Source organism: Cynocephalus volans, chromosome 4 (assembly GCF_027409185.1).
Source record: "Cynocephalus volans isolate mCynVol1 chromosome 4, mCynVol1.pri, whole genome shotgun sequence".
Classification (NCBI taxonomy): domain Eukaryota; kingdom Metazoa; phylum Chordata; class Mammalia; order Dermoptera; family Cynocephalidae; genus Cynocephalus; species Cynocephalus volans.
In genome coordinates, this window is record NC_084463.1 from 144,797,660 (window position 1) to 145,285,246 (window position 487,587).

General features: G+C 44.1%; 11 protein-coding genes, 3 non-coding genes and 1 pseudogene across 31 annotated transcripts; 7 read left to right on the forward strand and 8 right to left on the reverse strand.

The window, feature by feature from the left end:
• Positions 1 to 14,886: 14,886 nt before the first annotated feature.
• Positions 14,887 to 46,708, forward strand: CREB3L1 (cAMP responsive element binding protein 3 like 1). Its single transcript, XM_063094332.1, has 12 exons — positions 14,887 to 15,045; positions 32,986 to 33,214; positions 35,533 to 35,717; positions 37,804 to 37,882; positions 39,093 to 39,250; positions 39,968 to 40,117; positions 40,284 to 40,342; positions 40,516 to 40,584; positions 42,418 to 42,517; positions 43,457 to 43,583; positions 45,618 to 45,885; positions 46,032 to 46,708. Exons 1-12 carry the CDS (start codon positions 14,944 to 14,946, stop codon positions 46,066 to 46,068), a joined length of 1,563 nt encoding a protein of 520 aa, XP_062950402.1. The 5' UTR covers positions 14,887 to 14,943; the 3' UTR covers positions 46,069 to 46,708.
• Positions 46,709 to 64,264: 17,556 nt separating this feature from the next.
• DGKZ (diacylglycerol kinase zeta) lies at positions 64,265 to 95,951 on the forward strand. Of its 7 annotated transcripts, none has more exons than XM_063092570.1 (32): positions 78,207 to 78,350; positions 82,835 to 82,949; positions 83,939 to 84,047; positions 84,340 to 84,435; positions 84,776 to 84,853; positions 85,971 to 86,027; positions 86,423 to 86,491; positions 87,388 to 87,459; positions 87,564 to 87,680; positions 87,775 to 87,846; positions 88,159 to 88,254; positions 88,537 to 88,619; positions 88,714 to 88,774; positions 88,862 to 88,975; positions 89,058 to 89,198; positions 89,637 to 89,715; positions 89,887 to 89,942; positions 90,096 to 90,158; positions 90,254 to 90,327; positions 90,412 to 90,523; positions 90,902 to 91,101; positions 91,327 to 91,427; positions 91,534 to 91,613; positions 91,735 to 91,804; positions 91,941 to 91,981; positions 92,473 to 92,612; positions 93,631 to 93,662; positions 93,907 to 93,950; positions 94,378 to 94,498; positions 94,591 to 94,624; positions 94,837 to 94,936; positions 95,209 to 95,951. In XM_063092570.1, the coding sequence occupies exons 4-32, from the start codon at positions 84,430 to 84,432 to the stop codon at positions 95,323 to 95,325; spliced, it is 2,430 nt and encodes an 809-aa protein (XP_062948640.1). In that variant the 5' UTR covers positions 78,207 to 78,350; positions 82,835 to 82,949; positions 83,939 to 84,047; positions 84,340 to 84,429; the 3' UTR covers positions 95,326 to 95,951. The 7 variants fall into 7 exon arrangements, with proteins under 7 accessions (XP_062948637.1, XP_062948638.1, XP_062948639.1 ...); XM_063092565.1 differs by having other exon boundaries at positions 78,266 to 78,350; positions 82,835 to 83,602; XM_063092566.1 differs by having other exon boundaries at positions 78,266 to 78,350; positions 82,835 to 83,602; positions 84,779 to 84,853.
• Positions 95,952 to 97,026: 1,075 nt separating this feature from the next.
• On the forward strand, positions 97,027 to 99,154 carry MDK (midkine). Its single transcript, XM_063095518.1, has 5 exons — positions 97,027 to 97,107; positions 97,425 to 97,501; positions 97,665 to 97,832; positions 97,918 to 98,079; positions 98,867 to 99,154. The coding sequence occupies exons 2-5, from the start codon at positions 97,426 to 97,428 to the stop codon at positions 98,890 to 98,892; spliced, it is 432 nt and encodes a 143-aa protein (XP_062951588.1). The 5' UTR covers positions 97,027 to 97,107; position 97,425; the 3' UTR covers positions 98,893 to 99,154.
• A 1,176-nt stretch (positions 99,155 to 100,330) lies between these two features.
• Positions 100,331 to 101,767, reverse strand: CHRM4 (cholinergic receptor muscarinic 4). Its single transcript, XM_063095785.1, has one exon. It carries the CDS (start codon positions 101,765 to 101,767, stop codon positions 100,331 to 100,333), a length of 1,437 nt encoding a protein of 478 aa, XP_062951855.1.
• Positions 101,768 to 110,356: 8,589 nt separating this feature from the next.
• Positions 110,357 to 275,680, reverse strand: AMBRA1 (autophagy and beclin 1 regulator 1). 7 transcript variants are annotated; one of them, XM_063094033.1, is made up of 19 exons: positions 275,284 to 275,680; positions 244,223 to 244,476; positions 243,460 to 243,518; positions 242,737 to 242,920; positions 241,924 to 242,096; positions 240,306 to 240,372; positions 239,186 to 239,332; positions 237,879 to 238,915; positions 212,341 to 212,427; positions 207,920 to 208,099; positions 196,785 to 196,865; positions 196,258 to 196,358; positions 153,718 to 153,828; positions 142,393 to 142,581; positions 141,430 to 141,584; positions 128,594 to 128,733; positions 120,030 to 120,122; positions 118,373 to 118,566; positions 110,357 to 111,887 (listed from the first exon to the last, which is right to left on the reverse strand). In XM_063094033.1, exons 2-19 carry the CDS (start codon positions 244,355 to 244,357, stop codon positions 111,397 to 111,399), a joined length of 3,624 nt encoding a protein of 1,207 aa, XP_062950103.1. In that variant the 5' UTR covers positions 244,358 to 244,476; positions 275,284 to 275,680; the 3' UTR covers positions 110,357 to 111,396. The 7 variants fall into 7 exon arrangements, with proteins under 7 accessions (XP_062950103.1, XP_062950100.1, XP_062950104.1 ...); XM_063094030.1 differs by having other exon boundaries at positions 237,879 to 239,332; positions 275,502 to 275,680; XM_063094034.1 differs by lacking the exon at positions 212,341 to 212,427.
• LOC134377400 (U6 spliceosomal RNA) lies at positions 150,087 to 150,193 on the forward strand. Its single transcript, XR_010023448.1, has one exon. It is a non-coding gene; the product is annotated as a U6 spliceosomal RNA (small nuclear RNA).
• On the reverse strand, positions 157,083 to 157,878 carry LOC134375037 (large ribosomal subunit protein eL22-like; annotated as a pseudogene).
• Positions 275,681 to 281,913: 6,233 nt separating the features above from the next.
• HARBI1 (harbinger transposase derived 1) lies at positions 281,914 to 291,326 on the reverse strand. 2 transcript variants are annotated; one of them, XM_063093812.1, is made up of 3 exons: positions 291,239 to 291,326; positions 289,710 to 290,525; positions 281,914 to 284,186 (listed from the first exon to the last, which is right to left on the reverse strand). In XM_063093812.1, the coding sequence occupies exons 2-3, from the start codon at positions 290,377 to 290,379 to the stop codon at positions 283,807 to 283,809; spliced, it is 1,050 nt and encodes a 349-aa protein (XP_062949882.1). In that variant the 5' UTR covers positions 290,380 to 290,525; positions 291,239 to 291,326; the 3' UTR covers positions 281,914 to 283,806. The 2 variants fall into 2 exon arrangements, with proteins under 2 accessions (XP_062949882.1, XP_062949883.1); XM_063093813.1 differs by having other exon boundaries at positions 291,261 to 291,306.
• Positions 291,327 to 291,697: 371 nt separating this feature from the next.
• Positions 291,698 to 332,076, forward strand: ATG13 (autophagy related 13). Of its 3 annotated transcripts, none has more exons than XM_063093817.1 (18): positions 291,698 to 292,017; positions 309,556 to 309,637; positions 310,688 to 310,768; positions 311,361 to 311,480; positions 313,680 to 313,726; positions 314,727 to 314,867; positions 317,268 to 317,308; positions 318,088 to 318,184; positions 318,533 to 318,631; positions 319,408 to 319,501; positions 322,565 to 322,663; positions 323,421 to 323,531; positions 323,940 to 324,076; positions 326,102 to 326,216; positions 326,816 to 326,893; positions 327,084 to 327,200; positions 327,898 to 328,026; positions 329,817 to 332,076. In XM_063093817.1, exons 2-18 carry the CDS (start codon positions 309,569 to 309,571, stop codon positions 329,892 to 329,894), a joined length of 1,653 nt encoding a protein of 550 aa, XP_062949887.1. In that variant the 5' UTR covers positions 291,698 to 292,017; positions 309,556 to 309,568; the 3' UTR covers positions 329,895 to 332,076. The 3 variants fall into 3 exon arrangements, with proteins under 3 accessions (XP_062949887.1, XP_062949889.1, XP_062949888.1); XM_063093819.1 differs by having other exon boundaries at positions 323,448 to 323,531; XM_063093818.1 differs by lacking the exon at positions 291,698 to 292,017 and adding an exon at positions 292,359 to 292,460.
• Positions 332,077 to 334,611: 2,535 nt separating this feature from the next.
• ARHGAP1 (Rho GTPase activating protein 1) lies at positions 334,612 to 353,407 on the reverse strand. Its single transcript, XM_063093694.1, has 13 exons — positions 353,248 to 353,407; positions 349,178 to 349,349; positions 348,860 to 348,955; positions 342,459 to 342,546; positions 339,146 to 339,277; positions 338,674 to 338,760; positions 338,387 to 338,485; positions 337,946 to 338,053; positions 337,783 to 337,859; positions 337,497 to 337,574; positions 336,896 to 337,024; positions 336,615 to 336,718; positions 334,612 to 336,475 (listed from the first exon to the last, which is right to left on the reverse strand). The coding sequence occupies exons 2-13, from the start codon at positions 349,308 to 349,310 to the stop codon at positions 336,287 to 336,289; spliced, it is 1,320 nt and encodes a 439-aa protein (XP_062949764.1). The 5' UTR covers positions 349,311 to 349,349; positions 353,248 to 353,407; the 3' UTR covers positions 334,612 to 336,286.
• Positions 353,408 to 353,488: 81 nt separating this feature from the next.
• Positions 353,489 to 358,185, forward strand: ZNF408 (zinc finger protein 408). 2 transcript variants are annotated; one of them, XM_063093692.1, is made up of 6 exons: positions 353,489 to 353,800; positions 354,103 to 354,380; positions 355,286 to 355,347; positions 355,569 to 355,644; positions 355,723 to 355,828; positions 356,634 to 358,185. In XM_063093692.1, the coding sequence occupies exons 1-6, from the start codon at positions 353,752 to 353,754 to the stop codon at positions 358,133 to 358,135; spliced, it is 2,073 nt and encodes a 690-aa protein (XP_062949762.1). In that variant the 5' UTR covers positions 353,489 to 353,751; the 3' UTR covers positions 358,136 to 358,185. The 2 variants fall into 2 exon arrangements, with proteins under 2 accessions (XP_062949762.1, XP_062949761.1); XM_063093691.1 differs by having other exon boundaries at positions 355,569 to 355,828.
• Positions 358,186 to 368,606: 10,421 nt separating this feature from the next.
• Positions 368,607 to 383,596, forward strand: F2 (coagulation factor II, thrombin). Its single transcript, XM_063092490.1, has 14 exons — positions 368,607 to 368,685; positions 369,040 to 369,203; positions 369,879 to 369,903; positions 370,238 to 370,288; positions 371,720 to 371,825; positions 371,924 to 372,060; positions 373,678 to 374,025; positions 374,352 to 374,480; positions 374,558 to 374,684; positions 375,191 to 375,358; positions 375,857 to 376,030; positions 376,269 to 376,450; positions 383,143 to 383,213; positions 383,374 to 383,596. Exons 1-14 carry the CDS (start codon positions 368,607 to 368,609, stop codon positions 383,515 to 383,517), a joined length of 1,905 nt encoding a protein of 634 aa, XP_062948560.1. The 3' UTR covers positions 383,518 to 383,596.
• Positions 383,597 to 386,419: 2,823 nt separating this feature from the next.
• On the reverse strand, positions 386,420 to 487,238 carry CKAP5 (cytoskeleton associated protein 5). 2 transcript variants are annotated; one of them, XM_063092489.1, is made up of 44 exons: positions 487,154 to 487,238; positions 456,892 to 456,965; positions 453,923 to 454,116; positions 452,244 to 452,450; positions 449,328 to 449,499; positions 448,626 to 448,758; positions 448,289 to 448,389; positions 446,102 to 446,215; positions 440,657 to 440,761; positions 437,833 to 437,922; positions 437,555 to 437,719; positions 436,395 to 436,523; positions 435,394 to 435,576; positions 434,541 to 434,654; positions 434,153 to 434,263; positions 433,004 to 433,096; positions 429,854 to 430,039; positions 429,316 to 429,410; positions 427,111 to 427,168; positions 426,896 to 427,021; positions 426,139 to 426,278; positions 425,629 to 425,803; positions 424,921 to 425,034; positions 423,737 to 423,865; positions 420,189 to 420,383; positions 419,696 to 419,831; positions 417,236 to 417,324; positions 415,134 to 415,259; positions 413,191 to 413,340; positions 412,679 to 412,882; positions 412,326 to 412,461; positions 411,702 to 411,895; positions 410,430 to 410,602; positions 409,083 to 409,256; positions 408,732 to 408,852; positions 393,772 to 393,951; positions 393,076 to 393,263; positions 392,488 to 392,563; positions 391,513 to 391,701; positions 391,284 to 391,421; positions 390,691 to 390,774; positions 390,424 to 390,583; positions 387,300 to 387,451; positions 386,420 to 387,147 (listed from the first exon to the last, which is right to left on the reverse strand). In XM_063092489.1, exons 2-44 carry the CDS (start codon positions 456,946 to 456,948, stop codon positions 386,905 to 386,907), a joined length of 6,099 nt encoding a protein of 2,032 aa, XP_062948559.1. In that variant the 5' UTR covers positions 456,949 to 456,965; positions 487,154 to 487,238; the 3' UTR covers positions 386,420 to 386,904. The 2 variants fall into 2 exon arrangements, with proteins under 2 accessions (XP_062948559.1, XP_062948558.1); XM_063092488.1 differs by lacking the exon at positions 487,154 to 487,238 and adding an exon at positions 468,713 to 468,810.
• On the reverse strand, positions 408,581 to 408,682 carry LOC134377471 (small nucleolar RNA SNORD67). The gene has a single exon (XR_010023511.1). It is a non-coding gene; the product is annotated as a small nucleolar RNA SNORD67 (small nucleolar RNA).
• LOC134377469 (small nucleolar RNA SNORD67) lies at positions 412,096 to 412,206 on the reverse strand. The gene has a single exon (XR_010023510.1). It is a non-coding gene; the product is annotated as a small nucleolar RNA SNORD67 (small nucleolar RNA).
• Positions 487,239 to 487,587: the final 349 nt, after the last annotated feature.

Genomic DNA, 487,587 nt, shown 5'->3' on the forward strand with positions numbered 1-487,587 from the left:
TTTCTCAGCTCTGGCCCAAGGGCTGACTCCTTCAGGTGACTCAGCCCCACTCTGGTATGGGAGCCCTCAGGGCCCAAGGAGATGGGGCATCCCCCGGCCCAACCTCAGGCAACTGGAGGCCAGGGCCTGGCCCTGAAATGACCAGGCCGAGCTGACCCACCCACCAGCGTGACACAACAGTAGTGCCCTCCCCGACGTCCAGGCTGAATGCAGTCAGCCCTCTGAGAGGGGCAGGTTCCTGGAAGACAGAGGAGGCCGCAAAAATGTTTTCCCATGGCCTGAACTTGTGGGGTGGCGCCCTTTTCCCAGAACTCCTGTACGGGAAAGGGTAAAGGCCATGATGACTCCAACCTCGGTAGAGACATCCAATGGGGCCCGGCCTGTGTCATCACCCCAAGGGAAGGCCCATGGTAACAGTAACAATGATACACTGGCATCCTCCTTGGCTTGGACAATGGCCCAGAAATCATAGACCTATATAGGGCCATAAAACCTGCTTGTTCACTGTCTGGGTTCACTGTCGATCCCACTGACTGAGTAGAAACGTTTGGATTTTTGCTCTCCCTCACTCCAATGTCCTGGTGGGCCCACCTCCTCACCAGCTCTGGACTCCAAGCCCTGGTCTACACCCACTAACTTCATTATTTTAGCAGAATATTATAGAGGTTAGGCCATGGGTGCTAAAGTCAAGGTGGATGGATTTAAATCCTCCTTCTACCACTTACTAGCTATGTGACAGAGCCTCCCTTCCTCCATCTGTAGTACAGGGGTGGTAATAATCATAGCACCTACTCACAGGGTAGTAATGAGGACGAAATGCCATACTATTTGCAAATTTTTAGCACAGAGCCTGGCTGGCACTGGATAGTAAGTGCTGGATAACTGTTAGCCATTGTTAACTCTTGTTCAGGCCTTTATCATTTTCTTTCTGGATAACAGCAACAGCCTCCTAACTCCGCTGGCTGATAATAATCTTGCTCGCCTCCAATTGACTGTCTACATCACAGCAGAGTGGTTTATCTAAAATGCAATCCTGGGGCTGGCCCATGGCTCACTCGGGAGAGTGTGGTGCTGATAACACCAAGGCCACGGGTTCGGATCCCTATATGGGGATGGCTGGTTAGCTCACTTGGAAGAGCATGGTGCTGACAACACCAAGTCAAGGGTTAAGATCCCGTTACCAGTCATCTTTTAAAAAAAATAAATAAATAAAATGCAATCCTGATCATGTTATTTTCTACCTTAAAATCCGTCAGTGGCTCCCATTTGTTTTCAGGATAACTCCGAACTCCTTAGAGTGGCCTATGAGGCCCCACATGGTCTAGCCTTGGCTTGCCTCTCCAGCTCTATATCTCACCACGCCCTCTTTGCTTTGATAAGTTTCAAGCCATACCCAGTTGTTAGCAGAATCCCCAAGGTGTCAGGTTCTGCTGCACCTCCAGGATTTTTGCCATGCTCTTTCTCTTTTTGTCCACCCAGCAAACACCTGCTCTTCCCTCAAGACCACATCAAGAATCCCTTATACTGTGACACCTTCCTGTTCTCCCTGCCCAGGGCAAAGTGGAGCATTTCCTCCTCTGAGCCACTTTGGTACCCTCCGTAAAGACACTTATCACTTCACATTGGAATTATTGTTATCCATGCCTATGACCCTTTTCAGTTTCTTGAGGGCAGCACTGATTCAAACTAACTTCTGTATCCCTAGTACATATCACAGTTCCACCACATTCACAAGAGATGGTTGTGACTCAATGAATGAATGAAGACAGAAACCCCATTTACAGAAGAGAAAACTGAGGCCCAGATAGGAGCAGCAACATGGCTAAAGAAGAGTTCAGAATTCCTATAACTCCAGCCACTCTGACTGCAGGGACTATGGACTATTCATTCATCCATCAGTCACTTACTAAGCATCAATCATGCACCAGACACTGTGTTGTTCCATGGGGTACAAAGAACAAGTAATAGTCCTGGCCCTCAGGAGCCCACAGGCAGGTGGGATACAATGACAGGTACACAGACAATCCCTACACCTTTCACTACGAGCTGGGACAGAGAGGGTAGAAGGAGCTACGGGAATTCCAGGGACTCCTACTCCGGATCGGGGGAAAGCCAATTGGTATGGATTGAATGTTTGTGTCCCACCAAAATTTATATGTTGAAATCCTCAGCCCCAGGGTAATGGTATTAGGAGATGGGGCCTTTGGGAGGTGATTAGGTCATGAGAGTGAAGTCCTCATGACTGGGGTTAGTGCTCTTATAAACGAGGCCTGAGAGAGACCCCTTGCCCCTTCCACCATGTGAGGATGCAGTGCAAACATGGCCATCTGTGAACCAGAAAAGCAGGCCCTCACCAGACACCAAATCTGCCGGTGCCTTGGTCTTGGACTTCTAGCTTCCATGACGGAGAAGTATATTTCTGTTGTTATAAGCCACCAGTCAGTCTATGGCAGTTTTTTATAGCAGCCTGAATGGACTGTTTCTGTGCCTCCATGTCCTCTCCCCAATCCCTGGAGGTCAAGTTCCCAAAGGCCACCAGGCCAAGGCAGCTGTGTTCTGTTAACACAGATGAACAGACACGTGTATACCCGTACACACACATACATAAGACAGGTGACACCAGCATGCCTTGCCCCGTGGGGTAGGGCAGGTGGTCACAGGGACACATCTGAGCCTCTAAGCTGTCAGGTTGAGAGCCATGCATGGGGTGAGATGAAACCAGATAGCAGAGCATTTTCTGACACTCCACGCTGCACAAGCCCTTTCGCAAACAAGGTCTCATTTGATGCTCATCAGGCAGGGCCCTATAGACAAAGGAGATAGTGTTTTTACCTCCATTTTCAGATGAACAAACTGAGACTCAGAGAGATTTAAATGACTTGCCTGATTCCTCTGCCTGGTCATCAGAAGTGCCAGAACTGAATCTGTCACTCCCTAAGCATTTGCTGGGTGTGTAATCTATGCCAGGCCCTCTGCTGGGCACAGAGGATACTGGGGCAAATGGGACATGGTCCCTGCTCCTTGTGGAAGACAACAAGCAAGAACACAGTTTCTCAAGTCACACAGAACCTGTGTTTGAATCCCAGACTAGCCATGTTGGCCTGAGTTAGTCGCTAACATCCACAACTTACATTTTCAAACTCAGGTTCAAAACAGAAACCAGATCAAGTCAGTCTTATGCTCAAACCCTCCTAATGTTCCCATCTACTCAGAGGAAAATGCAAACGCCTTCACAGGTCCACAGGTGACCCAGCCCCCAGTCTGTTATCCAGCACATTTTCCTACCTCTGCAAACCCCTTGTCCCAACGTTGGACACACTGGCCTCCCAGCTGTGCCTGGGGCAAGACAAGTACCTCCAACCTCCGACCTTTGCCCTTCTCTTGCTTTTCGCCATGCTCTTTCTCCGGTAGACACATGGCTAACTCCTTCCCGCCACTCAGATCTCTGTTTGGACATGGTATCCAAAACGGTGACCTTGTCACTCCTGCCTATCCGTTTCCTCAAGGCACTATTTCTATATTATATGACATGATACTCTACAAAGGAGCTTCAAAAAGTTCGTGGACAAGGACCGGCCCATGGCTCACATGGGAGAGTGCGGTGCTCATAACACCAAGGCCACGGGTTCAGATCCCTATATAGGGATGGCTGGTTAGCTCACTTGGGAGAGCGTGGTGCTGACAACACCAAGTCAAGGGTTAAGATCCCTTTACCTGTCACCTTTATTTAAAAAGTTTATGGACAGACTCATATTATATTTTAATTCTATTTTTCCACAAACTTTTTGAAGTACCTTCGTATGTGCGTTTGACCATTTGTTAACGACCTGTCCCTCCTACTAGAACAGTGCCTGGAACATAGCAGGAACTCAATTCATTTTTGTTACATGAATGAATCAATAACCCTCAGTTTCCCCACTGTAAAGTGATACTACAGCCACAGAGTTGTAGGGATTCAATGGTGTTATGAATGAATGTTGCTTAGCCTGGTGCTTGGAACTTAGCTGGCACACAGTAATGATAGCTGCTATTATTATTGTGGGGATGGTGGTTATTTTGGTGCTGACTGTCTCATGGGGGAGATGGGTGTGAAAATAAATTGCATAGTGTGATAATAAAGCTCTTACTCCTGAGCCCATCTGCCTGAAGATCAGGGCCCCAAACTTTTGTCCTGTCGGCCAAGGTCACCTTCTAGGTCTGACCCTGATGGTCAGGAGACCTCTGGGCTCCGCCTGGGCTGGGGGCAGTGGGCAGAGCCCAGACCAGGCCTCAGAAACCCGTGATTTCCCCCAGAGCAGGCCCCACATCAAAGCCCATCTCAGTGGGGCGAGGCTCAAGATAAATGGAAGATTAAAGAAGGCCCGGTCTCCACAGGCCACAGGGAGAGGCAGCCGGCAGGCGACCACAGCAGCGAGGCCTTGACACAGCCCCGGCAGCAGCCATCTTGGGGGGCAAGAGAAGAGACAGTGGCCCAGGCCTGGGCTAGGGGACCCAGGGAGGGGCACTTTAGCATGGGTTCCCATCATTATATTTTGGCCCATCCCTCCAGTCTATACCTGTTTCTTAACCCTTTCCCCACTGGGCAGCAGCCTGGAGGCTCAGTAGAGGACCCCTGGGCCTGTCTTCAAGAGAGTTTGTTTGGTCATTGGGTTTGGTCATTGGGGTTTGCTCTCTCCTGCAAGGGAGCCTGTAATGAGGACCTCCTGGCCCCAGTCTTCCTCCCCAGGGAAGGTCTGTAATTAGTGCAAGAGGCGAGGCTGGGGAAGCTCAGACAATGTCATTTGAACCAGGATGAGACAGGGCTCAATTGCTAGTCTGCACATTTTTTTTCTGGTGCCATTTCATATACAAAACTCCAACAAGCTTAACCCTTTCCTGGTTGGGCCTAAGTGCTGGGGTTTCAGCTTGGCATACCATCCATTCCTGTGCCTAATCTGTGCCATTCTCACCTCCCCCTCCTCCGCCCGACACACACCCCCCAATTCAGGTGAGACATGGTTTGAGACTCCCTAAAATGAGCCAAAAAATCATCCAATAAGACTTCACTGAGTATCACCAGATGCCAAGCACCAAAGGGAGGGGTCCCAAAGGCAAGTCTCCCTTCCTGCCAGCAAGAAGATTACAATCCTTCTGAGCAGCAGAGAAATGCATGCTAGAAACAGGTGGCAAGCAACACAGGTAGGGTAGAACCTGGTAATGAGGACCCATGCAGGGCTGAGAAGGAAGTCACGTTGAGGCAGAGTAGACAGGATGGGCTCACAGAGGACTGGCATGTGGTAAACAGTCTGTAAATACGCACTGAGGGAGCCATCTTCCTGGAGCAGAGCTTTTCTGCAATCAGGGCCTGAGAGCTGAACCCACAGGGAGAGGGGAGGCAGGAAAAGCCAGCACCAGGTGGAAACAGATGTCAAAGCAAATGAGACAGGCACAGAAGCTATAGCTTCCTCCCCCATACTCCTGAAGCATTCATTCTGAGTCCCTGAGCTGCAAGTCATCTCACACTGCAACCTATTCATTACAGATCTGGCTTCCCTACCAGACTGCAGGCAACCTGAAGGCTATGTCTAGTCACCCCTGGCCTCAGCACTGAGCATGGTATACAGGAGGTACTCAATAAGCGCTCAATGAATAAATGGTTAGGCTTGGATGAGAGGGTGGGAGGACTGAGGATGAATCAACTGCTACAGACTTTCCCAGAGGGGATGCAAATTGTGGCTCTACTGCACTTACAAATGACATCACAATCTTCCTAACATATAAAGAGCTTCTGGAAATCAACAAGACAAGACCAACCACCAAATTTTAAAAGGTCAAATAATACGAATAGAGTCGACAGAGAAGGAAACATAAACTGTCTTAGGACATCTAAAAAGATGCTCAGTCCTACTCAAGAGAGTCAAGGGCTGGCTGGTTAGCTAACTTAGTTAGAGGATGGTGTTATAGGTCAAGGGTTTGGATCCCCATACCAGCCAGCTGCACCAGCCTCAAAAGTACACTGGAAACCATTTATTATCTATCAAATTAGAGAAACATCCTCTGTTTGAGACACAGTAGAGAAACCAGCAATGTCATATATTGCTGGTGGGAGTGTAAACTGGTATAAGATATTTGAGAATATCTATCAATATCATAAAGGCACCTTCTCCTTGCCCCAGCAATCCCACTTCTGAGAATTTATCCTACAGATATGCAGTGCTGGGACAAGTCTATCATTGCAGCATTGTCTGTTATCGTAAGAAACTGGAAATAATCCAAATGTCCATCAGTTGGGGACAGGTAAATAAATTATGGTACATTCATACAATGTATGAATGGTGGCTATGCAGCTATTTTTTAAAAAAGAATGAGGAAGTTCTCCACGTACTAATACAGGAAGATCTTCAAAATAGATTAAGTGAAAAAAATGGGGGGGGCAGAGAGCAGTGTGTATAATAACCTCCTTTTCAGTTAAAAAAAAAAAGAAGAAGAAATATCTATATGTGTAGACACACACACACACACACACACACACACACACACACACACACTTAATATAGAAAGATGCCCAAGAAAGTAATAAAATTGATTATATGTTGGTTGAAGGGTGGGAACTTGGTGGTTAGGATATAGGATGCAGAAACGGGAGGATTACTTTTCATTATATTCCTTTTTTATTTTTTAGTCATGTAAATGCACTATCTATTCAACAAATTTAAAAACACAAAACCTCTACCAAGGACTGGAGGATCTGGGTAAATGTGCCTCTGCCTCTGATGGCTGTCCCCCTGTCCTTTTCCCTCCCTCGTTCCTGCCAGGTTTTCCTGAGACCCTGTAGTCTAGTCAATGGTCCTGCCATCCCAATTCATGCCTCAAGAGCATGGACTATGAAGTCAGACCAGGTTGCTGTGTGACCTTGGACAAATGACTTCATCTCTCTGAGCCTCAAGAAAACAGTCATCCCAGTACGTGCCGCGCCTCCCTGTGTTGTGGTGAGGCGTAATGAGAAAACTCATAGGAAGCATTTCGCATAGATCTTGTGACATGATGAATGCTATATTGTATAAATGTACCGGACTCACTGTTCATATTCTTTGCCAACATTTTTATTGGATTGCTGGTCTTTGCCTCACTGATTTATAGGAGCTCTTTATAGATTCACAAGATGGAGATATGCATTGCAAACTGGCAGAGCATTGAAAGAAAACAGGGCCACGATAAATGGCAGTTTATGCAAATCATTCCGTTTGCATGATCTTTTTTCCTCCAGGCCTTGCATACTGATGTCTAAAGGCATCCCACACTGAAGACCCCAGGGCTCATCTGGACAGCACCAGATCACTGGCTCTGGGTCTCTGTGTCTCCCCACCAGCCTCCCCAGGGTGGTCAGAAATTGTCATTCTCTGACACACTGCCAGCTACAGTTCTCAGAAAAACAATAGTCCCTTCTACTCTAGATTACATTCATTCTTTGTATCTTTCCTGGGAGTCCCCAGGTGTGTGGAGCACTTGTGTGGTGCCAGCCCCTACAGGAAATGAATTCACATGTGAGAACCTATAAGGCCTCCCCTGGGAAACCCTAAGACTTCAACCCAGGGGAGAGAGACTCCTGGAGTGCAGGTCTGAAGGGGTACATCAAGGGTTTGGGTTTCAGAGTACACACCATCGGGGCCCCTTACCCAGATCCTCGGGCACTCGGTGCTTGCTTGCCATAGAGCTGAGAAAAACTGCAGCTCCCCTGGGCCCGCGTGCATTCATTTTTCTCCAGGGAGTTGGTCTACCCTTCAGTTCTCGAGGCTCCAGAAATGTTCCTCAGAGCATCTGGAATATATATTTGCTTTAACTGGTGATTGCCAAGGCCAGGCCTGCTGGTTTTCTGTTTGTTCTGCTCAGCCACGAAGACTGGGGCTGGTCACTGAGGATGGAGGATGCCCAGGGTCCCTAGAGTCCCCTCTCTGTGCATGAAAGGGGATGGAAGCGCCCACCTGGCCCTGCTCCTCAAAGAGAGGAGCCTGGATAAGGTCCAGTGGGAGGTATAGGCTGAGTCTGCAAAAGCCCCCAGCTCCTCCCAACTCTCCAGAAAGCCCCCAATTATTGTTCAATGTGTCAATCCTACAGTCTGATGCATTGAAAAGATTAAGTCAAATGGACGCAAGATCAAACTTCCAACTCCCCTGTTTAATAGCTGTGTGACCTTGGACAAATAACATAACCCCTCTGAGCCTCACTTTCTTTACCCATAAAGGTAAAAACATTTGTTTATTTCTGTCTCACTTCTAAAGGTATTTGAGAAACCCTACAGATAATGGAATTAGACAGTTTTTAATAGAGGGAAAAGGATATGGAGAAAGGGGAATAAAAACACAAGACGACAGCAAGATGCAGTTAATTTGTAAAATTCACCTCCATGAAATTCTGTTGCAAGAGGTGGGCCTCAGTAATTTCACCTCTGAGCTTCCTCACAGTCCAAGTAAAGAAGGAAATGCAGTAAGCTACAAAATCCAGAGTGTCCATTAAATTCAACATAGACCAACTGCTCAGTAGAAGCCAGCTTTTCTGGACCCTGAAGTCAAAGGAAAAAATTCATCCCTGGGCTTTCCTAAGGGAGCAAGTTTGGGGGTGGGGTGGGGGATGTGTGTGCAGTGGGTCCCTCCCCCAGATGGGAGTTCAATGCTATGGCCCAAGGTCTTAGTGAGTTTGAAATAAAAACTGCTTGACAGTGGCCCTTAGAGTGGGTGGCACATGGTAAGTGCTTAATATGTGCCCCTTTCCTTTCTTCTTCCTATTCTGTCTTCTCCCAGGGAAGGGATATCTATGAGATCTTAAAGCTACTTGATCAATCAGCAAACACTTATTGAATACCTACGCTCCAGACTCTGCGTTGGGCAAATGTGGGAATCCCCCTAAACTTAGCTGGTATCTTCCCTGCCATCCCCAGATCCTTAGTCTCAGCAGCTCTCTCCCTGCCCCCTGCCATCCACCCTTTTGGGTCTCAGGCCCCTCCCTGCCTCCTCCCCAGCAGGGCTATAAACCCCAGGGAATCCTGCTGCTGTGGCTTCCCCCTCATTCCCTACATAGCTCCAGGTTGCTCCCTCCAACCACTACATTCATGGAGCTCGGCCACGTGCAAAAGCACAATTAATATTCCACTCATTCTCCCCCAGCTCTGCTGCCTATTGGGAGAAGATGGAAACCAGATTTGCAGCCGCACGCGCTGGCATGGACAAGCACGGAGAGACGGCCCGCCCCTAGGTGTGAGCTGGCACTTTCTCCTTCAGAGGAGCGCACACATGCACTAATGGCTGAAGCCCCTCACTTAGATCCACACCGCCAGATGCTTGGTCATCCTCCCAGGCGGGTGTGCGCACACACAATCACACTACCATGGACTGCACACTCCAGCTCCCCACCGATCGCTGCCCAGAGGACACCTGAGCTCCTCACACGCAAGGGCCGCATTTGCTTTCTGTGCAGAGGGAGACAGAATCATAGAGTTTCAGAGGTGGTAGGATGGACGTTGAGAGACCATCCTGTCTAAAACCCTCATTCTCCAGGGAAGAATCTAAGGCCCTGGCTAAACCTGGACTGTTACCACTCCTCACTGAATTGAATTGTGACTGGTTGCACTTTAGCAAAGCCTTTGATTTGAACCTGATGCTGCCTCCCTGCTTCCTAGTAATGAGCCACTTCAACCTCACCAGTTTTAGAGGTTGGGGAAACTGAGCCATGGGGGTAGGGAGACAAGGACTTAGCAAGTGCAGTAGCTCATGGGCGAACTCAGACCTCTGACTTCCCATTCCCCTGCCCTTCCTCTTAGTCCATGGTTCTAGCTCTGCCAGCCCTAGGTGGGGCAGGATTTGCAGGGGAGTGTCCCCAACAACATGAGGACTCATTAAGGCAAGAAGAAACAACTGGTTTTGTTGAGTTTTCTCCCATTACTTAGAGAGCAAGGGGGACAGAGGACAGTATGTCTGAGTGTACATCTTGGGGAATGGAGCCAGGTGGCCTGGCTTATAGAGACGTCTAGAAGCAGAGTTGGTGCAGGTGATTCGAGCTGGAGGAAAGAAGGGTGAATTCAGAGCAGGAGGAGAGCAAAGCAGGAAGCGGGTGGAGCTGTTCCCCAGATGGCAGGCGGACAGAGGGCCAAGGGGCGGGCCTGCCTCCAGTCCAAAGATGGGACACTAGAGCAGAAATTCAGGGAAAAAGAAGCTAAAATAATTACCAAGAAAAGCAGCTGGAAGGGAGGCAAGTGTTTTTTCTTAGTCCTTAAGAAACTTCAGTCTTCAGAGAATTTAAAGAGGGAAAAATCTATCTTTACGGCTTTTCTCCAGGACAGGGTGGCTGGTGATTCACTCGCTGCTGAAGGCCCTGGAAGGCCCTCCCCTCAGCTCCTGCCTCTCCCCAGTGAGCAAACCCAGTTCATCTGGGGTGAGTGGAAAAGGCCCTGGGTATGGAGCCCGGAGGCCCAGATTTTAGTCCTACCTGCCTCAGGAAGCCAGGTGGCTTGAGACAAGCCTCCCATGGCCCCGGGCCTTGGTTTTCTTTAAAATAAAGGAACGTCAAGTCGTATAAACCCTCTGAGCCTCTGTTGTCTTGTCTACAGATTGGTGATGATTACAATAACATGTCTCATTGCATCTAAGTTGTCATCACATGTGTGGTACCCCGTTATTTTATGTACATTAAGAAGGGAAAAAACGCCATCCATTAAACTGTGATATACCATCATTTATAAGATATATTCTGACTTTAGAGTTGTTAAAATATGCATCTCAGAATCAGCGAAATACAATACTTATCTCATGAAGTTGTTCCAAGAATTAAATGAGATAATCTAAGTATTTAGTGTCTGGCACAAAGCAAGTACTCAATAAATGTCAGGTATTTTTACGGTTCAGGGTGGAGTGAGGAAGGACCACATGCCAAGGAGGTGGGAAGAAGAGCCCTAAGCCCAGTGAGCAGGGTCTGAAGCCCACCCCACCCTGTTGGCAGGGTGCCACCCCAGGGACCAGGGTGTCCAGCCTATCAGGGGACACAGGGAGAATAGCCATGCAGTCCATTTTAGGGAGCCATAATAGAACAAAGGGCCCCGTCTGCGCCCCGGAAGTCAGCCTAATCTCCAGGATGAATGTGTTTTCATTTCTCAGAAGTTCCTGGTAGAGTGTGCCAAAGCATTTTTCCCTTTACAATCCAGGCAAACAAGGCAGGTTTACTTTGGGCGACCTTCCTACCACCACCCAGGGCCTGCCTACCGAGTGTAAACACCCGCCTTATACTTTCCTGGAGGCTCCAGGTAGGAGCCCGGAAAGAAAATCAGAGTGCCAGGCCTCCTGAAGGGGCAGGGGCTGCACCCTCACCTACCCCAACACCACCAGCACCTGCTCCCCAGGCCCTGTCCTGGTAAGGGCACATTTGGAAGATCCTAGGAGAGGATGGGACCCTAGGGGGCAGCAACACCTCCCCCACTTTATAGCTGTGGAAACTGAGGTCCACAGAAGGGCAGTGAGTCTTCGGGGGTGTCAAAGTGTGGCAGTCCCCAGCCAAGCCCCCCATCCCTACACACACACATACACACCATCCCTGCTCACAGCCCAGCCTGGCAGGAGTCTCTCTCTCCACCTGACCTTCAGTGTCTGAGACAGGCAGGAAGCTTATCTCTGTCCTTTTTCTCCCATGCGTCACTGACTGTCACTGACAGGGTAGGGATGTCATATGCATGAAGCAGCAACAGGTGTTCCTGTGCCCATAACAGGAGGGGCTGCAGTCCATGCTTTTCTTGATCTGGAGTATTTGAGGGTATGGAGGTGGTATTGGCAGAACCAACCCTGGCCTCCATCCTCTGACCCCTTTGGATGTAGAGAAGGGCCCTGATGGGGGCTGGGCTGTGGGACTGGCAGGCAGGGAGCAAACCCCCTGTTGGGTCAGATTTATACCTCAGACCCAGTGAGCCATGTCATTCCTCTTCTGGAAAATCTTTGTCAAGATAGAAGGGATACACTGCTGACCACACCCTACGGAAGGCTTCCGGTGGGCCCCCTACTCTGAACTGGCACGACTCTTTCCATACTTGCCTAGAACAGAGCAAGCCTCGTTGTGACCCTGAGTACCGGGTTTATGTCGGGCATTAGGGTTTCACACACATCATCTCGCTCGTGCCCCTCCCAGTCATGCCTTTCTCTCTCTCTCTCTCTCTCTTCTACTTGCCATTCCCTCTGCCTGGAAGGCTCTTCTTTCCATTTTGCCCCATAAGTGGCCCCAGTTCATGATTTATTTCTCAGCTCACGCATGAGCTCGCTGTTCAAAGAGGCCTTCCTTATCTGCATGGTCACGTGGCACTATTCTGTTTCTTCACAGTCCCTATTGCTACCTGAAATTGCCTTCTTAAAAATGTTTACCCCTACTTTCCTGTGCCCACCCACCCCTGCACTCCCACACTCACTCTGGGATGTAAGTTCTTAATCACCTCTGTGTCTCCGGTGTCTGATGTAGGGACTGTCACAGTAGGTGCTCAATTATACTTGTAGAAGGCGTGACTAAATCCCCTGTCATCCTCATGTCTGCTGGTCTTTGCCATCCACTTCCTTCGAGAAAGAAAAGGGCCACACTCCCACTACATGCCAGGCTCTGCACTATCTGTCCCCTCTTCCCTTCCTGCCACCCCTTCCCCCCAGGATTTCTCTTGAGATATCCCACCTCTCAGACTCCACAGGAGGTGCCGGAACCAGAATGTCTCACCAGGATTATTTTCAATGATTTCCTGGGGTGTTCACCTGGGTAAGAATAAGGAAAGAGAGGACACTTTAATCCTACTTATCTAAAACTATATAATCTTCCCCAATCACTTAAATGGTACCTGTGTCTCTAATTACAGAGCAGGCTGGGAGGAACACAGGCACAATTTCCAGCCAACATCAGGCAGAGGGGCACTTTTGCCCCTCCTGGGGGCTTGCAGGAACTCCAGCTCAGGAGCCAGGACTCCAGACACCTGCTGCCACAAGCTCGCCCACGACAGACTGGCTTGTTACCCAGCCAGAGACCACGCTCCTCACCCTGAGAAGGATCAGCCATGTTCTCAGTGTCTGAATGTTCCCCAGTTGGCCAGATGTGACACATTTGGGGAAAACACCCATGATCCCAGCACCTTAATTTTACCCACCACTGTTTTGGGGGTGAACTGATTTCTTTTGGGCCCAGCCTAACTTCTCAGAGTTGCATGGTTGGTGAACCAGTTTCCTGAGCATGGGCTGTAATCCAGCTTCTCAGGAGCAAACTCTCCAGGAGGCCTGGGAGCTAACAATCATGTGACAGCCTGGAGGGTCAGAACTTTACTCTCCAGAACTTTGTCAACTAGGTCATGAGATGAGGGGAAAGCCTGCCCACCCTCCTGCCCCAGGCAAGCAAACAACTGCTGTCTCAGCTTCAGTGTGAGCGCTTCTCCCACCTTGGCACTAAGAGCAATTTCAGCGACATCGATGGCTTAGCTGCAATGACATCTTTCCTTCTTAAAGGCCTTTTGGTTCCTGAGCTAATTGTAAGTTCCAGACAAGGAGGACACACTTAATCCTATTAATGACTTCTGGGCAAGAAACTGTGCCCAGCCCTCGGAGGGAGCGCCTTTTAGAACCACCCCCATTTGTTCAGGTGCTCAGTGATTGTTTATCAGCCCTTTTAAGAGATTAAGTTGTATGCAGGAGCAGGCCACTTAGGTAATGGATCCAGGGGGCCTGGGAGTGTCTGGTGACCTGAGAGAGTACAGCCAGCCAGCACCTTGGCTCATCCACACTCTACAGCCACTGTTCTCCAACTTCCTGCTCTTAGGAACCACTAAGGGGACTTGACAATTGATGAGAAGGGGGTACTCCCTCATCTGTTTCTGGTCCCCAATCCTTTCACACACAGAGAAGCTGGGTACAGTCCTTGCCTGGAGAAGTCTCACGGTCCAATGGGATCATAGACACCTGAGGGGACAATGACAATACCACATTAGACTTGCAACAGTGGAGGTAAGCACTCCATGTCCTGTGAGTGTATAGATGTGGAAATGCTCTGTGGGGTCAGGGAAAGCTTCCTGGCGGAAGAAACATGCGAACTGAGAAATAAAAGTTAAGAAGCTGAAAACCTCCCCATTAAAGGGAGATCTGTTGAGGGACACCAAAATGGTATTCCCTGACTTTGGGTTTGGTTCAGGCTTTAGCATAAGGAAGGCTGGAAGAATGGAAATAACTCAGCTCCCTCGTTCACTTATAGGATGGTGGTTGGCAAAGTCTTAACAAGATGCCGATGTTCCAGGAACACTGTTAGCTGTTCCAGGACGATTTTGCTTTAAGTCCCTACCTTGAGCGTTCAGAGAACAAAGATTGGCAAGGAAGACTAGGTCACAGAGGTCTCTTTAAAAGAGGAGGGACGATTTCTGGAGCCACGCCCCTTCTCATTAATATTAAAGTTTCGTGAATATTGATATGGGGGCGTGGCGCCTCGGCCAGCTGGGCTAACCAGCCAGGGGCTCCAGGTTTCACAGACAGGAAAGTGACAGGAGCCGTGCAGAGGGAGACGCAAAGACAGCGCGGCGGCCGGCAGCCACCCAGTCTCGGGGGAGCGCTAAGCTCCCCCGCCCCCGGCTCCCACCCTGTCCGGGGGGCTCCTCAAGCCCTCAGCCCCACCCCCGGGCTCCCCATGGAAGCCAGCTGTGCCCCGGGAGGAGCAGGAGGAGGAGGAGTAGGCTAAATGCCCGCGGTGCGCCCGGGGCCCCTGAGCCCAGCCCGCTCCGCGCCGCTGCCCTAAGGCCCCCGCGCCCCCCGCGCCCCCCACCCGGGGCCGCGCCGCCTCCGCCCGCCCCTCCCCCGGGGCTTCGCCCCGGACCTGCCCCCCGCCCGCTTGCCAGCGCTCAGGCAGGAGCTCTGGGCTGGGCGCGCCGCCGCCCTGGAGTGAGGGAAGCCCGGCCGAAGGGGGTCCCCGGAGCCGGCCGCGATGGACGCCGTCTTGGAACCCTTCCCGGCCGACAGGCTGTTCCCCGGATCCAGCTTCCTGGACTTGGGGGATCTGAACGAGTCGGATTTCCTCAACAATGCGGTAAGATGAAGGGTCTCGGTCCCCATTCCACCACTCGCCGCCCCTCTTCGCGGTGCGCCTGGGCCCCCAGAAGGACGGGACTACACATCATTGGGCAGGAGCGGGGGAGGGGGCTTGGTGCAGGGTCTCCTAGAGGGATACGTGCTTAGAGCGCTGAGATTTGGCGACTAGGTCCCTTGACACCTCCCGTAGACCCCGAGCCTGGGACGAGCCTGGGAGCTTGCGCCAGTGCGCGCCCCTCCTGGGGGCTCTGTCCGTGGATACACTGGCCTCAGCCTTCTAGGGGAAGGGGACGTCGAGGCGTCGGGTCCATCTGATCCTCGCATATGAGCTCAAGAGACACCAATTTTGTCCTCCGCCCATGTCTTCTTCTAGTCATCCCCCATCTACCCTAGGGGTTCGGGACCAGATTGGGCGCAAAGTGGCGGCGCCCTCCTGCGCCCCCATTAGGGCCTCCGCTGGGGGGCGCACAGGGGAGCGTTCAGAGAGCCAGAGACCAGACACCCCTTGGGGGCCAGAGCCAGACCGAGGTTCTGAGCCAGACCCAGAAACTTAGGCGAGCTGCCCCGGCCTCCCCAGGGAATCAGACCCAACACCCCCCAGGGAGGGACCTGAGGCTCAGGAGGTCAGGGCAGCATAGAGTGATCGCTCGGCAGGAGGGAGGCCTTTGTCTCCTTCTGTGTCTCTAGGTCGCTGCTCTGTGTCTCTGTCCCTTAGGTCTGGCTGACTTTGTCTGTCCCTCTCTCCCTGTGTCTTCATGACTGCCTCTGTCTCTGGGCTTGTCTTTCTTCTCTTTCTCTCTTTTCCCCTCCCTCCCTAAGGAAACGTGGCTTCTCTTCTTCCCTCCCTCCCTCTCTCAGGCTCAGCCCTAAGGCCTTGATGGGGGAGGGGCACAGGCTCAGTAACAGGAGAAAATATTTGGGTTCAGAAGGGCCTGCCAGGATGAAATGTGGGCTACTTGGAGAATCTAGTGGGAGCCCCCCATGCCGTGAATCATCAGTTGCACGTGCGTGCACGCACACACACACACTCACCTTGTGATCAAGCACTTGAGGGTCTCTACCTGCTGGCCTCTACCTCTTGGGACTAAGATAAACTCGGCCAGGCAAGAGCCAAGTTCTTAGAGGACTTGGGCATCTCGGACTTCCACCTAAACTGTCCCAGGTCACTAGATTGATGGTGGGGAAGGAAACAAGCCAAAGGACAGCAACTTGAGGCAGGGAGGCACGGGGTGTGAGGTCTGTCTGTTCTCCATCAGACAGCACATTCGGGTCACCCTGCTCTTGAGGAAGGCCCTTTGTTCCAGTCAGAGGGAGGACACTTCTGTGGACAAGCCAAGGGAGAAAAGAGGGAGAGTTTGCACTGGCAGCAGAAAGACCTGGGTTCTAGAACTGGCTCTGCTTCCCCTGTGAGTTTGGGCCGTGCGACTGGCTCTCCTCTCAGGACCTCAATTTCTTTGTCCATAAAATGGGGAAAGGTTGGACAGAGTCTTTCTAAGGATTGTTCTGGCACAGATCCTAGAAATAAAGCAGCAGGGTTCTAAGGATCCGCACACCCCTCCTGGAGATGGTAAAAGACACTGGTCAGGGGAAAAGGGATTTGTCAGAGCTCAGACCCTGGCAGTCAAAGGGAACGGTAGGGCCCCCAGCGAGCATCCCTCAGCCCTGGCAGCTCTGAGTTGGACTTTCTTCTGAATGAACTCTGCCGCCCACAGCCTCTTCCTGCTGCTCCGTGCAGCCCTGCATCCCCAGCTGCTCATCTGGGCCTTGGTCCAGCACAGGAGACAGTGGTATTCAGCACTGAGACGCTGGGAGGGAAAGCCCAGCCAGTGAGGAGGCTGGGGAGGCCCCTGACCTTGCTCCTGGGCAAGGCCAGGCAAGGCGGGAGGAAAGGAAAGGGTGTCTAAGGGGAGGAAGAAAGACCACCTGGGATAAGTATCAGGAAATTTGGTCCTGGCTGTGTTTCTGCCACCAGCCAGCTGGGCAATTCAGAGAAGTGACTTTTCTTCTTCTGGGCCTTGGTTTCCTCATCTGAAAAATGGGGTATTACAACCTTCCCCATAGCATTATTGTAGACATTTAGTGAGAAGATTAGTGTAAAGATTACTATAGCACAATGCCTGGCATGTAAGAGTCCATAGCTGACTTGAGCCAGAGTGGTAGCGAGAACTACTCAGCGAGGAGTTGCTGTGTGACCTTGAATGAGTCACTTTCCTTCTCTGGGGCCTTCATTTCTACATCTAAAGTCCCTTCCAACTAGGATCACATATCAACCCCACCTTCAACTCTTCCTTTATTCTGCACGAAGTTGGAAAATATTTCAAGGTTAGGGATAGGAAGGGATGGTGTCTGTACGCTTCTCAGTCTGGAAGATGGAGAGGAGGGTATTCGCTATCCTTCTCAAAAATCCAGACACACGCCAGTAAGTCTCATGGAAGCTCTGTTGCTTTGTGCAAAAAGCAAAATGTATATTTGCCTTGAACACAACTCTGTAAGAAATGTGCATTCACTTGGACAGAGACAGGAGACTTAGTACACAAAGTCAAGTCAGGTGTGTTTGGAGGTGGCTTGGGGTGCTTTATTTTTTCTTCTGTGAGGATACCTTTGTGTTGTTGCAATCCTGTTCATGTGATTCTCAGAGACACCCCTCAGAAGGGGCTGCCCTCCCTGTCAGATGTGGGTGCTTCTCCTCCTGCCCCTCCCCATCCTCCCACCATCCGTGAGGTGGCTGCCCTTGAACCTTATTCCATTGTCCCCTGTGACCCTTCAGCCCCTTGGCACATGTGAGAGAGGGTCTGGGCTAAGAGGACTGGGATAAAGGACCAGAGGGAGCAGGCTGTGTCTCTAGATAGAGGCACTAGGTCTGTGTGCCTCTGACCTCCCTCCTCTCCCTAAGGGGAAGGAATGACTCTGGTTTCTATAGAGGGAACTGACTTGGGATCCCAGAGAAGTCCCAGCTGGGAGGGTGTGGGGAGGAGACGGAGGAGGAAGAAGAGTTCTGTTGTCTCAGAGGGGAGCAGCAGGAAGCTGCAAGGATGTTTGCCCAGCACACTCATTCACCTCCCCACAGCTGCGGAGGCCAGGTGTGGGGATGACAGGAACCCAGGGACCAGCCCAGGGGCAGGGAGCTGGTCACTGCTCCCCAGGCCCCCAACCTGGATTCTCCTGAGCTAACTGGGGAAGCAGAGAGCCACCACCACCCCCAGCCTGTGGGGGATTTAGGGAGATTAGAGAAGAATGTGTGTTTGGGTGTTCCTATGTCTGTGGGTGGTCCTTTAACTGCCCGTAAAAAGGGAGATATGTGTGTGTTTCTCTTCAAATTCTCATCAGCAGGAAGGAGGACAGAAGGGCCCGGGCACTTTGGTCTCAGGGCAGAATCCAGTAGAAGAGAATTAATGAAAACAAACTAATGGAGGATCCCAAGTCTCAGGCACCCTATTCAGAAAGGAAGACCTCCCCAGACACCTACCCCTCCACCAAAACATTAAGTTTGTTTGGGGCAGGGATTTAGTTTTGTTTTGATTTTGCTTCCCCCATTGTTGAGGGAACGAGCTCCTTGAGGGCAAGGGCTTTGTCCTGTTCACTGCTATATCCCCAGTGCCTAGCAAGTGCTTGGCACAGAGCAGGCCTCAACCAAATGCTGTTGAGTGAGTGAATGAATGAATGAATGAATGAATTAGGGCCCAGGCCAGACCCCACATTTTTCAGGGAGGAGGAAAAAGTGTACTTAAGCCCATCTGCTCTCAGCCGTCAGGATTCTGCAGCCCACACTGTTTCTGAGATTCAGGAAAGGCTCTCCATGGTTTCCAATGAGTTGTCTTTGTCTTGAGCCATCACCATACTGTGACACAGGCTCTTGTAGTCCCTGGTCTAGGACTGTCCAGAGTTGGCTGACCCACAGGGGATTTGAACTTGTGGCTCAGGCCTCACCTTTGAGCACTAGCTCTAGGGCTTCTATCTTCCCCAATTTCTTTTTCAGACTGCTCTAGGACTCCTGGATCCACACTCACCCAGTTTAAAACTAAGTCTTCTCCAGTCCTGCCTCAGGGCCTTTGCACATGCTGTTCCTGCCATCTGGAATGCTTTCCCTCCAGTGCTGTCTATCTCAGCTTCTGGTCTCAGCTCAAACGTCATCTCTTTAGAGAAGCCTCACTTGCTACCTAAAGTGGGACCCCTGTTATTTTCTGTTTCAGTCCTTTGATTTCTTCATAGCCCTATACAAGTTTACAGTTATTTTACTGGCTTATTGTCTATTTCATCCATGAGAAAGTAAATCCCACAAGAACAGAGACCATATTAGTTTTGTGCATTGCCATAAACTTGGCACAGTATTATGGCATAAATAGGTGCTCAACATAGTAAAACTCCACCATAATGTCTAAGTTTGTCTAAAGTCTAAAATTTCCAATTATGTAAAATGTAGAATTATATTTTTGTAGGATCAATGAAAAACAATATTTTTCAGGTGGACTGTACTATCAGAAAAAGCACAAAAGTAAAGATCGTGAAGCTTTATTGCATGCAGCAGACTGAACTGAGAAAGTCCCTCAGGAGCACAAGGCAGTCACTTCTTTACCAACCCCACAGAGATAAGAGTTTTGCCCACTTTTATTTGAGATGGGGCCTGGGCATAAGACAGAAGCCAAGTTTTGGTCATATCGTAGTGGACTTTGTTCTTTTTCAAGGATTTACTATATTTGCAGAGAAAAAGCACTTTAGACTGCAGTAGTCCCTGTAAGGGTAGGAGGGAATTTTTTTTTTTTTAAAGGCAGACCTGAGTGTGTAAGAAGTGCACTCACAGTTCTAGAAGGGGCCCTGTGGTTCTTAGTGTCCTGGCCTGGCCAGCCCCAAGGATGGTGGACGTGCTGGGTCGCACAGAAGTGCTGTCTGCATCCCAATCTGCTTTGAGGTCCCTCTGGCTTCCCTGGACCAGCTGGGGATTCACTTGCTCATTCATTAATACACACATCCATTCCTTCAACAACTGGGCACTGAACCAACACCTATGCTGGTGTCAGGGTTACCTGGATGAAGAAGACACACCTGGCCCTCCAGTCACTGACAGCCAATTGAGAGACACAGAGAGGGAAACAGACAGTATCACCACCATGGTGGGTGCCGTGATGGAGCAGAGCATGTTGGGGGGTCTGAGCCAAGCTGGAGGTCACAAAAAATTTCTCAGAGAAGGTGACCTCCGCAACCGCCTCCCCAATTTCCTCCATCCTTAGTTATTGGAAGGCATTTCAGCAGGAAGGACTGGGGATGTGTCCCTTTTATTGAACATATATAGGCATTATTGCCCCTTGTGCAGTGGAGAAAACAGACTCAGAGAGGAGAGGGACCTGTTAACTCTTTCAAGAATCCTATGGAGGGAGTCAAGGAGGGGAGAGAGAAGCAGCTAGAAGCTAGTTTTCTCCCACTGTTGTTCTGACTTGAGCTTTGCCCCCTGGGCAAGGAAAGTTTGGGATCTTGGATATCAGAGGGGCCCTGCCTTCATCCTCACCCACCCCCATCCTTAGGGCTAGAGCTTTAGGGGCAAAGCCAGATCCCCTGGGTAGGCCCCTGCAACCCATCCTGCACCCTCTCCTCATATTCACCCTGGGATGCTGCTCCCCAGCCCTTCTGGGGACTTGAACCTTGCTCTCTGCAGCTCCCAGGACTCCCCAAGAGGGTCGGTTTATGTCTGGCCTGGCCCAGCTACTATGCCAGAAGGAGGATAAAGAAGACCTGCTTGTGTCCTCGCCTCCCCACACCGTGTGCCTCCTGCAAGTCCTAGGACCGAGGCTCTCCCAGAGCATCTTTCTCCGGGACCTGGCTTGCCCTTGAACCTCCCTCAAGAAACCAGCTCCAGATGCTGGAGAACAGGCTGTTCTTCTGCAAGTCTCAACGCTCCAGGGGGCAGGATGGGGGAGGAAGATTTGGGTGGAGTTAAGTCAAGACCATGAGCATTGCTCTGGCTGGAACTCTAGGTAACCCCCTGAGCAGGCCAAGGGAAGCCAGAGTAAGTGGCAGGACCCTGGACCAGGATTGGGGAAAATGTGGAGGCTGCGAGCATCTGGTTCAGGAGAAGGTGGGAGGGGCAAGATATGGCCCAGAAGTCTGACCCTTGGAGGAAATATGTCAAAAGTATTGAGTTCCGTGGAATGTCAAAGATCCCGATCCCCATGGCCTGGACACAGCATATCATCAAGGAGGCCAACTTGATAGCTAGAGCAATAACGGGCTTCCCTGCTGCCAGGTTCAGTGCGCCTCGTCCCCCAGCTCTCCTGGGACAGAGCCCTCGCTGCCATTTCTTGGCCCTTGGCTCTTCGCCCAAAAGCCATTTCACCCATCACAGAGAGGCTGACATATCTGGGCTGACCATCATATGTGGTCTGACTTAACAGCTGGACAGCAGCAGCCACGCCCCCCTCCTCCCCTTCTGAAAGAATAACAAAAAGGAAAGCAGCGGTGGAGTGAGGCAGGCCCTGCAGGCCCTCACGGAGAGCCGGGGGCAGCTTCCCAGCAGTGGCTGAGGGGCTTTGCGTTGGAGGCGAATAGACCTGAGCCTTTGCCCCCAGGTTCACCTCTGTCTGGAATGCCTTCCTCACCTTATTTTCCTACCTTGCTGTGTGACCTTGGGCAAGTCACTTTCCTTTTCTGGGCCTTGACTTCCTCATTGCTGAAGTAGACAGAGAGTTCCTTGAGGGCACAGAGTATCTGTTAATTATTTTTGGCTAATCCCCAGCAGTAGCTATAGTGTCTGAGGGCTCAGGAAATGTTTATTTACTAGAAGGTAGGAAGGAAGGAAGGAAGGGTTGAGTGGGGAGACGATGGATAAGTGAAATGGGTGGGAGGATGGAAGGATGGGTGGGAGGAAAGGTCCAGGGGCATGGGGATGACAGAGAAATGAATAGTGAAAGAAAGGACACTTCCACACTTCCACTTTGATGGTCCTTCTTTTAAAGTGGATTTTATTTATTTATTCATTCATTCATTTATTCATTTATTCAACTAATGAATCTTAGCCTAAATTCCACCTCTACCTTTCACTTTATCACAATGGCCTTTTCAATTATGAAATATATTATGCACTAAAAGAGTATAAACAATGCATATCTATGAATTATAAAGTATAATAAAATAGATACCTGGGAACTCAACACCTGGCTTAAGAAATAGATCCAGCTCTGAATATCTTGGTCTCTCAAAGCCCCATAAGTTTGGGGAAGAAGTGAGCTGTAAACCCTGAATCCACCCCACTCTGGGCATATTCTGAACAAGAAAGTCCTGAGACTGGGTGCCTACATCCAGGCCCAACCTGAGTAGACACCAGGTCCGCAGGTCAAATGGCAAATAACTCGACAAGCTCTAGTGAGCTGAGTCATACCTGAGGTGCGGCGGGCTGGCCATTAATGGTTGGCTTTAGCATGGCTCAGACCCAGGAGCAAACCTTGGCTCTCATCACATGTCATCCATGTGAGCTTGGGCAGGTGCTTTAACCTCTTGGAGCTTATTTTTCTTATCCATAAAGTAGGGATGATGGTAAAACATAGGATTCTTATGAGGATTCAATGAGAAATTTTTGTAGGGGGCCTAGCACCATGCCTGGTGCACGGTCAACTCTCCGTACAATAGTTGCTACTACTGTTTTCATTCTATTTGTTGTGGTCACTGCCTGAAAGGGTAGTCCTCAGCATTGGTCAGCCCTTGGAGGGATGTTCCACCTTCTCCAGCCCTGTGCTAAGCCTTGAGCACAGGGATTTTATTTTTCTGTCTGGCCACTCTGGAGATGGAAGATCTCTTCTTTGGATAAAGCCAAAAAGCCTCAGGCCCCTTCTCAGGGCTCTGCTTTTCTGGGCATCAGGAGAGAGATGGCCAGGGAAGGAACAGAACCAGGACCCCAGGTATGGACCCAATGCATGGAGTGGGGCTCTGTAATAGGCACTGGGATGGGACAGCAGGATGATTCCTTTAGCAACCAGTGTTGTAGGTGCTGAAGAGCACAGGCTCTGTGGTGAGAGCTTGGGTTCAAATCCTGACTCAACCACTTCCTGAGTGAATGAACCTGGGCAAGCTTCTTAACTTCTCTGTGCTTCAGCTTCCTTATCCATAAAGTGAGAGTACTAATAATACTTACTCTATCTTCTGAAGCTTAAATGAGATACTTCATGCAAAGAATGAGAACAGTGCCTGGCACATAAATATTAGCTATTATTATTATTATTGTTGTTATGACCATTACTATTAGGCATCATATATGTTAGATCCTGTGTGAGGGTTCAAGGATGAAATCCATCCTAGATTCTACCCTCAAGAAAGTTAAAGTTTAGAGGGACTGATGGGTCCCATTGTGCACAATAAGATTTCAAGGCATGATATTAACCAATGACCTAATAGTCTGTAAGTGCTATGGTGGTACAGAGAGGGAAAGCACTTTAAATTGGGTGATCAGGGAAGGAAGGCTTCCTGGAGAAAGGGACATTCGAGCTGGGCCTTAAAGGACAGGAGGAGTTGTAATGAGGAGATAAAGGGCAGAGCATTCCAGGCACAGGGAATGGAATAAGCAAAGGCCCTGCAGCAGTGGAGCCCACAGTGGGTTTAAGGAACTGGGAGTGGTCAGTACAACTAGGCTGGAAGAAAGGAAAAGAGGAGGGGACTTCAGCTCTAATGGTAAGTTAGGATCAGTTCATGACACAATACCACGCTAGTGGACTGGGAGTTTTTTCAGCAGGCAGAAGGGAGCCAATGAATGGTCTGAGCTGGACAAGGTGGTGGTCCCCATCTGCTCTGAACCGTCTCAGTATCTCAGTACTGGGAAGTCTAGAGTCCATTAGGGGGATCTCAGCTGTCAGCCTGTCTGGATGATCAGAGACCCTCCCCCAGGAGAGACAGAACTGGGGCCTTCCTGGGCAGCAGCTGACCCCAGGTCCCTTCTCTCCTCTGACTTTCACACCGTGCCCCTATGTGACTCTCACACTGGGCCAGGCGTACCAGTTCCCTTCTGGCTCTTTCATCTCCAGCACTCAGGGCCGGGCTGGCCTGGGGAGGACCAAGGCAACTCCACCCTTGCAGAGGAACAGGCTGTCCCTCTTCAGGGTTGGGAGCTCCAGCCCCAAACATGTCCTGTCTTCTGGCCAACCCCAGGATCCTAATGGGGTTCCCCCACCCCTCCTACAGCTCAGGACCCTCCACTATCAGGCAAATCATGTCTTCATTGACCAGGGGCCTAGAAGGATCTGAACCCCCCTCCTAAGCCCAGCCAGCCTGGCACCCCACCACCTTGGCCCTCCCACCCAATGGCTGGGACAAAATTCCCAGATCCCCTCTCACCATCTTCCCAGAGAGGAAGCCCAGCCCTGCCCTCTGCCGCCCCAAAGCCTTCACCCCTTTCTCTCCAGGGCTGCAAATCAGATCCACATTTGGGATCTGGCATGTGCTATCTACTCAGAACTCTCCCCTCCCAGTTAGCTCAGGCTCCCATCTCCCCCGATCCCACATGGTCAGCCCATGGGGTCTGCAGAAGGGGAAGGGCTCCTGCCTTTCACAGCCCCTTCAGAGGATGGAGAGGGAGCTGGGCTATGGCAAGGTACCAGAGGAACAGTGGACAGGAGGCCTCCAGGGAGAGATGAAAGGGGAAGGCAGAGGGGGTGGGGTGGAGGCAGAGCTTGAGCAAGCAAGAGAGGGGATGAGGGGTTGGGGGTGGCGAGGGAAGGAGCGAGGTAGTTCCCAGCTCAGCACATTCCTGAGACATCTGGACGTGCTGGAAGGGCCCCAGCTGGCCCACACAGCTGTGGCTCTAGCTTCTCCGCTCTGTGATGTCAGGACACACAATCCCCCCTCCTCTCAGAGTCCCACTGGCCTGGAGTCCACCTTGGGGCTGAGTGCTAGGGTCTCCTCTCCAGACCCCTTGCCCTCAGCGAGCAAGAACGAGGGCACTGGGGCAATGGAGGAACTGCTTGCCCCAGAGGCAGCCTGGGCATGTGGTAGGAGGCAGACCCAGAAGACCCTTCCCAGGGGTTTGCCCATGTCACTGACTCAAGAAAATTCTTCCTTTTGGCTGCTGCCAGCCCCTCCCTTCTCCTTGGAAGGGAGATAGAGACAAATGAACGGCTCTGGAAACGGCCGCTTACCTTGAGCAGTGTGATTGTGGGTAAGTCCGCTCCTATCCCCAGCTCTGTTTTCCCCATCTGTAACAATAATAGCTATGTTTAATGAGAGCCTTCTGTGCGTCCTGCATTGTATAAAGCACTTTACAAATGTTATCTCGTGCATGATTAATCCTCACAGCAATCTGGTGGGATAGCTATAAATTCCCACATTTTACAGCTGAGATAGGCTCAGAGAGTTTAAATAACTTGCCCAAGGCTGCACAGGACATAGTAGAGCCAGGAATAGAACCGGGTTGTAACCATTGCCTCTGCAAATAAGAGGGGGTGGACCTAATGATGCCAAAATTCCTTTCAGCTCTAAAATTGTAATGATTTCTTTTGGCCATCGTGAGGCTCTTCAAGAAGAGCAAGGGCAGGCATTAGTCACACACTGGGTGGGGGAAGGAAAGCAGAGGCAGCTGGCTTTGAAGCATCTGGTGGGTCAGGAGTCTTTGGAGACCCACTCCCTTGGAGGCCCAGAGACATCCAGACCCCAAGGGTTGGAGTCATAGCCTGATCCCCAGCTGAGCCCAAGGATCCCACACCTTCCCGAAAGCAAGGGAGTAAGTCAAGAGAGAGAATACCACTTCTTCCAAAAATAAAACCTGAGGACAGCTCAGACAGGCGGACCGCTGAGGAAGCCAGAGGCCGAATGCTGAGTGCACTGAGGAAAGGGAAAAGGCCAAGGGAATTCTAGCCAGAGCCCAGTGGTAGGCTCCAGCTGAGGAGGGCCTTCCAGCTGGCTAGGGGCTGGGAAAGCAGCTCTGCTACCCACCGGGCTCTATTTATACCCTTAGGCCTGGCCTAAGCCTGGGGGCAGCTCCTCCAGCACGGAGTGGGGTCTGTGCTTCCCAGGTACCTGATCTGGCTGGGGCTTAAAACCAAAAAGGCCCTGGTGAAGAACAACCCGGAGAATGGGTACAGCAGGCCCCACCAGGGAGGAGCCAAGGGAAGGAGTCCAGGTTCATGGAAACTCTGCCTGGAGCAGGAGCAAGCTGGCATTGGAGCAGAATTCAAGACAGTAATTCCTGGAAGCTCTGCTGCAGAAAAAAGTCCATTCGTTCACTGACACATTCCTTCATCCACCCACTCATTCAGTCAGTCAGTCACTTAGCAAACATCTGCAAACCTATTGCGTGTTGGGACCGATGCTAGGCTGCAAAGATATGGACAAGAATGGGAAACAGCAAGCTGTAGAGGCAACATGGCTAGATCATTTCAAGCTACACTAAGGAATTTGGACTCTATCATAAGGGCAGTAGGGAGCCATCGATGGATATTGAGCAGGGGAATAATAGTCACTTGGGTTTTAGAAGATCCCTCTTAATGCAAGATGGAGAATGCTCTGGGGTAGAATCAAAGTTCAAGACTTGGACCAACCTTTATAGATAGGGTAGTTACATCACTAGTCAGAAAGCCTTTTCAGAGCAGGAATTAGGCCTTGTTCATCTCTGGGTCCGCAGAGCTGGGCACACAGTAGGTGCTCAGTAAATATGAATGCATGAATGATGAATAAATGCACGTGACTGTTGCCTTATTCTCCAGAGGCCCCCAGCGCCAGTCCTGGCATTTGGTTTCCAGTGTCCTGAGCTGTCCCAGAGGGATCCTCTGGCCACTTCCTATGGACCAGCATCTCAAGCAGCCAAACTGTGGGCTGCTGTGCCCTCTGTGGTGCCAGTCACAGCTAATCCAGTCCTGGGCGGCTGCACTCACTGCCATCGCTTCTTCCTGCCCAGACAGTGCCTGGCGCCCACCCCAGGGCTGGGCCACAGCACATAGACCGCCTGGTCAGTAGATGCCAGGGGCTGGCCAGGCACTTGAGAGACGTGTGGCCTGGCCAGGGCAGGGTTACCAGTGTCAGGAGGGGGAACTGGAGTGCTGCACTAACAGAGCTGGAGGCTGCAGAGGCAGCCTGCAGTGGGTGCCAGCCTGCCCCTTCCTTTCTCCCTTCCTTTGTCCAGCACACACTGGCATAGAGAAATACAATCCTCACGTTGGCCCCTCTGCCAGTCCCAGCCCTCACTGTCCGAGTGAGCTCCTTGCCTCGGGCTCCCAGTCTCCCTCACTGGGACTCACCTGATTCAGTCATCTCAGGCACGTGGCTTGGCGCAGTCAGCATTTAGTTCTGTGATCGTGTGAGACGTGTGTGTGTATATGGGTGTGCATGACCATGTCTGTGTGAGCCCGTGTCTGGGGTGACTGCATATGTGCATGAGTGTGCATATGTGAATCTGTGTCTATCTGACCACATCTGATGAGTGTGTCCTTATTGGATTTGCGTTCGCACCTGAGAGTGTCAGCCATGTGAGCCCGTGAGGGTGTGTGAGCTCATGTGATAGCACCTGTGCAATGCCGTACATGGAATTGTCTGAATGTTCAATGGGTATGTGTATCTTTCATTCTGTGGTGTCAGAGAGGTGGTGTTCCCCTGTGTAAGAAGGAACTTCCCAACTCGTGTCTGTGTAGCATGTGCACATGTGCACACACACATACACATGCACACACACAAAAGTATTTCTGCTTATTTGGACTTGGGCTCTGTGCTGAATAGTTCGGTAGGGGGAAAGTATGAAACCTCAGCAGCCGCCTTCCCTGGGCCTGTGGGGAGCGGAGGATGAGAGTGAGGTTGGAGGTTGGAACAATGTGCTCCCCTAAACCCCATGCCCTGCCAGGAAGGCTCAGGGAGGGGCTTGGCTCCAGAGACAGGGAGAACTGGCTTCAACCCTTCCAGTGCCCAGAGAGGCCAGGGCAGAGGAAAAGAGCCCACTCTCTGAGGATTAATTCACTTCACCCTGTCCCTGCCACCCCTGTTTTAATAAGGACACAGAGTATAACAGATGAGGAAACTGAGGCCCAGAGAGTAGACACCACCTGCCCCTGCTTGGATCTCGGAGCAGAACTGGGCGGGGCCTGCTGAGTCTCGGTCCGGTGCCTTTTCCTTTCACAGGATAGCCTTAGAGTCTGGCTCTGGGAAGACAGTTCTGGGTTTCTTAGGACCCCCAAATGCCCTGATGCTGATGCTTAAGGACAGGGTACGTCAGCTGACAACCGGACACCCAGGGGCCCACCTCCCCTGCTCTCTCTTGACCTTACTCCCCGCCTCCACTCTGGGCACAGCAGTGACTCACACTGTGGCCCTTCAGTTTGAAATGGGGGCAATTTTCTAGTGACCACGAGGCAAGTAACCGTCCGGGAATGCATGGGTCAGTGTGTGTTGGGGGGTGGGGGAGCGGTCCGTGGGCCCAGCCCGCGGGGGAAGAAAGGGGGAAATGTGAGAGGACTCTCCTCCCATCCCTCCCCAGAGCTCGCTCTCTCGGAAGGAATGTCCGGGCTCGGGATTCCCCCCACCACCACCCCTTATCCCACAGCTCAGCCTGGACCCGCTCCGGTCTCCTGCCTCCGTCCCCCAAGCACAGACTGAACCAGCCCGGGCCGGGGGAGGGGCACCAGCCAGGATGAGGGTGCAGGCGCCGAGCAGCTCGGGCTCGAGGGGAGAGGGCGCGGAGAGGAGGCTGAGCCGGTTCAGTTACCGCCCCGGGAGTGTCCCTCTCCCCCACGAGGGACGGAGACCCCGCTGTCCCACCAGTGTGCCCCGTGGTAGTAGTGTTCGAAGAAGGGCGGAAGGAGCTGCGAGAGCCGCGAGGGGGCTTGAGGACTGGGGCCCCCCGCCCTCCGAGCGGTGGACGTGGGAGGAGACCCTCCCTCTGCACTGTCCAACGCTGGGGGGAGGGGACGGAGCCGTGCCACCGCTAAGGGTCTTAGGTCACCGTGGGACCGCCGGGCCTTTCTGCCTCTGCACCAGACGCAGAAGGGGACAGAGGCGGGACTCGGCACCCCCGGTCCTGCCCCGTGGCGGGGCGGTCAGCACAGGCCGGGGACCCTCCCCCGCGCGAGCCCTTCACTCCTCCGGAGCCCGCCCCTCAGCCGCGGGCGGCCTCTCCATTGGCCGGGGGCTCTGCGGCTCCCACCAATGAGCAGGCCGTATTCCGGCGAGGGGCGGCCCCAGCGCGCCCCGGTTAACCCTTTGTGGGCCGCGCTGAGGCAGGACCGGGATCCTTCCCCCAAAAGCAGGCGGCTGAGGCCGGGCTCCAAGAGGAGGTGCAACCGAGACGAGGGGGATGCGGGTCAGCGAGCCGGAGAGCTCGGGAACCTCTCCTCCAAGAGAGTGGAGCCGGCGCCGGCTGCGCGCGGCAGCCGAGAAAGAGCTTATATTGGCACGACTGTAGGAAAAAGTCTTTAACGAGGAGGGAAACAAATCATAATATTTCTTTCTGGCTTCCCACCCCCGTTGCCTGGAAAGGCACCCCCGTAGAACGCTCATCTCCAATAGAACCCAATCCCCCTCTTGACGCAGACCCCAGCCCCCTGCCGTTCTTGGTCTCCTGGACGTCGGCCCCCGCCCCTCCCCTCAGTTTCCATCGGATTTGCTAAACCTGAACTTCTTGTGTGCGGACTCGGGGGAGGACTGGGTGTGGTTGGGAGAGGAGGGAACTAGCGTCCGCACACCCCAGTGCAGCCCCAGATCTTCCACCCTCAAAATCTCCAGCTCACTGTGAGGCCCTGGGTAGATGGCTTTCCCTCTCTCAACCTCAGTTTTCTCATTAGCAAATGGGGGCTGGGGGGGCGTGGACCATGAGCTTTCTCAGGTCCCTTCTGCCTCTAAATTGATGGTGTGAACCAACCATAACCGAGCTGCTATGAGAGGCCAAGCACCAGATGGAAGTAGGGCTACAAAGCTCTCTAAGGGAAGTCCCCGATGGGAAGTGCCCACCATCCGCCCAAAACCCCAGGAAGCCCTGAGCAAGTTAAACGGAGTGTCTGAGTGCGTCCTCCACCCCCACCCTGCATGCCCCTTGGCCGCCCTCCCCTTCCACACTTGGCTCCCACCGCTCTGGAAGCTCCATCCTGCTGGGCTTTGGCTGCTGTTTCTAGCAGGTGGGGTGGGGGATGCTCAAAAGGGAGGCCAACTGAGCTCTCTTTGCAGGTTCCTGTGGGCACCCCAGAAGGGGTCTTTGAGAAGACTGTGGTTCATTTGCCTGGAACTAAGACCTTAAGGGACCCCAGTCCAGACTAGAGGAAGAGTCTCTCCTCTCCCAGGCCCCGACAAAGAGCTTGGCAAACCCTTATCTCCTGAGAAGCAGCTGCTGGAGAAATACCTTAGCAGCTGACTCACCGCTCTTCCTCTCCTCACAACCCCCTCCCACTGGGCCCTAGCCCTACACCAGGACTTTGAGAGACCCTGAGGGAGAGAGCAAAGAGGAAGCGCCCCCAGCTGGACTGGCCAGGACTCTGGGGAGGGTATGGCTAGCACAGCCCTGGTTGTGGCTGGCGGGGTGGTTGGGGGATGGGGGTTGCACCCTATAAATGGCTTCTGTCTGGGATCACAGTTATTCTTAGAGACTGGTTCAGCTGAGGCTTCTGACCTGGTACTACCTCACCCCAGGCATTGATGGACAATTGATATACTGATGGCATTGTCCTGTGGGGTACAGGGCATCTGTCCCTCCACCAATATTTATTGAGTGTCTATCTTGAGCCAGGTGCTGGGATCCAACAGGTGACCAAGATACAGACTCTGCCTCCAGGAGTTTACAGCCTGGCAAACAGGCAATTACTGAACAGGGAAGTGTCTGCTGCAGTTGGGGAAGGACTGGGCAGTGAAGGATTATGAATGCTTCTCTGCTCTACTGGGCTCCCTGGGCCTCAGTTTCCCTATCTGTCAAATGCAGATATGCAACTTCCTTATCTTACTGGGTAATTGTGAAGATTAAATGAAATGACACGTATGAGAGCACTTTGAAAGGTTAAAACCACAACAAAAATGTAGGACGATGATTATGATTTTCAGCAAACTGGGGAGTAGAGAAAGTAACTCTGTCAGTGGGGCTCCTGAACTCATTTTGTCCTGGATTCTCTGATTACGCTTGTTTGGAGGGAAAGTCCAAACCACCACCACCCCATTGGTTCCAAGTTCAGATCAGGACCAGAGTTGAATTGAGCACTTACTACATACTAGGCACGGTTCTAAGTGTTTTATATGTATTTACTTATGTTAGTCTCATAATCCTAAGAGGTGACTACTAAGCATCTAACAGATTCTTGATCCTCTTAACAATGCTATGAGGTAGGAACTATTATTTCTCCCTTATGGGTAAGGAAGCTGAGGCACGGAGAAGTTAAGTAACTTAGCAAGTAGTGGAGATAGGAGTCGAAAGTGAGTCTATGTGACTCCAGAGCTGTGCTCATCCCCTGCTCCGTGAGGGCTGGTGGACTCATGTGGTGCTGATTATTCTCAGACGGAAAGCTTCTCTATTCATCCCTCCTGGATTAGGACAAACTCCTAACATTCCAGGCCAGAACAGGCCAACAACTCCAGACCTTGATCCAATCCCCACCCCATCCCCATGCCAGTCCTTAACCACTCATCAGGTGGGGTTTCAGGGCTGGAAGCAACCCCACCCCCATCTCTTCCAACTCATCAGCAAATTTATTCATTTGATAAATAAAGAATGAACAATAGTAATATTTCTTTAAACATTTGTAATTCTTTAGAGAGAAAAAAATAATGTACAAGAACCCACTATGTGTCAGCTACTGGGATGCTTTATTAATGATAAGAAGTAACATTTGTTGAGCAATTACTATGTGCCGGAGACTATTCTAAGTGCTTTATGTGTATTAATTTGTTCAATCCTCACAGCAGTCTTAGCAGGTGGGAACTATTATCAGTCCCACTGTTTGGAGAAGGAAATGAGACAGAGGTTAATTAACTTTCCCAAGGTCATGAAGACCAAGATATTTCAGGCTTTTTTATTTCTAAGAAATATGTTTTAAAAAAATTATAGATGGCATTGTTGGCTGGCCAGTTAGCTCAGTTCATTAGAGCAAAGTGCTGATAACACCACGGTCCAGGGTTCAAGCCCTGTACCAGCCAGCCACAAAAAAAAAAAAAAAAAAAAAACACACAACTGAGATCACAACTGAGATGAAATTTTTGCCTGGTATTTAACTTCACTTATGTGCGGTACACTCCAATATTTTCTACTCTATGTTGTTCTGCTTTATTTTTTCTTAAATTCTGGTCATGATCCACTAAATTGATTTCACAACCCATTAACGAGTCATCGCCCACAATTTGAACAGCACTGAGTCATAACTAGAAGTATCAAGGCCAGGATTTGAACCTAAGTCTTATGGCTCCAGAGTTTAATCTCTTGGTATAAAGAATGGCTTGGGAAAGGGAGACATTGGAGGCATGAAGACAGATGGGGACTGTGCTAATGAGGGGACTGGAATCCCACCAACCTGCATCACTCTCTCCCCACATCCCAGCAAAAGCTAATACAAAAGTCACTAATACTGCCTTTGGTATACAAACTTGCTGGCCTAGACACGCAGTTATTCTTTGATTTAGTCTTCACATCAGCTATGAAAGAGGTAGGGTGGACTGAGAAACAGATTCAGGCAGCTTAAGTGATTTGACCAAGCTCACAGAGCCCAGCGCCCTGTTGCCTGGTCTAGGGAGTCTCTGACCCAATCCATAGCTCACCCTTGGGGATAATGATGGTGAGGGAGGAGATGGCGGTGGAGATCATGTGACAACAGCGGTAACAGCAGTGATAAAAATGTAAGAGCTGGTGATGTTGGTAGAGGGGAGATTGGAGGATTATTGGTGGCAATAACAGAAGTGGGCGCAGCAACGGGGAGGCTGCAGTGACGGCGGTGGCAGGGGTGGCTTAGCTCCACGGCAGCACCTGTACCCTCTCCCCAAGCCAGGCTGAATTCCTTCTTGTCCCCTGTTCCTTCCCTAGCCCTTTCCTGAGCACCTGGACCACTTTGCAGAGAACATGGAGGACTTCTCCAATGATCTGTTCAGCAGTTTCTTTGATGACCCCGTGCTGGATGAGAAGAGCCCTCTACTGGACATGGAACTGGACTCCCCCACGCCAGGCATCCAGGCCGAGCACAGCTACTCCCTGAGCGGAGACTCCGCGCCTCAGAGCCCCCTTGTGCCCATCAAGATGGAGGACACCACCCAAGGTAAGAGGTGGAAGGGCCCAGAAGGCCCAGGAGGGAGGAAGCTTTGGAGGGACAGGAGGGGGCACCTGCAGCCTGAGACGCCCACAAACCCCTCTCAGGGGGTGCTGCTCCCTGTCTTTTTGTTTTCCCTCAGATCAAACCCATCTGGGCAGTTCTCAAACGGGCTTTTTGCTGACTCAGGTCAGTGGTTCACAAAGTGTGGTTCCTGGACACCAGCAGCACCCGCGAACTTGTTAGAAATGCAAATTCTCAGGTCCCACCCTAGACATGCTGAGTCAGAAACCCTGTGGGTAGGGCCCAGCCCTCCAGGTGATTCTGATGCATGCTCTGATTTAAGAACCACTGACTTAGAAGAGAGAGCAGGGATAATTAAGTACTAAACGTGAACAAGTTACAAAGACTGTAGTCCCTTCCCACCTCCTCATACTGTGATATCCTCCAAGATGCTACTTGGGAGAGACTCCTGTGCCCTACCCATATTCCTGAAGGTGGGGTTCTCTGAAGCTCCCATCTCCTCCAGCTCCCCCCTTTAAAGTAAAGGGCCTTCTGAGTCCTTCCTCTCAGGTAATTAGCACTCGAAACCCAGACTATGCCCCACCTAGAAATGATCTCTTTGGGCATTTCCTCAAATACAGATGGTTCTGGCTCCATCATTTTTGGCTAGGTGATCACAGACACATCTCTTAACCTCAATAAGCCTTGGTGTCGTCATCTACTAATGGGAATAATGGGGCAAAGACAGACCTTTGTACCTCTCCCCTCCCCATGAGAGCAAATACTCCTTCTGGGGTTTTAAGTGACTCCAGGACTTGTGGCTGCTGAGGTCCCAGTTTCCCACTGTGCCCTGGCCTCAGCCAAGCCTCTGGAGGCCCCTCAATGAGGTCTCAGGCCCCAGACTGGGGAAGGGCGGGGGTGTAGGGTGGACTCCTGCTGCAGGTTCTCCATCCACCCCTTCTGGGCCGGCCCAGCAACTTTTCAGCTTCCCCAAGTCTATTTTTAAAGCAATTTGTCTGTGGGCCTTTTGCAGGGGGCAGCTTCCCGGAGGCCGGTGGCCTGGCCCTGTAATTTGGGAAGATTGTGGGTGTTCCTGTAGCCCGGGGACAGCCTGTGGCCCAGAGTTGGGTCACTCAGGCTCTCAACAGGGTGGGGCCTGGCCTCCAAGGTGGGATAAGGCAGCCACTAACCCCTCTCCCCACCCACAGCAGGTCCCAAAGTCCAGAGTCCCCTCCAGCCTTTCCCTTATATGCTGGCACACCATACCCCTGTCTTGCCAGCTGCTTCTCTGGCTGCCAGGCACGGGGGCTACTGGAAGCAAGGCTGACTTGGGTGGAGAACTGTAGGCACCTATCAGGAAAGGGAGTAAAGCCCACCAGCCCTGTTGCCTAGGTGAAGCCAGGCCCATCGGGTGGGCAGGAGGTGGACGCTACCCTCAGGAAACCTGAGCATCACCTCCCACCCCCCACATGGTCACTAGGTCCTGTGGATTCTTCTTTCTAAATTTGTCTCTATCATGTCCCCTCTACTCCATCCCCACGGCCACTGCCTTTGTTCAGGCCTCGTCCTCTCGCACCTGGACAATTTCACACCTCCTGCTGTCTCTCTGCTTCCACCTTGTCTGCAGCCGGTCCAGTCCCTACACACGTGCAGAGTGATCTTTTTCTAAATTACACATTCAAACATGCTCAAAACTCTTCAGTGGCTCCCCATCATCTTTTGGGTAAAGTCACAGCTCTGAGCACAGCTTGCAAGGCTGAGCCACCTGCTGGCCCCTCTGACCCCATCTTCCACTTTCCTTTGCATTCCACCTGCACTGAATAGCTCATGACTCTTGCCAGATCCCCAGCACCTAGCCCAGTGCTCAGCAAATGTTTACAGAACTGTGTTAACAATAGCTGCTGTTTACTGAACATTTACTTCTCGTCAGGTGCTGTGTCGAGTGTTTTATGTGCATGTTTAATCCTCAGAACCTCACTACTGGTCTGTCCTGTTCCTTTCCCTTCCCCATTTTACAGATGAGGAAGCTAAGGCTCAGAGAGGTTAAGCAACTTGCCTAAGGCCACACAGCTAGTCAAGAGGGGTCCAGGTCTGGTGTCCAAGCCCATTCTGTATGCTGCTGAATGAAGAGGAAGCCTACACCTCTTCCAGCCCAGCCCACCCTGCCCTCTCACCTTACAAATGCCTCCTCCCCCTTTCCAGCCCACCTCCTAGTGGACCCTAGCATCTCTCCTCAGTCCAGAGAAGCTTCCAGGGTACAGAAGAGGCGCTGAGCCCCTCTGCTCTAGGAGTCCCCTGAGCCTGGGTCCTGCCCCTTCCCCCAGATGCGGAACATGGAGCATGGGCGCTGGGACACAAACTGTGTTCCATCATGGTGAAGCAGGAGCAAAGCCCGGAGCTTCCTGTGGACCCTCTGGCTGCCTCGTCAGCCATGGCCGCCGCTGCTGCCATGGCCACCACCCCACTGCTGGGCCTCAGCCCCCTGTCCAGGCTGCCCATCCCCCATCAGGTGAGCCTGGGGACTGTGTGTAGGGGCTGAGGGAGGAAGAAGGGCTGGTGAGTGTATGGAAAAAGGTGCTCAAAGCCCTGTGCCCCACCGGCTCTAAGAAAAGGGAGCACTGTAACCTCAGGACTGAGGGTGGGACCTCCCAGGCCTGACCTCCGTCTACCCCTCTGGCCACCCTTTCACCATCCTAGGGACACAAACCACAGTACCCTCCATGGAAACTGAGGTCCTCACTGTGTGCTGAAGAAAGCCTGCAGGGAGCCAGTCAGGGCTGGCTACCAGGGACCGGTCCGAGGCCTCAGAGATGGAGACTGCCCAGGCCACTTACTTTTCTCGAAGCTTCAGAATTTTAAAAAAGAAAGACCAAAATGGAAATTTAAAAATTGTGCTATAAAGAAAATATATATATATATATATAAAAGTTTTTAAAAAATAAAAATTGTGCTATACTTCAATTGTTTACATTTATGAGATTAACGTTTTTAAGCCACTTTTTCATGCCAACCCCCCCCCCCACCACCACCACCAACTTCCATGAATGTGTAGATAGCAGCATTTAGCTATAAATCTAAGACCCTTTAGGGATGGGAGGCCCAACCCCTGGCTCCTGGGAGAGTCCCCGCCTGAGTCCCAGCTCAGCTCCTCACATGTGCTCTGGGCACATTGCATTCCCCCTTTCTTCCGCAGCTTCCTTCTCTATAAAACGGGCACATGAACCAACCTAAGGTGCTTCTAGCCCTAAGATTCTACCGTGTGACAGTCATTTAAAAGCCCTAGTTGGAGTTTGGCTGGCCTGCCCCCTGCTGGCCACATGGGTCACTTGCTCAAACTGTATGTGGCCGAAGGCGAGGGAGATCAGCCCCCTGCCCCACCATTGACCCAGGGATCAAGGTCTGGCTGCGGATATGCAGGATCTTTCAAGACCATTGCCAAGACTGGCTCAGGAACTCCTCAGGCCTCACCAAAGCAGGAAGGGAAGGCGTGACAGCAGCAGAGTCCAGGGTTATGGAGGTTGGGCAGGGGCCTCATAGAAGGAAACTGGGGTTTGAGGAGTTGAGCAGTTTGCCCCAAATCATACAGCCAGACTGCCTTCCAAACTCAGCCTGCCAGACCCCGAAGCCCACACTTTCCACTCTAGTGAGGTCACAACACCCTAGCAGAAGGCACAGGAACCAGGAGTTGGCATTGTCAATGAGCTGTGTGACCCACATAAGTTTGCCACTGCAGTCCCATCATCTGTCACTTGAGGGCTGAGCTGGGACGTAGACCGAGGAATCTCTAAAGTCCCTGCCATCTGGAACCTTCTGTGATTCTTACTCATCTGCCTAAATTCAGGATTCTGTGTCTCACGCACAATATCATGACTTCTTTCTGCTGGCTGCAGGCCCAGAGGGGAGATAGGTCACAAAATTCAACACCCAACACCAAGCCTTCCACAAAGAGACCACTTACATGCATGTTGGTAGTCATGTGTATGAAACCACACATGTTCTTGAAGTCCTTTCTGGAACAAGTTGGAAAATAGAAATGCATGTTTGTGAAAAATATAAATCTCATTCCATCAGTTCCTGCTTAAAACCCATTAGGGGCTCTGACTGCTTCAAACTTCTTTATCTGCATTCTACTCCTATTTCTACTCCATTGCAGACTTTGTCTTCTCAGGGAACTTTCTCTAAGCCCCCAGCCAATTAATGCTCCCTCTTCTGTACAATTGTCACCATTCACTGGCCAGCTACAATGCGCCAGCATTAACTCTGTCCTCATGGCAACCTGCATACCAAGGCCTACGTGGCCTTCACAGTCAGCGCAGGGTCAGCCTCCACTGGGAAGGTGGGCCTCGCCTCAGAGGACACAGGACACCCTCCTCTAACTCAAGGTCTGAACTTCACTAATACTACTACCTTCTCCTGTCTTGGGGGTCACCTGGCTTCTCCAAGTGCAAGAACTTGCCTTCACTCCCTCTAGGCTGTGCCCAGAGCTCCAAGCCCAGCTACTTCCCAACTGTGCAGGGCCTCACTAGCCTCAGGGAGGGAGGTGGTGGGGACAGTCCCAAGGGCAGCTAATGGAGCTGGATCTGTCTCATCTTCAGGCCCCAGGAGAGATGACTCAGCTGCCAGTGATCAAAGCAGAGCCCCAGGAAGTGAACCAGTTCCTCAAAGTGACACCAGGTAAGAGTGCCAGGGGAGGGGCTCTTTCCCCCTCCAGTCTTGGACAGACAGCATCCCTACTCCTTTGATCAAGCCCATCCCTGTCCCTAGAAACCTCCCACCTTTAGCTAAAATATCCTCTCCTCCCTGCCCTACCCACTCTCCGTTCATCCCTGTTCCTTCTTCTCTTTCCAGTCCCCTTGTTGCCCAGTCTACTACTGCCATCACTGTCACCAACATCCTCTTACCCTCTTTGCTAATTCTCTTAGCATCTACTCACCAACAAAAGCCCACTCCGGGGAGCTTTGGGAGCACAGCCCTAGACCAGACTGGGGAGAAGGGGACAGAGGAAGGGCTGATGGAACCTTTCCAATCCCACCTCATTAATTCATCAAATATTGATTAAGTATCTACTGTGTATCAGACCCTGGGCTAAATACCACGAGGTTTAGTTGTTTCACAGAGGTTAAGTAAACATAACTAAGGTCACACAGTTGGGGTACTACAGTTAGGACTAGACCTTGGCCAGTGCTCTTTACAGTGTTGCATCCATAAGAGGCAAATAAGTGTCGAAGGAGGGAGAGAGGACTTCTGCAGGAGTCAGCCTTGAGCCAGCCTGGAAGGATGCAGGGTTCCTGCTCCCAGCCTCGCCCTGCCCTGCCCTGCCCTGCCCTGCCAAGGAGCTCCAGGTTTCCGCACCTGGAACTATCTGGTCATTCTGAGCTCTCCCTGCATCTGGGCCTCTCTGGCACCTCTTCCTGACACCTGCAGAGTGTCCTCTTACACAGAAATTGGAATTGGAAATGGGAACCCTGGAGTGGTTATGGCTAAATATTTGGGGTGGGAGGGAGGAGGGGAGAGGATGCTGTTTGCCCAGCCTGATCCCCAGGGGTCGGATTTGAGGCAGAGACCCCAGTCACCTTCTGGGGTTGCTGAGCTGAGGCCTTAAGGACCCTGGACCCTGTGAAGTCAGGGATAGGGGAGGGTCTCCCAAGAATTCTGCTTCTATGATGTCTACACCAATGACCAGGCTTAAAGGAGCTGGGCCTCTGTGGAGTCAGAGATGGGGTGGCACTCAAGAATTGGCTTCTGGGTGTCAGCTGTCTTTCTGACACTGCAGAGGGGCTTCTAATGTTACAGCTGAGACCAAGGGCTGATAGTTTGTTTCCTCTGATGTCAGAGCAGAGCTGGGACACAACCCTGCTAACCTGGTTTCCCCTGCTCTCCCCAGATGACCTGGTACAGATGCCTCCAACACCCCCCAGCAGCCACGGCAGTGACAGCGACGGCTCCCAGAGTCCCCGCTCTCTGCCCCCCTCCAGCCCTGTCCGGCCCATGGCCCGCTCCTCCACAGCCATCTCCACCTCCCCTCTCCTCACCGCCCCTCACGTAAGGAGCTGGGGGTGGGCTGGCCTCGGAGGAGAGGAATTGAGTAAACCCACCCAGTGCACTGACCAGTGGAGAGGGTCCGGGGAGCCCCAAGCCTGATCCCCACCCCTACCAGAATGCAGAGAGGTGCTGCGCGGCAGATGGGAGTGAGAATCCTTTTACTCCTACCTCATGGTAGAAAGGAAACTGAGGTAGAGAGATGAGGCCTAAGAGGCCTGCTGAAGCCCAAACTGTTGCAGAGCCAAGACTAGAACTTGACATTCCTGACCTCCAGAGGGAGGAACCAGGCTCCATCCAAGGAGCACTGTTTGGGGAGCAGTGCTCAGGATGCCTAGAATCCCCCAGGAACACAGAACCTGGCCCTGAGCCCTGGGATCGATGTGGAGCCTCCCAAGTCAAAATCATAGGAAAGGATCTGAGGGGAGTGCTGTTTAGAGGGTCCTGGACAAGAGAGCTTTGAGGCTGTGGATTCGGGGATGGGATCCAAGGAGCCCCCCAGATGATGTGCTGAGCACTTAACATGCTAGGCTCCCAGAACAGTCTGAGCTCTTGATACATGTTATCATCTTTAACTCAGACCTGCTGCTTCATCAGATGAGGAAACCGAGGCTCAGAGAGTGGAGCACCTTGCTCAGATCATACAGATAGTACAGGGCAGAGCTTGAATTTGAACCCAGGCCTGTCTGGTTCCTGATCACCATGTCCTACTTCCTACAGAAATTACAGGGGACATCCGGGCCACTGCTCCTGACAGAAGAGGAGAAGCGTACCCTGATTGCTGAGGGCTACCCCATCCCCACGAAACTGCCCCTCACCAAAGCCGAGGAGAAGGCCTTGAAGAGGGTCCGAAGAAAAATCAAGAACAAGGTAAAGCCAGAGCCAGCCCCTGGCCCTACACTGGGGCTTCAGAGGTCTTCCTTGGTGGGTGGGGGTCTCTGCTTTCCTGGCAATGCCAGCCTTGAAATTGGGGGCGGGTAGCCAGGAAGTGGACAAGTAGCAGTGGTAACCCCTGTTTTGGGGCCGCCTCTTATAGATCTCGGCCCAGGAGAGCCGCCGTAAGAAGAAGGAGTACGTGGAGTGTCTAGAAAAGAAGTAAGTGTCCTGGGAGGGGTGGTGGGCCTGGGACTACTCCGCAGCCTAACCTGCTCTCTTGGAACCCCAGAGGCAGGGGACACAGGGAGTGGGGTGGTGCTGGGCAGGGCCAAGGGGCTGGGAGAGTGAGTCTGGGGGCTCCCCCTGAGCCTGTGCCTGCTTGGCCCCTGCAGGGTGGAGACATTCACATCAGAGAACAACGAACTGTGGAAGAAGGTGGAGACCCTGGAGAATGCCAACAGGTGGGTGGTGCCACTTGCGTTTCATCTGCACCTGCCCTCTGCAGCCTGGCCTGGCTCTGCATAGCTCTGGGAGGCAGGAGAGAGAACTCAGTTCAGCATGACAGGGACCACAGAAACAGATCCCATGGCCTGAGACCTCTGATGTCCTGCCCCTCCCTGGGCTCCTGTTCGTCCTCATCTGCACCTTACTCTAGACATCTGACAGGACTGGGGAGACGCTTCAGTGAGATCTATAGAGCAATTTTCAAAGTGTGGTCCTCAGACCAGCAGCATCAGCATACCCTGGATTATTAGCGATGCTTATTCTCAGGCCCTGTCCCAGGTTTACTGAATCAGAAACTCCAGGGGCAGGGCCCAGCAGTCTGTGTTTTAATAAGCCATCCAGGTAATTTGGAAGCACCCTAAAGTTTGAGAACTGCTGGTATGGATCCTTGCTACTCGAACCCAGATCCCCAGACAGGCAACAACAGCATCACCTGGGAGCTCGTTAGAAATGCAAAATTTATCTCTCCCCAGACGTCCTGAGCCAGAAACTGGGTGACTCACGTGCATAATTAAGTTTGAGAAACATTAGTATAGAGAGACCAACATAATGCCCGGCATGTAGCAGGTACATAAAGTCACAGCTCTGGATTCTTGTCCTGCTCTGCCATTTTTGTGACTCTAAGGAAACTGGTAAGCCTCTCTGGACCCCCGTTTCTTTGTCTAAAAGGGGATAGAAGCACCATCGCACAGGACTAATGAGAGGATTCAAGAAGAAAGGGCCCAGCATGGTGCTTGGGCCCATTTCCTCTTTTTTCATTATTTCTCTTTTTTTTTTTTTTTTTTTTTTTTTTTTTGCTATTCTGAATTCTTGGTAGTGCCCAGCCATGAGCCCACAGTAGGCCTTTAATCATTATTTGCTGGGATTAATTACAATAATGTAGACAATAGCCTGGTGTGTAGCAGGTGCCCAACACAAGACTTTTTCCTTCTTTCCTTCCTTCTTCTCCCCCAGCTTCTCCAGCAGGATGGAGCCACTCCTCTGTCCCCTGATTGGCCTGGAGAATCCCACCCCCCACCCCCAATCTCACCCCTCTACCTCTGGCTGGGATTCCTGTCGGGCCCACAAGAGGGCCAGGCCCTTGGAGCTATTTCGCCACCTGCTGTACATTCTGAGAACTGCAACCCCCACCGCCCAGCTGGGTAGAGGAGAGATGATTAAACATTTGTTCACCAAGTGTGCACCCAGAGGATTCCATGCTGGGTGGGACCCAGCCCCAGCCCTCACCCTCAGGGAGCCCACGGTTAGCGAAGGAGACTGACATGGAAATCCATAAATAAAGGAAAAGTTACGGATGCTGTGACAAAAGCAAAAACAGCAATAAAATTAACAAAAATAATAGCTACTATTTACTGGATGTTCACTACACACCAGGCACTCTGCCAAACATGTTGCTCTTATCAGCTCAGGGAGTTGTGGGGTGCAAAGCAGGGGAGGTCAATGCATCTGTGGTTGGTGTTGGGTAAGAAAAAGAAGGCTGGCTCCAGCCCAGGGGGGCGCAGGCCCTCCCTTCCCTAACCCCCACCTTGGCCGGGAGCATCACAGGGCACCTCTGAGCTTCCATAGGGTGACCCAGCTATCCACCATGAGGCAGGCCCCAGGTGCCCGAGCCACATAGCAGAGGAGCTAAGCGGGAGGTGACCTTTTCTGTCTTGACTGAAATGGGCACCTGGTGGCCAAGTCTGGAACCAGCCCAGCTCTCCTCCTCCCACCCCCAACCGGGAGAGCTCCAGGAGGCAGAGATGCCTGCCGAGTCAGAGCCTGCCAGGTGACCACTGTGCCCTCCTCAGGACCCTGCTCCAGCAGCTGCAGAAACTCCAGACTCTGGTCACCAACAAGATCTCCAGACCTTACAAGATGGCTGCCACTCAGACTGGGACCTGCCTCATGGTAGGTGTTCCCTCCAAGGCTGGCTCTCTAGGGGGGTGGGCAGAGTTTGAGGGTTCGGTGACATGGTGGGCAATGTCACTGGGGTAAGCCATCCTAGTGCCTGGCGGGCTGGCTCCAGCAGACCCCAGCTTCCTTCCCCGAGCCCATGGAGCCTTTTGCAACTTGGCCGTCCCTGACCAGTCAACATGGTGTAGATGTGCAGTGACCAGTGAACCCAGCTAGGGGTGATGAGACAGGTTCCTCGAGGAGGCGGCTTCCACAGACCCTGTGGAGTGAAGGGCTTGGGGAGACTCAGGGAAGTATGGCTGTGGTTCTTTCTGGAAAGGATGCTCAGGGAAAGGTTGGGCAAATCCCTAGAAACCCCAAAGGATACCCAGGTTGTGGTTCAGGCCTCTGCTAGTCCCTCTTCCATCCTCTCCTGGAAACGTACAGCCTGTTGCCACCTGGGTCAACATTCCCCTGGCCCTCTGAGATCCTCCAGCTGTCAAGTGGCAGAGCCAGGACCTGGGCAGGGATGCGTGTGGGCACCCTGACTCCTCCTGCTAGCCAAGGAGGGAGGGATCTTCCTGGGAATCCTACTGAGAATGTGATGTAGTGATATGTCCCCCTCCCTCATCCCAGCCCTCATCCCCACCTCTGCTCACCCCTTTATCCCTTTACTGACTCCTCCACCCTATAGATGATAACCATATTGGCCACCTCCCCCTTTTTTCAAGCACAGCCTGTGGCAGCCCCCTACAATGGGCTGGGATGGCCTAGTAGCCCCCACCTTCAGAGAGGGTAGGAGACCCCATGTGTAGGGGGTGGTTGTCTCTAGGAGTTGCTTTCTTGGAAAAATACTGAGACTTTTGCACCCACTTGGGAGAGGAGTGTTGGGGGTTGCCAAGGGTTTCAGCCCCTCCCAGCCCCACATCTGACCACCAATCTCTCTAATACCAGGTGGCAGCCTTGTGTTTCGTTCTGGTGCTGGGCTCCCTTGTGCCCTGCCTTCCTGAGTTCTCCTCCGGCTCCCAGACTGTGAAGGAAGACCCCATTGACGCTGACAGCGTCTACACAGCCAGTCAGAGTGAGTGCCCTCCTGTCCTGCCAGCTCCCTGAGCTGGGCTGTCCTGCGTTGTCCCCAACTTCTGGGTGGAAACCAGATGTAAGAGAGGAGCCAAGTTTTGGGTTGTCTTCATCTCATTCTACCTCCTCCTTTTCCAGATGGGGAAACGGAGGCCCAAAGAGGGTCTATGATTTGCTTGGTGTTAGTGGTAGAAGTGGGACAAGAACACAAAGCTCTTGATTCCCAGCCCACCTCCCACACAGCCTCAGGAGTGGCTTGTGAGAGGTGGGTTTAGGAGATAACAGGAAATGTTCCAGCCCTAGTCCCCACATATTATGTTGCCAGTGATTATGGGGCATCTGCAAAGTGCCGTCAGTATTTCCTGACAGGGATAGTAAATGAGTTTCAGCTCAGGGCCATTTCCAGTAAGGTGGTGGTGGCTGCCTGAAGCCTTGCGTTAAGGACTCCGAAGCGCCATTCAGGATCAGTGGGAAGGAATGTCATGATCCACCGGTAATGTCTACCGTGGCGGAGGAAAGGCAGTGGTGACGTGGGTTCAGACACGCGAGCTTCAGAGTCAGTTATAGCTGTCACTGCCGCTTGCTAACTGTGTGACCTGGGGCAAGTGTCTTCAGCTCTCTAAGCTTTCATTTCTTCATCTGGAAGATGGGAGCTGCAAATCTGCACTTAGTGAGCTGTGGTTGTTGTGACGACTCAGTGAGACACACGGGCCTGGGACAGAGCCCGCACTTACTAAATGAGCTCGCTCACAAGACAAGAGAAAAGAGAGACCGCGTGGGCAGCAAGAGGACAACTGGCATAGGGCGCAGCAAAGAGCAGGATGGACTTCAGAGGCTGAGGATCCTTCTTCAGGTGGACTCCAGAGGAACTTCACCATTTACCGGGAGCTCTGTATCTGGCAGGGCAGGAGGAAGAGGAAACTGATGGGAGGGTGCAGGGGGAGGAGCCGTCTCAAGAAGGAGGGATCCTTCGGGGAGGATGAGCAGGGCCAGCAGGGCCAGAGGGAAGGAAGCTGCGTGGGGAGGTTAGAGGAAGAGGAAGCGGAGGAGGCAGAGAGTGGCAGCCACTCCCTGGACAAGTGCGCCTGAGAAGGAGCTAAGGGGGGTAGGCAGCGGGGACGCAGAGACTTGTGACAGCCACAGGTCCATTTTTCCAAGGCCAGAGGAGCCAGTGGAGAGAAAGCAATGGGGGCAGGGGTTGATGAACAAAGCCAGAGCGGGAGGAGGCCCTCTGAGGGCACATTTGAGGAGGGAGGTGGCCTTTGCAGCAGGCTGGCTTCCTGAGCTGGTGCATTGTGCAATTCCAGGGACTTCCTGTCACATAGACTGTTAGGTCACAGCTGTGAGTGCTGGTGGCAGGTCCCAGAGCGAGGCAGACGTGGGTTTGCACCCTACCTGCAGTGAGGACTCGCTTAGGACAACTACCTGATATCTGGAACCTCAATTACCTGCTCTGGGAAGTGAGGCTAAGGAAGCCCCATTCCCAAGAGTTTCTCTAAGATTTTAACAATCTGTGTCAGTTTAAGGGCCTTGCATAGTGCCTGACACAGGGTGGGTGTCCAACAAATGTTTGTTTCCTCTCCCTTCATTGATTTCCCTGAAGGGCAAACTAGGGCCTGCAATGGAGAAGAGACTTATTCCAGGCAGTCCTCACAGAAAGTAAGTAGGGGAGGTGCAATTACAGCTCAGCTCTCAGGTGCCCAAACCTCGTACCCTCTGCTCAGGAAGCACTAGCTTTTTCTGAGCGCCTTATAAACACAGTCTCAATCACTTGCCAAATTACCTCATTTAAACCTCACATCTATGTGAGGTTGGTCCTAGTATCCCTATTTTACAGATGAGCACACTGAGGCTCAGAAAGCTTAAAGCAAAGTGTGTGACTTACCTGAGCCCACACAGCTAGCGAGTCTTAGAGCCAGGATTCAGGCCTGTAAGATTCCAGGGCCTGTATCCTTACCTACTAGGCCATGGTTGCGGCCAGGATGTGGGGGGAGCCCCCTGGCCACCCCTGGCTCATCCTGCACTCCCTCTCCAGTGCCTTCCCGAAGCCTCCTGTTCTATGACGAAGGGGCAGGCTCGTGGGACGATGGCCGCAGCGCCCTGCTACCCATGGAGCCCCCAGATGGCTGGGAAATCAAGCCAGGGGGGCCGGCAGAGCAGCGGCCCCAGGACCACCTGCAGCATGACCATCTGGACAGTACCCATGAGGCCACAAAGTACCTGAGTGAGACCTGGCCAAAGGACGTTGATGGAAATGGCACCAGCCCCAACTTCTCCCATCCCAAGGAGTGGTTCCACGACAGGTGGGTGGAACTCTCTGCCCACCCTGGTCCCCACATTGGCCACAGCCTCCCAAAGCCCTATCCCTCCCATGTCCAGGTCCAGCCTGCAGAGGGGTGAAAGGGTTTCTCCTGGACAGAGTCATCCCTGGCTTCTCTTCTCTCTCCAGGGATCTGGGCCCCAACACCACCATCAAACTCTCCTAGGCTGGACCACGACCCAGGACACAGGATGCACCCACTGGCACCCAGAAGAGGAGTTGTCTTGCTCACTGACCCAGATCCGGCTCGTACCCCTGCCCCCTGGGGCTTCCCATCCCAGGAGAAAGGGTTCCACTTCCCAGTCCTTCTTTGCCCCATGTCTCGGCTGGGGCCTCTCCTTTTCCCCTGACATTCAGACTGTTCCCTTGGGCCAACCACTCTGTTCTCACTTCTGTCTCCCACAACCATCCGTCCTTCGCAGATAAACCACTCACTGGGCTCCCTTTCCTCCTTTCTCATAACACCCAACACGACCCCTGCCCCCCTGCCCCCATACATACACAGACCGACGCAACAGCATCCCCCGCCCAGACACCCCTCCCCACCTCCCACTGTACAGAGACCAAGAACAGAAATTGTTTGTAAATAATGAACCTTATTTTTTATTATTGCCAATCCCCTAAGATATTGTATTTTACAAATCTCCCTCCTACCTTTGCCCCTCCCTTGTTTTATATTTTATGAAGTTAGTGCGGGCTTCGCTCCTCCCTGGCTCAGGAAAGAGGGACTCCCCCACTCACCTGGCCTCCCCCTGCCGCTGCCCAAGCCGCTGGGCCTTTTTAATTGCCAGATTGCTCTCTCCATCAGCTCAGCACATGCTTTAAGAAGGCAAAAGTTAAAAAAAAAAAAAAAAAAAGATGCAGCATCATTTCCTGACTTTGCGTCTTTCTTCATGGGGGAGTTGGGGTGGGGGCAGCAGGGGGGCGTGGGGCGGGGGGGTGAGAAGGTACTTCTATTGGGCTCCATCCTCCAGCCAGGTGCAGAATTCAAACTAGACAGTCAAAGAATTCTGCTGTGAGTCCCCCACCCCAAGGCTCCTCCACGTCCCTACTACTCTTACTAGGTATGGAAACAGAGAGACATACAAGCCATCGTCTTGGCCTTTGGGGATGGCAACTGTGAATATGGAGCTCCTACTGTCGGCCAGGCTCTGTGCTGGGCACTTAACCTTCAGGACCCAGTTTGGTCCTCCTAAAACCTGCCAGTGTCTTAGTTCTTGTATCCTTTGCCTCAGCTGGATTAAAGGCACAGACTTCAGAGTGAAAAGAGCTGCATTTGAGTACTGGAGCTGCCACTTGCTAGCTGTGTATGGGAGGCAGAATTCTAATATGCCCTCCAAGATTCCTGGGCCCTGGTGTACAAGCCCTGTTTAATCATCTCCCCTAGAATATGGAAGAGACCTGTGAATCTGAACATCCCCTCCATAATTAGATGACCTCTTATGGTGAAAGTAAAGAGATCTTGCAGATGTAATTAAGGTCCCAATTCAGTTGATTCTGAGTTCATCAAAAAGGGAGATGATCCTTGGTGGGCCTGATTTAATCAGGTGAAAGCCGTTAACAGAGGGACTGGGGCCTCCCTAAACAGAGAGGGCATCTCCTGCTGGCCATGAGGCCAACAGCCATTTGTGAAGAGGGGGGAAGCTCCTAGGAGCCGTGGGCCCCAGTGCTCCAGCAGCGATAACCTGAATTCTGCCAACACCCTGAGCAAGCTCAGAAGAGGACCCCAAGCTCCAGGTAAGAATGCGGCCTAGACCACGCTTGGGCTGCAGCTTTGTGACACCCAGAGTAGAGGACCCAGTGAAGCCGTGCCCAGACTCTGAGCTGTGGAGGTGGATAATAAATGTGTGTTGTTCTAAGCTGCCTGGTTGGTGGTAATTTGTTATGCAGCACAGGAAACTAAGACCCTCTGTAACCTGAATCTCTCTGCACCTCCAGTTCTCCATTTGTACGTTGAGAACATAACATCTAATGCATGAGGCTGTTGTGGGGATTTAATGAGGTAAGTTACATAAAGTGCTTAGAACAAGGCCCAGCACATAGTGAGCTGCAAGAAACATTAGCCAGCCATGCACTTAGAGGCAATATCAGTACAATGTGCTGAGGGCCGAGCAGAGAGTGCCCTGATAGCACAGACTCACCCAGACTTGAGCAGCAAGGGCTTCCTGGAGGAGATGACAGGAAAGACTGTTGGAAATGGGCAGCAAAGAGGAAAGGGGCATTCCCAGAAAGAAGGAACAGCCTGGACAAAAGACTCCAAGGAGTGAGAAAGAAGAAAAATGTCAAGAAAATTCAAATAGTTCATAACAGCTGGAAGGCAGAGGGCAGGGATACTAAGAGTTAAGGCTGAATGGTGAGCAGAGGCCAGATCCAGAGGGACAACAAATGCCTCACTAAGGCATGTGGACTTTTTTTTTTTTTTGGCAGCTGGCCAGTAGGGGGATGGGGAGCCAAACCCTTGACCTTGGGTTTACAAGGCCATGCTCTAACCAAATGGGCTATCCAGCCAGCCCTGGACTTTTTCATGCACAGAAATATGGACACATTGGTGGAAAGGTGCCTACACCAGCCACCTACCAGAAGAAAAGCTGGACAAGACCAGACAGAATTATGAAACCTCAGCACTGGCCATCAAGCCCCATCCTCTACGCCCCTTCCCCCTGCAGCTTCAACTTGACCACCTCCAAGGATGGAGACCTCACTGCCCGCTTCTGGGAACTGGCATCAGGTCTGCACAGCATCATTCAGGTTGTCCCCTCCATCTGAGATCTCCTTCTGTTGATGTACTTCAAATTCTGAGGCTCCTCTGGAAAGCACAGGCCATCATAGCAAAGTCATTAAAGACTGGACTCTGGATCCCAAGCTATGATTATTATGAGCAGTAACATTTAGCACACCCCCTTCCTGATTGACTCATCCATTCCCTCTAATAGTCATTCAACAAACTGCCCTCAAAGAACCCCAGGCTGGTGGTGGAAGCTGGGGAGTAAACCAGCCACCAGGGCTGCTGTGATGGAGGTGGGTACAGGATGTTCAGGGGCACAGACAAGTGTCATGTAATTCAGATGCGGGGAGTCAGGGAAGGCAACCCAGAGGAAGTGGTCCTTGAACTTAAAGGATGGTAGGAGCTGGTGAGATACAGAAGGGGTAAGAGCATTGAGAGTAGACAGAACGGCAAGAGCAAAGACACGGAGCCACATAAAGCAAGACTGGGATGAGGCAGGTGGAGGCCTACAGTGCAACACACAAGCAGACACAGCCCTGAGGAAGAGTACCTTCTTCCATCTGTCACCCTATGCACCAGCTTGCCTTACCCTAATCCTCTCCCTAAGGAAGAGTATGGCCCTTTCAGAGGATCTATGAAAGAAAGAACACTTTATCTTGAAGAAGATGAGAACCCACTGAATATTTTCAAGCTGGAGAGGGAGATCATCAGATTTGCCTGTCCTGTGGCTCCGCAGGGGGCATAGAGAGGATGAGATGATTTCAGAGATAATTATAAGAAATTATCAACAGTCTCTGACACCAAATTGGCAGTGAGGTACAAGAGCAGGGGCGGAGCCTGCAATGACATTAAGGTGTCTGACTTGGAGGTTTGGGTGGATGATGAGACAGTTCACCAAGACAGGGAATTCAGGAGGAAGAGCAGGTTTGGAGAGAAAGATTAGAATTATGTCAGCACATCTGGCATCTGATTTGCCTGTAGAATGTGCACATGAACATGTAAATCCAGGGCCTGGGAGAAAGGGATCCCAGCTGGAGCTTAGGAAATTGTCCACATCCAAGTGGTATGTTAAAGTCTCGGATCTGCATAAAGGCAGGCGAGATAAGGACAGAACACCAGGGAAGACAGACATTAGGAGTGGAGGAAGAGCAGCGAACAAGAAGACTGAGAAGGGATGACCGGAGAGGGGAGAAAACCAGGAGAGGTGAGTGTCCAAAAACTGATGCAGGGCACAGCTTCCAGAAAGGGTGGTCGGTGGCATCAGATGCCATGTGAGAGGTGGGGGATGGTGAGAAGACAAAGTGTCCATTTGTTTTGACAATGAGGAGGTCACCAGTGACCTTGGTAGGAGCCGTGTCACAGAAGAGCTAGGGCAGAAGTGAGGAAACCCGGGAAGCGAGAACAGGAGGGAGGAAAAAGAAGGCTGGAGAAGATGGGGATGTAGGCAAACACTTGGAGGGAGCTCGCCTAAGAAGGAACAGAGGGTGGCAACTAGAGGGGGATGTAGGCGAGATCAAGAGCAGTTTGAGGCTGTTTTTCAGATGGGAGAGTGTTGACCATGACTGTTTCTAGAAGCCAGAGCCAACAGAGGGAAGACTGAGTGCCACAAAGAGGGAAGATGAGGGGCAAGGAGGGTGTGATCCAGGGAGCAGGTGGAGAGGTCCACCTTGACCGGAGAGGCCTGGACAGAAGCGGAGGGCATTCCGTGGGTGCGGAATATGGGGAGACAGGAAACCAGGGGAGTTCCCAATAATTGTGAGGTATGGTGGCAGGGCAATGGGGAGGTTTGGTGTGAAAGTTGAATTGGGGAGAAAGGGGGCAGTTTGAAAGAGTAATTCAGAAGAATGGGAGACAAAGAAGACTTTTGACATGATCTCTCCTCATTCACTCATTCATTTAGCAAATATTCATGGGGTGTCCCTTACGTGCAGGGCACCATGCTAACAATGGAGCTCAATAAGACACGGCTCCTAAATCAAAGGGCTTGAAATCTAGCATTCTCCCATTTTTGATTAGTTATGTGCCAGGCATTGGACTGAAAGCTTTACATCTCCCATTTAGGAATAGAAATGATCCTTAGGGGTAGGTATTTTTCAATGAAGAAAGTGAGGTTCAGACAGATGAAGTGACTTGACCAAGGTCCTCCATCTAGTGAGTGTCAAAGCTGGTATGTGAATACAGATCTGTTTGGCTTTAGAGTTCGTGTTGCCTCTCCACCCCTCTCCCCAGCACCCCTTCCCTTCTCCTCCAGCTTTGTGTTGCTGCACAAGATCCAAGAACATTGGGGCTTCCTGGAGCAACTAACCCAGAGAGCCCAGGATCTGGCCAGCTGGCCAAAGTGTGGTCATCTGTGATCACCTCCTTATCCAGTCCATCCCAGGTAGTCCTCCTGGCCTGTGTTGGGATGCAGGGTTAGTCCCCTCACACAAGCCTCCTGTTGACACACTGCCTCCTCCATGCCATGTGTCACCATCCCTAAGAGGCATGTACCCAATGAGTCCCCAGTGGTGGAGCTGCAGCCTCCTCTGCACCTCACTGTCAGCCCCAGCAGCCTGCTTTGCCACACTCACGTGTGATGGCTTTTACAACACCAGTTACCATGCTCAGATTGCCACAACAAACCCTTTGTTCTACCTGGAAACCAAAGCTCTGGAAACAGGGAGCGCAGCTATGGCCAATGCCTGGAGCTGGGATAGGCTAGGGCAAGGCTCAATCCCACAGGGGCTGGATGACTCCAGGAGCCATCGGGCCAAACTGGGCGCCTATCTGATGTAGGTAATAGGTGCACTTTGGGTCTTTCCAGGGTGCGGAGGAGGCAGGCTGGAACTCAGTTCCAAAGGAGCCTGAGCTGCTTTGTCATCTGAGTGGCAGTTAAGAGCATGGGCTCTGATGTCCTGGCTGCATTTAAGTGTGTGATCTTGGTAAATTGATTAATCTCTGAACGTCTCAGTATCTTCATCTGTAAAATGGTATCCACCCTCATAAAGCTGCTATGAGGGGTGAATGAAAGCTTGCACATAAAGCTCTTGGCACAAGGTCAGTTGTGCAATAAACACTCAGAAGATGTTAGCTATTATTTTCTGAGCATGGAAATAATGAATGGGCTGGAGATGTTCAGTGACGCAAGCTGTGGCTGGGAGGGGCTACAGAAGGTGATCAGGTGGGTCAGAGGAAGGGGCCCTCATTTTCCCCTTCTTCTTGGGAAGAGGGCGGAACCACAGCTAAAAGATACAGCAGTCAGCTGCCAGTCCTAAGTGGGAAGGTGTGAGGACGGAGGAAAGAAGCCTCGCTTTAAAAAGGATTGAGTGGAGAGAGCTCGGCAGGAAAGAGCTAAACAAAAAACCAACCTGGAAACCCAGCAGCTATGCAGCTGGTAAGAGAATGTCAAACCCAGCCAGAACTACCATAATTCATGGTGTAGGAGGATATCCTGGGCCAGGCTGCTCGGAAATAGGAGCCAAGAATCCTGGAAGGGCAATCCCAAGGGCAGCTGGGGGATGGGGGCAGAGGAGAGGGCTCCCAAATGCCTATGCCCCCACCCCCAGCAGCAGGACTTCTTTAGAACTAGGCTGTAGGGAGGAAGCACCCCTGTGGCCAAGAAGTTTAATGAAATTTCATTCATATGACAGAGGTTTGCCAGATGAGACAGAGGCAGAACCAGAGCAGGCTGTCCCTGCCCTTTGGGAGCTTACACATTAGAGGGAAGCAGGCAAACCCGAGGCTGCTAGTGTTTGGCTGGCAGCATGGTGGAGTGGAACACAGCATGCATTCTGGTGCCAGAAGCCGAGGATTTAAGTCCTGGCCCCGCCATTCACTGCCTGAGCCATCTTGAACAAATAAATCACTTGAATGACATTTTAGTGTCCTCCTCTGTAACATGGAGGAAGTGATAATATCTACCACCCAGGGTTGTGGCGAGGATCAAATGAGATGTTAGTTATTGTTAGAGTGTGAAAGGGAGTGCCCAAAGAGGGGCCCAGGAAATCGTTATGGGGATGAAGGAGGGAGACCATATCTGCACTGGAGTATGAGGAAGGGGCTCATAGGGGAGGTGCACTTGAGATGGGCCTTGAAGATGGACAGGCTTTCCATTAGGTGGACAGAGAAGATGACATACTCCAGGCATACTCCAGGAACAACTGGAGCAAAGGCACAGCAGGGCAGCCATCGCAGTGCTGGAGAGAATTGGAGGAGCTGTCCCCTTTTGTAGCCTATTCTCTGCTTCTGTGAGTCTGTTCCCTTCCACCTTCCCACCCTTACAGTCAGTGGGGAAAGTTGAGACACAAACTAGACTAGACATCTGGGACAGTGGACAACGCAGACTGGGAGGAAGGAGGGTGTCTTTCAGCTGGAGCCATCCCAGGAAGACTTGCTGGAAGAGAAGGAGGCTTTTGGGTGGAGCCTCAGAATTTGAAGTACATCAACAGGAGATTTCAGATGGAGGGGACAACCTGAACGATGCTGTACAGCCCTGATGCCAGTTCCCAAAATAAACAGCATAGATGAGTGGAAAGAAATGGATGGGACTGAATGATAGGACGTGGAAATATCAAGGCAGGCCTTGAATGCCAGGCTAAAGTATAGGCAAGGGGGAGCTATAGAATACTGCAGGGAGACAGTAGATGCTATGTGCTATGGTCAAATGTCAGCTTCAGAAAGATGAGTCTGGGACCATGAATAGGGGGCATTAGATATGAGAAGTTAACCAGGGTCCCACCATAGTCCAAGTGATGAACAGCCCAAGGACGAGAGGAAATGATGCGAGAGACCATGGGATTTGGAGGGGGTTAGAAGAGGGGGAAAACTAAGATGGACCCTAAGGAGACCTCTAGCCCTTCCTTCTGGAGTTGGCCTCTCCCCTTTCCCATCAGTCTCTCCTGACCCAGGAAGCTGATTCAGCCTTGGGGGAGACCCTATCCCTGCAGCCTCATGGGAGGTCCTGGGAGGCCTCCCTGCCTAGAGGACGCTGAGGGGCTCCTCTTCTGAGTTGGATGGTTCTCCACCCTACACCACCCCCAGCTGGATCTCTCTTTAAGATGGTCCAGAAGAGTTCTAGTGTCACCCACAGTAGGGTCCATCCGCAAATTCAAGACGTCCCTAGGCATGCCCCCCTTCCAGTGCCCCTTCCCCAAATCGAGTTGAGTCTCTAAATTCCTGTGGCGCTGACGGGGTTAAAGCCGGCTCCTGTCACCACCCTGTCCTCCCCGCACCTGTTTGCCGCAGAGCCGACTGCCGAAGAGGAAAGTGCGGGACCCGGCGCGGGGTGGGGGGTGGGGCGCGTCACAGCGGCTGAGTGACGGGCGGGGCGATGATTGGCAGCTGCCGAGCCGCCGGGGACTGGGACGGGGGCGGGGGCTCAGAGGTGGGTCCAGGCGGCGCCCCGCACCCCCGGCCTCGCGCCGGGAGCCTGGTTCGTGCCCGCGGCCGGCTGGGCCGGGCTCGCTCCCTCCGTGCCCGGAGCGGTGCTGGCTGGGCGGGGCGGCGCCCTTCCCTCGGACCCCACGGGTTGACGAGTGTCTCTAAGGTGACACTCCGGTGCGCGACAGCGGCGGCGGCTGCAGGAGCACGCTTGCCGCCCCGGCTCGGGCTCAGCTCGGGCTCCGGCTCCAGCCGTCCGGGGGGCGCCCCAGACGCACGACGCAGCACCCCGACCCCCGCCCGAGACCCCCCGGGGGCGCAGGCGGATCCCAGCCGGCCTTTCCCAGGCGCAGCGCCCAGCATCTCGCTGCTCCTGTCGTCTGAGCGGCGTCGCGAGGGACGTGCGGGACCCTGTGCTTCCCTCCCTCCCCGCCGCGCGCCCCCCGGCCCAGGCGGACGGGAGACTCTGAACTTTAGCGGGGAGGCCCGAAAGGCCGCAGGGGCCGCGGAAAGAAGGCGGCCGCAGGATGGCCGAGGGGCCGGGCGGCGGAGGGCCGCGCGGGGACGCGGCTGACGGCGGCCAGGCGGCCGAGGAGGAGGTGGTGCGGCGCCGCTGCCGGCGAGGGGAGGAGGCCCAAGTCGCGCAGCCCTGGCCCGAGGGTCCCCGGGGCCTGGCTGCTGGGCCCCCGGTGGAGGAGCGGTTCCGCCAGATGCACCTACGAAAGCAGGTGTCTTACAGGTAAGAGGAGGGGGGCCGAGGGGAACGCGGAGCTTGGGACCACCCCTCTGCACGCAATATTGAACGAGCGTTCGGAGAGCGCCCGCTGCCTGCCTGGTGTCGCTCCGGGTGCTAGGGATTCAGAAATGACTACCAAGGGGGTCTGTGCCCTCCGTGTGCAGGGGGAAGGCGGGAAGCTTCTGCATGAACCGTGAAGGCCCTACTCAATCAGTGTGCAGTTACTGAGTGCGACAGTGTACCGGGCGCTGTGTTGGGGGCTGCGGAGAGAGATGGCCAAGACATGGTCCTTAGAAACCTCATGAGCTGGAGAAAGCCGGGAGATGCCCCCTGGCCCGTCTCCTGAGGGAGAAAAGGGACCCCCAGTTCACGCAGCAGGCCTTCCCCGAGCTTTCCTGTGCTAGGCACTGGCTTGTGGAAGTGAGTGAAGTGCTCCAACCAGAGATAGGGAAAGGAGTCCCCTCTTGAACCCCTGTGCCACAGCAGGCCCTTACTGGCATCCAGGGGGGTCTCCTCCCCCACCCAACATCTTCCATCTGTGTAAGTTTTGCAACCTTTCTTGTCCTGCCATGTCTGCCCAGAGGGTCCCCTGGAGGACCCAGCTGGAATGGGCCCCAGAGGCCACTTTTATGACCTGGGGTGGGATGTTTATGAGCGGGGCCTGCCCCTTAGAAAAAAGGTAGGACGGTCACATAGAGTGTGGATCCGAAAAGCAGGTGGAGATGGGGCAGGGGCAGCCCATTACAGACCTCCCTTCCTCTTCCTCTCCCAGACCACAGCCTCATCTTGGACTTGCTGCCCCTCTAAAGTCTCTGGCCCACAGTGACTTCCCTTGGAGGTCAGCACAGACATTGGGCCACCTACAGTCCTTGAAGCCATCAGCCTGGTTAGAGAAGACAAGTTTCTGTTTATAAGCATGGAGGCTTGGGGTGCATCTGAGGCCAACCCAGTTCTCCCTGGTGCTTTTGGGAAGACAGTTCATAGAGCTGACAGGTTAGCTCAGTTGGTTAGGGTGTGGTGCTGATAACACCAAGGTCCAGGGTTCAATCCCGTACCTGCCAGCTGCCAGAACACCAAACAAAACAAAACAAAAAACTATCCCAGCCCTGGGAGCTTGAAGGACCCCAATATTCTTTTTTTTTCTTTTTTTGGCTGCTGGCAGGTACAGACCCAGTATTCTTAATGGCTATGAAGTCTTCGCCACTTGGGGGAGGATGCGTGAGAAGGGCAGGGGCTTATCCACCATCATGAAGTGAGGTGCTCAGGGTAAATCGGAAGTAGGTTAGGTTCCCATGGGCCCTACCTTCAAATTCTGGGGCGTATAATAAATCATGGATATGTTGAGTTCCATTATCAAGTTCTTCTGGAACACCATGCTGTGAAGAGAGCATCATCCATCCCATGCCTTTGGCTGCAGATAGAGTAGCCCTGCAAGTCCCCTTGCAGAGGGACCGACAGGAGATGGGGGGAGAATGTAGAATCTTGTAAGAAATACTAGTCTGGGAGTCAGGAGGCCTGGTTTGTGTTTTCACTTCTACAGGGACTTGCTGTGTGTCCTTGAGCTGGACAATATCTCTCTCTGGGCCTCAGTTCTTCACCTATAACATAAGGGATGACTCAAGATTTTCCTTGGCTGTGGGTCAGGGACAAATGGCATCTGAAGTTGGAATAGAAGCCAGAGAGGGGAGAGGCTTAGAGGGCAGGGAGCAGAGAATAATTAAAGGGCTGAGATGGAAGCTCTGCGCACGCGCAAATCCATACACACCCCCACAGCTGCAAAAGCTGGGCTTCCCCCAAGGTGATTCTAAAATAGAGGCCCCTCCACAGCCCAGACCTGAGGCCTCTAGTCACCAAGGAAGCAAGGTAACCAAGCTGTGGCTTCTCGTTGGCTGTGAAGGGATAGGAGACTGCCAGGTCACCTGTGTGAGGACTGCAGAAGACAGCACCAGGCAGGCTTCAGCTGTCACCCCTGGATAGATTGGACAGAGCATCTCTCACATCCTGGTGTTAGGCCAGGAGCCCAGCACTAGAGCTGGACAAGCCATCAAGCTAGGAGAATGCCCAACTAGAGGACAGAGGAGTCCTCGGGCAAGAGGCTCCAGCCCCAGGCCCTCAAAACATTCCAGGCCCAGGGGACCCTAGTGGAATAAGCTGTGCTCTCAGGCTAAGCCCTCCTGTGGGGCTGCAGTCGTGAGTGGCCTGATGACCGATGCTGCTCTCCCATGTACAGGCTGCCCCGGGGGCTGGAAGGAGCTCAGGCCCTCAGTGGCCCTTTTCACATCCTCCGCCTGCCACAGTTCCATGCAGTTCTGGCTCGCAGCTAAACCTCCCACCCTGCTGTGAGGAGTTGCTAAGAAAAGCAGTTGAAAGCCCTTCACAGGGAGAAAAGGCTTTTAGACAGTAATGCGGGGGCAAAAAAATCTGAGGGCGAGGGATGGAAGCGGAAGCAGGCTTGAAGCCCAGCTGCTTCTGACGTAAGCGAGGACGGGGGCTTTTGGCAGGACAGTAGAAGCTTTTAGGGGTGTGGGCTTTTCTGAGAAATAGGTTTCCTTCTCCTCCTAGTGCCAGCCCTGGCAGCTGCTTTAGGTAGATGGAGGGATGGTAGGTCTGTGCCAGCAGAAACTCAGACACCTGGAGGGGCAGGGGTGGGGCAGGGGGCAAGAAGGCAAGAAAATAGGCAAGGGAAGGACTTGAGGGGGGTAGGCCCTTGTTTGGTTTAAATGTGATCCAGTTTCCAATAAATCAAAAAAGGGGAGGGCAGTAGTGCGCTAAATCTTGCATCTGTATCTGGGAGGGAAGAAAGGTATCTCCTGTACATTCTAGGAGGTCCTAAACCATCAGGGTTGGGCTTAAGAGACCATTGGAGGGGAGCCTTCAGCTAGGGAAAGCCAGAGGGATGCAAGAGACGCTGGGTTTGGTCTGAAAGGACCAGTCCAAAGATGCAGAACTTGGACCTCTGGAGCTAAGTCCAGTGGTTCCCAAGCCAGCTGACCTGGGGATATCTTTTGAAATGGATTCTTAAGCCCTGTCCCTGGAGATCCTGCTACAGGTAGTCTGGGGTTGGACCTGGACATCTCAACTCTAGCAGGTTTGGAAACCACTGGGTTCACCTGTGAAGAAGCCAAAGGAGAGAGAAAAGGGGCAGGGCCGGAGAAAGAGGGGGTAAAATGTGAGGTGAATCAGTGGGGTGTGGCTGGTAGGGGGGCTTCCCTGTGCTGAGTTCTATTGTGGCCCCAGAAAAGCCTTGAAGGAGAACCAGTCTTCTTCCTGGAGTTCCTGCCCTGGGCAAGCACTGCCTGAGATGGAAGTACGGGACACGGTCCCTCCCCTTGACGAAAGTATGATCCTGTACAGGGCCAGATGGTAAATATTTTAGTCTTTGCAGGTCACACAGTGTCTGTCACAGCTACTCAGCTCTGCCGTTGTGGCACAAAAGCAGTCATAGACAATGTGTAAACGAATGATTGTGCCTGGGGTTCCAGTAAAACTTTATTTATAGACACTGAACTTTACATTTCACATAATTTCTGCTGTCACAAAATATTATTCTTTTGCTTTTTTCCAACAATTTAGAAATGTAAAAACCATTCTTAGCTTATGGGCCCTGCACAAACAGGCAGCCTGCCGGATGTGGCCCACAGGCCATGGTTTGCCAACCATTGATCCAGTAGATGGGACAGGACAAATGCATAGGAAACTACCCAGGCATTGGGCACAGTGGTGAGCATGCACACCGAGAGGCAGTGCAATTCACAGGTGCACATGCTTCCAGGTCAGAGAGACTGGGTTCGAATCCCAACCCTGCCCCTTCCTAAATCGCTTTCACCTCTGACCTTGTTTCCTTATGCAGAAAATAGGAACAATAATACCTACTCAAGAGTGTGACTGGGAAGATTAAAGAAGATAAGAGATGTAAAGTTCTCCGAGGGCTGGCTGGTTAGCTCAGTTGGTTAGAGTGCAGCCTTATAACACCAAAGTCATAAGAAGTCAGGGTTTGGATCCCTATACCAGCCATCTGTCAAAAAAAAAAAAAAAAAAGAGAGATGTAAATTTCCTGAGTCAAAGCAGGGATGAAACGCAAGCTAGAACATCTTTTGCTCTGTGTAGCTGGACCTCCTCATGGATTAGGAAAGTCCAGGAAGCCATCCGGAAGGAGGACAGCCCTGAGCGATGGATGGGTGGTGGGGCCTGCAGGTGGCAAAGTTTAACAGAGATTAAGAGCAAGTGCTGAGCGTGTGTGCATGTCCCAACCTGCAATCCTCCCCCTGCCTCCTCCACATCCATGCGCGACTGGGATGCCAACTGCAGAGGAGGGTGCCCCCTGCTGCGGGCACGCGGCTGAGGGCACACGGCTCCTCCAGGGAGGGGCACCTGATCTAACTCTCCCTGCTGCTATTTACCAGAAGCTAAAAATAACCCAAGAATGACAAGGAGATGGGGCCGATTTGTAATTTAAATAGCAACAGGATAAAGCAAGGAGCTGCAATAGATCACATTCTGTCCTGAATTAAAAATGCAAAAACCGGGGGTAGAGAGCTGAGCTGCAGCAGGGGGAGCGGGCCGCTGCCAGAGGAAGCCGGAAGCCCGGGGTCCATCCATTTTCCTTCCTTTGGGAAGGGTGGGGCTGGCACAACCGGAACTCTTTCCTCCCCTCTAGGACCTGACGTTCTTGCTGACAGTGAGTCAAAGGCCAGAGAGGGCAGTGCCCTGTGGCGCAGCCAGGCTCTTCCTGAGCGCCAATGTGCAGGGATTGGGGTCCCAAGAGAGGGTCTTACCCCACCTTATTTGGTGCAAGGGGCTTGGAGTATGCTCGCAGCAGCTCATGTCCTTCAACTCCCACACCGGGGGGCACAAGCCATTTGGGCATTTCAGAGGAGTTCTGGGAAGGCCAGTTCAAGCTGTAGCATTTGAAGAGATTTTCTGATGTCCCACTGAGATGATGGCCCATGGGCCAAGCATCAGGAAGCCTGGGTTGGAGTCTCATGTTTGCCTCAGTTGGTATATTTTCAGATCAGAGTATTCAAAAGGCCCCTCAAGGGTCCAGGTCCCAAGGACAGGCTGGGGAAGACCTCTCTTCAATGACACACAAAGGAGATAGGAAGGCGTTGGGACTAGACTCTGGGTTTCTGCTGGGCTCCATTGTGCCTGACCAGTGCCCTTGGCCTCCAGCTGCTTGGGGATTGAAGGCTGAGCAGAATACACAGAGTGGGGAAGGACTTGGGGGCTACTGGGCAGCAGCTTGCAGGTGAGAAACTAAGCCTCAGAGAGGTAAACAATTTGTTAAGATTGCACAGCCAGTAACTGGTAGAGCCAGGATCCAGACTCAGATCTGTTTCATTCTAAAGCCCTTTTGACTTGGTCAGGCTTCAAAGAGCCTAGACTCATCCTTAAGGACCTTTTCTTTTGGCTCTGTACTAGGTGCACATATCCCAGGGGGTGGGGTGATAGGACAGGTGGTGAGGGGGCTGAAAGGTAGTTCTGCAGTCAGGGCTTACAATCCTACAGATGGGGGTGGGAGGCTTGGAGGGTAGGAGGATCCTGTTCAGGTGGGGCTTGATGTAGTCCAGGCTTGGGTGGAAGAAAGCTCCTTAGAGCAGATCCAGCTGATCCAGAGTCAAGGGACAGCCACCCTGCCTCCCTTTTCACTTCCAGCCTGGGGAACTGGGAGAGGCCAAAGGACAGCTTCCAAGAGAGATGGTAGTACAAAGGACCACTTTTGACTTCAGAGCTGCCAGTGCTGTATCTGCAGTTCTCTTGCCCCAGTAGGAGAGGGTCCTTAGCCCTGTTCCAGATTTCCTCCTGCTCATGACTTTAATGAGGCTGTCCAAAAGGAGCCTACTCAAATTTCCATCTGTCACTAGCCAGCAGCACCTACAGCCCAACTCTGGTACATCTGTCTCCTCTGTGGGTGCAGAAGCCCAGCACCTGAACAGGGGTCAGTGATCAGCAGGTAATCTCTAGCTATAGGTTGCTCCCAAGGGCTTTAGCAGATATCTGGATCACAGGCTTATCTGCTGGGGAGAGACTTAGACTTTTGAAATCCTCCGTGTCTCACCACAGCCACTCATGTAAACAAGAAGCCAGTTTCTCTTCCTCTGCTCTGCTTTTTGGATGCCTATATTCAACCTATTTCTACTTCCGTAAGTCACTGAACACATACTTGTGTACCCAGCACTGAGCTTGGAGTAACATAGGATTCAAGAATCTTGTAAGAGGCCAAGACTAATGTGCACAAAAGATCAAATGATATAGGAATATTATTGGGAACAAAAATGAGTGTCAGAGGTAAGTCAGTGGGGCGGGAATGCTGATTCAGGAGCAGTTTATATTTGACACTTAGTAGGTATTTATAAAATATTTGCAGTATGAATGACTCAATGAGTGAAAACCCAGAGAAGAAGATTCAAATGAAACTGTTGGATCTAGAGGAGATCTTAGAAATCATCTGGTCCAGCCCAGAGAGGTTAATGACTGGCCCAGAGGGACACAGCAAGGGCTGGAATGTGAACCAGTGAACCCTGTGTCTGGGGCTCTTTCCACCTTCCCACCTTTGCTGCTTGGGCTGGGGTTTGAAGGATGGAGTTTTGGTTTTGTTTTGGTGGCTGGCTGGAGAGAGATCCAAACCCTTGACCTTGGTGTTATAAAACCATGCTCTTAGAAACTGAGCTAACCTGCCAGCCCTTGAAGGATGGAGATTTTCATGGCCAAATAGTAAGGGTCGACAGGGCAAGATAGCCAAGGGGAGTGGCATAGGCAGAATGAATGGCAAGGGTCGGGACAGCATGTGGAATGAAATGTGAAAAAGAGGGGAGGAAGAAATTGAACACCTGCTATCAGGCAGGCAGACACCATCATGGCGTGAGCTGAGGGCAAATCTCTGCAGGGAAAGTCTGGACAAAGAGGCAAAAACGCAAGAGGAGCCAGAGCATAAGGAGCCTTGAAGGTCAGGACAAGGAGACTGGCTTGGCAGGTTTTGAGAGCAGAGGTTGTCCAGGTCATGGGTTGAGTGTTTGGTGCCCTGGTACATTTCTTTTCCCCAGTTCCCACTTGCTCATCCAGGCCACGGAAAGTAGAACACCTCATCCTCTGGGGCCTCAACAAAGCCCAGAATAATTTTCTTACCCAGATTCCTCTTCCCATGTATACCTAGGTGGATTGTGAGGGGTCCCCAGCTCCCCAGTGCTAGCACATGTTGTCCTAGGAACTGCCAAGGGCATCCTCCCCAGCCCTGTGCACCTGTCCCTCCCAGCCTTGTCCTCCGCAACCCACCTGGAAAACAGAGCTGGCACTGACAGCTTCCAGGAGTACAAGCCCGGGGGGGCCCTAGTCCTATAGGCAGGACTACTCTGCCTCTCAAAGCCTCTAGCCTGCCTGGCTTCCCCTCCAGGAACCCCATTTCCTGTTCTCTGCTGCTCCAAGGGCTGCCAGAAGCCTCAGATGGAAAACAAGCCCAGCCCCATTTCCTCTGTTTAACTGCTCAAGCGACTTGCAGAATGTCTGGGAGAGGAAGGCAGGGCCCTGCAGCAGCCTCCTTCCAGATTAGACCTTAATCTGGTGGGCAGAGTCTCTGGTGGGCCATGGCATGCCCACCCTGAGGGTTTTAGAGATGATGGATTGGAGAGAGAGCTGCTGGGAAAGGGGATGCCAAGCCTCAGGGGCATTACCTGGCCATGTCCCCAACCTTAGAGGGACAACAGGATGTCTTATTTAAAGACACAGATTCTGGGGTTAGGTTCTTTCTTCCACCAATTACCGGCTGGGTGACCTTGGACTAGTAAGTTTAGCAGCTCTTTTCCTCGGGTTTCCCATCTATAAAAGGAGGAAAATAAGATCTACCTCTCAGGGTCATTAAAAGGATTCAACGAGCTACTTTACATGTTCAGTAAGATTTCTAGCACAGAAGTGTCCAGGAAATATTAGCTACTGTTTTATTATTTGTGGGTATTAATTATTCATTACATAGCATGCATTTATTAAACAAATGTTTATTAAAAAATATTGTGTTCTAGTCATTAGGGACACAAAGGTGATTACAGAACCAGATGGAGGTTTCTAAGGGTCAGAAAGGTGTCATGTGCATGCTGTGTCTGCAAGGTTCTGCAGTGTAAATGTTTACTGAACTGAACTGACACCATTTCTGTCCTCGAGAAATTCACAGCCTTTCTGCGGTAACAAACACATTTACAACTAAAGAACTAATTATACAGTAGTGTGATTAAAGAATGCTTGCGGAAGGTGCCATCTCCTCCCTAGAATCAACCCTAAGAATAAAGAGTAAGTTTGTGCTTTACTATTTATTTACCAAATCCTCACAATGGCTTCACACACCAGCACTGTCTGGCCTCTGGAGATCTTTTGAGCTCCTAAAGCGTTTCTCCTGACACCCTGTTCTCCAGCCATGCGGGCCTTTTTGCTATTCTCCAGACACGTCAAGTACATACCTCGCTCAGGGCCTTTGCTCCTGCTGTTCCTTCCAGCTAGAATGCTGTTCTCCAGATCATCACAGAGTTCGCTCCCTCAGTTCATTCAGGTCTGTTCTCAAATGTCAGCTCCTCAGAGGCCTTCCCTGATCGCTCTACCTGGGTAGCACCCCCATCATTACTCTCTTCCCCCTCATTTTGGCTTCATCTTTCTTTATAGCACATCTCGTTACCTGACGTTATACTAGATGATACTGATTATTTGTTTCCTAGATGTCTTCCCCACTAGCCTCTAAGCTCTATAAGGAAAGAGCCCTGCTTCCTTTCTCACTGCTATATTCTCTGATACAGTGCCTGATGCACAAAAGGCACTTGATAAGTATTTATTGGATGAGTTCATTTGTAAACCCTTTCATCTCTTATTTAATCCTCGTATAACTCCGTGAGCTCAATTATTACTCTATTTTACAGATGAGAAAACTGAGGTTCAAAAAAAGCTCCCTGGCACGCGTTCGTTAGTTTATCTGTTTATATCCTCCTACCTTATTCCAAAGAAGACTTAAGGTGACTCAGAGAGGTTTATAATCTGATCTAGGTCACATAGCTGGTAAGTGGCAGAAGGACATGAACCCAAGTCTTCGGGCTCCATCTCGTTGCTGTTTTCAGTATACCACTGTCCTGTGTGCCCGCCTCTGTGGTAGACGATGTGATGCACACAGAGGTGTTAAGGAGAGACAGCTGTGGTGTGGCCTGGGCACCCCCAGCCAGTGTACCTGCTGATTGTCACAAAGTAGGAGACCTCAGCACGACCAAGAGGTGAACATTGGAGACGCTGAGTGCAGAGGAAAACTAAACCTGGGCCAAGGTGCGGATTCCAGCCCAGGCAGGCCTGGTGGCTGCCTGGCAGCCTCTGACTCTTGGGACTGTCTCCTGGCTGCTGGGCTGGGCTTGTCCCCACCTGCCCCTTGCCCTCTCATGTGGCTGCTTGCCCCAGCCAGCCTCCTGCCCCAGCCAGCGGAAGGCGCCTACGAGCCCCACGGTCCTCTGCTTGGGCGGCCAGTGGCCTTTTGCAGGGCCCCCCCAGTCAGGAAGTGCCGAAAGAGGAAGAGAGTCGCTGGGCAGGATGAGCGTACTGGGGGCTGGCCACAGTGCCGGGGGAGGCTGCGATGTGGCCTCAGCTCTGGGCCCAGCGGAGGCGCTGGGAACTGAAGAAGGGGAGCAGCCTGGGGCACGGAGGCAGATGTGGCGCTACCGCTCCTGGGATGTGCCACAGATCCCAGCTGAGGCCACCCAGACTCAGTAGGTACAAGGGGTGGCCTGGGAGTGGGTACAGGGACTTCTGTCTCTATGAGCCTTTTATCTACAGTGGGAGGGTGGCAGAAGTGGGGTTACCCATCCATTATCCAGCATCTGTGCAGAGGCGCAGAGGAAGGCAAGGGAGTTCTGGGGGGAGCCCTGATATTTGGACTATTTGGAGGGCAGTGTAGTGGAGGGCTGAGCTCGAAGGAAGCTAGGAGTTGACGGAGCTCACAGCAGAGGGTGTGGGGGAGAGGAGCCCCCAGAGGAGTGTGGCACTGGGTGCTGAAGGTTTCTTAAACCAGCTGTAAGGTGTCATGCAAACTCAATGGGGTCTTCAGCTGACTCTGGTCTCTTCCCTCCGAGATTGGTGTAGAAACCATTGGGAAACTTCCTCAAAGGGACACACACATGCACCCCAGGAGGCCAGTGTCAGGCCCACAGGAAACTTGAAGGGAGCTGGGAGAGGGTTCTGGGCCTCTAGGTGCTGGCTATGTCTCAAGATTATAGACTTGCCTACAAGTTGCCCCCAGCATTGGTTATTAGTGGCTGGCTGATGCTGGAATATGGGCTGCCAGAACCCCAGAGGAGAGGGTGAAAAGTGAAGGTGACACAGGATGTGGCTTTGCAGAGAGGAGTGCAAACAGAAACAGCAGGCAGCTGGTGTGGGCATCAGGGTGGTAGGGTTTGGGGAGGGAGAGACCATGCTCTCCAACCTCCTGGCCTGCCTTTGTCAGCCCTGCAGGGGCTATCACAGACTGCCTGAGTTGTCTATTCACAAGCATGTGTGAGGGCTGTGCCTCCATCAGCGACTGCTCTGGTTCCAATTGCTCTCATTTCTAGAGGGAGACAACCTCTGCTGCCTTTAGGAGTGTGTCTGTGTGTGTGTACTAGGTATATTTCTGGATCAGTGTATGTGTGTTTAAGTGGGATGTGGCAACCTGTAACCATTGTCCTGAGGGACATTTGTGCATAGGAGAAAGATACGTGTGTTCTATGTGGGTGTGTATGTTGGTGAATGAGATTGTGGTAGGTTGTAACTGTTGTCCTTATGTGTGTGTATTTATGAGCGTGCAAGGTGTGCAGGTGATTCCTGTACTATAAGAGATCTACGGAATAAGGTTCCATTGCATATTGGGAAAATGCGATGTGTTAGGAGTGGGTGGGTGAAAGGGTTGGAAACCATTTTGAATAGCTGTGGAAGGATGAATTTGTATGAGAAACATGTGAGTTCTTTGTTGGTGTTTGTGAGGGTCATTGAGTGACTTTGGTCACTGAGTGTGAGAGGCTGGGACGGGAACTGTTAGTTTGAGTAATGAATGAGCATAATCGTGTGAGGGGCGTGTTTGTTCCGGGGGTGGGGGGAAGCACTATGTGACTTTTGTTTCTGTGGGTGTGATTTGAGAGAGCCAAGGGGGTAAGGGTGGATTGCATGAGTGGGCGAGTGGGCACGGGGTGTGCGACAGCGGAATATATTCCTTGTGGATGTGGGAGGGGAGGTGGTGACAGCCGCCGTCACGGCTCCATGTGAGCATGTAGGTTGTTTGGAGGGGGAGGGCTAAGGGTAGGAAACGAGTGTGTGTCTGGGTGCTCCCAGTGCGGGCGTGTCAGCTGCGGAGATTCTTCAAGACCTAGGCGGACCGGCCTCGCGGCGGGAAGGCGGGGTCTCGATTGCCCCGCCCCCTCGGCCGCGCCCCCTCAGGGCAGCCTCGGCGGGCTGCGGCACCCCGCAAAGCCGGCAGAGGGCGGCGTGGGTCAGGACCCGCCGCCCGGCCGAGGGGGCGTGCTCGGCGGCGGCAGGCAGCGGCCCGGCCAGCTATGCGGGGTCCTGCGGCCGCGGCTGGCGGCACTTCCTGGAGCGGCAGCGGCGGCGGCGGCGGCGGCGGCCGCTTCCCGGGCACCTGGGCGTGGGGCGCGGGGGCGCGCGGCGCGAGGCGGGCGGAGCGAGCGCGCGCCATGGCCGTGGCGGGCGGCGCGGAGCGGGCGTGCTGAGCCCCGGCCGCCGGCCCGGCATGGGCGTCTCCCGCGGGCCCGCCGCCGGCCGGGGCTAGGGCCGGATGGAGCCGCGGGACTGCAGCCCCGAGGCCCGGAGCAGCGACTCCGAGTCGGCCTCCGCCTCGTCCAGCGGCTCCGAGCGCGACGCCGGTCCCGAGCCGGACAAGACGCCGCGGCGCCTCAGCAAGCGGCGCTTCCCAGGGCTGCGGCTGTTCGGGCACAGGTGAGCGGAGCGGCGGCGGGACGGGCACCGCGCCACCGGCAGGATACCGCGTGTGGCACCGGGGGACAGTCCTCGGCCACCGGCGGGACGGGCCACCTCGGTACTGACACTGAGTGGAGGTCTCCCTCTCACACCGGTGGGAAGGGCTGTTTGGCGTTGGGATCGCATGGGGGTCATCCACCAGTGCCCCGGCACGGGTCGCCTGGGCACTGGCACCGGGGGGGGGGGGGGGGGGTCATTTCCTGGCGCCGGCAGTTAGTGCACCTCATCTGTAGTATCGTGGCAGGGTCAGCTCCCAACACTCCAGCAGGAAGACAGAATCACCCCAACCCCCTGGCACCAGCAGGTGGGGCCCCTATGACTGGTCACCCACCCCTCCTTGGTATTGTCAGAACAAGGACTCTCTGACTGGTACCACTGAGGTGGGGGTCACGCCGCCCTTTGGGCTTCCGTGTAGCCCGGTTTCCTACCACCACTGCATGGTATCTGCGGAACATGGCCCCGTTGATACTGTCACGACACATGGATGTCCCCAAAGCACTGGTCCCTGATTTAATTGCTTAGCATTTTAAGCCGCTCCTTGTGTTTGGGGGTCCCTGACCATCTGCTCTACCTTGCTCTTAATTAGCGGGGAGACCCCAGCCTCTACCTCTGCTCCCTCTCTTCTCCCCTACCCTCTTCAATCCTTGCTAGGAAAGGATGGGGTGGGCTATAGTCCGGAATCTGTGCTGGCTCTTCAAGCTTCATCTTGCCCCCTCCCCCAGCACTCCAAATGTCACCATCTTGTGCCTGTGACAGGGCTTTGACCAGGACTCTGGTGAGGAACTGGGGGGGAGGGTGTGGAAAGATTGAGTGCAGGCAGTTCATGGCAGGTGTACTGGTCTTGGCTGCGAGCCGCTGTCTGCCCTGGCAGCCCTGGTGTAAGGTGAGGGAAGGTGCGGCCCCAGGAATACCCCACCTGACTCCCTGAGCTTTTTTGTAACTGACCCTCGCCCTTCACTGGTGGCTGAGGAGCTTGCAGCCAGTCAGCTAACGACCCCAGCACCACCTCAGACTGGACTCTGACCACTTGGGAGTCTGCCCAAGGCCTCCCTCTCACTCTTCTGCAGCTGCCCAGGCTCTGTGGCATTCGGCCCCTCTGAGCTTTGCCCTGTCCTTTCCCAGGGTAGAATTTACACATAAATAACATGGGCGGGTTTCTCCTGTTGTGTAGGTCAGTGTACCTGTGATGTTGACCCACGCCCTCTGTCTGCCTTACCCCTAGCCAGGGCCCTGCTCTTTACACCCGTGCTGTGTCACCAAGCACGCGCAGGAATCTGGATCCTCACACTGGCAGATGGAGCCCCGTGGGATCTTGTGAAGCCACACGGGCTTCAATGTCATGTAAAACAAGGCAGGGAGCAAAGCTTCCAGTACCTCTGCTTTGTCACCCACAGCCTTGCAAGGTGGAGCAGTTTACACCCAGTTCTGCAGGATGTAGCCTCCAGTGTTCACAGGCTCTGGAGGGGGAGGGAGGGGCGCCATCAGAAGCTTCCTGTCGCTGCCCACAGGGTACCAAGTGTTGGGCTCTTCTGACCTGTGGCTGTGCCCCTTCTGAAGGGTACAGGTTTGTGCATGTAGGGATGAGCATCAGGTACATTCAGGATGAAGAACAGGAAGCAAGAGAACCAACAGGTATCTTTACATAATTCTCTAAAATAAGCAGGATGGGTGTTATTTCTCCATTTTTATAGATGAGAAAAACACAGGGTCAGAGAGAGAAGTGATTTGCCCAGTCACACAGCAAGTAAGAGGCAGAGATAGGGTTTGAATTCAAATTGTTCTGATTCTAAACCCAAACAGAACATCACAATGGCCTAGGGAGCTTTAAGAAATACAGATTCCCAGATCTCACCCTTGTCTGTCTCATCAGGTCTGGAGGTGGGGCCTGGGCGGTTTTTATAAAGCTTCCCAGGTGATTCTGATATGCTACCAAGTTTAAGAAGCACAGTAGTCACCCTTGGAAGTGTAAGCCATCTGATGGGATGCCTAATGAGAAGAAGATCAAACCACCTCTGGAAGCACATAAGGAGTGTCCCCTGCTTGGTAGCACTGTGCAGTGGGCAGTGGAGCCTTCAGAAATGGAAACATCCACAGATCTCAGTAGAGTCGGGGAGAGGGCAGCGGGGAAAGACTTTCCCCTGGCAGGCCTGGGAGCTCAGAGGATTGGTGCCCCCTGGGGCTGGCCTGCCTCTTATCTGATTGGGGAGTGAGGGGCAGGCATTTGGAATAGTGCATCTGCTCTGGGCTCTGCCCCTTTAATGCTGCTTATTTGGTTCTGCCACCTTTGTTTGCTGGTTGCCAGCCTCAGGTAAAAGTTGTCAGTGTCCCAGCTGAAACCCACCCTCCGTCCTTTCCCAGGCTCCGTGCTCATTCTTACCTAGCTCTTGCTTCTTCTTGGACGTCCACCTGCATTTCCTCTGTCCTGCCCCCCTCCCCCCACCCACATACACACCTCAAACCTTGCAGCTGAGGGGCCCAATAAGTGACTAGGCAGTCAGTGGCTAGAAGGAAGGATTGAGGATAACAGATTGGGGGTGGCTCCAGGGGCTGTGATGAGAATTCTGCATTCAGAGTTTGGCTCACTGGGAGAGTTCTGTGAACAGTTCCTGGCTTGGCAGGAGGATGTGAGGGCAGGCACATGGGCCACGTTTGCCATCCTTGGTCCAGTCGGGTGGAACAGTCTCTGAGTGGTAGGCTCTGTGGCATTTTCTTTAAAGAGGCTTTTCCTTAAAGCCCATCTCTGCCCCCCACAACTGGCATCGCCCTCTTGGAATCTGGGGAGCAGTTTGCCATCTCTCTCTCTCTCTCTTTTTTTTTTTTTTTAAGCCCAGTAAGACACAAAGCTGAGCCATGATCCTCCCAGCTTGTGATTCCTCCCACCCCCGACTCCATCCCACCTCACATCTCCTTGCTGGGAACCATCAGCCCCCTCCCTGAAGAGAAGGAAGAAGGAAGAGAAGATCCAGGCCCTGCTCTAAGCCCAGGGCACCAGGTTTTCTCTACCCTGAACTGAGAGGGCAGCACCTTTGCATTCAGATTCTATCAACCTTAAGGTTGGTCAGTCAGAAGTGGGAGAATTGACTATCTCCTCATCCTCCAGGATCCACCTGGAGGAAGGACTTGCTCCTCCTCTGGCCTGGTCCCAGCAGCCTGATCCTGGCAGCTCAGGCAACTTGTGGATTAGCTGGTTTTGCACCCGAGGGGCATCAGAAATTACCTGGCGCCTGGCACATCTACATAGGAATCTTGGCCTTCAGAGCCCCTGGGAGCCTGAACGTCTGCTCTGCTATCCCCTGCCCTTCATTATGCTCAAAGTCATAAGCTCCCAGAGGGCAGGAAAGGCACCTGTAGAACAAGTTTGAGACAATAGGTCCCATTTTGAGACAAGGCCACATGGCCACAGCAAGCGGGGTCCTGGACTCAGGGCTGGCAAAGGGTGTCCACCAGGCAGCCTAAGTGGAAGCAGCTCCCATTTGCGTTGGTTTTGCAGTGAACGGGGAGGGGTGTGTTGAGGGAGGCCTCCCATTCAGAGGCAGAACCCCTGTCTGTGGCGCCAGCATGTCTGGGAGCAAAAGGAGCCACACTGAGTGGTTTGTCTTGCTCAGGCTAATGCTGGGAGCAGCCCCGGTGGCCATGGGAGGCAGGTACAGACCAGGTCCTTGGGTTCCAGCCAGTTTGGGGAAGAAAAAGGGGCCTCAGTGGCTGAGGCGTGTTCATCTCTGTTCATTTCTCACACAGTGTCATGTGCCAGAGTGTGGAGCTGGCCAAGGTTGGGGACCAAGGGTAGGATTCTCAGTCTCTCTCCACTGCCACCCACACCAGTCTCTGGCTTAAGACCAGGAGCGGGGATGGGCTATTCTTGTCATTTTGTCTCCATGGCATACTCCAAAAATGTCAGGTCCCAGGATGTGGAGCCGCCTAGGATTGTCAGTTGGCATAAGGGAGCATGAGAGTGTATGTCCTCTCAGGTGAGGACAGAGGAAGGACTAAGTGGTCCCTGGTCAGAAGAAGCCCAGGCCCTGGGCAGTGAGAATAACAGGCCTGCCTTCCTCGCCTTCCTGGAGGCCTCTCCCCAGTTCACCAGTGTCCCCAGGCAGAGGAGGAGGTGGGTGGGCAGGTTAGCCCTGAAGCTTGGGCTGTGCTGGTCCATGGAAGAAGAAGCAGGAATCTGGGTCCCTTCTGCCCCCACAAAGGCAAGAGTTTCAAGGTCCAGAAGCTGACCCTGGAGCCTTCCCTGCAGTATCTTCAGAGCGACACAAGGGGGCAACACCTGCCACCATGGGAGGACAGAGGGCCAGGAGGTTCTTCTTCAGGCTAGTCCACTTGCACCAAAGACCTGCTGGGGTGGCCCTCCTGCAGACACCTCCTACTGCTGAGTTACCTGCTTCTCAGCTGCTCCAGTGCAGCCAATCGGGATGCGGCAGAAGGCAGGCGGGGTCTGTGCTTCCACATCACCTGACCCCACCCCTCCCTGTCCCTGAAGTTTGAGGCCCAGTGAGGTGGCCTTGACTCAGAGGTCTCACAGCTAGCTAGGGTTATGTGGGACTCAGTCCCTAGCGTCAAGGGCCGTGCTCACTTGTGTTGCATCACAGGACCCCACAGCCTTCCCTGCTTTCTGAGCTGTCCTCATCTGGTACCTTCCAACCTGCCCCCACCTCCCCTCCTCCCTGCCCCTCGGCCTCTCCTGGAGGCTGCTGCCGCCACCTGTACAGTCCTCTGAGTCAGTGTGGGGGGCAGTGTGTGCAAGAAGGGGGGCTGCTGACTGCTTTCAGGTTCACCAGCTCCCTGTGTTCCTGGAGTACCTCAGGGTAGGTCCACACTTTCATTTCTTGCCCTCCTCAGGCACCTCCTTTGTGTTCCCTGTGGGGGCCCCTGATACCCTTAGCATATCAGGCAGCCCCACATCGGGCTTGCATTGTGGTTCTCCCACCTGCTGTGGTTCTCAACACGGGCTCCAGCTGGCACTCAGGTCACAGGTGGGAAAAGGGTAGGCCAGAGCAGTGACCAAACGCCCTTGGGGAGCTGTCATTCTGGCATCTTTCCTCTTTGCCCCCTTCCTTGGCTGAGACACCAAGGTTAGGTCATGAGAGCAGGTTTGAGTGAGACCAAGGGCTCTGTGCCCAGGGAGGGAGGGAGAGGCTGAGGAGGTGCTTGTTCCCACCTTGCCCCCATATTCACCTGAAGCCAAGTGAGTGATGTTCCAGTTCATCTCTCTGGTGATTAACAGTTGCCAGAAGCTTGTAAATCTACCAATTTTATGTAATCTTCACAACAACTTCATAGTTGATTTTATTCCCACTTCACAGGTGAGGAAACCAAGGCTCACAAAGATTAGGGGCCCAGCCCAGGATCACACAGCTTACACTGGAGCAAACCCCAGCATCTTTTCACAACACCAGGCTGCCCTACTTAATAGCGCTTTTATATTTTATTTTCCATCCCCAAACTGTCAGGGCCTCTGAAGGGGTTTGAGTGCTCCATGGGATTTAGTGAAAGGTTTTTGCCTCACATGGGAGTGGTGGGAGACCCATGAGGCGATCTGCTGCTGGGCCTCAAGGAAAAACTGCCACCAGGATCCCTAGCTTCAGGGGAGCAGGTTGGGGTGGGAGAGGCCCTTGGGTAGGGAGACTGGGGCTGTAAGCAGGTGCTCATGTGGCTCCCCGGCTGGATCTGGAGTGGAGAGGCAAGTCTGACCTTTTATTTTGCTTTAAATGTGTAGGGTACAGAAGGCTTAAGGGACACGATCAAAGGTGTCCCTGATATCACCCAGGGTTTAGTGGTTGGCCTGTAGCCTCGGGGGAGAGCAGCGGGCCCCGTTTGTACTTGGTGCCTCATGGTCAGAGGTCTGAAGGAGAAGGAAGCCCCAGTGCCCTTTCCCTCCACTCTGAGCCCTCCTCCCCCTTGCTCCTGGCAGAGCGCCAGTTCAGAGCTCACACATAGAGGCCGCTCCCCTGCCACGGCTGTGCCCCATCACAGCACATGCCAAAATAGCTGTCTGGGAGCCTGCGCCTGTGCCGCCCACGCCCCAGCATCTCTCAGGTTAACAGCTTGCCTGTCTCTCCGCCCCCCTTCCCCAGCTTGCTGACATTTTACAGAGAGAGGCGGGGGCGGTTATGAAAGGGGGCAAGCTGGTTCCTACTCCCCAACCCACATGGACACCCCACTGACATAAACCTCTGGAAGGCATCCCGTGTGGGGGAGACCTTGCTTGTGGCCTGAAAATATGACCTGCCTATTATAAGGCAGAGTACTGGATTATGCTGCTGAAAACATCCGTTGAAGACCGAGGGTAACCCTAGGGAGCTGGTCTCCCTCTGGGGGTCTTCATAAAAAATTATTTTAAAATCTCCTTAAAAGCATTAAATATTTTACAATTAGAAAAGTATGTAATGTAACACCCACCGCTTAGCCTGGCCAAATCTTCCCATTATGCCATATTTGCTGTAAAGAAATGGAGACCCTGTGTCTTCCCCAAAGGAAACCACAGTCCTGATTTCGGTGATTGTTGTTCTCGTGCCTGTTTTTAAATTTTTCCTACATAGGTATGCATCCTTAGCAACATATAGTGCTGTCTGACATGGTTTTACCTTGATTTAAGTGGTATACCAGACATATCATTCTGAATTTCGAGGCCTCTGGAGTTAATTTTCTTTCTTTAAACTTTGGGTAGACTGAAGAATCAGATACCTTAAACAAATGCTTTTTCCTTCAAGCCTGTAGCAATCCAGTGAGGAAGACAAGGTGCATGTTGGCCCCATTTATCAAATGAGGACATTGAGGCTCAAAAGGGTCAAGGGGCTTAGCTTGACATCTTATAGCTGGTCAGAGGCAGAACCCCTCTGGACCTTTGAGTCCAGATACACAGTAAAGACCTTTGTCTCTTGTGGTCTCTCAGATTTTAGGCACAGTTCCTGCTTCAAAGGCAGGAAAAACCCCAGTGGGGGATGCATGGAAGCCGGGGTGGGGCGGCAGAGTGGGGTCCTGGGGGCTGATAGCTGATTCCCTAAAGGTCTTTTAGGGGATAGGGGAGGGATCAACATAGTCAGAATACTCGGAGAGTGGAGTTAAATTTTGAATGAGAGGATGTGGGGGAATGATTCTCCTAGCAGATGGGGAATGGGAGCCTGCTGCAGACACAGGAGAAGGCAGGGAGCAGGAACTGTCACCAGAGAAGAGCGGAGGCCAGCTGGGGTAGGGGACTGTAACAACGGGGCCCAGTTGGGAGCCTCAGAGGGAGACATATCGGCATTCCCATCAGGGATCGGTTTCAGTCTTGCCTCTGAGACACAGGAGCTCAGCTCAGACCAGCAACTTGTCTACCCAGTGCTAGCAGGAAGGCCTCGGGAGCTGGCCAGCCGCTGGTTCACTGTGCCATCCTGAAGCCGTCTGCTGTCAGCTTGGTCCAGGAGGCTAAGCCTGGACCATTCACTTTTCCCTCCATTCACTCTTCAAACCACACCCGGCACTTCTAGACCCTGGGGATGCAATTACGAGTAATGTGAGGTCCCAGGGCTTGCAGTCTGGTGGGGGATACAGACTTGTAAACCAGTGCTGATGGCCCAGAATAACTGAAAGAGGGCCTGAGTGTGGGAGCAGCTATCCCCTACTCACCCACACACTCAGTGGGCTGGGAAGAACTTTCCAGCAGAGCCAGCGTCTGAGCTAGCTCTAAAGAGATGAGAGGAAGGGCTGGCTGGTTAGCTCAGTTGGTTTGTGCGTGGTGTTAAAAAACCAAGGTCAAGGGTTCAGATCCCTGTACAGGCCAGCTGCCCCAAAAAATTAACAGATGAGAGGGAAAAGATGAGGGCAAGTTCGCTAAGCAGAAGAGGGGAATGAGGGCTGACCCCGTGATGCACTCGGGAGAGTGCGGCGCTGGGAGCGCTGCAGCGCTCCCGCCACGGGTTCGGATCCTATATAGGGATGGCCGGTGTGCTCGGTGCGCTCGGTGCGGCCAGTCACAAAAAAAGAAAGAAAAAAAGAAGAAGAAGAAGAGGGGAATGGTATTCTGGGTAGAGAGACTGGCCCAGTGCCAAGTGCAGAGGCATGGAAAGCCACGATGTTTTGTTTGACAGAAGCATCTAGAGGTAGAGTGAGGGGGGAGAGTGTGGGCCATGGAGGACACTGCTGGGTTTGGATCCTAGCTCTGCCACCAGTTAGCTGCATGACCTCAGGCAAGTCATCTAACCATTTTGTGCCTCAGTTTCCTCATCTGTAATGTAAGGATGCAAGTAATGGAGATGATGATAATACCAATTTAGTTTTTATGAGGATTAATAGGTTAATATTTGTAAAACACTTAGAACAGTGTCTAGCAGAGTGTGTAATATAAGTTTTTGTCAAATAAAAATTTTAAACATGAAGGAGAGGTGGGAGAGGAGACTGGGAGGCCTGTTGACTGCCAGGCCCAGGTCTTTACATTTTGCTCAGCTGACAGTGGAGAGCCAGTAAATGGTAAGTGGGTGCTTTCAAATGAATTCTGGTGGCAGTGGGAAGATGGCTTGGAGAAGAGGCTCTAAAGGAATGAGTCAGTCATTCATTCCATAGACATCTCTCCAGGCCTAGCAGGGGCCAGACCCTCAGACAGGGACTCAGGATATGAAGGAGGAGACTGGGGATATTTCATCAGGGAGCTCAGAGCTAGGGTCCTGGCCCAGCCCCCAAGTGTCTGAGGCAGCCCCTCCTCACCCAACATCCTCCGCTGTGACTTCATGTTGCCAAATCTGCTATCCAGGTTTCATAAGGAAAGCCATGGAGAATGTGGAGTGGGTGATGGCACCCAGCCCAGAAAGGGATCAGCCATCACTCTTGCTCTGGAGAGGAGAGGAAGGTAGCTACTAAAACAAAGGCTGTTACTGTCCCCCTGTGCCCAACAAAGAGAAGTGGCCTCGGCCAGCCTGGGCCTGTGGTCAGCCCTTGGCTGTGGCAACCGAGGTGGAAGAAGCCCTTTTCTTCCCTTAAGGCTCTGGCCGCTCCCCCACAGAATTCCCTGTTCCTTCCTCCTGAGCTGATCAGTGGTAAACACGGACTCACTGCCAGGCATCGTGCTGGGCGTGCCCAGATGCACTAGCCCTGGCCCCCAGTCCCCCAGGAGCTTGTGTTCTGGTGGAGGAACAAGGCAATTGGACTTGAAAGAAGCAGACCTTCTAGGGGTCCAGTGGCAGGGGAGCCACATGGGAGGTGCAGAGTTCTCAGTGAGAGCAATGTCTTGTTGGCCAGGGAGCTGTGAGCTGGTGGGATTTTGATACCAGCTGGAGAGGGAGACCAGTATTCCAGGCAGAAGGTGTGCCAGGTGCAGGGACACAGCACTGAGCTGGACACAGCCAGATTGGGGGACAGAGAATAGGTTGGCTCGGTTAGAACCAAGGGTTTGTGTCACAGCAAAGGAGAATGAGTTAGCTCTCCTGTGTGCAGAAGCCACATCTATCAGGCTGGAGGATTTAGAATTCACTCTGAATTGGTGGGTCTCAAAGTATGGCCCAGGGGGTGCTTTAGTCTGTTTCAGGGTATTGGTGAAATCAAAATGATTTTCATCGTATTATCAGAGCCACCCTGGTTCATGCCTTTTTCACTGGGTTAACATTTGCTCTGATGGTACAAGAATGATGGTGGGTGAAACTGCTGGAAAGTTAATGCAAATCAAGACAGTACCCCAGCATTGTATTCTTTCCTCCATACTCCCATTTTCTAAAAAAGCAGCAAAAATTATTAATTTTATCAAGTCTAGACTCTTGAGTAATAATCTATTTCAGTATTCTGTCTGGAGAAATGTAAAGTATACATAAGGTGCTTTTGCTGCAAACCAAACTGTCATTGAGGAAAAAGCACTCAGGCAGTTGAGTTTTGGACCGTACAAGTAGCAATTTTTTAAGGAACACTGTTTTTTACTTGAACACCTAACAGACAAATTAGTCAGACTTGGGTATGTGACAGACATTTTCTCAAAAATGAATGAAGTGAGCTTGTCACTTAAAAAACAGTATCGGTATTTGTTGCCAATGATAAAATTTGAGCTTTTGAGGGAAAATGAGAATTTTGGAAACCTTGTATCCACCTTCTGGAGCCTGACAGCTTCCCAGGGCTTAGAACTTTTCTGATGAGATCAGTAGTGATGTTGGCGAATGTGATTTTTTTGATATTGTATAATGAAATGGGTCAACATATGGAAGATCTGCATATCTCAGTAAATCAATATTATCCAGTGATCAGTGCTTGATGTTACAAAACTCAAAATGCAAGATAAACCAGGGGAAAGTTCATCGCTATAGTTTCAGGTTCCACATTGTAACTAACCTTTAAGAAACTACCATTTGTCATATTTTGGTGTAGTAACAAAGAAGAATATCTGTAATTACCTGAAAGGGCTGTTGAAATACCCTTTCCTTTTCTAACTACGTATCAGTGTGAGGCAGAATTTTTTTCATATGCTTCAACCGAAACAACGTATCACAACAGATTGAATGCTGGGGTAGCTATGAGAATTCAGCTGCCTTCTATTAAGCCAGACAGTAGAGATTTGCAAAAATGTAAAACGATGCCACTCTTTTTGCTAATTTTTTGTTTGTTTGTTTTAGAAAATATCGTTTATTTTTCATTAAAGTATGTTATTTGTGTTAACGTAATGGGTTTTTTGTTTTTAAACAAATTAATAACTACTTTAAACATTTCTCAGTTTTAATTTCTGATATGGTAAATATTAATAGCTACCACACACCCCTCTAAAACAAAACCCTTTGGAATCTTCAGTAATTTTTCAGAGCATAAAGGAGTCTTGGGATCAGGAAGTTTGACAGCTTTCTGACCCGAGGGAATGGTGACAAGATTGTGAGCTGAGGGGTGGCTTCTCCTGCGCATTCTTTAGCTTGGCACGAGCTCTGAAGGAGGACCTCCTTGGCAGGGCCAGAAGCCCCAGGACCTGGAGTCCCAGCTCCGCTACTCTGAGCCGTGGGCAGTCTCAGGCTTCAACCAGCCTCAGGGGCCCCATCTGTTCAGCAGGAATAGTAATGCCTCCTGCACAGGGAAATCACCAGCCTCCAGTCTTGATAATGCTGGTGAAAAAGTGCTTTCTAAGTTGTGAAAAACTCCACGAGTGATTATTTTTGTAGTTGTTTTGGCTGAAGCTAGCGTGCTTAGTTGCCGCAAACCCCAGACAACCTGTCCAGTGGGCATGAGAGGGCGTTAGGTGGCCAGTCTCCTTTCTTTAAAAGGAAAGCCGGCCCGACCCCTATGGCTCCTCCTTAGGCCTTAGACGGGCCAGCCGAAGCATGGGCTGGGCTATACCGGGTGCCAGGTGGAGGGGAGGCTGTTGGGCTGTCGCTGGCTCTGGGGACTTTGGGAAGAGGAGCCAGGAGGCAAGGCTGTGTGCTGTGTGCCCGCCCACCCGCCGCCTTTCCGCCTGCTGCAGGGCCTGGAGCAGCCGCTGGGAGAGGAAGTGCAGTCAGTTACCAATCGGGTTATTTTCATAACGGCTGTCTCAGGCTGGGGGGAAGGGGTGGTGAGGGGGAGGGGGCAGAGGAGCAGCCTCAGCAGCTGGCTCTCCAAACTAGGACTTGCTCAGCAGAGGCCAGCAGCCCGAGCTGGAGCCAGAGCTGGGCTCATGGGCCCCAGCCCCACCTGCTCGCCTACCTCCTGCTTGCCATCCTGTCTTCCAGATCAGGTCAAAAGGGGCTCCCCCAACCCTTCCTTGCCTTCTGCTTCCTCCCTCCTATAGCTGTCTGGGTGGTTCTGGGGAGGGTGGGTCAGGGTGGGCCCAGGCACTCCCATGCCTAGATGAGAGTCTTGCTCTGCCAGGCTCCTGAAGCTGATGGAAAAGAAAAAGGGTGGGGTCAAGCTCCTGCTCCTGAGCCAGGGCAGACCCTGTTGAGGTGAACATTAATTAACTGGCTTGGTCACCTCCTTTACCATCCACACTGGCCCACCTGCTCCCATGTACATTTTTGTTCTTTGTTTTGTTTTGGGCAGGATCCCTTTAGTGAGTAGAGGCCTGGGGAAGTCAGGACTCTGCCTCACCAGCCCCCAGCCAGCCTGGGATGTGCTGGCCTCCCTCTCAGCTTCCCCCCACCTTCCCTCTGTGCCAGGGGCTATAAGAGCAGAGCAACCAGAGGTGGAGGTTAGAGGGGAGTCAGCATACACCATGCTGATCCTGCCCACGGCATGGAATGGGCACTCTGGCTGAATCCCATGGGGTGTCCTGTGAGAGCAACTCTGAAGGCAGAGGAGGCCCTGGGAGCCAGGCCTGGTACAAGGGGAAGACGGCATTCTTCACAGTATGCACAGATACCCAGGTGGCACTTGCTGCCAGGCTCTGTTCCTCATGTGGGAGGTGGTGGCCACCCTGGGCACTCCTGCTTCCCTTTCTGTGTTCCTACCCCTGCTGTGGGCAGCCAAACCCCAGGAGGTGGCACAATCACAGGCACTGGTGTTTGTGGTGGATATAGGCCCTGCTGCCTCTGTCCTGCCAGGTGTCATCAGGTACCTTACATCCACCATCACATCAGAACCTCCCTGATGCCAACCTTCTGAACTAGTTGGCAGGATCCCCATTTTGCAGATGAGCATGTTGAGACTCAGAAAGTTAGTTATCAGCCCAGGGTAGCAATAGCAGGAGGTGCAGGTTTCCACAGCCCTTGGGCTTTTCCACTTGAAACTAGCCCAGGGTGTAAGGTGGTCTGGGCAGGAAGCTTGGTGTCCTGTCCTTTCTAGCCAGTAGCCAATGAAGTGCTCAGGCCACTCATCCCCACTGACAGCTGCCTTAGCTCAGCTGCCCGCAGCCACGCTTGCTGCCATTCACCAGGGGTGCATGGCCAGCACCGTATGACCATCTCTCTCCTAATATCCTCTGTCTTCCCATGGGCCCCACCCTCACCAGGGCCCCCCATAGCCAGCCGGAGGCCTTTCCCTGCTAGTCCCCCTTGTGTGTGACATGCTGCCCCTGAGCTCCCCCCCAAGGAGACCAAGGGGCAGCCATTTTGCTGTGCTGTTGTCTCAGAACCCTGTGGGGCCTCTTTGAGTGACCTTTATGTGTGCTGCATGGTGGGTTGGTGGTGACAGAGAGCATGAGGTGAGAAGCAGCTGCCGCTCAGAGCTGCCCTATAGGAAGAAGCTTCAGGCCTAGCCAGGGCTTCTGATAAGGCCCAGGAGAGGCCTCAGCAGAGATAGGAAGTGAAGAGTCAGGCTACTGCTGACCAGAGGACAGAGGTTTCTATGGAGACCAGGGGAACAGGAAGCATGGGACCCGGGGGGAGGGGCACTGGGCACATATGGGCGTGGGTGCCCAGCAGGAGAGCCTGTCATAAAATATCAAACCAGCTAGTCTGACAGCCGCCTCGGGCAAACAAGGAAACTGAGACCCATGAGGGCCCAGCTTTACACATGGTCACACAGCTTGGCCTTGCCTGCCTTGCTCTCTGCTGGGAGGGACCCCACCATCGGGCAGCTCAGGAGACTCCTGGACAGATGTGGATTTGGAGCACCTAGCGGTGTGGGGCTGAGCACTGTGGGAGCACCTATAAGCTGCTCCCATGTCATGAAAGAAGCGTGCAGTCCACCTCTTCCTCTGGTCCCCCTTGTCAGTGTGGGTCTGGGGCAGCAGGCAGGGCCCAGCCCTCACTGCCACCCATGGAGTGCAGTGGCACCTCCCCCACACTGACTGTGGCCTTTTGTTTTCTGGGTGACACTAGCATCAGGCGGTGTGTCCGGGTGACTAATCTCTTCCAGGCTGGGCAGCTGTCACAGGGCAGCCTGACCAGACGGGCGGGGAAAGCTGACACCCTGGGGGTGCTGGCAAGCTGGTGCCCTGGCAGCAGTGGGCAGCTGGGCCTTCAGGTTCCTCTTCCTGGACGCAGAGCAGACCCGAGTCAGGCAGACCTGGGTTTAGGTCCTGGCTCTGCCGCTGGCTGGCCATATGACCCTCATTGAGCCTCAGTTTCCTCATCTCTATATGGAGCTACTGGTCCTGACCACTTCACAGGGTTGTGGTAGGGATCAAATGAGATCATAAACTAAAGTGCTTAGCCCAGGGCCTGTCACATAGTAGGTGTTCAGTAAATGGGATCATTGTTATTCTTATGATGGTTCCCTTCCCTACCCCATTCCAGCCTCATGGTCCAAGAAAAACCCTGTGTTCCACCCTATCTCTGAGGTAGACTTGGGTTCAAACATTGGCTCCACACTGACTTGCTGTGGAATCTGGGCAAATTACCTCTCTGTGCCTCAGTTTGCTCCTCAGGAACATGGCATAATACAATACCTATTCCTTGGGGTTATTATGGTATATACAATGATGTAAGCAATTATAAAGGGCTTAGCACAATGCCTGACACACAGTGGGCTCAGTAAATGTTAGCTGTGATGATACTGATTTTAGGAGTAAGCCAAGCACTGCCTACCCACAGCTGCTCTGCTGCCCCTGGAGCTCGCCTCCTGCCCGGTCCTTCTGCTGTGAGTGCAGCACTTTCTGGGGCTGTGAGAGCACTTCCCTGCCCTGCTCCCTGTCATCAATGGGCTGGGGACTCTTTAACAGGCAGAGACCAAGAGCTGGGCAGTCTGGAACATTGCCTCCCTTGATCACAGGAGCTCAGGCACCTCAGCCCTGTCCACCTCTCCCCAGCACCCCTGCACCTGTCCTGAGGCTGCCTGCCTGATACCCACAGGGCATTGGCAAATCAAAGAGTGGGGTGGGTGGGAGGAGAAGGCGCTAAACTGACTCCTGACTCCACAAGCCCATTGTCTCTACATTAATCCTCCCTCCTGCCCACTGTTTCTCCAGGGCACTACCCACCACACCTAAGTATTTCCATTGTCCGTCCCAGGCAGCATTGTCTCATGGCTGTGACTTGGATCTCTGTGCTGCCAGGGGCTAGGGGGCATTCCCCCTATCAACTTCTCCCCAGGCTCAGGGGCCAGGGCCCAGGAGAACACCTGATGGAGGGACCATACATCCGCAGGCACTCTGGAGGCATCATTGCCATGAACCATACCAGGCTCCTTGCACTTCCCGACTGTTAGGAGAGGTGAGGGCACAGGAGCCGATGCCAGCAGCCCATAAAGAAGGGCAGGGCAGGGAGGAGGTGAGCTGCGAAAGAAGCAGAGCATGAGCTCAGGACAAGTAGAGGAGGCTGGCCAGAGCCAGGCTGGTGCCCCCAGCTCCTGCCTTTCTGCAGAACGAGCTCTGGGCAGCTCCATGTTTGGGACTGCAAGCTCTGGGGCTCCTGCCTCAGGGCCTCAGGACAGGGTGCAGTTCATAGGCGCCCCCAGCGGCCGAGCTGGAAGGGTTCTCAGGCATCACCCGGTGCTTCACACTTGGGGTGTCCATACTCTGCCCCTTTAGAAAGGTGAGGCAGAGCAGCGGAATACCAGAAAGTTCTTAGCATCAGCCTCTCAGAGACACAGATGCGTGCACACCCAGAATCCAGAGGATTTTCGTTTGGCTCAAGCCTCTTGTTGCATCCCCCTGAGTGAGGACACGTGGCTTCTCTCCCTGGCAAGCTGACTGTTCAATTCTCTGAAGCCTGGCCTCCCCACAGCCTTGGGCACCTGAGCCAGACCTCAGACCCTTTCCATTTCTAGGTGCCACCCTCAGCCTGACCCCAAGGCTGAGAGAGTGTGGGGGTCTTATCAGGACCTTTGCAGAGAGCCTCATTTTATTATCACAGCTCAGTTTGTGCCATGTCCCAGGAGGGAAAACCTGACCTGCCCTATGTTGGTGGCAAAAGAAAGGCCCAATGAGAGGGAAAGCTTGGGCCTAGGTCCCACAGTCTGTCTCGGTAGACTCTGACTCCCAGTTTTCTTTTTCTTTTCCATCGGCTTCTGGCAAGGGAGATGAAGTCCTTCGGGCCTTGGCAGGGGAAGCCAGAATGGGTAGCTGGAAGCCCCCTCTTACTGAGGACTCCTGGGGTAGCCTAGGGTACAACTGGGGAGAGTGTCAGTGCTCCAACAGCTATAAATGTGGACTTCTTGAGAAATCCCTGGTATCCTCAAACACCTCCCTTTCATGGAGGTCAGAGGCCATAGTTATCTCCTCTCTCCCTCCCTCGTGTCCCTTCTCTGCTCATGAGGCAAAGGCTGTGAATGGGCTTCTGGGTGCAGGATGGGCAATGGCCGTGTCCAGCTCCTGATGCTCCCGGTCTCTGTGCCCAACAGCCACCCGCCTGCCCCTGCCATGGAGACCTTCTTTAGGAGACACTTCCAGCGGAAGGCACAAGGCCCTGGAGAGGGGCAGCGGCGGCCCAGCGGCATGGGGCTGCCCACGGGCAAGGCACGGCGCCGCTCCCCTGCTGGGCAGGCCTCCTCCTCACTGGCGCAGCGGCGTCGCTCCAGCACACAGTTCCAGGGCTGCCTGCTGGGCTGCGGGGTGGGGGCCCGGGGTAGCAGGCGCCGGCGCTCCAGCACCATGCCTCCTGCCTGCAACCCTCACTGCATCGTGGGTGAGGGGCCCACCCCACAGCCTGCCACTGTTGGGGCCCAGCTTCAGGGTGCACCCCCGCTGCTGGCTGAGCTTGCGGGCACGAATGAGGAGGAAGAGGAAGAGGAGGGAGTCCAGGAGGAGGATGTGGCCACAGGGCCATCAGGTGCCACCCAGCCAGGCACCAAGATACCAGGGCCACCCCCGCACCGGGGTGCCCAGCCACTGCTGCCTGTGCCCGGTTGCCTGCTCCGGCGCCGAGCTTCCTCCCACCTGCTTCCTGCTGATGTGGTATACGACCATGCCCTATGGGGCCTGCACGGCTACTATCGGCGCCTCAGCCAGCGGAGGCCCTCAGGCCCACTCCCTGGCCCTGGGGGCCGAAGAGCCTCAGGTGCCATGGCTGGCTCCACAGTGCCCACCCGCGTGCGGCCACTGTCCCGCAGGCGCCAGGTAGCCCTGCGGCGCAAGTCAGCCGATCCCCAGACCTGGAGCGCCCTGCTTGCGTAGGTATAACTGCGGCCAGCAGGGTGAGTGGTATGGCCTCCCAGCAGCCCAGCATGGGCAAGGACCTTGAAACTCGGCCCAGTCCAAGGGTGCCCTACTTAGGAGCAGCTCTGGGCAGTGCCCCAAAGCTAGTACACCCCAGAAGGTCCATGAGAAGGGCTGAGTCTCCTGCACGGAGCCTCTCAGTGTCTGGGGCTGCAGTGGGTCTCTTCTCCCTGTCTCATCTTTGGATTGAGGTCACAGTGAGAGCACAGATCCCAGGTGCTGGGGGAAGGAAGTAGAGTCAGCAAGTGCTCAGCTGTCCCTGGGGGCCTCAGCCGTCTTCTCTTCTATAGGAAAGCCATCACCAAGTCGGGCCTCCAGCACCTGGCACCCCCTCCTCCTGCTCCTGGGGCCCCGTGCAGCGAGTCAGAGCGGCAGATCCGGAGCACCGTGGACTGGAGCGTGAGTGGCTAGCTGCTGGGAGGGTCTGGTGCACCTGCAACCACAGGGACCAGTCCCTGCTGGGCGCTGGCCACAGAGCAATGAGGGCAGAGGGAGAGGAGCCCATGGGCCCGTGGGTCTGGGCAGAGCTCCTGGGTTGGCCACGTTTCATCCAGGCTTGAAGAGTAGGCACAGTGGGGAAAGCAGGGTAGAGCAAAGTCAGTTGTGGTGGCTGGAGCACAGGTTTGTCTGGGGAGAGGGAGGCTTGGCAGGGCATCAGGCGTGTGCTGAGTGTGCTTACCCCGTGGTCTAGGAGTCAGCGACCTATGGGGAGCACATCTGGTTCGAGACCAACGTATCAGGGGATTTCTGCTATGTTGGGGAGCAGTACTGTGTAGCCAAGATGCTGGTGAGTGAGCTCTGTGCGGTACGCTGCCCCCTGGTGGTGGTGCAGGCTCTGCAAGCCTGTAGAGTGACCCCTGCTGGCCTGGCAGCTGGAACCCTGCCCGGTAAGGTGGGAACAAGGTGGATCGTGCTCTCATCTGAGCGCCCCTGCTGCGGACTGCCCCAGGATGGGTGAAGGGAATGGGGACTTTGTCATTTTGCCAGGTGCCAGGATTGGGGTTTCCCATTGCACATAGAGGGCAGCTGTGCTGGGGCAGATGCAGAGGATTTCTCTGCCTGCCCTGAGGCAGGGTCTGGGATGACATTGCCGGGTGCCTCAGGGGGCCTCTCTTTCTGCCCTGCAGCAGAAATCGGTGTCCCGGAGAAAGTGTGCAGCCTGCAAGATCGTGGTGCACACGCCTTGCATTGAGCAGCTGGAGAAGGTGAGTGTGGCTGCACAGCCTTTCGCATTGGGCCCTCTGCTCTGAGAGCTGAAGCCCTCTCAGCAGGTGCACGTGTGCATCTACACGCGAGAACGCATATCATTCAAGCACCACCTGCCAGGAGGGACTCTACAGCCTTTAAACCTTGGCTTCCCCTCTTATTAGCTGCTGTACCTCACTACCTAGAACAAGCCCAGCATGGAGAATATTCCCTGATGGAATGAATTAACAAACGACAGCTGTAATATCATTTTATCATATCCAAACTAAGGCTTAGAAGAGGACAGTGATTTGCTGAAGCTTCATAACTCAGCTGTGGTTGGGCCAGTCCTGTGTCACTCCAAAGCCTGGCTCTGTGCCCTATAGGCTGCCTCTGTTGAGACCTTTCCCTGAGGACCATTGTCCACAGAACATCTGCAGCTGGGGCATGTCTGGGCGCTAGAGGGAAGGGTGGGAGGGGCTGTGGGGAAGATCAGGGCTCCCCAGCCAGCAGAAACCCAGGCCAGCATACAGGAAAGTCTGTGAGACCAGGAATGGCTTGAGCAAGGCTGGCGAGGCTGCTTTCCCCAGCTCCTGAATTACAGAGTGAGGCTTCCCTACAACTCTGCTAAGGCTGAAGTAGGGACAGTTAGGAAAAGAGAAACAGAAATGCAGTCCCAGGCATTGTAGACCCATCATCTAAGGTGACAAGCAAACCAGGGTTCAACAAATTAGCTAACCGTCTCCAGAGGCCATACAGCATAAATGTGCATTCAGGGATCGGGCCACCTGTGTGTGCCGAGGCCAGGAGCGCTGAAGGGCAAAGGAATATAGAAAGATGAATAAACTGTGGTCCCACTTCAGTGGAGGAGATGGACATGGAAGTTCCAGTCTCTTCCCCATCCCAGGATACTTGGCAGAAGAGAGAAAGATTCCTTCTGGCTAGTGGGGAGGAGGCAGGGATGCAGGAGGGCTGCTGGGGGGAGGTGTCTCACGTTCTGAGAGCTCCCAGGGTGATCTGGGGCTCTCTCTACCTTGTGAGGATGACTCTGGGTGTCCTTCTGGAGGGGGTGGCCGTGTACCATGTGACCCCAAAGGGAAATTTTGACAATCTGGTGATCACTGTAATGTTTCACAGATAAATTTCCGCTGTAAGCCATCCTTTCGTGAATCAGGCTCCAGGAATGTCCGCGAGGTAAGTGCCCAGGGCCACTAGGACAGGGAGTTCCCCGGTTTCCTGAGTGGACTTCTCTGCAGTGCCTCCAGAGTGTCGCCAGGGGGCAGAGCTCCTGCTGGGCTGCTCTGGGGTCCTGGTGGTGCCGGGCTGGCCCTGCTGCAGAGGGGGTGAGACACCGCAGGCCTCACTCTGCCTCCCAGCTCTCTCTCGCCCTCCTCTGAGTCTTAGATCCCCCTCCAGCTCATGGAGAGACTTCTCCAGCCCTTTTCTATCTCACAAACAGGACTGCAGAGAGCATCCTGTAGCCCCCAGCCCTCGTGATGATGAGTTGAGGGGTGTGGGCCGTGCTCAGAGCTGTGCCCCTATCCACCTCCATCTCACTCCAGTGCTATTTCTCCCCTTCTCCCCCACAGCCAACCTTTGTACGGCACCACTGGGTACACAGGCGACGCCAGGACGGCAAGTGTCGGCACTGTGGGAAGGTGAGAGACCTTGCCCAGGACAGCGGCCACCTGCTGCCCATGGGCTGCACCCTGTGGCCCCCCAAGCGATGCTGTGTGCAGTGTGGCCTGCCCATCACTGACCGTGCCCCCAGGCACAGAGTTCCAGGGCTGGCACAGCCTGGCTACTGTGCTGAGTCAGTCCCCAAACACTCTGGCCCTGTCCTTGGTCCCTGGGCTGAGCAGGAGAGTAGGTGAGAGTTTTCTCCTCATGTGGTGTGTCTGGCCGCCTTTGAAGTCATGAGGGACCCCTATGAGAATCATGTAGACTTATTCATTAACTCAGCAGACTTGCTGGGTGCCTCATGTCCATGCACTGAGCTGGGCACTAGTTTCCTGCCCTCCTGAGGACATGTGGCTCGGAGACAGACCCTGAGGACCGTCTTTCCCCAGCACAGTCCATGGTGGTTCTGTTGACATCCTTGTTTGCTTGTCCATCTCCCTCAGGAAGTGCAGGCTCTCAAAGGTGCAGGGCATTCCTTGCTCCATGCTCTCTCAGGTCCTATCACAGGGCCTGCAGGTAACAGACCTCAATAAGCAGGGAATGAATGTACCAGGTGCTGTACAGAAGTGGGAAAGTACTCTCAGAGCACATGGGGGCCTGGCCACGTCTGGGGAAATCTGGAGTTAGGCAGGAGTTAGCCTGTGGATCCTCTAGCAGAACCATGTGTGCACCCAGCACTTTGTAGCTACTTTAGAGAGTTGTGCACCCCTGGCTAAGCATCCCTGTCTCAGGACTTATTTTATAGTTTGGCTTTTTTTAATTTTAAAAAGTGTGCTCAATTTCCCAGGGTAGAGAGAGATTGGCAACAGAAGAGGGTCTGGGGCTGCTGCTGTAGGCCTGCCACTGGTGCCACAACCATCCTGTCTACCCTTAGGGCTTCCAGCAGAAGTTCACCTTCCACAGCAAGGAGATTGTGGCCATCAGTTGTTCCTGGTGCAAGCAAGCAGTGAGTGGCGCTCCCCTCCTCCGAGGCCATCCCCTGGGCTGCGCTGCGTTTGGGTGCCCGGGGTCTCTGCTGCCTTGCTCATCCTCACCCATCCCTCTTCTCAGTATCACAGCAAGGTGTCCTGCTTCATGCTGCAGCAGATCGAGGAGCCCTGCTCCCTGGGGGTCCATGCGGCCGTGGTCATCCCACCCACCTGGATCCTCCGTGCCCGGAGGCCCCAGGTAAGTCCTGCCTGCATTGACACTTCTCCCACCTGGGGTCTGCCAGCTTCCCCAGCCTACCCACTTGTCACCAACGCCCCTGTTTCCCTTGCAGAATACCCTCAAGGCAAGCAAGAAGAAAAAGAGAGCGTCCTTCAAAAGGAAATCAAGCAAGAAAGGGCCAGAGGTTAGCCTCAGAGCTGGGCGAGAGTTGGGAGGGAACAGGAGCGAGGGATCCTTTCTGGGAATACGGAGCCTCCTGGGGCTGGTGCTGCCAGCTCAGCTTTCAGTGGATCAGTTTGGGCTCTGGGGAACCTGAGGAGGGCGGGGGGTGGACCCCAGTGGCTTCTCTGTGGCCAGGCTCATCATAAGGTCTGACCCACAGAAAGGGTACCCAAGGTTGTGCCAAGGGGGATAAAAATGCCACCGGGGGTCTGCTGAGGATGGGGGCAGGGTCTCCAGGACAAGAAAGACCTTACAGGCTCTCTCTGTCTCCAAGGAGGGCCGCTGGAGACCCTTCATCATCAGGCCTACCCCATCCCCACTCATGAAGCCCCTGCTGGTGTTTGTGAACCCCAAGAGTGGGGGCAACCAGGTAAGTCCAGCCCTCCCTCTCCACTGAGAACTTCAGGTGGGGCAGGGGGCAGGGGGCAGGACTGCCTGCCAGCCACTGTTCCCAGGGTCCATTTCTGGCTTTGCCCAATCCCTCTCTCCCAGCAATCCTGAGACAATCCTGTCCCGTCTTGCCTTTCAGCCCTTACTGGACCCAGCTCCCACAGCCACACCCTTCTCCTTGTGCTTCTCCCCACTTCATCTCCCACTCCGCCCCCACCTCCTGTCCCCTCCCCAACACTTCTTGATTCCATGTCCCCCACAGGGCGCTAAGATCATCCAGTCCTTCCTTTGGTATCTCAATCCCCGACAAGTCTTTGACCTGAGCCAGGGAGGGCCCAAGGAGGCGTAAGTACTCGCCAGTGTTCTGTGGGGGACACAGGAGAGGGCTCGCCTGGCTCTTGGGGTCCCTGACAACATGCCTGTCTTCCCTTGACCCCAGGCTGGAGATGTACCGCAAAGTACACAACCTGCGGATCCTGGCATGCGGGGGTGACGGCACAGTGAGTCTTGGACACAGCACAGGGGCTGGGCCTACCGCCATGTTCCCTGCTGGCCTGACCTGGCCTCTCTGCTCTGCTGTCTTCCAGGTCGGCTGGATTCTCTCCACCCTGGACCAGCTGCGCTTAAAACCACCACCCCCTGTTGCCATACTGCCTTTGGGCACTGGCAACGACTTGGCCCGCACCCTCAACTGGGGTGGGGTAAGCGCCCACGGGACAGGTGGGTCGTGTGGCAGGGGGCTCTGACCACTTGAAGGGCTCAGTCCCTTCTTCCTCCGACCAGGGCTACACAGATGAGCCTGTATCAAAGATCCTCTCCCACGTGGAGGAGGGCAACGTGGTGCAGCTGGACCGCTGGGACCTCCGCGCAGAGCCCAACCCTGAGGCAGGACCTGAGGAGCGCGATGAGAGCGCCACCGACCGGGTAGGTGGGCTGGGCCCAGGCTGGGATTCCCAGGGGACCTGGCTGGGCCCTTAGGCGAGTCTCACCTTCACCTTCTTCCTGTACAGTGGGAATAATGGAACTCATCTCACAAGATGGTTTTTTATTCAGCCACTTTATATTATTCAGCAAATATTCTGAGTATTTACTACCTGCCAGGCCCTGCACTAAAGCAACAAAACAAAGATCCCGCTGGCATGGAGCTCTTACAGTATATGGCATGTTGGGCAGGGGGCCGGCAGGGCACCAGGGGAGCGGTGGGCAGATCAGGGCCGAGCGCTCTGGAGGGGTTGTCCCTGTGTGGGGAAGGCTCTGAAGGTGCATGGCCAAGCAAGTGTGGTGGCTGCTGGGCTGGGCCCCTAGAGGGGAGGAGACATCTGCGAGACCCAGGCCTCATTTGGTCCCTTGACGTTTTTCCAGCTGCCCCTGGATGTCTTCAACAACTACTTCAGCCTGGGCTTTGATGCCCATGTCACCCTGGAGTTTCACGAGTCTCGAGGTTGGCAGCCTCCTCTTGAGAAGGTCTTGGGAGCCCAAGGAGGGGAGGGGCACAGGAATGTCCCCAGGAGTGTCACATCTCACCTCCACCAGTGAAAGTCATTCATTTCCAGCCCTCCCTCCCACCTAGCTTGGCTCAGAATGACTGTTTCCCATTTTTGTCTCCACTCAGAGGCCAACCCTGAGAAATTCAACAGCCGGTTTCGGAACAAGATGTTCTATGCCGGGGTGAGTCTGGGTCTGCTGGCACCCCCCCACACCCATCCATTCTACTACCCGTGCGCCGAGCCCACCTGTGTCTGCCAGGCCATAGGAGCCCTGCTGGGAGGTAGTGAGAAAAGGTCTTTGTCACCAGATGGTGACACCTTCTGTCTCCCACAGACAGCCTTCTCTGACTTCCTGATGGGCAGCTCCAAGGACTTGGCCAAGCACATCCGAGTGGTGGTGAGCGGGGCCAGGCCAGAGGCAGAGCGGGTGGGCACAGGGAGAGGGCCACCTCCGCCATGTAACCCCAACATCCTCTCCATTCCTGCCTCCAGTGTGATGGAACAGACCTGACCCCCAAGATTCAGGACCTGAAGCCCCAGTGCATTGTTTTCCTGAACATCCCCAGGTGAGGAAGGGAGGGATGTGGGTGGGCCCTGCTGCCCCCATCCAGCAGAGACTGTGTTTTGAAGCCCGTTGCCCTCTCTCGCAGGTACTGTGCAGGTACCATGCCCTGGGGCCACCCTGGGGAGCACCACGACTTTGAGCCCCAGCGGCATGACGATGGCTACCTCGAGGTCATTGGCTTCACCATGACGTCCCTGGTGAGTGGGCCTATAGCTCTGCTTTCTCCTTGGCCCTGTGCCCACAGTACCTGGTAGCACGGCCCTAAGATGGAAGGGGATCCCACACTCGCTTCATTGGTCAGAGTCGGGGAGCTCACCCCCACCTCACTTCTCTGGCTCAAGGTTCGCTGTCTGCTCTCCTCTCTGACTTGACTCTTAACCTCTCTCTTGTTCGTGTCTAGGGGGACACCTTCACTCCCCCCAGACTGGGGAGTCACCCTCATTGCTCTGTCCCCTCCCTTCCCCAGCTGGGGTCTCATCCTCCTCTCTGCTCCCTGTCTGGGATTCACTGTCACCTTTGCCATCTGGCCAGAGCCCCACCCCAGCCCCACTGCCCTGAGTTTCCTGTATCCACAGGCAGCGCTGCAGGTGGGTGGGCACGGTGAGAGGCTGACGCAGTGCCGCGAGGTGCTGCTCACCACGTCCAAGGCGATTCCGGTGCAGGTGGACGGTGAGCCCTGCAAGCTGGCTGCCTCACGCATCCTCATCACCCTGCGCAACCAGGCCACCATGGTGCAGAAGGCCAAGCGGCGGAGCACTGCGCCTCTGCATAGCGAGTATGTCCCACCCCCGCCATCATGTGCCATGCACCCTGAGGCTGCATGCTGCCCCCGCTCTGAGCCTTAGTCTTCCACCTATACAAGGGGGCTGACAGTCCTCTGTCCCAGAGCTGCTGGGAGTTGGGCAGGATGTGCCTCTACCACTTGGTTTGGTGCCTTGGCGAGGACTGGTGTCCTGGGCAGGGCCCTTGCTGAGTCCCCTCCCCTCGGTCCACACCACAGCCAGCAGCCAGTGCCCGAGCAGCTACAGATCCAGGTGAGCAGAGTCAGCATGCACGACTATGAAGCCCTGCATTATGACAAGGAGCAGCTCAAGGAGGCTTGTGAGTGGCCACAGGGAGGGCGGGCAGGCAGGGTGCTGGTTGCTGGGTCCCCGAAGGCATGGCAGTGGGCTGCAGCCATCTGCTAATGGACTGCTCTGTCCTCCAGCTGTGCCACTGGGCACCGTGGTGGTCCCAGGAGACAGTGACCTGGAGCTGTGCCGTGCCCATATCGAGAGGCTCCAGCAGGTAAGGGGTGCCAGGCGAGCTGCCCTCAGGAGCCTCTCTGCTGGTCCCACCTGCTCCAAGTTCGGGTCCCTCCCTGGCCCCAGCTCAGTCCCAGCCCCGGCTTTTGCTTCTGTCTCAACAGGAGGCTGGTAGTGCTGGAGCCAAGTCCCCAGCATGCCAGAAACTGTCCCCCAAGTGGTGCTTCCTGGACGGTGAGTCTGCCCTGAAGGGTCAGTTCCTGGTTGTGCCAGACTGTCCTGCCCCCCCTCCCTAGGGGAGGCTGGGTTGGGGCAGCAGAGGACCTGGGCCTGGACTTCCCTCGTCCTCAGCTACCCGTCTCTCCCACAGCCACCACTGCCAGCCGCTTCTACAGGATCGACCGGGCCCAGGTGAGCACCTGCAGGCCTGCTCCATGCACAGCTGGTTCTGGGGCCCCCAAGGTCACCTCTCCCGGGAAGCCTTCCCTATTAGCTCCACATATTGGCTTGCCCTACCCTCCAGGCTGGAGTGTTATGGGATGGTGCCACCAGAAAAGGATTGCTGGGTGGGTGGGAGGACCTTAAGGTACAGTGCCATCCAGGGAGACACAAAAGAAAAGGCACCTCTTGCCTGGGGCTGGGTCACCTGGGCAAAGGCTTGGCAGTGGGAAGAGGCTGTTGAGCTGGTGGGTCCAGCATGCAGAGATCAGGGATTAGTCTTGGACAGTGGGAATGGAGAGGCGGGTGAGAGGGACTGGCAGGGCCACTTGCCCAGCTGCCTCCTGTCGCTGTTGGTGCTCACAGCGAGGCTTCTCCAGGTCTGCCGGCCTGGCTGCCCCTCAGTCCCCACCGTCAGGTACACTGCAAGACCCTGACCCTTGGCCCCTACCTCCCACCCACAGGAACACCTCAACTATGTGACTGAGATCGCACAGGACGAGATTTACATCCTGGACCCTGAGCTGCTGGGGGCATCAGCCCGGCCTGACCTTCCAACCCCCACTTCCCCTCTCCCCACCTCTCCCTGCTCTCCCACTCCCCGGTGAGTCCGGGCTGCCCGTCTCCTCCATTGCCCTGGCTTTAAATCCCATCTCCAAGCTGGCAGTTCCTGAACCCCTGCCTTCAGCTCCCACATCTCCAGAGCACCAGATGCACACATCCAGCTGCCTGCCCACCCCACCCCTCCATGGGTTGGCTAAATGGCATCAACCTGAATCTGGCCTGCCCCCAAGGAGCAGCCTCACATCCACCCTGTGCTCAGGACGAAGACCAGGTGCCCTCCCTGACTTCTGTCCTCCCACCCCTGAACGTGATCCTTTAGCAAGGCCTGGCAGCTCCCCGCCCCAGCACTCCTCCCCAGCTCCCCTGCCACCAGCCCAGCCAAGCCACCATGCCCCTGGCCTACAGCTCTTGTACTCCCTGCCCCCTACGGCCCAGTCTCCACCCAGTGGTTGGTAAAAATGCAGATCAAACCAGGCTACTCCCCAGTGTAGAATCTTCTCTCTCAGCAGCCCTCACGTTGTGGACCCTCCCCAGTTACCCATCATTGCCTGGTGTTCAGCCTGAGCCTGGCTGCCTCCGACCTCCCCAGCAGCTGCCCCCACACCTCTCTTGGTTCTTTGAGGCCTTGGGTTTGCCCACCCCTGGGCTTTTGTCCTCACTGACTCAAAGGCCCCCTCCACAGAGCCGCCCCCTCCCCTCATTCAAGTCAGCTTGGCTCTTTGCTCCTCAGAGAGGTCTTTCTCAGGAACCACATCTGGCAGTGCCACCTCCAGCCATTCTGTACACTACCCTGCTCTATGTTCTCAGAGCACCAACTGTCCCCGCAGAACACCTTATTTATTTGTTGCCCTGTCTCCCTGCACTAGAATGTAAGCTCCATGAGAGCAAGTTCTCCATCTGTCTTGCTCCTTGCTGTATCCCCAGTGCCTAGAACAGTGCTTGATATGTAGTAGGCACTCAATAAACTGTTGAAAGAATGCAGGGCACCCTGGTTGGGGCTGGGGAGCGACCAGCTGGGCCTGTGCTGTAGCAGGTCACAGCTCCTGCTCTGTTTGCAGGTCACTGCAAGGGGATGCTGCACCCCCTCAAGGTGAGGCTTCTCTCCCTAGGGCCCCTCCTCTTTCCCTGGTCATTGGCCTGAGGCTCAGCGGGGTGGGACAGGGCCCTTACACAGCCTTACACAAACACAGCTGTCAAGCTCCACGTCACGTCGCGTAGCAGCCCAGCCCTGGCACACACCCCAGTAGGCACACGCCTGCGCAGTGATGCATCATACGTGTTCATGCACCAGCCCAGACCCCTGACCTCAGAGTAACGGCAGGTGTTCTGTGCAGGTGAAGAACTGATTGAGGCCGCCAAGAGGAATGACTTCTATAAGGTACTGGCTCCAGGGTTCCAGCCTCTCCCCTTGGCAGCCCCCTCAGGCACTGCAGAGCGGGGCCTCTGGATTGGGCCAGGAGCTGACCTGTCATCATCCGGCCCTCTGCAGGGTCTCCACACTGATTGTCCCCTTCTGCCTTGTGGCTCTGTCCAGGCTACAATAAGTGTCTCCTAGTAGGGGCTTCCCAGCTCAGTCTGCCTGTTCTCGCTTAGAAAGGAGCGAGTCTTAAGAGGGTCCGCAAGCTCCAGAGCTTGGTTGTCTGCTCCTGGGGAGTCCAGGGGCCCCTGGGGTGGGCAAAGGCCATTGTCTCCCCCTTGACGCTCCAGAGAGACCCCCAGAGGTGCTGAGGGAGTGGTGCGTGTGAGCTAGGGGAAGGAGGGGTGTCCCTGAGGAGGCTCAGCCCTGCTCTGCCTCTTGCCCTCAGCTCCAGGAGCTGCACCGAGCTGGGGGTGACCTCATGCACCGGGATGAGCGGAGCCGCACACTCCTGCACCACGCAGTCAGTACTGGCAGCAAGGAAGTGGTCCGCTACCTGCTGGACCACGGTGAGCTGTGCTCCTGGGGCCCAGGGTCTAGGGCCAAGGTGGGAGGAAAGGAGGCTGCCAGGACTCTCTGACCACCCCCTTCCCTCCTCCAGCGCCCCCAGAGATCCTTGATGCCGTTGAGGAAAAGTAAGTATGGCAGTGCAGGACCCTGGTTACCCTGAAACCTCCTCCCTCCAGCCCCTCCCACTTGGTCAGGTCAGAGCCCATAAACCCTTCCTGGCCATGGGCTTCCCCTTGTCCCAGGGTCCCAAACTTCTTGAACTTTCTTTGGCCCTTGGGAGACAAACAAGAGGGCCCAGAGGGCTGGATGGGGCTCACAGCCAGTCTCTACTCCCCAGTGGGGAGACCTGTCTGCACCAGGCAGCAGCCTTGGGCCAGCGCACCATCTGCCACTACATTGTGGAGGCCGGGGCCTCGCTCATGAAGACAGACCAGCAGGTAAGCAGACTAACAGGGTGCGGCCAAACCTTTCCCAAACGTGTGAGCAGGGAGCCAGCGGGGAGGGCTGCCCTTGGGAATTTGAAGCTGTCCTTCAGCCAACACAGCCTAGCCCCTGAGAAACCTGAGCCAGCAGGGGAAGAGCTGGTAGCCCCACGAGACTGTCTATCCCTCCCCAGCTAGGCAGCTGAGGAACAGCCCTGCCCTCTCCTAAGCCTGTTAGGGGCCCACAGTCTCTGGGCCCTGCTGAGCACGGCTCCACCCTCACCCAGGGTGACACTCCCCGGCAGCGGGCTGAAAAGGCTCAGGACACGGAGCTGGCTGCCTACCTGGAAAACCGGCAGCACTACCAGATGATCCAGCGGGAGGACCAGGAGACGGCTGTGTAGCTGGGGGCCCACTGAAGGCAGCAGGAGGGACAATGCGGCCAGAGGCTGAGCTGCCTCCTTGCCCATCTCACTGGCACATTCCAGTCAACTGGCCACGGGGGGACCCAGGCCCCAGGGAAGGAGCCCCGTGCTGCCCCCTGAGGAGCCGCCCAGACCCAGGGCTGGACTCTGAGGAACTGGGGTCTCACCTGTCCTCCTGAGGCCACGGCCTGTCCTGAAGGCTCACAGGAGAACAGGAAACAGGCTGGGCTGGACAGGCCTTGTGGGGGACTGAGGCTGGGCCACTTGATGGCGGCCTCCCCCTCATGCAGCACATGCCCTCCATGGAGTTCAGGGGATGGAAAGGAGGCCCAGGAAGAGCCTTCCGCAGCCACCTGGTCTTTAGGACGTGGCCCGGAGGCTCCTGGGAGCTCGCTGCTCGGACCCTGACCCCATCCCCCAACAAGGCTTCCTCCGGAAACTCCAGCCTGCTGCATTCCCCTGCCCCTGCCATGCTTGGCACCTACCCCCTGACCCTCCCCAAGTACCCAGTCATTTCATCGTGGACTGCGTGGCCTGGGGGTGGGACTCTCACGGTGACATGTTTACAGCTGGGTGTGACTCAGTAAAGTGGATTTTTTTTCCTTTCTGCTTTTCTTCTTTTTGCGGGGGAAGTCTTCCAGCGGTAGCCGGGTCTACTGAGTTATCCTCAGGGTAGAGGAGCGGACACCGTCGACATGGGCCCTTGCCTGGGGGCCCTGCTTCCCTTGGGGGGGGGGGGGTCCGAGGACCTGCCGGGTTCCTGACCTCTGCCCGGCTGCGCAGCTCGTCGGGGGCCAGGGGCGGAGCTGATTTCCTCCCGCTTCCCGCTTCCCGCTGGGACGATAACAATGAAAGCGAAAGAGGTGGGAGAGGCCCAGGCCTGGGTTCTTTGGCCCCTTTGCCCCATGGCCTTGAGCAAACCCCCCTCCCAGGCCTCGGTTGCTTTCCCTGTTTAGGGGGGTCGAGTGAGGTGATCCCTGAGGCCCCAGGGTCAAGAAGGGGTAGGCATCTGCCGCCGCCGCCGATGCCGGGTCTGGAACTTCTCAGACGGCTCCTGTCGGCTCCAAGTTTTACCAAATCCAGGCCTGCGGGCCCCCCTCCCCCAACACGCCCGCCTCCCCTCAAACCTGCGCTCCTAGGCGGGCGCCCCCCGCGCCCCCAGCTCCCAGGCTCCCGCCCACAGCAGAGCATCTCCCTGCCCACTCGGTGAATGATCTGCGGGGCGGGGGGCGCTCCTTCCCCACCAGCAGAGAGGCCGTGGGAGGTGGCGCGAGGCCCCGGGGTCTCGCGGGGACGGAGGCCGCCCCCAGGCGCGAATGCGGGCACCGCGCCGGGCGCCGGGGCCTGTGACACACTCGGGGCTCCGTGACCCTCCCGGTCCCAATCGAAGGCTTCGCGGCCGGGAAGGGAAGCTGCGGCCTGAGAGCGGCCCGGACCGCAGGCGTCCGGCGGGAAAAGGGGACGTTCCCCGGCGGGAGGCGGGAACGGGGACGCCGGCGTCTGCGGGTGCGGGGCCGGCGCCGGGAAGCCGGGGGGAAGCGCGGGGGACGCGAGGCGGGAGCGGAGGCGGGGACGCCACCGGGGTCGGGGGGCGGCGCGGGTTTGAGGGGAGGGGCGGGGCGGGTCCTTCCTCGGTGGGGGGGAGGGGGCGGGGGCCCATGTGACCGGCTCAGACCGGTTCTGGAGACAAAAGGGGCCGCGGCGGCCGGAGCGGGACCGGCCCGGCGCGGGAGGGAGCGAAGCGGCGCGGGCAGCGAGCGAGTGAGCGCGCGGGCGGCGGACGGCGTGCGGTGGTCGCGGCCCCTCGCCCGCTCGGCCGCCGCCGGCTCGGGGCTGGAGGCGGGGGTGGGCGGATGAGCCGCGTCCCGGGCTCCAGGCATCTCCCAGGGAGACGTGTCCGGACGGCGCGCCCGGGCCAGCGGCCAGGGGCCGGCCCCACGCCCTCCCACCGCCGCCACCGCAGCGGCCCAAGCCTCTGGGCCCGGAAAACGGGGCGAGTGCGGGTGGGAGGCCCAGGCACGCGGCCGCCGGTGGGGAAGAGGACGGGCGAGCGACTCTGACCCCTGCTCTCCCCCCAGGATGCAGCACCGAGGCTTCCTCCTCCTCGCCGTCCTCGCCCTGCTGGCGCTCACCTCCGCGGGGGCCAAGAAAAAAGGTGACGGGGCGGGGGTGACTGAAGGAGGGCCGGGAGCGGGCAGGTGAGGCCCCGCCACCTCGAGGCTGGCTGCCTGGGTTCCCAGCCCGGAACCCCAGGAAGGCGGTCCCCGAGGGAGTCTCTCGTGCCCCGCGTCCTCAACCGTGTCCCCCGCGCGTTGTAGACAAGGTGAGGAAGGGCGGCCCGGGGAGCGAGTGCGCGGAGTGGACTTGGGGGCCCTGCACCCCCAGCAGCAAGGACTGCGGCGTGGGTTTCCGCGAGGGCACCTGCGGGGCCCAGACTCAGCGCATCCGGTGCAGGGTGCCCTGCAACTGGAAGAAGGAGTTTGGAGGTGAGGTGGGGCACAGGCGGAGGGCAGGAGAGGAGGGAGGAAGCCGCGGGTCGCCCCGCTCTGACCGGGGCCGCTCTCCCGCCAGCCGACTGCAAGTACAAGTTTGAAAGCTGGGGGGCGTGTGATGGGAGCACAGGCACCAAAGCCCGCCAAGGCACCCTGAAGAAGGCGCGCTACAATGCCCAGTGCCAGGAGACCATTCGCGTGACCAAGCCCTGCAGCCCCAAGACCAAAGCCAAGGCCAAAGGTCAGGAAGGGAGAAAGGGTGGGGTTGTCGCAGGGGGCTGTCCCCCCACCTGTGAGGAGACTGGTTAGACCTGAAGTTTTGGGTTCTGGCCAGTGACTTTCTGTCGTCTCTGCCCTGTTTCTCTGTCTGTAGAGAAAACTTAGAGATGGGTGCATACAAGAGGGCGGCCCACAGAAGATATTAAATCTTCTCTGGCCCACGTAGGGACAAACAAACTGTTCTGTTGAAGCATTTGGCTTAAGATCCAGGGAAATTGTTCTGGCAAGGCTTGCCTTTGTCATTTCTCCAGCTGGAGGCAGCATTTGCCCTTTCTAGCATAGGAGGGACTCCACAGTCGACTCTGCTGCCCTAGCTTGCTCCTCACCCAACAGCCCAGAGAGGCCCACAGGGCAGAGGTGAATCTGTCCAGTCCTCGGGTCAGGAGGTCGAGACTGTTGTTCATAGCTGTTGTGGTTGGGACTGGGACTGGGACCTTGAAGGTTTTCTGATCCTAAGTGAAAATAAAAAGTTGGAGCAGGGGCTGGCTGATTTGCTCACTTGGGAGAGCATGGTGCTGGTAACCCCAGGGTCACAGATTCAGATCCCTGGGTGGGCCAGCCACCAAAAATAAAATAAATAAATAACAAAAGTTAGGAGAATAGGGACTGTCCGGCATCATAATGGTCACCAGGGGGCAGAATTTTCTTCTCTCTCCCTGATGTGCCTGTGTGTGTCCACGCATGTGTGTAGCGGGAGCTACTGGGTCACCCTAACTCTGCTAATACAGTGTTTCTTTCTTGTTTTACAGCCAAGAAAGGGAAGGGGAAGGACTAGAGGCGGGACCTGGATGCTAACCTGGCCCGCGCCTCCCCCACCCCCTACAGGCCCAGGATGTAACCTACCAGTGCCTTTTGTCACTTGCTAGCTTTATCAATCATGCCCTGCCTCTCCCCTCTCACTCCCCACCCCACCCCCAAGTGCCCAAAGTGGGAAGGGACAAGGGATTCTGGGAAGCTTGAGCCTCCCCCAGAGGGATTTGAGTCCCACCCAGTACCCCCGAAACAAAGAAAATAAACCGACTTTTTTCCCAATAAAAGATTTTTTTCTTTCTTTCTTAATATATAAAAGCCCCTTCCCAAGGTGTTTGCTGTGGAAATTTATTTGGGGGTGGGAAGGTGGGAGAAAGACAAGGCTGTGGGGAACTGGTGGGTTTAAGGGGGTTGGGGGCTTGGTGGTGAGTGCTCCCCAAAGCTCATGGAAGAAGCAAAATACTTACGAAATTTCTGCCAGGACCCCCTAAAGGTCCTCCAACAAATCCCCTAAGCCTTTCAGTCCTTATCCCTCCAAGGGACCACGCCAGGGCTGGGGAAGGGGACCTGATGACTCAGAACTGACACTCCCATCCAGCCCCCTGCCAATCAGAAAGTTTCTACCCACTGGGAAAGGAGAGATGGAGGTTGCTAGGGAGCGGGTGAGAGGTTCGAAGAGGGCAAATGGGAACACTGCCCACAGCCCCACCCTCACTTGGCTTGTGACCTGGGACAAGCCCTCTCCTTGGGGCAGGGGGTGGGAGAGGGGGTTCTTCAGAATAAGGTGGACCTCTCTTGGCTCAGCCTGGGACCTGCAGGAGGCTGGATCTCAGTTCCTGAATGGATCCCTGACCTCCCGGCTGCCCTGTCCTGCTGTGAGGACAGTGCTGCAGTGCCTCAGAGCCCACTCAGCCTGAGTAGCTGCAGGGAGGGGAAGTTTCTGCCCCTGGGATGGGATTTGGGGGGAGGGATGGAGCCTACATGCGGGGTACAGGAGGGTAGAAAGCACCAATTACAGCAGAATAAGGGACCCCACGCTTCCACTCCCTTCCTGAGCCTCTTTTCCCAAGCACTGGCCCCTTTGCTACACCTGAGAAGGTCCTGGGCTTCTGCTCCTCTCCAGATGTTCATCCTTTCACTATGCTGATGGTTGGTCGCAGTGGGGCAGGTGCCCGCCCAGGCCTGTGCCCCCCCAGCTCCCTGAGGGGGGCAACAGAGATGGGCCGGGTGGTCCCGGTTCAGACACTCCCTAGGGCTGAGCCTCCTCAGCCCAAGCAGAGAGCTGGTCTCTGAAGCCAGCCAGAGCCTCTTCCTGAGACTCGCAGGGTCTTGGAGTCTTCAGCTCTCCTCTTCAGCAAATGTGAGCAGAACAGTGCCTCCAACTCTTCCCCACAGCAGGTGAGCCTCGTGGTCCCCCAGCACACATATGCAACACCAGCACCTTCTAGAGCACCCCTGCCTGCCTACCTGGCAGTGCCGATGTTCCGATACTGGCACAGCAGCAAGTGCCGGAAGGTCTTTTTGAAGGTGGCATTGCAGAGAGCGTAGCAGGCAGGGTTGATGGTGCTGTTGACGTAGCAGAGCCAGTAGCCGATGGACCATACCGTGTCAGGGATGCAGCTCTGGCAGAAGGTGTTCACCAGGACCATGACATTATAGGGTGTCCAGGTGATAATGAAGGCCAGCAGAATGGCAAAGATGGTCCGTGTCACCTTGCGCTCTCGGGCTGCCATCTGCCGCTTCTTGCGCACCTGGTTGCGAGCAATGCTGGCAAACTTGCGGGCCACATTGGCCGCCGGACGCATGCCAGCTGGTGTGGCAGGCACAATCTCGATGGCTGTCACACACTCATTGCCTGTCTGCTTCGTCACAATCTGGATCTTGGACCATTTGGAGGCTGGGTTGAGGGCCCGTGGCTGCAGGGGAGGGGCAGGCATGGCAGGCGTGGTGGCCTCTGTGGTCGACAGCTCTGTGGGTGGTCGTTCCTTGGTGTTCTGGGTGGCACTGCCCGAGCTGGACTCATTGGAAGTGTCCTTGTCAGCCACTGAGCGCGGCGGTGGTGGCAGGGCTGGTGGAGGGGCCTCCTCCAGCTTCCCGTTGCGCAGCTCCTCTCGAGCAGCTTCTCCTGGCGGGGGTTTCTTGACGCTCTGCTTCATCAGGGGGCTCTTGAGGAAGGCCAGAGTCTTGGCCTTCTTCTCCTTTGGGCCTTCGGGCCGGTGCTTGTGGACTCGGCTGCGACTGGCCAGGGAGATGTGAATGTAGAGCACCGTCATGATGACCACGGGCAGGTAGAAGGCAGCAATGGCTGTGCCGAAGGTCACTGCTGGGTTGGACAGGAACTGGATGAAGCATTGGTTGTCAGGCACTGTCCGCTTGCCCACCACAAACTGCCAGAACAAAATGGCAGGTGCCCAGAGCACAAAGGACAGGACCCAGGCCGCGGCGATCATGAGGCCTGCCATCTTGGTGGTCCGCCGGGCAGGGTAGGTGAGGGGCTTGGTGACGCAGAAATAGCGGTCAAAGCTGATAATGAGAAGGTTCATGACGGAGGCATTGCTCACCACGTAGTCCAGGGCCAGCCACAGGTCACAGACCACGGCGCCCAGGGGCCAGTAGCCCTTGATGATGTACACGGTGTAGAGGTTCATGGAGAAAGCGCCTATGATGAGATCTGCACACGCCAGGCTGAACAGGAAGTAGTTGTTGACTGTCTGCAGCTGCCTGTTGACCTTGATGGACAGCATCACCAGGATGTTGCCCACGACAGTCACCAGGCTCAGCGAGCCCGTCACCGTGGCGATGAACACCATCTCCACAGTCTCGTAGCGGTTATGGGTGGACGTGACCAGGCGCATGGACTGGTTGCCCGCGCTGCCGTTGACTGGTGTGAAGTTGGCCATGCTGGTCAGCGGGGACAGGCGGGCAGTGTCTGGGAGAGGAGAGAGCAAAGGGGTGAACTGTGGGAGAGGATGGGGTCAGGCAGAGGTAGACGGGAGTCAAGGTGACATCATTCCTCAGTTGCTCACTCCCTCAACAGTTATCGAGGGCCTGCTATGTGCCACACACTGTTTTTTAGGTGCTGGGGTTACACGAGTGAAAGAGACACATCCGGTCCCCATCGCCTGGAGCATATGGTCTAATGGGGGGAGACATACAAACACGTGAGCAACCAAAAAAGCACTAGAAAGAAAACGTGGCAGGGGGAGAGGAGAATGGGTGCGTCAGAAGACAGACAGGACAGGGATGGCTCCTTGCCGGGTGATCAAAAAGTCCTCACCCAGGAGAGGCTCTGCGTGATAACAACAGACAGGTGCATGGAGAGATGCGGCCAGCGGCTCCCCAGCAAGGGCAAGGGCAAGGGCAAGGGCAAAGGCCCGGGGGCCTGTGCAAGGCATGGACAGAAGCCAGCATGGATGGAGTCCAGGGGAGTGGGTGAGAGGAGTGGTCCCAGAGGTCAGCGTTCATTCATTCACCCACTCGGTCATTTCTTAACCAAACATTATCAGGGAACCTGTTCTCCGATCCCTGCAGAAAGCACTGGAGACAAAGCCAATAATACAAGAGTATGTATTTGCAGCTGACATTTATTGTCTACCAAGTGCCAGGCACTTTCTATAGTTTTTACAGTATTAACTCATTTCATCCTCACAACAAACCTATGAGGGAAATACTGTTATTTTTTTACTACTCCCAGATGAGGAAACCGAGGTGCAGAGATGGTAAGTAAGCCAACCTAGCCTCTACCAGCTCCTTGATGTCATGTTGCTGGTGGGAGTGCATGTGAGGTGGAGGATGTGGTGGGGAGAACAGCCCCATAACTAAGGGCCTGGCAGAGGCAGGCCAAAGAGCCACAGGGGCCAGATCCCACCAGGAAGGCTCCCGGAGGAGCAGAGGAGGTGGGGCTTGGAGCTGGCACCTCAGGGACGAGGAGGCAAGCACAGGGCAGAAGAGGCTCATCCCCGAGTGCTCATCTCCAGCACCAGGGCATGGGAGTGGAGGCCGTGCAGAGGGAGCTCCCGAGGAACCCAGAAGCCTACAGGGCCCATCTGCTGAGGAAGGACCCCCATGGCTTCCCAAGGGCCAGGGCCAGTCCCCAGGCCTGACTGGGAACCTAAGCAGCAAGAGGATTGTCCCGAAGGGAAGAGGTCTGTCGAAGCTCCTGAGGGTGCCCTCCCTTGCCACTTCACACCCCTCACCCCTGGCACCCAGCAGGGTCCCCGAGCCGAGCCCAAGACCCCTCCCCTGAGCCTGCCTCCCTCCCACCCGGCTTCTCTTCAGCTCTCCGCCCCCTTCCTCTTCCATCCATGTGAGGGAGGCCCACGCCCAGCGCACGGTGCCAGGGCAGCCGCTCAGCCCAGCCTTCTTCACACCCGCCAACACACACACCATAACAGACGCACGCGGCCGCAGCCCAGCCATGCCAGCCCAGCAGCGCATGGGGCCTGGTCGTCTACGCAGTCCTGTGCGGCTGTGCGCGTGACAGAGAGAGGGGTGGCAGCAGAGGAAGATGCACTCACCCTGCAGCCTGGGCCCTGGCTGTGAGGCCAGAGATAAGCCACCTCAACTTCCTGCTTCTCTTTCTCATTTGCAAAATAGGATCCTGTCCTGGGACAACCCTCCCTCCCCACAGCGGCTATAGAAATCCATACACATATTTGATCTCCAGCATGAAAATGTACTAGAGGCTGGAGACTGGAGCCAAGTACCAGGGTAGCACCCCCTAGCCTGGCCCCGGCCCCCCTACTCCACCATCACAGACACAGACCTCCTAGCCTACTAGCCTGATAGTTCAAGTTCTCATGTTCTAAATTCTTGGTTCACAGGAGGAGAGGCTGAGAGGGGATGGTGCCACCCGCAAGGTCACGCAATGAGTCAAGGGCAAAAACCAGGTACCACCCTCTCTCAGGGTCTCTGACAGCCTCGTTTAGCTCTGAGAGCCTCTGAAATAGCTCAGGCGCCATCCCCTGAGCTGGGAGGACAGTAGCACGCAGCCTGGAGGGGCTGCCATCCCCCAGGCACGTGCAGGCAGGTATAGGGTGGGCAGGAGTGACAAGCCTGACCCAAGGAATGTCTCACTTTAGCCTCCCAGGGCCAGGACACAGGCCAGTGTGATAAGAATGGGGGCTGGAGGTGCCAAATATGAAAACATAATAGCTCTATTTTATTGAGTGTTAACTGAGTCAGGAGTCTCTCCCAGCTTTTTATGTAGATTATCTGTTACAATCCTTACAACAGCCCAAAAAGGTAGTGACTGTTAGTATCCTCATCTCACAGATGTAAATATCTTCTTACAGATGAGAATAATGTTAATTACCTTACCCAAAGTCACCCAATTTGTATGTAGAGGAGGGGGTAGGATTGGAACCCAGGACCCACCTTCTCAACTCCAAGGTGCTATTGCTCAGAGTCGATGTCCTGCCTCTGTTTCCCTACCCCCACCTCCCTCAAAACCACACAGCTCGGGGACTGGCCAGGTGAGGCTGGGGTAGGGTCCCCTCCCATTCCCACTTAGCTTTCCCAAAAGCTGAGACCTCTTTTCTTCTCCCAGATCCTGGCGGCCAGGCTGAGCCGGGACAGGCCGGTAGTTTAGCCTTGCTCCGGCCCACTTGAGGGAGCCGTCAGCTACGGACAGGGTGCGGCTCCGTGTCTCCCCTACTCCGCCCATCTTTCTGGACCCCTCCGGGTCACCCACAGTCTGACCGCAGCCTCCGGCGCGTTTCCCTGAAATCCGGGCCGCCCGGGATCTGGGGAAGCGAGCAGCCGCCGCCCGGGGCTGTGCGCACCGCTAGATGGCAATGTCGGTCCCCGGGTGCAGGCTCCGGTCCTAGAATGGGCGGCTGCTGTTCGCCATCGCCCCCAACTCCAATGCGACCTCCAACAGAGAGGAGCCCCCAGGAAGAGCCTCCGGGGGGAGGAACGCGGGGAGTCCCCTCGGCTGGTCCCATCTGACGCCTCCCCGGGTCTGCCCTTGGCTGCGTGCGGGTTCGAGGGTGGGAAAGTTAAGGGCGCCCGGATTCCACCCGGCACCCGGCGAGGAGCGTGTGGGCGGGAACGTCAGAGCAAGTTCTGTTTGTGTGTGATTCCGGGGGAGCGCGAGTAGACGCTCGTAGCTGCCTGCATGTGCGTGTGTGTGCGCACGGCCACGCCTGGATACCAGTGCGTCGGAGAGCGCGTGAGCATGGCCGCGCCATGTGGACACGTGCATGTGCATGCATGCGGGTGCCTGGGCTGCTGTGTCCTGGAGGATGCACACGGTTCGGTGTTGGTGTGCCTGTGAACTTGTGTACACTGGCAAGTGCAGGGCTGAGAGTGGGTGACCGGTCACGTTCCAAACGCCCCTGCCAGGAGACTCAGCCCAGACCTCTGCTGTCTGCCTGAGGGCGGAGAGGGTCGGGCCAGAAATCAGCGTCCGGATCATGCCAGGCCTGTGGATGGATGGGAATGGGTCGCAAGCAGGACAACGAGGCCAGACTACACTACAGGCTGTGACGGCCCTTTGACTTGGGGACACCGCCTTAGCTGGGTGCCCAGTGGTGTCTGTGTGCTCTACCGTGCGGAGCGGAGTCCCCGCCTCGGACTGACGTTCTGCCGAGGGGCCGCTGTGAGACTCGCCCAACTGGGCCTTGAGGGACATCGGGTTCATCTCGTTGTGCCCTGTGGCGCATTATCGTCAAAGGCCGCCCAGTCTCTGGGGGAGAGGTCAACGGCAGTACACCCATGGGGAAGCCCAGCCCGGGCTTGGGTCAAACGGGTGTAGACTCTTCCCCTCCTCACTGCTCGCCCTGCACCCTGCCGGAGAGACACCGTCTAGCCCCAGCGGCCAAAGCGGGCACCCGGCTTCTCAATCCCCGGGCTCCGTCGGGCCTCGAGGGTAGGGTTGGGGCTCACTCCTGGGCCCATCTGGACGCTCCTCCACGTCTCCGCCGTGGCCGACAGGGCCCTGGCTCTCGGTGCTCGCCCTCCCCCCAGCCCGTAGCACGCAGTTCCTGTAGCCTCTGGGCGTGGGCACCATGCTCGCCCAGGTCCTCAGCCACTTCCCCTTCCCGGGATTAGACCGAAGGGGGCACTTCGGGAGCCTGTGGGGTGGTTTGAGGCTAGGTCCTCGGTTTTTAGGCGTTCACCCGGGGCTCTGTGAAGGCTGTGGCCCCTGGATACGTCTCTGGGGCGGGAGAGGAGACTCCGGAGTTCAGAGGAGGGAGTGGGGCGCAAGGGACTTGGCACCGACATTGTTCCCGACACTTCCGCCTCGGGGCCGGGGGGGGGGGGGATGCTTGGAGCTGGATCTCCCGGGCTCTGAGCCTGGGCAACAGCGGGGAGGGGTCCTGGAGTGGGGGAGGGGTGCCGGGAACGGGCAGGGGAGTTTTCCGTCGGGGCTCAAGGTCGCTGATGGAGGACTCCAAGGCTGGCGGCGCAGGGGCTGGGAGTGGGGGTTGGGAGGGAGGGAGGGGAGACGGGCGCGAAAAAGGCTCTTCGGGGCTCCAGCGCCCTGCAGGGCTGCCAGTGGGAGGGCTGGAGTGCGGGGTCCCGCCCCCGACGGCAGCCCCTGGCTCCGTGGGGGCTGTGGGCGGCCACTCCCCCGCCCCCGACCTCCCGAATGCCCATCCCTTCCCAGAGGCGCACCCGGAGAAGCCTCCGGGAGACCTCCGGCCTTTCTTCCAGGGGGGTCCCCCGTCCCCGGGCCCTCTGCCGCTCCCAGCCCCGCGCTCGAGCCCCTGGAGAGAGCTGATACTGTGTTCCCGTCCGAACCACCTCTGGGGAGCCTGAGGGTCCCGAGCACCGCGTTCTTCTCTCCCCGCCGAGACCCCCGCCCCCGCGCCACCGCGGAGTCACTTACCCGCCGCCTCTGCCCCGCTCCCCTCGCGCCAGACAGACGGCGGGACAGACGGGAGGCTTCGCGGGTCGGCGGGGCGGGCGGCCGGGCCGTGGGCCGGGGGCGGGGACGGGGTACCTAGGGGCGGCCCCTGCTCCGCCCGCAGCTCCCGGCGCTGTGGCTCCGACTCGCGCTCACGCTCGCACTTTTCCCCGAGCCGCGTGATGTCACGGGGAAGCAGCCAATCGTGGTGGGGCCGCGCCGCCCGCCCCGGGCCGGTCACCCAGCGGCGACGCGCGGGGGTCACCACCCGGGGCATCGGAAACCCCGGCGGCTCGCGCCCCTCTCCGGACCGGCCGGCAGCTCCGGCTCCGGCACTGTGAGGGCACCGTCCACAGTTGCCAGTGCTGATTAGCAGGGGGCGCTGCCCTCCGGGGGGTGGGGGGTGTCCGCGTTGCCATGGGGACGCGCGCCCCCTCGTGGGCTTGGGAGGGAGCTGGCAGCCGCGCCTGGCCGCGACCCCGCCTCTGCCCTGACCACGCACCGGAGACCCCAGGTGTTTTCGCGCCTCTCCGGGACCTCACCTCTACGCGGCCCCGCTCCCGGCTTGACCGCGGAGGCGCGCGTGTTTGACCCTAACAGGAGGTTACGGATGGGGGGAAGGCTCTGCCTCCACGATTTCGTCGGGGCAGGGAGCATAGAGTTTCCAGCCTTAGGACTGTGTGTTGGCCGCCGGGCAGCCCGAGACAAGGGCGCCGTCGGGGCCTGAGAACGCGATGGAGAGAAGAGACAGGCGAGGGTCCGCTCATCGCGGACAACACGCCCCCCGGCCCACCAGGTTCCCTGCTCCCGCGCGCCAGGCAGAGGAAGGGGCGCGCACCCGCTTTCCTAGCCCCAGGATGGGACGCGCCGCTCATCCAGCCGCGGCCTGGAGAGCGATCGCCGCTGCCTGAGAGGGAAAGCCAGGTGCCCAAGGTCACTTGGGGCGGAGCCCGGAACGAGACCCCAGAGGGAGAGCCGCCAGTCCGAGGTGTCCGGGAAGCGCACCGGCCGGAGCCTGGGGACGCAGGGCCTTGCCTGCGCGGGGCGGAAAGTGGAGCGGCTCCAGCACCTCGGAGAGCTCCGCCTCCGCCCTGGCCTGGCGGCGCCGGCGCTTCAGTCTCCCTCTGGGACAGCCCTTCCCGGGGCCGGCCAGAGGCCGACGCACCCCCTCCGCGCCCGGGCCCCGAGGCCTGTCGCCTCAAACTCTCTGAGCGCAAACACCCGATTAACCTTAAGACGGCTGGTCCCTTCTCTTGGAAAAACAACACAAGACCCACCCACCCCTCCCCCTCCCCCAAAGGACGGCGGGGGCCGCGTGTGGGGGAGGTGGAGGCGGGGACTGCAGTGGAGGAGAGACAGCAGGAGCTTCTGGCAGAGAAGGGGCGGGAACCCGAGCAAGAGTCAGGCGGGGGAAGGGGCGCACACCCGCCCTCCTAGCTCTAGGATGGGATGCCCTTGGTGTGGGGCTCTCCATTGCTGTCTGCGGAGGTGGAGGACGGGTCCCCAGAGCTCCCAAGGACGAGGACTGGGGCTGCTCAGAGTTGGGACCTTCAGGGCTGGAGTGGGCTGGCTGGGGTATGGGAAGCCCTGTTCCCTTATATGAATGATCTGGTCTCCCATGTCCTCATAACTGAAGGTGAATCGAGGGCTATTCCTGTCCCCTTCACAGAAGTTGGTTCATATGGCAAGAAGGTGACAGTCCTGCACCTGTTCCACTTTGCCATATCCCTCCTCCTAGGGTCCAGGAGAGGGTGGTGCTCCTAGGAGAGTAGAAGGGGGTGTGTGAGGGGAGGAGCAGATCCTTAAAACAGCCCAATGGGGAAAGAAGCAAGGCCATGGAGTACAGGCCACAGAAACCAGAAATGTCTCTAACCACTATCCTGAGTGCTTCCAAAAGTTGTCAGGCAAAGCCATTTTAATTTCTCCACAATCCCTGCTCTGGAGAGGGACTTTTGACCTTCCCTCACTGCCCAGTCCCAGAACCCAGAGTGGAACCCTTGAGAACTGAGTTGGGAACCAGGGGACCTGACTTAGTCTCTCTGCTCTGCCTTTGATCCAAGACAAGTCACAGAACTTTGAACCTCATCTCCAAAAGGGGTTGTCAATCTTTGCCCTGCTGACACCCAAACTTGTTGTAATATGCAAGGGGACCTGCAAAGGTTTGACCACCAGGGGAGGGCTTTCCAAGGGGTTGCTGTGGGGACAGACAGTTGTTGACAAGGGTCTCTAACAAGGAGGGGTGAGGTTCATCCTTGGCCAGAAACTGTAGAGGCAGGGCCAGGCAGGACCAAATTTGGACCACTTCATCCACAAGACCTCTTTATACCCTTTTCCCCAAAGCAATAGAGCAAGTAGGGCCCCACTCTGTTTTTCCTACATCTTATCTTCTTTCTGTAAGAAATCATAGCGGCTGAGGCATGTGCTCTGGAACCATATGCTACCTGGGTTCAAACCCTGACTCTACCAGTCATGTGGTCTGGGGGTAACAGCAGTAACCACCTCAGAGGGTTTTTGTGAGAAAGTTTTGGAGAGATAATACACATTGTGTCCTTGGCATGTGGCTTACACTCAACAAATGAATAGTCCCCACTGTCAGACAAATGGATTCTTCCTCCTACCGGGGTAGAGGACAGGAATTGCAGGGGGCTTCCTTCTACTTCCATCCTTCAATTCTTAGCTCAAATCCCACCTTTTAAAGGAAACCTGACCTAGCCAATCCTGTGCTCTCTGAGCTCCCATGATTCAAGATTATAAAGCTGGAAGTAACTTTAAAAGGTTGCATAATACAAGCCCTGCATCCTCCTACAACAGAAAGTAAAGTCCAGAAAAAGCAAGCGGCTTACCCAAGGTCACACAGCTAACTGAGGTGTCTAGTTCAGAGCTGTTATATAATTTTCTAGAAGATTCAAGTGTTCCTAACTAGATAATGTTTCACACTTTTGTATTACTTGCTTGCCCATTTATCTCTGTTTTGTCTCTGTTGAGGCAGAACCTGTAATTCTGCATGCCCCATAGCATCTGGGACAGAGTTGGGCATATAAGATACTCAAGAAGTACTTGTTGCTGGCAAAAAGCCCTGGGTTTGCTCTGATTTTCCTTTATACCTGAGTTTGGGACAAATTTCCTTCTCCCACTTTCTAATAGGCTTGAAAGTTGATGTAGCCAAGGCCCATGGATAGAGCAGGCCTTTCAGCCACTGCTCGGAAGACACAAAGACAGACCTGAGACCTTGGGGGATGCCTGCAAACAAGACTAAGCTCCTTGCCTGGCCACCCAGACATCTGCTGTGGGTAGTTTCCCAGGACTGGAGGGGATCCAGCTTTTCGGCCAGTTACATCTTCACTCCAGGCCTGTAGTCCTGGGTAGGAAGCAATCAGGATGAGTGACATTCCATTGTTCCTACCTACCCACCAGCCAGTGGAAGGCTGCTCCAATCTGTAGTAGGTCCCTGGGAGGCAGGAAGTAGTGGTACACACAGCAGAGGCGGCAGCCCATACCTGACCAGTCATTAGGACAGTGCTGGGCAGGATTGTGCTGGGGAACCAGGGCGCGGCTCAAGTCAATCTCCCCACATCCCAATCACCATCCCATCCTCCCTCCTCCACGGACACAAAAAGAGGAGCCTGGCGAGGGGCATATCATCATTTTAATGATGTAGATCTTTGGTGTTTCCCTCATTCGCAGTAGACTATCCCCTCTCCTCCCACCACAATGTTTCTATGATGAGTTACAAACAGAAAGGAAATCACATTTTCATATTAAAACAAAATGATCAGAGCCTTGATTTCTCCACTAGAAACTACACATACAGTTCAAGATTCCACATGCAACACCTTAAATCACAGATCAAGACCTCACATTCTGACCTGGAATCTCATCCCCTCCCCCAGCCTTGGGCTAGCTTTGGCCTAGGCCCAGATAATACTGACACCACAGGTGCTGCTCTAAGGGTCTCAGGGGTGGGGGGTTGGAGCTTGGTGCACAGGCCCTGGGGGCGGGCCAGCCTACACCCCCCACTCCTAAGTGAGGACCTGCCCACTTCCCCTTGACCCCATCTTGTATCAGGCCAGCAGGCTGCTCCCTACACCCCACAGTTGTCCCCATTAGTAAATTCAGGAAGTCCCTGTCCTCACCCCTGACTGGTCTCTATGGGGTAAAACGAAGAGAGACTGAAGCTCTGGAAGGCTCAGAGATGGAGGTTGTTTCTAGGGGCCAGGCTGCTCCTCCTGCTCTTGGGCTCCTGGGGGCTCTGCCCATGCAACAGAGAGCGAGCAAAGCTGCCCCACTGGCCTCTGTCCAGGATGATTTGGCCCAGATCTGGAAGACTGTTCACTCTTCCGGGGCTCTGTGTCCAGAGCTGAGTCCTTTGAGCCCATGTTCCTAGAAGAAAGGGGGCTCACGGCAGAGATACCCACTGGCTCCTGCATTTCCACTAAGCCCAGCAATGTGGGTCTCCTGAGCCCCAGATCCTGGAAGGTTCTAGTCGCGAGGCAAGCCTTGCCCCTTCGACTGCCTCATGCCCACTGACTGACTCCTCTTGACCCCCCACCCTCCCGCTCCTCCTGTTCCCTGATGCAGCCAGCAGCTCCTCTGCAGGTTCAGTTCCCAGTCAGCTATGAGGTCCGGTTTCTGCTCAGGGGCTCGAGGGCAGGGGACCACCAGTGCACACATTTGTCTCTACCTATTCCGTGGCTCCCCACTGGGGCCTGCAGCTCTCCCCCTGCTGCTGCCACCACCATCTGGAAGGTGGTTGTTATTGGTCAGGTTGCAGTGCAGGCTTGGTCCCTCAGTGCTAGTAAGGGGGATAGGGACAGGGGAAGAAGAGGGCAGAGTTGGCTGGGGTGGCTCCCACCCAGCGGTGCCAGGCTGGTCCCAGGAGGCTGCCCGGGGGCTTAGGCCTCGCTCTGCAAGTTGCCCCGGTTCCGGGAGTAGTCCCCGAGAGGTGGAGGGCTGGGGTGAGGAGGTGCGGGCGGCACCAGGCTCAGTGCCCGTCTGGGAGCTGCGGTGAATGCGGTGGCTGACGATGATGTTGTTGCCGAAGCCACCCATGGAGGCCATGGTGGTGCTCTGCTCCCGCTGCACCACGGCCGTCATGCCCCCCTCCGCCATGAGCCTCTGGATCCTGCTGAGGGCGTCTTCCCCGCTTGCACCAAACTCTGAGCCCTCACCTGGAAGGCACAAAGCCGAAGAGATAGGGAATTAGCTGCTGAGCCAGGCTGCTGAGCCAGGCAGGCAGCCACTAGTAGCAGCTGAGGGAGTCTAGACTAAAATAGGAATAAGAGCCCAACTCTGTCACTGTGAAAATCAGTCTTGAAAGCTAGACAAAAGCCCTCAAATGATCACAATTCATACCTCTGTTCTACTGGCGGGGAAACTGAGGCCTAGGATAGCATAAGGTGGTCAAGGCTACTTGGCCAGTTCAGTGACAGAGCTAGACCAGAAGACAAGTGTTCAGCTTTGATTAACCCCTTCAGAACCAGTGCCAGGCTAGTGTGAAAGAAGGCTGAGGAGGTGGGCCCAGAAAGCTTCCTTGGTCTGCCCTCTCCCTGTCTTGGATAATTTCGTAGACCTACAGCTGGGGTGCGGTATGCTGCGTTATCATGGGGAAAAAAGGGGGCACCCTACAGGGTAGCCCAAAGGCAAACAGTCTGCTTGACTTCATTTCAATGCTGTTTTCCTTCAGTGTTATGTTATTTCCTAAAGGCTCAGGAGGAAGTTTGGATTTTTAAACATCCCCTTCTGTATTGTGTCTCTTTCTCTCTTCCTCCTTTACCCACCAGTCTTCACAAGTTACTGTCCTCCCAACACCATCTTCCCCTGGAGACAGCCAACTGCCCAGCCCAGGCCTGAGGTTTCAATCTGCAGGTCTAGGGAGGGAAAGAAGGGTTCTGTTCCTTTCCTTCCTAAAGGCTCAGGCATTCTCTCGTGTGGGGACAAATAAGACTTTGGCTCAATTCTCAGCTCTGCTACTCACTAGCTGGGTGACTTTGGACAAGCCCCCTAACCTAACATCCACATCACACAGTGCTAGGCAGAGGAAAGGAGATAGGCACACCCCAGGCACTCGGTCAACAGAGGCTGCTGTGACTAACTTGGGCTCTGCAGCAGCGGCAGCGGTACAGCTCCATCCTGAGAACCTCCCCTCCAGCCTGCTGCTCAGCCCTCAGTGGGGTGAGAACCAGGCCATGCCCATGGGTGACTCGGATCGAGGCTCCCAGATTGCCAGGGATGGCCCCACTGAACTACTGATTTGTTTCCTTTGGCTACTTGCTGGCCAGTTTGGGTTTCTGCAGTTTTGGGAGCTCTGATATGAGAATTTCTTTTGGGGGATACTTGTTGTCAACAGCCATTTTTACAAGACTCTCTTTGCTCGCTCATCAAGTCCCTTTTCTCTGATGGCCTCATTAGAGATAGATTCCAGGATGGCCAGTTTCATAGTTAGCTGTGTTTAAGGCCCCATTAGATCTCTCTCCCTTCCTGCTAGTGCTTAGTAGCCTTGTGCTAGTAGCTCTTCCTCTAGGTCTTAAACAATTTTCCTCTGCACTAAGCAGCAGGGGCTCCACCTGGGATCCAACCTGCTTTTCTTGAGATCCCCTGGTAAACTCTGCCCCTGCCCTTCAAGGCGGCTGCATGTACCCACTTCCTCCTAAGAAGTTCAGCTCCAGCTCCCAGGACAGAAGGAAGGAAAATCCAAAAGGCTCCTGGACTACTGGGTCAAGCCTGCCTTCCCTCAGGGGACCAGCCTTCGAACAGTGGGGTACAGGATAAGAGGAAAGGTCAACCTAGGGCCTCGGTGCCTGTGAGCAAAGAGGGCTGCCTAGGGAGGCCCCATAGGGACTTCCCTGTGTTCACTGCAGCCCCCACTGCTTTCCAAAAATCCGACACACTGAAGACCTTCCCAGGTCGGTCTGGGATGTACTGTGGGCTGGCCTGAGGCCTGCTGGCACCAGAGCTCACTATGCTGGGCCCTGTGCCTGGTGAACCATCAGCTTTCGTCGAGATCGTTTCTAGGGGCAAGACAGGCTGCCTTGGGGCCCTATGGGTGCTGCTGCAGCCAAGACCCCAGAGAGCCCCTGATGGGCTTTATTGGGCTCTGGTGGAGGCCCCGCTGCCAGCACGCAAGTCTGAGCCCTCCTGTCCTCTAGCACTGCTTGCCTACGGCTCCGGCCAGGCCACCTTTCACTACAACTGTAGTGGTGCTTCCTAACTGGTCTTCTTGCTTCCAATCTCCTCTTTTCTATCTAGTCTCCAAGCTGCTGCTATTACTATTCCAATCAAGCTCGGGTTAAGTCCACATCTGTTCAAAACCCAGCAGCTCCAAGAGCCCTCAAAGTAGGCAAAACTCTCTAGCGTGACAGCTGTGGGCCCTCTGACTAGGCCTTCACCACTTTCCTGCCCACCCTCTTCATGCACCTGATAACCTTCACTGAAGCAGATGGGGCACCATTCCCCACATGCCCGCACGTGTTGGGACACCCTGGCGCATGCCCTGCCTGCTCTGCTCTTGCCGCATCTCCTTGGTTCTGAAGTCTACTCAGTTTCAAGGGCCAGGGCAAATGCCATCTCTTTCACCTGGTCTTCTGCACCCACCCCCAGCTGGAAGGGGCTGCTCCTACTCTGAGCCCTTGCAGAGCTCCAACCTCTCCGTGTTAGTTATCTGTGGCTGTGGGATCTCTCTTCTAGGCTATAAGTTCCTGAAGGTCTTGGACTAAATTTTACTCATCTTTGGGCCCAGAGTCTAACACATGGTCTTGTGCTTGCTGGGTATTTGTCAATATATGTACAGATGAATAAAAGGGCTCCCAGGCTATTTACAGGGGCTCCAGACTTAAGGCAACTTCGAAAACTGGTCACTTGTTACCCCTTGCAGAGGGAGAAGCACTTATAAGTCTATTTCCCTTCTATACTTGCTCTTGGAGGGAACAGACATGATGGCTTCATCTCTGAATGTGATTCCCTCTACAATACTTTTGGTTTCATGGTGCCTAATACCATATGAGACACAAAGAAAGTGTTTAAAAATGAATGAATGAGAGATTTAAAAATGTTCACGAGTGGTTTCTTCAGGGCTGGGTGTGGATAGCTTCAACCTACAGAGCTGTGAGCTGTGCTTCTCTCCTGGGAACTCTAAGCTTAGGCTAAGAACCACTGAAGGGAGCTGGCACATTCCTCAAGAGGGAAAAATACTGGGGCCCAAAGGAAATGGCAGCCAGGACAGTGATCCAGGAGCAGTGGTGGCCACAGGGGTCTATTTTGCTGTCTCCTTCCCTGTAAATCCTAAGGTACATTCTGGATGCAGAGACCAGGGTGGGATATGTAACTTCCTACAATGCCCTGCAAATACCTTTAATTCTGGGGGTTACACTGCCCTGAAGAGCAGAAGAGAGACCCAAGGCTCAGAGAGTTAAAGCAGGAGCTGCCCTTCCTGACCTCAGGGGGCTCACTGGTTTTTCAGCTTCTCCCCTTCCCCTGTGCTTTTTCTTGGCCCAGGGCCAGTTATACCTGTTATAACTACCATCTTCAGCAGACAAGAAAGAGACCCAGACAACGTTTTCCAGGGGTTGGGACAGGGCGATGGGGCTCTGTGAATAGTGCGGCACAGCCAAGCTCAGGCTGAGTTCATTCATTCCACACACTTCCTAAATGCCTACCGTATACCAGGCAGGCACTGTACCAGTGCTGGGAGCAAAGTGAGCCCAGGGAATGCTTCCTTCCCTTTCTGAGATCCTCTCTTGGCCAGCAGGGTAGGGAGGTTTGCTGCAGGGTCAAGTGCAAGTTCTGAAGGAGGCCAAACTCTTTTGCCAAAATTGGACAAGCAATAAAAGCCAGAACCTGTAAAATCCCCCTGTGGAGGGCCCTTCCTGGAAGTCCTGGAAAGAGCTGAATGGATTTTAATCAAATTATTATAGAACAAGAGAATGAGAAGTAGCCTGGGAACCCTTTGGTGCTAGCTGATGGGAAACGGCTAAGAGAGGGGCAGGCCACAGAACAATGATTACTGCAAGGAGAGCTGGTTTCCCACATTAATAAATCTGGGCCTCTGTAGGGAGTATATGTGCAGGTGGTATCCCCCTTCAAGCCAAGCCCAGAAGGGTTAACCTCCTTGGCCAGGGTTTCCCTATCCATGTTCTTGCATTGCAGATCTGGTTTCCAGGTTTGTCAATACAAAGAAAGGAGGCAGGAGTGGGGATGGCGGAGGCAGGGGCTGCTGTGCCTGCCTCTGGATGGGTAAGTTTGGGTCCAGGGGGAGTCCTGATTACTGGTCTCCCCTGGGAGGAATCCAGTATCATAGCACTGGGGTAAGCACCACAGTACAAGACTCCTGGCCCTAGGAGAGACAACGCTGCACAGTGATACCCACTCCTCAGTTCCCCATACCCCCTCCAACCCATGCCTCCCCTCCCCTGAATGCTTCATGAAAGGGTCTGAATAGTGGGGGTCTGGAGCTCTGGGCGAAGTCAGCAGGCTACAGACAGAAGCAGCGAGCTTCCCGGCCCCAGAGCTGCCAAGGCTCCTGGCTCCTGCCTGCTGCTCCTGCTGACAAGCGCCATACCTTGGAAGGGCTTGCCCTCCACGGAGGGAGGAGGCAAGGAATGAGGTCCCAGATTCTAGAAACGGGGAAAGAGAGCTCCTTCCCTCCTGCCCACCCTACGCCCCCACCCCCCAAACAGGAAGAAAGGAACTTATAGTAGACTGGAGGCCAGAAACAGGCTGGATGCTAACCAAGAAAAAAAGCAGAGAATTCTTTGGGAGCTGAAACACCAGAGCATGTACTTCTCAAGCCCACAGCTCCTGGTCCCAGAGCCCCTACTGCACTTCACCTTCAGAATAAAGGGCTCACTCCCAACCCAGGCCCCTGTAATCTGCCCTCTCTACTCTTCCAGCCTCACTTCTCGACATGCATGAGCACAAACCCGCTAGCAGTCCTCTGGGCTGAGTGTGATGTTTCTGAACTTGGCGCCCCTGCACATGTTGTCTCCTCTGCCAGGATTGCCTCCCCCCACTCCACTCTGCCTAACTCCTATGCATCCTGGAAGACTCAGCTCAGGACCACCTCCTCCAGAAGTCCTCCCTGAGCCCCACAGCTGGGCACGGCCCCTCCTCCTTTGTGCTCCCAAGATCCTGATCATCTGCTTAATTGATTATCTGCTTAGGTGTCTGTCTCCCTCTCTATACTGTAGGTTCCTTGGGGAAGGACAGAAGCTCATTTGTCTTTGTAGCTCAAGTTAGGGGACACATGGTAGATACTCAGTAAATGGCCATCAAATCAAATCAGAGGGGACTGCCTAAAGACTCCAGCCTACCTCTCCAAATCCTTCCTGGGTAACCCTCAGGCTACCTGGCTTTATCAGGGGCTCTCATAGGTGCCCTTCAGGGGCTGCTGGGAGAGAGGTTTGGGCACTCTGGCTGCACTGGAGAAGCCTGTGGTGGTTCCTGGTGTGCCTGGCTCTCAGGCTCCCTAAAATAAGCCTAGTTTTCTCCAGGGTGGATCAGAGTCCACAGAAACATGCACAAATGGGCTAGAGATGGCTGAAAGAGACTTAACTGTCTCCTTATCAAGGCTCAAAGCTGCAACTGGCTGTCCCAGCCAGCACTGCCAGCTGCTCATGTCCCCACCAAGGGTGTTGCCACCCCACAAAGAGCCGTGGGCCTCAGATGTAGGAGGTGGGCTGGGCCACAGACCAAAAAGGGACTTAACTTTGAAAAATTTCAGTTTATGGCAGCAAGAAAGACAGTGCTCTGTGGGGGATTGCAGTGTAGAAAGCAGTTCCCTGGTGGCACAGGCAAATTTGTTACTCTTTGCCTAATGCACACCATGGCTTCTCCTCCCGTGGTCTCTTCTGAGCAAATGGCTCAACACAGACCTAGAAAATATATGTTTGTTTGCAGGTTGCCTTGTTTGGGAATTGGACCAGCAAGGGGGCTGGGGAGGAGGGTGGGGATGAGGAGAGTGACTGAGTGAGAAAGTCCTGTTTAGCACAGCTGTTGACGGACTCCTAAGTGGCTCGAGCCCTACTGCTGGGAAGTGCTAATTGGTTCTCAGAAGTGTGAGCCGAGCACAAAGCACCAGGGTTGAGGCTGGCTGAGCCACACCTGAAGCAGGCTGACGGTGTGCCAGGCTGCAGCCAAAACGGCAGGGAACCCCAGGTGCAACAGGAGCAGGAGAGGGTCTTGACTGTGGCAGTGCCAATCTGCCATGCTAGCAGGGTTAACATAGTTATCTGGGGGTCAGCCTGGAAGCCTGGGGTGCACTCCTCTGGAACAAGAGCTTGCATAGTGAGTCTCTCTGCCAGCACTTTCAAAAAGAGAGCTTTCTGTGCTCTCTTTGGAAAAACAGTCTGGGTCCTCCAAGTTTAAAAGGAGGAGGAGGAGGTCAGCATACCTGGTGGGAGCTGAGCAAAGCTGCAAGTGCAGCTCAGCTTACTGGAAACGGTGACCCAGCTCAGGGAAATGATGTCCCTGCTTGAGGTTGCCACCAGGTGGGCATTACCCAGACACAATAGGGGTAAACATCCTGACTGGGGAGTGGCACTCGCACACCATCATCTGTGTACATGGAGGGCCCAGGAGCCTTAGGCTCCCTCTCCCGGGGAGGATGTTCCCAATCACCCACCCCAGGTCAGACTCCCCCTCTAGCACTGCAGGCTCCTACCTTCACCAGGACCCGAGGCTGCTGTCCCTGGCTCCTGTACCTCCCTCTCAGTCTGTGTTTCAGCATTCTGCAGCTGAAGTGCCAGAGTCTGGGTGCCCTGAGATGTCACTGAAGTGCTGGGGTTCCGGGGCTGCAGCCCGATTGCATTCATGAGGCCCATGTCTCTGTCAGTCCTCCATGTGGCTCTGCTGGTGCTAGGGAGAGAAAAGCAGACTGCAGTCAGGCAGGGCTTGGGACAGCACTCCTTACAGAACTCTGTCGGCTCTGCGCCAATCTTCAGGGCACAGCGAGGGCCAGGGCCTACAGGCTGAGGAGAGAGGCCCTGAGCTCCTGCAGCTACCTCCTGATGTTCCTTCTGCTTCAAGATCAGTCTAGGCCCCGGGACAATGAGAGGAGGCCACAGAACCATCCAATCTTGCAAACCCAGCTGGTCCAGTCACTCCCTTAGACAACAGGCCCTGTTTTGGTGGTGGTTGGTGGTGGTGGGGTACAGATGGCTAATCTGAAAAGACTCATTTACATTCAGGAATCTGCTAGCTGAGATCCATGAGGGATCTGAAGGAAAGGGTAAGCCGTAGTTTCTCTCTTTAGCTTTATCTTCCTTCTAACTATATGCTGACAAGATTCCGTTGAAATTCTTAGAACTTCTAAGTGGACTGATATCTCCATTGGAAGGGAAACACCAGAACTTTTTTTCCCTCAGGATTCTGCTCCTAGGGCCGGCCCGTGGCTCACTTGGGAGAGTGTGGTGCTGATAACACCAAGGCCATGGGTTCAGATCCCTATATAGGGATGGCTGGTTAGCTCACTTTGGAGAGCGTGGTGCTGACAACACCAAGTCAAGGGTTAAGATCCCCTTACCAGTCATCTTTAAAAAAAAAGAGATTCTGCTCCAAATCATGGAAACACTTATGAGGCTGTTCTGGGATCCTCTTTCAGGGACCTTCTAAGAAAAAGCCCCTTGAAGGTAGGGAGCATAAGCTGCCCTACAAGGAAGGCCCAGGCCCAAGGTCAGCTGGACCTGGCATCAGAGGAAGCCCAGAACTTTTGAGACTCACCAGACACTCATATTTCTAACTGCTTCTGGGACTATTCCTCTAGCTGTTCCTACAGGAAGCGGCAATTGCCTTGGTTTATCATTGACCCAATGTTTTTGAAAACATTCCAGTCTTCATTAGTGAATTAAGTGATAAGAGGATCAGTACCAGATTCCTACTTTCTAACTGGCCCCTGGAGAGGCTTTGTCCCTAGGCAGCTTGGTCCCTGTGGTCCTGGTCATCTGAGAGATCCCTCCATTGATTCTCCCTGGGCCAAACAGCAGACTTCATGGGGCAGCATCTTTATCCAGTCCCCTGTCTTCTCTCCTCACCCCACGTATGCCCAGACACTATGACCAGGATGGGAGGGGGCCAGGGGTGTTCTAAAGTAAGACTTTGGGAGCAGAGGTTTCATTCTCTTTCTTGGCCATGGAACACTTTTCTCAAATGAAACTGTCTGCAAAAGCTCAATACATGAAGCAGATCAGAGAGCAGCTGATCTGGTCAATGAGGGACCCAGAGCCCTGGAGCACAGTCTGAGGGCGTGGCTTGGCCCCTCAAAAGCAGGAGGAAGGGACAGGCCTCCAGCCAGCTGTGCCCCTCCTACTTCACAAACTCACCCAGGTCGCTCGCTGCTCCTGCTGTTGGAATGGACAGTGAAGACAGTCTCGTTCAGCTGGTCCCAGTAGTACTCAACACCAGAGTTTAAGGCCCTGAAAATCATTTGGGAAGTGTGGAGAAGAGAGGGTGGAAGGCATTAGGGAAGAAATGAAAAGAACCTCACAATTCCTAGGCTCTATGGACTGTGGATTGGCAGCCCATCCTTTCTCTCTCCTGGGGCTGGGCTGAGACCAGGACAAGATGCTCCTTCATCATGATGCTCAGTGCCAGAGCAATTCTGACAAATCTCTAGCAGCCCAAAGGCCTGGAATGGTGGATTTTGCCTCTTCCTTCCCCCAGACAAGGCCTAACTAGTTCCTCCTTAGGGTTCAGAGATAACTAAAAAAAAAAAAAAAAAAAATAGCAACACTGGACGCAGGCAGTGGGTTCAGAGTGGTCTTCAGACACAGAGAAAGGAGCTAAGATGGCAAAAGAGAGGCTGGAACAAGGCTCATCGGAGAAACAGGGTACCGTGAACAGTCCTGTCAAAAGCACACAATTGGTCCTCAGAAGCAGAGGCTCCAGAAATAACGACAGAGCTGCTAGGTCTTCCCTACTGCCATGAGGCTGGCAGGAAGGAGAATGAAGACATCTGAACATTCTTAATGTGCCTGGAGCTCAGAAGTCTACACAGAAAAAAGCCCTCGCTGAGCTGGAGTGGCCCACGCCACTTTCTCTTCTGGACCTAGGGCTTCCTTTGCCAGGGTTGGCAGGACAAGTATTTGGGAAACATACTCCCGGAGCACGAGAGACCCTGTGAGTCTTACAGGGTGGGAAGGGGAGAACCTCCAGTGGCGATGGGCTGGCCTGTTGATCACAGAAGGAAGAGTTTATAGCTGCTGAGTTCTAAGACTGCCAACCCTTCCCTGCACTGGACTATCAAGCAGTTTCCTCTAATCTCACGCAGCTGCCAGAAGGAAAGCAGTGGTCTCTCATCTTTCTCTACTGATGTGCCACCTCAAGCAGTAATCCTAGCTGACACTGACTGTTACCAAACACAAGACAGCTTTGCTTTTAAAGATTCCTTCTTGAAGAGGTGGTTACCTAGCTCTAGTCACCAGGGGTGAGTGTAGAGCGCTGGTGATGGTTGTGAAATGCAGGTGCAGGGGGTGGGAAAGAGTTGTTTTTGAATCCGTTGATCAGATCGCTGGTGTCCATGTAGAGATCCTAAGAGATGCTGCTCCAGCTCTGCTCCTAAATGGGACAGGATGCTTGAAGGGCTCTGCTATGGACTGAACTGTGTCCCCCCAAATTCATATATTGAAGCCTATCCCACAACGTGAATGTATCTGGAGATAAGGTCATCAGGAGATAAATAAGGTTTAAGTGAGGTCATAAGAGTGGGGCCTGAATCCTATAGGACTGTGGCCTTATAAGATGAGGGAGGGAGAGAGAGAGATGTCTCAGCAAGAAATTGGCCATCTACAAGCCAGGAAGAGAGCCCGAAACCGGCCACACTGGCGTCTTGATCTCAGATTTCCAGCTTCCACAACCGTGAGAAAATAAATTTCTGTTTTTCAGCCATCCAGTCTATGGTATGTTGTTATGGCAGCCTGAGCAGACAAAGTCCAACAAAAGTCAGCTGTTTAACCTGGAAGCCTAGACCACCCTCCTTTAACAGAACTTACTTCCAGGGCCGGCCCGTGGCTCACTTGGTAGAGTGCGGTGCTGATAACACCAAGGCCACGGGTTCGGATCCTATATAGGGATGGCCGGTTTGCTCACTGGGTGAGCGTGGTGCTGACAACACCAAGCCAAGGGTTGAGATCCCCTTACCGGTCATCTTTTTAAAAAAATAAAAAATAAAAATAAAAAAATAACTTACTTCCATAAAGAACAAACAAGTCAAAGTCAGTGGGTTATAAGGATTAGCCAGTAAAAGATGAGCTGGGGAGGTAATATGAGGTAGTTCCTTCTAAATTTGACGGTTAGACAGGACAGAGGCCTGACAGGGCCTGGATGATGAGGAACTGCAAACCTGGTGTTGCCCCAGGTGAAGGGTGACAGGATGAGGCACTGAGCTCCCAAATCTGTCTTTAGAGGGTCACTAAGATTCTGAGCATTAAGCTTCACCTGAGGAAATACTTGCTTCTTTAAAGAGAAAGAGCCACAGCCAAACCAAAGGGCTCTTCCTTTCACTACTCTCTACTAAACCCTTCCCAGCTTCTGTTAGAGCGCCTGCTGGGCTGCGAATTTGGTGCAGTCTTCTTCAGACCACCCCATTAAAAAGTAGTATCTCCTTCCTCTTGTAAACACTCAGCTGATTTTGTGGGATTTGGGAGGTTGTCTGAGAACACTAGAGGACAAAGGTGAGAGGAGGCAACCTTACGCTTGGGAAGAGGCAAATGGCCAGATGTCAACAGCAGAGGCCTCCAAAATTCAAGTCATCACTGCACTTTTTGGTGAGCAAATCCTGGCTGCATTCGGCACCATGTGATGCCAGCTGCCAGGGAGCCTTTGATTTACAAACTTGTCAAGATTTATTGACAGGTTGCAATACCATGTGGGTCCCTGCCAAATCTCTCCTCTGTAATTCTTGCTAGCCAGGGCTGGTTAGTGACAACAAACTGTTCACACCAAACCTACAACAAACCGTGTACTGCGGGACCAGGAACCTTGTTATCTCACAGAAGAGGCTTGCCAGAAGACCCACTGTCTGAGTGGGGACTATCAGCATGTTGCTGGTGGCCAAAGGGTCCCCTCAAATGCCTTCCATCTGGGCAGTGTGCATCATGAGCTCAGAGCCATGAAACTTGGCTATTTATTGAAGAGGTCAACTTCCAAATAGAACAGGGCTGCTACTGCATCAGGTGTGTTGCTCCACTCTCTCTCTTCCCCAGTCCCTCCTGCTCCCACAAACAGGTCTAATTCAAAGCCCTGATCTGTTCTACTTTCTGTGATCAGAGGGCTTGACCATGAGAAGCTCATAGATTTGGTGCAAATTCCAGGCACTGTACCAAGGAACAGCATTGAAGACACCCTCCCTGGTTGCTAAAACTCTTAGCCTTTAATACTCAATATCACTGATTTCTGCCTGTAAGCTACAGAATGATCCCAACCATCTTCTTCCTCTAGGGTCTTAGTGAGGATGAATGAGTCATTGTTTGTTCTCGGTTCTTCCTGCAAACTAGACAAACACACAAAGAGATGAAGAACAGTGGGAAGGCCAATCAGGGTCAGCCTTTTCAAATGACTTCCACTTAACATCTGGCTTTCTTCAGCAGCATCTGCAAGCTATGCCCCTGGGCTTGGCTCAACGACTTCCTTATGCTGGGACCTTCCTGGGCTCCCCAAACATACCTAGAAGCAAGCCTGGCTCCCTCAGTGGTCACAATGCTCTCTCTTTAGGACTTCTGGCTCTGAACTTCCCAACATCTAGGGAATATTCCCTTTGAGAATATTCTTCTTTCATCTATCAGTTACACGGCTGCAGAGGCTTGGACCATAAGGCTGTCTCCTTGTTAAGAAGGATGGTTTCCAAGAAGATTGCTGATCAATCCCACTTCTCTGCAATGTGGGAAAGAGACGGCACCTGGCTCTTGTAGGCTAGCCCAAAAGCTGTAGTCTCTGTGGCAATTTCTGCTCCCCTTTTGATTCAGAGGCGTGCCTTTCCCCTCCTTTGGCAATGACGCTTGATTATAATTACGGTTTATAGCAGTAGCTCCCTCTGAAGGGATAGAGCCTTGTCAGGAGTCCCAAACTTGGCCAGCAGGCCAGATGCCCCACAGCCTCAGCCTTCTCTTCTGCCATTAGTCCCTCAGTTGTCTTCTGAGCTGACTCTGAGAAGCAGTGTTCTTCCCAGTAACAACATCCCCCATTTGTAGGGCTTATCTATGAAGCCGGAAGTGAACATGCACCCCCTCATATCAATCTGGCACTTCACACCCACTATGGTTACCAGTGGGGGTGCTGGCTGGGCTGGCGGTCAGCCAGAGGCACAACAGTAGCTTGGGAGGAGCATGGGTGGGGGGAGCGAAGCAAAGGAAAAAGGAGCGTCTCACTGCTAGGAAATGTGGGGCGACTGGGCCATCAGCCACCATAACAGCCCCGTACAGGATCTGAAGGGCCAGTTGCTTGTCTTCTCACCTGTCCTAAGAACTTCTTCCCTTGGAAAGATGGAATATTTTCTAAGGACTTTTTCTACTGCCAAATGGGGTCTTTGTACCACCAAGAGATGCCCAAGGAGCTTATTCCCTCTGTCTTTGTGCTTGGAGAGAGTGCTGAGGCTAAGACAATAGAGGAGAAATCAAGAGCAGTATTGAGAGCGCATAAAATGTGCTGCAGCTGCCTTGGCCTGGGACGAAGGCAGACAACCACCTGTTTTGGAGGGGGGGCTGCAATCTTGGATCCTGTGCCCCTGGCAATGGGTGTTCTGGGGAGCTGCATCACCCAGGGACAGGCAGCAAGCCTTAGGCAGCTGCCTGTGAAAAAGACTAACCCTGAGCCCCTATTCCCTATTTGTTTGTTCTCATTCTAGGCCAGACACCAGCCATAGACTGCTTAGAAGACGTAAATGTGCTCGCTTATCCTCTCTCACTTTCCTCTGCATCCATCACCCGACCTGCTTATACACCTAAACATAATTAGACCTGAGGTCTTAAAAGAGTTACAAAATTATGTGTGGGTTCTTGTGGTATATTCTTCTGTGGCAGAGAATACATTGCTTTCATCATAATTTTAAAGGGGGTTTTGGTTGAAAAAGGTTAAGAACCAGCTAGAGGAAAGATCTCTGGACTGGAAAGTTAAGAAGCCTAGTTCTGCCAGAACTGAGCCACCTTCAGAAGCAGTTGGAGGCCAAAGGAGAATCTAGTAGAGGAGAGACAGTGGCCATGGCTAAACAATTTAAAGCAGCAAGTAGATGTCTTCTCTGCCTGTCTTATCTCGAAAAACTCGTGAACCTAAATTGCAGATGTGCTTGCTGTCTCTGGTGCACCAGTTCCATCACACAGGAACCCAATGGGGAAGTTTTATTGTGTCCCTCATATTCTGAGGACACATAGGAGAATGACTCCTGGCCCAACTGTCAGCTGGAGAAGATGGTTTCCAAAATAAAGGAACTGGAGCCTCAGCTGACAGCAATTCCACAGCCAAACCCAAGGATGCTAAAGTTCCAAGTGGACATGACCTTCGATGTTGACACAGCCAACAATCAACTCATCATTTCTGATGACATGAGGTTCTGTTGTAGAAATTTCAAATAGAATCACAGAGAGTGTGCATGTAATCTGTGTCTTGGACTCCCCTCTCTATTCACCTCTGGCCGCCATTACTGGGAGAGGGACGTGGGGAAGGAATGGGATCTCGGTGTGTGCCAAGAATCTATTAATTGACACGGGGCAGTTCTACTGTCTTCAGAACTTGGCTTCAAGACTGTGGGTTTGAGAAATAAAAAGCACCTCTCAGCCAGCACTAAGCTTTTAAACCCCCTGTGTGTGAACCTCTGGTTATGCTAAGTAGGGATTTTCCTGGATATGGATATTGGAAGCATTTCCTTTCATAACGTTAGTGATAGATCCCATTTCTGGTGTGGAGCCACTGCACCCATTTTGTTGCTCCTGCAAATGCAAGTAACAATGATTAAGGTTTCCTGAATGTTTGTCCTGTGATCAATCTGGGCACTGCCAGATCTCCAGTTTATCCTGAACAAGGCAAATAAATCTTTGGATACAAAAACGTTTAGAAAAAATCACTTTGTGCTCAAAGCTAAAAACTTTTCTGCTTGGTACACACATGGGACATAGTTAACAGCATAAAAATATGAACCATTTCATGAACCATGAATACAGATTAAGTGGATTATTTAGGAGAAATTATACTTCAAATATTACGTATTGTCACAGTTGCCTTTTGGGTCTTTTTATTTTTTAATCAAACATTTAATTGTTTATTTGTAAACCAATAAATAATATTTGTATACTAAGTGTAAAAATTTAGACAATCAAGAAAGACTGCTTTAGTAATCCATAGGACATAATAAGACTCCATTTGCACAGATTTGGTTTTTTGTTTGTTTTTCTTGGCAGCTGGCCAGTGCTGGGATCCGAACCCATGACCTTTATGTTATGCGGCTGCGCTCTAACCAACTGAGCTAAACCTGCCAGCCTAATTTGCACAGATTTGAATCTTGTATAAATAGCATAGTCATTGTATACATATAACCTGAATGTACACCATTTATAATTTCATTTATCCTACCAACTCTCCTCAGAAAGATGGATTCTACGTTCTAGTTGAAAAATTATAAATTCCAAATTAATAAACTTTTACTGTATTTGAGGACCACCAAAAAAAAAAAAAAAAGGCTATTCTGTCACTGATCTGTTGGGAGGCCCTTGGTGAGTCCTAACTTTCTTTCTTATATATTGTTCATAGTCTTCCTTGCCTAAAGCAAAAAACTGTACAGACATTAAGGTGACTAAGAACTGGAGAAGCTTTGAAGAACTCAGGACAAAGTCATGTCCATGTCAAACTTATGTGGTACCCTTAAATTTCTGGTCCTAAGGCTTGAGGCATTTGCCAACTCAACCCAACCCCAAAAACCAGGAGAAATAGCAACACCAACACAGCCTGGTCCATGATGGGACACTGTTTGAGGTGTCTAATGCTAGAGTGTCTTACTCAGGGAAGAGGCTTGAATTCCTGGTGGGTCAGAGAGTTCCCCAGGCAGCCCAAGAAGCCTTAAGCCTACTGAGAATCCGGGATGCTGAAGACGACATATGGGGAGAAAAGAGAGGCCAAAGCCAGCTTCATGTTTAGCTGAGGTATCTGTGGCTCACACCAAGGATGCAGGCCGGGGTTTCAAACATAAAAACCTTTGGGGGCCACAACAAACTGAGTGTAGAGATTCTGTATCTGTAAGAGCAGATCACGTTTGCTGGGGAGAGGGATGGGAGTACAGCTGGGACAAAGGTTAGTGGTGGCAGCCACAGACAAAACAACACTGCTTGAGGAAGGCAGTCTCAGAGAAATGAAAAGGAAGACCTGTAACTATAATGTTGCTAACAACAAAATTATGGCCCACAATTTTGTGCCAGTTTTGGAAAGGATGCCTATTAGATTTTTCTTATGAATTCCTAAGAAAAAAGGAAAAGATAAGACAATCAGCCTCAAGTGCTTTGCAGAAAAGAAATATTTCAGGACAGATGGATCCTGGGACTATGGACAGGACAGAGGGAAGGGCAGAAACTGACAGACCCAATAGCTGAGCTAACAGTGGCAGAATCGTGAAAGAGGCTGTGTTCTGGAAAGGCACAAAGAGATAGTGAAAGGCACTCTCTGGACACTCTGGAGAGAGTGAAAGATGCTCTCTGGAGCGAGCAGCTGGCAACACAAAGTAATCTCCCAGCTCCATGAGCAGCCTTACTAGGTCAGGTTTAGGCAGTAGCCTCTTTTTGGGAGGGGCTCCAACAACTCAAGATGGCATGCAAGAGTGCCCTTAGAACCAGGTTTTCTTTCTCCTGGACCACTGACCTAACTCAGATGACAAAGACTCAATCACCAGTCACTGTCCCAAATACATTCTCTAGGACAAACCAGCAAGGACCCTATCAAAAGACAATATGGACATTCCCAATAGCCATAGACCCTACTAGACTGGTCACACCATGCTCTGTGATCTGCACACCACTCTCAGGGAAGACTCTGCATCAAGTAAAGGATAGCATTAGGACTCCGTGGAGGCAGAAGTGGCATTTAGTCGGCTGGAACCCTGCAGCGTCCCACGCAGCAATCAGCCTGATCTGCAGTGAAGCACAGAGCTTCACACTCCCCACCTGACTGGGTCTGGAAATTGATGACAAACCTGACTGACTCTCAGGGTCTTGAGTGAAAGGATAGCCCGCGTAGACCTCCATCTTCAAAAAGCCAGAGGAAGGGGAAGGGGTGTCATCAGGACTTAAGACAAATATTTTGCTCCATGTCCCCTCCTACTCCCTACTTGAAGACCAGATAATAATTACTTCGATTTTTAAATTGAGCTTTCCAATCTGCCTTCACTATTATGAGCTAGATCTTCAAGCAGAAAGGAAAACCAGCAAGACACAGAGACAGGCTGTTAGAGATCAGTGGCTTGACAAATTAAGGTTTTAAACTCTATCTCCAGTTTTATTTCTTAAGTTAATGTCTGTGTCATTTACACAAAACCAAGACCACCTGTTGAATTTTTCAAACAGGGTTTAAAAGGAATCTTTGGTATCTAGGCTTTTGCCTGCAGGGAAACATTACTATCACTAGGAAACCAGAAAACAAGGGAAAACAAAGAAAAATTAAATACTGCCTTAGATTCAAGAAGACACAATCACTAAACCAGTCTTTTGATGATAACTGGAATGGTCAGCTAACCCCACCAGCCCCTGTGGGAACAGGGCCCTTTAAGGAGTGGTGCTGAGAATGAGGCAGGCTCTAGCAGGACTTAGGTTTCTCATCTGAAAGACCCTACCTAGCTGGCCAGATCCACAGGTGAATGCTGATTACTCCAGTCCTCAGACCAGATGACCCCCCGGCCCCCACTCCTTAAGCCACTCACTCTGGTCGGCAGATCACCAGGTCTCCTTTGTTGGTACCATAGGCCAGGCCGAGCCCTGGCTCAGGCAGCCAACGGGCAGAGTTGATGCTGACATGTCTCCGCTGGTCAGCAGGCATGGGGTAAAGGACGTTGAAAACTCTCTGGGTTGGGGAGAAAGAGGGAAGAAAAGAATGGGAGGAGAAACAATTTGTTACCAAGTATAACAAAATCCAGGGAGAAACAAATTAACCACAAGGAGGAAAGGAGATGGTTAGGCTAGGAACGGGATGACTCAAACTCATGTCTGAGAACTTGGGGCAGCAGGAAGGGATGGGACTCTCTTATTTTTGGTGAGAGCTAGGTCTCTTTCAAGAAACACTAGGGGCATACTTGATGTGCTCTTCTTAGAGCCTTTTAGCATTTCTGACTTCATTGCTTTTAAGTTATCTCCTTGGAAAGCCACACCCAGAGCCCACCACACCAGGAAGGACTGCCCATAACTTTCCTCTGACCAGACTAACCAGGGAGAGTCAACTTTGGCTGGTAGTCCTGTTACCATGGAAATCACAGTGCTCTCACAGCAATGGGGAATTGGAGGTGATAGGGGGGCGGGAGGGGGTGAGACATCAGAGAACATTCTTAATTCATCTAATTAAAAGCAATGTTAAAACTGCTATTGTTAAGGAAACCTAAAAGAGGGGAATCTTGAACACACAGGTACACAATTTCTTTTTAGATTATATAAATCATCATTAAATAGATCACTTTCCTGTCTCAGAGAGAAAGTTTTTTTTTTTTTTTTAAAGATGACCAGCAAGGAGATCTTAACCCTTGACTGGGTGTTGTCAGCACCACACTCTCCCAAGTGAGCTAACCAGCCATCCCTATATAGGGATCTGAACCCTTGGCCTTGGTGTTATCAGCACCACACTCTCCCGAGTGAGCCACGGGCCAGCCCCTGAAAGATTTTCCTTTCAACAGTCTTTCCAAGCTAATACTTTCTGAGGGGCAGCTTAGCTGTATCTAAGGTTTGGGCTGAAGGTGAAAGATGGCCTCAGAGTCTCTATGGCTACTGACCTACAAGATGTTTTCGCAGAAACAGTGGCAAGCTAATGGAAGAATGAAAGATGTGGACTCTAGAATTAGAAAGACTTGGATTTGAATCCTGATGCCACTGCCTAACAGCTTTCCTAAATCTTGGCTTAAAAAGAGCACGTACTTTCAAATAATAAGGGAGATAAAGAGAGATGATGTACATAAAATGTATGGAGGGCTGGCTGGTTAGCTCAGTCGGTTAGAAAACAGTGTTATAAAATGCCTGGCATGGTGCAAGCTCATAACTAGTAACTGCTGTTATTGTTGCCAGGAACCTGCATCTAGGGCTACAAAAAAGATCATTAGGGCCCATGAAAAGGAGAAGCTAAGAATCTATAAACTGGAGTTTTATTTCCTTTCTAGGTTCCCCAGCCTTTAATTTCTAAAATATGAACTTCATCTGCCTTTACCTGCCCCTGGGGTTGATGGAAGGAAAAAAAGTTAGAAAACAAATGAGTGTGATTCATGAAGTAGTATTCATAAAATGAATTTAGAGTGGTACAATAATAATTATTTTTCTGAATATCCCAATGAAAGACTGAATTTAAGAAAAAGAAAAATACTGAGCTTCAGCTAAGTAAGGGTCCACTACATTTATGCAAACCAAGTGACAAGAAGCCCTGAATTTGAAAACATGTGTTCATGTGTCTTGGGTATCTGTCTGATGCGCGCGCGCGCACACACACACACACACACTCTTTCTCTCTCTCTCTCTCTCTCGTATGAGAATTCGCTAGGTGTGTGGTGCTGAGAAACATGCCTGGGTAGCTAATGACATTCTTCCACAAGGACATTGCTATGGTCCTGAGATTAAATAGGCCTTTTACAAATAGGAAACTGACTCTGGTTTGAGACGTAAGACTGACTGCTCTGTGGTTGCTACATTAAGAGACTCCTGTGACTCAACTCCAAATGTAAGAATTAGCCACGCTCCTTAAATCTTTGGTCTAAGGAGACTATTAAAAGAGAGCCCAATGGAGTTTATGAATTTCTAGCCTAGATATCTAGAATGTGGTTGCTTGACTTTTGGAACATCTCCTCCTTGTACATACACAGTTGGCAGGAGCCTTGAGCACATTCATGGCTACTGCTTTCCACTCAACCTCAGCGGCTTATTATCCATGCAGATGGGAATACCACTCTTCACTTTGCACCTAATCAACACCTTTCCTTTAAACTAAGGGATGGGGTGTGATGCCTCTATTCTTTCTTAGTGTTTTTCACCTTCCTTGAAGACAGACAATATTTTCCATCCAAACTATTCAATACACGGTTAAATGCAACTTGGCATTTAACTTTTAACACCAAAAGGACAACGTGGTTGTGATCAGACAACTGTGGCTGGAATCACTTAATCTGTCTAATTTTCCTTCTCCCAAAGGTCAGATGGTGTGAGGAGGGTACACCCAGAATTAAGGAGGAATGAGGGTTAATTTTAACGGGTTGGATGAAGGCAGCCTTGGTTTTGGGCCTGTGGCAGCTCTATATGGGCCTCATAGCAGAATCTCCCCTAAAATCATGATTCATAATTGCAGGGATTGCAGAGAATGGGGTTGAAGGGCCAAAGAAAGCAGCCTTGCAAGGAGGATAATGAGGTTTTAGTAATCAGATGCTTACGGGTTGTGCTGAGTTTTTTGATGGGGGTCTCAAAGAAAAGAATAAAATAATTCTTTTCTAGAAATGTTCCAGACCGGGAAAGAAGCAAACAAGCCTCTCATATGTAATAAAGAGGGATTAACAAGCAAATGCTACCAATTTGCTTCTTAGTTTAGGAATTTGCTTTAGGGATGAAACCTTTAAGGGGCCAGTATAAAAGATGAACCCAGCTTAGGTGAGATGAGGCCACAGGGGATTGGAAAGAATTAAAGGTTCAGACCCCCAGACCTTGTTGGCCTTGCTAGCCAGTTCACAACTTCCACGGGTACAGGAGTCATGGGGGCAGCAATTTGTCCTCTGGCTCTGGCACCCCTCTCATGCCCAAGTCCTTAAACAGTGCTGAAAGGGCAGCTCTCAAGTGCCCATCTCCTTTAGTGTTTGGCTATTAGGATAAATCCCGCTTTGTGGCAGGAAGCCAGAAAATGCCACATGAAGATCAGCAGCCTCTAGGATTCCCGATAAGTGCCTGCTTGCTTATCACACTCTAATGTGGGAGTAGGGAGGAGGGAGATGAGGGCAAGAGGTACAGAGGAGGATGAGAACACAGAGGGTGCAGGATGGGTAGGAATCAGATTTATAGGTCCTGAGAGGTCAACTTGTCCAATCCTCATTTCACACATGCCTGAAGCTAAAGGACCCTTGAGCAATGAGAATCTGACCCATTTTGAAAAGCACCCAGAGATGTAGTTTCCACTCCTTTCCCTGGACAGAGTTGAGCAGTTTTCAGGATACCTCACTGAGGGGAAATACCTCTCACTATTAGTCAGCACTAGCAATAAGAAAACACTGGGCAACAAGTTTCCCAATACTGACAGGTGTTTAGGGAGCTCCAGCTATTCCCAGACCATTTATACTCCCAAAACATTTATGGTTTCAGCCATTAGTCTTTTCAACCCAAAGACTGGGTGAGCTGTGAGTCTCCTCCCAGATTTTGCTGGGGACTGGATCTATAAACCCAAATCTCATCAGTATTCACAAGAAAGAAGAACCAAGCCACTGTGAAGGATGGCTCTGGCCTTACTTAAAGGTACTCCAAATACATCTCAAGTGAAAGTTTCCTGAACACTAGTCAGGCGCCCTGAAGCTCTCTAGGGGATAGTAAGGACAAAGCTGGGTGGTCTGCCAAACCCTCCCCCCTCTTTTCTCTGACAAAGCGACATCTCATGAAGCCATCACACCAAACACTTCATTAAATTGGAGGAGGATTATCAGGTCCTAAGGACACTGCAAGGCTGGACACAAAACCCAGTTGCTGATTCGTGTTTGAAGAGTCCTGGTTTCACCTGTGTCAGCTGGAGCTATTCCCTGGTATATGACAAATGCTGACAGCACCCTCGCCCTCCCCAAAGTAGATTGTTCTTGTTTCTGTTTAACATCTATGAAGGGAATTAGAATCAATATGCTAGAAGGAACAAATTCCTTGGAGTCAGTGCAGTCTCAACACGTCAACAGGGAATGAGGTCGCCAAGATCTTTATGGTTCCAAGGCGGTAGGAGAAGATAATGATTCCTCCACTTCTGGGATCCAAGAGATAATCGCTGGTATTGCTTCCCTTTCCATCCCTCAAACACTAATAGGAAGTAGGAGCAAAAGAAAAGAGTTCCCAGATCAAAACTAAAGGGGTCTTGTGTCTTGTTCAAAGCTAGACAGAAAAAGAATGAGAGAAAGTCAGAGGAGGTCAGTGGGAAACCTTCCTCTCCACCCTTCTAAAATTCAGAGGAAAAATGTACTGCAGCCTCAACAAGATGCTTTCTTTTCTACTGCATGCCAAAAAAACTCAGACCATAAGCCCAAGTAGCAAACGGTACTGCTCAGATCATCCCAAATAAGATGCCAAAAGAAAAAACTTTGTGGTTATTTTGTTTACATTTGGGGATCTCTGTAAAGCTGGAACCTTGCAGTGGTGGCAAGAGGTCAAGTGCAGTTGGCAGATCTCCTTTATTTTAACCAAGACAATGGAAGCTGGTAGGAAGAAGGGGATAACTGGAAACTGAGGCTGGAAGGGCCATGGGAAAAGGTGCAAGGTGGAAGCTAAGGGGGCTTTGAGGAAGAAATGAACTGCGTGGAGGATAAATAATGGGAATTAAGGGAAGCTTTAAGCTTTTAGAGACGGTTAGTAAAAGAGAATCAACTCTCTCAGAAGACAGAAAAAAGTCAGTGGAAAGCAGATGCTAAGAGACAGCTGACCTTTCCATTGGAAATGGATGGCTACACATCTCGTCAGGCTGAGAAATGCACCCATCCCAGAGCAGGCAGTGGGAGAGACACCACGGCCATCTTTTCTTCCATTTGAGCTGTTGATCTGCTTAGATTCATGAATTATTAGTTTCTTCATCTCGAAGAAAATTTGTTTTCTACAAGTTTTAATTTCTTTCACTGTCTCCAAGCCTTCCTTATATTCATTCTACTTTGGGGTTTAGAATTCCAAAGAATGTTAATGCAATTTTTAAAGTGGTTATTTTAAAATAAGAATCAGAATACAAAGTAACCTAATTCCCCCCTTTCATTCGGTTGAAGCAGGAACAAATCTGCCTAGATCACACTTGTCCAAACCAAAGCTCTCCCAGCAGAAAAGAAGAGCAAATAGCTTCTTTTATTAACTTGTTGGAATTTGTTGCCCTTTGTTGCTATTGACAATGTGCTGCCTTAAAGTCATTTCTAGCCAACCTCCTGTGATTTGTTGAAACCTGTAAACTCTGTCTTACCCATTTTTTCCCCAAAGAGATCCAAGGACATTCAGAAGACAAGTATTTTATTTTACAATGGCCTGATGCTTTCCAAAGACCATCTCTGGCCATTAGGATCAAAGCACAGAGATTACTTCAGCTGTGGGATCTTCTTCTGTGCTAAATGAAATACTGAGGCACTCACTGCTCCTGGAACTCCCAGAAATTAAAATAATTACTTCCTCCTGTTCCCAAATTTCTGAGCATAACACAAGTTCTTGAACTTCTTCAGCTTTCTAAATCTCAAAGGAAATGGCCTGAGTAGTTATAAGAGAGTCTTCCTATATATAAGAAGTCTTCAAAAAGTTCATGGAGTGTTGTAACACCAAGGTCAAGCCGCCCCAAAACAAACAACAAAAGTTCATGGAAAGATCTGCATTATCTTTTTTTAATTCTATTTTCCCACAAACTTTCTGAAATACCCTCGTATTTTGCTTGACCCATATGTTTTTAGAAGAAAGTAATTATCTGTTTAGGACAGGGGTTACATTAAATACTTTCAGCTTTTACAAATGTAAGAATTGGTTTTCCTACCAATTCCTGAAAAAACAATGTTTTGCCTTTTACTTTTGAAACTAGGTACCGGGAGCCTCTCACCATGTCTCAGGGTTGGGACCAGAAGCCTGAGAAACTCACTGATATTGGGTAGAATTGTGGAAATGGGTAAGACATCCCCTATTTTCAGAAGGATTAGCTCACCTGTACCTCTGTTCAATTACAGTGTATTGAGTAATGTGCTAGGCACATTGGTGATGGTGGCGGCGAGCAGGGTGTATGTGCGTGTACCTGCAGGGAAGCACACGGCCCACAAGACTTCAAAGTAATACACATTCATGAAACAAATGCTCAGTTCTCCTCTGTGCCAAGCACAGTGAAGGCTGGGGGAACAGCAGTGAAAAGACCAGTCAGGAATCTAGGCATTTAACAGGGAAGCACCATGAGAGCAGGGAACAGGTCTTTTTTATTTGGTGACTGGCCAGTATGAGGATCCAAACCCTCTGACCTTGGTGTTATAAAACTTATAGAACTATGCTCTAAACAATGGAGCCAACTGGCCAGCTGTTCAGGTCCATTTTGTTCATTGCTGCATTCACAGGCCAATGGTAGGGGCTCAATAAAATTTTCTCCAGTGAAAAAAATAAAATGTAGGAGGCCAAAGAAGAAAGAAATTGTCAGAGTTGAATGAATCTGTCATGGAAAAATTCACCTAAACTAATGGCTTTGACTGCAGTTCTAATGTTATTTTTAATGTTTTATCTTGCCCCCTCCCTTCTCTGACAAATTGCATCAGAGACACCTCTGACTTCTCCCATACCCCGTACCCCTTTCATACAATGTTCTGAAGAAAGGAACTTTTTTTTTTTTGAGAATAAATGCTTTGTACCACATCTCAGAAGTCAACTTTAAGATAATTGCAGCAGAAGCAGCTTTTAATCGACTGACAGGCAGCTTTAAGGAAATTAATGAGGACAAAATCTTAGGAAGGAGTAAATCATTTCTGACAACAAAGCCGTCTCTCTTTTATCCCAATCTCCCCTTGAAGAAATAGTACCCTTCCAAGACACAAAAATAAAACATCTTTATTTTTGGTATGTGCCACCCCCAAGGCCAGAAAAGATTGAGAAGAGGCTCAGTTCCCTTAGATTTCTGGAGACTACTCTGGATTAAACTACAGTTCTGGGTCACTTTTGAAACTCAAAACTTTAGAACCTAGGAAAGTACAGATGATTAGGGTTTTATCACAGGCTCAATTCAAGGGCTGGGAGGGAGGCAGTCATAGTGAAGATTACATAGTGAAGAATAAAACTAGGACAGGTCCAAGAGAGTTACAACTGTGGTTCTGACCAAGTTGAGCACTCTGGATGCCAGGCCTTTCCTACGGTTCATTTTAATGAACTTATAATAATAATGATCACCTATCACTTGGCTCTGTGACGATGGCTGTGAAATGGTATAAAAGAAAGCAAGCCAACTAATGTTTCTTTATAGCCAAGATGACACTAAGATAACCATTAATGGGTTTCATATCAGACATCTCCCATCCAAGGATGGGAATGAGTTGAATGTTGAGAAAAGGAACTGAAGAAATGTCCTTCAGATAAGGAAGGACCTGGAGAAAAAGAGATATTGCTGCTCACTCTTTAAGCCATCTCTGTATTCTAGCACATGGGCAAACAGGCATGAGCTTCCAGGTAGGAATTTTAATCAGAATTGGAAAAAGGCTTCACAGCATTAGTCCTTAAGTTCCTCAAGGTACCATCTCTAGGATGCTAGCATTATCCTGAAAAGCACAGGGCAAGAGGTTTTCATCAGTTTATCAACTGCCTGGAAATATCTGAAAGATGTGGTTAATAGGAGCCCATGGAAATAAACCAGACGATGTTTCAGAGACAGTAAGAGGGTGAGAACAAAGCGAGAGGATAAAGCTATATTGATACCTGACATCTAACTGGAATCCCTACACAGTCAGTGGTTGATTCTCAACCTTAATTTAGTGTGCAGAGTCACCTGGAAGGCTTGTTAAAACATGCATGGCTGGGCCCCAACCCCAGAGTTTCTGATTCGCAGGTCTGAAGCAAGGCTAAGAATAAGCATTTCTAATATGTTCCCTAGTAATGCTAATGTGGTCCCCAGGGACTACACATTGAGAACTAAAGCTCAGCCAGCTTTGGATGGGTTGTGGGTCTGTAAAAAATGGCAACATATCTGCTTTCCTTCTCTGCTGCCTAAGACCTGTTGAGTATGGAGGGGATATGCACTGCTGGAGCTCTAGAGGGAGGTATATACAGGACAGCCCACCACTGAACAGCAGAACTCTTAGGGTCAAGAAGGGAAGAGAGTAGAAGGGAAAGAGAAAAGGGGAGAGGAAGAAGGAGAGAGAGAGATGTTCTCTTTCTAACATATCCTCCAAACTATCTATCTGTCTGGGTAACAGTCACTCAACCCTTGAATACAGTTTTACCACATAGCCACAAAGAAAAAGCTTTCAATAAAATTGGCCCTTTACATATTTGAGGCTTTGCCTTAGAGTATACTGCTGTTCCACAGAAAAAGGGGAGCTAAACTGCTTTCTGTCCTAGAGCTTCTTCCCCCATCCAAGTCAAATGAAGCTGTTCTTGTCCATCACTTCTGTCAATAAAATGACCAGAGAGAAAAGCAAACCTGCACCAGAGAGACTCAAGTTCCTAGTGCCCCTAGGATCTGCAGGATTATGCACTGAGGATCCTTTTCAGTTCTTACTAAACTACTTATATGTCTACAATCTCCACCTGTATGGAGGGGTGGGGGGGAGGTGTCTATGTATGCATCTGGGAGAAAGAGTATACACATGGTAATTCCTGTGCTGAAAGCACTACTCCTATTCTTGCTTTCTAGCTCAAAATGCCCTAGCATCACCCCTATGTCCCTGAATCTCACTGCCCCAGTTGCTGATTTTTGCACCAATTCCTAGGTAACAGGACACACTTACTGTGATACAAACTGGAAGAACAGTTTGGTATATGACTTTCTGGTTTTATTAGTAATTTTGCATTTTTGTTATTATGCTCTCACTTGGTTCAACCAAAGTCATTATAATATGCAAGTTGCCACTATGTTAGAAAATTAATTGCTGTTTTCTGTTACAATATTGTGACTCGTTCCAATTAGAAAATGAAAGCCAAGAGGGAACACAGGCAGTTTAGTGTTTTGAGAATTCAGTACAACTTTAGCCCAGCAGTCTCTAAAAGCCTAACTTAAAAACAAAACAAATTAACAAAAAGTCCTTGCTGGCTCAAGTGAAAGGGAGTCAGACAGAAAATAAGACTCTGAGTTAGAGAGAGCAGCATATCCAGTTTGCAGGCATCTCAAATGGACAGAGGGAAGGAAGAGATGAAATGTACATCCAGTCTTATTTTTCCTAATTTGCCAATCATAAAATTGGGAGGACTAAGGCTGGCCTTAGTAATCAAAGAAGGGAAAAATCAAAAGGACCTTAGATTCTAGAAATAAGTACAAAAATTAAAATGACTCAACATGGGGAAGAAAAGACTCCTGCACATATAGACTTCAAGGGAGAAACCTGGAAAACAGCAACAGCTGAGAAAAAATGGAAGGTGAAGTGCAGACAGCCAAAAAGCTGTTTGGTAGGAAACAGAAAACACCATCACTATGCCTGCAATAAAATTAGCAAAAGATCAAAGCACCACACATAAAACCACCATGGCAAGTAAACCTGAGACCCAGTCACTGCCTTGTTGAGGCTGAGGGCAGTAACCTAAAATAAAGGAAAGTAGATATTAAGAACAGCAGTTCTCAAACTCAAGTGTGTATCAGAATCATCTGGAAAGCTTGTTTTAACAACACAGTTACTGGGTCCCTTCAGCACCCATTCTTATTCTGACTTTAGGTCTGAAGTGGACCTGTATTTTAACCAGAACCCCGTGTAGTTCTAAGGCAGGTTGTACAAGGACCACAATTTGAGAAGCACTGATCCAGAGGTCTGAAGAACTCTTTAGAATAAGTGTGCCAAGGCTAATAGCAATTAGCAATTCATTTTCAGAAAAGTTTTCACATTGGATTGCATAAGAGATCATCTCTTGGGGAGAGATGCCACTTTGTGAGAATTTAAAATAAATCAGTGCTCTGGAGGATGGTCTCCTGGGAATGCCTGTTGGCCCAACAAGTTCACCTCTCTGAACATTACCACAGTGATTTCCAAGAGGTAACACCAAAGAGAAGGAGAATTCTGGGTAGAGAAGCATCAGGACAGGCCCATTATCCACAAAAGCATTCCTTCTAGACCAAAACTTGACATTACAGATGGAGACACCCACCTATGCAAAGAGGGAGATGCTCTCCTGTCCCATTAAACCCTCACTCCCTGTTCTTAGACAAAAATTCACTTCTTGCCTTAAATGGTACAGCACACCTATCCAAAAAAGCTGGTGTCTTCCCTTCCACCAATGACTGAATTCAGGCACATTTGCTGAGAGTTTTGGTACGTTTGGATGTAAGAGGCAACCAAGACCTGGAAAACCAGAAACCTTTCATTAGTATGGGGGTTTAAAGGCAGACTGAGTGGACACTAGGCTGAGCAAAATCTTGTTGAGATACCTTGATTCTGTCTCTTGGGTGAGAGAAACACTTCCCAAATGGGAATTTTCTAGATATTTCAGCTCCCTCTACTAGTGGCAGATGGTACCTATTAAGAATCAAAAAAGCCTCATTGGGAGGCCTCAGAAATAGCTCTTGTCATGAGGCATGCAGCAGTTGGCGCGTTGCCTTGAGCCCCTTAGCAGGACAGCAACGGACTAATTGGATTACCACATCTCCCCAGCAGAATTCTCCAACTGCAGTCCCTGAGCTGCCAGCCCCATGTGTGACAACAGATCCTAGCATCTTGGCTTCCACTTTGTAGCTGTCTGCCTTTAGCCAGATGTTTCTGGCTACTTATGGAAAAGAGGAACCTTGCTAGGATGGAGGACTGGCAGCTGTGCCCAGGAGTTGGGCAAGAGCCCTGGCTTCTGAAAGAGGCTAGAGATATCCATTAGCATTACTGAAATCAAATCCTGTCTCTTAATGATTATAAACAATTATTCCACAATTAAGCAGGAAGGGTTAGAAGAACAGCTGTTGGGATCAAGATTTTAGGTGGTGAAAACCAGACACCAGGTACTTATACCATCCAAGTCTCCTTACGATAAGCAAAAGAAAAATATTTAAACTAAAACTCAACTTCCATCCTCAAATATCTAGATAAGAAAATAGGCTTGATGAACTTCCTACAGTCTTTTCCTGTTCACCCAGTGTCAAATATTGCCAGAGTCATATGGAATTCAAGAATCAGAACTTTCCTGTCACCGTGATGTCAAGAGCAAAAAATGCCTTGTTTCTGCCCCATCAGAGGCTTGGTGGGACATGATGTCACCCATCATTGGTTCTGCTAGTTATCACCTAGAAGTGATAAGGAGGATACTTTTCATAAAATTCTCTTTCGTTCATTCAGTTTTTACTAAATTCAGGTTCCCTATTAGGTACTTGGACTTTATAAAGATAAAATAGATGTGGTATTTGCTCTCAAGGAGCTCACAGTTCAGGAGAGGAGAACGGCATGAGAACAAACAACTGCAGTTTGGTGTGAGAAATATTAACACAAGAGTGTGTTGTAGGTACAGCGGTGGCACAAGGAGGGAATGATCAATTATGTTAAGGAAGATGCCACAGAAAGGGAAGAGCTTTCATGCAGTTGGAGATGCTGACAGGAGGGCATCCCTGATAAAGGTACCCTGGTAAGAAGATGCATTATCAAATTCAAAGAGCTTGGAAAGTGGTTCAGTATAGTAGGATAGAGGATATCTGTAGGAGACAGGAGGAAGAGGAGGCTGAAGAAGGAAGGACCACACCCAGCCACCCACTTTCCATCACTTGGTATATATTGGGTCCTACCTCTAGTTTTTTCTTTAAAACAAATGCTTCCCATTCCAGGCAGCATTCAACAAGTATCTACATATGTAGCACTAAATGAGGGACCCTGGAGGATATGCCCCTAAGGAACTTACACTGAACCTAATTGGGTGGATTAAACATACATACTATATAACTCAAGAAAATATACCAACAAGTGCATCACACTGTAAGTGGCACAGAATACACAAAGTACTAAGGGAATTCACAGGTTCTTAGCTTGAGACAGAACTTAAATACTATCTAATTATAGAACTGTTCAAATGCTCGACTCCCCTTGCCAAAAACCTGGCCAAATGAGCCCTCATGGGATGTGGGAAACTCAATCAGGCACACTATTCTGGTTGAGTGCAAAAAGCCACTACCCATATAATGTCCAGAAGGCTTTTCTGGCAGTACAAGAGAGGCGTACCTCTGATAAGAGAGGATCCTAAACAGGACCTTTTCTCCACTGCTGAAAATGGATGGGACAACTCAGAACACAGCAGCTGCCTACAGTCCTCATCTTCCATCATGACTATAACCCACAAAAGACAACATTTCATGGTATACTATTACTTTTCATAGCTTGCTTCCTCAAAAAAAAAAAAAGTTTAAATAAAAATAGATATTTCATTGTATCCTTGATGTATCTCCAGACTAAAAGTTTCATATTGAGGTAAGGAAGTATTCAATTTATTCTTTACCTGAAGATACTTTCAGGCCTCTGGGGAACTCAGTTCATAATCCAGAGTGTGAGAAAGTCTCTGCCTTTTAATAGTCCAGAGCTTGCAAAAGTAAGCCTGCTAGTCATGGATAGGTGGACTGGAGCCCTTTCTCATTCCTTGTGACTAGGATAGCTCTGGTCCTGACCAGGAGGTCACACTATTGTCCTTCATTGTCCTGCCAAGACTAGGAGAGCTGCCATATAGTAGGGGCACAAGCAATGGCACTCACCCTCATGGAGGTCTCACCACCATGGGCCTGTTGCAGCCTGAAGACCTGGGCCACCATGTGCTCTGTGGAGGGGTGCAGCAGGATCCTTCGTGAAGCCAAGCCCACCATTACATATCGGCCCATTGGGGACAGGCTCACTGAAATGGCATTGGGACCTGAAGGCCAAGAGAACAGAGAGACATTTCCCAGAAGACAACTTTCACTCTTAGTCTTTTCTTCAATCTTCATATTTATTTGGTCATCCTGGGGGGTTATCTCATAGGATTGTAGTGAAGAGTATAATGAGAAGGCATGTATATGTTGAGTAGTGTGTTCAACATACAGAAAGTACTTAATAAATATTAACCATTGTTATTATATAACCACCTTTTAAAAAAATTGGTATCACTGTAAATACCATTTTGAAATCTACTTTTTTCACTTAATACATTTTGAACATTTTTCCATCACTAAATATTATTCTGAAAGAGCATTTTAAAGGCCAATTGAATTCTATCCTACCACTGCACCATTTATTTAAGCAACCCTTTAACTTGTAAAGCAACAAAAACACTGCTGTGAACATACCTGTATGTAAATCTTTGTATAGTTTTCTGGGATTGCTGGATCAAAGAGCACACACATTTTGTGGGGGCTTTTAATGTAAAATGCCAAACTGTCTAACAGTGTATGTGTGTATTCAGTTTCCCAAGCCACGACTAAAAGGCTCCTCCTTTATTCCTGGCCATCATAACAGGAGCATGCCAGTGATGTTACTGTAGCAAGACAGACTCTTATTCTGAGATTCTTCTGCAATGCTACTGGCCAGGACTCCTGCAAAGCAATCTTTCTCTGGCCTGTGCCCCAGTGAAGGCAGGGAACAGTATGTGACCATTACTCCCACCCAAGCCACGCCTCATCTAGGAATGCCCATGCCAAGGCACCAGCATCCCTCTGTCATTAGGGTGGCTTCCTATCCCTTACCAAATCGCTTGGTGTAGAGCATTTCACCCAGGTTATGGGGGGCCAGGGAGTACACTGCCAGGATGCCTTCATCGGGAAAGCCCCTCTGGCTGCTAGGGATGAAAGCTGCCAGGAGCTGGCCATCTGCAGAAATGTCACAGCTGGCATCATTGTAGATCTTGCAATTCTGCACCAGCACATTCACGGAGGCTGTATCAGACAAAGAAAGAAAAGAGGTTAAGAAAGTTTGGAGTTAATGCTGTGAAAAAATTCTGGGGCCAAGACATTTTGGGGCCTTCCTAGGGGCCTGAATAGAAGCCTTGTCATTCAAACTAAAATGCATGGAACAAGAAACAAAAGAGGCAGGAAAGATATACCTTTTCTATCATTTTAATAGAAAACTAGGAGAGTCAACACCACCACAACCACCTGCTGAGTCTTAGTTCACACTTAGGAAACATCATTTGAGGGATTAGATAAGGAAAAAGTTATTAACAATTGTTCCTGGAGAGCGACTCAACAGCTGTTATAGTCCAAAAGATCAAAACTAAAATGAGTGAAAACGTAAACCTGCTGATTCCAAGAAAAAGGCAATACAAGTAGAGCTTTCTTGGGGTGGGGATCCTACTCAATACTTGCTATGTGACCTTAGAAAAGGAAGACATTTCACAAATTCATGTCTTTCTCGTTTAAGAGAAAGAGAACTGGAACATTTAGAGACTTTAGCCTTCTGGAGAGCTTCTTGCTAATACTAATTCCTAATTCCACAAAAAAAGGACAAAAAGAGACAAAACCCAGCCCTGGTTAGATGGCTGCAGCTCTTTTCATTTCTTACTATGCTCTATGCCTTCTCCATATCATAAGCCAATGTCCACGGGCAGCCCCAGTCTCCTAGTCTGCACTCAGCAGTTACTGAGAATAAAGCACAAGGTCAGCCAGGCAACAGGCTCAGCCTGCTGAGGTAGCAGGATTGGGGTGGTGGGGGAAGGGTGTGGAGGAATGTCTGCAGGTGAGGAGAATCCATCCACATGATGGGACTAAGGAGACTTCAGCCAGCACTGGGACTGAGTCTGACATGCCTTGTTTTAGTTTTCATTTGAATCCCTCTCCAAGTCCCACTATGTGACTCCTTACCAGGAGGAAGTGGCTTACCCTTGATGCAAGCCTAGAACAAGAGTGACCACATCACAGGCACAGGCAGAACAGCACAACACACTGAAATGGACCAAGCTCCTCTGGGCTTTGTCTCATTTAGATCTACTACATGGAAAGAGAGACTTTTTACTATTTCTCTCATTTGAAGGAAATGTCACTGTCTGAGGCATTATGGTAAAAAGGAAGGGAGGGGGGGAAAAAGCCATGCTCAGCTGCTCTCAACAGATTCTAGATGATCTACTCTAGTAAGCCAAAATACATGACTGGGAAGTCAAGGGCAATTTTCCCTAGGAAATTACCTCAAGAAAAACAAAACAAAGAATGGCCTTTGGGCTGGCCAGTTAGCTCAATTGGTTAGAGAGCGGTGCTGATAACACAAAGGTCATACCCGCCAGCCACACAGCCACACAGCCACACAGCCCCCCCCCCCACACACACACACAAAAGAATGGCTTTTTCAGGGGCCTCAAGACTTATGGGATCACTGAATGATCTATAAAACTATATTTGTTCCCTTCCCATGTGTGTTGTTAGTGAAGCTGTGCAGAGATGACAGAATAGATCAAAAAAGACATCAGAACACACTGATTAGGCCATTGTGCCAACTTTTGGGGGCTGACACCTACAACATCATTACACATAATACTGAGGAGGGACCACAATGATGGTTCTGTTTGCTAACTAATAAAATAATGACATCCAAATACTCATTGCTATCACCATTAAGCCTCTGTACTGCTCAGCTCCCAACCCACCATCTGCTCTAGGCTGTATGGCTAGATTTATCTAGTTAGCACTGGGACCGTCTGCTCCTTACTCAGGGTCCCAAGTCCCTTGCCAAAAAAATGACAATCTCCCCCTTCTTCTCTGATTGACACATGATTCCTGTTGGGGATATAGAACAAAAGGAACTGGGGGAAGCTTCAGGAGTGAGTCCATCTTTGTTTTCTAATTTTGAGGTTGGAACAACCCTCAGAAAGATAAAAAGAAACTAGCAATTAGACTCTAACCACCGAAGGCAGGGAAAGACAATAAAGAAAGCATAAATATTAGTAGGACATGAAAATAAATAGGGAAGGAGATAGGACCCTATGGATTTTAAGACAGCTTTGCACGGTTACCATTTTACCCACATTTAATGTCTCAAACATGCATGGTGGGTATTTTATCAAAGTAGGATTTTCTATCTTGTTGTTACATAGATCCAGGTCATGTGCATTAATATGTATTTTGGTTAAACAGACAGAAGCCTACAATGACCCTGAAAACTCACCACCAACATAAAAAAAGCATTTCACCACTTACTGGGATGAGGGGTAAGGAGGAGAGCACAAGTAAGCTTTTCCTTCCTCTGGAAAGCTTGGCTCTAAGCCATTGAAAAACTGGGCATATAGACAAAAACCATTTTGTCAGCCTCGAATCCAGGCTACTGTGTTTGTGTTTGTATTATACTATGATTCCAAGTAAATGGCCATCTCCCAAATTTTGCCCCCTTCCCCGGCTCCAATTTCATAACTTCTCCCTGTTACTTCAATGAGCTCAGAGATATGCAAATGACAAATGAAAAAAGAATGCTGAAAATTATAACAGCTTCTCCAGCAGCATATTCAGTTTCTGAAATTTTGCAGCTAGTGATCTAGGGCTTCACTTCTACCCTAATGAAGGGGATGTGGTAGGCACAGAGTGATCTGGTAGCTTCATTTCAGCGAGCACTGGGTAGTGTGTTTACTATTTCATTTTTATTTCAAAGCTCCAACTACTAACTTACATTTGCTGCCTGTCGTCTATTAATTTCCCACGCGGAAGTGGAAATGTTCAGTTACAAAGGTGAGTGATCACTGCTTCAACTGACTTGTGCAGCTTCCTCTCATAAGGCTGAAATTTTGATGAGTTAATTTATACAGGGAGAGATTTCTTAGATCTCTATTACTTGTTTGCTTGGGCCATAGGAAAATAATGTACTAATGCCGAAGGACAACTCATCCTTTTTGGACTAAATGATAGCATAGCAGGTAGAGAGGAAAAGGTGAGGTAGAGCCTAAGACACTGACAGCTTACATACCACTAGAAATCTTTGTTGTGCTCCATACCTTGCATATCACAGCAGTTCACAAATTTTAGCCAAATTGTATCAGAATCTCCTAGAAGCCTTATTAGAAACACAGACTGCTCAGGCAGGGCCTGAGAATTTGCATTTCTAACGAATTCCCAGGTGTCTCTGATGCTGCTAATCTGGCACCACACTTACCAAACAGTTCTTGATCCCTGAGCTGTAGCTCTAGCAAACAGGATTTCACTTAAAGGCAAAACATATTGGAAAGGATGATGGGGCAGTTAAGTTGGTCAGCTAAGAATGAAAATAAAGGTTAGGAAAGAAAGGATCTTCAAATCAAAACTGCTTAAGAGTTTCAGGGAACAGCTCCAGGGGGAGAAAAAACGATATAGGAGACAGCAGGAATCCATGTTCCGGACTCTGCAATGTAATCTTCTCCCAATTAGAAATGATTTCCAAGTGAAAATGCCCTAGCAGGGAATGGGAGGGGTTAGAAATACTGATGCCTGAAGGAGCAGATGGCTCTGCCTTCCTATCAGATCCATAAATTATAAACAAACACCTTGTACAAAGATCAATTTGTAGCCTGTTGCTGGCTGGCCAGATGAGGCCATGGGAGCTATTAGCAGTTGCAGTGCTTCTGCAAATGCATTAGATACCAATTTGGAAAACCCAAGGGGGTTTAAATCAGCAGGAAATTTTCCTCTTGGCTATCTCTGAGCCCCTCAGATTTCAGAATAAGACCTGCACAGAGATCCAGATGACACTATAAGCACTCCCTAAAGGCAGTCACTGCATTTCCTGTGGTACCATCTGCCCCACCCAACTCATCCTCTGGGTTTCTTAAGGACTGCGCTGGTAGAATACCTTAGTGACCAATTCCATTTACCCAGTAAGAGTTTATTCTTAAAAATCACAGTGAATCATATAACACCAATGTCAAGGGTTCAGATCTCTGTACTGGCCAGCAGCCCATCCCTATCCCCCCCCACAAAAAAAATCACAATGAATCTAATGTGCTACTTTTTTCATGAAAGCAGTTACAAAATTATCTACACAAGGCTGGCCAATAAGCTCAGTTGGTTAGAGAACAGTGTTATAACACCAAGGTCAAGGGATTGGATTCCTGTACTGGCCAGACGTACCCCACCCCCAAATTATCTGCATATATGAAGCCTATTCACAAACTTTTAAACTCTTAACGATAATCATAATACATAAATACATAAATCCTGCATCTGTGACAAGAATCTTTACCCTAATTCCAGAAAAGGGTTAAATGCAATTCAGATAAGTTAGATAATCAGCAACTTGGTGGCTGCTGAACCCGAGTGAAACTGAGGATTAGCAGCTCCTAAGCACAGGTTGTTCCAAAGCCAAAGGTTACTCTCCACTGGGAAGTAGGTGACTTTCAGAAATGAGTCTTACAGCAAAACAGATTCCCAACTTACTCTACTCACAAATGAATCTACCAAGAGTGAAGATCAAAACTGTAACTAGACTTTATTTGGACCAATAAAGAAACACATTGGCTATTATCAGATACATGTGTTCTAAATTCTTCTTAGATGATTCAGGTTTTTCCTAAGGTTAAAACACCAAGAAAAATAGAGCACTTTAATTTTACTTATTTTTTTTTGTTGCTGGCCGATACAGGGATCCAAACCCTTGACCTTGGTGTTACTAGGTTGTGCATAGAGCACTTTTAAAAAGCAGAATTCCTTTTTTTTTTTTTTTTTTTTTTTTTTAAAGATGACCGGTATGGGGATCTTAACCCTTGACTGGTGTTGTTAGCACCATGCTCACCCAAGTGAGCTAACCAGTCATCTCTATACAGGGATCTGAACCCATGGCCTTGGTGTTATCAGCACCATACTCTCCCAAGTGAGCCATGGGTCAGCCCTTAAAAGCAGAATTCTAATAACACAAATGATTTAAATGGGGGAGAAGAGTGAGCCAAAACTAAATGAGTCAATCTGGTTACACATGATGCTCTCTGCTCAGCTCAGGCTTTACAAGAGCCACGTTCAAAAGATGGAAGAAGGAACACAGAACTAACATCAAATCTAAAGGAGAAAGACAGGAAACTGTAGTCTGTATGCATTCAGGCTTGAAAAAAAATGTTAAGAACCAAAAAGGCCTTATAAACTATGCTAGCAACATATTCAATGCTTGTATTCTGAAATTTTTTGTTTTTGTTTTTCTACAAAGGAAAACGATCTTAAACTGGATAGAAACAACATGCTTAAGAAGGATTAGAAGAAGAAAAAAAAAAAAAAGAAGGATTAGAAGACCATAACAATTGAGGCAACAGGTTAAGGGAGCAACTAGCTCATTTAAATGAAAACCATTTTCCATAGATGGAAAATTCGTATCTCAGAGTACTGAAAGTGGCAGCAGGTCACTTGAGAATTATGGCCACACTCTGAAAGAATCGTGACACAATTTCTGTATAAGTACCGCGCGCTAACCGATTGCGCCACTGGAGCTCCGTGACACAATTTCTAAGAAAAAGACAGTAAAATAGCTAACACTTACTGATCACTTACTATATGGTAAGTGCAAGGTATTGTTCAGAGTGCTTGACATGTATTAACTCATTTAATTCTCATTAACAATCTTATGAGGTTCACGGTATTACAATCCTCATTTGATAGACAAGGAAACTAAGGCGTAGAGATATTAAGTGACCAAAGTGACCAAGGTAACACTGCTTGCTAGAAGGTGGCTGGGCTGAGATTTGAACCTGGACAGTGTAGCTCAAGAGTTCATGTACTTAACTAGTTTCATTTGACAGAGAAAGTTATCAAAGAACTCCTCTCCCTATGTTTGCAGGAAGGAAAAAAAGCATCAGGCCCAGCCAGACCTTTAAAGTACAAAAAGTGTAAGTAATTCCGATACTGTTCCAGTTACTATGTAAACTGTTTCAGAGAAAGAAAAGAAAACCTTCCAAATTATTTATAACACAAGCGCAACATTGACATCAAACCCACAGATCCTTTTATTATAAAAAAGAAAATCACAGATCCATCCCACTTATGAATATATCAATGAAAAAAATTCTAAGTAAATTATTAGTAATCTATATTAAAGGAATTTAACATTAAAAAATACACCATGACCAGTTTGGGTTTATCCAAGGAATCTAAGAATGGGTTCAATAATATACAATCTATAAACATAATTGATCATATTATTAGATCTAAGGAGAAGAAAAAACATGTGATCATCCTCTTAGATGTTGAAAAGGCATGAATAAGTTCAGTACACATTCATGATAAAAACTATCAATAAGATAGAGACAGGCAAATACCTCTTTAAAATGCTAAACTCCTAGCTACCAAAAAGTAAATAATAAAATAAAATACTAAACTAGTTCTTGTTCAAGTCAAAAGCCAACAATATGTTTAATGGGGGAGGAGAGCTTTCCACTAAAGACAAGAAAAATATGAAGATGCCCACTATTAACACGATTTTTTTTTAAACACTGTTCTTATAGTAACAGCCAATGTACTAAGACTGAGAAAGAAATCTCGGATGTGAAAGTTGGAATGGAGAAGTTAAAATTATCACTATTATTTCCAGATGACATGCCTAGAAAATCTATGAGATTTAACTAACTACTATAATCAGTAAAAAAATGCAGTAAGATAGTAGGATTTTTTTAAAAATAAACATATCAATAAACTTAAGAAATGTATAGGGCCTGTATGAGAAAGACTTAAAAATATTCTTAAGAATACAAGAGAGACTTGGAGAAACTAAAAATCATACCATGTTCTGAGATAAGATATCAAAAACACATTAAATTTCCTTAAGTTAATTTATAAATTTAATGCAATTGCAATAATTATACTAAGATCTTTTGGGAGGGAGTACTAAAAGGTGGTTTAATGTCCGTACAGAAAAATAAAAATACAAGAGCAGACAGGAAAATTTGGATAACAAAAATAACAACAGGAGACTAGTCCTACCAGATTCTAAAACATAAAGCCTCAAAAATCAAACCCATGTGAAACTCTCAGATCACTGGAACAGAATAGACAGTTCAACACAGGAAATTAATAATACGATGAAAAAGACATCCCAAATCAACGGAGACAAATGGATTATTAATTGGTTGGGACAAGTGAATAGCCATCTGGGGGAAAAGCTGGATCACACTTAGCTTATTTGGAACTAAGGTGAATTTCCTAGTGAATCAAAGATTTAAATATAAAAAACTAAAACATAAAAGTCCTAAATGATGTTCCTAACAATGACACAAAACCTAGAAACCATAAAAGGAAAGTTGTATAATTTTGACTACTTAAAATAAGTTCTATAACAAAAATAACCTTCAGCAAAGTCAAAAGACAAATGACAAGTAGGAAACTCCTATTATAAGTTAATTTTCTGATTTATAAAGAGCTCCTCTAGAATTACTAATGAAAAGATCAGTAACATAATAGAAAAATAGGTTAAGCACATGGACAGGTCAAGAAAAGGCAGCATAAATGGCTACAAAGTGCTCGCTTCGGCAGCACATATACTAAAATTGGAACGATACAGAGAAGATTAGCATGGCCCCTGCGCAAGGATGACACGCAAATTCGTGAAGCGTTCCATATTTTTAAAAAAAAAAAAAAAATGGCTACAAATACGAAGAGGCACACAACCTCATTTGTAACATGAGAAATGCAAATTTAAAATACCCACATACTACTTTTTATCTATCAGATTTGAAAATATCCCAAAATTTCATAATACATTCTATCAGCAAGAGTTTAGGGAATCAAGCACTTTCTTGAACTGCAGGTGGGAATATAAATTGGTACAACCTGTACAGAAAGTAGTATAGCAACAGCTACCAAAATTACAAATGTATACACTCTTCTTCCTTGTAATTCTGTTTCTAAGAATATATTCTAGAGATATACTTGCATATGTGCAAAATGACAAACTGCAGTACGGTTTGCAGAACAAAGGACTGAAAGCAACTTAAAAGTCCCTCAACAGCAGATTGGTTAAATATTACGGTACGGTGTATAACAGAATACTAGGCAGCCATATAAAAAGAACAAGTAAACCCTTTATATACTGATACAGAATAATCACTGAGATATACTGTAAAGTAAAGAAAGCAAAGTGAGGGCCGAGCCCGTGGCGCACTTGGTAGAGTGCGGCGCTGGGAGCGCTGCAACGCTCCCGCCGCGGGTTCGGATCCTATATAGGACTGGCCGGTGCATTCACCGGCTGAGTGCCGGTCACGAAAAGGACAAAAAAATAAAAAATAAAATAAATAAAATAAAATAAGAGAACCCTCATTTGTTCACTCATCAATCATTTAAAAAAAAAAAAAAAAGAAAAAAAAAGAAAGCAAAGTGAGGAAAAATATGTATAGCATGCTACCATTCAGGAAAAACAAATTTGCATTTGCTTGTATATACATACAATATCTGTGAAAAGATATGCAAGAAACTGCCAATAAGTGATTGCCTATGGGGAGGAGCAGTGGTGGCTGGAAGTTTTCTTACTGTATATCCTTTTATAGTTAAAAATTTTTTGAACAGTGAATGTATTACCTATTTCAGATTATAATAAAGTGACAAAATAAAGAAAAAAATAACTAAATAAACTATGGCTGACAAAATCTAGGCCAGAAATCAAGAGATGAACAAGCAAACTTGGTTTTCAATAAGGAAAATGGTAGTTTGCAGTTGATTCCCAGTAAAGTTAAAGAACTGATTATTGGACATGTGGCTTATAAGCACTCAGAAAGAAATGGATGATTGCTACTGAGGTTTCACTAAGAATAGGACATGAAAAATTATTCATTTTCCTTGTCTAATAAAGATACCAAGACCGGCATATCAGGAAATGTTCCAGAGAGAGAATATCTTAATTATTTTAAGGCATCTGACAAACTCTTATAATACCCTATAAATATGGGCCTCAGATGTGAACAACCAAGCCCAGGGTGGTGCTAATTCATAAACCAAAATCAACACAGAGAATGTACACAGTAACATAACACAAGCCTTGGTGCAATGTTCTGATTCACCATTACTACTAATAATCTGAAGGAAGACAGAGAAAGCATGTTTATCAAATTAGTAGACTATGTAAGATTGAGAGAGAAAGACTACATCAAAGTTCAAAAAGATGTTGAAGGGCTGGCCCTGTGGCTCACGCAGGAGAGTGCAGCGCTGATAGCGCCGAGGCCACGGGTTTGGATCCTATATAGGGACAGCTGATGCGCTCACTGGCTGAGCATGGTGCAGACAGCACCGTGCTGAATGTTGCGATCCCCTTACCAGTCAGAAAAAAAAAGACATTGATAGCTCAGTTGGTTAGAAAGCAGCCTTGTAACACCAAGGTCAAGGATTTGGTTCCCTGTACTGACCAGGCTCCCCCCACCCCCAACAAAGAAAAGATTTTGAGAGGCAGGAACTAGGAACTGCAGTAAAAACTAAAATAAAATGTAATACAAACAAATACAGGGCTGGCCTGTTAGCTCACTTGGTTAGAATGTGGTGCTGATAACACCATAGTCAATGGTTCAGATCCCCTTACCAGCCAGTTGCCAAAAAAAATAAAAAGAAACAAATACAAACTTCCTTTGTTTTTTAAAAGAGTCAAGCTGCACAAGTAAGTACAGGATGGTTGAATCCTGGCTTAATAACAATATCAAGGAATTTTTAGTGACTGCAAACACAGTAGCAGCTTCAGAAAAAGCTGCCGAAATCTAAGGTAGAAGTAATAATGTCCAAAGCACCATTGTACTATGTACTCAACAGCTCACATGTAGAGTTTTCTATTCTGTTCTGGCCCCTCCAAAGTTAATAGGGAAGATGAGCAGAACTGCCAAGGATTTGAAAACCAGATCAGTAAAAGAAATCTAAGGAAGTTTGGCCTGAAAAGAGAGATTTAAAGGGAAATAGTACCTTATCTTCAAATAGTTGGAGGACTGTCACTTGAAAGAGGCATCATTAGATTTATTCCATGGAGATTCAGAGGGAGAACTAGGAGCGATAGAAGGAAGTGACAACAAGGGAAATGGTGGCTCAGTATAAGAAAGAACATTTTAACAGAAATTTAGCAGTGATGGTTAGGCCCATCTTGTGGCCTATCATCGAATTTTTTTTTTTTCTTAAAAAGATGACCAGTAAGGGGATCTTAACCCTTGACTTGGTGTTGTCAGCACCACACTCACCCAGTGAGCCAACTGGCCATCCCTATGTGGGATCTGAACCCATGGCCTTGGTGTTATCAGCACCACACTCTCCCGAGTGAGCTACAGGCCAGCCCATATCATCAGAAGTATTAAAGCAGAGGCTGCACTACCATTTCTCAGGAACGTGTAAGAGAGAGTCCTTCATAAGATCGAAAGTAAAATGAAATGTCTAAAATGTTGTGATTCCACAATAATAGGTTGAACTTTCAAAAGGAGAGAACTGAGGTTACCAGAGGTGGGGAAAAGGAGAGGGGGCAGGGGATAAGAGAGGAATTGGTAAAGGGCCACAAAAAACAATTACATTGTATATTTTTGAATATACTAGTTATTCTGATTTGAGCACCACATATTGCACACAGGTTGATAGTCAACTCTGTACCCCACAGATATGTACAATCAACAATGTAAATAAAATATTGTGATTCCAACTGCATCAACTGAAAATGGGATTGCGGGCTTTCCTAGAAGCAAAGAAACTGAACTGTCAGACAGACACGTGTGTAAATCAGATATCAACCATACCATTACTTCAGTCCATTCCGATCTGGATAAATCAATGAGTTTAACATCACTATTGCCTTTCCTCAGAGAGCTGTTGCCTAGCTCTCAGTTCCTACACTCTCTTCCCTTTCTCTTCCTTTCAGTTCCACCTAAACTTTCAGACTTCAGCCAAATTTCACAAACTCCTCAGGGCAGAGACATCCATTTTTGTGTCCACCTTTGTACCTAACACTTTTCACTCCTCAGGGTGGGGAGTCAAGACATGTTTGCTGAATTGCTTAACTGAGGGTTCCAGAAGAGCTGCAGAAATGGCACGTGGCCATCATCTGCTCAACGAGATGATGAAAAATCCAGGACTACATGAGTTTTTAAGTTCTGGCTTCATCCCCTCCCTAGTAACCCCAGTTCTACGTCGGCTTACCATTACTGATTTCTGGGAGATCAAACTTAGTGAAGTCCCACCACTGGAGCCGGTAGGTAGTATTGGCAATGTTACTGGCCACAGCAGACTGTCCATCACCGATCACCGCCCCTGATGAGAAAGAAGACAAAGAGAGCACATTATACATCTATGTGTTTCCATTGTGTAACATAAAACAATATTGGGATCAGAAGGAGAGGGAGAAGAGGAAGGACCACAAGTAAGGCTGAAGAAAGCTGACAAGTCCCATCTGGCAAGTCTTTGTCTCAAAGAGAAACCCAACATGTTTCTCAAGGAACAATTCTACATGGAAATATAATCTCATTCATCAGCCCCTCCCATTATTACTCAACATTCATTTAGTGCCAATAATGTGGCAATAAGGTACCCTGTCTGGTAGGCTCACAATCTAAAGAGACAGATGAGTTTTCATAAAAATGTGGGAAAAGAAAAGTGAAAAATGAAAGGACATCATTAACATGGAAAAGCTAGTAACACTTCAGTCACTGGATGTCTTGGTAGTAAGCAGTGCTTCTTGGGAGAAAGTATCTTCTCCTTTGTACGTAACCTTCTTCCTAATAAAACATCTCAGAAGGAGGTTCCTCCAGGGAAGAGGCAGCTAGCACTCAGCTGACTGGATAGAGACAGTAAAGAACAAATGAGGTAATATCTGTTAATCTCTTCTGGACCCCTGGCATGTAACAAGGCAGAAATTTATTAGCCTAGCTTTGTGGCATCAGAATATTTTTATTAAGGCAACCTTTAACACACACACACACACACACACACACACACACTCACACACTCACTCTCTCTCTCTCTCTCTGCCTGGAATCGATTGTAACATCTCATGGTTGAACCTTCCCTGAGAAAAACACTTCTGTATGACATTTTTTCCTTGGTAACCAATTAAATAAAAAATGGATTTTTTTTTTTTTAAACAGGGTGACACTTTAATTTGCAGTTGTATTTCATTTACATGAACATGTCATTTCTTCCTCCTCCTTCTGAGGCGCATTTCATACACAACCACCCTTCTGATCAAACAGAGCCAAACCCTCTTAGGAGAACAGTACAGTCTTGAATGCTAGATAACCTAAATGGTATTCTCTGCTGCAAATCAACTCTTACTTTGAGAAACTGAACTTGTTAGAGCTAACTAGCCTTGGAACAATGGACAATTTTATACGCAGATTCTTCAGTATCACATAGTCTTCCTCCTCAGCAAATCACTGCAAAAGCATCTTGTGATCTGTATTTGTTCTTTTAGAGAACTGCACTTATTGCTCTGCTACTCTTGGGGTTTCCCATTCTTTCCTCAAATGATCAAGAGATTGTTCAGAGAGAAAATGTCCTCCACACAAGCCATTAAATGTGGGAAAAGTACTTTTTTCCCCTGGCTGCAGGCCACTGGAGACTCTTTTCAACACTAGTTCATTGATAATCTTTGTCTTTGTCCTAGTTTCAATTTGTAGGAAAAGGTACAAATAACAGCTCATTTCCAAGATCATGATATTTCTAGATTATGCATTCCCAACATGGGCAATATTGCCCCCATGAGAATGAAAATTGGTTCATGTGGGCAAAAAAAACTACAAAACCTTAGACAGTACAATCATTTGTTCCCCTCCAAAGCACCAGAGAATATAAATAGATACACATTATATCCACAATATTAACACTTCATGGGAGGGGGAAACAATTAGGAAAAAAATGGTCTGGGAAGGTTCCTAAGATGGACATTAATGAAATAAAGGTTGAGAAACACTGTTCTAGATAAACCAATACTCCCCAAACAACACATTCTTTAAGATATTGCAGATTCAAAGACATAGTCCCAGTCATGATCTCCCTGAAGGCCTGAGAAAGACAGCATTTGGGGGTGTTGTCAATGAGCTCACCAATCTCAAATCCCTTTTGAGAGCCCTGTGGCATACCATTCAGATGAGGTAAACATATACCTTGCTTTAACCACAGAAAATTCTCCTTTATTACATCTGATTTGGGAACTTTTGCTGAAACTCTGGGTCACATAGAGGATAAAATAACTGTAGGACTTTCTTAAAAGGAACTTGATTTTTCTAAGCCTCTTTAATATTGAAAATCATTTTTTAGTTATAAGGTCTACCACTTCCCTGGAAAGAATTATTTCATTCTGACCCAGGCTCAATTCCACAGAGCTTCTGAATTGTTTCCCAGGCTTGCTTATCTATATCTAGATGGTTTGACATCTCCCTTTGACCACTAGTCTCTCTCAAATTACGGTAGTTCCTTATTTCCTCCAACTTTTAACAGAAAAGTACATCCAAAATGGAAGAAGGTAAGTTGCCTTTCTCAGCATATGATGAATGAAATGCTAGTTGCTAAGAGAGATTAGAAATAAATTGAAGCAACAAACCTCATATTCTGGGAGCTTATTCTGGGGGAGGGGATAAGAACTACAAATAGGAAAACAGTTAAGGAATAATACCAGATGTTTTTCAAGTGCTGTGGATATGCAACTGGGAACACAAGTGATTAAGACTCCAATTCCCAGCTCCAGGGGCATCCTGTACAGTCCATGTCTCAAGAAACATCTTCTGGAGAACAGCTGTGCAATAAAATAAACATGTAGGGTTGCTCTGTGTGGAAGAGACTAGGGAGGTGTTCTCTGCCAATGGTGCCAGAGTACTGAGGAGGAACAGAACCCGGCTCCAGGGAGAGCCAGTTTTCAGTGCCATGTAAACACAGATTAGGGAACTAAAGATGCCAGCAACAGATTAGAGTATTGTCACCAGGTTCTCTTCTGCAAGAACTGCAGGCCAACTGAACCTGTCTCTCGAAAACATCGGGAAGAAAAAGTGTCACCCTATTAAAAAACCCCAACCATTAGCAGACATTTGGCCACTAAGCTGAAGGTATAGGAAATGTGCCAGAGCAAATTGATGGACTGAACTACAAAGTATTTATATAAGAGGCACTTAGCCTTGGAAATCAAATCCTGACAGACAGCTGAGGGATTTCTAAGGCCTCAAGGTTCTCCCATGTAATAACAGAATGGAGCGAGCTAGACTCAGGGTTTCTCAGATTTTTCACTATTGATATTTGGGGCCAAATAATTCTTTGTCTAGAGGGTGGGGTGGGATCTTGTGCCCTGTAGGATGTTTAACAGCATCCCAGGCATCTCCACCTACTAGATGCCAGCAGCACCCCTCTCCACCCAGTTGTGACAAGTACAAGTGTCTCCAGACATTGCCGAATGTCCCCTGAGGATAAAAATCATCTCTGGATGAGAATCTCTAAGCCAGACAAACATAGCCTACATCTTTTTTTCCCCCTCGGTTCCCAAGTTTTATTCAAGAACTCCTACAAAATATTCCAGATAAATGAGTTTTAATCCTTATCTTCCTCCCCTTCTTCATCCTGGTTAATCTGGAAGTAACGTAATTCGTAACTCTCCTTGCTGTTAGCGACTATGCACAACCAATCACGTAGATTATTTTTCTTCAAATATTGTTTGGTGAGATATTTCAAATACCTTTTGGAAAAAGGCATCTCAGAAGCCACAGTGATCTTGCTCTTGCTCCTTTCAATGGTTACAACCCCTCCACAGAGATTCCCAGCTTTTCCATTCACTTGGAGAAACTGCTCAAAACTGGCAGCATCCATGATTCCATCTTCTACAGGGTGGGTGCAGTCAAGGGTGAACTTCAATACTTGATTCTTTGTTTTTGCCCCCCTTGGCCACAAGCTTTTTCACGGGTGCCACAGCGGCTTCGGAGGCAGAAAAAGCATAGCCTACATCTTAACTCCAAGATAGGTGCTCTTAAAAGCACCACTACTACAGCTGCCGGTTGGCTCAGTTAGCAGCTGCCTTATAACACCAAGGTCACGGGTTCAGATCCCCGTTATTGGCCAGCCGCCAAAACAAAAACAAGCAGAAAGCACCACTGCTAAAGGCACCAAAACTGCTAGTGATGCTGACAATGGAAAGAAACTAATCATAGGCGCAGCATTATACAAATGTTCCTTAGCAAACTTCAGTTTTCCATTTGTCGGGAAAACATAAGGAAAATGGTCAGGGCCCCTTGGATGTTCGGAGCCTTGCCAAGCATCCGAGGTGGGCACGCACGTGCGCACGGCTGCTCCTTGTTAGTGTCTAATGTGATTGCGCATGTGCATCCCGGGATTTTTTTTGGATTATGGACTTGAGTAAAAAGGACTAACGTCGCAGATGCGCGAAGCTTCTAGAGGGCTGTCCGGGAAGCCATATTAGGTCGACTGCTCCTAGCTCTGAATAAAGCCAGTATTTCTTCACCCACAGCAGCAAGGACCTTTTCCTACTACCTAGCTCGTAGACCTGAGTGTGAAGGGTTTGTGACCCAGTCTGGACAATGGGCTCGAGGGGGCTGTGAGACCTAGCCCTACCTAGCTCTACACCATCTCTGCCATGGATTAGAGTCTGGCTTGAACTGGGATCTTATGGCTTATTTTTTGTTAGATCTCAGAGATTATAGACTTAAGAGTCAAATGGACCAGACTTTGATACTTCCTGCCACTAACAACTATAATGTGACTTTGTATAAACTCTCCTAACTCCAATTTCCTTATGTGTAAAAAGTATCCCGACCGATACCTCACCAAAGAAGAGGAGATTAAAAAAAAGAAAGGAGGGGGAGGGGGAGGAGGAGGAGGAAGGAGAAGAAGAAGATATATAGATGGCAAATATGCATATGAAAAGATGCTCAACATCATAGTCATTAGAGAATTGTAAACTAAAACAACAAGAAACCACTACCCATGTATCAGAATGGCTAAAATCCAAAACACTGATAACACCAAATGCTGGCAAAGATGTGGAGCAACAGGAACTCTCATTCATTGCTGGCAGGAATGCAATATGGCAGATCTACTCTGGAAGACAGTTTGGCAGTTTCTTGCAAAACAAAATATACTGTTACCATATGATCCGGTATCATACTCCTTGGTATTTACCCAAATGAGTTGAAAACTTATATCCACACAAAAACCTACACATAGATGTTTAAAGCAGCTTTATTCATAATTGCCAAAACTCAGAAGCAATCAAGATGTCCTTCAATGGGAGAATGGATAAACTGTGGTACATCTATACAATGGAATATTATTCAGTGCTAAAAAGAAATGTGCTATCAAGCCACAAAAAGCACGGAGAAACTTTAAGTGTATATTACTAAGCAAAGAAGCCAAAGGCTATATATTGTATGATTCTAACCATATGACGTTCTGGAAAAAGCAAAACTATGGAGACAGAAAAAAGATCAATGTTTGGTAGGAGCTTGGGGGGAGAGAGGGATAAATAGGTGGAACACAAGTTTTTTTGGCAGTTAAGTTATTTTGTATGAGACTACAATGGTGGATACATATCATCATACATTTGCCAAAACCAGTGAAACTTACAACACAAAGAATGAACCTTAATGTAAATTATAGACTTTGGGTAATAATGACGTGTCTATGTTGGTTCACCAATTGTACCAATTATAGCAAATGTATCCCACCAGTGCAGGATGCAGATGGTGGGGGAGGCTGTGAGTGTGGGAGGAAGGAGTATATGGGAACTCTCTGTACTTTCTACTCAATTTTTCTATAAATCCAAAAGTCCTCTTTTAAAAAATCTATTTCAAAAAAAAAAAAAAAAGAGCCCAAGACTTTCATTCACGTCCTGAGAGCCAGCAGAAACAGCCTATAAGAACACTGTCAGTTATGGCAGTTCCACTTGTATCATACAACCTCAGAATTCCTCCCCCTGGAGCCTCAAAGCAAAAGAATAAATAAGGATTATTCTGATGAGAGACAAAACAAGGGGGGGAAAGCAGCTTAAACCCAGTAATCCTGGCCAACTATCAGGGAACAACAAAGGCAAAAACCAAGGTGCCAAGTCTCATTTTCTGAGTCAGGTCTTCAACTTGTAGGCCAAAAGCTTCAGGACTGTGTCTAGGGATAAAATCATAATCGTCATGATGGTCACATGACAAGTGAGCTCTACCAAGTCTGACAGTCTTAGGAACCCTTTTCCAAAACAGCTTCTTAGCCTCCCTCCAAGATCTGTTCTAGGAGCAGGGAAATAAAAAGTATGATTCAACAGTTCAGTGAAAATGCCGAACAATGGGAATCATTAGCAAATCTATCAGAAAAGCTAATTTGGGGAAGGTAAAAAAGGGCAAGTTGCAAAGAAGGAAAGGATTAAATTACATTTCAGTCCTACAAAATCTCTTTCATTTGAAACCGCGTAATTCAGAATGGCCATCTTTGACTGTGCTGCTATGGGAAGATGAAATAAGAACAGGGCTGGAAGCACAAACACTCAGCCTGGAAACACAATTACTACCTTTCTGGTTGGTTGTTATATGGCGCTAAGAAACAGCTTGCTAACTGGTCAGTAGAACTGAGACCAGGACTGGGCAGGTCCATCTGAACAACTTATCAACTTTTCAAAATTCTTCTTAGAAAGTCAGTTTAAAAAAGACCACATATTTCCAAACAAATTGGATTTGTTTTTTAAAAAAAAAAAGATCACATATTAAATGATTACATTTACATGAAATGTCTAGAGTAGGCAAAGCTAAAGAAACAAAACGTGGATTAGTGGTTGTCTAGGGTTTCAGAGAGGCAAGGAGGAAAAGGGGAAATGGGAAGTGATGGCGTTTTTAAGGAAGTGATAAAAATGTTCTGCAATATACAGATAGCAGTGATGGTTGCACAACTCTGTGCATATACTAAAAACCACTGAATTGTATACTTTAAGTAGGCAAACTGTATGGTGTGAATTTTATCTCAATAAGGCTGTTACTTAAAAAACCACTATTCAATATAAATTTCAGTCAGTTGTAAGTTAAAAAAAGGTAATCTATTTCTTTAATAATTTAGAGTTTTGATGAGCATCTTTTCATTTGTTTATTGGCTTTTTCTCCTAGTGCCTCCCAATGCCTTATGTACATTTTTATGTTTGGTTATTTAAAATTTATTTTCTTATGGATTGTCTGAGCTCGTAAATAACTGGCTTCTCTTTATGAAAAATAATTTTTCTTAGGGCAACACAGCACAGAATTATTAGGACATGAAAATCATCCTTCCTCTTTAAGTATATATTGAATAGCATCCTAGGAAGAACATTTAATCTTCTTTCCAGAAAGCTTCATTCAAATGCAGTCTTTAAAAAACTGGGGACCGGGAAAGAATTCCTGATAGCCAATAACAAGACTTCCTCCAGGGGAAGGAAACCAAGTTTCTCTTGTTCCCATTTATGGTCCTGACATTGAGAAGGAAAATGGCTCTGTGTGTGTGTGTGTGTATTTGTTTGTTTAAAGTTACAGCTTTATTGAGATAAATTAGTATATTCACACAGTTGTGTAACCATTACCAAATTGATTTGACAACAATCACCCCTATGATTTAATTTCAGGGCATTTTCATCCTCTCCCCAAAATACAGTACCCATTAGCAGTCACTCCCCTCAGTTCTAACCTACTCCCCCCTCCCTGGCCCTAGGCAATCATTAATCTAGTTTTTCTCATTATATAGTGGTTTTGCTTCTCCTGGACATTTCATATAATGGAAAATGGAATCATACAGTAAGTGGCCTTTTGTGTCTGGCTTCTTTCACTTAGCATAATGCTTTCAAGGCTCATCTGTGCTATAGCATGTATCAGTACTTCATTACTTTTTATGGCTGAATAATATTTCATTGTATATTTATAACTGAACCATAGGTTCATATGATAATTTGATAATGGTTTTTATTTTACAGACATACATTGCATGGAAATCCAGCAATCATAAAGGTACTTGAGGGAAACAGAATTATTCCTTTGGAAGGAAAAAGTAGAATTTCAAAGGCCAACTTTTTTTTTTTTTTGGCCAGTTGGCCGGTAAGGGGATCTAAACCCTTGACCCTAGTGTTGACAGCACCGTGCTCTCCCAAGTGAACTAACCAGCCAGCCCACAAAGATTATCTATAGATGAAACTGAGTCTTCACTTTATCCTGAGGCCAAAATAAAAGATAAGAAGTATTAGGGAACATCATTTTCTATAAAAAACTAAAAATAAAATCCCAAACAGGCACCACATAGGTGTTTACAGTTCTGGCATAGGAAATGTTCTGAGTAAGGCATTTATCCGTCTATCAGATTTAAAGGGTATTTAATAACCGCACCACTGGTAACTTAGTCTGATGTTGAGATCAATCACTATATATATAATATGTTTGAAATATATTTAACACAAATTAAAGGGTAAATACTTTGTAAATACAGACTTCAATGGCTACATGTGTTCTTTGTAGGAATTAGGCCCCTAAATCAACATAATTTTATATTCAATAAACTCCTAAAGGCTCCAAAGCTCCTGCTCCAAAGAAGAAGGGTAATATTACTCTATACATAAGTCATAAACGCTAGGGATGGACCTGAGACAGACAGTATTGAGGCCAAAGGCACTGGGTGAAGCCACCAAAACAATTTGAGTTCTCAAGTCTGAGAGTTCAACAAGGAAATCAGTAAGGCCTGAAGTATAGACAGTGTAAAAAGAAAGGAAAAGAAACAGTTATCAAATATTTCTACATATCACAACTTCATAAAAAATTTTCTCAAAAAATTCAAGCCAGGATTAAGTGGCCACAGCAGAGTAAAATCTGTAACAGGCCAAGAGGGGAAAAAATTAACCTGATGTTCATTAGGGCACAGCAGTGAATAGATTTTCCTATCCAGAGTAAGTGGTACAAAGAACCTGGTATTAGCTTTTTTATTATTTTTATTATAGTAAAAAGCACATAACATAAAAGTTCCCATCTTAACCATATTAAGTGTACAGTTTGGTAAAGTATTTCCACATTGTTTGAAACAGATCTCCAGAACTTTTCATCTTGCAAATCTGAAATGCTATACCCATTAAACAACTCCCCTTTTGCCTCTCCCCCCAGTCCCTGGTAACCACCACTATACTTTCTATTTATATGAATTTGACTACTTTAGATATTTCATATATGTGGAATCATATAGTATTGGTATTAACTTTTAACATATGCCTTGAAAGAGGAGATCCATAACTAGGCAGCTTGCACACACAGTCATTTATAGACATGGCATAAAATAGGACTTATATTTAAATCTACAGGAAAGTAGTTAGGTCTGATGGGAGAATGTAACCTCTAGGTCTGGCATGGCTAGTCTCCCTTAAAAAGCGAGTGAAAGAGGTCAAATGGGATAAGACTCACGCCATCAGATCTTTTGAGCCTCAGAAAACCTATAGGTAGCAGGGATGCCATTAGACTACTTTGCTTCCTAATTCAACAATCCCCAATGATTCAATCACATTGATTTGAATGCGCAAGTGTCACCCAGAGTTCAGCAATGCATTACCACCCCCAAACAAAGGCAGTAAGCTGCTTTTTACTGGGTCCTCACTCCTTCTTCCCATCACAATAAAGCCCAGGATTAATGTTAGCTGCTAGCAGGGTGATTAATGGTAGTTCCTAGATCTCTGCAGTCACACTAAGATGCTCCTGTGCAGGTAGATGAAGAGGCTGAGGCCCATTTCTATCCCAATTTTGTAGACCTGCCCTTCCTTGATACATATGTCCTAATGAAGCAATTACCTGCACTTCCACTAATGATGTAATTGAAACAAGTAATTATGAAAGCAGAACATCCATTTTCAAAGAAATGAATATCATTACTTTTCTTACACCCACAAACATTATTTAAGACAAAAACAAATACGCTCATAAGAACACATGCTACTAAAAGATTATTAGGAACACCATTCCACAGCATTCAGGGAGAAGAGAGAGAGAGAGAGGAAAAAACAAACAAAGAACAACCTAGTGTTCACACCTACCAGGCAGGGATTTCCTCAAAGCCTCTAAAGCCTCTACCTATGATAGAAGACATGCAGGATAAGAGTATTAAGAATGACTCTACCTCCACTTACACATCCCCACAACCTGGCATTTCCTATGTTTAGGTCCCAGCAACCTCTGCTGCTGAGAGGGCACTGGCTTAGGTGCATCCCTAGGTGAAGCCAGGAAAGCTGTCATCCTCTCATTGTTACACATTGGAGCTGCTTAAAGGGATGCCTCACAGCATAAGGATGGGCAGAGAGAGAGGAGAAGGCAGGAGGACTGAGGGGGAAAGAGGTGAGAGGGAAAGATAAGAGAATGGACTGACTCAAACACTGAATAGCTCTCACCAATCACTTCTCTTTAAATTGCTGAGACTCCTGCAGCTTTTATTGTTTGGTGGAAGCACAAGTGAGTGGAATTGGACCAGAGGGTCTTGGGCTTGCCAGCAGCAGGAGGGAAACGACCTTTATTGCTGCAAAGAGGATGCAGCTTTCAAAAGCCTAAAATCTGCAATGAAGGGAAATGGAAATGTGCTGAACGTGGGTTTGACTGGCAGCTTTCCTCATCTGTCGATCACAGGGTAATAAACACTGGGAGATGGCAGAAATGAAGATAAATGCTTTCAGCGGCACCATTCCCCACCCTCCCCTCCTCTTCCGCCCCCACTCAGCACATGACAAGAGAGTTAAAGCAAGAAAATAAATCAGCTTCTTAACCAATTCTTTTGTTAAAACTTTTCTTACAGGCCACCTACACGTGAATTATTGCTCCATGAGCCTACATTCTCATTAGGGGGCCCAGCTTCTAAAGGGTGAAAAGCTCTTGTCAAATCAGCACCTGTACATTTCAGGGTACAGCATTACACAGTTGACTCAGTCGGGGCCAACATGCCTACTCCCAGAGAGGAAAGGTACAGAAACCCCCAAGCCTGTTGAACTCTCTATTTCAACGCCTGGCTCACTTGGGCCCCAAGCATGGTGTACCTTCACTGCAATCACTGCCACATTAACTATCTACCCAGGCACAGAAAGGCTAAGCTCCAAAGGCTAACAAAGAAGCCCCTGGAGCTTTGAAGTCAAAGGTGAAGTTAGCTCAGAAAATGGATTTCAGAATGTAACATTCAGTCTTGCCTATCAATTTCATATTCACTTTGGAAGGAAGGAAAAATTTAACAGGTTAATGATCTTATAGGTGTTCCACAACTAGGTCCAAGGGAAATGTTGTTTATTTGGGGACTTATAACATTGAGATAAAGCATCCAGCTGACTTGGTTTCTGTAAAGGGACTGGGTTTTTTTGAGTAAGAACAAAATGTCAGCAATTCCTAACGCACGTGGTGGTAGTTACTTATGAGATGACTGAGAAGTTCATAAAAACTGCACCTCGATTTTGCTAAAAGCAGGTCTGACAAAAATTTTAGTAACAAGATCCTGTAAGACATTCAAAAAGACATTCTGCCCTACTGTCCCAGCCATGCTGTTTTCCTCTAGATCCTGAGATTGAAAAAATAAAAGATTCCAGACTTTTGTTCTGAAGTTCAGGGGAACCCACTAATGGAAAATCGAGAGCACAAGTAAGTGGGAGAGGGCATGATCTGTTTCACACCACAAACTGCTCAGAAACTTGAGTAGTCCCCAGAACCAGGCATATGCTGTGGAATCCTAGGAGAATAGCGACTGTCATATAAAGATAAAGATTTGAAATGGTTTCTAGTTAAAATCTACTGTTCAGACATTAATACCAGACATACAGGGGAAAAGCAATATTAACGAACCATATACTGAGACACAGCTAAAAAGATGCACCCAGATGATAAACAATCCAGATTAGCTTTTTTAGTCTTAAAATCTATTGAGAATCTCACCTCCACCCAGAAGCTTTCCTGAATTAGAGAGAAATCCCTACCCACGCAATATTAGCTATTTTCATAACACAAAACATTTGTCATCTATTATGTTACCTGCCTACAAGTACATGAAGTTTGCTCTGAGTTCACGTGTCTTTGTCTCTGTCTACACTCAGCCATCAATTTTCAGTTGATACTGCATGCATGGTCTTTCTTCTTTAGATGGTGAACTCCTTGCAAAAAGGGGTCAGCTTTGCCCTTGAATTTGAAATATTGTACAGTCTTGGGACTTTGGATGTTGATATTCACTTAGTAAACATGATATATGCAAGGGTGAGGAACACTGATGGGATGTCACCACCAGCCTTATAAACTGTTCCTTCTGCAAGTGAGAATGACATGTACTTGACAGCCTTTACTACCTTTGTCTATCACAGAGACAAGCTGAATTATAAGGAACCAAATCATATGTTGAGGGAGTTTTCAATCTAACACATACATCCAGGAAGAGGACTAAGCAACTACATTTTGCAAAAAGACCTGTCTTTATAAATAAACCTAAACGTCCATCAAGAAGAAAAGAGTTAAATAAACTGTGGCCAACTACACTATGGAACACCATGCAGCCATTAAAAAGAATAAAGTAGATCTACATGTACTGACACAGAAAGAAGTCCTTTTTTTAAGGCAGGGGAGGGTGCTGCTGGCTGGTATGGGGATCAAAACCTTTGACAGAAGTCTTTGGTGTATTGTTCTGTATGACTCCATCTCTATTAAAAAACAGAATGAACTATAAAGGTATGTAAATACGCATATGTGTTTGATTATGCATAGAAAAACAACTGGAAACATACATTACAAAACAATAAACCTTGAGGAATGGGGCTGGAAATAAGAACGATGAAGAGAGATGTAAACATTTTATTGTTCATATTTTGGTATTATGTGAATTATTTACAAAGAGACTGTATTACTTTATGAATTCCAAAAGGAAGGACAGAGAGAGTAAGGGTTCCCTTTATAATGACTTATTTAAAAATTATATATTTTACTAATCTCCTCTGTAGTCAACATTTACATTTACTTGTTCCATGGAGCTAACTAGTTGAAGAACTTGAGAAAAACTCCTTGGTCCTGGATTTGTAATGAAATTTATGAACCTCAGGTTCTCTCTTTTCATTGAGTGCCAGTCAGAATGGTACCCTGATATGCCCTTCATACATCTAAGAAGTAAGAAGGTTATGACTTTGCTAGCCAATAATTCTATGTTATGTGACTAAAGAGGATCCAGAACAATTCCATCTCTGGATAAACATCTTAGAGAAAACACCACAGGTGTACATGAGGAGATATAGCAAGGAAGTTCAAGGCATGTTGTAAGAGCAAAAACCTAGAAAGTTAAAAAAATGTTCATCAATAGGGAACAGATAATAAAAGACATATATATGAATATCAGCATGCTATGCAACAATTAAAAGGAACAAACCAATCAAACTATATCAAAGTGGATTGATAAAAATCAATGATCAACATCAAAATAATGTTGAATTTTAAAAGTAAAGTGATACACATGGTATGATATCGTATATATAAATACAATTCAAAACATAAAACACTAATATTTTACTAACATATTAATTTATAAAAGATGGACTACAATCATGTAAACCAAATTCATGACAGAGATTGTGTCTGTGTAAAGTGGGAAATACAATTAAGGGAGTCATAGAAACTCCAACTTTATTTAAAATATTTAAAATGATTTTATTTTTAGGGGCCGGCCCGTGGCTCACTTGGGAGAGAGTGGTGCTGACAACACCAAGTCAAGGGTTAAGATCTCCTTATCAGTCATCTTTAAAAAATAAAATTATTTTATTTTTAATTTATTTTTATTTTTATGACCTCAGTGTGATTTTATTTTTAAAAATTTATTGACACGAATAGGGCAAAACAACTCAATTTGTTGAGGCAAATAAGCTGAACTGTTAACAATTATTAAATCTTGGTTGTATTGCTTGATACTTTAAAACAAAAATCTTGCTTGTGGGAGCACAAAGCCTTGTTATATATATGCCTATATAGATACTTTCACAAAGGGAAGGAAGCAAACAAATAAGAAAACAAGCAACAGGGGACACAAAGGAAAAAAGAATCTTTACATGCTCTCACATAATCTTAAGCCTTACCCAACAAGATATGGGGGAGGTAGTAATTGACTAAAGTAAATATTTTGGGATGTGGAATCCCGCTAAATTCCAAAGGTGGGCAGGGAGGCTACATTCCGTTTACTTGGAATTCCTGACATAAAAGACTACGCCCACAGAAACATGTCCTGAGTCCCAGTGGATCAAGTTTATACCAGGTAAAGCTCGAGCTACTGCACTGGTGAAACCATCCAGCAGGCAGCTATGAATGGCATATGGTCACACAAACTTTGTACCCCACAAAAGCAGACACTCTAAGGCCACAGGCTTCCTGGTTTCAAACTAGGAACAGTCTTCTGCACGGATGAAACATGCCCAGCCTCATGCTTTTCTCTTATGTGCCATCTTTTTTGTGTGTGGCTGGTGGATACAGCGATCTGAACCCTTTACCTCGGGGTTATAACACCATGCTCTAACCAATTGACCTAACCAGCCAGCTCTAGATGCCATCTTGATGCCATATAATATCTTAACTTGAAGACAAGAAAGGCTTGTTATTTAATGTCATGTTATACAAATTTCTGAGAAAGGCCTGTGGCAAATGTCTAGTTTTTAAAAGAGATAGTTTACAAAGGAAAGCAAAAGGAGATTAGAATGTGTTTTAATGTCTTCCTTTCTGCCAGAGCTGCTGCTTACATTCACCTCTCAGAAAATACTGGACCTGCCATCACATTGTCAGGGATGCCTGAGAACCAGTAACCATGGAGATGTAACACACACCTTTCCAAGACCAATTTTCTTGCTGGTCATCACATAGAATGCACGAAAACCTACAAACATTTCTATGGGCCTTTTGGGATGTGGAAAACACCATGAAATAATCTTACAGTTAACACTAAGCTAAGGCTTGTCTATTACAAAACCATCTATCTCCTTCTTTTGTTGTTGGCAGCTGGCCAGTACAGGGAACCCTTGACCTTGTTGTTACAGGGCCGCACCCTGAGCTAATCAACCAGCCCTCTGTCTTCCTGTTTACTCACCTTACTCCAATCCATCTTTCAATGCCTGATTGACTATTTTTATTTTTATTTTTTAAAAGATGACTGGTAAGGGGATCTTAACCCTTGACTTGGTGTTGTCAGCACCACGCTCTCCCAAGTGAGCCACGGGCTGGCCCTCCTGATTGACTATTTTTAAAAGCAGAGTATTTTTAAAAGCAGAGTTTTGATTATGTCACTCACCTGCAGAAAAAGCTTTAATGGCTCCTCATTGCCTAAATTGAGGTAGACTCTTTGGTCTGCTATTCAAGGCTCTCTAATCTACCTTTCTGTGCTAATCTCCCACTGCTCATCATTCCCTTCATTTCATAAATGTGTTTTAAACATTCATACTTTTGCTCACGCTGTCCCCACTATCTAGACTCCTTCCTCCCTCCTCTAATAAAGGCATACTGAAATCTCCTGAACCCCCATCTCCTAATTCAAGGACCCTCTCAAATAACCCCTTTCTCTAAGAAGTCTTTCCTGCTCTCACTAACCTGGCATGATCTCCTCTCTGGAAGCCCCATAGAATAAGAAAGGGAAACCAAATGCTATCATTTTCTTTTTGCTCAATGTCCTGCCCTCCTGTCCAGGCAGGATGCTCTATGGTTATTCACGCCACTTGAGGATGGGTTTAAAATTCAGTCCATCAGAGGTCCAACTCAAAATCTACAAGCCAAGCACACCTGCTCTATTCCCACTCAACACTCTCCCTGAACCTGAATCCCTACAGTACATTACTTCCTTTGACAGCGAGAACATACACAATTTCCTCATCTTTATATGAAATATCTTGATGCTCTGCCATAGAAGGTATGCAATAACTCCACATTAAATACAGAAACAAAGGGTTACTTGAATATGTCTGACTCTTACTATAAGACTGTCAGCTCTTCAAGAGTAGGGACTATCTTAATCCCTCCTAGAGACTTAAGAACATCTGAGTCCTTGCACCTAACTAAAGAGCACCTTGCATCAAGCACAGAGCTGCAACTCAGTTTGTTGACTAGTTCTCAAAGTACCTTTGGCTTTAAGATAATAGCCACTCAACCAGAAGGACACTTCCAGAACTCCTAAAAACGCTTTTGTTTGATTTCTGTAACTACAGGAGAGCATCCAACCTCTGGAAATCTATCTAGCACAGTACTCAGGGCACTAAGAAATTGATGGTTTCATGAAGGGGAAATATTCCAAGTATTTACTTCTTTCATAACTGCAGCCAAAATAAAGGTGGGGTGGGAGGTTTCCCACAGCAAGCTGGTAAAATGTAAAAAAAGCTCCCCTTTTGGTCTGTGGAGGATCCAAGCTGAGAGCAGGCCTTCTCTTTTGTTGGTCTCTGCAAGTCTCTTGCCTTAAGGCCAACAGGATTAGCACAGCCATTTCATGCTCTGAAAAGTCAGAAAAGACGAGATGGGACTTTTCACTCTAGGAAATGCCTAGTAGTCAGAGACAGCTCTGTTTCTGTTCAAAAGATAAGCGGGGATGCTTAGGTTAAAAAGCAAAATTTCCAGCAATGGTTAATGAAAGGTTTGGAAACAATGTACAGAATTAGGCAATGGGATAAACTCCAAAAAGAGAGGAGCAGGTGCCAGACCAAAAACTCAGAAGAGAATCAGCACTAGATGTTTTCATGCATTCAGAAATTTCCATGTATTTAAAATGTCATCAGGACGCCCTGTGAGCACAGACTTGATGCAGCAATTAGGGAATGCAGGCTTATCTTTCTTGGCACAAAATACACACAAATAAGCTCCTAGTATAAAAGTCAAAAGAAAGTGGAAAGAAAGCTTTACCATAAAAAGTTGAGCAGTTGCTATATTCCCTTGGATTTTTTTTTTTTTTTTTTTTTTTTTTGTCTTTTTCGTGACCGGCACTCAGCCAGTGAGTGCACAGGCCATTCCCATATAGGATCCAAACCCGCGGCAGGAGCGTCGCCGTGCTCCCAGCGCCGCACTCTCCCGAGTGCGCCACGGGCTCGGCCCTTCCCTTGGCTTTAATAGATGGTTAACTACAGACCACCTTGATATGAGATAAATTAAACTCAAATACTGTATTCAAAGGCACAGAGCTGGGTTTTGAACCTTGGGTCTGCAGATGGGCTTCAATCATTTAAGAGGTCCGAGAAACCACTGAAACAGCAAATAAAATTGTGCATGTGTGCACATGTATGTGTTGTTGTATTAATCATATTTTTTATTTTCTACATTTTATGATGCTTTGACATCTTCGGGGCTTCAGATAAGGGACTGCCCCTCCCAGGGTTGGTTAATACCTAGAGATAGCAAACAACTTGACTTTGGTATGCAAATCAACCAATCCAGAGCCCATACCCCCAACTTCCTTCCTTCCTTAAATAATTTATTTACTTACGGTGGCTGCCCAGTAAGGGGATCCAAACCCTTGACCTTGTGTTGTATCATGGCACCCTAACGAACTGAGCTAATCACCCAGCAAACCTGCTTTATTAAACTCTCACACATCAAGCCAATCAATATTCCTCAGCCCTAAATCACTCCATGGCCAGGTACGGACAACTAGCAACTACCCCTGTAGCCCACAGCATGCTAAAATTATTCAAAGTAAGCCAATCCTAAACTTACTCAGCATACCTATCCTGCCTCATCCATTTCTTCCCCTGAGAACTCCAATAAAGGCTCTGGCCCAGATGGCCACATCTCTCCCCACATGGCCCTGTGCTGTGCGGCATGGCATGCCCCCTTTCTCTTGGGAACCATAAGTAACAACCATCTTCAATAGCAATTGTCTCCTCATCTGCTGCCCTATATCTGAATAAAACCAAAACCTTGGATACATTTGAATACAGTTATGTGACACATTTTTTCAGAGGGTAGGGTCAAAGTTTTTACCACACTTTTTCAAAGAGTTCACTGTTGTCTAAAAGATTAAGAAGTAGTAACCTAAATGTTTCAGGTCACACTGGGGCTCTAGCTCAGTGGGCAAGGATATATCACAGGTGAAGCCTCTCTAGAGTACATGCAAAATCATGTGGTTGTTCTTAGAGAGTGCAAAGAGAAATAGTGGAGATTACAGACAGCTTTGTTTACTTCTGATTTTTCTTCCCTCTCTGCAGAGCAGGGGATCATGAGGCAAGGGGGTATAAAGGAAGAAGGTTCGTAAATCCCCAAAGTAGTAAATGGTAATGATAAATTATCATTTCTCCCAAATAATACAAAACTTCTGAAATGCATACATACAATTTTGCTTAAACATCCACAGGGTTTGCAAGATTAGGAATTGTCCATGTTATGTTCTGTAAACAAGTAGCACACTGTGCCAACGACTGACAGTATCACCAGCAAAGAGATAAAGCCTTGGCCTTCAACCTTGCTATGGCTGACAAAGATACACAGATTTGAGGTCTAGACCAAAGCACAGTCTTGAGACATGCCCAGAATAAAGAGTAATGATCTCAAAACAGAAAGTTTTTTGATGGCTGAGTGAGAACTGAATATTAAACAGATATTTATCAAACATAGCACACTGTGGAAGATGTATATGAAATGGTAATAAGATATACTTCTTACTTGGCTGGAGTCTACAATCCAGTTGGAGAGAGAACACTTCCAACAAAAATATTACAAGCAAGAAGAGGCAATTTGAGTGTCTAATGAAGGGACAGACGACTAGAGCCACAGCCATTTAGGAGGGGGTCACTGAGTTCAGGCAGGCCTGTGGGAAGAATCAGAAAGCTTAGGGAGGAAGTAGGAGTTAGGGCTTAAAGGAAGGAGCCTTAGGATTTGGAAAGGAGGGTGGAGGAGAATGGTTCAGTGTATTCAAGTTTCAAGGGCTAATATCAGTTCAGTGGGAAGCAAAGCCTCATATAAAGAAAAATACAAAAATCGGGCTGAAAAAAGACAAGGAATTTGTCATCTGTGTGGAAAGAAACAGAAATCCTTTGAAATGTTTTAAGTGAGAAAATTACGTGGTGGACAGATTTTAAATTTTAATTTTTATCAAAGTACTACATACACATGATTTTTAAAGTTAAAGAGTATTTCAAAGCTAACAAAGTTAAATAGCAGCCTTTAGCCTCATGACCCACCTGCCTTGATTTCTGCCCTCCAGAGGCAATTTTTTGCTGTTTTTCTTCTGATAACTAACCATCATATTCCTACTGTTACTGATTTCTCAATTTCAGCTATTATCTACTGGCTTCCTATGATAGATAATTTTTTCTACCCCTCTTCCTCCCACATCTTTCCAAAATAGTTATATCACAGTTTTTGATTAATTTTAATTATTTAAAGTATTATGACTGTACAAATATTCACAGTATACAGGAATAGTATAATAAATGTTTCCTTTCACATACAACTTTGTTTCTTCTACAGAATAGTCTTCTCATCACTTGCTAGTCATCGCCCTCCTTTCCCACTCTCTTTATACAGTAAGCATATACTTTTTTCTAATTCCTTTACCGTCGTTTTGAAAAGGTTTGTGAGAGAGTAGAGGTAAACACACGTGTTCATTATGTCATGTTTACCGGAAGTCTCTGGTCACATTTTGTAAAGAGTAATGTGGCAAGTATTTTAGTGGCCAGTTAGGAAGCTGCTACAACGGTAATAATAATGGCCTGAATCAGGGTTAGAATAGTAAGAAGAGAAAGGAGAAACAATGTGAGAGAGAGAGATTCCATTAGGGATGAATCACTCAAAAGTAGTAGGAAACAGAATACAGGGTAGATTGGGAGAAGTAATAAACCATAAAAATTTACAGGCTTAGCTCCTGGCGGGGAGGTGTCAAGAAAAATGCTGGAAGCATTAATAAAAATGGGGGAACAGAGTATGCTTAAAAAAAAGAAAGTTTGGTTTTTGACATATTAAACATAAGATGGCTGTGGATCATCCAAGGTGGAAAGAATTCAGAAAAGTGTCTTATTTCCATAAAAGCGACAACTCAGAAAACTGAAAAAGGCCAAAGTAAAAAAGGAGACCTGGAGTGGAGATGGCAGGTGGAGAACATGGAAGCTAGAAAAGGAAAGCTTTTCAAAAAGAAAGTGATCAAAGAAAATTACTGTTAAAGAGAGGTCAGTTCTTCCAAAAATTAAAGTGTTATCATATGAACTAGTAATTCCGCTCCTAGCTATATACGTAAGATAAATGAAAACATTTGTCTGTGCAAAAACTTGGACGTGAATGTTCATACAACACTATTCATAACAGCCAAAGAGTGGAAACAACTCAATGTCTATCAACTGAATAATGAATATTTTTAAATGTGGAATATACATACAAGGAAATATTATTTGGTCATAAAAAGAAAAGTACTGATATATATATTTTACAACTTGGATGAACCTTGAAAACATTATGCTAAGTGAAAGAAACTACACACAATGTTGTATGATTCTCATGTTGTATGATCCCATATAACACGAAATGTCCAGGAGAAGCAAATTCACAGAGAAAGAAAGTAGTTGCCAGGGGCGAGGTAAGAGGGGAGGAATAGGAAGTAACTGGAATTAGATAGTGGTCATGGTTCCATAACTGTGAATATACTAAAAACTACTGAATTGTATACTTTGAAAGGGTAAACTTTATATGTGAATTCCATCACAATTTTTTAAAAAAGAGGTCAAAGAAAGAATGAGGACTAGGAAAAATTCATTAATTTGGGTAAGTCACTGTGAAGGACAAAAAGAGAAAGAGATCATCTACATTCTCCTAGATAAAGTTGAGAGCAGGTCAACACAGCCAAAATAGAGAGGAAGTCTAAAAACAGTTACTTAAAATGCTCAGCCTAACTATATACTTTTCAATTGTCTGCCCCAACAGTTTGAATCAGCTCTAAAATTACATTAGAAAGGAATGGAGAAAAGGATTTATCAGCTCTAATTAATTCAATAAATAGGCATTGAGTAATTATAATGCATAAGTACAAGAACTTATCCAAAATACAAATTTTATGACCTGAATTGGATCAATTAATTAGGGAAGAGGATTTGATCCCAATCCTGGAACATTCAGTTTACTTAGAAAAACATGGCAGCTATACCTCCAGGCATGAGATGGTGAAAGGTATATAGAAAAACCTCAGACATGTATTGAATGAAATAACAGCCAAATAACAGTTCTGCCCTCTTTGAGTGGTTTCATGCATTATAAGTGATACAGGTGATAAGCATGTGCAGAAAGCAGTGTGTGGTGGTAGTTACCCTCCCCCCAAAAGGCCCATGCATCACTCCTAAGGAAAAGGAAGATATAATCAAATGTTATATTTACTTAGTTTAGGCTTTACAGTTATCTAATATATTTTAATTGAAATTGCTCCAGGTAAAGTATGTTGTTGTATGCAGAACTCTCTAACTCCTAGCCCCCCACTGAAGTGAAATTACCTTATTTATAACAGAACTTTTCATATTTCTCCAAATGTCTTAGGAATAAAACCCTTGCTTTACAGCAAAACAGGCTATAACACGGGGGACTAGAAATATGAAAAAAGACAAGGATCCTGATTAGAGAGAAAATACGAGCATACTTCAAAAAGTTCATAGAAAAATGCAATTGAAAGATTATATGGGGGCTGGCCTGTGGCTCACTTGGGAGAGGGTGGTGCTGATAACACCAAAGCCAAGGGTTTGGATCCCTATAGGATGGTTAGTTAGCTCACTTGGGAGAGCGTAGTGCTGACAACACCAAGCCAAGGGTTAAGATCCCCATACCACTCATCTTTTAAAAAAAAAAGAAAGATAATATGAATCTTTCCATGAGCTTATATATACATGTACGAAAGTTCATATATATAAGATTCATGTGTGCATATATTTTTTTTTTTCTTATTTTCAGTGGAAACCAAGTCCATGAATTTTTTGAAGTACCTTCATATGTACACAAATATCAGACTACAAAGAAAAATATTACAAACACACTGTACAAACTAGGCACAATTTGAATATAAGTTATCTTGAGAGTTAAATCTAAGAATATATATACATAGCAACATATATTTCATTATTTAAGGTTATAATCAACTAATATCTATATCTTGCATACTGATATGACTGAGCACTATGGTTTATGCTCATTTTTAAAAAATATATAGCAACATACTTTATAAATTAATCAGTTATATAAAAAAGACTTATCTTCCTTAGCGCCAAGGAAAACTTCATAATGGCTACCATTTTCTAAATGTTTTTTTATGTGCTAAGTGCCACAACACATGCTTTAAAAGTGCTCATTCAATCTTCACAACTACCATAAAGGAAGTTTGTTAATAAACGTAAGACAAATGCTTACTGAGTACCCACTACATGCCAGACAACGAACAAAACAGACAAAAATTTCTGCCGTTATGAAAACTGCATTCTAAGTGAAGGAGGAGAAAGATAACAAATAAGTGCACCACACAGCATGTTAAATGATGGTAGGTACCACAGAAAATATAACACAGGGAAGAAGAATGGAGAGTGTAGGGGTGGCAGCTTAGCCATTTTAGATAAAGTAGTTATTGAAAAGCTTTACTAAATCCCTATTTTTACAGATGAGGAGGAAACTGAGGCTCAGAGAAGTTAAACAGCTTGCATGGTCACCCAGCTACCAAGAGATGAGATGAAATCTGAATTCAGCTATATGGGCTTTCCTCAACTCAGTAATACATTCGGTAATGAAGGTCTGCTTTGCCAGATATTTCTTTATGCTGGCATTTTTAGTAATAAAATTAGTAACAAAATATTGAAATATTATATTTCAATATTTGATGTTTCATTTCACAACCACATTAACTTTTACAAAGGAGTGAGTGGCCTGAGATCTTTGGTTGACATTAAAGTCTTGGAAAAGCTGAGAAGAAGTCAAAATAATAATTAGCCAGGGATAGTCAAAGGACACTTTGTGGACTACGCTTATGTGAAAATGAATGTACAATCTACAATGTACAAATCCTGGACAAGTCCTACCTCCTCTTTACTGCTGCTGTGACTACTTCTAGTTCAACAAGAAGTATTTATGTCCCAAGGATGCCTAGCACAACTCAGATGTTCTTTAGTGACTCTTTTTATTAAACTGATATGGATCTTTTTCAGCCACCCGAGCTTGTCTCTTAGCATTGAGGTGTTCTTGTCACTGGAACATCTAAAGTTGGCAGCCTCATCTTGTCTCAAGTAGTTCAGGTACTACAAATAACCTGGGTGCTAAGGCATATATCTACTTTTATTCCTTCTGATTTCAGATAATATTTTTTTTAAAGGAAGTTAGAATGTTTTACCAAATTTTTCCTACTTAATCCCTAGAAGGAACATGAAGGTAAGCACACACTACCCTCGCCCCCCACACCTGTCAAGCAGACAGAGATTAAATGATTCATTCAAATTATACAGTGGATTACTGAAGGAGCAAGAATGAGAACTGGCTGTCAACTTCTAGTTCCTTGTCTAAAACACGAGATCAGTAGTTTTTGATCAGACTTCCGGTCAAGATGGCAGAATAGACAGTCCCTAGCGTCACTCTCTCCCACAAATCAACTGATTTAAACTATAAAAACATAACAACAAGTGCATATGGAACGGGGAGACTTCCAGCAGGGGAGGCAGAAGCTCCGCGGAGACCACATGCCCTGCGGGGCCGCCATCGCACAATCCAGCAGATAGGCTTCACCGCCGCCACCCGGCTCCATTCCCAGCCAAGCCCAGTGTGCACAGAGTGGGGAGACGTCGTCCGGCAAGGGAGGCGGAAGCTCGGCAGAAACCACACACCCTGTGGGGCCGCCACTGCGTGATGCAGCAGGTAGGCTTCACCGCAGGCACCCGGCTCCATTCCCAGCCCGGCCTAGTGCACTCAGATAAGGGAGACGTCTGGCAGGGGAGGCGGGAACTCCACGGGACCACACTGTTGCCGCGTGATCCAGCAGCCCGGCCCAATGCATACGGAGCACAGAGACGCCCAGAAAGGGAGATAGAGGCTCCGTAGAGTCCACCCTGTGTGGGGGCCGTTGCCGTGTGATCCAGCAGCAGGTAGGCTTCACTGCCGCCACCTGGCTCCATCCCAAGACTGGCCTAGCACAGACAGAGCAGGGAGACATCCTGTAGGGGAAGGGGAAGCTCTGCAGAGACCACATGCTCTGCGGTGCCTCGGTGCATCCCAGCAGCCCGGACCAGAGTGCATGGAACAGGGAGAAGTCCAGCACAGGAGGTGGAAGCTCAGCAGAGACCACACACCCTGCGGTACCGCCCCAGGATCCAGCAGCCCGGCAGAGTCCAAGCTGACCAGAGAGGTGGCTCCCCAGAGAGGCCCAAGACCTGAGGCAACCATACACACAAGGCACTAGTGGCCAACTGAGCAGTCACTGAGGTAGCCATACCAAATTGGCAACCACAGCAACATCTTAGTTAGTCAATAGTGTCAAACCTGTGGACTGTAAAACCCCCTGCCACAATGAATAAACATCAAAGATACCAGAAATACAAAAAATCAAGAAAGTACACCACCAAAAGATAATAAATCTCAAGCTCTAGATCCTATAGAACAAGAAGCCCTTGAAATGACTGACAAGGAATTGAGTGATAATTCTAAGGAAACTGAATGAGATACAAGAAAACTCAGCTAGACATCATGATGAAACGAGGGAAAGTATACAGGACCTGAAAGAGGAAATGTATAAGGAAATCAATGTCCTGAAAAAAAAATGGTAGCAGTATTTGCCTAACTGAAGAAGTTATTCAGCGAAATAAAAAACACAATGGGGAGTTTAACCAGCAAGCTTGCGGGAGTTGAAGAGAGAACCTCTGAACTTGAAGATGGGCTGTTTGAAATAACACAAGCAGACAAAGAAAAAAGAAAAAAGAATCAAAGGCATTGAAGAAAATCTGAGAGAGATATCAGACAACCTTAAGGGCTCAAATATCCGAGTCATGGTTATTCCAGAAGGGGAGGAAAAAGAATATGTTTTCAATGCAATCTCCAACAAAATAGTGGCAGAAAACTTCCCAGGTATAGGAAAAAAATCACAGATCTTCAGATCCAGGAAGCTCAACGATCTCCAACCGTATTCATCCCAAAAAGGTCTTCTCCAAGACATGTTATAGTCAAATTGGCAAAACTCAAAGACAAAGAGAGAATCTTAAAAGCTGCAAGAGAGAAGCATCAAATCACCTATAAGGGAGCCCCAATCAGGCTAACATCAGACTTTTCATCACAAACCCTAAAAGCTAGAAAGGAATGGGATGATATATTCAAAATACTAAAAGACAGAGATTGTCAGCCAAGAATACTCTACCCTGCAAGGCTATCCTTCCGAAAGGAAGGGTAAATAGTATATTTCTCAGACAAACAAAAACTGCAGGAGTTCACCACCACACGACCACCCTTACAAGAAATTCTCAAGGGAGTACTGGGTTTGGTTCCTGAAAAATAACTACCACTGCCATAAAAACCCAAGAAAAATCAAAACCCACTAGTATAATAAAAATGGCATTCATGAAGAGAAAACAAGCAAACAAAAACGCTATCTACAACCTAAGAAACCAACAAACACAGAAAACAACCAGTAAATCAGAAAGCAAGGAACAAAAGACACCTAAGACAACCAAACAATCAATAAAATGCTAGGAATAAATCAACACTTTTCAACAACAACTCTTAATGTAAAATTCCAAAGACATTTTTCTCAGAAATGGAAAGAACTATCCAGACATTTATATGGAATAACAAAAGACCACGCATAGCTAAAGCAACACTGAGCAAAAAAAATAAAGCTGGAGGCACAACACTACCTGACTTTAAGCTATACTACAAAGCTATAATAACCAAAACAGTATGGTACTGGCATAAAAACAGACACACTGATCAATGGAATAGAATAGAGAATCCAGAAAATCAACCCACACACTTACTGCCATCTGGTCTTTGACAAAGGCACCAAGCCTATTCACTGGGGAAGGGACTGCCTCGTCAGCAAATGGTGCTGGGAGAACTGGATATCCATATGCAGGAGAATGAAACTAGACCCACACCTCTCACCATATACTAAAATCAACTCAAAATGGATTAAGGATTTAAATATACACCCTGAAACAATAAAACTTCTTAAAGAAACATAGGAAAAACACTTCAGGAAATAGGACTGGACACAGACTTCATGAATACGACCCCCAAAGCACGGGCAACCAAAGGAAAAATAAACAAATGGGATTATATCAAACTAAAGAGCTTCTGCACAGCAAAAGAAACAATTAACAGAGTTAAAAGACAACCAACAGAGTGGGAAAAATATTTGCAAAATATACATCTGACAAAGGATTAATATCCAGAATATACAAGGAACTCAAACAACTTTACAAGAAGAAAACAAGCAACCCAATTAAAAAATGGGCAAAAGAGCTAAGTAGGCATTTCTCTAAGGAAGATATACAAATGGCCAACAGACTTACGAAAAAATGCTCAACATCACTCAGCATCCGGGAAATGCAAATCAAAACCACACTGAGATACCATCTCACTCCAGTTAGGGTGGCTAATATCCAAAAGACTGTGAATGATAAATGCTGGAGAGGTTGCAGAGAAAAAGGAACTCTCATCATTGTTGGTGGGACTGCAAAATGGTGCAGCCTCTATGGAAAATGGTATGGAGGTTCCTCAAACAATTGCAGATAGATCTACCATATGACTCAGCTATCCCACTGCTGGGAATATACCCAGAGGAATGGAAATCATCAAGTCGAAGGTATACCTGTTCCCCAATGTTCATCGCAGCACTATTTACAATAGCCAAGAGTTGGAACCAGCCCAAATGTCCATCATCGGATGAGTGGATACGGAAAATGTGGTATATCTACACAATGGAGTACTACTCAGCTATAAAAACGAATGAAATACTGCCATTTGCAACAACATGGATGGACCTAGAGAGAATTATATTACGTGAAACAAGTCAGGCACAGAAAGAGAAATACCACATGTTCTCACTTATTGGTGGGAGCTAAAAATAAATAAATTCACACACACACACAAAAAAAAACCGGGGGAGGGGGGGAAGAAGACATAACAACTACAACTCCTTGAAGTTGATACGACAAGCAAACAGAAAGGATATTGTTGGGTGGGAGGGAGGAGAGGGAGGAGGCAGGGAAGTTTCGGTAATGGGCCACAATAATCAACCACATTGTATATCGACAAAATAAAATTTTTTTAAAAAAAGAAAAGTAGTTTTTGATCTTTTTGTGGTCATAATATACATCTGGCAACTAGGTTTCTTGGCAATATATTTGAAGAGATTCAAAGGCTCAAAGCAACAGTAAAAGTCAGCAGTAATAAAAACGCAATCACTGTTATATGTAATAAACAAACTTGGAAACAGGACTGTATTATTAATTTGAATAGCAATGAATGCAGTATAAAATCAGTCAGTTTTGGTATTATTCCTGGTTGATCAATTTCATGATGAAGTTAGTAAATATTAGAACTACTGGAAGAAAATAGTTTCCAATGAATAAGGTAATAAATAAATAATTATTCTGAGGTACATGATCAATATGAACAGATTTATTCACCCACTACTCAAATACAAATAGAAACCCCAATTTCTACCCCAAATTCTACTCTTTGTTTTAATGCAGCTATACTGTCTGTTGGACAGAGGAGGGAAAATCTACAAAGGACTAGTAGTACGCATTCTAGACTTTTCCCCATGGCTAGCAAATAAGATTAGGCTGAAGGAGAAAAATACAGTACTGGTTCACTGAGGACATCTAATCCATGTCTACCTTCTAACATGGTCTTTAGACCATGGTGCCTTCTGGACATGGCCTTTAGAGCCAGAAAGGTGAAAAAAAACTGAAAGCCAAAAAAGTCAGAAGAGAAGGAGCACAGCATATAGTTGGGAGATGGAAAATTTAAGTCTCAGCTTGAGAAGGTCCACAGGTATCTAGAGTATGGGGAAGATAGCCACATTATATTCCCACAGGATCAACCCAAGTACCTGAAGAGGAGATGACGGGAGAAAATAAGTGGCATAGAGTGAATATATCTTAAGTGGAAAAAAGTCTCATCAACAGCAAGACAAAACAACAACAAACAACAATTTAAATAAAGTATTATAGGTTCTTCTGGAAAGTAGAATAGCAATCCAACTAACTTTAAACCCTAGTCAATGTATCTGGCAGGCAACTTCTAGGGCCCAATGCTGCATGTAATTTGGAATACAAAGTATTAATCATGATGAAGAGTTGGAGTCTTTGATTTCTTCCAAGAAGGCAGCTATGGTGTGTCTGCTTGATATTTCCTAATGTTCAACATTTATGAACATCAAAGCCAAAGGAGAATACAAGCAAAATACTCAACAGCTAAATGTCCAGGTCTTAGGTAGAAAAAGAAACAGACAAGCACGCATTTCTCTGACCTTATATTGGACCTTATCCCACTTGTATTACTTTGCAGTATTCTTTGCACATAAAAATCCCCTCCTATCACAGACTGCCCAAGGAAAAAGGGAAAATGTAAGAGAAGCCCTGAGGATAATTTAATTTGTCAAAATTAGAAGGCTTAAGTACTCAAAATTATTTAGAAAGAGGGCCCCTCAGGCCTTTCCCAGTTTGATAATTTGTTTCAGTCATGCTCCCTACACAAAAGTTGTGAGTCATACATAATTGTAAAATGACAAATAGTCAAATTGCAACCAACACTGATTAGCTCTTGATACAAGAATCCAATAATTTCTTGCTAAATACTTTTCACTTTTACTTTAAGGTCTCAGATCTGGAGATAGGTGGAACAGGGAACTACGGCATTCAAAATAGAGAGCAAAGAAAGCAGGCAGCTTGAAACAAAAGATATCCCAAAATACCAAGACAGGGATATTTGGTGGGGGGGGCACGGAATTTCTAAACTCTAACAACTTTTCTCCAAGTGTCAGAACGGAACACTTTCCCTTTCTATAGCTGCATCAGGCTTTCTGAAAAAAAGTCCCTCTCCCATGAAGGATAGACACTAGTACCTGTAACACAACGGGAAAGTGGGAAGTTCCACTTGGCGCCTGAAAACAAAGACTAATAAGTTCATGCTAACCAAACCTATAACACAGAGTACCTGGAAATAATGATTAAAAAGGACAGAAAGTATACGTGAAATTGGGGGGGGGGGGGGGAACAGCCAGTCAAATCAGCCTTTCCGTCAGCACTAACACTCTAAATTTTATGGCCAATTCCTCTGTTACTTCCACCCCATGGCAGCTCAATAAACTCTATAAATGAGTCTCAGAGTTGGCTGCTGAATGGGTGGGGTAGGGACAGGCTAGGTGATTTGTCTTGAAGCTGCCAGCAGAGCAAGCACACCATTTTTCACTTAGATGGTATATTTTTAGGGGTAGCTTGGGGTTGGATAATAGTGGTAGGGAAGTATCTAAAGATTCCCAAGCCAACCTCGGTGTTAGAACTGCTTCAATCCCAAAAGGCCCTTAAAATTCTTCCTAGGTAAAACTAAGATTAGGATAGCTGGAAACTTCTTCACAGCATGTGCTCCCTAAGCTGTCCCTGTGGTCTTTCCACCTACAACACGGCAGTGAGGAAACTGGGCTTTGGAAACAACTTATTTCAGCTTTGCATTGATATTTTCATTTTAATTAGTTTACCTAATAAGCAATATAACATTTTACCACTTTTCCCCAGTCATCTCACATCAGCAGAATTAATGAAAATATTTAGACCAAGAAATACTTTGTGGCTTTTATAAGCTCACAATTAACTCCTGTGTTAGCTATATTAGTTCTGCTGTAAAGACAATCAAGTTAAAATTCTGTTTAAATACTGAGACCCATGACAGATAAAGGTAAAAAGTAGGAGGGGAAAGAGCAAAGGCAGAAGAAAAGGACACTGGCTGAACTGTCTTATCAGGTAATAAGAAATAAGGTCTAGTTTTCTTTAGGGAGAGTCTCTGCCTATTTAGATTACACAGTCTGCACATTTCCACTCTCAGCACCGCTCTTCCTTCTCAGGGAGTACCACTGCTCCATCTCCTCTTGGGAGTGGAATCTGCATTTCCCCCATCCCAGACTAAGCTGAGCATATTACTTCTGTTCACTTTCTGGCAGCAAACATTCGCCCCTCCCCCAAACACACACATTTCAAGCTGGGGCAGCAGCCTCCTTCTTGCCTTATGGTCATTTCATGAATCTTGGCTAAGCTTCAAGGCAGGGCAAAGGGCAAAGAGACATTTAATAAGCACACTAACCCACAGGGTACCCTGCTGAGCTTCACGATGAAGCTCCTGTCAAAGCCAGCTTAAATCTCCAATGATAAGGATACATCTTTCTTGTATATAGATTATACTATTTTGAATGCAACTGCCCAGTGCAAAATCCAGGGCTTACAAACAGCAGAGACCCCATATCCAACCAGCCACTGTGAAGGCTCTGAAAGAACATTAAGGGAGTCCTAAAGGAATGACTGGTGAATATTGAATTTGTCTAGGTAACTTAAGATCCAATCCATGCATTTGTGTTTGGAGCCCATAAAAGTTTTTAACCAATCTCATCAACAAGGCCAAGCAAAAGCTAGGTCCTGTGCTTGAGAAAAACTGAATTCTAGCTTCTCCCAACCATTGCTAGAAGAAAGCATAATATACCACACTGATTGGGCACACAAAGAACCCTTGCCTTAATTTTCAGGAACTTCTTTTCCAAGTTGCTTCTGTTAAAGAAACTGTGGATTATAAATGATGACATGGGTACAGGTTCACTTACAGCCAATTTAGTAAGTGCTCGCACAGTTAATTCTGTCAGTCTTACTCCTACACAGAAACAAATGTGGCCCCAAGGGGCCCAACCACCCACAGAGCTCTTCCGCACATTATTTTAACCCTCCAGCACTCAGAAATAGAGGGCTACATCCCAGAAAACACCCAGAGAAAGTAGAAAGGTAGTTTCTCTGAAATGCTATGTCTAGAAAACCAGGGTCTAGCTTCTTATTTGGATGTCATTTCTAAATTCATTTCTCTCTGAAAAACCCAAATAATGATGTAAGACGTTTCTTGAAAGTTCCAAATCTGTATCCCTTAGTATGCTGAATCTTTCATCAGCATATACAAAGACACTTTAAAAAAACAATTCATTCAGAGTGAGCTACTAGACTAACTCAGATCTCAAAACCTACTTAGTAGTGGTTGAATGTTAAAGTAATGGCCCCTAATGATTCAAGCCTTCCCTTAAGAGAATCGCCTCCCTGATTCTGGTCTTAGCCACATGGCTTGCTTTAGCTGATGGGCCAATAGCAAAAGTGACACAGGAGAGATTCAAAAAGTGCTGTGTATTGGGGCCTGACCTCTCTTGCTTCTTTCTGGAACCCTGAGGCTATGTGAAGAAGCATGGGTTAGTTTACTGGTGAACAGAAAAGAATCAAGTCATTCCAGTTGAAACCAATCAGCCTGACAAATGCCAGATATTTCTGTGAAGCCATCTGTATTAGTTCTCTATGGCCACCATAACAAATGACCAGAAACTTAGTGGCCTAAACAACACAAATTTATTATCTTTCAGTTCAGTAGGTCAGAAGTCCAATAAGGGTCTCGCTGGGCTAAAATCAAGGTATTGGCAGGGCTGTGCTCCTTTCTGGAGGCTCTAGGGGAGTATATATTTCCTTGCTCATTCAGATTGTTGGCAGAATTCAGTTCCCTGCATTTGTAGGACTGAGGTCCACTTTAAATGGCTCATATGTTAGATTGGGACTACCCAGATAATTCAGGATAATCTCTCCACCTCAAGATCTGTAACCTTAATCATATCTGCAAAGTCCCCTTTGCCATGTAAAGTAACATATTCACAGATTCTGAGGAATAGGATGTAGACCTCTTTGGCAGACCACATGTTCTACACCATCTAAGACCATCCACAGCCAGTCAAGCCAGAAACTGACTACAGAGAACCGCCAAGCGACCCAGACCAGATGAATGGATCTACAGAACATGAGAAACAACAAATGTTATCTTAAGCCACTAAATATTGGCGTGGTTTGACAGCCAACTGATAGAATGGCCAAGGCTACACTACTTCTAGGGCTGTGCAACTCAACCCAATAACATGCATCTTTTCCTTCTCTACTCTAGTTCAACAGGCATGTGTAAGAGGTCAATGGCACTTTTCTATTCTCTGAATCATAAGACAAAACAATTAAATTAGTTTTATTTCTTCTTCTAGTTCAGATCTAGAGATTATTGCTGAAATTCAACCAAAATCAGTCTTATTATCTCAATAAGACCATTGAGGGGCTTTTTGTTTCACAACTAGAAGCTACATACATGAAAAAACACATAAGCTGGAAGTCTTAGGGAAAGATTCGAAGGAAGGACTCTCTTTTGATAGAGCTAAAGCTGATGAAAGAGGAAAATTTCATTGCCACCCAACCATCTCTCATCTATACATAAAGACCAATGAGGGCTGTAGGGCACAGTGTCTATACAGAGGTCTCTAAGCCTTCATTAACCACATACATTTTCTCAAATAGGTTCCCCCTCAAATTCGCTGATACTTAAAGGTCTGGAAAACTTCAGTAGAAGGAAAATGCCATTTGCAAGTTAATGTCCTCCTGGCTCTTTTGGCTGACTTCCCTGTGCCTGGGTCTTGACTATTAATTGAATGCTTTTTGGATTCCATCTCAAAAACAAATGAGGATGGAGACCAGAGGCCTGCCTTCCCCAGACTGATAAGAACAGCACAGTGCAATTATACCAGAACAGCTTTGTTTTGGAATGTAATCACCGCCCCAGCCTTCTTCCCAATGGAATGGCAATAGTGTAATTACCTCTTCAGGATTCATGTTTGGGAATGTAATTCTTCCACAAGGCCCTCTTTCTAGGGGAAAGGAGCTGCAACAAGAATATAAATGTATCTGTTTCCCCCTACCCAGTAGCAGTCTTGTGAGCTGAACACATTACTTTTGTTTTCTTAAAGTAAAGCCCAAGTTTGGGTTTTAGTCTATTCTTCTACCAACAAGGAATCACTCACACCCCATCCATGATGGTTCTGTTTGGAAAGTCCCAATCTAGAGCTGTACTGCCTGAGTTCTAATTCCCACTCGGTCAGGTACTAGCATTCGTCTTGGGCAAATTACTTCATCTCTCTTTAGCCTCAGTTACCTCACCTGTAAAAATGAGTAGTAACGGTATATTATAAGAATACTGTGAATATAGTAAATTAATATGTGAGAAATGCTTACAGTAGTGGTTGGCATAGAATAAGTGCTATTAGGATTTTTTGTTTGTTTTTAGCACATTTGAAGTGCCATATTCCATAGCCACCACATTTTGCAAGTATGATCTAATACTAGCTCCTGACCAAATCTATGCTTGCGTTACTAAATTCTGTCTTTCCTCAACTCCTCTGCCAGTTCAGCATGCTGGGCAATATTTTGGATAATTTTAAATGCTGCTATAGCACTGTCACAGTCTCAGTGCCATTTGCCTGAGTGAAACTTTACCCTAGTAAGCAGGAGTGATTGTGGATATTTCCATGTCATTTCATTCTTTTATATTACTAGTTCAAGGGAAACCATAATAGACTATTTTGAAATCTTGCTATTGGGAAAAATCAGCAAATATTACAAAAAGCAGCCACTGGCAATATGTGAATATGGCAGATTCTGGAGACAAATTCACCTTTCTAGCCAGTTTTATTTATGAAAAAATGATATATTTTCCTCATATGTCTACTATGTACCTAACTCCCTCAGTAAAACCCTTGCTCCTACTGGAAATTTTAACCCTTTTCCACCTGTCCAGCTTTCCCTCCATTCCTTTGCAGCCTAAACCAGTTAAATTCTCTGCTTTAGGAAGAAATTTTTTGGCTTCTGTTGTTCTACCAACCATGAGTCACAAAAATAAAAATCATGAGTTTGTTTGCCAATCAGCCCCAAAGAATACAGTCGCATAACACAAGTCAGTAGAAGTGAAACTGGGCCCCTCTCACATGGCAAAGAGCTGAAGCAAGCTGGGCTTGTGATAAACCCACGGACTCACCTCTATAGCCCCGTAATACGAGAGACTGTTTTTACAGGATGGAATATGTGGTTAGAGGATAACTACCTGGCTCTGAGGTGACACTCAACAGCTGGCCAAAAGAAACAGCCTCAAAGAGTTACAACACTCCAAAAGGCCCCCAGTCACCCACCTGCAGAAATATCTTTCCATACCATAGCATATACCAAGATATCCATACTCACTCTTCCAGCTGAGTGGCACAATGACCCAGGTGAAAAGCTAGTCTTGTGGATCAGCAGGTGTTAAAAAAGGAAATTAACACCCACAGGTTGGCTCTACTTTGGCAGAGAATGTGAGAGGTGCTGTCTACCAGCTCCCATGGCATTTCCAGCCAGGTCGTAATAAATGAGGCTGCTTAGGGACAGGAAAAGGAAAAGAGAAAGAAAAGCTAATGTAAGCTCTGGGTTTTAAAAAGAACGGGGGGGCAGGGCGGTTAGCATGGGTTATTAGTTTCCAGCATTCATACTACTCACTTAGGTAAAAACAGATAGAGGAGACGGTACAGCAAAGAGGATTATTCCAAGTCTTTCCAGGGTTTGTAAAGAATGTCTAATCCTAAAGAAAGTTTGAAACATAAAGAAGGAAAACTTAAAGTTTAAAGAAACTTAAAGCTGCCGCCTCCACTGGAAAATATGGGCTTTGACCTCACATTTGGGGTTTTTTCCCCCTCACGTGTCCTCTGCAAATTTCTAGATTGTTCTATCACTTGTTCTGATGAAACAAAACATATTAAAGCACATACCAATCATAACCCAAGAAAAGAGAAGGAAAAGGGTTCTGGCATTATAGTGGGTCATTACAAATGAAAAGAAGTTATAGGTCAATTTCTCCTAGAAATGTAATTCCTAGCAGAAGTGATAAGAACCTGCTGTCCAAGCATGAAAGCTAAATGATCATCTATTTTCTGTTGCAAAAATGCTGTAAGATTCTCTGAGCTCTCACAGCCAGCCTTCTGTTTACACTTCTACTTTAGCATTCAGCATAATACCAACTGTTCTATAGCTGTTGAAGAGCATGATGGTACTACTCAGGAGATAGTAAGCTTATGGAGGGCAGAGTCCATATCTAGTTTAGGGCAGAGATAATACCTTGTTATATCATATACCTAACTCTGTACCATATAACAACAGAAGCTCAATAAATCCTTATTGAGTCAAAATGGCTGAAATACTAGCTGAACACTATGTAGGCAATTACAAATGAATTCATTTTTCCCCATTACTAACAGCTCCAGATCAAGAGATACACACCAGGGGCTCACCCGCACAAACACATCCTGGGTTCCTGCTGTGCACACTCCTTTACGTGATACCAAGTCATCTCTTCCCACGCCTCTGCCTCTGTTCCTAGCTTAATGAGTTAATATAGAGCACTGGTTGTCAAATTTTAAAGTGTACCAGGATCACCTGGAAGACTTTTAAAACAAATTCCCAGACCCTACAACTAATTTCTGATTCAGTGGGTCTGGGGTACAACCCAAGAATTTGCATTTGTAACAAGTTCCCAGGTGGTGCTGATGCTAATCATCCAGGAACTACACTTTGAGAACCCCATGCTGCCATGCTACACAGGAGCAAGTACTTGGTCTGTTGAATAGGTGTTTACTTCATCAGTACAGACATGGGGAGAGAAAAGCTTTTTCAAATGCAAATTCTGTGACTCCTTTACTCTTTCCCCCCTTGAGTAATATAGCCACAGGCAACAGTGGACACATTACATCACAAAACTATCAATACAGGGACCCTCGGGTTACCTCAGGTTGGTGACCTAGAGCACAAGCTCCCAGTCTTTACATCTCACTGACTGTAACAAAAGGGAGAAAGTCCAGCTTAAGGCCCAGGAAGAGCACCACGGGAGGAAGGCAGAAGCACAGCCAGAGATCAGTGCAGAGAACTTAGTACAAGTAAATAGTGGGGTCTCAATCCATACATCTTTCTTAACATCAGTGAGGAGACTGGCATAATTCTAACTCATACTGGCCCACAAAATTTATAATGAAAATAATATAATGATAATAGCTAACATCTATTGAAAACTTAATGTGTGCCAAAGAATATTATTCTACGTGTTTCACATATGTTAACTCATTTAATCCTCAAAACAATCCTATGTGCTAGGTACTATTCTTAGATCCATTTTATAGATAAAGAAACTGAGGCCCAAAAAAGTAAAACAAATTACCTAAGAATACACTGCTAGGAAATAGAATAAATATCTGAACTTAAACAGTTTGGCTCTGAAGCCCGAACTCTTAAACTTTTGCTGTATTGCCTCTCAAGCAGATTATACCTTGCAAATGGCAGCTGTCTTCCCATGCTCACTCACTCACACTCAGCCCCACTGAAAAGATGAATTGGGACACATTCAAACCTTCTTCAAACTGTACTGAAAGATGTAAATCCCTGGTCCAAGCCCAAGCTTAAGCCATATCTCTTTTACCTAATCTATCAGGACTGGCAGTTAAAGTCCCAGGGTAATTATTAAATTCTTAGTGGCAGGAACAAAACAAAACATAGAAAATCAGGCCACTCCCTGGCTAGACTGTAAATTCCCTGAGGGCAGAATCATTCACTTCTTTTTTAATACTCAAAGTGCCCTGGGACATGCTAACCATGTAGAAAGTGCTACATACATTTCAAAGTGACAATACAGAAAGGGTACAAGTGGAAAGCATCACTGGGGAAAGATCAAGAGGAAATTTCCTGGGGGAAAGAGACAGAGGCACAGAAAAACTTAGTCACACATATAAAAGGAGAGAAAGTTCACTGACAAGGCCCAATGTTTTCCCCTAGAAAAGCCTGAAGAAGCACAGGCAATTCAGCTTAGACACTGGGACCCAGGTTCTCAATAAGCACACCTCTCACAAGCAGTATGAGGAGATACAGTAAAGAGCTGAGATAGAAAGGACATGAATGCTCCAGTGACTGCTGGACACCAAATAAGTAAAATTCCCTGGGTGCTACAAAGCAGCTGGGAAGGCTGAGTTCTCTGAGGGAAATGCTGCATTTCCTTCTCTGTTTCCTGGGCAACGAAGCCAGCCCCTTATCGTCTTTACTTTCATCACTGGAGCAGAATGAAAGGTAATTGGGTTAATTATTAAAGCAGCACTAGCTAGTACCACCACCACTAATTGTCCATTTATCTGGGGTTTAAAAACAGCCATCTTAATTGATGTTGAGTTGGAACGTGCCACTCACCTTATTTGCCTGGCTGCTGGGTACCAGAGGGGTACGGTGCAGAGAGATAAAGCGTTCAGCCAAGGAAAGAAAGGGTCCAACAACAGTATTATTCATTTCTGTTCATACTCATTTAATTAATACCATGGTGGCCCTCAACTGCAGTCACCATTATTCATCTTTCCCAGATTTGCCATTTCAAGTGAAGATCTGGTATACAGTAATTAAGCAATTTTTGTATTAGACAGCTATGATATCGGGTTGTGAAATCAGGCTCATCCCTAAAAGTCAGCAAAACCAAGGCTTCTGATGCCCACCCCACATGGTCAAAATAGACTAGAAAGACCGCCTGAAAGTAATTCCCTAAGGAACCAGGGAAGAAGGAAACATCTAAGACAGAGTATTGGTGTTTTTAAAGAAGATGAGAGGGGCAAAAGATAACCAAAAATAAAGTTAACAAGAAAAAGAAAAGTAAATTCTTGTAAAAAAGGTAGCTTTGTCCTTCCCACACCAGGCAACAAACAGAAGAATGCCTGGGGCATAAGATTATACAAAGCAGTAATTTAATATTGTATTGTTGGGTTTGTAATACACCAGATGTAATATATATATAAAGCACAAAGAAAGGGGAAGGGAGTGGACCTATAGTGGAGAAAACTTTCTGTATCTTACCAGAATTAAGTCTGTTTAAATCTAAAGTAGATCCTGATACAACATAGTTCAAAAATCAACAAAAAAACGAAAATGGTACATTAAATGATATCCAGTTAATACAAATGAAGTCAGTAAAGGAGAAACAGAGAAATAAAAGACATTAAAATACAGAAAGCAAACAGCAAAATGGCAGTCAAAAACACAACTATATTAAAAATAACGTTAAGTGTGAATGGACCAAATCCAATCAAAAGACAGAGACTGTCAAACTGCATAAAAAACAAGATCCAACTACACACTTTCTATAAGGTACATAACTCAGATTCAAAGATCTAGATAGGCTGAAAATAAAAGGGAGGAAGAAGATTTATCATGCAATCAACAACTAGAAAAGAACTAAAGTAGCTATACTAACATAAGAAAAAAAAGACTTTAAGACAAAAACAGTATTAGAATGGTGCCGAAAACACCAAGGTCAAGTGTTCAGCTTCCCTTACTAGCCAGCTGTCCCCCCCCCAAATATATATATATTACTAGAGACAGAGGGACAATTTTATACTGATAACAGGGATATTTCATCAGGAAGATATGTCAATTATAGATATATATGCCTAACAACAAAGCCCCGAAATATATGAACCAAAAATTCATATATGACAAGACAAAACTGAAGTGAGAAATACACAATTCAGCAATAATAGCTGGAGATTTCAATACCCCACCCTTGATAAAGGATAGAACAACTATACAGAAAATCAGCAAGGATATACAAAACTTGAACAGTATCAACCAAGTAGTCTACCTGGAATCTATAGAACACTCCACCCAACAATAACAGAATATATACACTCTTCTCAAGCACACAGGTAACATTCTCTAAGACAGCCCATATGCTAAGCCATAAAACAAGCTCCAATAAATTTAAAGTAATTGAAATAATACAAAGCATGATTTCTTAGACCACAATAAAATTAAATAAGAAATCAACATCAAAAGGAAACTTGGAGAATTCACAAATATGTGAAAATTGACAACACAACTAATGGGTCAAAGAAAAAATCATAAGAGAAATTAGGATGACTGGGCACAAAGCCAGCTCTAGCCCAAGACACTCAATCAGGCCCCAATGACCTGTGACTAGGAGCAAGAAAATCCTGACACTTCCCATTAATTTTAATCAAAATAGTAAATTAAGTACATCAGGCCCACATCTGCTGGAAGCAGATGCTCATTAGGATGAAAGTCAAAAAGATTATGCAGGACAGATAACTAATACCCTACATTACCCAGGTCCATATCTCTCAGAAGTTTTCTGTTCTTCCAGTAATTACCAGGAAGCTGTCAAATGCCAGGGCTTCTTATTTCACTTTTATGAGGCTCCAAACATGCAGAAAAATATTATAAGCTTAAGATATTTTGGCAGATACTCCTTCCTTGAACTCAAGCAAAACATAGCACAGAAGACAGAATAGAGGTCTTATGAGTCAGGCAAACCTGGTTCAAAGTTCCAGGTTTGCCTCTCACAGTGTTATATTGAGCAAGTGATAGAACTACTCTGAGTCTCAGTTTTCTTCCCTGCAGAATGGAAATGCCACCACCTACTTCATAGGGCTGTCACAATGATTAAAGAAGATAATGTAAGGATAAGCACTTAGAACAGTACCTGGCCCATAGTAGCAGTCATTAGCTTCATTTTCTTCATTTCAGTTTCTGTTACTACAGAGCTAGAGTCATCTGCTAAAAAGTCAACAGGAGAAGCTCCCCAAACTTTTTCAAGTTTCCCCAAAAATATACCAGGTAGAGTTGCAGTAGTTTAAATGTCTTTAAGTATGGATCCAGAATTTGCATTGCTGAAGATGAGGCATGGCCTGGGTTGATGGGTGATTGGAGGCCACCAGGAACCTACAAAACTGTGGGGAATGCACCAAGCAGACTATCAAAACCCTTCTCTATAGTACCTTCTGTTTTCCATTATCACTCTTAGGCTCTTGCAGGAGGAAGTAAATAAAACAGATCTCAATTTTTCACAAATCCATTTTTGTTGATGATTCTAAATGGCTTTGGGTAGGGTCCACTGGAGACTCATTTGCCACCACAGTACTGGTTACACCTCCTGAAATTACATACAGGTGGTATGTCTGCTCCGTCCCTCCAGTTCTGCCAAATTTCTATATTTCATCCCTGCAAAAAGCCACTCACCATTCAAAAGTTCCACTTATGTTTAGAGCCAAGAAATAAACAACAAGACTGAGCTATGGCCAATCACCTAAGACTTTGAGCTACATCAGGGCAGGAATCATGTCCGTCCTACTCACTCTGGTAGCCTAGAACAGTGCCTGGCACATAACAGCTGCAGAACAAATACCTGCTGAATGTAATTGTTCTGGGATCATCACAACTTCATTCCAATCATACAAGAGAAAGTGTCTTTCCAGGAAAAATGAGAGAATATTGCTAAAAGGCCAATTTCTCTTTCACTCTGAAAGCCATTATTATAGCAGCTCAATTACATGATCACAAATAAGTTTAATAAAAAGCAAAACATCTGTATCCAGGAGAGCAAGAAGGCACAGGGAAAGGGCTGTTATGTAAGATTCAGCAAGTAGCAGTGGGTCATAAAAAGGTAGGTCTGGGAACCACTTAAAATAGAGGAATTAAATAAGAAAAATGCTGAAGGTCGGCAAAGTTCCCTGGGAGTTCTTTCCTTCTTCTGGATTAACATCCCAGAAAAAGAATGACATTTTGATGCTTTATCCTTTGAAACAACTGTGGGGAGGCAGACTAGAAATGTGATTTAGAGTGTAAGCTCTGCAGTCTGCTACCCAGGCTCAGTTCCGGCTCCTCTCCATCCTATCTGCATCACTCTGGGCAATTTAGCCCTTTGGGCTTCTGTTTCCTCCACTGATAATTAGGTAATAGCACCTATCTCATAGGATTACTGTGAAACAGAAATGAAGTATGTGTAAAGCACTTAAAACACTCCCTAGTATATAGCAAATGCTCATTAAATATTAGGCTTTTTTAGTTGCTGTTTTCTGTTATTATTATTATTATTATTATTATTGGAATTTTCTCAAGAAAATAAAACAAATGATACAACTGCCAACAGAATCTAGAGGGACATCTAAATACCTACAAATGACAGAGGCTTTTAAGAAAAGACCAATAGGTATTCTGACACATGTATCTTGAGAAAATAGGAGAAAGTAGTTTAATTGTGAATGGAAATAACCTGCTAATCTAACTCAAAAGTGAGGTTCCAGAAGGTCTATATTTCCTTCTCCTAGTGGCATTTTGCATCCTTTGTTAGAGAACTCTTCTCGGCAGATTTCACATCTGTAAACAACTGCCAGCTGGAACACAGCTCCTATATTCAAAGGTATCCATAGTGAAATTAGGCCATTTAGGGTCACACCACTGAGCATAAGGAATAGGTAATGGGGTAAAGAATTATGGAAGCAAGGAGGGAAAAAACAACATGCAGCTGTTCCAAAAAAGCTAAACACCAAGAAAACAGATTTGCTGGCAGTAGAGGAGGTGCTGTGTGGGGTCGTGGAGGCAGATGTCTGGAACAAAGAAGGGTGGAGAAGAGCTCTGTAGTATTATCTGGCAGCAAGTGATTATCCGCCAGTGAGGAGCTTCCACATGCCTTCAAGCCAAGCCAGAGAAGTGTCAGACAAGGAGAGGCCCAAGGCCATAGGGTCTGTTTAATAACTAGGGCCAGAGCCCTTCTCAAAGGAGGCTGTCAGGGGACCATGGTGTAGTCTGCTCCCCTGCCAGGTCAGGGTCTACAAAGTCCTGGTGTCTGGCAGAGAAACCACTGAGGTTTCTAGATTTTTAGGCCTTGGTGTTAGGTCAAGGATACTGATTAGGGGAAGCCAGATCCTATGGCCTGCCAGCTGTCGCAGGAGCTTGTTTAGAAATCATTAAAATAAAGCTTGCAACATTCTCCCAGCCTGACCATGCCTCTGCCTCAACAGATCCCCCTCACCTTTAACCACCACATTGCCAAGATTTTCCAAAACAGAATGTCACTTAAAATTTTTTAATAAAGATGCTTATTAAAGATACATCTAAATGTTGCTTGATTTTTGTATCTTTTATGCCTTTGCATACATAAATTTACAAGTTGGCAGTGAAAGGTGGGGGGGAGTGTGATGGCAAAAACAACCTTTGCCACAAAAAAAGAAAATTCTGCTTTGTTTCCTTTTCTAGCGACTGCCCAGAAGCAGCAGCACACACCACGTCTCAGAGCTTGGTCACATCATGCCTCAGAGCCCCAAAACACTGGTCATTAAGCTATCCAGCCATTTTAAACCTGCCTCAGTGGGGCTTGCCCAGCCCATTTTCTGTTCCGTTGAGATTTGTGAGCCAGCTCCATGGGTCCCTCCCCCTCCTCCTTCCTCCAAAGATTCCACTGTGCCTGGAAACTCCAAGTGCTGGCAGTAGCAAAGAGTTGGAGAGGTGCGCATTAAGCTCCTAATTAAATCACAGGATCTGGCTCATAAGTATCTCACCAACCAAAACATGAACAAGATAAGACACCTTTATCATTCAATTAAAAGCATAGCCAGAATTTAATGGCTGGATTAAGAAACAAATTGTTTAAAAAATAATTTAAAAAATAAATAAAGATCTGAAGGAAGTAGGAGTAGGCAAGAGAAACAGTTTTCCTCAACCCTGCCATTTCTTGTCTAGAAGTAAGGAATTGAGGGCTGGACCCAAAAGAGAGTTTTCAGCCAGATGCCAAGACACCATCGCATCCACATTGGTAAATGAGGGAGAAGCTTTGTCTGGCTCTCTGCACCTTCACATTTTCAAAATCCAAAGAAACATTTCCTTACCTGCCAAGACCCTGTTAACAGAAGAGTGAGTAGCCAAACCAGGCTGTCCACGTTCATGAAAAATCCCAGCATAAGGCAAGTACTCAGGCAGCAAAAAACGCCTACAAGAAGGAATCACGTGTGAAAAGCCAACTAAACACTACCATAAAACAAAGAACATACTACTTACCCTCAAAAATCTAGGCTAAGGGACCCAATGAACGTAAGGAATCCATAGAAGCCCAGTAAGAAGTAAAAACTCTCAGGATTTGTCCTTTGACAGATATGTATTTCCCTCCTACCCTTCCTTCTAAAGTCAAGTTCCCCAAGGCTTCTATTCTTGAACAGGATGCTCCCAATGCCACCTTTTTATCTCTTTTCATTCTGACTAATCACTTCCTGTCAAGTCTTTAGGTGGCAGGGCTAGACTGTAAACTCACTAGGAAATAATTCCAGATATGGACAATCCAAAGACCAGAAAGTAGGTTAAAAACTAAATCCTAGGCTCTCATAAAGGCTCCCCCGATTGCTGACAACCCAGTTCTTACCTCGGGACAAAGCGTCCAAGTGAAGGTGCAGACATCCGGGCATTGCGTGGAGCTCGGTGCCTGGATCTGTCACCATTGTCCCTGGAGAAAACAAAAAGACTATACATAAGCGAGACACTAAGGCAGAATCACCCACCAGCCCAAAAGACAAGCACGCCCCAAACTAAATTCTACAGTAAGGAGAGGACCTCACAGAAATGAATCATCTGGTTGCTCATTAATTTGGGTGGTACATTAATAAAATGCATTTCTGGAGTACCTCAACTAAAATATTTATAAGCATTCACCAGCAATTCCGGGAGGAGGAGAAGGATTTTTTTTTCTTGAATAATGTGGTCTCTGAACCCTGTAGCATCTGAAATTAAAGCCAAGTTTAGATCCTGAGATCTGAAATGGGTGTATATATAAACTTCTTTTTCTATACTAAAGAAAATTTGGCTTTTGGGGATCTTGAAGGAAGAAAAATCTCCCCATCAATTTCTTTTGACAAAAGGTTATCTTCAAATGAATCTGTTTAGGTCCTCTGTATGGAAAAAAATCAGTGATATGTGAAATTAAAAAAAAAAAAAAAAAAAAAAAACAAGAAAAATACAAGTCAATTCCTACTTTTAGAGACTGAAAAATTGACAATGATGAAGAATATTAGAAAATGCAATCCTAAGCCAGGTCATTTGAGTAAAAAGAAAAAAGTATAGGTGTTTTCTTTATGGACTATTAAAGCAATAGTAATAACTTCCATTTATTACATGTCTACTAAATTTCAACACAAAGGTTATTAATATGTTATCCCATTTAATCCTTCTAGCTATCCCATGAGGTATTATTAGTTCTGTTTTACAGATAAGAAAAATAAAGATCAGAAAGGCAAACATTCAAGGTCACACAACTAGTAAATGGCTGAGGCAGGATTCAAGGAAGATCTGACTTTGAAGCCCCAGGTCTTTCCACTACATTTCACTGCTTCCTACAAGCCACTTCACGTGGCTTAGTTTCCAATGCACCAAAGGAACAATAAACCAAAGGGCACTGGCTGGACAGAGCAGTTAATTAGCTGCTTAACCAACTCCACAAAATAAATGAACTTCTAAGAGCTTGATTTGGGACATTTTCTGAATTCTCCCTTTGGATTATCTTCAAATCAATGAGATAATCTTCAAACTGGCCCCAGAACCAAAGTTAAGGCAACACTTTGGCTTTTAAGTGGACCACTGGGAGCTTCACAAGCGAGCAACAAAAGCCTATGAAGGTTTTTACATTTCAGTAGAATTGGTTGCTGAGCATTGAGACAAATCAATACCAGGGATATTGGATGCTGATACATTAAAAGTCAGTACTTGGTTTTTTATTTTCCCAAAAGAGAAGGCACACCATGTTTTCCTTAACATATCATATTCCTTTGACTTCAAACTCTGTAGATGAAAGTAGGGGGCAAGGAGAGAAACTATATGGAAAGCAAAAATGGGATTAAAAAGAACAGTAAGATCAGAAGCTCATGACCAGTAGACAGCAGTTACCAAGAAGCCCCCAAAGTATTATACATATACACAAAGGAGTAGCTAAATATCAAACAAATAAGATAGCTCCCAAATTAAGAATATTATTATTTTTCAAATATATGTAGATTCCAGTTGTGATCAAAGTACCAATTCATTTAAAAGTACAACTGAATTTATGACAGCTTTTCATTATTGCATATTTTAATTATTAATGGGTGTTAAAAGTACAATTAATTACCATGAGAGGAGTTGGAAAATATTTTGAAGTTAAAAAGAGTCCTAAAGGAAAATAAAAAGGGGTGCCCTTAAGCCTCAAAAAGACTGAAAACTAAGCTAGAAAGAAGCATCATGGGGCAAACCTAATTACTTTATTTTATAGCTATGAGAGAGAGCTGGCCTTCCCAGAATCATATTGTGGAGCTGACAATTAGCTTCTGCAAGTTCCAAAGATCCACTTCCTTCTGGACAACAAACAATGCTCTATTTGGTGTTAACAGAGATGAAGAGCAGGGAAGGAGAAGCCAGTGCAACAGATAGTAATGATCAGTTGCTAATGCCCCAAAACAACACAGAATTTGGTGAAAGGACAAAAGAAGACAACATAGAAAACTAGACAAACACCAGGGCTTGGGAAAAATGTGGACATGTTCAACATATACTACTAGCATCTTTTTGTGATTATTAAAACCTAAAAACAATCAACTTCTTTTTGATTCAGTTTCTCCCTCCATTTTAAGAAAATGGAAGGGAGTTAAGATGGTAAATTTTACGCTATGTATATACCACCAAAAAAAAAAAAAAAAAAAAAAAACCGGAGGAAAGAGGAGGGAGGAGAGACTGAAATATGGCCAAAGATAATGGCTTTACAGTGTTTAGAGATTACTGGAGGGTATATAAAGGAAAATAAGAATGAGAGCAACTGACCCAGATACAAGTAAAGTCTCAGACTGAAGCCTACATTAGGCATTATAAAAGAGGCAGTATAGGGCTGGCCCGTGGCTCACTTGGGAGAGTGTGGTGCTGATAACACCAAGGCCATGGGTTAGGATCCTATATAGGGATGGCCGGTTCGCTCACTGGCTGAGCATGGTGCTGACAACACCAAGTCAAGGGTTAAGGTCCCCTTACCGGTCATCTTTTAAAAAAAATTTTTTTTTTTAAAAAAGAGGCAGTATATTAAGTAAGTGGAGATGTACATGCTAGTCCTTGGCTTATTTAACATCTTGGCTAAGAATGGGGAAGAAGGAGCTAAATGGCATCATAATAAAATGTGGAGAAAACTTCAAATTGGAAGTTCTGAGAACTCTAGCAAAGAAATAGAAATGACAGGAAAGGACTCAGATGATTAGAAAAATGTGAAATGAGATGCTGCCTACAGGAGAAAAACAACAAAGATCTTTAGGAGGAAATAGCCTATAACAAAAACAGCTCAAATATTTTACTGACCAGGAAGAGCCTTGAAAAAAAGAATGGGTAACATGGCAAAAGTCAGAATGCCCAATCAAAAGACAAGCTAGACAAGAAGAGGAAAAAGGCCCTCAGTTTTAGTACTGGCAAACAAAAATTCCAGACCAAGGCACAGCTCCAAATAAACTAAAGGTGGAAAAATGACTCTTTAGATTCTACAGTCTAAAAGAAGGGAAGATTCATGGACAAGGAGTTGAGATGGGGAATAAACTTCAATGTGTAGGACACTTGGGGGGAGAAATGAAATCAGGGGAGAGGGATAATGGTAAGAGTTCCAAGAAGAGAGCACAGGAAGTAAAATTACTTAAAATAATGGTGTATTTAGAAAACTACAGAGATTCTGGCATTCACTTCAGTACAGATAAAAGGCCAACATAAAGCAAGGCTCCACAAGATGGAAGGAAGCAAAATTAGTCAGGTAGAGACAGAAGATGAGTGGATTGGAAGATGTTTGCCAGATGAACAGTGGGAGAAGGGCAGACCTAGGGAGAGTTTACCTGAGGAATAGTGGAGTTACTAAATACTAGGGTCTAACGTAACACAGCAACATCCTTTCCAAACTGGGGACTTAAAAAAAAAGAAAAAATTTGATGCACAGAGTAGACAAATATGCTGGTATTGCTCCTCCAACACAAGGAACACTTTTCAGGGAAACACCAGAAAAATCCTCATTAATTTCAACAGCCAGAGACTGCCTTAAAGCCAGCAGGATAGAAGCTGGCTGGGTTATTAATGGCTTTCCCAGTTGTTGAACTCTGTGCATCTCTGATTAACTCTCAGAGGGGCATTTGGGAAGGAGAGGGGAAAAGATAATATTTTCTTGTAAAAGATTTTACAAGAAAAAAACACCCTTAAAACAATCAAGCATCCAAGACAAGTGCTGAATATAAGAAGATGCATCTCCAAAACAGGGAGGAACACAGCAGCAACTCTTTTGCTAAATATCCAGTATTAATTGCTTCAGGGAGAGGCTATAATTTAAAGGAATGATAAATATACCTACAGACTGCTGTCTGAGTCCTGATCAGATAGTCAAGTTGTCATTGCTCCTCAGTGACAAATGGCTCTGACTTGGGCCTTTATAAAATGAAGCTCTTGCAGCAAAAAGCTAAAGAGGCCACTGTCCTCTTGACAGAACACAGGTGACTCTGCTGAAGATCAGAATATTTTAAAACACTTATTTCCCTATGCTCCTCTTTTCTACTTAATCTCCAGACAATAGAAGGTCTAGTTAGTGTTCCTGTCCCTGGATGGCACAGTGATCTTGGTCAAGTCCTTTCCTTACTCGCCACCATTAGTTAGAAACTCAGGCTCCAGTCTCTACTTCTAAGGACTGTGCATATATGCAAGAGCTTAGATTTCTGGAAAGAAGGCACAGTCCCAGTTGATATCATTCACAGGGGATATCAAATAGCACAGGTCTCCTGGAAATGCAGAGCCTTAATTTTTCTCTGAGGAATAGTAATATAAGAAATAATTACCATTTACAAATTCCTCTCCTTCCCTATTCTACCTTTTAATTTCATCTGCCTACCTTGTGCAAATCCATGTTTCTATTGTGCATTTTATGTTAAAAAATAAACATATAAATCTAAGTGGTTATATCTTACTCCCCCCCCCCCCCCCCCCGGTGTTTAATTCTTTCCCTCTGTATTGTCCCATTCTAAGCCCAGGCACAATCCAGACATACTCCATTTTCTTTCTCTTCTTCTGCATTCCCCATAATAAATATTCAAGTGTATTTTATTTGCCCAGAAAAAGTCTAAATTCTAAAGCTGCCAAGCAATATTGTACATTTCTAAGCAACAGGTCAAAATCCTCAGTAAAGAGCTAGAATTCAGGTACATATATATTTTACAAATATATTGGCACTCGACACATACCTATGCCTAATCCTCAGGAAGTCTCACTTTTCTGAGACTTTTCATTATTCTATCTCTGCCAAGTACAAAGGAAATTTTTCTAAGGTAGTTAACTCCAATAAAGATCTAAGAACACTAGGTTTAAAAGAAACTTCAGAGATTATCTAATCTCATTTTATGGATCAGACATTGAGGCCTAGGGTGAGAAAAGGACTTGCTAAACATCAGATGACAAATCACAGGCTCAGCCAAGACTAGAACCCAGGGCTATTCCCTAGACAATAGTTGTCAGGCTGTGAGAGCCAGCAGTCATTGACAAGTGATTCTAATTCCAATCACTGCTGTTCAAGGAGTCACTTGCTGATTTATAAACTAAAAATTTGTTCCAGTAAGAGTAAAAAGGACTTGGGTAGCATTTTATTTGGAGAAGTAGGAATTGAGATGGCTGTGCTCTAAGGCACATTTCCCCAAGAACATTCATAAACAGGCCCCACTCTTAGAAAATACCAAGGCCTCTTACATCCAATATTTAAAATTCAGCTCTCAAACAGCCTCGCCTGTACTATGTCCATAGCTTTCTAACTGGTTCTCCTGCATCGTACACCTGCCACTTTAGGTCACCTTAACCAATGCTGTCAGTAAGCCACCTAAAATATAAATTGAAAAAATGGCTGCCCCCAGATAGAAATAAAGTCCAATCTTTTCAGCCAGGCATTCCAGGCCTTCCTCAGTTCAAGGCATTCTGATGTCTCTCTCATATCACAGAAACTCCATAGCTCTAGCCATTGATTTATTCAGGGTCCCTGAATAAAAACTATAAATCTCCTATCTCTGCTCTTTTGCTTAAGCTATTCCCTTTATCTAGAATCTCCTTCTCTACACCCATCCTCCACATCATCTATTCTCACGTCTCTCCAAATACTCTCTCCCTTCATACAATGCTGTTCTAATACTTCAGTGGTAACTTATTACAGTCTATCTTTTTACAGACTTACATAAAAATCTGTTCATGTTATTCCATAGCTTAAAACACTTCAGTGACTCCCTCTCACCTACAGGATAAAGTTCACTTCCCCTACAAGGCACAAATGATTCTCTAAGATCAAGTGCCACTTTAACTCTTGGCACTCATCCCCTAATACATATCTCGGACTTTACAGTCTAGTCGCATCTATCAACAAGGCAATTCCCCAAATATTCCATGCTATTTCATGTTTCTATGACTATGCAATTGCTTGCCTTTCTCCTACAGAAAGACCCTATTTTAAGGCTTACCCTTTTATAAGCCCACCTTGTAAAAACAATCAACTACCACAAAAACCAAGTAAAATGATTTAAAACCCTCTGATAATTAGGAAGGAAATAGTTTTTATCTCATCCCACTTTAAGAACTAATTCTGTTTAATACCACCATTCAACAAATGTAGATACTTGGCTGATTCCTGACTGCTTTAGCAGGTTTCATTCAGTATGTAAGGAGAATAACAAATTTACAGTGTGTTTCCTCAGACCAGGTTTTTCTTGTATTTCTAATATTAAAGAATCTGTGATTTCTAAGTGAAAGGAAAAGACAAAGGCAACTCCATTTCAAAATGAAGCAGACTACACACCCCTTTGAAGATTTCAGAAGCCAAAAAACATCCTTCCCTTTCTTGGCTACAAGTTATGAATTTATTATTATAGACTAGTCACTGACTCCAACAGAAGCCCTGGACATCTGGGGCTCAGAAGAGAGAGCAGGAGCAAGTACTACCAAGGACATGAGGCTTCACTCTGCTGGAATTTCTAGCCAGGTAAACTTGAAGTAAGTAGATGAGTCTCACAAAGCCATCAGGATTACTGCCTGATAAGAGTAGTATTATCTGGTTTTTAACAAATTTTCTTTGCCATTGCTCAACTAAATTATAGATATATCAAAAGGGCAGACGAAGAGTATTAAATTGTGAACTAAAAGTAAGCAACTTCCCTTATGCCACACTCAATCAGATGGCAGAGCTGAGTGACAGCCTTCAGAAATGTCCTCAGCTATACCATACACCAAGACCTTTTAATGACTTCCTTGCCAGAGGTATCTAGCAAGGGGACCATCAAAAGAAAAGCTCTTGAAGCATGAGGCTCCTCTGTCGATGTGTACGTGGTACTGCTAGAACATATCACACCAAACTAAGGAACCAGAACCTATCTCTGACCCAGAAATGATTGCCATACAATTAAACATTTTTGCATATTTGGTCACAATATGGATTTCTAGGTAAAGGGGAAACAAATACAACAGGATAAACTAGAAGGGTTAAGAAAATATAATAGACATAAAGAGACTTCATCTTAAAGCTGAAAGACTAGAATCTTTTTTTTTTTTTTTAATGACCAGTAAGGGGATCTTAACCCTTGACTTGTTGTTGTTAGCACCATGCTCACCCAGTGAGCTTACCCGCCATCCCTATATGGGATCCGAACCCGTGGCCTTGGTATTATCAGCACCACACTCTCCCGAGTGAGCCATGAGCTGGCCCTAGAATTCTTAATAAGATGTTTTTCACAGGCAAAACCCCAAAGTAGAGGCCAGTGTCTCAACTGTGAATGAAGGATTTGTTCTCTTCTGTGCTGGCAACAAGTTTTAAGAAGATGAATGTAATTACCCAGTAGCTGGTATGTATGGTGGAACTATTTGTGGCTAATCTAATCTGAAGCTTCTTTAGTTCTGACTGTCATTAGCAAAGACTTTGCTCAGGGTATCCTTTGCCTTGGAAGGCAAAGCACCTACAGAAAGAGGCAGAAATGGCAGGAATATGAGCTGGGGATGATTCTGGGATCATTACTTATATCTAGAATAGCAGATAAAATGAGGAAGGGGCAAAGAATGCCGGAACAATAGTCAGAAAGGCACACACACACACCACCTCTTTTGCAGGCCTTAGCAACTACCAAGATACAGCACTTAACCAGGGCTTTATAAAAGCTTACCTCCCTCTTTCCAAAGGCATGATGAAAATGAAAATGGTAGTTTTCCTTATGCTTATTTGCCATCTACATTCTAGTAGGTGATCTAGGCTTGAAAGCAGGCAGACAGCAATGTCAGAGGCAGTCACACCTTTACCCTGCTCGTGAACATGTTTATGCAAAGACAGCTGCTAAGGGCTTCAGAAGAGACCTACTGACAGCAGGTTTCTGGATGTCCTGTTTGTGCATTTTGATAAACAATGGGTTTCTACAGTTTCAATCCTTGCTGAAGACAGAGATGAATGGCAGGAGAAGATGCCTGTCTGGGAAGATGGACATTAATCCAGACCACAAAAGAATAGATAATTTAACCTGATGCTGACCAACCTCCATAGCCATCCTCCCTAGAGATAAATCTTGATGGTCTTGTTCCACAGCAAGCTCATGGAAGGCTCAGATATGGTTGTACATCATTTTTAAAGGTTTTAAAATCTGTAGGACAATAAAAGTCAGACACTAAACATGCTTGTTCCTGTTCTCTAACCTTAGACATATTTGACTTAGTTAAGTCACAGTGTCCTCATTTAGAAAAATACCACAACAGGATAAATAACTGTCTTGTTAGGTTATTATAAGAATTAAACAAGTTTTTTTTTTTAACATACATATTACAAATGTTTTGTGAGTTATGAAAAATATTATTATAGCTAATAACTTTCATTCAGTGGATGATAGAAGAGAACCAAAAAAGATGGGATCTGAGTGATGGCTCCATTGGTTTTCTGAGGACTCCACACCTGGATGGGATGAACCCAAGAGTGGCAAAATGATCTACGACTCAGCAAACGGAAGGAGAGTGAAAAGGTCAAAGTGAGGCAGCAAAGGCAGGAGCATGATGTGCCGTGAAGGTGAGGTAACCTAATAGAACAGTCTCTCTTAATGGTACACTAACTGTTGGGAGGATTCCAGGCCTTATCTATCTTACCTGCTTCTCTCTCCCTGAAATAACTATACATTATGACTGTACAAGCCTCTAACTTTCCTTCTAGTTATCAGAGAAAAAGGATTATGGCAGAGAAATTAAAATGGGCTGGTATATTCCCTAATTTCTCACTCTCTCCTTCCTCAGGGCACCTGGAGGAGCAACCACAAGAAGCACTCAGTTTACAATGGGGGGAGGAGGGGCAGAGAAGAAGTGAGAGAAAGAATGAACAGGCAGTAAATCAGTATCAACCAGCCAGCAACATCCTTCCCTAGAAGACCTGGACTACTAATGTTTAGGTGACTAATCCACAGCTGCTATTAAAAACAAGATTACGGTCTGCATCAGCCCAAAAAGAAAGGCAAACACCCAGGGGAGGGACTCTGGGAAGGGCATTAGAGAAATTAGCCCATTGTTACTAACCAGGGAGCAATACAAAATGCCTAGGAAAAAACAAGGGCAAGCCAGTGCACGAAAGGTGAAGAAGGAAATGTAAATTCAGGTCGTGCTGAAGCCAGGAGGGAGGTGAGAGCACAGGTGGGCTGGGGGGAGCACAGGGAGGAGGCAGTCTAACAGAGGAAAATTGAGGGGGAAGGAAGGGGAGAGAGAGGAGGTGGTAGCAGAAGAAAGGGAAGGTAAGACGAGAACAGAACATTTTAAACTAACCCAGAACTCTGTTGTGAAGGACAAGTCACGAGGCAAGATACAGCTCAAAGGCACAAGCCCCACATTTCACCACTGCAAAGGGATAATGCAGTCTTCCAGGCATGCATGGAAAGAGGGCTGGGCAATCCACGGCACTGATTCCCAGAGCACCACAGGATCACTGAGAGAAAGTCACCCAGGCTTTTCAGCAGTACTATGTACCAGCAGCCTTGGCATGTATGTTTAAGCTGCTTGCCTGAATAGACCCTGATGCTGGAAAAATCGTGATACATACATGAGAACCTATTTCACTACCAGTGTCAGCCTGGCTAAAGGATGGATACACTGTTCCCTTCACTGCTGGCACATGCATCCACCTCACCCTAGAGTGGACAGAGGAAGAAGGACGCATGCTGAGAGTCAGAAAGCAGCTCTGCTCCTCTCCAGAGGTGATGAGAAAGGACCCACACCCCTGCTCCATTTGCCACACCACAGCTGCGTCACGCCATCTCTGCATTTCTTTCACATTTCCATCTTCCTCGACAAATAGACCACCCATGTAGTCTTCCTTTTGTTTCCATGTACACAATTGCTGGTATGCTTAACAATAGCATCAGGAAGGCAAATTGGTACAAAGGTTGTTCCTACCTTGTTAGTCCTTTCTGGCAAAGAGATTTCTCAAATACATCATAAAGCTCTGTTGCAAGATGGGGAACTATCCATTCAGCTAAGGAAGAGGAAGAAGGTTGAAAGGGAGGCAAGAACTCTTAAAATCCCAGACCTGACCAGGCTATGTCAAGATGAGGGGCAAGGGGGAAGAAATGACCAACAGGCTATCCTATTCCAGTACTGCCAGAAAAAAAGGATAGGGAAAAAATGCTTAAATGCTCTTCTCTCTCTCTTGTTTTTGCATGTTGAAAATACCAAAACATAGGAATCAAAAAAAGAGCCAAATGTCCAATTTGCTACAAGCCAGGATAACTCAGTTTCAGGATGGAAAGAAACATAATGTCTAAAAAGGTCAAGAGCAGCAGGCTGGAGAATGCAAAACCCACAGTAAAGTTGGGGAGCTTGAATTCTGGAGCCTGGGGCTGACCCTGCTTCTTAAGTTCACCCCTGCTCTACTCCCCAACAACCACTCAAAAAAACCAGAAGAAGCAAGGAATCACCTCTCAACCCACCATGTTAATTTGACAGGCAACTTTCAAAGGGTGCTTGGTGGAGGGTGGGAGGGGGGAGACTGAGATAGTTCAGGCAAGGGAGTAGGATCTAAAGAATCAGTCTGCTCAGAGTATTTAAGACAGAAAATCTACCTTTTAGGGAAATCCAAGTATTTAAAAATAAAGAAAACATCTCCACATCTACTCAAGAGAAAAAACACCAAGCCTCCTGCCTCCCTGATGTTGTGAAGATAGTCCATGAGAAGGATTTCCACAGTCACTGTACATGCAAAGGGAAATAACAGTTCTGCTTGAAGAGCAGCAGCTACCTTCTCCCACTCTGGCTTGCAGCCCAGGGGGCTCTCCCTTCCCACAGGCTCTGGTGAATCAGCAATGTGCTGCCAGAGGTGGGAGTGCTCTGGGCACTGTAACCCACTGTCTCTCACCCCATCCTCCTACTCACAAATAATAACTTAAGGGCTGGAAGCAAGAATGTCCACCACTGCTGCTCAGACAGTGGCCAACTTGGAAGCATGAACAGCTTGGGAAGAGAGGGAAGAAAGCAAGCTGAGTATGTACTTACTCAAAGTCCTCAAATTCCAAGTCGGTTCCCTCTACTGATGGGCCCTGGTTGTCTGAGGAAGAGGAGGAGGTGGAAGAACGGAGACGGTTCTGTTGGTAGCGCATAGAGCGCTGGCGGATACTGTCTCTCCGTGAGAGATACTGGATCATCCTCTGGGCGTAGTATGCAGCAGGAGATAATCTGAGAGAGACAGAGATGGACAAACACAAACTAGCACTAATGTGGGGAATACTGTGATAGACAGTAAATCCAGCTCTTGTATCTCATCTCCCTGCTGAGGCGAACTCTGGAGAAATGAAAAATAAAAGGCATTTAACTCACCAGCAAGTTTGTACTGCAGAATATGTTTATCAGATTGTCACCAGTGTTTCTGTTCTGAGATAAGGCAAATAGGCAGTTTAATCAGTCATCTTCTGATCAAGAGCTACCCTTTCCCTAGAAAGTAACGCTAGACCTTTCTTTTGAGCATCTTAAAAGACCCCATTTAGCTCCTTCGGGTGCCCTTTAAACAGATTCACAGCTTTTCCTTGATCACCATCCATACACGAAAGAAATGAAAGGGACTTTAGCAATCATCTACTTTTTAATTTTATAGATGAGAAAACAGGCCAGACAATGATAAACCTCAGATGATTAAAGAAAGCACCCCATCCACAGCTATCTTCACTAGGACTTCTTTCTTCTCCAACGAGTATTCATTGCTCCAGATTTGTCCTAGCTCCTTAAAATCTCTTCGAACCTCTTATCTCTCCCTTCCAGATTAATCATAGATAAATTAATAGATTAATTAACTGGAACATGGAGAAACTATTCAGGATTGAAAATGAGAATAAAATATACTTGAGAGAACAGAAAATCAAAAGAAAGAGAGATTTTTCTATTTCTTACAATCAGAGCATCAGAGGCTGCATGGGCACGAGCATTATCTGTAGAAGGTAATAGTTCATTTTTCTTCTTCCTTACTGTGGCTACTCCAGTAAATAACTGGTCTAAACCTGTATTTTTCAAAGTATGGCTTTTATATCTTGATACTCCATGAAAACTTCTAGTATCCCATATAATTTCCCACATTCCCTTCTTTGTCAAGTTTTTCCTCCATCTCTCACAACACTTATATAATTTGAGGCTATGAACTGAGAACACGAGAGAAACAATAACAGAAAAATGTTTTATATGGTAATATTAAATAGACTGTTAAGAAATTTCAAGACTTAAAACCTGCCTGAGGCACACACTCTGACTTAGTAATTCCACTAGAATTTTATCCTGCAGAATACACAAAGATACAGAGATAAGTACTGTATATCGGAGGAAGTTCATTTGCAACATTGTCAGCAGTAGTGAAAAACTGGGAAACAACCCAAATGCCCAGCAACAGATTAAATAAATTATACCCATACAAAGAAACACTATAGTTATTAAAAAGAATAAATTATCCCTAAATACAAGGAAAATAAAATTTTAAGTGGGGAAAAAATGAAGAATAGTATGTATATATTAATATACATATAAAAATACATGTTTCTGTAATTAGGAAAAAAAGCAAAAGGAGACACAGCAATCCTAAAGAGGATTCCTGGAGACTTTTATATACTTCTATAAGGTTTGAATATGAAAGAAAAACAGCATGTATCTTCTGTTATTTTGCTTTTAGTGGACATCTGAAAAAGAAGATTGAGAATGGAAATAGAAATAGTTATATCCAAATGACACAACAAGTATCTGCAAACATCTTGCAGCCTGACTTTTCATTACCCTGGACAAAGTCTCAAAGGCTGAAAGAGGTCCTCAGTAAGGTTACCGACCCAGTCCAAAGGAGATCCTGCAGCAAACTGCTATAGGAACTGAGGCTGCCTCTAAAACACCTGTCATCAGAGGTGGTATCCTTCAGGCCAACCATCAGATGGAGATCCAAACAGGCTGGCTGGCAATCTTTGGAACTCAAAAGTCTGTGTTATGGAATAATATGCTGCTAAATCCAAATTATCTTTGTATAGCACGTGGGCATGGATGGGATGCACAGATGCCTTGGCCAAGATAATCAGACTATAACAAGTATTTCCTAAAAGCCTCAACTGCTGGAACTTTCATTATCTGTTTGGGCCCCTGCTACCATGCATTTTACAAGGATGAATCACAGAATCCTAAATTTTCAACAGACAGAAGTCAATGCTCTTGAGTTGTTCTTATATCTACCAAGTATACAGAAATCTTCCAGCAAAAATCAAGCATCATTGGTTAAATTTTCAAGTAAATCAGACTAGAAAAGAATGTAACAGGAGAAAAGTTTCAAAAGGAGAAAGAAGATCCTTTTTTTGGAACTGAATCTGAAAAATGACCATAAGTATATTCATTCCTAAATGTATAAACTACCCTAACTAACGGAAAATTTATAATATTGCTGGTGACAGAGAGAGAAATAATGTTGATGCCAATGACAGTAAATAAAGATTGCCTTTTCATGTAGAGACACAATTTCAGCACTAGGTAACCCCAGTTGTTTAATTTCACTACAGGACAGGAATTTCCCAAAGTATGAAACTAGGCATCACTGCTGAGAAAAGGTTTCCTGGCACATGTATTAAATATTATTAAATTGTAGCTTCATCCCTTTAAGTATCCAGAGGAAAGCTAAGGATCTGAATGCCGAGATGTCTCACAAAGGCTTTGACCTATACATATTGTATATAAACAACCAGTAATGAGATAATAACAATCCTCCTCCTACTGAAAAGATAGAAAATCATCAAACAACCTAAAGAGTTCCAAGTGAAAATTTTAAATGTTTAAATAAATCCTCAAGTTTTCTTCAAGGAAGAACACCTCCGCCTCCAAAAAACCTATTTAGCGTTCAAAGGGAAAATGTAAAAATACCAACACCACAAAGTATGACACTTTCTGTGATAAAGAGATCAGAGTAGGAATAAATAACAGATTTACTACATGAAAGGAGGACAAATAATGGTCTTTAAGAATCACTATTGAACTTTACGAAGTTAAAAATTCTGGGGACGAGACTCCCATTACTATCATAAAAAAAAACTGTTTTATAGCAAGAAGTTATGTATCTTAGTGTTTCAAAATATTTGATTCATGAGAAAAATTTCCTTTCCTTACTTAGGACTTATAACTTTCAAAAATAATTAGAGACTAACATAAACTTCCTTGCTCAGTGATCATCTAAGCTGCTTACCCTGTTTTTTGGTTTTGTTTCTGTGGCTAGTCAGTATGGGAATCTGAACCCTTGACCTTGGGATTATCAGCACCATGCTCTAACCAAGTGAGCTAACTGGCCAGCCTCATACCTATTTTAAATCATACCTACTTTAAAATCATCAATCCCTATGTTCCCCGATCCTTACATTTGCCATTTCTGGGGTGTGGAAAAAGAAGTAACAGAATAATGGAGAATTTTTTCCTTAGTATCTCAGAAAGAATGCTCAGTATCATAACTGTGGCAACAACAAAATCATTTAATATCTCTGGAATCAACCTCGTCTAAAGGTTTTTCCAGGTGGACTTGAAATTCTTAATCCAGAGCAAAGTTCATTTTGCCCTATCTGATCTATATTGTTAACCTGCCAACTCCACAATTATAAATTACTCTTTTCTTTTGGCAAAGCCTCACAATGTGCTCTGGTAATTCCTTAAATAATGCACAAGTTACTCCTTTTTAGATCACTAATAGAACCATTAAATCTGGCTGTGACAACCCCAAGGGCTGCTTGTTACAGGCAAATATTATATATCAACTTAACGCCCCATCCTTGGTCCTCAGTTACCAGCATCAGGGAAGGGTGGGTCTTGAACTCATCCGAGTATTTTTCTTTTTATCTCTTCAAGAACTTTTCAAATGCCTTCAAAGTGTAAAGCAAGCACTTTAATAAAATGCCAACTTGTTTTACTCGTTACTTTCTTCAATCATCTCTTCCTTCAGGTAGTCTCGAAAAATTCAGTATCTGCAGGAGCTTGACTTCTCTCCTTTGATATTCTAAAGTCCCTCTCAAATGACAGAAAATAGGGTTTTGGTTTGTTTGTTTAATTTGTAAGTAACTTCCCTATAAATAAACCCTTTTGTTCCCCCTTTTGGCTATCCATCTGAATGGCACAGCCTTTCTGGCCAGCAGAAAAAGAATATCCTATGACTCTACCCATGGCCTCCTCAAGTCTCTCCACTAGTGACCCACTTGCAGAAATGAGCCCCAAAGGACAAGAGCTCAGTCATAACCCTCTGTCACCAGATGTACTGTTCACTTACCTGCAACACTTCCCAATCACCTGAACCACCTGTCTCAAAACTGTAACTGAAGAGTAAAAGAGCACCAGGACCAGAGAGGCACAGAATGGGGGGCTTCCAACAGTTTGGCAACCCCAAGGGCCGCCCCTCCCCCCCACCTAGTGCCATTTCTCTTTGGCCTTACCTCGCTGGGTCTGGGTAAATTGGGTGCTCTCTGGATCCTGCTCCATCATAACGGGATAATGAAATGAGGGAAGACTCCAGCAGCCTCCTAGCAGAGATTAAAAAAATGGCAATAATCCCTGTCAATTACCAACTCAGAGGTCATTCATAAGGAAAAATGGGGGAGAGATAAATAACATCCCCCTTTGCAGCCAGCTAACACCTGTTATCTGGGTTCATACCCTTCCTACAAGCTAAGTATGTAGAGACATAAATAAAGAGCTACGCTCCCACACTGGATATGGCCACTATATTATGCTGAGCACTGCTCCTCAGTGAGAAATGAACAAGTGCTTCAGAGACATGACCTTATTTCTACTTGCAGTACCTCCGGTAGACAAATAAGATGTGGGATCAACACAGGGAGGAAAAATTAGACATACACACAGATTATCATGAAGCACTAACATTTATCTTGACATTCAGTTCCTCTATGCCATCATAATCCACATCCCCTTATGCTCAACTCACTCTGCTCTGCCCACACCGTTTGTGAGAAAGAGTACTCTTTGGGCTCTCTTAACACGTGACAAAATCCTTTACTTTTATAATCTAGCCCAATCAGAAATTCAAATGATCATATGTAACACATACGTTTTATTGTGTGATTTTGGGGGGCCAGGCAATATACTAAGTAATTCACATTTATTTCTTCATTTAAACCCCACCCACAACCTGGAAAGATAGGTATTACTACATATATGAGAACACTGGGCCTAGAAGTTAAAAGTATATTGCCCTGTAGCACATAGCTATTAAGTGATAGTGCCAGGACTCCAGTAAAGGCCTGTCTTAACTCCAAAATGCTTCAAAACCTCTATGTTGTAGTGCAGGCCCTCCCAGGGTCCAGGCAAGAAACAAGTGCATATGTACACACCGTAAGCAATGGAGGAGACTGGCAAATAGGAAGGTATGTGTCCCATAACTCGGCTCTGACCAATTGTTACCACGCTAGAATGTGGGCTCAGTATTCCTGGCTCTCCCTATTTTTTTTTAAAAGAAAAGCCAGAAATCTGGACTTTTCCATGAAATCTTCTACTAGTTAAATTTTAGCTATAACATTTTTTTCTTTTCATACAAGGACCAGTTAAAACATCTGATAAACATGGCTCAGGGGCTTCCTGGTTTGCCATGTCTGACACTGTCCTTCCCAACTCATACATGCCTTGGCAGCCAATCAAGCTCCTGCCATAGAACATGTTTCAAAGCAAATGGTCTCAGAAAGAAATGCATATTGTTCCTCTCCAGCAGCATCTTGCCTGGCTCTCCCAGGAACAGGTCTCCGGCTCACTGCCAGACTCCTCTTTAAAGCAGGTCTGCAAGATAAGGACAGCAGCTACCAATCTTTTCCAATTGAGTTAATTCAATTCACTGTTATTAAAACCAGCTGGCTTTAGGTATGGTGGTGTGCAGTCACTTTATCCCAGCAACTGGCCCACCACAGCATTTCTCCTAACAGCCGGGGGAAGAAACACAGCAAAGACCCTATCAACCTGGCTTGCAACCTTTCCTGCCCAGGACAACCAACTGTTCGATGATGTTTTCTATAAAACAAGGTCTGTAACCCCATGCTTAGGCCCTTAAAACAATTCTATGGCTAAGGAGAGTAACTGAACACAATGTAACCAATGAGGAAGAGAAGAAAGCAATAAAATACATCTTCTCTCTGGTTGAAAGCCTTAATCTTCAATGATATCACTGTGTACAGCAGCAGAAATGCTGTGTTTCATCGATTCTAAGACACACTTTTTCTTTTCACATTTTAATGTGTCTGAAATTGTGATGCATCTTACAACTGTGAGAACCAGTTTAATTGGCAGGATTTTTTTTGTCTTTCATAGAGACACATAAAATAATGGCATGCCTTTGAGTCTCTGAGACAGAATGTAAGAGGAATGGGTAGTAAGAGGTACAAAGATTGCAGAAAAAATAAGTTTTGAGAAGAGTAATTATTCAGGACACTTATGTCACCTCATATAGTAATTATTCATTATTAATAAACTATTTAGGAACTGGATGGGAGTTGAAGAATGAAAGTCTGGGAGCAGCTGACTGCCCTAGAAGCTTGTTCCATCCCAAAGTGCCCTGTGGTTAGTCCTAAATATCACTTGAACTCTGTCGTGTTAAGTGGCTGTTTAGTAAGCAGTGGCCATTTGGCAAGGAGCATCCTCCAGAGTGACCAAAATATATCCTTCTTAAGTATTTCTGTCTGGAAAATGATCCTGGTAAGTTAGGAGGCTAATAATAGCCACTACTGTGCCAAGGCAGTAACAGTGTTGAGAGAGAGATGAGATGACTTATCAGGAATGCTGTAAAGGAGATTCCTGAACGGGAAGAGTTTGGATTAGATAACTTCAGTTTTAATGATTTCATTTTATAATCCTGCAGAGTCTACTTTCCACCCTATCTTCCTATCTTAACTAGGAAGACTTCTTTAAATCAGAGTAGAACCAAAAACGTTAAGCTTTGTCTCTGGGGAGTCCTTGATGAGGTTCTCTTAGAACATGTATCCCCTGTGGCTATTTACTACAGAATCTGTTGGCACCATTTGCTCCCCAGACAATACAGTGGGACTGGCAAGCTATAGACATATAGCTTGCCATATATATATGGCATTTTAATGGCTAATACACAAAATCAGGAGAAACAATCACTATAATAGCGTCCCCCACACATATACATCACTGATAAAACATAAGTTCCCACAGTTACAAAACAAGTACTATCTGGGATGAAAACAGACTTTTCCAATTGATGTGAAATAAAGAAAGAACTAGAGTTGCTAGGTGAGTAAACATCACCACCTCTCCTAGGAAGCTCAAAGAAAGATCTTTCTCTCCTAATGTCTGCTTCTTGTAGACAGCTATCAAAGGGAAATGGCACAAGACAATAGAATGGGATGGCAGCTGTGCACCTTCTGCTCTTACCAAAGCAAATTTGACTTGACTTAATGATTTATCATGCAATTTGTTAACACAAAATCAGGGAGGACTTAGGAAGGGCTCAGACAAGCTTGTTCAAGCTTGAAGCTGCCATTTCATTTTGATCTACAATCTTAACTCAGAAATGTTTTAAAGACTCACTGAAGCTCCGACAGGAAAAAAAAAGCAAAAACCCCTTTATTTTCTCTACAAACTTGCCTGATTCATCCTCTATACCAGTGGTATCCAAGCAAGGTACAGCAGGGGTTCTGCTATTTTGATCCATTGAAGAGCAGGAAGAAAATATTACAACTTTTGCTTTATAATGTATTATCATAATGTATAACATACACATAAGGGTTACTCAAAAGTCTTTTATTAATAAAGTTTTTTTAAAGTATGAAGACCACTGCTCTATCAAAATATACACTACTTTAAGAATATTCAATATTTAAAAGAATAACCACAAATATAGCAAATATAAATATAGGCTGGCTGGTTAGCTCAGTTGGTTTGAGTACAGTATCATAACACCAAGGTCAAGGGTTCAGATCCCCATACAGGCCAGCTGCCAAAAAAAGAAACTATAATAACCATAAGCATATAAAAGCATAATCATATTTATACAGATAGAGAGAACAAAAGAGAAAGAATGATAAAGCAAATGTGGTAAACACTTAACATTTAGGGAATGTGGGTGAAGGGCATGTGGGAATCCTTTGTACTATTTTCACAACTCTTCTCCAAGTCTTAAATTATTTCAAAATAGAAAAATAAAAATATCCAATATACAAAAATCTAGAAGTAAAGTATTGAAACTTATGAGGTAGCCATTCATTTTCAAAAGAATTACTTCTTAAAAAGGATGTCTTCAAATAGCAACTTGCCCCGATGTTCTAAAGCAGGTTTGGTAAACTACAGGCCCTGGGTCAGTTGCCTGTTTTTGTAAATAACATTTTATCTGAATGCAGACATACCCATTCATTTACATATTGTCTTTAGAGTTAGCAAGGCAGACTTGAGTAATCCTGACAGAGACAAAGCCTAAAATATTTACTACCTATCCCTTTATAGAAGACATTTGCCCATCCCTGTTCTAAAATATTTGCTTACACAAAATTCCTTGAAAGATAAGGTGAAATTAAAGGAACAGAACAGAAAAACTTGAAATCAAAGTATTACATACTAGAGAAAGCCATCAAAAATGAATATTAAGCCCTGCTGAAATCATAAGTCAATAGGCATATAATTCAAGTTGTAAAATTCCTAACACTTTAAATGAATTGAATACAAGGATACTTCGGAAAGTACATAAAATTAAAAGAATCTTTCCGTGAACTTTTTGAAGACCTATCATACAATTATTTGTTCCTTCCCTGACTAATATTCTGAATATGTACAAAGGGGGTTCCTATATCAGCTATATCCTTTGATGACTAGGAAGACAATAGAAAGTGGAAAGATAGCTCTGAAAAAGAAAAAAGGGATGGGGCATCATCTAAAAGAAAAGAACCTTCACTTCAAATTCAATGGATGTCAGTGTTGAGAAGCAGAAAGTCTGTGTACTAGTGCAGACAGAATAAAGAAGCCAGGGACAACTAAAGAATTGAACCCTGAAGATATCCTTTTAACTGGTTGTCAGATCACAGAGAAAATCAATATCCTAAAGCAAACAAACATGTTCAGACCTTCTCCAACCACTGGAAACAATCAATTGCAAGAACTCAGTGGTCTCTAATGATAGGGAAAGCCTGCTCCTAGACGCTAAGCTGCCACTGGTGCCCATGCGAATAAGTAATTTCCTAGCCTGGCTTTACTATCTGGGTGGCATCTGCTATTTCAGTTCAGGAGAGCCAAACCCAAACTAACAGCTCCCCTCTGCCTAGGAAATAAAATCCAAATTCCTCAGCTTGGCATCCAAAGCTTTGCAGCCAAATTTCTCTTTCCTTTTTTTTTTTTTTAAAAGATGAACGGTAAGGGGATCTTAACCCTTGGCTTGGTGTTGTCAGCACCACGCTCAGCCAGTGAGCGAACTGGCCATCCCTATATAGGATCCGAACCCGTGGCCTTGGTGTTAGCACTGCACTCTCCCAAGTGAGCCACTGACCGGCCCTTCTCTTTCCTTTTGTATATATGAACTACATGCTCTAGCCCAGTGGTTTTCAAACTTTTTGAACTCAGGATTCCTTTAACATTGTTAAAAATTATGAGGACTCCAAAGAGCTTTTGTTTATATGGGTTTTATCTACAATATTACCATATTTGAAATTGAAATTGAGAAATTTTTTATACACAAGCACACATTCCATTAGCTATCAGAATGATAGCCTCACTATACATCATGTAGTATCCAGAAAACTCCACTGCATACCTGTGAAAGAATGAGTGCAAAAGATAAAGAATACCTCAGAATTATTATGAAAATAGTTTTAATTTCAGGGATCCCAGATCACACTTTGAGAACCATCACTCTAGCTAAAGTAAACACACCCTCATTATCCCACCCATGTATTTATCTTCGCCATTTCTTCTTTCTGGAAAATTCCTCTTCCTCATTGCTGCCCGTAAATATCCTTCAAAGCTCAAATACCTGAGTCCTCTGGCCATAAAGTTCAACTTCTGTTCCCCAACACCCCACAGCATTTTGTGCCTCTCTTAAGAAAATTTCTCTCTCAAGTCACCTCGTACTGCAGTTACTTATAAGTATGTCTTGTCTCTGCTACTGGACTACAAGCTACATGAAAGCAGGAACTAGATCCAAGACATCTTCTTACCCCCATCAAAAGTCACATACTAATTAGCATATAATAGGAAACCAATAAATATCTAATGAATGAATCAGCAGGCCTGACTAAACTTGGAAGAATAAGCAAGACAATATATCTGATGGCCCCTCACTGACCCTATGACTTTCAGACAAGGTTGCTAGATGTCCAAAAACTCACAATAAATTCCTGAAGGAACAAGGTTTTCAGAAACTGCTTACATCATCCCTCATCCCTCTGGTCACTTAAGCCACTCAGGTTAAAGTGCTGACATAGTTGTCCTGATAAATGCAGTGCAGCCTGGTCCCTGGGAGGCTCATTAAATCATAAAAACAGAAGCTGGCTACTTGCCTGGGAAACTACCACTGACACTCCTGGAAAGGACATTGCAAAAAGAGACCTCACGGGGGAAAGAGGGCAATGTTTGCAGGGGGATGAAGGGGCAGGAGGCCAAAGAAACTTGGATGTAGTGTTGCTTTCTTCATTTCTGAATCTTGCTCTGCAAGCCCCAGATCTCTGCTGTGGCGCATGCTCGGGCCAGGATATGACAAGCCCTTATTCTTTGTAAAAAATAATTGTGTGTTCTAAAATGACACCTCTATTATGATTTCTAAATTGACATCTCTGCTTTAATGCAGAGACATCCAAGCCTCCCCATTTCACACACTAGCAATTATCGTTTAAGTTATCCAATGATAAGCACTCATCTGATCGCTGCAGGGCCCCTAGTTCTAGGGATACACTTAGCACACGTGATGCAATTGCCAACAGAGCCTGGCAGGCAATTCCTGCACCTGCTGTGAGGTGGACCAAGGCAAGGTGGCACTGCTTAAAGGGTAATGTCAGGAAAAAAACAGACCTACTACAGAAAGAGCTCACACTGCCTGTGGTGTGGATCAGCCTTATTTTACTATTATCAAGCACAAACAATTCACGATGATCAAAACAATACCTTTCACCGAAAAGCTTAAAAACATCTTTATAAAATATTAATGTATTTCGCAACAACTCTGGCAGTGAGGGGTAGATGGTAAAACATCAGAGCACAACATAATCACACAGATACCAAAAAGGAAAAGGCTGGAAGCAGAATCTATACGTGGTGTGCAATCATGTATCTAGGTATACACATCTTGCTTGAAAAGTCAGCCAGACCCCTCTGGGAACATCTGACCCTCTGCTGTTTGGTGGGTGCTTATTATTGCTTTTTAAGCCAGTCATGTGTAAAACAATTGGTTGGCACGGTGCTTGGCTCTTACACACCCTCAGCACATTACAATGTAGTTATGAAACTTCAACTTATACTAAATACTCACTTTGGTCAGCATGTAAATTCAAAGGCCCAAGCTGATTTACATGGACATTTGTACTCTGTATCCAAATCCATTTTCTCTGGGAGACTTGGGAGGTCTGCTTACAAACCACAGACTCTTTTTTAAAACCAGGAATTTAGATCAGAGGCTTTCCACCAGAGGATGAGTAAGAGCAGATCTATGAAAAAAAAGTTCCACAGCTAGTTCCGATACTCACGTGCACACGTGCCCCCACAAGCATCAGCTGGGATATACAGGTTTAGATTTTAATTGAGAGGCAGTACATCCTAATTGACTGGTTTCCCCAGAAATCAAGACGAGATTTACAGAATTCCATAAAACTGAATTCTTGGACAATTCTATTCAGAATTACAGACAAATCCTAAAAAGTCTATCTCCAGGCCCATTAATTGTACAAAGAATATACTGGCAGAATCATTTACTGCTTTGATACCAGCAAACCTGTAAATGTCTTCTAAGATGATTTTTCATTCACATTCCTGAAATTTTAAAAATCCTTGACCAATGCCATTCATTAAGACATGACAGGCTCGTGATGCTGGTATTCTGCAAACATTATATTCTATAATAGGAAGTAAAATCTTAGGGCCAACATCAGGAAGGCATCAACGGTTGGGATGCCACCAACCGTTGGCATACTGGCCAGCCACCAAAAAAAAAAAAAAAAAAAAATCAAGAAGGCAAAGAGAGTTAGTAATGAAGCCTTACAAAAGAAAGCACAGTGGGCTGGGGCATTCATTAACCAGAGGCAAAGAGGCGGCTTTCCTGGCTCATATCTGTTCATGTAATGAGATTTCTGGAGGCTACAGAAATAGACAAGGGGGCAACAAAGACTCCAGCTGGGCCCCCAAAGACTCCACTGTTAGCCCTCAAGCTAACAAAAAACTCAGAGTACAATCACTTTTTTTATATCCTAGGTTCATTCTGAATGCCTCTCTCAGTGACATTTGATTTTCACGGACTTGCCTCTGGGATATACTATTTGCCATTCCACCCTGATCTTGACTTCAGCAACCACCCTGATTCCTTTTGGATTCAGCATTTGACTCCACTGGAATAATTTCTCCACCATTTCCCTCTGTCTAGACAACATAAAACTGTCATAAATGACACCTAAAGTACAATTAGTAGAGAAACTGCAATTTCCACTCTCCTCCCCCGTTCCCCAAAAGAATTGCACATTAACGGCCTCCAGCATGTCAATCAATACTATCCTGATGAAGATTAACTCTGAAGAGTCTGGAAGTCATTCAATTCCCAGCTTGCTAAAAATTATGCATTTCCCCCCTCTACTATAATTAGAAGATATAAATTGCCTTCTTTTTACCAGCACTAATGGCTATAATCTCAGAGATCTGAATAACTTACTGAATCGATACCTGTGTAAAAAGTCCTTACAAACACCACTTTACCCAGCTGCACTTTATTTAAGGGAATCAAAGACAAAAGAAAAAAAGACAAGGCAAAAGAGGAGAGGAAATGAGAGAAAGGCATGACTCAAGACCATCACAACCAGGCAGTACTACATAACTATTATAAGAATAAGATGGTTTGAAGCTACTGCCAGTGCCTTGTGAGATGTTATATTAATAAAACGGTAAGATCAAAGGACAGCAAATCATAAAATAATTTATCAGTGGTTTTCAAAAGGGGAGAGGGATGGGAGTGGGAGGTTCTCCCTAGGCGACACTGGGCAATATCTAGAGACATTTTTGGTTGCTGCAACTGGGCGGGCGGAGGAAGTGCTACTGGCATCTAGTAGGTAAAGGCCAGGAATACTACTAAATATCCTACAATGCACAGCCTCCTACAATAAAGAATTATCCAGCCCCAAATGTCAATAGTGCTGCTATTGAGAAACCCTCTGATATACCTTAATGATCTGAGAGTAATCAAGAGAAACTGAATAACTAAATTATGAGGCAATTTGGGGTTTAAACTTTAGAATCAGACAGATTATAGTTTACTTTACTTTTTTTTTTTTTTTTCTTTTTGTCTTTTTTATGACCGGCCACACTGTGCTCAGCCAGTGAGCACACCGGCCATCCCTATATAGGATCTGAACCCGCGGCAGGAGCGCTGCTACGCCCCCAGCGCCACACTCCCCCGAGTGTGCCACAGGGCCGGCCCGACAGATTATAGTTTAAATTCCATCTTGTGTCACTAGCTATGTGACCTTGGACAAGTTCATTATCCTCAGCTTCCACATTTGAGGGGAAATCCCTATTTCACAAGATTGTCATGATTAAGTACGAACATATGTAAAGTACAGGAGCCAGCACACAGTCCAATAAATAGCCATTATTTTCTTTCCCTTGTATTACAGCTCCCAAAATATTTGCAAGGAATATGAGGCTCTCTGGCCACTCAAGTCACTATGCCTAAAAAAGTCACTATGCTTTGTCAGAAAGAAAGGCATGTGTTGAAGAAGGATGAATACTGTAAAGGCATAAATATGGGTACCTGAGCCCTGAGAATCACATTAGCCCCATCCAAGCTAACCAACAAGAACACTCAGGCATCCATCCACCAATTTGTCTGTTGGTCCATCAAACCATTGTTTCAAACTACAAATACTGAGTGCCTCCTATTGTCTATGTATTAGTACTATATAAAATAAAGTCCCAGGTCCAGCCCATGGCTCACTTGGGAGAGTGTGGTGCTGATAACACCAAGGCCGCGGGTTCGGATCCCTATATAGGGATGGCCGGTTAGCTCACTTCAGAGAGCGTGGTGCGGACAACACCAAGCCAAGGGTTAAGATCCCCTTACTGGTCATCTTTTTTAAAAATAAATAAATAAAATAAAATAAAGTCCCTGTAGTAGTTAGTTTCCAAAGACAGACCCCAAAGAAACATTATCTCTTGGTATTCTTGCCCTTGTATAGTCTCCTCCCACACTGAATCTAGACAAGTCTACAACTTGCTTTAACCAAGATAATGTGGCAAGCTTAGGCAGCTCTAGGCCTACCCTTTTAAAAGAACTGGAAGCTTCTACTTCTTAGAACTGTCACTTTTGGAATCCTTAAGCTGCTATGTAAGAAGTCTGGCTACTGTAATGGAGATGCCAAGTAGAGAGATAAGCCCCTGAGACTACATGGAGAGGGAGAGAGGCCTAGCTGTCCCAACTGAGCCTCCAGATTACTCTCGAGAGAACCCAAGCAAGACCAGCAGAAGAACTTCCCAACTGAGGCCAGTTTATCCAAAGAACCCTGAAAGATAATAAAATGGTGGATTTAAGTCATTAAGTTTTGGTGTGTAGTTTGTTATGCATCAATACACGAATGACATAGTTCCTTATCTTGTAGAGCTATCAAGCTAGTCACAATAACAGCATTAGAACTAAGTCCATGAAATTAATTTACAGCTACAGCCCTAAAGTAATCACATCTCTCCTCAAAGGAACACTGGCTTCTCGTCCCCCTCCCCTCCAAAAAAAGACATTTGAGAACAGATCATAAAACAATAAAATTCAGTGCAAACTTGCTCAATGTGTCTAAAGCATGAAGTTCAGTACTGGTCAGAAGGGTCAATGTCAATTTAGAAAGACTTGCTGCTCTCTCCTACTTAACCCAATCGGGATCTCCATCTTTCTGAAACATACTTCTGCCCTGGATGGCTACCTCTCAATGAAGAAAGTGGCCCTAGAATTTGGGAAATTAAGACTAGTTGTGCTCTCTCCATTATCAAGAGACAGGACAAGTTTCTTTTGCACAAATCACTACAAAAGAGTACAGGAAAAATGAGGATAATATACTATTCCTTTGCTATGGACCAAACTACTTCCTGTGTTATCAAACTTCCTAAAATAAAACCTTTTTGTGTCTGTTGCAAATGGCTAATGGGAGGAAACAACATTCACCCTATCACAACAGCCTTGCCTTATTTTCCCTTTTTAAGGCACCTCACTTTTCTATGTACTCAGTTAACTCCAATTTTATATGGTGAGGTGTCACAGATATCCCAAAAGGCCTGAAGTCCAGAAACTGATACTAGCAGAGAGGGAAAAAAAAAAAATGACATGCAGGGAGTATGTCACGGCAGAAGAGACTTTTTTTTTTTTTTTGGTATCTGGCCAACGTGGAGATCCAAACCTTAACTGTGGTATTACAACACTGCACTCTAACCAACTATCATCATCATTTTTTTTTTAAGCATAGTAATGACAAGGAAAAGGAGAAAAGAGCTGGCATTTCTGGAGCATCTAAACTTGTAAAATCAACTGATGCTTTATCTCATTTAACCCTCTTAATAATTTTACAATTGAGGAAACTGAGGTTCAGACAGGATACTTAACCTTCCCAAGGTCACACAGTACAGCCAGGATTCGAACCCAGTGTTGCTCAACCCCAAAACTTTCTATCAGAATAAGTTACAAGAAGAGAGAAGAAAGGGAAGCTAAGGAGACTGAGAGTTAAAACAGCACTGAATCACATGGGACGGGAGCAAAGGGGGAAAAAAAGGTAATGAATAATGCAAGGAGATCCCTGTATACTACAGAGGTTTTTGAGAGACAGGGGACAGTGGGGGAGATGGTGCCAATGAGTTCCTAGATGGTCTAAAACAGTGTTCTCTAACTTTAGTGTGGAACAGAATCACCTGAAGAGCTTCTTAAAAATGCAGGCAGATTGCAATCCCTGCCTCCCCCTTCCTCGCAGTTTCTGATGCAGTAGACTTGGGGTGAACCTAGAAACTCGCACTTGTAACAAGTTCCCAGGAGATGCTGATGTTCCTGGTTTGGGGAACCAAACTTTGAGAACCACTGGCCAAAGATATTGCCCCAAGAGCTTTCCAAAGGTTACCTCTAACACTTCTGCAGGTCTCACAATAAACACATTTTGAAGTATCTACCTCTATCCCTCTGACCTTATCACACACACAATAGTACTATTTAACACTATACTATTAGTATAGTATACTATTTAACAAATTTAGTGGCTCTGTAAGGGTCTAAAAATTCAACAGCTCTGTTAGAATGAATATGACAGCTATGGTCCTTTGCCTTCAGGGAGCTTACAGAAATCACCAACCCAGCTACTACCTGAATTCTTTCTGAAAAGTGACAAGAGACAAGAGTAAAAAGGAATCAGGAAAGCATGCAGAGAAGAAAGAATGCTAGACTTCTGATAAGATACATAATTGCTGAAGTTTAAAGAAAAAAAAGAGTTCCTTCTTGATTTAAATTTTAAAAGGATTACATGGGCCAAAAAAAGAAAAAGAAAAAGCAAACAATCCCATTTACAATATCACCAAAAATAAATAAATAAATAAAATACTTAGGAGCAATCTACAGATTTAAGGTAATCATTATCAAATTCTCAATGGCATTTTTGGTAGAAATAGGAAAAAAATCTTAAATTTCATATGGAATCTCAAAGGACCCCAAATAGCCAAAACAATCTTGAGAAAGAACAACAAAGTTGGAGGCCTCAGACTTCCTGATTTCAAAACACATTACAAAGCTACAGTAATCAAAACAGTATGACACTGACATAAAGACAGACATATAGACTAATGGAACAAAATAGAAAAACCCAAAATAAATGCTCAAGTTTATGGTCAAATGATCTTTGATAAGGGTGCCACGACTATAAAATAAGAAAACAACGGTCTCTTCAACAAATGGTGCTGGGAAAACTGAACATCCATATACAAAAGAATGAAGATGGACCTTTATCTTACACCATATACAGAAATTAACTCAAAATGGATTAAAGACTAAATGTAAGACTCAAAACCATAAAACTCCTGGAAGAAAACATAAGGGAAAACCTTCATGACACTGGAATGGGGAATGATTTCTTAGACATCAAAAGCACAGGCAACAAAAGCAAAAATAAACAAATTAGACTATAATCAAACTTTAAAACTTCTGGGCAGCAATGGAAACAATCAACAGAGTGAAAAAGCAACCTATGGAAGACAGAAAATACTTGCCAACCATATATCAGATAAGAGGTTAATATCCAAAATACAGGCTGGCTAGTTAGTTCAGTTGGTTAGAGCATGGTGTTGATAACACCAAGGTCAAGAGTTATCCAGCTGCCAGAAAATGTTAAACAAATCCAGAGTATATAAAGAACTCCTACAACTCAATAACAACAAACTATATTAAATAATGGGCAAAGAACTGAAAACACATTTCTCCAACACGGATACACAAATGGCCAACAAGCATATGAAAAGATGCTCAACATCACTAATCATTAGGGAAATGCAAATCAAAACCACAATTATTGGGCCGGCCTGTGGCTCACTCGGGAGACTGCAGTGCTGATAACACCAAGGCCACGGGTTTGGATCCCATATAGGGATGGCCGGTTTGCTCACTGGGTGAGCATGGTGCTGACAACACCAAGTCAAGGGTTAAGATCCCCTTACCGGTCATCTTTAAAAAAAAAAAAAAAAAAAAAAAACCACAATTATTTATCACCTCACACCAGTTAGGATGGCCACTATAAAAAAAAAAAAAAAATAGAAAATAACAAGCACCAGCAAGTATGTGAAGAAGTTGGAAACCTTGTGCACTATTGGTGGGACTGTAAAATGGTTCAGTTGCTATGAAAAACAGTATAGAGGTTCCTCAAACAATTAAAAATAGAACTAGCATATGATCCAGCAATTCCACTTCTGGGTATACATCCAAAGGCTTTAAAAATAGGAACTTGAAGAGATATTTGCACACTCATGTTCACTGCAGCATTATTCAAAATAGCCAAAATGTGGAAGCAGCCTAAAATGTCCCACTGATAGATGAATGGATAAAGAAAATGTGCTATACACATAGAATGAAATATTATTCAACCTTTAAAAAGAAGGAAACTCTGATACATGCCACAGCGTGTATGAACCTTGAAGACATCATGCTAAGTGAAAGAAGCCAATCACAAAAAGACAAATGCTGCATGATTCTACCTATAAGAGGAAGTAATCATACTCATAGAAACAGAAAGTAGAACGGTGGTCTACAGGGGCTTGGAGGAGGGGGAAACAGGAATTGTTGTTCAATGGGTGGAGAGTTTCAGTAATGCAAGATGAAAAAGTTCTGGAGATCTATTGTACAACAATGTGCATAGTTAGCAATACTATAATTGTTAAGAGAGTAAATCTATGTTATGCATTTTTTTACCACACACACACATAAAGACAAAAAGGGGGGGGGTTACATCTGACACCAGAACAAAGAAAGGAAAGGATAAAAAAGCCACTTTGCTGTAGTGAAATAATCCAAGGGGACAACAGGGAGGTAGAGACAGAAGAGGCAAAAAGATTCACACTCATATCCTCTGATGTAGCAAAGGAAAAGGGCACAATGTTAACAATTTGCAATTCTCCTTCTATGACAAGGTCATACTTTCAGCCTTTGATTCCTTTATTATTACAATTTTCTACTCCCACTCTAACTTGATTTTAATTTCCTGGCAAGTGACACCTAAGTCATGTAGCCTTTTCACTGGAACTCACCTCACAGGGAGAGGTGCAGGCATTCTTCTCCAATATTTTACATAGTCCATTTACATAGTCCAAAAGGTTGCTCTTATACTGCACATGTGAGTCCCATCCAGCAAATAAGCTTGGAACCCCAACTCTCCCCCTTTGGAAACAGAGGAGGAGTTTGTTAATTGTTTCTATTAAAAGATCAGGCAGCTTCTCAGGTAAGGGGACTGTCAGCATGTCAGCCTACAGCCAGCAGGGAAGCCCCTGTAAGTGAATTAGGCAGAATGGGTGGGGCAGAGGAGAGGGTACTGCAATGTCCAGTGCCTCCCCCTAGTGGAGCTGAGTGGTAGAGCACTTAGGAGATGCTGACACCTAACCATTAATATATTTTGCTTGAGTTAAGGCAATGATCACGACACAAAGTCGAACTTAAGTAGAAAACATGACATCAGCCTAGTGTAGACTAAGGCATAAAGAAAGTCCATGCCTTAGGGCCAGCCCGTGGCTCACTTGGGAGAGCGTGGTGCTGACAACGCCAAGTCAAGGGTTAAGATCCCCTTACCAGTCATCTTTAAAAAAAAAAAAAAAGAAAAGAAAAGAAAGTCCATGCCTTGACTTAAGGGGCAACAGCTACTCAACTCTTACCAATTATTATTATGTGGGAATACAAGCCAGTGTTGCCAGACCTAATTTTGTTTCAGTTGAATCCAGAAATCTGGATTTATGTGCAAAAACTGAAATTTTCAGAATCATTGTGAGGGCTAAACAAACATACCTGAGGACTATTTTGCAATCTCTGGGTTAATGTAATCCAGTTGGTGGCTCATCCAAACATGTTGCTACCAAGAAAGAGCAGAAATAAGATGTACTGGATCCTGCCCGCTGCCCCCCTACCCCAAATAAATATATAAGAAATCCAGAAAGAGGAGGGGAAGCTACCCGCACAGCTCTAATGGGCTGGAACCAATTACAATAAGCAAAATATATTATGCAAACAGAACCCCATACACCTGGCATTATTGTCTTGGAAAAACCTCCAACGCACCCTTTAGAGCAGTACTCTGAATAGATACAGTAGAGAAAGGGATCTGAAGGGGGAAGATTGAGTACATGGGAAATTGTTCCTAATGTATTTGCTGCACACATATAGATTCCATCATAGCCCCCCTACCATTCCAACACCCTGCACTGACAGAAGTGATTACATCTTTTCCCATTTCAGTGTGTATACAAAGCACACAGCCCACTCTACACCATTCAGCCCCAGAAAGAGGGATGATGAGGAATAATTTAGATCGGCCTAATTGGTGCTAATCTAACCTGACTGGGGGAAGAGCTGCCTGTCAAGCATACTCTACTGCCTGGAAGACCCGGAGGCTCATATACTCCCAACCAGGGCAAACCTCCTCACTTGCACGCAATTCCCAAGAAGGACATTAAGTGATGCCAGAGAGCCTTGCTTCAGGGCAGACAGCACAGGAAACATGAAATTCTTTATGCACTTATGCCTGCTCTTAACCATCAAACAATCCCACAAGAGCCAATACTTAGGGCATCTAGTCCAAAGTACTGAGAGCAAGAATAAGTTCAGGAGTCCCCCACCTACCTCTTCTGAGCCTTCATTGTCATAATGCCTCCTATTACTCTAGCACCTGACTCTTTTCCAAATCATGTTCATATAAAGCAGAGGCTGACAAACTACAACCTGCAGGCCAGAGGTGGCCCCCTGCCTGGCCTGTTTTTGTACAGCCCATGAGCTAATAACGGTTTTTATCTTCTTAAACGGTTGAAAAGCATCAAAAGATTTTTCATGACACATGAAAATTATACCAAAAAAATTTTGTTTCCATAAATAAAGTTTTATTGGAACACAGCCACACTCATTCATTTACATATTTTCGAGCTGCAATAGCAAAGTTGAATAGTTGCAACAGAGACTGTACGGCCTACAAAGCCTAAAATATTCACTATCTTGCACTACAGAAAAAGTTTGCCAACCCCTGATACAGAGAGAAGAGCAGGGATCACACTCAATTCAAAGAGGCTCAAACATAGAGTGACCTAGTTGGGCAGGTGAGCAGTAAAAGTGAAAAAAATTAACAGCAATGGTATCTTTCCTCCACCTTATCGTCGCCCCCATATTTTCAGAGAGAAACAGGTCGCCTAACGACCTCTGACAACAAACAAGTTGAATATCTAACTGTTTCTGCCTTATCATGAGGAAGGAAAGAGATGCCTGTATTCTCCCAATCATTTAACAAAACACGGAAGACTACATGGCCCAAAGCCAGTATATAAGTGAATGTCAGAGATGGAACAGTCTACATTTTCCTCATAGAAGAAAAGTACACTAACACCTCCAGGCGGCAGATATTTAGAATTAATAAAACAGAAGTCATTCTGAACCCTGAGGAAGAGGTTCCTGAAAATCCAGCAGTAGCACCACATCCACATCTAGCCCAGTGATGTCCACCAGGCCAACGCTGGAAGCAACCCTGGGTCCCAGGTTGGTGTGGGTGGCCCAAGGGCCTCAGCCACACCCCTCCAAAGTCCACATCCAGCCAAGCCACGACCAAGCTGTTGCCAGAAGTCCCCTGAGCTCCCCTGCCGGAATGAGGTGGGTGCCATGGACCTCGACCATGCCCCCACTTCCTCTTCTACTCACCCTACCCCCCTCCCCCGGCCCCTCTCCCTCTCCCCCTAAAATGCTCTGCAACTACATCTTAGAATGTAAAAAAAACAAAAAAAAACAAAAAAAAAAGAAAGAAAATCCAGTAGTAGAACTTACTACTGAGAAATTTAAGAACTTATGGGGGAAAAAGACAGGATTAGGAGTCCCAATCTATAAAATTATGAAATTTATGAAATTATGTTCAATAAAATAAAATTATGAACCACTAATAGGGAATATTTTATGCATCCTCAGTTAGTAAGAATGAATATTATATAATTAATTTTCACTTGCCATTAACAACATTCATACTCTTCAGCATTGCAATTCCACTTCTAGAAATTCACCCTCTAGAAACACTTGCACAAGTATGCAAAGATGCTGCAGCATTGTGAAACAGCAACAATCCAAATTCTATCAACAGGGGAGTGGTTTAATTAGGGTGCATCCAACTGTTGGAATACAGTGACACTGTAAAAAAGAATATCAGCATGGAAGAATGTCCATGATACATAAGGAAATAAGTAAATGGCAGAAAAGCAGATTTGGTATAATTCCATTTGTACAAATAAAAAATGTCTTCATTTGCATAGGAAAAAATTCTGGAGTAACACACAAACCGTTAGCAGTAGTTACCTCTAAGCAGTGGCTCTGCAGAGGACATTCACTTTCTATAACTGCACATTTCCGTAATGTTTGATTTTTTACAAATAAATTTGCATTAGTTTTGTAAGCAGCAAAAGACAGGCATTTCATTTCCATTTATGACCCCTTGTCCACTCTAAATTTTTCAGACTCTCCCTTCCTCAGTTTTAATAACACACCTTCTTATTTTGGGGTTGGGGGGAAGTAGAGGGTTGCTGTTGCAGGTAATATGCCTGCTAAGAGGATTGACTGACCTGTTGATTCATTCATTAATGCATTCATTATTCAGCAGCTCTTCATCTAAACCTTTAAGGTCTTTCTTATTCTGAAACAGAGTCAGTGACTCCTCCCTCCTGATTTTCACCAGTCTCAAGACATAAATTAATCTAAAGGTGTGTGAGGTTGGCCTAACTTTTTTTTTTTTTTTTGATGGCTGGCCAGTACAGGGTAACTATGCTCTAACCAACTGAGCTAACCAGCCAGCTCCAAGGTTGGCCTAACTTTAATTTACCCCACTTAGCAGAGTCTCCTTAGTCTATTTTCCATAAGCAGCCATAGTAATCCTTTTAAAATGCAAGTAAAATCATGCTATTCCACTTCTGATGACTTCCTAAATCACTCACAGAAAGAAGTAAAATCCCTTAAATGGCTTAGACAACCCTGCATAATCTCATTCATCACCTCTCCAACTTCATCTTCTATCACTCCATTCCTTGCTGTGCTCCAGCTATACTCTAGTACCTGGAACACAGTAGGTGATTAGTGAATATTTGTTAACTGAACAAATTAATGAATTGATCAATCACAGAGTAATTATTTTACAAGCCTGACTCTCAGGGTTAAAATAAGAGCCAAATTCACACATGGGGCAGCCCTGTACATACTTCTTAGCTCCTCCTTTAAGGCCTGGCTTTACACTTCCCTTACCTCTCGTAAACTAAATCACTTGATTCCACCACAGGCCTTGTCTCCTTTCGGATTTCCTAATACCTGGTCTCTCACTTCTCCAAGAACAAGTCATGATTTGCCCCATACCACAAATGAAATTCTCTTGGTTGAAGATTCTTCTCTATTCTTTGTCCTTAAATGTCAAACTTTTGAGTAAGAAGAACTCAAAAGTTAGGAAGGTTTATTGTACCTTGAATACCAAAGACAACAATTTCACTAATTTTTTTTTTGGGGGGGGCAATTATTCACACCATGCATAATTAAAGGTAAAGCCTAACTTCCTCTTAACATAAGGCTTCTGCCCACCACAAGAAAAAAAGAATTGAAATCATCTCAGAATTGAAAAAGATTCATTCTAATGATGCTCAGACTCCAAAACCAAACAAAGATAAGAGCACACATTCTCAAACCGTAAACATCCTACTTCTAAGCAAATCCAGTGAAAGCCTTCCACAAAAAACTAAAAGAAAAATAAAGCACCATGGGAAACAGATCCTTCATATTTAGTCTGGATTATCCACATCTAACTTGGCCTATATCAAAACCAAATATACCTTTATTGAGACTGCAGAAGAATTCTTAAGGAGAAAAAAAATACCAACAGCACTGACTGGCAGAGATAGTAATATTACCGACATGGCAACAAGTTAGTCTCAAGACCAACAAATTGCTCTCAAGAGGAAGTTGTACATGATGCCAGCACATTCAAGGAAGGAGCAGGCCTGGAGTTGTCAGTGTGGAGACAATATAAAGGACAGCTGACCAGGTTCAATAGACTTATTACTGGCTTCAGGACAACCAATTCACAAGTTAGGAATGTGGCACAACAGTGGAACATTAGAGGAACAAATTATAGGTCACTAAGCTCAAGTCATGATAGGTGTGTCTTCCATGCACAACACTAGGTAATGCCATTTCATCTACTCAGCAAGTACTTATTGAGCCTATGACTGTCTGTAAAGACTAAAGGATGTGATATAATAATAGGTCATTTCATATCTTTTATCAAAAAAGCCGGATAGGATTTGTATTGCATACTAAATCATAGGGAATGTAATTGCAATTCCTTTTATTCAAGTCAACAAACATTTCTTTATTAACAAACATTAGTCTGCTGCATGCCAGGTAGTATGAGGGTGCTTCAAAAAGTTCATGGAAAAATGGAATTAAAAGATCATACAAATCTTTCCATGAACTTTTTGAAGACCCCTCATATTCTAGGTACAGTAAGGGATACAGACATAATCACTTCCTTCAGGAAATTCACTGACAGAAAAAGGTGAACAACTAATTTTCTGTCATGAGTCCAATATTACAAAGAAGTATCTAGGACAAGAGCAGCAAAGAAGAGGAAGTAATTGTTTGGGGCACTTAGGGAAAGTTTCCCAAAGGAAAAGGTGACAGCTCTGCTAGGTTTTGAATAATAAATTGAGTATACTCCCTATCCAAAGAAACTGGGAGGGATTTTAGATAGATTAACCCTTTAGACCCAGTTAGGATATGGCACAAAAAAACTACCAACGTTGGATACCTCTCTATAATAGGCTGAGAAGACTAATACTTTCCTAATTTTGCCTTCCCTCTCTTGTGGACCTATGACCACCCTGCAAACATACCTATTTATTTCCTTCTATCAATGATGCTTGGGCTGAGGGCTCACTGGAGAATCTCCATGTGACTGGAGCTAAGGAATGAAATAAGTCTGGTGGCCCACAAAGCCTCAAGAGCCTTCACACTGTTTCAAACTCCAAAGCAATTCCCTCACAAAAGTCTAAGAAACTTAGAAATCCAAAGAGTGCGTCTAACTCTAACCTTTGATGTTCTGGGCCAAACTTTATTCTATGACTATCAATGTACTTCCCAGTCTTCATCTGTCATAAGGGAAAAGTAAAGATCAAAAGACAACAGTTCTCAGATCACACTCAATCTCACTAAATACTCCAAACCCAAGGCTTTGTTACCTATCAGGAAAAGGAATGCAGAAACAATTTAGTTGGGGAGACTTAAACCAATTTTGATCTTCCAGTTGCTGATACTTTAACAATGAACACCCCCTAAGTAGGATCACTTTATAAGGACTAATTAATGCAGTTCTATGGACAAATAACTAAAACACTGTTTCTCCTAGAAACATTTTGTTGGTTGCATTTCTACAGAAACAGTTACAAATCATCTACCAGACTTCTAATTTTTTACAATGAGAGCTGACTGAAGAGCTCCTTCAGGCAATGATCTACACACAGCAACAGAGGTTTTGATGCAGAAAAATGCTGTTTTGAAAGCACTAATTTGACATGAAGTAGAGGAAGGGTGCCCTCTTCAGGACCCAGGAGTTTGAATCTCACCTTTGCTACAAGCACCTCTTTAAAAAGTCATTTCCTGGGGCCAGCCCTTGGCTCACTGGGGAGATTGTGGTACTGATAACACCAAGGCCAAGGGTTTGGATCCCTATATAGGGATGGCTGGTTAGCTCACTTGGGAGAGCATGGTGCTGACAACACCAAGTCAAGGGTTAAGATCCCCTTACCAGTCATCTTAAAAAAAAAAAAAAAAGTCATTTCCTCTCTCTGTATCTAAGTTTTCTCATACACACACGCGCGCGCGCGCGCGCACCTGGACTAAGTAAGCTCTAGGTTTCCTCCAGTTTTAAGATGACACTTAAATAACTCTTCCTAATACCAGCCTTTAAAGGTAAAGGGACTCCTGCTGCAAGGGGCCACAATACCGTCCTCTTCTTCTAATGGATTCTGCATCTCAGACCAAAAAAGAAGTTTCCTGTATTGAAGCAAGGGGCCTGACACCGAAGTTGTAAGGTAGGGTCAGTCTACACAGATAGCTCACCGTCCACTGCCCACAGGCAAAAGGACACAAACTGTGTACTGGTTATTACCACTCAGCAGCATAGAGCTTTACTGAAATACATACTGTGTACTTATTATCCCAGTAGCACCAAGGATCAAAACATACCTCCTTAGCCTATCTCCCACTATAAGGCCAAAGAACTCTCCCTTCAAGTACAATCACCTTTTGTGAGTGCCACTCACTTAGTAACAACAGTCACCTACAAAAACAGGCTTTGTTATAAGATCCAACATGGTACGCAAACAGTAAGGCCACCTTTTCTTCTCTGGCACCCCAGCCTTGCAGCAGCAACAGCCCAAGAGTGACACCTGCTGGAAAATTAGAAGCAAGGGCTTGCCCATCAACTAGAGACTATCAAGCCCCTTTAGAAGGTAGTAAGTAGAAGATGCAGGTTAGTACCTGTTTGTATTATTGATTTACACCAGAATGCAGCCACTCGATTTTTGAGGAAGTGGTGGCCTTTCTTTAATGTGTGTGTGCACTAAGAATATTTTACAATATACCTCATTCTGAGTCAGCTCATTTAAAGGAGACTCCAGTCAAGGGTTTGGAATCCTGTACCAGCCAGAACGCCCCCCTCAAAAAAAAAAAAAAAAAAATGTACAAGTGAATCCATAAATAATGTAACTATTGTATTAATATACTATTTCACAATGAGAATCCTACATTATTTGTACATTTTAAGAGAAAAAAGCATAAATATAACATTGCTTACAGCAAGATGATAAGGGACTTCATTTCTACAATATACATTTTTAAATTCTTGAACTTTATTTAAACTATAACACATAAATACCTTTTGTTTCCAGGCGGTGGGGGGGAGATTTAAACAAACATTTTTGGTAGATCCTTAATAGTTTCTAGGTTTTATTTATTTTATTTTATTTTATTTATTTTTTTCTCGTGACCAGCACTCAGCCAGTGAGCGCACCGGCCATTCCTATATAGGATCCGAACTCGCAGCGGGAGCGTCGCCGCGCTCCCAGCGCCGCACTCTACCGAGTGCGCCACAGGCTCGGCCCTAGTTTCTAGGTTTTAAATGGCCCACTTTATTAAGATAATATTATTAATATTTTAGGTATACGATGTGGTAGCCACTAATCACATGTGGCTATTTACATTTAAATTAATTAAAATTTTAAATATTAAATTCAGTTCCTTAGATCATATTAGCAGCATCTCAAATGCTCAATAGCCACATAAGGATAGTAGCTACCATACCGGACATCATAGATATTGAACATTTCCATCACTGTAGAAAGTTTTATTGGACAGCAGTACTCTAGAGAAACAGAAGCATTTATTGATAAAATTATATGATGTCTGAGTTGGGGAATATAGATGAAAGAAGGCTGGCCAAACACTGATAATTTCTGAAGGCGGGTGATAGGTATACGGTAGTTCATTTATTATACTTTTCTCTTAGTTTTTATATATGTTTGAAGATTTCCATAATAAAAAGTTAAAAGAAAAGAAAAATAAAAGTGATTCACTTTAAGTGAATGAGGTTATCATATTAAGGAATATACCATGGAGGTCAGCTTGGACAAGTCTTTAGTCATCCTGACCAGACTCCCTCACTCAGAGACCTATAATGTGACTTTCAACAAGAAACTCTGCCTTCTCTGAGCCTCACTTTCCTCAACTGGTAGGGGGGAAACTTAAGACTTGCCTTGCACAGAGTTGTTGTGGAAATCAGAAATAATTATTTCAAAGCAAGAACATAGTACCTAACACATAGTAGACCTTCAGTAATTAGTATTTCTAATTATTATCAAACAGGAAGAGGGACTGCTAGAGCAGGATGGACAAAAACTGACCAGAAGCCCACTGGAACTAGGGGCTGGAAACAGGAACTGCTAGACTTCTTAGAGCAATAACGGAAGACAGTCTTTTTATGGCTACCTTTAATAATTTAATAAACTTTTTGAGGGCCTATACTACCTGTCAGGCACTGAGCTGGCTGCCTTCTCACTTCTCTTGACAAATAGGAAGAACAGAGTCCCAGGCTCCTGATGTGGACCATTTCATAAGGCAAAATATTCTAAAACCAGGAATTTAGGAGCTGTTGATCCAGAACTAGTCTCAATCATATATGGGCATACAGGACATAGCAACAGCCCCTATTACTCTACCTTTCACATCCAGCCAAGTCTCCCTCTGTTCCCTACCCCAAGCCCCTCTGTAACTGACTACTATCCTGCATATACCATACCTTTTCCTCCCTTAGTATGTGTTGTTGCTCTAAAATAAAAAGGGCTTTCCGTCTCCAAATCGTACTCATCTTTCAAGACTTGATTTTTTTTTTTTTTTTTTTTTTTTTAAAAAAAGATGACCGGTAAGGGGATCTTAACCCTTGACTTGGTGTTGTCAGCACCATGCTCTCCCACGTGAGCGAACCGGCCATCCCTATATGGGATCCGAACCCGGGGCCTTGGTGTTATCAGCACCGCACTCTCCCGAGTGAGCCACGGGCGGGCCCCAAGACTTGATTTTTGATGACACTTCCCTTTCTCTGAAATTAGACTACATTTCATCTCAGTACCATAAAATCAATCATTTGCTCATCTATACTTTTGGTAAGTTCCATGTAAATAGGTCTTGCCTCCACAATAATACTGTATACTCCACAGGGCAAAGACCATGTATTACACTTCTTTTGGATTCCCCATAGTACCTAGCACGGTGCTGGAAAAATTGTAACTATTCAACTAATACTTACTGAGTGACTGTCTAAAGCATCCTCCCAAAATAACAAGTACGTTATGTACACAATCCATATTCCCACCCTTGTTAAAAGCTTATGTCAGAGAAATTTCAGTTTTTTTCAACAGAGGCTATAATGCAGAGCAATATGCTGTTTGGATCCAATAGGCATATTCTGGGAGTTTGGTGATTATGCTAGATTTGACCTTTACAAAATTACAGAAAGAAGTCCCTAATAAATCAAGATAGATGCGCATACAGCCATACATGGAACATGTGGTGGGCGATCAACTACACCCACTCCGTTTCTTCCATGAAAGATTTGGCTGGAACGCCAACCCAAGTATGGAGAGAACTTCCCTCCATAAATTATTCTTCTTCCCCACCCCAAGGTGAATGTCCAATTGGAAGGTCTATTCAAAGAATCTTAACTAAGCAACTAATAATGCTGTCCAAAAGCACATATCTCCTTGGACCGACCCCGTGGCGCACTCGGGAGAGTGCGGCAATGGGAGCGCAGTGGCGCTCCCACCGCGGGTTCGGATCCTATATAGGGATGGCCAGTGCGCTCACTGGCTGAGCGCGGTGCGGACGACACCACTCCAAGGGTTGCGATCCCCTTACCGGTCCCCCCCCCCCCAAAAAAGCACATATCTCCAAAAAAATTAGAACCTTCCTTGTATACATAGTTTTTTTTTTCTTTTCCCTTTGTCAAGCTACAGTGTTCCAAAAGATAAGGATAAAGAGGTGAACAGTTATCCAAAGCAACACGATCGAAGAAAAGCCAATATATTTATCACGGTTCTCCTTTACTACTGATTCTTAAGCACTCTGGGACATTTTCTTGTCTCACAATAACTAGTCCTGCACATATAATCCTACAAGAAGGTCAAAACACAGTGCAGAAAAAGTCAGTGGTTCTATCTCCTCATGCCTCTCTAACCTAATCTACACTCTCCTTTCAAACCTAAAGCCAGAGCCTTGGGCTTAGCCAGAAATAGTGCTAGCACAGCCAACTAACTCCTACCACTAGGTCTTACCCTATCTCTGCTACAAGAGCAAGATTTTCCAAGAAGATGCAATAGGGAGATCAGAACCAGAAACACTGGTCCTGGACACTCCAGATATAGCCACAACATCTACAGAACTGAAGGAAGAGATATAAGAAGAAAAGTAAGGGATGCAAGAGAAGACAGGAAAGAAACTGCTTACCTCCTGAGTGAATCTTCCTCAGAGCTTTCCTCAGGCATGTCCTGATGTAAGGCCTCCTGTGATACAGTTCCAGATCTGCTGGACTGGGTGTAAATTCTTTCCCAGTGGCCTGTCTCCTGGTTAAAGGCCACCCCGACAGTCCTCTCTTCCTGCAGGCTAGAAGAGCCGCTCAACTCCAGCCTGCTGGAGCTGGGCGTTTGGCCCTCAGTCCGCTCAAGAGGTGGCAATTGGCTGCCACTCGATGGCATGCCCTCATAGGTACTAGGGACCTGCCAGGAGGAGCTAGCCTCGCCAGAGGAGTAGTTAGGTGTGCTTCTTTCCCAGCGCAGGGTATCGTTGTTGAAGGTCAGGAGATTGTGGCAAGCACGGCAGCGATTCAGGTGGCCACGGGACAGGTTGGAGTTGTTCTCACTGCTGTGTGGGGTGGGCTGGTGGGAAGGGCCTGGCCTCTCAGATTCAATGTTATTGTTGAGCATTTCCTGGGCCTGTTGGTTCTGGGGAGCTTCCCCACTCAGGCTCTGATCCAGCTCCTGAAGCCGGTCATACTCCAAAAAGAAGCGTCTCAGGTCACATTGAAGCTCATGGCGAATGCTGCCTGAATTGTTCTGGCTGGAGCCATTTCCTCCATCTGACTCAGATGCCAACCCTGATGCTGGAAAACCCCTCCCTTCTGTGGCTGAAGTGTACACAGACGCCTGAGAGCCACCTTCCTGTTGTCTCAGCACAGAGAGCAAACTCACCGAAGAGGCACTGGTCCTGGGCGGGGGCATGGATTCCGCCTCAGAGCGGGAGTTCAGACTGAGTACTGTCCGGGTCCACTCAGATCCTGTCAGCCCAGGAGCTATTTCTCGGTGATACCTAGAAGGGTGGCTAGACAGAGGGCCTCCCAAAGAACGACGGGTGGGACCCAGACTGAGGTTGCGGAGCGTGTTGCCGGCAGTGCTGCTCTGGACTGTACTGAAGGCAGACGGCCGGTTCAGGAGGCCCTGGTCCTGCTGCGTTGATGAGGCCTGCTCCGGGGGATGGAAGGGCTCGGTCTGTACAAAAGAAAAGGAAGGGGTAGTAGCCCTGGCAGAAGCAGGGGGCACACTGTCCTGGTGTGGCAAGAGGGAAGGAACTCGAGTGCCAGAGCAACGGCTGCAAAGGCACAGGATCCCAAGGTGCTGGCAGCACTCAGCTGTGGGGTAACTGACCCGCTGTCGGAGCCTGATGTAAGCGGAAGTCCTGGGGCGCTCCATGGAGGGCTGAGGGGGAGGCGGTGGGGGTGAGGGGGTAGCAGAATCTTGCACTGTGCTTTGCTCTCCCACCTGGATGCCAGAGGAGCGGGAGGACAGCATGTGCAGGAAATTGTGGAGGAGAGGCGTCCGGCGAACTGGCTGTGATTGCAGGAGGGCACGCTGACGGTAGTGGGATAATTCTGTTCCATCTATTGGGATCTCTGGTTCATCATCACCCTGCAATGTGGACCAGCATGGGGAAGGGGGCAGAGCAAGGCAGTTAAACCTCCAAGTAAACCAAGAAAAACAAACTACCAATAATCATCCAAGGAAAACAACCTTCACAGGTAGGCAACAACTGTCTACCCACTAAGACCTAACTGGCTTCAGATTCAGAATCATCATATGGCATTAAATTGTTCACTTCCAATTAGCAACATATCTGAATGAGTACAGCTGGCAAACCAATTCTCTTACAAAAGTCATCTCCATGACATGGAAAACAGTGCAGGGAAGCAAAATATCAACCAGCCAGAGGCACAGAGTGACAAGCTATCCAACACTGCCTGGTGATGAGGGTTACTTCTAATGAGGCAATCACTCAGGGGGTTCAGGATTGACTCTCCTGTCAAGATTATGGCTTTACCAGCAACAACCAAGCTGTCGCTGGAAGCCCCTGGTCTCCCATGCAGGAATGAGGGGGGTGCCATGGGCCTTGACCACACCCCACCTTTCCTCCTTCTCCAACCCTATTTCCTTCCCCCTTTTCCTCTCCCCTCCCCACCAACTGCTCTGCAACAATATCTTAGAATACAAAAAAATAACAATATTAAGGGCCAGCCTATGGCTCACTTGGGAGAGTGGTGCTGTTAACACCAAGGCCACAGGTTCAGATCCCTATATAGGGTTGGCCGGTTAGATCACTTGGGAGAGTGCAGTGCTGACAATACCAAGTCAAGGGTTAAGATCCCCTTACCGGTCATCTTTAAAAAAAAAAATTAATAAATAATAATGATGATGATGATGATGATAAATTTTTTTTAAAAAAATTACGGCTGTAACTTTGAATATATAGTCTGAAGCTAGTTTTAAATCTTGACTGGAAAGACTTAGGTATTGAGAATTAAAATCCAATATAATCAGAATTAGAGCACTAGTCTAGAAAATAACTCACAGTTTAGATGGAGTTGGAACTGCTGGACTAACTTACCTGCTGATTAGATGGGTTAACAATTGCTGTGAGTAAATAGTGTCCAAGCGGATCAAATCTCACCAGACTGAAATCACGGAAGAGACAGAGACAAGCACAGAGAGATTATGTTAACTGAGAAGAAGAAACTTGCATTCAAATTTACAGCAATCATTACTGATAACTGCGGCATTACTCAGGCATAAACTTCATGCTAGACTTTCAAAATTTTTTAAGAGATTAAAATCATAAGGCTCAATACTTCTTGCGAGAGTAAAGGAATATGTATCACAAAAAAATAATAATTTTACATTTGAAAAACAACTAGGTTTCCACCCCAGGAAGCAGCTACATCAGCACACATTTGCTCATATCTAAGAGCCCATCCTAACAGTAAAGCACAGAATGCTCCCATACTCTGCCATGGGTTCAGTTCTTCCCTCACACTGCAGCTACACTGGCAAGAAGCATGAATTCTGGTAGCAATGAACAGTCCCAGCATCAAGTGACCTTGCTGAAACAAGAAAATTAGCATATATCTAACTGCAATACCAAGAGGACCGAAGGAAGACAATGCATCAACTTTAATTCAGGTAATATGTGTTTTTATTTTGAGGAATAAATAAATGTCAGTGATGGAGTTTGGATGTGTTGTTCCCTCCAAAACTCATGTGGAAATCTGATCCCCAATGGGCAGTGTTGGAAACTGATTGAGTCACAGGGGCAGATCCCTTATGAATGGATTAATGCTCTCCCTGGGGGAGCAGGAGTAATGAGTGAGTTCTCTCTCTATTAGTTCCCACAAGAGCTTGTTGTTTATAGGACCCTGGCACCTCCTCTCTCTCTCTCTTGCTTCCTCTCACCATGTGATCTGCTTGGACCTGCCGGCTGCCTGCCACTTTTCTGCCATGAGTAGAAACAGCCTGAGGCCCATGCCAGATGCAACTGTCCCAGAATCGTAAGCCAAATAAACCTTTCTTCTTTATAAATCACCCAGTCTCGGGTATTTCTGTTATAGCAACACAGAAAGGACTAATAAGGGCCAGCCTGTGGCTCACTCGGGAGAGTGTGGTGCTGTTAACAACAAGGCCATGGGTTCGGATCCTATATAAGATGGCCGGTTCGCTCACTGGCTGAGCGTGGTGCTGACAACACCAAGCCAAGGGTTGAGATCCCCTTACCGGTCACCTTTTAAAAACAAAAACAAACAAACAAACAAAAAAAACGAACTAATACAGTCAATTAGTAGATTTGATACAAGCTTACATCTCCACCTTCTTATTTGATAAACAGGGACAACCAACGGTCAGCAATTACCCACCAAGCTATCTAAACTATCACCCAAGCTTCTTTCAGGTTTCGCCAAAGGGCTATCCAAACTGCAGATAGATTTGAACCTAAAACAATTCTAATGACCCTGGTCTACAGAGACCAGAAGATGAGGCCAATAAGGGACAGCTGACATGAACAAAATGAACTGTTTCCCAGATGATCAGCCAGCTGCTTAAAAAGTAGGAGGAGCTATGGACACAACCTGCCCTGAGCAGGATAACAACCTGTCTCCTGAGGTGACAGCAGGTATAAATGTTCTGTCATGTCAGTCCAGTGACAGACATCACTGGTGGGGCAGAGCACTCACCGGACCCGTTCCATCTCGCTAGCTGTCTTCACCACAGCAAAGGGCTCCCGTCGACTCCAATCCCAGAAGTGGATCTCATTGGCTGTGGCAATCAGCAGGAGCTGAGCCGTAGGGTGGAAAGCAAGGGAGGCGATAGCATTGTTGCTATCTGTGAACCAGCTTTCACTGCCACCCTGTGAATGAATCAGTCCCAAATATTCTCAGGTTAAAAACTGCCAGCAGACTGGGAAGTCAATTTCAAGAAAGGTCCATTTAAGGCAAAATAACTACTTAAAGCACCTGCTTTAAACATGTCTTCTGTAAAACAATGCAGATCAGTGATGTGGCAGTGCCACTCATTTATCACTCAAATATTACTGTCAGCTCAGTTCTTTAAGTCATCTACAATCCACAAACAATGAGCAAATGCAGTTCCTGTTTCTGAAGCCTGTGAAAACTCAAGCTTGGTGCACAACATGGCGCAGAACAACCCACCAGGCAGTCACCAGGACATGGAGCATCCTGCTTTCATGATCATGATGAAAGTACAGTACAATCTTTGCTCTGAGACAATAAAAATCCATCCTGAACTCTTCTTAGAGCCTCCTTTTCTTTGTCACAATGGGCAGATGGAAATAGTCAAATAGCATGTTCATCTTAGAATGGAAGACTATAAACTAGACTTCCTATCAGTTAAGTGGGCAATGACTACCACATACTCAGACGTAATCCTAAGAACCTGGCTAGTCTCGCTTCTGGAATTAAGAACCCAATAGCAAGCAGGTCTCTGCATTTAGAATACCAAAGGAAAGGGCAACCTAAGGAAATACTTACATGTAAATCCCAAATCCTAACCTCCCCATCTAGGCAGCCAGAAGCAATAAGGCCCGAGATGGTAGGATGAAAAGTGACACACCATGGAGTGCGGCGGTGTCCAATCAGAGAATGAACACACTTGCCAGTCTTCACCTCCGTAATATAGATATTATGGTTCACGTGGGTGGAGGCCAAGAGAGTCCTAGGGAATCAAAGAGTAGGTGGGAATTGAGAAGCATGTGGGAGGTTAACAAACTTTACCAACTTTGGACAACACAGAAAATTGATACTACTTATTCCCTATGCTTCCAAGAAAGAAACTAAGCCTTGTGCATTAGGCAGCATGTCTATAAACAACAGAAATATTCTGATCTTTAAAAGCATTTGGCTTCTCCACACTGTCCCCAAATGACACATATCACTTTCAGAGAATATTTTTTCCAGCTGGGAAAACCATCATGCCATTGGTGGCCTACATCACATGATCAAAGGATTGTTATTGAGAAACTTTCCAAGTTTTAATCCTTGATGTTCATAGTTTCCTTTGCTCATTCCCATTATTTTTCTGGTTAGCACTGCTCACCTACTTTCTTTCCCTTTCTGATATACCGGCAAAACTCTGTTTATACAGTGCTTTGGATAGTCTTTAGGGATTGACCTAGAAAATGAAGCTAGGCCAAATATACAGAAAGCAATACTATCACAAATCTTAAGATTAAGTTACAGATAAATACTAGGTACCTGTCTGGGCTGAAGGCCAGTAAGAAGGTAGATCGTGGACTATCCGGTAGTTCTACTCTCTGAGAGACAAAAAAAAAAAGTTAAAATACATTATAAATTATGGCTTACCCTATCTCAAAAGCATATGAACCATCCCAGATTAGTATTCACAGTATAGGTTTAAAAACTGGAGATAATGCAAAGCTACAAATTAAGAGAGATAAATCTAAATTACCTTCAAGAAAAATGTCTAATTCTTTTTTTTCTTTTTTTTTTAAAAAGATGACCGGTAAGGGGATCTTAACCCTTGACTTGGTGTTGTCAGCACCACGCTCACCCAGTGAGCGAACCGGCCATCCCTATATGGGATCCGAACCCGTGGCCTTGGTGTTATCAGCACCACACTCTCCCGAGTGAGCCACAGGCCGGGCCGAAAAATGTCTAATTCTAACAGACAATATTTCTAGCCAATAAATTTTTCCATATTTGTAAACAACTCCCTAAGTCAGACATATCACTTCTCTCACACAAGGTAAATTATACCCCAACTCTCTGCCATTAACCCATTCTATGGTCCCATTCTATCATCACCTCTACAAATCCTATGTCAAAAATACCCATTTTTCTTTTCTTTTCTTTTCTTTTTATTTTATTATTTATTTATTTATTTAATTTATTTATTTTTTAAATTTTATTTTGTCGATATACATTGTGGCTGATTATTGTTGCCCATCACCAAAACCTCCCTCCCTCCTCCCTCCCCCAAAATACCCATTTTTCTTACCTTGCCCTCCCATTTCATCCACCGGGTTTTATCTTCCACCAGCTCCTGCAGAAGCCGCTGAGCACCCATGGCCCGAGTGCCCCGTTCTCGCCCCCAGAGTATCCGGACAGCATTCTTCTCTGGGACAACCTTCATGGCGCTCGGTAGCCACTCCCACACCAGGCACAGGAAATGAAGGAGCAAGTTATAGCTCCACACGTTGAAGCAGCTAAAATAAGGCCATTCAGGTCCTTACAAGTTCTCCTCATGGAAATCTAAGGAAGGGAGAATAATATCAAAGAATGTCTATTCTGCAACCAGAAATGCTTCCCACCACCAATACAATTCCAGCTCAAAGGGGAAAATATTCTTTTCCTATTTAATGACACTTTCTCAGAAAAGACCCTTCTCCCAGAACTTTTCTTCCAAAAATATTTCATTCTTTCATATCCTCCATATCTCAGCCTTATATCTAAAGTACATATCATTCTCTAAAGCAGTTATTCTGTTATTATTCCTTTATCAGAAAAGAAGAACTTTTGCTAATAATAAAGAGGCCTATAAACCTGCCCTAGAAACAAGACACAACACAACACCTGTCCTCTGCTTCTATACTGCACTACTTCCCTAGTGACTACACCCCTCCTCATCACTTTGGCATCCTACAAACTAAAGAACAGGTAACCAACTTTGAAAGGCTACTACTTGAAGTATGGGTCTTAGATAGCAGCTTCAATTTCATCTCCTACCAAAAAGTGTATAATGAGTATTTGAGGGTACCATTCTCATTCTCTTTTTCTCTTCTCCAGTAAAGTTCCAGAGTAGAGGATAGAGGAGGAAACAGAAGGGGAAAAAATCAGGTCCTTTTTGTCATTTATCACAGCCTTAATGGCAGAAAACTTGATCACAAAATAAAAATTACGCAAAAATGTCAACTAGCAGCAAAGTACATGCATGTGCAACAATTAAAGAATAAATTATGGGGCCGGCCCTGTGGCTCACTCAGGAGAGTGTGGCGCTGGTAGCACTGAGGCCGTGGGTTTGGATCTTATATAGGGATGGTCGGTGCGCTCATTGCCTGAGCGTGGTGCAGACAACACCAAGCTGAGGGTCACGATCCCCTTACTGGTCAAAAAAAAAAAAAAAAAAAAAAAAAGAATAAATTATGGTTCCTCTATACAATGGAATATGCAACCCAACAAAATGGCATTTCATAAGAATATCTACATGTATACAATACTTTTCATTGCAGCATTGTTTCTTCAACTCTTCAAATATATAAAATCTTCAAATATATAAAATAGTTGAAAAAATAGTATAATAAACACACAATATTCACCATCTAGACTCAAGAATTGTTAACATTTTGCCAATTTTGTTTTGTCTATGTCCATGAACAGAGATATGGCTACATTTGGGTTGTTCTTATTTTTTTTTCAGAACTATTTCAGCAGACATCAAGACATTCTAACCATACATACTTCATCATGCATCTCCTAGAAAGGATGTTCTACTTCATAACCACAATACCATTATCATTCCAATTATCATCTAATACTCAGTCCTCATTCAAATTTCTCCAACTGTCCAAAAAACATCTTTTATAGCTGACTTTGGGCAGGCCAGTTAACTTAGTTGGTTAGAATGTGGTGTTATAACACCAAAGTCAAGAGTTTGGATCCCCATACCGGCCAGTTGCCAAAAAAAAGAAAAGAAGCTAATGTAGCTGACTTTTTTCAGAAATCCAGAATCCAATCAAAACTCAAGCAATAAATTTGGTTGTTACATCTCTAAAATCTTTTTTATTCTACAATAACCTCCAATATTTGTTTTGTATATGTTCACTTATTTACAATACTAGCTTTTTTTAAAGGCCAGGACACTTGACTTGTAGAATGACTTATCTGATTGCTTCCTCATAGTGCCATTTAGCTTGCTTCTCTATCCGATATATTTTCTTTTCTTTTCTTTTTTTTTTTTTGACCAGTAAGGGGATTGCAACCCTCAGCTCGGTGTCATATGCACTACGCTCAGCCAGTGAGCGCACTGGCCATCCCTATATAGGATCCGAACCCGCACCTTGGCGCTGCCAGCGCCACACTCTCCCGAGTGAGCCACAGGGCCAGCCCTATCCGTTATATTTTCTTGTCAATAGCAGGTTAGGTCTAAAATCTTGACTACATTTAGTTTAAATGTTTTTGACAAAAATGCTTCATATTGGTACCATATATGTACCCCATGATGGAAGACATCAGATAGTGTGCATTTGCAGACTGTTATATTTCTTCCACTTTACAATTAGCAATCTATGGCTAATATCTGGCACCATGTGAATAAACTGCTCCTCCTTAACTTTTTACCCAACGGTTTAGCATTCATTGATGAATCTTTCTTGTACTTTCTAAATTGGGGGTGGGGAGCTGAAAAGTATTGATTTTCTGATTCTATCATTAATTCTATATTTCTTAATTGGCTTTCTTCTATAAAGAATAACTTTCCCTCAATAACTGAGGCATAAAAAATGCTTAATTTTTTCCCTTTAATTACTAATTCTTTTCTATTTTTTGCAGTAGCAAAAACTGAAGACAACCCAAGTGTCTGACTAAAGGGACTGGATGACTAAGCTATGGTAAGAAAGATTCTCGAAGGACCGGCCTATGGCTCACTTGGGAGAGTGTGGGGCTGATAACACCAAGGCCACGGGTTCAGACCCCTATATAGGGATGGCCAGTTAGCTCACTTGGGAGAACGTGGTGCTGACAACTCCAAGTCAAGGGTTAAGATCCCCTTACCGGTCATCTTTTTTTTTAAAGAAAAAAAAAGAAAGAAAGAAAGAAAGATTCTTGGGGTACTGATAAGAAGAGATGTACAAAACATTGTTAAGAGAGGGAAAAAGCAAGATACAGAACAATATATATAGTATTGCTACCTTTTGAATAAGAGGAGAAAATTAATGTTCAACTATTGGGAACATGAAGGAGAAGATGAATGGAGACAAAGATGGAAGCAAGACTTCTCAGTGTTTTAATGTAATTTTTATTTGTGAAATACGTAAACGTATCACCTATTTCAAAAATTTTTTAAAATTTTTGTTTGCAGTTTTTTGTTTTGTTTTGTTTTTGGCAGCTGGCTGGTTCGGAGATCTGAACCATCGACCTTGGTGTTATAACACTATGCTCTAACCAACTGAAGTAACAGTTCCTACTAGTTCACTGTAACCCTCTATTGAGTCTGCAGTTCTTTTACCTAATGTAGAGAACTTCAGCAGAAATATTTTGAGGGTCCCTTTTCCTAACAGTGCAACCTAAAATGCGCTTTGAAAGAAATACATTTAAACCATTTATAATCTTACAGTGTGTGGTGGAAACAGCAGTAGTCCAATTCCTGAACGAAAAAATATAACCTTCTGACCTCCCATAATTCAGGAGGAAAAAGAAAATATAGGTCACAAAATCAGTATGATTCAGAAAACTGTGATGTAACCTTAAGTTCCTACAGGAATCAGAAGGAAGAAGAAAGTGCAGCTACAAATATCAAGACAACTAAACACTAAATAAAGTTCAGGATTACCAAAAGAATATGTCTATCAATTTCCAAAGGACCCAAACACACTAAAAGTTCAAACGAGAAAGTCTGAATGATGAGAAGTCAAAGGGACTAAAATAACTACACAATCTCTCATGTGCCAGAAGAAAAATATTTGCTGTTACTCAAAAAGGATAAGGGATTTCTTTCCTGATATGCTCTTAACTGCCACCTGAGAATAGATTTTACTGTGTTCCGTACAAAAAACAAAAGGAGCTAATTCAAGCTGAAGTCAGATAGGCCTGTCACTGAGGAGGAAGTACCAGTCAAGTTGCTTTTCATTCCTTTTTTTTAAAAAAGGAAGAAGAAACAAGTTTCCCAGTCTGTCCCTTAATGCAAAGCAGACTGAGACAAAGGGGGCCAAGAATAGTCTTTGTGATGCCATTACACAGTCCCCAAAATCAATTCTCAATCACTAAAGGCCTTATGTGGGTAGAAGCAAAAGGACATGACTGGAATATGTACATAAGACAAATGCCAAGATTCTACCCCATTTCCACACACACACACCCCAGCCCCAACAACATGACTGTTCACTCTAAAAAGATGAAAAGACAGCCACCTTTACAGATTTTCTCTGCTTCATCCTAGAACATAATTATATCTAACAACTACTCATAAAAATCACCTAGACGGTATCTGACAACCCAGTGGGAACTAAAAGTTAGATTTACAGGTTCCTCTTGCAATTTAATAAACTATGCCAGCAATTTTACTCCACCTTCTAGCTATATGACTTTGGGCAAGTTACTCACCCTCCTTGAGACTTAACTTCCTCCTTTGTTAAATGGGAATCGCAATATCTGCCTCACAGGGTTGTTGTAAGACTCCAATAACAGCAGGCACAAAACTATGCTATCTACCCTAAGTGAATCATTGTGCAGTATATGCATGTAGTATTGAAACAACACACTACACCCCATAAATATGTACAAGTAAAATAAAAAAAGAAGAGCTGTGGAAGTGATAATATCATTGCTGTTGTTGTCATTATTATTGAATCCTCTCTGGGGTTCACTATGGTTTCCCTCACCAAACAACAGGGCCAAGTAAAATCCCAAAGACCAGGGATGCCACAATTCCCAACACTAGCAGATTTCTAAGAAACATTTCAAAGGCTGTTACCAGACAACAAAGCAAAAAACATTCGGGGGGAAAATAAAGTATGTTTGTGTGGCAAAAATAACTGAATGTGATTTGGGCTACTTCTACATAGGTAAAGTGAATTAAAAAACAGAAGCAACAACTTAGACCTATATCTGCAACCCAACTAATAATTCAGACCCCAAATCTTCCCTTCCTATTGTGTTTAGGCGTGAGATATTTAGGAGTGTGATTCAGACAACTATTAGACCTAGAAGGGGCTGTTAAAATGGAGTTCAATTCCGTTGTTTATTTGAATATTTAAGTTATTTATATGCATCTCTCCTCCACTTCAATATGCCCACGTTGACAAAGTCTGAGTCAAATCAGCCATGTAATACTGACATACATTCCATACCATACAGGATTTAACCCAAGGATTTAATTCCTTTTTTTTTTTTAGTCCTTTAAATACTAAATCTAAGATCACTTGCACAAGTAAAGTTCTCCTAACTGGAAAATTAACTACAAAATTTCGGCCCTTAATTAAAGAGGCCTAAAAATGGCCCAGTGTGCTTTAGAAACTCCACGTGGGTGAAATACACAGGGTTTTCTACAATTGGCAGCTTTATTTTCATTAATAGGAACTTCCTACAAGGTATTTCAGGATACTTCAAATGATACCATATAGGACCAAGTCCAAAATGTAAGCACCACAGCCAGCAACCATACCTGCCTCCATATAGCTCTTGTCTGACTCTTGGACTAGACTGAACTTAGAGGGGGACAGAGAATTTTGGGCAAAGCATCACAAATCTAGAACTGGAAACAAGTAACACATTCTGAAGGCAAACACATCTAAAAACAGAAAAGCTCCAACTATTACTGAACTATATATCTACTGTGTGTAGACTACTGAAGAATATCTTAGGATATGTCAAAGTGCTAAACTGGTTAAATCTAGATGGAGAAGTTATAAGTTATTTTTTTTGGACCAGTAAGGGGATCGCAACCCTCGGCACGGTGTTGTCTGCACCACGCTCAGCCAGCGAGCGCACCAGCCATCCCTATATAGGATCCGAACCCACGGCCTTGGCGCTACTAGCACCGCACTCTCCCAAGCGAGCCACAGGGCCGTCCCAATTTTCATTTTATTTTTCTTATCCATAACTTCTAAATTAAGACAGTAGAGTATAGTCGTATATATAGGCCCTACAATCAGACTGGCTGAATCCCAGCTCCATCATTTTCTTGGTTTCTTAGAATAGTTACTTCACCTTCCTGTACATCAGTTTCCTCACCCATAAAATGTGACTACTGATAGTATATATATTATAAGGTTACCACAAGATTTACCATACAAAAAATGCTCCCTATTATATAATTCCAAAGCTTGTAGTAAAATAATGGCATCATTCTTTTTTTTTTAAAGATGACTGGTAAGGGGATCTTAACCCTTGACTTGGTGTTGTCAGCACCACACTCTCCCGAGTGAGCCACAGGCTGGCCTGATAATGGCATCATTCTGTAATGAAGAATTAGAATTAAAATGGCAAAAAAGGAAATAAAATTTTTAATTTCTTTTTTCTCCTTTTTTTTTTTTTTTTTGTCTTTTTCGTGACCGGTACTCAGCCAGTGAGAGCACCAGCCACTCCCACATAAGATCCAAACCCGCGGCGGGAGCGTCGCTGCGCTCCCAGCGCCACACTCTCCCGAGTGCGCCATGGGGTCGGCCCACAATTTTTAATTTCTAAAAATACAAAATTTTAGGCCACAAAGCCCTGTAAACTATCAGACAAATAAAACTTTAGACAAATTCTTCTGGACAAAATGAGACTATCCACTGTAGATGTCTCCAAGCCATTTCAGATAAAAGATCTCATCACTGTTACCTTTAAAAAAATAAATAAATAGGGGCCGGCCCGTGGCTCACTCGGGAGAGTGTGGTGCTGATAACACCAAGGCCATGAGTTCAGATCCTATATAGGGATGGCCGGTTGCTCACTGGTTGAGTGTGGTGCTGACAACACCAAGCTAAGGGTTAAGATCCCCTAAATAAATAAATAAATAAATAAATAAACAAACAAATAAATAAATAAACCATGGACGATGGTTAAAATAATAATTAACACTTTCATAGTGTGTATCATGTGCCAAGCACTATTTTTAGCACTTTACATAAAGTAACTCATTTGTAATCCTCACAGCCACCCAGGTACATGAGGCCCTGAGAGAATAAGTCAGTCAGTGGTGGATTCAGTGATGGATTCAGGATTCAAACCGAGGCAGTCTGGCTCCAGAATCTAGATACCTAATTGTTGAAGAAAATTATTGGGCTGGCCAGTTAGCTCAGCTGGTTAGCACATAGTGTTATAACACCAAAGTCAAGGGTTTGCATCCCCATAACAGCCAGCCACCAAAAAAAAAAAGAAAAAAAAAGAAAAGAAAACTTTCTAATGTCTGAGATAAAACCTCCTCCTAGGCCCTCAATCAATGCCTTATGATATGAACAGGAAATCTGCTTCCTGTATACTTTTAAGGTTCATTTCCTCAAAGGTCAAGAAAAGTAGACCATTAGCCAATAAATTAAAGAATGATATGGAGGGAAACGGAAAAAAGTTCTGTCACTCCTTCCTCTCCATTAATTCATTTACGTAGTTTTTGAGAGAAAAAAGGGACTTCAAAACCTCTGACCATAAATAACTCTGAAATCGATAAAGTACCAAAAAGAACTATATCACAAAATTCAGCTACTAAGTATTTACCCTTACAAACCTACCAACTCCATCAAAATAAGAAAAATTACTTATCAGAAAACAGAGAGAGATTCCACAATAAATTTACTTTTGTCTGGCAACTGGAATAGAACATAAATCTCAAAAAAATATAATCAACAGAGAATGTGACTGTGCATATTCTGTTAAATCTGTACACACCCTTTTGTCAAACATGAATGACATAAAAACACCTGAGGACAGAAAAAAGGGAGTCTTCACATATAGTCTCATGCCAACCCTTTCTCATTCACAGGACAGACACATGTGCTAGTGGCCTCCCTGCACTGCCAGAGTTGATCCCAAAGAAGGCTTCTCTATAATGACATCAGTTTATCTGCCTGTGGTAGACTCTCTCCAAAGATAGGCATCATTAATTCCTTCCTACTCTTATTTGTACACTGCTCTATACCCATCAGGAGCTGAGAACATACTTTCCTCCCCTTGAATCTGGGCTGACCTTGTGATTTGCTTTGACCAAAGAATGCAGCAGAAGCAATGATGAGCCAGTTTCAGACGTGGAAGCTTCCACTCTTTCAGTCTTGGAAGCCAGCCACCAGGCTACAAAGAAATTCAGGATGTCCTGTTGGAGACAGCAACCATACAGAGAGGCCCCTAGATGATAAGACACCACATATACAGAGAGAGACCACATCGAAGATTATCGAGATACCCAACAAGTGAGTAAAACCCTTTTGGATCTAACCCACTACAACCACCAGCTGAAAGCAGATGAATGAATGACCCCCAACTGATGCTGCATAGAGCAGAAGAACCATCTACACAGCCCTGTCCAAATTCCTAACCCAAAGAATTGTGAGAAACAATAAATCATTATGGTTTTAAGCCACAAATTTTGAGGTGTTTTTTGTACAGCTAACTAAATAAATAACTAAAAACACTACCTACCTAACATCTAGTGTTGACAAATATCATAAATTTTCTAGAAAATCTTCTCTCAACACTCTAAAAAGGAATTTTTCTGAAAATATGAAAATTAACTAAATGTAGGTAACTAGATATCTCAAAATTAATTTTTATTTTATCATACATGTAATTCTTTGTTAGAACTCCTTCTTCCTCACCAAGATTATAAGGTCTGTGAAGGCAAAAACCATGTCTGTCGTAGTCCCAGCACCTAGCACAGAATAGAATGAATATTCTGTACCTGGCATAGAATGAATATGTGTATGTATTTATATCCAGAGTTATGGGGAAAACCCAAATGAAGCCAAATTCTCATAAACAGCAACATCTAGATTGAAAAAAAAAGCATGGGCAGTTATGGTATGGTGCTCATGAGTTCAAGTTCATAAATTCAATTTCTACAAGTCAAATATCTTTAACAGGAGAAAACTTTGTACCATTACCAATCTAATCTCAACCAGTCATTTCATCATGCACATGTCACTGATCACGAAAGGGCCAAACAACGGAGTATGCACAGGGAAAATCCATCACTACCACTATTAGAGGGGGTTAAAGAAAACACACCTCAAAGATGGCAGCAACATTTTTTATCCTCGTATTTGAAACACAACATATTTAGAACAAAGTATAGAGACAGGATATTCTGAGAACAGAGATGAGAACATGGGATATTATACCTTTCAAGCTTAAGAATGCTAGATATAAAATTTTCATCCTAATTTACTCTCTGAGAAAGCTAATCCTAAAATTTGAGGGGAGAAGAGTGGCAGTCAAGACCATAACAATAGCCCTGTGACTTAATGGATAAAGATAAGACTAAGAGGTAGGAAGATTTAGTAACTGACTTTTTACCACTGGGTTGTTATATAATCTTAGACAAATCATACTCACCGAATTTCAAGTTTTCCTCTGTGTAAACTGAAATTAATAATACTGTCTCTCTATCTTAAAACAATAAAGCCCTTGTAGAATCTTAGAAGAAATGGGTTGCAAAAATTCAAGGTAGGATTACCGCTTTTTTTTAAGTAAAAGACAAGTTAGGAACCAATAATAACTAGAGAACACAATAAATGGGAGTTTACACAAAGAAGTCTGGCACCTACAGTTCTCAGAGAAAGAATGCAAAAGAAACTACAGTGGTTTTAAAAGAGAGTGCCTCTTTTAATCACCCAACAAACTGAAAGCAAAGAATTTGATAGAACCAAGACCAACACAATCAAAATTACACACAGTCCCTTTATAAGAAGCCCAAAGCCCAGAAATAAACTGCTAATAGACAGAACCTGCACCTCTACTATGCACATGCAACAGCATTTATTTTTTATATATTAACTCAGAATAAGACAGACCTCTATAGGGAATATCACGAATAGGCTAACAACTTTATAAAAGACTTTGAAGATACAACACTGAATAAATCCTAATTACTGTTATTATAATGGGGGGCGGGGTGAAGCACCAGCTTCTCTGATACAGCTTCTGCTTACTAAGCTTCCTAAAGTAACTCACAATGATGTCGCCTAATGTCTGAAACACAGGAAAGCTTGTGCTCAAAACAAAGTGTGACCAAAACTGGAAATAGAAAGCCATATGACCCAAATTGGAGACTGACAATCTTCCTTACTCCCACTTACCTCAAAAGGATGAAGAAATAAATAAAGTTTTATCTGCAAATTACTCTGGGGAAACAGTGCACTGAGAACACAAGAACTCCTGAAAACTCAAGGGAGAACAAGGAGGAAACCATAGAATCAAGAAGAAATTAAAGCTCAATTTTTTGGTCCCAAGCTATCAAAAGAATCAAGAAGACCACGAAGGCTACCCTTAAACACAGAGAAATAGCAAGAGATATCCCATTAGTAAGCAACAAAAAAAGGAAAGCTTTTGATGGAAGAAATTTCAGAGAGGCAAAAACAGCTTAACCCCAGAAACGGGAACTGAAACCAGTTGCCTCAGACAAACAGGCCTAATGACTTTGGCAACAACATACCTTTCATCCACCAGCAATATTAGGAGGCTGAAGTAGAGCCGATTTCAAATCATGAAGGATCACATCTTTCCACTTTCTACACAGTCTTCGGGTAAAACAGAGTCCAACTCTCCTCCTTGGAGCACAACGTTGCCCCTAATTTTTCTTGAAAACCCCTGGAGCTACAGCAACAGTATTGTAAAAAGCTTTGAGAACATTAACCCATGAATCCTCACAAGCCCTGGGACAGATGGGATTACTCACACAGACAAATAAGAAAAACAAAACTTGGAAGAGGTTAAGAAATTCATCTACATTCACAAGATGAGTCAGAAGCCAGAGCAGGATTTGAATTCAGGCTTTTCCTTCTGATAATAATCAGAGCTTAACTCCCAGTCCTTGGCTCAGCAAATACTGCATTCAGTGTTCTCCAATCTTAGAGTCAGTCCAGGTCAGGTTCTTGGCTGACTAGAATAGAGAAAGGAAAAATTTCCCTCAAGGCTTTAAGAAAGAAGTCAAATTATTAAATGGAGAGTTCTTAAGCTAAAAGGTCCAGATGCCCCTCTACCTTGCCAATCACATTTCTCAGCCAATCAAAATAAGGCATTGGATTTAAGAACCTAGTCTTTAAGCTCTGAGAAGAAGCTGGATTCCATTTCCCCAACTTTCCAAATAAAGAACACTTAAGGAGAGGGAAAGATGTGAAAGCAATGATAAACAACCAACAATCACTTATTGAACATATACTGTGTACTACTCAGCACTGTTCTAGGCACTGATACAAGAACATTCCTGCCCTTGAGGAACTTATGTGATTATTTACATGATTAAAAGTTAAGAATATTTTCAAGTACCAATAAATGCTAGGAAAATATGGAAAGTGATAGAAAAACAAACAACCCACACCTTTCCACCTAGGGTGACCAGAGAAAGCCTCTCTGAAATGACAGTTAAGACCAGCATCTTGAGATAGAAGCCTTGAGAAAGAGGTAAATGAAAAATTATTCCAAGGAGAAAAAAGAGCAAGGTCCCTGGCAGGTAAGCTTATGCATGTGAAGGCCAGATATCAGGCCAGTGTAGCTGGATCACGGCTGAGGGAGAGAACAGAGACAGGTGGGTATCAGAAGGCTAAGATAAGGGACCAGCCCGTGGCTCACTCAAGAGAGTGTGGTGCTGATAACACCAAGGCCGCAGGTTCAGATCCCTTATAGGGATGGCCGGTTGGCTAACTGGGTGAGCATGGTGCTGACAACACCAAGTCAAGGGTTAAGATCCCCTTACTGGTCATCTTTAAAAAAAAAAAAAAAAAAAGACAGATAAAATCTGGATTTTATTAAGTACAATGGGGTGCTATTAGAGGATTTTAGCCAAGGAAATGACAAGATGATGGGAATTTGGACCAGAGCTAAGCAACATAGGTGATGATGAGTAATCCAATTCAGGATACATTTTGAAGAAACAGCTAAGGGAATTACAGATGCATAGTACATGGGATGTGAGAGAGAGAAGTTAAGAGTGATTCCTGGGTGTTTGGCTTAAGTCCCAAGTGGAGTTGAGGCCATTTATTGAGATGGGCCCCCCTATTTGGGGGGGAGAATGGCACAGATTAAAGGGAAAAATCTATACTTTAGGATCACTCCCTACTTTTCTATAAATAAGAGGCTGAGAAAATATGAGTAACTTGGGAGAACCTTTAAAATTTTTTCCTACAAATTAATAACTATAAATGTAATCTAACATTACTTCCTATTCTTAAATAATAATATATACATAAGACTAAATTTGAAATAGCATTCAAAGAAAGCATCCTCACCTCAAAGAGCAATCTTAAAGTCTTCTAAGTACATGGCAGAAAAATCAAATATCTATCCAATTAACTGCCAACTGTGAAAGACAAGTGATAAAATATTACGTGTCTGTGCATGTGTGTGTATATATATACATATATATATATATATATATATATATATATATATATATATGTATACACACACACACACACACACACACACACACACACACACACATTTTTTTTTTGGCAGCTGGCCGGTATGGGAATTCAAACCCTTGACCTTGGTGTTACCAACACCAGATTCTAACCAAGTGAGCTAATCAGCCAGCTAATAAGTATATTTAAAGCAATATTTTTATCTAGTATTCATTGAACACTTGCTACAAACCTAGCACTGCTAAGCACTATCCACACACTATCCCACTCATTCCTCATAATACTATGAAGATAGGTACTACTATTATTTCCATTTCACAAATCAGAAAAGTAGGGGCTTAGACAGGTTAAGCGATTTGCCTAAGTGGAGGATTCAAAATCAGATCTGCTTACCAAATGCATGATCTAACCACTACACACACCACTTTTATAAGACAGGCATTTGGGCTGGCCAATTAGCTCAGTTGGTGAGAGCACAGCCTTATAACACCAAGGTCAAGGGTTCAGTTCTCTGTACAAGCCAGCCACCAAAAAACCAAAAAAAAACATATATATATATATATGCATATGTATATATGCATTAAACCTCAGTATAGGAAAAACTCTTCTCAGGTTCTCATACCTAGAAAGAAAGTCATAATTAAAAAGAGTTGACTCAGGAGTCAAAGAGAAAAAGAATGAATAAAATGAATGAATTTGAGTCAGAACACAGTGACTCATGCTATAACCTTAGGCAAATTTCATGACATCCCTGCCTCAAACTACCTATCTATGAAGTTAAATTCACCGAAGCTAACCACTACTTGCCTCCTAGTGGGTTGTGAATGTTAATTAATATTTGTAATATATACACAGATCATCAGATGAAAGAGACAAGGAAAACGACAACGTTATTATTATTGCTTTGATGCTAGAGCAAAGCACCAGAAATCAAGGTGTTACGTGCACCAAGAATATAGGGTGTGACTACTTTTTTGAAAGGAACTATATAATTAATTCTTTTACCTTTAAGTTTTTCCTTTTTCTTAATTCAAAAAAGCAATATTTGGTTAGAGTGTGGTGTTATAGCACCAAGGTCAAATGTTCAGATCTCTGTACTGGCTAGCCGCCTTTAAAAAAAAAAATTAAAAAATTAAAAAAATACACACACACACACACACACACACACACACACGCTAGCCGCCTTTAAAAAAAAAATTAAAAAATTTAAAAAATACACACACACACACACACGCTAGCCGCCTTTAAAAAAAAATACACACACACACACACACACACACACACACACACACACACACACACACACACACACACACACACACACACACACACACACACACACACACACACACACACACACACACACACACACACACACACACACACACACACACACACACCCCATATGACACAGCAATTGCACTCTTGGGCATTTACCCCAGAGAATGAAAACTTATTATGTTCACACAAAAACTTGTACACATAGAAAAAAAAAAAGTTTTTTTTTTTCTTAAAAGATGACCAGTAAGGGGATCTTAACCCTTGACTTGGTGTTGACAGCACCACGATCACCCAGTGATCCAACCAGCCATCCCTATATGGGATCCGAACCCGTGGCCTTGGTGTTATCAGCACCACACTCTCCCCAGTGAGCCACGGGCCAGCCCCAGAAAAAAATTTTTTTAAAAAAACTTGTACACAAATGTTCACAGCAGCTTTATTCATAAGAGCCAAAAAATGGGAAAAATTCAGGAAAATTCATTGAAGGAAAAAATGTCCTTCAATGGGTAAATGACTAAAAAGCTATGGTACATCAGACCATGTAATACTACTCAGCAATTAAAAAGAATAAAATATTGATACATACAACTTTGATGACTCTCAAGAGAATTATGCTGAGTAGAAAAGGCCAGTCCAAAATGTTACATACTACATGATTCCATTTATATAACATTCTTGAAATAACAGAGAGACACATTAGTGGCTGGAAGGGACTACAGATGAGACCAAGGGAGAGGGGTTACGCCTCTTGCCTCTTGTGGGGCATTCTCCCTCAATTCTCTAGGCAAAGCTTTGTTGTAACTTTATCCACTACACTGTCTAATCTTTATAATTTGGGGGTGGGAGTGGCTATAAAAGTACATCGGGAGGGATCCTTGTGATGGAAATATTCTGTATCTTGACTTCATCAATGTCGATATCCTGGTTGTGATTGTGTACTATGGTTTTGCAGGATGTTACCATTGGGGAAAACTGGGAAAAGTACACACAGGATCTCTCTCTCATACATACATACACAAGTATGTCTTACAACTACAAGTAAATCTACAATTGTCTCAAAATAAAAAGTTTAATTTTTTTAAAAAAGGTAACACATGTTCTTTATAACAAGTAAAAAAAAGCCTGTGGTTCATCTCCCTCCAAACCCCTCCCAACTCCATCCTCTTGAGATAACCCTATAAAACTCAGCTCATACAAGCATGTATGCACATAATAGTTTTTGTTTTCTGTATCAAAATGGGAGCATATACACTATATGTTAGCCTGCAGCATACCTTTTTCACTTATTATCACTATATCATAGACAGCTTTTCTGTTTGTTTGTTTTTTCAAATAAAAATGACCAGTAAGGAGATCTTAACTTTTGACTTGGTGTTGTCAGCACCACGCTCTCCCAAGTGAGCCACGGGCCGGCCCCATAGACAGCTTTAAAAAAATCTTTTTAAAATACCAAGCATAGGATACTTTCTAACTGGGGCCAACCTGGCAGATGTTTACCAGCTAATGTAGTTTAGCTGAGTCAGCCATTTTCAGTGAGAGTGAAAAAGAAAGTGCATTAGAAAGAGATATGCAAAAATGCAAGATCTTCAGCAGCCACTCTAGGATCCCATCCCCCATCTATAAGCCTCCTCTATGGAACTATCCTGTGGGCCCACAGAGGAAGAAATGCTAAATAATTTCTTTTCAGCAGAGTATTGCAAGAAGGAATAATTCTCCCACGTACTCAAGCCATAGGACACAAACTTCTCTGAAAATATATTCCTCCTTCAGGCAGAAGTGCAAAATGTATTGCTGATCATTTTTAAAACATTCATTTGTGATAATAGCTACTACCACTATAAAGTATCAATGCATTATACACCGTATCTCTAAAGTCCCCTCCCACCTCACATCCATTTTACAAGCAAAAACCCAGGTCAATGTGGAATTACTTGCCTATGATCAAACAGCCAGTATGTGATAAAGCTGGGGTTTAAAGCTACAAAACTAGTGATTTTTTTCTTTTATCGGGTTTTCCTATATTATTACATGGCAACAGAAGAGATTCAATACATTTAACAAGTGTGTTTAGAGGGTCGGCCCATGGCTTATTTGGGAGTGTGGTGCTGATAACACCAAGGCCACGGGTTCAGATTCCTATATAGGGATGGCCGGTTCGCTCACTTGGGAGAGCGTGGTACTGACAACATCAAGTCAAGGGTTAAGATCCTCTTACCGGTCATCTTTAAAAAAAAAAAAAAAAAAAAAAGTGATTTATACATCATTTTGAACATAAGATTTTGAAAAGTTAAATTCACTTGCCCATTGTTGCAAGACTCATTAAGGGCAGCTCTGAGACATAAACACAGGTCTCTCAATTCACTGTGTGCATTCCTTTCCACTGCTTTCTTTAAGTCCAATAAAAAAAAAAAAATGTACGTAATGAGGGTTATAACACCAAGGTCTAGGGTTCTGATCCCCTTACTGACCAGCCACCCTCCACCCCAAAAAACGAACTTAATCAAGTTCAAGTTGTCTAATCTTATCAATGATAGATGAATCCATGAATAAATAATCATACCAGCTTAAAGACTATGGTACATAAAAAACAAATATGCTAAGCACTCACCATGAGGTACATATAACAGGTAAAGGACTGTCTATCCTTGATATGACAAAAACTCTTCAGATATTTGGGAGAAAAATATCAATACTCTCCCCAAAATTGCCACTAAGTACATCATCATCTTAGCAATAGCTAGAATTTTGGGGGTATTTACTATGAGCCAGGCACTTTACATGTTATTTCTGATCCTTACAACCACTCTTGAAAAGTAGGTGTTATCTCCATTGTATATTTGTGGCCACAAGGTTTAATGAAGTTCTGCAAAATCCCACAGCTACCCAGAAGCTGGGCTAGAATTCACACAGACATGCTCTTTTCCCACTATACCACTCTCCCTAAGGACAGAATAATTTCAAGGCATGTGTGGCTGTGACACTGAGTCACTTCAAACTTGACATAATTCACTGACTTGCAGTTATATAATTTAGCCATCTTTTAACTTTTCAGGTTGGTTTAACTAGTTTTCTCTTATGAATGCTAAAATTAACGGTCTTCCAGGTTTTCTTTTTTCATTTTTTAAAGAAGCAGAACCCTTTTTCCAAAAGGTACTTTATGCGGAAACACTACATTAAACAGGTCAAATTTGAGCTGCTCTAGCTTAAGCAGAGTGGGAGAACCAAAGCTCTTCCTTATTTTCATGGCCACCCCTTAGACACCTCTAAGGAACAGTCTGAAAAGCAGTGGCTTAAAAGAGAAGACTCTGCCCTTTCCATATCAGCTCTGCCACTCACCAGCTGTATGACCTTTAACAAGAAACAATGAATTACATTCTTTCTTGTCCTTTACAGTAGAGAGATGTCCTTTACCATCTACTTTGTAAGTTTCTTATAAATATTACATGGAAGAATAAATATAAAATTCCCTACACATGGTAAGCATTCACAAGTTAGTGCCCCTCATTTTTTAACTACAGTATTAACAGTTGTTGCCAATTCAAGAAAGTTAAATAAAAATATTTGATGATATTCTCAGCAGCAGGAAAGAGAACAAGTAAATGCTCTCACAGTTAAACTAAAATAAACAAACCTAACTAAGTCCTTCATTAAAGGCCCCAATGGTAATAACTCCCTCTATCTCAGTCCATTGGACTGCTACAACAAAATAGTATACTTTGCTATTCTGCTATAACAAAAACCTGGGTAGCTTATAAACAACAGAAATTTGTTTCTCACAGTTCTGGAGGCTGAGAAGTGCAAGACCAAGGAGCTGGTAGATTTGGTGTCTGGTAAGGGCCAGAGTTCTGGTCACAGACAGTGACTTCTTGCTGTGTTCTTACATGATAGAAGGGATGAGGGGTCTCTTTTAGCCTCTTTTATAAGGGAACTAATCCCATTCATGAGGACTCTGCCCCCATGACGTAATAAGCTCCCAAAGGTCCCACCTCCTAATACCATCACGTTGTGGGTAAGGATTTCAACATATGAATTCTGGATGGACACAAACACGCAGACCATAGCGCCTTCTCAGCTTTGCCTCCCAACCAGTTACTCATGGTCCCCAAGCCACAATTTTAGTTGACAGATAAGAGATCCTTTTTGAGACACCTTAATGTAAACATTGTGTGAGGTGGATGAGTTAATGTTATTCTAAGTACCTTAACTTTGGCATTTTTTGATCTGAGCATTTAAACTCGCAACTTAATTCCGCATTTAATGAGGTTTTCTTTCTTTGTTTTTGGCAGCTGGCCAGTACCAGGATCCCAACCCTTGACCTTGGTGTTATCAGCACCATGCTCTCCAAGTGAGCTAACCAATCCCTCATTGAGTATTTTTATGTTCATGTTCCACAACAGAATCTAATGTACACCTGCTCATCTTCTGAGCTTCTATTTCTCCAGGCACCACAAACTAAAAATACATCTATGTCACATGCACCTTCACTTAAGCAATTTTAACCTGGCCCTTGCCTAAATCAGTCATTAAGAATCTCTTCCCTAGAGAAGGAAATAAAGGGCATCCAGATTGGAAAAGATGAAGTCAAACTGTCCCTGTTTGCAGATGACATGATCCTATATATCGAACAGCCTAAAACCTCTACAAAAAAACTGTTGGAATTGATAAATGATTTCAGCACAGTAGCAGGATACAAAATCAACACACAAAAATCAGTAGCATTTCTTTTCTCCAATAGTGAACATGCAGAAGGAGAAATCAAGAAAGCCTGCCCATTTACAATAGCCACCAAAAAAATAAAATACTTAGGAATTGAGTTAACCAAGGAGGTGAAAAATCTCTATAATGAGAACTACAAACCACTGCTGAGAGAAATTAGAGAGGATACAAGAAGATGGAAAGATATTCCATGCTCTTGGATTGGAAGAATCAACATAGTGAAAATGTCCATACTACCCAAAGTGATATACAAATTCAATGCAATCCCCATCAAAATTCCAAAGACATTTTTCTCAGAAATGGAAAAAACTATTCAGACATTTATATGGAACAATAAAAGACCACGAATAGCCAAAGCAATGCTCAGCAAAAAAAATAAAGCTGGAGGCATAACACTACCTGACTTTAAGCTATACTACAAAGCTATAATAACCAAAACAGTATGGTACTGGCATAAAAACAGACACACTGACCAATGGAATAGAATAGAGAATCCAGAAATCAACCCACACACTTACTGCCATCTGATCTTTGACAAAGGCACCAAGCCTATTCACTGGGGAAGGGACTGCCTCTTCAGCAAGTGGTGTTGGGATAACTGGATATCGATATGCAGGAGAATGAAACTAGATCCATACCTCTCACCGTATACTAAAATCAACTCAAAATGGATTAAGGATTTAAATATACACCCTGAGACAATAAAACTTCTTAAAGAAAACATAGGGGAAACACTTCAGGAAATAGGACTGGGCACAGACTTCATGAATATGACCCCAAAAGCACGGGCAACCAAAGGAAAAATAAACAAATGGGATTATATCAAACTAAAAAGCTTCTGCACAGCAAAAGAAACAATTAAAAGAGTTAAAAGACAACCAACAGAGTGGGAGAAAATATTTGCAAAATATACATCTGACAAAGGATTAATATCCAGAATATATAAGGAACTCAAACAACTTTACAAGAAGAAAACAAGCAACCCAATTAAAAAATGGGCAAAAGAGCTAAGTAGGCATTTCTCTAAGGAAGATATCCAAATGGCCAACAGACATATGAAAAAATGCTCAACATCACTCAGCATCCGGGAAATGCAAATCAAAACCACATTGAGATACCATCTAACCCCAGTTAGGATGGCTAAAATCCAAAAGACTATGAACGATAAATGCTGGCGAGGCTGCGGAGAAAAAGGAACTCTCATACATTGTTGGTGGGACTGCAAAATGGTGCAGCCTCTATGGAAAATGGTATGGAGGTTCCTTAAACAATTGCAAATAGATCTACCATACGACCCAGCCATCCCACTGTTGGGAATATACCCAGAGGAATGGAAATCATCAAGTCGAAGGTATACCTGTTCCCCAATGTTCATCGCAGCACTCTTTACAATAGCCAAGAGTTGGAACCAGCCCAAATGCCCATCATCAGATGAGTGGATACGGAAAATGTGGTACATCTACACAATGGAATACTACTCAGCTATAAAAACGAATGAAATACTGCCATTTGCAACAACATGGATGGACCTTGAGAGAATTATATTAAGTGAAACAAGTCAGGCACAGAAAGAGAAATACCACATGTTCTCACTTATTGGAGGGAGCTAAACATTAATATATAAATTCACACACACACATACACACACACACACACAAATCGGGGGGGGAGGGAAGAAGATATAACAACCACAATTACTTGAAGTTGATACAACAAGCAAACAGAAAGGACATTGTTGGGGGGGAGGGGGGGGAGGGAGAAGGGAGGGAGGTTTTGGTGATGGGGAGCATTAATCAGCTACAATGTATATCGACAAAATAAAATAAAAAAAAAAAAAAAAAAAAAAGAATCTCTTCCCTTGGTCTATTATTGATAATGTGTTCCCATTTCTACATGTATAACCAGAGACCAAAGCATTTTTTACAAAAAAAAGAGATTCTCAGTCCCAATCTAAGCCCTGGCAACAACTCTCAAAGCACACTCTGTGGAAGCTGCAGATGTTGGCTTTGATCACTATGGTTTAGAAAGAATCATAACAATATATCACACAGCCAAGAGAAGGCTCATTTAAGATAAGGAACACAGTGATGAGTATTCGACATGGAAACGGGGGCCAAGAAGATTCAGAATACTAATCTCTGGGCCGGCCCGTGGCTCACTCGGGAGAGTGCGGTGCTGATAACACCAAGGCCCCGGGTTCGGATCCCATAGATGGAAGGCCGGTTCGCTCACTGGCTGAGCGTGGTGCTGACAACACCAAGTCAAGGGTTAAGATCCCCTTACCGGTCATCTTTTTTTTTTAAATAGATAGATAGATAGATAGATAGATAGATAGATAGATAGATAGATAGATAGATAGATAGATAGATAAATAGATAAATAAATAAATAGATAGATAGATAGATAAATAGAATAGAATAGAATACTAATCTCATATTTTACCAGGAGACCTTGAGCAATTCACCTACTCTCTATTATTCCTTCATGAGAAAAATGAAAATATACTCATCAAAATGCCAGAGATGCTGTTCTGATTAACCATCAACCAATTATGTGCTGAGTTCCCAGGAACCTCAGTACATCATCTTTGTCACCTCCCTCATTTCTAAACAAGTTCACACCTAAATCATCCCAGAAAGACAGTTACTAAGTCTTTGGGGAAGATATTTCACAATCACCCTTGGTAACATTCCAGGATCTTACAGTCAGGAAGTTCTTTCTAATATGTAATCTATATCTCTTCTGTTGCAATTAAAACACAATCCCTCTTGTCCTATCCTCTACGGAAAGAGAACATCTGCTTAACACCACCTGAACAATATCCCTTCAAGAGATTATAAAATGTAGGAAGCCCGTTTCAAACAGCTTTATGTAAATGCAACATGGCTTTATATGGGTCACCTTAGACAAAAAACATGATTAAGAGTCTTAAATTCCTAATTCCATCACTGATTTGCTCTAAAAATGATAGGAAGTTAAAACCATGCAGATGCTGTGCTTCAATTATCCCATCAGTAAAATGCAAATAACAAAACAAGAATGTTAGGAGAATTCAGTTCTTAAAAAAAGTAAACACACAGGAAAGGGATTCTAAATCCTCATCTAAGCCCTGGCAACAACTCTCAAATCACATACTCTGGAAGCTGCAAATGTTGGCTTTGATCTCTATCATTTAGGAAGAATCATAACAATAATATGTCAATAACACATTACCATAGGACCCTGCAATTCCACTCCTAGGTTTATATCCAAAATAAGTAAAAACAAGTCCATATAAATACATGTTCATAGCAGCACTATTCACAATAGCCAAAAAGCAGAAATAGCCCAAATGTCTATCAATGAATGAATGGATAAACAAATTATGGTATATACATACAACGGAATATTATTCAGCCTTAAAAAGGATAAATAAACCTCTAAAACATAATGCTAAGTCAAAGAAGCCAGACACAAAAGGTCACATATTGTATGATTCCATTTACATGAAATATCCAGAATAGGTCAATCCGTAGAGACAGAATGCAGATTGGAAGATGTTAGTCAGGAGCTGGTGAAAGTGGAGAATGAGAAGAAACTGCTTAATTGATAAGGGGTTTTACTCTGGAGTGATGGAAATGTTTTGGAACTAGACAGAAGGGGTGATTGCACAACACTGTGATTATACTAAATGTCACTGAACTGTTCACTTTAAAATGGCTAATTTTGTGTGAATTTCACTTCAATAAATTATTGAAAAAAAAAAAAGAAGAATGCTAGGAGAACTAATGAAAACAATATCCATAAAATGCTTAGCACTTCCCAGGAAAGTCATTATATAAAATTCTAGGTAGGATTGTAGCTTAAATGTTCAGTATCTCAATATACCTAATTAGACTCTGGGCAAAGATTATATAAATGGCAAACAAAACAGGAACCAAAATAAATTATAGAGCTTTGTCACATTTATATAGTATGCTACACTGAAATATGAGCCAATAAAGGAGTGAATGAATAAAGAGATTTACCAAGCATCTCAACTAAATAACTACAGCAACAATGACCACAGGAAAGCAATAAGAAAAAAGAGAGATAAGGGATGAACTTTAAAAGCCAATAATGCCAAGATACAAAGACCCACTAAGTAGGAAGATGAAAAAAGAAAAGCTAAAGATAACAGTTTGAAAGGACATAAAAAGTAGATAAACTCTTAACTTCCAAGGTCAATGTATAAAGATCATGAGAATCATTACTCTCACCATCTTGCTAATATCCTCATGCCCTTGTCCCTTTCTCCTCTAATATAACCTCCTGGCAAGACACCAAGAATAAGCAGTCAAAAACACAAAAATGGAAAGGTATGGTTCCTATCTTCATGGACCTTTTTTGTTTGTACATTCTTTTTTTTTTGGCCACTGGCTGGTGTGCAGATCCACACCCTTGACCTTGGTGTTATAACACCATGTTCTAACCAACTGAGCTAACCGGCCTAATAATGGACCTTATTGTCTTATGATTATTACTTCTTATGAGAAGACAGACATGCTAATAATCAAAATATACAGACCACCTCTACTTCCTCCCTTCCCACTCCTTAAACCCACTTCAGTCTGACTTCTGGTCCTATGTTCCTCCAACACTGTTCTTGTTATGATCATCAATGACCTCTGTATTGCTAAATCCAAGAAAATATAGATGACCACTTCCTTTCGGAAACATGCTCCTCTCTTGGTTTTTATAACAACACAATCTCTTGGATTTTCTCTTAAATTCCTTGGAGCTTAGTCCTGAGAACTCTTCTCCTTCTACTCTATATTTCTACTCTAGATGATCTCATCCATTTTCCCTGGCTATAAATACCATCTATATATCAATACCATCCAGACATACCTCCAGCACCACTTTTGAGCATCAGCCCAAAGACTGCTTACTTGATGTCTTCACTTGGATGTTTTCACAGGCATCTCACACTTAGCATGACTAAAATTAAGGTCTTTATTCCACTCCACAACTCTAGTCAAAATCTGCTCCTCCTCCAATGTTTCCTTCTCAGAAATGTCACCTTCATCTACCCAGATGCTCATGCCAAAAATCTGGGATCATACTTGACACCTCCCTCTTTCCACACACCCAATCTATCATTAATTCTTGCTTGTCCTGATTCTATAATATCTACTGAAAACAAAATATCTACTGAATCTTTCTACTTCTTTCCATTTCCACTGCCTACAGCCTAATCTAACCCATCATCATCTTTTGCCTGTACCACTCTAATACCTCCTAACTATACTTCTCCCATTTCTTCTCGTTCCAAACCACTCTCCACAAAGTAGCCAGAGTTATGTTTCAAAATCATGTATTAAGTCATGACACTCAAGCTTAAAACCTTCAAAGGCTTCCAATTACACTTACAATAAAAATCCAAAAGTCTTGATATATCCCTGCCTGTGTCTCTATCCTCATTCTATCCCTCTCCTGACTGCTCACTGTATTCCAGCCATTCCAATCTTCTTTCAGTGTCTCCAATGTACCAAGTTCTTTCCCACCCAACCCCCTTTGCCTTTCATCCTTCTAGTATTTTCTTAAATTAGTTCTTCAGAGAAATACTTTCCAAGGCTCCGTAGGATTTAACACACCTTGCAATTATATATTTATTGGTATATTTATTTGTTTACTGACTCTTCTCTGAACTATAAACTCTACAAGGCCATGGACAACATCTATTTTTTTCACTCTAGTCTTAGTACAGTGGCAGTAGTTTAGAGAGTTTAGAATTGTTTATAGTAGTTGAGAATCAGTATAACTTAGGGGTTCTGAGCTGGGGACTATTGAGCCAGCCTGCTTGGACTCAAATCCTGGTTCTGTTACATTCTACCTACATAACTTGGGCAAATTGTTCAAACTCTGTGTGCCACTACTAAATGGGAAGAATAAGAGTACCTACATCATAAGGTTGTCATAAGAATGAAAAGAATCAATGATGCAAAGCCCTTAGTATACTACTGGCACAAAGCATTCAATAAACACTGGCTCTGATTAGAATCAATATCTGCTAAATGAACAAGTCTGAGAACGTTTAAGAGTTAAAATACAGAATCACAATCAAGAAACAGTTCTGAAAGGCCTGACAGGAATATTTCATACCTAAAAAAATCCCCCAAAAACCAAAAACCCCACAGTACATAATATACAGTTTTATGGTACCTTCCCACCTACTACAGAGGTAGACATTCAACAAACATTTCCCAGGGGCCAGCCCGTGGATCACTCGGGAGAGTGTGGTGCTGATAGCACCAAGGCCACGGGTTCGGATCCCATATAGGGATGGCTGGTTAGCTCACTGGGTGAGCATGGTGCTGACAACACCAAGTCAAGGGTTAAGATCCCCTTACCAGTCATCTTTTAAAAAAAAAATTTTTTTTTTTTTTTTCCAAATGAATAATTGAAAAATATAGACTCTGCTATAATCACCAGATAGATTTTTATAATGACAGAGCAGGAATATTAAAGAGATTTAGACAGGTGAACATAAATAGATAGTTTAAAAGACTGAAGCAATCCATATCTTATAATGGCATAAAGGGGTACGAGTAATAAATAACTAACTCTACTAAATTCTTAGCCCTCTAACATATTCTTAGCAACAAATATGTTCACTTGGGCCGAGCCCGTGGCGCACTTGGTAGAGTGCTGCGCTGGGAGCGCGGCAACGCTCCTGCCGCGGGTTCGGATCCTATATAGGACTGACCAGTGCACTCACTGGCTGAGTGCCGGTCACGAAAAAACGACAAAAAAAAAAAAAAAAATATGTTCACTCTTCCAGAAGTTTACCCAAAGTTATTTGGTAGCTTTGATTTTTCCCTAAATATTCTTTTCCTTTCATTTAATCAACTTCTTCCAAATTCTTCACACACCAATCAGTTTAAATGAATGGTAAGATTTAGATGCTTGCTTAGACACTTTCTACCTGTTTTGCAAAGAAATGTTCTTCTGTTCCTAAAACAACTCTGACCTGTTTTGCTACATATATTACAAAATCCTCAAAACTTTGCCATCTATCCTAATTTGGAACTCTGTTTCAGACACTGTTGCTTTCTAGGCTTCTCATTCTTAGTAAGGACTTATCCCATTTGCAATTTTCAAAAAATTAAAGTTAAAAAATTGATTAATTAAAAAATTAAAATTAAGAAATTAAAAATTATAAATAAACCCATCCTTTCACTTTAATCTGAAGGGGACTTAGGGGAAAGAGGGACAAACAAACTGCTTTAACTTCCTATTCCCTATTAAAGTTTTCTCAAAAGTACCTGAATTTCAATCTAAGCATCACTATTATTTATTCTCCTTTTGAAGAACATACATGATTTGTTATAATAATAACATTAATAATGATAACAGCTGGCATACATAGTGCTATGTGCTTATGCTTTACATATATTAACTCATTTAGTTATCACAACAACAGCATGATACTTTACAGATAAGGAGAGGGACAAAGAAGTTAAGTAACTTAAGAAGTTAAATCCAAGTTGCAGAGCTAGTAAGTAGTGGTACTGGGATTTTAACCCAGGGAGCCTGGCTCCAGAGTCAGTGGCACTATGCTGCTATTTGAAAGTTTGAGAAGAGATATTTTTCTGCCCTGTTTTCAAAGCTCAGGTAGGCTGAAATACTCCAATTCTCTCCTCAAATCAAACACACACATTAATCCTCTACAACTCAGTAAAATGTGAGATGCTTCACTATGTCATAGGAACATATTCTTAAAATGCAGTAATTTTGGTTTATAGGAGAATACGTTCTATTTTGGGGAGCAGGAATAAACAAATGATGAAATCATGAAATTTGCCTCAGTTCATTCTACAGAGAGAAACACGATTCCAATAAGCAGTACTAAAAAATATTTGGAAAAAACCTTCTAATTTCTTGGAAGAAAGGCACCAAACAAGATCGTAGGTATTATTTTACACACACTCAGCAATGGGCTACATTTTCCCTCTCTCGATTTCACAATCCTCCTAAGTCTATCCCCTGCCATACGACTAAGTACTTCAGCTTATTCCCACTACAAAAGCACCTGAAGGCATGTGTCCAGCCTTCAGATGTAATGAATTTAACATCCAAAGAATATTAATTTGGAAAAAATTAATAAATGATAACTAATTAAATTCAGGTCAAATTAAAGGTAAAAAATTAAACTCATTTATAAGTCATAGTTATCTTTTACTATGCCAAATCCAATATTATCATATATTAAGTATCAGACAAATATACACATAGCAATCTTAAATGAAGACTTCCATTGTGACGGCAGCAGAGAAACTAATTTATAGAATCATGATGTCATGATTGCAACTTTTTTTTCTTTTTTTTAAAAAATGACCAGTAAGGGGATCTTAACCCTTGACTTGGTGTTGTCAGCACCACACTCTCCGAAGTGAGTGAACGGCCAACCCTATATGGGATCCGAACCCATGGCCTTGGTGTTACCAGCACCACGCTCTCTGAGTGAGCCACAGGCCGGCCCATGATTGCAACTTTTCAAGGGAATTAAGGATGCCATGACTTAAGACTCCCAATCCTGGTGAAAGCCCAGTGCCCACCTCACTCCTTCTTCCCTTTCCGTCAATTCTTTTTTATTTCCTTCAGAGTACTTGTTTCAGCCTAAATTTCAATTACTTTAATTATGAGATACCTGGTCAACTATACTCCCCACTGGAATAAACTCCATAAGGGTAGGAACACCCACGTCTACCTTTGCATGCCAGCATCTAATGAGCCTTCAATAATTACTTGCCAAATAAACAAAAGCCTGAAAAGATAAGGGTTGAAATGCAGAGTCACAACCAAGAAATAGTTCCAAAAGGTCCGACAGGAATATTTCATACCTCAGGAAAAAACACAGTACAAGAACAATATACAATGAAGAAAGAAAAAAGTTTAGGTAGAGAAATGGAGATTAGCAACCTTAGGAGCAGAGGAAGAGAGAGAAACAGGTTAGAAAAAACATTTTCTACTCATTACACTAATCTATAAGACACTTAAGCTAGGACCTATGAAAGAGAGGGGGTAAATATCCTTAGTCTCATCCTAACTAAACATGCAGCACCTACAATCTGTCTTTCACTAGCACTTCCAAGCAATTACTCCTTTCCACATGCATGTTAGTAAGTTCTTCCAGGGCTGGTTTAACATTTGTTCACCTCTGTCTTCCATGATTATCTAATGTAACATTACCTTGTACATAGCAAACTCCCCCAAAACCTAGATGACATCTGTTCATTGTTGCTGTAAGATAACATAGAAGTTAACATTTGAAGGACACTTTATCTTTTTAAACCCGTCTCACACGCTTTTTCTCAACAGAAGTATTATGATAGATGCCTTATCTTTCCCCATTTTTAAATACTCAGAAAAGCAGGGCCGGCCCTTGGCTCACTTGGGAGAGTGTGGTGCTGATAACACCAAGGCCAATGGTTCGGATCCCTATATAGGGATGGCCGGTTAGCTCACTCAGGAGAGCCTGGCGCTGACAACACCAAGTCAAGGGTTAAGATCACCTTACCGGTCATCTTTAAAAAATAATAATAATAATAAATAAATAAATAAATACTCAGAAAAGCATTCAAAGTGGTAAATTTGAACTCAGCTCTGCTACGCGTATACCTGCTGTGTGATCTTCATCAAATTATTTACTCTCTCTGAGCTTCAGTAGAGACGTGGAGAAAAGAATATCTCTATGGGGAAAATAATATCCACCATAAAGGACTGTTATGAGTACTAAATGAGATAATGTATGTAAAGAGCATGACACACAAAAGGGGAGAAAGAAAAAAAGGAAAAAAAGGAAAGAACATGACACAGTCAATGCTCAATAAAGGATAGTAACCTTCTCTACAACTTCCTTAAATAATTTGGATAAGATTTCTCAGATAGCAGGCTGGTAAGCCTAGGGCTTAAACCCAGATCTCCTGATTCCTTTAATCACATTTCACTGGCAGGCTGCCACATACTACTAGGCAGATAAATACATTTTGACAATAACTGCTCACAAAATTTTTATCTATCAGTCACAAATTTTAGCTTTGCAAAAAGAAAAAAAATAGATCTAATTAATTTGGGGGAAAGGGGCTTGAAAAGATAAAAATATGAATTACCCAAACCAGAGGACAGACTGTACCATAGCACTTATGTACAAAAATTATGACAAGAAACCAAAAGCTCTTACTGTGTTTATGAGGAACAATTGGAGAAAGAAACAAGAATGACTATGATTAAAGGAACTTAAGGTTTTTTTCTTTTCTTTTTGGGGGGTGAGGGGTGGGGGGTGAACCAAACCACTGGACAAAAAAAATCTGCATCCTATTCCAAAATAACTCTAACAAGGCTGAAACAGATCTTAGAAAAAGAGACCTTGGTGTGCTAATCAAACTTTTTCTCTAATTTCTTTAAGAGTAAGATAAATGGGAAGAGAGAGAAAAATTGTCAACCTAAACTGTCAATATTCATGAAGATACTTGAAAACCATAAATGTTTGGATTCAGTATTGATAAGCAGCATAAAGAAAAATGATCAAAAGAATAAAAGTTTCATGCATTACCTAACACAAATAGAAAATATTTTGAATAACTATACAGTATAAAAATGTAAGTTATTACTCTATTAAATAAAAATAACCACAAGTTCTAGAAGACATTCAAAGTTTATTAATTTAAGGACCGGCCCATGGCTCACTTGGGAGAGGGTGGTGCTGGTAAAACCAAGGCCACAGGTTCAGAACCATCCACAGGGATGGCCGGTTCGCTCACATGGGAGAGCGCGGTGCTGACAACACCAAGTCAAGGGTTAAGATTCCCTTACCAGTCATCTTTAAAAAAAATTTTTTTTAAGTTTATTAATTTATTTATTGGCAGCTGGCCAATACGGAAATCCGAACCTGTGACCTCAGTGTTAGCACCATGCTCCAACCAAGTGAGCTAACTGGCCAGCCCAAAGAAGTTTACATCTTTAATAATTCCTAAGAACTTTCTTACTAAAAGATACAATACAATAATTCAGTCACATTCTGAACCTGTACATTTCTAAAAGGAAATGCCAGAAGAGAGTCCAACCTGAAATTGACAGAACAACACAAGATTTAAACCAAGTAAGTTAAAAGTCTGAACTTCTATCATAAGGCGGGGAAGAAGATAAGAAGCTCTATCCCTGTAACCTCCCACCACCACCACCACCAAATTTCTTGTCTGCCTCAATTCAATTTTAACCTCTGCTAAGTGTTTCCTACTAAAACAAAACAAAATGTTAACATTTCTTTGTGACACTAATAGTAATCCCTATTTATTATTTAGCATTCATTACGAACCAGTGAGATACTACTAGTAACTCTAAATTCTATGCAGAACCTATCAATCCCCAGTGGACAATGTCGCTTCCTTCTCTAAATTCTTTCCTCTGATATATATTTTCTACCATAAAAACCTTTTCAGAGAATACATATTCTTAGCCTAATTTCCCAGTCTAGATTCTCCATAAAGGTAGTCTGGATTCATTGATCTCTCTTTCTGGGAGCACCAAGGTCGTGGTAACTAGAAAATTGCTTATGACCAAGGGCCCTTCATTTAAATCTTGCTGACATAACACAAAAAATTAAAGGAACAGTAATCTTCCCAAAACTCACATGAGAATCCCAAAATTGCACAGGAATGTAGGTTTGTACAGTTTCCACCCAAGGACTAAGAATTTAATCTATATTCTCTTAAAACCATTCTCCTGCTGATTCTACACAGTATGGAAACTTATCCAACCTAGAATGATTAGTTTGTTCAAGAAAGTGACACAAATTAGGATCATGACACTGAATCGGATGAAATAAAATGAATAAGAACACTTAGTCGTTAAAGTTTCCAAGTTGTGAAAGAAAAGGGAAACATAAAGGAGTTCCCAAAATGTTAACCTTCAATTTAAGTATTTCAACATTTGAATGATTTCTACATATAGCCTTTTTAACTCAGTATATGCAGTGGCTAAACCACTAATCAAATATGACAAAACTGTTCCAAAAGAGACGGGTTTCCTTTGACTACTTCCTAGAAAGCAAACATACACAGGACAAGTATTTGACTTCAAAATCTTGACCATCCTCTGTCGGACCTCTGTCGGACACTAATCACTTAACACCATAGTTGAGAGAGAGTAGGATGAGGAGAAAGAAGAGAAATCAGGATCAATCAGGAAGCAAACTGGACAGCAAACCAAATTACCTATCAAGAAACAAAAAGAAACTGACTAAAATGATACAGACTTTGAAAAGCAAAAGCAGCCAAAAGATCACATGGTCCCTTTACTTCTGAAACCACTAAAGACAGAACCTATATTCCCAGGAAAAAGGGATCACAGGCAAACGACAAATCACTGTGTGCAGAGTGACTGGTAAAATGGGGTCGGGCGGGAGTGAACTGGTAAACGACAAAAAGTGACTTACGGTGCATTTAATGATCTGTCGGGGATATGGGGAAAACTGACGTCCCAGACCTCAGCCTCAGTTTCCCTACCCAAAAAAGACGAGAACATGACAATTCGCTCAGAGGAGCCAGAGGACCTTGTTCCACACGCCTCCACCTACTCAAAGGTCCCTTCAAAGGCCGGACTCAGTGGGGGTCACCAGTGCAATTGAGTCATGACACCCGGAGCCTTAGGAGGGGGGAAAAGGAGAAAGGGAGGAGGGTCAAAGCGCGCAAAGCTTTATCCGTTCCAGGAAGCGATTTTTCCCCCCACGACGGGGGTACCCATACCCGCCCTAGACCCAACATCCCCTCCCTACCGAACCACATTGGGCAGCCCCAGCATCTCTCCCTCCTTCCGGTTTCTCCTTCAGTTCCGGGCCGCCCCTCCAGCCGCGCCTCCGAACGCAGACCTGCAGCCCCTCCTCTGGCAGCGTCTCGGCGACCGCCTGCTCGCCCACCCGCAGGCGCCAAGGTCTTCTCAACCCCGCGGCGGAAGGATGCCGGGCTGGGCCTCCCAGGCTTCTCCTGGGCCTACCTGCAAGGCGGGCGGGGACTAGGTTTGCAGCCCAGCGGGCGGGCAGAGCCACTGAGAGAAGGAAGGAAGAAGCGAGAAAGAAGCACGGGGTCCGCTGTGCCGACCGGCGGGAGAAAACCGCCTGAGCGCGGGGCCTCGCGGATAACTCAGCATTCGACCCGGCGCCGCCGCCGCTGCTCAGGAGACATCAAGCAAGAAGACGCCGCAAAAGATCACCGAATACACGAACGCCCCAGACATCAAAGGAGGAACGCCCAAGCAATCGTTCGAGGAACTACAGCCGAGCGCCGAAAAACAGCTCCGCTCTAACTCAAGGTCCGGCTCCTGTCCAAGGCATTAATAAACAAACCCAGATCATAAGCCATGGAATAAGCCTGTCCTGCCATTTTGTCTGTTGGTTGCCGGCTGTTTAAGATGTTTAAAGAACTGGAGTATGTTGAAGATTAAATCATAGCTTAACAACATTTGTTGTCTATAGTTCAGCAACTACCTTATGGACTCCAAATACTATTTATCCCAATTGAGCAAATCACTTCACCTCTTTTGACCCTTAGTTTCCTCATAGAATAGTGAGATAATCAAAAGATTATACAGGGACAGAGACAGAGAGAATGAGAGAGAATCTAGACTGAGGAATAAAGTAAACAATCTCTATAAAAGCTCCAACTTAGCTCCCACAATAGCCAAGAGAAGCTAGGAAAACCCAGGGTTGTGTAGTCTGAAGTTAAGGCGCGGGGGGGGGGGGGGGAGTACATGAATTGCTTTCCTTTTTCTTTTCTTCCAAAGGCCTAGAACCACAGGTGTGCTTCTTACATAATGATCAAAAGTCTCTTTGGGTTCAGAACCTGATAAAGTATGTTGACATTTGCATCATAACATCAATGGCCTCTTTCTGAAGTCTCTTAAAAGATGAATAATATTCTTAACACAAATATAGATTAATATCCTAGATACAATTCAAAAGGTCACATAGATCACTACAAGTATGGATTACTAAGTGTGAGCAATAATTGTCTACCCTACCTCCTCTTAAGGAGGGAGGAGACTCTGAGAGGAAGGGTGTATACAAGCAACAAGATAGTCCCGCCCCTTAAAGAGTTTATAATCTAACTAAAATCAAAAGAACTCATCCTTACAATATTAGCCTTATTTACAATTCATTGTCACCTTTTAAAAATCCTCTCCTTTAAGTCAACTAAAATATTTAAGAGACATATATATATATATATATATATATAAAATACAGTATAAGACCAGCATCCATAATATGCCATATATGTGGACAAGACAGTGGGCCTTTGTTGTCTACCATTGTTTTAGAGGACTTTTAAAATGAATAAAAATTATAGCAAAACAGAAAAAAAAAAAGAACAAATTATAGCAACATTTAGGAAAGTCTAAAAAAAGAAAGAATTTGAAAATATGCTTCCAAAACACAAAATTTTCATTAGTTCATGTTCCAATGCAGTCCTTGGAAATAATACATAAAAAATTTTTAGAGGTTTAATTCAAGCAGAGATACAATTACGTTGTTTTGCATACATTATTTCTCTATTAAATTCTTTAATAGTTATTATTTTTAACAATTGTACAATATTCCAATGAGGGGATATATTGACCATGCTCCCCATTATTGAATATGTATGTTGCTTCTAAACATTTCCTGTGTAATAGGTATTGCTGCTTGTGGAAAGAGGCAGTTATAACCTTGTTATTTATGATTAGGTCTCATTGCACATAAGCAAATAAGGAGAGTAAATGGGTTGGCCAGTTAGCTCAGTTGACTAGAGGATGGTAGTGATAACACCAAGGTCGAGGGTTTGATCTCTCTACTGGTGAGCCACCAAGGAAAAAAAAAAAAAAAAAAAGAAGAGTAACTGAAGCAAGATCCAGGTTTCCAGAGATATATAGCCTAGGGTGAGGTGTGGCTATTCAGGATCAGGGACCAGGCTTCTTCTATCTTGTTGCTTTGCCTTCTTCAAAAATAAGTGGCTTTTATTTACCTCAGGGCCAAAATGACTGCCCAATCTCCAGCCATCATGTACACATTCCAACTACCAAAGCTGAAAGAGAAAAGGCATGTCTCCTAACCATAAACACACATCTTGAAAATAGCACAGGACACTTCCACTTATATTTCACTGGCCAGAATTTAATCACAAAACCACACCTACCTGCAAGAGAAACTGGGAATTAGTCTGTATCCTGGGCAACCATGTGCCCCCTAAAAGCCAGGAGCAAATGAATACTAGGTGACAACTGAACAAGCAGTCTGCTACATTCCTAGAAGAAGGTGAGAAGTGGTCAAATGCTCATAGATTTTCCTTTGCTGTCTTCCCAGGGCTGAGTTTTCACGCCTAGAATACATGTGTTAGAGAAGCTTCCTTCCTGGAGAGGTTGGGGGGTCATAGTGTCTAGAGCCATAACCCTCATTTAAATTTGTCCCAAATAACTACATTATTTTAAAACCATGATTGCAATTTAAAAAGCTAAAGAAACTAGGGCCAGCCCGTGGCTCACTCAGGAGAGTGTGGTGCTGATAACAAAACACCAAGACCACGGGTTCGGATCCCATATGGCGATGGCCGGTTAGCTCAATGGGTGAGCATGGTGCCGACAACACCAAGTCAAGGGTTAAGATCCCCCTTACCGGTCATCTTAAAAAAAAAAAATAGTTTCTTTAGATTTTTTTAAACCAAGGCCACGGGTTCGGATCCCATATAGGCATGGCCGGTTAGCTCACTGGGTAAGCATGTTGCTGACAACACCAAGTCAAGGGTTAAGATCCCCTCACCAGTCATCTTTAAAAAAAAAACAAAAAAAAAAAACTACAACTGGTTCAATTTGGCTGCTCAAGGCCCACTCCTTTTCTTCTACTTCCAAATAAGATGACTTACTGCTAGGATGACCTAGGTTGAAGCCTGATTTCTACTACTCAGGGTATGGTAGAGGCATGTTTCTCAGAACCCAGAATCAAGATATGGAACAGATTATTCCCTCCCCACCCTCTTCCTCTCCCCTCCCTCTTTCAACCTTCATTCCAGGCAATTCTCCTAGGTCAACATGCCCCAATCCTCTTTTCCTGCTTCAGTCTTTACAAATTCTTTCCATGTGATTGACAGTGGCAAGGTCTTTTTCTTTTCTTTTCTTTTCTCCTTTTTTTGGGGCTGCTGGCTGGTTATGGGGATCCGAATCCTTGATCTTGGTGTTATCAGCACTACGCTCTCCCAAGTGAGCCACAGACCAGCCCAGTTGTAGATTTTACTGTTGCGATTCTATTCTGCTCTTTTGTAGCATGTTCTTATTGTGTTGTGGGGTAATATACACACTTTGGATTGGAATAGTAAAGGTAGAAGCAGTTCAGTGATGTAGGAGCATCCCAGGGAAGGGGAGAGATCCCAGAATAGCAGGAAACCTACATCAGTAGAATGATGGAAGGCTTTTCCTTCTTTAGAACTATTTATAGGGCCGGTAGGGCCGGCCCGTGGCTCACTCGGGAGAGTGTGGTGCTGAGAACACCAAGGCCCCGGGTTCGGATCCCATATACGGATGGCCGGTTCGCTCACTGGCTGAGCGTGGTGCTCACAACACCAAGTCAAGGGTTAAGATCCCCTTACCGACAATCTTTTAAAAAAAAAAAAAAAAGAACTATTTATATAGGTTTCCTTGGTGGTGCTTTATGGACCATTGGCAAGTTGGGAGGGAAAGCGTATGGAAAAAAACAGGGGGCTGAACCCGTGGCGCACTCGGGAGAGTGCGGCGCTGGGAGCGCAGCGACGCTCCCGTCGCGGGTTCGGATCCTATATAGGAATGGCCGGTGTGCTCAATGGCTGAGTACCGGTCACGAAAAAGACAAAAAAAAAAAAGAAAGAAAGAAAGAAAGAAAGAAAGAAAGAAAGAAAGAAAGAAACAGGTATGGAAAGTGTAATTTGAAGGAAAAAAAAAAAGAACTATTTATATAGGAATAAATAATTATCACTGGAATTTATCAATAGATTGAAATGTATGAACATGTTAAGGCTCTAGAATGGCAAATAAATCAGCTCGTCTATAAAAGACAGCAGTATATGTGAGAATTAGAGAAAGTTAATATCTCAACAGAATAATAGATCCTTAATGTTTTGCTGGGCAAACATGGACGCTCCTTGAAATTTGTTACAGCCCAACAGCCTTTTTGAAATTTTCTATCTCATGATTTCAAAGTCTACTTTTCTTTCTCCTGTTTAGTATCCAGAGATCTCATCTCTCTTATTTGATTATCACAGAGGGGGTCTGGGTTCTGTAGCCATGATAAAAAAAATTTTAAAAGCCTGTGAATTTGATGTGTTAGAGAACTGAGGTGTCCCCAGCCTCTAGCTAGTGTTTTCCCTTCCTTCCTGCATTGCCGTTCTTATCATCAACATCAACAGTTGTAATTGTGAGTCTCATACCCACAATAACTCTGTAAAATCTTGGCAGGATCTAGAGACCAAAACAGGCCCTGAAGGGCCAGCCCGTGGCTCACTCGGGAGAGTGTGGTGCTGATAACACCAAGGCCACGGGTTCGGATCCCATATAGGGATGGCTGGTAAGCTCACTGGGTGAGCATGGTGCTGACAACACCAAGTCAAGGATTAAGATCCCCTTACCACTCATCTTTAAAAAACAAACAAACAACAACAACAACAAAAACAGGCCCTGAAGACAGGTATGTGCACAATGGTAAGACCCTTTGATTTCTTATTTTCTTGTCACCCTCCTAACTTCCCCTCCATTGCCAGGGAAATTGACTGCTAAGCTCAGTCTTTGAGCAGTTTTCAGTTCATTTCAGGTAGGGATAAAATCTTAGTATGCCTATTATCTGTCTAGCCTCTATTTCACCCTTACCCCACCTCTTAATATGCCTTCACTATATGACCCCATTAAAATTATGTCTTCTTTTTTGTCCCTAAATTAGATTAACTTGCTATAGATCCTTTACAGTCCAAGGATCAGGAAAGAAGCTCCATCCTTGTGCAGTTCATTTAAACCAAGAATATGTTTATAGTCCCTTTTTAGTATCATTTGGAATTGGGAAACTAGTGCTAACCCAATATTGTTTTCCCTTGATATATCCTAGAACCTTGCTGTCTTGAAATATCTAAGGTTTAGAAAACTGGTCAGATGGAAGATGAGGATTACATAACACAGGCAAAATCCTTCTCTTTCCCAAAACCATACCAGGAATTGGCTATAAATCCACACTAAGTACCTCAAGGGGAGAAGCCTTTTCGGACACTATAAGCAAACTCTTGGAAATTTAGTACAGAACCTGCTCCCTCTCCTAGACCATTTTGGGGAAAGTGTAACTATGAACTGAAAAAACAGCTGACATGTAAAAATCCAGGTGGAAAGGAGATTAAAGGCATAGATTTGAATAGTTACCCTGTGGAATTATTAGGAAATAAAACGCTCCCAAGAAAAAACACCGCCAGCCAATGTTCAGTCAGTTCAGCACTCAAAGATTATATTTGGTGTGGAAGTAAATAGACTTGAAATTCCTTTTGAAATCTCTCCAAGATTGTCCCTCCCACTTAGGCTTCTTGCCACCACCTAGTGAGTTAAGTTGTGAAACATCCAATTTTCTTAAATGTCATTATATAAGGCTAAAATGTGAGGCACTTTCCATGATCAAACTCTATCTTGCTACTTATGATACGTGGTTAGCAGTAACCCTTTCCTGAGGCAGTATGCATAATAAAACCAAAACTTCAAGGCGAAAATACCCATCTTAGGAGACTAAAAAGGAAAGACCATGAGAGTTAAAACACTGCCTTATGAGGGAGACAAAGCAAGCTTGGGTGACAAGTTAAACTTTACAAAGAAAAAAAAATGGTGCTGGCCAGTGGCTCACTTGGAAGAGTGCAGTGCCAGTAACACCAAAGCCACGGGTTCGGATCCCATAAAGGGTTGGCCAGTTAGCTCAATTGGGGAGCATGGTGCTGTTAACACCAAGTCAAGGGTTTAGATCCCCTTACTGGTCATCTTTTAAAAATTAAAAAAAGAAAAAAAATGGTGCCAACCCATGGCTCAATTGGGAGAGTGTGACACTGATAACACCAGGGCCATGGGTTCAGATCCCTAATAGGGATGGCCAGTTGGCTCACTTGGGAGAGCATGGTGCTGACACCACCAAGTCAAGGGTTAAGATCCCCTTACCGGTCATCTTTTAGAAAGAAAAAGAAAAGAAAAAAAAAAAAAAAAACGTGTAACAAGGCACCTCTATTGCACAATGAATAGAACCAAAATTTCCAGTCAATTCTTATTGTCCCACCCCCACATCAATGACAACCCTGTAAATACTAAGTGCAACCTCCTGCCAAATGAGCTCACTCTTTATAGAGTAGGATAATGAAGGGAAATAGCATTTGGAGTGGAAATAAACAGCAGATAATAATCCATAATTGTTTTTAATCTTGAGGATGAGTCACCCTCAATTTTTTTCCAAATTTCTTCTACCATCAGCTGTTCGTTACTTTACTTTGAAAATCACCAGATTAACACTGCTGAAGGCAGGTAGAAAATGATCCAAGAGGACAATTCAGAGGTATCACATGGTGAGTGGCTGAGAAACTGAGAATAAAACAATCCTCAGGAAGGCCTCTTTTTTGTCCCAGCAAAGTCACCAATGTGTGAACCTAATTTACACTTTCATTATTCCAATCAGATTATTTTTATATCAGTTTAATTTTTTTTTTTTTTTAAAGATGACCAGTAAGGAGATCTTAACCCTTGACTTGGTGTTGTCAGCACCACGCTCTCTGAAGTGAGCTAACTGGCCATCCCTGTATAGGGATCCGAACCCGTGGCCTTGGTGTTATCAGCACCACACTCTCCCAAGTGAGCTACGGGACAGTCCTATATCAGTGTAATTTTAGAATAAGACTTGCTAGGGCATTATTTATTTCCAGGGAAATTCTGTCCATCACTGTTGCATATAAGACATCCAAGGTCTAACTCTGAAATTCATTTCAAACCAATAAATTATATCCTTTTACATTTCCTTTTTAATACTTTGACATGCCTTCTTTATTTCCTAAATCTTCCTTCTGTAAAAGAAATTTCAAAAGAGAATGACCAAATAGACATTCTGGGCTGGCCAGTTAGCTCAGTTGGTTAGAGTGTGATGCCAATAACACCAAGGTCAAGGGATTGATCCCTGTATCAGCCAGCTGCACCCCCCCCCCTCAAAAAAAAGACACTGTAACATCATGATCATAAGAACTGTGATTTAGTTCAATGTAAGCTATCTAAACCTGGATGAATCATCAATCTAACCTATAAATCTAACAGGGTCTTTAGATCCCTGGTAAAGTGTAAGCTTGCTATTTTATCTATATTTGAATTGTCCTCTTTAAGCTGATCAGGTTCTTAAACCCACTTAGTCTCTAACTCTTACTCAGGGTTAGCTATATAAGAGACTGCAGTCCAGATGTTCTCCCTAGCAGTGAGGTCCAAATCACAGGCCAATTACTGCAGATGGGCTAAAGATGGAAATTTCAGATTGTCCTTAACATCCTCATACACAAACCTGTAAATGCAGATTAGAAGCCATCTACTTATGTCAGAAGACCATTCCCCAATTTAAATTCACTCTTCTCGTTTTCCTCTTATTATGCCTATATAGGCATCAAAGTAGAAAACCTAAAATACCACCCAAATAATTCAGAGCAAACAAATACTGTTTTAATTTGATATCTCCAGATAATTGAAACCAAAACAGTATTTGACTATATGTTGTTTTCCCCTCTACTATGACTTTGTAGGCACAATCATAAAAATTTGCAACCAGTGAGCTTTCAAATGAGTGGTGCTGGGCTGGCTGGTTAGCTCAGTTGGTTAGTACTTGGCCTTATGGGCCAGCACGTGGCTCACTTGGGAGAGTGTGGTGCTGATAACACCAAGGCCATGGGTTCAGATTCCATATAGGGATGGCCGGTTAGCTCACTTGGGAGAGCGTGGTGCTGACACCACCAAGTCAAGGGTTAAGATCCCCTTACCGGTCATCTTTAAAAAAAAAAAAAAGATATTCTAACATAGCCCCAACCCTTCTAAAACACACAGATTAAATGTCAATTTATAGGGTTCAGATCTCCATACTGGCCAGTCACCAAAAAAATAAATAAAAAGTTAACTTATGACAAGTGTCTGCACCCTCAGTCATACTAGATAATGGAACCGTGTGAGGGATGGTGAGGGGAAAAGTCTGCCACAACTCTATCTGGAATGTTTCCCTGTTTCTGTCACAACTCCTCCTGTAATGTTTCCCTCCTCCCCACCTTCCACATTAGCTAAAATGAGTAAGCATCAGCTCCTGACGGATACGGTCAGCCTCTAAGTCCAGGGACTCCATGTGCTCATACTCTTCTTCAGGGGGCTGTTCCATGGGTCCTGTCATTGGAGAGGACCAAACATCCATCCCATGCTCCAGGGAGATGTTGTGGAGGACACAACAAGCCAAGATGATGTGGCTGGACTTCTCTGGTGAGTACTGCAGTGCCCCCTTGGATCCATCCAGGCAGCGGAATCGGGAGCAGAGGGTTTGGAAAGTCTTCTCAATCACACTGTGAGTTGCAGAATGGGCCTTATTATAGCGATATTCAGCTGGAGTTTCAGTAATGTGAAGTGGAGTCATGAGCCAGGTGCAGAGAAAGAAGGAACTGTCACCTGTGGGGAAGGTCCAAAGAAATCAAAAATCATTATTAGTGGAATACAAACAAGAAGCAAAATTCAGAAACATGTATGAGGATGGACAAGAAAATACACCAGCTTCTGGAGCCACAGCACCCCAGATGAACCAAGAGTAAAATGCTGTGGTAAAAAGAAAGCATGCCAATGTCACAAGCAGGAAGACAAGAGTCTTGGCTGGGAATATCCTTGTTTAAAGCCAACAGAGAAAAAAAGCTGACAGCTAAAGAATGCCAAATCTGAAAGAATTTAAGAAAGAGGTGAAGGCACTGGAAGAAATACAATTCCTGGATTTTCCAAATTCAGAGATATTGTTCTTTAATAATGGGCTTAATAAAAACTGTGGAATAGCATGCCCATCTTCAGCCCTGTGAGGAAGAGTATGAGTGAAAGATAGCAAGAGTGCAAAAGAGAATTCTGCCAGGAGATCCCAAAACACTTGTGAGGAAAATTTCTTAATTTACCATTAGAATTTCAGGTCTGAGGGCCGGCCTGTGGCTCACTCAGGAGAGTGTGGTACTGATAACACCAAGGCCCCGGGTTCGGATCCCATATACGGATGGCCGGTTCGCTCACTGGCTGAGCGTGGTGCTAACAACACCAAGTCAAGGGTTAAGATCCCGTTACCGGTCATCTTTAAAAATAAAAAAAAATTTTTTTAATTAAAAAAAAAGAATTTCAGGTCTGAAAGCACTACCTAGGGATATCAGAGTATTTCGTAGACAATAATTTATCCTCCCAATGCTGAGAATAATAAAAGTCCCATCTACCATTTGTGGCAGAGATCAGAACTTCTGAGATATTACAATCACTAGAACCATACCTTTGTAACCAAGGAACTGGAAGAATTTCACATTAGCAAGGAGAACATAAGGGTGGCTGGTTAGCTCAGTTGGTTAGTGTGGTGTTATAACATCAAGATCAAGGGTTCAGATTCCCATATTGTCCAACCGCCAAAAAAAAAAAGGACAGCATAAATATGATACAAACAGTAATAGTCAGTGATAAGGAAATGAAATCAGAATTAAAATAACACACACAAGGCATTGCCCTTAAGTGACTTCCTTATCAAATGATCCTGGGAAGTGCTAACAAAAACAAACAAAACTAACAAAACTGTGGTGCAATATCCTAGTACAATGTTTCTATAATGTTTGTCTTGACTCACTACATCTGGCAGACAACATATCTCACACAGAGGCACAATCTCTTAGAAATCCAAGATAGAAGAATAAGCCCTGGAGTACCAACATGCACAATCACTGTGCTCCTGACCCACCATCAATTTCAGTAGATAGTTCTGGACTGTTCAGACAGTGCTAGGCACTGTTTCAAACATATAGGACTCCTTTTTTTTAGGTGCTCACATTTCTAAGAACTGGATTAACTGTAAGTAAATATTTAATAAGGCACATAAAATTTTCAAATTTTATATTTAGCTGACTTTTTTCCTTCTAATTATAACCTATTCTTTTAATTGAACTCATCCATACTAAATACTGAGTTTAAGAAACTCATGTATAAGTAATAATGAAAATATCTGTGACTCATCGAACAGCTATCATGTAGCAGACACGGTGCTAGGTACCTTTTAAAATATTATCTCTTATGATCTAATTCCAACTCTTCCAGGTTAGATGTTGAACTCATTTTTTTTTTTTTTTTTTAAAGATGACCGGTAAGGGGATCTCAACCCCTGACTTGGTGTTGTCAGCACCACGCTCTCCGAAGTGAGCAACCGGCCATCCCTATATAGGGATCCGAACCTGTAGCCTTGGTGTTATCAGCACTGCACTCTCCCGAGTGAGCCACGGGCCGGGCCTTAGATGTTGAACTCATTTTACAAATGAAATATATGTTAGCCATTCTTTATGTCAGGCAAAGGAAGGAGCATGTCACTAAATGCTAATATCAGACTCACAGGCACTAAACCAATGGTGTAATGCTATAAAAGAGTATAAGATAAACATCTACAATGAATGCTGAAACACAGAGATGTTAAATGATACTTGTTTTTGTTTTTGGTGGCTGGCTGGTATAGGGATCCAAACCCTTGACCCTGGTGTTACCAACACCACACTCTAACCAAGTGAGCTAACCAGTCAGCCCCCTTTTTTGTTAGTTTCTCTAAGAAATGGTATGGGCCTTAAATGGAGGAGATACACAAGACAATCTAGTTAATATAAACCTTTTATAAAATGCTCCATCATCATTAACTGGTTATAATCCAAACACCACTGGAAAACACACTCAGGAGAGGATTAGGATCAGAATTGCTAAACAGATTACAATTGCTTATATGATCAGTCATCCAGAAGACATTTTGGCAGATCTTACCCAAAGCTGCTTAACAGGACTAGGCTAAGAGTTGAAGAAATAAGAACTCAGGCTGAATTGTCTGCAAGAGTAGGTACATTTAGAAGAGGAGAATTTAAGTAATACACTCTGAAGGGACAGATGAGAACAAGGACAGGAAAAGATAACACCCTAGGTGAAAAATATGCTTAAAAAAACAAGGGGGGAATTATAGCTAGTTCTAGGTTTGTTAAATCTAGAACTATTCCACAAATCTGATGGTGCTCTTAAAATACACTCAGTCATCTAATCTCTCTTTCTGTGCAAGTTTGTAAGAGTTACTGCTTAATCTTTTTTTTAAATTACATCTTGTCTTTCCTCATAATCCTACCAATGTTCCCCTACCCACCTCATTGTCCACACATCCCCACACATCCACTGTCCGCACAGAGACTAGTGTTTTCCAAAATTGTCTATTCATACAAATCATTCAGGGAACCTGTTAAAATGGATGTCTAGGTCCTTTTCTTGAAGAGTCTCATTCCTGAGTATGAAATGGGGCCCAGTAGTGTATATTTTTCTTTGTTTGGCAGCTGGCCAGTATGGGAAAGTAATGTATATTTTTTAAAAATTCCCCAGATGATTCTTTTGATCTTGAAAATTTGTGAAACACTATACTAGTCAGGGGTCTTCAAACTAGTTTTCCTGTTAGAGCTCATGAAGACTTTCCTAGGGGCATGTGCTAGGACTGATGGTACTAAGGGAATCAATTTCCACATCTTCAACTTCCACAGGTACACTTTCCTAGTTTTCTTAGTGCCAAGCACGTGGCCTGGTACCAAAATTAGCCTTGATAAGCATCTGTTAAATGTTGTAATATCCATCTCTCTCTCTCATCAACTCTTTCTGTACTGAGGGGAATCAGAACTAAGTATATAAAAATTGTCATAGTTTTTACTGATTTTCAACATTTTAAAAGCATTTATTAAAATTTAAAAAAATGTTATTTGACCCAGCTCTTCACTTCTAAGAATTTATCTTAGAGGCACATATTCATAAATATACAAAACAATGAAAAAACTACTTTAAAGCTATAATTCCAACTGATTCTGGGGTCCCAAGGTGTGAAGGAAAAGAAAATCAGTACCTCCTATGACCTTGAAGTCCTTAACAAAAGGAATATTTGCCAAATAGAGTAACTCTTCATATGATCTGGTTTAAAAACTTAAACACAAGTGACTTAAGTGTTTTATGCCTCAGCTTCCTTTTATGTAAAAATGTCAATAATATTAGTTTATAACTCTTAAAAGTTTTTATAAGCATTAAGTAAGATAATCCATGTAAAGTGCTTATGACATTGCCTGACAAATTCTAAGTGCTCAGTAAGTTTTAGCTGATTTTATTGTTAGGGTACGAAAGTGAAGAGATTCATAAGAAATCAGCTTGGAACCCAAGTACTTCCACAGCTGTGGAGGAAGCAGCTTGATGAGACACTTGCAAAATGGACTTTCCTTAACCTCTCAGTGTGAGTTGTATGAAAATGAAATTTGAAAGATCCAAGTAGGCACAAGGTGAGGTTAAGATAAAGGTCCAGTAGAGTAGAGAGAATGTGGTACACCAAAAATGGTATGTAGAAGCAACAATTCGAGAGCCAGCCTGTAGCTCACTTGGGAGAGTGTGGTGCTGATAACAACAAGGCCATGGATTCAGATCCCTATATAGATGTCTGGTTAGCTCACTTGGGAAAGTGTGATGCTGACAACACCAAGTCAAGGGTTAGAATCCCCTTACCAGTCATCTTTTAAGAAAAAAAAAAAAAGCAACAATTTAAGAAAATCAGTAAATTACAAGGTATTACACATGGCACCCCAGCAGCTCTACCCATCAATGTGTCCACTTGGAACAGGGGAGGTTTAATGTGCCAGAAAGCACATTAAAGAGAACTATTTCCTGAGCATCTATTGTATGTTGTGCAGATATGATTAGTGGTCTTGAAAGAGAGGCCTTCCAATCTTTAATGTATCTTTTCATCTCTCACATCAGATGTTATACACACAAGATAACCTCTGTCCTGCTGTTCACATAAGAGTAGCGCTTAAAAAAACAAAAAACTAAGCTGTCAGGCTCGAGTTTTATCACTGTTAACTAAATGCATTCCTCACAGCTGTATAGTCACCTTGGTTCACATTGCTTAATACTGAATGGATTCCTGTCCTACTCATACCAATAAGCCAGCCTCTCCAAAAGGTCTAGGGAAGATGTGTGAAGTGAATTCCTACAATAAAAATGGTGCAATACACTGTCTACTATCATTTTCATTATAGGTATCAAAGTGACAGTTACCAATGACGAAAACACCTTTTCTCTGTATATTTGTATAACATAGTGAACTTTTATATACGAGGACACTTCAGAAAGTTCAAATAATAGGATTAAAAGATAATATGAATCTTTCCATAAACTTTTTGAAGTATCCTCATATATTACCTAATCCTCATAATAAGTATCACTGTTTTTTTGTTTGTTTATTTTCTTAAGGATCCGAACCCGTGGCCTTGGTGTAATCAGCACCCCACTCTCCCGAGTGAGCCACAGGCCAGCCCTAAGTATCACTGTTGTTGGTGTTATTTTCACCATTTTACAGATAATAAAATTAAGGCTCAATTGTACAGATGTACTTTATTTAACCAATTCTGTACTGATAAGTATTTTGGCTGTATTTAAGGAGATTGTTTTCATAGGGTTGTTTTTGTTGATGCTGCTATTTTGTTTGCAATGCAAATTTTTGTATGCAATTTTTTTTTTTTTTTTGTCTTTTTCGTGACCGGCACTCAGCCAGTGAGTGCACCGGCCATTCCTATACAGGATCCGAACCCGCAGCGAGAGCGTCGCTGCGCTCCCAGCGCCGCACTCTCCTGAGTGCGCCACCGGCTCGGCCCTGCAATTTTGTTTTGTATATTTATGAATATGTACCTCTAAGATTAATTCTTAGAAGTGGAAGAGCTGGGTCAAATAACATGTTTTTAAATTTTAATAAATGCTTTTAAAATGTTGATTTAAAAAAATTAAGCCTCAAAGAGCCTTCACCTGAGGGCTCATAAAAAAGTGACAGAGCTGAGACTCTCATCTACAAACTCCCATGTTCATTCTATCCTGCTACATAATTTTCCTATGACTACAAAATAAGATTTACACCTGCAAACTTACCAAGAAGCCAGCTATCTTTGTGCATTCCAGCTTCAAATTGACGGCTGAGAGAAGACTGCTGCAGCACAGCATAGTCCTGTAGGCTGCCTGGCCAGTTTGTCTCCACAGTCATTAGTGCCCCTCTGATGTCACACACCATTAGGCAGTTTAAAGAATGCAGACCTTTTCGGTTTACATAGGACAGGTCTTCAGCATTTGGTGCCTTGATTGCCACATGGATACAGTCAACCACCCCTATCACCCCTGGCATGGCTGCCAACCCATAGAATTCATCCTTCAGAGCCTGTATGGAGGCTTCATCAGCTGGAAAACGAATGAACTGTGAGGCTCTTTCCACAAGTGCTTCGGTGACATTGGCAACACAACGACTCATAGAGGCCTGACTGATTCCAATAGCATCTCCCATCCGAGTCTGGAAGGAACCTGAGGTATAAAAGCCCAATGCTGCAAGGATCTGTGTTTCTGGGCTAATAGCCCTAGATCGCTGAGTAGGTCTGGAAAGACTTGCTCCCAAGAGCTCCACCAAGTAATAAATGAATTGCCGAGGAAAACCATACATGGACATCAAGTATTCATCAGTCACATCATCCAGCTTAAAACGGTCCAACGTCCGATGACCTCTGCCATACAGCAAGAGGTCACAATCAAGCACTGTTATTGGTATGGCCATAGTAAATGTGAATGTTGTCTCTCCTTCTCTCTACTTTTTCTGAACTCTTCCCAATGAAGACGTTGGTGAAAGAAGGTATTTAAGGAAGTGTCAGAATTCAACAGCTAACCATCAGTTAAATGGCTCTGGCATTTACCATCTTCTTTCTGTAAAGGTTAAAAGAAAAAACATTAGAAACCTACCAAAGACTTCAAAGTTACTCAAAGGCTACAACAGCTTTTCTGCACATTTCCATTTTGTTCAGGTATAAGGTGCTGCACCTGTCATTATGGGTTTTTCTCCAGTAATTCATGGCTGCATGACAGGCTTGCTCTGGTTTGAAGAATAATGGGAGTTCAATCTCGGTGGCTCACTTAATGTCTGGCATTTTAACTGAGAACAGCAAAAGATTAATAGAAGTTATGGGCATAATCACTCACAACGTAAAAGAGGTCTTGTCCTAACTATATATGTGACAAGGCAGCTGACATATGTCACTAATCTTTACTACACTGAGTAAAGATTAGTCACGGTAGGTTTAATTTTCCAAAGCCTTCTGGCTTCACTAAGTACAGGACATAAGTGGGGGTGCTCAAACCAGTCAAACAAGGAAGCGGTAGGAGGGAGTCCAGACCCAGCCTGATGGACGTACATTGTGTGCTACAACGACAGTCTTTCCCCTCACCCCAAGAAATCCAAATCGTGAAGTTGAGGGCTAAGAAGTAGGGAAGACCAGACAGGTCGGAAGGAAGAAGCGAAAGAAGAGGTTGACATAGCCAAGTCTGGCAGACGACTCCGCCACTTTTAAAGGGCGCTTAAAAACGGATATTGAAGTCTCATAGCGCTAGCCACTCGGAGTCAGCCAAGACCGGTCACCCACCTCTCCACGGCAGGCGGCTTACCAGCCGCACTCCACATCCACCAGCCAGCCCGGCCGGAGCCTCCTCCGGAACCGGCGACCGCACGCGAGCCGCCACGGCGCGCAACAGCGGCGCCGCCCCCAGCGCGTCAGCGCCCGCCCCACGCCGCGTCCTCACTGTCGCTTCCGCTGCGTCCTGCGGTTCGCCGCCGCACATTCCACACAGGGCCCAAACGGTCTCGCTCTTTCAAAAACCTCGCTCTTTTCGCCTTTATTTTCCCCTGAGGCGCCTGGAAAAATTGGGGAAGAAGACTTGTATGATAAGGAAATCCACTTTCGTGGAGATTCCGAGGATTCAAAAGACCGCATAGGCCGTCCATGGTGTAGCGAAAGTGCGGCTGAGGTTAGACAGCGGGATTTCCCCATACGCCCCTTCCTCCTGCCCGCCGCCACCACCCCCGCCGCCTTCGTTGGAGCGGATGAAAACAAACATTAACGATGGCGGCGCCGGGCGAATACCGGCTGCTGGGCTTAAGGCAGGAGTGATTGCTTGACCCGTAAGGGGAGCCCCGAGGAGCGCCAGTCAACGTGAGTGCGACAGCTCGCGCAGTCCTGGAAGCGAAACGCCCGGAGCCTGCGTGCCAGGAGCCTCCCGAGGCGTGAGATATCTGTCTGTGACCTGTGCTGTCACTGCAGCCTGGGAGCGCCGAACCCTCAGCCAGCAGGCGCGGCAGGTCGGCCCCGGACCGCGGCCTCCGGAATGAGAGCCCCGAGCTACTCTCTGTGCCGCAGCTTCACCGGTACTAACTTTTGGGGAGAAGGAGGGAGGATGCCCCCAGATTTCTTAGCACCCCCGGGTGGGAAGCTATGGATCTGTGGACGGTCTGGTATCTCTTTTTGGAAGTCGAAGCCGAGTAGCCGCGGTGTAGGCCCCATCGGCCCTTGATTGTTCCCATTATTCACAGATATCCCCAGAGCTTTCCTCTCTACTTTCTCAGCCCTTTGGGTTTGGTAGTAAGGCTTTTTTGAAGGTAGTTTGTGGGGCCATAGCTCCGGGGTTGGATGAGTGAGGTAGGTTTTCATTCAATTAAGGTTTGTTGAGTACCAAATACGTACTCCGCGTGTAGGTGAGGGTGACCGTTGACTACTGAAAAAAGGGACCCAAGGTTCACGGCTATCTTCTTAGTAGCAGTGGAACGACCTGTGGAAACCTGTGATCCATTCTCATTAAATAAATTTCTGGGTAAGTGCCTAAGCCACCTTTTTGAGCTCATCGTTAACTCATCCCAGTTGGTCAGTTCCCAGTTAGCCTGGTCAATTCAGCACAGCAAAAAGAGGGAGAGAGAGTTAAAGGGAAAAAGTACTTACTTTCTCACTATACTTAGTTTAAAACTCATCTCCTAAGGTGGTAGAATTTGTTGGCCCCCTTCAGTGAGAAATGTGCAATAATGAAAAACAACAGACCCTTCCCTTACACTAAACTAACTTCCAGGTTTTTGTGTGTTTTATGAATGTTAGTCCTTTTCATGTGTGGGTATTGTGACTCCAACTAGATTAAACGGGTTTTTTTGTTTTTGTTTTTTTTTGTTGTTGTTGTTGTTTGCTTGTTTTCAATTCTTCATTTTTCAGCTCAGGAGAAGTCTTATAAATGCTTGTGGAATGTAATCCTGACTCCTAACAATACTTTTAATACATAATGGATGATAAATAAGTGCTGAAGCAATGTATCACATATACTAACGTAGTAAAATGCATGTAGTGAATTCATGCAGTATTTTCAAATTGTACTCCTTTGGGTATAAAGTTAAGGCTATTGCAATTCTTGAGATTTAAATTTTATAAAAATTGCCAACCACTGCGTTTTCCACTACTGTACTTACACCTGACAGATCATATTGTGTATTTTTTTCCTGAAGAGTAGTTATTAAAATTGAAGCAAACACTGCAATCTTTAGCTACTGTACACTCCAAACTGTATTGTTTAAGAGCTAAGAATCAGCCGAGTACATTCGAGTCTGATCATTTAAGCATACTGAAATTGTACTGTGTGGAGGTGGGGGCAGGAAATCTCATTTATATTTTTTATTGTCCTTTCCTCCCCCACCCACCGCCAGCATTAGCATGTGACCTCCATGACTCAGTTCAGTGTGTCCATAATCTAAACGCAAAAAAACCTAAGACATGAACTTTTGAGCTTCCAAAGACCCAAGACCTACTACATAAGTGATTTTTCAGGAGTAATTTTTTTTTTTTTTTTTTTTTTTTTTTTTTGTCTTTTTCGTGACCGGTACTCAGCCAGTGAACGCACCGGCCATTCCTATATAGGATCCGAACCCGCGGCGGGAGCGTCGCTGCGCTCCCAGCGGTCGGCCCATCAGGAGTAATTTGGATTATTCAGAAAATGCACCCAATTTAGAATTTATTACGCCCACTTGATAAGATGCATTCCTTATATATTGTCATTATATTATGATCAAGTGGGAGTGGAAGGTATTTTTTTCATAATCTTTATCTGGAAAGAAGTTATTTAATCTTAATAATACCTAGAAATTCCTAAAACTACAATTTTAAAAATATTTCTCTTCCCTTTTAAACATTCCTTACTTTCTTATAAAAGACGGATAATTACATTCATAACATTGTGGCTGGAATGCTGCTTGGTTTGCAGAGAATGGAGAATACACCCAAAAACATTTCTCACTCTTCAGCCTTTTTTTTTTTTTTTTAATGGAAGACAAGTATAGAGACTTGCGACTTGCTGACTAAGAAATCCTAATATTTGAGTTACTGTGATGCTTAATACTTTTTTGGGTTGTATGTTGCCTTGAGAGTCTTAAAACATGTACACTTTAGTAAAGGAATTTATTCTTGAATGAAATTTACCTAAACTTTGTGTATGGATGATTTGAAAGTTATTTCCAATGTTAGGTGTTAAGATAAATTTCCATAAGCCACCATTTTTTTTTTTTTTTTGTCTTTTTGTGACCGGCTGTACCGCGCTCAGCCAGTGAGCGCACCGGCCATCTTTATATAGGATCTGAACCCGCGGTGGGAGCACTGCTGCGCTCCCAGTGCCGCACTCTCCCAAGTGTGCCACGGGGTCGGCCCAAGCCACCATTTTTAATGCATGGATTTAATGGAAGAAAGTGCATAGAGTTGCTGGTTCTTGCTTCCTCTTTGTCAAATTGTGGAGATCAATAAAAACTGGAAGTAGTCTGTAATAGTATACAGGTACTGTATCCAGGAAGAATGTTAAGGAGGCTGTATGGTCCTCTGCCTAGGGGGAATCAAGAAACTTTTCTTAAAGTTTGGGTTTTAAATCTTTAAAAGGATTTTAAATCCTTAAAGGGATTTAAAATTATTTTTAAATAGTTAGCTCCTTTATTTATTTATTTGTTTTGGAAGCTGGCTGGTAGAGGGTGTCTGAACCCTTGACCTTAGTGTTATCAGCACCACGGCTCTCCCAAGTGAGCTAACTGGCCAGCCCTAGTTAACTGCTTTTAACTATAGAGTAAATGTGAGAGAGTTTATTAGAGAAATCCCCTGAAGGTTAGTGTAAGTTGCACAGGCAATTTGTCTTGACCTGGTTGTGTCCTCCATATACCCTGTCACAAGAGAAAGGGTGAGAATGTGAATCACCACTATTTATAAAAAGAACTCAATGAACATGCACAGTTGACTGTCAATAGTATTTTCTTAGTAAAAGTTAAGATAAATAACGAATTTATAGGGCTAGGGGCCAGCCCGTGGCTCACTTGAGAGAGTGTAGTACTGATAACAACAAAGCCATGGGTTCGGATCCCTATATAGGGATGGCTGGTTAGCTCACTTATGAGATCATGTTGCTGACAACACCAAGTCAGGGGTTAAGATCCCCTTACTGGTCATCTTTATAAAAAAAAAAAAGAAAAAGAAAGAAAAGAATTTATAGGGCTGACCGGGTAGCTCAGTTGGTTAGAGCATGGTGTTGGGTGTTAATAACAAAAAGGTCAAGGGTTCAGATCCCTGTATTGATCAGCCACCAAAAAATAAATAAAAAATAATTTGTAGAAGTCATAACTTAGCATTGCTGTTTTTGGAAGTACTGCTTCCAGTTTTTTTTGTTGTTGTTGTTTGTTTTTTTTAAATATGACCGGTAAGAGGATCTTAACCCTTGGCTTGGTGTTGTCAGCACCACGCTCAGCCAGTGAGCGAACCGACCATCCCTATATAGGATCCGAACCCACAGCCTTGGTGATATCAGCACCACACTCTCTCCAGTGAGCCACGGCCTGGCCCTGTGCTTCCAGTTTTGATTCACACACATGTGAAAGAAATAGAAAGTTAAAGATCATTTTACTGATTTTTGTGATCTTTACATTCTTTGTAATCTTAAGGATCTCCCCTCCCCCAATTCTTTTTGTATTGTTCACAGCTATTAAGTCATTTGGAGAGAGATAACCTTAGAAATACTTTTGAGATTTAGATATCATGTTTTAAAAATAAGCTTAAGGATGTTTTTCCCCCTTAATCTATTTCTCTTGGAATTTTCAAGAAATCAGATGTTGGCCTTATTTGTTCTTTGGACTGGTCTTTAAATTGTTCCTAAGCATGGCTTTTATCTTTACTTCCTCCCATTTTCTTTTGGTTTATTTTACTTTCATTCTGGCTTCTTAATTTCAATACCTATTTAAGTATATATTAATTATAAAGGCATTTAAGGCTATATATTTTCCTCTGAATTCTCCTTTTGCTGTATCTCATTGGTTTTGATGTCAAATATTCTCCATTTTGTTAATTTTTAGATAATTCATAATTTTGTTTTTTATTTTGGTCTTTAGTAGTAAAATCTTTTTTCTTTTTCTTTCTTTTTTTTGGGGGGGGGGGGCACCTGGCCAGCACAGGGTTCTGAACCCTTGACCTTGGTGTTATGGCACAAAAGCTTCTTAATTTACACATGATTGACTTTTCGTTGTTTGTTTCTAGTTTATTCGGTAATGGGCAATATTACATTGGAAATTTGTTTTGTGGCCAAGAGCATGGTCAATTTATACAATATTCCTTGGATCCAAGAGAAGAGTGTGAAAAGTAGTTAGAGAACTAAAAGCTTTATTGAGAATCTCATATGTGGCAAGTACTCTTGTACGCACTTTTCATGAGCTATCTCATTTAATCCTCATTTAATCTCATTTAATCCTATGAGGTAGGTATTACTTATTGTCATTTTATAGGAATGGAATCCAAGCTACAGAAACATTGAGTGACTTGCCCCAAATCAGACAGTGATAAAGCCTATATACCACTACATATACATTAGACTTGATTTTATTATGCAGAACCTCTATATTTTTGTTCATATCTACCTGTGCTTTCAAAGAGGTATGTTGAATTTTCTGCTTTAGTTTTGGTTTTATCAAGCTCTCCTAGTAAAAGATTTATGGCAATTATATTTCTAGAGTTTTTAGTGTCCTTTTTTTTTTTTTTAAAGATGACCAGTAAGGGGATCCTTAACCCTTGACTTGGTGTTATCAGCACCGTACTCTCCCAAGAGAGCCATGGGCTGGCTCTTTTAGTGTCCCTTTTAATCTAAAATTCTGATATAAATATTGCCACTTCTGGCAGTTGGCTGGTCTGGGGATCTGAACCCTTGACCTTGGTGTCATCAGCACTGTGCTCTAAGCAAGTGAGCTAACCCACCAGCCAGATCTTTATAAATTTAATAATAGCTCTGATGCCTAGAAAGTGGCAAAATTACAGTTTTCTTCTGTTTGTATTTGATCTTGTACTTATCTATTTTTTCTTATATGTTCCTGATTTGCCATATTGAATTTTTTTCTTTTTTGTTTTTTCTTTTCTTCTTTTTCCTTTACTTTTTTTTTTTTTTTTTTTTTGGTGGCTGTCCAGCAAAGGGATCCAAACTCTTGACCTTTGTGTTACCAGCACCATGCTCTACCCAAGTGAGCTAACCAGCCAGTCTGCCATATTTGAATTTGCCTTAAACCCAAAACATTTTTTGTTAAAAATCACAAAACACAGAAATTATTTTTTCATAATTTATGTTAACCTCTTTACAGTTTTAAGGGCTAGTGATAATATTTGGAGACATTTTTACATAATCTCGCCAAATTATTTAGTTGTTTATTTGAAAATATTTGCTCTTTCCTTACTTTTTTGACTGTGTACCTTAATCTAGTCTTATCACCAATTCCCATTTGGATTACTGCAATAGCTTCCTGGCTGGTCTCTCTGCTTCTAGTACCTGTACTTTATCTCTCGCTCTCTATGTTCAGATTAATGTTCCTAAATTTTTACCTACAAAAGAGTCTAGGCTTGTCCAATGGTAGTGGGTTATCAGAACTTATTAACATTAGTGTCACTAAAGTTGGTATACAACCACCCACTGCTAAATTTGACTGGCTTTAAAAAAAAAAACTGCATAGGGCCGACCCCGTGGCGCACTCGGGAGAGTGCGGCGCTGGGAGCGCGGCAGTGCTCCCACCGCAGGTTCGGATCCTATATAAGGATGGCCGGTGCGCTCACTGGCTAAGCGCGGTGCGGCCGGTCACAAAAAGACAAAAAAAAAAAACCTGCATAGATTCACTACTATTAAGAGTCTCTTTTGCTCACTTTTATACCTCCATAGTAAGTTGTCTAGACTATACTTCTCCATATTTTTAAACTCCTTTACATGAACATTCTCAAATGTATATTTCCTTTTTTTTTTTTTTTTTTAAGATGACAGGTAAGGGGATCTTAACCTTTGACTTGATGTTGTCAGCACCATGCTCACCCAGTGAACTAACCGGCCATCCCTATATCGGATCCGAACCCATGGCCTTGATGTTATCAGCACCACACTCTCCCTAGTGAGCCACAGGCCGGCCCCTTTATTTCCAAATTTTGCTTTTCTCCTATCCTTTCTCTTCTCCGTTAAGGATTCCAGTTATACGTATGTTACACCTTATGTCTTCTATGTCTCATGTAACTTCATGACCCATTTTGTACCTGTTGTCATGATATGACTTAATACCTTAGGTAGTGCCACTTTCTTTCTCAAAAGTTTCCCAAAAGTGTATGGTCTCTCCATGTCTCTTGTTTTCTTTTCTTTGTTTTCCATCCTTTTGTCTTTCTGTGCTTCATTCTGGATATTTTCATCTGGCTTATATTCCCTTTCACTATTTTTCCCTTATGCTTGTCTAATTTGCTGTTAAGATCAGCTATCGAGAAATTAAAGAAATTTTGTTTATTTTGTTTAAGTTCTAGAGTTTCAATTTAGCTCTTTTTATAGTTTCTTGTTCCCAGTCAAAATTCTCAATTGTGTGCTTTATTTAATTGAATATTTTGAGCATAGTTGTTTTGAAGTCTTTGTCTAATGACTCTGTTAACATGTTTCTAAAAATTTTTTTTAAATAACATGTTTCTAATGTTTGTTGTATCCCTTGAATTTTGGTCATTTGGGTTTGTCTCCATGAATGTTTGGTTTATATTAAATATGTGCCTGATATTGTATATGAAAAATTATAGAGAGAATTTGTGGGCTAGGATGACATTGTTTTCTTCCATGGAGAAATTATGTTTGTTTTGTTTTCTTTTCTTTTTTTGATGTCTGGCCTGTACAGGGATCTGAACCCTTTACCTTGGTATTATAACACTGTCCTCTAAGGAACTGAGCTGACCTGGATTTCTTTTTGGTGTGATTAAAGTGTTTTAAAATTAGATAGTGGTGATGGTTGTACATCTTTGCAAATATACTGTAACCACTATAACCACTGTGTTTGTTTAAAATGGTGACTTTTGTGGTATGTGAATTATATCTTAATCTTTAAGAAAAAGGGTGTGAAATGATTTTCTTAAAACTTAAAAATAGTGTGAAATGATTTTTTAAAACCTACTTTCTCATCATCCTCCAGTTCAAAAGCTAGGTCTGTGTCTCCTCCTTCCATGTTACTGTCCATTATCACTATTCCTTACTTTGTAGCTTTCCAAAACCTTTTTTTTGCTACCTTAAACTCAGATCTTTACAAGCCTGATTCTTTCATGCTGATGCTGTCTTCTGAAGATTTGATTTACCTTAAGTTCTCTCTCTTTTACAACTTTAACAAGCTCACCAATAAGCAGGTTTCCTCGTAGCTGGCGCACTCTCCTATCTCAGATTTGCCATATCTTTTATATTGTCTTATTATTTTGAATTCTTCATGTTTTCTTTCCACATGAAGTCTGTAGTTTTTGAATTATGAATTCATCTAGCTAAACTGGTGGGGTAAGGGGTATGGGTGTGGGCTGGCAGCAGGCTGTTGGTGATCTGAGGGTGTGAAAGCTTCTCCCAAGGCTCTTCAGCTTTGCTTCTGCCTGTGTCTAGGGGTTTCAATTGGCTGGATCAGTTTTTAGGTTAATTTCTCGGCTTTTCATTTCCTTACCATGCATGTAAGTAGTGTAATTTTGTGTCTTATATATATATATACTTCACTGACTTATGATTTTGATGTTTTATTTTTTGTTTATTTTTTTTTCAAAAGATGACCGGTAAGGGGATTTCAACCCTTGGCTTGGTGTTGTCAGCACCACGCTCAGCCAGTGAGCCAACCGGCCATCCCTATATAGGATCCAAACCTATGGCCTTGGTGTTATCAGCACTGCACTCTCCTGAGTGAGCCATGGGCCGGACCCTGATTTTGATGTTTTAAAAGCAACTTCTCCACCTCCTAACTTTGCCATGATAGATGGCAAACCTCTTTGTTGCTTCTCCAGGATTCTTCTAGCTTCTCTGATAAAGAAGCTCTTGGCTCTGGGGCTTTAAGCAGGGTAGTGGGTTTTTACCTCTCTATGAGATTGAGATCATATCCCCCAACCCCACCGTTTTCTCATTTGTTTGTTAGAAGAACCTAACCCTTGTCCCCCATAGGCCTTAGCTCCCTCAAATCAGTTTTTCCTTACATCCGTGGCTTTGACTTAACTCTTTTCTGCAAGCTGGGATTTCTTAGTCTTTCTGGTTCAGCTGTGTATCAAAATATTTTTATAGTCATATTTTATCTACATTTTTAGATGTTTATAGTGGGAGGGAGGACTGACAACATCAGTTCAGTCCAACCTGTTTTGGGAAGTCCCCTTCAGAGATTTTAAACTCAGGTTTATCATGGCACAGTGCATTGAACTCTTTGCCACCTTCACTCTAACGCAAGAATATCCCATAATGGGGTCTTGGAAGTATAGTTTGAGCAGTTATTCATACTGAAAAATTGTAATTGAAGTAGGTCCATAAGGAGATAGACCTAATTTTAGAAAACTTACGCTGGGTGAAAATTAGTGAAGTTCTCCACCCCGTTATAGACCATTTGATGACAATCGGGTTTTTCTTTATTTGCTATTTTATTTTTATTTTTTGGTGGCCGGCCAGTAAGGCGACCTGAACCCATGACCTTAGTGTTATAACACTGCACCCTAACCAACTAAGCAACCAGCCAGCCCTTACATTTTTTTTTGAAAGATTTCAGATCTGTAGAAAAATTATTAGAACATTACTGTGAATTTTCTTATACCCTTCACCTAGAATCATGCTTTGTTCACTCTTTACCACAATACTTTACTTCTCTCTCTCTCATGCACTGTATAATAATATATATATTTTTTTTTTTTTTTTCTTTTCTGGGTCCTTGGGAGAAGTTACTTGTATCTCCTAAGAACAAGAATGTTGACCAAAGTGTAACTGTATCAAATTTAGGAAATTTAACATTTAACATTGATGTAATAGTTACTTGTTATATAGATAGGTCAGATGTTGCCAATTGTTTCAATGCTGCCATTTATAGCAACTTTTTAAGAAATCCGGGAACCAATCCAGCATCAAGCTTTGCATTTAGTTGTCATCTTTTTATACTCCTTTAATCTTTTTTTTTTTTAATTGAAGCATAATTGTACATATTTTGGGGGTACAGGCTTGACTACCATCACTTGTGTACAACATGTCATGATCAAATCAACATTATTAGCATATTCATTATTAGAAATTGTAATTATTCGTTGTGCCCCTTATTCAAACTCTCCCCAAACCCCATTTTCTTCCCCCCTCCTTTAATCTAAAACAATTCTTCAGCCTTTTTTTTTTCCCTTGTCTTTCATAACAGTGACATTTTTTGAAAAGTACAAGAAGGCTGTTAGTTTGTAATATGTCCTGTCGTTAAATATGAGCTTGTCTGATTGTTTCCTCCTGGTTACATTCATGTTATACAGTTTTAGCAGGAAAGCTGCATAAGCTATACATCATGTCCTTCTCACTACATCACTTCAGAAGGGATGTGATGTCAATTTTTTCAACTGATGGTATGTTATGTTTGGTCACTTTGTTAAGATTGTGTTCACCAGACTTCTCTTTGTAATTAGTAAGTAATCTGTTTTCCCACAAATTGTGTAAATTATCCCATTTGCCAACAAACTCACCTAGCAGATTGAGCATTCATTGGTAGTTTGTTTGATCAGTTATTCCTATGTTTGCAAAATGGTTATTTTCTAGTTCTGTTATTCCTTCTATATTTATTAATTGGCAGTCTACTGTAATGAAGTATTTTCTCTTCTTCCCTCGTTTATCACACAGCTACTTTGGAAAGCAAAATGTTAGGGGGGACAAGTAAAAATCCTTGCTATAGAAAAAATGACTATGGTGAGAAAGGATTATATCTGCTCTTCCACTGTTAACTTGGAAGTAAATGTAAAGTTGTAGTGTAAATTTAATTTCAGTGTTCCCCAAACCTACATATTCTCATGTGATAAAAATGAGTTTAAAAGCACTTTAAGGTAATACAGTATTTAAATTCTTATCAATCTTGAAAATAATGTTTGTGCTGAGCATTTGTCAGCAAGTTGTTTATTTTTTAATTGCAGGCAAAACATCCTGTTATCTCTGTAATTGTTTTGAGGTTACTGCTTATAGAGTTTGTGTGAATAGAAAAAGGCATTATACCAATGTAAAAGCAATATTGTTAATATGACAGGAACTGTTACACAAAACAACTGAATTTGGGATTAATAATATTCATCCTTAAAATAAGTCAAGGATGTATTAATTGGTTAACTGTTAATACTAGATTAGTTTCATATATAAATTTTCATTTCAAAAAACCTATGATTGGCATCATTTAAGTATAGTTGGTGTAAATCCATATTTTTAATATGTCTTGTGCTAATCCATTGTTAAAGGAGTACAATCGTCACCTCCTAACTGATCTCTCCTTTCATTTTTGCCCTTTGACAGTCTGTTCTCTACATAGAACCCAAACAATTCATTTTAAAAATCAACTTTATTAAGGTATAATAGATATATGATAAATTACATTCCTTATAAATGTACAGTTTGATAAGTGCTGGCAAATGTGTAACTCTTGTAATCACCACCACAATCAAAATATGGAAATTTCTATCACTTTCTACCTTATTCCCCTCCCCATTTGTTCCATCCCTTCCTCCTACTCTCAGCACCAGGCAACACTGGTCTGCTTCCTGTCACTAAAGATTACATTTTCCTTTTGTAGAGCACCATATAGATGCAGTCATACTGTATGTATTTTTTTTTTTTTTTCTTTTTTCAAAAAGATGACCGGTAAGGGGATCTTAACCCTTGACTTGGTGTTGTCAGCAGCACACTCTCCCAAGTGAGCTAACCGGCCATCCCTATATAGGGATCCCAACCTGTGGCCTTGGTGTTATCAGCACCACACTCTCCCAAGTGAGCCATGGGCCCGCCCTTATACTGTATGTATTTTTGTGTCTGTCTTCTTTTACTTAGTATTATGTGGGATTCAACTATGTTTTTTTTTTTTTTTCTTTCTTTTTTTAAGATGACCGGTAAGGGGATCTTAACCCTTGACTTGGTGTTGTCAGCACCACTCTCAGCCAGTGAGCTAACCGGTCATCCCTATATTGGATCTGAACTCGCGGCCTTGGTGTTAGCATCGCACTCTCCCGAGTGAGCCACGGGCCGGTCCCTTACTTGTATATTCTAATGGCTCATTCACTCACTTTCTAGATCCTGGCCAGATGTCACCTTTTCAGTTAATCTTTCTCTACAGACATCTTCTCTTATTACTTTCAAACATGTATTTTAATTATTTATTCTTTTTATTGTTTGTTTCCTTACTTTTTAGAATATAAGCTCCATAAGATCAGGAATGTTTGAATATGAGCACAGATTTCTGGCTAAACATGACAGATTGACCATGTGGATCTACTTCTTTTTCATCTAAAACTCTATAAAAATTATAGCAAAGGGATACAAACATGCTAGGACAGAGAGTGGGAGAAGTAGAAAAGGAGAGGTTTCTCCACATTTTTGAAAGAAGGAAGTCTAGAGGAGGAGTTGTAACTGGTTTAGCCATGCAGAAGAAGCAACAGCCTGAGCGCCTACAGAGAGAATAGGGAGTGAAATGATTTGTGCCACAGACCCTGCAATGGCTCAAGAATTGGAGGGGCTAGATAACTGAGGTTCAGATAGTAGTAAAATAGGAGGCCTCCAGGTTCAGGAACTTCAAACATAGTTTATGTGTTTGGTGCGGAGGTGAGTGACCAGTTAGCAAACAGCTAAATGGAGACAGGTAGGTGAAAATCTGTTTACTTGCTTCCTCATGCTGCTTGTTGCTTCCAGAAAGCTGTTAGGCAGTCTCATACTCATCCCCGGCAAGAGACTAGAGGCTTCTCTGGAGGAATTCAGTGATAACCCTGTTGTGAGGCCCACCAGTCTGTCAGCCTCACTCATGCACCCTGAGTCTTTTGGTGCCTCATGCTCAAGTGTGAATGGTACAGCCAAGGATTACCAGTCACTTGAGGAAAGCCTCCAACATGGCTGCCAGTGTTTTTCAAGCAAAGTGAGGAAGGGGACTGACGATGGGGGGAGGGTAGGAGTGGAGTGTCCTATAGTTGAGGATATATAGACTTTGATGACTACAGTCAAGTGTCCTTCAGATTTAGCGTTTCCAGAAAGTTAACGTCCAGTTTTCTGACGAAATGGAGGAAGTGCAGTTCTGGCCCAAGTAGGGTCAGGGACAAGGTGTGGAGCTGGGGGTAGAGGGTCTAATAGCTTCTTCTATGGACTTTCAAAGAGTCCTCCTGTTTTCAACCCCGTCTGCCACTCTACTTTAGGAGATATCTAGCATCTCTAATTCTTTAGCCTTTCTCGGGTTCTTTGCTTCAATGACTTTGCTTTCTTTACGGTATCCCCCCTGGCTGGCTTGGCTATCAGCTCTGCTCTTCTCAGTCAGTTATCCCTTCCTTCTACTTTCCTTCTTCCAGAACTTTGATGCTCTTATCTCTGTGCCTATTCTTCTTGTCCATGTGGGTTTGTGCTTTTTTTTTTCTTTTTTGTCATTTTAATGATGTTCTAGGAGGGAACAGAAGTAAACATAAACATTAAAAACTTTATGCTTAACCAGTCTGTTTACTTTTTATTTTTTAATATTTTATTGATATCTTTCATTTATTATTTCCTCTTCTATTCTCTCACTATCTTTAAAATTTATTTATAGCTTTTATATTTCCATGCTTTTAATTGAGGATTGGGAAGTGTATTAGTCCATTTCTGTTGCTTATAACAAAATACACGGAACTGGGTGATTTATAAAGAAAATGAAACTTATTGCTTATGGTTTCTGAGGCTGGGAAATCCAAAGTCCATCTGGTGGTGGTGACAGTGACCCAGAGGTCTCTCACATGACAAGATGGTGGAAGCAGAGAGAGCAGAGACAGAAAGAGAGAGAGAGAGACAGAGACTCTCCTTTTAAAGCCCTCAGAACCATGCCCCTGACCATCATTTTTAATCCATTCACTACTGCACGGTCCTACAGTCCAATCACCTCTTCAAGGCTCCACCTTTCAGTTACCATAATAGGATTTCTCACCCTCTCAACAGTCATAGTGGGTGCTAAGTTTCTAATACATAAGTCCTGGGGGACACAGTTCAAGCTTCAATGAGTTTTGGTGGGACATAATTCAATCCACTACAGGAAGATAGTTGAAGTAAATGTTTTTTATCTGCCTATTTAAGTAGAAATCTACTAATTTGTCTTTTTCACTTAAAATTAGCATTTCAGTATGAAAGTTAGTGAAAGATGAAGAGAACTTGCCTATCCAAGTGTTCTCTTCCCTTAGTTAATTATTATTATTTTCACGTAAACAGTGTTATAGAATCTTCTGTCTAGCATTTGGATGTTGGTGATTATCTATAACCATTATGCAGCAATGCAGCAATGGGAGAATTTATTTTTTCAGATAATTGTTTAAAAACATTTAGTCTGATACAAATCTGTACGTGTTCTCAAACATTTTGGGAACCTCAAAGTGTTATTTGTTATGAATTTCTATTCATGAAAGTAATATGAAGAGAATTGCTAAATTGACATTGCTATTTAAGCTCTAATAAATACTTTTTGTTATTTGTTAACTGTCTTAAATCTTGAAGAAAGGTCTTAATTAAATGAGAGGTACTTCTCAGACAAGAAAAGCTACAAGTAGGGAGTCAAGGGAAAATAGGTGAAATTTGAAGGGATAGCAATATTTGTGGGAGAATTATGACATAAAAACGTATTTTTGACCTAATGAAGCCATTTTATTTTATTTTATTTTATTTTATTTATTTATTTATTTTTAAAGATGACCGGTAAGGGAATCTTAACCCTTGTCAGCACCACGCTCACCCATTGAGCTAACCGGCCATCCCTATATGGGATCCGAACCCCGTGGCCATGGTGTTATCAGCAACACACTCTCCCGAGTGAGCCACGGGCTGGCCTAGGGGCAGGAAATTTGAAGAGCTTGAAGAGTTGCAGTGTAAATCAGAGTTTAGAATGCTCAGAAGTAAAATGGCCTTGACTTAAACTAAGTCAAGGTAACTTAAAAGCTGTGTTTCTTTGGATTAGTCCCCTAGCAGCTGATGTATTTATTATTGCCTTAAAAGCCATACCATTGGGGAGTCTCCACCCTTAATGTAGACTATCATTTTGGCAATTACAATGTGATAGTGACAATGAAAAACGTGGATAGTCAGTAGTCTGCCAAGTCTAGAGAAAAGAAAGTCAAATATAGACATTGTGAGTCAAGAAGGCTGTCTAGACTTTTGGTGGCAGAATTTTCAACCCACTTGTCCCTGTGGTAGAGGATATGCGAGGCTTATAGTGGGGTGGTAACAGTTAACCATCTGATACTATTTTAGTTTCTCAAAATGGTCTCCTTTTAGGAAAGGCAACATGTTCGTTACTTGACACCTCTCTTTTCTGTCTACTTAGCAGTTTTACTTCTCAATAAGTTGGAATTATGATATATAAACTGTCTCTTGTAACTGAATTTGTCCCTGAAACCTTGACTGAACTAATAAAATTAGTTCCCTAAGCATGTACATCCAAATGCTGAGCCTTGGTACAGGATCACCTTTGGCCAGTTTCAGTGACTAAATCTTTCCTGAAAGTGCCAGCAGGCCTCTGACTATTTTTTCAAAATCACTCACCTATTTTCTCTGCTGATTTCTCATGAGGATTCTTGAAGGTCAAACTGAAGAGTTTGCCAAAAGTTCTTCTGAACAGAAAAGGCTATTCAGAGCCAGGGAGTCAGCCACCATCATTTGCCTTTGGCAGAGGCTCAAAGGCAGGTACAGGAGGAGAAAGCTTCATAGAGAGAAAAGAGAAGGCTTCAGGCATTCCCTAATTGGAGGCTGTCAGCATGGGAAACCGTGGGCGGGCTAAATAGGAGCTGGCCATCCTGTGCGATTGGACAGAATGTATGTTTTACTTTTTCATGGTGGTTCTAAGTTGGATGTGGGGGCAAAAATTAGGGTATTGATCAAGTCCTAGTTGTTTTGGGCCAGTTGTTAATAGTGCTTATTTCTTGCTTCCTAGACTAATAGCTAGGGATGGTCTGACTTCCTTGACTGGTTACTGTAGATAGTGGTTGGCTTTCTGGGCTGATTGCTGCAGGTTATGTGTCAAAGTTCTATTTTTATATGCATAGTCTGTTAGTATATTCAGTCTCTCATTTAAAAAAAGACAAAACAAAAACAGATGCCTTAAGAAAGGCAAGCCACACCTGGGGAAAATATTTGCAGTATGTGTATACAACAACATACTAGTATCCAGAATATATATATTTATTATTTTTTTTAACCTCCTAACAGCTCTTTCAGCCTTCCCAGAATATATTTTTTAAAACTCCAATAAGAAACAGAAAATCCAATTGTAAAAGTGAGCAAAAGGCTTGAACTTAGCACTTCACAAAAGAGGATATTCAGATAGCTAATAAGAATATGAAATGGTGCTAATAGGGAGAAATGCAGATTAGATGAAAAATTACCACCACATCCCTAGCAGAATGGCTAAAATTAAAAAATTATCAGTACCAAGTGGTGGTAGAGATTTGGAACAACTGGAACTCTCAAACACTGCTGGTGGGAGTGTAAATTGGTGCATATACTGTAAAACTGTTTGGCAGTATCTGTTAAAGCTAAACGTGTATATTCTGTGACCCAGTATTAACATTCCTGGCTTTACCTCTGAAAGCAATGAGTGTTCATATCCATCAAGAGACATGTGCAACTATGTAACACCTAAAACAGGAAACAATCCAAAGATTTATCAACAGTAGAATTTATTTTAGAATTGTGATATATTCATGACATGGAGTACTGTGTAGCAATGAAAAAGAATGAACTGCTGCTACATGTTGCAATATAGATCAGTCCTACAGACATAATGCGGAATAAAAGCCACACACAAAAGAGTTAATATTTGACCACACTTATAAGAAATTTAAATCAGGCAGAACTAATCTATGGCGATAGAGGTCAGAGTAATGATTACCTTGTGGTGGATTTATTGACCGAAGAATCCTTCTGAAACATTAGAAATGTTCTATAATGATGTGGATTGTAGTTATATACCCATATAACAACACCCAAGATTTGTGCATTTCACTACATGTGAGTTATATACCTCAATAAAAAAATTTTTCGACTTGTACTCCATTCCTGTTTCAACTCTCTCCTTTTGTTTATGCCTTTCCTTAAAATCATCTCTTCCTCTGGCTTCTCTGTTTTTTGTTCAGTGAAACCCTGGTTAACTTGCTTCTCAGTTTTTAAAATGCTGGCACTCCTTTATTTGCTTTCTGCAGTCAGTCCTTAAATACTATCAACTCGTCCTTTAAAATATATCCCATCCATACTGTTTCCAAATTATGTCTGTGCTAGAATTTTAGCCTTGACCATGAGCCTGAATTATTGCCAAGGCCTTAACTGGTTTCCTTGCTTCTCATACTCAAAAACTGTTCTACGTTATGCCAGCAAAGCTATCTTTCTGCGTTGTTTTGTTTTTCTGGGGTTGGGGGGGGCAGCTGGCCAGAATGGGGATCTGAACCCATTACCTTGGTGTTATAAGGCTGCACTCTAATGAACTGAGCTAACCAGCCATCCCCAAAGCTATCTTTCTAAAGCACTATTCCAATGATATTACCACTCTGATTATGTTACTTCTGTTTCTCAAAAGCCTCGAGTGGGCTTCTGTCCTGCATTATATTCAAGACTCTCATGGTCTGGCCCCAACCAGTTGTACTACTTCCCCATCCATACCTAATCCTTTGGAAAACTGGAATACTTATTATTTCTAAACCAATTTTGCTCTCTATTGCTTTTGTCTCTTTGTTCATGTTCTTCTCACCTAAATGCTTTCTTCACATCAGCCCATCTCAAATTGTGTCAACCTGGAGGAACACTTATTCTGTTTTATGGAATCACGTGTTGCTCAATTCTAGAATCTAGATTCTCAATAAAGGCAATTGAGATCTTTAAAAAAAAATCATTTCAACCTGGGGGAAGGGCATTTATAATGTGCTTGATGAAATCCATGAAAACCCCTGAAATTGTGTGTACATTTTTCTGGAGAGAGGGTTTTTCTTGTCAGTAGATTCGCAAAAGGGACTCATAATTCCCAAAAGTTAAATTAATTCAGTACACTTTCAAAGTAATATAAATTAACTCATTTTATGTATACTTAGCAAAGTTTTTATCTTGTTAAAACTTAGTCCTAAATATGCTGAATAATAAAACATTTCTTAATAAGTTATATTTGAAACTCAGAGTTTCAGATTCAGGTAAAATGTCCTCATCCATTTTTTTAGGTTTCTAAATATAGCTATTTGTGTAGAATTTATTTTCCTCAGAGATAGTATTAGTTTTTTGCTTTGGTATCTTTAGTTAAAGGAAATTTTTTTCCTCCCACTCCCACATGACTATTCATAAACTGGTGGACAATACCATCTCTGTGTGCTTTGATGTAACAATCCATTTTTAAAGATATTAGTCACATTTTTCACCACTTTTTTTTGTTTGTTTGTTTTAGATTCCTATAGGCAATGGAAACTGACCTCAATTCCCAGGACAGAAAGGACCTGGACAAGTTTATTAAATTTTTTGCCCTCAAGGTAAGTAATATGTCTGTTCTCTGGAATGTAGAACTATTCGAAATAACTTCCGTGCTTCTCCCTTTTGAAAACCCTCTTTGGAAATGTAGCATAACAGCTTGCAGCTTGCCCATTTTAAGGGATACTTCTGTCTGTTGTAAACCACACTGTGAAGTGTGGGGGCGGTATTGGGGGTGTAACTAAGAAGTAGCTTCCAATTCTCCACAGCTTCTTGTTCAAAATTTTTTTTGCAAGAAATGTCAAACTGTTATGCCAGGTTATTGGCACAGTATGTTCCCTTGGGGTGGGAACAAAGACTATGAACTAGAATGGGCAGCATTTGGGGCATCTCTCCCTAAGCTTCAACTAACCCTGCAATATTTGACTTTCATTTATTATTTCCTTCCTGGCAATGGGGAATTATAACTGAATTTGTTTGTTTGTTTTTGGTGCGTGGCTGGTAAGAAGATCTGAATCCTTGACTAGGAGTTCTTGTTTTAGGTCTACTATAATGACATAAGCTTGTGTCAGTGAATATTTAAACCTGCTGTTGGACTTGTTTCTTTATGAATGTCGTAGCCCCCAAGTGCAGTTTTCCTTCTGCCATGGGAGAATATTACAGATTCTAAGCCTCAAACTATAATTCCTTTCATTGGTTGACACTATACCCTAAGAAATGTTTACAATATTATTTTTCGTGTATAGTGGTTTTTTCTATGTGTTCTTGAACATTTAAAATTCTACCCTTTCCTGAAGTATAGTTATATTATTAATTGGCATCTTTCTATTTATTTATTTATTTTTATTTTTATTTTTTTAAGATGACTGGTAAGGGGATCTTAACCCTTGGCTTGGTGTTGTCAGCACCACGCTCTCCAAGTGAGCTAACTGGCCATCCCTATATAGGGATCCGAACCTGTGGCCTTGATTTTACCAGCACCACACTCTCCCGAGTGAGCCACGGGCCGGCCCTTAATTGGCATCTTTTTAACCCTGCATTGGGAGGGTTTTAACCCTGATTAGGAGCCATATCAATTTCAGACTGTTCATACTTTTGTTTGCTTTTCATAGACTGTCCAAGTGATTGTCCAGGCTCGACTCGGTGAAAAGATTTGTACTCGTTCATCTTCATCCCCAACTGGTTCAGACTGGGTAAAATTCCTTTTCTTTGCTAAGGCATATACTGTTGTGTTTGTCACAAGGAATGAAGGAATGTAAAGTTCTTGAGTGCAGTAATACAGAATACCATTTATAGTAATACTAAATCATGACATTAAAATATCTAATTCCATTTGATCCATTCCCTTGGAAAGTATGTTCCTAATTGAATGTTAGTCCTGAATTTATTTGGTTCTTGACTTTCTGCTGTGATAGGTGAAAAGCTCAGTCCTTAGAAGACAAAAATAATACCTTGTAAACTAATCTTTGTAGTAGGTAATAAGCTTTTTCAACCTGAGATTTGGGGCTTTGATGCAGGAAAAGGATATCTCTCTTTTTTTTTTTTTTTTCTGGCAGCTGGCTGGCAGGTATCTAGACCCTTTACGTTGGTGTTATCAGTACCATGCCCTCCCAAGTGAGCTAACTGGCTAGCCCAAATGCAGGGTATTTCTTATGGGGAAGGGAGAAGTGAATAAATGTCTTCCTCAGTCAGCCAAGGCAATGCCAGCATTATCCAACATAGATAGTATTTTGTGTTTCCACAGTGTTCCTTGTGTTTCACACAAAAATCCATTTTGTTTTCTAGTTCAACTTAGCAATCAAAGACATCCCAGAGGTTACACATGAAGCAAAGAAGGCATTGGCAGGGCAGCTGCCTGCTGTCGGGAGGTCTATGTGTGTGGAGATCTCACTCAAGACTTCTGAGGTAAGGGTATGGCCAGGATGTTGTCCTTACCGGGCACTCAAGGCTCTTCACACTCTGGTTCCAACTCATTCCTCAGCCTTATTTCTGCCCTTCCCTCTCTGAACTTCTCTTCATTCTCTGAAGGGGGCATGGTTTTTGTACTTATTATTCCAGCTGCATGGACTAGGCTCTTTGCCCTCTTCTTCACATGACATATTTCTACTTACCTTTCAAGACTCATGTGCTCTAGAAAATCTTCCCCTTTTAGTGGGAAATGCTCTCTTTAGACTTCCTATCGTGCTTTGTTTATATTTGTTTCTAGAGTATAACTTGCTGTATTGTGATTTTTTTCAAAATGTGTTTGCTCACCTTATTCCATGTTAGGATTGAGGCTGATATTGTTACTTATAGGTTTATTAATCTATTTCCACTAATAGATTGTGAGGCTGTATGATATAATAAAAGGTAAATGGAGTTTTGAGCTATACAGAACAAAGTTCAGATTCCAGCTGAGTGACTTTAGCCAAATTATTTAATCCTACCCCCATGAGCACCACCAAACTAACATGATACTTCATAACCTTGCAAGGTTATAATATTTTTGCATTTAGTCATTATTTGTAAAGTGCCTGACATAACATTTAGTAGGCAATCAACACATGTTCCTATTCATACTCTAACCACTTTTCTTCTTGAGATCAGCAGGTATGCCACATCTTATATACAGTAACCTTATAGTTCCTCAAGTTCTTTATGAAACAAGGCAGGATATAAATAAATAATCACCTCTGTGTCCTCAGGATCCAGCATAGTGCCTGGAGTAGGCTTTCAGGAATTTTTATTGAATGAATGATATCAATATTTATTGCATGGAAACCCTAGTACGAAGTAAATTAAACCTTCTTCATCTTTATTGAATTGCTAGTTTAAACTATGAATTGTTTTCCTTATTGATCCACAGAGGGTCAAAAAGGAATCCCTAGAAGAATTCTTTCCTTTTCTAAGCATGTGAGAAATCAGATTATAAATAGTTCTTTTTTTTTTTTTTTTTTTTTTAAAAGATGACCGGTAAGGGGATCTTAACCCTTGACTTGGTGTTGTCAGCACCACGCTCAGCCAGTGAGCGAACCGGCCATCCGTATATGGGATCCGAACCCGAGGCCTTGGTGTTATCAGCACCGCACTCTCCCGAGTGAGCCACGGGCCGGCCCCAGATTATAAATAGTTCTGATTGTCCTAGAGAAAACACATCAACTTGTCTTTGATACTCCACAGTATCTAGCTATCCTTTGTTTTTTGGGGAGAAATTTAAAATTAATCACGTCATTAAAAAATGACAGTGTGGAGCTGGCCAGTAAGCTTGGTTGGTTAGAGTGCAACTTTGTAACACCAGGGTCAAGGGTTTGGTTCCCGGTATGGGCCAGCCACCAAAAAAAAAAAAAAAAAAAAAAAAGACAGTGTAATAAGAAAGATACATATTAAGGACACATGTTTAAATTTGATCTAAACTGAGTAAAAGTCAGTTCTCTATTCCATAGACTAACCCAAGCGTCTCTCCCTAAGAGAATAGCCCTTTTCCAACTAATTAGTAAAAAGGTTACTTGTGTTTAAAGGTATATGACTCTTTCTCACTAAGTGACACACAGGATTGGCTTTAGTCTGTCTTTTCTTTTTCTTTCCCACCCACTAGGCTCAGTTTGACTAAAGATATCAGACAACTAAAAATTTTTAAGTAAGAAGCTTGTTAAGAGGGCTGGCCCGTGGCTCACTTGGGAGAGTGTGGTGCTGATAACACCAAGGCCATGGGTTCGGATCTCATATAGGGATGGCCAGTTAGCTCGCTGGGTAGCGTGGTACTGACATCACCAAGTCAAGGGTTAAGATTCCCTTACCGGTCACCTTTTAAAAAAGAAAAAAGAAAAAAAAGTAATAGTCATATGGTAGAATACTAGGGAACCATTAAAAATAATGTGGATTTTTAATTATAAGGAAAATTCCATGATGTATTTTTTAAGAAAAAAGCTAGTGATAAAAATAGTATAGTGTGATCTCACTTTTATTTAGAAAAGTGACTGGTTAGTATATAAGTTGATATCTGTTTATTTTCTTTTTGCTTATCTATACTTTGCAATATTTTTATAGTGACTATGTAGTGCTTTGTAATAAAAAAAAAATAAGATAATTTAAAAAAACAAATATTTTTCAATTTCCCATCTATAGGGAGATTCCATGGAGCTGGAAATTTGGTGTCTTGAAATGAATGAAAAGTAAGTGTTTCTATTTTAGGGTGTTTGCCTGTGATGGCTGAGGATAAAGCAGATGACATTATGTGAAAAGCAGGGCTTTGTTTTCAGAGTCACGGAGGGTATTCTGACCACTTAACAAAGCCAATAGGTCTTGGCTGCAATTTGCTTCATGCTTGGCTTCCAGCCTAGGCACAGAGATGACCTTCAGAGGAGCGTCAGTCCACAGAGACTCAGACACCAGAGGGAAAGGAGCAGCAGAGAAAGCTGAAAAGGATTTGTTGTTTTCCCAGAGTACAGATAGTTCTCTTATTAAATCTCTTGCAAGCTCTTGTAACATGACTACTCTGTTTTGTCTATTTTCTGTGTGGCAGCCGTCCAATAAGATTCCCCCCTCACTGCTCCTTTTTACAGACTGTGTTGGTCATGGATTGGAAATGCATGTTATCTCCCTCCCCATTTTCTTCTTTCAAGGCAGATTAGCTTACCTCCTGCCTGAAGCTTCAGTTTTCAAGAGTATGTAGGAAAATTGAGGAAATATCAACACAGCAAAAGAAAAATCTTAGTGATAAGTATGTGTGAGTGGGCATTATTTTTCTTTCTTAAATGGAAGTAGTTAACAGGTTATAGTCCACAATTTTAGTACCAAACAAACTTTTTTCCAGATTTCCTTTTAGATTATAGAGGTAGACAGCTCATAAGATAGTACATTGAAATTATGTTTGCACCTTCAGTATATATAATTGTAATATTGATTTATTATTTTTAATTGTGCTGTTTTATTTCTTAGAAAGATAACCACTTCAAAGCTAGAAATAAATATATTGGGTGCTTTTTGGTGCTCATCTGCCTGTGTCTAGTACATGAGAAAGTAAAACTTTGGCTTACCTCAACAATCTGTGGATAAACTGACAAAGAACTCTAATTATACCTTTAGTTCAGAACAGGTTTTAATAATAAATTTGATCTTGTACAGTTCCAGCACTTAATAGGAGAATGCTGACAGTGTCTGTGTGCTCCTCAGGTGTGATAAAGAAATCAAAGTTTCCTATACGGTGTACAACAGACTGTCATTGCTGCTGAAGTCTCTTCTTGCTATAACTAGGGTGACGCCAGCCTACAGACTCTCCAGAAAACAAGGGCATGAATATGTCATATTGTACAGGTAAACAGCATAGCTCTTGTTTTGATTCACTCATCAGCTTCATCATTTTGCACATTGTCTGACTGGCATTCAGGTATTTTGTGATTATGTTTTAACAGATGGTTGGTTGGGTTGTTGATTCTGTAGCTCTAATATGATCAGTATCCATCCTCCCTCATGAAGCTCAGCTTTCCAAAGCCAGCAGTTTTGTTGTCCTTTTATCTCTGCACAGTCATGATTCCTGTGGAATGGATTTTGAGATGCTACTGATATACATCTCAAAGCTGGAAAAGGAGCTTACTACTTTAAAAAACAGGCTATCCTGGGAAGATTCTACAGCCTTCTATATTCCAGGATTAAATTAAAACTTCTTGTCTAACGCACTGCTAATTCTATTTAATTTTTTAACTAGTTGTTCATGGATATAAAGAACTGGTCAACAGAGTATTTTCCTTGGAGTATTTCACCTCAGTACCTCTGTTTTTGTTTTTGTTTTATTTTTGGTGGCTGGCTGTTACAGGGATCCACATCCTTGACCTTAGTGTTACAAGGCCATGCTCTAACCAACTGAGCTAACTGGCCAGCCTTTGATACCTTTATTAAGTACCATTTTAGTGCAAGCATTGTACTTCATGCATGGAAGAACTGTACAGAGGCCTTGCACTAAAGGTATTTCTAATCTAATGTGGGAAACAGTTTGATACATGTGTAATTATCATAAAAAGCATAGCAGTATCAGGAAAAAAGTACTGGGAGAACACAGAAGAAAGAAAAGTTTGTTTGGGGTGAGAGAAACAGGACAGACCTCATGGAGGTAGTGGCATTTGAGCTGGATCTTGAGAAAAAAAGGGAATTTCAGCTGTAGAAGTGAGAAAGAATAATCATTCCAGATGGAGGCACAACAGCTGGCAAGGCATAGAAGTGGGGGGTAAGGTAAGAGCTGTACTCAGATCATCAGATGGACCAGAGTGGTAGAGTACAAGGTGTGTAGGAAAGTGCAAATAGAGCATGGAAAGCCACGGGTTCCAGATCATCCAAGACTCCTTTCTTTTGTATTAGTGCTGAGCCATTAGTTTTAGCCTTTGGCTTACATGTATAGAGCTGACTTTTGGAAGAATTAGTATAGCAGGATGGAGGGACCAAGGAGGAGAGACTTGATTAGTTCTGTTGAAATAATTTAATACCTGAAAATAACTATCAAGTCACTGTTAACTTTCTTAACAATAACCTAGCAATCCTAACCATGTCTATTTTTCTAAGTGTTTAATAAATTTTTCTTGTCTTCTCTGTGGTCTTCCCAGGTTTCAATTGAGTGCTCTATTTGCAAATTACTACATTTTTATTGTGACATAATAGAAAGATTACTTTCTAACTCTTATTTTTCATTTACCTATGCTAAGTCCCGTTCCCATTGGTTCTTATACTGTGAGTAGCCATACTACACTACTAAAATCATCAGCTTAGTTAACTAGGACTCCTACTCTTTTTCATACCAGTTTTTAAAATCTTTCTTTATCCTGTACCTCTGGAGTAATCAATATTGCTTACTGTATATTTATCAAAAAGTTTAACATATTTTAAGGACTGTACCAATATTCAAATGGATAGTGAAGTGATTAAGTGTCAACTTTTTATTAAATGGCACCTAGCAAGATCTCTTTTGGCAACACTTTATTAACATCATTCCGCCGAGCCCGTGGCGCACTTGGTAGAGTGCTGCGCTGGCAGCGCCGCATTGCTCCCGCCGCGGGTTCGGATCCTATATAGGACTGACCGGTGCACTCACTGGCTGAGTGCCGGTCACGAAAAAAACGACAAAAAAAAAAAAAAAAAAAAAAAGAAAAGAGACCAAAAGAAAAAGCCCAGAACATCATTCCTATATTACCTTTAATTTTTTTTTATTTTGGCGGCTGGCCAGTACAGGGATCGAACCCTGGACCTTGGTATTATCAGCACCACACTCTTCCAAGTGAGCTAACCAGCCAGCCCTACTTTCTTAACCCATTTGCTTTGGACTGACACGTGACAGCATGGAGAGCTTCCCATACCTGAAAACTACTCATCAAAATCTTAGTACCTTCTAGCAGTAGTCCCAGATCTATTGGCCAATTTTATTTATATATTCTTTATTTCCCAGTAGGTATAATTTTAGAACACATTGCAGGAGCAGAGAGAAGAAACATAAATAGCAGTTGCTACTTAATTACTGTTTTCCTTATTTCTTAACCAGCTCTCTCCACATACATCTCCATGCCTGCAGCTTACTTGAGGTAGTTAGTAGTATTAATGCTGCATCAAGAGAGGTGTTTATGCAGAGGAGGAAAGAAGGATTTGTTTTGTTTATTTTGTTTCTAAGTGTTTTGGCTACAGAGGCCCTTAGAATAAAGAATCACGTAACATTTCTTTTTTCCTTCCCTACAGGATATATTTTGGAGAAGTACAGCTGAATGGCTTAGGAGAAGGTATGTATTAAGACTGAAAAACATTTGTAGTGTCACAAGCTCTCCTGACTTCAGAAATAAGCTTGGTTGCTACCTGTAGTAATATGGAGCTTGTAAACTTAGTGTGTTATAATACAAGTAAAGAAAAGATAAGAATTCAGGTAGGTGCTGCCAGGGTTAACTGAATAATTTTCTCAAAAGTTTTAGGAACTCAGTCTTTTCCTTACTCTTTATATAATTGTCTATTTTGCTCATTTTCTATAATAAGCATGTTGTTTCTGATGAACACCAGCAGTTTTGAAGATTATATATAAAACCAAGAAAACTAGGAAAGCTTTGTTGGAAGTGTCACCTGCAAGGCCCTGGCTCTTTTCTATACTTAGCTCTGGAGTGGCAGCTTGGGTGGGAGTATGGTTACTTCACAAATTGAGGTGTTCATTTGACAGGTTCCTAGTGTTCCTTCACTGTCTCACTGGGCATGTGACATGTCTGGGCCGGGCTAGCTAGAACTCTCAGGCTTTGGGACTAATAATTATTTTATCTCTTTTAGGGTAGTATTATCTGGAAATAGAGTGCTGTTTCCTCTGTCAATATTGGGTCAATATTGAATAAATGGAAAGGAGGAAAAAAAGTATATATATGTACATACACTTACATAAGAAATTGAAGCTATTACACTCAAGGTGCTAAGTAGGTAATGCCAAAGATTGTACAATATGCTGAGTGATTCAGGGAAAGACAGACTTGGGGCAGTGTTAGTATTCTCTGCAAAAAAGCTAATAATTTGTCTCTTCTTCTAGGCTTCCAGACAGTTCGTGTTGGGACAGTGGGCACCCCGGTGGGCACCATCACTCTTTCTTGTGCTTACAGAATTAACTTGGCATTCATGTCCACCAGGTGAGGAAGAGCCTTGGAATCCAAAAGAACTCTTATAAAGATGTTAAAGTTCCCTTCCTCCCACGCAACTCCAAGACTAAGTCTACAGTGCAGCTTTGCTGTAGCTGAAAGCAGCCCCTTCAGAAGAATAAAACCCAGAAACAGAGAGCACAGTTGCCAGATTGGAGAATTGAGGGTCCCAGAGCCAACTTATCCAGAATATAGAGTTTGTGGTTTATATTTAGGGATTGCGATAGTTAAGGCTGTGGTAGTGCCTGCCAACAGATACAAGGTGAGGGGCCCTCTGAGGACTATGGGGGGCTGGAAAGGCATTCTAATAAACATTGCAATTTGCTTATTGCATTACAGGCAATTTGAGAGGACCCCACCTATCATGGGGATTATCATTGATCACTTTGTGGACCGCCCCTATCCCAGCTCCTCTCCCATGCACCCCTGCAATTACAGGTGAGGAATGTGAAAGGTGTTCTCCCAAACCGCAGCTAGGCAAAGGCATCCACTTGGCACAGGTACATAGAGCACCTCTATCAGTACTCAGTCACCAACGAGCAGGGGGCACTGAAGGAGACCCCACCCCGCATGGAGAGAAATTGAGTGGCTAGTTTCCCTTCTTGGTGCTTTCTGTTAGGTACATGATATGATTTTTCTCAGTAGCAAGTTACTTAGAGACTACAAGAAGGGCAGTAATTTGTGGAATGTCCCTGGCAAATTAAATGGTTTTCAGGTTGCCGTTTGGCACAATTAGTTATACATCAGAATAAAATGTCTCCAGCCCTAGATCTCAGAAAACAATTCTCTAGAGGTTGGAATAGATGTGTATCAGGAAGGATACTACCATTAGTGATAAACTTGTGAAGTTGGATAGGTTTGTGTTTAGGATTTAGATTTTTGTTTCATTGAGTCTGTATTACCAATAATTCCTTGAAGACACTACATCAGGCCCCCAACACTGGCCCAGCTTAAGAACATACTTTCTCAAGTAATAGGTCAGGTAAGGTGTCTGGATTTAAAAAAAATAATAATAATAAGCCATTGTCAAACTTGTAGATGTTGCTTTCTGGAAATGTTTGAATTATCAAGGACTCAACATATCTTTCTTGCCATTATGAATTCTTCCTGAAACAATTCTTAGAACAACTGCCATCCTTATCTCACCACTCGTTTCCTTTCTGAAATTGACTGCTACCACCATGAAATTCATTATTTCTTTCCCCTCACTTTAGAACTGCTGGTGAGGACACTGGTGTAACATATCCATCTGTGGAAGATTCTCAAGAAGTGTGTACCACCTCTTTTTCCACCTCCCCTCCATCCCAGGTAGGGGAAAACAGGTTCTAGGGTGGTGGTAATTATCCAGTGTATATACGGCCTTATGAAATGGTGCCCAAATTTAGCTACAATCCTTTTTGGTGATGGTGGTGATTGTTTCAAGGGGGTTATTTTGAGGAGTGAGAAAGAGCCTTCTTATCCAGCAGATAATATTGCAGTGTTTCTAGTCTGTAACCCACAGGATTATATTTAGCCTTTACCTTCCTGGTGATGTCTTAAAGTTCCCTAAAAAATTAGTCACAGATACTATATGTACTCTGATACCAGAGAGGTACTGAAACTATACTTCTTAGTTTAGTAGCTAGTTCTCTTTTGAAGTGGTAAATCTAATTCCTAATAATGGAAGGAGCCTGAAAAGAGCCAATAATTATTTAGTATAAAGTGCCAGCAAGAAACCAGTAGTACAGCTTTTCTTAATAAATTTCACAGATTTTGGGGGCTGGCCCGTGGCTCACTAGGGAGAGTGTGGTGCTGATAACACCAAGGCCACGGGTCCGGATCCCTATATAGGGGTGGCCGGTTAGCTCACTTCAGAGTTAACAACACCAAGTCAAGGGTTAAGATCCCCTTACCGGTCATCTTTTAAAATAAATAAATAAATTTCACAGATTTCTGCCTATCTGCATTTTCTATTAAAACATTTTTAACCATTAACTTTTTCACTTGAGTCAGTCTTCAGTGGCAAACTTAGTTTCCATACAACACAGGCTCTAAACAATGTTGTCAGCTGCCCCAGAGGAAGCATCTCTGGTCTTGCTATGTGATGTACACGTGCTGAGACCACTTCGGCTCAGCAGTCCTTTCTGCCAGCTGACTGACACTGCTTCCGTTCCACCCCGAGTCACTCTTCTGCCCCACTGCCACCAGATCCCTGCTCTACGTGCCTGTCATCTCTATTATTCCTCTTTGACTTTCACATTAGATGGTTTCTTCTAGACCTATCTCAGTTCTGATTTCCTGTAAATTAGCCCTGGATTATCCCTTTTCACCATCTTATTTGGGGGACCTGACAGATTAATTAGTAAGTTTTTCTTTTTCATGCTTTTTTAATTATAAAAAGTAAAAAAAAAAATTTCCACCCCGAGTTGTTAAGGAGATACTAGATAGAAATCACAGTTCTGGTCTCTTTGAAAAGCAGGAGTTAATGTCTGCAAAATGATATTGCAAAAATCCATGGGTCACCATTATTTCTATTGTCCTAATTTGTTTAGGGTGAAAGAGGTTCTTTATTCTAAAGTTGCCTAGACTGGGCCGGCCTGTGGCTCATTTGGGAGAGTGTGGTGCTGATAACATCAAGGCCACAGGTTCGGATCCCTATATAGGGATGGCCGGTTTGCTCACATGGGAGAGCGTGGTGCTGACAACAGCAAGTTAAGGGTTAGGATCCCCTTACCGGTCATCTTTAAAAAAAAAAAAAAAAAAAAAAAAAAAAAAAGTTGCCTAGACAATTTGATTTGTGGGTGTGAAAGTTATTCCTCTCCCGCATTAATGTACATGGTCCTGAGTGTCAGCATTGCTCTGGATGGGGGTAGCTTCTGGTATGCTTACTGACACAGAGTGACATGGTGTCAGTTTCCTATGGTGTTTTGTCACTGTTTAAAACTAGATCACACCAAGTTCTTATCAATAGTGTGCACTCCGGGGCCAACCCTGTGGCACACTCGGGAGAGTGCGGCGCTGGGAGCGCAGCGACGCTCCCGCCGCGGGTTCGGATCCTATATAGGACTGGCCGGTGCGCTCACTGGCTAAGTCCCAGTCATGAAAAGGACAAAAAAAAAAAAAAAAAAATAGTGTGCACTCCGTAGGTGGTCCCTGAGGACCTCTTATTAAGGCTAGTGCAGTTTGGTGCGATAATATTTTGAACCTTGATGGTAGAGAGAACAGAGAGAAAATCATTTGCTATCAGTTCTCCTCATTTCTGTTAATATTGAAATAGTCTCTTCTCTATTTTATTTATTTATTTGTTTATTTATTTATTTATTTATTTTTGGTGGCTGGCCAGTACAGGGATTTGAACCCTTGACCTTGATATTATAACACTGTGCTCTAAGCAACCAAGCTAATTGGCCAGCTCTTCCTTATTTTAATCTAGGGACTTGCATAATTATTCAATTTAACAACTTCTGTTGGACCTTTTGCTAGAGTCCAGTAAATACATGTTAATGTGATCTTTGTTTTGCCAATAAAATAAGAATCATTGTGTCATTTGGGCACAAAGTTGAGTCAAAAAATTGTTGTGACACTGAACCTGCTACTGTAACCTAAGGGCCTACCTTCAGTTCTAAGCATTAATTAGCTAATTGGACAGATTTAAGGATGGAACAGTAAGATGGAAATAATCATCATGCCCTTAAGTAGCTTTGAAATCATAAGAGTTTTGAAAGTACTTTAACTTTTACCCCATCAAGTTTTCCTACTTGCATTAGGGACTATAAGAACACACACACACACACACCCCTGCACACCTACACACACACACACACACACCCCTGCACACCTATACACACACACACACACCCCTGCACACCTACTCATCTTCCCCAGAATGACGTAGGAAAGTGTGCACCGAAGCTTTGTAAAGTTCCAGACAACAAACGTCAACTGTTCCCACCTAACCCTGCAGATTCTGGGTTCCCTGGGGAAGGCTTTGGGTCTCACATGACAAGTGTCCTCATTCATTTTGGCACACTTTGCATTTGCTCTCAGGCCCTTCCTACTGGAAGCTCTTCTCCAACCTCCTCCCACCCTTTTTTGACTAAAGGCAGACTAATGCTTGGTTCAGGTTCCACTGTTTTGCTTTGTTTTTCATCTGCTTGTCAGGGAGACAGGCATGCCTGTAGTGCCCTGGGATAAAGCATCATGTTGAAGGCCCCTTCCAAGTTGTCCCTTTGGGAAGACGGCCACACCACCTTCCTCTCTGCTTCACTCTCGGCTCACCAGTGCCCATTCCAGCCTCTTTTGCTGCTGCCCCTTCCAGGTTTTTTTCACTTCTTTCTCAAGTCCCTTTTCTTTTTTCTTGTTTCTCCTGTCTCTGTGTGTGTCTATGCACAGTGTGTGTTTACTGTCACAAAGGCACATTTTCAGACCCCTACTCCTGTGGTGATGGACACCCTGAGGGTCCCCATGGCAGGCCTGGCCTTTTCCCATCAAGTGAGTCCATAATGGGAAGAAGGGGATATAATCAGATGGCATCTTTTTATTTAAAAATTGTAAATAAAGTAAAGTACAGGGTGTAATTATTTAAATATCCCAAGTGTTCTGTGGATTATTTTGAGGCTTGGTAATAGGTTTTAACAGGACGCAGCCACATCCCAGCAGCCCAAAATAGTTTTCGTTTGCCCCTCCTCCTACCATCGATGTGAAAAATATATGGAGTTATTTATATCAAGTTTCCAAATAAACAACTCAAGACTGGTATTCTTTCTTTCTTCCATATAAATAGGAACCCTCCCATACCCAGGGGTGATGGAGGGTGTGATTAGAGAAGATGGCCTCCTGTTTCAAAGGGATCTCAAGGACAAAGGAGAAAATAGAATGACTTTGGAAAAACTGATGACATTGGCTCCAAGTTTTGCCCAGGCTTGTGCTCCATAGATCTGCTGGGCTTGAAACTGAAACAGTTAGCTGAGCCCCTGGGAAAGCGGGGAGCAAGGAACTCTTTTGAGGCCTTCAGGAGGCTCCACAGCTGGGAATCCCAAACCCAGTACAAACAAGTCTCTGTGTTTTCTTATCTAAAAAGTTAACAGCCTGGTCTGTCCTTAACCCTTATTACTTTAAGCCCCCTGTGGGCATGTGGGCTGGGATCCTTTCCTTATCTCTCTGCTGAGCTCCATCATTAGTCACACTCTAGGATTGCTTGTTTTTTTCCTGCCTTCCCTCTGCCCCTCTTTGTTTTTCTCTTGCTTAGCTCTCCAGTTCTCGCCTTTCCTATCAGCCTGCTGCTCTGGGCGTTGGATCAGCTGACCTGGCTTATCCAGTAGTGTTTGCTGCTGGCTTAAACCCTACACACCCTCACCAGGTACATTTAAAGTTGGTAGGACCATGGGGTTTCTAGTGCTGCTTCCCCTGCCCTGAGGCAGTTGAGGGACCTCTTAAAACACAAATAGTATTCTAAGTATTCTGAAACAAAGCTCTTTGGTAACTTAGGAGACCTAAAGTGACTCTGAGAGGAAAGAGTCTCTTAGATTTCAGAAAGGAAATATTTTCCCAGGATTTTTCTCCCTCTCTTCCCTTTTCTCTTTGTGGTCATTACTATGCATGTCTTCCATTAACTGAGTCCCAGAGAGGATAAAGATCCAGGGATTCCTGCCCACTTGGTGGTAGCCTTGGTGATAGAAAAGCTTGAAAGCAGATATCATGCTAGGACACATGAGGTTCCCTCATCTGACACTGCCATGATTCTGTATCTTTCCATTTGTCCCCAAAGCTAATGGTTCCTGGGAAGGAAGGTGGGGTACCCCTTGCTCCCAACCAGCCTGCCCATGGTGCCCAGGCTGACCAGGAGAGATTGGCAACCTACACCCCTTCTGACGGCACCCACTGTGCTGTCACACCTTCCAGCAGGTGAGTTCAAGTCTTGACTCTGCCGCTGTTAAGACTGGCCAGGGGCCTGGACTCCCTGACACACATGTGCTTATTTGGTATCAGTGAAGAATAGCTTTCAGCATTGGCTCAGGCTTGGCATTTGTGCCCAAAATGTGGAATCTTTAAAGTTCCCTGATAAGAATCTCATGTTGCAGCTGGCAGGTAAGGAAGCTTGGCTTGAGGCTTCGCTGCTAACAGGAAGCAGCAGGGACTTGATTCTTTTCACCCTCATCCAGTGAAGGGGCTGTCAGATGTTTTTCTCTTATCCCAAGATTTATGCCCTTGGAGTCAGTCCTCAGTGTGTCCTGAGGACCAGAACAGGGTGTTTACCGTAGCCCTGAAGTGTATCTGTGATTATAGTTGGGATTGATTTTCTTTTTCTCCTCTTAGTCTCTTGGAGTTCCTTTGGAAACAACTATTTTTCTTCACTTAAAAAAATTAAATTTTTGTGTTTTCTCATTACCAAAGTAATACTTTCTATAAAGTTCCAATTATGAAGATATTAATCAGGGAATTATAAAGATATTAATTAATTAACTAGGGAATGAAAGTTCTCATATTTCCACCCTGCCACTGTCACCTCTTTTTAAAAGACAGAGAACCTCAGAAGGGTTCAGTAACCACCCTAAGCTCACTTAGCTCACAAAGCAGCCAGGATGCAAGCCTGGATCCTCTGACTCCAAAGCCCCTGTCCCTTCTTCCCATTCCACTCAGAGATCTCCCCTGGGAAGCTGCAAGCCGTCTTGACCTGACCTGCCCTCCCTTGATTTGGAAGGCCCCAGAAATAAGGAGATTGCTTTGCCTCACAACATCCTAAATGAACTTTCTCATTATAGAAATTCCTGTTTTTTTTTTTTATTCCCACGGAGTGGTGGGAGGGGAATTGTTTAGGAAGATTTTTTTGTACCATTCATCAGGGAAAATGATTTATTTCATTCCTAGCTTCTCAAACTTCCATCCTTTCTCTTCTTTCCCTCTGTTAGACCATAAAAGTCATATTACACTCTAGTTTTCTGAGCTTCAACTCTTGGGGCATGTCCAGGAGTAGCTAAAGACAGAGGACTCTGTGAAGGGGCTTCTTAAATGCAGGTTGTAAGAGCTCAAACATCTTTCCTCAATACTCGTCCTCCCTGCTGGCTGGAGTCCAGAGGCCACTTTGACTGCATAATCCTGCCCACACTGAGCCCTGTTTTTGGCCAGAGGACCTTTCTTATCCCTGCTACTTGCAGGGCTGTGAGTGCTGGTCTGGCACACAGTATGGGCCCCTATTTCTGTTGCTTAGAGCTCCCTATTCAGGACTCAGCATCAGTCTGGTGGGCTGGGGAGGGAGGGAGTGGGGACAGCTGAATTAATGTGTCATTTAGGAATGGAGGGATGATTGAGGGCAAGGAGACAGGAGAAAACATGGTAGGGGGCACAGAGAAACTCAGTGCATGCAATCTGTCAAGCGCAGAGAGAAGCTCTAACTGGCTAAGGAGTCAAATTTGGAACTCTTGACTTTGTACAATGGCAATGTCCCTTGTGAGGTAAGGCTTATTTTTAACATTGTACTATAAACGGTACAGTCTTGTGGTATTTATAGATAACAAAAAAAGAAGAAAAGCTAAAATTTTGAGTCTTGCTATGTAATAGATTAACACTAAAATTACACTTATCTAGGAGAGTTGCTTGCCTGTATCTAGGACTGCAATTTGCATGGTAACTGGTGTTTATCATTGGTATTTCAGATTAAGTTTTATGGAAGCTTTACACAATTGTAACACCAAGTTTCATTCACGTATGCATAACTTTTAGTTGTTCCAGGAGGAGCAGTCCTCTGCTATGAACTCAAAAGGCAGGGTGACAGTGGCAGCAGGCAGACCACATAATGCCGTCTCCCATGTGGGTGGGCCAGTGGGAGCCAACTGCTACCCTAGGCCACGCCCAAGATGGTAGGTTTATGGGGAAGCAAGTAGCCTCTGCTGTGGTTTGAGAGTGAGTACTGACTTCACCTTTCTTCTCCAGTGAGGATACTGAAACTGTATCAAATAGCAGTGAGGGACGGGCCTCCCCCCATGATGTCTTGGAAACCATCTTTGTCCGGAAAGTGGGGGCTTTTGTCAACAAACCCATCAACCAGGTGATTCTTCTGCCTCTGCCACTGCCACTTGCGAGAATGTCTGAGTCCTTTGAGTGAAGCCATAAGTCTGCGTCCTTAACCTGGGATCTACGCAACTGCTGAAATTGTAACACGCCTGTGTGTGCGCATGTACACACGTGTGAGAGAGAAGAGGATTAATAACCTGTGACCCCCCTCCAGAAAAAACTAAGAACTATTGTTCTGTGATCTTTTAAGCCTCCCATAGGAGAGGGAGACTAGATACCATTTAGCACAAAAGCACTGCACTGTGTCATTGCCTCAGCCTTACTTGAAATAGGATGCTCCTCCTCAGCAGGGCCAGTGAAGCATGCTGTTACTGAATTACTGTGGATCAAGTTTCCAAAGTTGAATTCCCAGGGTCTTGAGAGCCCAACACTTGCTTATGCTGTGGGCTTATGTGATGGGGATAGGGAGGCAGGAGAGGTTGGGGGACCTCTAACAAGACAGTAGCCCAAGGGGCAGCATGGTCAGCCTAGTTGTGTGAACTTGCCGGACCTCCAGGCTTCTGGCAGCCTGTAAGGAATCACGCAAACTGGGGAAGGGGCAGGCACTAATGCCTTTCTTCTGTATCTCTTCAGGTGACCCTGACGAGTTTGGACATACCCTTTGCCATGTTTGCTCCCAAGAATCTGGAGCTGGAGGATACTGATCCCATGGTGAGCCCACCATTGACTAGCAGTTTCTAGTAGATGGTGTAGTTGTTGTAGTCCTTCCTGGTCCAGAGTCACTAAATCCTCCACAGACCATAAGCCATGCCCTGTGGATTTGTAGCCACCATTAGGTTCCTTACAAAACTTGCATCTAGTTCACAGAATCAGCCCCTAACTCTACCATACTCTGAAACAGGTGAATCCTCCAGACTCCCCAGAGACTGAGTCTCCTCTCCAAGGCAGCCTGCACTCTGATGGCTCCAGCGGGGGTAGCAGTGCCAATACCCATGACGACTTTGTTATGATCGACTTTGTAAGTGGCCATCACCTTCCTTGACCTTTGCTGTCCCAGGGGAAACAAACCTAGAAGCATCTACTGTACTTGAGCAAGGATTCCTTTCATGGGCATCAGATGGGCTGGTGTAGGAAGGAGAAATGGGACAGGTGGGGCCCTGATGTGCAGATTTATGTGGGGAACCTGCCCTGATAACCTGTCTGGGGAGACATTTGGAGGCCCATGAACAATAAGGCATTTTGTGCCACGTCTTTGGTTGAAATTCATAATGAAATTCAACCCTAAATGGAGATTTTCCAGTGGTATCCACTTGGGTCTTATTCATGCCTGAATGGAGAGCACTTTGCTTAGGAAGGAGTTTGAAGGAACGGGAGATAAACCTAACCAGGGGAGAGAAATATTGCCCCCAGGATTAGAAGTCAGCAGCCCTAGGGGCTGGCTGGTTAGTTTAGTTGGTTAGAGCATGGTGCTTGTAACACCAGAGTCCGGGGTTTAATCCCTGTACCGGCCAGCCACCAAACAAACAAAAAAGTCATCAGCCCAGAAGAGAAAGGTGTAAAGGTTCCTCTCCCTAAGACAAACCTGGAGGAACCTTTCCTTTGATAATTGTTGGAAGGAAAACAATTTTCCTTTTATATATAGTTTTCCTCTTGTTTATAGCTTTTCTCTTCTGTAGTCCAATGTAAGCTAAACTGAGTCTGTCTTGTTTTTGAAGAAACCAGCTTTTTCTAAAGACGACATTCTTCCAATGGACTTGGGGACCTTCTATCGTGAATTTCAGAACCCCCCTCAGTTGAGCAGCCTCTCTATAGATATTGGAGCACAGTCCATGGCTGAAGACTTGGTATGGAGACCCCTTCCCTGTCACAACTCATGCTGTGACTTCCCATCTTCCCTGTAACAAGAAAGGGACATTTTTAGGCCATAATCTTCTTTTGATTACACTGGAGATTTGCATTGTGCTTGCTGTCATTATCTTGAATTTGCTTGGGCTCACTTCCTTTCCTTTGCACATTGTCAGCACCACTTATGAACTCCTATTCTTTTGTGCCTGATGTCATCTACTTGCTGGTGCCACCAAGCCAAGCTGCTCCAACAGCTCTCGCATTCAGCTATTTAGCTTGCCAGGCAGGTGCCCGTGGTCCAGGGCAGAGGAGAACGTAGGGTCCTGAGTGTTAGTGTCCTTTCCTCAGAGAGCCATTCCCTCATCTCGCAGCTCTCATGCTTGGCCAGATGTCCTGATACTGACCGTAATTACCACATCTCTGCCTAGGGCATTGCCTACTTCCTGTCTCTGAAGGACAGAACAGTGGCCTGCACAAGCCTACAAATTCTGGGTACCCTACTCCATAAGATGTTAAGGTCTCTCTGTCTAAACTGGTGCTGTCACCTCCTATATAGAAATTAGAGGCCGTAGGGAAAGCTGCCCTTGATTTGCTTTAGACAGAAAAGCATGCTCAGTAATAATAATAGTTATTATTAACATTTATTGAGGCTTTCTAAATGCCAAGCATTTTTCTAAGTGCTTTACATGAATCTTCAACAGCCCTAAGACGTAGGTTTTCTTATTATCCCAGTTTATAGATGAGAAAACTGACACTGTGATTAATTTGTCCATGGTCACAAACAGCCAGGCAGTATGAAGCCTTGATCCCAGAGGGTCTGGCTCCTGAGTTGAGCCTTTTACCCACTAACTCCCCAGCTCTCGTTCGACATGCATTTGGAAGGGAATGGGCTCCAATGCTCTAACGTTATGCCACAGCCAGTGCTAGATGGTCCCCAGGCCTCCTTCCCACCTCAGGCAGCTGCACCCAAACCAGCCTTGGCTGTCGGTATGCCTGGGCCTCTTTGTGAGTTCTGAGGCAGGAGAGTCTCCAGCCTTTCTCAGGTACCTTGTGCTAAAGCCCCACTGTCAGGAAATCTTCTGTGGTTAAACTCTGCGGATGCAACTTATGTTTGCTTAGTCATCAGTGGAGACAGACCACCTGATTAGAACCAAATTTTGGTTCATAGTTGATACTCTAGGATGGTTAAACTTATCACAGTTCTGTTTTCCTCTCTTTCTCTCTTTTTTACTATTCTCTCTCAACCCCCTCTGACCCACCCCCCTCAGCTGGTGTAAAGATGAAGACTTAGGCCTCACCACAGACCTGCTGGGTCAGGGTCTTTTGGGAATGTAGCGGGACTGCCTTGTTCATGTCCCCCCAGGGGATTCTGATGCTCAGCAAAGGGTGTGAAGAAATCATTCATAAACTTTTTAATTTGTACAGCACTAACATTGCTGTTTTATTCTAGGGTCAGTCTGATCTGTGCCAAGGATAGTTCATGTTTAATTTCTCTGTGTCATCCTGTTCTTGGTGTGCTCCTTTTCTGTCTCATTGAGTATGTCACCCACCTGGATTCCCCAGGCTGTTCCATCAACTTCACAGCCCCCAGAGTCCCCTCTGATGGACGTGTGTCCCCCATGCCATCCGCCTCTGGCCTGGTGCCTGCTCAGCTGGCCCACATTCTCCTGCTCGCCCAACCCAGCGCTGCTCAGCTGAGCTGTCTCCTTTCCTCAGCACTGGGTGACCGGGCTGGCTGCCTCCTTCAGGGCCCACATGAATAAGCAATTCTTCTCTCTTCCTGGTACAGGACTCATTACCAGAGAAGCTGGCTGTGCACGAGAAGAATGTCCGAGAATTTGATGCCTTTGTAGAAACCCTGCAGTAAAAGAGTCCTCGAGTACCAGCAGCATCCCCTTTTTGTGGCCCCAGGGGACAGAGAGCCTCCCACTCATCAGCTGCTCCATCCCTTATCCTGCTCCAAGCTAGATAGAGGGGAGGATGGTTCCCCTCATGGGGACCCAGAGTCCCTGCTCTTGGACCTCCCAGAGATTCCGTGGCAGCACTCAAGCCCAGTAACAGCGTTTGAGAGGACTCACCCTCTGGCCTGGGAGATGAGTCCTTGTAACAAAAGGGCCCTCAGCAGGGCCATCTGTGTGCCCCGGCCATCATCAGCTGCTTCACAGAGGGTGTCATCCCACTTCTCCTGCTGCCAGCCTCCTGCCTGGGGCTGCCCTGCACCTGGCCCCTGGCCTTCCTGCCGTTACCATCACCATTTGACATTCCAGCTGGTGGCCCAGAAACTGGTGCAGAGGCGGAAAGAGGAAGGACAGTGCTGGGAGGAAGAAGGAGGAAGTCCTTTAGGCTCTCTTGGTTGTCTCCTTTACTTCCTGCTATTTCTTCCTCTTTCTCTCTCTCTCTCTCTGCCTCCTGTGCCTGTACTTTGGCAATATGATAGGCCCGCCTGCCCAAGATGATAACTCCAAAGCCAGCCATTCTCACCCTTGAAGGTTGTGCCAGCCCTTACCAGAGGATCTGAGCGGCCCTGGTGGCTGCCTGTGCTCAGCCACATGGACAATAAAGACAGAATCCTGCATCTCTAGGATTCTGTCATTGGGAATCACAGCAAAGGTTCTCTTTCTTCCCTCCCCCCATTGCTGCTCTTCAGTTATAGAACACGGTAAATATTTATTACTCTCAGAAAAATCAGCTATTTTATAGAGAAAATATGATTGAGGTTATATGTTTTCACTTGGGGAAGGTGGAGGGCCTCTTTCTGGGACAGGGGCTCCTCCTGTGGAGGTTCCTTAGAATCCAGGTTGCTGCTCTGAGGAGCTTCCTTCCCATTATATGTATAAGGCGGGATCAAAGAATAGGGCTGGCAGAGGGCAAAGTAACCTCCTGGAATTGCTGTATTTGAACTGACAACAGGCTTTACCTTGGACACCTACATAGTCCTGGTGAGAGCCTTAAGTCTCTCACAGCGTCTGCAGAGTGACTTCCTTTCTGGCAGCTCAGGAAGTCTTGGCTGCTAAATATGATGCCTCCTTAGAGTTGCACCGCATGTAGTGCCCAAGGGGCACTGTGTGCACCCCTGTTGCTGGAGTACTTGTTCTTGATCCTTGGGACTGGATTTTGGAACTTTTCTTCCTTCTGCTTAGGCCTGGCTACCACCTCCCTCTAATCCCAGGGTCTGTACAGTGCTCTGAGGTTTACGAGCTGGGTTGGTTCCTTGGTGAGAAACCAAAGCTGAGCATATGATTGACTGAACCCTTCAGGTATTGTTACTTGACTAAGGCAAGTGCCTAGTCTCACCTACCTACCATCTGTCCTCTCCCAGCCTAACTGGTAGCCCTGGCCAAGGAGAACTAGGCCTCACTGGCAGCAGCTGTTCTTCAGTGGAGCAGGTGGCTCTCCATTGCTAGTTAGTAAACTGCATGTGACACTGTTCCCCCTGCAGGGCTGACCCGTGAGGGCTGGAGCAGGCTCTGGAGGGGAGCCATACCCCTGTGCATGCTTCTGCTGCCACAGAGAAGTGCTCCCAGTGGTGGCCAATCGGCCTTCCTGTCTTTGGGCCAGAGCTCATCCTTGGCCTGCTGAACCAATCAGATTTACCCCCAAGGCCCCAGTGCTGAGAAGGGGGAAGGCCCCTGCTAGGTTATTGATGCCACTATCTCAGCCACTGCCCTCTTTCCAAGGCCTTGCATGGAAAGGCCTGTTAGCTATTATCCAAAACAGTCCTCTTTGACTCCCTTATTGTTAGCCTCTGTAGGCAGCAGCCTTTCTCTAGGAGCCCATCCCTGAAGAGACCAGACAGGCTGAGCCCTGACCTTGAGCTGAGCCTGGGAGGAACAGAGCAACTGTCAAGGCCGGCCCTTGCCCCTCTGCCCTGTATTATAAAAGGTATGAGCCCTAGGCTGACTCCTGCAGCACCCTGGAGACAGGCTGGGACCAGTCATCTGTCTCCAGGTGCAGAGTATCTTCTCCTCCAACGTACTTTGTTTGGAAATACTGAGCTATACTTCAATATGTATTCGAGAGATTTCCAATAAATTTTTTTCTGTACTTTACAGCCTCCTGTCCTGCAAGTTGTCTGAAAACCTAGCCCATCCCCTCCCACTTTGGTGCAGGTCTGAGTCACCAACAGGCTGCACGGAAAGGTGCGTTGTGAAGTGCAGAACAGCCTTGGAGTCCAGCAGGGCTGTTTTGAGTCTTGGGGTTTGCCACTTACGGGCTGTGCAACCTTGGGCTGGTCAGGAAACCTCTTAGAGCCTCATTTTCCTTGCAGTGTTCCCATGTCAGAGCTTATATTTGAATATTCAGTGAGATGATGTATCTGAAGTACACCCATAGTAAAATCTCCATAAAACATAGGCCCTTATCACCAGCTCTTTGTTTCCCCTTACATAACACCACTCACCACTCAGCCTGGAGGAGAAGCTCTTGGCTCATAGGGAAAGAAAACTGGCAGGTCTGTTGTGTCTCTAGGAGAAGCCATGCAGGGAGGGTGGGACTTCCCAAGCTGTCCGGGATGTGTTCGCCCATCTAGTGTGAGGAGTTGTGGCTGAACAAGCCAGAGAGAAGGGAAGGAGCTGAGAGAAGTTGCAGGAAGTCAAGGGCCTGTACAAGTTTGTTTTAGCTGCCCAGATCTGACAAGCAGCTCCAGCGAGGGGCTCTGAAAAGTAGAAGAGCCCTGCAGGGATTAGTCCTGTGGCCCTAGGGGCTTTGGCTGCAGGCATCTCTACCTTGCCAGAGCCAGCCCCTGCCTTCTAGTTTGTGCCTGCGGTGCGGGGAGGGAGCTAAAGGTAGAGCCAACATCCCAGGGGCCAAGATGGTTCTAGAGGCAACAAAGAATGGCTGGCAAGAATGGGCAACTGCTGTCTAGGTTGCTGCCCCACCCTCTTCAGGCTGAAGCCAGACCTCAGGACAAAAAAGGGCTGGTTAGAACATTCTAAATTCAGCCCAAACCTGGGACTGAAGAGAATGGGGTCAGCCCACTCCTGCCCTAAGGGCCTGGGAGCCCTTGCTTATTAGTAAACTGCATGTGACTCTGACCATGATACCGACCTTGCAGCCAGCCAGGACAGAGTTGCCCAACCCCTGGGTCAGAAATGGTGAAAAGACTGTCCCTCGTGTTCCCCCATAAATTGAGATCCCCAAAAGTAAAGTGCTTGGCTGCCCCATGACAAGCAATGGTGTTCTACCCCTTTAAAGCATCTCCCTACACTCCACCCCCAGAGACCTGCTGTTGCTAAGGCCTTGGTAAATTGGCATTTGAGTCACTCAGCAGAGGCCCTGCCAGGAGCCCAACCCAAGTAAACAGCACTCCATGTCTCCCAGTCCCCTCTCCTGTTTCCCTGGGTCACTGCCTCACTGTTCCAAAGTCACCCAGCTTAGAGCTGAGCAGATCCAGTGAGAGAGAGAAGGTTGCCAATGCCTTCTGCCTCGAGGTACCTGGATGAAGGCCACAGTTGTGCAACAGGACTAGTTTTCTGGAGCTCAGGGCCAGTGTTTATAACCACTGGCCTAACAACACTGCCTGATCCTGCAGCTCCGGCCCAGCTCCCCTAGACTAAGCAAACAGGGAGGAGAAGAAAGAACAAGCCCAGCTGCAGCCACTATAGCCTCCTGATAACAATTAGCAGGCAAGCAGCGAACACCTGGAACTTGATCTTGACCAGTGTGCCAAGTAAAGTTCTGTCCTTCTGGCCTCTCACTGACAAAGTATTATATGTATTTTTTAAGTTGTGGTGAAATGTAACATAAAATTTACCATCTTAACCTTTACAGCAAAACCTCAAAAGAGGAAAGGAAAACCAAAACTTTCACATAGCCTCCATATGACGAGGCAGCAGGTGGAAACAACCTTGCCTCTGAGGTTGAGGGGCAAGGGTGGGGAGGAAAGGAGCAGTCAGGAGATGACGTTTCCAGTCCTGGCTGCTACACAAGGCTGGGACTATCACTTCATCCATGAAATGATGGTCATTCTGGTTACCGCAGAGCATTCTCTCTCACTTTTTGGTTTATTTTGGCGGCTGATCAGTACAGGGATTGAACCCTGGACCCTGGTGTTATCAGCACCATGCCCTAACCAACTGAGCTAACCTGCCAGTCCGTCTGTTATGGACCATATACATTATTTCTGATCCTCAGAGAAACTATTTGCTGATGGAGAAACAGTCTCAGAGGTGGCGCCAATTACATGACTATCACCAATTAGACCTGATGAGTGATGGAACTGGGATTCAGACCCTACTGTGACTTGAAAGCCCACACCATTGTCCACCACAACCCACTCCATTCTTTTCTCCCTTGCTCGCCTTACATAAATCTAAGTTCCCTTCAGGCTTCTGGTACATTCCAGTTGGGAGCAGAAGAGGCCCTGGTCATAGGATACAGCACATAGTGGCCCCTGGGATGCTGCAGGTGCAAAAAAGTAGAAGGTGACTGTTGACACTTTTGAGTCTAGATGGGCAGAAAGCTGGTCTCACAACCACTCAAGTGAACAGGATGAGGAAGGGGTCAAATGGACTGTTCTTCCCAATCACACCACGTTTCCCATCCAGTTCCGAACCTCCATGCCTCTTTTCCTTAAGAGCCAGTGGGCAGTTCTCCATCTCCATTTTTATTGAAATATAAAAAGTGCAAATGGTGAAATACATGATTGGTGTCAGGGAATTCATTAAGTGTGAGTGTGAACACTGGATTCACAGTACAAGTGCCCCGCAGGCACAGACCAGTGCCGTGGGGCAGGAGAAAGCCCAGGTAGATGCAAAAGGCTCCCCAGTAAATGGGGCTGTAAGCAACACGATACACAAAGGAGGGCAGAGAGCAGGGTGGCCCAGGCTAGGACACTGGGACCGACAGAACCAGCAGCAGCTCCAGACCCCGGGAGTCCTGATATGCCAGTGGCCTGGGAGAGATCCAAGTGAGGTCAGGCCCAGGCCCTACCTGGCTCGCAGATAGGGCTATGCTGGTCAGTAAGGATTCCCACAGTACAGGCTCTGGAGTTATCCTGCCTGGCCCTGGCTGTGGGGGCAGAATCACTGCACGTACTTCCCTGCTACCAGGGGACAAGGCTGCAGGAATTGGGATCCCCAGGGTTCATCAGGAAGGAAGGAGTGTAATTCTAACGGACACAGCTGGAATGGAGGCTACCAACCATCACTGAGGTCCATGTTTTCTGAAGGACAACAGAGCCCATGGCCCCACACTCCCTCAGGGAGGTTGCTAGGAACCACCTGACAGTGGCTGACCTATTAGCAAAATCTCAGCCCCTCCTACTGGCATTCTCAGCCTCCACCCTGACCCTCCAGTCCCCCAGCTGTAGGAAGGAGCCACCACAGCTCCTGAGGCACTGAGTCACCTCTGGTCAGAGCAGGGACAAGTGTGAGTCTGCAGAAGACAGGCCCACAAGAACCTGCAGGCTGAGGATCTGTCCACCTAGGAAAGGAGGCAAAGCATGGAGGGGCTGAGACTGCCTGTCATTGATCCAACCATTACAAGGGCTCTCAGGGGTGGGAGTGGGTCTATTTCCAATGGATGCTGGGACTCTGAGCCCTGTCATCCAAGCTGCCAGTTCTGGCAGAAGCAGAGGATTAAGACGCCCTGGGGACACTACCACTTGGGAGGAGCTGACCCAGGATGCTTGGGAGAGAAGGAGGCAGAAGACTCCAGCCTTGTCATTCCTTAGCTGTGGAAACGCTCGAGGCTGAGCTGCTGTGGGGAGGACAGGAGCAAGCAAGGTGCTTGTGCTTGCATCCAGGCCTTCGTGAAGCGGGACTTCTAAAAAGCAAGGAGGCACCTTCACATGGTGGGGGGTGGGGATGGGGGGGAATCCAAGGAGCTCAGCTATTCACTCCCCAGCAATCAAGAAGGGGAGGACCAGCTCCAGCTACCAGCCCAGCCGGCAGCAATTCTGTCATCCACAGTTGCCAAGGAACCAGAGGCAGGACAAAGCAGGAGAGGGGCTGCTGAGGCACAGTCCTCTAGCTGGAAGGACCAAGCCCAGCTCTGGAGAGCCTGGCAGGGGCCAGGGATCCAGAGAGGCAGTGAGAAGTATAAGGCGAAGAAAAATGTCTTAGGGTAACAGCAAGGCCTCCAGGGCTGCACAGAAGGAGGAAAAAGAGCTGCCCGCTTGGCTGGCTCCAGCTTCTATCTCCCTGGGCCTTCATGGCCCCCTTCCCGAGCAGGAGCCCCGGGGTCCCGTAAGGCTGATGCCAGGAGGATGAGTCCAAACTGGGTCCAGCAGAGAAGGGGGCCAGTGGGGCAGGGCTGGGCTCACAGCCCCTTGGAGTCGGAGCTAGGGAACAACTCCCCTTGATGATCCAGGAGGAACTTGGTGAAGGTGTTGATAGGATTAATGGCCTTAAGGGTGATGGCAGCATCCTTGGCCCATAGCAGGTTAGGGCCGAAGACCACAGCCAGGTTAGCGTTGGTCATCTTGTTCTGGTCAGAGTGGGCAGAAATCTGTGGAGGGAATTGGGGGACTGCAGCAGGAACCCACAGACCCCGCCTCCCACTCCCAGCCACCATGACAGCAGCAGCAGAGGCAGCAGCTCCTCCTCCTCCCTCCCTGCTGTCACCCCCCGACCCCCCGAGGTCTCACCTGCCCCAGGAAGGCGGTGAGGAAACGGAGCACCTGGTAGTTCTCCTCAGGCAGTGTCCGCAGGACCTGTAGTGTCACCTCTACTCTTTGGTTCTCATCAATGTCTACGAGGAAGGGGGGCACAGGTTACAGCTCCCTGGGCTGGGCTGGTTCAGAAAGCCCTGACATGAGGCGTGAGGGAGGCCCTGACCAGACTTTCCTTGGAGCGCCTAGCCCCACAAGCCTACAGCCCCAGACCCAGAGAAGACATGACAGCTGGGGAGGGAAGAGGGGGCACTCACTGAGGAAGCCCACAACGTGGGGGTAGAGGTCAAAGGTTAGCAGCGGCTCAGGAAGCTCCCGAAGGAAGGTCTTGAGGATGACTGCTGGCAGGTGCAGCTCATTGTACTGGTCGAAGTCCACAGGCAGCCCTGGATCGGGGAGGAAGTGTGGAGAGGAGCTTGGCCCAGCTTGAAGGCCTGCCGCCCATCTGGAGCCATGCAGGCCCCACTGCCCACAGCCACTTCTCCCAAGGAGCCTCCTCTTGCTCCTGTCTCTCCTTTTCCTCTGTGACCAGGGGATGCAGGTTTGGGCCATTGGGGTGGAGTGGGGCCCGTCAAAACACATTACAATTATTCCTCGCCTCTGGAGGAGCCTGAAACGCAGGGCCAAGGAGCCTGGCTGATGAGGCAGCGGGTCTGGGACAGCCAGGCAGAAGTGGAACCTATGTAGTGACACCAAATGCCACAGAAACTTCTGAAAGGAAGAGAATCTGGGACCCTTGTTTACAGGGCAGCAGAAGGCAGAGAAGCCCCCTCAGTCACACACACATGCCCCAACCCCACCACCCACACACAGGACCTGCACTGGCTCTGTGGGCCTGGCACAGCCCCCGACACTCACCCATGTTGTACTTCTGCTGCACTTCCCGTACGACCTGGGTGTTGGCCGACCTCCGGAAAATCCCCTCAGTAGTGAGAGCTGGGAGACAGACAGTGGGGGCTGGTGAAGCTCAGAGCTCTGGGCAGGGTGTAGACTCCTGTCTATTCTCTGTCTTGGGGCTCCAAACAGCGCCAGCAGGGGTGCTCTCTCAGCCCTGCCCAGCAGCTTCCTATGGGAGCTGGGAGACCCAACTGAGGAGGAAGCTGGGGGCAGGGTAGGTTTGGAGAAAGCGGGCCCAGGCACTCACCGTGGGCCTGTAAGTAGGCAATGGTCTCTCTGAGCACAATCGGAATGGGCTCCTGCTCTGGGTTCTTCTCCAGGAGGCTGTGGGGACAGGGCCGTGAGCTGGGTCTACAACCCCTCCCAGCCCTTGGCAGCCAGGCAGGCCTGCCCACCTTTCGCATACTCACTGTTGCAAGGAGACCCCAAACTGCTGGTTGGGAAGGGGGGGCCGTGGTGGCATGGGCTTGGGGGCTGTTGCAGGGCTCTTCTGTGTGGATTTGAGGAAGTCATCATACCTGGGGGAGCAGATGGGAGGAGGGTCAGGCCCTCAGCCCGGCTCTGGAGTTGCTGTGACAAACTTTATCAGGCAGTTACTGTGCAGTTTTACAAGAATGATCTCATTCAATCCTCATAACAACCCTACTTTACACATGAGAAACAAAGACTTAAAGAGATTCAGTCATATGGCTTTGAAGTGACAGCAGTGGGACTGAACACGCTCTGTCTGACCCCATATGCTGTCTCTGAATCATAACACGCACCTCCCCCAGTTATCCTGGCTTCTCCCCCAACTTGGCCCGCTCGTGCTAACAGGCACACACACGCCCCCAGCCTGCGCCTGGCCTCACTTGAGCACTTGGCGAGGGATCCCCAGTTGCTCCAGCTTCACGTGCTCGCTCAGCTCACTCAGGTAATTCACATAGAAGATCTTCCGCCCAAACTTGAAGCTGTTGACAGAGGAGAGGGCTTGGGTTGGGGTGGGCCCGTGTTGGTGGCCTCCACTTTGCCCTTACCAGCCCCCACCTTGGGACAGAGGTCTGGACCCAGCAGGTCTGTCTGCAGGTGTCCTCAGGTATCAGCTTCAGGGTTCACAGGGAGGCACAGGGAGACTGTCAGGCCACCTGGGCCTGCTGACCTGATGAGGGGCTTGAAGAGGATGAGCAGGGTTTTGATGAACATGGTGGGGTGCACGATGTACAGGGCCTTGATGTTCTTCTTGTACCTGTAGAGGCAGGACAGCACTCAGGACTGGGCATGGTGGGGGCCACACAAAGCCGGGTTCCTAACGTGTGCCTTCTGCTTTGACACTCATGGCACGCGTGTGAGTGAAGTGCCACTGTTGCCCCATTTTGCAGATTAGCAAACAGGAGGCTCAGAGAGGTTGAGTAACATGAAAGTCACAGAGTGAATAAGTAGAAAAGCTGGGATTTAAGCCCAGGCCATTCTGACTTCAGATTCTTGTTGTTTACCCAAGTGAGGGCATCTGCCTCCCCATGGCATAGAATAAGCTCCTGCCCAAGTGGAGGGCAGCCCAGAACCTGGCAGAGCTGCGGGAACCGGAGCCACCTGCCCCCAGCCCTGCAGCCCACCCCCATGCTCCAACTCACTTGCGGTCAAACTCCCGGTAGGCATCCCGGAGCCAACTGAGGGAGGGCTTATTGTCACTGGTCAGGCCATGGTGCAGGTAGAGCAGTGTGTAGTCACTCTCCACGTACTGGTCCAGCGTGTGCTTCAGGTACCTGAAAAGAGAGAAAAGCCCTGCTTGGGCCTGCCCTATGCACAAGCGGGGCACCCGTTAAGACAGAAGTGCCTGCTCATGTCACACCCCTTCCTCTGAGCACTGTCTATTCTGGGTGTATGACCAGTTGCTGTGTTCCTGTGCAGGAGGCATAGCACAGGGGCCAGGCCATGCTGGGAGGAGGAATCGTATGATAACAGCTCTCATGTTTGAGTACCGACTAGAAGTCAGGAGACCAGGACTCTAACCTGGGCCCTCTTGCATACTTGCATTAAAACAAGAATGACATTTCCCTCCCAAGATTGCCCTGAGTCAATAACAGTGATGACAGTCATGACTTACCAATATTAAGCTTTTAGTGTCTGCCAAGCACTTTGCATACATTGTCTCATTCCTTCCTCTTAACAGATGAGGTTATTATCCCCATCTTACAAATGAGCAGGGAGGTCAGATTCTTTCCAAGGTCACACAGCTTGTGGTAGAACCTGAAGGTGAAGTGCCCAACTCCAAAGCCTGCATTCTGGACCGGGGGGACAGCTCTGCTTTTTACACATGAACTCCAGCACACGTTGTAAAACACTGTGCTGGTGAGAGGGGATCGGCTTTTAGTGGACCAAAGAGCTGTACTTCCTCAGTTCCTTATGCTCACAACATGATAGCTACCACCTCAACACAAATACACGCAGGATGTTGAGCATACCGAGAAGTACGGATGGAATGAACAAGAATTCAATAAAGGGAGGGGAGTCTAGGGTAAAGCCCTCTTTCTGGTTGGCCAACCAGCTGCCAGGCTCCAGCAGGGATACCACTCCAGGCTGGGAGACTAAGCAGACAGAATGCTAAGGACTCCCAAGAGGAGGTAGGGAAAGGGGAAGAAGCCTGGGGAAGTGCTCAGATACAACTTGACCTGAGACAGAGAAGGTAACCTCAGTACTGGTCCGGGGCTGCTGGGCTGGGCAGCACAGGTAAAAAAGTTGCTAATGCTAGATGATTATTGTGATTTCAATTGTTGTTAACCACACAATAATTTACCCCTATACACACCAAACACTTTGCAGTTTACAAAAATCTGCCACATAAAAAGATGGCATTTTGCAACTATAAAAACAGCAAAGACTGCATTGAAAATAGACACTCTCATCCATTGATGGATGTTATGACTTTTTGGAGGGCAATAAAGTGATCTTTATCAGAAGCTATAAAATGTTCATGCTCTTGGACTTTGTAAAAAATATGTCCAGGAATTTATTCTAAGGAAATAATGAAAAATAACAAACATTTTTGTAGAAGGCTGTTCATCGCTGTTTTATGATGGGAAAAAAGTTGAGCAGCAAGCTAACTGTCCGACAGCAGGGACATCTAGAAATAGAACACCTCACAGGATGTTTCTGCAGACAGAACTAATCTATGAAGGCAGAAGTCAGAACAGTGGTCACCTTTTGGGGCAGTGACTGGAAGAGCAATGGGAGGGTTGTGGGGTATGGGCAATATGAGTGTGTTCAGTTTTTGAAATTTTTTTAAAATGCATGTTAATAATAAAATATTTTTATTATTTTTATTTTTATTTTTATTTTAAAAAGATGACCGGTAAGGGGATCTTAACCCTTGACTTGACTTGGTGTTGTCAGCACCATGCTCTCCCAAGTGAGCTAACCGGCCATCCCTATGTAGGGATCCAAACCCATTGCCTTGGTGTTATCAGCACCACACTCTCCCAAGTGAGCCACGGGCCAGCCCCATAAAATACTTTTTAAAGAATGTATTAAAAGAGACAGAACTCACAGCAATGCTCACCTGGGGCTAGCTGAGGCTCTAATATCAGGCCCTTCTGCTTCTGCTGTGGCACTGTGGCAGTCTGGGACTGACCCCCGCTCCCGCTCCCGCCCCCGCCCCCCCCTGCTCCCCCCCCCCCCCACACACAAGCATTCAGGATCTCAAAGAGCTGCTATGGGCAGTGCTGAAATTTTAAATTTCTACCCCATAAAAATAAATATAAATAAAATTGAAAAAAAATATATTTAAAAAAAATTTTTTTTAAAGATGACCGGTAAGGGGATCTTAACCCTTGACTTGGTGTTGTCAACACCACGCTCTCCCAAGTGAGCAAACCGGCCATCCCTATATAGGGATCCGAACCTGTGGCCTTGGTGTTATCAGCACCACACTCTCCCAAGTGAGCCACAGGCCAGCCCTCCAAAAAAAAGAAATTTTAAATTTCAGGGAGTGCTTTAAACTGATCAGGAAAGAAGAGCAAGATGGTCCGTCTACACACATTGAGGAATAGCAGGAAGTCAGTTATTGTTCTGCCTCCATGGAGGTCCTGCACATACTGTCACAGCACACTGGTCCCCACTGTGGGACCAGTCCTGGATCACTAATGAACAGTTATTGGAATAGGTCTGTCACACTTCTGCTTTCAATCAGCCTTTGGACTTGAGTCAGGAGATTTCTAGATCAGCCAGAACTATTACATATACAGTCATGCATTGGGGGATATGACAGGGATACGTTCTGAGAAATGTGTTGTTAGGCAATTTCGTTACTGTGCAAACATCAGAGAGCGCACTTACACACACCTAGATGGTACCGCCTCCTACACACTGAGGCCATAGGGTATAACCTATTGCTCCAACCACTGTCATATAAAGTGGTCCATCATTGACCAAAACATCATTATGTGGAACCTGACCATATTTGGCTAAGAGAACCCACATAGAGGTACAGAAACCACTGGCATAAAATTTGGCACAAATTTGGTATAAAATCAGATAACACAAATTATTCATATAAATGATAAACAAAAGCAACCACATCAGAAACACCATATAATTATAACGATCAGTCCTCACATTTGGATGGCATTTTACTTTTCAAAGCACCTTCATGCGCAGTTTCTCCACTCATATGGACGGAGGGCTATACTATTATCCCCTTTGAAAGAGGAAGAAAATGAGGCTCAAAGACACTTGCCAAGGTCACACAGTTTCCATGACTAGAAACTAGGTCTGACTCCTAGACCAGCATTCTCCCCCAAATATAAAATAGTTCTCTCTTGAGAAGAGGGAAGGCATCATGGAGATGGCCTGGCAACCCCAGGCAGGGAGGGACAATAAAGAAAATGGTGTTAGGCTGTACCGGAGATCTGGGCAAATGTCCCACCACACTTCCCTGTGGGTACTCACCCCAGGAGCTTGCTGTGGTCCAGCTGATGGCTTGGGGGCATTCGACAGGCACTAAACACAATGATCTTCCTCCCATACTTGTCATCTCCTAGGTGTGGAAAGAGATGGAGCACAGTGGGTCAAAGATGAACTGAAAGAAGCAGAGTGAGGAACTTAAAGGCACCAAGCCCAGAGAACTGCACCAGTTAGTACAGGGGCCAGAGTGGCCCATGCAGATATACCTCTGGGCAGCCTCTATACTCTGATGATGTGCCACTGAAGAAAGAGGGACAGGCTGCTTTCAGGGCATAGAAAAAATTACATCACTTTTTAAAGAGTCACACCTAAAGGAAACAACCCAAGTGTCCATCAGTGGATGAATGGATAAAGAAAAGGTGGTATATCCATGCAATGGAATATTGTTTGGCTGTAAAAAGGAATGAAGAACTGACACATGCTACAATATAGATGAAACTTGAAAACATTATGCTAAGTGAAAGCAACCAAACACAAAAGGCCACCTACAGTTTGACTCCATTCATATGAGATATCTGGAATACGTAAATCCATTGAGACAGAAAGCAAATTAGTGTTTTCCAGGTGCTGGGAGGAGGGAATGGGACTGACTGCTTAACGGGTATAGGGTTGGGTATGGGTATGGGTGATGAAAATGTTTTGGAATTAGATAGAGATGATGGTTGCACATTATCAATGTACTAAAACCCACTGAATTATATACACTTTAAAATGATTTTAGGGCTGGCTGATGGCCTCACTTGGTCGAGTAATGGTGCTGATAACACCAACGTCAAGGGTTCAGATACCTGTACTGGCCAGCCACCAAAAAAAAAAAGATTTTGTGCTATGTAATTTTTACCTCAATTTAAGAAAAATCATGCTCACTAAAGCATTTGTTATCTTGCCAATCAGTCTAAAAAGTTTCCGTTTATTCCATAAGCACCCCCTCTGAGTAGCATGTATTTGAAAACCTCTTGAAACTACCTTCTCGGCAAATCTGAGGCCTCTGAGGAATTCAGTCTGATTACTTAATAGTCACGTCTCATTTTTGACCACTGACAACACTAACTTTGTTACTAGAATTATTGACCACATTTGGCTCTGATTAACTTCTGGGCATTTCTAAAAATTGTATCTTTCTCATGAAGGATTTTCTAAAGAACATGGAGTTCAGAGGAGTTTGTAATGCTGTGGGAAAATGCTCATTTGCATGTAATCACTCAGGATGTTTGTCCAAAGCGTAAAAACTCAATGTTCTGACCTCCTGGGTCTGTCATGAAACTGGGAGGCTCTGAGACATGAGCTGAAATTCTCTTCCAGAGTCAGTGTAGATAAGGGACCCTCAAGCAAAGCTTGACAACAAGGCCTGGTCCCCACTCTCCCATGTCCCAGGGACCTTCCCTTCACCCCTACCTTCATGCCTCTCCAGAGACACCAAACTACAATCACCTAATCCCTACTGCCTCAGAGGTGAGTAAAAAAACCAGTTACAAAATCAATCCGTGAAATGCCATGCGAGTCTGCCTTTCCTCTACCTCTGAGGACCAAGACTACTTCAGCCCTTGTTGAGCATCTCCCACATTTAATAAGCCATGGTCTTGATGATCCTTCTTGGCCAGTGACTCAATTCAGGAGTCAGTGCTTTTCCAAAGTGGTTGCCAAGGCTCTGCCCCTTTTTTCTAGGGCTTAGGCAAGGCTTAGTGGAGGAGCTGAAGGAGGTTTCTAGAATATGGCCAGGGTGGCCCCAATCCCTGATGGATGTACGACCTGGTGTTTTAGCCTGATTTAGTACCTCCCATCAGTTGAACTACCAGGTCCAGCCTCTGGATCAGTCCCCTAGCCCTCCAATTTCCAGCCAAAGCACTGCCTGGCTCTGTTGGCCCTAAAAGGTCCTAACCAGGGCCCTCCAAGAATTTATTAGGTCAGGGTCTGAGGCCTGGCCCACCAAGCCCAGAGAAATGTCATCCACTCCTAAGCTGCCTCAACTTCTATAAACACCTACCTGCCCTCACTCTACTGCCTTGACTCCTTCTTTCCTCCTGAACCCCACCACAGATATACTCTGTGGGCCCCCAGTCCTGTAAATGCTCCTTGGAATAGCTCACAGTATTCTCTAGGCTCACACCATGCACAGCTCCAACATGGAGGTGCTCAGAGCCCTGTCCATACCAGGCTGGTTTGAGCCTCTGCTGTTTCTCGTAACAGACAGAACTTTCTCTAGACAATTGTACTCACCTCCTCTAGGCTAACTCCTATGAACCCTTAAGACTCAAGACAGGCATAATCTCCTCTTAGAAGCCTGTGTCCTCTCCTTCTTCCCCCAGACAACTTAGCTATCCCTTTTCATGTTTCCCAGCATAAACCATCATCCAGCTCTGTCATGGTACCTTGACTCTCCTGTAAAATTACTTATGTGCCTGTCTCTTCTACTGGCTCATGAGCAGCTCCAAGACAGGGACTGTGTCTCAAATCTCTAGTGCTGGACTAGTGCCCAGAATGTGGCAGATAAGTGTTGGTAGCTTGTACAAAGTCACAGGCTGCTATTACATGGTATGTGAGGATCTATTTCTGAGTTTGTTGTTGATGATGCTTAGGTTACAAGTTAGACTGCTTTAGACAGTGAGTTTCTCAAAGCCTGGGACAGAATTTTTCCAGATTTCCAAATAGAGATTCCTCTACGAGCCTATCTGAAAAGGAGGTGCAGCTCCAACAAGCAGTAGGTATGTTTTGAAGGACCAGGTGCCACCTGCTCTTTCATACCCTAGCCTGGATCCTGCTGTGCTGGGTTGCCCCCGGGCCAACTAGGGGTGGCTCTGGGGCTACATGCCTGCTGATTCACTTACCCCATGCTCTGACAGTGGAAGGAAAAGCAGACTGGCAGGGGCAGGGTCAAAGGGTTAGAATGGCAAGCACAGCCTCATGTATAATCTAGAGCTTCAGAAAGCCCTGAGACTCTTACCACAAGCCTGTGAAGAAGGGTCATCATCTGTTTACCTCCATCTAAGCAGAGGAAGTGCCTAGGTTGTGGGGGGAAATGCTACGAGGAAGATGGGGGCTTCCAAAGGATTCTTTCTGTCCCTGCTTGCTCCCTCCCTTCTCTCCCCACCTGCCCTCACTGGCTGGCAGATTTGAAGACTTAGCCAGGGCAGAGAGTCTGTGATCTCACGGGACTCTGGAATTTAAAGAGCTAGTAACTGGTTAAGGAAGCAGTTAGAGTGAGAGCCAGGGCCCTATGGTTAGCCCTCTCAGCTGGTCCCAGCACCATGGAAATGGGAAGCTTTGGGTTCTCAACCAGGGCTCCACCAATGGGCTCAGCAGACCCACCAACTCCAACACGTTATATGAAAAATACTTGTATTACAAGCACATGCGCATTTTTCCTAGAGAAAAAGATCCATACTCCAGAAAAATCTTTCATAATTTCAAAGAGGACTGTGAGCAGTTCTAAAAACCATTTCACTAGACTGTAAACTTCTTGAAGGAGGGAAAGTGTGTTTTTCCTCACTGAATCCTCAGTGCTGACTAAAGACTCAGTTTGTTCCAGGGTTCTATAATACTGTTCTATGAATGCACACTGGATGAAGCCAGGATGGAGATGTGGCAAAAAGGGGGTCAGTGAGGGGTTGGCTGGCAAGACTCCCAGACAGGTGAGGAAATGAGAGGATGGGCAACCCTAGGGCCTAGCCCCTACCCTCCCACTCCTTGAAGCAGGGTCCCATCGCCCAAGTCCTTGGGTAGCCCAGCATTCACCAGCAAGCAGGGCGACTGCTGCTACAAGCAGCACATGGAGAGACCCAGAACTCGCTGTCTTGATCTCAGAAGAGAGCAGCCTCTGCCTTGGAGATTTAAGGGAGAGAGGAAACTGGCAGCTCTGGCGTCTCCAGAGCTCAGTGAGAAGGGAGACACAACATTTGTGGGAAGCACCAGGAAGAGACAAACTGCCTGAGCAGGAGGCCTCTGCATTCCCCAGATACCAATCAGGAACTCTCCCAGGGTGGCCTTGGTGTTAATCAGCAACAGGACAGCTCTTCCAGCAAACATACCAGGCACTCACTGGGCACCGTCAAACCAATCACTGGCCCCGCCCACAACCTGTAGAGCAGGCCAAGGCCATGGGAGTTGGGGGCTGGGACTGACAAATCCAGCAGTGTGCTGGAGATGGCTCACACACTTGTTAAATTGTTAAATTGGTAGGAATTTTGCAAGCCAGTTGACATCATGTTGGTAGTTTGAAATCTGCATGGTAGAAATTGCAAATGCTACAAATAATGGCCTTTTTTTTCCTTTCCAGAGAGCCAACTGTTAAACATTCACTAGCACACCAGTAGAAAGAACCCACTTGGACTGAATCAAATTTGACCACGGAGCATGACAGCCACCGCTCATAAGGAGGAGAGAGGCTGCAGAGGAGTTGAGGACATAACATACTCTCCCTTCCAACATATGCTCTTTCTCTGGTTTCTAGCACCGGGAAACTGGCCTCCTAGGGATGTCACCATGGTCTCATCAGAACGAGTCTCACTCTGGTGGTGCCAATCCAGACTCATCTCATCAATCAGAGAGGCATGCACATGGGGGACACCACCACCCAGAGGGTCCCTGGGCCAGCCACTCAGGCCAGACCCAGTATGGACAAGGCCCTTTTCCTCCCCTGGAGCTCCTTTCCCTTCGGACTCTGGGTGTGTCCCCACAGGCCTCAGCCATGTCACACCTCCCATAAATCCTTTGTTATTTCCGGCTGCCAGGCACCACCAGCTCCCAGCTCCTCAGAGCAGGGCTGCAATTAAGCTGGCCCTGCTGGCCTTCACCAAGAGCCTTTCCTGATCCACAGCCCCAGAGGCCAAGCACAGAGAGCTAGCACTGACACCTACCTGGCCAGGGCCCCTCAGGCTCATCGCACCCTGGGGAAACAGAAACATGTTGCAGCTCTGCTTTGCAGGGGGAAGAGGGGTCCCCCACAGCTCTGCCTTGTGACTTGACCACATGGGCCAAGATGATGTCAGCATAGAGACTCTTTCACATCCCAATCAGGTTCAGAACCTTCAGGGTGACTGTCCTGTGCCCAGGTCAGAATCAAGCTAGGGGGCCTGCCCTGTGGCGCACTCGGGAGAGTGCGGCGCTGGGAGCGTAGCAGCGCTCCCGCGGGTTCGGATCCTATATAGGGATGGCCGGTGCGCTCACTGGCTGAGCGCGGTGCGGCCGGTCACAAAGAAAAAAAAGACAAAAAAAAAAAAGAATCAAGCTAGGAAAGAACTCTCAGCCTTGCTTCTGTAGGGGTGAGAGAGCCCAGAACCAAGGCTCCCAACTCAGACTAGGGTGAGCATGAAGAACACAGATGGCATGGAAACTCTTTTGACATTAGGGACAATCCTCTCAACTGTCCCATCCCTCTTTAAGCCCAGCATTCAGGAGAGCTGGAGCTCCATGCTCCTTCCCATGACCAGATGCCTCCAGGCATGTGGCTTCTTTGGGAGTGGGTTCCCTCCAGAGGCCATGTTCTACATGGCTCCCCTTGCCCACTCCAACGCCTCAGGGCAGGGCCAAGCTATCACCCTTGCTTATAGCTAGCTGCCTGGCCTCACCAGGGAGGAAAGATAACCACTGGGGAAAAGACAAAGGATCCTACAATTCCAATTGCCTCTTGTAGCAGTGGGACCCTAAGGACAGGAACCAGCTCATCAACATCTTGCTACCTCCCCTCCCCCTGGTTTCTTCTGGGTCCTGCCTTATGAACAGGAGGGAGGGAGCTCCTCACCCCTTCTCAGCAGCACATCTGCCAGGAAGCTGGTGTTCCAGGGAGTCACATGGCTCCTCACTTCTGGAAGGAGGTGCTGCCCATTCCAGACTTCCTTGGAGGTAGATTTCCTAGAAGGTACACTCCTCCCTCCCTCCTTTCCTCCCCGCCCTCCATAACTGATGGAGTGGAGAGATGACATCAGGGCAAAGGGAAGGGAGGGAAACAGCATGAAGGGAAAGGAATGACCACTTATTCAGGGCCAGCTATGTTCTGGCTCTGGGCTAGGCCCTGACACATATTCGCTATTGTAATCTCCTCAGCAACTGCATGAGGAAGAAATTAGTTCGGAGAGCAGAGCTGGAAATCAAACCCAGGGCTTTCTGACTTCAAAGCCACTAGGCCACACTGCCTCCCACATACCACCCATAAATGGAGACAATGAGGTCATAGGTCAGGAAGCAAATGCAGGTGAACATATCAAGTGACAATCACAATGAAGTCTGTGCTTTTAGAGAATGGTACATGTGCTCAGAAGCTCCAGTGCCAGGGTGAGACCACAGGGTGGGCACCAGCCGACTCCCCCAGTCCCTTCCCCTATGTTCTGAGGCTGGCTTCTTTAAGCCAGGAGCACAGAATGAGGAAAAAGGTGTATGCTAGGTGTGCTCACCTGCCACCTCCACAATCTGGTGCCGGGCGATGTCGTAGTAAGGGTCGTCCCACTTCAGGTGTGTGATGGGTTCTGGGGAGCTGCTTTTGGAGTCATCTGAGGAATAGGGCAAAGTCAGAGGATGACCTGGGGGCTGGTACAGAGCTCTCATGGAGATGCACGCTCTGCCGCCCTCCCCGCAACTAAGGCTTGGGCTCTTAGCCCGACACTGGGGCTGTCTGCTTGCCCCCATCCTGCCCTCCTGGGATCTCACTTCAGCAGGAAGGGGCTCGCCGCCTGTAAGACACCTGTAGATGCCTGAGATCTGGCAATGCCTACCTGATTTGGGAAAGTCAGGCATTTCATCTGAGGGCCAGTTCTTCTCATCGATGGAGGCCAGTTTCAGCTGGTTCAGAGACTGGCTGGTGTCATCTAAGGTCAGGTCGTCCTGCAGCTCTGAGAGTGGATCCATGGCCAAGCCTGTCCCCCACAGCAGAACCTGAAGAGAAACCTGGGATAGGGGAGGGAGGTAGCAGGTCAGTGACAACCTCTTTTCAAGTTCTATAAGTTCTACAGCAAACCCTCCTGACCCACCTTTTCCTAAGCTCCCTTGTCCCTGTTCCTCAACACTTCTCATCCCTGCCAAGAGCATCATGTAGCTCTGGGTTCTCCTGGCTCCACGGTTCAGGCATGTTGCCAGCAAAGGCAGCTGGGGCAGAAGATGGCACAGCTCAGTGCCTCCCTTCAGGTCCTCCAGCTGGGTAGGAAAGAGCTGTGCCAAGTCCTGTGCTGCCTACCACCCAGCTGGTTCAGTCATGAAGTCTCAGCTGCAGAGGGAAGAGGTCCATGCCCCTCTCCTCAGAGGTCCTAGAGCACAAAAGCTTCCCAGGCCCCAGCAGTTACAGGGGTAGAGATGCTGCAAGAGTCTAAGGAGCACAGGGGTCTCCATGCCTGAAAAAGGTCAGCTGTGGCTATATTACCCTTCACTCTTGGCCGGGGGAATGGGAGGTGGCCAGAGACAAAAAGGTCCCAGAAAAAAGGTCATGGCTGAGGGGCCCAGCTGGACTTACCCTTGGACAGGAACCAGCAGCAGGGGACAGAATCTGCCTACCAGTCACAGCAGACAACCTGCCGGCTCCTAGGGGCTCCAAGACCACTCTTAATCTGTGGGGAGTTCCTGATACGAGCTTCAAGGTGGGAAAGGAAAGGTCAACAGATTGCCCTAAGGACTGCAGAGCACAGATGGAAAAGGGGGATGCTCGTGACATCCAGAATGCTGAGGTGAGGAAGTGAAGAAAAGAATAGCAGGCAGAGGGCCGGCCTGTGGCTCACTTGGGAGAGTGTGGTGCTGATAACACCAAGGCCACAGGTTCGGATCCCTATATAGGGATGGCCGGTTAGCTCACTTGGGAGAGCGTGGTGCTGACAACACCAAGTCAAGGGTTACGATCCCCTTACCAGTCATTTTTCTTTAAATTAATTAATTAATTGATTAAAAATAAATAAATAAATAAATAAATAAATAAAATAAGAACAGCAGGCAGGGAGGGAGAAGAACCGACTCTGAAACCAGGTTTCCCTAGGCCTGGGATCTGATCACAAGGCTGCATGCAGTCTGGGGCAGACACCTTCTGCCCTTGGCCCTAAGGGGAAGCAACACCCTCTCCCACCACATGCTCACCATGTGGGTGAGGAAGGGGAGTTTCAATTCAACCCTTTTAGTCTAACCTCAGAGAAGAGGCTGCTCTAAGTCCAGCTGCATTCCTGGAGCCCCAAAAATGACATATATGGGCAGAGAATCAGCAGGGCAGATAAGGAGAGCAGACAAGACCTGGGGGTGGGTAGGAAGAAGACAGGGAGAACTGCCATCTGAGATCCACAGACTCTGGGCTCTGAGGCAACGTGACAACTTCCTGCACACATCACAGCCAAGGCCTCTGGATGGTAAACTGTCTCCCTGTGCCTAGCAACAACCACCCTGTTACCAGGGCAACTACACTGATTCAGTGGTAAAAGCTGTTTCAAGCTCCTGAGCCAAAGCCAAGCAGACAAGCAGCCAAAAAAAAAAACCTCCTTTTCCTTTCCTCTCCCCTGGCCTTATCCACTACCCTTATTGACTACCCTTGCTTGCCACCAAAATATAAGTCCCTTCCCAAGAACACAAAGAAGGATGACCCTCTTCCATTTGGGAATGCATTTCTCTCAGTACTGTTGTGCCCCTCACCCCTAAAGCCCAGCTCCTTCACTCCCCTTCAACCCTCAAGCGTCTCATGTAGACAATCTTCGATCTTGAGGAATCCACCTGTGATGTACCTACATGCTCCTCCCCTTCATTCAACAAGAAGGCAGTGAGGGCTGCTCCCCATAGAGGCCGCTAGCTGGGTAATAGGGACAGAATTGAGCTCAAAGCAACCCCTACATGCCTGAGCCTTTTCTCCATGACTTCTGTTCTGTCACTGCCCAGACACCAGCTGTCTTTCTGCACACAGTAGGTGCGTGATGCGATGAAAAAGGCATGGGATGAGGTATATGGAGAACTGAACTAAAGTCCTGCCTAAACCAATGAGTTGCAAAGATTCTGGCAAGTCCTTTTCCTATCTGGGCCTAAATTTCCTCATCTGTAAAAGCGAAGGCTCCTCCCAGAAATATAATTCTCCAGGGTTCAGAAATACTTATGCTGAAGTGAATAACTGGATTAGAAGGAACAGCTGGGAGCTGAGGTATGTGTGACGGAGGGAGAGGGACAACAGCTAAAAGGGAGCTGAACTTGAACTCCACCTCTTTTCCAGTAAATCCTCCTGTATTGTCAGTTCTTCCAGACCTGACCTCCCTCAACACCCCCTCATAACCTCCTTTTCCAGCATAACTAAGCACGGTTGTTCCCAGCTCCCAGCCAGACTGGCCTATCTCACCCTCCTCCAACCCACGGCTATTGCTTTCTCTGAACCAGGAAGTCTAGCTCTCATTCTGTGGGAGGATGACAGAAACCAGTGCAGGGAAATTCTAAAATAAAGTAGTGGAAATTAAGTATCCTGGCTGCCTAAGACACTACAAGCCATGCTCCAAAATACTCCCTACTCTGAGGTTAATTTTTCCCTTCTTAGCAAGTAAACCATCTACCTTTACAAAAATCTTTGAGAATTGCTTTAGGCTGAGGTTTTAACTTTTGGAAAGTCGTGGACTTCTCTGAAATTCTAATGACACTTGTAGATTTTTTTCCCTAAGAAAAATCAGCAGATGCATGAAATCTTGCATGCAATTTTAAGGGTTCAAATACCTTCTGAGAATCACTGTTTAAGAACTTCTGCCTTATCCAAAATAAGCCTGGCATACACTAGATCCCTGGTCATGTGTTGAATTAATGAATGAATTAATTCATTTCCTAAGTAGACGCCTTTGTTGAGGGCCCATATAGCACCATGAACTGGGCACAAACTATCTTTTAATGTCACAACAGCACTGAAGGGTGGGGGTGGGGGCATGTACTACTAAGCCCACTTTACAGTTTGAGGAAAGTGAGGACCAGAAAAAATAAGCAAATTGCTGAGGGTCATACAGCCAGCCGGATTTTAATCCACGCCTGCCTGTCTGAGATGGTCTCTTGGTGAAAGTCAATCCCTCAATAATTCTCTAAGTGACTGTCATTCATGTGATTCTCAAGGTTCAGAGAGGTGCCACAAAAGGGCAAACTAAAGGCTCGTTCCTAGTCTTCACTTCCTCGCACAACAGAGAGAGCAATTTTAAATTGTATTCTCTGATGTTGGAATCGGCCTCCTAGTTGCGGAATTACAAAAACGCAAATCTCACTACAAACGACAAGCAAGACTCTCAGTTAACAAGACGTTTGCATAGAGCTTCACGGTTTCCAAAACCCAGATTGGGGACCGGCCCCTGGCTCACTTGGGAGAGCGTGGTGCTGACAACACCAAGTCAGGGGTTAAGATCCCCTTACTGGTCATCTTTTAAAAAGCAAAACAGAACAAAACCCAGATTGGGTGTAATTATCCCATTTCACAGATTAAGAAATTGAGATGAAAGCGTGGCCTAGTAAGTGGCAGGGTGGAACACCTCTCCCAAATTGCTTGTTCTCATTGCTTCGCCAGCTCGTACCAGGGAGACTTCCCCCTCCCTCGAGTTTGCCCGATAACAGCACTCTAACCCGGCCTGTACCCTAGGGAGGGCAGGAAGAAGGCGGCAAAGGGGGCTAAATCCTCACTGCAGGTGCCAAAATGGGGCAGAACCCCCGCAACTGGAAAACCAGGCCCCCAGGCCCAATTCCAGCCCCGCTCCTCCTCAGACCCGCTCGGGTCCTCCGCGTCTTGACCCCATCCCTTCAGAAAACCTGGCCAGCTCCTTCCCTTCCCCCACCCGCACCCCCACCCGGGAAGAACCCGCGCCCTGCAGCTCACCGCGCTCTGGGACTGCTCCCTCTGCCACGCCTGTCAAAGCTCGGCAAACATCCGGCTCCCCGGTGGAGGGGGAACCGCCCCCTCCCGGTCTCCGCACTCCCCAACCACTTCCGCCAAACTGCTAAGCCACTTCCGGTCCGCTGCCCGGCCCAAACATGGCCTTTCCAGGAGCCCCGCCCACTTCCTGTACTTGTCAGCCTAAGTGTCTTCCTGGGGGAGAAGCGACATAACGTCCGGCTCTTCACTCCTAAAAGGAGGCAGCTGGAACAAAGTTCCGCTCTCCCAGATAAGCGAATCTCTGGTGGGGCTCCGGAATCCTAGGTTCGTACTGCTCTCGAACAGAGTTCTGCCTCACAAGTACTACCAGACTCCCAGTCCTGTGCACCAATGAGGTCCGACTCTTCGGATTCTTAACTGAGAGGAAATTTGGAAGTCAATGACTGTTTCCGGGAGGAGCTGAGAAGAGGACGCTCACTTCCGGGGGAGGGAGGCTTTCTGACCGGGATGGAGGAGGTGGAGGAGCGGCTCTTGGAGGAGAAGAGACTGCATCCCGGTGAGTGGCATCCGATGCCTGCGACCCTCAGTCCAGACCTAGATGGACCTACCGTTTTCTGGTCAACTCTCTCCCCATCGTCCCTTTTCCTCCCGAGCCCAGGATCCTCCTCCGGTGCCCTCAGAGTCGCTAGGGGCTTCCTAAGAGACCTCGAATCCCCTCAAACTTTTCAGGGTCCCCCCTTAGAGCCCTAACATATCCCTTAGGCCCCAGAAGTCTAGTTGGACCTGCGGTGTCCTCCTCCTTTCCCCACCCCACGCCATCTTGGGCGGCTCCCTCACTGTCTTCCCATCTCCTTGCAGCCCCCGAGCCGCGCCTGTGTCCGAACTCAGGATGGAGTCTTTCTGGAGAAGGCTGTGCTCGGGGCCTCAAAGACTTCCCGCCCTGGCCGACCCGAGCCATGCACGCTCTAAAGAGCCTCCCCCGGGGCTTGGCCCTCGGCCCCTCACTCGCCGAGGAACAGCGCTGGGGGGTCTGGTGTGTCGGGGAGCCCCTGCAGCCCGGACTGCTCTGGGGGCCCCTGGAAGAAGAGTCCGTCTCCCAGGAGAAGGGCGAGGGAGTGAAACCACCGCAAGAGGAGGTATCGAGGGATAGGGCGTCTCTTCTCCGTGACTGAAAATTCGGGGGGAGGTTTGGACATTTTTAGACAGCTCTCCAGTTTGAAGAAGCAGGGTATTTCAAGCGATAGGAGATACTTTTGTTCCTTCTCTCTAGGACTGTCTCTTCCTCTGAGCTGCAATAAGGAAGTTAAGGAATCGAGGTACAAAAAGTTGTTAAAAGCTGGATTAGTATAGTATCAGCAGTGACAAAAGTCAGGAGCTAAGGTTTTTGAAATTAAAAAGGTACGGGATCAAATCCCAGCCTTGTCACTTAACTAGTTAAATTACCTGCTTCACTGAATACATGTGTAAAGTAAAGCAATGTCTGTCTCAGGATTATTTGGAGGACTAGACGAAATAATGCAGGTAAATGGTTTCATTGCATAAGAAGTAGTATTTTTATTTTTTTATTTTTATTTATTTATTTATTTTAAAAGATGACCGGTAAGGGGATCTTAACCCTTGACTTGGTGTTGTGAGCACCACGCTCAGCCAGTGAGCGAACCGGCCATCCGTATATGGGATCCGAACCCGGGGCCTTGGTGTTCTCAGCACCACACTCTCCCGAGTGAGCCACGGGCCAGCCCAGAAGTAGTATTTTTAAAAGTTGATGTTCTTCATTACTTTTTCAGTTTAGTACTCGCTGGAAGGCAGTAATGTGTTCAGTTTAGTAATTGCCACCCTTGGGGGCAGGTGAGGGGACAATCTTTTTGGTCTTTACTTGGTGAAAAGTCAGACAGCACCATCCTGTAGAGGCAGAACCAGAGTCCAGTAACCTCCCAGGAGTGTCATCTTAGATTTGTCACAGGAGAGGTTTTAACAGGCTTTTTTTTCCTATTGGTCCCCTCAAACACACGTGAGATAGATTTTTGTTGGTTTATTTCAGGACCTGTCACTAGGCTTATGGGGAGATGTGTTTGCCTGTGAGCAGAGTTCAGACTGGACCGGGTAAGTTACAAGAGAATGTGTAGCAAATATACTCCTTTGAGGCTTTCTGTTGTGACTTGGGATGGAACCTGAAGCTGACCATAATTCCCTAACCAATAATCTTTTCCAGTGAGTATAAAAGGCGTGGTGTCCTTTAGGGCTCAGACTGCCAGAGAGCTTGGGCTTTCAGGGAAGACCACTTGAAGGGGGTCTCCTGAGCTAGCTCTTGCTCTACTTTGCAGTTTGGTGCAACGGGGCAGGCTGGAGAGTGAGGGAAACGTGGCCCTGGTGCGGATCAGTGAGAGACTCCACCTGCAGGTATATCAGGTTGTGCTGCCAGGCTTTGAGCTGCTACTGTGGCCCCGACCTCCTTCTGAGGGCCTCTGTCCCACCCAGACCGGTCCAGAGGAAAAGGCAGCTGCAGCGATGGTGACAGAAGCAGACTCTGCTATACAACAGGAAGTGGCCTCCCCTGGGGAAGATACAACAGAACCTTGTACGGGTATGTGTCAAATAAATCATGGCTCCCCAGACAATATGTTGATAAGACAAAGCATAGTTTATGGCTCAGTGTGGAAAGGGAGAACATTACACAGTCTTAGTAGCTTTCCAAAGTCTGGGTTGAGGTGGATCTTTCAGTGTGGGATGGGAGGCAGGGCTTGACTAGGATTGGGTAGGGATCATGACAGTGGTTTAGGATTGGTGAACACAGCAAGTCTAGAATTTTCAACCAAGGGGTTTAAAGAGTCCTGGGCTGCAAACTGTGTCACTTGATGCTTTCTATTGAAGAGTGATGGGTCTTTCCTTGGAATGAACAATAAAGATATTTGTAACTTTTATTTTCCTAAGAGTTTCCTGGAATAGTAAAGTCATGTTGATGAAGACAGTAAGGAGTGTACACGTTTTTTAATTTCTTATGTTTCTTTTTTCTGCGGTGGAGGGTCAGTTTCCTTTATTTTACACATGAGCTAAGGTGGGGGGGCTAGAGTCTTGACTCACATCCTAAGTATGTGTCTCCAGAGGGAGAACAAGGCAACACTTACTCTGGGATCGCCTTACACTAGGGATTATCCAGATGTGTGGGGTGCTGTGGTTCCCAGGAGTGCTTCCCCAGGAGGCTCCTGAGACCAGACAGGAAGATAAACAGAGTATGCGACTCCTGTTCCAGGAAGGAGATTGATGTCATTGCCCCACTGAGGTTCAGGGGCCAGGTAGGAGAAAACACATACAAGTATTGTTATAATTCCCTGGTGACACCACCTGCTACCAAGTTCTGTTAACCCCAGCACCCCACTCTTGCCTTGCAGATCCTGGTCACCAGTCACCCCCCAGCATTCAGGCAGAGAGTATGGTAAGCCCTGGACTTAAGACCCAAATCCAGGACCAGCTTTCCAAGCGTGGCCAACCACTTGGCCCATTGCTTCAGGATGGCAGCATGGATGAGGAGTACCCACTCCAGGCACAGAGGCCTCCTCAGAGCAGCTCAGCTACCCAGCAGGGCCCAGAGAGCAGTGAAACCTGTTTCACATCTGCCAGGGACACCCAGCCTTGTGCCTACCTGGCCAAGAAGTTACATAACCTTAGTGATCAATGCCCACCTAGAGCAAAGACCTCAGAACCTGGGGCCCAACACTCTGGCTTCCCTGTAGTCTTGCGGAGCCCTCCTGGCCCAGCAGGAAGCTCCCCAAAGCAGGGACGACGGTACCGGTGTGGGGAGTGTGGCAAGGCATTCCTGCAGCTGTGCCACCTAAAGAAGCATGCATATGTGCACACAGGCCACAAGCCCTTTCTTTGCACTGAGTGTGGCAAGAGCTATAGCTCAGAGGAGAGCTTCAAAGCCCACACACTGGGCCACCGTGGGGTGCGGCCCTTCCCCTGCCCACAATGCGACAAGGCCTACGGCACCCGGCGAGACCTCAAAGAGCACCAGGTAGTACATTCAGGTGCCCGGCCCTTTGCTTGTGACCAGTGTGGCAAGGCCTTCGCCCGCCGGCCCTCCTTGCGGCTGCATCGCAAGACCCACCAGGTGTCAGCTGCCCCTGCCCCATGCCTGTGCCCCGTGTGTGGGCGGCCCCTGGCCAACCAGGGCTCCCTACGAAACCACATGCGGCTCCACACTGGGGAAAAGCCTTTCCTGTGCCCACACTGTGGCCGGGCATTCCGCCAGCGGGGCAACCTGCGCGGGCACTTGCGGCTCCACACTGGGGAGCGCCCTTACTGCTGCCCACACTGTGCTGATGCCTTCCCCCAGCTGCCTGAGCTGCGGCGCCACCTCATCTCCCACACCGGAGAGGCCCACTTGTGCCCCGTGTGTGGGAAGGCCTTGCGAGACCCACATACACTCCGTGCTCATGAGCGCCTGCACTCAGGGGAAAGGCCCTTCCCGTGCCCTCAGTGTGACCGTGCGTACACACTGGCTACCAAGCTGCGGCGCCACCTCAAATCCCACCTGGCAGACAAGCCTTACCGCTGCCTCACCTGTGGCATGGGCTATACCCTCCCTCAAAGCCTCAAGCGGCACCAACTCAGTCACCAGCCTGCGGCGCCCTCTGGCCCACCCTCTGTGCCTCCTGATGCTTCTGAACCAAGCATGGTGCTACTGCAGACTGAGCCAGCACTGCTAGACACGTGCAGTGAACAAGAAGCCTCCCCAGCCGGGGATGTCATTGAGGTCACCATTTCAGAGAGCCAGGAGAAGTGCTTGGTGGTGCCAGAGGAGCCGGGCCGTACTCCCAGCCTGGTGCTGATTCATAAGGACATGGGTTTTAGTGCCTGGGCAGAAGTGGTGGAGGTGGAGACGGGCTCCTGACACCGTCCCCTTTCCCTGGCAGAGCTCTCTATAAAGACTTGTGTTTTCTATTGTGGTGTGTCTGCATCATCTTTCTCTTTGCGTCGCCTGGCAGGGACTACTATGAGAAACAGCTCAAGGACTTCCCTTCCTGCTTATGAACCACCAAATCGTTTCCCAAGGCTTTAGGTAAAACCTCTTTTGGATTAGAGATCTTTTTATTGACGTCCATTAGAGCTTGTTTTACCTCCATCCCTAGGGACACCACAGGGTGCTTGTTCCTTAAACACTGCTAAAGTGACCCCATCCAGTGAGGTAGTCTGGTTGGCAGCACCAGGATAGTCACACCCAGAGCTCCCTGAGGAACAAGCACTTCTATTTGGAACCTAATTGAATGACTTGAGGGTTAAAAGACTGAGCTCAGCTCACAGCCCACGTCACGTGTCTCTAATTCAGGTTTTAGGTTATTTGGGCAGCTCTTCGCACCACCTAAGGGCTGTGAAGTTGGTTCTGTGCTGAAGGACACCCACCTCTTGGTGAGGGCCAGATCTGAGCCCTGCTGTGTACCTGCCCAAAGGCAGCCCTGTTCCAGGAAGGAGTCAGGAATTGACATGTGTTTTGCATCTGCAGTGGGCCTGGGCTGTGCTAGGTGCTGAGGACATGACTATGAACAAGACAGTCAGAGGGAGTACCCTTCACAGAGCTCATGCTCCACCCGGGGTGGGGAGGGCTGGGGTTGCAGAATCATAGGAGAAGCGTTCAAAGAGGAGCATGACTGGGTGCTGTGGATGTGTTTAATGGGACAATCTGACATGGACTGGGGCACCAGGGAAGACGTCCCCAGGAATAATTAAAAACAGCCCTTATTGTGGGCTAATTCTCTGAATTTAGTTATATTATCCTCATGGCAACTCTGTGCGGTTGCTAGTAGTATTCTTGTTTTACAAATGGAGAAACTGAGGAAGAGCCTTAAGTATCCTGCCCAAGGTCACAAAGCTACTAGTGGGTTGAGATTCAAATCCACAAAGTCTAGCTCGAGAGTTAAGCTCTTAACCTCTGTACTCTGCTGTCCCTCATTTCAGCTGTGACTGGATGGATGAGTAGGTGTTAGGGGAGGTGGGATGTGGGGAGCTGCATGCAAGAAATCCCTGTGATGACAGCTGAGTGGGTTTGAGCAACTGAAACCAGCATGGCTAGAGCACAGAAGGAGGGGGAGGGAGGCAGGGGCCAGATCATGCAGGGCCCTGGCTCAGGAGTTTGGATTTTATTTTCAGGACATCGAGGAGCTTTTTGAAGGGTTTTGAGCAGAGGAATGACCATCAGATTTGTGTTTGAAAAGACCGATAAAGAATGGATTGGCTGGAAAGATACAGTTGTGGGGAAGTCAATTAGGAGGCTGCTGAGGTGGCTTGGAATAGGATGGTAGTAGCGGAAGTGCAGAGAAATGGAATCATTCATGCAGCAAATAGGGTTACGGTTAGGGGGTGTGATTGTACAGAGGGTGGGCAGGAAAGGCCTCTAATAATGTGACATCAAGGGGGACCTGAAGAGCTGCAAGAATGAGCCATGTTACTATCCGGGGGAGGAGCTGGATTCTAGGCAGAGGGAACAGCAGGGTCAAAGGCCCAGTGTGGCCAAGGCAGAGCGTGGAAGGAGGTGAGGACATTGGATGGATATATTCTCTGGGAGGTACAAGTGACAGAATTTAGACTGAGTAGGGCTGGCTGGTTAGGTCACTTGGTTAGAGCATGGTATTATATAACACCAAGGTCAAGGGTTCGGATGCCTGTACTGGCCAACCACAAAAAAAAAAAAAAAAACCCACTAAAACATAACTTTAACAAGGGACTTACCTGTTCCTTGAGCACTTGTTTATCAGCTGTAAAAAAAAACAAAAACAAACAAAAAACTCCCAAAGAGTGGATAAGGGAGAGAAAGATCTGACTCCTGGTTTCTAAAGTAAGTTAGGTAACACGGGTGGGATCCAGGACAATTCTGAGTTTGGATCCAGGTGGCTTTTGAATGAGTTTTGCATTTGAAGTGCCTGTGGGAGACATCACAAGTAAGCTGTTGGAAATGGGTACAAACCTGAGTAGTAAAGTCTGGATTAGAGGGAGAGTCCTAGAAGTCACTAGCAAATAGGTGGTCAGGGAAGGTGTGGGGCCAGGGGAGAGAGTACAGAGAGAAGGGAGAGGCCCAGGGCCAAGGCCAAGGCAGCCCAGCCCTTCAGTTTTGATGAGAGAAGGAAAGCTCACCAGGGGAGACTGAAAACCAGCATCCAATGAAAGAGGAAAACCTGCAGAGGGGGCATCACTGAAGCTAATGGAAGACTGTTTCGGGCTGAGCCCGTGGCGCACTCGGTAGCGTGCTGCGCTAGCAGCGCGGCGACGCTCCCGCCGCTGCGGGTTCGGATCCTATATAAGAATGACCGGTGCACTCCCTGGCTGAGCGCCGGTCACGAGAAAAAAAAAAAAAAAAGACTGTTTCAACACGGGGTTGAGAGGGTTCAAGTCACTGGTGAGCAAGTGAGAGTGTCTGGAAGCTGGATTGCATTGCTTTGGGGAGAGGTGGAAGGCAAGAGAGATAGGAAGGACAGACATTCTTGTTTCATCCTCCTACTGTCCTGAAAAATAGGTGTTTTGATCCTTGATTCACAGATGAGGTAACTGGCCAAGACCATACGATCAAAAAAAGGCAAAGCCAGGCTTCCCGTGTGGGTCGTTTTCTGGCTTCCTGGCACCTGATCACAATGTCAAAGAAACTGTCTCCCAGTTTGCCACAGACATTTTTTTTTCTTTTTTTTGGCAGCTGGCCGGTAGAGGATCCAGGATCTGAACCCAAGAACTTGGCGTTAAAAGGCTGCACTCTAACCAACTGAGCCAACTGGCCAGCCCTGCCACTGACACTAACCCAGCTGCCCATCCAATATGAATAACTTCATGGCAAAGCATAAGTCTGAAGTGGTCTAAGGGGAGAGAGGACAGCAGGAGATTGTTGCAATTTGTGGAAAGAAAGGCCACGTCATCCAAAGCCTGAAAAACAGTTGCTAAGATTAGTTTTCAGTCAGCCAATTCTATTTCTTGGAGGCTGCATGACTTCTTTTCCAGCTCCTTACTCAGGCAGGGCCATTTCAACTCAGGTGACCACTGAGCAGTGCCTGCCCAGTGTTGCTATAGGTATCCTGGGAACACACTCATTACTTGATATTGAACTGCACAGGAGGTGGAAATGCCTTGGGTTGTTGAGGGGCCTGTCAACCCCAACAGCCATACCCAGGCCAACACCCAAGATGCTCACACTCCCTTTCCACATCCCCCACACAGATGGGAGGATTTTCTTTTTCTTTTTCTTTTTTGACGGGTGGCTGGTACTGGGATCTGAGCCCTTGACCTTGGTGTTATGACACTGGGCTCTAACCAACTGAGCTAACCAGCCAGCCCCCACATCCCCCACACAGATGGAGAACTTTTTTCTCTATTAAGCCCATCCCCGCTGATGCACAGCAGGGTCAGCACAAAGCCAACACATTCAAAGGCATGTGACTCAGGAATCTGCCAACACTCATGACCAAAGTGAGAGTGGCGTCACCACATTGTCCAAGCTCCTCACATTACAGATGAGAAAACAGAGGCCTAGAGATAAGTCGCTTGCCAAGGTTATGAAACTAGTCGATGGCAGGAACAGGACAGAGCCCAGGCCTCCTGACTCCTAATTCAGTGCCCTTCCAGCTCAAATAAAAGGCAGCAACCATTCTTGGAAAGATTGTTCACTTGAATATTTTTTTTCATTAAGAAAATATCTTCCCCCTGATTCCAGTATATTTTTTCTCTATAATTGTAATGTTGAAAGTCCCTTTAGTTCCCACTTCTCCTCTCCTCCACCCCCTGATAAAGTCACTTTTAAGGATTTGGTGTATATAGTACTGAATTTGAATGCGTCTTCTTGCTATAGGGCAAAGATGTGAAAACATTGTCGGATGCCCTTTCACAGAAGCAAGTTTATCCATGTAGCGTCTATTATAGCTGCTGAACCAAAATCAGAAAGTGTAGTCCAATAAAGGCTCTTTTTTCCTGATTTGCAACTTTAGTAGTGTGAGAAAATCTTATGATAGAATAAAATTTGAATCACATTTGGAGGCCTTTCAACATTGCAAAGTATCATGGACTGTAAAGAGCTCTATCGCTAGAAGGTTCGGGTGTGGGTCGTGGCTCTGCCCTTGACTAGTTGCATCAATTTGGGCTAGTTAACTTCTCAGGGCCTCAGTTTCCTCATCCATAAAATCGGGATAAATATAGTACCTCTTAAGTACTATATACCTGGCACATGAGGAGCAATTAATAAATTGTAGCTGATTATTCATAATATTGTCATCAGCCCTTCTAAACTGGAAGACAAGCAAAATTAAGTAAGAGTTAGCTATATGTTTCCCATAAGTATTGCTTGTTTGGGGCAGGCCAGCATCACTCACACAGTAGTTTTGAACCTTGGGTGTGTGTCCTCTGGGTATACCTCACAGTATGGTGAGGTTGTACACTACCAGAACATCAGAGGATGAGGCTCATGGGAGAAGAGTGTTGGTCTGAGGCTCTGGTCCTGGATTTATCACCAGCTCTCTGTATAATCTTGATCAACTGGCTTCTCCTACCCACCTCCTCCATGTCCTCACAATGACTTGGCGAAGTTGGATCAGATCATTGGTTCCCAATCTTGGCTCCACAGCTCTTTTAATAATTTTTTTTTTCTTCTATGGACCCTATATTTTTTAAGATTTTTGCTAAGTAGGAATTGACTTACTCATATTTTTTAATTAAAATAGAAAAATGCTGATCAGATTGAGAAAAAACATAACTCACCACCTAAACAGACATAATTTCAGCCAAAAGGAAAAATTATTTTTCTCTTAATCAGGTAAATTTATAATTTTTGAGGGTTTAAAAAAAATATGCAAAAAGGCAGGGCCATCCTGTAGAACATGCACAGAGCCCTAGGTTTGGAAACAGCTGGATTTAATATCTGATCTTCCTTTGAGCCCTGACATTCTCTAACTTTATGTCCTGGAACATAATTTTGCTGTTTTCGGTGATTATAGAGTTGCACTTTACAACTTAGCATTGGTCTTACCCATGATTTTGTTTGACACCAACTTGTTAGGCAGGAATGCAACCCTTCATTATGACCTTGTTCTTAGAGGGAAATAGGATCTGCTCGAAGTGGGCTGGTGTGTGTTTATGGTGAGAACCGGGAATGACATACTCGGCCTCATGGTACCAGCTGGGCCCAGAGAATTCCTAGAACAGTTGCTGGAGGCTGGGGGCTTGTATTGGACCCTGAAGACTAGGGATATCCTGTGTCCATTGGGTCCCTGCACCCATGGTGGTGCAGCCCTGGTCTGGCAGACCTCTTGGATCCTTCCAGAGCCTCTTTTCACAGAGGGAACGCCGTCTCTCAATCCTCTCTGCAAAGCAGAGAGAGTAGATGTAGTCTTCTGTTCACCCAAGCAGACATGGAGGCTATTCGGCGAGAACTCACTTAATAACACTAGCCTGGATTTATTAAGTAATTAAGTTTGCATTTTGTTGTGAAAATGTTCAAATTCAAAAAAATTTTTTTAAATCATTTAACAACCCCCTCACCACCTGGTTTTAATGATTGTTAACATTTGGCCATGCCTGTTTCATCTGCATGTTGTAAGTTCTTCAGTATAATCTCTAACTCATAACAACTTTTAAAATATAACCACATGGCATATAACACTTAACAAATTAACAATAATTCTTTTATATCCTTGAATACCTAATCTATATTTAAATGTTCTTGTTTGTCCAAAAAAATGTCTTTTTATAGTTGGTTTGTTCAAAAAGTCTAAACCAATCCTGGTAATTCTATTCCTTTTTTGCATTATGTCTTTCTTAAGTTTCTGTTTTTCTGAACAATCTCTCACCCCACCGCTTTATTTCCATGCCATGAATTTGTCAGAGAAATTGGGATCATTTGTCCTATTGAACGTCCTTCATTCCTTTTTGTGGTATCTAACTTTCTCCTTCACCTCCTGTATCTCACATAAACTAGTGATTTAAACTAGAATTTTGATAGATCCAGGTTCATTGTTTCAAGAAGAACCCTTCATAGGCAGCACTGTGTATTTTCTGTCACATCACACCATGTAATAGTGCTGTTTATTGAGTGCTTACTATGTGGCAGGCATTGTGATAATTTACAAACATGATATGTGGTTTTTTTTGGGGGGGGGATTTAGTTTTTATTCTATCACCATAAACTTAATTCTGCAATTCGGCTACACTTGGAGATAAAGGATATATGGAATCCAAAGAATTGCAGCAAGTGAAAATAAAGATTACAGGATATGAGAGCCAGGGGGCAGGGAGAGCTCTCCCCCAGGACAAAAGGAGAGATTGGGATAAGCTAAAACACAAAATCAAATTTATGAGAATGGCCTAGAATCTTCTCCCTGGTCTTGCCATCACCCAAAGCAGCCCGTGGCTTCCACAATATTCATGCCATCTTTCTCCTGGATAAAAGAGAAATTGGTAGGATGCTTGACATCCTACTAATCACTCTTAACTGTGCAGATGGTAAACTGGGAACCATTTGACTGGGGTCTAGCATTTTCCATGGATGAGATATCAGGACTCATATGCTTCAGAATGAAGTTCTCATCAGCAAAGTTCTCCCTCTAGATAGACTTGCTGCTAGTAGCACTATGGTATGTAAATTCATCACCCTGGCACACAAACCCAGGAATAAATCTGGGAAAGCAGGAACCCTTATAACTAAATCTCATCTTTCCAGTGCTCAGATAACTGAAGTTTTCCGCTTTGGAATATTATCTGCAAACAGCTTGAAGATGAGATGGCCCAAGAACTTGGCCATTAATGGCCATGTCAAATTACATGAAGGGGTTGGCCATTGTTATGGACTGAATGCTTGTGTCCACCCCAAATTCATATGTTGAAACCTCAATTCCTAATGCTATTGTATTAGGAGGTGGGGCCTTTGGGAGGTAAATAGGACATGAGGTGGAGCCCTCATGAATGGTATTATCGCCCTGATAAGAAGAGACGTGAGAGAGATGCTCTCTGCTCTCTACCATGTGAGGATACAATGAGAAGATGACTATCTGCAAACCAGGAAATGGGCCTTCACCAGACACCAGATCTGGACTTGATCTTGGACTTCCTAGCCTCCAGAATTGTGAGAAATAAATTTCTTTTGTTTAAGCCATCCAGTCTATTTGTTATGGCGGCCCAAGCAGACTAAGACAGACATGTCAGGGCATGAGCACTCTATGGACTCAGCAAGGATGCCACTCTGAATAAGTGCAAAGAGGCTGATATCATCTTATTTAAGTTTTCAGCAACAGGCTTGCGAGGTAAACATTGTTATAATTCTGGTTTTACAGATGGTGAAACCAAGGACTGGACTTCTACTCCAGTGCTCTGTTTCATGCTGGGGTTCCTGTCTGTTAGGGTCAAGAAGTTCTGACAGCAAGACAGCATGGGGACAGTCAACGGTCCCTACTTCTCCCTTTGTCCCCTTCTTGGGTTTTCTCCTCCTTTTTGCCTTTTCTCCCTCTCCAGGTTGACTCAGCACTGGCCCAGGCTGGTCCTCAGAAAAAGAAAGTTATCCAAGGGTCACCTGTGTTAAGGCATGTCACCTCTCACAGAGTGACGGACATGCAAAAGATTACTCAGAGCCCATGTATTCAGAGCAATGAGAATCCCGAAGGGACTGCACCCAGGGAAAACTTCAACAGATGAGAGCCCAGGCACAACCCTGAGTCAGTTTTTGCTTCAAGAAAGTTACAGAAGAAAAACAGGTGGTTAATCAATCATAGTGAAAACATAAACAAACTGGCTACACGACAATCTTCATTAAAGCAGGTGTAATTTAAAATAGTTCAAGCAATTTACCATCAAAATGAGTCATAAAACTAAGCTGTGTGATATACAAAAGGAAACAATGAGATAATCACCAAGGCATCTAATTCCCCAAGAAACTCAAAGAAACAGCTTAGGGCAAAATGTGGAACATCCCCCAAGCACTAGCTAGCAGAATATCCTCGAAGAATTTAGCTCACATACTTTCCCATCATTTAGGTTTAGTTGCACCAAGGTCAGCTGTCCCCAGAGCAATCACTTTTCACTGTGCTTCAATTCTCTTATCTACATCAAAAGACTTAGTCCTGTGAAAGTTTTCTGGTCTTTCTTAATCTTAGCATTTCTACGTGTTTTCCTAAGGGCTGGGCTTTGGCCCCTAAGCTAGAGGCTCTGGCCTCCTAAACTATAGGGCTTTGGTCCTCTAAATTACAGGCTTTGTCCTTCTAAGCTACAGGCTTTGGTCCTGTGAAATACATGTGTTTTATTTCTATCTCATTAATGTCAATATCCTCCACAAAGACAGGAGGGAGGAAGCCTCACTTCTCACTTGCTCCCACTTCTCAGGAGCCCTGCCCCCTTCCCTTACTCAAAATGTAATTTTTGTCTTTTTTGGCTGCTGGCCAGTATGGGAATCTGAACCCATGACCTTAGTATTATAAGGCTGAGCTAAAATGTAATTTTTGAATTAATTAGTGATGTGAGATCTTTTCACCATTCCACTCAAAAAAAAAAAAAAAAGAAAAAAGAACAGTAGGCTCAATGTCATTAGTGAACAGGCAATACAAATGAAAACCGCAATGCAACATGTCTGCACATCCATCAGAGTGGTTCATACAAAATGGACAAATAACAGAGCATTGGTGAGGATACGAGCAACTGGAACGCTTGAGCCTGGCAGGGGGAAGTGTAAACTAGTACAACCACCTGGGACAGTAACTTGTCATAGATACTGAAGCAAAACGTATGCCTACCTCACAGCCCAGCAGATCCACTCCTGGGTATACACCCAACAGAAATAAGTGCTTATTTACATCAGAAGACTTGTATGAGAATATTCTTAGGAGCCCTATTTGTAATAGCCCAAACTGGAAACTAATACAAATTAACAGATGAATGGATAAATAAAATGTGCTATATTCATTCAGTGAGATCCCATGAAGGGTTAAAAAGAGTGAACTACTGATACACACGACATCGATGAATTTCAGAAGCATTATGCTGAGCGAGAAAAGCTAAGCAAGTACACGCTGCAGGTTTATATGAAGTTCAAAAACAGGTGACACAGATCTCTCTATGGTGATGCTGGTTAGAATAGTGATTATCTCAGGGGCACTGCTGAGAGGCAACCCAAAGGACCTGCTAGGGGGCTAGTTAAATACAAATTTGAGTTATACACTTGTGATTTGTGAACATTACTGCATGTAAGTTAAAATTCAATTAAAGAAATATATATATATATGTAGGAAAATATATAAGAACTGGGCCACCCAGGAACTAAGGTGATTCGAGGGAGTCCTTGTTCTCAGTTCTCTGCCAACCCTGTCTCTTCCCAGACTGTACGTGACCGCAATCCAGACCCCAAACAGCCAGGCCCAGAGGACAAGCAAGAAGAACCTGCGCTTCCCTGTGTTCCTGCTCTTTGTCCCTCTGTCCTACTTAGACCTAGGACTAATATTTACCCTGCATACTGCAAACACGAAGTGGGGGAGGCACAGGAGCAGGGCCAGGCTGAGGGGCAGTGTAGGACCAGAAGCTGCACTAGGGCTGGCCCAGGGCAGACAAGCGGGGACAAGGAGAGGCTGTGGAGAGAGAGGCTGTCTCTCTGTGGAGACCTGGGAATCTGGTCTGTCCCCTGTTCTGGGACAGGCAGAAGGTCCTGGGGGATGACGGAAGATAGACCGAAGGCCCAAGAGGCCCCGCACCTGGCCCCGCCTCCCAGGCAACCAGCACACATGAACACGCCTCCCCAGCACCCCAACAGGAAAGAGGAGAAATGGGAGCCCCATCAGCGGCTGGGAGGCCATTCCGATCCCCAGGGCATCCTGGGGCACAGGAGCAGCTTTCATCTGGCCACATCCTTGTCTCTATTTCTAATATCTGTGTATTGTGATTACACACACCTTCCCATTGGTTTACATACATAGATCTACTGATTACTAAGCATTTACTATATTTAATGGCCTTTACATTCATAATCTCTTTTAGTCCACATCACAATGAATTATTCCCATGGTACAGATAAGGAAACTGAGGCCTACAGAGATTAAAGCAACCATCACTGTGTGTTAAGATTAGAAGGAGCCTCAAGAAGGTCTTAGGACCCCATTGGTCCAGGTTCGCCCATGTCTCAGGGAGGGCAGGGGTGGGTGGTGAAGGTTATAGTGACCTTTTCTTTGTGACTTCCAGACCATCCATCCTGGTTCCAGGAGGACCTGTCCTCCCAGATGGCGGGGGTGGGCAGGAGAACTATCTATCCATTTGACCCCATGGCCCTGGCCCACTGACCTCTCCCTCTCCGCTGATTTCTTCATGTTAGTTCAACATTAACCCAGAGGGGTCAGGACGATCACCCAGAGTCCCAGTGCCTACACACTATGGAGCACGTTCGAGGCCTGCGGCTACCTGGCTGCCTGGCCCTGGCTGCCCTGTTTAGCCTTGTGCACAGCCAGCATGGTAAGGAGGGATTAGCAGCTGGGATAGGCAGAGGACTGCAGTGGGGGGCCATGGGCTGCAGTCTTCTGTCAATAGAGAACACAGGGCCGGCCCCTAGGAGGGTCTCAGCCCATGTATCCAGCTTAGGGAAGGAGTCAGGTGCTCAGGGCTGGACGGAGGGGACTGGGTGGGAGATGACCAATGAAAGGAGGGCAGCTGGGGGGTTACGTTTAGCAGCCTTCTAAGTGCTTCCACCATCCCAGACGCCTCTCAGAAGCCGGTGGGGCAGGTCAGGCTTGCTTCCTGCCCTTCCACTCTCCATGGCCAAGACAGCCTGGCTCCTGAGGCCACTGTCCTACAACCCTTCTCCTACAGTGTTCCTGGCCCCTCAGCAAGCACTGTCGCTGCTCCAGCGGGTCCGACGTGCCAACAGTGGCTTCCTGGAGGAGATGCGCCAGGGCAACCTGGAGCGGGAGTGCGTGGAGGAGCTCTGCAGCTACGAGGAGGCCTCTGAGGCCCTGGAGGCCCCCAATGCCTTGGTGAGCCGTGGGCTGCTGGGGAGGGAGGCCCGGTGTCCCACAGGGGTGAGCGAGCAACGTCACTGCTCTTTCACCGTGAGTGACTTCAGCTCAACTCTGAGCCTCATGTCACTGGGCTGGCAAGATGAGTACCCTCGGACTTTCTTGAGGGTGCCTACACCTGGGCAGTGTCAGGGTTGCAGGGTCTGGTGAGGCTCCGTGACATGAGAGGCCTCAGGCTTCAGATATGTGTCTACACTGGGGGACTCTAGAGCCCCGGGCCTGGCCCCTGTGGTCTCCTCAGCCACAGCCTTTCTGCTACTTCTGTGCCTCCCTCGGGGGATGGGGCTGTGATGAGGCCAGGAGTCCTGGGCTCAGGCCACCGTGTGCCTGGAGCTCTGTGCAGCCTCGCCCTTCCTTGGGGCTCTTCCAGGCCCATGCCCCCCTCTTCTCCCATCCACGCCAGGCCAGGGGATCCCCATTTAGTCTCCGTGTGTGTGTTGGGGGGAACTCCCCTTTCCTCAAATACTCTTCTCCTTTTAGAAACAAAAGTAGGAAACTCTGCCACAAACCTCCCCAGAGCCTGACCCCTATGTGACCAGGGAGGGAAAGAGGAAAGTATAAGGAGAAGACATAACGTTCACAAAAACACACCAGGACCCTGCCATAGTCTCACTCCCAGCCCTTGTTTTTCAGGATATATTCTGGGCCAAGTACACAGGTGAGCACCGGGAAGGGTTTGACCCAGGAAGGGAGGCCTGGGGACGCCAATTAGAGATGTTCTAGCCCAGAGAATCTTCTGGCACATCTAGTCATCCTTCCATCCATCCGCCCATTCCTCTTGACTAACTGACTGACTGACTTCTCCCTCCCTCCCTCCCTTCTTTCCTTCTGTCTGTCCGTCTCTCTGTTTCTGAATGTCATTTTTGGATCCCCATACCAGCCAGCTGTAAAAAAAAAAAAAAAAAAAGTGCTGAATGTCATTCCACCCACCCTCTACTCCAGTCCGTCCTATCCCTACTGCAATCGCAAAGGTGTTTCTGGATCTTTTCCAGCTTGTGAGTCGGTGAGGAAACCTCGAGAAAAGCTCATTGCATGTCTGGAAGGTGAGGAACCAAGTAGGGGGTGCGGGAACAGGGGAGCCTGGGAGAAGAGGAGAGCAGGGATGGGTTAGGAGCTGTGGTCCAGTGGTGGCCGTCTCCAGCATCTGCCGGTGCCTTTCTGTTCCTGTGGTCACGGATGTGTCTTTGAACCCGTTCTGTGTCTGGCATCAGTAAGGTGATTAATGTTGGAGGAACAAATGAATGAAAGGGTAATGAATTAATGTGTAAGGCCTCTTTCTCATCTGCCTGACCAGAGCCTCTGCCTACCCTGGTCCAAGCTCTGATGATGTCACTTTCATTGTCCAAAACTTTTAGTGGCTCCCCATTGCCCACAGAATAAAGCACAGGCTTCCCAGCCTGGCAAACTTCGCAGGTTCTGGCCTTAACTTCCCCTTTTAGCCTTAACTCTTATTGCACCAAACACGAACCCAAACCCTCAGCTACTCTGACAGCAAGCACTTCTCTAAACATACCAAGATGTTTCTACTTCCTGGCCCTTGCTTACACTGTCACCTTCCTCTGAAGCAATCATCACCATCTACTGAAAACATCCCTATCCTTCAAGGACTAATTCAAATGACACCACTTTCACTGAGCTTTCTGGAAGCCTCCCCCCCACCATCCTTTCACAGAGCTCTAAATACACCTTTCATATGACAACAGGCTCCACTACATGGAACTCTTTAATCATTGGCCATACTTTGTTTTGTTAAATAACTTACCAAATATTTTACTAAGTTGCTGCTATGTGCCAGGCACTGTGTCAGGAAAAAAAAAAAAAAAAAGAGAGAGAATCTAATATAGTCCCTGCCTTCAAGGAGCTCACAATCTCATAGGAAAACAAAAATATGAAACATTGAAGTGATTGCTAGAAAAGTTCTGTTCAAGGTGCTGAGAGAACATGGGAGAAGGAGCCTTTGTTTTGCCAGCAGAATCAGGGATGGCTTCCCAGAAGAAGCAGAGTTTTACCAGGCCTTGTGGGATGCACTGATGAACAAATGGGAGAGCCTTCCAGGCAGAGGAAAGAGCCTATGCAAAGGCCCTGGGGCATCAGGAGCTAAGTTAACAGGGACAGGTAGATCAGGGCCAGATAAAAATAATCTTGTTCACTTTTTCATCCTGTTGGCCATGAAGACCCAATGAATGGAAGCTCTATCAGGGCAGGGACTTACCTTGACTGAGACTGTCTTATGCATCTATATGTCCTTAGTGCCTGGCACAGTGACTGTCACATGGTGGGCACTCAGTGAATATTTGGTGACTACTGTTAAATGAACTGGAGAACTGTTGTGTGCACAGGAGGCACTGATTAAATGCAGGTTAAGTATCGTGGATCACAGAGAGCTTGTAGGGGCTGGACAGACAGAGCTTTGTGGGAGAGGAGGGGAATAAATCCTCAGGATCCGGTGCTGACCTGGGCTGGGGTCTCTGCAGGTAACTGTGCCGAGGGTCTGGGTATGAACTACCGAGGGAATGTGAACTTCACCCGGTCGGGCATCGAGTGCCAACTATGGAGGAGTCGCTACCCACATAAGCCTGAGTGAGTGACAGGCAGGCCTGTCCACCAGTGGGTTGAGAATAGGGAGCAAGGACACACTGGGTAGGCACAGCCTCCTGCTGAGCAACTTCCTATTCCAGAATCAACTCCACCACCCATCCTGGGACTGACCTGCGGGAGAATTTCTGCCGCAACCCCGACGGCAGCACGACGGGGCCCTGGTGCTACACTACAGACCCCACTGTGCGGAGGGAGGAATGCAGCATCCCTGTCTGTGGTGAGCTGGGGTGATCAAGTGGCCCATGGCCGAGGCCCAGGATCTCCATGGGGCCTGGCAGCCTGAGATGGGGACAAGATCCTGGCTGCCATCAGAGGGGTGTTAGCCATTCAAAACACACTTGTGCCCGTTAGTCAGTGAAGGTGGGAGACCTGGGGGAGTTGGCTTCCAGCCTCCTCCCACCTCTCCCTCTCCAGTGTTGACTTCCTTTATGATCCAGGCTGTGGCTCATTCCAAACAAGCTGTCCTTCCTGCTCAAGGTCCTCTAGGCAACCCTCCTAGCCATTTCGGCCCACATGCCCTATTTTGAACACCGCAGAGCATGCCTCATTCAGTTCAGCCCTGCATGATTCTGTCATTGTTATTTCCCATGGTGTGTTAGTCAGCTGTAGCCACAGTGATGCTGCAAAACGACCAACCACAACATCTCAGGGGCATGCCACAATAAGCATTTGTTTCTTATGTGACCGAGGGTCTGCTGGGCAGCTTTGCTGATCTCAGCTGCACCCGCTGATGGGCCTGTGGGGTCTGATGTAGGTGGGGCTTGGCCCATGGCTCAGCTTCAGATGATGAGTCCACCTGAGCTTGGTTCCTCGCTGGGGAGTGGGTCCAGGGCTGCTCCACTGTATCCATGCTGGGGCGGAGGCTCAAAAGGCAGCAATTACCTGGGGAAGTTCTTCTCACGGTGATGGCAGGAGCACAAAACAATGGGCGGAAACACACCATTTGCCTTATAGCCTAGGCTTGGAACTGGCATAGTCTCGTCCATGTTTCCTTGTCTAGAGCAAGTCACATGATCAAGGCAAAGTCAAGAGGTGAAATACACCTCTGCCTGTAAAATCACAGGGCAAAAGATGTGGATACAGGCAGGGGTAAAGAATCCTTGCCAGTTATTCAGTTCACCAAACCTACGTGTTTTTTGTTCTTTGTGCATCGCTGGTGGAGCCACTGCTCGACCCTGGGATTGGTTTTATAGCAAGTTACCAATCCTCATAACAAAAACAGCTACATTTTATACTCCCCACCCCCACCTCCACATACTGGTGATAAATACCTTGCAGGCATGCTGAAATTGACCTGCCACCCAAGTAGACATTGGTAGTTGACCCCCGCAATCCTTCTTGCTGTGCCCCTATAAAAACACAGAATCCTTAAAAAAACTTCTGGCAGTCACTACCAATAGCCCAGGAGGCCAAACCCGGTTACTACCTCTGGCTAATTACGTGCCAGTCACTTGTGCTGTGTATGTGTATATATATATATATATATGTGACCAGTAAGGGAGGGGATCGCAACCCTTGGCTTGGTGTCGCCGGCACCGCGCTCAGCCAGTGAGTGCACCCGCCATCCCTATATAGGATCCGAACCCGCGGCGGGAGCGCCGCTGCGCTCCCAAGTGAGCCACGGGGCCGGCCCATGTATATTTTGTTTAATCCTCTCAACAACTCTGCAAGAACGGCATGAGCAACCCCTTTAAAGGCAGGCAAGCTGAAGCTCAGAGAGGCGAGTTCCCTGAGGTCTTACAGGCAGAAAGCGGGCCAGGCGGATTCAAGTCCTCGTCTGTCCGGCTCCGTGCCTGGTCCCACCCACTCTATCCCTTGCCTCCCCACCCACTAGGCCAGCAGCGCGTCACTGTGGAGATGACCCCGCGCGCTGGAGGCTGCAGGGTGAACACTTCACCTTCGTCGGAGCAGTGCAGGGTGAACAAGTCACCTGCATCGGAGGAGTGCATCCCCGAGCGGGGCCGGCAGTACCAGGGGCGCCTGGCGGTGACCACACAAGGGTCCCCCTGCCTGGCCTGGGCCAGCGCACAGGCCAAGTCCCTGAGCAAGGACCAGGACTTCAACCCAGAGGTACGGCTGGTGGAGAACTTCTGCCGCAACCCAGACGGGGATGAGGAGGGCGCCTGGTGCTACGTGGCGGGGCAGCCTGGCGACTTTGAGTACTGCGACCTCAACTATTGCGGTGAGCGGGCACGGCAGGGGGCCTGAGACGCAGGGAACGAAGCCTGGAGGGAATAAGTACAGTCACCTTCGCTTACCTGAAGGCACGTGCGCACGGCAGCGCGTTCATTACAGCCTTCCAGCAACCGGGCGGGCCTAAGTCCTGTCCCCATTTTACAGACGAGCACACTGAGGCCTGGGGAGGTTGTTACCTAGTAACCCAGGAGCGCGTGCGCTCTTAACCTCTGCACCAAATGGCCTACAAGGCCAGCAGGGGGCTTGGAAAGGTCTAGGGGGTCGGTGAGGAATGGCCCGGCCCAGCCCCATCCGCTGCCCGGGTCCCTACAGAGGAGGCCTTGGACGAGGAGGCAGGAGACGGGCTGGGCGAGGAGCCGGATGCAGCCATCGGAGGGCGCACCACCGCCAAGGAGTTCCAGACCTTCTTCAACGAGAAGACCTTCGGCTCCGGGGAGGCAGGTGAGGCGGCCGGCATGCGCGAGGCCGCGGTGCTGCTTGGCCGGGATGGTCCCCTCACGGTCCGGCTTGCTCCGCAGACTGTGGGCTGCGGCCTCTGTTCGAGAAGAAGTCGCAGGAGGACAAAACGGAAAACGAGCTTTTCGAATCCTACATCGACGGGCGCATCGTGGAGGGCTGGGATGCACAGATTGGCATAGCGCCCTGGTGCGTCCTGGAGCCCTGCGCTGCCCTCCACTCCGCCCCACCCCCTGTGCTTGGAAGACCTCGCCGCCCTCACAGACCCCGGCTTTGCACATAACAGTAGCTGAGCGTCCATGGTCTCCTCGAATCCTCCAGCAACCACATGCGATGCGGGGTCTATTACTTCTCCTAAGCAGATGGTGAAGCTGAGGCTCAGAGAGCTTAAGTGACTCACCTCGGGCATGTTGCTAATGGGTTGCAGTCGGGACTTGCATCCAGTTCTTATGGTTCCAGAGCCGAGCTAAGATGTGGGAACTCTGGACTGGAGGAAGCTGGGGGGGGGGGGGGGGGGCGGGGCGGGGGGTGCAAAAAGCAGGAGGCCCCAGTCCCCAAAGACGGCCAGGCCAAGCTGGGATCTGGGCTCAGGAAGGAGGTCTGTCCAGATAGTTCTTAAAACCGGGACTTTCTACTTTTAGGGCTGGTGGAGAGGCAGTGCCCCAGCTCCTAATGCTTCCTGATCCCCCTTCCAGGCAGGTGATGCTTTTCCGGAAGAGTCCCCAGGAGCTGCTGTGCGGCGCCACCCTCATCAGTGACCGCTGGGTCCTCACGGCTGCCCACTGCCTCCTGTACCCACCCTGGGCCAAGAATTTCACTGTGAACGACCTTCTGGTGCGCATTGGCAAGCACTCACGCACCAGGTACAGAACTGGTGGCCCATGGGTGTCTGGAAGGAGTCTGAGTCCTCCAGAGTGACCATGAGGGGCTCCTGTGGTTCTGGGGTGTGTGGGATATGTCTGTACATTCCCCACAATGTGATATCCCAGCAGTCCCCGCTGGGAAGTCCATTTGGCCATGTTCTGACTGAGACTTGGAGCTGGGGACAGAGAACGAAATCCTGGTCTGCCCCCAGCTCCCCTCCAGACACCAGGACATGGCCTCAGTGGGCATCTCTGAAAATTAAGACTCTTTGGAACAGAGCATGCCACCTGTGCCCTGTCCCTGTCTGCCTGTGTTGTCTGACTCCAAAGCCCAGGGGGCTGCCAAGGCAGAAGCCAGCCGTCCTGTCACTGGGGAACTGCTGGTCACTTTTACTCCAGATCCTGAGGGCAGGTAGTTAGTTTCCTTTCTCAGGGAACCAGCTACCCCTCACTGCATGAGCCTGCAGCTTTTCCATTTCTTTGTTGGGGTCTGCCCAGGTATGAGCGAAACATTGAGAAGATCTCCATGCTGGAAGAGATCTACATCCACCCCAAGTACAACTGGCGGGACAACCTGGACCGGGACATCGCTCTGCTGAAGCTCAAGAAGCCCATAGCCTTCAGCGACTACATTCACCCTGTGTGCCTGCCTGACAAGGAGACAGTGGCCAGGTGGGACAGCCAGAGGGCCGCTAGCTGAGGGGGGCATAGGCTGAGTTCTGGGCCTGGCTCTGACACTGTGTAGCCTTGCAGAAGCTCCTTCCAATTTCCAGGCCTCAGTCTCTTGGAGTAAAGCCAAAAATTCTTTTCTGCACTGGTGTTTTATATTTTGGTCTCTAAGGAATGTTGTTGGGGCTGGGAAGCTCCTGGAGGGGTCAGTTCTCACCAGGTCCTTCTCACTTCCCCAAAGCTTGCTCCAGGCTGGATACAAAGGGCGGGTGACAGGCTGGGGCAACCTGAAGGAGACATGGACAAACCATGCTGATGAGTTGCAGCCCAAAGTGCTGCAGGTGGTGAATCTGCCCATCGTGGAGCGGCCGGTCTGCAAGGCCTCCACCCGGATCCGCATCACCGACAACATGTTCTGTGCTGGCAAGTCTCTGCTTGGTGGGCCCAGGGAATAGCAGGGACTCGGGGTTGGGAGGATCAAGACATGTTACGAACACAGACCTGGGTTTGAGTCCTGGCTCCAGTCATTTCCAGGCCACATGACTTTGGGCAAGTTGCCTAACCTCTTGGTGGCTCAGTTTCTTCCTCTGTAAAATGGAGATAACAGTCTGTATCCCATGTTGTGTGAAGGTTAACCGAGATGGTGTGCAGAAAGTGCTTGGCATGGTGCCACCAGTTAAGTGTTCAATATATGTGAGCTCGGATAGCAGCCAGAGGCCAAAAGAAAAAAATGCTTTTCTCATCCAGGATCCAATCCAGGATCACACATTGTGCTTAGTTGTCAGACTTTGTTCGTCTTCCATGACCTTGACCTATGTGACAAGTACAGTGCAGTTTTTCTGTAGGTGTGGGTTTGTTTAAGTTTTCTTCATGATCAGATTCAGGCTGAGTTATGTTGTATCCTTCTCAGTGCGTCTTATTTAATGGGCATGTGATGTCAACTCATCCCATAACTGATGACATTAACTCTGACCTCTCGATTCAGGTGATGTCTGCCTGGCTTCTCATGGTAAAGTTCTGTTTTTCCCTTTGTAATTAATAAATATCTACCTGAGAGATATTTTGATATTTTGTATCCTGTTTCTCATCAAATTGTTTTTCCAATTATGGTGGTACCAAGTGGTGGCTTTCTAATTCTGTCATTCCACATGTATTAGTTATTTTTATTGTAAAGAGCTTTCCTGTGGGAGTCCCTTCAGGCTGGCTTCTGTGACTTCTGGAGACAACCCTGTCATTCTTTGAGTACTTTCTTACTTTCTAGCATGGCAAGATATTCCAGGTACATCCTGCTTTCCTTATTGCATTCTTCAATCAGCCATTTCTCCAAGGAACATTCTAGTAGAGAATGGTATGTAGAACCCCAAATCTGGGTACTAGGTGTGCACATTGCTACTAGGTCCGTCTTTGATTCTAGTTCCTCTCAGTGGACAGAATCAGAAAATATATATATGATGCATACACCAACGTCTATATCTATATTTACATCTGTCTATCTCAAAAACCATGAGGTCATATTGAAACCTCTAATTCCAATCCAACACCACGGGATTAGTTTTAGCTTCTCTCTTTCCATATTCCACAGCAGTTACTCTCTCTGCTGACAGTGAGAAACCTGTTTCACTATTCATACTGTCTTTACTTATTTGATCAATACTAGAATACAGTTTCTGAATCCCTCATCCACAGCACTATGAAAAGCAATCCTACTAACTAGAGTTCAGCATTTCTTTAAAGTTGGTATTGTCTTTAGCCCAAATATATAGTAAAAATACTGTGTTCAAAAGTTACTTACTTGGCTTAATTCTTTTCCCCTGTTCTCTCTGTTATTTATTTAAAATACCATTAGGCTCATTTGTTTCTGATTATATTCGATTTTGCCCCCCATCTTTGTTGTGTTTATTTGTTTATTTTTGGAGTATATGAAATGTTAACATGGTTCTAAAAGTCATATGATATCCCTGTGCCCAATGAACTAAAAAAAACCCCCCAAAAACAGACCTGTTAAAACACATACGGGGCCGAAAAAAAAAAAAAAAAAAACACATACGGGGCCGGCCCATGGCTCACTTGGGAGAGTGTGGTGCTGATAACGCCAAGGGCCCGGGTTCGGATCCCATACAGGGATGGCCGGTTTGCTCACTGGGTGAGTTTGGTGCTGACAACACTAAGTCAAGGGTTAAGATCCCCTTACCGGTCATCTTTAAAAAAAAAACAACACATACACTCAGAGAAGTGACAGATCCTTCCTTCTATCCTGTTCTCACTCCCCATCTTTTCCACTTCATTTCCGTCTACGTCCTGAAGCTAACCAATCTCATTCATTTGTGTTTATTTGCTGTGTTTCTATTGGCACAAATGAGCAGATGTGTGTATTTTATTTCCCTTTCTATATTACACAAAGGGTAGCATATTATAAATAATCTTTTGCACTTTGCTTTTTTCACTTAATGTATCCTGGAAATTCACTTCATATTGGTTATAGAGTTTTTCCTTATTCATTTAAAACAACTGTATAGCCACATTGTACTCCATTATGTGGATGTACCATAGTTCATTCAACCATTTTTCCACATATGGACATAGAGTTTCCAATATTCTGCAACTACAAACAATGCTTCAGTGAATAACTTTGTGCATATATATTTTTGTATAACTGGAGGTGTATTTTCTAGTAAATTTCTAGAAGTGGTGTTGCTAGGTCAAAAGGTAAACACACATGCAGTTTTGTTAGCTACTTCCACATTTCTTTCTGTAAGTATCATGCCAATTTGCATTTCCGTTTGCAGTGTATGAGAATGCCTGTTTTCCCACAGCCATGCCAACACGAGGTGTCATACTTTTTAATTTTCATCAATCTGAGAGGTGAGAAGTAGCATCTCGATATAGTTTTAATTTGCATTTTTCTAATTGAAAATGAGGTCGACCATCTTTTCATGTGCTTAAGGACCATTTTTATATATTTTTTTGTGAATTGTCTCTTCATGATTTTTTTGCCCATTTTTTGTCCTTTTCCCATCAATTTTTAAGAACTTTTCATATACAAGGGGTCTTCAGAAAGTTAATGGAAAGATTCGTATTAGTTTTAATTTCATTTTTTCCATGAACTTTTTGAAGTACCCACGTATTAGTGATATTAGGCCGTTGTTATATACGTTGCAAATGTTTTCTCCCAGTTTATCAGTCATTTCTTAACCTTGAGTATATTTTTTTGCCATGCAATTAATTTATTATTTTTTTTTGGTGGATGGTACTAATCTTTTATTTTATCGAATCTGGATTTTGAAAGAGTTCGAAAAACTTTTTCTTAAACCCAGGTCATAGAAGAATTCACTTGTGTTTTCTTCTATTACCTGGTTTCATTTTTCTGCACTTAGATCCCTGACTCATGGGGTTTGTTCTTGTGTTTGATGTGTGGCATAGATCTAATTTGTCTTTTTTTTTTTTTTTTTCTTTTTCGTGACCGGCACTCAGCCAGTGAGTGTACCGGCCATTCCTATATAGGATCCGAACCCGCGGCCGCTGGGAGCGTCGCCGCGCTCCCAGCGCAGCACCCTCCCGAGTGCGCCACAGGCTCGGCCCTAATTTGTCTTTTTCCAAATGGCTATAGCACTTATTAAAAATTCTCTTTACTCCAATGATTTGAGATGTCACCGTAATCACATTCTAGGTGTTATGTGTGCTTGAGTATGTTTCTGGACATCCTATTCATTTCACCTGGTCTGTTGTCTGTTGTTGTACCAGCACCACACTGTTTTAATTATAGAGGTTTTAGTGTATGTTTTGGGGGGGTTTTTTTTGGTGGCTGTCTGATACAAGAGTATGTTTCAATATCTGGTAGGGTTTATCTTTTCTCTTAGTTTTTCTTTTCCAGTGTTTTCCTAGCAATTCTTTCATGTTTGGTTTTCCATATGAACTTTAGTATTAACTTGTCTAGCTCCATACTGATAACAAAGGTTGTTGGTATATTTATTAGGATTATGGTACATCTATAAATTTAGGGAGAACTGATATCTTTTTGATGTTGAGTCACTCTATCCAAGGACAGGAAATGTCTTTTCATTTGTTCAAGTCCACTGTTACATCTTTTTGGATAGATATAATAGACTTGAACAAATGAAGAGATGTAGTCTTTTACTATATCTGCTGTGATGTAGTCTCTTACACCTTTTTCTCCTTTTCACCTTATTTTATGTATTTGTATTTTTTCTCATTTTTCTTAAATATATGAGTTAGTGGTCTGCCTGTTTTGCAAAAACAAACAAATACCTAGGAATTTGACTTATTAAATAATTAAGCCTATCATTTTCTATTCTGTACTTCATTAATTTCTGCTTTTATCTTTTTAAAAGTTTTTTTATGTTTTCTTCTGACTTACTTTACTGTTCTCTTTCTAGCTTTTTGAGCTGACAGTTTGGTTTATTTATTTTTTTGGTGGCTGGCCAGTATGGGATCTGAACCCTTGACCTTTGTGTTGGAACACTGTGCTCTAGCCAACTGAGCTAACTGGCCAGCTTGGTTTCTTTATTTTTGATCTTTTGTATTTACTCAGTAGGGCTATGCATTTTCGTCCTTTCATAGAAAACACTGTTGTTTTTGTTATCATTTTTGTGAAATTCTGTAATTAGTTTGTATTCCCCTTAAACCCAAGAGTTGTTTAATAGATGATTTTTAAATTTCAGGATAGTAGGGCCCTTTTGTACTCTGATTTTGTTAATTTTGAGTTTTGCTGCATTGGGATAAGACAGTATTGTATGTAATATTTCTACTGCATTTATGAAACTATTTCTTTTGAGAGGGCACACTGTTCGATCAATTTCTATGAATGTTACATGTGTGCTTGATGTGTATTCTCTATTATCCGTGTGTAAAGTTTGATATATATCCATAAATGTATGTTATTACTTCTTATTTAGGTCATTTGTATCCTTATGTAAGTTCAATCAATCTGTCTTTACTGAGTTTGGTATTTCTATCTGCCTCCTTGCATCTCTTGTAGTTTGTTATTTTATAAATGTGGTTGCTGTGTTATTTGGTGCAGATATTTATAACTGTTATTTACTCACTGTGAATTGTGGCTTTCAGCATTAAAAGTGTCCATTTAAAATTATTTTCAATTTCAGGATCACTATTCCTGTTCTCTTTTAAATTGCCTGCTATATCTTTGCCTGCCTCTCTAATTTTAGCCTCTGTGACTCACTTTGTTTTAGGTGTGTCTCTTATATATAGCATAGATGGGTCTTGCTTTGTGAGCCAAATTAAAACTTTTTCTTCTTTAATAGGTGAGCTAAGCCCATTCATATTTATTGATATGATTGATAGAATTAGTTTTAACTCTCATTATTTTGAAATTACTATGTGTATTATGTTTCACTTGCTGTGTTTTTTCTCTGTGATCTTTTTTTTTTTTTTTTTGCTTAAAGATATTTATGTATTTAGGAAGGTTTCATTTTGTTCTAGTGATTATCTTTGGGCTTAACACAGTTTTGAAATGCCCTTAGTTCCTATCTTGTTTTCTTATATAACTTTTCAATTATGCCTTTGAACTCCCACCTATTGGCTGTACAAAAATCAGAGTTGGGTGAACTTATTTTACTCCCCTCTTTCTCTTTTCCTGTCACATTTTTAGTTGCATTATTTCTACTTGTCAGAACAGCTAATCAATCCTTTTACTGAAGTTATCTCATTCATCTCTTGGCTGGATGAAGCTTGTCCTCTACTAGATTCTTCAAGAAGGGTCGAGGTATAGATTTTTCTGAGTTATTATGTAACTATTTTTCTACAGCCTTGAGATCTGAAGGTTGGCTTACTTGGATATAAAATCCACAGTTTACATTTTCTTTCCTTGGATTTTTAAAAAATATGGCTTTATTGCAGTTTGCTTTGTATGTTGTTTTTGAAAAGTCTGATGCCAGTATAATTCTTTTGTAAAGTTTTTGGTCTTTCTGCTTCGAGGCCTTGAGGATTTTTCATTTATCTTTAAAGCCTCACAGTTTTTTTGTTTTTTGGGTTTTGGTGATTGGCTGGTAAGGGGATCTTCAACCCTTGATATTGGTGTTACCAGCACTACACTCCAACCAAGTGAGCTAAACGGCCTGCCCTGCCTCACAGTTTTATCAGGATGTTTCTAAGTTGATTATTTCAGATTAATTTTGCAACATACCCAGTGGATCCTTTCAATATGTACATTCAAGTCATCTTTTATTTCTATGACATTTTCTTGTATTATATTCTTAGTTCTGTTCCATTGTTTTATTTTCCTTCTTCAGGGACTCAAATTTATTCTTTGGTCTGACTTCCATTTCTGCTTTTCATTTCTTCACATTTTGTCCATTTAATTTTTGAATTTCTGATTCAAAATGTTTTTTCATACCCACAACTTTGTTACAGTTTTCTTCTGTTTTGTGTGTTTTGAAGATTTTTATTACCTGAGGGCCTTTTTATTCTTTTCTATTTTCCTATAGTATTTTTATGTAGATCTATTTAGTTTTTATCTAGTCATTTTTGTAGATTTGGGGTTCTTTACAAGATTCCTAATTTGATTGCACCTGCTTCTTTTATCTAGTAGGTAATATTTTTCCACCGTCATCCCCACATAAGTTTTAGTAGTAGATATACAATTAAATATACTAAATTAATTTGAAGTTCGGTTGTTCTCAGTAGTATCTAGTTATGCTGAAGGTGTGTTTGCCGTGTGTGGTTTTATCATTGATGTTGTTCTGTATTGCTTGTGGAGGATGTGTGGGGAGATTTGGATAAAGGCAACTGCCATTATCCTCAGCTACCTAAATTTAACTTACTTTTGAAAAAAGTCATCTGCCTGTTGGGTGGAGAATGGATTATAGATGGGCAAAGTAGAATTAGGGAAACCAGTGGTTCAGGGGAGGGGTGTATGTGACTTGGCCAGGGGTAGAAATGGTAAGAAGTGGTTGGATTTGAGATATATGTTGAAAGTACAGCCAACAAGACACACTAAAGGATTAGACGTGTGGGGTGGGGAAGTAAAAGGAGGCCAAAGATGACTAGAAGGGGTCAAACGGACAATCATCAGATATATTTCTCAAAGGGAGTGACTGGAGTATGTGCTATGCTCCTGAGCACTGCTGTTCTCTTTCAAGGTTACAAGCCCCATGAGGGGAAACGAGGAGATGCTTGTGAAGGCGACAGTGGGGGACCCTTTGTCATGAAGGTATGCTTCTCTAAAAGCCAGGGATTGGTGGATAGATCTTGTGGGGATGGGGAGTGTTGGGTGAGCAGGGACTCCAGTTCTCAGAAAGAGTTGCCTGGCAGGGTGGTAATGATGCTACCTTGGACTTGACTGTGTTGGAAACCTCATCTTTCTTCCTCAGAATCCCTCTAACAACCGCTGGTATCAAATGGGCATCGTCTCATGGGGTGAAGGCTGTGACCGGGATGGGAAATATGGCTTCTACACACATGTGTTCCGCCTGAAGAAGTGGATACAGAAGGTCATTAATCAGTTTGGAGGTTAGGGGGCCACCCACATTCTGGGCTATTCACTATAAAATCCATTGAAATAATTATTTTTGTGGTTTGTTTCTAAAACTATAGCTCCCAATAAAAGTGACTATCAATGAGACTCAGTGCTCCCAGTGCTATTTATGGGCAGCTTTCTAGGTTGGGCTCAGGAGGAGCCAGTTATACTGATGGATAAACAGGACTTAAAGAATCCACCACTTAAGAACAGGGCCAGGTGAGAGGGGAGACGGCAGGCAGAACTTATGAGCACTAGAAATATTCCACACTCGGAGCTTTAATGAATTATTTAATTTAAGGGGTGGGTATCCTCATAAGAGGTAGGTGAGTAAATTGGGATTTGGAGAAGTACCTTGTCCAAGGTCACACAGCTAAAGAAGGTCAAAGTAGCACTTGAGACATAGAATACATCAAATGAGGCCTGTGCTTTTAGTTGCTCTGCTGGAGGGGCTGTAAACAGCTTGTCTTAGGATCAGAGAAGAGACAGAATAGGTGGAGTGATGGGTGAGTAGATCCAGGTTTCTCTACCTCAAATATTCCTTTTTTTTTTTTTTTAAAAAGATGACCGTAAGGGGATCTCAACCCTTGGCTTGGTGTTGTCAGCACCACGCTCAGCCAGTGAGCAAACTGGCCATCCCTACATAGGATCTGAACCCGTGGCCTTGGTGTTATCAGCACCACACTCTACCGAGTGAGCCACGGGCCAGCCCATACCTCAAATATTCCTAATAAGTCCCTACATCCTTCCTCATGTTACTAAAATGATGTTAGATCTATGTCCCCCAAAGTCTCAGTATTTTAAATGCCTTCATTTGGGAGTATCATGGAATACAGTGGTTAGGAGCATAGGCCCTAGCATCCGACTGCCCAAGTTCATATTCTGGCTCCAACCCTAAAACTGATAGCAATGGTCAAGTCACTTGACATCCCTGAACCTTAGTTTCTTTATATATTCAAAGATGTATATAATGACATTTCTTACCTCATAAGGTTTTGAGGATTCAAGGATATAACTTATACAGTATACTTTGCACCATGTCTAATGCCTGCTAAACTCTCCATAAACCACCACTGCTTGTATTTTCATTACTGCCTGGCAACTGGACTGGGCATCTGGCCTGGTATGTTGAAAGTTCCTCTGATGCTTACCTCCTTCCTCCTCTGGGCCCTGCAAAAAGCTTCCAGGAATTTTTCCTCACCCAGCAGTTATCAAACAGGAGCAATTTGTTTTTCCAAGAAATGGGATGTAGAGGGTCTCTAAGTGGATTCATAAATGTTTGGACAAATTTAAGTCTTAAGTCATAGGACTTCAAAGATGCCCTTTCATAGCACATTCTTCAAGGTTACTGTTGGCAGAGGTCATTGGTGTGGGACGGAGCACGGTTCAGACTCACTGTTGCTCTGCCACATAGTTCCACCAAGTCCTTAGTTAGGCCTTGGCACTATTCCTGTTAGGTGCAGTTATGACTCGGGGGACCTCACTGCCTACCATGGGTTTGGCAGTGATTTTCACCTGGTGTGAAATAAATGCTCATCAGTTGGCAATAATTACCTGAGGTCTGTGTTAAGTCTCATCCCTGAGCCTCCTCAGAGGGGAGCAATGAAGACTGAATGTCTGCCACAGGTACAGGATAGGGGAGTGGAGCACGGGTCACGTGCTCACTGTTCTTGGCCTAGGGTCTTCAACTAACGTGCATGGTTTGAAGCAGGAAGGAACCCAAGATAGGTATCTTTAGCCCCCTCCCTTCACCTTTTTATCTTCTCATTTTTTCAATACATCAGGCAACAGAGAATTAGGACAGAGTTCCTTGGGCTCATTCTTTGGTTCTGGTTGACCAGAAAGCAGGGTAAAAACAGAAATTCAGTGAGCTTGCAGGATCTTGACAGCCAGAGCTTTCACCAGAGAAAGGGGGAAGGGATCAAGAATTAGGTGTAATACCCAGAATCTGCCTTATAAATAAAAGCACACATTCTTATAAGACTTTCCCTCCAACATAGCAGTCAGTTTTGTAAGCTCTGGGCACTTGGGTTTTTCAAATTAGCTGTGCTAATTCTGGACCCGAGTGCAGCCACTCTTTCTAATATGTTCTTCTACCAAGGCAATAGACTCCATCTCCCCTTCTCCGAACACATACCCACCCCTATGTGCCACTATAAGGGAGAGAGGCAAGTTTAATTTCAGGCAGCATAGGGGCCACCTGAAAATAATGACCAGAACCAAGAGAGGATTCATTTGATGGAAAAACAATAGAGGATTCATTTTCCAACAAGCTTTCATTTCTTGCACACCAATTAGTAGCGAAGGGGGGATAAAAAAGTTCCTTTGAACCTTATGCTTGCCTAAAAAGTCTCCCCCTGAATCCAGAACCTCTTAGTCCTGAAGAGTTTTACTGACTGTGGAAGGAGGCCCTGTGGAATTTATTCCAGCGAATATTCAGTTCACTTTCTGATCCCTCAATCAGACTGAATGTGAAGCAGTTGTTAGTCTTGACCAAAAGAGACTCAGAAACCAGGCAGGAAACTACTAAGCTCTCCCAAACTCCATTAGTCAAATGAACCAAATCCAGTTGCAATATAGTCTGGTCAATCCCCAGGTGCAATCTCATGTGCATTTGGGCAGAAAAGTGACAGGATGCCTAGGAGCTCCTTGGAACCACTGGTGATGATGGGAGGGAAGTCATGACCAAGACCTCAAAACCAGGAAGGATGAGATTTCTCTGCTCCCCAGGAGCTGCCTTCTATTCCTAAGGAGTAAAAGCTCCAAGTCTGTGAGCCAAGAAAAGGTGGAGATAGGTAAGCAATAATTAACCTTTCTTTAACTGGCTGAATACCCAGCTGGTCCCAAAACAGGTGACAGAAAGAGCTGCCCAACACTCCCAAATATGGAGTATCTTGGGAGACAGGGACAGTTAATGCAAACTTTATTTATAAAAGACTCTTAAATTAGTTGTATCATGCCATGCATTCATACAGAATACAATGACCCTTCAGGGCTACAGGGGGAAGAGCTCACAAACTGAAAGGAAAACTATTAAAGAGTTTCTAATAGTTAAAGCTAGGAAAGATTAGGATGATTTTACAATGAGCAGTTAAAAATAAAACAAAAGAAAAAGGATACAGAAACTAGTCTGAGCTGAGAGGAGGGTGGCTGTTTACAAGTCTGTACACTAAACTAATCCACAGACAGTCTTCTAGAGAGGCGGATGCTGACGGAGAGAAGCGGAGTATGTACAAATGCTTGTGCCACAACGACTCCTCCCCCAGCTCCACGGCATGATACATACAACCAGTCTGTGTCACTAGGCCTGCCGAGGCCCCTTTAAACTATGAAGACTTCTAGTTTAGTAAACTAAAGCTGCAGGGTGCCAGGGGATGGGGCAGCTTCATTTGCGACTGCTCTTTATTCTCTCCAGTCTTTTTTTCAAGTCATCAATGTTAGCTGTGGAGGAGGATGTGGTCATGGTTCCTGAAGAGTGAGTCTGGTTAGAATCCAGGTCTGAATGCTGGTGCTGCTCCCGTGACTCCCGGAGCTGAGAGAGTTTGCTGTGGAGCATGTCTGTGGAAGAGGCGACAGTAGGAACTGCTGGTTTGGAGAGCAAAGAGGTCAAAGGAGGTCGGTCATCTTGCTATTGAGAGAAGAGGAGACATTGACAAGCAGGTCAAGATGCAGCTCCAGAACAACATACACCAAGACTGAGCCCCTCCCCTATGGGCCAGCCTGTCCCTGACCTGCTTATCACTGCCCTCCCTGATGTGCACAGAAGGAAAGAAGCAGTACCTTTGCATTGTCCAGGCCACATCGCTGTCGGAGGATTTTTAGCCTTTCCAGGTATACAGATGGTCCCACCTCTTCTCCATTTGTGTTACCTATGGAGGACACTGTGCTTGTGGGAGTGGGCACACATGTGACCTCCATCTGGGGAGAGATGCCTAGAGACAAAAATGTAGAAAGAATACTCAGACACATACTGCCCTTCTAGATTGCCTTTGGTTAATCTGCCACCAAAGAGAGCAATTAAGAATTCCCTGGGGCTTAAATATTGCCACCGTACTTGAACACTAAAAAATCCACAAAAGTTGACCTGGCAATGGTGATAAAGGAGCCCTGAAACATATAAGATAAACTTCACGAGAACTTTGAATTGATACAGAAAGGCAGAATGTAATTGGGTTTTCTGTCTACATCCTGGGTTACACAGAGACTTGTATTCCAGTAATCCCACTGCTAATTTGGGCAATCCGATAAACCTAAGCTTCTCCTGAGGACATTATAATTGCCCAAATGAAAAACCTGAGGACCTTAAATATTTAGAAGAATTAGATTAGGTTCAGCCTAGGTGACACACAGGGGAAAGCTCTTATTCAAACCTGTGAAGGATAGCATGGAGCTCAAGGTACTGCATAGTCATGAAGAAGAGAGGGAGAAGCTGAGGTATCCAACAAACATCTAAAGAGGGAACAGGAAGTGCAGTATCTGCAATCCCATCACTAAGACCAATATTCTGGCAGGAGACGGGAAAACCAAAAACTAAGCCAAAACATCAAAAAATTCTATTACAGTTCCTAAATTTCTGAGAAGGAACAATCATAAAATGTAGGCATTTAAAATACCTAGTTTGATATCAATGAAAATGCATTACATAGGCCCCAAGATAAGGTACTATGAGGAAGAATTACCTTATAGGAAATAGAAAAGTAAAACAGGATACTCCAGGGAAAAAGGAATCCTTTAATGTGAAGATGAGAATATTCTGGGAGAGTGAAAAATGAATGAAGAATAATGTAAAAGCCAGCAATAAGATACATTTGAATACTTTCAGGCATAAAGCCAATTCAATAATCAGTGGGGATCACATACTTGTACTGCAAAGGTGATGTTTAGGCCGAAAATATCAATCAAATATTCAACATCACCAGAAAGGATTTTAGAAATGGGAGGAGTCCCTACCCTGGTTGATGAAACCACGTATTTCCATAAATGGTATACTATTTGACATTCTGCTCAACACATTTCAAGAAAAAGACTCAAGTTCTTGGAGAGGGAAAATTTAAAGTGTCAAAAACAAAAACAGTTGTTTAAGAGAACACAACTGAAATGAAGCTTCTGCCTTAGCAAGATGCATGCTGATAGAGATAGGACTGGGGTCTGAAAAACGACAAAGGAAAGCACTTTTACAGATAAAGAAGCTCTTGAATGTAAGTGAACTTTATAGAGCCTGGAAAGAACTAAAAACAGGACAAATGTGAGAGCTTTCCTCTGCACTAACAAGAGGGGACTTTTGCAGTTGGATCTGTCTTTTCTCTGTTTTAAGGCTCATGACAGATATTTCCTACAACTGAAACCTCCTAAGTCTACCATTTTTTTTTTTTTTTTTGCGACTGCCCAGTATGGGAATCTGAACTCTTGACCTTGGTGTTCCAAGGCTGCACTCTAAGAAACTGAGCCAACTGGCCAGCCCTAAGTCTACCTTTTGTCTCTAGATCCTCTGAGCAGTAATTCTCAGGGGGTGACTTTTTCACTGAGGGGACAGTAACATTTTAGCTTAAACTTAGTTATTGCATTCATTCATATCATTCAACAAATACATGTGGAGTGCCTACCATATGCCAGTCAACAAAACAGAAAATAACTTTTAAATTCTAGCAGAGAGAGACAGATGCTGAACAATTAATGTAATAAATGCTACATTATAAGGTATGTTAGAGGTGGTAATGAAATGGTGGGGTGAGAGATAGGTCACAAGTTTTACATAAGGTCTCACTGAGATGGTGGTATTTGAGAGAAGATCTGAAAGAGGAAAGGGAGCTAGCCAACAAGGCCATCTTAGGAAGAATATTCTACATGTCAGAAATACCCAATGCAAATGCCCTAAGAAGGCACATGGTATTTTCCAGAAACAGCAAGGGGGGTGGAATGGAATGACAGGGAGAATAGTAGGAGATAAAGTCCTAAAGGTATTGGGGGGTCATATAATGCAGGCCCTCAGAGCCCGTTGTAAGGACTTTGGCTTTTGCTAGGCAAAAGGAAGAGCCTCTGAAACATGTTTGAGAAGAGTCATTTTGATGCTGTGTGTGCACAGGGAGAGAGGGAAGCAAGGGTGGAAGCAGGGAGATCAGGAGCGTTGTGCTATAATCCAGGTAAGAGGTAATGATGTCTCAGACCAAGGTGGTAGCAGTGAAGGTGAGGATAAATGTGGGCAGATTCTGTAAATAGTTTGAAGGAAGAGCCAAAAGGATTTCCCAAAGAGAAGACTCAAAAGCTTTGGGTCTGAGCAAACTTGGTCAAAGTTGCTATCCATTGAGATGGAGAAGACCGCAAATGAAGCAGGTTGTGGGGGGATGTTAGGAGTTTTGTTTTTGACATGTTGAGTCTCTGATGTCTACTAGACACCCAAGTGGAGACGTCATGTAGGATACAGCAGTTTGGAGATCAGGTAGGAGGTCTGAGCTGGAGAATAAAAAGCAATTGGGCCTCACTGGCAAGTAAATGGTATTTAACGTGATAAGAATAAGTAAATTCTTTAATGGAATAAGAGTAAGAGAGAAGAGATAATCATAGACTGAATACTGGGAGACATCAACATTAAGAGGTAAGGGAGAACAAGAATCAGCTAAAGGCTGAGAAAGAACAGCCAGCAAGGTAGGAGGAAACCAAGATAGCATGGAAAACTGGAAGCTAAATGAAGAAATTGTCTCAAGGGCATGGAACGATTACCATTGTAAAATACTCATGATGGGTCAAGTAGGGACAGAATTGACTACTGGATGTAGCAATGTGAAGATCATTGGTGACCATTAAGCACTAAAGTTCACGGATATGAATTTACACCGACCAAAACTTCAGGTTCCTGAGCTGGGAGCTACTTTGAGCTTGTTCTTGGAGCTACTAAAGGAAACTGTACCTGTCGAAGTGGGAATTCGGCCTTTGCCCTCCCTTTCCATTTCAATCACCCGAAGGCCTCTCTCAACATAGCTCTGGAAGAATTGTGAGGAATTTTTCAGAAATGGTTCAATGTCGGCATCTGAATATTTCTTCTTATATTCATATAACTCTGCGAGGCCCTGGTGAACAAGAAAAAGGAAGATGTGGGATGGGTGTTAGTGCCCCTTTCCATAAAACAGAGCTTCACTTGGCTTAACTCTTTCACTCTTAACCCTTTCATTCTTACCTCTTTAGTGTTCTCTTTAGAACCAATCTTCTTAAAAATCTCAGCTAAGAAATCATTAACTTTGGCCTTTGATGATTTTTCATCCTGAAAAGTTGAAAGACACCAGGAAGAACTGGTTAGACTTGAGTTATTAAGAACCAATGTTTGGATATGAGCAGAAAATATCTCAAAATCTGGACCTTATCAGTATGTTCCTGGAGATAACAAAACTGCCAATGCTGAGAGTCTTCAGCAGAAACACTAACATTCTGGGTTACCTCCATTCTCAGGTTTTCACCTAATCTGTTGAAGAAGGAACTGCTACACTCCTCCCCAATGAAACAGAGTTCACAGTGGATTTATCTGGTGACCAACGCCTTAGCCACAGACAGAGAAACCTTTCTTGGGGACCGAAAAACACATGATTATAATTAGTTTATACTTTAATATTTCAAGGCAGAAATGGTTACAGCACCACAGCAGAAGACTGATCAGACCAATCCCTGAGCCTTCACCTTGGGCCTTCAGAAAGACAGTTTCCAGGTGACCTATACTTAAACAAGATCACCTCCAGTGCAATCACATTTCCTTCTCTTTCAAGCCAGGCCACTCACTATTCGAGATGCTCCCTTTTCTGTTTCCTTATCAAACTTGCTCCCAGTCTGGTCCATACTGTGCTTCATCATCCGGCAGAGATGCGCCTCCAGCTCAGACTCATTCTTGTTGTCAATCATCGTTAGGTGGTCAAGGATCTGAGGGAGACACATGCATATCCAAATGGTAGCAATGCCATTTCCACGTTCTCCCAAGCTCCCTCTGAAACCAGATGTTGTTCTCACTCACCTTAGGACCTTTTAATTTGCATAAGGTGTGCAGCAGAGTCTTTAGGGTCCTTATGGGAAATTCACTTTTGCACTGCTTCAGTTTCTCTTTGGGGAAGACCTTCATAAAAATGTGGATATCCAGAAGAATTTTGTCCAGGTTAATGCTATTGATGGTATCAGGCAGTAGTCGAACCATTCTCCAAAGACACTATTGTAAAACAAAAACAAAAAACAAAACACCAAAAAAACAAATGTTACAAGAAGTGACTGAAGAATGAGGATCATTTGCCACCATTCATCATCCCCAAGCTCTGGGCTCACTTTTAAAAGATGGTCAGGGATATAAATGTGGTACATCATCATATCTTTCAAATTCAGCTGCTTAGATAAGAAAACTTTAATCACTGCAACTATGTCACTGACTGAAGTGTGACAAATCATCTATATAATAATCATCCTTCATTCCTCCCACTCCCCAGAGATAGGGGCCATTGTTTAATGTTGTGAAAATGTGGAAATTCTGTCCTGGGTTTCCTTGGTACTTGAGTAGAGTGGTTCATATGGTTTAAGCTAATATAACCCCAGGAGACAAAACAGCTTACACTACTACAGTGTAATAACCGTATTACAATGTTATAGATATATTCATTTGCAGTCTTCCATGAAAGAGACCCAAACATTATAGGGCTATCTATATACATCTTTCTCCCAAAAAGAAATGAAATTTGTCTCAAACTTTTTCTTTTTGATTCAAGGAGAACTGGTGAAATATTTACAAAGTAGCTCTTCTTTTTCACTGTTTGCAGTCCAGGATTGTTAAGAACTGACATTGGGGAATAAATTGGAGGAAGGTAAAATTGAAGAGCAATTATATTTTTTCAGGTGTGTCTTGGTTGATTTGAGCCTATGTCTTAGCTCCAACTCCTCCTTCCCCACATTTTAACAAAGTGATTGCATCTTTGAAAGAAAAGAGATCAAATAATTTCAACTTCACCTTCATAACAAGCTCTGAGAATTTGGGAGAACTGGCTGTTGCTAGCAGGCTGTCTTGGAGCAAAACAAGTAGTGCACTGGAAAAAAACACCACCACAAAAACAATAAGTTTCAAACCTACATTCCAATTAAAATCAGTAAGTGAAAGGCCAAGTGTGAATATTCTCTATCCATCTAATAAATTGAGAACTCATGGATCAGGACTGTCTTTGATTACTTGACATTCAGTTATAAAGAACATAAACATTTAAGCTTTGTAAGCTACCACTTGACAAAGTTTGCCATTCTATTTTTCATTGTCATTGGTAGCTGAGAAAGGAAGAAATGTACATGAAATGTACATGAAAGATGTAAATTGACAAACTTTACCATCCTGTTCTAAAACATTCATGATATTGGGTGGCTTACAGAGCTGTTACTAGTTTTAGCTGTTGTCTCAGGCTGCAATACCTTTGGTCTACGAGGAAGGAAAGAGTAATCAACTTATGGGCAAACCTAAAGTTACAACTGATCTAGTGATTTGCTGGTTTCTACATGCAGATAAAAGAGAGGCTGTTCCAAACTCTACTGCTTTAGAGTTCAGATATACCTCAGGATGTTGGTCTGGTCTGACTTCTCCAGAACCTTCACCACCAAGAGGTTCACAGAGCGGATCACCTGTTGTCCTTCCTCTAGATCTTCAATCCGAGAATCCAGCATTAATGTGATAAGGCCATGCATCAGGTCTTTCAGTACTCCAGTGGATGCCTCCCGGGCCAGGCTCTCTATCTGAAACAGCTATACAGCCTTAACTATGTTAGGGAGGTGTAAAACAACATATAGAGCAAAGAAGATAGACATGGGTAGTATATTCTAGTAAACATTCAATTATATTGTATTTTTAAAAATTCAGAGTACTAAGAAAATAATAAAAATCACCACACTCTCTCAAGCCTTCAGTAATAGCCAAAATTAATTGTTGTGCTTCCTTTCTGTTATTACAAATATTTTAAATGTAAGCACACTTATCTGTGAAATGCCAGCTAGGGCCTACCATGCCTGACGAAGAAACTGGCAGGAAGCAGAATTCTAGGTAGTTTGTAAGCATTCTACTTCATATCCTAACAATAAGGTAAGCTAAAGTGTAGTCCAACATCCAATGGTAGTAGTAGCTTGCTATATGACACATGTAAAATTCTACCAAGTGACATAGGACTCACTGGAACATCCACACAGACTCTAGCTTTAGAACCTGGCCAGCATGAGAGACTGAAGGGAAGCTCTAGTTCTGCAGAGGTGCCCTTACCGAAATCATGTTGCCGATGATACAGCTATACAGCTTGATGATCTCATCCTTCTCCAATTTCTCATCGGCCATGTGTGTGTTGTAGATGAGTCTTAGCTGCATGAACGTGGCTATCAGAAACTGATCAATATGGCCAGACATAGCTTCGGCTTTGTCTTCCTGTCTCAGGACTTCATCAATCTGATAACAAAAATTCCAAGATTTATTTTCCAAGCTTCACAATTCTAAGTAGCAGGAAGACACTATGAGGGACTTCTCCGTATGAATACTTATATCTTTTTTGTGTGTGTGTGACCAGTAAGGGGATCGCAACCCTTGGCAAGGTGTGGTCTGTAGGACGCTCAGCCAGTGAGCGCACTGGCCATCCCTATATAGGATCTGAACCCACGGCCTTGGTGCTACCAGCACTGCACTCTCCCGACTGAGTCATGGGGCAGGCCCTGAATACTTATATCTTACCTTGGAAAAAACCCAGTCACTTTATGTATAAATAACTAGTCCTTAGGGATTCAGTCATTGAATACATATTTACCAAGCAAGATAATATTAGGTGAATTAGTCACAGATCCTATTCTTAACAGGCTCGCTGTCTAGTTCAGGGAATAATAATCCCTATGTTTAAATGTTCAATTTGTTCAGTTCCGGTCAAGATGGCAGAATAGACGGTCCCCAGCATCACTCTCTCCCACAAATCAACCAATTTACAACTATAAAAATGTAACATCAGCCAAGCTGGGGCCGCTGGAGCTCAGGGGAAGAGGAGGAGAGACCTACAGAGTTCATGAAGGTGGGGAGAAACCACAATGAGAGAAAAAAAAAACTGCTCTGAGCGTTTTGTGCCCTGGCCGCTTCCAGACTGGAACTGCTGAGTGCATGGAGCAGGAGCCGGCAGAAGCTGCAGCTTTGCCCTTCAGACGGAGTTACTTGGAGGCGGCAGGGGAGAGAGGGAGTTGGTGGCCCCCGTGGACCCACGCAGGAGCAAGGTGCCAGAACAACTGAAAAAAGGGAGGCATTCAGAGGCTGGTGAGTCATTTCAAGGGACCAGTGCAGGGCCCATCCCATGGGAAGTGTTTGGAGCACGGGCGGTAGGGGAGATGGGCCCACCGGGAGAACACTGGGGCACAGCAAGGACAACCGATCTGCCCCCTAATCAGCATAGGACCACTCAGAGGAGACTGGTCAGGAATGCAGAATTGCATGGGGTGCAGTTTGATGAAAAACCTCAGGCCCAGATCAGAGTTTCTACATAACACAGATCCATTGGGTCTCTGGAGAGCCAGAAGTACCTATAAGATCAACCATTAAAACCCTGAGCTGCACAAAAAGCTTTCCCTATGAAAACAGCAGCAAAGCAGCAATTTACTTCAACAACACAGCTCAAGTACTGGTTCCCACAGGAAGTTCCCTCATTTTAGAAGCAAAGGACAAAAAATGAGTTCCAGCCCAGGCACACCACCAGCACCTTTGGGCCTGCCTGGGAACTGGAGGCTTGGAGCCAGGGACTGGACCCCCCTGCCACAACCAGGCACACCACGCCAGCACCTCAGGGCCTGCCTGGGGACCAGAGGCATGGAGAAGGGGACCAGACATACCCCACAGCCAGGCACATCATCAGTGCCAAGGAGCATGCCAAAAACATCACCTCCGTGTGGGTGGCCCACCACAGCCACAACAATAACCATGGCTGACACGAAAGTGGCTAGACACCACAACCACCATGCAGAAGGTCCACCAACCACTGGAGTGCACTGACACAAGGAGTCACCAGCAGAGATAAAGAAAAGAAGAGGATGTCTCTCTCCACAAAGCCCATTTCAGAGTGACAGAAGAAGCATCTGCTTTATAATATCGAGGGACCTGATCACACCTCTCAGCATTGGACAGGATCATCTAGGCAACAGATCAACAGAGTAACCATTATCCTTTCAGAAGGATAGAAGAAATCTAGGGTAATTAGAGGGGCGGAGGGGGAAGGAAGAGAAAGATGGGGAGAGATTGGACAAGGGGCATAAAGAATAATTACAGGAGGAGTGGAGGTCAAGATGGTGGAAGAGGAGAGCTGGCTGCCGCTTTTCCGCCATGAGTAGAAGCAGCCTGAGGCCCGCACCAGATGCGGCTGTAGCAGAATCGGTACAAAGAAACGGCTTCAAAAGGGTGTCTTTACCATGCCGAGAACCGGGAATCTTCCCGCAACCTGTGCACGCGACCTGCCGGTGCACCACGGCCCGCGTCCCAGCCGCAGCTGCAGATGTGGCCTGAGCCGGCGTGTGTCACCCCGGGCTGCAACAGTGACCATGGCTTCTGACCCCTCACCCCCACCCACCGTCCCTGGAGCTGGAAGCGAATCAACCGGCAGCCGAGACAGGGAGACGTCCAGCGGGAGAGGCAGAAGCTCCGCAGAGACCACACGCCCTGCGGGCTGCCACTGCCTGATCCAACAAGTAGGCTTCACCGCCGCCACCCGGCTTCATTCCCAGCCCAGCCCAGTGCACACAGAGCAGGGAGTCGTCCGGCAGGGGAGGCGGGAACTCCACAGGGTCCATGCTGCTGCTGTGCAATCCAGCAGCAGGTAGGCTTCACCGCTGCCACCCGGCTCCATCCCAAACCCGGCCTAGTGTACACAGAGCAGGGAGACATCCTGCAAGGGAACGGGAAGCTCTGAAGAGACCACACGCTCTGCGGTGCCTCGGCGCATCCCAGCAGCCCGGGCCAGAGCGCAGGGAACAGGGAGTCACTGAAGTAGCCATACCAAATTGGCAACCACAGCAGCATCTTAGTCAGTCAACAGTGTCAAACCTGTGGATTGTGAAAACCCCTGCCACAATGAATAAACATCAAAGAAAAGATACCAGAAATACGAAAAATCAGGAAAGTACACCACCAAGAGATAATAAATCTCAAGCTCTAGATCCTATAGAACAAGAAGCCCTTGAAATGACTGACAAGGAATTTCGAGTGATAATTCTAAGGAAACTGAATGAGACACAAGAAAACTCAGCTAGACATCATGATGAAACGAGGAAAAGTATACAGGACCTGAAAGAGGAAATGTACAAGGAAATCAATGCCCTGAAAAAAAATGTAGCAGAACTTGCCGAACTGAAGAGGTTATTCAGTGAAATAAAAAACACAACAGAGAGTTTAACCAACAGGCTTGTGGAAGTTGAAGAGAGAACCTCTGAACTTGAAGATAGGCTGTTTGAAATAACACAAGCAGACAAAAAAAAAAAGAAAAAAGAATCAAAGGCATTGAAGAAAATCTGAGAGAGATATCAGACAACCTTAAGGGCTCAAATATCCGAGTCATGCGTATTTCAGAAGGGGAGGAAAAAGGAGATTGCATTGAAAACATATTCAGCAAAATAGTGGCAGAAAACTTCCCAGGTATAGGAAAAATCACAGATCTTCAGATCCAGGAAACTCAACGATCTCCAACTGTATTCATCCCAAAAAGGTCTTCTCCAAGACATGTTATAGTCAAATTGGCAAAACTCAAAGACAAAGAGAGAATCTTAAAAGCTGCAAGAGAGAAGTGTCAAATCACCTATAAGGGAGCCCCAATCAGGCTAACATCAGACTTTTCATCACAAACCCTAAAAGCCAGAAAGGAATGGGATGATATATTCAAAATACTAAAAGACAGAGATTGCCAGCCAAGAATACTCTACCCTGCAAGGCTATCCTTCCGAAATGAAGGGCAAATAGTATATTTCTCAGACAAACAAAAACTGCAGGAGTTCACCACCGCACAACCACCCTTACAAGAAATCCTCAAGGGAGTACTGGGTTTGGTTCCTGAATAATAACTACCACGGCCATAAAAACCCAAGAAAAATCTAAACCCACTAGTATAATAAAAATGGCATTCATGAAGAGAAAACAAACAAACAAAAAGGCTATCTACAACCTAAGGAACCAACAAACACAGAAAACAAACAGTAAATCAGAAATCAAGGAACAAAAGACACCTAAGACAACCAAACAACAATAAAAAAATGCTAGGAATAAATCAATACTATTCAATAACAACTCTTAATGTAAAAGGCTTAAATTCCCCAATCAAAAGACACAGACTGGCTGACTGCATTAAAAAGGAGGACCCAACTATATGCTGCCTTCAACAGACCCACCTCACCCATAAAGACTCACATAGACTAAGAGTGAAAGGATGGAAAAAGATTTACCATGCAAACAGAAAAGAAAAACGAGCTCGAGTAGCTATTCTTACATATGACAAAGTAGACTTTAAACTAAAAACCATAAAAAGAGACAATGAGGGACACTACGTAATGATCAAAGGACTGATCCATGAAGAAGACATAACAATCATAAACATGTATGCACCCAATGTTGGAGCAGCCAGATTTATAAAACAAACTCTATTAGACCTAAAGAAGGAAACAGACACTAACACCATAAAAGCAGGGGACCTGAATACCCCACTGTCAATATTGGACAGATCATCTAGGCAAAGAATCAGCAGAGAAACACAAGATCTAAACAATACTCTAGACCAATTGGACTTGGCAGATATCTACAGAACATTCCATCCAACAACCTCAGAATATTCATTCTTCTCATCAGCACATAGCTCATTCTCCAGGATAGATCACATATTAGGTCACAAATCAAGTCTCAACAAATTCAAAAAAATTGGAATTATCCCATGTATTTTCTCAGACCACAATGGGTAAAACTAGAAATTAATAACAAACGAAATTCTGAAAACTATATAAACACATGGAAATTAAACAGCATTCTACTTAATGACATATGGGTCCAAGAAGAAATGAAGCAGGATATCAAAAAATTTATTGAAACTAATGAAAATAATGATACATCATACCAAAACCTGTGGGATACTGCAAAAGTATTGCAGGGGGAAATTTATTGCATTAAATGCTCACCTCAGAAGAATGGAAAGATGGCAAGTGAATAACCTAACACTTCACCTTAAAGAACTAGAAAAACAAGAACAATCCAAACCTAAAGTTAGCAGATGGAAAGAAATCATTAAGATCAGAGCAGAACTTAATGAAATTGAAACCCAAAAAACAATACAAAAGATCAATGAATCAAAAAACTGGTTTTTTGAAAAGATAAATAAAATTGAAAAACCATTAGCATGGCTAACTAAAAAAAAGAAGAGAGAAGATTCAAATAACAAAAATTAGAAATGAAAAAGGTGATATTACAACTGATTCATCTGAAATACAAGGAATCATTCAAGACTACTATAAACAACTATATGCCAACAAGTTTGAAAATCTGGAGGAAATTGATAAATTTATGGACACACACAAGCTCCCAAAACTGAGCAATAAAGACGTAGAAAATCTGAACAGACCAATAACAATAAAGGAGATTGAAGCTGTTATCAGAAAGCTCCCAACAAAGAAAAGCCCAGGACCAGATGGATTCACAGCAGAATTTTACCAAACATTCAAAGAGGAATTGACACCGATTCTTTACAAACTGTTCCAAACGATTGAAACAGACGCAAATCTCCCAAACTCATTCTATGAAGCAAACATCATCCTGATACCAAAACCAGGTAAAGATGTAACCAAAAAGAAAACTACAGGCCGATATCCTTGATGAATATAGATGCAAAAATCCTCAATAAAATACTAGCAAACAGAATACAGCAACACATACGTAAAATTATTCACCACGATCAAGTGGGATTCATCCCAGGGATGCAAGGTTGGTTCAACATATGCAAAACAATAAATGTGATACACCATATTAATAAAGTCAAACACAAGGACCATATGATCATCTCTATAGATGCTGAAAAAGCATTTGAGAAAATTCAGCACTCATTCATGACAAAGACCCTCTATAAGTTAGGTATAGACGGAAAGTATCTCAACATAATTAAAGCCATATATGACAAACCCACTGCCAATATCATCCTGAATGGGGAAAAGCTGAAAGCTTTTCCTTTAAGAACAGGAACTAGACAAGGATGCCCAATTTCACCACTCCTATTCAACATAGTGTTGTAAGTACTAGCCAGAGCAATCAGAGAAGAGAAGGAAATAAAGGGCATCCAGATTGGAAAAGATGAAGTCAAACTGTCCCTCTTTGCAGATGACATGATCCTATATATCGGACAGCCTAAAGCCTCTACAAAAAAACTCTTGGAGGTGATAAATGATTTCAGCACAGTAGCAGGATACAAAATCAACACACAAAAATCAGTAGCATTTCTATTCTCCAATAGTGAACATGCAGAAAGAGAAATCAAGAAAGCCTGCCCATTTACAATAGCCACCAAAAAAATAAAATACTTAGGAATTGAGTTAACCAAGGATGTGAAAACTCTCTATAATGAGAACTACAAACCATTGCTGAGAGAAATTAGAGAGGATACAAGAAGATGGAAAGATATTCCATGCTCTTGGATTGGAAGAATCAACATAGTGAAAATGTCCATACTACCCAAAGTGATATACAAATTTAATGCAATCCCCATCAAAATTCCAATGTCATTTTTCTCAGAAATGGAAAGAACTATCCAGACATTTATATGGAATAACAAAAGACCACGCATAGCCTAAGCAACACTGAGCAAAAAAAATAAAGCTGGAGGCATAACACTACCTGACTTTAAACTATACTACAAAGCTATAATAACCAAAACAGTATGGTACTGGTATAAAAACAGACACACTGATCAATGGAATAGAATAGAGAACCCAGAAATCAACCCACACACCTACAGCTATCTGATCTTTGACAAAGGCACCAAGCCTATACACTGTGGAAGAGACTGCCTCTTTAGCAAATGGTGCTGGGAGAACTGGATATCAATATGCAGGAGAATGAAACTAGACCCAGCCCTTTCACCATACACTAAAGTCAACTCAAAATGGATTAAAGAATTAAATATACACCCTGAAACAATAAACTTCTTAAAGAAAACATAGGAGAAACACTTCAGGAAATAGGACTGGACACAGACTTCATGAATATGACCCCAAAAGCACGGGCAACCAAAGGAAAAATAAACAAATGGGATTATATCAAACTAAAGAGCTTCTGCACAGCAAAAGAAACAATTAACAGAGTTAAAAGACAACCAACAGAGTGGGAGAAATTATTTGCAAAATACACATCTGACAAAGGATTAATATCCAGAATATACAAGGAACTCAAACAACTTTACAAGAAAAAAACAAGCAACCCAATTCAAAAATGGGCAAAAGAGCTAAGGAGGCATTTCTCTAAGGAAGATATACAAATGGCCAACAGACATATGAAAAAATGCTCAACATCACTCAGCATCCGGGAAATGCAAATCAAAACTACACTGAGATACCATCTCACCCCAGTTAGGATGGCTAAAATCCAAAAGACTCTGAACGATAAATGCTGGCGAGGTTACGGAGAAAAAGGAACACTCATACATTGTTGGTGGGACTGCAAAATGGTGCAGCCTCTATGGAAATGGTATGGAGGTTCCTCAAACAATTGCAGATAGATCTGCCATATGTCCCAGCTATCCCACTGTTGGGAATATACCCAGAGGAATGGAAATCATCAAGTCAAAGGTATACCTGTTCCCCAATGTTCATTGCAGCACTCTTTACAATAGCCAAGAGTTGGAACCAGCCCAAATGTCCATCATCGGATGAGTGGATACGGAAAATGTGGTATAGCTACACAATGGAATACTACTCAGCTATAAAAATGAATGAAATACTGCCATTTGCAACAACATGGATGGACCTTGAGAGAATTATATTAAGTGAAACAAGTCAGGCACAGAAAGAGAAATACCACATCTTCTCACGTATTGGTGGGAGCTAAAAATAAATAAATTCACACACACACACACACACACACACACACACACACACACAAAACGGGGGGGGGGGGAGAGAAGACATAACAACTACAATTCCTTGAAGTTGATACGACAAGCAAACAGAAAGGACATTGTTGGGAGGGAGGGGGGAGAGGGAGGAGGGAGGGAGGTATCGGTAATGGGCCACAATAATCAACCACATTGTAAATCAATAAAATAAAATTAAGAAAAAAACAAAAAAACAAAACAAATAAAATGGTGTGCGTAAAAGGAAAAAAAAAAAAAACAATGTAACTTGTTATTGAACTACTGATGAAATTAAAGTTATGGCATAAAGATTAATAGGTATCTGGGAGACAAATGTATAGAAGTTATACCTACAAGCGATACCTTATAAAACCATCAGGCAGTCAAGCACTGTCCAACCCTATTACCAACACATGGCATGTATGGATCCTATGGACAAATTGTCTTAGGATGAAGTTTTATGTTGTTTAGTATTTCACGCAATTCCTAATTAAATTTCTTGCATATGCACACACAAAAAAAGAATAATTACGATTTGTAACAATATATATGCTAGTTATATTGATTTGATCAACACATCTCAATGTTGAACCCCCAAAATATAATTTTGATTCAATAAATAAAATAAAAATAAAAATAAATAAACACAGAAACAAATAAATGTTCAACTTATTGAAAAGAGTGCTTTTTAGACTCTTTAGATGGTTGGTCTCCATTTACCAGATGAGAAAAGTATGGCTAAAAAAGAAGACTATTTAGTTCAAACTCAAAACTCAGGTTTCCACATTTTGGTCCATTGTTCTTTCTGGTTCAGTTCTTTGGTTATCACTAATGGTAAAATGTTCTGTGGGAAAAATATGTATATCTTATCCATTGTAGTAAAAATATCTTTATTTTTATGAGTACATAAATAACACTGAGATCAAGCTTCTGTGAACCTCCTTTTGGGCAAGGCTGCCATACAACTCCAGGTGCACCATTTATATACACTACAATGTGCATGGTGCCCCCTAGTGTGAAAGCCAGTGGTCCTGCTTTCATTTATTATTCTTTACGGCACAAACACATACAATTTTATATAACTGGGACTGTTTAACAATGATGTTTCAGCATGGACACCATAAAAAAAATACTATTTTTAGGGGGAGGCTTACTCCCTTTTCCGTGGTTATTAACATCAACAACCAGTATATACTCTTTCGTGTTTACAAGATCATATATAACCATATATGCACAGTTAAATAGGGTCAAAGTCTGAACCTTATTCTACTGTTTATTCTACAAGAGAGTTACAGTATATAAACTTCTCTGTGTCTAGCTTTCTAACTCAACAGGAAATTATGAAATCCATAAACGAGAATAATTCTATTTTTATAGCTGCATAACAGTCCATGTGTACATGTACCAAAATTTACTTGTGTTGGGCTGGCCAGTTAGCTTACTTGGTTGGAGCATGGTGCTAATAAAACCAAGGTCAAGGGCTTGGATCCTGGTACCAGCCAGCCGCCATAAAGAGAAAAACAAAAAAGCAAAACCTTCTTATGTCCTTCCAGGGTATTTCTAGTTTGGTCACTGTGTCCAATATAAATAATGTTACAATAAACATCTTTGTTTATATATCCTTATGTGCTTATGTTTTTATTTCTAAAAGAAGAGTATCAAGAATTTAGTCTGAGAGATATAAATCATGGTATGATAGATGATACTATATAGTTTTCTTTAAAAAGCACTAACATTTCACATTTCTATATTTACTGTATGAATACTGTTTTTCTGGCATCCCTATCAGCTATTTATGTTATTAATCTTTTTACTTTTTGTCACTTTCATGATTTAAAAGTGATATCTATTGTTATTTTAACTTGCATTTCTGAGAGCAGGGAGGAGTGATGGAGTTGAACATCTTTTCATGTGCTCATTGGTCATTTGAACATCTTCTGTGATTTGCCTTTCCTTTGGTCATTTTTTTATTAGGTTCTCTTTTTCTCAAGAATTAATAAAACTGTTTATGTAGCTATTAATCCTTCACTGGTCATATGGGTAACAAATATATTTCAAAATATATCACTTGTTTATTGACTTAGTATATGGTAACTTTCTCTCAACTAAAATCTTACAATTTTATATGATCAAAATCATCTTTTCTTTTTAGGTTCTGGGTTTCTTGTGTTAATGTTTAGTGGTCTGCTCAAATTTCTCAGGTATTAAAAAAAAACTTTGGCAGGAGGAATCAGTTGTTTCAAATTTCCACAGAGTGATAGTGTTTTCTTCTTCCTTTTTTTTTTTTTTTTTTTTTTGGTGGCTGGCTGGTGTGGGTACGAATCCTTGACCTTGTTGTTATAACACCGTGCTCTAACCAATTCTTTTTTTCAAATCTTTTTTTTCCCACATCTATGGTTGGCTCCTTTCTTATTCCTGGTACACATATTTTTGCTCTCTCACCAGACTAGTAAGCAATTAAGAACCAGCTTTTAGATTATTTTTAAATCCATTTCATTAATTTTAACTTTATTATTTCCTACTTTCAAATGTCTCCTGATTTTTTATTTTTCTAATTTCTTAGGGGTACTAAATTCCTTTATTTTAGCTTTTCTTCAATAATAAATGCATTTCAGGTAATTTATTTTTCTGAATTTGACTTAAAGTATGGTTTTGCAGTGAAATATTTTCCTATTTGCTATTAGAATTTTAATTTTTTTGATCAAAGGGTTATTTAGGAATATGTTTCAGGTTTTTCAAGTAGCCGGTATTTTTTTTTTCTGTGATATTATTTATTTAAAATTTTATTGCTTTACCAACAGAGAACTTGGTCAGTGTATCTTTTACTTTTTGCATGCGTTAAGATTTTCTTTGTGGACAAATATATATTTTTAAAAATGTTCAATGGAGATATGAAAAATATAAATTATCTTTTCCTTAAGTACTCTCCTACATCCCAACCCCTCCCCCTCCCACAAGGTGGTCATCTTGTCACTTCCAGCAGTTTCACTTTGCCAGGAGATTGCTGTTCTGTTATTTTGTTTTGTTTTTTCTTCAGGTTGCTGGTTCCCTAATTGTGTGTTATGTTGTTACTCTTTACCTATTCAGGAATCCCTCAGTGGTGACAATCTAATCTCTATTTTCTTTTCTTTTCTTTCTTTTTTTTTTTTTTTTTTTTTAGGTGGCTGGACAGTACAGGGATCCAAACCCTTGACCTTGGCGTTCTCAGCACCATGCTTTCCCCAAACAAGCTCCTGGCCAGCCCTCAATGGTGTTAATCTGAGAATGGTATGAGACGTGGCAGTTTCTGCCCTTGTAGGCTTGTTGTATACCAGCTGGCAAGCTGTCAGTCATATGGCAAAGCACCAAGAGTAAGCATTTCTGCTCTTTAGTCTCTGGAGGTACAAAAGGTAGAGACTTCCCAGCCTCAGATACTATATTCAGCCTTTACGTTCGGCTCCCTGTACGTAATTCCTTGAGGGCCAGGGAGACCACCAGGTCCTCCCAGTAACACTCACACAGGCCACTGTTGTCCTTCCTTTGGAGAATCTACTAATCTCGACAGACTAAGAGAAATCTGTTTCCAGCATTTCTGGTCTTTTGATCCTCTTCTCTGGTCTCTGCGCTATTGAGCCCTAGGTTCTCCTCAGGCCCATATAAGAAAATATCTTGTACTTGTGCAAGATATAGCTTGACGCTTGCTCACAAACTTCAGACACTAATCTACTTGACTCAGCAGCTCCTGTGCTCAGAAAAAGCAGGTTGTTGGATTGATATTGATAGAGAAAAGGCAAAGGGGATGCATTCATTCAAGTCACTGTTTTTCAGAATTGCCTGAATTTATTTTCTTCTAGTACCAAAACAGCTAATGGACTATTTGCCAAACAACAGCAAAAACCTTCCCGATTCTGCCCTTTCATTCCTAACCATGTCTTTACATGGATGTTTAATGGGCTGCTCAACTTAACACAGCAGAGAGAGATATCTTGACGTTGAACCTCTCAAGCCTGCTCTTCCCCCAGCCTTCCCCATCTCGATATTATAGCACCAGCATCCATCTGGTTGCTTATGCCAAAAATCAAAGCGTTATTCTTGATTCCTTTCCTCCCTTACATTTCATATCCAATCTATTTCCAAGTTCCATGGACTGTATACCTCCAAAAGATACCCTGAAACCATGCATTTTCTTCCTCTCCACCATGATCATCCTAGTGGCATGTGATGTCTTTCATATGAATTTTGACCATAGCTTCCTAACAGGTCTTCTCAAATCTGCTCTTGCCCTGCCTATAATCTCTACAGAGTGGCCAGGGTAACTTTTTCCCCAGTTAAAAAAAAAAAGTACAAACATTACAGTAAAGTTGAAAATATGGGAAACTTTTTTATCCTGAATCATTTGAGAGTGAAACTGTCAATCTGATGCTCTGTGACCCTTTAATATTTTAGTGTGTATTTCTTAATAACAAGGACATTCTCCTTCATAATCATAATATAACCATCAAAATCAGGAAACTAAAATTGGTGTTACTACCATCTAATCCTCAGACCTCATTCCATTTTCTTCAATTACACCAATCACATTCTTTACAGCAAAAGGCCAGTCTAGAATCATGCACTGCATTTAGCTGTCATGCCTTGCAGTTTCTCTGCAGTCTAGAACAATTCCTTGAGTTTCTTGACCTTGACAGTTTTGTAAAATGCATTTGTCTGATGTTTCCTCATGATTAATTCAGGTTACACAGCATTAGGAATATCAGCAAAGTGATGCTGAACTCTATTAGATACTATCAGGTAGCACATGATTTCATTTTGTCACATTATTGATGATGTTCACTTTGATCAACTGATTAAGGTGGTGTCTGCCAGGCTTCTCTACTGTCAAATTATTCTTGGTATCTTGTACTTTTTGTACTTTTGGTATATTTGTCTTTTTTATTATGTGAGGAGGTACTATGAAATGTAAACATCCCATTTCTTTTCAAATTTTAATTAATTAGATCATAGACTTATGGTTTCCTAGTTCATTAAATTTTGTTGAATTCAATAAATTTACTGAATTTTAATTCAGTTTATTGGGTTATGATGCATTACAACAAACCCTTAAACAACATGGGTTTGAACTGTGTGGGTCTACTTATACATGAATTTTTTTTTCTTCCAACAAATATACTGGAAACTTTTTGGTTAGGCATGTCATGAATGCAAACAGTTAAGAAACCCACCTAACAGTAGGCTATAAGTAGTTAACTACTTAACTACTACTACTTAAGCAATGATGAGATTCTCCCCTCATGTGGATTTTTGTCTGTGGGGGTTGGGCTGTTTGTCAGGTTGTTAAAGATCTAACCCCCAAGTTGTTCAAGAGTCAACTGTACTATCATTGTTTATTTTGATGTGCAAACTGTTTCCCATTTGAACTGTTCCCCTTCTGTTCTAGTTCACCTCTGTGTTCTTCTGGCATGTCCCTATTTTTCTTTGAGCTTGTCCTTACTGTCTGGCACAATAAGATGCTCCAGGACCATCTTATAACTTTTTTGATTCAGCCCTCCAAGGAGCCCTTATTCTTTTTGTGGAAAATAGTGTTTAGAAGACGAACCCTGGGTGTTCTTGTTGCTGTTCGGATATTGCTGTTCTCAGGTCCTCTTAGTGAAAAGAGCTAGGGAATATATGTATATTACATTCCTACATATGTATATTATATATAACATATATTTATACCACATATATGTGTATACACACACACACATATTCACAATGATATTTATTTCTGCATCTATATATGAAAACCTGAGTTCATACTGTTGTATCTAATTCTGGCCCAATATCAGAGTTCATTTGATTGTGCTCTCCTTCCATATTCATAACTCCTTTCTCTAACAGTGAGAAACTTGGCTCTTGATTTTCTCATTACATTTATTTGACCAGTCCATTCGTATGTGACCAATCTCTCATCTCTGACGTCGGCCCTCCCCTCTGAAGATGCCCACTTTTCTTGCTTTGGCTCTGACTCTCCATTCTGAGCCATTCTTCCTGTGCCCTCCCTATCCCCACAAACATACATGGACATCCTCCTCAGCCTGCTTGGGGTTCTACTACCATGACAGGCTGGTTCCCTGCATAGACATCCTCTTCATACTGCTTGGCTCTGACTCCCAACTCTGTGTCTCCCCTCCTGTATGGACACCCTCCTCCTCCTCACAATGCTTGGGCTCTGAGACCCTCACATTGGACCATATGGCTCCCCACTCCCACTCCCTTGCCACAACTGTGGATGCCTATCTTGCTCTGCCCCACCTAATGGCTTTAAGAACCAGACTGTTATGGAAAGGAAGCAGAAGAAGAAGAGAATAATATTTTTTTCAATAAGTAACTTGTTTAAAACGTTCAAATGGCTTCCCATCACACTTAATCCAAACAAATTATGCTGGCATTTTTAAAAGGCTACATGATCTGGTCACTGTCTGCCCCTCAACCTCATTCTGTACCATTCTCCCCCTTGCACACTATGCTCCCGGCACGTGGACCTTCTATTGTTTCCTTGAGCCCAGCAAACTCATTCCTACTTTGTGTACTAGCTACTCCCCCTGCTTGGAATGTTCTTACTCCTGATCTGCACATCAGACTTTTCCTGATCACTCAATCTGAGTAACTCAGTCCCTCTCTCTTATCACCCCATTTGAGTTATAGTTACACAATAGTTACTACTATCTGATATTTTGTTTACTTATTTGTCTGTCCACTAAAATCTAAGTAAATTCCATGGTCCCTACTTGTTCACTGCTGTATCTCCAGCCTCTGAATGAATGCAGTTATAAAAATGCAAGGCTCAGTTGGTCTGAGTGCAGTGGCGTTTACAACTAATTGATCACAATCAGTTACAGATTTCTCTGATTCTTCTCCACTCCCACTGCTTCACTTGACAAGCCTTAAAAAAAAAAAAAAAAGCTAGGCTCTATTAGAGCTATATATCCTCTGAAGCAAGTGATAACTGAGTGGCCTCTGTGCACTTTATTCATCAGGGCAGTAAGGAACACTGCCTGCACCCCCTAATATTGTTAGTCTGCCAGTGTGCAACTCATCACTCTCACAGTCTCTACATCCACCAATAAAATTACTATCATGGGAGCACCCCCATTACCTGTGTCAGAGCTTGGATACTTGTGTTGATATCCCCACTGGCTACTTGGGAAATAATGAAATTGATTGTGGATGCTGTATTACTGTGCATGTCATCGAAGTGTGGAGAAACAGCTCGGATCCTAGAGAGCAGAGCAAAGAGAAAACTTCAATCTCTCTATTGTAAGACATCCCAATAAGTTGGAAGTATGCAATTCCCCACTAGAGCCAGGTGTTAGTATAAGAATTGCTATCAGTCAGGTAGTAATCAGTTCTAAAAAGCTTTAATTACACACTACCACAGAGGGCTCTTTTCAAATATGCACTCTGATGATCATGAACTGCTTATACTTAATGAAAGCTTGTAACTTACTTGGGTTCAGGAATAAGGACTGGTTCAAAAATGTCATCCAATTTGTGCTGGACAAGTTCTGGCATTTCACATCGGACTGTACCATTGTCATTCTCAATTTCATCTAGATCCAGCTGGAATTCTCGGCGAACCATCTGGGCTGCCTCAGGATGTCCACTCATGCTTCGGGCTTGGCTAAAAGAAACAAAAGGAGGCTCCTGAACTAAAAGAGATTTATTAACCAAAGAGTAAGAACAGCACTGCCAGTCGCTCTAAAGCTTCAAGACAGATGTTCAACTTCTGGTTTCAGCCCCCCTGAATGATTTAAATCCTTGAGTCTAATAAGTGCCTTCAATGGGCAACAGCACTGGTCCATGAATATCCTAAAAGTGCACATAACGTTAATTTGGACTTGCATTATCTGCCAAGTTATAGACATTCTCTCTAGTTCACCAAAGCCAACAAACCTTGTACTTCTGTTCCAGATAGGGTAGAAAATAATAAAGTCTACTTACACTGACTCAAAGCTTACTACTTATGGACAAAAAATATGAGAAAAATCCAGACTGGCTGTTTCTTTTCCACCAAATTAACCAGTGTTTAAGTTTTTCTAACCATAAGCATCATTCCATGCAATATTCAGTACATTTTATACTTTGAGGGATAGTCAGTCTCCTCTTTTTAGGGATAGTCACTCCTGACAGCTCAAGACCAGCATTACATCCAAGAAACAGGTATTCAAAGTTTTCAAGTTCAAATTGGTTAAAATTATACTCACAACGAAAAATAGAGTTGTCTTGCTTAGAAGGCAATATTTTGAGTCTCTAAGCCAATTCTGGGTTGCATGCATTTTACTTAGCCTTATCCCAAAAGTAGAAACTTGAGCACAACCAAATATAATACAAGGGAGAAGGTGAATGAATATTTTAGCCACATGACATTGAGTCACCATTTCTTCTAGCCACTGGATTTTCATGGAAGTCTTAATTCATGGGATACTTATGGACACCCTCTACTAAGCGAGTCACCCTCCAGAGGGGATGAATCCAAGTCAGAAGTTAGAAAGATATAAGAGCCCTGCTAATGAGAAATTAGCAGGCAGTACTTACATCCTATAAGTGCGATACATAATTCTGTCCACGGAAAAGCAGTGAAAGAAGGCACAAGACCATTTAGAAGTGGTTTTGAGACAAAGACAAAGACAATGAAGACTGAAGGATTAAACATCTGATTACAAGACATTTACCCAGACATATTGTCATGCATGATAATGGCTACAAGAACTCAAGTTTATGTTGCAGGACAAGCTCTAAGCACACAGGCAAAATCCATAGAGATGCTCTCAGACAACTATCTCCACCCACATACTTGAGTTTGGAGGACATGTCCTCAGCTGGTCCCTTACGCAGCATGTTGGCATTGGAGCTTACGCTCTGTGTGCGTTGAGGTTTCTCTTCCACCTGTTTTATTGGTGCAGCAGAGGGCCTCTTTGCTGACCGCTTAATCCTCTCCTCGAGCATGCTCATATCCTTTTCAGAAAGCTGTAAAAAGGCCAAATTTAATATATTAGCACATCCACCCACTAAAATATGAGGAAAATAAAAACCCAATTGGAGGATGCAAGAATTAATATCTATTTTCATATTGAAACAAAAAGAACCTATAATGGTAACACAAATTTACTTTGAAAATATTACATTTTAAAATCATCTTCTGTTAATAATACTTGCCTAGCTATTATAATAAGAGAACATATGAAAAAAGGATAGAAAAGGAAAGTCTATTAATAATTACAAATAAAAGGTCAAAAATTAAATGAAGCTTCCTGTTTTTGTTTTGTCACCATAACTAGCTGTGTGACTATGGGCAAGAAACTTCACTTTTGGTTATCTGCAAAATTCTCATCTGCTTTATTTCCTTCACTGAGTGGTAGTGAGGATTTAATCAGATAACAGAAGCAAGGGCTGAGCCCGTGGCGCACTCGGGAGAGTGTGGCGCTGGGAGCGCGGCGACACTCCCGCCGCGGGTTCGGATCATATATAGGAATGGCTGGTGTACTCACTGGCTGAGTGCCGGTCGCAAAAAAAAAAAAAGATAACAGAAGCAAAAATAGTTAAGTACAATGTAAATATAGGTGATAGTATAAGATAACTGGAGTGAAGAACTAAGGTCTAAGTGACTGGCTCGAATGAAAAAAGGAGTCAGAGGCAGAACCTAATGTGCCTGGAAAATTGGCTCATGGCTGCAGCTCAAGACTCTTGATCTGACGGGTACAAGTATCCACACTATACTCAAATGAGTACTTGTTAACTAAAAACTAACAGCATTAAAATTACAGAGCAGACTGCCAGACAGAATTTAAAATCCAGACTAGCTTAGATTTCTTGATTCAAAAGTAGCTCTCATTTCTAAAACAAATTGCTATGAATAGAAATGCTCAGAAAAGAAAACGTGATTTCTGGCAAAACAGCCTAAATGTCGTAAAATAATCAGAGACTCCTTGAGGGGCTATCTGGACATATTAATAGGTTGAGTTTACTAACAAGTAGTAAAAACTTAGCTATAGTTGACATGGCAGAAAATCTGACACCTAAGAGATCTTCACAACATGCTGACAATGCTCAGAGAAAAATCACTCACATTTCCAATCAGTTTGAACACCTGATCCCCATACACGTTGTACACTGTTACAATGGTGTTGAGAGCAGCATTGCGTACAGCGTTGTCACGGTCTCCTATGTGAATAGCTATCTCTTTTAAGGCTTTCCCTGGGGTTGGTTGGCAAACATTCATGCCATAGGACTCGACCAGACACCCCAGCTCTTCCAGGCACTCTGATGGGGAAGAAAGGTTAGATTAATGAGACTCAACACACATTTGGAACAGAGACCTATCCTTACTAGATAAATCTTCCATGGCATACATGAAGGACTAAAATCTTATTTTGGCTTTGCCTATAATTTTTTCTTGTTTACTGCCTTTACCCAATAAAACAGTGGTGTTCTAACAAGTGCTCCTGAATGAAAGGAATGCCTGTGAGTCAGATGGCCCCTGTGCACTTGATTTTGTCACCAGGGTGGTACTGAGCAGTGCCTGTATCACCTGATACCATGGCTCCACCAGTGTGCAACTCATCACTCTCACAGTTTAAATCAGAAGGTGGAAATCAACTACTGAAGAAAGTTCCTTGTTCATCTATAAACTACTTCTTCTAGGGATCACTACTGCAGAGACTCATGTCTCAATTTAAATTGCTTGCTTCACCTGCTCTCTGCTTAGAGTTTTTGGATTTAGTTCCTTCCATGATAAAGGGGAACATCTTGCTGGCTGGGTAGATAAGGCACATCCGGTTCAGGATGGCACGAACATCTTTACGAATGACATCCTTTGGTTCTCCAACCTATTCGACAAGGAAAATAATGATTAAATGAAGCATTTTCTGAGTAGCAATCATCCCCCCCGCCCCCCACATTACTACATCCTGAAAGAATAGAGGCATGGGGATGATGAGTAGTAAAACATATCATTAAATAAGAAGTGAAAACAGGGAGTAAAAGTATAGGAACTGAGGTCAGCTGGGAATTTAAGCAGTTCCCAGAGTGAGAACAACACAATACCTTGAGGACGAGATAGGGGATGAAGGAAGATGCTTCATTCTCAGTAAGATGATACACCTCCTCACTTAGCAGGGTGAAGAGCAGTTTTAAATATTCTAGTGCTTTCATTAGGACACTTGTATTGGTGTCAAAAAACCGCAGGGTAAGCCACTTTAATATAAGATCCAAGCAACTAATAACACCTTCTTTTTCGCTCTCCAAGTGCTTAAAATAAGACAAAACAAAATTCCCACAAATAAGACTGTATAAGAACTTAAGTTCTATCAGGCAAAGTATAGCTTAAATTTTACTGGAGCCCAAAAAAGAAAATGATAGCTTTTTCAGCCTCCAATTAAGACCTAAAAAATAAGACATGCAGCCACTTATTCTGTCGATTAATAATACAGTTCTAACAACAAAAAACATGGTGCATTCTACTTCCTTCTCAAGTCACACAAACAACTTCTTATTTCACAGGGCTCAGTATTTTCACACGCCTGAGATACGTGCATATTTATCTATTGCTGACTTACATCAACCATGACAGCCAGAGCCTTGTTATGATGCTGAAAGTCTGAGTGAAACATCTCATCTTGTAACCATTTAGCCACACAGCTAGACATTTGAGTTTTCAGTTGCTCAATGTATTCATCCCGTGGGGTAGTAAAATTCCATTTCAGCACCTGAAAACGATAAAAATTAAAAACAATAACAATGAAATGGGGCCATACATAAGGTGTTCAATTGAAATGGGGTAGAGAACCTTATTTAACGCAGCTGTAGGAATCAATTTAATAGGGTCTTTTTGAGTTGAACAAGATTCATTTGTAACTAAAAGTGAATGCAAAATGTCCTTTCAAGCGGTCATACTTCTGGAAGCTGAACAACCCTGAAAATCTTCTAGGAATAGAATATTTAGCAATTCTTTTTTTTTTTTTTTTTTTTTTTTTAAATTTAAGAAGTAACTTTTTATTTTATTTGTTTTATTTATTTATTTTTGTCTTTTTCGTGACTGGCACTCAGCCAGTGAGTGCACCGGCCATTCCTATATAGGATCCGAACCCGCGGCGGGAGCGTCACTGCGCTCCCAGTGCCTCACTCTCCCGAGTGCACCACGGGCTCGGCCCTTAGCAATTCTTACTAGAAAAAAAATCAATGCTATATTATAACTGTACAAAACATGGTGGACACTGTTGGCACTTTTTTTTTTTTTTTTGCATTTTCCTAGATTTTGACTCTTTACAAAGTCTAAAAAGTCTAAAATATTTACTATCTGGCCGTTCCTTCATTTCAGAAAAAAAAAAATGTTTGTGAACCCCTGGAATAAAACTATTATCATCATCTTCATTTTACAGTTGAGGAAATGAAGGCAGAGGTTCAGCAACCTGACCAAAGTCTCCTAGCTAAGGTGTAGTCAGTGAGACATGATTTGGGCATGAGATGATGGCATAACTTTAATAGAGGGAAAATTTGAAATATCTATCAAAATTTAAAAAGCACATGCCATTCTAGGAATTTAATATAGATACACTCATATATGTGCACCAAGACCTACATTCAAAGATGTTTACAGAAGCATAGCTTGTAATAGTGAAAGAATAGAAGCAACCTAAATGTCCAACATAATGGGTTGGAGAAAGGCACATACATATAATGTATCAATAAAAACAATGACACACACACATGACATCATCCTTCAGATATTTCAAAAAGCATTAACAGAAAAAAGTAAGATACAAAACAAAGAGTATGACATGTTCCCATCTGTGTAAAAGGAGGGCTATATATTCATATATATATGATTGTATATGTACCAAATATTTGTGGAATAATACACACACAAAAAACTGGTACTAATATCCTCCCTGTGGAGGGAGACAGCAAAGGGAGACATGCTTTTCATCCTATACTCTGCATATTTTGTACTGCTTGAATTTTTAAAACAGCAATGTATATATTTTTAAAAATAATTTTTTAAATTGAATAGTGGGATTCATTTCTCCACTAGTGATGTTTAAAATTTTATTTTTATTTAAAAAAATTTTTAAGTATTAATAAAACCAAAACAACATAAGAGAAATAATTGAACTAGCCACCTATATTTTCACCAAATCTGCTTTTTAAAATACTACAGACGAGAAGGATTGAAGAAGCAACCTATATGTCCAGTTGATAAAAATCAATGAATATTTTCTATTCTTTGATTTAAAAAATTAAAAAACAAAAGAAACAACCTCCCCACCACTAAATCATTTCTTTCTATTTAGAGGAAAGTAGGCAACAGCTCCATTCTACAGTTTCTTTTGTAAGAATTAATGCTTCCATAAAGTAAACAGAGAAAAAATAAGATAATTTATAAGCAAAAGATTCAGTTAGGTATTTCACTATATGAATTTCAGACAGCAAAACTATTCTTGATTAACAAAACAAAAACAAACAAGCAAAAAACTCCTGAAGATTCTTATTCCCTCCTTACCTTCAATCCTTTTTCATCTTTCATCCTTTGCTCCTTCCCATTTGGAATAACAATAAAAATAGGCCCAGATTTGTCTTCATCCTCCTTTAGGCTGGTTTTGCTTGGCATTTTCTTTCCTTGTGCACTCTACAACCAAGTTTCAGGAAATACTGATTAGCTAGGCCACTTCTCCTTGCGAATATGATGTTGCTGCCCAGTAAAAGGGCTCTACAGAAACCCAAAACACCTCTTTACATCATATTCCACAGGAAAAGAACAGATGAGTCATAAAATCTTGCATATGTTTTTGTACAGGTTTCTCTAAAATGTTTCCAACAGTATTCTTAAGTAACTGTTGGTTAGTTCTTGGATTGGCATGTTATATAGTTGGAAAAGTTGCTATTACCTATCATCGGTCTGCGTCATAAACTATTTTGCTTATTGGATAGTTCTTTTCTTTCTTGAAACTTTTAATACTAAAACTTTCCATATTAATGACATTTTGAATGGAATTTATATATTTCACATCACTTAGTTCAAAAGCTTTTTTTTTCTTCTCCATATTTATCGTGTTTGATTTTTGTTTTCCCTTTTCTTTTTTTTTGGCAGCTTGCTGGTATAGGGATCTGAACCTTTGACCTTGGTGTTATCAATACCACACTGTAACCAGCTGAACCAACTAGCCAGCCCCTCTCTCCATATTTAAATGTCTCTCTATCACAGCAGTATAACTGGAGACCATTTGAAACTGCTTCTAGACAAAGTTGCTAGAAACACTTTAAATACTTGAGTCACTAATACAGTTTTTAAAAATAATCCAAGATTTAGAATCTTTATATCAGAATTCATATTATAAATGAAATAAGAGTTTACTATTTCTAGTTAGAATTTCTTTCTAGTTCAAACACTGAAGTCATTCAGACAAAACAAATATGAGATCATTTATATAAAACTGCTTTGTAAACTGCAAAAGACTAGAAAAAAAAATTATGACATTAAGAACAGAGTCAAAAATACTTCCAAGCACTTGCAATCAAAATACTAAATTAAGAACATGTTAAATTGGGAATAAGGACAGGGAGAAGGACAGGAAAAGAATAACTTCACTGGATACTTTAGAAGATACTCATTGAAATTAACTCATTGAGGACTTAAAGGGCCCAAGCATAGGGAAGAAAAATGGATAATTGTAACATTTAGAAGAATGGCCACACAGTCCCCACATCTATGATGTAATAAGAAATGTAATGGATAATAAAAGTTCCTATTCATACATTTTTTATCAATTATGTGCAGTTAATGAAATAATTTTCTATATTCAGATTTACTATTAGATTTACCACTAGTTGCACAGTTCTGCAATTTTCTTTTTGTAAATATTAAATAATCAACACGCTGAAAACAGTGATCAGCTTTGAATCTTGACATAGAAGCTGATGACAATTTGCTGAGATTCAAAACCTAAATTAAATGAAAAAATAACACAGGGGATGTTTAAAGTGAAACATCTGAAGACATTTCATTCATTCAGTTGTTCATTCATTTATTGGTGGCTGGCCACTAGGGGATCTGAACCCTTGACTTTGGTGTTATGAAGACATTCATTTAAATCATCCAAATCTGCACGGATGTTGAAAGGATTGGTGATGCATCAAAATAAGTCTCATTGGCATAGAGACAAAAACTATTTCCTTGTTAACTAATCTGAACCACTTTCTAGTGTGACAACTTAACTGTGCCAAATTTGAAGGAAGTTGATTACCTTCCTTTTCTGAAATCCAAATGAGCCTGAAGTGTTTATTCTGCCAGAGCTACATATGCTTTCCTTCTCTTTTCACTACCACAAATCTTCTGGAAAGGTCTGCATGAGAGGAACCATGACAGCACTTTTTTTTTTTTTAAAGATGAGTGGTAAGGGGATCTTAACCCTTAACTTGGTGTTGTCAGCACCACACTCTCCCAAGTGAGCCACGGGCTGGCTCCTATGACAGCACCTCTCGAGAGCAAGATGTCTTTGTTTTGGGGCCTTACTAAATACAAGCCACAGAAACTTATAAAAATTCTTAATAATTTGATAATATCAAGAGCAGAGATGTTCTTTCACATATGCAGAGTTAACATACCTTTGTTTTAGACGAAACTCCTGGAGCTTTGGCCTTTTTTGGATCAGGCTTGGGTTCTACAGTGCTGGAAACAGAATCTTCAACAGGTGCTTTGAGGAAAAAAAGAATGTAGTACTGTAAGTATAAACTCTAAGTAATATCACTTTATTCTGGGCAGGTTAAATATATGATAATGGGAAAGCCTGCAATCTTAAATGTATTAATTTATAAGATGTTACAATGTAATAATTTATAAGGTGTCAGTTAAGATTTTTTTCCTAATCTTTTTTATCCCCAAATTCTTCTTTAAGCATAACCTTCAAAAATTAATTCAGAAAATCTATGTCTCCTTTACCAACATTTAAGCTGCAGTTTTAAAAGTATTTTCTAAATAGCAGTTTAAAAAAACCTTTCTTTTTTTTCCATATTGATACTTCCTTAAGGGTAGGGACTGTCACCTTTGATATTCAGTATCTACTACATAGCAAGATTTCAATAAATACTATAACTGAATATGTACTTTGATACCAAAAAAATTTTTTTAAATTGAATCATAATTGTTTATACATATTGTTGGGGTTCAATGTTGACATATGTTGATCAAATCAATATTACTAGTATATATATTGTTACAAATTGTATTTATTATTTTTTTTTTCTTTTTAAAAGATGACTGGTAAGGGGATCTTAACCCGTGGCCTTCGTGTTGTCAGTACCACACTCTCCCAAGTGAGCCCCTGGCCGGCCAAATTGTATTTATTCTTTATGCCCCTTGTCCAATCTATCCCTATCCCCTTCTCCCTCCCCTCTCCCACCACTGATAAACCTAGATTTCTTCTCTCCCTCTGAAAGAGTAATGGTTACTCTGTCGACTTGTTGCCTAGATGATCTGTCTAATGCTGAGAGGTGTGTTCAGGTCCCCCAATATTATCATAGAGCAGATGCTTCTTCTGTCACTCTGGAATGGACTTCGTAGAGAGAGACATCCTCTTCTTTGGTCTATGCTGGTGACTCTCCTTGTGTCAATGCACTCCAGTGGCTGGCAGGCCATCTGCACGGTGGTTGTGGCATCTAGCCACTTTCATGGCAGCCGTGGTTACTGTGGTGGCTGTGGTGGGACATCTACACGGAGGTGATGTTTTTGGCATGCTCCTTGGAGCTGGGGTGGGCCTCATTGTGGGAGAGGGGTCCAGTCCTGGTCTCTATGTCTTGGGCCCCTGGGCAGGCCCTGAGGCACTAGTGGTGTGCCTGGGCCAGAACTAATTTTTTGTCCTTTGCTTACTTCTAAAATGGGGGAACTTCCTGTGGGAACCAGTACTTGAGCTCTGTGGCTGGGCTAAATTGCTGCTTTGCTGCTGTTTCCCTAGGGAAGGATTTTTGTGCAGCTCAGGGTTTAATGGTTAGCCTTATAGGTACTTCTGGCTTTCCAGAGAGCCGGTGCACCTGGGTTGTGTAGAAACTCTGATCTGGGCCTGAGTCCTTTCATCAAACTATACCCCATGCAATTCTATACTCCTGAAAGTCTCCTCTGAGTGGTCCTGCGCTGATTAGGGGGCAGATCAGCTGTCCCTGCTGTGTCCCAGTGTACTCCCGGTGGGCCCGTCTCCCCCACTGCCTATGCTCCAAACACTTCCCATGAGACTGGCTGTGCTCTGGTCCCTTGTGATGACTCTCCGGCCTCTGAATGGCTCCTTTTTTTCAGTTGTTGTGGCTCCTCGCTCCTGCGCGGGTCCATGGGAAACCTATTAGTGGTCTTGCTGTACTGGGGGCCGCCAAGACCCCCTTCTCCCCTCCCAACTCCAAGCAACTCCATCTGAAGGGTACAGCTGTGGCTTCTGCCAGCTCCTGCTCTGTGCATTTAGCAGCTCCAGCCTTAAAGCGGCCATGGCCCAAAATGCTCCAAGCAGTTTTTTCTTTCTCTCATCATGGCTTCTCCCGCCTTCATGAACTCTATAGGTCTCTCCTCTTCTTCCCCTGAGCTCTAGCGGCCCCAGCTTGGCTGTTGTTGCTTTTTTATAGTTGTAAATTGGAGAGTGTGATGCTGGGGACCTTCTATTCTGCCATCTTGACCAGAAGCCCCCCCAAAAGTTTTCACACATGTAAAATTTCTAACTTTATAGTATCAACAATTTCTATCTCACTGAACAGAAGAATATTGTTTTGCTTAAACAACAAGTCTGGCAATAAAGTGGTTACAGGTTATACATTATGGGATTTTATCATCAGGATGAAGAAATCAAGAATTAAAAACCAAATTAATCATCTTTGTATCCTTAGCACGGTTCCTGGCATAAAATAGGTACTTGACTAATATTTGTGTAAGGATGGGAAGGAGAGAGGAAGGGAGGGAGGGAAGGCTTGGGATCTAGGCTGTGAAGATATGTGATTAAACAAACAAAAAAAAAAAATGAAGGCTAGATGTCTGTTTAGAGTTCTGTAGGGCTATTTTCTTCCCCTTTGACCATCTCAAGATAGAGTTACCTGATGGAGGCTGGAATTTGGCTGGAACTGACCCTCCCATTGGTTTCGAAGTTGCTTTAGCAGGTGCGGCAGGCTTGGCTGGCATGTTAGCTTTGGCTTTCTCTAGCATGGCCAGTACTTGATCTTTAGAAGTTGGCTAGAGAGACAATATAACAGAAGAAATGAGAGGTCACATAAATGATACTTATTCTAAACTTATAATAGATCTACTGTCGAATGACTGAGCTAGTTCTGAAAGACCAATGAAGGGAGGCAGCACACAGTACAAGAGAAGTAACACACATTATGAAGTCACACTAAAGTGGCTATCATTCTAGAGGGAAGAATGACAGCAGATTCTTAGAACTTCTACACTGCTAAGTATTTTTGGTCTCATTAGGATTTCAAATTGAAATTCATAGAAAATATAACCTTTTGCTTATATAAATTCACATTCAGTATTTTTCTAGTGATTTGCAGCAGAAGAAAAAGCAAAAGCAACAAGTAGTAGTACCTTTAACTTCCCAGTAGCTTTGGCCATTTTTTCATATCCCAAATGCATCATGAAGAAAGGCAAAGCATCTTGGGCCTTCTTCCGCACATCTCCATTTCGATCTTCTAGACAGGAATAGAGATGAGGAACACAGAGGATAAGGTCTGTGGGGGTGGAACGAAGAGCAGGTAGTTTCTCAGCCAGCCAGCCCAGAAGCTGCCAAAAGAAACAAAGACTAGTTACACACTTTAAGTGGAAAATTGTTATTATTTATGGTCTCAGACTTACTGACTTCATTAGTCCCAAGCACTGAATTAACTCTTAAGACTACAACTACAGTGAAATCAGTACTTTTCATTCCTCAAGAAGTGCTATATTTAAGTAATATATGCAATGATGACAATCATGTTTAAGATAAGAACACAGTTCTTTGGACCATATTCGGGCACTAAATTATGAAGCTGTAATAATTCTTAATGCATTTGAAAGATGAAAAACTTTTTTTTTTAAAGTTTTAAGAAATATTTAGCTAGGGAAGAGCCAAAACATTTATTTGATCAGGAGATGACAAATTCTATCAGGACTCCTATTTTTTGTCTACATTGACTTTTTTTTCCCTCTATACTCCTAAAATAATTCAAACCTATATTTATTTTTTAAAAGAAGTTTTTATTAAGATAATTGTAGATACACTTGCAGTTAAAGAAATAATACAGAAAGATCCCATGCACCTTTACCTGGTTTCCTTCAATAGCAGCACTTTTGAAAACTGTACCACAGTATTACAACCAAGATGCTGACATTGTTACAATCCAGAGATCTCATTCATATTTCTGTGGTTTTACTTGTACTCATTTGTGTGTATTTAGTCCTATACAGTATTATCATGTATATGTTAATATACCTGCCACCACAATTAGGATTCTGAAGTTTCATTACAAGGATTCTGAACAGTTTCATTACAAGGATTCCTCATGTTACCCTTTTATAATCACACCCATTCCCCTTCCTTCCCACATCCCCAGTCCCTGGTACAACCAATCTGTACTCCATTTCTAAAATTTTGTCATTGCAAACACATTTTATAGATGGGATCATATGGTATGTAACCATTTGGGATTGGTTTATGGCATATAGCATAATTCCTTGAAGATTTATCTAAATTGTTGCATATATCAACAGTTTGTTCCTTATTGCTAAATATTCCAGATATGGCAATTTGTTTAACCACTCACTTGTTGAAGGACATCTGAGCTGTTTCCAGTTCTTGGCTATTATGTAGTCAAATGCTCTATCCCTGAGCTATACTCCCAGTTTTTGGTTATTATTCCTAAAGCTGCTATGAACATTTGCATATAGGTTTTTGTGTGGCATAAATTGTCACTTTTCTGAAATAGATGCCCAAGAGTACAATCGCTGGATCATATGGTAACTGCATGTTTAGTTTTATAAGAAAATAAGAAACTGTTTTCTAGAGTGGTGGTATCATTTCACATTTCATCCAACAATGTACAGACTGTTCAAGTTTTTCCACATCCTTGCCAGTATTTGGTGTTATCACTATTTTTTATTTTAACAATTCTGTGTAGTGATATCTTATTGTAGTTTCAATTTGCATTTCTGAAGGCTGATCATGTTAAACATTTTTCATGGGTTTATTTGCCATCTGCATATCCTTTTCACTGAAATGTCTGTTCATGTCTTTTGCCCATTTTCTAATTAATTTTTTTTCCACTGAGTTTTCAAAGTTCTTTATATATTCTAGATATTAGTCCTTTATTGGATACAGAGTTTGCAAATATTTTCTCACACTCTTTAGCTCCTCTTTTTATCTTCTTCAATTGGTCTTTTGCAGAATAAAAGTTTTTAATTTTGATGTGGTCTAGTGTATCAATTTTTCCTTTTATAGATTGTGGTTTTGGTTTCAAATTTAAGAATTCTTTTCCAGCCTTACATCTTGAAGATTTTCTATGTTACCTTTTAAAAGTTGTATAGTTTTACATTCTACATTTAAATCCACTGTCTGAGTTCATTTTTTATAAGATGTGAAGTTTAGGTCAAATTCCTTTTTTTTTTGTCTATGGATGTCCAATATTTCTTGAATCATTTGTTGAAAATTTGTTGTTCTCCACTAAATTACTTTTATAACTTTGTCAAAAATTAGCTGATTGTTTTAGTGTGGGTCTATTTCTGGGTTCTCTCTTCTGTTCCACTGATCTCTGTGTCTAACTTCCTATCCTCCTGCCTCCATATCAGAGTTTCTTGATTATGTTAGCAATATAGTAAGCCTTAATATACAGTACAGTGATTCCTTCCAGTTTCTTCTTTGTCAAGATTGTTTTGGCTATTCTAGGACATGCCCCTTTCTATATAAGTTTTAGAATAAGTTTGTCGTTATTACAACTTCGCTGGAATTTTGATAAGAACTGCATTAAAACTATAGATTAGTTTGGTGAGAACTGACATAACGTTGATTCATCCAGTCAAATACAATGTCTCTTCATTTATTTAGGTCTTTTCTGAATTCTTTCATCAGTATTCTGTAATTTTTAGCATACATGTTCTACTTGTGTTTTAAGTATATATATACCTAAGGATTTCATTTTCTTTGGAGCAACTGTAAATGGTATTGTGTTTTTTAATTTTGGTTTCTGCATGTTCAGTGTAGTATCAAGAAATGTGACTAATTTTTGTGTGTTGATTTTGTATCTTGCAATCTTGCTGAACTCATTGATTAGTTCAAGGAGTTTACATGTAGATTTCTTCGGATTTTCTATGCACACAGTCATGTTATTTGCAATTAGGGACAGTTTTATTTATTCTTTGTACTATCTATATGACTTCCATTTCTTTTTCTTGCCTTATTGCAGTGACTAGAACTTCCAGTACTATGAAGAATAACAGTAGTGAGAGTTGACATGCCTGCCTTGTTCCTGATCTTAAGGGGAATACTTTCAGTCTTTCATCATTAAAGATAATGTTATCTGTAGAGGTTTTTTGCAGATGCTCTTTATCAAGTTGAGGTAATTCTATTACTAACTTGCTGAGAATTTTTTCATAAATGAGTGTTGGATTTTGTCAAATACTGCTTTTTTTTTGCATAACTGATATGATCATATGATTTTTCTTCTCCTATTGGCATGATGGAGTACATTGGTGGATTTTCAAATGTTGTACTCTGTTTTTCTGATTTTATCACTTGTTCAGGAAAAGAGAAAATCTGGGCTGGCCAGTTAGTTCAGCTGGACAGAGCGCAGCCTTGTAACATTAAGGTCAAGTGTTCAGATCCCCATACTGGCCAGCCACCAAAAAAAAAAAAGAAAAGAAAAGAAAAGAGAAAATCCAGCAAAAAGACTAGTCCTTTAAGAAGTCTTATTGTTAAAGAAGCACATGAAAGGCCAAAAAAAAAAAAAAAAAAAAGCAGCACATGAATACAAAAAGCTCCAGGAATTTGGTTTCATTTTATTAACTGTTTTATAATGAAACTTATTCTAGCCATAAAGGTGTACGTACCAGGCAAACCCAAGTCCCTATGGAGGTAAAAGACATGATTAATTTACGGTACTAACCTCTTGTCTCAAGAAAGGATTTTCTTTTTTGAGTTCTTCAGAAAGATCTTCTCCCTCTAGCCATTCCTTCATGCCAGTCTGTTCTGCCCAAGCATTCACAGTGGCTAGGGCAGCAGCTCGAACATTATTCTAAACAGAAAACAGAATTAGCAAAAATAATATCAACTACAGTTTGGAGGTAGAGGGTAAAAATTTGTTACTTTATGAAGAGAAACAACAAAAGTTTGTATAAGGTCCTCAGGAACATATTGGAACCATCATCTCTGAAATAGAAAGTAGTTCTATGGTTGTACTAAAACTCCAAAGTAAAGTAGAAATATAAAACTCCAAGTTGTAAAAACCCTGTACTCTGTTAATTAGGCAAAACAGTGATCTGGACACAAAATATCATGTAAGAGGAACACGCTCTTTAGATCTTGCTTCCTGAATCTCTGGGAGTTCTTATGTCCCTAACGATAGTTAAGTGTTAGAGACCACATAAATGGTTAAGACTGAAATTGCTAACAATTTGACTAAACATTTAAATTATGTTTTTATATTGATTTGCATTCACAGAATGAGGACTTACTGACACACAAAAATATTAAAATAGCCCAATTCCTCAAATTAAATGAATTACACAAAATAAAAGAGACATTCAAATATTCAGTCTAGGGCAAAATATAAGAGGCCTGCAACCTTCAATGACACTTCTAGGACTATGAAACCACAACTACCTTACTGAACTACTAGAAGATCCTGCTGTAGTAGTTCAGGGGAAAAGAAGCAGAAAATAAATAATACCATGTCTCCCAAATTCATATATTTATTCACTATATCAATACTTTATACAATGTATAACTATAATAGCAACCATTCATTAAGTGCATACTATATGAGACAAGCACAATAAAATGTATCTTACTCTATACACACTCATTAAATTCTATAAGAAAGAAATTTCACAGATAAATAACCTCCAAGAAGATAACTTATCTAAGGGTCACAAAGCTGGTAAGTGATATATCTGGTCACCTTAATACTGCTAGGAAGGTAAAAACATTTACTATTTTTCTTCTAATATTCTTATCTCTACAAAGTTCATAAAGGCTCTTTACACGTACTCTAGAAAAGAGAATTATCCTTAGCACAAGAATGTGGCTGGCTTATTCCAGAATGGGCCTATGGTGAAGAGTTAGGTTTACCTTGCTATCTCCAAGGACTGTGATGATAGGGATGCCTAAATTCTTGACATGTTGCTTGATGTTTGGGCCCATGGCTACTGCCAATTGCTGGAGGATATTCAATGTCTGTTGCACCTGAGTGGAAAGAGCACCATTTTATGCTCAAACCATAAGCAACCTGCATGCAAAGTTTCACAAGTTTGTTGCTACAGCGTCAATTCTGTAGATTTCTGGCCTACTTTAGAGACAGAGAAATCAGCTTGTTGTGATGCTATTCTGATTAGCTTATGAATGATTTTTTAGGCAATGGCCTCTCCTTTTATCATCAGTTCATAAAACTGGATTATTACAATTTTAGACCAGAAATTATACTATGTCACAATTTTAAAGTAAAGTAAAGCCTTGTTTAAGGAAACCCTGACATAAAAATATGAATTTAAAAATTAGAAACTAAGCATATTTATGTATATTACAGGCAGTTTTATAGAAAGATATTTAATATTGGATTCCTATAAAAAGAAAATTCTGAGACTCATGAAAATTTGGTTAATAAATCTGCCATCTACCAACATATTATTTTGAGACACACTTAAAAAATTAAAGGAAGCTATTTCTAGTTCAAAGTGAATAAAGTAACCACTCATTTTCTGCTAGTGAAGGCTGCAATGAAAAAGAATACCCTGTAGCAGAAGGGAGGGAAGAAAAAGAACAGGCATATGCCCTACGTACCAAGATTTTATTTGAATCATTGAGTCGACCTTTCAAGGCGGTGGGAAGTTCACCTATATTCGGTTGGATAAATTTTGCTTCATTGATAATACCTGCCACTTCATCTAGGCCTTCTTTCCGGATCTTCCAATTCTTGTCACTGATCTTAGACACCAACTCTGAAGTGATTTTATCACTGAAAAATAGTAGACAGGACCTTTAATTCCAGACTCTTAAAAGAATACTGATGTCACAGAAGTTGCCTTTACTGAATCCAGGTAGGCACCATTAAGAATTCAGTACAATATGGGCCGGCCCGTGGCTCACTCGGGAGAGTGTGGTGCTGAGAACACCAAGGCCCTGGGTTCGGATCCCATATACGGATGGCCGGTTCGCTCACTGGCTGAGCGTGGTGCTCACAACACCAAGTCAAGGGTTAAGATCCCCTTACCGGTCATCTTTTTTTTTAAAAAAAAAAAGAATTCAGTACAATAAATGAAATAAACCATTTCACAGATTGAAAAACCCTACCTGATCTCTGTCCTTGGCAAAAGATCAACAACATCATTGCCTCCATCATCTGGTTCATCTCCATCTTCTCCTTCATCTGTACCGCTTGTGCTGTGCTTGGAAATCCCTCTGGTTGGAGCAGGTGGGATTTGTCCCTGCATCTACACACAAATGAATGAGTGAGGCTAATGAAGTTGAAGGATATGGGAGCAAACAAATAAAAGAAGGTACATGTGTCGAACTTTCTCATTCCTTCATAGTACTTATTTATATAGCAGATATTTTAATTCCTACCTAGATTCCAATTTTAAGATTACATGGCAAAAGGTATTTTTATACAAACCTATCAGAATCTGACTTATCATGAAGTTGTCATTTGACTTGTATGCCCAAGACAATACAGAGTAAGTCTGCCAACACTGAACAATTTCAGTTGGAAAGTTTATTCAAGGAGGGTCAAATTTCTTTCTTGATTTTAAATTCTGTAAAGATATTATATTTAATGTGCTTTCTGAATAGGGAATACATTCACAATGTTTGAAATTCCAAACGTACATAAGGATATAAAGAGAAAAATTTCCCATCCTATACCACGGCTACCCAGTTTTCTTCCTCAAAGACGAAGTAGTCAATTTCTTATGTACTCTTTCAGGGATAATTTATGCATCTAAGAACAAAAGCATACACATTCTTTATTCCAAAGGTTTAAAAGTTTATTTTTAACTAATATGAGATTCTCAAGTTCATCAATGGATCGTACCATTTGTGGAAACTTTACCTTCTCAAATTCTGCATCTATCTGGGATAGAAGGGCAGGCTTCTCATCCTCAAAGAACATTCGCAAAGAGGGACCAACATACAGATACATCACACCAAGCAGGGTGATAGCAGAAGTCCTCACAGCCTGCCAGGTAAAATGAAAAGAATTTTCCAAGTTAGAACAGAACCACAAAGATGGCTATAATGCTCCTACATATGCTAGTATGTACTCACTGGGTTTGTTGCAGCAAGAGCTGTCTTCACATTGCTAATGAAAGCTTTGACATTCAACCTAGAAGAAATAATATTTAGAATTAAAAACAAACAGATAAAACCCTTGAAATATTCAAGAGCGTTTTAGAAAGTCAGACTCTAGAACTGGCTTTCTTTGGAAAAGTTCTCACCTATTCTCTTTTTACATTCACTTTTAAAGTGAGCTTTAAATACTATCAATATGTTGATCAACCCTATTATGCTTAATTAAGATTCTTAAATTCACTCTTGAACTCTCTTCTAAACACCAGATTCATATATCCACTGCCTTTGTGACATTTCCATTTGTATGTCTAGCAGACATCTTACATCTAATACATCAAAATCAAACTCCTGATTGTCCATACTCCAACCTACAAACAGGTTCCTCCCACAATCTTTTCTACTTCCTTAAAGAGCCACATTATTTTTCCACTTGCTCAGGCTATCCTTGACTCCTGTGTCATCCCCGAGTTGTGTCTTTCTTATATCCAATATCCTGTTCACTTCTACTTTCAAAATATATTTTGAGTCTGTCTATGTCCAAGCCCCTATAATCTCTTGAGAGGATTATTCCAGTAGCTTACTAATTAGTCTCCCTGTCTTTGATCTCTACTGTCTGTTCCCTCTGACTATAGTTTGAATGATCCTGTTACTCTTCTGCTCAAAACCCTTTAATGGTTTACCAACCTATTCAAAGTGCTGAGGCCCTATATGAGCTGGCCCCCATTCTTTCTCTGATCTCCTGCCACTCCCTACCAGCTCACTAACTCCACTCTAGCTACATTCTGAAAAGCATACACTCCTTGCTATTTTTAAATATACCACACGTACTCCTACCACAGGGCTCTTGCAATTGCTGTTCCTAGGTCTAGAGTGCTCTTGTCACAGAGTATCAGTTTCCTCTCCTCTCATGTCCTGGTCTCTGCTCAAATGTCATTTTTTCAGGAAAGACTCTTGGACTATCCTATAGAAAACAATACCATCCCAACTATACCAAGGTGATACCACCTAACTCCTTATCCTGTTTTATTTTTATTCCATTGTTCAATTATACCTCCTGATACATTTTTTTCCTGTTTACTGTCTGTCTCCTCTTACTCAATTATAAGTTCCAGGAAAACAGGAATATAATTTTGTCCATGATATACTGCCAGGGCCTGGTACAGATAACTAGAACAGTGTTGTGGCCAATATGTAGTTGTTGAATAAATTAATAAACAAAAAATCATGAATGAACAAAAAAGAGGTAAATATACTCACTTGGCTTTTATGTGACATTCTAAGAGATTTGTTTTATATCAAAGACTGTACAATTAAGAAGGAATTATAAAAATACCCTCAACGGGAGAACACCACAGACACTGACATAAACAATTATTTGCTTGATTGACACTTGAATGATAACTTCTAGATAGGTGTTTCTTCAGTTGGTAGAACTCAAAAACACTGTTTTGCAAGAATTTAAGAGGCATATTGTAAAAAGTAGCATGGTGCAGAGAAAGGCAACATAGTATAGCAGTTATAATATTCTCTCTTTGAATCAGAATGCCTGGATTCAAATCTTGGCTTTGCCACTTTCCTAGCTATGATGTAGGCAGATTTACTTAAGCTTTCTGTGCCTTAGTTTCCTCATCTATAAAACAGGGATAACATAATACCTCACGTGGTTTTTATGAGGATTAAATCAAATGAACTATTATTATTTGGAAAGTGCTTTAAAACGTGCCTGAAATAAAGCTGTAAAAAATTTTGTTGAATAAAATAAACAACTGTGTTCTATATGCAAATAAGCTTGGGAAACAGTGAGTTAAACACAGTTAAACAAGCTTTTCTACCACAGGGCTTCTGAAAGCATTTAATTCACTAAGGTGCACTGTACGTTTCTAAACAAATGTGATTATATGTAGTAATTTCCAAACATGTTTGACTAGAAATCCTTGGGACTGGCTTTTCTGTGGGACAGCTATTAACACTTGATTAAAAATAACTTGGAGAACTATTTTAGTGGACATCATAATACAGGAACATAAGCCGATACAGACTTTTAAGAAGAAAGGTAGTTTTATATAAATTAGACACTAGCTCTAGTTCTGGAAATAAGCAGCGATAGCTCTGACAAATAATCACCAATTAGAGACTGGGAAAACATTTAATTATTTTCTACTTGATTTCTCTCTGACTTACCCAGAAAAACCAAATTCTTTTATTGCATTTGATAGCCAATTCAGAGTTTCTGACTGATTCTTGGGATTCTTCTGTGAGAAAGCCATTGACATAACCTGGAGCAGGGGAAAAACAATATCTATGTTTTCTCTCATATTTCTTACACAAATACAGCATAACATTAAGGCAGATGTGGGTTAAGTATAGTTTTCTGATGCTAAAACAACTGCAAGAATGCCTTAGGAATAAAAGATTTAGCCTACACAAGAAAATGAGGTGAAAGTAATATAAAAAACATCCTGGACCGTTCATTAGTGATCACTCTGGGTTATAATGTCTTAAGAAAAAATTACTCTCATTTTCTATAGAATACTTTTGACTATGATATATTTTCATTATTGGGCAACAGTGCATTATTAAAGGTAAAAATAAAAATGCACTATCAAAAGTGGTTCTACTCAAGAAGATCAGAACCAGAGTTTAATAAGTAAGCTTAAATTAAAGTTTGGGAAAAAATTGGGAAAACTCATGGAAACAGAACTAACTCTGTGTCACTAACCTGTTCAGCTGTCCATGGCAACATACAAGCTTCAGCCATTGCTGTCATAGCTTCTTTTGCGTTGTTCCCACATTTTACATCTCCAATCTTGTCTACAAGGCCATCTAATACAACCTGAGCTGAAGTTTTAGAAAAATTTCCCTTCTGGGCAATCAAAGCAACTATGTGGAGTTTCATTTGCATCACCTGAACAAGGATAAGTATCATACAGTTATTAGTAAGCCAAAGACATTTGTTTATTTACTTATATTAACAATAATTAGGAACAGCTGAGAACACAACCAAACTAAAATCAGAACTTTAAGCAAAGAAGCAAAATATTTTTATCCTTTAACTATTATCAACTAAAGTAGCTAAGTGACAGTGAAGAGAAGGGAAAAAACCCAAACCACTCAATCTTTCAAAATATTGATAAGCAATGTTACCACATGGAAAGTTTATGAATTGAAAAATCTGATATCTATGTTTTCCTCCTCTTATGATTATTTGCATTTAGTGCTGAATACACATCCTAAAATACATAATAAATAACCATACTAACTGCATAACTCAGAGTTACTACTAGGGCTGCCTACAAAAAAACTACGACACACACACGCCACATAGAACATGGGAGATAATAGAGAATTTGTAGATTTTAAGGAAGAATGGAAGGAGCTGTGGACAACAATTATAAAGATGTTAATGTGATGGTAGACCCCTCTGCCCATAAGTATTTCCCTTTGTACTGTCTAAATTTTTAATTTTATTTATTTATTTTTTTTAAGGCTGACTGGTAAGGGGATCTGAACCCTTGACCTTGTTGTTATCAGCACCACTGCTCGAAATAACTGAGCTAATTGGCCAGCCCTAAATATTTTAACTTTACTTTGTTAAGCTACTAGAAATTCCATCAACTATAAATCCATTTAGGTAATAAACACCCTCTTTTAAAATGCAATTATCCAGAAGTGGGACTTCTGGCATGGTGGAGTAAGTACCTCTGAAAAGCTGATCCTTAATAAAAGCAATATGAACACTGGCAAAAATCGTCAAAATCAACTCTTTCAGAACTCTGAAAAGTGGCAATTGTTTAACATCTAACACCATAGCTGCCTGAGGCTGCAATACCAGTTAGGGCAAAGGAGCTTGGTCAAAAACATAAAAGGAAGATCTAGGGAATAAGACGTCCACAGAGGACTTTGAGAATCTACAGGGCCATAAGCATATTCTAGGCTGTGTGCATGTCCAATAAACCTAAAAGGGCCCTAATCTTTTACCTCTGGCTGACCTTCAGAACTTTGCATAAGCAAGATGTGAAGGCTAAAGTAAAGTTATAAAGTGCTGGAGCAATGATTGCATGCCCGCACACACAGATACCCTTCGCAAAGAGTGGAAGACATATTGGTTCAAGGTAGTTAAAGAAATCTCTGTCCAGCCACTGGCCGACCACTAAGTTAACTAAGCAGAGATGTTGACAGCTGCAAATTAAACTACAGAGAGACTACATTTCATACTCTCTAGGATATCAGAATCAAAAAGATGAAAAATAACAAGTATTGGGAAGGATGTAGAGAAATTAGAAGTCTTATACATTGTTGGTGTAAACGTAAAATGTTGCAGCTACTTTGGAAAATGGTTTGTCAATTCCTCAAATAGTTAAACACAGAGTTATCATATGACCTAGTAATTCTACTTCTAGGTATATACCCAAGAGAACTGAAAACATGTGTTCACATAAAAATTTGTACATGAATGTTCACAGCAACATCATTCACAATAGCCAAACAGTGGAAACAACCCAAATGCCCATCTACCGATGAATGGGAAAATACCTATACAACAGAATATTATTTGGCAAAAAAAAAAAAAAAAAAAACCAAAAAAAAAAAAAAAAAACATGATACATGCTACAACAGGGATGAACCTTTAAAACATTATGCTAAATGAAAGCCAGACACAAAAGTCCAAATATTATATGATTCCATTTATATGAAATGTCCAGGAGAGACAAATCCATAGAGAAAGAATATAGATTTACAAGTTATCAGGGGCTGGTGGTAGGGGAGGAATGGAGTGACTGTTAATGGGCATGGGGTTTCTTTTTTGGGTGATGAAAATATTCTAAAACTAGATAGTGGTAAGAGTTGCAGAACTCTGAATAAACTAAAACCCACTGTACTGTGTATTTTAGAACAGTGAATTTTATAGCCTCAATAGTCTCATCCCAGTACTGGCCAACTGCCAAAAAAAAAAAAAAAAATTGGTTAGAGCATGGTGCTGGTAACACCAGAGTTTGATCCCTGTACAAGCCAGCCACCAAACCAAAAGTCTCAACATATATATAAACATAATTATTTCTTATGGGTCTAATACACAGGAGGGTATTAGCTCAAGTCAGGTGTCCTCCTTTCACTTATCTGAGAAGCTACATAAAGAGACATTTTAAATGTTGTGGTGTGAGGGGAAGAGAACAGGATGAGAATCTTTTGGAATATATGGACTCCGTGGTGCTGGCTACTATGGATGAGGGGCTGTAACACAGTGCACAAGGAACCTGAGGATCTTAGAGAGAAAATAAGAGGTGGCAGAAGAGAAGCAAAAAAGAGAATAGGAGGGTGCTGAAAATAAACCACGTACACTTCAAGCAAGAGGTCTATTCTATGAACATATAGAAAATTCTTGTTTTCTTTCCAGTTCTACTTTCCTATACCTCCCGCTACACCCACTTTTTACACTAATTACTTCATATTGCTAAATTTTGGCTCTATTATCAGTTAAAGAGGCTATAAAACTGACTATGTGGTATATTTTCATTGTCAACTTAAGGACTGCACCTAATTTTTACCCAAACAAATAAGAAAGCTACTTTACTGTTTCTCTCTCCCTTGAATATGTAAAGATGAGATGAGAGGATTTCTAGGCCTAAACAATGAAGAGTAAAAATGCATACATATAAATAATACAAATTATACATATTTATGTATTTATTTATTTATGTATATCTAAACTCCTAATTACATAAAGTTAGAGTTATGTGTTTAATCAAAATGGACACACTCCACTGTTCATTAAAAATCACTACCCAAACTATACCTCTATATTACTCCATAGGATGATGTAATATAACTTACTTTAATAAAAGATATTAAATCTCCAATTAAAAAATACCTGAAAATTAGTTTCTTTCCATCCAGGTTTCTTGGCCAGCATCCTCACTAATGCCTGGCATGGCATTTCAGTTCGGTCCATTAGTTCAACAGCCTTAAAGTAAAATAAGAGAATAAGAAAATTAAAGGGTTAAAGATTAGTTCCAAAGGAATGGTAAATACCAAAGTCAAATAAGTAGTTACCTCTGAAGGAGGCAATAGAATAGAATTGAGGAGGGTTATAGTGGGAGCTTATACAGTTTGTTATCACACTTCACTTCTTAATCTAGATGCTTGGTATATGGCTGTTATATTAATATCACTGAAAATTTTTTATTTCACATTTCAAGAATTCAAAAGTCATTTGCTCCAAGGAAAGTAACGGTTTTCATTTGCCTAGTGTGTGGCAGAAACTGGTTATACAAATTTTGCCTTACTTGATTTTCCTAAAAACATAGTGAAGAAGGGTAGTTTAAAAGTTGTTAAGTATTAAATTAGGATGCACAGACTCAGGTCTAAACCAGATGAGGCTGGCCAGTTAGCTCAGCACGGTGTTATAATACCAAAGTCAAGAGTTCGGATTCCCATACCTGCCAGAGGCCCAAAAATCAACCAACCAACCAACCAACCAGATGAGCAGTATATGTGGGACGGGAAGGCTCCTGCTTCAAGTCCTAGTGCTCTTTTAGTTTCTTCATACTCCTCCTCATTAGAATCACCCAGTATATGCCAAAATGAACTACGATGCCCCTTTCCAAAACAGATTTTGGAGAGCTTTTCATACCAATGGGTAATATCAAGCAATGATGATGATGAAGTGGGGAAAAAATGGATAAGGGGTGGTTTAGGTGAAGAGATCTGTTTGCCTAGTAAGTTTATGAGCAAGTACCATAATTTAAAAATTCATCTAAGCCTTATAATTCAGAATAAGAACCTAATCTTCTTGAATAAATACTAAGTTATGAGCTTATAGAAGCCATAGAATACAGGTGTTGAAAGATAACAAATAGCACACAGCTACAAAAAAACCCCACCTTATATTTAGTTAACACCATGAAACATGTTCAATGGTATAAAACACAGCAATGAAGACAAATCCTTCATTTGTCAATTTCATTGCTTCCATATAATCTAATTTTCTTTCACTCTCAATTCACTCCTACGCACCTACCTTTTGGAACTCTTCCATACAGGCCAGCCTCTCCTTCCAGTTACTGCTGTCTAGAAGCTGTATACAGGTAGAGGGAAGGACAGTTGAAGCTTTTTCTTCACATACTTCTATCTATAAGGTACAAAAACATATTAAAATTAGGAATTGCTTAAACAGATGGCAAGAATATAAACACACCCCAGCCAAAACTAAAGAATACTCTCATAGGTATGCTATAGTATCTGAGGCTTCTATTAAACTGCCACAAAGTTTGTCCAAGAGTCTCAATAAGCTAAAAGATATTGATTAACTGTATGTTATAGAACCCAGCAAGGAAAGAACTCATATCTTCTCATTGATCTCAACTTCCCAAGTTTTCATAAGTTTGAGGCAGAAGTATAATACTGACTGAGAGCTCAGGCTCCACCACTTCTTTGGTCTCCAATCCTTTCTTGTTCTTGGTTCCAGAGCTCCCTGTGCCTCCTGGTGCAGCTGGTTTCCCTTTCTTAGGTGGCCCACCAACCTAAAAGTAATTTTTAAAAAATTAAATCTCTTAAGGATTTAGAACAGTGGTTCTTAAGCATTTTTGGGTCACAGGCCCCACTGAAATTTTGATTAATGAGGGATCACCCCAAAAGAAACATATTTTTTTGTGTGTCACAGAACTTAACACAATTTCAAAGTCAGATAGACTCGCCCCCAACCAAAGACCATCCATGGGGTAATCTGCAGACCCCATATTAAAAACTTCTAATTCAGAATGAGCTAATGAGATGAATGAAACAAAAATGATAGACTGGAATTATACTACATTAACAGATTAATTTGAAAATGACATCCTGGCGGGGGGAGGGGCGTTATTGTTTAATAGGTGTAGAGTTTCAGTGTTACAACATGAAAAGCATGTTGTAAGGGGAATAAATGATGATTATGATGATTGTAGCACATTATGAATATATTTAATATCAATGAACTGTACACTTAAAAATGGTTAAGATAGTAAATTTTGTATTTGTATATTTAATCACAGTAAAAATCTGACAAAAAAAGCATTCCAGTACCTTCCTTAGCATTTTTATCTCAAAGTTTCAAAAAGCCAACTGTATTGTTAGAATATCCTTTCTTCATTAAAGATGTTTTGCTGTACTCTCAATGTGCTGAATGAATTCAAATATCAAACGAAATCATATTGGAGGAACAATCATGAATCTGAGGCTCAGACCCTTCCTTACAAAATTCTATTTCTAAAACCATCTATTAACCTTAGTAGCAGGTGCCTTTTTTAAGGGTCCTGGTTTGGGGGCTGAAATGTCCTTCATGTCCTTATCTCCTGCAGCCCCTGAAGCAGCATTCCTTCCCGGCACAGTTTTCAATTCCTTCTTATCAGCTGCTAGTCCAGCTTTCTTACCATGTACCAGTTCTACTTTTTCTGAACATTCTTTGATCTGGTGAATGAAAGTGAGATGAACATCATTAGGCCCAACTTTGAAACACAAACACTACATTATTTATTACTTAATGAGTCATTTCTAAACCACAATTATACATGAGAATTCAAAGAAAAAAGTTTCCTTTTCAACAAAGATAAATTATCTACACTTTCTTGGCAGTAAATAGATATTAGTATCTTACATTTTATTTCTTCACAAATTAGAATTATAATAAACTTAGAATGACCACATTTAATAGAAGATATCCGTATTTAGAATGGAAAATTTCCATGTACAAGGGTACCAAAAAGTTCATGGAAGGATTTGAATTATCTTTTAATTCCATTTGCCATTTACTTTTTGAAGTACCCTCATATTAGAAACAAATTTATCTCACCAACATTTCATCTTCTTTACAGATTGGTCACTCAGATTTTTTTGGTTACAATTTGAAAGATATTTCTACTAATACCACTATCGTAGCCTGCGATGAAATTTAAATCTTTAAAGGCTATGTTTTCAAACCCTACGTATGAACCACCAGGGGAGAATAAAATAAATTTCATGAGGTAAAATCAGCATGTTTTTCCTTAATGAAACAGAACAGACAAAATTGAAAACAAAAAAATACCAGAGAGCATCCTCCTAACTTCTTTCAATTGCGCACGTGTGTGCCTGCAATGTAAAATTTCTTTCCTATTGTGAGTGGTAATAAAAAGTTGAGAAATCCTGACCAAAAGGATTCAGTACTCTCTAATTTCCAAGAGACAAAACCATAATGCAAAGAGATAGGACGGCTGTCCAATTTTCATTATAATCCATTATTAACCTACCTTATCAAGCTTGAGTTTGTCCACATCAGCTAAGAATGGGTTCACTGCTTTCTCACCAACCACCTTTAAAGCAGTACCCAATGCTTCAAATGCAGCATCTCTGACTTCCAGAGCAGAATCATTGATATGCTATAATCCAGAAGTAATAAGCAAAATGATCTTAATGCAAGGTACATTTTGGTATTACTGATTTTTTTTTTTTTTAAAGATGACCAGTAAGGGGATCTTAACCCTTGACTTGGTGTTGTCATCACCACGCTCAACCAGTGAGCTAACCGGCCATCCCTACATAGGATCTGAACCCAAGGCCTTGGTGTTCTCAGCACCACACTCTCCCGAGTGAGCCACGGGCCGGCCCTAGGTATTACTGATTTTAATTCAGATTTATAGATGTTGGATGAAGAATTTGGTTTTTTTACAATTTACTGAAGCTAAGTGTAGCTTTCCTTTTGCCAATTAACAGTTACTCTTTCATAAACTTTTTGGTTAAGAAACCTTTGGTAATCCATTCAGCAAGTAAGTGCTTCCTTTTCTTCTTATCCTCTATCAGAAATGACTCACTCCCGGGCCGAGCCCGTGGCACACTCGGTAGAGTGCTGCGCTGGGAGTGCGGCGACGCTCCCGCCGCGGGTTCGGATCCTATATAGGACTGACCGGTGCACTCACTGGCTGGGTGCCGGTCACGAAAAAATGACAAAAAAAAAAAAAAAAAAAAGAAAAAAGAAATGACTCACTCCCAAATGATCTTCAAATATTCCAGATTTGATACCTATGCTTTGTTAGATCCAGCTGAACAACAGAATGTGGGCCAAGTAAGAAATAAAATGTTTAGCAGTTAGTGGAATCATAAAGGTAACTTGTGCTTTCCTTAAAGAACAGGAACACAAACAGTTACAAGAATCTGGATTTAGCTTCTGAAGCTGCAAAGGGTCTGCTCCTAAAAAGATCATAATCTACAGTTGAAAAGTCAGCTAGTGTCTGCACCCAATTAGTAGGGAAAAAAATCTTGCCTAGATATGAAATATTCCTTTTTTTTTTTTTTTTTTTGGTAGCTGGCTGGTTCAGGAATCTGAACCATGACCTTGGTCTTCACCAGCACCACAGTCTCCCAAGTGAGCTAACTGGCCAGCCCTCCCCCAATTTCAAAGAGAGTTCTATACCTTAAGTAGAGCAGCACAAAAGGGCTTTAGCAAGCTCTTTGGGAGGGTAGAAGCAGTGCAGTGGCGGAAGCTTCTTGCAATAAAAAGAGATGTCTGCTGCTTGATGGTTGGATTTTTATTATCCATTACTGCTAAAACATCTTCACTGATGTTCTGTAGTGTGGTCTTTAGAAAGAAAATGTGGACAACGAGCTTTTCTCAATTGTTAAGAACAATCAAAATATTACATTGATAAAATTTACTTTAGATAAAACCACAAACTCATGCTATCAACTTACAGTAAGGAAGACTGCATCAATTGCCTCCTGCAGGGCTTGTACCACTTGAGGTTTCTTCTCCTTGAATTTTTCCAAAATGGTTGGCACAACCTATAAAAGTAAATGGCTGAAAAGTTATTTGGCAATAAAAAGGAATGAAGTACTATTGATACATGGTACAACATGGCTGAACCTTGAAAACAGTATTCAAAGTGAAAGAAGCTTGTCACAAAAGACCACATATTGTATGATTCCCTTTATGTGAAATGTCAAAACCAGACAGAGAGAAAGTAGATAAGTGGTTGCCAGGGTCTAGGGTGAGAGCAGAACGGGGAGTGACTGCTAACAGGTATGGGTTTATTTTTGGAATGATGAAAATGTTCTGGAATTAGATATTGTGGTTATGCTAAAATCATGTTAAGAGGATAGGTTTTATAGTTTGTAAGTTTTATCTCAATAAAGCTGTTATTTAAAAAATGACCTTTGTTCTACCAAGACAAAAAAAAAAGTGAACATTTAAGTTAAATAAAAGTCATTTCCTTTCTTGAAGGGCACAAGAATCTTAAACTAGAACAGTTAAGAGTTCTCATTCTGTCCCACTGTAGCAGTGCTTCTCAACCTATTTTCTGCCTCTATACATTATATGCAACCATATAACCATTGCTATCAGTAACATATCTCATTAGACAAAATGATTCTCAGCTAGGAGAATTTAGGATAAGGGAACAGATAGAGTATATATCTGTTATGTTATATATATATTATATCTGTTATATTATGTATATATAATTCTTCCTCCCTACCCAAGATTCTGATATACCTTACTGGACTGGGATGTCTCCTGCCTCTTCACTACATCAACAAAAAACGAAGTAGTACCAGCAATTACAATTTGTGATCAGAATTATATCTTCTTATTCAAGTACTAAGTTCAGATCAGTCAAGTTGGAATTTTTATAATTTGATCTTCTATACTATTACTAATTCATTCAATACTGAATGCCATATATATAGTATATATAACACATATATATTATATGTATATAATGCTATATATATATATATATACATATATATATATAATATATATATAACACAAAGCATTGTGTCAGCAAGCAAATTAAAGATTTTTTTTTTAAGGTCCAAAAGATGTAGCAAAGCTCAATGGTATCAAAAAAGAAAAAATTATTTTTTTCAGAAGATTTCATGGAAGTTGTATAGACCAGAAAAAATACAGTTCCCGTGGAAAAATATGAAAGACTTTTTAATACTAGCAGTTAGTTATAAACTTGAAAATCAAGATATTTTAATAGTTATAAATCTAAAGTTCATTTTTGTAAATATTGCCAGAAAGATCATTTATAAACAGCAAATGAAAATAAAGCTAAACCACTATACCATGCTTGATACTGAACACTGTATATTAGTAATTTAAAGCTTCAAAAAAAAAACCCCTCACAGTATAGCACACTGGGGTCATTCTTTAAGTTGCACAACAAAGTGAAACAAAGCCAGAATCAGAGCTCACACTAGAGTTCTGCCAAAGATTTTTGCTTTCTTTTCTAAAGCCAGGTAATCATCCAACCATGATTCAGTAAACTAAAATGGATTTTAAAAATTGTTTTCTACCTTGAAAAGTTATTCTTAATACAAAAGTACAAAATATAATAAGAAGTAACACAAAACTGACCAAAAGCTAGTTAATATATTGATAGCATACACACATATAGATACTAAATAATAAATGATTGTTATAAAAATATTGATTATAATTTTGTTCCAATTTATGATTTAGATGCCTAAGGGTTTTTAAAGACCCGTATTTTTTATTTCCCTCATAATGTCAGTCATGGTTTATTTTTATTTGGTAGTATCTTTTTTTTTCAGTTAAGTTCACTGTAATTATTTTTAATGCTATGAGTAAGCATGCTTAAAATACCTTAGCTCAAGTAAGGCTAGATACTGGCTTCACAATGTAAAACTGACACATGACTAGGGACTAATAGGGGACTCAAGTCAATCTAGGGAATCAAATGATCAAGTGGCTAGGAAGTTAAACTCTAAAGTACAATACGGTCAATTTCGAGGATGCTAAACCATTCTAAGTAATTCAGACCAGATTTAGAGGCCAACTGACAGATGACAGTTAAAGGAAATACCTCAATTTATTAAAACTATTACAAAACTTGATTGCTACCAAACTTATACAAATAGTATATTCAACAAATGTCTTCAGTCAGATTTTCTTAGAATAAATTAAAGACATATCACCAACAGTGTAAACTATATAAAATGTCTTAAGAATATAATTAAATTATTCTTTTAAACAGGAAAAAACTATAAAACACATTTTATATGTTAGCCTCACTTATAGTTTTATATTGCCTTTCTTACTCTCATTTTCATTCTGGTCCTGGTTATTATAAGTTTTATTTCATCTTGTTATATTGTATATAATGTTATAAGGCCAAAGCAAGACACTAATGAGTAAATAAGTAATAAGCAAATAAATCAATTCGACTAAGTACTTTAGGCCCAAGTGGCTGATTTTCTACATAAGGTTTATGAATTTAGTTGTAACTAACATCTCTATTAAAATTTGTGAGGAGCTATGCTGAATATTAATAAAACTTAGTGAGAAACTTACTTTGCTCAATATACGAGGATACTTCAAAAAGTTCATGCAAAGATTCATATTATCTTTTAATTCCATTTTTCCACGATCTTTTTGAAGTACACTTGTATAAAGATCTATGCCAAAGAGTTGTTTTAAAGCATAAAGGAAACTAGGCTTGCCATTTTTCATAATTGTGTTGATTTGTATCTAAAATGGAGTGTTACTTACATGTCCTGCATATTGTCCAAATTTCTTCCTTAGCCCAACTGCCAGACCAGTAAGACATTTTGCTGCCAAAGCCACCAACATGACATTGGTGTCCTTTCCAACAACCTTTTACAAAAGGGGGAAAAAAGGAAAACAAAATAATCACAGTCCTGTAGAAGGATATTGCAAATTTATTCTCAAAAGAACTTTGAAAGCTATCATGCTATTAGATGACCAATTTTGATTCCTACAGAAGAGGAATTATTCCTCCTTTGTATTCAGGAGCTTCCCTTCATTGTGTTTAATCTACGTTAACGTTCTATCAGTAAAATATACATAAAACCACAATGTCAAATTGCTAACCCTTCAGTAGAGGCAGTCTGGGCTATCAGCACTCCAAAACTGTGCACAAAGTGACCCTGATAATGGCAGAGAAGTTGCAGGTCTTCTGACTTTGCTTTGGGGCAGGGAAAACCAAAAGACAGTGTATCTCTGAAAGATACCACAGGGCAGCATCTCTAATATTTACACCCAAGAAGCAGCAGTAGAAACTGCTGTAGGAAGTCCATGGGGACTTTAAATTGTAATGCCATTGCAACCATTCCTGTGAGGAAGCTTCTGGCCTTGCAGCTGCCATTTTAGCCATTTAATGATCATCCAGCTTATATTTAGAGTCTCTTAGCAGATTCTCCTTCAGCACTGTTTATACTACCACCCTCCTATGCTACACCACTCAAAAGCCCAGCACTTACCTAACTAAACTCATGAGTTGTAGTTATATCTGTGTCAATTCAGCAAGACAGTGACTATGAGTGAATTCCTTCCTGGAAAGATTTTACTGTGGTATACTGCTCAAGTCAGCTGGCGTTAAAAAGCTGCTTTACTTAAAAGTACCCCAAAGCCTTGTTTTTTTCCTTTACTCTTTTCCCAGTAGAAGTAATGCCCCCTTTCTACTTTGAATTTTATCTAGCCCTTAAGATCTGGTGTTCCATAAGTAAAATGCTTCATTCTAGATTCTCTGCATTAAACAACTCCTAACACATAGCATGGAAGGAAGTTCTATTTGACACCTATATGCACTCTCTAAGTACAAAAGACTAAGGATTAAGAAAGGAGATTAACATTTATCAAAAACAAATTAGGCACCACCATTCTGTAGGTGCTTTATAATCCTTTATAAATTTAACTCTCACCTAAACCCTGAGGTAGACACTATTATTATCGCAATTTTCCAGATTTCAAAAATAAAATAGAGATTAACTTTCTTAAGGTCACATAGTTAACAAATGGTAGTGATATGATTTAAACCCAGGTCTGTTTTGATGCCAAAGATTTTTGCTTTCTTTTCTAAAGCATGTTCTCCCTCTAAACTCATGTTATGGCAAGTCCATTTCCTTTATGAGAGGTTGAGATCAGGGTCCTAATAAACATTTTGTTAAATATCTAATTATAACAAGCCTATGGAGAAAAATTTTTCCAATTCAGCTCTGAATTGAATTCACTACTGGCATTTGTAAATGTCCTATTTTTCTTTACCAAAATACCTCTCGGGTATGATTTAGATACTAGATTTTATATTTAGCATCTAAATGTATACTGCATATTCTAGAAATGATCTTCAAAAACATGACAGACACTACTCCAAGAAATTCTAGTTTGATGGATCTGGGATGAGATTTGGATATAAATATTTTTATACAGCTCAAAAGGTGATTTTATAAAGCCCCAATCAAAAACTATCATTCCATTCCTTTTTTAGGAGAATACCTCTCCTTTTCCACTAGAGCAGTAACCAGTGGGAGCTAGACTCCAGACACTCATGATCATAATGAAAAGTATTGAAGAAGATCCTGTGAATCCATTATATTTCGAAATGGCAAAGGACTGAATAAATTTATAGGTGAATGATGGACCAGATACCCTAATACAATATCTGCCTGTCACACTCAATGTCACATATCCCATACTGACAAAACAAGTTATTCTCAACTGGGAAATGGGAGTGGGGAAGGTGAAGAAGTATTTATTTATTTTTTTTTTGTCTTTCTGTGACCGGTAAGGGGATCACAACCCTTGGCTTGGTGTCGCCCGAACCGGGCTCAGCCAGTGAGCGCATCGGCCATTCCTATATAGGATCCGAACTCGGGGCGGGAGCGCCGCTGCGCTCCCAAGAGCTGCACTCACCCGAGTGCGCCACAGGGCCGGCCCAGAAGTATTTATTTTTAAGAAAAATAGTGTATGTGGGGAAATTCAATCAGAGATGAGAAAAACTCAGTGACTTCTGTTCTATTCCAGGGAAAGCTTTAGCTCATAACCTCAATTTAATCTAAACAATGGGAAATTTTTAATTAAAAGTACTGTCACTTTTCTCATAAATCTGGGTCTACAGTGTTAAAATACAATGTGCTTTTAAGTAATTATCAATTAGTATTTATCTTTAAAGATTAATGTAAGCCACTTGATAACAGTAAGCAAAATGAACACACACTGTTGACAGATGGGGAAAAAAAATTAATGAAACCCATCGTGAATTACTGTGTTCAGAAAACTAAGATAAATACAAGCAACAATTAAAGGGGAAAAAAGTAGAAAGACCAAGTGAAAAAAGGTTAATACCACATAGAAAGAATGATGTAGGAGAATGTATCATAAAGCATCTTGAAAACCCAAATCTTAATCTAAAGATTAAAATATAAATATATGTGTGTGTATATATATGTATACACATATATTTACACACACACACACACACACACACACACACAACCAATACCCACAGGCAATTGACAAAGTCAAAGAAGCTATGGGCTGGAGGGAGGCATTCTATAAATGAAAGAACATATAACCTGTGATAACAGGAAAGCCCACAGAACATATTGTCAGGCGACAACGCAAAAGAAGATAGTTTAAGAAATAATTTCAGGAATACCATAAGGAACTTCAAAATATATAGTTCTTTACAACTTGCATTAAAGGGGAAAATAGCTGGGAAATGAATGGAATTACTTGATTTAGACAACCCAGAGAAGAGACTGTTAAGGAGGGAAAAAGGATCAGTTTGTGCCCTGCTCTTCAATCTCATTCTCTTTCTTCCACTTCACCATTTCCCCATTTTTGATGTCTCTGTGATGTCAACACAATATGGATATGACGTTTGTGTATTTGTGTGTACGTATAAAATCAAATATAAAAAAATTGTCATATTTTTGGATAATTTATACAACTACAGTTAACTTTTCATTGTTTTAAATACTTTAGCCACAAAATTGTTTCTTTTTACTTGTTTGTGGCCTTTGATTCCCTCCCACCCCACCATGTGAAGAGGGAAAGAAGTTTCTACTGCTACCCTAGATCTCTCATAAATTTATTGTCTATGTCTGCCCACACATGAAATCCATGATCCTTCTGGATTTAATATATAGATATAATGTATATATAATACACTGAGAGATTACATTTATATTTACAATGCCAATGGAAATCACAGACTAGTCTTTATTTGAAAAGCTAATATCCTGAGAAAATGCATAGAGAGAACATAACATTAATAATAAAGAAAAATAAAAGCTTTGTTTGGCATTGATCATTCAGTGACAGAGCAATAAGGTTCCTCATGAAAATTACATGCTAGAAGAATTGAGAGAGAATCAGAAGCTCTCTTCACAAGCCACTAGACTCTCACTTCCCATCTCTCAGTGCCCTCTATCCTTCTCCTTCACATTCTTTCCTTCCAGCCTCCAAGTTAGTGAAACCCTTTCCCCCCAGTGCAATTCCCTTATAATTCATCTTACCTAAGTCTGTGGCTCTTCAAGATGGAAAACTGATGACTAAACAAATATATGACAAATCACATCCCTGCCTTCAGGTCCCACTTGGAAGAAAGCATAGGAAGACTAACTTCTAGAAAATACAGTCTATCTTCCTTATTCACGAATCTGTATTTGCGAATTCACCTATTTGCTAAAATTTATTTATAACCTCAAAATCAATACTCATGGCACTTCCCTAGTCATCTACAGACAAGTGCAGAGCTGTGAAAATTTGAGGTGTATGATGTGCATACTCCCAATTGAGGTGGAAAAGGCAATGCTCTGCCTTCTTGTTTCAGCTCTCATACCTTAACAGGTGTCATTTTCATGGTCTCTTTAGTACCACATTTTTTGCATTTCTGTTGGTCCTTTTACTGTTTAAAATGGCCTCCATGTGTACCACTGACATGCTGTGTAGTGTTTCTAAGTGCAAAAAGGCTGTGATGTGCCTTACAGAGAAAACACACGTGTTAGACAGGCTTCATTCAGGCATGAGTTATTGTGCGGTTGGCTGTGAGTTCAATGTTAATGAACCAACGATATATATTAAATAAGCTGTCCTCAGATAGGATAAAATAAGGTTATGTATTGATTGGTTGATGAAAATATTGTGACTAGAGGGTCACATGACCCTAACCCTGTATTTCCCCTAGAAGTAATGGTTCAGTGTTTGCTAAATTAGTGTTGTTGGTGGCTTTACAGAATGTAGCCACCACGAATAATGAGAATCATTGTATTTACGTGTGCATATAATAAAGTTTAACTTCCTCATTCTACCATTCTAATGCTCTAATTTCAGAGTGAGGAAGCAAGCAAAACAAAGTTTTTATTTAGTCTTGCTGTATTCAGGAAGATGTCTTCAGAGTTTGTTCTTAAACTCTATAATTACATCCAGTGTTTGATCTATACTTTCAGGTTTTATAAAAAGTCTACATAAAAAAATATCTACCAGCAGCATTCAATCTGGTAGAACTTAAAAGCAATACCAAAGGAGTATTTTCTAAAAATGTTTATTTCTTATTTAATACTTGCCTGCTTTATAACTGACCACATATCTCCACACCCTTTGCTTTACATGCTGATACAGTACAGTGTGGTATCTTTTGCTATCTAATGAAAAAACACTCCTTATCTAATATTTGTCCAATTAAATGTAGCTAACTCAAATAGCTCATGCTACAGAATTATAAAAATGGTAATATTTGGATTAGCAAGACCCTCTTCTTTTTGAGGTTTATAGAAGCTATCAAATAACATACCTAAAGTCAAAGTGATAAAAAACAAGGATTGAAAAAAAAAATCATGAAGATTTTAAACCTAACTAACCTAGGACAATAATTTTAAATCTTTTAAAAAACGTATGCCTTGGGCCGAGCCCGTGACGCACTCGGGAGAGTGCGGCGCTGGGAGCGCGGCAACGCTCCCGCGGCGGGTTCGGATCCTATATAGGAATGGCCAGTGCGCTCACTGGCTGAGTGCCGGTCACGAAATAGACAAAAAAATAAAAAATAAAAAAAATAAAAAACGTATGCCTATTAATTCAAATACCATCAATAGTGTTCCTTAAACTGCAATGTATTTGCGATTAAGACATCTGATGAAGAGAAATTCAATGGCCTGGTCTGCTAAGATACCAATGCTGACACTTCACATTTACCTTTTTTAATGCTTTTACTAAATCTGCATAATCGCCAGCTTCCAGTTTGGGATTTTTCACTAGTACTTCTACAGCTTCCAGGGCCTCTTTTCTTTCTTGCCATTTTTTTGCCTCCTGCAAGACACGATATGGTTCATTTGTAGAACAGAAAATAAGAAAGCAGAATAAAAGTCTATTTTTTTCACTCTACTAATTCAAAGGTATATAATTTGTTTGCTTTCAGAAACTTTTCCTAAAGTTAGTTAAAAAAAAACCCTGCAAAACTGTGTAGCCAATCAGAACAGAACATTTTGTTCCTATACATACATTTTTGTTCAAACATAAAAAGTATTTTTTATGTAAGATTTCATAACCCTAAAGTAACATAATAAGTAAACAGAATGCCACAGACTTTTCCTTTTCATTTTCTAGGCAATGCTAGTAAACAGGTGTCAAACAGAAAACACTGACAGAAAGCATTTCTAGGCAATCTCACAGTGGCAATTATAGGAGAGGAATTTCTATACTGACAGCATCAAAAAGACCAGAAAATAATAATCACATAACCAACAACCCAAATTGTTCTAATCTCAGAGCGAAGTTTTCCAGATTGTGGCTATAATGTAAATTCTTTTTTCTTTTGAGGCCATAAAGTAGAATATACTTCACTAGAGATCAAATAATCATTCAATGATTTAAATACTTAATATTTGAAAAGACTAGGGATACAAAGAAGATGATAAACTCACCACCCTGGAGGAGATTACAGTTCAATTCAATTTATCAAATGTTTATTTGTTAATCAGAAATTAATAGGATATTTAGGGCCGGCCCATGGCTCACTTGGGAGAGTGTGGGGTTGATAACCCCAAGGCCACGGGTTCGGATCCCTATATAGGGATGGCTGGTTAGCTCACTTGGGAGAGTGTGGTGCTGATAACACCAAGTCAAGGGTTAAGATCCCCTTACTGGTCATCTTTTAAAAAAAAAAAAAAAAAGAAAGATATTAATAGGATACTCAAGTTGTAGACAGCAGAGCTAGGAAAATCTTCAATAAATAACTACCAGGTCTTGACCACTATGAAGGGAAAAGTATAAACTGCTATAATAATACGGCAAAAGGACTTAATCTAGTTTAGGCAGTTGGGTAGGATATACCCTAAAAAGAGATGCATAAGGTGAGATCTAGAGGAAAAAGAGGTATTAATAGGTGAATGGCAGAAGAATGCCATAGGCAGAAAGAACAGGAAAAACCTAGAGTTAAAAAAAAAAAAAAAAAAAAAAAAAAAGCACATTTCCTACTGGGAGAAGTCCAGTATGGCTGGAGCATTAAGAATAAGGGCAATTAGAGATATGACTTGAAGGTAAGTGGGGGCTCTTAAGACCCATGGAAGCCAATGAAGGGTTTTTGTTTTAGTTTTTTGTGGCTAGACAGTAAGTGGATCTGAACCCTTGACCTTGGTGTTATAACAATGCACTCTAACCAACTAAGCTAACTGCCAGCCCCATTGAAGGGTCTTAATTGGGTTTTAATATGGCAAGATTTGCATTTTCAAAAATGACAACTTTAATTACACTGTGAAGTATGATGGGAAGGAGGCAAAAGCAGAGACAGGGAGTCTTGTAAGAAAACTACTATAGCATATAAGGCAAGAGATGATATTAGTAGCTGGGATAAGATTGTGTTTCTCAACTGGGGAGAATTTTGTCTCCTAGGGGACAATTGGCAATGTCTGGAGACATTTTTGATTGTCATCACTTAGGGGGATGGTATTTACTAACATCAAGTGGGTAAAAGCCACATCCTATACTGCACAGGATGGACTCACCTAAACAAAGAATTATCTGGCAAAAAATGTCTACAGTGCTGAGATCAAGAAACCCTGAAGTAAAGTAGTGGCAGTGGGGATGGAGAAAAGGGGATGAATCTGAGAGATATTTAAAGGTAAAACCCGAGAGAAAATGAGGAAAAGGAAGTCAAGAATAATGTTTTGGATTTTTGGCAAGACATGTAAAGAAAAAAAAGTGTGACAATACGTGTATATACAAAGTCTATGGGTGCAAAGAGGATGAAGCAACTAACTCACTGTATTAAGGAAAATATGGGGGTGGAAGGGGGTATACCAGGCAAGGGCTCAGCAGAGCATTCTCTAAATCTATTCAAGTAATTATTTTAAAAGAAATAAAAGAAATTTAACCATTACTTACAATTTTGTCATAAAAGTCTTTGGGAAGTTTGGAAAGGATTTCTACTGCTTCCAAAAGCTCATAAGCATCTATCTGTGGCATCTCATCGCCATCATCACCACCTTCGAAGAGAAAAAACAAACCTTAAAAATGAATGGTTTTACTTATTGAACAGTTATCAGTCCTTTCATATCCCTGATGAAATCTTAATACGGAAGGGATCAGAGTTGTTAATGCTATATCCAATTTATATTTTATTAAAGGCAGTCCTACAAAATATGCCTATTTAACATAGATTCTTAAGGCAGTGCCAATTCTAGCTAATTTTTATAGAGACCAGTGTTTAAAATCGGCTTACCTCCCTCAGCATCTCCACCAGCAGAATGTTGCTGTTCCAACTTAGCTTCTAGTTCTTGTTGGGAACGCAGAAACCGAGTTGGTCTAGGAGCACCTGTTGGCAGTTTGACCCATTCTTCTTCTAGTTCTTTCAACTGCAAATATCATAAAATATTTAAAACCATATCTACATCTCTACCATTAGAGAACACACTTAATATTTATATTTACTGATACACTGGGATCCAATTTCTTATTTATGTGGCTCTAATAAGGCAAACAAGAAAAGATAAATTTAATTGTATATACTTTGTAGTATAGGTCAAACAGACATATATACTACACTAAGAAAGAAGAATAAATTCACTTTTTAGGATACTCTCATTAGTTCATTAATTCATATAAATTTCCATCTTTGGAAAAATCTCTAAAACAAATTGTAATAAAAAGACAATGCATTCACCCAAACAGATATTAAGTCCTGCCGCACAATAGAATTATAAAGGGATATTTTAAACTGCTATAGATCTAACACTAGCATGGTATTTAACTTGAAAGGACAAAGTAACGGCAGAGAGTTAGCTATGCTCAGAAAAAAATAACTAATTTCAAAATTGAGAATGAAAAATAATTGAGTAAGGACAGAATATCAATGACAATGAAAGAAAGAAAACACCTTCATATTAACCTTATGCAAAGGCAACCAGAAAACTTTGTACCTCACCTGGACAGAGTTTATATTTTGTAATGGGGGTCTCAGAGCATCCCGAATCCATCTGTAAATCTCCACAGCAATTAGTTTGGCTTCATCTCGAACAGCCTTCTCTCGAGACTCAAAGAGTTTTGGCAACACTTTGATAATTGGCTTAAGCAAGATGATTTTGGAACCAAATTCACTAAAAGTAAAAATTGGGGGAAAAAATTGTCAGCATGCAATGTGCTTGGGTAAAGTGTTAGCTTTCATTCATTCGAATGTAGTGCCATACCTCTATACTAATAGTTATATAAGTATTTTTAAGGCAGAAAAAGAAAAGGAACTCATAACCATGTACATATTTAGGTGTCATTCTTCCAAGGATATTATATAATATCTAGGGCCCAAAATAATATTACCATTTTAAAACTAACTTTCTATGTAATCAGACAAGGAATAATTCAAACCAATAAAGAACCAATACGTGTAATATCTTAAATATACATGTATGTACATATAAAAGCTTAAAAATGTAAACAAATTAGTTTATAAATATTTAGATGAGGAAACTCTACTTTTAATAGTTCCTATAGTTAAGGTGATCACTCAACTAGGTAGATCATGAATTCTGGTGAGGTGTGTTTCATTCCTGACTTCACAGCTATCACACTGTAACTCTGGGCAACTTAATCTCTCTTTGCTTCAGTTTTCCATGGGGAAAACAAATGCATTCTGACTTCCTTTAAAAAGATAACATGTCTTATACATCTGTTAGGTATTATATTTTCAAGTTTCCAACTGGCCAATTTTAGCTATCTGATATCACTGCTAACATTTCTGAATAACAAATTCTGGAGCAGAAGGGATTTAGTTATGAAAGAACACTGAAATTCCATATAAGTAGTACGACCCCAATACAAAGGTACTTAATACAAATATTTCCATGAAGTTTTTGAAGTATCCTCATATATTATTTATCTATTATCTAATATGCACAAATGTATCTCATGTATACAAATGCAACAAAATTATTCAGTAATAGCTAATGGCATACTCAAACAGATTAAAGAAGGAAATGGTGAAAATACTTTCCCTAGAAAGGGATTTTTAACAAAACACCTGGCTGTGTGATATAGTTTAAGTATAGATATCATAACATGAAAATAAACTAGATTAGATGACATCTAAGTTTTCCTTTAAAATGCCCTTTATATTAGAAAAGAACATTTTAACGTGGCTCAGCTGACCCTTGAAACTAAAGGGAAAAAAAGAATTATGGTGATGATAAACCATTTTGTTTTAGGGATATTTAACATGGTCCCTGACAAATCTAACACTTGAGACCTCTTAAATCTTCCTTTATATTACTACTGTTCCATCTGATTCTTTTTTGTTTCTCTATCCTGGACTACTTCTGAAAGACAGAAAAAAATACATGGAGTAAGTCCACACAGAAAATAGACACCTTAAAAAAATAAAACCTAATCTTGATACTAAACATTTTACTAGAAGACTATTTTAGGGATGATTTTGATCATCTGAAGCTGTTACTAATAAAGATAGCTTTAGGAGGTTCTAGAACCTAGAACTGAGCAATTTGGCCTCAAGATTCTTGAGGGTCCCAGAGAGCTACCTAGTTCCACTATAGATTCTGAAAAGCTTTAGGACAAATAACCACACAGGGATGTGACTAAATTACAACATCTATAAGGAAGACATAAGAAGATATACCTAACTTGTTCTTTTCTACTTGTATTCCCCCAGTCAGCTTCACGATGAAATAACCAGAGTTTAAACCATTCTAGAGTAGAAACTTCTAATTTAAAGGTAGAAGATTATAGTATAATATATATTTTTATTAAGACATTATCAAGGACAGAACAGATCTACTGAGCAAGCACATTCCTGTTAACTGAGACAAGTTGTTAAATTTCTATGATAGAATGAGTACACTATTTACTAGTCATAAAAACACCTGCCTATTATATGATAATAGGCTAGAAACAAGGAAAAACTACCACACAAGAATCTGAGTGGCAAATTGTATAAAAAAAGTTATGAACCAAAAGAAAGACAATATAAAAGTTTAGACTTATAAAGCAAAGATAGTTGAACAAAATTCAGGAATTCTGATAACTTTCACATAAGCTAAACACCAAAGGAAGCATTTTCCCCAAGACGTAGGACATACACAAAACCACAGAAGAGTTGAGATGATCTTCACTCCATTAGGATTTCATTAGAGCAGCTGCTTTCTAAGTATCTCATGAGGATAGTATTCAGAACAGGATATCAGATTAGAAGGACTGCCAAATCAGAACAAACTAGTGATTTGTCTAATTCAGATTTCTACAGCAAATTATAGCCACTTTTTCCTGAAAGAGACCCCATTCACGAAAAACTTCATTGCCAAACAACAATAAATTCTAGGGGTGAAAACAACTTTTATTCTTATGTAATAAGTTTTTTTCAGTTTGCTGTTGCTATGCTTCTGTTTAAAGGCATATAGCATTTGCTTCTATTTTACTAAAAAGGTATCTAAATAAAGGTTTGTTTTAGTCAACAAACTGTGTTTAGCCAACATTTCAAAATACGTAAGTCTATACTTGAATACAGCAAGAGAAAAAGAGCTACTTAAATAACTTAAGGAGTGCTTTTCCACCAAAAGTCCAATTCTTAAGATGAGAACAGATAAAAAATATCCCTCACTCTTATCATTAGAAGGGATTTAGATAAAATAGCTATGAAACACACTTGAAAGCAAAAATTACTCAATACAAAGTGCCACACTTGAGAAATGACTATATCTTTTCCAGGTCACTTTCCTCATTGTTGTGGCATGTCAAGTCAAGTTCAGCAGTTTCCATTTCTGTTTAAACCGGGAACCCCACACTCAATTGAGAAACTCTAGTTAACAGAACTAAAGCAAAAAAGAAAAGGTCTTACCTTAAGGCTTTCCTCAGTGTCTCTATGCAGGCCACAATGATCTTGGGGTTCTTATTGTCCAGGCCTTTTAGGAGCTCTTCTTGCACAGCCTCTCCTTTCTCAATCTCTATGTACATGAGACAAATCTCTATGCCTAGCTCCTTGGCTTTGGCTTTAGGTTGGTTGAACACTTTACTTACAACACCAGATACAACCTCTCCTGTGGTTCTGTAATACAGATTGTAAACAACAGTAGCACACACAAAAACCACACTTTTGTAGAAAGAGTTGGAAAAAGTTCATGAAAAGGGGCATATAAGTACTTTCACAAATGCTTTGAAATGAAGTAAACGAGTCTCAAATTTTTTAACTTAATGTTCAAGAACTTTAAAGAAAAAAAAAAAAACTTACACAAATCATAAAAGTTTAAGACATCACACCAGACATAGTTTAATTTTATAAATGTGGAAAATCCAAACAAGAAAGCAAAAATCCCACCACCCAGAGAAAACTACTACTTTCAACTTGCTGATATCCATCCTTCCAGATCTTTCCCTAAGTGTGTGTGTCATATAAATCACACAATCTATATATATACAGATATATGGATATTTAAATATATTTTTACAAAAACAGGATTACAGAGTGCTTGCTTTTTGAAAAAATTTTAAAAGTCATTTTAAACACTTCTTAGGACAAAAGATTTTCTTCACAGAAGGAATATGTACCTTGAATAACAAAAGACTGCTCTTGACTCCTTGGCAAGACTTTACAGTAACTTTATTGATTTGAATCTCTTCTAAATTAAATAAAACCTGTACTACTGGGAAGTAGATGAATTGAGTGGATTGGGATTGCATGCAGTTGTCAAAAAGCAGTTTCTGGTATCAGAAGAAAAATGAAATTAAAAATGCAATGGTAATGGCAAAAAAACCCCAGAGATGCTGGTTAACCAAACTGTCAAATTAATGATTATTTTAATTGTTATAATCTTTGAAGTAAGTCAAGTATATATTTCTTGTGCAATTATATCAAGGGTCTCGACTTTTTTTTTTTGTATGGAGAGTTCCTTTCAATGACATAAGGACTAGAATTAGAAAAATCAAGTTTATGAGGTATGGGAGAATGGTGTAACTAGAAACCTCTCCATAGATCAAGTCAAACAGGCTGGAAGTAATAGAGGTGGTTTAATTAGCATTACCTCCTCCAAAAGATAAAAATGCCTAAAGAGAAATCACAGGGAGAAAGATGTGATTCTAAAATCACCTAACTGGGAAGTCTTATAAAAAAATTTTTTTGTAATGTCCAAATGTCTTCGTGAAATTCTGATAATTCCTTTGCTGACAATCTCTCAGTTTACTCTAAAAGTTACTGAAGACTTTCCCTTTTAGTTTATAATAATTCTCATATAAAAAGTTCATAAGGAAAACTACTTGCCTAGTTTTATCTTAAGATATCATGTCTTAAGATAAAAACTCAAGATTTGATTTTTGATTTACTCTTCTTTAGAGAAATCATGTACCATTTAGACTTGAGAGTAAAGAAAAACAAGTATCAAGGAGCTATGAAAGTAAGAAAATTAATATATTCTAAAACTGTTAAAATCTAAGAACAGCGACCTATAAATATACTTAAATTAATTTATCTATGTAGTACCAGACAGGGGTTTTTACCAGAATAACTGGAGAGAAACTACTTACTTTCCTGCTACATGGGCATTTTCAACATAAATAAGTGCAGCTTCCAATCCTTTCAATTGAACCACTGCATTGGAATCAGTGACAAATTTTTTGATCAATCCTAAAAATTTCGACCATTCTGGGCTCTTTTCATCCTTTATTTTCTGGAAGATCTTCAGGGCCTCTTCATACCCACTTAACCTTGCTTTCCACAGCTTTAATTAAAAAAAAAAAGCAATATTTTGAAATGAAACAAAATTTAATGGTATTATCTATTGTTAATTTGGGGGGTGAGGGGGTAAAAATGAATACCCTATATACTAGGTAACTTGAACAAAGGATGCTATGATTGGAAACAAAAAAGGAGTTTAATAAATTCAGACAGTTTTTAAAAAAGATTAGCTAATAAACTTCTTACAAGTGTTTAATATTGATGATACTCTGCCAAGGCTGTCTAAAATTAGTAACAGACCATTATAAATGTATCTCACTTTGTATCCAAGTATTAGTTATTACATCTTTATAATATGTCATTAAAGATGTGACAACACAAACATGAGAAATCATTCTGATGAAACTGCCCAATATCCAAAGTATATATTGTTTTCTGGTTATATCTGTGTAAATCATTATGCAGCTTTATACCTTACAATACATTTTTAATCAACAACATTAGTTTTAGTTAATAGATGTCAGATACTTTTAAGAAGGTATCCTTTTTTCATTAATTTATTCAACAGATATTTAATATATAAAAACCTGAGCTCTGAAAGATACATAGACACTAATCAGGAAAGGGTAACAAAAGAGGAGAAAAGATTCCAGGAGAAGAAACAGTATATTCGAAGGCCCTATGGCAGCAGGTAACATGGTACTCCCATTCCTATAAACAAAGAGAAAGGGAACTTGGTACAAAATTAGCTGGACAGGATCAAGGAGAAAGGGCCAGACCATGCAGGACTCTAAGGGCCAAATGAAAGATTCTGCTCCTTAGTCTTTTTTTTTTTTTTTAAACCTAAAGTGAGATGCTGGCCTGATAATCATTCTAAAAGCAACGGAAAAGCCCTGAAATGATTTGGGGGAGGTTAAGTGAAAACTGCAATGATCAAACTTGCATTTACTGTGTTAGGCATGAGCAGAGAATTAGATGTTTGTCCTCAACGCTGTACTAGATCAAAGAGAGAGAAGGATCAACATATGATTGCAAAATAGAATAATTTATATATTATCTGTTTAAATGAGAATGTCATTTGAGGCAGGTACTACACTCACAGGAAAAACTTTTCTTTCTAAGGAAAGAGAGCTGCCTAACCCACTATAAGATGCTTTAAGTACTTAGAAAGAAGGTACTACACATTCTGTAACATTAGATTGATGTATAACATAAATTAGCATCACAAGTTGTACATTTACCAGCCAATATATAACAGAGTTAACATTTCTATTAAGTTTAAAAAACATATAATAAATGCTCAACCATTGAGAAACAAATGGAAAAAAAAAATCTACCAAATCACATTAGATTAAAAAGTTCTTAGCACATACTAACCAATCAAAAATTGGAAATCTTCAAGAGATTTATCTATTTTGCCTACCCCTTTTGGTGAGAAAATACAGTATCAATCAAAAAAAAAAAAAAAAAAAAAAAGGCAGTACAAATAGCTGATTCTAAATAAGTTCCAAACTTCTCTCCCAAATTTGTTTTTGCTACAATTTAATATACTATATACCAACATTTTCTATGCTAATTAGAATAAAAAGGAACTAGCTCACTTTTAATCTGGCTTTATCTGAAGAGAGAACACGCTGATTACTGATACAGTATGCAACCCCAGCTAATTCATTTTTTATTTTATTTTATTTTTTCATCTTTTAAAATTTTATTATTAAGTAGCATGTGAAAAATTGTATTCTCAATTCCTGAGCCTCATCTCATGGCCAACACTTAGGAAAGGATCAGTGATGAAGTAGGGTAAAATTATCAAGAACTTGTTGCATATATTACTTGGTAGTATAAACAAGTCCTTTTACATTTTGACAAGTCATTTTTCCAGTTGGTGTGGATCGTGATAGTGATGAATTTAGGGCAGGAATAAGGTGAGGACCAGAAATGTTTGTTACAAATATATGATCTAGCTAATTTATTATATAGGACGAAGGAGTGGAAGACATAGGCACCAAGGCTGCAAATTTCTATTCTACATAGCTAGAACTGTAGGTATACAACTGTATAGGGTAATTTATCTACTCTGTATTTTTAAGCAATCAACAACCATAAATTTTGAATAATCAGACTCAAAACAGACTTAAGAGATCTGTCAAGAACATAAAATGGTTAACCTGAGAACTTTAAGTAGAATACATTTACAAAAGAGGAACGCAATTCTAACATCTATTAACTGGTAGATATCTGCTGTTTTAAAAATGATTAAAAATAAAAGAAACTAGAGGTATAGTTGTGGAAAACAACAAGATAATTTGAAAATATACCCACTAAATAATAACATGATATGATAAATTGTCTTGTTAGCTTAAAATAAAATAAACTACAGTAAAAAGATTGGTAGTATTGGAAGGTAGATACTGGAATACATATCAGAGAACATGAAAGATGCTGAACTTTTAAGGCTGAATTCAGAGCACATCTCCAAATAAGAGTTTCTATACAATGAAATATTACTAAACACTTAGCTAAGTATACTGTGCTATATATAGCAGGAAATAACAAAACTGGCCAGTTAGTAACTTTTTATAGGTACAACTTGCTTTTTACTTCACTAATCCATCTTCTTTCTTTGAATTATTTCCAGAGACTCAAAAATATTTTAAATTGAGGTACAGAAACCTATTTTCAATGAAATAACATATCTAATAAAGCATCAGTGTTTTTGAAAGTGCTAGTTTTCACATGCTTCTAAATAAGATGACAGTATAAACTGATGACGTAACAAACCAATGATTCTGAAATTTGAGTTCCAGAAAAGTCTTACCTTGTGCTCACATTTCTGATCTACTGGCAGTTTCAACCACTCACTGTCATCTCCCATTGTGCTTCCAGTTTTTCCTTAGAATTAAGAATAATTCTTAGTCAGATAAAAGTAGATACCTATTAATTCTAGCAATCAAGCAGTCTCAAGACAAAACGACTTTTATGAGATTATTACTTTAAACATGCATGCACCAACAAGAATAAAAAGCCCATTCTTTGGTCAGATGCCCATTTAATTCTATTAACAGATTAAAAAAAAAAAAGAAAAGTCAAACAAAAAATCTAAATCTAAATCAAGGAACATGGGCTGGCTGGTTAGCTCAGTTGGTTAGAGCACAGTGCTGATAACACCAAGATCAAGGATTCGGATCATTGTACCTGCCAGCTGCCAAAACAAAAAAACATCAACCAACCAATCAAGGAACAGATATTTGTTTTAAAAAATAAAAAGATGCTTATATATTTCCCAAATAAGAATTTCTTAGGTGTGTGGTAAAGCTAGAATAAAACTGAAGACCTGAGATATTTGGTTTTTTAGAAGGTCAAGAAAAAGTTTCAGAGAAAGTTATATTTTCACTATTCACCTAAAATTCTTTATAGAAAATAATCAATATCAAAAAATCTTGATGATATCCATCTTTCTACCTAATTCTGGTAAATATGACTCTAGTCAATGTTTATATAAACTAGTAAAAAGTTAAATCCCCGAATGAACTATTCCTTTATAAATATTCTTTATATTTAAACCATTTTTTGGTATTGGTAACACAAAGGTCAAGGATTAAGATCCCCCATACCAGTCAGCTGCCAAAAAAACCAAAAAACCAAAAAAAAATGTTTTTTAGTTGTGAGGTTTATAATCAACATGCCTTTAACAACTTTACTCTATGCTACTATATAAAGAACACCTTTTTTCTGATTATAATGTATTTTAACTGCAGAAATGATTTCACCACTAACTAGTGATGAATACTGAAGCACATATCTACTGGAGCCCTTTCAGATTTTTTTCAATGCACATATGGCATATAAATTATATGAAAAAGATAGGAATAATCCTCTTGTAATTTTTTCCTCATGTATCACAAATATTTCCCCGTATTTGAGAATATGATGGCTCAAGTCTATATAGCACTCCATTTTATAAATGTACTATAATTTCCAGTCCTACTGTTGGACATTTCAATTGGTTCCAATTTTCCAGTATTATAAATAACATAGAAGAGGTCTTACCTCTCCATCTCCAGTGCTGACCTGACATAAAATAAATATTTGTTTAGCGAATATATACCTTGATAGTGTTTATTATGAATCAGGCACTGTGCAATATATATTATTGGCAGCTGGCCGGTATGGGGATCTGAACCCTGTACTTTTTAAACATGTTAATTCAGTTTGTACTAACATCAACTGAATGAAAAATGAAATTCTCCCATTTTACACTCCAGATTCACAATGATTAAGATTAATAACAAAACTGGTGGGCAGTGAGATTACATTAAAATTCAAAGTCTATGCCTCTTCCTTTACACCTTCCCTCCCATCAAAATGAAGGAAATATCTCAGAGAAAGTCATATGTTCAAAGAAAGACTGAATTGTAAAAGTGTATTAGAATAAATCAAACTTTCATTAAGACTCCAAAATCCCCAGGACCCCCAGGAAACAACAGCAGTGTTTTAGAGTACGAGTGAAACCTTAGTAGAGAGTATGCAGGAACTCAAATATAGCAATGGTGGGAGGTAAGATAGTACAACAATTTGGAAAACAGTATGGCATTATCTAAGTTGAAGATGCACATACTCTACCACTCAGCAACTCCATTCCTAGGTATATACCCTAGAAATTGATGCCAAGTGCACCAGAAGAACTACATAAGGATGTTCATAGTAATGTTGTTTTTAATAGTCAAAAGTTGGAAATACTTCACATGTTCACCGAAAGGACAATGAATAAAATACTGGTATATTCACAGAGTGCAATGTTAAACAACAATGAAAATGAATAAACTATGCAGTACTTTTCAAACTCTAGAGTGAGGGACCAGTCTTTTTTCCCTCCAATCAACTGTATACTGGTATGTTTGTAAAATAAAATAAAAATTATTAGATCTGTGTAGTTTTTAAGGTTCCCCAGGTGAATGCCAAATGGTCCAGCTGCTGTGGAAAACAATTTGGTGGTACTTCAAAAAGTTAAACATAGAACTATCATGTGACCCCACAATTCTATATCTAGGTATACCTATATATCCAAAAAAATTAAAAAGAGGTACTTTAACAAGTACTTGTACATGCATGTTCACAGCATTGCTATTCACAATAGCTAAAAAGAGCCCAAATGTCCATCAATGGATGAATAAATTGTGGTATGTACATTCAATGGAAAATCACTTGGCCATAAAAGGGCACAAAATACTGATACATGCTACAAGGTGGATGAACCTCAGAAACATTATCCTAAGTGAAAGAAGCCAAACACAAAAGGTCCCATACTGTTTTGCTCTGTTTATATGAACTATCCAGAAAAGGTAAATACATAGAGAAAGAATGCAGATTAGTGATTGCTAGAAATTGGAGAAAAGGGAAGAATAGAGAGAAAATGCTTAATGGGTATAGGGTTTTACACTGGAGTCATGGAAATGTTTTGTAACTGGATAAAGGTGGTGGTTGCACAACATTACGAATATACTAAATGCCGTTTCAAACAAACAAAAAATGGTTGTTTTTATGTTACATGAATTTCACCTCAATAAATTATTTTTTAAAAAGTTCCCCAGGTGATTCTAATGTGCAGCCTGGATTTAAAAACCTCTAAATTTACTTTCTTGGCAAAAGTTGAAGCTGCAAAAGCAATCTTTCAAAAAGAAACACTCAACGTAATCTTTTAAAACATTCTCCAACCAAGAGAATGTGAACAATAATATTCAATTATCAGTATTCTATGAGTTCACTACAATATTTTTTTTTTCCATTTGGTTCTCTTCTCCTTTTAGAACCATGAAGAAAAACCACTGCTTCATAAAAAATTTAGATGTCACTGTGTTATATTTTCTGAAATGGCATTTGTTACTTTATAGCCTGGGCTTCAAAAAAATTGTTAATGATTTTGCTTCTTTTTATTCAAAGGAAAGGCCTCCTTCATACTAAGATTTCTCCAGCCACTGAAATAATGAATACAGTGTTTGTGCATTGAGCCCTCTTGGTCTGTCTTTGTGTTTGTTTGTCTCCTTTCAGGATTGATATACTAAGAAAAAAAGACTTCACTATTTTTTCTCATAATTATTTTAATTTACAAATTAATTTTAGAATTCAATTTTTGACACACAAGTAAATACATGCAACATATAAGAGTTATAAAGCATTCCAATAAAATTGACACACTGATCTACCACCCAATCTAAAAATTAGAACACCATCAGTATCATTACTGCACCTGTGCATTTCCCCTCCCCCACCAACCTGCTTCCCACAGAAGCACTTTCCTGAAATTTACTTAGTTTTGTGCCATAAACACATAACAAAATTAATTGTGCTTCTTTGTGAGTTTTATAAAAATGTTATTATTTTTTCTCTCTATTTTGTTTATATAATTCACCCATCTGGCATACATATCATAGTTCAGTGGTACTCAAAGTGTGGTCCAAAGACTTGTGCTGGTTCACACCAGAAATGGAGATAAACATTTAGAAACTTTCACAGCACCTATTCTAACTTCTTTTACTATGGTGGATTTATTCAGCACAGCCAAAGTATAAAATGCAAAAAGGAGAGAGAGTAAAGGGATATAGAAGGAGGCTGGAAAGTAGTCAAGGTCAGACCCTCGAAGGTCTTGTGAACAATGTTAAGGAATTTGGATTTTATCCCAAAGGCAAAAGGAGACTCTGAAGGACTCTAAATAGGAAAATTACACATGCTATCAAATTTGTGTTTTTCAAAGACCATGTAATGTAAATGTAAAACAATGTAAAGAAGGCAGTAACAATGGAGGGAAATCAGTTAGAAAGCTGTGAAAAGAGTCTAAGTGGAAGATGATGGTATCCTGGACCTAAGGGTAGTAGCATTCTAAGCATCAAAGAATGTCCTTACTGAGTGAATGTAAAAGGGGTGTAAGAGAGGGATGGTGATGAAGTTTAGAACAAGTTGAGATGCAAGCTACACAGGTGTAGATATGGGCAGCAGGTGGACATTCAAGCCTGGAGCTCCAAAGAGAGATATGACCTAGAGATAAAAATGTTATCAGTACATAGACGTAATTAAAACCAAGGGAGTAGTTGACAGCACTGAGGGAGAGTAGCTAGTGAGAAGAGGGCCAAGGATAGCGTTCAGAGGAAAAAACCATTTATGGAACAGGTAAAAGATAAGCCCCTTGGTTCATCATGCACACTGCTTGGCACATATAAAATGATCAATAAATGTCTGCTGGGGAAGGAAAAAATATGCAATAATCCAAAAAGCAGTAGTACACTTTTCAAATTTAAGTTTTTGTTCTTTTTTTTTTTTTTGGTGGCTGGCCAGTACAGGGATGGAACCCTGGAACTTGTGTTATCAGCACCAAGCTCTAACCAACTGAACTAATTGGCCAGCCTAAGTTTTTGTTCTTGAGAAAATTTTTATTACTTTGAATTTCTCTCTGCAAATCTAAATTTAAAAAAAAGAAGAAAAATTCTGTATCTTCGAAACCACCACAAACTCAAGGTGAGACCTTCAGTAAGCTACTTAGGCAAGTGTATATTGCCTCAGCATATTTGTATGTACAGTGGGACTAACAGTACCTACCTCAGAGGGCTGTTGTATGAATTAAATGAGTTAGTACATATAAAACTCTCAGATAGGTACTTGGCATCTAGCAAGGACTCAATAAATGTTATCAATTTATTATCATTACCAATATTTAGCATTCCCAATTTGAAAACATTCATTTCTAAATTACAGTTGGGGGGCCGGCTTGTGGCTCACTCGGGAAAGTGCGGTGCTCATAACACCAAGGCCACGGGTTCGGATCCCATATAGGGATGGCCGGTTCGCTCACTGAGTGAGCATGGTGCTGACAACACCAAGTCAAGGGTTAAGATCCCCTTACTGGTCATCTTTTAAATAAATAAATAAATAAATAAATAAATACATTACAGTTGGGAGCTGGCTAGTTAGCTCAATTGATAACACCAAGGTTCGATCCCTATACTGGCCAGCTGCCACACACACAAGCACACAAAATTATATTACAGTTGACTTTATTTTGGATTTTAATAGGATTAAAAGAGCAAACACAAATATCCAAAACTAAATTTAGTTAGAAAATATTTTACTCATAATAGTTACTTGAAAATGACATGCTCATTAAAACAAATCATAAACTGAATACCTGAAAGAAAATAAAATATACATAGACCTTATTTTATTATAGTCACTTTACCTTCTTTTATTTATTCATTGATCAAATAAAGAACTGAAACTACATTTTTTCTTTTTAAATCTCTCAGTTTAGTTAATACTTGGAGGTAAGGCCAAGTATCTCTCTCTTGCTTATTCAAATATAAAATGGAATTATCATCGTTTATCTTTGATTTTGTCTTAAGAGTCTACAAAAAGGAGTTATTTTTCTGTGCCATAGACCCCTGGAGAAGTCTATAGGCCCCTTCACAGAATATTTTGTAATGCACAAAATATGTAACACTGTAGAAAATTAATTATCTTGAAACACAATTATCAAAATGTTTTGAAATGTGTATAACTTATGGGCTTCTCCATTAATATATTAAATAAAATCTAGCAGCAGGTTTAATAACTACAGTAATTTTGAAGCTAGGATGAGCAAAAATATTTTGAGATAGTATATCACATTCTTAGTCACATTTTGCAATGTGATTATAAAAATGATTTCTATTGGTGACATAGGTACAGGTTCTTCTAATATTATTGTGTTTTACTGCCTATGTTCTAAACTGGAGGAAATGCTAAATTTCAGTTAGAGGCTATTGAAAATAAAGATGTAATCATTTTTCTTTCCAAGTTCATGGAGCCCCTGAATTCTACCTCCAGGTTAAAATCCTCTGGTCTATAACCTTTCAGTTCTATGATCACTTGAAGCCTTCTTACCTTCAAAGACTTTAGGTCACAGTTTACAATCATCCCAAAGTCCCTACTTACAATAACAGTTAATACCAACCCTATATTTTAATAGCACTTCATATTTTACAAGTATTTTGACAACCACTCTCTTATTTGAGAATCTAGTAAGCAAGACATTTAAACACTTCTATGTATTTCCTAACATATACACAAGCACTCTGTTACTTATTCATTCTAGTTTCTTTTTTGTGTATGTGTGTGTTATTCTTAAGTTATGTTGTTCTTCCCTACTAAACTATAAGATTCTCTTGAGCAAGAGCTTTGTCTCATTCATCTCTATCCTAACAAGGCTTAAATAACCCAAGGTCACTTAAGTAGCAGAGACTAGCCTCAGAAAGGTTTCTTGATTCCTAATTTAGTGAAAGATTACTACAATTTATCTATATATAGTTTCTAGATAAATATATTGATAATTTAAAAATTATATAGGCTGGCCAGTTAGCTCAATTGGTTAAAGGGCAGCCTTATAACACGAAGGTCACAGGTTTGGATCCCCATATCGACCAGCCACCAAAAAAGAAAAAACAAAACAAATATATATTTACATAGAGAGAAAATTATTCACACTTCATAAATAATAGAACACATTTTGGTGATCACCTAACTCAATGAAAATGTAAAGAGCAAATGTGAGTATATGTGAAAGACAAGTTTATTTGCCCCAAAAGGACTTAGTAATTTAGAGAAATTGAAAATACAGTTAGTTGGGAAGGGGGAATATCCCTAATCAGCAGTTGCCAATAATCAAGCCTAACTACTAATTGGGCCTTTAATTAATTTGCCCCTGGATAAGGGAGGGAATGACCATAGTTTAATCGTGATTTGGGGCTATCCATGCAGTTCAACCTCTCCCCCTGACAACCCTTATTCCGTTGAGAGTTAACTCTACCAGATGAAAAGGAAAACCTTTCCTTGAGATTAACAAAAAACTAAATGGTGGTATATTATTATCTCTATGCTTCATTTTAGTTCTAAATTTCTGAATTTAACTTGAGAACTGTTTTTTTCTTTGTCATTAAAGTGACCACTTGTTTGAAAGCTAAACTTTGCCTCTATATGCAAATCTTAACTAATAATTATCACGAAGGAAGGCAAAATCCTCGGAAACATTTAGTATACACAGGAAGTAACAAAGAGGAACCTCAGAGTCATTACGAAATAGAATATATGTAGGATGAAAATTTCAGTTTTATGAAGGTCATACAAGTTAAAGGCCTGAATATTCTCTTTAGAGAAATATAGTACTGTTTTCAATATACAGAGCAAATTAAAACCAAACATTCATAATAACCAAAAAGTGGAAACAACCCAAATGTTCATCAACTGATGAACAGATAAATAAAATGTAGTAAATCCATACAGTGAAATATTATTTCTCAATATAAAGAAATGACATACTATACATGCTACGACATGGATGAACTTTGAAAACATTATGCTATGTGAAAGAAGCCATTCACAAAGGACCATATATTGTATGGTCCAGAATACAAAACATCCAGAATAGGCAAAGAAAGTAAATCAGTGGTTGCCTAGAACTGGAGTGTTTGAAGGTATTAGTGGGGGGATGGCTAAGAGGAGTGAGGATTTCTTTTTGGGGTAATAAAAATGTTCTAAAATTGATTGTCGTGATGGTTACACAAATCTGTGAATATACTAAAGGCCATGGAACTGCACACTTCAAATGGGTGAATTGTATAGTATGTAAATTATGTATCTGATTGTGGGGAAAATAGGATAATTTAGTCAGGCTCCCTCAGCTCAGGTCTGGTTGGGGGTTGAGCAGCACATTTCTTGTAAACAAGTTGTGTGTGGGTGGAGTTAGTGCGCATGTGCACCAATGTATCTTTTTAGTTTTGTTGCTATTGTGTGTTCTTCAGTTTGTGAAGCAGAAGCTGGCTGGCAGAGCTTGAGTCTAAAAATAGAGCATGTTTACTCTGCTGGCAGCTGCTCAGTTTTTCTTTGGACTTTGCCAGTAGCAGTTGAGTTTCAGAGTTTCTCTTTGGACTGCGTATGTATTAGACATGTGTGTGCTCAATAAAGATTATTCCTTCTTCAACCAAGGCTCCAAGGACCTTTTTGCCGGTTGCCTAACTCATAGACCTGCATGTGAAGGGTTTGTGAATGGGCTCAGGGATCTGTGAGCTCCAGACCCCAGCTCTAGCTTGGCACTCATTAAAGCTGTTTAAAAAAAACCCAAACTAACAAAGTTTACTAACAAAAGTTCTGAGGAGATAAAATGATTTGTTAAAGCTAGGAATCATTTTACATGTACATGGGTTGGCTGTAAAGGTTAGAGTCCTTCCTAATACTAGGGTCTAATAAGCGATTACTCTATTCCAATTTTACCTAAAGTATTCCTTCACTGAATTTCCCTACGAGTAAACCATGATGTCCTCAAGGACTTCAGAGTAGTACAAATGAGACATGTAAACAAATAATTACAATATAAAATACTTTGTATGTGGAAAGTACCATAAGCAGGGGACAAATAAGGTCTATGGGAGTTCAAAGATGGGATTAAACACAAATGAATGGGGGATGAAAAGACCTCATAGAAAGCTGGCATTTGAACTCAGTGATGAATGACAGGTGAATTTTTCAAAAAAAAGGGGGCGGAAGAGTAAATATTCTAGACCGAGGAAAGAAGGAAGACAAAGGTTTGGAAATAGGAAAGTACTGATCGTGTTTAGAGAACACTGAACGGTTGCATTTATTGGCGTGTACAACCAGAAAGGTAGACTAAGGTCATATCATAGAGATAATTATTAGTATTAAAGCTAAGCAGCAGAGGATGACGATGAATTGATGCAGGGCAATGACACAATCCTATCTGCTTTTAGAAAGATAAATCTATATGGAATGATTTAGAAGGGAGAGCAAAGAATCTTTTTTTTTTTTTTTTTGGTGGCTTGCCAGTTTGTGGAGATGAACATTCAACCTTGGTGTTATCAAAATAGTAGAGAGTCTTAATAGGAAATTACTGCAATACTTTAGGACTAAGATGAATAGAAGCCAGAAGTAGGGGTCTTGACAGTAGGAATGAAAAGGGTAGGCAGGGGAGACTGAAGAATCAATAAGCCTTAGCAACTAAGAATATGGGACTAGGGGGAAGAGTCTAGTAGAGAGCAGGAGGCTCCCGTGAGAGACAGGGAGAATAATGATGCCAGTGGCAAAAAAATAGATCAGAAGGAAATTCTGGATTGTTTGCTTTTGGGGAATGGAGAAGAGGCGAAAAATATGAGTTTGGTTTTAGACTTGACAAACATGATCTTCAAGTAATTGGAAATGTGGCACTAGGGATGAACAGGTCTGGATTTTATAAACATAGACATAGGAAACCAAGTTTTCATTAAATAGCAGGGTTTGATGCCTTAAGAGCAAATAAAGTTGCCAACAAAGAGAAGCATTAATAAAATTAACTCGACTTATATATAATACTGGCTATGGTTCATTCAATCTAGCCCTTATTACAAATATTCAGAAATATTAATTATTCAGAGCTCTTAGGAGGTTTTACCCCAGACTAAAACAGAGGCAAGGGCAAGGAGACCAGCTAAAATAAATCTGTTCTATAGAAGTATTATAATCTTATACCACTGATATATCTAAAAATGCCTTCCAAAGTGCTCAAATACCATATAGTCCACACTGTTGCTGAAAAAGGGTTAGAGATAATTGTTTATTTATAGACAAGAGGTTCAGAAATGTTTTCAAGGTTATACATAAAGGTAGAACATAGAATAAGCTCCAAACTGTATTAGGATTTACAATAAACTCCAAACTTTTTTCAGTTTTAGTATTCAAATAAATAATAAATTTCCTATTAAAAATGCATTATGTCCTTTCATAAAATATAGACCCTAGCAACCTATACATTTTCTCATTCATCAATGAGCTAAAAGTAACAGAGATTAAGTAACGAGGAATGTTAGAGCTGGGCCGGGAACCTATGTCTCCTACCTCTCAATCTACCACTCTTCCCTACCAAAAAGCGCCCAAGTATGGTGTCCTTTTATTTAAAATTTTTGCATTTTAGGGCCAGCCTGTGGCTCACTTGGGAGAGTGTGGTGCTGATAACACCAAAGCCATGGGTTCTGATCCCTATATAGGGATGGCCGGTTAGTTCAATTCGGAGAGTGTGGTCTGACAACACCAAGTCAAGGGTTAAGATCCCCTTACTGGTCATCTTTTAAAAAAAAAATTTTTTTTTTTGCATTTTGACAGCCTATAGGAATAATTATAGAGCTACTATACATATTGCTTTAGCCTTCTACTTGGAAAGAAGCATTGGTCATGCAACGATTTCATGACAAATTTCCAAGTTCTTGACCTACAAAAGCTCTTACCATCACAATACAAGAGATCTGGATTATTCCTGAATTCTCACTTCTGGCTGAGGAGATGCTACCACAGAAGCACAGAGTGAGTCTGAGGGAAGTTTGAGGAAAATTTCTGCATACTCAAAAAGCAACCCCTTTGAATGAACATTGAGATGTGATGATAGACTCATTCAAAAAAAGGACAGTAATTATAAAACAAAGATAAAACAGAATGTACATATACATGCCCACAAATCTTCTTTTTTTTTTTTTTAAAGATGACCGGTAAGGGAATCTTAACTCTTGACTTGGTGTTGTCAGCACCACGCTCTCCCAAGTGAGCTAACCGGCCATCCCTATATGGGATCTGAACCCGTGGCCTTGGTGTTATCAGCACCACACTCTCCCGAGTGAGCCACAGGTCGGCCCCATGCCCAGAAATCTTTACTCAAACCATGTTTAGAAAGGACAACTGGATTAAAGAAGCATAACAATTATGTAATTGTCATAGAAAATTTAAGATTTTTATTACTTGGCCCAGGCCAGACAAAATCCTATCTCTAAATAGCAGGTAGCATAAATGACAAGACTTTCCCTCTTTTAAAAAACCTCACTGCCTCCAGGTATTCCCCATTAACAAGGACAAGTGTCATCCTCTTGCTGGAGTATTCTGCATTATCAGGGGACCAGAAATCTCAACTGCTTCTCTAGCAGGTTATCTCAACAAACTTTGGTGTGTTTGCTTTCCTAGTCCTGGGACAGTGACTTCACACAAATTCCTTCAGAGATGGAGAGGGAGTATTCACATCAACAGAAACGAAGGTTAACAGGACTCTCCCTAATAGATGGTCACTGTCGATGTATTCAAAAGGGGACCGGATAATAACACAGGCCTCTGGGGAAATGGAAAGTTAAAACCTATTGTGAACTAGGTCAGCTTTGAGAGTTACTGCTCCACTGTACCAAGGTAGCTGAAAACTTAAATGCTTACTCATCCCAAAGCTACCTAGGACTCCAAATTCAAGGCTAAGGACCAAAGGCCCAGAGCACTAGATTCAACTCCACCCATCCAATTCAACTGGGTTATACTCTGGTAAGAGCAATCTTCTTCTCACCCCAAGAAGGAAACAGGCTGGGGCAAAGCCAGGTCGTGGGCACCTCTCACTCACTGCATATCCAAACAAGCACTCTAAGGCCGCTGTTACCACCCAGAAGTAGAGCAGATGCCCAGGCTTTAGCTCACTGCAGCCGGCATTGTTTACGCTCTTTGGCCGCCTTAGCCTCTGATAGATCAGGAAAGTCCCCTGCACTGTCCACCAGGACTTCCGGCACGGGCATGGGATGCTTGACCCTTGCCCGCAGTTTGACACTTACGCTCCCCGCGCAGGGAGAGGTCGGGGGCCCTAAGGTCCGAGCAGGATCAGCAGGAACACCGGGCAGGCGGCGGCGGCATTGGTGCTGCAGGACCACTGGGAAACGCCTCCTCCGGGGGCGGGGCAGAGTGCTGCTGTCAGAGTGCCCGCCCCACCCTCACTGCCGCTCCCCGCACACACTGAAGGCTTAAAGGAACCGCATACCTCCGGCCAGAGGTTTGCAGGCCTCAGGATGCTGCTTCCAGCCGACAGCCTTTCCAGGGCAAGAGGCAAATGGAGGACCAACTAGGGAAACTCCACTGTGGTTGGGTGGACCTCTTTTTTGGTGGTAACACAGGTAATGTTCCAGAGACAAAGGAGATGACCAGATCCCACTATCACAATCCTAATCCCTCCTCCAGGGTGAAAAAAATTACTGCAGATAACAGCCAAACATCAGGGTAAATACATAGTCCCCATTATGTAAGCTGCTTATTCCATTAACCTCCCTTAGACTTGAGCAGTTTTTCCAATGGCAACTCAAAGGCCCGGGAGAGAATTCTGGCAGCCTGCAATGCTTCACCTCACCCTCTACGGCACAAGGAATCCTAGACAATGACACAAGATGGGTAGGAAGGTAATAAGAGGTGAAATAGAAAAATAAACCTTTCCCTTCATTTGAGTAAAATAAGATCTTTCAAAAACTGTCCAAGGATTCACTACAAGTCTATTGAGGTAAAGAATACCTTGCATGCAAATGGAAAAATGATGCACAGTCATCTAATTATAATGAAGAGTTCTTGAGAAAATTTTAGTAGAAACTGAATTAATACCTCAGGGAGTTAAGTCTTGGTCTCTGGATCTCCAAAGGTTATCAGTGAGTTTTAATTTTCTTTTCATAGGAGTTTTTCCTCAATCTTAGTTTATAAGGTTTGACTGCATTTTGTGTCTCCAATATTCCTGTTTCTAACAGGAAAGATATTTATGTGCTTTTAAAGTCTGTATTCCTCCACCTAATTTAGATGAATGTGAATAAACACACCTTACTAAAGCCTTAGGCCATCATCAGACCAGGATCAGAATCAATTTAGTGAGGCTAAAAACCATTTATAAATAACCTAACATCTCCAATCCTGTACAGGGGTTCAAGTAGAAATTTAGATTTCAAAGGACAGGCAGACTGCTCTACTAGGGAGCGAACCCAAGTTACTCTTATTCTGAAGGTCTTAGAGAATTCTAGGCTAAAGTTGTTGAGTAAAGAGAAACTGATTAGGATTAGAATAGTCTGATTTTGATCTGCCGAGACAATCTCATTCTTCATTCTAAGTGCATTTAACTGTGAAGGATACTTCAGAATTATGTAATCAGAACCTTCTTTCATTATATCCCCATCAAGCTTATCGCACTATTCTAAGGGTAATAGCTTGAATATCAGCCTTTTTCATCAAACTGTGAGCGCCTCAAGGGCAAGGGCTGGAATGTATCTTAATTATCTTTTTCTCCCAGTGTGTGATACAAAATAAATACTCAAGAAACATTTATCACAAAAGTATGATCAATACTTCCTGTTATATAGCTTTCTAGTGATACACGAATCTACATAACCACAATAAGCATAGCACAGTGAGTGTATGTGTGCATGTGCACACACAAATATCCAGTGCTGCACTATTAGTGAATTAAAAATTAGCGAAAAAAATCCACTGACTGACTGTACAGCTCAGTTTCAGACATCAGAGCTCAAGATTATTATTACTATAGGGATTTCTATCTTAGTTCCTAAATGCATAAACATTTTATATAAATATTCCTGAATAATTCTTGGATTTCTTACCAAATGTCACAGCCCAAACATAGCCCATCTTATTTTGCTTATTGATCCCTTTCCTTTACTATAACATGAAAACACTTAACTGGACAATGTAGGGAAGCAAAAAATGGCTTCCCTCCACCCTTTAGATTCTTTGTCTGGGCTACAAATTAAATTGACATGAGACAGATTAACAGGAGAAAAACCATTTTAACTACATTTTAATACATGGGAGGAGTCCCACAAAATATGAGACTCCAAGAAGGATCAGAGATTGAAGCTTATATAACAGCATCCTGAGCTACAGAAAGGAGTATAAGCAGGTGTTATAGGGTCTTGGGGCCTCTGGGGTTGGGGAGTGACCACTCAAGTTATAGGACGATGAGGGAAGGAATTGTATGGTGAATAAAGGTTATCTTGTTATGAAGATAAAAAGTCAGACAATAAAAGTTATCTTGATACAGATACTTTACTAATGTAAATTTCCTTTATAGATGTAAATAATAATTCATGTGTTAGAAGGCAGCATTTCTTGTGCTTTAAAAAAAAATTCTTCATTGTACTGTTTTTTCTGCAACAAATTAAATATAAAGTGCTATATATATCTGTTAAATAAAATATACAGTGTTCAAATATTTATTGTCTAGCTTACCTGCCATATGCCTTTTAAAGCAAAAAAGCAAATGTATAACACCCTCAAACTGGCTGCTTCTACCTCCCAGTGTTCCCAGCTCTCAGAACAACATTAAATAAGGATCAAACTGGGAGAAGGGAGATGCCTGAGCTAAGAGCTTTTTAAAGTCAGGTTTACTGAGACATAACTTAGGTACAGTAAAATTCACCCTTTTTAGTATACAGTTCCATGAGTTTTGACAAACATATAGAGTCATGTATCCAACACCACAATCAAGAACATCTCCACCAGCCCGAAAAATTCTCTTGTACCTGTTGTAGGCAACCCTAAATTTGTACTTCCAAAAGGATGACTCTTATTAGGAAAAGCAACTATAAATGTAACACCTCAAAGGCACAGAACCTAAACATTATGTCAAAGCAAGGCAACAAAACGGTCTAAAATAAGGCTTAGATTTAAATCTTTTTCTTTTCCATTGTAAAAGTTTCTAGTGAGTTAGGGGGCAGAGAGGGAGACATCCTTACAAAATGGAGATTTCCTTTATAGATATAAATTTATTACAAAGAGTTTCAAAATAGTCAGCTAAATGCCAGACAAGTACATTTTAGATGGGTGGTCTTTTCAATTTAGCTTGTTTCTTAATTAGATTCCTGACTCCAGAGTGAAGTCCATTAACAAATAAGATAAAGAAAGCATTCTGTATGCCCTGATTCAGAAAAAGAACAAACCTGAGGGCCTAAGCTTTATAAACACTTCAACTTTGTTTTCACCTTTGGGGTGGGATAGTAACTAAGGTTAATAGATTCAATTTTTCTTATCAATTAGTCACTTAAGCTTTCCAGGACTCATTCTTCCTGATTTCAAACATACTACAAAGCTACAGTAATAAAATCTGCATAGAACTGGCATGAAGACAAATAGACCGATGAAATAAAAGAGAGCCCCAAAACAAACCCTCACATATATGGTCAAATGATCATCAGCAAGGGTGTCAAGACCACTCAAAGGGGGAAGGACAGTCTCTTTGGCAAATGGAGCTGGGAAAATTGGATATCCACATGCAAGAGAACAAAGTTGCACCCTTATACCACATACAAAAATTAACCCCAAATGGGCCAAAGACCTAAACAAAATCTAAAACTATAAAACTCCAAGAAAAAAAGCACAGGAAGAAAACCTTCATGACACTGAACATGGTTGCAAAATGATTTTTTTGGATATGACACAAAAAACACAGGCAATAAAAGCAAACAAAAACTTTTGTGCATCAAAGGACACAATCAACGGAGTAAAAAAGGCAACCTATGAAATGGGAGAAAATATTTGCAAATCATCTATCTGATAAGGGCTTAATATTCAGAAAATATAGAGAACTACTTCAATTCAACAACAAAAAAATCTGATAACCCCATTAAAAATGGGCAAAGGACTTGAACAGACAGTTCCTCAAAGATGATATAGAAAAGGCCAACAAGCATATGAAAAGATACTTGCAATGGTGCAGCCCAGTGACCATTAGCTAAGAAGATTATTACAAAGGAAAGGGATTATCAAAAGAAGGAGAAAAAGGCCCTAAAGGCATTGCAGAAGGCTCTGGGGCCAACCCTTCCATTTCACACCCAAAGGCCTAGGGAGACAGAATGGTCTTGGCAAACAGGCCCGAGGCACCCTCCATGGGCTCGCTGCCCAGGACCACCTGGAGAAGCTGCTTCCAGCACCAGCACGGCAGCTGCTTTGGCTGCTCCAGCCGTGGCTAAATTGGCCCCAGATATGGCTGGACCGCAGCTTTGGAAAACACAAGCAGGAAGTCTTGGCGGCGTCAACATGGTGTTATGTCTTTAGGCTCACAGAATGTCAGAGCTAGGAAGGCTTGGGAGCCTCCACCCAGATTTCAAAGTATGTATGGAAAAGTCTGGGGGCCCAGGAAGAGATCTGTCACAGGGGTGGAGTCACTGCCGACAGCCTTCGTTAGAGCAATGCCGAGCAGAAATGTGGGGTCAGAGTTGTAGCAGAGAAACCCCAACAGTGCCATGCCTAGTGGAGCCATGAGAGTGGGACCGCCATGGAGACCCCAGACCTGTGGAGCTACCAGAGTGGAACACCAGCCTGGGAGAGGTGAAGTGTGGCCTGACACCAGGAAAGCCAGAGGAGCAGAGCTGCCCAAGGACTTGGGGACCCAACCCCTACGCCAGTGTGCAGAGGCAGTGAAACATGGAATCAAGGTACCTGATACTCCAGCCTTGAGATTTAATGCCTGCCCTGCTGGGTTTCGGACTTGTTTGGGACCTGTTTTTCCTTTCTTCTGGCCTATATCTTCCCTTTTGGAATGGGAATGTATACCCAATGTCTGTTCCACCATTGCATCTTGGCCGTCAATAAATTTGTCTGTTTTTCAGGTTCACAGCTGGAAGGACTTTTGCTTTTGGTCTCAGATGAGACTGGACTTTTAAGTTGGTGCTGGAGCTAGCTAAGACTTTTGGGACTGTTGGGATAGAATGATTATATTTTGTATGTGAGAGTGACATGAGTTTTGGGGGGCCAGGGGCGGAATGATGGAGTTTGGATGTGTTGTCCTCTCCAAAACTCATGTGGAAATTTGATCTCCAATATGGCAGTGTTGGAAACTGATTGAGTCATGGGGGCGGATCCCTTATGAATGGATTAATGCTCTCCCTGGGGGAGAGGGAGTAATGAGTGAGTTCTCACTCTATTAGTTCTCGCAAGAACTCGTTGCTTAAAAAGACCCTGGCACCTTCTCTCTCTCCCTCTTGCTTCCCCTTGCCATGTGATCTGCTTGTACCTGCCGGCTGCCTGCCACTTTCTGCCATGAGTAGAAGCAGTCTGAGGCCCATGCCAGATGCAGCTGTCCCAGAATCGTAAGCCAAGTAAACCTCTTTTCCTTATAAATTACCCAGTCTCAGGTTTTTGTTATAGCAACACAAAACGGACTAAAACAATACTCAACATCACTAATCATCAGAGAAACGCAAATCAAAACCACAATGAGATATTATCTCACTTCCATCAAGATGGTTAGTTTTTAAAAAAAACAAAAAACAGAAAATAACAAAGCAAGAATGTGGAGAAATTGGAAACTTGTGCACTGTTGGTGGGATTGCAAAATGGTGCAGCCATTATGGAAAACAGTATGGAGTCTTCTCAAAAAATTAAAAATAAAGCCACCATATGATCCAGCAATTCCATTTCTAGATATATATTCAAAAGAATTGAAAGCAGGGTCTCAAAGAGATATTTGCACACCCACGTTCACAGCATCGCTACTTACAATAGCCAAGAGATGGAAACAACACAAACGTCCATTAACAGAAGAAGGGATAAGCAAAATGTGATCTGTATTATATATACAATGAAATATTCACCACTAAAAAGGAAGGAAATCTTGTTACATGCTACAGCATGAATGAACGTTGAGGATATTATGCTAACTGAAAAAAGTCACAAAAAAGACAAATACTATGTGATTCTACTTATAAGTTATCTAAAGTGAAATTCATGGAAACAGAAAGTAGAACAGTGGTAACCAGGGGCTTGGGGATGGAGGAAAAGGAGAATTGTTGTTTAATGGATATAGAGTTTCAGATTTGCAATATGAGAAAGATCTGGAGATCTGTTTACAACAATGTGAATATACTTAACATTACTGAACTGTGTATACTTTAAAATGGTTAAGATGGTAAATTTTATATTTTATGTTTTTTATCACACAAAAACAGTGAGATATTCATCTATACAACAAAATGCTTTGTGAGTATTTAAAGAAAAAAGATAATGAAGAAGATTAAAGTAAATGTATAAATACCAATGTGGAAGAAATCCATTATTAAGTTTTAAAAAGAAATTTGCAAGACAGTATATGAAGTCTAATTCCTTTTTTGTCTTAAAAAAAAAAAACAAAAACAAAGATACAAAAAAAAAGTTTGTGGAAAAATAGAATTAAAATATGATCCCTCCCATTTTCCCTCTCCCCGCCCAACTGCTCTGCGACATCCTAGAATGTAAAAAATAATAAATAAATAAATAAAAAGATAATATGAATCTTTCAACGAACTTTTTGAAGACCCCGCAAGATATCAGTTTGTGATCCCTAGAACCTATAAATGTTACCTTATTTGGAAAAAGGGTCTTTGCAGATGTGATTAAAGTAAGGACCTTGAGATGGGGAGATTATCCTGGATTATAGTGGGCCCTAAATGCAATCACAAAAGTCCTTATAAGAGAGAGGCAGGGAGGCAGAAGGAGATTTGACACACAATAGAGAAGGTGATGTGAAGACCAATCAGAGAAAGATGAGAAGAGGCTTGAGTAATGTGGCCACAAACCAAGGTATGCCAGCAGCTACCAGAAACTGGAAGAGGTAAGGAAGGGATTCTCTCTTAGAGCCTCTGGAGGGAGAGTGACATCTTGATGTTGCCTCCAGAAAACTCATTTCAGATTTTTTATTTTGTGGTAATTTGTTACGGCAGCCATAGGAAACAAATACAACATTGTACAAGTTTGAATGCAAATAAAAATTTCTGAAAGAATCCATAGGAAATTGTTAACCATGGCTACTTCTGAGAAGTGTGTCTATGGGTTGAACAAACATCTTTTACGTTTCACTTTAATAATACCCATCCATGCATTTTGATATATATATTTTTAAACAATGAGCTTCAATGTCTTTTATAATAATGTTTTTAAAGCTTTAAAACTTTAAAATTCTAGGGCTGGCCAGTTAGCTCACTTGGTTACAGCACAGTGTTGGTAATACCACGGTCAAGGGTTCAGATCCCTATACCAGCCAGCCGTCAAAAAAACAAAACAAAACAAAATCCTTTAAAATTCCAGCTTGAAACCTTGAAGATTTGCCCACATTCATCCCATAACCTACACCTCACTTCTCCCTCTTAATTTTTGGGCACCATATCTCCTTTGAAAGAAGGAATTAAGTCTTATTCATTACCCAAGCATCTAGCATAGTGCTTTACACTCTGGTATAAAATTCCTAAAATGGTACAATTTCATCAAATCACAGAAGTCTTAAAAATACAATAAATGTGTTCCTTGAGCTATTTATGAAGAAAAATTTGTACTTTGAACATGTATTTCAAATACGTTGGGAAAACACGATATATTTAATAGAATTCTGAAATAAATCCTTTTCATAGTGAAAAATTGCTCAATAATAGAATTTTGAAATTTTATAAGATTTTTGCAACTGTTTTCCTAGTTATCTACTTCTTGGTTATAAAATCTACTAAACGAGGATAATTTTTATTTTTAGAATCTTTCACTTTGGCAAAGAGATAGAACAGTTGTTTGTAGTAAATCTAATTGTAGAGAGCTGTAGTCAAGCTTAAATTCAGTCTAAACCTGGAGTCATGCTGAGCCCTGGAATTAGACAGATCTGAGTTGTAAACCTTGCTCTGCCACAGACTAGCTGAGCCTCAGTTTTATCATCCATCATAACAGTACCTTCTTCATGTGGTCCTTTATTTAACACATACTTCTTGAGCATACATTATGAGCAAGGCACAATGCTAAGAATTTCACATGAATTTACTCATTTAATCCTCATAACTCTGAAGGTGATAATATCATCCCCATTTAATAGACGTGGGAACTGATGCACAGTGGATAAGTAACTTGCCAAATGTGACTCAACTAATTGTTGTTATTGAAAATTAAATGAGATTTTTGCCTTGTACGTGCTAAGAATTCCCCTAAATGTTCATATTATTCTCCTGCCCCGCAAGTACACTTGTCAGATCATGTAAGGCTACTCTGTGTTACACTCTCAGGTAGGTACTGAGTAGAGGTTGTACACTACAACAGTCCTGGGACAAAGTTCTATAAGAGTATAACAGAGAAGGTCTCCCTAAGAAAGTGACATTTAGGCTGAGAACTAAAGGAAATTAATAGCGATTTGCCAGGCAAAGGCATAATAATAAGTGGAAATAACAGAGAATGTTTCAGGCACATGTGTAAAAGTCTAAAAGAGCTAGTCAAGAGTAAAGAGAAACATGTCCCATACGGCCAAACAGAAGCTGTGAGAGGGGCTGACTAGGAAGGGCCAGATCATATAAATCCAGTGACTTTATGCAAGTAAGAAGCACTAACAGATTGCCTGGCAAATACCAAGCACTCAGTAAACCACAGATATTATTGTGTTGTTATTATAAGCATCAACCCAAAGTGATTTTGGGATTTTAGAGTGACTTGAGACTTCACAAAACCCATGTTTCAGTCCTCTGGTTCAAGAAAGGCCTAGTTCAGATGAGAGATTTTAGGACCAACTGCTTCTTTGGGTGTACAAACAATCTATTCCTTTTTATCCTACAGAAAGCAGATTCACCATTTGTTAAACAAATCAGATGCCATTTGGTAATACCCAAGGGGACTGTCCATATTTTGTCTGGAGGATTCTCCCATGTTAAACATTGTTCAAAACTAGCAGGCAGTCCTCTAAAGCATAAAAACATTTTTACTTATTGCACAGAGATTTCTGATATGGGATTTGGTCTTTATTCCCAAATGAAGCACCCATGCTAGTTCTAAACTAAGAGGGTTTTAATGAGTTTTTTTTTTAAAGGAAAGTACTACATAAAAAAGGACCAAGAGAAAAGTATGAGGGCTGGCTAGTTTGCTTAGCTGGCTAGATCCCCATACCAGCGAGCTACCAGCAACAAAGTATGGAATTACAATACCGATAAAATTCCTAAAATTTACAAACAAGAGACTTCATACTACAAGTGGGTGAGGATATTCAATGATAGAAACAAGCACTACAAATACATACAGAAAGGGAAAAATATAGGCCGGCCCGTGGCTCATTCGGTAGAGTGCGGTGCTGATAACACCAAGGCCACGGGTTCGGATCCTATATAGGGATGGCCGGTTTGCTCACTGGCTGAGCGTGGTGCTGACAACACCAAGTCAAGGGTTGAGATCCCCTTACCGGTCATCTTTTTAAAAAAAAAAAAAAAAAAGGGAAAAATATTACAGCAAAATTGATTAGGGAATGAGATGTTCTAGATAGCCACATTTGCCAGATAACAGAGGTTTATGCCTGAAACATCAATTATTTTATGTAACTTTTTTTACATATAAATCTAAGAAAATATAAAAGCCAGTCCTGTTAAACAAAGTATACTGATAATCATTTACACCTATCAGGATAATCCACTTGGACAATCAATGCAGCAATACCCTCAAGATCTACCCACTGCTACAAAGGTATAAGGGTCTCTTTGTGGCTTTTTTGAGTTTTAATTCTTTATATTTTGTAGCTTTCCTTTCTCAAACTTTGTGATCAAGTTAACACTTCTAGTTATCTTCCAGTAGTGCCCCCTTTCTAATTTTAGCTCTTGATTTAAAGAACCAAGCAGGCTGATATTGTGCTTATAGAGTCAGTAGGATCTGCTTGAGGGAAGTCAATAAAATTTGTGATTATCTACTTAGGTTGCTGAAAAGACTTTTCTATTTACTGGTAGTTGACTTGCAGATCAATACAAGGCTACTTTTAAGTCTTATGACTGAAATAAGAAAAAAGATATCTACATGAAATAAATGAATTTCATTTCAAGAAATACTTGAGACTATCCAACTTTTTCTCATCTTTATAGAAAGGATCTAAAATTTACTTTATTTATTTATTTTTTGGGGGGCTGCTGGCCAGTACAGGGATCGAACCCTGGACCTTGATGTTATCAGCACCATGCTCTAACCAACTGAGCTAATTGGCCAACTAACAGTTACTTTAATTAATAACAAGCCTCTGAGAAATCTAATCAAGATATCGAAGAAGTAGTTTTCTTACTTAATAAAATAACAAAAATCATGTTTGAAGAGATACAAGATCACCTTGGTTATCTACCATCACATCTATACCAGAAATGTATAGCTGTTCCAGCTGAATCAGAATTTATGCTTGACTGTTTCTCTAAACAAAGATCATATGCCAGGAACAAACAACTACTGTTACCAAGTCAGAGAAAACATTTTTTGTAGCACTTAAAAGGTGTTATCAGGGAGAAAAAGATCTCAGTAAAAAGCAAATTACAGAGAGGACATTTGTTTATGACCTAAGTTTCCTCTGAAAGTCGAAGCCGTCTTTATGATCTCATGGTTAGCTTAATATAAATAATATAAATACAAATGGAAAGATACAGAAACAATTATACATGTGTGCGTCTATGTGGGTTAGTGTATATATACACATATTACCTAGCTCTTTAAGCTGAGAAGGCGTAGGAACAATGACACCATAGTAGCAACAAGCACAAAGAGTAGCTGGATATTGGTTTCTAAATACCACTGTCCAGTAAAAGGAACCAGTGCTCCTTGGAGAAATATCTAATTCTAGGGCTGAGACAGAGAAAATAAAAGATGGGCCTGGAGCATCTTGCAGTACCAGAAAATAAGGAAGTGTTCAAACAGAAAGGGGGAAAAAAAAAAAGATGAGTGCATGTCAAAGGGACACAGGAGCCAAACTAAAAGAGCTAAAAGTCAAAGCTGGAACAATTTGAGGAGGAAAAAAACCATAGTATGGGATTATAACTCAAAGTACAAAATAAATATACCCAAGTCAACATACACACACAAGTCCATAGTGATCTAGATAAATGGTTGAATAAAAAAATAAATGGGAGAGAAGAGACAAATCTTCCTTATAGAATGCCAAGTAATAGATGTAGCTACCCCTTGTTCCTGGAAGTAGAACTTAATCCCTACACCCATTTTGGGGGTAGACTAAACTTAGCAACTCACTTCTCAAGGATAGGTAGAGAAAGGAGGAAAAAAAGTAACTTTACTACTGAACCTGGCAAACACTATCATAACCAAGTGATCAAGGTTAACATGACCAGTGATGTCATGTGGATATAACACACCCTCTGATGTGATATGATGATATTCTGTAGTATTCTTTCCAAAAACACATAACCCTTGTCTAATCATGAGAAAAATAGCAGACAAACTAAGAGGGAGGGACATTCTACAAAATAACTGACTAGTAGTCCTCAAAATTGTCAAGGTCATGAAAACAAGGAAAGACTGAGAAACAAAGACTAAAGGAGACAAAGAGTGATGACCACGAAATGTACTGTTACCCTGGATTGGATCCTGTAACAGAAAGGAGATACAAATAGAAAAACTGTTGAAATCCAAAATCTGGAGTTTGTTTAAAAGTAGGGTACCAATGTTGGTTTCTTAGTTTTGACAAATGTACCATATAAGATGTTATCAACAGGGAAACTGAGTGAAAGGTATTCAGAAATTCTACATATCATCTTTGCAACTTTTCTATAAATCTAAAATTAGTCCAAAATAAAGTTAATTTTTATAAAGTTTTCTCTTAAAAAACTATCATTTCTCTTCAAAAAAGTCAATGTCATGAAAACAAAATTTTTAAAAAGTGGGAGCACTACATACCTACTAGAATGGCTAAAATCCAAAAAACTGATACAACTAAGTGCTGTTAAGAATGTAGAGCAACAGAAACTCTCATTCACTGCTGACAGAAATGCAAAATGATACAGCCACTTTGGAAGACAGTATGGTAATTTCTTACAAGAATAAACATAGTCTTTCCATATGATCCAGCAATCCACTCCTAAGTATTTACCTACAGAAACTTGCACATGAATGTTTATAGCAGCTTTGCTCATAACTGTCAAAACTGGAAGTGACCAACATATTCTTCAAAGGGAAATGGATAAACAAACTGCAGTACATTCATAAAATGAAATATTATTCAGCAGAAAAGAAATGAGCTGTCAAGCCATGGAAAGACATGGAGGATCTAGGCCAATTATTGGTGTTCAAAAAAAAAAAAAAAGGACATGGAGGAACCTCAAATCATACTGCAATGTAAAAGAAGCCAGTCTGAAAAGGGTTCATATGGTATGATTCCTATTATATCTGGAAGAGGCAAAACTATAGAGACAATAAAAACATCGGTGGTTGCCAGGGTTTGGGGGGATAAAGGGACAAAGAGGTGAAGTACAGGGGATTTTTAGGGCATTATAATGGTGAATAAACGATATTACGTACCTGTCAAAACCTATAGATCTTTTACAACATAAAGAGTGAACTTTAATGTATGCAAATTTTAAAGTCTTTTAGAAGGCTGGGGGATCTCAGAAAAGAATGAAGACTACGACAAAAGCATCTCACTGTATTAAAATTGGGACTGGCGGGTTAGCTCAGTTGGTTAGAGCATGGTGTTGATAACACCATGGTCTAGGGTTCAATCCCTATACTGGCCAGCCACCAAAAAAAAAAAAAGTGTAACACAACCTCACTAAAGGGGGTGGAGAAAAGATGCTGACCTAAGTAATTTTGGAAATGAGTGGAGTCTGTAAGACTAAAGGCAAAAGGAACTGCACAAAAGCACTATACTCTAGTTGATAAAGTGGTTTCCCATGGCAGTATGGGTTAACAATTCTGATACTGCTATACATGTATAGCAGAACCAAACAATTAAATAAATGCTTGGTGGAAGTCAGGTTTGGAGTGGAAATTCACAGGTCAGCAAAGGGAGGAGGCTAGAATGATCCACCACCACATGGAGAATTGGAGATCAGTAAGAACTCATGTTTAACTTCATATAGATACAGATGGCTACAAAGAGAAATATTTATAGATACGTCTATATACACAGGGTTAGCATACATGTATATATTTCTTTGCTCTATCAGCTGAAAGGGCCTAAAGAAATGACACCCCAGTAGCAATGAGAACACTTCATGCCCAGGTCTTAGTTTCTAATACCATTCTCCAATAAAAGGAACCAGGGCTCCCTGGAGAAATGGCTGGTTCTAGCACTAGGACAGGAAATTACAAAATGAGCGTGTAGCGCCAGAAAGCCAGAAGTGCTCAAAAAACAATCAAACAATCAAAATGAACACACACACACACACACATACACACAAACACACACATACACGCACACACATGTTAAAGGAGCACAGGAGCCAAATGAAAGAGCTCCCAATGGACAAAGCTGGTACAACTTGAGCAACAAAATAAAGTAGAATTGGAGTGTAACCCAAAGTATAAAATAAATATCCTGAGTACATACTGATATAAATACTTGACTAAATTAATAAATAGGGAAGGAAAGACAAATCTCCCATGCAGAAGAATTCCAAATAAATTATGTAGATGCTACACCCTAAAAGACAGGGAACATAATTCTTCACTCCTTAAGTGTGAGCTGCACACAGTGACTTCCTTTCAACGAGTATATTATGGAAAGAGGGGAAAAAGTAACTTTACACAGTGGAGAAACTTCACAACCACTACTTCAGCCAGGTGATGGAGGTCAATGTTAACAGACAGAAATCATGCTGATAGTAGGCATCCTTGATATGAGGTGATGAAAATGTCACTTTATCTCTGTCAAAAACCCATAACCCCAGTCTAATCATGAGAATCACATCAGACAAATTCCAATAGAGGGACATCCTACAATATTTTTGTCTAGTAACTCCAAAACTTCTGTAGATTTGGAAATTTTAAAAAATTGAAAAAAAAAATTTACAAAAAGGTGAGAGGGGGAAGCCAGATCTACCTTTGCACGCAGTTGACACAAATATAAACCTGTAATTTTCTAGTTTTCTTTGTTGAAGACCTTCCAAACTAGTCTGTTGAGATACTGCTCACATCCAAAGACAGAAAAATGCAGTCAACTGGTTAATTACATACTGTGTTTATCACTTTATCACATAGAGAAGACTGTGCCAGTTTTGGCCAATTTTGTTCAACTAGTATTTTTTGACCACCTACTTTCCAGGCATTGTTTGAGGCACTGAGGTGTAACCTCACAGACAGAAAAAAAAAAGTCTCTGCTCTGCTTTCATTTCTGTGAAATCAGAAAACATACAGGCAGACAATATACAACTTATCACATAATAATAAATGCTATGGAGTAAATAAAGGAAAGTGAGGTCAAAGTGACCACAAGTAGTACTGTAATTGGGAGCTTAGAAAATTGCCTCCTTAAGGAGATGGCATTTGAGTTAAGACAGTAGAGCCTGTTATACAGTCTTGAGGTAGGGATGGAGAGGGGTGGAAGTTCCAGGCAGAGAACAGCAAACACAAAGGCCAAAAAGAATAAGCTCAATATACTAGAGGTACACCAAGTAGGTATGGTAACTGCCCTGATAGGAATGAGCTAAGTAACATATTCTGAACTCCAGAGGTAAGAGTACGAGAATCATTTAAAAACCTCAAACCTCTCCAACACTGACCACCAAGAATCCATCACTCATAATCAGATTAATATCTTAATTTTATGCTGCCCCTTATCTCCACTCCACTGTCACAGCTGTCCATCTCCCATATGGTAAACACTGTATTTTGAACTGCCCCATCTTCCCTATTAAGAACTACCATGCCTATCATTCATATTTCATCACATCTCTGGTTGAAGTATTTAAAAAAGGATGGGGGGATTCTACCCAGAAATTGCTCCCGAATTCTCCTTAACAGATCCGATTACTTCACATAGTACAACCATAGGATAAGAGCAAAGGCCCTGGAGAAAGACTAACATGGGTTCTATTACTTAGTTATATGATTTTGAGCAAGTTGCATAACCTTTCTAAGACTCAGTTTCTTCATCTGTAAAACATTGTGAGGATTAAAAAAGAAAAAATGTGGCACCCAGTAAGCATTCAATAAATGTTAGCTACTGCTAATAAAAGTATTTGAGCATTTATTTTGTTCAAGTACCAGAGCTGAACCAGAGGGATTACAGAAACTACAATTTGCTACAGTAAATTGTTTGGGAGATAAAACTGTCAAACTCTCTTAGGTCAGGGGCTTTGTCTTTTTCTGGTTCACTAGTGTATTCCCTGAATCTAGAACAATGTTCAACACACAGTAGGCATCAATCTCAATATTTGTTGAATGAATGAATGAGACCTCATTAAGTCAAAGGAGCATAAGAGAGCCTGGCTTTACTCCAATATAAAGTTTTCATTCCCCATCAGGATTTTTAACACTATCCTAAGGCATTGTTAAAGATGTTTATTATTTTTAATTGCTTCCCCAAAACCTAGAACAGTGTTCATAACATTAAGGTACTCAAATTTATTGTAATTAAAACTGCTACTGGAGCGTCCAGACAGCTGAACAGGTGGAGGTTCCAGGAGAGTGGCATGGAAGCTCCAAGATCCTTCTCCCATCTTTTCATCCATATCCTTTGTAATATCTTTTATAATAAACTAGTAAATACAAGTAAGTGTTTCCCTGAGTTTGGTGAATTGCTCTAACAAATTAAACCCGAAGAGGGGGTCGTGGGAAAGCCCAACTTATAGTTAGTCATCAGAAGCACAGGTAAAACAACCTGGGGCTTGTGATTGGCATCCAAAGTGGGAGGCAGTCTTGTGGGACTGAGCCTTCAACCTGTGCGATCTGAGGCTACCTCCAGGTAGATGGTGTCAGAATTGAACTGAATTAGAGGACACCCAGCTGGTGTCCGCTGCTGAAGCACTACTTGCTTGGTGTGAGGGGGGGTGGAACTCCACACATCTCAGGTTATATCTGTATTTTGTATTGTGAGAGTTTATAAGAAACTGAGTTAGCTATTCCTATATTCTCAGAATTGTTGTCAGAATTGGGATTTGCTAGAACAGCCCTGGCACACAGAAACATGTGGTTTGGGAAGAAAAAAAGATAAAAGGGAGTGGGGTATAAAGAACCTTTGATTCCTGGGTGGCCACGTGCTTAAACTGTACTCAGTTACTAAAGGTAAGAGTTACCAGTGGAATTTAGGGATGGATCCAACTCCAGGATTCACTGACTGCAAGGAAACATAAACTACTACTAATAAAGTGAAATATTTAATCCTTTGATTATTGTTATCTGTAATAGCAAATATGAAATTAAAAAGAATGCTGGGTTGGACCTTGATGCTAGACCAAGCTCAGAATTCAGTGAATCTGAGCTTTAGCCACTAGCCTCTAAGCTGCCCTTCAAGGGAAAAATTATGCAGGGAAAACGGAGAGTATCTCTAAGACCGTATCTCTAAGACCTTTTTGGTCACTAACAAGGTAGTCCACGTGGGGAAAAGACAAAACCAAGAAACTATTGAAACCAGGGGGTAAAATGTGAAGGAATTGTTTCATTTTGCATATCTGTATCATTAGCTTCCTGAGGATCCTTTATTAAAGTGGATTCTGAGACTAATTTAGGAGCAGTATCTTTGGTTGTACATGATACAGAGTGGAAGACCATGTTTGGGTTGCTATACATAAGGCACAGACACACAGAAGGTTATTCCTGAGGGAACAGCCAGTGTGGTGGACTGGATAAAAGCCACTCTAAGTTCTGTTTACCCTGAGAAAGGGGACTGCCTGACTCTACCTGTGAACGTCAAGTGAACACCCCAGATGAAGCAGCTGATATGCAAGCCCTGTGGGACTGGCTTTATGATGACCTGGATATTCACCTGGTGAATGTGCATGGTAAATGCTGTGGTTAGAAAAGATCCTTTATAATAAACTGGAAAACATGTTTTAAAAAAAAAAAAAACCCAACAACAACAACAAAAACACCCCGCTGCTAAAATTAAACTGTTAGTTGTAGAAGACTATCTGTGATAAAATTTCCACAAACCACTTTTCATAACTCAAAGTCGATGATCAAACCTTTAAAAGTAATAGAGAATAGACATATAGTTATGGAATACCTTTGCTTGCCATTGTCTTAGTAAACAGCCTTTAAAAACTTGTGTAAAAATTTTTTTCTCACAAGTTTACCAAGTTTAATTCATGCCGGCAAAATCAATTGATTTCACCTTTATCTATATCATTACATTTTATAAAAATAACATTATAGTTTGTCTAGTCACTTAAGAACGGTCCAAATCTTATATGACTTAAAAGTTTCAAAAGATTGTTGGCTTAATTTATTGGCTCTTTAGGTCAAAGAAGGACTTTTCAGGGTGATGAAAATAGAGAAAGGAGGAGCTCACCTTTCTAAAAATGAGCTTTCAATTATTATAATTATGCATAATATAAGACAGCATTTCTGGGCCAAGTTTTGATCCCTTGGTTCTCATGAGAATTAAATTAGAGCCATGCATAAATTTGGGGCGAGTTCTGCAAAAAACCAGTTCACCCTTTATTGATGCTGAATGAAAACTCATTGTTAGGATTCATCAACACGAATATATTTTCCCAACACACAGTAGCCACTCTTGACAACATCACTTTCATCATTTTCTATCCAAGAAACAAAATGTAATGCATTTAAATCCTGCCTGACGATTGCCACGGTTGCAGGTAGCTATCTCAACAGCCGGCGAGTGTTTAAGAGCTAAAAAGTGGAGATTGTAGTTTACCGAGCACCCACCTTAAAGTAGCAAGGCCTGCTTAACCTCCACTGCTGGCTATTGTGTTGGTCCCCCAAACCTTCAGAGCTGGAAAGACCTGAATTCTACCGACACCTTCTGAGAGAAAAGACCAGGCATAGGGCGGAGCAGTGAGCGATCGGAATGGTTAAAACCGCAGCGGCAAGCCGGTAGGGACAGGTGTGTGGGAAGGCCCCGGTACCGCTGTGCTTGTCACGCGCCAAGGCGACCAGGCCCTTCAAAAACACTACAGCCGTCATAGGCTCTTATTTATTCATTCATTTGACAATTACGCGAGGGGCACTCTAGCAAGGCCGGCTCCCAGGGACCCCGCCCCAGCCACGGCACAGTCCAGCCGCCAAGCGGGGCCCTGTGCTGCCTGCGTCCCCCGGACGCTGCCGCCCGCGCCCCGCTGCGGCGCGTTCTGGTCACCAGGAGCCCAGCCCAGCCTCCGTCGCACGCGAGCGCCTACGGCCCCCGCCCTGCCAGTCGCGGGTCCCCCGGCCGCCGCCCCGCTTCGCCGCCTCAGACCTGCGGGGTTCGTGGGGCAGGGGAGGCGCGCACCCGGAGGCCCCCGCCCGAGGTTCGGGGCCCTTCGCGCGCGCGACGCCCGGATCCGAGGACCTATGCCCGTGAGTCAGGCCCACCGACCACTCACCTCCGCCGGGTCAGAACCGAGGGGCCTTCTCCAAGCCGTTTGAAACCGCTTGGGCCGCCGCACACCCCGCAGTGTCCTCGTTCTTTATTGGCCCTCGACGGACCGCCCATCGCTCTTTTATTGGCCTATTTGAAAGGACGGTGGGCACGCGCCGCCCGCAGTCTTAAAGGGGCCGCTCGACGCCTGTTTCCCTGGGGACCCGGCGTTGCCTGCTCAGGTGGGGGAGCTGGTTGCGGGAGTAAAAGCTGCTGACTACTCGGGAAAGAAGGGCGAAAGGTGCGTGTAGAGCTGTGCATCCCCGGTCGTCAGCATGTTTGCTTTATTTAATTACAGATGTTCAAGCTGCTGCCAACACCTGACAATTTTTTTTGAGTAATTTCATTCACCAAATATGGCACAAAGTGCTGTGAGGGAAACGAGAGGCAGCTGGGATG

Coding starts and splice junctions, on each gene's coding strand:
- CREB3L1 (XM_063094332.1), top strand. CDS start 14,944: ATGGACGCCGTCTTGGAACCCTTCCCGGCCGACAGGCTGTTCCCCGGA. Junction 35,718..37,803: donor GGCTGCCCATCCCCCATCAG/GTGAGCCTGGGG, acceptor TCTCATCTTCAG/GCCCCAGGAGAGATGACTCA. Junction 42,518..43,456: donor AGACTGGGACCTGCCTCATG/GTAGGTGTTCCC, acceptor CTCTAATACCAG/GTGGCAGCCTTGTGTTTCGT.
- DGKZ (XM_063092565.1), top strand. CDS start 82,854: ATGGAGACCTTCTTTAGGAGACACTTCCAGCGGAAGGCACAAGGCCCT. Junction 86,028..86,422: donor GCTCCAGGAATGTCCGCGAG/GTAAGTGCCCAG, acceptor TCTCCCCCACAG/CCAACCTTTGTACGGCACCA. Junction 88,775..88,861: donor CATGCGGGGGTGACGGCACA/GTGAGTCTTGGA, acceptor GCTGTCTTCCAG/GTCGGCTGGATTCTCTCCAC.
- MDK (XM_063095518.1), top strand. CDS start 97,426: ATGCAGCACCGAGGCTTCCTCCTCCTCGCCGTCCTCGCCCTGCTGGCG. Junction 97,502..97,664: donor CGCGGGGGCCAAGAAAAAAG/GTGACGGGGCGG, acceptor CGCGCGTTGTAG/ACAAGGTGAGGAAGGGCGGC. Junction 97,833..97,917: donor CTGGAAGAAGGAGTTTGGAG/GTGAGGTGGGGC, acceptor CTCTCCCGCCAG/CCGACTGCAAGTACAAGTTT.
- CHRM4 (XM_063095785.1), bottom strand. CDS start 101,767: ATGGCCAACTTCACACCAGTCAACGGCAGCGCGGGCAACCAGTCCATG.
- AMBRA1 (XM_063094030.1), bottom strand. CDS start 244,357: ATGAAGGTTGTCCCAGAGAAGAATGCTGTCCGGATACTCTGGGGGCGA. Junction 196,359..196,784: donor CTTGGACGCTTTGTCCCGAG/GTAAGAACTGGG, acceptor TCCTTCTTGTAG/GCGTTTTTTGCTGCCTGAGT. Junction 111,888..118,372: donor AGCCTCGGGTCCTGGTGAAG/GTAGGAGCCTGC, acceptor TGTGCCTTCCAG/GTGAGGGCTCAGAGTTTGGT.
- HARBI1 (XM_063093812.1), bottom strand. CDS start 290,379: ATGGCCATACCAATAACAGTGCTTGATTGTGACCTCTTGCTGTATGGC. Junction 284,187..289,709: donor CAAAGATAGCTGGCTTCTTG/GTAAGTTTGCAG, acceptor CCTTCCCCACAG/GTGACAGTTCCTTCTTTCTC.
- ATG13 (XM_063093817.1), top strand. CDS start 309,569: ATGGAAACTGACCTCAATTCCCAGGACAGAAAGGACCTGGACAAGTTT. Junction 324,077..326,101: donor GCTGTCACACCTTCCAGCAG/GTGAGTTCAAGT, acceptor TTTCTTCTCCAG/TGAGGATACTGAAACTGTAT. Junction 327,201..327,897: donor ACTTTGTTATGATCGACTTT/GTAAGTGGCCAT, acceptor TTGTTTTTGAAG/AAACCAGCTTTTTCTAAAGA.
- ARHGAP1 (XM_063093694.1), bottom strand. CDS start 349,310: ATGGATCCACTCTCAGAGCTGCAGGACGACCTGACCTTAGATGACACC. Junction 338,054..338,386: donor ATCCCTCGCCAAGTGCTCAA/GTGAGGCCAGGC, acceptor CTGCTCCCCCAG/GTATGATGACTTCCTCAAAT. Junction 337,575..337,782: donor TGCCTACTTACAGGCCCACG/GTGAGTGCCTGG, acceptor TCTGTCTCCCAG/CTCTCACTACTGAGGGGATT.
- ZNF408 (XM_063093691.1), top strand. CDS start 353,752: ATGGAGGAGGTGGAGGAGCGGCTCTTGGAGGAGAAGAGACTGCATCCC. Junction 353,801..354,102: donor GGAGAAGAGACTGCATCCCG/GTGAGTGGCATC, acceptor ATCTCCTTGCAG/CCCCCGAGCCGCGCCTGTGT. Junction 355,829..356,633: donor TACAACAGAACCTTGTACGG/GTATGTGTCAAA, acceptor CTTGCCTTGCAG/ATCCTGGTCACCAGTCACCC.
- F2 (XM_063092490.1), top strand. CDS start 368,607: ATGGAGCACGTTCGAGGCCTGCGGCTACCTGGCTGCCTGGCCCTGGCT. Junction 369,904..370,237: donor ATTCTGGGCCAAGTACACAG/GTGAGCACCGGG, acceptor GATCTTTTCCAG/CTTGTGAGTCGGTGAGGAAA. Junction 383,214..383,373: donor GGGGACCCTTTGTCATGAAG/GTATGCTTCTCT, acceptor TTTCTTCCTCAG/AATCCCTCTAACAACCGCTG.
- CKAP5 (XM_063092489.1), bottom strand. CDS start 456,948: ATGGGAGATGACAGTGAGTGGTTGAAACTGCCAGTAGATCAGAAATGT. Junction 433,097..434,152: donor GTATGGAAGAGTTCCAAAAG/GTAGGTGCGTAG, acceptor TTTTACTTTAAG/GCTGTTGAACTAATGGACCG. Junction 429,411..429,853: donor TGCCATGGACAGCTGAACAG/GTTAGTGACACA, acceptor CCCCTGCTCCAG/GTTATGTCAATGGCTTTCTC.